The sequence below is a fragment of the Erithacus rubecula genome, assembly GCF_903797595.1.
Source record: "Erithacus rubecula genome assembly, chromosome: 4".
NCBI classification, from domain to species: domain Eukaryota; kingdom Metazoa; phylum Chordata; class Aves; order Passeriformes; family Muscicapidae; genus Erithacus; species Erithacus rubecula.
Window position 1 is genome coordinate 23,016,449 of NC_136686.1, and position 576,716 is coordinate 23,593,164.

At 36.2% G+C, this 576,716-nt stretch overlaps 3 protein-coding genes across 9 annotated transcripts; 2 read left to right on the forward strand and 1 right to left on the reverse strand.

The window, feature by feature from the left end:
- Window positions 1-1,661: 1,661 nt before the first annotated feature.
- CCDC59 (coiled-coil domain containing 59) lies at window positions 1,662-6,978 on the reverse strand. The gene is made up of 4 exons (XM_079303870.1): window positions 6,844-6,978; window positions 5,381-5,603; window positions 4,507-4,606; window positions 1,662-1,895 (listed from the first exon to the last, which is right to left on the reverse strand). The coding sequence occupies exons 1-4, from the start codon at window positions 6,959-6,961 to the stop codon at window positions 1,734-1,736; spliced, it is 603 nt and encodes a 200-aa protein (XP_079159996.1). The 5' UTR covers window positions 6,962-6,978; the 3' UTR covers window positions 1,662-1,733.
- Window positions 6,979-7,033: 55 nt separating this feature from the next.
- METTL25 (methyltransferase like 25) lies at window positions 7,034-51,844 on the forward strand. Of its 6 annotated transcripts, XM_079303864.1 has the most exons (12): window positions 7,034-7,288; window positions 11,429-11,593; window positions 16,242-16,342; window positions 20,525-21,154; window positions 23,365-23,509; window positions 33,072-33,166; window positions 35,525-35,554; window positions 36,675-36,748; window positions 38,481-38,574; window positions 49,227-49,301; window positions 49,924-49,995; window positions 51,573-51,844. In XM_079303864.1, the coding sequence occupies exons 1-12, from the start codon at window positions 7,036-7,038 to the stop codon at window positions 51,657-51,659; spliced, it is 1,821 nt and encodes a 606-aa protein (XP_079159990.1). In that variant the 5' UTR covers window positions 7,034-7,035; the 3' UTR covers window positions 51,660-51,844. The 6 variants fall into 6 exon arrangements, with proteins under 6 accessions (XP_079159990.1, XP_079159991.1, XP_079159993.1 ...); XM_079303865.1 differs by lacking the exon at window positions 35,525-35,554; XM_079303867.1 differs by lacking the exons at window positions 49,227-49,301; window positions 49,924-49,995; window positions 51,573-51,844 and adding exons at window positions 39,324-39,355; window positions 40,022-40,359.
- A 59,422-nt stretch (window positions 51,845-111,266) lies between these two features.
- On the forward strand, window positions 111,267-341,648 carry TMTC2 (transmembrane O-mannosyltransferase targeting cadherins 2). Of its 2 annotated transcripts, none has more exons than XM_079303863.1 (12): window positions 111,267-111,734; window positions 211,357-211,927; window positions 246,393-247,221; window positions 261,185-261,299; window positions 270,318-270,403; window positions 271,219-271,403; window positions 272,996-273,074; window positions 284,658-284,779; window positions 298,128-298,209; window positions 311,918-312,032; window positions 318,937-319,000; window positions 338,754-341,648. In XM_079303863.1, the coding sequence occupies exons 1-12, from the start codon at window positions 111,652-111,654 to the stop codon at window positions 338,931-338,933; spliced, it is 2,511 nt and encodes an 836-aa protein (XP_079159989.1). In that variant the 5' UTR covers window positions 111,267-111,651; the 3' UTR covers window positions 338,934-341,648. The 2 variants fall into 2 exon arrangements, with proteins under 2 accessions (XP_079159989.1, XP_079159988.1); XM_079303862.1 differs by lacking the exon at window positions 338,754-341,648 and adding an exon at window positions 320,639-320,991 and having other exon boundaries at window positions 111,504-111,734.
- The last annotated feature ends 235,068 nt before the right edge of the window (window positions 341,649-576,716 follow it).

The window sequence follows — 576,716 nt, forward strand, 5'->3', positions numbered from 1 at the left end:
ACAAGTGGTCCTTGAAACTGAGAACAAATGAAAAAATCCATTGTTAAGTATGTAATTTAAGATTCTATTTTTAAAAGAAGTGTATTTATTTATTCAATATTGTATTTGATCTAACTTAACTGGACAATAAAATAAATTGAATATCAACAATTGAATGATAAATTTTTTTCCATAATCTAGCATTATAATTCTCCCATATGTTTCACCACCTGAATCTTCTTAAAGCAATCTAAGTAATGGTAACTGATTTGTGTTGAGCACTGACTGAAAACATACAACATATTACATTAATTTTTTAAAACACTAAATATGAGAATTATTTCTAGCTTTAAGGCAGAATTTGACTTTCAGATACAAGTGACATATCAGCAACTGTAGATCATGTACTTTCCATCTGCCATTGGCAGTTCAAGTCCTCATACTTCATTCTATCACAGAAAGAACAAAAAGCAAAAAAAGGAAGAGAGCAAAAGAGCAAAAAAAGGAGAAAATGAAAATATAACCTATCTTGTAGTAAATCATTATTCTTCAACTAAAAAAAAATTAGGGTGAGAGAAATCACTGCCATATTTACTCCCTGCTTTTTGGGTCTCAGAATCCTTTCCCTACAAGGCAATACCCCTTTGGTCAGCTGGGGTCAGCTCTCCTGGCTGTGTCTCCTCCCAGTCTACAGGCATCCCCAATCTCCAGGACAGCATGGCAGCACGGAAAAAAGGCCTTGACTTTGTGTAAATCTTACTCAAATAACAAAAACTTCCACTATCCACCCCATGTTCAGCACAAATCCAAAACACAGCCCTGCACAAGCCACTGTGAAGACAATTAACTCTACCCCAGCCAAAACCATCACACACATTTTCTCATGAGCATGTGGATTGAATGAATTTCCAGAACATTTTTAACTCAGTCTTTTTTCCTTTAATCCACAAAGTGGGAATCTCAACTACACTCTCTCAACTGACAAATGTTAGTGTTTTCTCAACTGGGTTGATGGCAAGATAGTAAAATAGACACAAATATGGGAATAACCTCTCTTTTGGGGAAAATACATAAACCCAGCCCTGAAAATATTGATCCAAATTGCTATAAATTGAAAGCTACGCAGAAGAAAACAAATTTCGTGACAAAGCTATATACAAAAGGTATAGCAATTCACACATTACAAACATAGCAGCTTAGTGAATCGGCCAAAAATTATTTTACCAAGATTTTTACATCCAAACCACTTTTGGACCTTTGGTAAGTTTTATTCTTTGTGGAGAATGACAAATAATAGCCATGCAAGTATAGTATATGTACTTTGTTTGATGTGCCAAACCTATCCAAGAGCACACAAAACATGCTCCCAGAACAGCAGTTCTTGAGGTATCAAATATATCACAGCATCATTTGAGTCCTCCCAAGTGAGTGCAATTTTAGTAGTCACAATTGCAGGAAGTATTAGATTCATGTTCAGGAAGTATTAGATTCATGGTCAGATGGTGCTACAGCCTATTAGTTTGAATTCAAGATGTCACACAGCTAACAGAATTTAAGTTTAGAAATACAGACCATTTGTTTTCAAGCTACCAGATCCCTTTCACTCTCAGCATAGAATACATATTTTCAGGATGAATATATTACTGGACTATTGAGATAAATAAAAGCAATAACAAAATTAATATGGAAGCAAAAAAAATTTATTGAAAGTAATTTAATAAAATGTCCACAGCTAACTTAAATATATGCAGGGGTTATGTATTTTGCTGTATTTTCTGAAGAAGAAATTCTACTTGTAAATTTAGATTTGGCTGTCCTTTCTTGGTCTTCTTACTCAGTATTTTATAAGCTTCCATTTTCTTTTTCTTGTACAAACGTTGAGCTTCTTCTCTTTGTTGTTTTCTTTTTTCCGCTTCCTGAAATTAAATAAATATGTAAGATTGTGAAACAATTACAAACATTGTGTCTGCAAAGCTATCTATAAGCAATAAAGTTCATTTTTGTATAGGTACTGGCAATTGGGCATTGTACTGCCAATAGAAATTTCTCTAAAGCTGAATCAGGAGATTCCTTCATATACTGCAATCAAAGCAAATTAAACAGCCTCAAGCTCCAAGAGAAGAGCCAAGCTTTCTTCAGCAGAACATCCTACAACAAGGTTTGCTGCTGCAATGTATGCTACTTCCTGTCTGTGAAATGTGATCCTTGACTCTCTCCTTAAATGACAAACTGGCAAAAAATTTCCCACTTCCTCCTCTTGAGTGGAAAGAAAAAGATGATGCAGCAGCTTCCATGTGAATATCTTGCCAATCCAGATGTGCTAGGATACTGGACACCTCTGCATGGGACAGGCTGAGAGGATATGGGATGTATCTGTACCATGAGTTGGGCAGGTTTGTGATACTAGGACAGCATTATCTAGGGAAAATTAATCCAGACCAAACTACTAGTGACTTGTCCTCTCTCAAGCAATGCAGACTCCTGTCTTTACTTTTAAGAGAGATGGAACAAAACCCTAATCAAAAAACCATAAAGCCTAATCAAACTTTCACCTGTAAAACCTTCCATGAAGTACACATGCAACCAAACTACTAATGGAGTGTTAACTATACATGGATGGACTATCAACACTATATAGATAATCACCACTATGTTCAGATTTTATCCAACATCTCACACCCTCTTCTCTTAGTGTTGTAATTTTACTCAGTAATTTGGACAAACATCCACAAGCCAGATAATCATCTTACTTCACTTATATCATGTCCTACCAAAATATGCAAGACATCACAAATCAGACTAAAAGACTGCTTCAGTTCATTTGGATAATTTTTTTCTCATAAAGTTTATTCTTTGAAAGCAGTGCCATGCTGATCACGTAGGCAAGCATTTCAGCAGAATGCCTGAACAGATGATAATTTATGGATCATATTTTTGTTTTCCACAGCATAGATGCCTTCAGTGATGTACAAAAATTAGTGAGAATATATAAAATTTGCAGGACATAACTTAAGGAAAGATTTCTGAACAAAAATCTAAGAGGCCTCAGGAAAAAAAGCCAAATGGAAAAATATGCACAGATAACCTCTCTCCATTCACAATCCTTGACTTATTTCACCATAATGACTAATACAATTTATTCCCTCTTTTTAAGAAAAACAGAGAAGCATCAGCTGTAACTTCCCTGCAATTCATTTCCTATCTAATAATTTTTCTGCTGTTCAGCATATTCTTGTGAACAACATCCAGTTAATCTACCAACTAAATGCTTACTTTTAAGCAAGAATATTCATCTTGGACAGTTGCTACTTATTCATGCTTTTCCTGATATTTACTAAATTCTAGCTTTTTTTTAGGCTAAAAAAGGTCTTTGAGGAGGCCAAAATTGTGTCTTTAGGCTTATTTCTCTTCCCAAGATAAATAACAGCAAATTCAGTGTTTGCTAATACACATGACACTGATGTACATCCTTTACTTTTTCATCATGCTCCACTTAAGTCCTCCACCTAAATGATTACTGTTATTGCAACATTTTGCTCCCGTTTTGCCTAATTATCTCTAACAAAACTAAAAATGCCAACACCTGCACTCAGGGAACTCCCATGTGCTGCTCAAAGCAAACTCCCTGCAGTCTTGCTGGGGTTTTGCTTGTCCCCATCTTCTCTACACAAGCTAGTCATAACATTAATTTCTTCTGACACAATCTGTAGCTAATATGCAAAAAAGCAGCCATCAGCTGAATAACCATGTAACTCAACCAGAATCACAAATCAGCTTGCATAAAACTAAATATAGCTGAACTGAAAAAACAGTATGTTTTATAAAGCTATATATTTAATATTTATACAGTAGCTACTGAAATTCAGTATGTCACCAGGAAGTTACACAACCTACAATGTTACACTGTGTGCCCTTTTACAGTGCAACAGTGTCCTGGGAGAGAAAAAAAATTAGTTAAATAAGAACATCTCAAATTAATAATTCAAGTGAGCTTTTTGACAAAGATGGTATAACAATATATCCTGTAAAAATAATTCCAATTAAATTTGAATGAAGGGAATAACCAAAAATTTTGACTGTGGATACAATTAAACATTAAATTGTTTCACTGTTGGTCAAAGTACATAAAAAAGTAAAATGAAGACTGCATTACAATAATGCCACAAGGAACAGGATGGGTATTTCATTTTTCATCAGAAGATGATGGTATTGTTATTATTTCCCTTTCTACAAAATTTAAGTGAATATAATTCAGTGGGGTATGCAGATGAAGCTTTAAACTTTTCTTGATTTTCTAGCTGACATAATAAAATCCTGCTATCGGCAACTGCAGGATAAAAATAGTAAGAACAAAGAGAATGATCCTTTGAATACCATTGCCTGAATACCACTGTCAAGTTGAAAAGACTGAAAGAATTCCAATACCTGCTATGGTCTTCCCTGGGTTCAGATGAAAGACTGAGAGGCAGAAATGGTAATAATCTAGATTCTGTTTAAAATCAAGAAACAAGTCTGCTTAAGATTTACCTCTTTCTTTCTAGCATGCTCAGCCTTTATTTTCTCATACTCTTCTTTAGCCTTCTGATTGGAAGTTTTATTTTTAAACTTCTTTTGAGTCACAACTGACCTGGAAGGAAAAGTACACATTCTTGAGATACTGATTATCATCAGGCAGACATAACCATAAATACCACAGCCACTGCAGAATCACACCACAGTCTTCCACTGCTTTTTGCATATTCAGGGAAGTTAACTACAAATATAGGTTTCAGAACATTCATCTTTCTACACTGAGTGGGATGTTTGCATCACTCTTACATGATACCCAACACCATTCCAAGCCATGAATGAGCAGTCATCAAGAAAACACAACAAATTAAACTTCTTCAATGCCAAATGCACAAAGACCAGAGTGGACACATCTTTAAGTAATGCATATACCTTATCAGCTGTATCTTCACATGGATGACATTTCCTGAAGCTTAAAGACTGCCTAAAAGAGTTTTCCCCATCATTCAAGTTCCTCAGAGCTAGAAAACCTGAACACACTAGCTTAGAGCTGCATTCTCTCTTTCTAGTTCCAACAAACAGAAGCAACAGCAGAGAGATCAGAACATTCATGTTGAAATACCACCCTCTTATGGAAAAAAACTGAACATTTTTGCTTCATTCTCATCTCCATCTGGTGGCAATCCTGTGCAATGATGCCTCATTGTCTCAAGTACAAATCTAGTTACACTGCCATTTATTTTTCTAACAACCAGGAAAAAATATTTAAGACATAATAGCATTTTGAGTAAAGCAAATCACCACACTGAAGTCCACATGAACTGTCAAGATCCAAAAGATCTCTTTAGTGATGGAAATAATTACTTTTAAAAGACATACTTTGAAAACTTACCCTGCTGCTTTATTAAGCTTTTCTTCTGATGACACTGAGTCCTCTGGAGCCCTGCGCCGCTTCTTAAGCTTTTCTTCCTCTGCAAGGTAAAGATGCTTCAAGTGCTCTGGATAGGTATCAGTAAACTGATCATCCTGCTGTGAATGCACCTGTTTTCTCTTTTTCAATAATTTCCTGTACTGTCGTTCAATCTTTTGTTTCCTCCGAAATGCAAATCCTCGTCCTGAAACCACAAGAAAAAGGGAGTTAAATACACCTGCACTAAAACAGTACCAAACCATTCAATTGTTGTCAGGACCCTTCCAATCTGTTTTCTTTCCAAATTGAAAAAAGGCACGATGTGTGGCAATTTTAATAAGGACCAGTCATAAGTTCAAGGGGAAAAACACTATTATCAGGTTGTTCCCTACTGCAGCATTGCAGCTTGCACAGATTTACTGAAAATTACTGCCTAGACCCCTGGGAGAGCATTGCAAACATCCCTACTTAGTGCCAACTCTCCACTACACACCTTTGGCAATGTTTCCAAATCCAGTGAAAAGACGTACCAGCACTTCACTTCAATCCTAATTTTGACAACTTCTAAAGCAATATCAAAACAGGTTCCAAAATAAGCTCCTAAAAGCAGTCTCAAGAAAACACTGGTAATAAACTGGCAGCAGCAGCAGCAGAAGCATGCAGCAGCTGTGACACACAAGGAAAAAAGTCACTCAATCATCAGATCATTCCACATAAATAATCCACTACATCTTTTCACTTAAATAATGTTTTATTGCTACTACTTATTTCTATACATGCCCAGGAAGAGTTTTTCCACACCTACATCATACAATCATTTCTGCTTAAAGGAAAGCTCAGACATAGGCTGACCATTAAAGAAAACTTATGAAAGTTTAAGTTAAACATGCTTTTTACCTACTACTTTATTTTTCTATTGGATTAGTCTTAAAACCTACTAATTTTCATAATGTTCACTTACAGCACAGTTTCTAAATGGAAGTCAAATTAGTTCCAACTTTTCCTTTTTTTTCTCCAAAGCAGCCACTTCAGCGAAGTGCTGCTGAAGCCCATGCTCTTTTTCCTGTTCATGTTTACATCTGCGTAACTGCCCATCAATAATCTGACTCTTTTCTCTGACATGCTTCCTTTTTTAATTACACCTTTCTACGGAGAAAACTCAAAGGCAGTCCTTAAGGCGAAAACCATTCCCACCTGGCCCAGGGGCTGCAATCCTGGGCCCCGGAAGCTCGAGCTCACACAGGCCGCCCCAGCCAGCCCTGAGCCCACGGCCACGAACGCCCGGGGCCGAGGGGGGGCTGCGGGCTCCGCCAGCCGAATCCCCCGCCAGGCCCGGCAGGGCTGGCAGCAGTCAGGATGCTCGGGCCGAGCCAGCTCGAGCTAAGACAAGGAGTCCGGCCTCCTTCGACGCTCCCTCAACCCCACCGAAGGCGGCCCCGACTCACCCTCCTGGATGCTGCCGACAACGCTGCGCAGCAGGTCGGGCCTCCACCGCCGCTTTCGGCCGGACCCACGGGCCGCCGCCGGCCCGGCCCCGTCGCCCCGCACCGCCGCCATCGCCATCACGCTCCCGGCGCCGCGCACAAAGATAACGTCACCGAGCCGCGCCGCGGCGCCCACGGGCCGCGCGCGGGAACATGTCGCGACCGTCGCGCGCGCTCCCGGCCCAGCTCCCCCCGGCGGCGGCGGCGCGGGCGCTGCGGCGCGCGGCGCGGTTCGTGGGGCTCGCGCTGCCGCTGTGCCGCGCGCACACCGTGGAGTTCTTCACGCGCGGGCTCTGGGAGCGGCTCGTGGCGCCGCGCCCCGACGCCGTGCTCGAGGCGCTGCGCGCGGCCGGGCCGCTGGCGCGCCCCCTGGCGGCGGGCTCGGGCGCGGCGGCCGCTCCGTGCGGTGAGTGGGGCGGGGGCGCGGGACAAGGGACACGGCCCGGCTCACGGGGATAGCGGGACAACGGGACACGGCCCGGCTCACGGGGATAGCGGGACAACGGGACACGGCCCGGCTCACGGGGATAGCGGGACAAGGGACACGGCCCGGCTCACGGGGATAGCGGGACAGGGGACACGGCCCGCCTCACGGGGATAGCGGGACAAGGGACACGGCCCGGCTCACGGGGATAGCGGGACAGGGGACACGGCCCGGCTCACGGGGATAGCGGGACAAGGGACACGGCCCGGCTCACGGGGATAGCGGGACAAGGGACACGGCCCGCCTCACGGGGATAGCGGGACAGGGGACACGGCCCGCCTCACGGGGTGCGCGGCCGGCCGGAATTCCACAGTCGGGGCTCGCTTGTGGCGCTTGTGACCGTGGTCTCATGTCGTCAGTTTCATCCAATGAAACTACAAACTGTCAGTTTCCTTCTCTCTGACTGACTCCTGAAGAACACGATTAAAATGAAAAAAAAAAAAAAAAAACCAAGTCAAACAAAACATACCAAAAACCTCTACGAGTGGAAAGATATAATAGTTAAAGTGCTCCCAGTGTCGAAAATGGAGATAGGGAGGACAGCTGGGAAAGGCTTAAACTCCGCTTTCCTGTGTATCTGTAATAGTGTGTGTCTGGCACAGGACAGCAGCTGTTTTACTTCTGACGAGATCTGTTTAAGAGCACTTCATATTTTTAGTAATTCTCGCGTAACTGAAGAGGAAGCCAGCTAGGCTGCTGTGTTGCTGAATGTGCTGCACTAGAGGGAAATGCACCAGTAATGCTCCTTCAGGCAGGGCACGTAAATGAAGATAAAGCATCTGAAAGCTGTGGTATTTGGGGGGACTGAGCCCAAGCAAAGAGATCGTTTTCAAATCCAAGGTGAAATCTCTGACAAAGCACTTAGCTGAGAAAAGCCAGTGTCGTGCCAAAGCATATGGAGTGTAGATAGCTGTCACACTGTGTTAACTCTGAAATCCTACGTGAAATGGCATGTGAGGCAGGGAGGCGTGTGGAGGGAAAGAGAAGGCTCCACAGAAAGCAGCATGTGCTGCTTGGCATAGAAGACAAGCTAAGATAATGATTTGGACTCAGAAAGAGATTGAAGAGCTGTGAATTGCTACATCACTAGCAACATTTCTCTGTTGGATCTAAAGACCTCTCAAAATATTAACTGTAAGACTCATTTTTAAAAGGTTCAGTTCTTTGGGAAAAATCCCACGGAGTTTAGTTGTGCATGGAAAAGACACTGGGTTATGAATTACCTTCAAGAGCCAGATGGAAACAAGACAGTGGTCTGGTCAGCAAGCAAAAGTGTTGGGAAGCAGCAAGGACAGGTTTAATGTTCTTGACAGGGAATGTGAGAGTCAGAACTGATTCTGAGCTACAGGACATAAACTGGATGTAAATACAGGTTGGAACAGAACTAATTTTTGAATGAAACCATAAAGAAAACAGTAAAGGAAAATTACTCTGATCTAACCTGTTTCTATAGAAAAGTTCATGGAGTGATTTGAACACCAAAGTGGTGGCCTGTAGAGTAGAATGAGAATCAGAAAGGCAGAGTATTGTTTTGTAGATTTCAAAATTGGAAAATAATTTAATAATCTGCATTCAAAATGCACGTTACAGAATCTGCTGCAGAAATTACTGGAACAAAAAGACAATTTGTGTCTAAAAGTAAAGTTATTTGAAGAGTGTGGTATTTTCATGCTGTGGCTAAAATATGACATTTCTTCTTTGGTTTCTGTAGGGATTGTTTCTGCTAATTAAAAGGGAAGAATTGCCCCTTTTTTCTGATTTTAAAATTATATTCTATTTAACAATGCACTGTAGTGGAGTGGGCATATGCTTGCTGATTTGTTGGTTCATGCCTTACTCATTTGATTGCATTCTGTCTGTCCTTCCAGCCATATGATGAAAATACTTTGTAGTAGAATATGAGTTTTTCAATGAAGATACCTGTAAACATCTACCTACATTTTCAAATTAATGCACTGCTAGCTTGTATTAAAATTAGGAGAGATGGAAATGTAGTATCATAGTTTACTTGAGTGCAAAAGTATTAGGGAATCAGAAACTGACCATTAGAGATCTTGAAACCCAACATAAACAGAAATTACTCTTCCTTGTTGGAACTCATTTAATTATAATGACCATGTGAAGGATGCAACCTTTCAGAAACTGGTTCAAATACATCAAAAAGCTGACACTTGCCATATTGCATTTTGTTTATCATGTCACTGCTGTAAATTGGACACAGGCACAGACAAATCTGTGTTTAAGTATTTCAGTGTTTTACTGTAAATTACTGTTTGTACTGTGATTCCAACTTTGAGGCGTATGTTTCTTTCCTCTGAAGATTTGTTTGCAAATGTGTAGCCTGACTGATTAAAAGACATGCTAGATTTCCTCTTGTGAGCATCCAGAGTAGAAACATGTCAAAGACCTTAACATTTTTAATAGTAATAAATAACGCAAAATTCATCAACTGCTTGAAGTTTCAGATGCCTTAATGCATCTGGTTCCATGATTTTTAGTTGTCAAGCTGGGACAACAATTTAAGTTTGGTGGGAACATTATAATGAGTGATACACTTGCAATCTTGTATGAGATCCTGCTAGTTCTATCATGTTCTTCCACTAGATAACCAAGTTAAGGATTGTTATAGAACATGAGTATTGCTGCATTGGATTTCAGTAAAGTGAGATTTGTAAGAACAGTAATCATATTTTATGTCAGCTGCTGAAAAAGTGAAATAGATGAAGCACATCTATTTTCTTATCTTTCTGTAATAAATCTTGGAGAAGAGACATTGCAAAGGCAATTTGCCTTTTCTCCTTAAAAGCTGCCGTCTTTTCTTCTGGTCTCTAATACCCTGTTACAATCTTACCCTTCATGAAGACTACACTAGCTAAAATTTGTTCAGACAAGGAAGTTGTTAATGGAGACATGTGGCTTTCTTTTCAGATGTTTTAGCAGAGAGAAGTAGAATAAGAAGTGCTGTGCAGACAACGGAACCATGTTAATTCTGGTCATAGTTTAGACAATATTTATGCTTTCTCAGATACAAAATTTGTTTGTTGTGCTTGTGCCTTTATAGCATCATATCATAAAATTTAAAGTGGTTTGCGACTGTTTTCGGTGGATTATGATATGTGCATGATCTTTAATTGTGGTCATGCAAGGAAATTAAGAGCATTAGATCTGAGATCAATCAAAGCAGCTGTATCCATTGTCACACCACATTCAGGAAAGCTACTGCACTAGGTATGTACCTCCTGAAAATCTACCTATGACACAAAAGACAAACCAGGAGACTTTTTCCAAATCTTTGCAACAGTTTGATTGCTGGAATGGTTTCTCTTTATATATTGAAAAGAGTTAAATATATAAAAATTATTAGCAAAACCCTATAAAATTCACTAATAGTTTTAGGTAAAATAGAGAGGAATTAGACAATACAAAACAATCTCAGAATGAATAAATTATTCATACTAATGTGTTTTACTTAAAATAAAATTTACATTTTTGAAACTCACTAGTAAGTAATACCAAAATGAAGTACTTAATCATTAATCTAACAAAATACACATTGGAATCTTAAGTTTGGCCCACACCTGATTGGAAATAAAAATTGATTTAATTCTTCCAGTATTCATTAGTAACAAAACTGGAAAGTACGTTAATTGAGTGATTTTGAATCCAAACATTTCATATACTGAACAGCTGCATTCCTTAAAAAAAAAAAATCTAGCAGCATATATTGGCAGACAGGGCTGACTAGAACATTTATAATGAACAAGTTTGTAAACAGAAGAGAAGTGATAATGTTAACTGAATTAGCTTGTCAATTATACTAAAATATGTCTGCTGGAGCAACAGATTTTGTCACATTTACACTGGTTCGGCTAAGAGCAAAATTTGACCTTGGTTTTGAAGGGGGAATACAGCTGAAGGAAAAGAATGAGTTTTCCCACTTAGGGAAGCAAGATAGATGGCTAAATTGTGTCTGATACTAAGTATTTATTGCCTGTAGTTCTCTGTCAGCAGTGTTAGAGTTATTAAGCACTGTTTATAAAAATATTTTTCTTTTATGTGCAGATGATGACATCTTTTCCAGTGCGTTTTGTGAAAATTCTGAGAAGCTTATCAATGTACATTTGTTTGCCCTGGCTGCTAAGTATTATTCTTTGTCCAACCTTGGAGTGTGTACCCCATTAGAAGATGTGCTTGAAGCACTGAAGGGAGACAGTGAAGGAGCAACAGGTATATTTATATTTGTATTTTAATGTTTACTTACTGTAAGGACTATAAGAATATTTGGGTTTTGGAGGGTAGTGTTTTGTTTGAGGGTCTTTCCCTACATGATTTTCACTTCCATTTTCATTTGTTGCTGGATAGTTTCTTTATTGTCTTTACTAAATGGATTATCTTGCTGAGATTTGAGCATTTGGTATCTATAGACCCTTCTTGGGATTCTGTATTAAAGGGGATGGGACAGAGAAGTGGGCACATCACTATTTGAGATAACTTACTTATTAATTCTCTTTGTTTGTCTTGTCACTGAGTGGCAAGAATCATAGCTGATACTCATGCTTTTCTTAGAAGTATCACTCTAAAATATGGTAATTATTTGATGTCTTAGAAAAAAAAAGATTTTATTAATTCTGTATTTTTGGGAATAATTCCAATTATATATGATAAAACAAGAGTAATTTCATTCTCTGTAGTTAAATTGAATTAAAATGCTCTTAGATTGGCATTAAGTTGGACACTGTGAGTCTTACCCCGACTGTAATTTTTAAATCAGATGATAAACTGGCATTTATCCTTACTTGGACTCCCATCATTTTCACTGCAAATGTGCTATTCATGGAGTCCTCAGGATCTCGGGATTTGTCACTATCTTTGAGATTTCTCATTAGGTTTTAAGAGACAGACTGAGCAGCTCTCTGCCTTTGCCTTCTAGTGCCTTTTATCTCTGGGATGCATTAAAACTCCTGATGGTTCTTATCCTAAGTGACAGCACCATTATACAAATGTTGTGCATCTCTCCCATTTTGTGCAGTGATCTCTTTCAAATTTTTTCATTTTTTAAGGTTGGCTTCCTAGGTTTTCAGAAGTGTAAGTATGCCATTGCTGAGATACTCTTAATGATTTGTAGTACATTCCTCATACTTCCTGGCTTCTTTCTTTATGCTCTTAGTTCATCAGAAGCCCTTTTTTCTTCCTTGATAACTGTATGCTGCTTTTCTTTCCCACTAGCTTTTTAGCTATTTTCATTTTTACTATATCTCATTCCCTGTGTTCCTCTTACCTTTCTGTAATTCTCTAGTTATAACTTCTTATACTTGAGTTCATACCTGGATTAACTTTCTTACCTTTGTTCCTCTTACCTTTCTGTAATTCTCTAGTTATAACTTCTTATACTTGAGTTCATACCTGGATTAACTTTCTTAGCCAAAACTTTGAAGATTTTTTAAGCTTATTGTCCTGCAGAATGGAGCATCAACAATAAGGCAATTGCTGAATATTTTCTTCTCTGTGTGGCAGGAGTGGTGCTTGGTTGGGTTACTCGGGCCTGGGTTTGTATTTTTGCAATACTTCTGAGTGGTACTTCTTGGGAAAAATAAAATGTGTTGCAAATGTGTACTATAGAATTATAATTCAAAACTTTTGTGCTGAATTGGCAGTAAATATCAGTTAAATTAACTTAATTGAGGTTCCTGGCAATCATTTGGCAGAGGCAAAATACCAACTTATGGATTCATAATGTGCAAGTTGCCAAAGGAAAGTCATGATCTTTTAACTTTGAGTTTTTTAGATATTTTGAACTTATTTCTGTATTTTAGAAGATACCTTTGTTCCCTGACATGCTAAAGCTTGCAAGTTGAAAAAAATGTAAGTCTGAGAAAACTGGCAACTTCATGATGGTGTTGCTTATATTCTGAAAACCATGCATCAAGATAATTCTGTTTATGTTTCAGATGTTTTTAATATGTTTTCTTCTTCTAAGATAAACAAATTTTTGAGCTTATTCCCACAGTTTGCATACTTATATAATTCTCTAGCTTCTTTGCAGTCTTAATGTAGATATATTGCTATCCTTCCTGGGAATAATTGGGAAGCACAAACATTTTAAGCATGTTGTGGACACAACTACACAGAATGGAGTTCTGAGTCTGAAGGGTGTTTTGCTTTGCTTTGTAACCACCTGGAAGTGAGGGCTGGATTGAAAGTACTCCACCTTTGCAGCGTGTTTATGGCTGGGGTAATAATCATGCCATGCAGTGGCTGCTAATGAATCCATCTTTAAATTCCCTGTGCTGGAATATCACTTTGCCTCAGAAGGGATTTTTGAGTATATGGTTAGTCCAGTTCCTCACTCTGGTCCATGGAGTTTAATCTCCGTAGTAAACATCTCTGTAGATGGTGTTGTATGGTATGGACTATGGATTTTTACTTTTTTGATCTGGTATATATAACCCCTGCACCCTGCCATAGGAGATCTTTAAAAGTCTGTGCTAGCCCTATACAGAAACAGTCTCTCCTCAATTTGCTCAGCTTCACAACTAATGATGTGTCTGTAAAGCAGTTCTTTAAATGGAATACAGGTACTCATGCTAGGGATTCCCAATGCAAATGAGCAGCATTTCCTTACCAACTAAATCTGGTAACATTAAGCTTTCTGTTACTCTGTCATATCCAAGCTACTTCTGTAAAGTATTTGAAGCCACACTTTATCTTTTTTTCATCACAAAGGGAGCTGGTTCTCTAAATTTCTGATGATTTCTCGAAATTTGTATTTGTTCTGCCTGCATCAGTTCTACACATAATAAAGAAATGTACTTGTATTTGTTCCAAGAAAGTAATTTTGCGACAGCAGAAAAAATTTACACAGTTTGAGTCAAACTAGTATTTTTTTAAATTCAAATTTTCAGTGGTCCGAGTAGTATAAAACAGTCCCCAGATACATTTGCTTGCATTTGTTTTTAATATCTGTTTGTTTTTAATGATAATGTAGAAAAGAAACTTATCTGAATTTTGCATAAAAAGCAGAAAAATAAAACTTATTTTAAAAACAGTAATTTTCTCCAAAAAGTACCGTTTTCCCTGAGCTGAAACATAAGCAGTGTTTTATCCTGCAGAAAGCAGGGAAAGAAGTAAAAAAAATGCTTAAGAAACTTTTGTAGCTAAGGTGATTTAAAAAACTGTATATGTAGATATAAACAAATAATACTTTATCTATCTGGAACCTCAGCTTTGGTAAGTTAGGTAATTGTTCTGGATTTCTACCATGTTTGAAATAAGTATTTATTTTGTAAGTGCTTACAAGTACTTATTTTGTAATAAGTACTCTCCGGTATAGTACTTTACCTAGCATTACCCCATTATAACTTTTGAGTTCATAGTAGAGCAAAGAGTAAAGGTGCAGTATGTGGTCATTGTACAAAGTGACAGTGCTGCTTTGGAGAAAAAACAACTTTTATTTCTGTCAAGAAGTTAAATGTCTGTTTCTTCTCATTCCAATTCTGCTTCTTTTTCTGATGAACCTATCCAGACACAAAAATGTTCAAACATAAACAAAAAGAGATACCTTTTTTCTTTTCAGTTTTTTCCTGTCTGTTTTTCTTTAACCTGATATGCTTACAAACTGAGAGCTTTTTAGGATGTTGTACAGCTCTTTACAGTTTTAAAGTTAAGGAGATTCTTCAGTTAGATGACAAATACTTGTTTCTGCTATTTGTATTGTTTAAGTCTTTTAGTCTATTTTTCCTTTTGTCAGTTCATAGAGTCTATATTAGATTTTAAGTATTGTCATAACAATTTATTATAAAAACCCCAGATGTTTAAGAAATAGACAAATCCCTTGGAGTTTAGGAAAAATAGAGAAAATACTGGGTTTCTTGTGAGCTCAGTTCAATTCCCCACTTTCTTTTAAAGAAGTAGCACACTTGGCTCTGCTCCCAGCATGATCTGATCAAGAAATGAACACGGTTTTTGCCTAATGATCAGTTTCTGGACAGATTAATACAAATTGTGCATAAAGCAGAAAATGAGAAAGTATATTAATCTGCCTAGTCATGGAGAAAAGTCTGTTTTCTAGGAGCATGTACATCAGTAATGATCCAGTTTCTTCTACCATCACTCAGACTTACCATAAATTTAACTAGATCCAAGTGCACTGGACCTCTAAAAGAAGCATGTGGGTTTCTGCCAAGGGAATGACTTCTGAGCTCCTGCTTTGGCTGGGTGGCACAGAGGTTGGCAAGTGAGTGCTTGGTGTTCTCCACAAGCACTTAACCCATGATGGAGGTTGACTCCATCTCATTAACACATTCTCCAGCACCACTGAAAAGAGTGATTTCCTGCCACTAAGGTGTAATAGTTCTATAAAAAAATCCATAGGGTTAATTAAGAAAAGGAAAGTTTGTCTTCCTCTGTATTTTCCCAGTATTGCTCAAAACTTAGCAGAGATATCTCCCTCTTGATATTGTCAGCAAATCTTCAGTGTTAACAAGCTGTACAATGTGATTGTTTACCATCTCTGCCCTTATATGTCATTTATGGAAAGGTATATGTGATAAATTAAACAAAAATAAATATTTTTCAATTAAAAGGAAGAAATAGTACAGATTTATAGGTGTAGTTATTGTCTGATATCTGGTCAGGTATTAAATGTGCTACATCTTAAAAAAAACCTGAGTTTTATAGTGTGTTGAATGTTGCTAATTCATCCATAATTCAGAAGTTTACTCTTGTTATATTTTAGTGAGTTTTTAATTAAAAATTGCTATCCTGAAAATACATAAACAGTGAAGTATATATTAGGGTTTTTTTTTTCCTGATTGGTCACAGATCTTTATTATTCCAGGTTGTGTTAATATGTATTTATTTTCCTAATCTGATACAGGTATCAAACCAGATGAATTTATGAATAATAAGAAATCACATGAAGTGCAGGTGATGTCAGAGCTGGTAGACAGCATAGCAAATTATTGTGGGATAAAGCAGGTAAGAAAGCATTTCTTACTGTGTGTTACCAGGTACCTTCCAAATTATTCTCCTTGTCATGTTCAAGTACATTTACTTTGGTATTCTGTCACTGCTGTTCTTACTTTTCTGGTACATAATTGGAGCTAAAGAAGAGCTGTTGGGCCGAACTAAAGGACAATTTTGTTTACAAGTGTATTGTTCCAAAGGAGCTGCCTTTCAGTGACTCATAATCTCTTATGAGTAATTTCAAAAAGTTATGATCATCCTTTCTGTGTTGTGTGTTAAAAACTGTTCTGCTTTTTGAAGTGGTCCTGCCTTGTTTGTCAGTATTGCATTGCTGGCAGTTTTGCACATGTGTCAGTAGGAGAGCTGGCTTGTGTCATGCATGTAAGGGTGTCACATAGAGACCAAGGCAGAATATATTGAAAAATTCTGAAAGCCCCTCTTATTCTGACACAAGATTTAAATTATTTCCTATTGTTTAATACTGTTCACCTTTATTTAACAATGGATAAAGATGTGTAAATTAGAAATTTAGATATGATGGTTTTAGTTTGAAAAGAGACCAAATTAAGCTGAGTGTAACAGTATGTATGAAATACATTTGGTAGAATATGTATGAGGCCTGGACACCCAACACCATTATCACCTAGCAATTACTGCACAAGTTGGCTATCAGATGGTAGGTTTGTCTTTGAGTGGTGAAGAATTGCAGAATTCCTTTCTCAAATTTGATTGTAACTTAAACCTTTTTTTTATATGCATGTAGTTATGATTGCACACTGTGCTAGATGGCTGTTTCAGTAAACCTTGTAGAGGTTTATTTATGGATCTGCTGACAAAACACAAGCATCCCATTAATACTTGATATTTTTGAGTAGTATGTTTCACATTCTGTTAGACATAATGCGCCAATACAATTTCCTCAGTTTACATACAAATCCTTTTTAATAAGCTTTTACAGTGTTAAACCTTGTGTTGGATTCCATACCTTAGGCCTATGTTGTGGTAAGGCTAAAGTATCTGGGTGAGCTGAGTTAATTTACTCATTTTAATATCTCTAATGCTGATAAATGGCAAATGTAACTTCAGCCTTGCTTTAAACTAGTGGTGACATGGGGCTCTCAACACACATTTGATTCCTTTCTACATCTGAGCTGCACTTGCTTTCCATACAAGGGGCTGTAACTGTAAATGGAGTCTTATTTCATCCAGGTCAATATTCCCACAAAGATTTGTGAAGAACAAACTATATTTGTTTAAAACCAAAGTTTAATAAGGTACCTGCCCAGATTTTATGGTGAGGTATTTTCTCTGAGTATTCTTTTTTGTAAGTAAATATGTATAAATATAGTTTAAAATTAATGCACCTGCAGCATCCCAAGTTGCTGTTGCTCCCACCACAGGGAAAGCCCCAAGACTTGGATTCAACTCTGAGTTGCTGAAGCTGAACTTTGATTGGGAGGTTGTTTGGCTCAGACTGAATTTAATTTAGATAAGTAAATGATGCCGTGCTTGCTAGATTTGGGTCAGGCCTATGGCATCCTTGGAAACAGAGATGAAAATTCTCCATCTGACCATCTGTTTTGTGAGGAACAGCTGACAAAGTTTCAGGCAATGTTCTTACAGCTGGGATTGTCAAGTAAATAGAGAGCTTTCATTAAGGCTGAGTGTTACTAGGTTTCAGACACAATCAGTTTGTGAGCATCTGCAATCGCTTACAGCAGTGGAAGGCGGTCTCTCCAGCCAGCCACATTGACAAGCATAGGTGCCCTCCACAGCCCTAAAGTGGGTGTGCTCTGTAGAGGACAGAAACACACTAGCTCCACTTTTGTGAAAGTCTTTTATTCTATCATGAGTATATTTTTTGCCTTGATTACCTTTTGTTTCAGGTAAGTATTAGTTGTTTAAGTATCAAAGACTTTCACATACTGAAAAAGCGTTAGGAGAGTACAGTTTGTGTACAGTGCAATAGCAATTGGTCTCTGCATTTGCTGGAAAGTGGTGTTTCATATAGTTTTCATTTAGATTTAAATAGTTCCTATGAGATTCAGGAATAAAAGGAAATCAAAAGCCCTAGTCAGAAAGTAAAAAAATGTAGAGCCATCTTAATAACTTAACCAAAGTTTCAATGTAGCTGGTTACTAATAAAATCACAAACCAGTCCTTACTAAGTATCTGTCAATATGCTGCAATTGCATCCAGTGATTATATGTATCAGGTACCTTGGAGTATCTCTATACATGGGACTATTTTCTGTTTGCTTTTTTAAAAAATTAGAACATTTAATGAAAAATATTATTGCGGTGTATCGCTGAATATGAAATGCTGCCTGCTCTATATTAACCTTTTTTGCATTTTAGTCATGCACTATAACAGTATTTATTTGTGCAAAGTTACAAATCCCTATTATATGAAAAGAGCTTTCCTGTTACTTTGGAAAATAAAAAAAAAAAGCTCCCTTCTCAGTCTTTAAAAAACAACTCCTTTTGTTTTTGCTTTCTTTCAGCTTAGAAAAAAACTAGCCATTACAACTTTTTAGGAGTTTTTCCTTATTGATTTTTCCCTGTGCTTCTTGCAAAGTAAAATATATGTAGCATTTAATTAAAAAATCTAGAGCCATGAAAACACAACACGTTTTACAACAGCACATGTCCTTAGGGTGTTTCTTTCAGATATTACAGATCACTGACAGGTTGAAAAATTTCACCTCCATTTTACCTCCATACCCACATCATATAATGGAGTGGTAGAGGATATTGATCTCTGTTGGTATTTTATAATGTACAATAGTAAATAGTAAAATAAGAATAAAAGCAAAAGTTTTATTACCACTATAATCACTTCTAGGTTAATGATTTGAATTTAAACATTAGAGCAAAATAACTGAAGGGCTTTTTCTTTCAGTAGTTTGCTGACCCTATTAAGCACTGTTCCTATCATATAAATGGAACTTGTTTTTTAAAGAACTTCTTGATTGAGCTCTGAAAAGAAGTGTTGATTCCTCTTTGCTTAAGTGCACATTTGTTTTATTTAATGTGATGGTCAAAGTTTTCCTTGGAAAATGCAGCGTGTGCAACAAGACTTGGAATGTGTAAGGATGATATAATTCTGCATTCAGCATCCATTACATTTGGTGCTGGGAAATGTTGGAATGTTTGATTGTGCCAGAAACTGTGTTTAAACATGGGACCCAACTCACTGTGGACAAGGCCTTTGGAGTTTATTATATCATGGAAATTTCATTTTAAATGTTCATGCTTGACAGATATCCTATGGATTGCTTATAACCTTTCTCTATGTAATCAATGGAAGGTAAAACAGGGAATAATTTAATGCAGTTTATTTGCTTAGTGTAAGATGATTCTTGCTGTTTTTATTTAGCTTTTCCTTCTGCTTTTAAACTGTTTTCCCAGTGCCAATTTAACAATGTATTACTATTTTCTTTTTACTTAAGAAACTTTCCCGAAGCTGCAGCTGGCCTCTACAGCCACTAGGGGTCACACTTAGGAATAATTCACTACCCCTCTCTTGGATCCAAATGCTGCTTTTCCTGAAAAAATTCAGGACTTGAAGGAGTGGAGGTGTGCATATTCTACATAATTTTAAAAAGAGTGGGTAAAATTATTCCTTCAGCACTCCTCTTTCCTTTCCAATGAGAGAATTACAGAATAGGTCAGGTTGGAAGGGATCACATCTGGTCCAACCCTGCTGCTCAAACAGGTTCATCCCAAAGCACATTGCACCAGGGTTGCATCCAGATTATTCCTTAATATCTCCAGTAAGGGAGACTCCACACCTTCTCTGGGCAGTCTGTTCCAGTCCACAGTAACCTCCACAGTAAAGAAGTTCTTCCTCATATTTAGGTGGAACTTCCTGTCCATCAGTTTCTGCCAATTGCCTCTTGTCCTATTGCTGGACAGCACTGAGAAGAGCCTGGAAACATCCTCTTAACACCTTCCCTTCATATACTTATACTCTCAGTTGTCTGTTTTCTGGAGCACATCAGTTAAGACTTAATTCTGTGTTTTAAAGTCAGAAGGTAGACCAACAAAGCAAAAGAACTAAGTACATTTAAAAGTGTGATACTAATAAGGTAACTATTCAATCCATGCTTAAATTTTTAGGGAATTATTTAGCACTTGCAGTGTGGCTTATTGCTCATTAATATAGCAATTTTGTTTTTTCTACATTATCTAGGTCATTGATATAGGTTCTGGGAAAGGCTACCTGAGTTCATTTTTGTCCATGCAGTATAACTTAAAAGTTTATGGCATTGACTCCTCAAGCTCCAACACAAATGGTGCTCATGAAAGAAATAGAAAATTGAAGAAACACTGGAGAGCGTATCAGAGTCGAGGAAAAGAAAACCTCAAAAGCCAGCATTTGGAGAAGGCAAATGACAGGCCAGTGGAAAGTGAAATTAATTGTAAAACAATCAATAAAGAACTCTTACATAATGCCAACAGTCTTCCAAATCAGGACCAAGTCATTATCCAAGATCTAGTTCCTTCTTGTGGTTTCACAGAAACGGCTACACTCGAAACCAACACAGAAGCTGAAGCTGATTTAATGACTGGGACACAATCTCATGAGACCAAACTTTCTGACGAGGTTCTTGCTATTCTAAATGTTCTTCCTGCTGATGCTGTAGAAGATTTTTCTTCATCTCATAATTGTGTGGAACTCTGTGAAGAGGAAAAAGTGCAAAGAAAAATGACATCTCTCCAGACTAAAGCAAGAAAGTCAAGTGAATCTAACCTGTATTTTCCATTGACATCTTGCATCACTGCAGAAACAGAACTCAGTGACATCATAACAGATCTGGAGGTTATTTTACTCTAAATATTTACTGTATTTAGATTGTCCATTGTCTTTATATTGTCATTTTAATATGTACATGTTTTCTGAGTGTATGTAGAGTGCTGTCTCTGGTGTAAATGAATATTCTGGCTCAATAATGGATTTACCCAGGTAGCAGAAGCATGCCTACCAGATAAAGATCGTTTTCCTATTTTGATATATGTGTTCGGATTATTTTGAATCAGTCTTTAGAATTTATGAGACAGATAATAATCAGCTGTCAAAGTTAACAGCATATTCAGTTATTTTACAATTTCATTATACATAAAATCTAATTATTATGGATTTATTGCTATTTACCAGGTAGATGCATATATTAAGCACAGGAGTTTCAATTTTCCTAAAAGTTCTTATTTTTTCAAGTTACGTATTTTTGTACTTATCATCATACTGGGAAGACATAGGAGAAATTACTATGTATGGTACTCAAGATGAAGAGTTTGTAAAGAATTATTTTATTTTGACTTTACAGAAATACTTCAAGTTCATTTAGTAATTTACTAGCTGGCAGGGTTTGTGTCTACACAAACAAGCCCAAGTTCATCTGCCCAAACACACTGGCACAAGTCTAGAAACTCTGAGGTTGTATGTTTAGTTTTTATGCCTGAACTAACATACATTGATTGAGTAGATGCATTCAGTCTTTTATGGAATGATAAAAACTTGTGTTCAGTAGTAACCAAACTCTTTTATTCCGGGGTGTAATAATCTGTGATTCAAGACCCCAGGTTCATGCTGATGGCCCTATAAATTGGGCTAAAAATGCAGCTGAGTATCTGAGAGCATGTGGAGCAAGTTCATGTCTGTCTGCAAAAGGCACACTGAGCAGCAGGGTTAGTTGATGAAACATATGCCTGTTCATTTGCACAGCTGGATTTTGTATCGTCTTAGTGTGTGATTTGTACGATGTTTAAGGTGGAAGAAATCCTACGTCACTGCCTTTCTTGATATAAAAAAATACTGTCAGGGAACGTGAAAGAGGAAAGCAGAAGATCAACTGTTTCAGCTATGAATGCACTATGTAATACAGGTAGGTGAGATAATCAGATAAAATCAGCATGATTGGAGTAAGGTATCTCCAGTTTGGTGACCCTGGCCTAATTTGTTGTTGATAAATTATAGAAGTGGAGGCTCTGAGGATACTTTATAGCACCTTCCAGTACCTAAATGGGACCTTACAAGAAGGCTGGAGAGATAATTTTTGAAAGGACATATAATGATAGAACAAGGGGGAATGGCCTTAAGATGAAGGACGGTCGATTTAGATTAGGTAGATATCAAAAGGAAATTTTTTATTGTAAGGGTGATGAGGCACTGAAACAAATTGCCCGAAGAAGTTGGATGTCACTGGAAGTGTTGAAGGCCAGGTTGGATTAGGCTTTGAGCAAGCTAATCTAGTGGGGCAGGGGGCTTGGAACTAGGTGATATCTAAGGTCCTTTCCTATCCTAATGACTTTTTGATTCCATGATTAAAGGATATGTCTGGAATTCAAAAGAACACTTTGCCATGTGGATCTCAACTAATGGTGTCAGAAGAAAATACTTTGTTATGAATGGTGAGATGAGAGAGAGTTTTCATGGAGAAATGGAGGGAAAAGGGAAGTTGCAGAAAAAAGAAAAGTAGGAAATAGAATGGACAGAAGAGCAGAGCATGTGAAGCTGAAGTTCTTACTTTGTGCTGTGAAAGTGAACATTCATTTGTTTTTGAATAGTAGTGGGCATACTGCAAAACTGATACCTGTATTTAGGAAGTTGGTTTGGTTTCAGCAACTAGCAGAATTGCCTTAGATTGGTCCAGCCAGGTTTACAGCAAGGAATATGTACGAAGAAAAGTAGCTGTGGTACTAATAACAAGAACAGGAAGCCTAGGAAGGACAGGAGAAAATGGCCTGTGCCCAGTAAATATGTAGATAGTCCCTTCTATGCAGCTGTTAGCTCATAGTCTTGAACTTCTGCTGCACCATGGCCAGTTTTCACCATATTTTCCTAGCACTGAATAGCTTTGATTAGTATTGAAAAAATCTAGAACCGAACAGCAGGGGTCCTCAAAGAGTTGGATATTTCTACAGCTCACTATTTGCACCATGTTTGGGTTTTGGAGTTTGTTTTTATTTGTGCTCTTTCAGTTGATGAAGGAGATTATTTATTGTTGCCTTTTTTTTTCTTTTTCTTGTTAGGACTGTATGATGGTGGGTCTGCATACATGTGGAGATCTTGCTGCAAATACACTACGAATTTTTACTGCCAAGCCTGAAATCAAAGCCGTTTGCAGTGTGGGCTGCTGCTACCATCTGTTGTCAGAAGAGTTTGAAAATCAAGAAGGTAATTCTTCTGAGCTTAACTTGTGGCTGCCAGTTTGCAGGTTGAGAGTATTAATATCTTTTAATTAATAATATCCTTGTGCTTGTTCCTTTTCAGTGGCTTATTTAGTACTGGTTTTATCTACTTTATAAGATGCTTTAAACCCAGATGCTTTGTTGCTTTTCTGTTACGCCAACATTCCTGATGTTTTTACTGAGATTAGGGACATAAGTGCATAATATTTTTACATGGTTATGATTACAGCTGGTTTTATTTCATTAATTCACTTAAAAATGTATAGTCTCTTTTATTCCAGTATGTCTCCATCTTTTTCAGATATTTTGTACCAGATTTTGTCCTTGCCTGTCTGCATTCAGCATCCAGTTATGTCAGGTTGTACATATACAACGATGAGCAGAATAAAGTTTTCTAATGTAAGATAATACTCAAGAAAACAGTCATATGGATGCTGTGCTGGTCTTTGCCTGTTCAGCCCATCATGAAACAGTACATATATAGGTGTTTTTCTTGGGGAGATAACCTGAAAATTATTTGTGGATTCAGAATATAGGCAAATTTTCCTAGAAATGTGGGGGAGGTGTCATTTTTGAGAGAAAGCTGTTATTTTTACTTGAAATTCTGTATAATGTAAAAGATTTAAGGAGCTGGCTTTCCTGAGACATGTGGTGTGTAGCTGAGCTGTCTGAATTACCATCTACAGACATCCTAGGACCTGATCATCATATCAATAAATCTGAGAAAGGGGTGACTTGGCAAAGTTTACCTCAGCTTTTTCATGAAACTTTACAGACACAAAGGCTCCTTAACAGAACTCATTATATATCTATAGCTCCTTATATAGATTGTATAGCTCCTATAGCTCCTTAGGGAGATACTGCAGAGCTCCACACTGACCATGACACATGCTAGCTCTTGCTTGCTTTAGTAATCTTTTCATGGTATTTTTAATTTGCTCTGCAACTATTTTAAGGGTTTTTTCAGTGTATTAGTCTTAGTAATTTCAAAGTACTTCAGCTCACTCCAAAATCAAAGGAAAGGAAAATACAATTGGAATTTCTGTGCTACGGAAATGCAATTAGAGAAAAAAACATACAATTACTTTTATATGAGAGTTTTAAGAAATTAAGAACTTTTCAGGTACTTGTCATTAAGTCTGAGTGTCTGAAACATTTGGTTGTTTCTTATTATTGAAAAGAGGACACAGCTTCCTGTGCTAGCCGTATAGGATTAATTTTTGCAGACCAGTGCATAAACCCAGGCACTACCAAAGGATCAGGCATGATAACCTTTTCAAAGTTGAAGCAAACAGATATATGTGCAGGGTTAGAAGAGATACTTCAATTTCATAGCTTTGTGGAAATGAAGTCAAATTGCATGTTGGAATTTCTAGCTGTTTGATTTTTCTCTTCTGGAAGGACAAAATTATACTCAGTGGAGAACATTTGGACAGAACAAAAGGAAATTACAGTATTCTTTCTCTTTCTTTTTTTTTTTTAAGAATACATGTATAGTCCTAGTAATGCTCCAAATAATTTTTTTTTTCACTATTACTATGAGAGTGCATATTCTAAAATGTATAATGCTGTTGTATTCCCTTACTAAGTCACATGCCACATGGTTTGTTCTTAAATGTGCATTTCAGGGCTAAGAGAACAAGGACTGACAGAGTTAAGATGTTTTTCAAAGGGAAAATGGGAAAGAATTAGGCCTGTATCTTGTGTCTGCATTTCCTATGCATGGGCTTCAAAGCATTCTAGAGGACGCTAGAGGATTCTGTAACTAATCACATGGTATTGATCCAACAATCCACTTGTACAAGCCATAAACAAACTCCTCTTGCAGCTGTTGGAAGCAAATAGATTTTAATACTGCTTCCAGAATGGACCAAATCATAGCATTTAAGTGGCAAGTAACTTGTGGAGGTCATCTGAACTAGATTATGGCACAAGCCAGGGCCAATTTAGCTCATTTAATTCAGGGCTTGTACATTCATGTTTTGAATATCTCCAAGGGCAGTTATTCAGTAGCCCATTTCAATTTTTGCCCTCACCATGAAGTTATTTTCTTCATATCTATTCAGAATTTGCAGCTATTGTGCATTATCTATTGGCTTTTTCATTTTGCACTGCCAAGAATAGCCCAGCTTAATCTTTTTTGTTCTTTTTCCTTAAAGTAATTGAAATAGCAGTTAAATCCCTTCTTGACCTTTAGTGCTCTTGCCACCAATAAATTCATTTCAGTCATTGTGGTGGGCTGAAGAGCCCAAAGAAGCACTTCAGATACTCTCACAAGAGCTAAAAAGGAAGAATAATCACATCCCTTAATCTGCAGGCTTCTCTGTCAAGCTTCAGATTACTATCAACTTTCTACCTATCTACCATCTGTCTGAGTCATATATTTCAATTTTGTCTATAAAGATACTAAGGAAACCTTTCTGAAAGACTTCATAAAATCAAGATAAGCTGTGACTGCTGTCTTCTAGTTCATGGAGTCAGTCCCTGCATCACAGAAGGCATAGTTTGTCAGTGCCTGAGGAGAATGTGCTCCATAACCTTGTTGAGACTGGTTAAGGTGAAGATGAGTGCAATTTTTGCCTGTTTCCTGTAATCAGAATGGACATGACCTCTCAAAGATGATAGAGTATGGTCTTCATGGGACACCACTGAGTTTTGTGGTCCTGAAATGCATCCCATCTGCTCACATGCAGGTGTGTATTTCCAGCTGGCTTATGTGAGACTTCAGCCAATGTAACACCTACTGTAGATGATCCTTTGCTTGCCCAGGCTCTGACTGAAATCAGAAAAGCTACTGGCTACTTCAGGCATCAATCAGAGACTGCAGAGACATGAAGGTGCTTTATGTGGAGAGACTAGTTTGGATATTAGGAAGCAGGTTTAGAGCTCTGCAGTGATGGATAGATCTTCCTAAGAAGCAAAGAGAATTGGGCAGAATTTGCTACAACACAGGAAATTACTTATTCATTTGAAATCGGTCCAGTAAGTGAGGGCTTGCCTGTGAGGACACAGTGGGAAGTTCTGTTTAAAGCATTCCACAGTTATTTTATCTTGAGTAACCTCAAAGTTTTTAAAAATCTGTTTTAAAAATGTCATTTGTCCTCTTTAAAAGCTTTTTGATTTTCTTGAGGTGTGCACCCTTAAAGTCAAGGTTGTGATAAGTTCACCTCAAAGCTTTTGCCCCCAAAGTAGCAAATTTTCCATCTTTGCTGTTTCTTTAACGTAAACTCAGAGGGTTGTTCTCATGAGCACAGTTGAAGGAGAGGAGCCAGCTCACAGAGGAGCTGCAATGGACTATGGTTGCCTTCACTTGGTATAGCTGGACAGTATGTTCTTTGGCACTTAAGATTTAATACCAAGATCAATCTTGTTTAAGACTAGTGAAAAAATACTTTTCCACTTCATATTAATTTGGATTAACTGTTATTCACAGGAATAAAATTTACCTATTATGATGCCTAACATAGTTTTTATAAGTCTGAGGTTTTGAATTGACAAAATATTAACAAAATGTTGCTATGGTGTTTTTGTTGGGCTGCTGAATTACCTTGGTTATCACAAGTTTGGGGTTTGTTTCTTTTTTTTGTTTCTGAGATGACTTCAGGGAATAATGCATTATATTTCTCACATGCTCTAAAAATAGTACAAATATTGCAAGTTTGGCTGATTCGGTTTGCTATGGGACCTGCTGTGAATACTTTGGGAGCATTTCTGATGAAATTAGGTGCCAGCAGTCAAAATCTTGAATAATAATGCAATCAGGATACAGTGTCCATCTATGTGTCTACAAATAAGCTGAATTCGTCTGGAAATTTTTGTATTTGGACCCCATTTCCAATTACGCTGGGAATAATTTTGAACTATTAAGATCATGAAAGCCTTTGCTTTGATTTATTAGTAGCTAAAACAACTAAGAGGTGCTGTGTAATGTCAAATTTCAACTCAATTTTAAAAGTTGAAGCCAATGTCTTTTAACACTTGTCTTTAAATTTCACTGCTGTTGTAAGCGGTACAAAATTCTAAGTTTCAGTTAATAAGGAATAATATGACAGCTCTTGGAAAATTCGAAGTAGTTTTACTTTGACTCTCTCTAAGGAGAATTGTCTGTTTATGTGGAGATTCTTGTATGGATAAAATATATGTAGCCATTAGTATAATTGATTCCTTTGGGTGTTTTCTTCTCTGTTACTGTATTGGGTAGTCAATTACATCAGAGTAGAGAGGATTTTACTGTTTATCAGAGACATTTAACATAAACCTGTTTTTGTAGTGAGCCATTATGTTGGTTTTTCTGGGAAAAAAATCAGTTTGCTAATGATTTTTATGTTAAAACAAAATCTGTGCCTCTGTTCAGGAGATATTCTTAGGATTTTTGGGAGCTGTTTTGTCTTATATTCAGCTGACACATTTTGGGGACAATGTACTACCCTGGTCTATGATTATCCCTTAAGAGGGAAGAACTGAAAATTTAACATATTTTAAAGAAGATTTTACTTTCATTGAAAAGGAATTTGGATTTTTGAGTTCTCATTCTCTTTTTTCCATCCTTCTTACCACCAAATAAATCAGTACCAGTCTAAAAACCAGTGAAATTCTTCAGTATTATATCCTTTATTTGAAGAAAAAAAACACATGAATGTTGCTTTTGCTCTGGATCTACTGTTAAGATCCACCACAGAGACGGGGTAACTGAGGTGCTTTTTAACATATCCCTTGGGGAGGATTAGAGTGAAAGGAGTGGCAGGTATATGTACATATATATAAATATGTGTGTGTAGGTATATATATTTTAGAACAATTAAGTTGCAATTGAAATGTATAATGTAATGAAGTGTATAACTGAAATGAAAATTTAACCCTTTTAGTTATTATCTGTTGTAATATGACATTATAAAAGCATGAAAATATCACTGAAGAAAATATATAAGGAAGAGAAAGAAATTATAAGAGTAGCTAGCGGAGAGGAAGGATATCACCACCCATTATTTTTGCATTTCAGGAGCACTTTGCACTTCCGATGTCCATTGGTTGAAGAGATGGTCACAGTCTTGATCTGTCAGAGCTGGGGGAAACCATGAAACAACCACTTTAAGGGTTAATAGATGCCAGGTTTGGGTGGGAATGCCCAGGTACCTCCCCTCTGGGGGAGAGTTTCAACACTTTAGATCATGTGCAGTCTTCAGCACACGTGGTCACAGCACAAAGCCTGACAGAGTTCAAGAAGTATTTGGGCAATTCTCTGAGGCATGTGATGTGATGTGAGCTGAAATCACATGCTGTGCAGGGCTAAAAGGTGATCTTGATGATCCTTTGGGTCCCTTCCACCTCAGCTTATTCTTTGATTCTGTAGTTTGAAATAAGAGATAGGTGTACTTGTATAGATACTTTCAGTGATAGCTATCTGATAGAAGCTCCTTTTGAGATTGGCTTAAGTACTACAAAATATAAAGTCCAGACTGTGTAAGGATTTCTGAAGTCAGGTCACTGCTGGGTAGAGGAATTCTAAAGCCCTCCAGGAAGCTGTGGAAAGTGGCTTCTCGATAAGGCACTCTGGAAGAAGTCAGTAAAGCTTTTGCTGACTAAACTTAGACTAATAAAGCTATTGAACATTATTAAGGGAACCAAAAGGGTTGCAAAGGATAGTCAAAATTCACATACAGAATTTTATCTGACTTGTGAAACTTGGGAAAGCCTGGAGTAAGGTGGATTCAAAGGAGAAATATTCTGCAACTGAATTTTCTAGGGGATTATTTACACAAATATAATGGCTTTGTATCACTCAGTTCCACTCAAATATGAAGGATTACTCACTGTTTCAGGGTATTAGAGTACAGATTGTTTATGTGTCACCCAGGTATATTTTCAAAGATATGCCACATCCAATGTCTTAAAATAGCTACCACTGATACCATGGCAACACAGGAAAACATTTCCAAGCAACAGATTAAAAAGCCTGATTTCCTTCCCAAGGCATCTTTAGCTACTGCTGCATAGGGAACCCTTCCATATATTCATGACACAGCTAACTAGTCACTAAACCCCAGATGTTTTCTATAAAAATTGATTCTGAAAAAAAGTGAAACTTGAAAAAATACTAACAAGGTAAGCTTTACAGATGTTAAATGAAAGTATTAGCTATTGAAGTTATGGTATTTTTCATTCATAAATGTAGCAAGAATGTATTAAAACCTGGAACCATCTTACATTTGTATTTTTCTCGATGTGTACAAAATATGGGGCTAGAATTGAGAATGCCAAAGTTTTAATGCACATAATTAAAACACACTCTAGGTTTGGGTTTTGGAAATTATTTTGGTGACAGCTGTTTTTGTTTCCTGGAATTAGAGAACATTTTTCTTCCCCACTGCCCCCTGCTTCCCCTGCTTCCCCCAGCAAAATCCTGCTTAGTCAGGGGACTTTTTTTGAAAAATAAAAATTCAAGGAACAGTGAATTACATGGTCACAGAAGGTTTAGTCTTTACCATGAAGAAAAAAGGTAGTTTAGTAGTTATCAGTTTTGTTTGGAATAACAGAAGTAGACTGAAAATCTACAATTTTGTGGGAGATAGAGGCTAAGGAGGACCTGAAAAAGGTTATTTGTGTTTTAGTACTATTTTGATGAAGTTCACAATATATACAAAGAGAAAAAGTAGGGTGGAAAAATGAGGAGGGTAATAAAGATTAATTTCCACTGAAAAATCTCAGAAGAAAAAATGCCATTTCAATCCATTGAATTCCATATTCAGTCAAAAGCAGCCATTAGGTTTGGGGTTAGGATTCAGAGATTCCACAAAGCCTGCAGCTCCAGGGACACCAGGGCTGGAAAAGAGCAACATGATGCTGCACCAATTATGCTGCTTCCACACCTTTCTGATCTGGCTCATCCTAAGGAATTTAAGTCAGGCTTATTTTTCCCATTGACGTTAAAGTTTGCTGTTTTACGAAGACCATATTTTACTGTAAAGCTTTGTGAAGTAAAATATGAATACTAACACACTAAAAATTGAAGTATCATTCTTAGAGATGAAAATCTATGGACAGTCTTATCTTACAAGTATTGAAGAAGCTTTTCCCATTCTCTTGAACTTGCTTGCCATCATTTGTGCACATACAGAGTTAGCAACTGTGAAAAGGATTTTAACTTTATCTTTCTTGTACTGCCTTGTGTATATATTCTATAAATACCATATCAATAAAAAAGCTGATATTTTGTTGCAATACTTGCAACACTTTATTAAATGTGTGATGCATTCTTTTTTGGAAGTTAGGTTAGAGGTAAAGTCTTTGCTATTTAGCTGATATCCTCTGACATTAGACACCAGTGTAACTTCAGTTCAGCTCGTTGAATGATTACCTAAATTTCCCCATTTTGTTAACTGTTCATAGAAGGAATTCTGTCTGATTGGCTACTCTGTACTGAGTTATATGGGGATTGCTTCATGCACTGTTGAACACTTGAGCTGTTTACTGTGAAATGTTCCATGGAATACTTAAAATGTACTTAAAATGTTTTTTGAATATTTTTTGAGATTTATGCAGTTTAGAGCAGCTGTTGTATTGTTAGATAGAAGCACAATAAGGTATTTAGTGAGCTTATATATCTGAAATAGTTGCAGGCATGAAAAGAATTTCTAGTTTTTTAAAATATAGCCTGTAAATATGTGAACATTGTTGCAACATATATTAATCCTAAAATATTTTAATGAATGCTTGAGAGCAGACTGGATGTGAAAAAACAAATAGAACTTAAAGCAATATTGTAGATGTGTGGTCAACTTTTGATATATACATAAAGATCCTTTCTAACTTAAAGCATTAGTTTCCCTCTCCTTTTCTCCTGCTTTACAGTTTCAGTAATTTAAATGAAGATGGTGTTTTGACTGATAGTATTTTTCAAGGATAATCAGAATTATGCATGAGTACAGTGCACTGATATTGAGATTGTAGCTGACAGGGTAGTAACTTTAACTTGAATGAATGAATGACTAGTTTGCCTGGAGGACAGGGTATTAATTTGTAGGGATTTGCTTGAAAAGATAAAGTATTTAATCTTTCTAACTCAGTTTGCAAATTTTTATTTTGAAATATTTTAACATACATATTAGAAAGACTAGTGAGAATCATACAATAGAAACCATGTTAGTTGTTTTCTTTGCAAAATGATATATTTAATAAGTTCTTACTACCATCCCTGCAGTAGAAATATCCATGTATTCCATATACTCCATAATTAGACTTGAAGTTAATTAATACTTTTGAGTTTGTCATGAGGCATTTACAAATTCTTAGTACATTCCTAGTGCTGAAATCAATTGCAATCTGTTTGGTCAAATTTCATCTTTATTTTTAAAGAATTTTCTTTCTCCTTCTACTAATAATCCATAATTAAAATCCTGTTCTTAAATCACAGTTCTCAATCTGGTATTCAGCCCCCAAGAGCCTCTGGCGTTCCTCAGGGCTAAAAGGAGAGCAAAGTTTGAGGTTGTCTGCAGAGGATTCTTGCCTGCTTGCTATTACTCTCTAGTGGTCAGCTGAGACTGGGCACTACTTCCAGAAAGCCAAAGGCTGTTACGAGTTGTGGGGAGGGTTCTTTATAGTTTTTGCTTTTTCTTTGCTTAACTTTAATGGAGTGAATTCTACTTGCATGTATGTAACTCTGAATGTTGGTAAGTTTTTTGCTGTCCCCTCTTTTTTAACCCCATTACATGATTTATTCTAAAATATGCTTCTGTTACCTTCCTGTGCTAAAAAGCCAGGATCTCAGCCAATTTGTGGGGTTTTTTTAAAGAAAGCTGTAATTCTTATTCACCATTCTAAAAAATCAGCTGACAATGTGTTAATGAAAACTCTAAACATTTAGAGTTTGTGTACATTTAGAACTGATTATTAAGAACATCTATAAAGTAATCTCTGTACTTCAGATTTCCCACATTTGCATTAATGTTAAACATGAATAATTGTCTTGTTATTCAAAATACAAATGATACTGAAACTGAGCACAGATTGTGATGCAAATGCTTCTTGGTGTTTTGAAGAAACAAGCAAGAGTCTTTGCAGCTGCTCTTTTCTGGAAAACAAACATTCTGCCTCACAGCAGAATGGTCTTTCAGAACTGGAATAAACAAATACACATTGTTCTGTGGGATGTTTGAAAGATGTTTGGGATAGAATAAGAAGATGCTGAGAAGTGGTACTGAAGCCCTGCTGCATGGAATGGCTGCTCGGCCTACATGTTGTGATTCATGGCATGGTGTAGGTATTTGAGTGTGTGCAAACTTTTCTCTTGTCCCTTTGGCTGTTTTTTCAGTGGATTTATCTAAAGGACACTCATTTAAAATTGCTTTGGAAAATGTGAAATTATCAGAAATTCAGCATAAATCAAAAACATCTGTTCCAGGGAAAACATGTTTTTTGAAGCACCACAAGTTTTGGTACCGGATGAGAACATTTAAGTGTTTCTGCTGCATTACTACTGTTCATCTTGCCCAATCCATTGTGTATTCTGTAAGAGGAAAAGCTGTGCTTTTTTTTTCCCCTCCATATTGCAGAATGCCACGACCAAGTCTGGGGGTTTCCCATGTGTCAGTACTTGAAGGACAAAGGCTGGTGCTGTGGTCGCAATGCTAGGATGTCAGCATGCTTGGTATGATTCCCCTCCCTTTCTTTTTTCTATGGAGAACTTTGTCCAGATGTTACAGGATTCATTGTTTTTGGCTTCTGATCCTGAAGCCATGACTTTAATCCAAGAGTCTACAGAAAAACATCATTAATGTTGTAAGCATGATGAATTATATCTTAAAAAATTAGTATTTACCTTCCAGGTTTATATATTTTATGCTTGCTGAAGGCATGAAAAAATGAGTATTGACAGAAATGTATTTTAAGAGTGGACAGAAAGGCCAAAACTTTACTAAAACCTAAACAAGGTAACCCCTCAGGATAATAGTTCTTGGCCAAGGACTTAGGGAGAAACAAGGTAATTGTAGAAGGATTGCAATCAGTAACTCCCCCAATGCCTTCATGATTCATAATATCGAGTGTTCTAGCTGTTTAAAACCTGAACAAGCCTGCCTAGTCCAAAAACTAGAGGAGCTCCAAAATCCTTGTGGTTTAAGAGTCTGAAAACATCTTTTTAACATTGCACCAAGAGATGAAGTACTTTTAAAGATTTAGCCTTATCAAGACAGGATGATGAGCTGTTGTCTAATTTGAAAATACAGATAGGTACTGAAAATTTTGACCACTGTTTCAGTTAGAAGACCTCTTAATTTTTAATTTATTATATCCAGATAAATCACATCAGGTTCTGGCTAGGCTCTGCTGCTAGCTCTGTACCTCCATTACAGAGAAGAGTATAAACTAAAGACTCAGTGTGGACTAATGTATTGAGGTTATGTAAACATGAACTACCATGATAATTAAATGCTATCAGGAGAAAATATAGGAGGACAGTTGTTTAGGATCCATAAGGCTTAAATGTGTTACCCTTGGCAAAGTAAAAGAAAAGAATTGTTCATTTTAGAGATGTAACTGTAAAACTTAGCAGAAGAAAAGTGCTTTCTAAAGGGATTTGCCTTTTCTCTTTTTCATGTCAGTGTCATACAATACCAGTCCTTCCTCAGCTGACATATTAGCTGTTTCCTATTCCATTTCTTTTGGAAAGAAAATCTCTTTTTCAGCAGTGGTAGGAAGATAAATTTTATAAGCAAATGACCCTCAAGAGAGTACTCATCATGCTATATATATCTATTTTAAATTTCTCAGAAATCAAAGAAATTTGGCAATTAAAAACTTTTTGTTTGAATATTCACAAAAGAGTTCTCCTGTTTAACTGGATACATCTCCTGTTATGTTTGTAATTGTCTATATGCATTTTTCTAGGATTTTCCTTGCCATGTAGGATGTAGAAGGGAGCCAGCATAGAGCCACCATTAACCCACATTTCTTGGGCTAATGGCTGGTTTGCTGCTGAGCAATGACAAGCAGAGTTCAAATTGGCTGAATTGCCAAGGGCCAGAGGCGTTGGGCAAGAGTTCCAGTTTCAGAGCCTTACCATAAGTCTTGGAACCCAGATCTATCTCCTCAGCAGCAGCAGATAAACGCTGCTATGAGAGCTTAAGCAGCAAAAGGCAAACCTGATAGCTGGCTTAAGCCATGAATGGAGGAACTGCAACTATGTGGACTGTGTTTGCAGAACCGCGTGGGATACAAGATTAGTTCTATAACAAGGAGGAGGAGTGGGTGATTGTGTAATATGCAGTCTACAGGTGATAATAATCTGTAAGTGGTGAGGTGTTTTTGGTTTGCTACCTAATTTGATATAGAATTGTAGCATTGTTGAAATTTTTGTAGGCATCTTTTCAGCTGTGAAAGAATATTGCACGCTTCTAATAATTCATCGTTCTTTGTCACTATGCATCATAAAAATCAAGTAGCTTCACGTCTCCATCAGCATTTATAGTATATTTATAGTATAGTATGAAGATTCTAGTGAAAAGGAATGCACAGTGTTTTAAACTGCACTCTCTCAGAAGTTACTTTATTTGCCTGTATATCAGCAGTTCAATTTATCTGAATACTAGTGATTAAAACTAATATTGCCCATTAAATTAGTATTTACTTTTAACTAATTAAATATGCGAAGTGTATTATTTTTATTTCAGTAGAAATAGTTGCAAGAAAAATGCATTTGTTTTTAGCACTTTCACAGGAAGCAATCCTCTGAAGTTCTTGTACAATAGAAAGAAAAATAAGCAAATTTTCTATGTGTCTATTTCCACACAGTTGGATGTCATTGCTTCTCCCATAAATAAACCAAAATAACAGGAGTAGCTGCTTATGAGTGCCTAAAGGTATTAACACTTTAAAGTGTGCAAGCTCATGTTATGTCACACCATTAATCTTTTAAAATGTCATCTCCTCTGACTTTTATACAATGTGTTTATAAAATGTTATGATAAAGAATAAACATATCAGCAATTTAATTCCTTGACTCTTAAAGGCTTTGGAGCGAGTTGCAGTTGGCCAAATGGTAAGTAATATTGTTTATTTTAGCCATTCTAAGATAAAATGTGTTTTTCCCCCTTGAATGTTCTTAATCCATGGCCTTTTATTGAACTTCTGCATATCTGGAATCTGAAATACTGGCCTACACTATGTCAAATCCTGATAGATAGCATATGTCATCATGAAATCACATTTTTATTGCTGTGGTTGTACTTAGTGAATCTGTTTTCTTTTGAAAATTAAGAGCCTGAGAAAAAAAAGGCACATCTTAAAATTTAAGGCATTAAACTACCCATCCTTACTTCCTTTGTTATCTTTCAGCTAATACATAAATTCAGTGCAAATGTCCTTCTAATCTCCCTGGTTTGGATCACTCTATCCCAATGTTTTATCAACTAATGTAGAAGTAGACATTGTTATGACAAAAGCTTGAACCTGTTAGAAACATCGTCATTCTCATTTTTAATCCATGTATATTTTTTCCCTGAGAATATTTTGAATTATTGTTGGGCAAGTTATCCTTAAAGGATGGTGGGCACCAATCATGGAAGCATTTAAAAGGCCAGGCTGAGAGACTTTTTTCCATATTCAGTAAGCCCACTGATCCCAGCAGCCTTTTTCTGAATTTTTATTTTTTTTAATTGGCAATCATTAACTGGTTTTTATGCAAACAGATTTTCCATAGCCAAATATATGAAATTTTTAGGTTGGTTTTTTTTTTTTAGCATAGTGCTTTCTGTGTGGTTCAGCTACATCTGACCACAGGTGATTCAGCTAGGTAATTACTCCTTTTGTCTTCAAAACAACTTAGATAATTGTTATTTATTTTGCATATTAGAATTCAGATAATGAACAATGTGTTTTCTTCTGTTGTCTTTCCATCAAGAGAGTCTGGGTTTGTTTTTTTTTTTTTTCCTTGCATTTATGGTTATGTTAAAATCTGACTTTAAAACATAATTTAAACTGGATGCGAGAATATGAGTAAATTGTCGTCTTAAATCTGGTAAAACTGACCGTAAAGAATACAATTCAATAAATAGTTAAGGAAGCCAATACTGATTTTGTTACTCTGGTTTTAATTTCAGTGCCAATTTTAAATCCTTGCTGTTGTAATTTTTTTTTTTTTTTTTTTTTTTTTTTTGCAGCTGCCTACAGAATCATTGTTTTATCGAGCTGTTCTTCAGGTTATTATAGAAGAAATTTATGGTGTCACCAAAAGGTAGGAAGCTCTGAATTCACAGAATACCAGCCAAAGATTGATCTGATTCTCTTCCACATCTGTGTTGTAGAGAAAGTATGTTTTGGAAAGCAGAAGGATGTAGGAATCAGTCTCATCAGGCTGCATATACACATCAATATTAAAATGTAAGATATATTTGCTCATCCTAAGTCCATATCACAAATGCATTGCCCTTCCTTTACCTGTAGCTGGAATAGGCCCTCTTTGGTACTGAGTACATGGGTAAAGCACATCTTCACCTGGGAATACTCAGCAAATGCACTGAAAAGTCAACACATCCTGGGCTGCCCTGTCATGCAGAGGTCCTGGCAGATTTGATACTGCAGAAGAAAAAGGGCATTTCTGTTTGTCCTGAGAAAAACTGCTGACAGATGGCCATCATGGCTGTAAAGAGCTACTCACTGCCTGAGCTACACTGGCAAGTGCTGCGTCCTTGTAGGAGAGGGATTTGAAGAGCTGATGCTGAGGACCTGACATCTACATTACACATTACACTCTTCTGTGGTTGCAGTTATATTAGATTTTATCTTATTCTGTGGGATGTATGTCTGTTAGCACTTGGATCACATCCAGAAGCACACCTTCCAGTTTAATGTAGTTTGAAAATAGCCTGTTTTTTGAGCTCTGATACTAGTTCATGGTGTGAGCCAAGGCTTGAGAGGTGGAGAAAACTATAAAATTAACTTCAGAAGTATACTTCTGATGTAAAATAAGTGCTAATACAAATACCCTTAAAACTTTTGCTAGATATAGAGCCAGACAGCTTACCCTTCAGAAAGTTAAATTCCTGAAAGAAGAAATACTTCTTTATTTTAAAATTGCATAAAATATCACATAAGAAGTTGTGGCTGCTAAATTGTGAAGAAAAATGTGAGGTAGATTTTTCATTTTTTGAAGAAAGTTTTTCACTGGGAAGGTGTGGGGAGAATATATTTCTTGTTAAGTAATTCACTAACTGAAAATTCTGTACCTGAATATTTAACTCCTATACTGCACATCTAGAAGAGAAATGTTAGACTTAGTCAAGAAAGTGAATTCAGACTGAAAAAAAAACCCTTTGTGTTTTATTTCTCCAAGATATTTTAAGCACGGAGAAGAGAATATGAATGGTCTTCTAGGATTCATTCTTCCTATTTTTTTTTTTAAGTTTATGTGCATTATTTTAACATATTTTTTGAAACAACACACGTTTTCATCTGACTTGAAATGCAAGCTATTGAGTTGTGAACAGGACAGAGTTCTGGCATCATTTAAATAAAAACTGAAAGGATAAGAACACCAGGTAACAAGCAGAAGTGGCATTTGCTCAATCCAGTGGTTGGTGTTAAATAAATTACAGCAGCATTATGATGGATTATTGAAGTAATATAGAAGTATAGAAGAAAATGTCTTTCAGTGGAAATAATAATTTTTTCATTCTTATAAGGAAATAAAAAATGTTAATGAAGAAAGTAGAAAGAAACTTCAACTATCTCTCAAAATTTTTGGTAAAATAATAACTGTATTATAACCATAATACAATTATACAGTTGCTGTGACTAGAAGTTACTTCAAGTATTAGCTAGATTGTTTTAAGTGGAAGAGGGTAAAAGGAAAGTTGTTACTAATTTGGCAGTAGTAGCCATCTAACTGATTTGTTTCTCCTGTTAACAATACCTGAATTTCTGTTGTTGGATGTATAAAAGTCTACACCTCAGTACTGTATTTGCAGTGATCGACATGTTGGAAAAACCTTCTCCAAATCATCCTCCTTCGTAGATTATGTCAGACGGTCTCTGAAAAAGCTGGAACTGGATGATTCAAAGGTGAGTCATTAATTAATGACTATATGAAGTTGTTATCACCATATAAGTTCTTAAGTCAGCACCACAATGCAATGTTTAAGCCATTGAGTTGATTTCTGTCTTATATTGCTGTATGAATATTGCATTTGAAGACTTAATACCTTTAGATTAGTAAATGTTAAGGAAATGCATGAAGATTTTAAATCACTTTATTAGCTAGAGAAAAAGAAGTAAATACAAAGTCGAGATTTAAAATCTTTTGGAGATTTTATTTATATTCTTGGGTATCTTATCTTACACTTAGTCCTACAACTGCTCAATTGGTCAACAGATGGCAACATAGCATTAGGCATGGAATACATATGGAGATCACAACTATGTTGTGAGAACAAGTTGTGCAAGGGAGACACTAGAGAGTACTAGACAGATTGTTAACAAATTAAGTACAATCAAAGGAAAAGTGGGAGTGGCAAGCATGTAAAATATTTAAGGTAAATGTTGTTGCAGTTTTCAGTAGAGTAGTGTTTAAAGCCTGTAATCAAAATGTAAAATCACTTAAAATTTGCTAGGCACATCAAAGCATGAGTTAGGAGAAACAGGCAAAACCAGATAAGCAAGTAAATTCAAATGACATTGAAATCATCCTGACAGCATTAAGAAAAGGAATTATGCTTGAAGTGTGCTGTATTTTAGAAGGATTGTATTTAATTCTGTAGTTAGCAAATCACATCTAGCAATTGTAGTTACCTGTTTGCTTTTTGTATGAATAGGCACTAACAAGATGCCTTCACCTCAGCTGGAAGTAAAATTATGTCTTTCTTTATGTCACCCAGAAGCACTAGTGGATTGTTTGAGTAATAATCAGTTCACAAGATCATTGGTTAAACTCTGCTAGTGTAGATTTGTTCACTATTTTCTTCAAAACCAAGAAGCATAGAAAGTTTGTGTCAAGAGGTCTGATTTTAGATATGTTGCCTTCTGCTAAGAAGGGTCTGGACAAATGCAAGTTGCCCTGAGATAAAGATGTCTGTCAACACTACTTCAAGCTGCACATTTATGTGGTTGCTAAAGACCTGATTCAAGTAAATGCTCACTTTTGCTCATGTTTCTCCTCATTTTATGTGCAGCTGGCTGCATACTGAAGACTGGATTTTATGCTGATGTAAACAATATTATTTTTTATTTCCCAGCTATATTGAAATCTGCAGCAGCACAAAACCAGTGCTATTTTGATACTACTGAGAGGAAAATTGTTACTGCTCCCTTAACAGTGGTTCTGACCCTGCAGTTTTCATGGTGGAGTCAGCACTACATCTACACAAATATTGGAGAATGTGTTAAATGCCTCTCTTCAGAAAAAAAAATACTTACATAGCTAGAAATGTGATGAAGCCTAAACATTTGCTCTGAAAGACAACAAAAATCAAAGAGAAATTTATGTGGAATTTGTTTTTTAATGTCTATTTAGAAATGAACAAAAGAGCAGCTGTTCTGCATAGACCAAATGTCCACTTTGTGGACAAAAACTGATGCCTTGGGAAGAATATAAGGTGGGAATAAGCCAATATGAAGTATACTTCCAGAATAATCCAAAATGTCCTTGTCATTCACCAAAAAAAAAAAAAAAGGAGGCAGCCATTGTCTTAATGCATAAATATATTTATAGGTTATATTTAAAAAGCAGCTAAAACTTAGTGACACTGTGTAATACAACCAGAGAACTGTGAGAAAAAATTGTTTCCATATGGGTCTCTGTTTTACATGTGCAAAGATGTTTTCTAAAATACAGAAGTCAAGAACCTGCAAGTCTACAGTCTTTTACTAGGCTTATCAGAATATTAAAAAGAATTTCATTCTATATGATAATAAAAGTAGTGGAAAGGAAAATAGAGGGGTAGAGGCACTGTTTCTAGGAGTCCTTGCCAGGATTTGGTAGCTTGTCATGTGTGGTAAAATCTTGCATGGTTTTTATCACTGAAGCTAAATCTGTACTGTGGGACATAAACACTGTTCAAACTTAATGGTTCATGATAAGCATCACATCTGCTTCCTTTATACACACCAGTACCTCTGTTTCGGATCAAAAGGTAGCCCTGGTGCAATCCAGTCATTTTCCAGTCTGGACAATTGTGGAGGCAGGAGAAGGAGTGCATAAGTGTGTAAGTGAATAGGAGTGCATAAGTATGTAAAACACCTAACCTGCCTTGATACTCATTTTTTTAAGTGTGTGACTTCTGCTAAATATTACACTGATAAAGACTCATCAGGTATAATTATCCAAATACTGAAGTATTTTTAGGTGTTGATTTTAAGTAAAGACAAGTTCTCGAATTGTGCCAGTAATTCATGTGAAGAAAGACCTCTGCTTCTTTCCTTTGTGAAATAGATGTGAAGTTTTTGCCTCTGTGAAGCAAGAATCAGACTATGAGAAGAGTCAGAAATCAGAAATGAGTTAGAGTGCTACAACATAGTAAAATAGTTTTTCTACAAAAAATAAAAAAGGCATTTATACCTATAACTTTATACCACTCATTAAGAATTACTGTTCTAGGACTGAAGTTTCCTATTAGGTGAGCCAAAATAATTTCTTCCATTCATGGTGTTTCTTTTTTAGTGTGGAAGAGCCTGTCAGTTAAACTCCTAGATGCAATTGAAATACTTTTTTCTGGCTTTTGGTATAGGATCATTCCCTTCACACATCTCTTCACCTCAGCAGTAAAAATAGGTATATATATAGAGGTATAAACCATGACTACTGAATTTCTGACAAAACATTCTCATTCTGTGAGGGCAGAGAAAGGTCTTTTAGTATGAGCATGCTGCTTCACTAGCATGGTTATATTGCTTTTAGCTTCAGAGTTAATGGAATTGCTTTGTGGGCCATGGGTCATAAAATCATAGAAGGGGTTTAATGATCATCTAGTTCCATCCCCCTGCTGTGGGTGGGGACACTTTTCACTAGGCCAAGTTGCTGAAAGCTCCATCCAGCCTGGCTTTGAACATTGCCGGGGATGGGGCATCCACAGCTTCTCTGGACAACCTGTGCCAGTATCTCATCATCCCCAGAGTGAAAGATTTCTTCCTTATGTAATCTAAATTCATCCTCATTCATTTTAAAGGCATTCCCCCTTGTTCTGTCACTACATGCCCTTTTGGAAAGCTCCTCTCCAGCTCTCTTGTAGGTCCCCTTTAGGTACTGGAAGGTGCTTTAAGGTCTCCTCAGAGGCTTCATTTCTCTAGGCTGTATAGCCCCAACACTCTGAGCCTGCTGGCCACAACTCTTTCAGTGCAGCCATTCAGTCAATTCCTTATCCCCCAAGTGGTCTCCAGTTTAGAGACAAGGATGTCATGTGAGATAATGTGAAATGTTTTGCACAAGTCCAGGTAATGATGTCAGTTGCTCTTATTTACCAATCCTGTAGCCACTTCATAGAAGGCCACCAAATTTGAAGGCACAATTTACCATTAATGAAGCCATGTTGGCTATCACCAATTACCTCTTTATTTTCTATTTTCTATGAGACTGACTGACCTGTAGTTCCCCAGGCCTTCAGTTTTTCCCTTTTGAAAATGAGTTATGGATTATGTTCCACATTTTCCATGGGAACTAGGTTGACTTGACTTCTCAAATACGCTGTATAGTGGCTTAGCAACTTCATCTGCCAGTTCCTGCAGAACATCTGTATCCTACAGATACATCTCATCAGGTCTTATGGACTTTTGCATCTTCAGGTGTTCTTGAGCCTGATCTTCTGCTACAGTAAGCATGAACAGTTCTTCATTTAGTCAGTCCCTCCCTTTGTCTTCTGCAGCTCGGGTGGTATGGCTGAAACACTTGCTGTTGATGACTCAGTCAAAAAAGTTGTTGAGTATCTCATTATTCTCCATAAGCTGTGTAGCTAGTCCCCTGTTCTGGAGAGTGTGCACATGTACCTATAGAAGCTTTTCTTCTTGATCTTGGTGTCAGTCAAGTTTAATTCTATGAGAGCTTTATCTTTCCTAATCTGATCCCTGGGTGCTCGGACAATATCTCTGTATTCCTCCCAGGCTACCTGTCCTTGCTTCCACTCTTGATAGCCTTCTTTTTTGTTGTTTAGTTTGGCCAGAAGGTCATTGTTCATCCATGCTGACCTCATGGTATTTTTACTTAACTTCTTCTTTAAGCTTAGAGAAGGTAACCCTCAGGCATTAACCAGCCTTCATGGGCTCCTTTTCCCTTCAGGGCTTTATGCCATGGTACTCTGTCAAGCTGATCCCAGAAGTCTGGTCTCCTGAAGTCCAGGATAAGGAATTTGCTGTATGCTCTCCTCATTGCCCCAAGGACCTTGAATTCCACCATTTCATGGTCACTGCAGCCTGGGCTTCCCCTTGAGCTTTACATTCCCCACCAAGCATTCCTTATTGGTGAGAATTTAAATCATTGGCTCCCCTATCTCATGGGAAGGAAGTTCTCATTAATGCATTCCAGGAATTTCCTGGGTTGTTTTATGTCCTGCTGTGTTGTCCCTCCGACAGATATTGGTGTGGTTGAAGTGCCCCATGAGGGCAAGGACTTGAGAAAGTGAGGCTGCTCTTTTGTGCTTGTGGAGACCCCTGCACAGGGCTGCAGTAATTGGTCTTGATACATACCAAAGCAGTATTTTGTTTCTGATTGCTTTTTTTGTCCTAGTTCACTCTATTCCTAAAGAAGACTGTGTTGTACAGACAGAGCATTAAGGATCACATAGGTTTTGGAGAAATTCTTTCTATCACAAGATTTCTTTTCCATTTTATTCACGGTTTTACCTAATTAACGTTAACGGGGAACCCTCTTTTGGAAGTTGGAGCATTCATCCCTGTCCTCTCTCCTAGACAGAATAGCTGGCCCCTTTGATACTTGTTGGCCTTTTTTCTTTCAAGCAGTGAGAGCAATTCCTTCCTCTTCAGCTCAGAACATGTTTCAACTGTTTATAGCTGCTTCACAAATGCATGTAAAATGTCTTTATTAATACAGATGATTGCTGCTTAAGACAATAAGTGTTACAAATAGCATTGCCATGGCAAAAAGTTCTCAGAGAAGTATTTATGTATTTCTACAGTTTTAAGAAAGAAAACTCAAAACTCTTTAGGTTTCCTGGCATCCTGTTCTAACTGGAGTAGATTAGCAGAAGATCTTTCATAGGGGCTAGTTTAAGTGATTAAACGGAGGAAGTGCTTACAAAGCCAAGGCCTGGATGTGTGTCTGACAGCCTTTGGGATCTATTGACTTGGTGCTTTTGTCAACTCCAGACAGTTTAATTTTGAGTACTAATTGCTTATTTTTTATCAGACAAGTTTGTGGGTTTTTGTATATGATAAGTGGACATGGCTTACTCTTAGCTTACTGTAGTCTGTTCTTGACTTGCGAATTCTCCTCAGCAGTGATTAGTGGAATATAATAAAATGCAGTTTGCAAATGAAGGGAAATAACATGAAGCTTACTGCGTGGCTTAAATTTCTTCTTGCTTTAAGAAATGTTGAAAAGCTACTAACTTAACCTGGGAAACTGTTGGTAGTGGAATTGTGTAATACATTAAAGCATGAACTAACCTGAATATATGCAGTTGTGCTGGGAACTAAAAAGAAGTTTTGCAGAAGTTGGAGAGGAGACTTTTTGCCTGAGATTTCTTACAATCTTAATGTCTACCCCACACCCAACCTCAGTGTGAATATCTTGAAATTATAGTGAATATCTGAAACTAGTGGTCCTTGCTAAGAATGTTTGTAATTTGATATATTTTATTGTGTTCAGCCATTGGGCAAACACAGAGCCAAAGCCAAAACAATGCTCTCCATTTTCCCCTGAATCCTGAAACAGCAATTAACTGAGCCTAAGCAGTCGAAAAATGAAGGTACATGGATTTACACTCTTAATGCATTTTACAGTTGTTGAAGAGTTGACTTTCTTCACTGTTTTCTTGACAGAAGGAATTTAATCTCACAGACTTCCTGTTTCCTTGTTAGTTAAGGAAGTACTAAATGATGGCTCAGGTAACACTTGCATAGCACTCTATAACAGCACATAATGCTGTTTTTTAAGCTTAACTGTTTTTCACATAAACAAAATACTATCCCAGTTGTGGTACTGTAGCATTTTACTCTGAAAAGGAGCCCTAAGAGATGTGACTTGTAACTCAAGTAGGTATATTATAAATAATATAGATTGCATTAATTTGAAATGCATTTTATACAAAGTTCTAAATAAGTTTGTTTTTAAGTTCTAAATAAGTTCTAAATAAGTCTCCCAGTTATTTCATTATCTGTTTTACATTATTTTACAGTACATAACATTACATTATTTTTTACTACCTTATTCATGGAAAAGTTGTAACTTTTCCTTTTAGGTACGTTCTCCCAAATATTTTGAAATTATCTAAGACACCACTCTGTTAGAAGGATTGCCTTACAGTTTTCTTGTATTCTCATTAGTGTTCCTGATAGTGCTGGTACAAGTAGAGAGAGGAAACATGGAATTGTGCTGTCAGTGCAGGAAAAAGCAGTCCTTTTGAGGTAGCAAAAAGGAATTGCCTCTAACAGACTGTGGAATAGCATCCTTTGGCTGTCTCTGCTCTGGAGGATATGTGCAGCATCAGACAGTAAAAGAGACTTTCAGTGAAAATACTTTTTGTCTTGGAAAGGATTCAGCTCTGAAAAAAATGCTCTCTGAAGAAATGTGAAGTGTGGTATCAGTAATTGCCGTAGCTTGGCCCTGAATATTTTCTTTTCGGCCTGTGCTCTATCAGCATTCCTGTGAGATTGCAGTCCAAGGTAGGTATGCTCAGGTATCTCACATGGTATCTCACACACTCTCAGAGCTCTGTGAACAGTCTCACCGTGTTCACAACAGATCAGTCAGTCCTATGGTTCATGTTTATTGCCATCTACATCATATGGTATTTATGGCATAGATGGTGTATCTATATGGTATTGTTACAGGTAGGTCCCTGGAGACCTTGCTAGGTCCTCTTGCTTGTTTCAGTTGTTTGAGTAACCACATCATCCACAAAGAAATTAGTTCCAAATAAAGCATGTACCACCATCACAGTGCAAAGAGGTGAGGTCCTGTTCACAACCTGATAAAGACCAGGAGACATTGTAGCTGTATCAGGGAAGAAATACTGGCAAAAATGAAATGAAGGTCACTTGAGTGTCAGTAACTTAAGTTAGATTTTTGAATGCAGTCATTATTAAGACAAATGCATATATTTGAGTTTTTTCATGCTCATCGTATCAACATCAAAATGTGAGAAAAAAGTTCAGTGTATATATATGAAGAATTTTTGTTTTTGCTACACAAGTGAGTTAAAACACAGAGAACAGTTTCTTGGACAACTTCAGTGGCTGAATGGTGCTGGCTTTGCATATGGAAGTACAATTCTTCTTCAAAGATGCCAAGAGTAAACTAATCCTACATCATCTTTGAAGGAGAGCTGAATGTTGTGTTAGGTACCAAAGTCAGGTGGAAAGCTGGTGTTGCAGTTTCAGACAAAACCAGTGTTATCTGGGTTTTAGTAAAAAAACCCAGTAAATTGACCACATGGCTAACTACGAGTTACCCTTTTCATGCCCTTCTGTACCAATGCTTTTCCATGGACACTTTCTCTCTTTTCCAGCTGAGCTGTTGCATTGAATTGGTTTGGTCACCAAACTTTTGGAGTTTGGAATAGTACCTAGGCTATCCATGACAGTGAGATGTATTCAGTCAGAGTGTGTAATAGGCAGGGAAGGAATGGAAAAGCACATACTTGAGTATGGCAATGTGCAAGAGACATCTTTGACCCACTTTTTATTTGCCAAACATTTCACAGCTTGTTTTCTTTTAATTTGAATGCTTCATCTTGAAAAATGGAGAACATAAAGGAAGCAAAGGCAGAAGGGTTTCAAGATCACATTTTTCCAAATATAGGTCTTTGTATCTTAATTCCAAATAGCCTGTAATTTCAAAAATCCATTATACTAAAACCCTATTAATACTCAGTTGAAATGAAAAGCTTATAGGGCAGAGGTTAAATAAACTCTTTTGTTTATTTCGTGACTGATATATTTTAGCTGGTTTGACTATTCAGAGGGGAAGAGAAAAACAAAAAGAACTCTAAAATATTTGCACAGCTTCACAGAAAATAAAATAGCAATAAGACCAAAAAAATTCTTGTTAGTCCACATTAGTACTGCTGGATAAACTACTCAACCTTGCCTTTGCAGTTGGGAAAATGTACTTTCTAAATTAAAAAAATATGACTGAAATACTACAAAAGTTTTTTCTGTGCTTGTGTTTTAAAACAGAATTTGAATTAAGCATCATTCCTGAAAATAATATTCGTCAGATCTTCTAAAAGTGTCCTGTGATGTAGACTGACAGCCTTGCCAGTCCTTAATTAACCTCTAAGAGAAAACGTTTCTTCAAGCTTTTGGCTAACTTTTTTTTTTTTTCCTGTAATTCAAGCCCATTAGTTCTTGCCTTATCCACTGCAGACACAGTGAACAAACTGTTCCCTACTTTTGGGTGATAGCCTTGTAAAAACTGTAAAAACACTCTCAATTTTGTCTCATTTAGCCTGATCAGTTCCAGTTCTCAGAGTCTTTCTTCATAGGTCATGTTTTCTAGATCTCTGATCTATTTTCCCTCTTAGGGCTTTTTCAGACAGTTCATTTCTTTCTTTGAAATCTGATGCCCAAAAATGGATGCAGTATTCCAGCTAGAGCTTTTCCACTGCCAAAGTTGAAGGATTACTTCCTGCACTTTGCAGGCTGCTCTCTCATACATGTCACAGAATGGTGATTGCTTTTTTGTGCAGTAGCACAACTGTGACTCTCACTCAGCTTATGGTCTGCTCTATCTTCCAGACTGTCATTTGCTGCTCCCCATCCTGAGCAGCTGGTTATTTCTGCCTGATCCTAGTCCTTTTTCCTTTTTGGTACAGCAGTTCAAACTCTTCTCTAAGCAATGCTCCAGTTTCTGAAAATTATTTTAAGTTTTGACAATGCCTTCCTGTTGAACATTTGCAGACTTAACTAATGTGGTTTCTGTTCTATTGTCTGGATTTTTAATGAAAATACTGCATTTCATAATGGACCTCCAGTCAGCAGGTCATTGCAGTTGCTCAGACTCATTAGGAACCACTCTCTGGTTATGGTCGTTCAAACAGTTTTCACTCACTTTTTAGTACTTCAATCTGAAGCTTGTTTCCTAAATTTGCCTATAAAGTTATTATGGGAAATATTATCAAAAATCTTTTTGAAATCAGAATATAGGATAACCAGTTGTTTTTCTCTGCCATGAATCCTTTTACCCTCCTTACAACTGAAGTAGACTGACCTGTGATTTATGCTTGATGAATTTGTGTTGATTATTACTAATTTGCTTATCTTTCAGTGGTTTCAAATTCTTTATTTGTTCCATTTTTTCAGTGCATTGAATCTGAACTGTCTGCTTTATAATAAAAGACATACTTCTTTGCAGCTGTATTCACCACATGCTCTCAGATGATTCTTCTAATAAAATATGCAAAAATTTATTAAGCATTTTAGCTTCCCTAGTCTTTTGTCCTAGAGTCATAGAATCATTTAGGCTGAAAAAGACTTTTAAGAGTAGCAATTCCAACCCTTAACTCAACAGTACAAGTCCACCACTAAACCATGTCCCTCAGTGCCACATCTGCACATCTGTCAGAGCCGTTACTTTTCTGCTAAGTTCGGACTCTTTCATTCCATAGACAGAACAGCCATACTGCAAAATTTGCAGTACTGCAGAAGTGCATCAAGCTCTTTCAGCTCTACTCTTTCCAGCAGCCTACCTCAGCAATAATGCTGCAATCCTACTTCCCACTTCTTTGGCATGTTCCGTATGTGGCCAGTTCAAGTGCTTGTTAAGTGTTCAGGACTGCAGTCAGCAGATCAGACACATCATGGCCTTCAAAAGCCAGGAGATGTGGTGGTCTGGCTGCCCTGTAGAGAAGATGTTTTGTGAAAAGAGTCATGGTCACAGCTGCAGCATGTGCTCTGCTGCACTGGCCAGTGAGGGCTGAAAAGGCTCAGTCAAGTTCCTGAACTGCCTGTGTATCAAATTCAGCCCCAAATCGCAGCATTTACAGTCATGGTGGCAGTGCTGGCAGTCTCACATCAGCTGATTGGGAAAAGAAGAGACGAAACATGAAATAGTTCAAAGTAAATAGAGAAATTCTGTTTTAAAGATAGGTAATTTTAGGCACAGAGGAACAAAGCATTATTTCCAGAATCTGATAGTAGGTTTTGGAATATGAAACACCAACCATGTTACTCTCACACCAGAGTTTAATTCTCAGGTATTTAAATAAATCTCTTGGGCATGGGAGTGAGGAGGGGATAAGGTACATGGAAAGGAAATGAGAATGTTATCTCTACTTTACTGTGTAATTCTCATTTAAGAATGGCTGGAGCTTTCTGAATAATGAATATATCTCAGTATTTCATGTCAGTGGAAACTGCTGTGTGAAGAATAGTTACTGTAAATAAGAACTGAGAAACTGCTGTTGGAAAATTATAATTATTATAAATATTAGCAATGTGCTAATTTAAAAAACTGAACATGGATTTCATTTTTTAGTGTGACAATGTTTAATTCTAAAGTTCTCTTGAAAAAGTAATAACTCTGATATCTTTTTTTTAATCCCTTGCAGCTCCTAGACAGCTGTATAATGGATTACTACGAAAAGTACAAGCACAGAATGAATGAGCTTGAAGCATTTAATATGGTAAAAGTTACAGGATTAATACTACTACCTTGCATATATGTGTGCTAGTCTAGAACAAAGCCCTGTTAAGTTTTATGTGGAGGTGGACTGTCTTACACTGTGGTATGCAATCTTAAAAACAAAGCAGTTCCCCATTCCATACTTTGGAACGTATCCTATTCCAGAACTATATTAGGTGTAAGTAAAGTAATAAAGTGAACACATGGAAGATTCTTTTTCAAGAGGGACTATTGCATTGGAAAATGGAATGTCAGTCTCCTTTTAAATCTAGACTGGTCTCCATGCAGTTATTTAATAAAAAACTCTTTTTATTAAAATTCATTATTTCCCTCTTTAAAATGGTTCTGCTACATTTAATATTCTTTTCTTGTTGGACAATGTCTGAAAACCACCTAAATAACATGGTTCTCAGAGTTTATAGCATTACATGTATTTTTCATTTTTAATATAATCTGTTTCGAAGATGTTCATCCCATAGGGAAGATTAGCAAGGTGACATTTGTACAACAGAACCCCTAAAAAATGATTGACCTTCCTGGAACTGTTTTGAGGAAATGTAGCCATTTGGAAGTGTATTGCCTGTCTTTCCCAAAAGGATTATAGCATCTAATCTTTCTTTCAGTTGAAGGTTGTTCTGGCTCCTTGCATAGAAGTTTTGATACTTCTGGATCGTCTTTGCTACCTCAAGGAGCAGGTATTTTTGCATTCTCTTTTATGATACCTAAAGCCTACATCACTGAAATGAGGCTATTTGAGTCAATTTATTACTGTGCAGATGAAAAGTCTGCTGTAGAATTATTATTCTCATCATATTTGCAAAAGTATAAGCATTCATTCCATTTAGTATAAACATATGCCCAGCAGATGTTTTTATTTTCAACAAAGCAACAGCAGTAAAGTTTATGCTCTTTTAATTCTATGGTAATTACTAGTCAATAGATAGTAAAAAATAAATTAATCAAAGATGTAGCAAATCTCATTATATACAACATAATGAAATATTTAATAATTTTTTAAAAAATTGGATATGCTAAACAAATATTGTGCTGCTAATACTCAAACTTCCAATTAATGTGCTTTGGAACATATAATTCTAAAAATTTTGAAATTGATCCAAAATGTTTATGATTTTCTTTTACTGTTTCTTAATTAAGATTAATAATGAGAGAGGGTGCACTTTTTCTAAGTGTATGGGTCAGCTGAGGTACATTTGACTAACATACAGCCTGGATATATTTTACAAGTACAGATCTGGGATATAATAAGCAAATGCTACTACATTTACTCCATGATAACTTATATTATTATATTGTTTCTTCTAACACTGATTTTGAGCTTGGCCTGGTTAACTTGAAAGCAGTGGTGATACTTTTTCTGCTCCAGTAAACATTTTTCACACAAATAATAATTTCCTAGGTGGAAATGGTCACATCATCCAGCTTCTGCTCTGGGCCATGGTCAAAATAAAATTTTAAAATAAAGCTTATTCTCATTCATATGAATGAATAGCTGTGTTTTTCCACTATAAACCTTTCATTTTAAGAGCTCCATTTTATCATAAGTGAAAATTCACTTTATTCTCCATCAGGATGCACTTGGAACAACTGAATTGTAGTGAATGTATGCCTTTGTTCTAACTGGTATTTTTACAGAGAGGCAATTTGAAGTATTAAATAATGATGCATTTTCCCAAATGCCAAGCAGTTACAAACTGCATAGAAATCTGTATGATTTCCAAGAGGGGAGATAAGACTTGCTGCATATAGCACTAATTCACCTTTTCTAAATGTAATATATGCATAGATTTAATATTGTGCTGAGTGATTCACAAAATCTGTTTAGAAAGAAAAATGAAAAAAAAAAAGCCAAATGCAACATGATGACCAGATCCAGCTGGCCTGATTCATTTGAAAATTCAGTTAATTAGCTGCAGTAGTAGAATGTGCAACATAAAACAAGTATGACATGAACCTTAATTTCTTTGCTCTAGTTCAGCCAAAAAGCAAAGCTTTATTGATGAAGCAGGCGGGAAGCTATCACTTGATAGCACCAGAAATAATTAAATTACTTTAAAATATATCCTGTTATGGGTGTCCTTTTTTCACAGCAAACTTTACCCCGATTTTCTTATTAGATAAGTGGTTTTCCTGCTTGGCATTAGGATAATTCTATTTATTTTCAATTTTGGATTTCAAAATGTGGACATATTACCATATTTTAGCTTATAAGTCAAACCCATTTTTATGCACTTCAATCATATATCATTTTCAGGAAAACATCGCCTGGTCTGGACTTGTGAAGTTATTTGATCCTGTGAAGTCCCCCAGATGCTATGCAGTTATTGCTCTGAAGAACTAGTCATGTTCTGAAGTGGAATCAAATTGCAAAGAGGTTGGAAATTCTGAACTGATAGTGCTGTTTCCTCTCTTTTATTCTGTTATTTTTAATTGATTCCTCAAGTACAACGTTTGCTTTTCAAATGCAAAAGAAAAAAGTGCAATGCCTCTTTGAATCTTCAGAAATAAATATATCCTTTATAAATATGATTGCTTCCTTATGTCAGTTATTAATGTTGAACATCTGACTTTATTATAAATGTTACAACCCATAGTATGTGACTATTATTTAAAATAACATTTATGTTTCTTCCTTTTAAGGTACTACGCTTGTGTATCCTTTCTCTTGATATTTCTCAATATAACCTTAATTTTTCCCAGTGGCTAGTCTTAGACTAAGCTCACTTTTTTTTTTTTTTCTGGATTCAGATGGTGCAGAGTATAAACAGAAAAATACCCTACACTGTAAACAAGAGGCTCATAGACTAAATAGGATCTTTGTACTACCTCTTCTGCAGGTCATCAGGACCAGCTTACTTATAGAGCAGTGTAGAAGAGCCTAAGTAGCGACTACCTGCAAAGGACAGTGTTATATCAACCCCTTCTTCCTTCAGGCATTTTCCTGGCATGCACTTGTTTGCCTGTCACTCTGAAAGAAAAATATGTGTGTTCTCATCCAGTGAGAGATTTCCCAGTGCTTAAGAATCAGCTACCCTGCTGGGGTTCACTCTGTAATCCTTGGGTTGTACTGGAAAGCTATTATCTGGCCCAGATCTGTTGGGTATAAATACTTTGGTACTCAAATGAATTGAAACTTCCTAGGCAGTTTCTTGTTAGATTTGCTGCATTCATGAGTGGGAAATTTATTTGTTGATGCATTTCTCTCACTGAGTTGCCTAATTAAACTTGCAGATTTTCCATCAATTAAAAAAGGAGAAAAGTTTATTTTCTAAATCCTAGTGCTTTTATTAGAATTTTCCAGTTTATGTAAAATATAATTAACTACTACTGCATAGAAAAAAAAAGGACAACAAATATATAATAAAATACATCATTAAAGAAGAAGAAAAAGGCAAGAAAGAAGAGGAGAATGCACATGGAAGATGAGAATAACAAAGAATATTTTTATACTAATTGTATAATGACAATAATTAGACTGAGACTGAGATGTAATTAGACTGAGTAGGAATGGATCCTACTCTGCTGCACTTTGCAAAATATAATGAGATCTTGTGAACGTGGCCACTGAAGAAAAGAGAAGTAAAGTATTTTTTCTAACAAGTCACATCTTTCTTGATATATTCGCTTGAAAGAAATATTTTGGTTTTATGTCTGTCTAAACTGTTATAAAAGTCCAGTCCTTACTAATTCCATGGTTCCAGTATGAGCTTCTGATATTTGTTTGGTCTGAGTATATTAAATCCTTTGAACTGCTGAACATCTTCAATGCCCAAGGAAATGAACAGAACTTGCAGGTCTGGAGCAGTAGAGCTAAGAGAAAAATGAGGCCTTCCATATATGCCACCTTTTGTTATACAGACAGTACTGAGGAAACTAACAAGCTGCTGATTTTTTTTCCCAGGAGAGGAATGAAAAGAAAAAAAATCCTTTCCTAACCTCTAAGCATCTGGAAGGAAAAAACCCAATAATATCTGATATAAAAAGGCAATCTAAAGTACCTGATGTTATAAAGAAAAAAGGTGAACAAAAATTCCTAGAAAAATAGGTTTTATTATATTATGTTCTGCTAAGACATGATGACTAATTGTTACTGAAGTGTTATAGTATTATCATCCCTGTTATGTGCTGTTGAAAAAAATGTACTTGGGGAAGAAATTGCCTTTTTTTTCTCTTATGAATTGGTTCTTCTACTTTTTCAGACCAAATTCTAAAAACAGGCCATATATGATGTTTAAACAAAGAAAGCACAGTTTCCCACTGAAAACAAGGGCTCAAACATACCTTTTTATGGACGAAAAATATTCATTTGAGCAAGCCCCGTATGGTTTAATCTAAACACAGTCGAAATTGCAAAAAAAAAAATAGACTAGTGTTAATTTTATGTGATAAGTGTGTAATGTTAGGTACATTCAAAGTTAAATTTTTATTACTATCTTAAAAGAACATTTGCAACAGTTTAGAAAAACAAGCACATCTCTAGGATTAGCACAAGTGTTTGTCTACTGTTTTAAAAAGGTCTGAATAAATTTGCATTCCCTCCCCCAACAACTTCTCAGACCCTTTCAGTACTTTTCATACACTTTGTAGTCTGTGCAGGCAAAAAGAGAGGCAATGTGCTTCTTAGAATAATAACTATCAAGAGGTTTATATGATGAGTTTGGATTCAAGCAAAGTCAGTTGCTGTCCACTCTCAAAGCTATTTCAAAGCTTTGGGTGCCTGAATACTTATGAGGTATTGTTTACACAATGGAAAAATCCCTGACAGTAATCAAGATGAATAAAACCACTTTTCTTTATGGTTATTGCCAGAAGTTCTCCCATAAACTAAACTGTATCCAAAATATGATGAAGTCTTTTGATTGGAAAGAACCTCCATTTTCTTTCAGTGTGAAAGGCCATTATCTATCTTGCTGTACTCCCTAAGGAACAGAGGATATACCTGTTTTCCATCAGGTGTTTGCCTGATTCTGTTTGTGGCACAGCTATGCATTCTCTAACAGATTCAGAGTGTTTTATTTATCTTCCTTAGGGCTGAAACCTGTTCTTAGATGGAGGGATAAGAGTATATGCAGGGTATGTGTGGAATGTTAATATTCAAGAGATCAGTGTAGCCCTAAAATCTCCAGGGCTGCTTTTGTGACAAACTTTAATTCTGCAGGTCGAGTGGAGTTCCTCAGGCATTGGTACTGGGGCTGTGCTGTTTAACATCCTTGTTGGAGACATGGGCACTGGGATCGAGTGCATCTCAGCAAGTTTGCAGATGACACCAAGCTGTGTGGTGTGGTCAATGTGCTGGAGGAAAGGGATGCCATCCAGAGGGATCATGATAGACTTGAGAGATGTGCCCACAAGAATCTGATGAAGTTCAACAAGGCCAAGTGGAAGGACCTGTAGCTGGTTTGGGGCAATCCCAAGCACAAACACAGGCAGAGAATGGATTGAGATGAGCCCTGGGGAGAAGGACAAGGGGGTATCAAGCTGAAGGAGGGTAGGTTTAGATTAGATGTAAAGAAAAAATGGTGAGGCACTGGAACAGCTTGCCAGAGAGGTTATGGACTTCTCATCCCAGGGAGCATTCAAGCCAAAGTTGGATAGGTCTCTAAGACCTTATCTAGTAGAGGGTGTCCCTCCCCATGGCAGGGAGGTTGGAACTAGATGATCTTCAAGATCCTTTCCAACCCACACCATTCTATGATTTTATGATTCTAGGTCTGATTCCTGGCTTGTAACATCATGCCACAAAAAAATGTGTGCTATTTTAGTTTCTGGGATTTTTTTTTTTTTTTTTCTGATTAAATTTAGGTATATTTTATGGTAAATTATCTTCTTCATTGACATGATTCATTACTGTTAAAGTGCTTAATATCTGCTAAGAGTTAATATGCTTTTGCTATGTCTTGATGGACTTAAAATCTTGAGACTTTATGTCCTGTGATGGTATAAAATCTGCACAAGGAAAGCATGCTAAATGTATTTGGCTTTGTGGCAGCCATGTGTCTTTTAAATGGCTGGAGTTACTTATTGGCTTATATTTACTTTTTTCCTAAAAACTATTCTAAGTGTGCAATATTGTCTGATATCACTGGTACTAAGGGCAAGTGGTAAAATAGGACCAGCACCAAGAAAGTCCTCCCTGCTTATGTGTGAGCTAGCAACTTCAGTGTGGGGCTTCAGACTTTCCTTTCCCAGTGAAGTAACTGAATACCAATCACTGTTGGCATCTTTAAATCTCTTTATCCCATGCATCTTAGCACATTCACTATTATCTGTTCTCCTTCTTCCTGATGTATAGTCTAATGCACTGAAAAGAGAGGAATTCATGCTAGGCTATGGGCCATGAAGAATTTTCAGCATTTGTAAGCAAATCAGAACTGAGGTATAGTTTTCCAGACACTTAAAGCAACACCTAATTCTTAGAACTGTGACTTTAGCTCCCTAAGTTTCTGAAGTCCATTCAAATTTTGAGTTCTGAATTCCTGCCAGATGGGAGCATGGCCTAATTCTCCTGGAATCCAGCTGCAGTTCTCTCTCTATCTGAAATAATCAACTGAGATTGGTGGGTCTATATTCTGTATCTCCAGGCAACTGCTGAACAAGTCGCTTTCTTTGAATTTGCTTATCCCTGCTTGTTATCTCTGTCAATGTTGTATTTCAGTGTACTGTGAGATAGAGTAAAATCCTTCTGAGATTTAGGATGCCTCAGAGAAGCTGCACCACAGTTACGCTTCTTGTTGCTTTCTCCCTTAAATTAATTCCTGATGATCAGAAAGATTAGTAAGGACCAGACATCCTCAGAAGCATAGGCTATTAAAAATCACTGTACACAATATCTTCTCTTCACAAGTCTTTCTCAATTCAAGAGCTCTAAAGCATTTTCTTCACAGGAATTCCAGAGCACATTATCATTAAACTCAGACATCTAAGGAAACCCACCAACATAATGAAAATTGGCCTCAAACTGTTAAAACATGCTGTTGTACACCAATCTTCCCAGTATAAACCTACGTTCTCTTCAAAGCTGTCTGCAATGTCTGTATCAAACTGGAAACAAATAGACACTTGTCTCACATTCACAGTGATGCTGTTCATGAAATCAGTAGCAGAATGACATTCTACTCTGTGCTTCATGCTAAAAGGCAACAGAACCCTCAGAAATCCAGAGATCTGATACCTCCGGAATTACTGAATTCCTTTTAACAGATTTTTTCAGTCAGTTCAGTCTGCTACTTACTTCAGTCACTACTGTCATCAACAGGTGTACAATGTCTGTGGTTTATGTTCCACAGGTGGAACTTTCTCACAATACACTTGTCCAAACATTAGATCACTTCAACTAATTGCTAGGAGTTGTAGCTACTCCTAGGTTTATTTGTGGAATTTATAGTAAATTTAAGTTGCTTTATCCAAGTGGAATCCTGCTATAAACCATAATTTTATCAGAAATGTGCATTTGAAGTACACCAGAAAATAGATTCTAGATTATCATTTAAATGTAAAAGAAATTGAAATTGTATGTGTAAGTGTGTTCTTGGGTAGGAAAGCACAGTCTGTGTCAGGTTGCATCTTGAGGTGCACTATTGGCCAGAATTTGATAATTCACAAATACAAAACACATAAACAAGATTACATGGAGAAAATAGCTTGGAGTTTTGCAGTTACCACAAAGTGTATTGCTGTTCTTTATGAACCATAGGAAGAAATGTAATTATGTTATTTAACTGGAATACAGGAGAACTGGGACTTTCAGTAAGTAAACAGAGGAGTCACATTTTAAACTTGCCTTACAATTTAGGAACTATCTGCAAAAGTGACAAATATCAGGGAACAACCATCTGATACACTTTTCACCCCAAGAAATCAAGCAGTTTCTACATAACATTTATTTTGTAGCTGTTCTATAATCCAAGTCTATGCTTGCTTGGGGTTTTTCTGTGTAATAGTTAATTGCTAAATTATCTATTTTCAGTGTTTTGCAATTACAGTCACAGTGGTTATGTGTAATAAGCAAGGACATTTTATTTCTTCTTGTAGCTATAACAGGATAAAATTATTTAAAATTAACAACGACTGTCCAAAAGCAAAATATCACTGCTGAATTTAGCTACAGTTTATCTGTGGATTAAAAAATTCTGCATGTGAAACCTGGGAAACTCTTAAGTTTTCATTGCAAAATTCTCAGATTTATGAAAGTCTCTTTCTTTTTGCATCTTGACCAGTATGAACTTACTTGTGTAGATAAAGATGTTGTCAGGGTAGCTGGTATTGGGTTTCACGTGGAATTTATCAGGAAAATCAAGATGCACTAAATCTACTGAGCCAACAAATCAGATTGTTAGACTGAAGCTGAGATGGCCTTAACACACTGTCAACTCTTTCATGACTCACTGATGAAAAGAGCAAAGCTGTCTGCTTGCTGAATAACTCGATAGTGTCTGGCACTGAAGGAGAAAATTCCAAAGCAGAAAGGAGCAGTGATCACCTCTGGATTATACAGACTTTCAGAAACAATAATTAAAATGTACAGTTGTAAATCTATGCTGTTTAATACACCTCCTATTATTAGAGTAATGAATAAAGACTGACAGCAGAAGCAACCATGCTGTTTCTCAACTATAAATCCTAAATTCACTTGTTAGTCTTAGAAAGGCTAAAGTCATCAAGAAGACACACTGATGTTAAAAACTGCAAAAAGGGCTGTACATTGCTTGAATAAATGTGCCATTTGCTAAGCTTTTTCTACTCTGAGGCATGGGCATCAATTCAAAGAACACAACTCACAAAATACTCAATTGAGCAGCTTATAAAACAAGTTTTATCCATTTTAAGCTCTCCAGTGTTTAACAGACTATTATTAGCTAATACAAAAATGCTTTCATTTCACAGAAATTTTAGTTTTAATTTGAGAATATGAATAATGGTAGAGAGTCACAAAGTGTAAATTAATATCATTAAGGTTACTCCTAGACAAATTCTAGATTAAAGTAAAAACTGTCTGTCCAACAATGTAGTGAAGACCTGCATTGTCTTTTGAGACACTGGCTAATTTCTGTTGATTTCCATGGAAGCAGGCTTGGATACAAAAGCATCTACTGAAGGCAAACAGTGTGGATGATCAAATCCCTTTTGTACAAGGCCAGCACCAAATTTACATTTCTGAAGGTGGAGAGATCATGTGCGCTTCCTTTATTCGTACATATTGAAGTTGAACAGTATAGAAATGATTGTTAATGCTGGCTCATCATTGAAATCATCCTGACATGTAGTAAGAGAAGGTTTAAATGGCTTTTTGTTCTTTTTTTTTTAATTTCACATAGCATGTTCAAAACTCTCAGAATTTTCTTTTCTACTCTCACTAGTCCTTAACAATGAGGGCACTGACTACAGTAACAGAGTTAAATGACACTTTTTTTTTCCCTAGGAACAACTGAATTGACTGAATTCAATGGTATAATTCTCATTAACACCATTATAACTGATTCTATTAATAAGGAAAGTAAGATTTAGCCTTAATTCTCATAAAAGGCAACACATCACAGTACTTCAAGAGAATGTTTTCATATTTCACTTTGTATTCACTCATTTTCCCCTGTATTTCCTTTCCTGTCTTTCTTCTGTGCAGAAATTTTATAAAATATTTTAAAATGAAAAATTGAATTTTTCCAAGTGTTATGTTTCACCAGTTAGCCACCTCTACCAGCACTTTGTAGGCAGCACATCCCTTATTCATGAACCATGTGTTAAAGACAGGAATATTAATAACTCATTCTGCACAGACCATGAATTCAATAGAACCTATAAATGTTGATTGTCAGGCCAAAATTGTGATTGATTTTTGTAATTCCATTTAGGATGTATTTTAAGAATGTATTTCTATAGAAAACATTTTAAAGGTGTTTTTATGAAAATATTTTACAGCAGAACTTGAAAATTGTGTCACTGGAGGTAGAATCTCAGTGAAGAATTAAAATAATATTTCAGGTTTTCTGTAGGGATCATTTAATAAAGATCTTGTTTGTTATGATTTAGCAACAACATAAATTAATAAAGTGTAAAAGGTATCACAATTATTCATTCACTTCTAGTTTATTTAAATATTACAGCCTTATCTGTTGATAGTTTACTTGTCTTTGGCTAACTGCACCTAAGATTTTGGAAGAGCAAATCAGGAAACATTCATGTTTTTATGCATTAGTGTGTTAGAGTTCTGTTGAATGAAACAGAAGTGTATTACATGGTAAGCAATGTCATGTTTCTCCATAAAAATAAGCTGCCAAAACAAATCCAAATACATGCAAGAGAAGAACACAGTTCTCAGTAAGCATTTAGTTTCTTTATCTGTTTGTCATCAGAAGTGAATGTTAGATTATTTCACTGCTTTTTAATAAGTTAAGTTTTGAGACCTTCACATTTTGATTCTCCATCTCAGGAAAGGAAAGATAGATTCACTTTATACCAGGTAAAACTGCTGCATTATTACCCTGTGTCCCAGAGGCCACATGAAACTGTTAGTCTGGGGTTCTGCCTAATTAATTCTATGCTCTGCAGCATCACCACACTGTGGTGATGCCCTGATATGGTTCTACTCCAGTATAGTCCAGGGGAGAAGCATGTGTATGCTCTGAACATTATCTGGGTTTTTGAGACAGGATAAACAGGAAGAAGGGAAAAGTTTTATTTCTCCTGTTCTCCCACCCACTGTTTGTATTAGGCCTTCAAGCGCTTTGGGCTGAGTTTTTTCTTAGTGTCTAAGGGTAGCAGTGAACAGCTCACACAGTTCTTGGAAGTCAAGCATTGCTCCTGCAATTACTCTTCTGTGTGACTGGTGCCTGGGACATGCTGCCATCAAAGGCTGGATAATTCCCTTTGTGGAAGTCTGATTTGTACCCGTTATGCCCACTTGCAGAAAGGCATCCTTATTAATGCAATGATGTGGCCGGTCAGAGAACTGTTTTCTACAGGAAACTGGTGCAGGATTTGCTTTCTCTTCCAGAAGTGACACTGTGCTTTGCAGTATGGTGGGGTGTGCTGTTCCAGGTTGTTCTGAGCATTTCTTATTGAACTAGAGTTCTTCCCTTGAACAGTGAAGTCACAGGCTTGCCACTGAACACTGCAATGCATCTTATCATTCCCAGGTTGTCTAGAGGACATTATTAAAAAGAAACAAAGAAAAACAAAAACAGTTCTGTGTTCAGACAGGTATTTTTATATGTGATAAACCATAAATATTCCCTTTGTTGGTAGAAGAGCACATAGACTATGTGCATTATCACTGCATTTGCATTCTGACAACCCTCTTAACAACAAAATGCTCTTCAAAGTGCTTTTCAAAAACTGACATTCACTCTTGAAACATTTCCTCAGGGCAACTATCTTTTGTATTATAAATGTAGTTTTTATCTAATTTCCATGGACTCTTCACCTGTTCTTTTTAGGTTTTTTCTTCAATTGAGGGATAAGAGAGTGTTAGAGAGAAGTACCATTTTCCAGTTAAAGTTTGTAACATATATTTTGGAATAATTTAAATAAGATTTTATAAGATAAGAAATCTGAATTTTGTTTTGTAGATGTTGAAGAAGTCTGTTCCCATTGCAAAGTTTTAAACTTAGAAAGCTCTAATGTCAATATACACAGTCAATATAATATGTGCAGTTTATATGTCTTTCAAAAACAGTGATGTGCTCAGCAGTGTGAATTCAGTGCTCTACTTTCCCAAAAACCTGAGCAAATTATTCTAGATAGACAGTTTTATGTAACAAAAAATCCGTAATGTTTGTTATGAAAGCCAGCTACAAACATATTAATATTTTAAAGTTCTTTTGCAATTTTTTTGTGTCAAATCAATGTATCTTCCATTGAAAGTGACCTTAGAAGTGTTTACACTCAATTTCTGAAAAATTGTGTATTTATTTGTTGGCTTAAAATGCCAGGTTTTTTTATCTCTGCAATTTGTTGCTAAGTTGCCTTAAAAGCAGACAGGTAATAAATTGTTTCCCATACAAAGTTGCTTCAGTAATCCCTATCAGAAGAATACTACAAAGCATTCTCATTTTTTGAACTGAATGTCATCTTTCCTTGTAAAAAGAATGTTTTTCACTGAGTGTCTATTTCCTGCGTAGAAGAACAGGAAAACATTTCAACAGACTGATTAATTAATTTAATTTTTCACTTGGTTTATGTGAATTCTGATTCTAGGTACAAAATACATTTTCTACTTATATTTAATTTAAACCCTATCTGAAGAGCTAAAAAGCAGCCTGCAAAATTCCTGCCTGATTCTGACTCATTTTTTGCAGTGATTCCTCCCTGATGTGAATTGTACTAATATCCTATTTATCTCTCATACTTGTTGTCTTGAAGAATACATTTAATTTCTTCAGGGAATTACTTGGGTTGCAGATGGTTCACAAATGGTATGTAATGATTATTTTCCACTTCTTTGTTTTCTGAATGGATAATTTTTGCAGTAAAGCAAGATCTGTTTCTGCAGACACTGGTTCATCTGCTTATCCTCACTACTTTAGTCCAGTCTAGGTCATGAGGCACTGCATTGTAGTACAAATAAGTGGGAGATATCTTCCAGGATCATCAGCTAGCAACAATGGCAAATTAAATGTGGATTAATGATGGGATATAAATAATGAACTATATTTCCTGCTACTGCAAGATCATCTGATCAAAATTAGCTGTTGTAACTACTCACATAATGAAGAGCATTTACAAAAGTATTTATGGAACATGTATACCAAATAGGCAAAAACAAAGCCAAAGAAATACATTTTTAAATGTATTACATTGAAAAGTTAAAGAAAGTAAACATTTCTGAAACACATTTACCCCAGACTTTTCTGCAAGATTAATATGGTATGTGTAATATACACATTTAATATTTATGTTTGTATCATGCTCAAATTAAGCCTGCTATGAACCAATACCAGAGAATCTAGGAAGGAAATTTAGAGAGTTGATGCCAGAAAGAGCACTGCATGATAGGCAGACTGAACATTGAAAAAAAGTGCACAAAAAATAGCCAAATATGTAGCAAATCGGACATACCACAGGATGTTTTGGAAACACAGCAACAGCAACAATGGAAACTTTTTAGACTTTGTTTAGCTAAAACAGAAAACAAAAGCAAGACTGATTGAATTAATTAATGAAAAAAAATATGTTGACCGTTTGGAGCAAAGCAAATGTAAACCAAAATAATTGAACAGAATATAAATTAGAATTGTTTCCAGTTAGTGTGTCTATTTTTGTACATACATGTATGCTGAACAGACACAAAATCTTATAAATAATTATCTCTTATGGGAATACTCAAAACCAACTTGGTGAGCATTAAAGATGTGAGGCTACATGTTTGACTCAAATATGGTTGAATATAATTATTTTACTTAGAAAAATTATCATGTGTGTACTGTCATGGTGTATAAATACACCCCTTGCTTTGAATGGCACAGAGTGATGAATTTCTGTAATTGATTTTACTGTGTCTAGATCTGTGTTTCACAGTTTTTATAAATATGTCAGGATTTGATGGAAGTTGCAAATTAGACAAAGCCATAACAATGTTTCCATTAAGTTTTATCTCATTTCTCTATTTTGATTTTCAATTTCATTTTTACATTTCTGGACAAGAAAGTCACCTTTCTTTTTGTATTGCTTTAGTAAATATTCTCACTGCTGTCTATTGAATATGAGGTAAGGTAATATTGCCATGAAAGGAACATCTTCCCAATTTCAATCTGTTATGTCAATCATTAATACAAATCTAAACATTAGAGTAACCCCAGGAGCTTTTAAATTCCCATTTCCCATTCCCTTATGCAGGCCTGTTTTGATGCTGTATTTAATGCATTTGTTAATTAATTAATGTGTTTAATGCAAGGAAGAAGCAGTGTTGAAAATCCTTGTTAGCATTTCTTAGAATGTATTTTCTGCCTGCTTTTTTTCCTGATCACTCCTGTGACAAATCCAGTGTCTGAGCATGCTTTTTTGTATTTATTTGGCATGAGTGAGTCTTTTGCATTGTTCTCCTGTACTAACAGTGTGAAATACTTAAGGAGGAGCAGTTTCTGCTCAGATCTTAACAAAGTCTTGCTTTATGCTGTCCTATCAGGTATTTAGACGCCAGTATTATTAATGGTGAGACCAAGAAGTGTTATTCACTTGTTTGTTTGCTTTAATGCATTTCCTGCTTTTTTAACTGCATGGTTCACCTCCAACACTGTTTAAGTGGGATAATACTTGTTAAATTGAACGGATCCTTTGTAGCCACTTGACTCCAAGCATTTCAAGGACAGCTGCCAAATGTGATTTCTTAGGGCTGTATCTTAATGCAAAAAATACTGCCAAGAGGAAGAAGGGATTGGAGTTCACAAGCAGCTTCCATGTACCAGGAAAGTCAGCTTTACCTTCTGAAGATTATATATGAACTGTTGCCTGTTAGCAAGTTGTAGATAAAGATATTTGTGGCAATATTTTATAACTACTTTTACCAAGGATGCATGAAGGAGACAAGATTTGACCAATTGCAAAGATTTCTATTATTTTTGGGGGAAACAGAGATAAGTGGTTAAATTCCTTAGATCATATCCTTCCTCCAGTTATGCAGCTACTGAAAGGAGATTTTTTGAACCTTATGAAAGATACTCATTACATTTAGTTCTTCTATATTAGTAATAGTTCTGTGCTTGCTCTTCTTCAAGAATTTATTAGTTTTCTTGAACTAGTTTTAGAATTTCCTTACTAGTATGGCAGTTAATCACCAGCCAAATAGTAAACATTCCTACCTGTATTCCTACCAGTCCAGGATTTCTTGTGTAGCCTATGAAAAAGGAAAAAATGAATTGATGGGAACAATTACCTATATAACCAAAACTTCCTCTACTCTGTGTCTACAAGGACTTTTCCTGATCTTTGTACCATTTTTATGGCATGTAGCAAGGACCAGTACATTTTCTATTACAAGCAAGTATGAACAATTCAGACTAGTTCTCATACATTTTTCTTCCCAGGAAGTTAAATTAAGGGTTTTTTTAAATAAATAAAAATGCTCTTTTTATTGTAGCAATAAGCGGGAGGGGGAATCAAGCAATTTGCACAATATCCTTTTCACCATATAAACCAAATGTCAGTATCAAGGCTTCAAGGCAAGAACTTCTAAAGTCACCACCCCACATTAACTAAGGAATGTAATAGTTATCTTAAAAGTAAAATTCTTACATTTGTCAAGAAAATAAGCTTAAATTCAGTCTGTTGGGTTTCCCTTCTTTCAAAATTCACTATTGAGTCTATGTGCACATAAACATGTGTCATATGCTTCTATATTTTTAAAGTCCTACTTGGACTTTATAAGTCTTACTGGAAAAGAAAACTGTGAATTCAAAGTGTTGAGCTATAGGTTACTCTTGGTCAACTGGAATTGATTCATGTATGGTTTCAGATTCCATAGCCCCTCTGTTAACCTTTGACTTAATCCAGTTCAAAGCATTGTCTAAACTGTAGATTCCTGAAAATGGAAGTGCTTGACAGAGGCTTATTGTACAAACTCAGTATGGATTGTTTTTTCCTCAAGATAACTTAGGTTGTGTTATACCACATTAATTGCAGAAGGATGACCGTGTCACCTTGCCAGGTTTCTGGCAATTTTCCAGTCTTCTAAGCTTGCAAACCTCAGGAATCCATTTAGTTCCCCAGAGAATGTAGATTTTAGTATTTGGACGTGGATTTAGCTCACAACTGAATGTTTCCTGTTCAAAATTCTTTTCCCTCCAATAATAGGCAGAATACCTATGAAGGTTTGGAGAAAATCTGCAGAGCTCTCTTCTGTGAGTAAGGAAGAGAGATGCTACAGGGCCATGTAACAAGGGATGGAAAAAAAATACTGATGTGTGCTGTAAATCACTGACTGTCACAGATAATCAGTTTTTCTCTGCTACCACCCCAGGCCTCCTATGTCTCTATATATGACTGGCTCCAAAGGCACAGGGTTCCACATCTCCCATCCCATCTTTTGTAAGGTTATCTTCCAGCCTATTCACTGTAACTCCCAGCATACAGTCTTTCAATGCACACAGTGATGAGTGCAAAGCTGGCAGGAAGATGAGCATTAATATGGGATGAATGCTCACTTCAGTCTTTCCAGTTCAGCATTGTGTCTGCATCCTGCGTGCCACTTCACATCCACTCATCTGCATCCTCATCTCTCACTAAGTGCATTGCTTATGCATCCAAGGGCACCGAGGCTTCACTGCATTAGGATGGTTTTATCTAAAAATTATGACACAGAAGATGTTCAGTTGGCACAAAGTCAACTCAGTTCTGGCAAAGCTTGCTATCCAATCTAATTCATAGGTGACCACACACTAGAATCAAAAGGGTTACATGATCCCTAGAGAGCCCTTCCAGAGCCATATCTTTATGTCTTTATCCCAGTGTATCATCTTCCACATGTTTTGCTTTCCTTATCAAAGCTAGGAATAGCAATTTACACAATGTCAGGTTTCAAATCTTCCTAGTCCTCTAGTCAACCCCTGAAGTCTTTTGTGAATTATGAAATAAGGTTAGTTCTGGCACTTACAGCAATATAAAGAGTATGTTCATAGGTGCTCCTTCCTAGCTTTGACTCTAAGAATATTGAAACACATTTCCATGTCTATTTTGCAAATGAGAGAATGAAGACCTATATAATAAACTATGTTCTGCAGAAGAGACAAAGTGAAAATAGATGCTTTCCTTCTACATGCCAGCTTGCTCACTTTTAGGACAATTACAATCACCTTTTCATGACAGGGCTTCTGAAGTAAAATATTCTTTGGTTAGCCTGCAACTTTCTCCCTGTCTCCCTGTCTACTGTAGTGACTTCATAGACTAAAACTACAATGTAAGTTAAAGGCATATCTCACAGGAAGTAAAAGGATCAGTAGTATTTAAAGAGCACTTTAGTACTTGAGTTTGAAAATCGATCTAAATAAATACTGACATTCATCAAATGTATATTTAAATTTGCATTCAGACCCAAAACTATTGTGATGATGCGATTCTGGATTCTGAAATATGTAGGCAGGGAAAAAATGTACAGACTAATGGCAAGCTTATTAAAAAATGAAAAAAAATTGAAGTTTATATTAAATATCAAGAAGTCCTGTATCATTGTGTATCAAGAAAGATACACTATTACACATCTTGAGCTTTGACTGAGGTTCCTTTGTGTAAGTTGCTAAACCAGCAGGGGGCTACAGATTTCACAAACCCTTGAAAAGCTGCAGGGAATGCATTGTGCTCTGCTGAGGCTCATTTTCTGCATGTGCTGCCAGCTGACCACTCAGGCACTGAGGTCATGCTCTGACTGCACACTGGAGTCAGGTTTAGAGTCTGCAGTGCAAGATCAAAAATCACGCAGTGTAAAAGGCAGCGTTAACACCCTTGAGTGCTCTTAGTTTCTCGGAACAGTGTTTGTATGACTACACCTGATCAAGAGCACATTACCAGGCATCTGGAAATGCATCCATCCCGTGTGTTAATGACTGGGAGATTGCAACCCAAAGCAGACATTTTTCAAGCACTTTGATACTTATGCTTCCTAATAGATGCAGGACGCCAAAAAAGAAACTAAAAAACACAAACACCAAGACACATAGAAAAGGCACACTCTGAAACTCACAGAAGTGGATAAATGCTCTGCTTCATCTTACATGAAATGGGAGAGAGGTGTTCTTAATCACAGAATGAAAAGAGAGGATACAAGACCTTCCGACTTACAGAGGGTTGAAACATCTCAAATTTTGGAGGCTAAGTTTCTGTATAGCAAATCACTCTGGAAATCTGAAACAGAAGATACTAATTAATAAGGGATCCAATTTCAAATCTTCAAAAATTTACTTGGATTTTTACTTTGAAGAAGTGAAGGCAACTTTGACCCAGAAGATGCAAAAGAAGATTAACTACTGCAACAAGGAAGAAATAAAGTATGTGGAGATGAAAATCAGCATACATGGAACAGTTCCATGCATTGCAATAAACAACCCAATTCCTGGCCTTCAGAAAAAAATGCATACACTGTAAGTAATTACACCATGTTGTAAGACTTTACTGGTGCCAGGAGAGAATGAAGAAACAGAAATTTTTGGATGTCATTGCATCAGAAGATGAATTAACCATGAGTCCAAAACAAATGAAACATTTATCTGTTTTAAGTTGGACACAGGTGCACAAGCCTGTGTGCAGCCAGAAACCACAATATAATCATTGAAAAAAAACAACAGAGTTAGTAGAAGGTAACAGTTAGAGCCAGGGTTAAACAGGCGTGATCTTTCACCTATTAAGAAAGGAAAAAATATGTGGATAAAAATTATTTGGAAACTTCACATTTTCTGAGCAACCTCCCCCCCCACCCCAAAAAAAAAAAAAGTGTCTGTTTTTGTAAATTCTTCTCAAGAAGATTCATTGTTGAAAGAAACAAAATACTGAGGAAGAGTTTTAAGGATGCTTTCCAGTAGATAACATATTTCCCAAAGGAGTACCTGCCAGGTCTGACAGAACTGACAGTTCACACTTCCAGCAAAGTTCTGCTTACTGTTAGGGATCCACACAGGATCTCTAGCTGGCAGAAACAAGCCTGTGAGCAAGACCAGAAGCTTTGTGTTGTGCCAGACATTACCAAAGATATAGATCCAAAGCCTCACAATTTAATTTGAGCATAAGGAACAGAAGCAAGGGAAGAACATGGTAAAGCACATGGGCAGCCAGCCCCTTGTAAGGGAATGTCAGTCCCCTGTAATTCCCAGAAGCATGTGTAGATCAGAGGAGTCCATGGGGATCAGAGGAGCCTATGGGCACAGCCACAGCCGGAGAGTGCCCCTTTGCCCCACCAACCAAGAGCCAGAGCTCAAAAATGTGAAGTTTGAGGTGGCTCTGCAAGAGTTGCGTCTGAGAAATGGGTTCAAAATACATAAAGAGCCAGGCCAAAGGTGTCAGGAGCCTGAGGGCAAAACCTTTTGAGTTGCCCATAGATACCGAAGAGAAGATGATTCATATGTGTGAGAGCAGAAACTTACAACAGCTGTTGTCATGGGACATTTCCAAGATAGCTGTTTATTGGCCATTCTAGTGAAAAAAGAGAGCTCAGGCCTGGGGAGAAGAAGGTCTGCAGAGCTTGTAGCCATATGTCTGCTTACTTCTTGTCGCAGCGGGCAGCGATGGTCAGAGCGCCGCGAGCTCCCCAGAGAAGTGTCCCAAAAAGGATGTCCTGGTGGCACAGGCACAGCTGCCACTGCTGAGCAATTTCAGCTCAGTTGTGAGCTGCTGCTGCTGCAGGTGACACTGAAGAAAGGGACAGGAACCTTCATATAGGGTTCATATACAGAGATCTTTATTCCTCTTCCACAAAGGGCTCCACGGTCGAAGTGTAGGTACAAAATATCTACATATAACTGAAGAGCATTGTGGGAGAGTTTATTGCCATAAATTAAAGAGGAGCCCACCTAAAGGTTACCTCTTCAGGGGAGGGCTACAAGCTTTCTGTCAATAGGGCTTTCCCTCCAGGGAAAGGCCATGGTCTCCATTGGGCCCTGTGCCTCCACAGCTTCTCTTCAAAAAAGATGGGCTGCTTACTAGGAGTTCATCTGGAACTGTGTCTTCTCATTTCTGCCTATGAATAGAGACATGATCTCTAGTCTAGTTGTGCTCTTCTGGTACCTTAAGATAGATGGGACAATATTTTGAAATTTTTTGCCTCATTAACATGATTTTCAGTTACTGATTTTCAGTTTACTTTCAACTGCATAAAAAGAGTGGTAAGGAATTAAACCAGAATTAAACTTTCATAGCCAGAGCCATAATCTGTGGGCATGAGGACTTGGTTCATGGCTTGCTGTTTAGCTCGAAATGGTGCAGGAGTGAATAGAGCTCTCTGCCAGGCTTTGTTATGGCAAAACCAGAAAAGGAGTGGCTGAATAAAGGACCTCATTGAGAAACTGAAATGCATTTTAGCTGGTATCTGAGTGGCTGGAGTTGAAGACCCTTTTCCCCAGAGGCAATCCTGTTGGTATCACATCTGAATTTTAGGGACTGAAATTTTAGGCACCCAGGAGATCTGGGTACTGCTAAGTAGTACCTAACATCCCTTAAGGAATGGCAGAATCAAGCATGCACAGTAAACCATCTTCATCTCATCCTGTCTGTGTGAAAAACTCCACAGACAGGATTTACTTTCCTTAGTCTTTAACATTATTTATTCCTACCCCCTTATTCATTGTAGAATTCCCCCCCAAAAAAGTGTACAATTTTTCTTGCAGAAAATTAGCACGGACTGCTGCTGGCCTTTAAAATATGCATAGCAGGTGTTATAATCACATAATAACTTAGTCTGGAAGGGACCTCTGGGAGTCAGCCCCAAAGCAGGGCTAATTCCAAAGTCAGCCAAAAGCTAAGATGAAGGAAATGTAGCAGTGTCCATTTGTCATGTGAGTGGCCAGAACACAGCAGGTGGTGAGGATACAGTCTAGCCTTCCTCACATCTCTTGGGCTGCAGAGATCACGACTGTAGCAGAAAGAGAAAGAAAAGGACAGCCAATTAAACACTTGTTTCTCCTGGCCATATTCTGCAGGGATTCCTTGCTTCACCTGTGTGCTGTGTTGACTGCAGCCATTTCAGATGTGCTCTGAGAACGTCTCCCAGACCAGTGCAACAACCTGGGGCAGAGGCTCCCAATTCCATCCCTCTAGTCCTAAATTAGATGTAGCACCAGGCACAGACAGCACGGCTTAGTCCTGCCAACAAGAAATACACGTGCACATGCCAAGAATAGGAGCTACAGACATCAATGGGAAGTCTGTGATGGAAACAAGAGTGCCTACAGAGTTTAAGCAAATCCAAGGTCTGTTAGCAGCTGCGCAGAGATTCACATGATTTTTGTACATTGGCACTTGTGACCTAAATTTCACCTGAAACGTGTTCTTTTCTGGTGTCTGCAGAAAAGATCGTATTGTATCTGCCATATTGTTACTGATTGTAAGAGCACACCCCTGTGTTTATGCAGGTTTGTCCCTGAAGGTCATTAGTAACACTTGATCACTGTACTTTCCCTTCCAAATTCTATTTTCAAATTAAAATTTGCAGAATAACTTTCTGACCTAATACATGTGGAATCACTTTTGTGAACGATGGCAAAAAAAAAGACTGCTTTTTCTTATAATTGTCAAATTGCTTGTGATTATGTTCTTTATTTCTCTTAATTATTTTATCATTGCAAAAAAAATTGTCAGTTTTTATTGGAAAACCACTAGTTAAAGTCTTTTAAATTGCTTCTGCAAAGGAATTGTGTACTGCTTTCTATACCTCTAGCACCTGATTTGTGTGCCCAGAACACATGCTTCATTAGCCCCTTTCACAAGCTAAGCCGTCTGCTGCTTCAAATGTAATGCAAATCACTTTTTAATGGTCACATTGACTAGATAGGAAATGCTTTTGTTGGAGCTATGACTTGTAGTTAATTAAGCCAATTAGCATGTGATATAAGCACTTCTCAGAAAACAAAGCCCAAGAATAGCTCTCGAAGAAAGGTAGAAGACTTTCATGCAGATAGAAAGGTTACAGAAGAGAAAGGGAATGAAGCAAGAGGAAGTTTAAAAATAAATTCTAAATATATTCACTACTTTTTCAAGTTTACAGCAGTCTCAGCTGGTCTTCTATGAGAAACATATTTGTGGGGCTGAGAATCTTCTTACTATGTCTGTGTAAGGAGACAAAAACAGACTTTTTACTCAGCAGAGATGATGGGCAATAACATTTCTGCTGAGATCCCACTTATATAATGAAATTATCTGATTTATAAAATGCCCTTTTGACTTCCTTTCAAAAGAAGAGGTTTCTGCATAACACCAGAAGAGAGTCTCAGAGTCTGACTGTGAGGGTAAGGACTGTCCTTTCTTCAAAGTAACAACCAAAAAGACTCCTGAGCCTTTAAAATGGAAATGTATCCCATTCCTTCTAGCACTATTTCTCAAAGTAATGGTAACAGTGAGGCATTTTATAATTTAACCACCCTAGAAATATACAGTCTATACATTAAGTGTTAGGAATAAGTTGCATTGGTCTTACAGAAATTCTGCTAAATTGGGTCCATGTATGATTTGAAACAGGCAATGACCAAGAGGTGTAAGTTATGATACATTCTTTTCAGTGTGCATGATACCTGGGTCTCATTTGCTGGGAATTTTCACTGCTTTAGGAAACCTGTTTTTGCTCAATGAAAAACAACAAATCTTTTGCAGTCTTTCCTAATACAGTTTGAACCTTGATATTATTTTGCCAGTTGCTGTTTCTTTTGTATCCTGGAATGAAACATGATTCTCAAAGAAAGAAAAGTCTGATTCTGTCAGATAAAGTAGAAGTTGATTAGGATGCTAAACTACTTAATTGCTCTTGGTTGTTAATTTTTATGCCCTTCTAATTAAAATGATAAGAGAAAAAGTGTCAAATCAGCTGGCAGGATTTTGAACAAAGGGAATGAGCTTTGATGCCTACATTGTACTCTGACGCTTGTAAATTTGCTAAATTCTGTTGGCAAACTTCAGACTAGAAAATTGCTGCCTATCTAGTGTTTCCTTGCATGTAATTTTGTTGGATCCTTCCTCTTTTTTTTCCCTCCTGTTTTTCTTCTTTCCACCCTGAATATGCACAATACTGTTTAGCTTAATTAATCATAAGTTTGCAATTGACTTGAGATTGGACTCTCCCTGGCTGATGTAGAATTTCATTCAAATTCTACTAATTGTGTGACAGACATCTTTTGCAAGAGAAAAGCTTGGACAATTTTAGTTGTTCAATCTTCATCTAAAAATTAAATAGACACTGTTATAGTTCTTTCATATACCTAAAGGTACCTTGCAAAGAGATTTTTTGTCTCACTTATCAACTATGTTCCATAGTTACTCCACAGTTTCTATTTTTCTTATGAAGATGTTAGAATGGCCATAATAATTTGATCCGTAATTTTACAGTGCTCAGTAGCAATGGCTAAAAGAGTTTCTGTTCCTCACCCTTGATTTGGATTTATAAATGGGGTGTTTTGATTTCTCTAAAAGTAAATAAAGAGGGTTTTTTTTAGGAACATGTCCTAATCAAAGAAGTTACAGTGAAGATGCTGCAAGTCCTCTTGAAAACTCCTATATGGTTTTTATAGAACGGTTAATTTTCTTTTCCTGTAGAATAATCATTGATGTTTTCATTCAGTTCTGCAAAGAGAAGAATACTCCTGACTTATATTGACTTGAATAAAATGAAGGAGACTCAGTGCACTACAGAACTGTGATCGGTATTGGGTAAATCACTGTTGGTCTCTCAAACCTTGTCTATACACACAGTTAAATTGCATGTAAATGGAACAAGTTAAATCTAGTAGCTGACAAGATTCCCTTTGTCAGTGTAATTTATTGATGTTCTAAGGTACTTTCTATTACCAAGATAAAGTCTTTTCATTTTTAGAAAGTTTACAAATACTAAACTGAACCTCTGTTCTTCACTGAAGGATCACACAATGCAAATTAGTTTGGATATTTTTCTCATGATGCAATGCTACTTGCAAATCAGAATGCTAAAAAATATTGTACTTGTAGTTCTTATGTTACTTATTGACAATGCTACTGTTCAAGAAAAGATGTTGGAGAATTCTAATGCACTACAGGAAATTACATGAGGAAAAATAATTGCTTAATTTTAATCTCGGCTTCAATTAGAAACAGACTTAGACGATTAAGGAGAAAGGCAGTCTGGAAGAAAGTATTTCAACCTGCTGTGTGGGAAATTAAAATCAGCACAATGTAAACATCACCAACAAAATACTTAATCATATTCAAACTAGTAACTTTTAATAATAACACTCTTGCATATCCACACTTGAATTTTTGTGCCAGCTATTCCCATAGTGCAGCAGCTGCACATCCAGATGAGACATGCCCTAGGGTTTGTGTTGGGCAGCTGCATGGATTAGATGTGGGCCATCCCTATGAAGTCACGGCTGCTGGTTTCCTCCCTGCACCTCTCTGGCCCTGCATTACTGCAAGAGGCTGAGCAAGAAGGGGCTCGTGGGGGTGACAAAGGTGATCAGCCAGTCAGAAGGGGTTCAGAGATGATGTGAGTCATCACCAGGAACTGGGTGCTCTGACAGTTCAACACACCCAACACCTGCTGGTTTTGCAAAAAGTTGGATGACTCTTGCACAGCAGACCTTGTGTAAATAACTGTGTGCTGTTAAATTGTTGGCTCTCCTTCCATATTGACTGGCTTTGGAGACTAAAGGTTGAATTAAACAAATGTTTTATTCCACTGTGGCTTACACCACTATGATATCTTTACTTCCAGATGTCTGTGTTTTCTAAAGCTTCCTATTTGCCATTAATCTTTCTCTTACAGGCTTTCCAGAAGAGAAGGTTTGAGTCAATCTGAAATGTGGGCACAATAGGATAACTGAAGCCATTTGACTGATCATACTATGTAGTTTTAGCAAAAAAATCTGTATTTTGTATGTAGCAATACTTAAGGTCTGGGAAAGGATATAATATTCCACACAAGCCTACCTATCTTATCTATACAGAGGCTGAGGTGGACTATTTTCATTCTGATTGAGAAGTGTGAATGTGAGAATTATTCAGATTAAGATTTAGGAATATGACAGAGGAAATTTTTAATTGTATTTTTCAGCACACTGGCAACAGCTCTCGTCCCAGAAGAGAAATGCTTCAGATGCAATTAGAGATTAGTGCTTAATAGAGAATTCTCTTTCCAAGGGAATTGAATAGACTATTGGATGTGCTGACTGCAGAATCACATAGTGGACCACAACAACACACAGCAGTTTGGTTTAAAAGGATCAAACAAAACAATCACAGGAAGATTCTTTTTCATTTCATGGACATGCATTTGCAGTAAAACTTTAAAATCTCTCATAGAAGCCTTTTGGTGTATTACAGATTATATTTAATTTTACACTGTCAAGTGATAAAAATGGTTTCACTATTCTGCAATCCTGTGCCTTTCATCAAGAGTATTTTACAACTTTGTTCACTTCAGTTTCCTGAATGAATCCTGAATTTTTGAGTACTCTCTCACTACTGAGTCAGGAAGGACTACCAGCTGTGACTGACATGCAATTACCAACTCTACATTAGTGACTGAGCTGCTGAAAGTCAATAGACAAATTAATACTTTCTTTCTAAGTGCACAGTGACCTACATGTAAAGGATTCTACACAGGGGAGGAACCTCAGACCTTGGAAGAAAAAATTTGTAGGTTGTAAGCTGGAGGAAAATAATTATCAAAATTATTTATGCTCTTACATGCAAACAGTGCAGAGGAACAAAGTCACCAGAAGGTAAGAAAGTGTGTTGAAGATGCTGTTCTGCTGTTCAAGAAAGGTAACTTTAGATAATTTATCAGCAGATGGGATGTTCAGGTGTATGCATGCATGCCCAAGATTGGTAATGTTATTATTTAGCTGATAAAACTTTTAAAGAGGTTTAGCTGTGACCAGATGCCCAGAAAGATAGTCTGATCAGGTCACAGATGGTTGTTTTCTTAGTCTTTATTAGTGTTCATCACTGAGCACACCTCTCAGCAGGAAGTGTGATATCACCCTCCCTAGCTATTGTTAACTAATTGGTTTAGATGAGATTTCTACCTTGAGGAACTTTTCATTTAGGTAAGTTCTTAATTTAACCGAAAATGCACATTAAAACCTGTGGGATCAAGCACAAAGTGGTAGACATTAATTTAACATGTCATTTAAGTTCACAATTTTGAGTTAATTTAAAAAGAACAAAAACAAAGAGTGGGTGTCTGAAATAACAGTATTCACATGGTTGCAAGTGATTGTTGAAAAATGGGTGGATGAGTAAATTAGTGTGACTTTCTCATGTGATAAGCTATGTTACCTCATCTAGCCTCACCTGGGATAGTAAAGAAATGCCATGGGGTAGGGGAATTTTAACTCAGAAGATGGGAGTTTTATGTACTGACAAACCCAGATGCAGTCTACTTTCATTTTGGTAACTTTTACAGAAGATAGGCTGTAAAATGGTTTCACAAATTAAACTTTTTTTTTTTCTGGCAAGGTATAAAGGTTTGGCTGTTGCCTGAAAAACTCTGCTTCCATTTCTGCTCCTGCAGAGTCATATGATAGACATTAGAATATTTTTAAGGCCAGACTTTGGAGTGTGAAATCATCTCTGGAGAAGATCACAAAGGAAACTTTCTCTTTTTGTATAAATATATATATCCCAAACAAAGGAGTGTAAATGTCTTGCTAGCATTCTACCACTGGTATACAGATGTTACAAATCATGTTTATATTCATGAATATCCATTGCCTAAACAGTAGCAGGCATGAAAAAGTCTGAATGGGAAGCTTAATAGGAACAATATTGCTTGTTATTATTTGTTATTTTTGAAGTGATTTCATTTTAAAAGTGACTTAAAATTATCTTTTAAAAAAGTCTTTGATAACTATGAACACTTGTATTATGGATACATGTGGATTATTATTGGATATTACTGGAATTTTTTCCTGATCTAAGTGCAGACTATCTATCTAAAGTAACTGCAGTGTCTTAGAGCAGTGTTTTTGCACTAACTTCTACAATGTTTTATGGAAAGCCCTGAAGGTCCTTGACTCATTTTCTGAAAGAAAGAGGCAATAACAATCTGTCTTAGTTTAAGACAATTTACAGAAATGGACAGTCTAACACAAGCTACCTCCCCTTGGTTCCAACCAATCCCCTTCCACCAATAAGGAACAAAGACCAGTAGATAAAAGTGAAAAAAAAAAAAAAAAAAAGAAAAGTTTTACTAACGAACAGAACTGCAGTAGGCAAAAAATGATAGTAAATAATATATAGATACAAAATTGCTATATCTCAGGAACTCCCTGGGACTAAAGAGACACCCAAATTGTTGTGGTATGCCCCTGGCCCAGATGGCGTCTCCTGCTGCCCACCGCACGCAAGGAGACAAAGGGAAAATGGCGACTGGCCCTGCCCACAAAATGGTGGCTTGTCCCGCCCACAAAATGGCGGCTTGTCCCGCCCAAGAAATGGCGGCTGGCCCTGCCCACAAAATGGCAGCTGGCCCTGCCCACAAAATGGTGGCTGGCCCCACCCACAAAAATGGCGGTTGGCCCCGCCCACAAAATGGCGGCCTTAGCTCTCTTTCCCCTGCCTCTCACAGTGTTACATGCCCTGTGTGTGCCCAGTCCGTGGGCAGAAAAGGGTGCTGCAAAAACAGTCCTTTTCCCACTAAACCCTCTTTACAGGTTCTTTAAAGGAAATGTTCCTTACCTCTTTCTTGCTGTGACTGTTTTCTTTTTTAAGAAAACAAAACCAAGCAAAACAAACTCATGGGTCCACACGGATTCTCTGGCTGCAGTACACACCTTGAAACTTTGTGGGTGTCTCAGTAGTGCCATAGCAGTTTGAGCAGGCAGTGCTTATCCAGGACTCCTGGCCAGCCTTTTCCATGGAGCCAGCTCGGGGATGCTGTTCTGCCCCAGGCGCCATTTAATGGCTTTTTAGAGGTGTGGTGTATTTGAAATCTCCTTTGGCATCCTACAATAATCTTCAGGTGCCCTTGTTGTTATTTTTGAGGATTATTTTATATTGGATGAAACAGAGTGGAGTTAATGCACAGATGAAGGACTAACCTGCAATTAAACTGCAGAATCATTCATGCACCTTAATGTCCTAAGCACATGAGAGTTTCAGGATTTAGAAACAATTTGGTTTTTATATCTTCTTTCTCTGGCTCCCTTGATTTTTGTTTTTATCACTTAAAAAGGGAATAGGAACATGCAGAAGAATAAAGCTGGAAAATGGGAATGTAAAGGCAACGTCAATTCTTGAAAAAATTTTGTCCTGAACAGAATTTTATTAAATTCCTTTTATTCCTGGGGCTCTACCAACCCCAAATGACTTTGTTCAGGTCTTGCATGACATGAAATGTGCCTGCAAGAGATGTGGCATGTCAGATGTTTTTAATCTTGAATCTATTGAAGGGTCCTAGATAAATATCACAGTCCTAGCTTCTGAATCTCACTCAGCAATGGGTGTCATACCTTCTGGGAAAGGATATAAATAACCTTACAAGAAAAAAGAAAGGTAGCCTGGAAAAGTCTTTTGTTCCAGAGAGTGAAATGGTAGCACTGTTTATATTGACTAATGCATTCCCATCTTCTAAATCATCTGTCATTTCAGATTTTGAAAAGAGTCTGAAAGTTGCAAAAAAACATATGTGAGTACAAGTTATGAATCTTGTTCTTGGTGTCATAATTTTGTACTCATACAGTTTTCTTTCTGCAATAATATTGGGAGGTGAGAATGAGAGTTGTATGGAGAATCTATAGGATGCCAATAAGCTGTTAATAGCATTTTGCACAGAGAAAATACTTTCTAGCATGTTTCTTTGCTTTATTGCATGCTAAATCCTGGAATTTATAATTTAGAAATCAATAATAAAGTTGTTTTTTTTCACAAAATGAAATTACAGATAGTATATTTTATTCAATATGCACAATTTTCATCTGGGTAAACAACAGATGTGGCCAAACACCTGGAGTTACACTGGACAACATTTCAGCAGAAATGTTCCAACACTATTATAAATCTGTGAAAGAGGCACACCCTCCTTGATATACACTGTTTCTTCTAGACTCAAGTGGTTTATTGTGCAGCTGGTTATCCGAAACCTTCCCAAAGTAGTTCAAGCTAACATTTAAAAAAAAAAAATTCTGTGTTTTCTCCATGAAATACTTCCATTTGTTGCAGTGCTGTGCTTTTGTTAAACCTTGTATGAATATAGCAGTGCACAGGAGGCAGAGGTCATGACACATCTAGCTCCACCTGCATCCAGACTTTGGCTGGGAAGTGGGCTGGGCACAATTCACATAACATTGGCTCAAATTGATCTGAAACTCTGAAAGAGTTCTAGTCAGCAAATGGCCACATATGGTGGGAGGAACACTGTAAATGCTGCAGCAATAATTGACTTCTGGGAAAAGAATACAAACAATAAAGTGTTGGTAATTAATAACCATTTCAAGATGCTTGCCATGAATTGGAAACCTTTTTGCAAACTGTCCTGCTTAACTAATCATCCTATACTAGTCCCTGTAATTTGTCCAGTGCCTCTGAGAGAAATGCAAAATGTCTGATCCGTGCCCTTTAAAACACATTAATAATAAAGTGAAATCCAAATGTGTTCATTTTAGCTCTGAAGGAAAGCTCCAGCTCCATGCTGAGCACAATTACAAATAATGTATGAACTATCATGATGCTAACTACAGATGTCCAGCTGGTGAAAAAGAGGGTAAGCTATGTTTGCTAGCACATATGCTTATAAAGTTTAAAACATATAACTTATCTGAATGTATTTTGCCTTCCTAACAGTGCATGACTTCCTGCTGATATCACAGTGTGCTCAGCTGCAACTGGGTATTTTCATGGGTAGCCTGTAGAAGGAATGTTCTCAGATTAAGGACAGCAATATCCATAGGACTTTAATATATCTATAAAATGTAGGATAAACTGATTTTGTTTAAAAGGGGAGCTCAATAATTCAAATGCAATAGCCATGAAAATGTTGCTAACACAAAGTTGTCTAAGTGTTAACTTTTCTGAAAATACTGGAGTGAAGCATTTTGTATGTAGTCTCTTGTAGTTCTTTGATTGAAGAGGCTTCTCTATTTGTTTTCTAAAATTGCATAAGATGAAAGAAGAGTGAGTTTTAAACCTAAGTCAAGGTGCTGATTCATCTCATGAAGATGACAAAAGTACAAGTGCAGCTGAAATTCTGTCCATAGGTTATGTGGTGTTCTGAGACTGGTGCAGAAGCACAGTGGTCAAGGTGAACGAGAAGGAGAGACCAAGCATGTGTCAGTGAGGAGCCTTGAGGGAGCAGCTGCAGAGACACAGGTTAAACCTGAGATGTGAAGCCACTGCTAATTTACGAAAGGTATTTTGAAAATGGTTTGTGAATGAAGTGTTTTATCAAAGACAGTGACCGTTTTGTATTTATTTTGTGTCTGAGAACAGAAGAGTGCAAAACCTAATGACTGATTAAGCAATTTGTTCCACTCTATCTGAACTTCTGTTTTCAGTGGCTTTTTTTTTTTGCAATTTCAGTAATCCCAGGTCCTACATGGCTGATATATTCCTTTAAATGAAGGTAAAGCTGGATCAGCAGAGTCTCTTAACCATCAGTTTATACTTGTAGAAGTAGCTGGTGGTATGTCTCCTAAAATAAGAAGGGGGACACATGTGTGTCTGTTTTTTCACTGAAATACCCTGACTGGATATCTACTATAAGCACATGGCATCTTAACTCAGAGGTTCTTTAAGTGGTAGGTTGTACTACACACTCATTTGCTGACAGGATAGACAGGAGGAGACATAATTCCTAGATGGGGGTTAAAGAAAGACTGGACAGGCTAAAGGAGAAGTGAATGGGATGGGGCTTAGGGAAATGGCATACATCCATTCTAGCCACAAGTGCTTTAGGATCCTGGTATTATTATTATAATTATTTCTTCACTGCCTCTTTTATTAGAGTCTAGCAGAGCCAGAGAAAACCCCATACAGAACAGGTACAAAACAGCAACTTTGCCAATAAGCCAGAAATCTTGCTTGAGGCCAAAGCAAGCAGGAATAGACATAGTCATCTCCTTAACAACTTGAAAAAATTAATAGCTCAAAACCAGGGTTTTTTTGACTGAAGAAAATGGGGTCTCTCCAGTGGAAGAGCCTGCATGTCTCTCCAAATAAGTCCTTACCAAGTTGTCTTCTTTTAAAACTCTTTTTTGAGGACTGTAGCACTGAAGGGGATGATATGTTCCAGCTGTTGTGAACAACAATTCAAAAACATAATGGCAATGAATCCAATGGGACAAATGCAGTAGAATGCCACAGAAATTATTTTGGTATTGTAAAATATTATAGAACTCATTTCTAAAGATACCTAAAAATCAGTCTAAATAACATAATGGAGAAATATGTGCATTCTGTTAAAAGTGTATGCTAGTTCTACACTGACTGTAGCAAGATTTCTCTATATAGAGAGAAAAATATTAATTTATATTTAAAGTTATTTTTCATCCTTATGACAGTTCTTGTAACTGCTTAAAATTTCCTGTAGTTTCACCCTTTCTCTCCAGATCATTTCAATGTTTTTTGCATTCATTTACTATGCATTCTCTCTGGTCTATATATACATTATAATATTTGCAGACAGAACATTCTATTTAACAAGTAATCTAAAGTTTCACAGATCGCCAAAAAAACTAGAGGTTTGAGTGGTGGAGATTAAAATGAAGAAGAAATTCCAGCACTCTAAATTGTAAAACTTTACACCTTACAGCTGCCAGCTGTAATCCACAAGGAGACAGTGTTCTTAAGCTCCCAGGAACTTAGACTGGGACATTTTTTAGCAAATAGTTTTATTGTTCCTTCAGAAAGAAGAGAAAAGGGAAGACAGAAGTCCCAAACCCCAGAAGAACCCTTAGATATAGAGTACATGACATTCATGAGGAGTTATTTTGTCCTTGAGTGTGGAAGGATTGTGGTGATTTGATAAGATCTGTTAAGATTACACTTTCTTTGTTATTACAGTTGAAATATAACAGCTGAAATGTTACACAGGCTAAGTCACACTAAGCCTGAGAGGATTTTCACAATGTAACATTTACATAAGATAAGGACATAGTGTTATTAGTTCTTTTTAACTGAAATACCTTAATTTTTCCATTACCACATTATTTCTGTCTTAAACCAGCTTTTACTGTAAGATTAAATGTATTTGTTTTTAATCCATAACAAGGCTTATTTTATTAACCCCTTTTATTAATAACTTTATTAAATTAGCATCAGACAAAATCCACGATGCAGTTAATATTCTTGAAGTTACAGCTAACTTGCAGAAGTAAAGCAATACATTCAACACTGAGGGGTCCTGAGCAGCACATTGCTCTGCTGAGACCTTCAGAAAGGAAAACCACATCTTCTGAGTAAATGAGAGGCCCAACAGTTGCTTCTTTTTCCCTTTAAATAGAAATAGAAAACTATTTTGGGCAGATCCAGGGAAGCCTGAATTTAACAAGTGTGGCAAGGCAAGGCAAAGAAGGGAAGGACACAGGACAACTCTGCTTATCTGTTTATCATGTTTTGTCTGCCTGTGTCTTTGTGGTGAGAGAGAGAAAAAGGGAAGAAAGAGGCATGAGAAATACCAAAGAATCAGTCAAAGGTCAAACCTCAAGATGAATTAGGCACAAATGAGGAGCTTAGAGTGAATACTAGAAGATGAAAGAGAAAAACACCTTCTGAGCAAAATTGAGTGACAGTGTGTTCCTTGCTAGTGGCTATAGCTTATAAAGAAACATCTGGATCCAGAATGAGTTTGTTTTCCTGGTGAAAATATCCCAGAGAAGTCTCTATAAGACCTAGATACCCAAGGCAAGCAAAATAACCTAGTATTCTAATCCAGATAATTAGTTATTGGGAAAAAAATAGTAATCTTTCCAACACTAAAGTGCATTAGACAAGAAAGGACCTTAGTACTCTATGTGTTCACTAGCTTTAAATAGTGGCTATTTTTTCAAGTACTTCTTGATTGTGCCTTTAAATTGCACCTTTGTTGTGAGCTGATCTTGATTTTGTCTGAGGTTTCTTCATGTCCATTTATATGGAACATACTTTTTTCCTGGTGTGCTAGTCAAGTGTCTGAGCAGAATTAGAGATACTTCCTTAAACTATTCTTAAAATATTATTGTATCTTCCTCTGTCATTTTCAATGCAGCCATCAATTTACAACTTTTCTTCCAGTTAGAAAAGGGAGGCAAGATCAATATTGAAATCTACTGCTATTCTGTGGTTCTTTTGGTCTGAATTAAGCCACAGGAAAATGAAAGTAGTAAACACAAGAGAAAATGGTGCCTTATGCTTGTGTTAAGCTGCATTTACTTGGTTTGACCCAGGGATAAGCACATGAAATCTATGATCCAAAGGAAACTTGTCTATATAATTCTGAAGTTTTCTTTTTGGTCCTGAAATCCTATGAATCTAAGTCCTTTGACAGCACTTTGGAGACAGGTCATTAAGAAGAAAAACCCTTTAAACTGGGAGTGGAAGGAGCCTTTTCCCTCTTAGCAGCCCATATGATGTGGCTATAAAAAAGGTGATTCCACCACCAGGAAGCCTAGCTGTCCAAAGAGCCAGCATTTAGTAAAACACATTTTCCCGGTAGTGAATGAACCTGCTAGAATTGTTCTAATGCTGGAATACAGTCAGATTTTTACACAAATTTCCCATCAGTATCACTCTAAGAAAAGGCACACTGCATTTAGTATGGGCCCTAAAAATCATGAACCACAGTATAATTTGAATCTCATGTCAAAACCAGCTACTCAGTGTGGAATTATCTCCTGGCAATAGTAAGAGAAATGTAAGAGAGACACAGATTTCAAAACACTTCAGGACAGTTATGCTTTTCATATTTTAATCTTTTCTGACACAACAGTGCTACTTTCCCTGCCATCACTTCTCATCATTGAGTTTCTATGGCAGGAAAACTGCATACAGAAGAGCTCTTATCCTCTATCTGAAATCACAGATAAAGGGACTTATGTTGAAATCTCTTAGACCATATATATTTTTCTGCTTAAATATCGAGAAAAGCTCCTGAGAATGCAGTACTTTGAAATAATTTTGATAAGGAACTATAGATGTTTTGTAGAAAGCATTTTTAACATTTTTAAAAATTTCTGAGTGTTTGGGAAAATACACTTTTTCTTAATGTTTGCCAGGCTTACTAGTTCAGCAAGACCTGTTGAAAGTGTTGCATTAATAAGTGACCACTTCTACTCAGCTCAGTAAAAACATTACTTTTCCATTTATCTTTTCTCTTTCAAATGAAAAATCCGATCCAAGTTTAAAATGTTTATTTGCTTCTAGTTATTATTAATATTACTCTTGCTTGTTTTGGCTATTATTTACACTGGCTACATAAAGAACTTTTACACTATTGAGATTTATAGCATGCAAAACTATGTCAGTTGAGATGCCTACAGTACTTTGAGTGATGAAGAGCTGTAAGAGGTATGGTCAAGGAAAAGAGACTGATACACCCTGCTTTATTCATTTGATACAATTTAAGGGATAATTTTCTCATGTAGCAGGTTCTGTATATTTTTCAAATACAGCCTTATTCAAAATATCTTCCATTTTTCCGTAACTGTGTTTCTGTCTCCTTTGTTTGATCCCCACAAAATGATCTCATATAGCTGCATTTCAGAAGTGACCCTGTTAATAATTGTTCATGTTTTCACAGAAGAATGTAAAAATTGCTATATATGCATTCTGAAGCAGTTCAGAGTGACATGCTGAAAAGATAGGTGACTGGAAAGAACAGCTTCATAGCTGGCCCACTTTTATTAGCATTTCTAGTATGTGAATATCTCTTATTTCTTTCAAATGAAGCATATTGTCATGCTAATTGCTTTTATTTTTCATTGCTAATGTTTAATTTTCACTGCTAATATTTCTTCAATTGGATTTCTGGGGTTATGCATTTTCTCTTTTCCTACAGCTTGTGTCAGTCACCACATAAACTTGCAGGTTACCACAATGTTCTGGCTGTCTAAATTGCCTTAGCACATTACTTTTTTTCCAATGCTGCTAACCTGGCATGGGTAGTTTAAAAGGGTCTATCTGAAAAAAACTTGTTCTCTCTTTGACTTCTTTTCCTTTTCTCAACACCATAGTGATCTGTCAGGTTTATAACCTTATTGCACATGGATGCCTCTCCCTCCTTGGTGTTTCATTCATGTATCATTTCCAAAAGCTCTGGAAGCACTCAGTAAAGCTGAACAATATCCCTTTTTGAAGACTTATTGCATGCAGGCTCAAAAACTGCACATATTTTCTATGGGTGCTTGAGAGCTTCATCATGTCTCTCTCTCTTTTCCCTGTTGTAGTTCACCTGTGGCCCAAGATACATTATTCAACACATTTTTTTGGGGGGCTCATTACACTGACATTTCTATTTTTTTGGAACTTTTCCTTTGATGTTGACTGTGAGATGAGTAGATTTCCTAATGAAATGCACATCAAAGAGTTTGTTCTCTCTTTCACGGATGTTCTTTGGAGAAAAATGAGGGAGAGACATCTTGAAAATTAAATTTAAATTACCCCTGAAAATGCGTAATCTGCAAACTGCTCATTTCAGTAAAAGTCCTGGCCAATGGAAAAGGCCAGCTGGAAGAGTAAGCCAGGTTCAGCCCATGAGTGGGAAGATGGAAGGGGTTAGTCAGGCCCTTCTGGAGCCAAGAGCTTTAAGAGATTTTAGCACCCACTGTCATCACTCTTCCCTCTCCCACCCCCTCCTGCTATCCTTGGGCTTTTTTTTTTTCTTGGGCTCTTTTCAGCCACTGCCACTTTTCTTCATTTTTAATCCTCTGGAGCAACAGAAGCAGCAAGCCTTGTCCATATTTGCCCCTTTGGCCATGCTTGCTCTGCTTTGGCCCACCATCATGCACCATCCCCTGTGTGGAGCACTGACCCCTCCACAGCTCACTGGTGCTTCCAACTCCATTCCTTCAGTCTCCTCTTCCTCACATTCTGTTTGCCCTGCACTGCATTTTCACCCAAGATCTTTTCCTCATTGACACAAACTCTTCTTTACATTACCCCTGGCAAAATAAAGGATTCACTGAGCGAATAAAAATTATACCTGAATGAATGTTCATGTGAAACAGTGAGAGGATAAAAAGTAAAGAACAAGGAAAGCTACAAGGTCTGATAGAAACAAAGGTATCCACTAAATCCTTTTCAGACTTCACTAAGCTAGTGTACAAGGGAAAAGGAGACATGGAAATAATTCAAACTGGGAAACAATAGGAGAAGAACCTTAATATGAGAGGAAAAATTCATCATTTCATTGTCACATGAAAAAGTTTCTAATACTACATGGAGGACTGAATCAGGAATTCATATTGAAGGAACATAAATTTAAAGGAATATTATTAAGGGCCTATGAATATGGGAAAAGGGAACATGATAAGGTCATTATTCACCTGGAAGAATAATGTCTTTAATATTTTGCTATTAGACTCTGACCTAATATGTAGTACATTACAGAAAAAGTTATGAATCTTATAATAATTCTAGATAAAGACATTCAGTAGCATTTTTTGCAGGGATGTAAACATTATAGCTGAAATATAACTTTAAATGGGAAATGGAGAAAGGGGCAGATGATTTAGATCCACTGTTTTTGCTGTACAGATAACTGTATTGATTACTCAATTGCAAGTGACATGCCTGATAATTTTGTTATATTAAACTGTAAGTGCTTCATAAATCTAGGGAGTGAATCATGGTAATGACACACTCCCAAAATCATAGACCAGGAGATTTGCTAAATACTTGTAAAAGTTGTTTTTTTGTGTATCTGCATTGACTATTAAAAAACAGTTGCATCACACCTTGCAGCAAATAACTTCAGTGAGGAACTAGGAATACCTTTATTATCACACATGGAAATTAGAGCTCTTCCATTTTAAATCTGCTTAAATTAAAGTGGACAGTTCCACATAACAAATTGGACCATCTGACTGTTTGTGGAGAATGTCTGTATAGAGAGGTCCAAATCCTATGCCAAGGTTGGTAATTCTGTTGAGTTTCATTTGCAGAAAGTTTCCTTAGTAGTGATAACTGCTCAACTTGGTTAAGTTATGCAACTGCTCCAGTCTGTACGGCTCTCTTTTGGATCATTTCTGAGTGGAGGAACTTAATCAGCCTCCTGACTTCCATGTGGACCTGGAGAGCCATTAGGAGATAGAGCTCTTGCTGAGGAAGGGGACCAACACAGCCTGAGCTGTGGTTTTGAAACAAAGAGGTTTTGCTGCTTAGGAGTACTGACATATGATAAAAGCACTACTCACAGTGACAGTAGCACAGAAAAAAGAAAGAAATCATGTATAATGGAAACCTCAGGTCATATGCTCATCTATCCTGACATCTGTAAAGGAATAGCCTTCTCTGAAATGCAGGTGGTCCACAAAGAGAGGTATATAAAATTCCTAAATCAGAACACAAGCTTCAGATAATGGCTGAAATGGGTCCCCAGAGGATCTCCCTTCCTTGAACCAACTCAGTACGTGACAGCCTGTAAAAGGGAGGAAAGAAACACAGATAATTTTACAATACTAGTTGTGAGAGCTGAGTGTCGCCAGCAGATGAGACTGCTTCAGACCTACTGTTGTTTTAAAAGAATCCAACACTAAATGATGCTAGCAATGGCACAGAAGAATCTTATAAAACACGTTTAACTATTAAAGGTCTTGACAAAAAGGTGAAGTAATTCCAGCTGTCCCTCTGGACCACATAAAAGTGATATATGATGTGCAACTAAGATATTCATACCAGGTGCAAGGGACCGATGCAAACAGTATGATGGCAGATGAAGAATTTTTGTAAATCTCATCAGGAGAGGCCATTTATTAAGGGCTTCAGAATCTCCAGCTGTTTCCTCATCAGGAGATCTGACTGAATTTCTCTGTTAATAGACCTTACAAAGTTTCTGTGATTAACCTAGTCTTTATTCTAGATTTTTGTTGTGGATGATGAGCTACTGGAAAGATAGTTGAAAAGTTCCTTGACACACAGACCTTATTTCCACCTCCGTTTTGATTTTTATCTACCTACATTCAACAGGACTCAGGATACTTCCTGAAGCAAGCCTTTTCCAGCTGAGGAGCAGAACGTGGCACAGATATTTTGAACAACAGCAGGTAAGTATGGAACTGCTTTTTATGTCACTTTTCACATGCAATTGTGATCCTGGAGAGCAAGAAGCTGAACTTAAACAAACTGCATGAATCGTCCCTTTTTGACCATGTGGAGAGTAGACTGAGGCATTAATACACATCTTCCCCAGTGAAATTATAGTACAGTATGTGAAAGCCATGGGCTTCATTAGTTGCCCTGTGTGACTCTGCAGTGCCTTTCTCATAGTCCCTAGAGAATGAGTTCCCTCTGAACTGGGCCTGACCTAGATATCTACTCCAGTGTCATTGCAGGCATCTTAACACATTACAAATTAATGATAATCCTAGCCAAATTCAGTAAAACAACTGAGCTAGTATAAATTACACAACTGGGGTGAAAAATTAGTTTCTCAAATGATATTCATGTTATTGTTATACCCATTATCTGATTATTACAGATGACACTATTTATATATAATGAAACAAATGCACTTTTTCTCAGTGTTCAAGTATGTTCTGTGTTTTCAGTTAAAATCCTTAGTTACGGGAGTAACCACAAAGTGACAAAGGCTGACCTAGGGCTGAGGGATGAGCAGATAGACAACAGCCCTGCCCAGAAGGACTTGGGAGTGCTGGTAGCTGAGAGGCTGGACAGGACCCACCAGTGTGCACAGGCAGCCCAGAAAACAAATATGCCAAACAGATCCTGGGCTGCATCCAAAGCAGTGTGGGCAGCAGGGGAGGGAGGGGATTCTGCCCCTCTGCTCTGCTCTGTCAGACCCCACCTGCAGGGCTGCATCAGCCCTGGGGTCCCAGCACAGGAAGGACATGGACCTGCTGGAGAGAGCCTAGAGGAGGCCACCAAGATGGTTAGAGGGATGGAGCACCTCTCCAATGAGGAAAGGCTGACACAACTGGGATTGTTCAGGCTGGAGAAGAGAAGGCTTTGGGGTGACCTAATTGCAGACTCCTAGTACCAGGAGATATGGAGAGAGAATATTTACATGAGCCTGTAGTGACAGGACAAGGAGAAATGGCTTCAAACTGGGAGAGAGTAGGTTTAGATTAGATGTTAGGGAGAAAATCTTGACTGTGAGGGTGGTGAGCCACTGGAATTGCCCAGAGAAGTTGTGGATGTCCCATCCCTGGAAGTGTTCACAGCCATGTGGCATAGAGCCCGTGGCAGAAGGATTGGAATGAGATGATCTTTGAGATTGCTTCCAACCCAAGCCATTCTATGATTCTATGGGTCTATGATTCTAAGACTCCACTCTGGACAGTGCAGTCTGGTGTGAGTGGCACAACTTGATAATGCAGAGACTCTGGCATGCCAGTACCAGCCATGGCTGGATTACACCAGCTGCAGACCACAAGATTTCACAAGGCACAAGCCTGACATGGTAACTTTATAGGACTACAGCGAACAATTTGAAGAGTCCAGTGAAAATGGCATAGCAAAGAATCAGAATATGGGGCTTTGGAGGCAGCAAGGATAGACTCATTGGATTCCCCTTTCCTACACTGAAGTAGCTCCAGTGACTGCTGAAAAATAAAGGTTAGAAAACTAAGTTGCATCTCTAAGGAATACAAATTGGTATTCTTATTTATACAGAATTTTTGAAGAAGAGTAAAAATGAACATTTTTTATATACATAAGGCTGAAACATGAAAAATAATAAAGAAAATCAATTGAGGTGCAGAACTAGTCTATTACCTAATGTTATTCTAACCTCCTCTGAGACTTGTGGTTCCTGACTAAGGATTTGTTTATAAGCTGGTGATACTTTGCTCTCAATGCTACTTCAGTATATGAGCTATTTAAATTAAAGTTAGCTTGCCTATCTCAACTTTATATTTTAGTCCTATACATGATGCCAATGTAGATGTATATTCCTCAGATCTCCAACATTCAGGTCAGTTATGGTTTGTCAAGAAACTGTTATAAGAAAATTCACAGGGAAAGAACTGTCTTAAAAATTTCTTCTTTCTTTTCTGTTTTTTCTTGCACAAAGGGCAGTCTTGTATTTTCAGTCTGCATAGCCTCAGGCAATCCACACAGTAAGAATAATACTATTCTATTGAGAAATGAATTACAGTGAAAGGTTACCTCAGAGAGCATCAGAAAATCAGTGTTTCACAGAGGTGTTGCAAAACTCTCCTTCAGCCAGGTATTCCAAAGTCACAGTAATACCTTGTGAGGAAACCCACCTATTACTTACTGAACACCTACACAGGTTATTCAGAAAGGACACAGGCCCATATATACAGAAACCTTGAGAATGAATTTAAGTATGTGAAGATCCATTACCTGTATGTTTTCTAGCCATATTAGTAGCAGTCCTGCTTTTGCACTAGCTTAAAGTCTCTTTGCTCTTTGGGAATTTTGCGCTCCTTAATTTCTTTATTTCTTATAACTAGTCTCTAGGGCACACCATAAATTTGTGGAGAAGTATTCTCTCTTTTTCATTTGTCTTTTCTTCCTTGTCCCTGCTTCCCAAAGCCCTCTGATTAGAATTTTCAATGTATTCCTTCATACACCTTAGTTTGTACATTACTGGCTTTAGCCTGCATTTCTTACTTGCAACCATCTGAAATCACACTAATGACAAACAATTCATTATATAATGAAATATAATAAATGAATAGCATTCTTGTTTAATTGATAATTGGTTTGGTTAGCATCATATAAAGGCCTAATCTGGCAATAAACTACTTCTGATTAATTCATTGTCCCTACCTCTGATCCCCACCATTAATTTTACAGGGACTTCTATGTAGAGTCTTCTTTGAGAACTTCTTTGGGTAAGTGTACAAATTGAGATGCCTTGCAGTGATGATGAGGCCTTATTCTCATTTTTGATCAGTCACATACTCTCCTCCCCTCATTCTGTGGGCACTTGAGGTGTATTTATATTCTGAGCAATTATTTTTATGTATTGGACGCAAAAGATCTGCCTAGCAATCACCTTTAGATGGACCTGGAAACTGCCTGACCCCTCAGGTTATTGTCTATCATCACCTACAGCCATTCTCTCTGTCAGAACTGCTGGATTCATTCCCTTTCCCAGCTCTTTGAGAATTCTGCTGAAAGAACCAGTGACACTCTTCTCTCAGCAGTCAGATCTGTCACTAGAGGAATACTTGGTAAAGTTTTTTTGTTTATGATACCTTTTTTTAAAGTTTACTTTTAGAACTATCTCTGATCGAATCACCACAGGGCTCCTTGTCTTCAAAGCTCAAGATTGTATCTCACTGTCCATGCTAGTGCCCAGTCAGAGTGGCTGCAGTGGGTGACAGAAGGGATGTGTTGAAGCAGCAGCTCACAAGGTTGTTTTGGTCCATAATGCAACCCTTAGCAGTCCTGTGCTCTGTCCTCGACTCTAACACTACTTGGGCCTGCAGCTGTCCATCCTCAAGCCCTAGAACAGACACTCATACCTGTCTGCCTGCTTATTTCCTTCACAGACTTATCCTAACTGGCATCTTCTGTGTCTTAGTGCACAGGAAGGCTGCTCCCATGGGAGAATACTGCACACATTCTAGCACCTCCTGTGAGGAGCTTGCAGCCCAGCTGAAGACCAAGTCCTGACAAGGGGCTCTCTAAAACAGACATGGAGAGCCCTTATTGAATGTACAAATACCCTGAAGAGTCAGTTCACATCACTACTCCATGCCAGAGACAGAGGGATCCTTTTTCTCCACCCTCTGTTACAGGGCCCAAGAGCCAATACCCTCATTGAACAGACTGTCTCTCACTCTCCAGATGTTCGCCCACTCCTGGGCAGTGACATAGGAAAATGTTTCATGTAGCAGGAAGTGTAGTGGTTCCTGCACATTCCTGAAAGCTTTTAATGGGACTGAGGCTCATTAAAACACACCCAGCTCTCACACCATGGGAGCTGAAGTAAGGGCATAAAATACCAGATTGGTGTTACTGCAAGTGAGAGGACACACCAAGAGTGGTCTGGAAAAGTGGGAAAATCATTCTGGCACTACAACATTTAAGAAGTCTTCTGAAGCCCTGCTTGGCTGCACAATCTGAAGAGAGAGAAGTGTGATGGAGGCCATAAGTAGGCAGTAATATCTCAATGAGACAGCCTGGCTGTCTGACTCCTTCTTATGCACAAAGCCTGATATTTCTTTATTTTCCCTCTTCCATCAAATCACTGCCACCACCTTCAGCAGATGACCACTAAAGTCTGCAAATCATTCACTGTGATCTGAGTCCATGACCCTTCTTATCTGAACTGATCGTTCTTTTGTTGTCTACTCAAAGACATGCAGAGAGCAGCATGGAAATCAAAGGGATCTTTCAGATGCTGCTTCCTGGATGAAATGTTCAGAATAAGGAAATCAGTTCACAGATCTTGTCCAGAGGATGGACTTCAAGGGAAGTAGATAAGCAGACCAAATTCTATATTGACTAGGAGGTTCAGAGAATCTACAAATGTAGACTTGTGTTATTTATAATCCATTCCACATGGGATTCCCTCTTAGGCCTGCCCTGGACCTATCTCCATGCCTCAGAGAGAGGACCATGAATATAGACAGAAAGATACTGGGTTCTTCAATAAGGGAGAAATCTGAGAACTTTCACAGTGGCACATGATCTTTCTTTGTCATGAAAGTGCCATGTTGATGTACTGTACATTTCCCTGAGAATGATCAGGTGTTCCTGGCACAATAGGTAAGTGATCAACTAAAACTGAAAATATTTGTACTTTACAACCACCTTTTTTGGTCCTTCCTGCAGTGCCTGCAATACCTGTGCTGATGGAGTACCCCTCAGTCCTCTGCTTTTCTCCCTAGATTCTAACCATCCTGCACCTACAGGAGTAGCCAAACATTGCACATTGCTGCAAGCCTGTCCAACACAGGGGTGGGAACACTGCTCTGATGGGGTGTGAAAGCATCCATTGCTTGAAAATCTGAAGCCGAAGCCCTAGATTTTGGAGGTTAAATTTTAGAGGGTGTGCATCCTTCATTCCTAAATCTTCGTTCCTGCCCTGGAGGACACCATGGATGAAAGCTACTTACTAAGTCTTATTTCCTTTCCAAACAAATCCTGGAGCTTTAAGCATACTTTCTATTTGTCATATTACTTTAAAGAGTAAGATGAAAGGGGCTGTCTTTATGTTCCCTGTATATCTTACAGCAATTTGCCTACCCCAGGCAGGAATGCTCATGTTTATATCCTCTATATTTCACATAGTACTCACTCTGTAGCCAGAGGGTCTATGTATTATTGTTATTTTTGGTTCAGCTTTCAGGGCTTGCATATTGCAAACAGCTTTTTTCTTTGTAAAGAGACAGTAAAAACTTTGCATTTGACAATGTCTGTGCCTCTCGACTCAGTGCACTTTTGGAAAGCCATCTCCTCTGGTATTCACACTATATCATCCTCCACCACAAGACAATTTAAAATAAGATATTCCCAGTCCTGCCAGCTTTCTCTAAACAAAGCCTGTGAGTCGAGAATGAGCTCAGTATTTGCATGACATGCATTGGCATAGACACACCAATGGGAGGGGAGCAGTTAGGGTAATTTGGGATATCCTAGAAGACTTTGGGGAGAACTGTGGACCTGTCACTGATCTTCCTTCAGGGACCTTCATTTTCATTCATTTCAATAATGTGCTTTCACCCTCAGACCATCAGCCTTCACAGGTCCAAAATAAAGCACTGAAACAGAATGCCTGGGCAGCAGGGTTTCCTATTTCTGCAGCTGCCACAAAGAAATGGGATGGGAAGGCAAAAGCAAAGATTTATTCTCCATGAGGTGACAGTTTGAGATGCATCTGCCTCTGGAACAGCCAATGTATGTCCTCTAGCAAAGGTGCTGTAGGGTTTCTGATGAAAGAGAGAACTGCTTTGTTTTTATACACAAAGCTGGCCCTCAACCTGTTAACAAGAAATGTGGAATTCTTATATCTTTAGCATGGCTAAAATCTCTATTTATTGTTGATATGAGACAATTAATGTACTAAAATGTACTTAGGAAAAAATTACTAATCAGACACTGTTTTAAAAACTGCCTAAATGAATAACAGAGTGACATGAAATTCTTATTTGGAAGTGTCCATATAATTTGAATGCCATTTAAGTATCACTAATGGTTTGATCTTGTACAATGTTTCAGAAGCATTCCCTTTGACCTCAGGGCCTATAAGGCATACAAATATCTTTGCAATAATTTTCAAAGGTCTCAAATACATATTAGCACTGAAAAACAGAACACACACTTTTATTTACATTTTTATTTATTTACTGCCTGTCTTTACCAAAAGTTTGTCCACTGATTGCTTGCTTTTTTTTTTTAATGTTCAAGCACTTTGAGTAGTTTTGGGTTTTTGTCCTCAGTGTAACTAATCTGACAGATGGATTATTAAGCTTGCAGAATATGTTTACATTTATAAATATTTTCTCTCGTGGCTGAAACATTTTGAGTAAAAAGTTTCTGCTGAAACATTTCCTTTCTTCATAGAAAATGTACTTGTGCTTTGTTTGAAGGAGACTATGTGCCCTGGCTAGGCTGCCGTGAACTGGTGAATAGCTGCACACACAGTACACAGTGTACTTTTTTTGGTAATTTTCTACATCTCTCCCAGTCTTGCTTTTTTTATTCCCATGAACTTTAATAAACTGAAGGAGAAATCCTGTGAAGGCTGGAGCTTTCAAACCAAAAATGCAGTGCTTGAAATGAAATAGTATGATCTCATCCATCCCTAATTTTTAGTGCCTTTTCTAAGCCCTGTAGACAGCTTTACTTTTATAAAACTTGAGTCCTTGTCAGGCTTGAAAATACTATTTATTGACTTTGTCATTTGTATTTACTATAAGCTATTGACTCTTGTATATGGCCATACACAATGAGTTTCCAAACAAAATATTAAGTATTTTTTATGTTGATCAAGAGATCTAATTCCAAAGTCAAACTATTCTCCAAATGTGCTCAAGTGGAGGAAAAGTTTTTCAATGTACTGTGGTACAGTTTTGTACTCCTATACATCTGACATAAGAATAATGCACACTGGGCTTGATCCAACAGAGAGTGGCTTTTGTGTCTGTTGATCCTGGACATTTCCAGAGCCCCCCAGGATCTCTAGTCAAAAAGTCTATTTTTGATTCTAATGGGTGAAAAGTGCTTTCTTCTATGGCTGCAGACTGCCAAATTATGTATCCCATGCTGGCTTTTCCTGACTGGCACTGCAATAATAGCTGCAGTAGAGATTTTAGTCTTTACCTCTAAAGCCAGTTTGGCATGAAAGATTGCTAAGCTGATGACTTAAAACCAAATGTAGTATTTCATAGGAGAACATAGGCAGAAAGAACTGTTGATTGTTTCACCCTTTTGCACAGTAAATGTAAACTAACTAGGCCAAATCCATTGTTAGGTATCTGTTAAAGGGCTTTTGTTTTCCCATAAATAACCCCTGCAAGTTCTGAAAATGAAATCAGCCATCTCAAGCAAGCTTTTGAGCATGCAACCAAGGATGAATGCAGTCAGCATGAAATCAAGAAATCATTTGTCATGATTTAATCAATGGGCCAGAGCACAAATCTAAAGAAAGGCTGAAATAGAATAAAACAGCATCAGGTTCCATGCACACAGTCACTTCAGAAAATGTTAATCCAGCAATAATTACATACTTATAATATCCTGCATATTAAAGGAAAAATTACTGAAATGGGAAGATTACTTTATTTATCAAAATAAGTTGACAATAATGTCATAGCTGCAGCCAGAGATGTAGGCAGCAGCAGGAAATTGCTGGACTACCTCTGTTGATACCTTCCAGTGCTGGATCCAAAGCTGGAATGGATCCCTGGTTCACCAAAGTACTTAAGCATGTGTTTCATACCCAGTGAGTTCAAAGAGACTTAATCTTGTCCTTAAAGTAAGCATCTGCTTAAGTATTTAAATTGAATGAGGACCTATCTTGATCCCATTTTTATTGGAAACATCCACTGACTTCCATAACTGCAGAATTAGACTCCTAAATAGGACTTGCAGAACTGTGGATCTGGGCTTTAGTCATTCACTTACTTTGCTTTAAACATGTGTCCTGTATACCCCTGTCCATCAGGGGTATGTATTTATCCAGTCTTGGGTAACTAACTGATCTCTTCTCTACAGTGATTGTTTAGGCTGGTTGTTTTAGAAAAATGTTCTTCACTTGTTGGGCACTGGAGCAGGCTCCCCTGGGCAGTTGTCACAGCACCAAGCCTATAGAATTCATAAACTGCTTGGACAATATTCTCAGACACATGGTGTGACTTTTAGGGATGTCCTATGCAGGGCCAGGAGATCCTTTTGGGTGCCTTCCAGCTCAGCTTATTTTGTGAGTATCCTTACTAGAAATCTCAGCTGATTAGAATGGTAGAGCCTGACTCAGCAAAATACTTGAGCACAACTGCACAAGCTGGATAATAGGATGAAGTTGGTTGATGTTGGTCTAGGAATGCTCTGAATAAATACCACCATTCCCACTTAATCCCAGTCCATTTTCCGAGAGGCCAGATACAGCTGTGAGGACACAGCTGGGTGGAACAAGGTCATCAGGCTCATGGGGTTGCAGGGCAAAAGGGGCTCTGGTGCTTTGCAAAGATTCAGAGCAGAGGCCCTGCTGCAGGGGCGGGCAAGGTGGAAGCAGTGGTGAAAGTGTCATGCTCAGCACTCGAGGTTTGATGGGTCTTTATGTAGCCCCATTAAAGTCAAGGAGAACGAAACACACACTTTGCTCTGCAGAGATGGGATTACTCATGCGCCTAAAATTAAACATGTGGTTAAGTGCTCTGCTGAATCAGGGCCAGAGAGATGGAAATGAGCACTGCCAGTACTGATTCTCCCCCATCCTCTTTTCCACACAGCTGCCTCCTGACTCTTTCGTAAATATGGACTGTAGCTATAGTACTATATTAATTACTGAGAGAAACTGGGCCATATCCAAAGCCCTGGCTTCACTGAGGTCTTAGAATAAACTTCCATTAACACCAAGTTAAGATCAGAAAAATGGGATTCTGTAGCATAAGAATGGAGTTGTTCCTAACACAATGCATGGAGATGAGGTTTCCTATGACAGAACTAAATTACTGGGAAAGTACAACTACCAGGTAAGTCTAGAGGAAAGGTAAATTTTCTATTGGGAAATGTACATTAGAAAGCTTCTTCTGCACTTTTCTTTTGTGTGCACTTAGTTAACTTGTCAAATCTTTTAGCGTAAATAACTCTTACAGTACCAGAGAAAATTCCGTATGTTTGTATACAGCAGATTTATTAATAACACATTTGCTTATTTAACAGGTGTGTTAATAATCATTAATTTGATCCAACATACAAAAGAATTGTGGTTACATCAACTTGGTTTTTTAGTTTTAAAACCAAAAATGCAAGCTAGAGTGGAATCTCTGTTTGAATCAGGGAAAATGTCATCTGACTGTGTTTGACATAAATGATTATTCATTTGACAAGCATCTGGAATTTATGTTACATATATTAGGTAAGTCACCATATTCTTACATTTCCTCACCACTTTCTGAATGACATTCCAAGAGTAACACTCCACCTTCTTTTAGAATAGGATATATCCATGTATGCATCCCATGAGAAAACAACTGAGGTAAAGCATATCATACAAGAATATAAGTGACACTACAGATACTATAACTTAATAAATGATGTAGGGTTTTTTTTGTATAAATTACAAAGCTGTGGGTTTTCTGATAAACATTGATGATAAGGCTTTGATGTGCATTTTATTATCCTTGGAAATGTGGGAATTTCTGATTGAAATAAACATCAAAAGTAGACACAATGAAGAATTTTAGAAAATGTTGTCTTCCCTTCTCACAGTGCAATAAACTTTAAAAGATTTTAAAACTGCCTGCCATGTAGTTTGTTCTGTTAAATTAAATCAATATCAGAGTAAATACCCAGGAATTCCAAGAATTTTTGTACAGGTCATTTAATTTATCTGTTTCTCCGCTTTTTACTGTGTTATCAGTGTATTACTGACAACTGCCTTTGAACCAACAAAATAAAATAGAATTTGAATTGTAAAAAGCTTGATGATATTACATAAAAACTGGTAAGTAAAAATAATTTTTTATGTCAAATATGTACTAAATATAATATGTAGTAGACACTACATAGTAATTCATAATAACCAATAATAATGCAAGGCACAACAATCCTTTAAAGACCCAGTGTCTTTTATTATTGCCAGTAGATCCGGGTGTACAAGAAAAGATACTCCACCTACTTGCTTTTTAATGGAAAAAGTGTGTTGCCAGGCTGGACACCTATCAGTGAGCTGTGTTAGATACAGACTAACCTGAAGAAATGCAGAACTGTGCACATACTTCTGCCATGCTCCAGAAGACCATAAAGCCTCTACAACCATGCTTCAATATTTACCACCTTCTTTCTTGCTTCTTGCCTTGATAATTGTCATGGAAAATGCAATCCAAGATGGTTGGTCTTCCAAGTTGTCAATCCTCACATATTAAATGCATAGCTGTTAGGTGTGTTGTGTTTTAGGTGTGAGGGAGCAAACACAAATGTCATACAAATAAAAAAATAATTAATGTCCCTTCCCAAAATGAAGTCACCCTTCACAATGTCTTTATCTTTCAAAAGCCACTTTTCTTTAGTCATTGTTCATACTTATACTTATCCAGTTGAAATCTGAAGATGGAGAGAAGCAAATCCATGTTAAACTTCTTGCCTGTAACATACAGCTGAAGAACACAGTGGTTAAAACTCAAAAAGGCTGCTGTCTGTCAGACTTCCCTCTTGAACAGTAGACCTGGGAGCTTGTGTTTGCTTTTTTTGGCTGTAAAAAAATCACCTTAAGCTGAGCTCAAGTAAAATGCATTTTAAAAAATACACTTTTTTTTTTTTCTCCCCAGCAATTCTGTTTATAAGGAAATGAAGACTGTTTAAGTTAGGGAATGCAATCCAGGAAAGATGGCAGAGGCTTTTTTGTGGCTGTGACTAGATTAATATTAGAGTGGCTATAACTCTTATATGACCAGCTTCCTTTAAGAGATAGTGATATTTGGTTGAATAAGCTAAAAGGCCTGGAAGGAGATAAAAATGAACAATGCTGCACTGTGGTGAGCAGCAACAGATGCCCAGGCATATCCTAGGGGACATACTGACCTGTGACAGTTTACTCCTGGCTTTTTTACTGGGGTATATAATTTTTCTCTGCCTTCATCACAATCATCTTCTTCCCCACTTCCCCTAACCATTTTACCATGCATATTTTTGTTATTTTTTTCATGTATTTTTAATACATGTATTTTTGGTGACACTCTGAGTGTCACAGAAAAATCTACTGTACAGGACCCAAGACAACACAGCCTGCATGTTTGCCCATCCCGCAAGTAATGACTCGAAGATGGAATACCTCTGTCTATCAGTTTTTAGAGTGGTTTCAAGAAGATAAAGACCCTCTCCATAAAGTAGCTGAAGAAGCCATTTAGCCTGCAAGGCAGACAGGACATATCAATTAAGAATGACCTAGTTTCACTGAACTGGTGGAGATTATGGGTATTCTCTGAACTATGCTGGAAAGCAACCATGAATCATACTGCTCTGTTTGGGAAAACTACCCATGAAAAGTGGGATTAATTTTGACCTGAAAAATGAAGTTTTGTCAGTTTGGATAGCTATCTGACAGACAGTCTGGTCTGTGCCTTGGTACCCTCAGTTTACCAAGCAGCAGGTGCTGAGCTGAGGGTCACAAAGCTAGATGCAAGTAATAGAAATAAAGAGTGGCTGGTCATTTTAGCTTCCTGATAGAGGGAGAGCAATACAAGAGCAGGAAGTATGAGGTAAGAACCACAAACAAAGCCTGGAGGGATGATTTGTTATGGTTTAGGATCATATGAGAAGTCTTGAAAGAGCGTCAACAAAATCTGGGTGTGGTAAAAGTGAGTCCTAGCAGAAGGTTTTAAAGCAGGCAACAAAACAATAGCAGGAGTTCATGTGGTCTAGACCAATGGCCAAATACAGGAAACCACAAAGTGTGCTTGCTGGCAGAGAGGAAAAAGTGCCTGAGAGCGGAAAATCGCTGTGACGGCCAAGCAATATCCAGGAGGGACCCAGACACTTCCTCACAGAGCACCAGGAACTATGTGGGCGACCCTGGCTCCATGTTCTCAAGGATGGAGCAGGACAAATGCCAGCAGTGAAAGCAGCATCCCAGGGGAGTGTATACAAGGGGGGAAAAGCAGAGCAGCAGGAGGGAAGGTTGAAGCTAGACAGAAATACCCACTCCACAGTTACCCATCACACAATGTGGTCTGTAAGATCAATTCGGGTCTGAAAGCAGTTTGTCCTGCAAATGACCTTATGAAGGAGAGCAGCTGGCTAAGGGCTCTCTGTCAGTTAAGGAAAACAGAAGTCTTTGGGATTATGTCAGAAAGTGATTGGTGTCTGTTCATGCTCACCCCTGGATCACCATCACCCAGTGATGAAGAAGAAAATCTAAGGGTCACACTGGCTGTGAGCCACAGTGGTCCAGCTGCACAAGACTGCAGGTGAGCCTGACAGCCCAGCATCTGGGGAAAGAGTAACACTTACTGAGGTGTCAACGGGACCGAACAAAAAGAATCACTAGGTGGACTAGCACAAGATAAACTTGCAGCACATGTGTCACGTGCTTTTTTGGTAAAAACTAACATACTGCAAAACATGAAATATGTAACCTTGATTTACAAGACTTAGGTAACCCTGCTGTTCTCAGTGCATGCAGTTAATCTAATGGTATAACTTCTAGCTGACTTCTCTGGTGGGGCTGAATGGCAGGAAAGCTACAGCATGGGATCTGCCAGAACAGCCCCACAGAAAAGCACTGCTTTTTTTGATTGCTGCTAGCAACTCAGTGTTGTCTGAAGCCATGCACAGCAGAAGCATTTGGCATTTTGCCAAAGCAAAACGGAACGGGTGTCATACCTAAATTACTTGGAAGGATTCAATTCTCTCTGTGTTTCATGCATACCTCTACAATGTACCCAGAGCACCATGGAGGCAAAGCAAAGTCTGTGTGTGAGTCAGAGAGGCGACTGACACTGAAAAATGATGGAAGTTGGCTGAAAATAACAGGGTGGAAGCTGGGACTAGTATCCAGTCCTTTGCCATCCAGCAGTGATAAGGAAGGAGTGACCACCAAGGGGCAGCATTTTCTTAATTGTTTTGTCATGGTGTTTTTTAAGCTCTTCTGCCCGACTATCCCTACGACACCATTCAGGTATCTGAAATAAATAAATAAATAAAGTAGAGGTTGTGAAAATGGCCTTGATATTCTATAAAAGACAGTCAACAGGAGAGTGCCCAGCTATGGTGTCTTTTTGGAGGTACAGAGCAGAGAGGTCACCAAATCTGGAGAAGATTTGTAAAATGCCCTGACTTATGTGGAAGGTACCATTGATCGATATTTTACACTTTAATGTCACACAGTGCAAAAGTGTGATTAATGGAACAATTAAATTCCCTTGCTTCCAGCAGAGACCTGAACCTTCATTTTAGGTTGGTTTTTTTTGTTTTTTTTTTTTTAGTACCATAATGTTTAGCTGTTTTAAAGGTGTTCTTTAGTTTTATTTTGAGCTCATATTCAAATTTTACAGAGATACAGTGAAAAATTGTGCCACATTGTCAGCAAAAACAATTAGATTATGATCCTTTAATCACTCATATTGAGCATTGAAGTCCCTGATTCAGCAATGCATTTAGGTGTGCTTTGAATTTTAATTATGTGTGACAATCATTGTTATTCAGAAAGGTGTTTAAGCGTATGCTTATGTGTTTTGCTGAACTGAAGCTTGAGAGCAGTGAGAAGGCATCTGGCACTTACCTAAGAGCAATCGAGAGTGAGTCATAGTAGTGAAACTGAAGCTGTGGCCACAGAGTTACTGCATAGAGCAGTCTCCTAACCCTGTACTATTATAACCAAGAAAGAAAATGATTTGCTTATCTCAGTCTTCAGATTCTTTAAGTGTCTTTTTTTCTTGTTGAAACTGCATTATTTTAACAGGGTCCTTTCATTTCTTGTCAATGAAGGATGATGAATATAGGAATGTTTGTTTTTTTAATCACACTTTCCACTGGACAAATAATTCCCAGCACGCAGGGGTGCCTGTAGAACAAACCTGTGTGCCTGCTGTAAAACCAGTTGAAAGGCTCCCATTGATTCTGAGGAAAGCAGCTTCAGGCCCTGGTGAGTCACTGCATGGGCAGCCCTGGTCTCAGCACTTCTTGTGTTGTCTCTGTAATACGGCAGCAGATCAAGGTCTCCCAGCCAGTGACTACCAAATTCTTAGATTGGAGAATCACTTCCCAATTATAAAACCTGACAGCAGGCTGCTTCCTCTTTCTAGCTGTTTCTTTCTTTCTAGATGTCTCAGTCATCAGTGTGAGCTACCCTAGGATGGCAGACTGTCTCTAACAGCACCTGGCAGGGCCCTGGCAAGCACTGTACTTGGATGCAAGGCATTACTGCTCCACTTGACTCATCATGGTACTAAGGGAAGAATTTAGCCCCCGTCAACTCAGGGTAATAAATGAAAGAACTCCCCAGCTGATTATTAGCTCTTTTACCTGCAATGTCCAGGACCATTTAATTCTTACTATGACTGATTAAAAAACATAATGGAAAATTGATTATTTTCTGTGTTATAGGGGGAAAATCAATGCAGATTAAGAACAAAAGAAACAGCGAAAGGGAAGGAATACAACTGCAAATTCCACTGGCCTCAAACCCAAAACCAAGAGTATATATTCTAAACTGCAGGAATACATCCTTTCTAAAGCCTCCTAAGTCTTTGCACTGGTAAAATAATCTCAAACAAACTTGAAAGCAGATTGAAAATAGATGGGGTGTCTGTAAGTGAAAAGAGACAGTTATCCTCTGCACCTGCTAACAAACACAGTTCCTCTTTTTGTTATGAAATGTCTCTAACTTAAAATACTGCCTGAAAGTAAACTCCTTCATCAATTCATGATGATTTCTTCAAAGGCATTTTGGAAGACACTCTAAACCATTTGCTTTATTGTAGCTTTATTTAGGATTTGAGGAGAGAGAATACTGCAATCAGAAAGGAAGAAAGACAGACAGAGGAAATTATTACCTTTCAACCCCTGTGATTTAGAAAGAATAACATGCTTCTTTCTTGATCTGTTTTATTATATTCTTACAGAGTAAAATTTGACAATGTGGCATTGAACTGTAACTGCCTGCTGAAGTGATATCATCCTCTCCTGTATACCAGGAGCTTCTAGACCTGGGAATTCTGTGCCCTTTCTAGAATGTATCCTCCCACTGCTTTTGGATTAATCACTGTATGCTCCCCTCTATACTTTCCAGGAGAAGTGACTAATGGAAAGGGTGGGCAGCCATGCCCTTAGTGCTGTGTAATCACTTCTCTTCATTTAGAATAAAGGTCAAATCTGACAGCAATACTATTTTTTTAATTATTATTTTTCTAAGTTCCTCAAACTCTTTTGACAAACCTAGGTAAGTTTTCCTCCTTTCTGAAGTTGTGCAGCCACACATATTTATTCCTTGTGTAAAGGAGAAAAAAGCTGTTGCTGCAGGGGTCTGGGCTTCTAAAAGTACAGCACCAAGTAGGTACTTTTTCTGGTGGTGATGAGTGCATATCTGTCTGAGGATGTAGAGCTGAGCTTGCTGTTCAGTTTTGGAGGCCTTCCCAAACACTTCACCATTTCACCTGATAAGGAAAGTAGGCTGGGAAAAATGCAGGACATTAATTGTGGCAAAGATTTTCCTGTCTCCATTTTGACAACGGGATTAAAAAAACATGATTTCTAATGGCTACATTGAGAATTAGGGATGTTTGACATCTGTTTCTGTAATTCTGCACTCCCTAAATGCTCTAAAAGGCATCCAAAGGCATCAGATTCTGTGATAGGAAGACCAGAAGAAATACCTTGAGGAATATAACTGGGAAACTGGGTACTGCATATAATGGGTACTGGCCTCCAGAACTGCCTGCAGCAGGACCCTGAGCTCAGCATTGCAACCCTGTTCTCCCTTTTTTTCCATCACGTCCTCTGCTATGTGAGTGGTTTTGTCTATCCACTGCCAAACTTTAAACATCAGAAAACTTATAAACTCAAACTAAACAGTTTGGCTTAAAAAGCTGCAATAAAAGTGAACGTTGGAGAATATGAATCAGATAAATGTGTCCCTGTGACAAGAGTTTGTTTTCTCTACTGAAAAATAATTTGTTATTCCATATGTTTTGCCACTGTAGGTTTGCTTTTATGAAGCACATTATAGAGACTATCAGAAATCTTCTCTGAAGCTGAGTTTAAATATGTGCAAAAATTAGACATTTCTCTTTCTTGGTTTGCATATAAGTAGCATTATAGCACTCTCTCCCTAGAGCATATGACAAAGATGGAGATACATTTAGAGATAACCTATGCAAGCCACACCAGCTTTGGTGTCTTTGTACCAAAGCAATGATGATATAAGTTAGCTAAGGATTTGCTTCCTCATTCACAAAATCGGCTCATGGCTCAGCTCCTTTTTGCTGGTAAAGCTCTTGCGTTACCAGCAGCACTTTTGGAGTCTTGTTTGGTAGTCCTTTGCCTGGCTGGTGCTGCTTGGTAGCCCTGGGGCAATGCTTATGTGGCAGTATTCATGACTAGCTTGTGTCAGAACGATTTCAAAGTTCAATTCTTATTCAGCTTTGGAGGGTTAGAATTGCAAATAAAGAACCTTTTTCCTTATCTGATTTCAGCCATGGCCAGGGGAAAAAAAGTACTTTGTGGGTTGTTTGTGAGTTATTTGTACACACAGAGGATTGTGTGGCAGGAACCTTTCAGCCAACTACCATCTGCTGTTGCTAATGGAAACTGTCTAAACTGGCCCAAATGAGGCAAGTCTCTGAGATCAAACCATATGAAGAGTGAAGAATTTGCAGTCAGTTAAATTTTCAAAATAACATTCTAAAATGTATGTGTTTCTTCCGAGTCCCTTGTCAAAATACGCTGCTGCAATGTACAACAGTGCAGTGCTGAGGGTGAGTCCAGGGAAAGAGGAGGTAACTCTGAGGTAATGGAAAAGACAGTTTCTTTGAAACAGCTGGAATATGCCTGGTGATCTGGATGGGTCTAAATGTTGTGGGTGCTGGGAATAGGCTGCAAAGCTAGGAATCACCCTAAAATGTATTTCAGGGATGCACTTTAATAACACAAGACAACTGAGCAGACCTACCTTGCATGCTCATGTGATTAATAGCTGTGGTGAAAGGTTAGTGAATACCAGCCTGATGCCAAATGGATATCAATGGGATCAACCCATGCATTTGGCAGGTATAGGAAGGAGCATTCATTGTTGTACACAGAATAAAGCAGTGAGGCAGCAACTCCCCAAACCCCCGGTAGAGCTCTGGCATGTGAACAAGAATCTGGCTGTAACCCTGCACAATAAGGACCACGCATGTACACATGTGCACACAATTACATGGCATGAATGTAACAAGAGAAAATTGAATATAAAATATTACAGAAAGCCAATAATTCTGGTTTATATCTTTCTTTCTCCTTGATGCATAAGAGAACCTGGCCATTTTAAAATCTGGGTTCTATTTACATAGCCAAATTTAATGCTCTTTCTTGTGCAAAATATGGTAGGAAGGAATTTAGAATGTCAACATTCTCTAGACCTGTTTATCTCTTTTCATGCCTCCCTCTGTATGAAGGAATAGACACTAGATGATTGAAACTGCGACAGTTCTGCTGAAGACATGACAAGTTATACCAGCTGCAAACATAATCCAAAATCTCTGACAATGTACCTACCCTACAAAATAAGGATTTAATCACATGGTAGCCAGCATATGGGAAAATCCTTTTGTTGATCATGGAGGTTGCATATTTTACTCATTAGCAGATTAAGGAAACTAAATTAAGGCCTTAACACAGGAAGTCATATTTTCCATGAGACGTATTCAGTAGGACATTGTTGTTTTCAAAAAATTCCTAATGGTAATAGTAAGGAACAGCATTCTTTTTATCACCTTTACCTAAAAATTTTAACAAAAACAACCTCATGATGATAAATTTTCCTCAAGGTCACTAGAGATTGATCAAAATCCAAGTTTGCTATTACCAGTGTGGAAACACCTTGGTATAAACGGACCAGTTTGGTGATGGTAAAATTCATGGAAGCTAGAGCTAGGTATATTTTCCAAGGTATACTTTCCCAAGCAAAGAAAGTAAGCAAACATTACTAGAATAAAAAATAAGAAGAGATTAAATCAATTAGAAAGCTGTTACTTTGCAGAACACACTGAATCCTTTCCTCTCTGCCAACATGCATGAGAGGGAAAAGTACTGTAATAGAGTCTCCAAAGAATTTTACTTTTTGTGTGCACTCTGAAGATTATAACTTTCATTTCATTGCATCCTATGGCACACATCAATGTAACTGGAATCCAGCATGTATATGCAATAGCCAGTAGCCAAGCAATCAAGTCATTGTTCACAGAGTGCATATAGTTCTGTATCATGTTCATGTGTCACAGCAGGGGAGAAATCTGGGTCACCTGCATTTCCTGAGTCACTGCAGTCACTTAAAAGCTGCAGATGCTCTACTGAACTGATTAAACTTCTGCTACAAATCTTGTGTATAAAAAAATCTTCACGTTTCATATTTTGCATTTTTCCATATTTGAAAATGAAGGAATTGCCTTATCTCTAAATCAACGTAGAAATGTCTTTAAGCCATTAAAAATGCAGTAATGTGTTTATTTATTTAAAATTTTAATTTAATGTGCCTTTATTGATAGCATGTGCTAATTATATTTTGAAGTATAGAGACAGAGGCCATCTGAGATTTTAATACAGGATTTCATGTTTATAGAGGTGTTTCTTCAAATTGAGCAAGCAGATGAGAAGAAACATTAATTCCTGCTAATTTAGTTGCTGTTTCTGCTATATTGTTAATTAAGAACCCCAAACTCCTTGAATTATCCTCTCTGGGCTTGTCTATATTGCAGTAAAAAATGTCATTTAGTTCCAATATTATTGTGGAACTGACTCTGTTTAGAGGGGTTCAAAGGTTTACTCCCTATAACAATTTTCCCTTGTTTATTTAACTCTTGAGAATTGTGCTTGTGCTGGTGTTAGATATGTTTTGGTAATGTTGACATATTCCCTCTGAAATAAGAGTAATCATGGTTTTCCTGGCTTTACTTCATGCTTATACAGCAGGAAGCCAGGATTGTACTGAAGTAAAGAAGTAAATTAGGTTATTCCATAGAAAATCTGCAGGGATTGAGGTGGAAATTACACTTGCGTCTTTGGCTGCTTTTGCTCTGCTGTGGAATGAAGATCTGATCTTGCTGCCATAGAGATTTATCATTTTTTGTCCAATTTTCACAGCCAATATCCCAGGTTGTACATTTGAAGGACAAATAAGTCGAGGTAGACAGATCTAGAGTAAAAACTGTCTTTCAACATCTGCATCACAGGGGCAGCGTCAATAGCCTGAAAAGTAGAGGACTTACAGACAGCACAGTGATTCGCTTCTTTCTATGGGAAGGAAGATGACAAGGAACAGATTTTCAGCTGCTGATGAAACTTTTCCATCTACTGGGCAATACAGCTGCCAAGAAATGATGAGAGGCAGGATATGATACACAACTCATACTCCCTATCCTCCACCTGTACAGAATCCAGGCTGTGCACCACAGACCTCCTGGTTATGTTGCAGGCATCCATCTGTCAAGTAGGACTTTTTTCAGAATTAGTTTCCTAGGCCAAATTAATCCCTGAGATAATTCCATTGTGTTTTGTCTAAGGAAATATCAATTACTGTGAATGGAAGGATGATCTCATGATGAAAGCAAATGAATGACTCGGAGTCATGGCTGGAACCTCGGATAGATTCCTCTTCTGCTGTAGGGTTCTCATATGATTTGGATAAACTGACACAAATGCCAGTTGCCTTGATTTCCACTTATATAAAATGGGATTAATTCTAATTTACTTCCAGAGCCATCTTTTAAGAATCTGTGTTTCTTTGAGCTGCTTTGATAAAAAGAACTATAAAAATGTCCAACCAAACCAAACCAAACAGAAAAACCTCCAAAAACCAAAAGTTGCATATTGCTATTTTTATAAAGCATGAGAAAACCAGTAAGAGGATCATGTTCTGGGAGATGACAAATAGACATATCTGCATTTAGTAAATTTATACTGCCAATTTACTCTGAACAAGAAGGATTAAAAACTCTTTTTGATCTCTCTTTGAGCTATCTCAAAGGACATGGGAGATAAATATGCAAAGCAGATTAGGATTACTCTGGAATGGAGTAATATTAAGAAAATAATCCTTGAAAATTCAGAAGAGACTAAAAATTACCTTTTTCTCTGCCACTGAGATATGCTCACCTATGAGTCACACAAATGCTCCTGAATGTGTTGTGCATACAAGAAACTTCCCTTGAACTATCTCTTTACTCTGTAGAGAGTCTGCATAATTAGATTAGGTGAAGTTAAAAATGCATTGGTTTTCTCTCTCCCTCTCTCCTTTTCTCTCCCCCTCTCTCTCTCCAGCTCTGCAGCAATACTCTAGCTCCACTGACTGATCTAAAGTAGGAACTGGTGCCTCCCAGAAATGTACATCCTTAGGAAATGTGTTCAGTTAAAATCTCTTCCGAGTACTGAAGAAAGTCCTGTGTGTTCTTGTTTCTCCTGCATCTGTTTAGTTTTTATTGTCATGTTTCAGACAGACTTCCATTATATTTTACAGTTTTGGAGTTGAAATTTATTTTTACTTTGGCTGTCATTGCTGATATTATTATCATTACACTAGCCAAAAAAAAAAGAAAAAAAAAAGAAAAAACAAATTTCTTAGAGGATGAAGAAATACTGGTGTCTTTGAAGATTAACATGATCTTGTTAGCATGAAAGGAAAACAACAGCTTGGATCCTAGTCCACAGCATCCAACAACTTTATCTCTATGGATCAGTGAGTAATTGTGAAAGCAGGACTTGGCTAAAATCTTCCCCTCTACTCCCCTTTCTCCACTTTTGAGCAAGTAAAATCACTTTTTCTTTCCTTAGATAACACCGGTTTATTCTTGACTGAATTGATGTTTTGAAATGCACCAAAGTTTACATTTCTGAGGTTCAAGAAACTACATCTTTGGGTGTAATTTGGGCTGTTCAAAACTAGGCACAGTATGTTATGACATTTCTTTGATGGTATCCGAGCATAAGAACTGGTAAAAAAAATCTAAAATCCCACTTAATTATTCCTTTAGTAACATTTAATATTCAGTTACCTCAGTCTAATCAAAACCCCAGCAGTTTTCAAGGGGTTAGCCTTCCTCTTCTCAGATGCTTTAAGGAAGTTGGCACAAATAATTTTTACAAGCTATAGCAAATGAACCCAGTGTATAGAAATTGAAGTGTCTAATCTAATCTGTTGAGGGATCTGTACCACGTGCATTACCCTGACATTTAAGGTCTCATAGTCAGTGACCGGTTAACCAAATCTGTCACTGTGACAGACATGTATTTCTACATGCTGTGCCACAGCTTAATCTTTCAGGCACAGTTTAGGTGAAATATCCTGTAGCACAGTGACCCAGAGTCCATAATGTCTTTAATGAAGAAATTTCCCAACTGTTAGTAAAACAGATCATTTTGATTGTTGTATTTGCAATAAAGCAAAACAAAGTGAATTTGTCTACTAAGCTCTCTACACAGTAGATCACCTGTTAGACTGTGCAACTCCAGTTATCTTTACAATTACTGCTATTATGTGTTATTACAGCCCTACACCTCTTCCCTCTTCCCTGGCACCACAGCCTTTCTGGAGGTGAAGACTGTTTTTGAAATATCTGCTTAGTGACTGATCTGAAATTCTAAATTAGCTCTTCTGACACTTTGTGGTTCCTGTACATCACATTGTAAATCTGCTACAAATCAGAATGTTGTCTGATATCTCTCAATACAGTAAAATATAATGTCCTTCATAATTACATGCATTTAATACTTTTAACTAACGCTAAGAAGAGAAGGAATTCTTTTATCATTATTTGATTTCTACCCTCTTGTCTTCTTTTGTGGTGTTATTTAAGAGGGTAAATAATTTTTATGTTCAATTTGTCTCCAGGTTTCTGCACTGACTCTTTCTGGCTGCTGCCCCTGGTGTGGCTTGGTTTATGGACTCCCAGAGCTGACAGGTGGGGCGGTGCATGCACATGTTGCCATCTGTATCTTTCTACAAAGCAAGCTGTCTCCACTGGAGACAGCTCTTGCTATTGGGAGGAAATTTGTCCTTTGTTTATGTAGAGAAATGTCTCTGAAAGACACAGACTTTGTGGATTGTTGTAGTGCAGCTAAATCTACTCGGACAGGCTGGTTTCAGTCACCCTGGAGCACTTGGGATGTTCTGGGGAACAGGCACTCCCTACACATTTCATCCTACCCTTTCTTGACATTTGCTTTTATTAGACAGTGCCTGGCTTAGTTAAACTTTTTATCCAGGAGGATCTATTTTGTTTCTAAAGCTTTTCTGCCAGACCTCATCTACCCCAGTCCTATGTCTTTGAAGAAAAAAATATGTAAGCTTTTGATAGATAAGAAGATGCTTCTGCCACTATGACTCAGCAGCAATTATACTGCTTTTTATGCAGAGTTTATTAGAATGTTCCAAAGAAGGAGCTGTACAAACCTAGTGTGTGAATTCAGCAGTTCCACTGCAGCAGGAAGGACTGAGTTGTGATGACTGGGATCTTGCCAGTAGGTCCAGAAGCATACTGAGAAATGGTGTTAGAAAGCAAGGACCACAGGTTTTCTGACAGAGTACCAGCTCTTTAAAATCTAAGTTGCTATGTTCAGTGCTCCAGGCTGAAAACTTTAATGCCAGATCAATGTGATCTGCTAATGGATTCAATAAGTCCCCTCAAAGCTTTAATATTCTGAAAAAAATGCAGCCTCCCCCCATGTCTGCAATTACTGCCACTGATGGTGATAACACACTCCCTGAATCTAAGTAGAAGCAGCTGAGATGTTTGTGACACTTGGGGCAGACTTCCCAGGAGCACTTTAAGCATTGCTTGAAAAGAGGTCATAATGCACTTCGTATATTTTGAGGTTGCAAAGAACAGCATTAAATAATCACATAAGGGAGAAAGAAAACTTGTTAAAAGCTCCCCAATTTATTAGACACAGCTTGATGAACAGATTCCCATCCTTCTGGGACAGCACGATGTGCCACTTGATGGAAATCATGAGCAAACAGTTACATAAAAGGGCTGGCTAGCGGCGAAAGGAGGCAACGTTTTAAAAACTCTCTATAAAAAAGAAATAATCAGCCTGATGGACCCAAATCCTTTCCATAACTTCATGCCTCTGTATCCCGTGAATTCTGGAAGACGGTTTCAGTGCATCATTTTCCGCAGCTGGCTTTCCTTTCCAGTCTCTTTACCTGCTCTGCTCCAAGCGCGCCTCTCCGGCTGTACCCGCGGGGCTGTCCTGGGGAGCACCAGCGAGCAGCACTCCCTGCCTTGGGGTGTGCTTGCTTCCCACCCTCTCTGCCCACTTCCAGTGATTTTGTTTAACTGTAAGCTGAGCTAAGAGCTCCCCATGGATGTTCACACTGACAGAAGGGAACAGCAGACTGTGGGCAAGTGTGCAGCTCCCCACTCTGGCAGCCCATTCCCTTTCCTACAGCCCTTCTCTTTCCTACTAATCTGACCTCTTCAGCGGGGCTGAGTAAAAAGAAAAAAAAGGGGGGGAAAGGGAAACATAAAAAAAAAAATATAATACAGACGGGAAAAGGAAGAACAGAAGAGGGAAACAGAGTAAAAGGGGAAAGAAAGGAAAGAAAGAAGTAAAAGAGAAAACAGAATGGAAATGGAAAATGGGAAAAGGAGATAAAGGAGAAGGAAGATAATCCCAGATTGGGTGTAGCCAGCAGCGGGACGCGGCCCATCCCGGCCCATCCCAGTCCATCCCGGGCCCTTCCCGCGCCGCCGCTGCCGGAGCGGGCCGGGGCCGCCTCAGCCGGCGCGCGGCGCGGCGCGGGGCGGGGCGGGGCGGGGCGGGCGCGGAGGGCGGGGCGGGGCGGGCCCGCACGCAGGCGCGCTGGGAGCCCGGGGCGCCCCACGCGGGCGCTCCCAGAGCCTCGGCGGCGGCGCCCGGCTCGGCAGCGAGGGGGGCGCGGGCCGGGAGCGGAGCTGCGGCAGCGCCGGGGCGCCGCGGGAGGAAGGCGGGAGCCGGAGCCGCACCCCGCTCCGCTCGGCCCCGCTCCGCTCAGCCAGCCGCGCTCTCGCCGCCGATCGCCCCGCTGCCATGGGGTAGGGGCGGCGGAGCGGGGGGACGCCGTCAGGCTGTGGCCGCAGGCGGAGCGCGGAGCGGCGCCCCGCGGTGCCGGGGGGCGAGAGGGGCAGGCGCGGCGGGGCTGGCGCGGGAGGCCGGGCAGGGCAGGGGGCTGTCCCGGTGCGAGAGCAGCGGCGGTGGCGGCAGGCGGAGAGATGATCGCGGAGTTGTTGAGCAGCGCCCTGGGGCTCGCCCTGTACCTCAACACCCTCAGCGCCGACTTCTGCTACGATGACAGGTAAGGCGGGGCGGGCGGGGGCCGCTCACCTGTCGGGAGCGGGGCTTCGGCCGCCCCGCCGCTGGTGCCCGGGGCGGCGCCGGAGGGTACCGGTGGCTCGGGAGCTCCGGGTGGCCGCGGCGGCACCCTCCGCTCCCGGGGCTTTGACAGCTCGGACTCGCTCCTCTGCAGCCCCGCGCAGCGGGAGGGGACCCGCCGTTCCAAGTTGGCGTGTCCTGGGCTGATCCCTCCTGCGCGGTGCCAGCGGGGTGCCCGGCCGCCCCCCGTCCCGTCCCGTCCCCAGCTCCTCAGGGACCGAGCGCCCGCGGGAAGTTGCCGTCCGCTGCCCGGCTGCGCTGGGCGGCCGCGGGGAGCGGAGCGGCGCTGGGCTGGCTTGGGCTGCCCACCTGCTCCTCTCCTGGCCGTACCTGCCCGCCGGAGCTGCGGAAAGGCGCTGTTCTTACTCGGGGGAAATTCCGATTTGTGCCTTTTCCGGTGACTTAATCTGATCGCATTTAAAACAGATGCATAATTATAATGTATTATTAGGGAGAACAGCACGCCTGGCTAAACTTATTAACAGTCCTGGGGTGATTCATGCTCCATTGGAATTAAACCATCCAAAAAGTGAGGCGGGATTGACTTTGACAGCGTTTCATCAGGCTGTCTCCTCTGCGGCCAGACCGTGTGCCGCGGGGGTGTGTGGATTGGATGGGGCTCTCCCGTCCCGTCCCGGCAGCGCGGCTGGAGTCCTGCGGGAGCCGCAGCTGGCCACGCGTGCGGGGCTGCCTGTGCCGAGGGAGCGAGGAGTGCCCGGGCTGCGTGTGTGAGCGGGGGTCTGACAGGTTCACGGTGCTAGCGAACTCCCTGAGCTGCCGTCAGGCAGGGGTTGGTGCCTTGGAGCCTTTGGTGTGAGAGGAGGAAACGCGAGGGATGTGCCTGATGAGGAAGATGTTTGCCGGATGAGTTGAGCTTCCCGGCGCGCAGATGGGATGCGAAAGGGTCAGATGTGTCTTTGATTAGGCATTTGCCTTCGAAAATAACCTGCCTGTCCTGCAGTAATTAGTTACTAAACTTGGAATTTTCCTCCCTTAAGCGGTATTACAGTGCACCTGCCGTGTTTAAGATCTGTCACCGCTTCCAGAATACTCCCCCCTGTTTTCAAGGCTTGCTACTATTAAACCTATTATACTGGAAGCAAATGCCAAGTGTTAGTCCTGGTATAGGTCTCTGGCTGGGAGCAGAGTTGGCTGTAGAGTATGGCAATTCAGGCTTCAGCCCTCCAGGTCATTTGCATGTACTTGAAGCCTTGCGAGCAATTAAATGGTTTTAGGTTTCTGTGAGTCTTCCAGTTTTCTAGAGCGATTTTTCTTAAATCGATTGTGAAGTTTTGAAGCTTCATTCATAAACAATAAAGTCTGCTCTTGCCCTGAAGTGTGAGGTCTGAGTTGGATCAATAGGAAGTAGTGAATATTTTGATACAGTGACGCTGTTTTAAACCCGCTTGTTATAGTTAAGAACTTCAGGAGTTGTGGGATATTTACATAACCCTACATAGCATATATTGCAGTGTTTGGGCAAAACTGGGTTGTTGAAGCACAAGCTGTCCTGCAGGCCAGTTCAAATGGACTAGGCATGGAAAGCAGTATGAAGTACTTTCTGCTGCTGTTGATAGGGAGGTCAAGGTTACTCTTGATCTTGCCTGAGTGTGCTTTAATGCAGTTAGAAAAAAGTGGTATTTGAGTGTCATTTCTGAAAGTGTGGAAAAGATAATCACACACTGATTTTGCTAGTACTATTCCCCCACTGTTTAAAAGGTGTTCTAAGAGACTGCTTTGTTCATGTGTTTACCTCCTAACTAAAGTACTTCTCATCATTGTAGCTAATATTTAGGCGTTGACTAGAGTGCTCTGAAAGCCAGTTAATGGCATATCTGTATGCGGGGTCATCTAATTATGATGTTTTTCAATTGCAGCACTGGAAGGGACAAGGCAGAAAGGGCTGTTTCATTCTAGTAATTGTTGAACTAGAAAGGGTTATCTATTCAAAGAGGCAGGCTCTCAGACCCAAAGTATTCTTTTAACTCTAATCACAGAATCTTGCTGCCCTGCAGGAGCCGGCTTGAAATGTAACAGTAGAAAAGAAGGTCGATGCTGGAGCTGCAGGACACAGCACTCCATGTGGGAGATGGATCATGCTACTAACTTGAACTGAACCAAGATTGTGCATTTAAGCTGGAAACTAGCAATGTCTTGTTTCAGAGGGCAGCTTACTGCCAAGTTTTTTTTTCCACTTCCTTTGCTATTATATTGAAATTACATCACACTGTTCTCTTTTTAATATAGTGATCAAACTTACTGCATAAAGGGTGTCTGTAATTGCTTTCTGTATTTTTTTATGTAGGTTGGGCAAGATTAAGTGGCATCATAAAACTTCTTATAGCAAAATCAATTTTCCAATGGTAAGATGTAATATTTTAGCAGCAGCACGGCACCAAACTAAAGACTGTGTGGACATATAACAGACTTGCTTGTAGTCGGGGCTTTGACTATGTATCAAAGGATTCAATATTTATTTCCCACCCTTTTCCCACTTAAACTGAAATAGCATGAATTTTAAGCTTGAGTAAGTTGAGTGGGCAAATGTATGTCTTCTTATTTTTTGTCATTAGTCTGCCTAACTTGTTTCTTTCAGGCTAAGCAGATACATTGCAAATAATCAGTGCAATCCCAACATTTTTTAGCAATTGACTTACTGAATACTTTGAATGAAAGTGCCACTTGTCAGTTTCTAGTCAGTTTCTAAACACAAGAGCCAGTGTTTTGTTTTTTTTTTTTTTTTCCTAGACCTAGAAAACACAAGCTTTTGCCACCCTTGTCTTTGCCATTGTAATTCTTAGAGAAAGCTGTGATATTTCCTATTTACATGTGTAGATTATTACTGGTGGTTTCACCTCCCCAGCTAAAAACCTCCTTGTTCATCTAGGAGCAAATAGATGTATTTCTCCCCTCTTGTTACTTATTTTTTTGAAGCTGAATGTGGCATGTAGTAACCCAAAACAAGAGATAAAGAAAGAAGGGGAAATATTTAATGCCACAGTAGCTCACATTGCTTATTAATAAAGGTTTATTTATTGTTAAGCAAAATAATCTACCCTGGTAACAGGGTAGAGAGAAATGCAATTTCCATTGAACCATGATTTTAAAGAGTTAAGATTTTTGCTAAGGGTAGGAACAATTTGCATGACCAAGATGTAAGTTAGGTAGGCAAATGTAAGTTAATGATTACTAGATGCTTAAGCTAGAGCTGATTGCTATATTGTCTGCTATTATGAACTTGCATATAGAGCAACGTAGAGTACATGAACCATTATAAGATCAGATCAAAACCAGTAAGAACAATGGCCAGCAGCTGGACTGCATCACGAAGCACAGGGCCCTAGATCGTGCCAGAGGGTCACTGAGACCTGATGAAGACTCTCCTGACTTCATCCTTTGAGACCACTGACCCATTTCAAGACCACTGACCCAATTCAAGAGAAGAATTGCGCCCATGTGAAGGACTAATATCCTCATTTTAGTATTGAATGGGAATGGGAGGTGCTGGGGTTATGCATATGTATTGTATGTAAGATCTTGGGAAATAAATAGATTGTTTGAGGTGGTCATGCCTATTGGAGGTGACTCCCGTGCCACCTGCCAGGTGAATAAACATACCACTTTCTAACTTTAATTAGTTAGAGGGTCTTTGCCTGTGATCATGTCAGTTTTTAACGACTCACCATTACTGCAGATGTGTTGAAGATCTTGCACCGTGTTAAATCCAGCTTCTTGCCACAATAAGGGGGGGGGCTAATCTCTGCACACAGTTTGTTTCATGTTAGTATCTGCCAGCATTACAGGAGGGAGACCCATTGCTGCAATTAGGCTTGCACATGGGCATGACTCTCTTTGCCTGCCATTTAAGCTGCACCAGCCACCTGACAATTTGACCTGTAGGTGCCTTAACTGAAGCTATCATCCTTCATGTGGCCTGTGCTGACTAGGGCAGGTCACTGTCAGTTTATAGCTGGGGTAGGGGAGATTCAGGGATTCAGTGCTCTGTGTATCTGAGGTCATTCATTGTTACAGTGAACATGGCAAAAGGTCCTTTCTTCTAAATCTCAAAAGAAAGGCATACTTTAGGGAGAGTATGGTAGGAAGCTTTAACTTTGAGTGATGTGTTGTCTCAGTGACACATTGTCAAAATCGGTGTTTTGGAAAATTCTGTGTCTGTGTAGGGCTCTTCCATGACATTTGGTAGCACAGACCAAATTTCTCTACTTACACTGCATTTTATTTAGCAGGCCTGAATGGGGCAGCCTTGCTGATGGTAGAAAATATCCATCAGCCCTGTTTCAAAGTTGCTGGGCAATAATCCAGGCTGTGTTGAAAAAATCCTGTTAAATGTTTTCACCCTGTAGTGTCAGACTTGCATCATTTTAAAACAGGCTGAGCCCATACACATTTGACAGTACCTCTGTTGGGTCTGCCACATGAGATTTAATCTAGCAAGTGACCCAAATACATGCACTAGAAGAACAAGTGTAAGTGCACTGGGGAAAATTACTTGCCATCTGTCTCCTTGTTGTGTGTGTATATTTGATAATTAATTTACATTTGTGATTTTTATGGCCCCTTTTTGTCGTCTTCTCAAATGTTCAGCTCTGAGTACACCTCTCCAGTAGCTTTTAGTAGCTCTGGTTTACAGGTAGCTGCAATCTTCTGAATTCCAGGAGTGAGGTTGGTGATGAGGAGACGGGGACTTGTGTGCTTTCTCTGCAATGTTTTCCCTTTGCCCCCTCTGTTCTGTCTCCTGCATGCTAACTTCAAACGACCATAAAGATAATTTTTATATGAAACAGGAGCTTCAACATATTCATAAAGGAGTAAAGTTAACTCAGAGAACATGCTTGAGTAACTTAGGCTGCGTAGTAAAGATTTGTAGTTGAGTTTGTGTTGTGGCTGAGTATTAACCAAGAGAACTGATTGTCTAATGGGAGAACGTGGCTCAGTAATATTCTATTAAAACTACTGCTTTTTAAAATGCTGAACATAATGTAAATATGTATGTAGGTTTCGATTTAAAAATGTTTCTGCATAAAAAAATATGATGAATGAAGCACTTTGATCCAAATGTGAAATCTTAGCTTCATCAAAATAATGGTGGGTGGTTTGTTTTGGTTTTTTTGGGGTTTTTTTTTCCATTCAAGATCCTGTAGTATAAAAAGAAATTATGTCCCCACTGGCTTTATTTTAAGATTCTTGTTGCATATGTAACACTAACATAAAACATGTCACTTCTGGTAGCTGGTTCAGAGAATAAATTCATGCCTGTTAGCAGACAGAGAGTCTCCCTGAGTCACTGACGGGATGCGCCTCATCTGCAGGAAGTTCTTCTAGCACACAATGGAGTTACAAATTCAAATGATCAGCTTTCTCCAACATCTCCCATATGTATTCCAGCTGCACTTCTGAATCCTTTAAGTTTGCCAGAGAAAGTCGCTGAAAGGCTCAGAAGTATCTCATCTCAATTTGTTAACCATCTGATAGCTGCAAGAGTGATGAATTAGAGCTCCTTTGCTTCCCTCATCTGGAAGTTTGCCCTTCCCTTGTTGTTTGCTGCTAGGTTTGTTTTTTTTTTTTTTAAATTCATTTTTTTCTGTGAAGTTAACTGAATCAGACTTTGCTGTTTGTTTATGGAGTTTCTTTCTTTAGCTGAAATATTTGATGCCTAAACTGATGCAAGACTGCTGGCAACCTGTGGTGAGAGTTGCTCCAAAAACAAAGCTGGAGAAACAGACTAAATCTGAAGGCAAATATGCTTTGTCTTATTGTTACTTATGTAAAGGTGAATCTGTTCTTTGGGCCAGTGTATTAAGTTAGATTTTAAAAATTTTTTATTTCTAAATATTTTACTCAGATTTTGGGATAACTGCTTTTTTTATTATTATTATTATTATTATTTTTAATAAACCTTTTTTAAATGCCCAATTCCTTCTCTGTTTTTTTTTAACCCTAATTTTTTTCTGAAATTTTTTTTGAAAGGTGGAAGCATTTTATATGGAGACCTGAATCTTATGCTGAAAGTTTTAAAATAAATTTTGGAATTTCTCTTGATTGTGGAAGCCTTAGGGCTTGGCAACCTTTGACTCCTTCTGCTTTCCCACTTGGGGCAACTGATCATATAAACTCTCCTTATGGTCCTTTAGAGTGGGAACTTGTTCTGTGGGCAGGTTAAGTTAGGATGCAAAAGGATTTAATTTCACGTCTGCTAGATCAGGTTCTTACCCTGTCTGAGGATGGTCATCCAGTCTTAAGATGTGTTATTTTTTGTGCAGGCAGTCCCTTCCTAGTAAGAGGGTGTAAATTTTGCAATTTCTTTCCCAGTTTCACTCTCTGCAGAGCTGCATGCTAAACCATTTTTCCCCAAAGGCATGCCTGTTGGTGAATGAAACTCGAAGAGTCACAGGAAAGTGTTTCTTTGGAATGGCAACTAAATATTGCTTAACATGTCAACACTACTGCTCAGTTTGTTACTTCAGGACAGTTGAAATATTTTGTGGACCTGTGAATAGCTTATGACAGGCATCTCCAAAGGCAGTGACATGCACTTGGCTCTGTCTTCAGAGGATGCTTCAGGCTAGCACAGGCTTGCTGCTGTTTGTGTATGACAGCTGATTGTGAAACAAAGGAACAAGCTGGACCACTGGGGCAGCAGCCAAGGATCAAGTAATCTATCAATCTCTGTTTTACTTAAAGGAAAAAGAAAATTGGTAAATCAAACTGTTTGAAGCTGATAAAATTTTGTGACTCAGCCTCTGTAACTGGGGAAGGTTCATTGATGATGCTTCACTGACCATTCCAGGCCTTGTTAAGTCTCGAGAGGGAGAAAAAGTGGCTTCCTTGAATACTAATCCTTGTGTTCCCTAGGACACTGTGAATTACTCTGTTAGCCTTCATTGTCCTAGTGGCTTCATGAGGAAATTTTTCAAGAATAGTGGCAGGTTTCAGTTGGAGGTAAATAGTATTCATTTGCTGTCTTCATGTTCCTTATTTCATTTATCTCATCTTTTAAATTGCTTTTTGTTTCATTGGAAATATTGTGCTTTCAGCGTAAGATTTTTTTGTCTTTTGTATCTTAATAATTTTGATTTTTTTTTTTGTCCAGTAGTTTATTCAAGTGGCCCATATTAATGCTTCAAAAACTGCTAGGAATCAGTGTAATCTGTAAAAAACTGTGGGTGTATATACTATCATTATATTAAATAACAGAATTGTGTTGTATGCTAAGATTTGAGACCCTGCATTTTATGGCATCTTTCTTCCAACAGAGAGCTGGACAGGTTTGCCATTAGTCTGCCACAAAGGCCCCTTAATATATTCACGGGGGTCACTGTTGACTGCCTCAGATCATTTCCTTCTCTCCAGGATTTAAGCACATTGGCCTCAGCAGCATTTCCAGTCCCAGCTGGCCTGGGCAGCCAGAGACTGACAAATAATTGAATGTGGATTTTCTATATGACGGTACAAACCGTTGTTTCTAGATGACTGGACTGATCTGTGGAATCCCCTATTATTCACCAACTTGTCAGTAGACCCCAAGAGCCCTGCCCTGACCTCTGACCTGAGTTTCAAGGGAGGATGGATTTTTCTGAATTTAGCATCCTGTATCCAGGATGGGTGTTTCTGAATTTAGTGCTACTCCAGGCTGTTTTGCTAATGAGAGGATTGTGTGATTTTTAGGTCCTACACATTTTAGTCAGCTAGTCCAATTGGCGTTCAGGGGAACAACGCAGTAATTGGTAGCAGAACTATTGCTGTGAAGTCCCTGCCAGTGCCTGGATGCTATTTTCATGCAGCTTGGCAATTTGTGTACTTAAATCCTAAAAAAGGACTTGAACTCTTGAAACAGGGTCACTATTCAGTGACCAAAATTGTCATGGAAACAAACCCCTCAACCCCTCCTAGATCTCTCTCCAGTCCTCCAGTCCTCCTGCTCCCCTCCTCTCCTCTGTGGCTTTTTGCATATAGCAGTTAATAATTGGAGGCTGGGCTCAGGAGCCAGACTCCAGTGTGCCACTTCCACATCATTGCTGTGATGCACCCAGTGGTTAGGTGGGAAACCAGTCTACTCTCAAATACTTAACTGAAAGATATACCACAAGTGTTTATCTGCAGCCCCAACTTAGAGATAGCATTTCATTTCTGTACATAGTGTTTCCAATTGCTTGGCTGCCTGCTTTAAGTGTAACTTGAGTTAACTGCTTGTCTAAGGTTTTCCTCTCCCTCTGATACAAGGGAATATAGCTCAAAGTTGTATGCTCTCTGTGAATCAGGTACTTTAATTTAGGAGGTGGTGCCTGGCTAAGTGTGTGGGCTTCCACTGTCGTGAAGCATCAGCAATGCCTTTGCAGTGTCCAGCCTCCAATTTCTATGCAGGAATATTTCTAGTTGATGCTTTTTAAAATAGCTTTTATGTTTTCTCAGCAACTGCTGAAGCTGGTAATGGTTATTTACTTTGATACTAAAAAAGCCAGCATGAAGTTCCAGTGTATGAATAAAGCACTGAGAAATAGTCTTCCACTGAAAATAGTTTTCTGAAATTGATGTTTGGAGCAGTTTTAAGGTGACATAATTACTTCGTGGATGGAGGAGGGAAAACCCCTGAGTCACTGGATGTTGTCCATTATACAGATCTTTAAGAATTAAGGAAAATAAAAACCTATCTCTAGATAAGGGTCAGCCAAGCCCTTTATTGTGTAATGTCACGCCTAAAACCAAGCCCTGAAATCCAGCCAACGAGCAGAAAACAGTTTGCTTTTATCAAAGAGCCCCTTGATATGTCTTCATCCAGATTCCAATAGGAGATGAAAAAAGACTTCAGGGGGAAACCAGCTTGTGTGTAGAAAAGATTGGGTGTGCTGAAGTTGCCTGTTGAAGGTAGGCAGAGGAGGTCTGTCCCATTGTCATTTAAATTGTAAATATTCAGTGTATGGCTGGTTTTGGAACCATGTATGTTGTGTAATTCCTGTGCCTGCATTTTACTCCTGAGTGTTTACTAGAGGTGCTTTGTAGGATGCTTAGGGTTTAACCTGCTGCAAGTGAGGTTGTAAGTTGTCAAGTTGAAGTTCTTTACTATATTAATGCCTATATACTTGACAGGCTTTTAGTAGACATGTTGCATTGAAACATGCAATCATTGGATTATAAAGTGATAACATCTTGGAGGCAAACTGGGGACAGCTAGAATTCTTAATCCAGGATAATTTGATTTTTTTTTTTTTGGGTAAATTATTGATTTATTTCAGGTCTCTCACATGAAATCTTGAAATGGGAATTAGTTAAAAAAACCTGCCACTTCTGTGACTTTAATTTTGGTTTCTCCAAGTCTTTTGTGTGTGTGTACAGTTTGATATTGTTTTCAGAGTGTGTTTTCAGTGGTGGACCTTTGAAAAGACATGGGAGGCTCTTGCTGCCCAATGTGCAAAGCTGCACAATAAACAATACACTTAAAAATCTTCCTTTTGAACCACACAATGTCAGTGCCTTTATAGGCTGTTCAGTAGTTTCTCCTCCACACACTGATCCTGTTGGTATTTTTAGCCTTTGTGATACTGTAGCACTTTGGAAACATTGGAATATTCTTGGTTTCATTTCACAGCCTGTCAACTTTCCTGGGTCAGAATCAGTTATGTTTGGCTGGCTCATTTGTTTGAGGGAACTTGTACTGGGCTGCTTTGAGAGGAGGATTAGGTCCAGTTGGAAATTCAGATGAGATGCCTGCAGTCACTTCTGGCCAGTGGAGTACCTTTCCTAAGTTTCTTATTTCCAAATAACACTGTGGATTTCCCTTACTGAAGTAGAAGGAGCACATACTGTCGAGTGTGACTCTGTGGGTGGAACTTGCAGCTGTTGTTCTATAGGTTATGAACCTTCTACTCTACACTCTTTTTTTTCATGCTTCATATGCTTTTTAAAAATAGTTTTTTGTCTTAAGAAAAAATTGAAGGAACACTGTGCCTTGTTTTATCCTCTGATTTCCAACAGTTATGTGACAGTGAAGATGCTGTCATACTTCTCTTGTATTTGAGCATGGTTTTAATATTTTAATAAGAAGATGAAGGAATTGGACTCAAATTTGAGGCAGGATCTTAACAAGCCTTATTTTGTGTGTTTTACATCATCACTCTAGATACTGCTGAAAGGATAAGAATATTTATATCCTGGATTAAGCCTCTCTGTATTGGCCCATCTGACCTTTTGGTGCTAGTATTTAGTTGGTGAATCATCTTGGGTAACTGAAATAATTTCTGGTTTGGAAGTTTGGTTCATGAGTCTCTAGCAAGGTTGCTCCTATCCTCCTATCCTTTCTTTGGCTTTCCACGCCTCTTTCCAGCTGCCATGCCAAAAAAACTACTGTACAGTTCCTGGGCATATACTTCTAGGTATTGTATGCTTCTATCTATTTTCTTACTGCAAAAATCTTGAATTATAACAAGAATTTTCTTGTAATAAATTCCATGAATTTTCAGTGTATGTGTTTCATTTTCTTCAAACGGTTTCAGTTGTACTTGAGGAAACTTTTAAAGGTCATTTTGTCTGTGGGGGTTGTTTTGTTTTGTTTTTTTAAAGAAAGAAAAGAGGGTTGCTCTGGCAAAATTAACATTAGTTGCAGAATAAAAGTTTCCTTTTTTTAACCAATTATTTGTAATTAAATTTCTGATGTCTTATATTTTTATAATTAAAGGAGAAGAAAATTAGGCTTTTTAAATCACTTTGATCTGAATTAAGGTTCCAGTGCCAAAAAAATAATTTAAATGCTGCATGGCTTTATAAATAAAACCTGCTGAAAGAAAAAGTACTAAGAGCATAATGAAAAAATTTAATCAAATGGCATTTTTGTGTCTAGCAGCTCTTATTTTGTAGCACAGTTCTTTATAACTTCTTTGTAACACCAGCGTACTTGGATAAATTTTCTGTTTTTGTGAAAAGATGTAGTTATATGTTCTATTCCATTTCACAGTACATTACTCATCTCTTGCATGTAAATCACTTGGCTTGTTAAAAATGTTAGTATTTCTCTTCAATAAACATCACGCTTCTGGAGAGTTCTCAAAATTTACTTTCATCCAGAAGATGAAAGACTTAAGGATGGGGAAAGGCCACAGAGAAAATGGATCCTCACGTTGTTCTGCTCATGGTGAACCAGCCAAGCCCAAGCTGGATCACCTGGAGTTCTGTCTGTGCTGCTGTTTGCTGCCAGGCACATTGCTGCTCTGCCTGCCTGCTGGAAGCAGCTCCCACTGTGGGGATGGTTGTGGTGATGTGGCTTATGGGGAATGGCTGGCAGGTGAGGCCTCAGGTGGGTTCCTGCTCCACCTGGATGAGCCTGGGGCTGTGTCAGGATGGGCACTGGGTGATGCTGTAAATTACAACGTCTCTCACTGCTTTGCTTCTTTCCTCCCAGTTCTGCTGATTATGATGGCAGGCTTGTGGCAGCTGAAGCCACATCTTTGACAGTCCCTGGGTGGTTCCATGGGCTCAAGCCTTCATAAGGGTATCTGATATTTTGAAATGACAGCTTGGACTTTCTCCAAGAACTATGAGGTGTCTAGATGCTGCTTAGCCAGAGCAGTTTTGGTTTCTCTGGAATGTGTTTTACTGTAGCACTCTACTTATTTTAATTAAAGACAGGAGGAGTTGTGGAGAGTCTCCTTCCCTGGAGATCATTTAAAACCACCTGGACACAATCCTGTGCAACCTGCTGCAGTTGAATGCATTTTATTTGGGTGAAGTGGAGTGGTCTTGGACTAGATGACCTCCAGAGGTTCCTCCCAAAAGTTGCAATTCTGTGAAAGCCTCACTGATTTAGTTTTGTTTAATGTTGAGTGAATAGGTTTGTATCAGAACCTGGGATTATCCTGATGGAACTGTGTAACTGGAGCTTCATGTCTGACTGATATTAAAAGCTAAAGGAAGGATTGGATGTCCAGTGAACAAGGAAGCTGGTAGGTCTTCTGGAATTTAAAGCCTACTTGTAACACATGACAAAAGATAATAGGATATTAATGAAAAGGTGGTCTATATGTTAACATCAGTAAACCTCTAAGAATTTTCAGGAAACTACAGTAAATGTTTGAGAATTTTCAGGAATTCTCTTTTTTCTAGGGGACAGTCAGCTATTTCTTCCATTTTTTCCTAAATGTTCCATTTTTGATAAATATGAACAAGTTATCTGAGAACAATTGAGGGCTACCTCATTGAGAGCTAGGCAAATGTGGTGAGGTGAGAAAGGAATATTTGCTTTCACCTATTTATGTGCCATATACCTATTCTGCTAGCTTGCCATACTAATAATTGTTAATATTTGGTATTTTACTCTTGAAAAATGATGAAAATACTGACTGTATAGGAGTACCTGTAGCATTTTGTCCATATGTCACTAAGGTAAGTGTTAACCCTGTTGTAATTCTGAGCTGTTGGCTTGATGTGTGCGAAAATAAACTATTTCCTCTGTTGCAGGAAAAAAGGTTTGTTACTCTTTGCAGCTCTAGATCTAGCTACTTGGTGATAGTGTTGAAGAAAAGGCTTCTTGGAGCAGGAAATTTGCATAGTAGAGATCTGCAGGTACCATGGTGATGAGTACCATATGAGTCTTGGATGGCTCTGATGCAGTAGCTTGGAGAAAGATACCACCCTGTTAGGCACAGTTTCCAGAAACACATGCTGTGTGTGATATTTCCATCTACCAGTTTGATTCTGTGCTTGGCTTGTTCTGAACATCTTGCAGACTGAAACTCGTAGATTTTGTTGAGGTTCTCTGTGTTGTAGCTTACTATAGGCAGGGGGTTGCAGTTTGTGTTCACACTATGCTCACTAATTGTTAATGCTGTGAAAAAGCACAGGAGTTTATTTTACAGCATAAAGGTTTAAACCTCAGTTTCTTACTACTGAATCCTAATGTTAGGGTACTGTTTTCTGAATAAGTAAAGTGGCTCTAAAGCATAAAAATAAAGAACTAAGATACAGGTAAATGTAAGTATGGGAAAGATTACAGGATTCCAGGATAAAAAGTTATTTTATTAATGTCTGTGCCTCAGTCTTTCTGTTAATATTTAAGGAAAAATCTAAGTGATGTGAGAATTTTTAGTGAGTGTGATTGAAATAATTTATCAATTTTTTCCTGATTGTCTAGTGCAACTGAAGCAATTCTGCTTCAAAATACAAATGGCACTGGATCTTATGTGGTCAAGGATCTAAAGAGATCTATTCTTTGTGTGGCATAGTGAGTGGGAGTGATGGCTGAAGGTTTTTGCTTGAACAAGGCACTGAGAGCACTTTATTTTGCATACTTCTTTCAAGATAAGAAATCGTGGGGAAACATCTGTGGGTAAAGTGTGGAAATGTACAATGTTATACTTTATATGCTGCTGGATACTATATTAGTGGAGAGTATTTGTTTTCCCTTCTCATTTTTCTTGGACTGAAATCCTGTATAAAGTGTGTGAAGTAGCAGAGAATGGTCCTGTTAAGGAAGAGCAGATAATGTGGTAATTGTAAGAATGAATCTGAAATTGTCCCAGTTAGACCTTTGGCAAGTGTGAGCACACTTAGGGAAGATTTCTTGTTTTGGTCTATTTTGTGTTGTAAAATGCAAAGAACCCTTTTCATAACAGGATGGTTGCATTTAATATACATACTTAATTGCACATCTAACTATATATATATGTATATGCACATACATGCACACAATAAAAGACATAATTTTTCATCCCATCTGGACTCACATGCTATCTTATATCTGCACCAGCAGCACAGGTCATGGATAAAGTAAAGGCATGGGCTCTGCAATCAGTGACTTTTCCAACAGAGTGATTAAATTATTATCCAGTTATGCCCTTGGGAGTTTCTGGGCTTATAAATATAGTAAGCAGTATGGTAATCAGAAAAGGCAAGTTACTTGTTTTGTGTTTAGAGAGTCCTTATTTCTTTAGTCATTGTTCTGAATTGCATTAGGGACTGCTAAATTTTTACTTTCTACAGTGAAGGGTCTCTTCTGCCTTTGCAATATTTGGGTTTCCTTCTTTTTTTCTGCTGAAGGTTTGATGTTAGCTCCTTGGGTCGGCTTACACTATCCATGTTTTAAAATAAAACCAAATGAGGAAGCAAATGCAGAGATTGTATTTCAGGTATTGCTTCAGAAACTGACTCAATTTTGATGTAATTAAATTAAATTTAGATTGGTTGAATATTACTGCTGTTTTAATTACATAAAGAAGACTACACCTCACTAATCTGTTATTCTTGTGACTGCCTAAAATTTATTCTTTTTTGAAGTACAAATGAGCAGGTGAACTCTTCTGCTAAGCAAAGTCAGTGTTTGTGCTTAGACAATTATGCATTAACTATTTCCTGCAGACTGGAGAGGATGACCTGCTTAGTAATATTCAAAAAGGAGGATAGATATAACTTAATAATCTGCTTTAGTGATGATCGGTTTATTTTGTTCTAACTTAGTTAAAATCAAAAGGAAAGCAAACAATTTTGTAGCTCTGACATGCTAGTAAGAGATAAAATGGCAGAGTATGCCTTGGCTTTGCTTTTGGGAATTCAGTTTTACAAACACTTGGACATGTGTTCAGCTTTTCAGATGTAAATAGTCCCATTAGATGAAATCTGGGTCTAAATGGAATCAATGGTAAAACCTGTGGTAATTTAAATAAGGCTAGAATTTCATGAATGGGTTCAGTGAGACTACTTGTGTACATAAACACATGGTTGAGTGTTTGCAGGATAGAGGGCCTGCGAGGATGGGAGAATAAGACTCTTGCAACACAGTTTGAAATCTGACCTGTCTTCCTGCTGAATGATGAAGAGCAACAGTGAGCAAGTAGGGGGACCATTTTGTGCATAAACAAATGCAGTATATGAAACATCATAAATAACTACAATTCATAAAATGCTTGGTTAGTCCTAAATAATGAAGCAGTGAAAATGTTTGTAGGATGCACTTATAATATGTTTTTATTTTATTTTTTTGGCACAAATCATTATTATGTTTCATTATTCAGAAAAACTTAGTAGCGGGAGACTTTCTTTTGGAAGAGGGAAGGTAAAATAGAAATTACAGGGCAGCCACCCCCCCACCCCATCCTTTCAGTCATAGGAGTCATGCAACATTTGATAATTGTGTCAACTGTTTTAATCATCATGTGTATTAACTACTTAATTTTACACCACACTTGGTATAGAAACACTGTGGGTATTACCATAATTGTGATGGTTCTCACCATCTGAGGCTCTCCCCTCCAGATGTTTCACCAGTTTGCAAATTTGATTTGGAGCTGCATGTGCAGCAAAGCAACTGTTATATACTCTAACAGCTCTGTCTCTCTTTGTGCATAGCATCTTTGCAGAGCCTAGTTTCACATTTCTAGGTGAGAAATATTATTGAATGACTGCCCTCTTATAATCCTGTGAGATTTAGAAAAGTGCAATTTTCCAGGTTTTTGAGGGAGCCCTAATTTACATTTCACAACACACATAGCAATTAGCATGAAGTCTTATGGCAGTTTGACAGTCCTTTGTGCCTATGGAAACAGTTACACAATAGTGCATGTGCAGATAATGTTATCAGGTGCCCTTTATGTGTGCTCACTTGTTTTACCTGGGGCATACTAAAAAGCTGCAGCCTAATTCTCCTTTAAACTCAACCTGCTCTGCTGTACAATGAACTTGCATAAAGAGAGAAATGTTGAGTCTTAAGAAAATAGTAGTCACTGTTCATTGTTCTGAGTGACCTCATTTTGGCGTGCTCACACTGTTTTTCTCTGTGTGCATGGCTTTCAGTGCCAGTGATGGGAGGAACATGACCCCTTAGGTGAGGTCAGATTCAGGCTGCAAAGTTTCTGTCTTTGCTCTCTCTCTTCTCACAGGTGGGTGTAGAACCTTGTCTCTTCCCACCTTGGAGACTAATAGTGCCTATGTGTTTGGAGAATGGAGAAGAAATCTCAGCTGCATTGTCCTGCTGCTTGTGCAATCCAGCTGTTGTTGAGGAATAGAGAGACGAGATTTCGTGTACTAGGCAGGAAGGCAAAGAAGTAAAGCAGCAAGGAGGTAGAAGGTTTGGCACTGGTACCAAGCTCTTTGGCTGTTGTGTGCACAGATGATGGGGCAAGTACTTTTGTACTTCTTACTCCTTGTTGGTATTTTATTTTTTAAGGCTTAAAGCATTTTTGTTTCAGTCTGATAAGATACTGGTGCAATTTCATTCACTTCAGTTATTTATCCGATTGTGTAGGGAGTAGGGAGCAATAGGTGCTTTAGGAGCTTTCAGGAGCTCCTGAGAAGAGATTTTCTGCCCCAAGGAGTTTTGGACTGAAAGGTGTAAGAGGAGCAATGCATGGAAAAGAGGCAGTAGTGATGAAATAGTGTTTGCAGGTGCAAGAGCCATCTAAGCATTATGGTGTCAAATAGGGGAGGTTTGGTGAAAGGGAAAGGCAAGGCAGAAGATATAACAAGAGACCTTGTTGGCTCTTAGGGATGTGAGATGCAAAAGATCCAAGCCCAGGACACAGGCTGTGGGAAGAATTGCTCTCAGAGTACGAATGCTGCTGCCTTTGCTGAGAGATATTATCCCTAGGCTTTGGCAATCTTAGCTGTTCCTCTTGTAGGAAGCCAGGCTGGGTCAAACTGCTTAAGCCTGTTTGCCTGATGGGAACAAACCTAAGTTCGATCTCACCATTAGCATGGTCAGCAGGTCTGAAGGGATGACTGTTCATAGGGTAACTGAGGATAAGCAATCAGTGCAGATAATCTGGTCAGAGGGTACCAGGGAAACCTGTCCAGAGAGGCTCTGGGGATTTCACTCCTGCCTTTCATGGGTTTTCATCTTACTCCTCTAACCTGTTCTCTGTCTCCCTGGGTGGTTTTTCCCTCTCATTTCCTACAGTAGAAAGCTATGAAGACATATACCAAAAACAGATGCTGGAACCAAAGGAGGAGAAATGAGCAATGACTTACTTAATAGATTTAGGCCCATTGAAGAACAAAGACACAATATGGCCTAAAAAAGAGATAAATTGTTTGGGAAAGGAAAATGGATTAAACAATGTGTCTGAAGACGGAGACTTAGCTGATGCTGTGCAAAAGCTAGATTTCTACAGAAGCTACAGTTTTGTGACTTGCCTTGTTTGCTATTCCTCACGCTAATTCCCAGTTTGAGACAGACGGTGATGATGCAGAGCACTGCTGCTTTGGGTTGGCCCTTGCCAAAGCTGCTGTGTGGCTAATGAAGCATGAGGCTTTAACCTCATCTTGGCAATAGTGGTTTGGATGGAAGTCTAAGCTGAACTATCATTAGAGACAAGGCTATTTTTAGGGCTATGTATATGAAGAAATAGTCGATATAAAGCTAAGGAAAACTCTGGAAAAGTGGCCCTGTACCTTGTGCTTTGAATACTTTATATTGAAGAAGTTTTCAAATCCCTCTCAACATGAGAACTGACTGTGTGTGTCAAATGTGGCACTCATTTATTACCCCATTATAAGATTAAATGTTATGCATTAAAAAGCATTATTTTCTCTGTTTGCTTAGGTTATTGTTTTAGTAAACATGTATCTTTAATTCCAGGTAGATAGGCTTTTCTCTCTCTTTTTGGACTTGCTCTTCTTTCTTGCCATGTCTTAGCTTTAAGAACAAAGGAAAACTTAATTTTTACATTAAAGAAGAAATTATTTGTAAAGACACATTATACTCCCAGGCTTCCAAGACTTGTGGTCTGAAACTGGAAATGTAGCCACAACTAATGTATTCAGAGACTAGCTCTGTGTGGAGTTTTACTGAAATGTTTGTTGAATACTCTCAAGAGCAATGAGTGAAGCTTTTAAAGTTTTTTGCAGTTCCCTGTGTACTTCCTGATGTTTAATACTGGCATGATCTTGCTAGAACTGTATTGTATAATTAGACCTATCAATTTACCATGAAAAATAGAATAGCAATTGTATTCCCTATTCCCATTAGCTTATTTGTATATCTCTCTCTCATCCTAAATCAGCAAGAAAATACTGAGATTTTATTTTATTGCAATTTTTAATATGCCATTTTCTTTGGTAAGAGGAATGCTTTGGAAGTGCTAATGGCTATGGCCTGTGTTCACCTTTAGCTGATGCAACATTTCTTGTAGTGTGTCTGTGTTCTATGTGTGGTGAGATTGGTTTTGTGCTTAGTGGCAGAATTGTTCTGCATGTGGTGTGGGAGCAGCATGCTTGCACAGGTAAGCCAGCAGCAACTGCAGAGAAGGTTTTCTTGTACCCTGTAAGTGCTGCTCACACCAAAGCTGTAGGTCGAGGGAATGCTATGAAAACAATTCAAGTGGTAAGCAGATAATGGCAAAATTCACAAGCTGGTAACAAAATCTATTATATGTAAAAGTTATAAAATCAAAAATCTGTGGTGAGCACTCAGGAATGCTAATACTTTTTGTAATGATTTTATCACTTGTTTTGGTTAACTATGCTAAGCGCATGTGGCGATAGTATTCTATTTTCAAGGTGATTCAGTTGGAGTTTTGGAGACTCTATAAATATGAGGAGCAACTGCAATCTCTGTCTGACCTAAAAAATGACTAAAATCAGGAAATCATCCTGGGTGGCATATGGGCAGTGCGTATTCTTGAGTTCCTCCAAGATCTAAATATACTCAGAGTCTGAGCTGAAACAGCATTGTTTGTCTGCTTCAATGTTAATCTGAGTTATATTTCTGGCATATGTTAGAGTTGTAGTTTTATCTTCAGGGCAGATGTAGCCAGAAAATTGAGACAGAGACCAGGACCAGACTTAGTCAGTAAATGGCTTATTTGCAAAAGGAGTGGTTCAAAAGTGTAAATATATCATTTCTAATTCATTATCATAACATGATTTCTGAAGCAATCTGATCCTTCTAGAGTTGTGTTCTTGCTGTTTGAGACACTATAGAAAAGAAAGCTGTCCCAGCCTGAAAACCTTGTTGCTCAGGTCCCTATTCTTCAACAAAAGCCCCCACCAAAACCAACATACTTCATATCTACCCCCGCGCATTGTTTGTTTTACTTTGTTTTACAATGTTTGCTTGTATGAACCTAAACGTTGGTATGCCTGTCTTATTTTTTCAAGATCATAAAAATCTCAGAGATTTTGCTCATGTATTATTTCTGATTACTTCATGCTGTAGGTATTAATGAGATAATGAAAATCTGTACCTGGAGCATTGTTGTGAGGAAAGCAAATTGTATGCAATGTTTCTCATCAACCATAATCAAAGGATTGACTATTACAATTAAAATTAATTGCATTTAATAAATAATTGCTTTTTTTGATATTGCATTTAAAACATGTGCTCATAACTTTCCCTTCATGTTTTAGAAAGCTTTTGGGAAACTGTTTTCCTCTTTCAGTGTAACTATGTCTAGGAGAAAATGAATTTGGTATTTCCTGAAGGTAATTATATTTCTTAAATCATTGAATGAAAATGCAATGGTTATTGTTAATAAATATTTACTTTGATTTTAAGCTTGGAATAAGCAGCAGTGCCATGAGCTAATCTGTGAATTTACCTGAGGTGGTGATGTGAGCCTTCAGAGTGTTATATTTGAAGTTGCACTTATCCATTGATTAACTGAATAAAATTTACATCTTTGACAAAGACCAGCCTATAGCTTTCTCTAGGTAAATAGTTCTATGCATATTTTTCAGGAGTATTTTACAATTTTTTTCCATTTTAGTTGTTTTAATAGTGCTTTCTTCTGTGTGTTGGTTGTTTCTTTTTGTTTTTCTTCTCTTTTAAAAAAAATCTTTACAGAAAGCTTGTTTTCAATATCAAATGAAACTCAAACCCTATCAGAAAAAAATGTTGGGAATAAAAGCAATTTCATATCATCATAGACCATGAACTGTGAAAGTGATAAAAACTCAGCTAATCTTCTCACAAGGCAGTATTAAATTTTTTGTCTCCTAGTTTTTGTGATGGTGTGTTTGATTTTTTTTTTTTTCTTAATACATATTTTTTTGTTGTTGTAATTTGCTTTTTCTGTGTTCACTTATTCTTTCCTTCCTCACTCATGCATCATACCTTCTATGGGCCAAGGACAAACCTGCTTGGAGCTTGTACTTGTCTTGCAGGAAAGCATTTTCAGTAATGGGTTGGATTCTTTAAACTTCATTACTCTGTTCTCAAAACCTGATATTTTTATTGATTTTTATAATTCATGTAACCTGCTGCCTTCTATAAGTACTGCTACTTACTTTCATAAGCATTTGGTCAGAATGAGTGCCAGGGTTGATATTGGTGAATACTGGTAATGTCTCTTCTATACTGCATGAAGTTCTTTAATACTATGAGATCATAAACCAGAAAAATAATAGTAAACCATTGTGTTCCTCTAACATGTGTTCTGTTCATCTGTTTTGCTCATGAGCTGCAGTACACTCTCGAGTACAGCAGGGCAGATGTGTGAGAAATTTCCCCTTGTTGGGGTCAGGACTCTCATTAGATCTTGAGCATTTGCAGTCCTGGGGATGTGCTGGTTTCCCAGAGTGTTTGCTGCAGAACTGGTGTGTCAGCCTTGCTGGAAGCCTTTGGCTTGCCCTCCCCTCCTGCTTTGCCTGGATAATCCTGCAGCAGCTGTCAGAGTTTCCCTTTGATTCCTCTGGCTTCAGCAAAGCTGCAGGGGCACAAGAAACCTGGCCCTGACCCCTGCTGAGCTGGTGGAGATAAGAGCAACATCATCCTCATTGAACCTGTGTACCATTGCCCTATTTCAACTAATGGTCAAAATCAAATCCCTGATTTGATTTCCCAGGATGAGTGACAGGCAGTCCTCCCCCATCAGCGGTCCCTCAGCGATGCCAGCTGCATCTGCCCTGTCCACAGTGCCCCTGTGGGTGGAGTGTGGAATGGTGACATGGTGTCAGCAGTTCCCTGTAGTAGCATCCCTACTTGTGACAGCTAGAGGGAAAAGGTGGGGATTTGTAGATGAGATTACACTCAAGTTTGATTGAGACCTGCTATCCGTTGTTGTGATCCAGTGCAGAAAGTGTTGTCAGTGGTTATCTGGTTAGGAGCTTGGTGTTAGGCAGCAAGAGATCAAAAATACAGAGCTGCTCAATTGGTCCTGTTGTATTTGGTATGGTTTGTGAGGCTCAGTGGAACACAAATCCCTTATTTTAGATGATGTCTTGCTGTCCCTGAAAACACGTCTCTTAAAAGTTTTGCTCTTGCTATTTTTAGCTTCAGCATGCATTTCTGAACTAACTGTACTCAGGAAGGGTGCTCTGCCAATGATTCAGTTCTTGTCCTACAAAGTACCCCACTGAACTGTTTTGGAAATGGTTTAATGTATAATCTGAGGTGTGAGGAGGCTGGCAGTGAGAAGGGTAGGTGATTAAATCATTCCATAAATACTGATAGACAGTTTGAACATATACTGCTCCCATTAACTGCCTCCACTTTATGTACATAATGTTCTGTTAAAATAATTTGTTTTCCTACAGGTAAAAAGTTAATCTTCTAATTTTAAATTAATCTGGGTTTAACTTCTATTAGTACAATCTACTTTCTCTTTTCATTTTGACATAATTTTCAACTCTGCTAGGCAAATTCGAATTGGAATCTGGTACAAGAGACCTTTTCAAGTGTGTAGGTATTACAGATTGCCTTTTCTGCAGCTTCCACATCACTTTGTTTAACAGTAACTTTTTCAATGTCTAGAAATGTACAGGGGTGATACAAAGATTATGCCTTATCATTTCAAGCTACAAACACTTGTCTTTGAGGAACTGGACTTTGCAATAACCCTTTTACCTTCAGCCCCTCTGTGCAGTATTAATCCCAGTGAAACTGCTGAATATGGTACATGTACAAGATGGAAATGTATTTTTGCCAAGTCTTGCATCGTCATGAGATTGAATATGCGTCTTCATCCCTTGGTTTTTGTTGTTATCAAAATATTGAGGTTGTGGCTTTGGTATTAGGTGGCTGGTGTGAGCTTGGCTTTGACCCTTCTGTGAGGTATCAGAGACTCCTGTCTGAAGATGTTTTCAGCTCTAAAGTTGGCTAGTCTTGAGGCACTTCTCTTTGTCCTGCTGCTGGCAGTACTGATCTGACAAGCTGTGGGTGAAAGCAGCAGCCTGAGGTCCCCACTCAGTGTGTCTGGGGACCTCAGGGGCCACTCTTGCTTCTGGCTGCTGAAAACCAGAGCCAAAACCCAGGCATGAGCACGGGAACCTGCCTAGGGGTGCCTGCATTCTGGAAGAATTAGTACCTAAGTGATGTTTGCACAAAGTACTGTGAATACCATCACCGTTTAAAAACCCAGAGTGAAACAGAGCCCTTTGTGATTGTTTGTTCCTTTGTGTGCTTCATGGCTTTCTAATTAAAAACCACCTAATATGTTTGTTCTGTTCTTTCTTTGAAAGCAAGAAATATGCATTTATGTGTTAGAAAGGGGAGTCTGTATTTTAGCCGTTTACTTTTTCATCTGAAAAAGTGGTAGGAAAGAAAGAGATACAAATGTGGTGTTTGAATTAATTTTCCCCTGATTTTGAAGAGAGCTTTTCTCATGTATTGACTGTAGTTTGTACTGTGAAAAATGATGTTGTGTGTGTGACTCCTAGTGTGCCACACAGTTGCTCTGTGAATGCTGGGTGGGGACTTTAGTCAAATCCTTCTTTAGTCATACTTTACAGAGCCTAGTCAAGGTTTACTTTGCTGTTCAGTAGATACCTCCAGGTCTTACAGATTTATTCTCTTATCTAGGGCAATTTTCAGGAATACCAGTTTGTGGCATTCTTGCTACCAGAAGAATTGCCCAAATATTGAAACTTCTAATTTCACTCATGTTCCTCCTATAATGTGCAATGGGGAAGAGTATTTTTAGCCTCTGTAAAATGAAGTTTCTCAACAGCTTTACTTTCTGATTCCAGTCAGATATTTTGAGGTTTCTTTTCCTCTTTTTTTTTTTTTTTTTTTTTTTTTTTTTTTTTTTTTTTTTTTGGTTTGGTTTGGCTTTTGTTTTGTATTTTTTGTTCTGATGTGGGTATTGTGTGTATTGAGTTTGTATAGGTTTTTCAATTTTGCTGCATTTCTACCTTCCTCAGATTTTTCTTCTTTCCTGAAAGAGGAAAAATTAGCTGTTAATTCACTGTTTGTTTTTTTTTTTTTTAATGACAATTTTGAAAATGACCCTGGCACAAATGACACAAGAGTGCTTTTGGTGAGGCAGCTTTACCTGAGTTTTTGCATTGATGTAGCTGGGCACTGCTGGCTGTAAGGCAGGCAGACCTATTGGCAGGTCCTTTAAGGCCAATATATATTTTTTAATTTCTCCTTTCCAGGTATTTTCTTTCTGTGGTATTTACGCAGTTTTTCTTTGTAGTGGTTTTAATTTTGGGTTGCTGATCAATATTATTGAGAGTGCAAAGCCTAAATAGATCTGCTTAGTTATTGCAGTAGTTCTGTTAGTAGTTGACAATATATTTGCAAGAGCAGCTTTCTGCAGAACACTTCAGTTTATTCATTTATTTGTTTTCAAGACAACAGGGCTAAGCACACAATTAGCTTTAAACCAGCATCAGTCCAATGCACAGATGGAGAGCACCTATTTTGTACCTGTGCTTCATGGTGGGATTTTCCCAGCACAGATGTGTGTAAGCAGAAGTCATAGATATATTTTCTTAGTGCTTTTCATCAAAATTTGTTTCTGTTTAAGGACTTTTTCTCGACCTCTTTGGAGTTTCTTTCCTGAACATGTACGAAGAAGAATCAGGAGGTGAACTCCGGTTTTCAGAGTAATGTACTTTTAATCAAGTGGGGTTGTAAGCTCTTAAATTGTGTATGACCTGTTTGGCCTTACAAATCTCTTCTAGAAGAGATAGTCAGCAAATGTATTGTAACTAGACTCTATTGGAAAAGGTCGCAGTCTGGAGAGGAATGTGCAAGCTGTACTTTAAATTTCTTTCCATTAGAAGTTTCCTTTGTTGCCAAGGAAGTAAAGCAATGATTATATTATGGGGCTGACAGTTTTGTTAATGTTTCATATTTTCAGAACAAGACTGTTCAGATGTTGAGGATGATGTAAAATTCAAGGACTTTTACTAATCTTTTTGATGGGACTAAAATATATTTTTTGTACCTCCTCCCTACCTAAAAAACCCCCTCCAAACCTCTTTTCTCAAGGTGAACAGAGGAAGGGACTCCCTATTTCATAGATTTTTCATGGAATTACAGCAAGTAATTAGGTACTCTCTGCCCCTCTGGTGGTGTGAAAAGCTCCACAGACTCTCTAAGCTGAGCTCTCTTTACTGAGGATTAAGTGTGTTGGAGTTCTCCCTGCTGCGTTTCCTGCTGTTGCTTTTACAACTGGTGTTGTAAGTTGTTACTGGGAGGAGGAGCTGTTACCCATGTCCCATTCATAACTGCCTTGTTCCTACTTTATCTCTTCATAGTGAGAAGTGTTACTTTCATCCCTTTCTTTTTTCCTTTGGTCCATGCACTTAGGAAATAAGATACAGAGACTGTGGTTGCTTTCTCTGTTACCTTTGTTGTTTAAGGGCATTGGACTTAAGAGTTTTACTACATGCACTGGGTATCTGTGCTCATGGTAAAATGATGTTAACTCAGGTACTGATGACTTTTCCTTTCTCTTTGAATTCAGGCTGTCAGTGAAAAGACTCAGGAGTGACCAGTCTGCAGTTGAGACCATGATGCTGCATCCTCATCCTCTTCCCTTAGAGACAGAGAGAGAGAGAGAGAGACAGGAACTGATATTCTTCCCTACTTTTGATATTGACAAACATGGTGATGCCTTTTGTATTGAATAAAGAGGAAACATAACTGGAGGCAGTTTGCAGTCTACTTTTTCTGCTATGCATGCTCTTGTGTGTGTGTGTGTGTGTGTTAGTAGGTGGTCCACAGTGGTGTCTGATACTGGTAGGATAGCTCTTGCTGTGTAACCCATTTCTGATTTAAAAACTTGAGCCTGATGTCATGCTAGCAGTATGAGCAAGATTTATTTTGCTTAACTTAATCTTCTTAAAATATTTAGGTCTAGCTGAAAGTTGTTACGGAGGTAAGAATATTGCTCAGTGAGAACAAAGATGTGCAGCATGTGCAGGCTCAATGAATTTCATTACCAGAGAGACCTCTCCCCTTCTGTCTCCATTTATAATGGTTTACTATTTCACATCAAATGTTTTAAAACATTTACATCTCCTACATGCATGAGAGGATTCTCTCTTTTAACTTGAATGTGATTGTTTATTAATAACCTTTAGAAATAGTTATTTTGGTTGATAAGGAGTGGATACTGGTTTCTTGCTTTAGAGGACAAAGATATTAAAGATGACCAAATAGTATTGCTAAAATATGCAGAATATATCATGCTAACCTTTGTTTTAAAAATCTTTATTTGCCTGTAATACTACATAAGAAAACGGTCACATAAAAAGATAAGGTAGAGAGAGACTATCATGGTTGTTGCTCTACAGTGCACATCAGTTTTTTTAAAGCAGGATTACTAGAAAAATATCACAAAATCATTGGCATCATCTTTTATTCTCCTTCCCTTCCCCTGTTTTTTTATGTTTAACAGAAATAAAAAAATCCAATAAAATACCCTGCTATTATATCTAGCTAAAATTTTTAGCTGCTGTAAGTTAATACATAGCTAGTAAACAGAATTAGGTTGACTCAAAACAACAGCAAAAAAGTTCCTTATTCAGCTTTCAGCAGGAAGGAGGCAGACTGATTTTTAAAAACATCTACAATCATGACAAAAGAAAGAAATCAAAATATTCTGTAGAAACAAGGAGAGTTTCTGGAGTTGTCTTTTCCTAGGCATTCAGGAAGACAGAGACATGGTGCAAGTGAAGTAGTTAAATTAGGTCGTGGCATGAGCTTTAGTAGGGACTGCTAGGAAATAATTTGCAGAGTGGAGGAGAGCTTCCTTCCTTAATTGTTTCCACCTGGTAGCAGGCTATTGTCAGACCAGGGACCTCTCTGCCCCTTGGAGCAGCACTTTGAATGAGAAATACACTGAGCTCTGCGAGTAAGTAGTGTTTGGATAATAGCTATTTCTGCCTGGCTTCATTTTACAAAGCTGTTTGGAAATGTGATAGAACAGCATTCTCCTTTAGGAATACATACTTTCCCACTGTGGTCTCTCTTGGGAGACAGTTTTTCTGTTTCTGTTTTTGTGTTGCTGCTTCTGCTACTGCTAGCACCATGGTATGTTTTCAAAGTTCCGTATAAAAATTTGAAGTGTTGTATTACCTGTTAAAGCACTGTGACTTCTTTGTTCTGAAAAAATGCACCTAGAATTTGTTTAGGAATGCAGTGCCTTGCTAGAAGACAAATGAAATAGACAGTCCTTTATTATGCTTCTAGATTTAGCTACTAGGAAGGAGAAAAAGGCTTATCTAACACAAATAATACTAATAATACTAATAAAAATATATATAAAGTGGAAAGAGCAGGCATGCATGTGAAGTGATATCACCACCTGATCTTGAAAAAAGAAGTAATGACTTCCAATGCAAGCCCTCACTCTGTGGAAATCAACTTATCTAATGCAGCTCAAAAATTCAGTCCATTTTTAGTAGCTGAAGGCTAGAATGTGAAAGTCTCTCCTTTTGTAATCTATGCCTCTTTAAAAGTGTCCTTGATTTCTGCCTTCAAAGTCAGGAGGACATAGAAGTGAAATGAGATAAGGTTTACTCAGAAATCAACTGAAATGTGGATTTCCAAGGTAAGCATATAGGATTACTGCAGGCTGCCTGTGTACAGCTGTTGAAGTTTTAGTCTCATTTAATTTCTCTCAAATGATGGTACTCTATCCTAATTAATAGTTTGCTATGTTTGTTGATGGACTTGGGAATCAAACATTCAAAATGAAATTGCAGCGATTAAAAATGTCTCAGCAATGAGACTCAGGACTCTCTGGATACATTACATTAGTAAGTGCAATCCCACTGGTTGCTGACAGCTCACTGTGGTGCTGCACAGGTGGCTTTGTCACGATGGAGCACACACATTCCTCACACGCCTGGCATCCCTGACATGGAGCAGGAGGCAGACATGCCTACCGACTGCTGGGGATGCTGCATCTGCCAGAGCTACCCTGGATTCCAGGAGCTGCTTGGTACTAGCTGTGGAATATTAAGCAGGGCTGAATCTGCCTCAGTATGTTGGAATGAGATTGCATATTTCATTAAAGCCTAATTTGTTTTTCATGGGGAAATACTAGAGGCTTTGGTAATTATCATACTTCTAAGATTGGGAGAAAGATGCTTGGATGAAATTTAGCAAACAAGGCTGTCAGTGCTCATTTAGTAACTCCTTTGTGAATCATTTTGAACCTAATTTGCATGATTTTCGCAGACCCACAGAAACTTTTGCTGCAGTTATTCAGTGATACCACTATATAATCAGCTGGAGGTAGTGTGTATGTTTCTTATAAAGCTTTTTTTTCGTCATTTCTGGCCTTTTCAGTCTGTTTCTCAGCTTCCCTGGGCTGAGATAGCCTGGCACTGACCCAGAGAAGACAGATACATGAAGAATAGTGAGTTGGATGGAGGAGGGAAGCTGGCCTTTTGATGGAGGGATAAGATTCGAGTTTTTCAAATTTGAACCTGCATTTCTTGAAATCTGCTAGGTTTAGGGACAAAAAACTTGTGAGTTGCTCACATCCCTTGTACTGGAGCATGGATTGAAAGTGCTTCGTCCATCTAGGGTTAACAATCTAATCTAGGAATCAAACTGAGTCCGTGTAACTTGCATGGTAAATTTTGAAATGCTTGCCAGATGAGGAAATAAAAGGGGGGGTAGGGAAATTGAAGAGTAAGTAGAGCCAAATAAGCTCTAAAGTTGTCTTGCTTTGCTCTTTATTTTAAGTAGTAGAGTAGGAAGCTGAGTCTTGAGTTATAATGGTAAAGGAGTTTGTGCCTCACAGTATCGTTGTGAAAGTTAAGTATTTGTTAATGACAGAGTTCAAGACTGACAGGAAAGAAATACATTAAATTTGAAACAGCAGCACAGATATTTTTGATGGTGATGGGGTAGGGTGGGAAGTGCTTGTGGAGCTCTGTGGGACAATGTAATTTTTGTTCCCAGACTATGGAAGTGGTTAGCAGCTGCTTATTGCCTGTAACAGTTTGTTCTTAATTGACAAGGTTCCCATCTTGAGAGTTTTCAGTTGTATGCTTTTATCTCCTCTGTCTTAGAGTTCTCTAAACAGTTTAAGAAGCCTGACATATCTCTTCCACCATGGCAGCAGAAATCAAATTGCATCAGAACAATCAGACATTGTGAAGTGAGTTGTTAGGAAGTCTCTTTGCCTGAGATACAGCTGTTTCTTGAGCATATGTTATCACAACAGCTATGACTCTCAGTACTGTTGCATGGAAAATCAGGAATTGTCACTGAATTACTGTTCAAAAGAAAATAAAATCCAAGCGAATGCCCATCTTCAGAGGAGCTGAAATACAGTGTGGCTTGCACTTATTGCCTTTTGGGTGTGCTTGGTTTTTATTTATTCTGCAGCATAGATGGATGGCCTGAGGGGAAAAAAAACCAAAAATGCACCAAACATTTTCAAAGATGGTGTTACTGAACTGACTGGTCTGTTCTGTGCAGATGCAGTTCCAGTATGCTGTTGCACTGTCTTGGTGCATATAGAAAACTGACTTTGTAAGTTTAATACTGTTCTTAGTCCACTGTTGCTTTTGTAATCACTTGATGTGATACTTGGTGTCAGTGCTGGGAGTGGCTTTGTCAGTGTGCTTGTAATGTTAATTAACACTCATGTAGTGGCATTTTTTTAACAATTCAGAGATAATTTTTTAAGATATCGTTATTAATATTTAGAAGATGTGTTGACTAAGCTAAAAGAAGAAAGGAAACATAAATGCTTTGAATACATAGATCTGAACACTGTTTCATTTTAAGCAGTCATAATACTTTACTTTCAGTTTATTGGTTTTTTGAATTTCAGTAGCCTTTGGTGTGATTCATGAACAATTGGATCCTGCTGGCAGTGCAGGGATCTTCTCAAGTATTGCCATGCCATGTGCATACATTTCTGCATTGTGATACTGTTGCCTCCTGTAATGTTTGTGAAACCATGCCTCCATGTCTAATATTCTTGGTTAGTAATTTAACCAATCTCCTCTATAAATGTGATCTCTTTGTTTCCACTTCATTGCTGCGCAATTGCATGGCTTGCTTAATTTTATGGTTAACGGACAATCTCTCTTCAAAGGATTTGGAAATCCTTCTACCGGTTAGATAGCATCTCTTTTGCCATTGTGCTTATATAATGGTGTATGATAATGTAAAGCTGAGGCTCCTAAAGCAATTTGATTATTGATTCAGATAAGAAGTCTTACCATAAGTCATTGTTGACAGTGCAATGGAAATGGGGTGGTTTTAGTGGCTCAGGTGGATGTACAATCGCTCCAGCATTCTCTGTGTGTGCCATGAAATGGTTCCCTATAAGGGAATTCTTACGGTGTGCCCTATGGCCATATCTTCTTTGTTCTTTTTTATGGAAACAGTTTCTTGTGGTCTTGTATCTTTTACTAGGCAAAAGCATTGTTCTCTTCTGCAGAGCAAAGATAAAATTAGGGAATGGCTTTTGTGGTGGGGCCTCTGCTTTTTCTCTGTGGAAAGACAGGGTGAGGATATGCAGTGCAGTAGAAATGAAGATGAGCAAAGCTGTTTAAGTGCTTGTGTTCTGTAGTGAAGGAAGCATGTAGCATGAAGAGTCTACTTGAACTTAATGGTGCTCATGTTGTTGCAGAATAAGAAAAAAAATGACCTTTTTGATGTCAACATCTTTCTCTTGAACCTTTAAATTTCACAGTTGGTGGGAGGGAAGGAAGCTGCATGTGGCTGCTTCATTAAGTAGCGAGAATGTAATTATGACTTAGATTCTTGATTTATTGTTGAGCACTGATAGTGAGTGACAGCATTAAGAATGCTCTTAGAAATTGAGTCTGTCTCAAACTTCACGGCTGGGCTTCAGCTTGTCTTTATCTGTGCTAGGTGTGCTGGGTGGATGCCCAGGTTGTCAGAAATGTTGGTGACTCTGTTCTCTGCATCTTCATCAGAGCATCAGGAATTTGAACAAGTGATTTAGGAGGCCAGCCTGACTTTCTGGCTTCTCCTTCTGCCTTGCCTTTTAGTTTTGTTTGTTTTTACCTGACTGAAGGCATCCTTGATTACAGCTGCACTCGTTGGTCAAGAGTGTGCTTGGCTAGCAGGGAAGATATCAGCCCAGTTCCAAATTGTTGCCTCCTGGAGGTGAGGTGGGACAGGAGAAAATCAATTAAGAGTTGAAAAAGGACATTTTAAAATAAACTGAGTAGATGAAACTCCCAAAAGGACGGACCTATTTGCAGGACATGATGAAGGTTTTGACATTTGCATAATTGCATTAACATTTGTAAATCAAATGTGTTACTTGCATCACAGTGAGAGAATCTGGTTTTAAATATTCTATGAAATTTTGTTTAATATTTGATAGTGAAAGAATTTTTTTAGAGCGTGTAATTGAGTTGGATTCATGGATAAACAAGTTAAAAGTGATTTCCATCTGTGTTTCTTGTTCCACATAAATCCCCAATTTTCTATGCTCTCTTGAGTACTCTTAGCACTTTAGCAGTAAAACCTTTATTTTACCTGTCATTAGAACCGATTTGTCAGTGAAAGCAATTTCTACTATTAAAACATCATTCCTTTGTCAGTAAGAATATTGCTTAATTGAATATCCTGTCTGTAAATCCTAATTTGTGCTTCCAGGTGACCTCCAGGTGTGCTTCTAATCTTGGCAGTATAGAAAAGTGCTTGAACACCAAAGACAGAGGGAACATTTTTGTTGGAGGGGCTGTGTTCCCAGGTTAGTTACCTGTAGAAAATTTCTTCTGTATCACTTAGGACGTGATACATGATATATGATAGTAGCATTTTCTTCCAATTTTGTTTTGCAAGATTGTTAAATTATGTATTTGTGATTTGTGAAATGTTAGGCGTATATCTGTTGCATATTATGTTTTTATAGAGTTCTCTTATTTTGACAGTATTGTCACCACCAGTACTGTAAGATTGATTTGAAATTGAATCTCTACTATGCCAGTGAGTAGTGCATCCAATTTGCACATGAACTAATCCATTTCTGTTCTGAAGTGAGGGAAAATAGAACCTTTTCCAAAAGAAGCCTTGATATCCTGGAATGTTAATTACCTTTATCTAACAGACCTGTATGAACACCACTTAATAATTATGAGACTTATTTAGAAGCAACTGTGTTAACCTCCTTGATGCAGGAAGCCTTGTATAGTTCTTGAGCACAGATTTATATAACACTCTTCATCAAGCTAGGCTTCCGTGGATTGTTCTGAGCTGCAAGCACAGGAATCTGCTTTGTAAATGGACAGTTTCACATTTGCTTCAAAGGTAGCTTGTAAATGAAATGGTAACTTTTAGTTAAGGAAGGTACATCAAAGATTTATGTGCTTATTCTTGAAATTTCTGAACTCTGATGTTTAAGTCCTTGGAGCATTTTGCTTTGATAGCCAAACCAAATCCTTGCCAGTGTATCACATTGCCAATGTTCAGTGTGGAAGGATTTAAAAGTGCCTAACTAGGAATTGTTTGCTACAGTGTAGTGTGTCAGTCTTCTGCTGGAAATTATGCTTACTAAGTACAATAATGTTCTTGGTGAGGAGAAATGACATGCTATCAGGAAATAACTAAAGAAAACTGTATAGCATACCATATACTAATTGTAGGGGGAGGCAAATTCTTGGCAAGAAATTTAGGAATGTTTCCATTTAAGACTGTAAAGGTCCAAATATTTATTTTTCTTTTCTTCCAAGAAGGAAAAGAAACATTGGCTTTCAGAAATGGTTAAATATGTTGTCCCATTTTGTAAAGAAATAGTGTTTCTGTTGACTCTCAACTGGTGAATGTAAGCTCTCACCTCCCTTGGATATGATATTAAAGATACTGTGTACTCTGCATGTTGGTCATAGCTAGAAGTTCCTATCAAGGAAGCCAGCAAATGAGGAGATAAGGCAGTACTTAAAATGTACAAAAACGATTGTAGACTCATTTATCTGACTGCTCTGGTAAGCACTGCATTAAAGTACATAATGAATAACTACATCATGGTTCATGTAGGGTTTAACATTCTTAGGTTAGGCTTTTATCAAAGGCATTAAAGGAATGAATAGCTATCGTATGTATAAATCATATGGATAAGCACAATGTGAAGCAGAAGTGAAGTATGCTGAACTCCTTGGTGGCTAATCTGCAAAGGATAACAGCATATGTTCTCTGTATGGTTCCATAGCTACCCCTTCAGTTTGCATAGGTCCCATCATGAATCTTCAAGCTTCAAAACATATTTATTTATAACATTTTATTTTTTTTTAATTTATAGCATTTTTATTTTTCTAAATTTGAAGTTATATAAGAGAATAATGTAGAGCTTTCTTTGTTAATGATGAGTGCATACAAGTAGTTGGGAAGAATGTAGTAGTGTATCGGGTCTTTTGTTTTCTCTTCTTCCCTGCTCTCCCCCCTACCTTTTAAAATTTTTTTTTTTTTGCCTTCTGATTTTGTCCTGGATAAGAAAGGATCTTACTGATTTGTTTGGTGTATGCTTGGAGCAAAGGACACTCCTCTGGTAGAGTTAGGAAAAGATCTTTATTCTTTAGTTTTGGCTGGTGATCTTTCACCTATGCATAATATTTTGGTTGTCAAGTTTAATCCAGATCTAGATCTTGGTCTTGATTTCTGTGTTACTGTACTACTGTTCTTAACCACTCCTTAAATCTCTGGAAAGAATGAAGTTACTAGAAGAAGAGAGTATGCTATCTGTTAATGATATTCTGCACCATTGCTAGGTGACCCCTATCACTATGTATGAGTGCAAAAATGTAGCTTGTATTTGTCTGCAAAGTCTGCAAGAGAATCTGCAAATAAGCTCTCAGAAGCAGGTGTCTTCTCTGCCTGTTACATTGAATGTGTCTTCAGGAGAAGCACCAAAAACCCAGGCTGCTTGGAAGGGGACTGGGCTATTTAATTCTGAGGTTTTCTTCACGTTGAAATTTACTTAGTTTCTTTTTCCCTCTGACTGGTGTGAAAAATTCCAGACTGGGATTAGCTCTGAAGCAGGCTGTGAAGTCATTCTGTTTTCCCAGAATTTAGGAAGAGAAGGTTATGTTGACTTTACTCTCCTTAAACTCTGTTCTCATCCATAGTCAGTGTATTCTTTGGGTTTCTGGCAAGGAGCACACCTTATGGAAGAGAATTTATTTAGCTGGTAACCTTTTTCAGGAAACTCTGAAAAAGAGAGCTTTTGGCTATGTATGTATCTCTGTACATTATGCCACCTGGGGCAATGTCTGAAAATTACTAGGGGGGCAGAATTTTTCTATTCCTTGAGTCTGGTTTTGATGATAATAGAAGGATAATTACATTGAAGCAAAAAGAATGTAGACCTTTAAACCTTCAGTTGGTATTAAAAATTAATCAAGAGGAGTGGTATTCTTCCTGTGCTCTCCTTCCACCTCAGATTTTAAGATCTAAGCATTAGAGGCTGTGGGTTGTATAAAGACACAATTGTTGGCTTTTGTACCTTCATTTTATTCTGTTTCAGTTAAACAAACAAAATGAGAAGTGGTCAGATCTAATGCTCCCTTTGAATTATTGCAAACTGAAAGAGACATCTCTGACTGCACTGATATTTTGATAATATGGAGGTGCTTACAATCTGATTAACACATGCAGCATTTTTCTTCTCTCCTGCTGGGAATAAAAGTCTGGGGCTAATAAAATGTTTCCTGACCTTGAATAGGAGGGTATAATATTTCTTTCTTGATAAACATGAGTGCTGATATTTGCTGATTTTTTTTTGTTTTTTGTTTGAGAGGTAAACAGTACAACTTGTGAGAAAATATGTATAGTAATTTTACTCATCTCTTTTTTTTTAACGAGAATGTCTTATACCATGAAGGAGTAAGTTAAAAAAGTAGGTATGTATGTAACTACCCAGTAACTAATTAAATAAAATGCTTACTTTGGTTTAAAGAGCTTTCTGTTCAGAATATATATTTAAACATTGAAGTAAAAATGGGGTAATTGTTATTGATTTTTGTGTATACATCTAAGAATTCTACTTTGCATCTTCTAAATGCAGTAAATAAAAAAACTAAGGAAGTAGAACATACCCGACTTTAAAAGTTTGCTAAAAATGTATCTAAAAAATTTATGAAGGCTTTATCTTTTCTACCCTTTATGATTTCCCAAATACTTTTTAATTCAGTGGTGCTTCCATTTTTTTTTTGACTGAGTTAAAGTGATTTTCTTTGGAACTTTCAATGACACATAATAAAGGTCTGCCTACAACCGTGGTTGAATTAGGAAGTGTTGAGAGTCAGGAGACTAGAGGGGAGATAGGCCCAGCTGAAAGCATTTGAATTAGTAGATTTTTAGCTTTTCATAACAATCAAACAACAAAAAAAAAAGTTGTTACATGTTCTTCCCTCCTGATTATGTAGCTCGGATTCCATAACAATAATGGTTAAACTTAAACTAGTGTATCCAAGTTCTGCTCCTAAAGCAGTGGCTTTCTCAGCTGCAGGTGGGGATGGATGGATGGATGGATTGATATGCAGATGCAACTCAAGGCAGGAAGATGTTTACCAGTCACTATTATCCCTCCTCTCACTGGTATCTGCCTCTTTGAAGTGCTGGTTTTAGATTTTGTCAGGAGTCCCGTTTGACTTCCATTCAAATCTGATCAAATAAAGATGAGAGAGAAATTTGCATCTTTGCTATACCAGACATTCTCTTATGAGCATTTGTTTTTTTGGTGGCTGGCACACCATATTTGTCAGGAAATTGTCTTTGAAATGCTCTTTGCACTTAGCACTTGACATCTTTAGTATAGTATAACCTGAGACTTCTCTAGCAGCCCTCAAACTTCTTCAGGGAAGGTGAGAGCATCTTCCATGGCTTGAGAAACAGGAGGCCCTTCCCAGCCCTAAAGAAGGGATTAGTGTTGTAGTCAGTGTTTAAAACCAACACATTAATAGCTAGCACAGCCTTATGACAGTCTTGGAAGAGGGAGGTTGGTGATCACTGAAGGTGACTCTGGTTTTGTTCTGATGGCAGCTTTTGGCCCCTCTGTGATGTTGATTTTCTGCAGGTTAAGGAAGGCAGGGTGAGAAGAGCAGCTCTGGAAGAGGAGCCCTTTGTTCCCAGAGTCTTCTGGCATTTGAGGTTATGGAGAGCACATCTACACCGGAGATGATAGCTGAGCAGGAACTGTGACGTTTTTGTTGCTATATTGTTTTTATAGTTGGAGGAGGAAGAGAGGAGGGATGCTTGTAAAAGGTGCTTTCCTCCTAGGGAGGATGTTTTTCCTGTTTGATCCTGTGACTACAGCAGGAAGGAAATAGAAGCCATAGAACTTTCAGGAGACACATGTCTCCAGTATAAAGTTGCTAATATGCAACTGTCAGCCGGGCAGTCCCCTAAAATACTGTGCTTCCACCCTGATTGCTCCTTGTTCCCAGTGATCAGCGGTTGGGCTGTCACCTGCTCTTTAGAAGTCATTATAACTAGCTTGGTTCCTCCTTCTGGGGTCAGTGCAAGATGCAGGCATGGCCACAGCAGTGTGCTGTGGTATTCATTTGAACAGTTGGGTTTTTGACAAGGGAAGGCAACATTTATTGAGAAGTTCAGAGGGATTATGCGAAATGTCATCCGCAGCCTGTGCCTGGAAGATGGAGGGAGGGATTATAGGATTTACTGTAGGTGATGTGAACCTGCACATCTGCCTGGTTTTGCTATGGTGAAGATCAGAGTCTATTTCTGGGTGCATTTTGGGGGCTTTGAAGTGGTGGCCTTGCTTGTGTCTGTATGCATTGTCCATGTAAAGGTTATGAAGGTCAATAATGTCACACAAGACTGCATTAATGAAATATACATTTTTTTATATAATCACATTGTGCCTGTTCCACTGGCACTCTTCTCATCTAGAAGCCTTTGATGGCAGCCTATTCAGATAAGAACAAACCTTTTGTTTTTAATGATCTCACACAATTCACCATTTTCAACTTGCTATTGCCATAACCAAAAAAAAAAAAAAAAAGAAAGATTAATTCATGTACTTGATAATTCATCTTTGAAAACAAATTTCTAAGCATTGTTCAGTCATTATTTATGGCTCTGAACTTCTAATGTGGTATTTATTAGAAAATATTATAGTAGCCTTACAGTTGTTCAATGCAGACGTGTTTGGTTTTTCCTTTTTGAAGGCAGTTTTTAGCAGATCAGTTGTTTTTGAAAATCATCCCCCTATTTTGTGACAGATATTACTTCATTTCCACCTTTCTGCTGTGTGTGAAATCAGTGGCGTTGGAATGGTAGTCACTCTGTGTAAATGTACTATTTCTTGTAAAATCCTCTGAAGTGATAAAGTGATCTAAAGCATTTTGTTGAGAAGATGATTGTTTTCCTCATAAATGCAGGAAGTAGAAGCAGCATTCTTTCTTTCCAGTATTCACAGAACAGTATCAAAGAATTTGATGTGTGCTTAAAAAGCAAACATGCAGAAGAACAAAAACTATGAAACAAGGCTTTGATTTTTTTTTTTTCCCTGGATTCTAGTACTAACAGGCAGAAATAGGGCTCTGAGCGTTATCTTGTAGGGCTTTACACCTGATAGGAAACCAGAGTACATTTTGAAGGACAGAATTACTTTGTTGTCTTTGGAATGGTTACTAAGCCGAGTAACAGCATGACTGTTTACAGGGAATAATGCCTCCAGGCTTTAGGCAAAGGAGTGTGAAGGATGTGAGAATAACTGGCCCTGGGAGACACCCGAGAAAGCCAGAGCCTGTCGGATAGGCTTCAGCATCCCCAGGCATCTTATCCACTGTGAAATTGAGCAAAAATAATGGTACTTTGTAACTCAGGTAGCAAGGATTTAGGATCCAGTGTTGCTGCTTATTACTTTCCTGAAGTGGTCTGTTGACATTTATGTCGTTTCTTTTGTGTGCAGATGTGACTCTCTGGGTCTGTGGGGAAGGCTGGTAGTAAGATATGTATGCTTGCTGTTTTTTGTGTCTTTGGCTCTGACACCTGTTACATGTTTCTTATTTAACCCTTCAAACTTTTTAAATGGAAATTTTTATTGTGAATGATTTTCAGAAATGGAGCTATCTAATTGCATTAGCCTGATTAGTGTTTGTGCAGTTGTAATGTGCCATGATTTTAGTAATGGAATTTGCAGCTCTGGGCTGAAGATTTTAGTTTTGCAGTACTATTCAGAAATAAAAGTGCCTAAAATGGTTGGAAAAATTATTTATATGCTCAGTAGGCATCAGGCTGCAGTCAGGATTACTATTCTGAAAATGAGCATCCTACTTCTCCCAATGTGCCCTTCTAACTCTCTTCCACCTTTTTTATCTCTACTCTGATTGCATGTTTAGTGTGTTTTGACAGTTGTTCCAAAAGGAAAGAGTCTGTCCCCTGCTGACCCATGGAAAGCCTTCAAAGCTGGAAGTTACAACATTTTGCTAGAAGATAAGAGATCATATTTCGAAATTTAAAAAAAAAAGTTGGAAGCTGGGTTTGAGTCCAAGTGTGACTGGGATCTGGGAAGGGAGTGCTGGTAGCTGTGCAGTGCAGTGTCCTTCCTCCTGTTTCTCAGCCTCCTTATGCTAGGCAGCCACTGGAAGGATGCTGGCTCTCTGAAAGGAGTGAGAAACAGTATTTTATTTAGCCTCCAATTCACATATATTAAAAGTGTGAATAAGGAATAGTTTATACTGACCTAGGGGAAATAATCTGTTCTTCATTTTCAATGTGGCTCTGCTGTTGAAGTTGATGTAGGGCCTCTGTCCCATCCTCATAGCAGACTTGAGCTCTTTTGAAGTTGCTTGCACAGGATGAAAACATGAAAGACCTCAGATAAATATTTTGTAATAAAATTACTAACAAAGACCTCTTACTGAGAAAGTGTTCTTCTGTATTTACAGGTGTGCATGAGGTGATTCTGCTACCACCCTGTATTTCATATAGTCTTGTGTGTTTGTATGTGTGGGCTCTCCTGTTTCTCCTGTGCCAGCTCTGAATAAGTGACATCTCACTGATTTATGTGTGCAGGGAATCCTGCACAGTAGTTCCAGTAGGCATGACACTTAAAATGCATTCTTACAGACAAGTGACACTTAAATGAGAATAGTATTAATAATTAAAGTCTTTCTTGAAACACTAATTTGAAATTGGTTTGAACCCACACTCAGTTAAGACAACTATGCTGAGAAAATGTTTGTTTATGTGACTTTGAACTAGCAGCTATACACACACTCTACAAAAATACCTATGCTATTATTTCCTTGAAAGTAAACCTAAAATCTCCTCCTAACCTACATAGAGAGTAAGGGGCAGATGCTTCTGTAGCAGTGTGAGTCAAATAAAGGAGAGTATAAGGCTGTTATGCTTTCACCATGTTGTCAGTTTAGAGCCACATGGAAATAGGACTGTGTGGGAATAGCCACAAATTTGTATTTTTGAGATGAAAAAGGTCACCTTTCTGCATTTGAGTGTGTAGGGATGCTGAGTACATTTAAACAATGGGTTGCTAATTATTTGGTGATAGAGAATCTGATTGTGACCTTGAGCTCTACTGCTGTGAATTACGTTTGTTTCGAGGTGTGGCAGGCTTGAATTAGCAGTTGTGTTAGTGAGGGAAGTTTCTGGCTCAGCATTTGCTTTTTAATGCCAAAATCTAGCCCACAGCGGGAAAAACTTCTGTTCTCTAAATCCCCAGATGCTATTTTCTGGAGGTAGGTAATATACAGATGCAAGGCTGTTGTTCTTGGAGTATCTGCTGCAAAAGGTTGAATGTCAAAAAATGTTATGGATACCTAGAGGAGGGAAGTATGCTCTTGCTGTGTGCTCTGCTAGAAAATATGAAGCTGAAGCACTGTCAAAACCCAAAAGGACTTTGAGTAAAATCATTAAAAATGTATTTTCGCATAAATTCACAATGTAAGGCATGAAAGGAATGTTATGATATCCTGTGATCTGAATTATACTAGATGCATCTTTCATTCATTCATCCCTTTTGTAAAAGTGTTAAATTACTGGACAAAAATATAGTCTAGGGTTATACAACACTTGTGATTAAGTACTTTGCTATTTTTTCAGTTTTTGTTTTTAATCAAGACCTGCAGTCTGTGCATCTGTGACTCCTAGTAAGCTAAAGATAGATATATTTGCTTCCATGCCTAATGCATAATTTCTGCAGTTGTGATCATTCCCATTCACTTCACTTTTAATCTTTCTTTGTATAGTGTGAAAAAGAGGTGAGTTGGTTTCTTGAACATTTGCCTGTTAAAATCTATAGTCGCTGGGTTTTGGATGAGTTCTGCATCCCCAGTAAAGGACGTTGGTGTTTGAGAATCATGTCTTAAAAGAGCTTAAAGTGAGTGTAAGAGGAGGGTTGTGCTTATAAGGGCTCTTCCTGCCATTCTGTCATTCAGAGGAAGGTCAAATTTTGGTCTAGAGAAAAAGACCACCTTTGCCATTGGAAAAGTTGAAAAGCCAAATTGTCTTTCCTCCACTTCTCTTGAAGTGTTCACTTCATCAGCTTCCTGAGGGGAGAGGGAGCAGGGGAGTCAGACTGCCTTATAAATACAGAAAGTTTCTATTTAGTTGACATTTGAGTTGCATTATCTGTAGCACAAGTAAATAAATAACAATAATTGAAGCCAAGCAATGCAATTAGAGGACAAGATTTTACAATCTGACTCTCTACAGGAGAATTAGTACATCAGATAGCAAACCAATTACACACAATCAGGTTATTAAAAAGCCTGATAATATTTGCAGTTTGTTTATGGCCGAAACATAAATCCATAAAATCTGGTGTCCATAGAAAAGTGTCAGGCTATAAAAGCAACACTTCCATGTAATGTGTGTAATGTTGTTACTTCTACATCTTCTGATTTTTAAAATTTTTATTTCAAATGTTTTCTAGATTTCTGTGATAATGCATGATGCAATAATCCTATTGAATCCTGAGAAGGAAAAATGTAGTATTTTATTCACTTTCTACTTTTTTTCTTTTGTTAATGTGCAGTGGTAGAGTGGGAAGCTTAATGGCTAATATCAGTGCTGCTCTGAGGGCTGCTTCCAGGGGCTCCAGAGAGTCACACAGATGATTGTCCTGCCTGGGCTCCAGTCAGCTTTTGCTGCTGGAGGCAGAGCAGTGACTCTGTGCTGGGGGCATCCTCTCCTGCCCTGGGCACTCTGGAGAGCTTCAGGATGTGCCCTGGCTGGGGTGGGGCATGTGGGTGAGGCTGGTCAGGAGACCCCTGGTCAGTATCCTCACTAGGGTGGTTCTTAGGAATAAGAGGAGACTTTGAAGATCTGGGAAAGTGGATGTGTGTTGAGCTACACCAACTGTTGAAGCAAATCAAAGCCTGGTGTTATCAGTTGAACTGTTTGCTATCTTATTTTCTTTTCATTTTTCCTCCTGTTTTTTAAGATCGGTATGCCTTTCTTTAAAAAAATAAAGAGAATCTCTTAGTGATGAGATTCAGTGTTGCTGTATAAGTGGGCATTGCAGCACCCTCATTACACTACGGGTTTTTTTTAGAGTAAAATACATTTCTCTGGTTGCTGATGAACCTTCACTTTTAATCATACGTGAATAAGGGCGCATCATAAACTGGAAAATAAAAAAAAATCTAGGAAGGGGAAAACTAAAGAACTGCTGTTGAAGATATGGTATGTATGAAGTAGTGAACCTCCTGTTATGTTTTACAGTATAATAAAATGTGTAAAGGATTTTTTACAATATATAGTTTTGGTTCTTTGCAACACAGATTGTCAAAGATGCTCGGCTGATATTGCCTTTCATCTCTCTAGTCTGAAACAAGTCTGTTAAAATCACTTACAATATTAGGCGAGAATCAGAATATCTGTTTTAGCAGGGATTTCAGCCAGAAGCAGCCTCAGAGCAGAATCAGTGCTTGATACTTCAAGAATACAGATCTTTCAAAATGTGGAAATAGCATTTATGACTGTCATGTAGTCCAACATCTTATCCTCCTGAATGTCCAAAATCATTTACATCTAAGAGATATGAATGTTATATTTTTTTACAGCGAGCAGAACCAAAAAATGGCTAGAAACGTTTGTTGTCAGAAAGATATGGTAAATCCTTTTTGTCTGATTTACCGAATAAATTTTGCTGCAGCACAACACTTCAATATTGCAAAGCTAATATTCTAAGCATTATGAGCAAAATCTAACTTCCAGTATGAATAACCATGTTTGTAGTGCTGAAATTCCAGAAAATCACTGATGCATCCCACTGTCTCTGTCAAATCCCAGGTTAGTCCACTGGTATATACTCATATGATTTCCAGATAAGTAAACCGACTGCTTTATTATTGTGCCGAATTCTCATTTTCTGTAAAGCTGGCAGAACTGCCATGTGACACTTGCTAAAAAGGATTTTTAAAGGATTTTTCTGTTCTGCTTTTTATCTAATTTTTTTCTCCTGGGTCAGTACTCTAAATGATGATTTTAGAGACTCACTGATGGTGATAAATTCATAATTTTTGTACTGAATCTCATCATCCTGTGCTCAGCTGTTTGCAAAACACTGCTCTACAACACCTAAGTGCTATTCTTGTGATCTTATGCAATACTATCCTGTTTCATTTAATTTCATCAGGATTGATTTCTTAGTAAGCAGATGGCTTAGTCTTTTCTAAGGGTCTATAAGGAAATGCCTTACCAGAAAAACTTTGTGTTTCACGATATTTAAGTTTGCTGTGATTTAACGGTTTATAAGAGAGCATATTCAGCTTTTTTTGTGCAGTTCATCATCAGGGTTTCATTGCTGATCCTCAGGCTCATAAATGGAGACCACAATTCTATTGCTGGATGCCTTTCAGAGCAAAGCCTGCTTGGCTGACAGGGTGCTGGTTCCATGCGTGCCGTTGCTTAGGCTGCTCAGGCAGTCTCTTCAAAAGCTTAATCCTCTGTCTCTTTGGAGGATCTAAATGTATCGAGTGCAGCTAATATGAACTGAAGAAAAATAGCACAAAAAAGACAACATTTTCTTTTGTTTTTCCTACACAATGGATAAATCAAAATAGGAGATTCTGAAATGCTGTTTTAATTATCCAAATAATTATTTAAAAAAAAATCAGGAAATATTAAGTTTAAAGAATATTTAATTTTTTCACCTCCATTGTGGCATTTTGGATAGTGATTAAGTATTTAATTATTTAGTATGAAAATTGACTTATTACTTTTTTTTTCTTTTCCTAATGTATATGCTCAGTGTTAATTTTCCTTTCATTATGAAACAGTGAATGACACTTTGAATTGCATTTTTTTCCTAGTTTTCTAGAAGAAGGCTGCTTTCAGTTACATATTGTTGCAGTATCTTGGATATTACTGTATTGTGTTCTTGAGATAGTTAAGGCCAACCAGGTAGTTCGATATGAGGTAAGGTGCTGCCAGAAGGTGAAGGTAAAGGAAAGCAGTGGCTCCCCTTTGGCCAGTGCCTGGGAGCTTGCATCTGGAGAATTGCATCCAGTGTGGGGCTTCCCAGTGCAAGAGAAAAGTTTATGAAGAAGAGCGAGTCCAGCAGAGGAATGCTGAGGTGGTTTGGGGATAAAGGTGTAAGTGCAAGGGGGAGGCTGAGGAAATTGCATTGGCTCAGGCTGAAGATGAGAGGACTAAGGGGGGATCTGCCTGCTGACTTCTCTCTGAAGGGGGCATTTAGAGGAGATAGATCTTGGACACATTTAGTGGAAATGGCAGACAACAGTCACATGTTGAGGGAAAATTCTGATTAGGTAAATGGTGAATGAGTATCCCCAGTGTATGTAGCTAAGCACTGAAAGAGGTTTTTCAGGTTTCTTTGCTCTTGGAGCCCTTAAGCAGCCTAGATTGATCAAGATAGTGAAGCAAACTGATCTTTCTTCTCAATTAGCCCTGTCTGGTGAAGGGCTTGGACGAGATTGCCTCCAAAGGTCTCTCCCAACCTAGAGCATATGCTGATTCAGTGAATAGTCCTATGAATGATAGATTTATTTTATTTTATTTTATTTTAAAGATCTTGTTGCCTTTATATACACTGAATAACTAAGAGAAATTATAACAGCCTTCCCCCTAATGTCTATTTACCAAGGGAGGTATTTGTAGTTAAGGGACTAGACCTAATTAATTTTGCATACCAATGTCCCTCCAGATTTGTTTGTGGAACTAAGAGAGATCACACTTTTGTTTTACTGATAGACTGGAAAGTAAGCTCTCCTGTTTTTGCAACTCCCCGGAGGTTCATCAGTTTTGAATAAATTGGTAACTGAATGGAGCTATTTGCATGAGCAAAGATGAAAAAGAAAAAAATATAGAGCCTTGCTGTATTCATAAAACATGCCATAGCTGTCAAAGCTGGTTTCTCTCTTTAAGGAACTACATCTCCTTAGACACCCATATTATATGGGGTTTTTAAAATAAAAGCTCACCAAAAAGTTTTCCCTCTTGTATTATCACACAGAATTGTTTTTGAGAGTGTTAGTACATTTTTGCATGCATAAAAATTCATCTGTCTTGGTCATCTCTCTTTGCCATGCAGATCAGGTGCATTATGTATGGGAATGGAAGTGTAAGGAATATGTATGTGGAAAGGGCCTTTTAGGGGAAAAGGAGCTTAAAAAGGTAGGAATTATGTTTTGAACATTTCTAGCAGCTACTGTAGTGTTGCCTTTAAACTTGGGGATGTTAGACTGGATTTTATTGTTACATTTTCCCTGTGTGCAGCTTGTTGCTTTTGAATTGAATATTTGCTGAGATGGAGGGAAAGTTTTAAATTGGTGCTATGAGCAAACTTGCCTGAGCAAAGTTGTGCCTCAGCAACGCAGTAATTTGGTTTTTCAGTTGACTGTGAACTAAATGTAGGGGAAGAAACTGGGATACATCATTGGACAGATGTCACTGTAGGGCTAGGAGCAGCAAAAGAATACAGCATATAGACTTCCTTAGAAGGCAGAAGAAGCAGCACTTTATTGCAGAAGCAATCACACTTTTATAGACTGGATTGCAGAACCAAGGATAGAATTAAAGCTCCTTGGTCCAAGGAAGGCAACCTCTTGTAAACATGCTTTTACCAAAACAACATGTCTCTCACAAACTCTCCTGTTCACAACAGCAGGTACTAGCCTTGTTATTAATTCTCTCTTTTCTGTTTTCCTTTGAGTAGCTTGGGAAAATGCACACTGCTTCTTTTCCCTGACTCAGGTTAGCATCCACAGACAACACTGTTCATCAGTACATTCCCTTCAAAAAACCAATAGGGCTGATCATCAGCTCAAATTAGCTGTCTGTGATTTGGATTGTTTTCACATGTCCCAGATCTTTCTTTTTCAAAGCAGCTCCCTGGCAGGACCATAGAATGTTAAGTACTTTTTTGAGTGTATGTGGAGTGGAACAAAGGATAGGATTGGGGGAAAAAAGATGCTTATGAATTATTTTAATATCTCTTCCATTCCCCATTTTTATTTCTATTTTGCGTTTTAGCTGGTAATCCTGTTGGTGTCTCTGACTGACCTAAACCGTGGGTTATGTTCTTTCATTTCCATCTTCCAAGTTCTTCCTACTTCTCCTGGGCCTGAATCACTGCCATTGTGTGACTATATGTGTAGCTCAAACTATACTCTATCACTCAAATATCCTCTCCCCATCACATGCAGTTTCTGTGGGTGGTGAAATTAGGAAGCATGTGTGGTGGGAAATAGTTCCATAGAAATGAGTATTCATTGGTTTCTGTTTCTCCCTTATTTGGTTTGCACCATATGTGTTTTAGGGATAGTCTGTGGTGTGGAGGCCCTGATGAAAACAGCACTGCTCCCTGTGCTCATGGATGGGCACATATGAGATGTCTTTAAAAGCACTGGTGTTTGCCTAGAAATGTAATAATGATAGAATCCTGCTTTCTATCTAAGCATGGGTTGAGATCACTTGGAAATATCATAAAACCTCATCTCATTTTTCTGTCAGGCTATTGCCATATATGCACTCTTCAGCTACCCTGCTTGATTCAGAGGGGAAAAAACCAAAAACCACGGCAAAACAAAACCTCAAGCAAACAAAGAAAGCAACCCCACCAAGGCCTCTAGAAACTGCAGACAGAAAGCCTAACACCAAACCTCTGTGTAGTGAAACAGTGTAGTGAACAGTGAGTGTCCTGGGAGCTCTGTCTGGTGGGAAGAGTGTATAGCAAGAAGGGTTTGGATGTGTGCTCCCATGCCTGCCAGCCATGCCTGTCTGCTGGACACTGTTTCTGCTGTGCATTTTGCCTTCTGGTCATGATCAATGATTCGTTCCATGTTCTTGGTTGTAGATGCTCTTTGCTATTAAAAGGTAAAGCTCAACTGTGGATGAAACATGTTAAGGAGAAAACAGACCAATGTTCTACCAAGCTTGCTTTAGCAAAATGGTTCTCAGTGTACTTTTGTCTCAGACAAACTGTCCTTTCTATTTCCTCTTAATATAATTAGGAATGGAGTTCTGTTTTGTTTTATCTGCTTTTGAAATATATATTCTTGTGCAGAAAAATAAATTGCATTTCCAAGGACAGATCAGACCACAAACTTAGAAGCAGTGCAATTAGGTTATAAAGCATATAAATGATGTAATGCATTAGTAATAGTATTGTTCTATTAGATAGCTTCACAGCAAAATGGTAATCATCACAACCACTACTGCATATTTCAGATGCTCCAATTTCTGCCTTTTACAAGTTAAATAAGGCAGGTGCTGTCCTGTAGCAAGAAAAGCATTAGACTAAAAGAAGGTGTGTATTATTGGTGCAGGTGTCTGTAGGTTATGAATAATGTTAGATTCATTGGTCTTCCTCCTGGGTTTAGGGCTCAGCAGTGGTGGCAGGCACAGCTTTGGTACTGTGAGATTTGTCTCTAGCTCTGCTGTAAACTCTTCCTGCAGTGGTGAGGGGGTTGGGGATGATGTTGTAACTGAGGATGAAGGTCAGCTAAGCAAGATGCAATCTGCTGGAAATATTAGCTTATTTGAAAAGTATTTTTATCCTATAATGACTAAAATGATGGCACCAGATGCAGAGTAGTGGTTTTGAGAAGATTTGTATTGATCATCGTTGCTGGTGTCCTATTTTACTACCTAATAAGTACTGCTGAGCTCTTTTGTCCTAAGCTGATGATAAGATGCCAGGATTGTCAATACCTTTCATTATCATTATTTTGAATTTGCATATTAACACACACATCATAATTACCCGGTTTCTAATGGCTATTTTTCATTTTGGTATTTAAGTCTGGACAATAGGATGGATACAGTAGAATATAATCATTAGGAAGGGCTGTAGATAGCAGTCTTAGAAACTTAGCATTTTTTTTCCCATTGTTTTAACATGTGACCTTTTCATCTCTTTGATCCTTTAAGCTGTGTACTGCATAACCTTGGATTAGTAGAAACAAGAAATGCTGTGCATCATCTAATGACATATTTCTTCTGGCTACATCAAAAGAAGGTTAGATAAGATCTGTTTTAGAAAATCTGCGTAGTCTGCAGGAGTGACAGTTTGTAGCCAAGGATACTGTGACTTCCTTTTGCAAAGAAGGATAAAACTGAAAGTCTGCCATGCTGGTTTGTCTTAAAATGCTTAGGGAAGCTTTGAACATAGTTGAAATAATGTTAATTGTGTAAGAGCAGAGCTCATGTGTTCTCCTTTCCTATGTACTGACACTGGAAATACTAGTGAGAAGTTATGGAGGTTGGTACGACTTGTACCCCATTCTCAGTTATTGAGAAGCTTTTATTTAACTTGGTTTTGATAGTGTTCAAAATTCTTCATGGGTGAGGATGGTGAGCAGTATTTTTTGTCTTCCATCTGAAACTGAAATAGTGGTAATATTACTTTTCAATGTGTGTTGCCCTTGTCTAGCCCTGCAGGTAAATAGGTTTAACTGTATATTGGCATATCTGGCTTAGTTCCAGCACTATCTGTAAAATGGGAGCAACATTTTTATGGTTTGGAGATGGCACAAAACTGGAAAAATAAGTTCAAAGATGACATCAGTTTTTAACCATACATAATGTTTCTCTCCTCATCTTCAGTAAAGTTGCTATTTGCTATATAAAATACCTAGTGTGAGAAGGAATCTTTAGATAAAATTGCTTCTCTCTTGAAAGGTTAAAAACAATGCTGTAGTCTTGCAGAACAGAAATGTGCAGGCACTGTGCAGAAGCCATCATTTGGGATGCAATGAATTATTTAAAATACTATGTACAGGGGGAGACAAACCAGTCTCATTTTATGTAGAAATTCCAAGGTGCTTCAGGTGGAGTTGGTTTGAGTTACTGTGTGTGGATACAGTAGAGGCTGGCTTTGATGCCAGGCTGCATCTTGTCCTCTGTTTGCAGCTCTTTCCTCCTGCTCCTGGCCCAGGGAGAAGTGACACCTGCATTGAGTGATAGCCCAAGAATTGGTGCAGTGTGATGCTTCCCCTCTGACAGTTTCCATCCATCACACATTGGCCAATATTATTGAGTGCAACAGATCTATGGTGATCTCCACGTTTAATTGATGACTTTTAAGAAATCTGTGCAAGAGCACGTATTTCAACTATACCATGCTGTGAGTGATATTCACAGAGGTGCTCAGTTGCTTCATTCACAGAGCTTGATGAAGTACAGAGGAGATACCAATGTAATAAAGTACTTATTATTAATGAATAGAATTAAGGATTTGTGAGTATTTCCCATTATTATAACTGAAAGTAACAGATATATTCTTTCTCACAAAAGAGAATGTGTAGTGATTATAGTAACAATGAGATGATGTTACAAATGTTAAACTGCTATGCATAAAGTTATTTGACAGTTGATCTGGCTTGAGTCAGCATTTTCATTTCATTTCAGTGTACCAAAGGGATTCTGCTCCCCTCTACCTACTTACCATTACTAACTGTCTTATCAGAGATCATCTATTAGGAAGAAAAATAGCTTGTGTGAGAAGGAAGTTCCCTATAGCTGGACCCTTACACTAGGAGGAGACCAGAATAGCTTTTATATGACAGAAGTATCCCTCAGGCGATAGAGGAGGGGAAAAATTGACACAGGAAAGTTCAGTCAATTCAACTTAGAATTTTTGTAGCTAATGTTTTAGAAGGTAGACAGGATAACAGTTCAGGAAAAGTGTTTTTGCAAAGCTTCTCGTGGGAGAAGTGAGGACGGACTGCTATTTTTGCTTTGGCATTTTAGCAAGTACAGATCTTTAGCTTTGGCATTTCTTACCTTGAAAATCTATTCTTAGTTTAAACCTAAATAGCAAAACTCACGTACGTGCACTGAAGTATTGGCTATATCTGACATTGAATAAAAGTGCCTACAAGTAACAATGGATTTTAAAGAAATAAAATATTTAGATTTTTTTTTTTTTTTTTTTTTTTTTTTTTTTTTTACTTGACATCAGAGCTCCAGTTACCTCAGAGCAATACCTTTTCATCACTATTCATTGTGGATGAAAATGCTTCTGATTCATTGCTGAAGTGGAAGCTCTAAGTAACCAAACTGCAATCCAGATATCTGGGGGGTGAGATCAGAATTTTTAATTAAGTTTTTTGTTTACTTCAGACAACTAAATTGTAAAGATGTGATAATTGTTTAAAACTTGGCCTTTCATAGAACTAATGTCAACCTGTATTATGGGGTTCATTTAGAGTCCAATGTACAGGTTGAAGTAGAAGCTAATCACGTGTTCTTGATCTCCAGGCTGGATCACTGGGAAGAAGACATGAAAATACAGTTAAGACTGTCTACATTTAAAGCATATTTCCACGGGTACTAATTGAAATGGTGCAAATTTTTGAAGTGGTTGCAAGTCATTGCTAGTTGTTTAGAGCCAGTTCTTTTTGTCTTAGTTAAGGAGCCTACAGCTGCTCAGTGTGTCTAAGTTCAGTATTTGAATTTAGTACAGAATGGAATGAAAAATATTTCATTAAATTGCATATAGCAAGAAAGGAATTCAAGACAGCTCATAGTAATTGATCTCTAAAAAAATTTCTGTAAACAGAAAAGAAACAGCACAGACTTAAAAATGAGTGTCTTGGGTATTTGTGCGATCATTTGGACAAGTGTTGTCATGAAAATGTCATGAAAAATCTATTTGGTGCCTCCTAGTTCATCAAGTTAGTACCTTGGCAACATTTCACAGGATACAAATGAACAAAACTTTTGGTATGTAGTCATTTTACAGAAAAAAAAAATAAAAAATAGAGTGAATAAGCTTTTAAATGTGCTCCCTTTTTTCAGTTCATTTTTTAGCACTGAAAGCCTTTCCTCTTTCAAATGAGCGTGGAATCACATTTTGATCATATCCTTTCCAAGATTTTGCTGTTGAAACAGATGGGGGAAGAAAGAAGCAGCAAATAGAGCTCTTTGCAGCAGATGACTCCAGCCGGTGTGTTTAGAGGAAGTTCAGCTGCTGGAGAGCTTTTCTGTTCCTTGGTGATTCATTGTAGAGCAACCCTGCCTGAAGCACTCGTGGTGCTTGCTGCATTCAAGTTTCTTTTCTGTGCACCCTTGTAACCCTGTCATGGATTCTGTGACTGCAGGGTCCATAAAAGATCAGTATTGTGCTGTTAATCAGGAGGGTATGGAGATGTTTGATATGGATGAGACTGAATCAATCAAGCAGTTTTAGAGAGTGGTCAGGGTGTTTCAGATTGCAAATATCTGCTTTCATAAAACTGAGAAGTGGGATGTAGGCTGTAGATATTTGTAGTATTCTGAGATTATATTTAAGTATGTGGTCACTTTGAGGGTTAGCAGAAATTCCTGGCTACCTTCTTGTGTGATGGTTTATTTTACTAGAGCTGGCCCTTCACTGATCTTCAGCTGGTGTGGTTGATGTTTGTCATTGTGGAGAATGCCTGCTCAGAGCTAGTTTAGGACCTTTCCTCTAAAGTGTGTAGTAGACATTTTTGCCTTTGGAACTGTAGCTCTTAAAGGATGACAGTATAAAGCCTGGGGGTCATGATACATTGCTCTTAAACATGATACTATTATCAGAATACAGAACTGTTCTTTAATGACCAATGTGAAAACAAGCATAGGAAACAATTCATGCTCCTAACATATTGCATCTTAATAAAACTTTGAATTCTCTGTAATTTATTTTGAGAGATGTGATTTGATGCAAAGTGATACAAATATAATCAAAAGACTGTTCTAAGTCATAGTGATGGAATAGGTTAACTTTTGCTGTGCATTTTGTTGACAGCTGGGTAGGATACCATTCAAATGTTAAGTACAATTTTCAGTATCAGCAGCGTTAGTGAAGGCTTTTTGAGCATTTTGCTATTCTAAACAGTCTAGCACATAATTTAATTCTCAGTCTTTGGACACCAGGACCACTGGAAGACTATAATGAAAATAGTGTGAGGTTTCTAAGTAGCACTCTAAAAAATGAAATTCTAAAATAACTTCTAGTTTAAGATTCTTAATTAAGAAAATGCGCTCAAATTCATCCTGTGATTTAGTTCCCCCTCCCCCCTTCCTGACAATACATCAATAGCTGCTGTTAGATTTTCTTTTTGCTGTCTAACTTGGTTAGGTGGATCCATGTATGTCTTCTGGCTACAGCAACTTCCATACTAAAGTTTTGGATTTTACTTTTTTGACAGTGACTTTTGGCCTATAGCTGGTTTATGCCGTGAAGCTCTAATGTGGCATGAATCTGATTCAATACAAACTGGACAATGAGTTCTCCAAAAGATGATAAAGCAGAGCTGAGTAAAGCCTACAGAGTCCAGAGCCAGCTGAGTCTTAAAAGCTGAGCTGTTCACTTAGCAGTTGAACTGAAATGACCTCCACAATTTGTGGTTGGGTTTTTTTGTTGGAAAAATTTGGCTAGAATCATGTCTACTATGATAGCGTGTGGTACATGGCTGGTCTAGAGGGATTCATCTGCTTTGTATGCCAGTATGTAACCACAAACCATATGTTCTTAGCTATTGAGTACATTTCTTATGGGTTTTAGGAGTTGGGAAGCAGCCATTAGCCTCAAAAAAATGAGTCTGAGGTGGGGGAAATATCTCTGCAAAAGTCTGTTTCATCAGGGGCTTTTGCTTAGTAAGCATATATACCATGTTAAATAAGGATGTGGAGAAATATGTACCCATAAATCTCAGTGGCACTCTGCCAGTCTGACTTGGGGATGAGTTTTGTCATGAGTTTTCATGACTGTGGAGATTTGATAAGATATTAAGTGCTTGAGCAGAGAGCATCAGTTTAATGTAAGTAGAAATGTTAAAGCATCCTCTTTATAGTTGTGATAGATTGCTCATGCTTTGGAAGAAGGTAAAATCTCCCCCCTCCTCATTAGTCTAAATTAATTTATCTTCCTGGCTTGTTAATAAGAGGTATAGTGAAACACTGAATGTTGTCACCTTCATTAAATGTCCTGAGTCAAAATTCTGATTTGCCGCTCATATTGCAGCACATACCTGAAAATCCTCCTCTGTTCCCATTACTAAACTCACTAATAAGTTCAGGACAGATAAGCTGAACTTTTTTTTTTCCTGTACAACTTAGAAGAGGAATAAAGAGCTCTCTATAGAAGAGACAGCTTTTAGAGGAAATGCTCTGAATTTCTCCTACTGTGTTCCATAGTCTTCGTGGTGATCAGTGGAGTAGCTTAGCCTACATGGAAGAAGTAAAAATAAATGCGACTTTACCCATTTAAATATTTTTGAATGTGATATTTAGCTCATAGGTGCAGTTAGGCTTTGATGTACAATATGGCTTTGTTCTTAAATGGGTACCAATTTCTTTATTATCGTAATTTACTTCTGTGCATGGTACATGCTGCATTGTGCCCAAGAATCTGCAAAAAGGTGCTTGGGTAAGTGACAGAATATCTATTTTGAGATTCAAGAAAATAATGGTTTTGCAGACAGAATTGTGCCTCAAGGTCAGGTGTCAGACCAAGCAAATGGTGAAATTGAATCATTGACAGGTGACAAGAGAAGTGAAAAGTTTGTCTTCATAGCACCATAGCCTGCCTTATAGTAGTTGAAATTACTATTCCTGAATTATATGAATGTTGCACCTTACTATTCCTGGCCCAGACTTTTCCTGGCATATTAAAATTTTGTAGATCTCAGTGTGGACAGAAGGAAGAGTGATTAGAGGCCTTTTTTCTTTTTTATTTCATATTCACTGTTAGTTATCTGCATCCAAGATAGAATAATCTTTGTGCTTGAGTGGGAATACCTATTCTTGTTTTCTGACTTCCAACTTCTGTGTAGAATGTAATGCCATTGTGATTATCAGGCTGTGTCAGTATGGTCAAGGTCTTGTTACATCAAGATTTGTAAATGACTCTGAGTGGAATGGCTGCAGAAGGCAAATATTAGAAGTATTTAATACTACCATCCAATATTTAAAGCAAGCTAATGCTACTTGTTCACGATATTCTGTAGATGAGCAGTAAAATAAGCATTTGACCAAAAGCTGACCATGGAAAGCAGTAGCCTATGAGAATTCTAGTCAGTACTACTCCAGAGGTTTTAAAAACAAGCTAATGTGTGAAATTAATTCTTCAAAGGAAAAGGAAAGGTTGAGAGAGTAACTTAAAAGTTCATTAAAACAGTAAAATAGACTCCCCAATTTAATTTATTAATTTATTAATTTATTTTAGACTCCCCAAATTTAATTTAATGGATGCTAAAATCATGGCTTCATTTTAACATCTCAAGAACTGTAGGCACATGTGAGAGTATTGTAACTAGCATGTGTAACCAGGTGCCCATAGCTGTTGTCTCACAAGAAGTAAATTTGTAGCTCTTCTGGAAGCAGTTTTAGAATTTGATTTCTAGAATTTGGGAATGAATGAATCCAGTTTTACCGATCAGCTGCATTTGTTGGTAGAATATCATTTGCTGTTTAGTTAGGTAAGTGGTGTATTTTATTTAGACACTTTCCAGTTAAAACCTCTTGTAGGTTATAAGAGGTTAAGTACACAAAGCATTAGTCTGTCAAAGCAGCAAGGCTGTCATTGCTACCCTGACAATGTGTTCCTGTTTTATGGATGCTGCCTCCTATTTGGCTAGTATAGGCTTTGTTTTCTGAAATTTGGGAATGTAATTTTTTTAAATTTATCTCAGAATACTAAAGTATATTGTTGTATGTCCCCTCTGGGGACATACCGTATTTAAAAAATTGCCATTCTCATTCCCATAAAATGTCAGTTTTGTTTTCAACAAGATGCTGGTGATTTGGTTACATATTGAGATAATTTAGTACCTGAATAACTAACTTATTTGGTAAAAACTGCACAAGGATTACTTCCTAGTTCAGTTCAGCTTTTCATTTTTATATACTCAAGCAGATTAGCAACTAATCTCAAAGTTTAAAAAATGACCTCTGATTTATAGAGGTCACAGAATTTGTTTAATCATCTTCTAAAATGTAGGTAAACATGGTGTGCCTCCTGATTGACTGAAGGCTGCTTTTCTTCCAGATGAAGCTAGTAGGCTTTGCTGTGACTTTTTAAAGCAAGTTCCTCCTGTGATATAGGTGCACTAGTTTTGTTTTTTTTTAAATGCAAAAATAGAAGCAAATAATTTCTTATTGCAGTATTTTACCTTGTAAAAGTTTCTGGTTTGGTGTCATGCAATATATTCTAATGTTTACAAGTAAGTGGAGGTCTAAGCTTGATACAGTTCCTCTCCATTTTGCATGATTTGGACAATCATCTTTACTAAGTAATTACTTGAAAAATTTCTGTATAGTAACTCTTCTTGAAAATACTGGATGAAATATTGGGTTGTTTTACTTGACATGGGAGTTGAATTATACTCAAAAAAGTTCAACACATACAAGCAAGTTTTCTTTGACTACAACATCTTGCTAACAGTTTGTATGATTTGATGGAGCTTTTGGAGACTGCAAGAGCATTTGCCTGTGGGGTTTCAAATGAAATGAGCTTTCTACAGCTGTTGGCTTCCTCATGCCAAGAGTCCACAAATTAAACTGTTCCTTGTTGTTTTAAGAAAAGATCTTCAAGCTTGCTTGTAACCCCCTACAAAACCTTTCTCCCTTGATATTAGCTGTATCTGAGAATGCAAGCAAGATATGTCAAATGAAAATTAAGAAAATATGATCTTCTGTATATATTTCAATATATATTTAAACTTGAAAGTTGATGTTGAATGTACAAGTCTTGTTCCCATCAGCTGTCTACATTAAATCATGTAGCAGCTTTAGCTTTATATTTAGGATGTGGAAAAAATAGTTCTGTCAAAACAATGTGAACATTTATTATGCAAATATCCAAGAAGCATATTCTGAACTTTTGAGCCTTAAACTTGTAAGCTTCTGGAGTGCATTGTGCAAACAGGCTCTCCAATGGGATGTTAGGATCCTGGAGTAAGAGGCTAGGAAACAATTCATTCTTTCTGCAGACTCCACTGGAGCAGGCATTCTCAGGGTTCTTACATATATGGTTCAAGTACAATCTTTCCAAACCTTAAAAGCCTTTATGGTCTTTTTTTTTTTTTTCCCCTTTTAAACTCTGTGTGCAAATTAAGACAGAATCATTAAAATGTGTGTGCATATGCATTATACATTTACTGTTCCCATACAGGTTTTTGTGAAATACTATTGACAATTAAATCCTGTGTTGTACTTGGACCAATTTTAATTTTAATTTTAATTTTAATTTTAATTTTAATTTTAATTTTAATTTTATTGCTGCCTTACCTCTTCACTTACTAATGTTAAATGTATGTATTCCAAAGGAGACTTAAGCTGTCTGATTTCCAATTCCTGCTTCTTTCTCTCTCTGTGGATTATTTCAATGCTCTTCATTTAGCAAATGAGTAAAGCAGCATTATTTAATACAAGTCACCCACATTAATGAAGCTGGCAACTAAAGAATTTACATGTTATAATGATGTGCTTGTGTACAGCAGGTTTTAAAAGAATATATAATGAATTGTAATGGAAAAAAAAGGTATGATGAGAACAGATAATATATGTAGTGGGTGTGCAGTCTGTTAAGACTGCAGAAGGTTTTCCCTCTGAGAATGATACAGTTTCTTCAAGTATTTTAACTTTTCTGTTTTGTAATCTCACAGAAGAAAGTTCTCATTTCTTTGTTCTTGTTTTTCAGAAATACTAATCAATATTGTTTTGTACTTTATTACAACAGAAAGTCTAATGTAAGTCCAAGACACAGGTTAAATTCACTTAATGAGTAAGATTAAATATCAGATAAAATGGCTTAAACTTTGAACTTGCTTCAGGGAAAACAGTCTTGCTGGGTTCAGGGCTAATGTTGAAGTATTTTAAACAGCTGGAGCAAATGAATTCTGAGGAAGGATGGTAGCAGAGGCGGTTGCTTATTCCAGGTTTAGGCTTGTTGCAGTAATGACCTGCAAGGCTTCTCAACCACTATTCTTTAAAAATCTGAACAATTATGTTATTATAATAGGATGCAATGAAGAGCAGTATATATTGTTTGGGAGGCTCTCATCAGAGCTTGGGTTCAAAGATTTAAGTCTTCCTCATGTGCCCTTTGCAGAGAGGGGTGAGCACTGAACAGGCTTTGTGAGAGGTGGGTGCTCGCCAGCCAGGCTGAGCCTTGCTGCCTGAAAGACTCATACACTCATCTTGTTTCCTCCTCGTGGCTGAAACTTGAGTGAAGCAGAGAGAGGGAGTTTCAGTGTCTTGTGAGTATTTAGAGACTGAGGAGTGTCCTTTTTTCTTTGGTTTTTTTGGTTAAAAAATGGAAAACAAAAAGAAAGGTGCCATTGGAAATTGTGACCTGGATATATTCACCAGGTTACTTCACTGATCCATAAATTCCTCAGACCTATTAGAGATCACAAGGTTAAAAGAAATGTCAGAACTTGAAAAGGAGATGAGTGAGAGATATGACAATGATTTGATAGTAGAGGAAATTAAAATTTTGAAGCCTCATGTTGATGATGTAGAGTTCCTTACAAGTTGTCACAGCTTCTCTCATTTAGAGAAATAAATCCAATTTATGCTGATATTTAAATTTCAAAGCATATTGCATGTTACAGTGATGTCTTTTGATCTAAATGCAGAGTATCTGGAACTTTGAATGCAAGTGACACTCTTTGCTGTTACTAAATTAATAAGGAGAAATCAACATGAAAGTAATTAGCATCTTCATGTCCTCGGTCTAAATTCAGAGGAACTGGTTTGCAGAAACAATAAGAATCAAAACTTCTTTCTGTATGCTGAAGAGCTGCAAATCAAAAGATATAACGCTGAATATACTGTTACAGAGAGTTCTTTTCTTCTTTGAGGATCATGTAATGAAATATAAGCAGCTGCAAATACATTAATGTTGTTAGTGAAATAGAATAAAAATTTTGCTTGCCTACTTGCAAAGAAGTGAACACAATCCTTACCCTCCTCTTCCCCGCAAAAAAAACCCCCTCCAAACAGACCTAAACCTCATTAGACCTTAACTTATCTTACCTTCATGCAGTCTGTTTGTCATGATGTCTTGGGAATTCTGGATGTGATCTGTAACCCAGCCATGCAAACATTTCTAATCTTACAGCTTTGTTACAGACTTAGTCTACTTGCATGCATAAGAAACTTGCCAATTAATTTTTCTTCTTAGGGTTGCAGCCTTCTTTCAGACTCCTTGTGATCACGTTAACCTAGTCTGAATTAAATTTAGGATAAAAAATTGGAACTATTTACTTCCTCCCTAGAGACCTCTTGTACAGTGAGGTTGATTCTGCTTAATCAAAATCAGGCCTTTGAATTTAAGGAAGTGCTGCGATTTCATAACTGGATTCTGTGTTGTCCTGAAGAAAAATAGGGATGAACTGGACTCTGTTCAGTCTGTCACTGGGTCATAATATGCAAAATACAAATTCAAGGAAAGGGGGGCAGGGTATCAGCACTCCCAAGGTCAAATTTATTAAATAAATTAAATTCTCTTTATGGATGTTCTTTTGTAAACCACTTTAAGAAAAGAATTTATTGAGAAAGCTGTACCAGCCACAGATGAAATCACTTGTCATTTAAAGAAGCTGAGGGGAGGATTTGCTTGCTGGTAAGGTGGAGGTAGAGCACAGTCCTGTTGTGTCTGAGGAAAATCTCTCACCATTCAATGAGTTGTCCATCACAACTCTTAGTCCTAGAACTCTGGAAAAACGAATTATGTATCTTCTCTTAAGTAGCTGAGTAGAACTAATATAGTAATTGTTCTGTTGAAAGGAAAGACTTTACTGAACCTCTGGAAATACCTCCTGCAGTATGATGATCTATGATCTCAGGCAGTGGGCTTGCCAGACTGGTGTGAATGTATGTGTACCTTCATGCCTAGTGAAGGGCAGTTTAGGGCTGAGGTGGACATTGTGTTGCCTGATACTTGCTTTCTGTAGCTATCAGTTTATAAATTGTTTTGTTGATATGTACAAAATGCTTCAAACAAAGAAAGGAACTTTACAATATCATGTTAATTGACCAGTTAATAAAATTCCCCACTAAAAGTGGAGCTGTATCTTAACTTGCATTCCAGGAAGCAGTGAACTGTTTAAATTTCTCAAACCAGGTAAAAGTGTATTTCTGGTGAAATATGCAAAAATCCCTTTTTTCATTTAAAGTGAGTTTGCTGTTTTTCCCCCCCACATATGATGGATCTGATGTGTATATTTATTGTATGGACATCTATAGGAACAAAAAGTAAATTCAGAAATACCTTGTTCCTTTTAGCTGTAGATGAACTGTGCAATATTTAGGAAGGTATTGGAGGGGCTTCAATGTGTTGCAAGATGTGTTTACAGTGTGTTGTGCTGTAAAGTCTTGCATGTGAGGATTGTGATCATGTGCCAGCAGCAGAGCTGTCTGATTTACTAGGGATACTTGAAGAGTAAACATAATTCATAATACAAAGTAGAAAATATCCAAGGTAATGTTATGATCATCATGATCATCCATGTTCTGCATTTCTTGCATTATTGATACATGCTTTCTGTAACTTCTCTCCAAAATGACAGATAATGTTATGATCATCATGATCATCCATGTTCTGCATTTCTTGCATTATTGATACATGCTTTCTGTAACTTCTCTCCAAAATGACAGATAACCTTTATGTCCAACAGAGTGCCAGTGGCTTAACCGTTGTTGTCCATGTGATGTGTACTGGTGGGTCTGTTGGGCTGCTGGCTTTTGCAGAAATGTTTGGGTGGTTTTGTGGTATGAAACTTGTTTTATGGTCTGAGCAGTGGCCAACAGATTCACTTCAACTTTAACCAGAGCCTTATTCCAACCAGTGAATGAATCCTGGCACCTTATGCCAATGCTATTGCTGTTACAGACATCAAGAACTGATCCAGGCAGCTCTGCAGCTTCAAAGTTAGTGCTGTTGCTCCTGTGTTCAGCACTGCTGTTGCTGTAGACACATTCTTGTTCCTTGTGCTTGCTGAACGACAGAAAGGTGAGAACTAACTACTTAGTTAAAATTGGAGGAAACATTTTCAAGAAAAGCACTCAAAATGTGATTCACCTCCAGCTTGTTTGCCTCTCATATGTTTGAGTGCTCTTCATTGACTGAATGTTGTGTGCTATTTTGCCTGTGTAGACCTCTAGGGAAAAATTTAAGTTAACTAAGAGAAACATGCTAATACAAATTAAATACTTATTTTTCTTTCCTTGGTTGACATTCCGTCTTGCTATCTGTCAATTGCACAGGGGTATTGAGTGTTTCCAAAGTCTAATTGTTATTTTCTTTAGCATGGGAGTGCTTTTCAAGCAGTTCTCAGGAGCTGAGCCCCTGTGTTCTCTCCAGAGTAGCTTATACAGCAATGACTTTAACTTTTAATCAACTGATATTTGTTCTTGCTTTTTCTTCCAGCTCTGGCACTTCTGCTTTTGCAATTCTGACAGTGTTTTGGCTGAACTTAGCTTGCACATTAGTTCTGTGTGGTCAATAGACTCTTAGCTGTTTTAAGTTCCCTATAATATTGCCAGCTTTCACAGTATCACTGGACATATTCTTTACTGTCTTTTGCCTGCTTGCTTACTTCCCCTAGCTCAGGGTAATATTTTTCTTAGAAAATATGATCCAAATTCCCAAGTTTATCAAGAAATCCATATTCCAGGAATAAAGCAACCTTACTCTTATTATGTATCTGCCCTGTGATGTACTCCTGAAGACATTTATCGTTCTGTTTTGATAGTTACTATGTCATAGCTGCTTGGTGATGTCATGAGCAACCAATGTTCTAGTCTTTTTTTCTATCAGAGAAAACATTTTCAGGAATGTGAGATAAGTATAATTGATACTAGCATGCTAGAAAACCATGTAGGGATTATTTTAATGTTGGAATTGCTTCCTGCTTTTTCTACTTCATTGGAGCCATAGAAATGCTGGTTTTAAGCATACCAAGCAACATGTAGCTACATGTTGCACTGCCTTTGGTATTGTGTGCCACTTGCTTATGAGGATGAAGAGCATCTTGTTTGCTCAAGTTTACTGAAGCTATGCCTTTATGTGGAGAAGGAAAAGTTGGAAATGACCAGTTTTGTCTCTGCACTAAGATAGAGTTTGAGTAAAATGGGAGTGTTCCTCCTGGAACTATCCATGTAAGTGAACTTCAGGTAATGATTGTGCATGTGAACCTCATAAGAGAGGCTGGGAAAGAAAGATCTGGTTAGGGATTGGAGAAGAGTCTATTGGAATATCCCTGCAGTTTTTAGTGTTTCAGCTCTGAATGCCTATTTCCAGTTTTGAGGCATGGATCTCCATGAAAGCTAAAAAACTCTTCTCTTTGTAATACACTCACTAAAATGTCCACTGCTAGTGTCAGCCTTTCCTGCTGATCTGCCATTGCCATAGCCAGCACCAACCCTGTTCTCCTTGTTTGAGGAAATGCTGGAGTTTAAACATGGATGAGTGTCATTCATGTTGTCTTTAACTTTTGGAAGATATTGTTATCATTAGGATAATTAGGCATTAGGATAACAACCTTGAAGACTCATAGTGGTGAAGAAGGACATCATAATTTCTGTTTTTGTTTGAACTGAGCATTCAAACTGACATCCCTGGGGAGACACAAGAAGTAGAGCAGGAAGGAAGAGAAATATTTTATCTGGTCATGAGGATGATGAGCAACAGTCTCCCTGGTATACCATGGCATCTGAGATCTAAAGTAAAATTCTTGTACTTTTAATGATTCCTCTTCAAAATGAAACAAAATTTCTTGTTCTCTAGAGTCTCAACAAGAGTTTTACCTTATGTACTTATTTTCTCTTTAAATCCAACTGATGTTGTTGAGTGAACTGAAGTGCTTTAAGACAATGCTTATGTTGGAACTGCTCAGTAGCTTAAAGTAGAAAGCCTTATTGGATTAGGAATGAAAAGGAAGGGAGTAATGTATATCTCCCCCAGCTTTGACTGAAAATGGTGAGATGCAGAATTTTCTGTCAAACACCAATCTCTTATTAGGGGAATAATACTGACATGTGATGGAGTGCCTGCTTGTTCCCCTAATGATACTCTGAGAAACATTTATTTTATATCCATAATAATATATGTCTCTGAGACTGGACTCTAATCCTGTCTCTGAAGTACATGGGCTTTATTATTATTGTTTTATAATAATAGCTTGTCTTCCCTTTGAAATGTAGATTTTATTATTTTTTACTTTTGGTTATGTGTTGTTTATGTTCTTGTAGGTTTGCCAGATAGAGCTGTTTGTGTAGTTTAAAAAATGTGAGAAAAGGGAAGTCCTTTCTACTGTCTCCAGCTGGATTTCTCTCTGGTTCCTGGAGTGGTGAAGAGAAAGGAAAGAAAAATTCTTATTATAGTCTTTAACATTGAACAGCTGCTTTTAAAATTATTATTATTTGTTTATTCTTACATGTACATTCTGGCATGACTCACAAGTGAGATAGAGTATATGGGATTCATCCTCTTGGCTCTGGGGACATTTGTCTGTGTTGGAGAAGTATCACACATTGTGACGGCATTGGCAACCTGTGTTCTGCAGAGACTGAGTGCTGGAAGTGATGGGTGGTGGTAGATAGGGAGTGAGCCACACTGGCAAAGCTTTCTCATGCTGACACTGCCCCTGCCTTTGCTGTGTCTTGATCTGTCCCAGGCCCGTAGTTGCAACAGCAGTATATTAACACTCTGCTTCACATGAGGGAGGAAAGAATTGAGGCATTCTCACAGGGTGCTGCAAAACTCCTCTAGTGGCTTCCAGAGTTAAATCCATAAGCAGCCAATGTGCAGTTTGAGTGTCCTAATGAAGACACTGTAAGGAGACCTTAAAAAGTACAGTCCAACAAATAATCTTACTAAGCTTCTAAATGGCATCCATTTTGCCCTTACCTTAATAAGTGAACATGTTAATAAAATGGTTTTGTAGAGGACAGGATGGATACTTACTACAGTATGTGGTGGCTTTTCTGAAAGACAGAATATCATTGCGGTCATTTGAATTGTATTTTGCAAGCAGAGCTAGGTTTCAGAAGAAATTACACTGACAGTCAGCAAACTGGCAGGTGAGGAGTGAAGAAGTGCTATAATCAGTATTCTGGTATTCAGCTTGCTTGTGCAAAACAGGCTTCTATCCAGATTCGTGATGACTTTTGGATGAAAAGTCTCAAACTTGTGGAGGGTTTTTTATGTCATTGCAAAATATTAAGCCTGTTTTTCCTTTTAAGAGAATCTTGCTAAAGGCTGTCTTCACTCTGGTTTGCAGCTTCATTCAATCCCATTCTCTGTTTGCTCTTTTAAAGGTTTGGTTTCGCTGCAGTATAACTTTCAGCATCTGTAAGGGCTCTCTATGGATTGCTGAAAAATAACGGGGGGAGTGAAACCTTTGCCAGCTCCATACAAACTGAAGCCTACACTTGAAACTGTTCTGGGCTTCAGTGCATCCATCTAATGTCAAGGTCCTGATTGATTGGTGCTGGGAATAGCATCAAATTCCAACTGGTTGTGATGTGCCAGGTAATGAATAAACTGTCTCATTTGGAAAGGGGGAAGGAAAAGGAGATGAATAAATACATATTCTGCAATTCCTTACGTCAGGATTCCTGTAGCTCTACAGGTGTGCAATAGTACCTCAGAGCTTTTCTATACTGAATTCAGTGAGGAATGGCCTTATGGGATCAAGCTGTTGTTAGAGAAATTGGGGTATGTTGCTACCTGTGATTTTTCTGTATGAAACCCAAAATATTCAAGTCTGACTTGACAAAATTTTGAACTCTTGTCCAAGCTGTGCTTTGCCAGCTGTGGAATAATATTGCAAATAAGTTTCTGTATGTAACTTAACAAGCAGAAATATTACATTTTCTTTTTGTGATTAGAAGTGGTATCCTTTAGTTAAAGGTCTGTACTAAATTAATCCCTCTCAAATAAATTATGTGAAGGTTTTAAGCATGTTGTCTCAAAAGTTTTTCTTCAATAAATGCTTTTTAAGATAAAGAATATTGAATTTTGGGGTTATTATGAAGATTATTATTAAGATATGTTAAATGCAGGTCCTGTGTAGTAAAACTCCAGCTCAGCATAAAATAATGTATTTGTTTCAATTCTTCCAAAAGCATAAAAGTAGTGAGTATGGAGCTGCAGATCAGCATCTGAATGTCAAGTGATGTTTTTTAGTGGAGGTGTGAGTGAATTCACCAACAAAATTAGAGCAAGTTTGTAGATTTCCAAGTTACACTTAACTATAAACATGGCCACTTCTTGTGTCAAGTAGTAGAAAATAGGAAAAACAATTATAAAGAAAATGAAGAGAATTTGTTTTCCTTTTTGTTGATAGGCTTATGTCACAGAATCACAGAATAGGCAGGGTTGGAAGGGAACTTTGGAGATCATCTAGTCTAACACCTCTGTCAAGGCAGGCTCACCTAGATCAGGTTAAACAGAAACTCCTCCAGGTGGGTTGATTTGCAGAGGGAGACTCCAAAACCTCCCTGGGCAGTCTGTTCAGTGCTGTCACCCTCAGAGTAAAGAAGGTCTTCCTCAGGTTGAGATGGGACTTCTTCTGTTTTGGCCATTGCTCCTCATACAGTTGCTGCAGACCACTGAAAAAAGTCCATCACCACCCTCCTGGCAGCAGCCTTTGAAATATTTAAATACACTGATGAGATCCTGTCTCATTCTTCTCCAGACTAAACATGCCCAGCTCCTTCCTTCTCTCCTGACAGGAGAGATGCTCCAGACCCCTCATCATCTTTGTGCCCTCTTCTGGACCCTTTCTAGCAGCTCCTTCAACTATGGAGACCAGAATTACTGATTGCAATCATTAAAGTACAATTTCTGAAGTTAGTTTTAAAATCTGTGGTCTTCCTTTTCAGTCATAACCCAAAATGTTTGGAAAGGTGCTGATGAATTGTTTAAATCAGAGTGAGTATTCTGCTATTGCAACATTTATTCTTTAATTTCTTTGATTGAGATATTTAATACGACTTGCTGCTTGCTTATCTTAGATAATGGTATGGTTAATTGCCACCTCCATTCTCTGTCTTTTCTCCCACCTCAACTTTGCCTAACATTTGTTTAGAGATTAATGAAAATAAGTCTCTTGAAGCTTCAAAATAATTAGTCTTTTCACTTTAATGATAGACCTTGAAAAGGAAAGTTAGATGGGCTTTCCCTGAGGTTTAAGTTCTCCTCCATTCTTTAAAGCAGCATAGTGCAATGCTGCTCATAAGCAAGGAGGAAAAAAAAAATTGTCCTGTTATATTCAAAACTGCTCCTTAAGGAATAGCTATTAAAAATAAAATTGCATTAAAAACCCCTTTGTTTTTCAAGGCAAAAATGTACTCCAAAATCTGAACTGTTAGTGACTTTTTAAAAATTCCTGTCTATGACTGAAATGAGAACTGAATGCATGTTTAACACATTGTACATATGGCATGTATTAGACATATATAGTACTACAAGCATAAGTTGAGTTTTTTCTCTGTTCTTGGAAGAAAATTTCCTGAAAGTCAGGCACTATGTTAGTTATCACTCCTAAGTCATATCATGAAGTGTTTCTTAAATTCTCAGCTTGAACCAATAGAAATATAGATCTGCATTCATGTGTTAACATCTCTAAAATATTCCCTGTAGTTAGAATTCATAATACAGAAAATATGCCAGTTAGTAAACAGTTAATATACAGGTGTTATTTTAGAAGTGGCCCCATTGCATTGTTCTGTTTAGGAAGGTTATTCCCTTTCCAATTCATCTATCTGTAAACAGCACTCAAAGTATGAAAGCAGTGATTTATTTTAATGTGCTGAACTGCTGTTCCTGACCTATATTATTCTGGAACATCTGTTGCCCTAAATTTTTAGGTTTTGAAGTAGTTTGAAGCCTACAATATTTAGTCAGGTCATGTATTGACTTTCTCTGAATTTCCTCTTCAATGTTAATTTTATTTGAATGATGACTTCAGATTAGAGCCTTAAAAACAAGCCTTTTTTTCACCTTCCCAAGGCTTAATTTCCAGCCTCCCTCTGTGGATTTAGAGTTTTAGAATTATCTTAGTGTTTTGGTCAATTCCTCTTGGTCATTGAGCTGTGGCTCCATTCATGTGTATCCTTCTACTGCCTTTGGAACAGTGATCACCTGTTTACTCTTACTTTCATTATATTTTTGGCGGTCTCTTCATTTAGTCACTTATTTATTTTGGAAAACATACTGAATGTTAATTCCTGAAGCATCTCAAAATGTGGAAGTATTTTAAAAAGCACATTCTTTTATTTCCTTTTAACCTAAAATATTTATTGATAAGTACATGGTGTAGAGGATTAGCAATGCAGTGTATGCCTCCTTAAATAAAATAATTCCATGATGTCTTGCTATTTATTCTTCACCTTTTGGCAGGGGCCCTTAACTGATTAGGAGAAGATTGGAGTCCTTAGTGGAAGTGCCTTTTTTTTTTTTTCTTTTTTTAAAGCCCCCTCCAGTTAACAACGAATGAAAATTTTTATTCTACATTTTATAATAATCAAAACACCAAATACAACTGGACTCATAGTATCTTTGGTATGTCATTTCATTTCCCATTCAGGGTTTTTTTGATGCCCTGCATTCCTGTGCCTTTCACTGGTCTGGCTCTTCCCTCAATTTTACATGAAATTTGAAAAGGAAATTAGTCCACCAGCAACAGAGCTTCAATGTATATGCTAGCATCTAAGCTGGGATTCTGGACTCTGTTCAAAGCCTGTGGAAAAAATAGTCAATCTGGGCAGGACTGCTTTAAAGCTGTTGTTGATAATAATTGGATAAGTGCTAATTTCTCAAAGGTAGGCATGTAAAGTTTGAGCTATGTTATCTGACTGGAGAATCTCCTCGGGGATGAGGATTTACTTAGGAGCAACAATCAGTGGTAATTTTGCTTTTGAGAAACAACCTTCTGAACTTAATATACTACTTCTAAAATATTCATTAAAGTATTAGTCATTGTAATTAAATAAATCAGTGTCATTGAATAGGTATGATTGATTCTTTACAGAAATGTTTCTGTGTATTTTATATCCTCTATATAATGAGGAAGTATGAAATTTTTTAGCAAATATTTGTACTTTCTTAATGCTCAGCTAATTGGGCCCTTAAATATAAATAACATAAACATTTTTGGCTGGAAGTGATGAGGAATTGGCCTCTATTTGTGTTTTTTTTTTTTTTTTTGTTGTTTTTTTGGTTTTTTTTGTTTTTTTTGCAAATTAGTGAGCATGTTGGTGTAACAACAGAGCCATTTAATTTTGGTTACCCCTTTAGCAAAGGGTAAGGCAGTGAGGGGGAGAGTTTAGAGATTTCAGCATAGCCTATTGTCTACACAGATGAGGAGCTTTGCTGCCCTGTAGCTTCTGTATTGTCCCATAGAGTTTTGGTGGCTTGACCTGCTCTTCAGTCTGTTTGACCCTTGTCTTTCTACTCAAGCTTGTGCCTGTCTGATGCTAATTAGAGAGCTGTTTTCAGCCATGTTCTCCTGAAAGCAGGATGTTGTCTAAAGACCACATTGGTGGTCCCAAACAGGGTGATGCAACACATTTTCCCAGTTGCCCTCTCTGCCTGCACTGTGAGCATAGGAGATGCATTATGTAGTCATTAAGCAATGAGGTTAAGGTATCAAGTGCTCAAACACTGTAGCACTGGCTTGCTCTCTGCCTAGGCAATGCATTCAGCAAGGAGCATGCTGATGTCCTGTCTGCCTGTGATCACATTCTGGTTTAATTTTTTAAATGTAGCTGTTGATTCAAAACCCAGAGAGTGCCATATAAAAGACTGTTATGTTGAAATAGTGCAAGGCTTTCTGTGTGCTGGACTGCATTTGCATTCCGTGTAAAAGTATCACAGAAGAACTGGTAGACATTTGATGTCAGGGCTTCAGAAAATGACTTGAATATTTTGAAGGAGCTGCCTGAATAGAACCAAAACCAATGTATAAATTAACCTTCCAATGTATAAATCAACCTCAAATCTGTTTCTATTATTTCTTTATTGTGAAGGACTTTTTAAAAACTCTGAATCTTGCCTATACAATTTGTGTTTATTGAATAATTAGTATAGTGTTGTTACAGTTCACCAATCAACTAGAATATCCTGTAAATATATCATAAAATACTTTGATGGAAAACAGAGTTGCCTAAGTCCATCTCACTAATGTTAATATCAACTTCACAGGTATGCCCTTGGATAGCTAAGACAGCTTGGAAAGCATATGAACTAAAACTTCTTTTTTAATTTCTTTTTCTTTGCATCAAGGTTTTGCATTTTGAGAAAGGCTAATGATGGTGGCATTCAAGGTCTGCTGATGCTTTTGGTTTTTTTCCTCTTTTGTTTTGATTAGTTATGAATGATGTGATTGATAAGCTTGCTTATGAGCCCATTATAAATTGAGAACCATTTTTAAAATCCAAGCTATTTTGAGTTCACAAAGGCACAAAAATTAATTTGTTAGATTGCTTTAAGTATTTATCAATGAATAATTGCAGAATATCCATACTCAAAACCAGCTGAAACAGTTTTATATGCATATTTGCAGGTGCATAAAGCTTACTTAGTCATGGAAATAATCTGCAAAAACATGAGAAATGTGGCAAGTTTTGATTTCAGAAATTGTGTTAGTGAGACCTAAGTGCTTTCTTGAGTTAAGTTTGTGAGCAAAAAAGACTGTGCACAGTTCCTTTTTAATTAGGAGCTGTGGGCCTTATTATTTGGAAGTGTTTAGACAATGCTAAAAGACTCAGCTAAAATGGAAAACTTACTTTCCTCTTGACTATTTTTAAAAATTGTAAATATGAACATAGAGTGCAATATGTTAAGGGTGATTATTATTAATAGAGTTGTAGTTGAGAGGGACTCACAAGGATCATTGAAGTCAAACTTCTGGCCCTGCAGGAGAATCTCAAGATAAGACTATGTGCCCAACAGCATTGTCTGAATGCTTGAAATCTGTCAGGCTTGGTTCTGTGACCTCTTCCCTGGGCAGCCTGTTCCAGTGCATGACCACGTTCTGGGTGAAGAACCATTTCCTAATATCCCACCTTTTTTTGTCCTTCTGAAAAAACTTCAGGCCATTCCCTTGAGTCCTGTCACTGGTCACTAGTGAGAAGAGATCAGTGTCTGCCACTCTGCTTCCCCTTGAGCAGAATCTGTAGACCATGATGAGCTCTCCCCTCAGTTTCCTCTTCTTTAGGCTGAACAGACCAAGTGACCTCAGCTGCTCTTCGTAAGGCTTCCAGACCCAGACTCATCCCCATCTTAATAGCCCTTTTCTGGATGCTTTCTAATAGCTTTATATATATATATATATATATATATATATATATATATATATATATATATATGTTTTTTTGTTTTGTTTTGTTTTGTTTTTTTTTTTTTTTGTTGAGGCACCCAAAATTGCACAGAGCACTCAAGGTGGGGCTGCCCCAGCTCAGAGCAGAGCAGGATAATCTCCTCCCTTGCCCGGCTGTGATGCTGTGCCTGATGCCCCCAGGACAGGGCTGGCCCTCCTGACTGCCAGGACCCTACCAGCTTGTGTTCAACTTGCCACTGACCATAACCCCCAGGTCCCTTTCCACAGCTCTGCTTTCCAGCATCCCACTCCCCATCTGTCCATACATCCAGGGTTGTCCCATCCAATGTGCAGAATCCAGCACTTGTCCTTGTTGAATTTCTTATGGTTGGTCGTTGCCCGTCTTTTGTAATCTGTCATGTTCTTTCTGTAGTCCCTCCTTTGTGGGAGACATCAGCTCTTCCCAATTTAGTGTCCTCTGCAAACCTGGTATCCCTTCTAGTCTTGTGTTCAAGTCCTTTAAGAAAATGTTGAAGAGCACAGGGCCAAGGATGGAGCTCTGTGGAACCCCACTAGCAACAGGTCACCACTCTGATGTCACCCCATTCACTGTAACCCTTTGTACCTTACCCATGAGCCAGTTGCTCACTTATCATATGATCACTTATCCAGCTGTGTGCTGGACATTTTGTTTAGAAGGATCCTGTGAGAGACAGTATTGAAAGCTTTACTGAAATACAGAAAGATTACATCAACTTGCTTTCCTCTATCAGCTGGATAGGTCACCTTGTTGTACAAGGAAGTAATTTTAACAAGTAGGACTTTGCCCCCATGAAGCTGTGACAGATGACTGTGTTGTCCTTCAGGTGGTTTTCAGTACCTTCCAGGATAATCTTCTCCATAATTTTACCTGAACTGTTACTCTGTTTTGTATGTGAACACAGTTGTGTTAAATGCTTGTTGGTGTGCTTGAACATTTAGAGAAGTTCTATAAGTGGATTGCCATGAGTCATCTTGGTTATTCATCAGACTGAAAAATGGCTGCACAGAAGAAAAATTGCAGGAGTAAAACCTTCTTAGTGCAGGTATCTGCGGTTTGTAACGTAGGAATGTGGATTTCATGTGTGTGCGTTTTATATCCGGTATCTTTGCTCTGAGTGATTACTGCTGAGCTTTCTGTGATTCTATCACAGCCCCAAATTGCTCTTAAACAGGAAACCTTGTCCAGTCATTTTTAAAAAAGAGTGCTTTGGCTGATGTATTTGGCATGCACCTTGTCTATGACTATAGTTACAAGATACCTTATTATTAAGTGAACAAGAGGAAGAACTGTAATAAAGAAAAATGTCATGACACATAAGATCTCTTCAGGTGTTTTTAATCACACTGCTGCTTTTCTCTTTCTAAAGCAGCATCAAGATTTTCAGCCCTTCATCATTCTCAGGTTTACAGATACCTTCCTGAGTGTTACTTTGCTTCTAAGCAACATCATTTTTACCTCATTAAAGAAAAAACCAGAATCTTCTTGGCTTAGAATCTGTGGCTCTGAACTCTTATTTGAACATTTTGATAAAAGATAAAATGCTTCTTAATGTTGATTTCAAAACTGGTATGCTGATACCATTTGATGTAAAGGCTACTTTAAAACTTTGTGATTCACTTATGTAGGGAAATGTCCTGGAATATTTTTCCTCTCAAAGTGAGTAAAGTTATGTAAGGATTAATGTGAAAAATCTCTGATTTTGTAGCTAAATATAGACTGCCTAGAGGTTGTTTAAAAAAATCCTGCCACTTGAGTATTGATACCCTTTGTAGTTCTATTTTATATTGCTACAGTTATGGGTGTTGTTCTCATCACTGTGGCTACTCTTACCATACTGTTGGAGTCAGTATCTTCCAAGAGTTAATTCCACCTACTTCACTTTCTTGCTTCTGCAGTGAAATCTGTTCTTTTTAATTTTCTTCTAAATCAGAAAGCTCTCTTTCCCTACTAGTTTTGTGTAAGAGCATTGTTTCATTTATTCCTGTTGCATCCTGAATGGTTTTTTATTTATGTGTTTCTCCAGTGGAGTGGGGTTAGAAAAGGTCAGTAAATAATTGGGCATTTTCTCTTCCCTTTTTCTTGCAGTAAATCAGGTCTTAATGTTCAATTACTCTGCAGCTATTCAGTCTACTGCAGAGTAGGTGTAAGTCACCATGCTCTAATTTGGCAGCGTTTTAGACTTTCTCTGTTGGCTCTTCTACCAACACTTCTGCTATTGGTAAAAATGACTGTATGATGCAAGGCAAAGAAGAGTCAAATTTGAGGTGTAGCAGAACCTTTTCTTTAATACCACATTTCTAAATCTGAATCTTTTGCTGAAGTACTGGTCCCTTCAAGTTGACATGTGCAATGCCTTTTTTTATGACTGTGCTTAAGATGGTTAGTAAACCTTTTGAATAAGTTCTGAGATGCTAATTATCAGCAGCATTTGACTTTAATATTACAGCACATAAAACCCAGAAAGGCTATTGTATGAGGCAGGTTATTGTTTTTTAATGCTGTCTCATACAAATTTTAACCTCCAAGTTGTCATTTCTTTAATAAGGCTTGTAAGCTTTTTTGTCCCTAATAAGAATGTATGAGTGGTCCTACTAGATCAAATTGCTTATCCATCTTATTATTATGCTCATAGGAGTGAACAGCAGGCGAGGAAAGATGTGAATGAGAGCAGAGGAAAACAGAATATCACCTTAATACCAAGGATCTGCACTGAATACCTATATTATTAGTGAGTGTTAGATGGAATAAAGCAAAAACCTCACTTTGTAGTTCACTTCCTGCATACCATCAGATTTTTACACATAGCTGTTCCATGGCATTTTTGTGGGTTTTTTTTTCCAATTCAGTCTGTTGAGCTCCTCCTTATAAGTTTATCTTTTTTTCTATCTGTATGATTTCTTGTTTCCTTTTTAAGAGAAAAAACAAAGAGAGCATGGGCTCTCTAAATCAATCAATAAATAATTGTGTGCGTGCACAAGTATATTGTGTGAGATTTTTTTAAAAAAAATTATCCTTATATTGTACTTGAAGTTTGTAATAAATCAGCATTAAAACACAAGCTTATGAATATCTAATAACTCCTGAGAGTTTTTTTTTCCTTTTTCATGGGCAATAGCTAGGCCCAAGTCTATTACTTCCTAAATAAGTATACTCAGGATATATTGCTTGACTAAATGTACACCTACAGTATATGTTAGAATTTACTAATTTAATAATTTTCATGTAATGAATTGCCTGCAAAATATTTTGAGGGCTTTCTGCAGTGCTTCAGAGTTGGCAATAGTCCTGACTCTTGGGTTTAACCCAGCAAACCTTTTTTTTTTATTTTCACTGTTACTTCTTTTTGCTCCTACACCTGTTTCTCAATAATTTAATAAAATGAGAACAGCAGAAGTGCCTTTTGGATCTTTCTAAAGACATTCCAATGGGTGTTAAGATATTTTGAGCCTGTCATAAGGTTTGTCTTTTTCTAGCTGTCTTGTTTTAAAAGTAGCATTTTCCTTTAATTGCATCCTTATATGGCAGCATTTTGCTCATGAACTTTTTATCAAAAGCGGTGTGTGGTTCTGGAAATTCCCTGACTTTTTGGAAGAAATCACCAAAATTGAATTTTTTGGGATGATGCCAAACCTTTAGTTTATTTATTAGAATTATAATATATGCATTTTTCTATTTTAATGTTTCTTTTATTGCATTCAGCTCTGTTTGAAAGTATTATATCTGGTTCTCCTTTTGTTGAAGTTTTGTATCAGAATTTAGATCAGCATAAATGGTTACTATCACTTTATGCCAATTAAAATGACTTACTACCTTACTTGCCATGGTAGTGAACAGATTTTTGAGAGATGAGCTGTAAACATAGAAATCTGTATGCAGTTTGTCTTTCATGAAGGTACACAGGTTTATTTAAATAAGCAAGAAGATTTACCTTGGTTTTGCTAGGCTTCTTTAGAATGTTGCACAGTGCTGTTTCATCTTGACTAACCTACATAATTTCCTGCCATCAGCGTTTTTTCCGTCTCCTCCAGGTCGTTAATAAATACATGGAACAGTGTAAGTCTCAGTACAGCTCCCCAGGGCACACCACTGTTAACTACTTTCTGTGCTGAGACTCTGCCATTTATTAATGCTCCTTTGCTTCCTACCTGTTGGCTGGCTCTCAGGCTATGACAGGACTTTACTACTCACTCTGTGGTTACCAGGGTTGTGTTTTGTTCTGTTTGTTTTTTAAACAGCCTCTGATGCAGGACATGTAACCTACATTCGGGGCTGCTTCCTTGCACACTGTTTTCTTAACTCTCCCAAAGAGTTCTAACTGTGGAGGGAGGCCATATTTCATTTGTAAGGGTTGTACTTCTTTTCATCCCTGTAATGCTCATCAAAATGCTTTATCTCTCCATGTAGATTCAACCTCACAGTCCTCAACATCCAGCTATTTTTCACTTTTAAGTATGCTACAGCTTACCCTTCAATAAAAGAGGGTTTTAGCAGAAAACCCTAATTCAGGTTGATGGTGTGTGGTAATGAATGATACAGCTAGATATTTTCCAGTGAAATTGTAGCATTAGTGTCCTCTTATTCTGATGCTTACTAGCAAAGAAAGCGAAATTGTATCTACATAGGTTTAGGGTTTTTTCTCAGTTGCCTTATTTTGTAAAGAATATACATTTTGTTACTGAAAATTACACTCTGAAAGTAATTTACAGGATTTTAAACTTCCTGAATAAAGAAGCCCCCTTCTTCCTATATGCCATATTTAATCTGGCATACTAGAAACTGTAAAATAGTTTCTTTTATTAATTTGCTATATTATTGCAGTGTTTCTTTCCTGTAGTATTTCGCTTCTATGGTATCATCCATTTGGCTTTGAATTTATTTTCTCAGTTTTTCAATCCTTTCAACAGCTAACATAGTTGCTATTTTTTATTTTGGGTTCATTGCTCCATTTCACACTTCCTCCTGATTCTCTCAAATGTGAGAGCTAAGTAAGCTGTTTGCTTGTTTTAGCTGAGTTGCAAATTATGGGAAGAAAAACTTTTCTGTTTAGCAGCAAGCGTAGATGGAATAAGTTTTATAGCTGATATGTAGAAAAGCAAAGCTGGGTTTATCTTATGTTTGTCTAAAACATTTTGGGGCATTGCCTCTGTCAGTGGAAATTCAAAACCATCAAAATTCTGTCTTTAGTCTGTTTTAATGTAATGTAAACTTCCACATTGGTGGATTCATGAACAAGAGCCTTGCTATCATGGCATTTGTGTGCGTGCATAGACTAAATGTTGCCATATGTAAACCCCTTACTAGTTTAATATTCAGAAATTTTAATTATTTTGGGGTAGACAATTGATATTTTAAAGCATGATGTATGTATTGCAACTTGAATTTCTCATCTGATGCTACTGAGATGATGAACTTTTTGAATTTAGAAAAAAGATCATGTAGATGAATGGAAGATGGTGTATCCTTGTGCCACATGTACTTAAATAATGAAACACTAATTACATGGGGATATATGGGGATATGAATGTGTGGATCACTTAAGATTGGGGATTTTTTTTAGAAAAGTACCTTAAAAGCAGAAGAATAATGATTTTATACTAAATGTTATGATGGATTCCTCCCTGAAGAGTATGGGGAAAATAGTTTTGAGGGGATGGAGGGGGTTTAGTGCTATTTATAACATAGTAATAAATTTCAATGTCAGAAGGCTGCTGGGAAGACCTTGTCCTTTGGCTTCATTTGCTTCATTCTTTGTAGAGTCTGTTCCTTTGGGAAATACTTAGGTAATACTATTTATTTAGAGTGTTTGAGGTAACAAAGTAATTCATAGCAGATTGCTTTGATTGGTAATGAGTGCTGCTGCTTTTCATCTTGATGTGCTTTTTTGCAGTGAAATAGTCAGAGATACACAGCTGTTATTTTACATAGGAATTAATGTCTTAAAGCTCAAAGTTGTTCCTTATCACTCTCCCTTGCCTCCACCCAGCTGAGGTACCACATTCCAGCTGGAAGCACCCAACCTTCTCAATAACTGTGAAGAAAATGAAGAGGTCTATTGTCACTTGTATTTGGAGTTGTGAGGGGTTCCAGTTAAAAGCAGACTTTGTTGTGTGGCATCTAATGTGATCACACCCAAGAGAAAGACCTTATGCTGAAGAGGTTCATTCAAATAGAGATAGATCAGTGCAAGCCAAATAGAGATAGGATAGCCCAAACCAAATTCTTTACTTTTTTCTGGAATGTTATGCTGCTCTTCAGCACTCAGAGGTGACAGACTGCCATCCTCTTCCTGTAAGTGCAGTCAAGGATGGGGCTCACCTCAGGAGTGAGCTGATGCTTGAGGGGTGGCTCTTCAGGAAGGTACATGTGCATGGAAGATGCAGATGTTGTGTTGCTGATTTCAAGTGCTCCTTCAGAAGACCCAAGAGGTAAAGCTAGAGAAGGGTTGTGTAAGTTGTTTCTTCCTAGTGTAAGTTGTTGTGATTGGAGTCCAGCAGCAGGGCTGAGAAACCCTGTGGGTGTGCAGATATTGAAAATGAGAATGACCAGTCTGGGCTACCAGGTCATTCTGGACAGGCACATCCTCACTACTTGAGATATGATGTTTTTTGGTCAGCAGAATTACAAACAAACCAACTTCTCTCACCTTCTTCCTTTATTTAAGACTTGATTCATGGTTCCTTTTTTTTTTTTTTTTTTTTTTTTCTTCCCTCATCTTTAATAGTTATGTGGTAGCAGGGAAAGGTGGCCGTGAAGGTCTTTACGATTGTCTGGACAGTCCTTCTTGAAGGAAGATAATTGGGTATATGTGGCTCCAAGCAAGTGGTGACATATTGAATTGGGGAGGTGGGTGCTGGGCATGGCACAGTGCTTCTTTCATTTGTTCAGCTGTTAAAAGCTTTGAGGATGGCAGAGCTTTCTCTGTAGTAGTTGTCTGCTGTTCACTTGCTGTTGCTATAAAATGTACTTTGTAGTTTTGTTTCTGCTGAAAGTTTTCACTAGTGTATGCTCATTCACATCTAAATCATCCTGTCTTTCTGGCCATAAAGTAATTCCTTATTCTCATAATGGAAAAAAAAAAGGAAAAGGCATAATAGTCATCGGAGCTATTTGTTAGAGGATGACATCTTAGAGGTCATGGCAGGCAAAGAGCTGGCTGCTGTATTGATTTGGAATGCCACAGAGTGTTTCTTGAAGGCTGGAAGTCATTACTTTTACAGACCTGTTGTGTCTTATGTGCTCAGCATAAGCTTACTCTTTTGGCCCTTGCTGGATGCTCTCCTGCTGTGGTCCAAGTGTTTCAGACACTGCTTACACAGCCTTGCTTCTGCCTCATATCACACACTGCTGATTCACAGATCTGTGACCTTTCACTCATCTACTGGTGTATAGCCCAGATATATGGGAGGGACAGAGGGGCTCTGTTACTCTTTGGAAAATGTGTTAAAAGAAACAGACTTTCAGTACCAGCTTCATAAAGTAGGCACTCCCTTTCAAAGGGTCTAATTTGCCTTTGGCAGAACAGCCTCTCAACTCTGCACAGGCTGTGTTGGGAACCCATGCATAAGTGTGGTTTTTTTGTGTGAATAGATGCCTTTTTCCCTGGATGCTGCTTCCATGGAATGATGTGTTAGACTTTTACATGAGACTTCTATTGGGGACATTTGCTTTTGTATAAAGTCATCTGGGTAAAAGTCCTTTTGAGCTAATCTGGGGAGGAATTGAACAAAAGTGTTGGCTGTTTATTCAGAAATTACTGAGCTGCCACTTCTTCCATAGTCTGTCTAGAGAGGTAGGGAATAAACTTCATAGAAAGATTAATGAAACAAAGCAGGAATTTTCACGAGTGTAACAGTTGTAATTCAAGCTAAGTATTAAAAAAAAGTGAAATTAGGGGGGCTAGTACTGGTAGTTTTTGCTTACAGTTGTAGAATGTTAAATTACGCTGTTATCTGCATACACTCTGTATTGTTTTCCAAACTTTTTATTTTGTTAACTGGGTAGCCTTTGCCTTCTTCCAACTGCTGCTTTTCCCAGACAGTCTTTGAATGTCATGGGAAATGTATGCATCTTGTTTTTGTGCTTGAAAATATTTTCCTGTACCATCTCACTTGGGGTGCCATGGAAATGCTGCTGGTTTGGTAGTTGCAGACTTCAAGTTATTAAGCATGAACATTTCACATGGTGACTGTGGAAAGGGACAAACAAGATTTGTTTTTCTAGAAATAAAAGTAATGCTTTGGTATTGTAAGTAAGGTAAACCCCATTATTTACAAATAAAGTGTGAATATATGAAATACACATGTGAATAAAGAATTCTGTACATACAGGGCAGACTCTGGGTATATATGCTCATTAGCAGCCACTTCCAAACTTCTATCAAGTGTACCAGATTTTAAAGAAATTCATGGCTTACATGACTGATATTTTCTTATTGTATTGGTCATAGTCATAAGCACAGAGCAGCAGCTCTTCCACTGTATATATTTTAAAAGCCCATAAATTACTTTATATGCTACTAGGAAACAAGAAGTCTTTGAAAGGCGTGTTTGGTATGAAATGTGATTGCTTGCAAATCCAATCTATTCATTGCTGAACTTCCTTTTCTCTTATTGCTAGGCTATTCAGAAAAACCCAGATCTTTCTGAAACTAATTCCTTGACAAAATCCCACTTTCATCAGGGAAATAAGATCCAGATATGCACTTCCATGTATTCTTAACTCTTTTACTTGTCTTTTCAATTTCTCTGCCCTGAAATGTTGTTCAGCGGAAATATTAGCACTTAATATTTTTCTTCCAGAGCTATTATGTTTGCTTACATAATTTTATTCCTCTCCATCCACAAGAGAATAAAGAAAATTCCCAAATGGATTCCTCTACAGGGATGAGTGCCTTCAGTGCAGAGCTTGAGTGGAAGCCCAAATACTGAGCTGCTATTTTTCTTTTCAACAGGAGAAAAACGTGTAATGTCTTAGCAGTGTTACTTGTAGTCTTCCCGTTATTGATGTAATCCCTCTGCATTCCATCAAACTAATGTCTTCCAACAAAAATACATGAAGGAAAAAGGAAGGACTATTTGTAATTATTTTCATTTGTCAAGCAAGTTAGTGCTTGTTCTTTCTTCACTTCTTGCATTTGAAACCGAGTTCTCCATCCTACATCATTATAGCATTAGAGCTCCTCACAGTTTTTGTAGCACTCATCATTGCAGCACAGTAAATAAAAAATTGATTTTCTACAGAGAAGTAATTATAGGTCAAGAAGTTTTTTTTTAAGTTACATCTTAAAGAATTTCTCTGTGTATTTCAATGATTTCAGTGGGCATTAAAATTCTGCAAGTCCAAGCTATGTTCACTCCCAAGCCTCTAGCTACATTCCTTGCTTGATGTGAGCCTGGCAAATGGTAATGATGGGTCCCAGGCCTCTCAGGAGTGTTCCTTTAGACCACTGAGGTAACGTGTTTGCAAAGCCAGCTACAAAAGCTCCTCCACTCTGGGAGGTTTCTGTTGGTCTTTGGGACTTGGAGACACAATTTCCTTCTCTTCAGATGGTTCACCGTGGCCTGAAGCTGCAGCAATCAGCTGATGTTAAGGGACAACCTTATTACCCATCTCCTTAGCAAACTATACAGCACATATCATTTAAGCAGTGAACCAGCAACAAATTAAATAGTTTTACTGTTCGTGACAGAACCTTAATTAATAAAATCTGACTCCAAGTGAGCAATTCTGCTCTAGGCAGAATTGTAATTAGATGTTTTAAAGAATCATGGTTTTTTTTTTTTTTCATATGTTGTTATTGTAATTATTATATTTTTGGTCTTCAGTTTTCAGTCTTGCATTCAAGAATCCTGAAGATCTGGAAACTTAGAGAAAGGAAGCATTACTATACTGATGTGTGATGAAGTGTTACATACATTGTTCTTTCTGTTTGTATCTCATAGGGGTTTTATTTATTTGCTCTGGTTACTTGCTGCTTTATTCCATGCCTGTTGATATTTTTAAATGGAAACTGAGAGTGAAGTAAAAATTGACTGAGGAATAGATAAACTGCTTCAATAAATGGGTCTGAAGATTCTTGACTTGTCTCTTTGGGGCAGGTCTTGCAAAAAGCCTGGAACAAGTGCACATGACATTGCTACTATCAGGATTGTAGCATTACTCAATCAACTTTAATTAAAAAAAAAAAAGTGCATGAAAAGGCAAGGACTCCATAGAGATTTTAAAATATGGGTTTTTTTTTTTAAATCAGCGTTGTAAAGTGAACTTACTTTTAGCTTAATAACAGGAGAACTTTATCACAGAACAACTAGCTTTTGGAGTTCTAATATATTCAGTTTTTCAAGTATTTTACTTTTATATGGAACGACAGTGAAAAGTAGTGTAATAGAGTATTAGCGGGAGTATTCTAGCTATAGTATTCTAAGAGTGGTCTGATTACCATTAGACTATGATAATCACTTTATTTTCCAATTGCTTAAATTAGCAATCTATTCATCTTTGTTTAAAGGGAAATCTTACTCTGAAAATGAAGCTGGTTATATTCAGTGCTAATATTTGCCATTTTTGGCCCTCTGTCTTGGCCGTAGTTAATAGTGTTCTTTCTGACAGGCTGTGATTTATATATAAATGTGAGAAGACCCTGGAGACTTGGAGGTGCCAATAAAATTGGTCCTATCAGATGTGATGGACAAATTTAGGCTGTAGAAGTCAGGTGCATAAATAGCACCACTAATGGGAAGGGGTAGCAGTGTGCATGGCTTGTCTGAGTGGTGATGGCAGGACCAGCATGTGTTGAGGTGTCTTTTCAGGTATGGGCCCCTAAACAAATGTCTGACTGACTGCTCTTGCCTTCTATGAATACAAAACTCACTGGTGGTGAAAGCTGTTACTAAAGTCTTAAGAATAGAAATGATGTTCTGAAATGAAGTCATGACTCTTTTAATGTTAGTGTTGAAGCCAAGCATCTGGAACTAGAGATTTAAATGAAATGTAAATGCCAGGAACCCATTTCTTGTTCATATTGCATCAAACTTCGACACTGCTGTAGTAGTGCCAGACATTTGAACTCTGAAGTGTATTGACTTCTGCAGAATACAGAAGGCCCTATTTGTGTTATCTGGAAATAGTAGCCAAGAGAATTGAGTTGCTTTCCTACTAATTTTGTGAATGCATAGTCAAAGTATGATATTTTTGTTTTAGATGTTGATTTGAAAATGTGAACTCTTTAGTGTAGATTTTGATCAGCTTGTTAAATGAAGCTGTATTACACACCTGTGACAAGTTTAAAGTTAGGTATGTTTCTGCACATTTACTTACTTAGTGTTTCCAGTACATTTAGTGATCTCTCTGCTGGAGGCATGATGGAAAAGATCACTAATACCTCTATATGCCTACATAGAACAGTTGTAATATTTTCAGTCCTTTTTTGTTCCACAAGTATTAATAGAAATCTTTCATTCGTTGTTCCAGTTGCAGGTGCCCACCTCCAGTTCTGTGTGCAATTTGGGGCACTACAACATAAGAAGGATATAAAGTTATTAGAAAGCATCCAAAGGCATGTCACAGGAATGGTGAAGGGTCTGGAGGGAAGTTGTATGAGGAGCAGCTGAGGTAATTTGGTTTATTCAGCCTGGAGAAGAGGAGACTGTGGGGGTGACCTCATTGTGGTCTACAGTTTATTCACCAGGGGAAGTGTAGAGGATCAATGCTGCTCTCTTCTCTGTTGTGACCATGACTGACCTGAGGGAATGACATGAAGCTTTGTCAAGAGAGCTTTAGCTGTGATGTTGGGAAAAGTTTCTGTCCCCAAGGGTTTAGTCAAGCACTGAAAGGAGCTCTCCAGAGAGGTGTTCGCAGCAACAAGCCTGACAAGTTAAAGAAGTAGTTCAAGAAACACTTGGATAATGCTCTCAGGAACACGGTGTAATTTTTGGGGTTGTGTTGTCCAGGGCCAGGAGCTGGACTTAGTGATCTTTGTGAGTCTCTTCCATCAGAATATTCTATGATTTAAAATAGTTATATTAGTGTATCTATCCTTATGTAAGTTCTAGTAGCCCATGTAAATTTTAATTGAATTGCCAGTTATGGTTAAACCATGACAATGGGAGACTGTTCAATATTGGAATACATTCTCCTGTTACAGCATTAAATTTTTATTTTTGTAAGTAAGGCCTAATGAAGTGTTTCACCTCTCTGTTGGGAAGCATAGTCACGTGTAGGATGAGTGACAAGATGGGACAGTGTACAGAAACGTTGGTCCTTTCTTGCAAACTCATTTGTTCTGTTGAGGAATTGGCAGTACTGTCCAAAAGTGATGTTTTTCTCTAACTGTACAGTTTACTGCAAGATTGATAAGTATTCTTTTTGATTTGATTCCTTGAATATATAAAGAAATCTTTTTCTCTCATTGGTAATGGTTATGTGGGCTGTATATAGCAGGTACGTGCTATAGCATGTGTGTTTATTTCAGGTGGCCTTTCACACTTTAAAACCCAAACATTTTTACAGCACTGGTGAAAACAAATCAACATCATACTATTGTCAGAAACTGGTGGTGGGGAGGAAGGAGAAGAGATCATGGAGCTGTTAAGGCAACTTTTTTTCTACTGCAATGAGTTTTCAGGTAATGAAGATACTAGCTTCTTCTTGTGACTCAGCAAATAAAGGTTTGACCTCTACAGCGTAATTCAAAATTCACAGTAGTTAGAGAAGTCTCATTGTCCTCTATGAATCCTTGGTTTGCAGCAGCCAAAAAGGCACTCACTCTTTGCACTTGCATTTGAGAACTATGATTTCGTGGGGGCTTCCTGTTCCTGTGAGGTGACTGCTCTGAGTTGACTTCATTCAGAATTGATTACAGAAACAAGTTGAGGCTGTCTGTGCTTTTAGTGTGCTTGTCAGTGCCTATTAGTGTGTTTGTCAGGCTTTTTATAGACAGTCTGTGAACTCCAAAAATATAAAATGCTTACATTCATTATGATGAATAGGATTTAACTACACTACTCATATTAACTGGATGTCTGAAATATTTATGTAGTATTTTACACTTTTGAAGTGCTATACTAACATTAATTAATTTTCAAAACACCCCTGTACTCCAGGTGGGAAACTTTGTGTCTAAGGACCCATCAGCAGTGCTGAGAATGTCCCCCACAAGACTATAAAAAAAAAATGACTGAACAGGGATGTTATAAATTAAAAATCTGTTTTATTGAGTTTAATGTAATTTGCTAACTCTAACTTTTGTTCATAAAGAACAGTAGATGACTGTGCTCACTCTTAAGGCTCTTGGCTTTCCTGGGTATAATGGAACAGTAGTATACAAGAAACAATCCCACATTTCTTTGCATCCTCCCTCCTAAATTATGGTGACTGGTTTCTGCATAAATAAATTTATTGTGTTTGTGGTGCCTAGAAAGGGACATTGTAAGGTCTGAAGTTTATGTGTGCATTAAAAAACCAAAAAACAGCAATGTGCTTGATGATATATCTGTTGATGTAATCGGGGAAAAAGAGGGTGCATATTCACAACAGCCTACAGTCAGATGTAAAAGGTTTTTTTTAGGAGCAAGATTTTAGAACTTGCTGTGAAAGAGTTTTTAGCCAGACTATTAAGAAGTGGCATAATCTAAAAAGGCAGATGGTTTGAAATTTTGATCACTTGCTTAATAGAGTGTTTAAGTTCCTAAGACTGATCACTGTATTTTAAATTAACACTTGGTCAGAGAGGGAAGAACCTCTAGCACTCAGTCCTGCTATCAACAAGAAAAAATATATTTTCTGTACATTGATTAATTTCTAGATTATTGTGGCATTTAAAAGGAAATGATTTAGGAAAAAAAAAAAAAGTCCCAGACATTTATTGGATGGATTTTTTGTTTCTGACAAGGGCCATCATATACTTGGACAATTTAATGAGTTTGTATTGAACTTTCATTTCTTTAGCATGGGGAAGGAATTGTATTATTTTTTGTGTAGCATTTTTTCCCTAGTGTGGTTTAGTATTCCTACATTCTTAAATAGAAATGGTAGAATATAGAAGAAAAGGAAAAAAAAAAAAAAAGATGGAGGAGAGGGAAATGTCTTCTAATCTGATGTAGAACTGAAGAAATGTTAGAAGGTTTGACCAGAGCAGAATAAGTCTGAAGTCTTATGGCAGGAAAATAGTTGAGTCTCAGAAATCATAGTTCTTGAAATTATAGTGTGTAAAGCCAACTTTCCGTTATAATATTGAATGTTTTTGTGCATGAAAACACACAAGAAGAAAACTTACTGAAAGTTAGATTCCTGCTGCTGCTGTAATTTTCTTCCTTTAGATTATCTTTGTTTAGCTAGATGAGTCTTACAAAAGGAAAATTAGTCATTAATGCATCAGTCATGTAGAAATAATTCTTTTCAGGAATATTTGTCTTGGAATGCCTGAGTTTTTATTTATATTGACCACTTTACCCAGGAGCTAAAGAGGTTCCAGATACCTAATTGTTTGGACTTGTCTCTTGAACACTATTTTCTAGTGGCTGTAAGTTACTGTACCTTTTCCTAGAAGTCATGGAATTACAGAATCCTTTAGGGTGAAAAAGATCTCTAAGATCATGGAGTCCAAGACCACCACTAAATTATATCCTTAAGTTGCCACATCTACATGGAAAATGAATCTAGGAAATGTGGAATATTTTATGTTGTTTGGATTAAAAAAAGAAATAATCCCCAGCAAGTTATTTTTCTGTAAAACAAGAGCTGACTTACTCTTACAAGTTGGCATCTTAGACAGTGTTAATGGCAAAACAAGGAGATGTAATTTTAAATCATAATATCCCTTTGGCAGTGAATTTTGAAGTTCAAAAGGTGGTTTCTGTCATCTGACCATAACCACACTTCCAAAAGGGCCAAGTGGCTGCTTAAAAATAAACCACATCAGCTTTATTAAGGGTGCTGAAAAGTGGTGTTCTGTCTTTATGATTCTACCTATTATGTCAGTTTTACTACTACTGGCCCTGCAGAACAGGTACTGTCATGGGAGGCAGAGCTGGTTCATACATCACCTAGAGAATTGCTAATGAAGTTTCAGCTGCCAAATTGCTGCCTGCAAATTAGAAGGATAGAACAGTTTCACCTTGTTTATGTGGCTATTTAATATTCTGCTTTGCCTTTTAATTGCTAATGAATCCGCCTGCTCCTCCAAAGCCTTACTCTTATGTTTATGTTCAATTCAAACTGATTGTCCTGTACATTAATTTTCAGTGTTACTGTTTTGAGCACAGTAGCTGTACTCCAATGCATGTCCTGTTGTGATCTGTGATGTTTATCACTGCATTATATAAATGTTGCTGCAGTTGTAATAAGTCCACCAAACTTTTACTCTTAAATCAAAGGCCTTATATACTTCAAAAGGGAACAGTTTGATTTGCAGAGCCCTGGTTGATTTTGTAGAGCTAACAGCTGAAGATAGGTAACTTCTTTTTGTGAGCACATTGATCTGGATTAGAAGGCTATAAACTTAGAACTAGTCAGACATTTTTGCAGTTGCTTTTCCAAGAGCAAGTACTCTTTCCTTTCTGGTTAAATGACAGAGAATTAAAGAATTTTAACAGTTGAGGGAATAATGTCTATGTGCAATTCCTCTGATTTATGAATGGGAGCTATGATTGCTATGATTGATCTATGATTAATCAGTGTGGATTAGAACTTCCATTTTGTAGCAGAAAATATGCCATGTCCAAAGACTTGAAAAAGGGGCATGAAGGGAGTTGTCATTGCTGAGTAGCTGTAAGTTTATAGAACATGAATTGCTTGAGGCAGTCATTTGTTTTTTGCCTAATTTCTGTCCCTGCTCTTCTCCAGCATGGGAAAACCTGAAGAATGGAAAGAACAGAGAATGGTATGTTGGTCTGCTTTTAACACTGGTGTTCTAGGACTGGAATCCAATGACTTCAAGAGAGAAATAGGAGCAGACAAAAATTGGCTTCTCTGAATTTTAGTTCTAGCTAAGAGCTTTGAATTTTCTTCCCATATTGTCTTTCATTCTCTCAAATTAATCATGAGTTTGATGAAGAGAATAGATTAAGTTTGAATGATTGTTTCTGTGGTCAGGGATGCTATTTCACTGCTCAAGAAAGGGTGGAATGAAGCAGTGGCAGGAGTTTGCCCTACTCCAGCCTGATGGGAACACTCAAGACTTATTGCATGCGTGCTATTCTCTAAAATAAGATGCTCCACTGAAATTTTCTCCCACTTTCCCTCCCTTGCCTCAGCTAATAAAATGAGAACCAAAGTAGTGCTTGGTAGCTCTCTGTTCAGAAGAGCTAAAAGCACCTGGGTTTAGGAAATCAGTTGCAATGCAATAAGGATTTCACTTTTCTATGAAGAGCTTCTTAATTGATCATAATAAACTCTACAATATTACAATATGGGGCTTTGCATCTTCCTCACTGTAAATCTGTACCTGTAAAAAAGGTTCAAATGTTATTACTGGTAAGTGTGTTACTCTTTCTGAGTTGTTGCAGCTTTTCTGCTGGAATATTTCTGGCAATATTTGAAGAACAGTTATCCACTTAAGCATGTTTTTTTAATGTTAATGACATTGAAGATAGCCTTGAAATAGGTATTAAAAATTCTTTCACAATATCATATTTAGAGAAAGATCTTTGTGTATTTGTAAGGGTTTCAGAAGTGATGGGGAGACATGCAAATATTTGAATACTTTATTTATTTGAATAATTGTATTTGTTTTTCCTATCAAACCACTCTCCTAAAGCCAAGGAGTAATTTTTGTATATCAATACCAAAGGGGAATTTGCTTTGCCTTCTTTCCAGTCATAGGTACGTGGGGGTATATATTTAGACCTGATCTGAATGGCAGAGATGGAAAGTTGAAACTCTGCACTTACAGGTTCATTTGTATAGGAATTTTTACATCACAGCAATGTTTTATTTCCCACAATTGAGAAAACCTCCAGCAATCCATGCTTATAATTTTCTAGTAGTAAAACCCCCAGAAACATAAAACTAAAAAGCCTAATTATAATTAATTGAAAAGGTTTTCTCTAAAAGGTAATGGCAGCGATTTGCATAAATTCTTGTTAAGGTGAATAATATATTTTCTTCAAGATCCATTAAACAAGCTTTAATCAGTTGAGCTTGAAAAACATCATCATGAAACTTTAGTTTAAAAGTAATTACACAGCATCTATTTAAGTTGTGAAAAATTGCAAAAACATATCTAAGAGACATCAGCGTCCTTCACAGAGTAAGAAGCCATGTAATAAACACTGAGAGGAAAGGTGGGTTGTTGTTCCTGGATTTAAGTTAATTTCCACAAAGGCAAAACATGCCTGGTGGGAAGGAATCCTGGTGATGTGTCCTATCAGAGTGAACTACTTTTTGTGCTATTTTGATAAAGACAACATAATAAACTGCAGGTATACTACAATAGTCAGTATTTACCATCTCTGCCTTATGGGGTGAATACCCTACTGCAGGTTTGGCTTTTTTTTCTTCCCTTTTGAACAGTTAAGCTGAGTTGGCGCTGAAACATTTAGTTGCACAAATATGTTGCCTACATATGTCTCTTCTGTTTTAGTTTTCAGCATTATGTCAGATGCAGTCTTTTGGATCACAGGTGCTAACTGGTTAGATGCATTGTCTTTAGGCTGTGTTTAGTTAACAGCTTTTATTTCTGAGTTAATTCATTTGATGTTAAGAGCTGTGTGGAATTCGGTTTGGAGCAACCATTATCTTTTGTTAGCAATCTTTGGAAGCCAGGAAAGGTGGAGTTTCAGGAACTCAGAGTCTCTGTTGTTCTTGGCAATATTTTCCTCTCTTTATTCGAGGCCATAAAGTCCACTTTAAAAAAAGTTGCTCCAATAATAGTAATGCTAATTCAGTTTTATGAATTGATATTTATTATTACTGAAAGTGGCACTGAATCCCTTCCTTGGCATTTTGTAAGAAGTCATAGAGAAGTCGAATTGAAACTTGAGATACAGCCACTGAACTATCTAAAACAGCAGTTCCTCAATTGCAGTGTATTTCACACTTGTGTAATTTATTGCACCCTAAATGATAGTTGACCTGGCTGGGACTGGTACTGCTTTAATTGATACCTGCCAACCTTTATTATGGTACCTGTTCAAAGAAAAAATCATCACAATTTTGTCCTATTCTAGTACATTTTTCTTGCTGCTTTCTTTTGTTTGATGACTTGACTTTGCAGTCTGAAATAGAGACATGGGGCATGTATTTTAGAATGGATAAGGATGACTGCTATTAGGAAGTACTAAAAACTCCATTCTCTTTATTTGGGATAATATGACTCTTGTTGTCTTTGAGAGATACCTTTTATGGTAGATAGCAGTATCATTGCAAGAAAACAGAGAAATATAGCTTCTGTTATGTGTGATAGCAAGTTTGACACATCTTTCTTCCTGCTCATCACTTGGCATAACTTTATTTCCTTGTGAGTTTCTCTTAGTTGAGAGACCTCAGCTGTAAAGGTTGAAATAAGATAGTCTGATGTTTTCTTGTACTATGAAAACTCCCTTAATTAAAAATTACCAAAAACTGTAAAGCTTCTGAATGAAAAATCATTCATGATTACTTTCGCGGCTCTGGAGCCCAGAATGAGAAAATGATGGCATGTTTCTTCGATTAGCAGGATGCCCCTAAGACTACTGTTATTTGTGAATGTTCAAATATTAATTTGTTTTTGATTTCCCCACATCATTGTAATGTTCCTGATAATAGGAGTTAGCTGTTGCAGCTTCTTTTTGTGACTCTGGAGAAGAAAGGGAAAAAATAGTTAATTTTATTTATTAAAAAGTCCCAAAACCCAAACAATGAAAAAACAAACCCAAAAGATCCCAAACCCCCCACTATGGTGGCATGAATTACTTTCTTTGTTTTGTGATCATTATCACCATTATTTCTTGTTTTATTATATTGGATAGTTTGTGTATTTCTTTTGGCTGTGTAAGGGCATTTAGGTCCTTTATTCTACTACTGGAATTAAACCATCCCTAAAATGTTGCCTGACTCGTCTGTAGAGGAATATACACATTAAAATATCTCCAGATAAACCCTGTTGTGATGTTTTTCCCTGTTGCTTCAATTTTCAATGATTTTACATAATGTTTAAAGAGCTAGTGTCCCAAGGATAGCTGGTGTATGCTAAGATTCAGTTGATTCAGCTCCTTTAAATGTTATGGGAGGTCTATAAGTGATGGGTGGCCCAAAAACCCAAAGTCGCCCTTCTATTCAAATAAACACACAAAGGAAGTATGTGCAAGACCTTTAACTCTTACAGGAGCTTGGCTTTGTGCCATGCTTCTGACTTAATGGAATGACTGATTTCAGGGTTGCCTGGGGCCATAACCACAAATAAGCACATGTATCTCTGAGGTCATTGAAACCAATTTTATTATTTTCAGATTTACTAGAAATAAGTCACCTGGCTTGATTTATACATAAAATTGCAGAACAACAGCCTACAGAAGGGCTGTTTAATTAAAAACTTTCACCTGTTTTGTTGCCCTGCAGTATTAAATTAACAGTTGCTTGTGTCTCTAGAAATGCAGTTTTATCTTTCTTAGAAGTTGATGTTAAGCATTCACTGTAAGGTTGGGATTTAAGTTGAACAACTTAATTGAAATCAGTGAAATAAGGCTCATATTCAGTGTTGCTGCAGTTCCCAGTCAGATTGCTGAGGAGGTGGGACTTCCACCTTGCAGTGAGTTTGAAAACATGATGGTGAGTTTTTGGGTTTGCTGTGGACTCCAGTGCCTCTTATGAGCCAGAAGCTATCTGTTCCACGACAATTTCTACATGCTTTTGTCCTAAAATACTAAGATGAAGAAGGAACTATAAGTGGCAATGAAGTTGATTTGAATGAGGTGTTTATGGCTGATTACATTCATCAGCCAGGTAATTTTTTTCTAAAATAGTTGGATAGCTGTATCTTATTCTCTCAGTATTTTTTTAGATTTCCTTAAAATGACAAGGCAGCCTACACTGAAATCTTCATCTGCCACTTTGTCTTAGTGGATGGTACAAATGGGTTGTACAGCTGTAATTATTTATTGGCTATGTGGTAATTAATTTCTCAGTGTCTTTATGTACCACAGCATGTGAGGAACTTGGGAAATTTATGATGCATACACAGCACTGTATTATTCCAAACAACTAATTTCATGTGGTAAGAAATAAATCTCGAATTCCTGGTGATTTTGCAGCAATGTAGAGCCCCAGAAAGAGAAGCAAGTCTGGTAGAACAGAAACTGCTTTTCCCTTACGTTTTTCTGGGTTGATTTTATTATGCAGAAATAATACATCCTGGTGTTTTATATGGCCTAGCAGACTATAGTTTTCTTCATTACACTTTCAGTGGCTTACAGTGCCAGGGGAGACAGGTAAATAGGGCTCTTGAACTCTGAAGAGGTAACCTTGCACTAGCTTTGTAGGCAGTAGGTATTTGCTTAGTTTATGTAAAGACTCAAATGGGCCATTGCTCTTTGGATTAAAAAGGTATCACAATGCTCTTTCTTAAATGGTACATAAAACATGTGTTTTATATATCATCATATATCATATCATACATCATTTTATATCATATGTCTTCATGCCCTAGCAGAAAAGAATCTCAGTTCAAGCTCAGGTGTGAATTTGATGCTACTTCTCTCCAAGGTGAAATTCTGCATTTCTCATCTTCTCACATATCAATAGAAGATACTTGAAGAGAATATGTTTGCCTTGTCCACAAATGCAACAACAATTGTTTTTGTTTCTTCTTGAAGTCTGAAAGTGCCAACTGACCTCTCCAAGGCAGCCTGTTCTCTGATTCGTTTGGGTCAGCTTCACTGCACTGAGTTGCATATTTTTCTCTTAATCTACCTGTGTTTTTTCCCCATGTTTGAAGTTTCTTCTTACTGTAATCTCAAGCAATCTTTCTGCTTTGGCAAGAGGAGCAAAATTACTGCTGTTCTTTGGCAGTGCTGGAGTTCTGAAAGATAACATACAATTTTTGTTGTGATAAAATGCTACAGGAATTGTGCTCTCACAGACTTGTTTTTTTTTTTTTTTTTATTTTATGAAGGCTAGGCTTTCCTCTGTTGGTCTCTCCAGGCAGAACTTACAGCTGTTGTTGTCTAAAGGCCAGTGCTATGAAATACCATAATCTTTTGTGGCACTTGGATTTCTCATCTGCCAGGAAAAAATGCAGTCCTCTGTTGTGCTGCTGTCAGGGGTGGTTGTATTTTAACATTAGAGTGGGCAGTTAAGCCTAGCAGTTAAATATTGGTTTGATCTTCTAGGAGATCTTGAGACCTTCATTTATAGAAGGATACTACTTTGGAAGGTTAAAGCTGTTTGGGAGGAAAAAAAAAACAAACCCAAAAGCACAGAACTCAGTAGTGGAGAAGGGTGCAAGTACTTGTCTAGCATAGAACCGGAAAGAGTTGAAAATCTGGCATTGTTCAGTTTAAAGCTCTCTGCTTTTGTAGTTCAGCTTGATTTAGCTCTTTTATTGTCGAGAAAGGTTGATCAGTTTTGTGGTTCAGGTAATGGCTTCAGTTTACCTGAATTGCTGTCTGAGATGCTTCTTGCTAACTGCCTGCCTCCTGATAGCTGTTCTAAAACATGGAAAGGAATGGGGTTTGGTTATTTTGTTTTTATTCTCGTAAGTCTAAAATGTGTTCAGAAAGGCTGTAAAAGCTTATGTCAATTGCAGTTGATTGTAAAACCTACTGGTTTCAGTGACATAAAGTGCAGGTTATTCCAATACCAATGTGAACTAAAGCTAATATAGCAGAAATCAGGATTTGATTCTTTGTGTTCTGATAACATAATTCAACGAATTTGTTATTTCCTGCAGTTTTACCTCAATCTTTGACTACATCCAGTAAAATCCTTGAGAGTATGCTTGATACAAACTTGCATATAGTGGTAACTGTAAAGCACATTTTTATTCCAAAATAACTGTGTTTAGTTGTCTTGATGTCACTCCCTAACTCTTGCCTACTAGCTGGGTTCTCTTAACCAAACAATTCAGAGAAAATAAAATTTATTTTAGACACTGCTGTGGTTTCAATTTCTAGTGTTTTACAATTGCTATGGCATGTCACAAAACTTGTTTTACTCTAGTGAACCCCTGCATCTCTATAAACTATTGAGGCACAAAGGTGAAACAAAACAGTAAAAGTAATTTCTGCCTTTTTCAGTAGGGTTCACTTTGCAAATGAGTGGGTGCCATCTGCTCTGTTAAAGTATATTTTTGAAGGGCATCCCACAGTGCCCTCTGTAAAGATGTTGAAGAGTTGAAAAAGCGTAGTTCATTCATAGAATCATTAAAGCTTAAAAAGATCTCCACGATCATCAAGTCCCACCTTTGATGAAATACCACCATGCCCACTAAACCTTACTACAGAGTGCCATGTCTGCTTATTTATTTAATACTTCCAAGGATGGTGACTTCACCACTTTCCTGGGGAGCCTGTTTTGGGACCATGCTGAACAGTCTCTCTATTCACTAGAAGCTGTTACACATCTTCCTTGAGCAAATGTTGTTTTTAATTATCTGGGTTGCTTTACTTTTTATAGTGAGAATTTAGCTTTCATAAAGATTGCTTTTGACATAAGTCCGCACCAAGTTCCATTTTTTCTTTGCTAAAAATCAAAATTATAAAGATGTTTTATAAAAATGCATTACAAAAATGGCATGTCTGTGGCAAAGATTGAAGGTAAAGTCTAACTCCATCACAAATGCTTTCTAGCCAGATTTAAGGTTCTCTGTATATTTTGTAGGAATTTTGGTTAATATGCATCTGAGAAGGAAAAATGCTACATTTATTTTAAAAATTTGTAATCTTTTGAGAATGCACTTAAAATATTTTGATTGGTTTGCTAGTGAGTAAACTATCATCACAGTGAAATTTTAGCCTCTATAAATGTAACTTTATGTTAACATTTCTCGCTTCTTTTTCCATCAAGTTAAGCTTGCTTTGCTTTTTGTGTTTCCTCAAGACTATTTCATTGAAATGGCAGTATTTGGTTCATGGTAGTGTAGCTGGACTTCATAGCTGGCACAGAATAAATTTTAGTAATCCTCAAGGAGGGTTCCCTTGCCCTCATTATTATTCAATATCTGCCTTTGAATGGCCATGACTACAAGCATCATTGACTGCTTATCAGGCAAGTTTATAAACTAGACTTGGAAGACAGTAGTGACTTGAAAGACAAGTGGTATCTCTTTGGTTTCTGACACCAGTCTGATTTCATGAAAAAAAAATTAAGCAGAAGTTGCTGTTTTAAAATGGTACCTTTTGTAGTGTGCTAATATATTTCTGAGAAATCTTTTATGTACATAATTGGGCAGTTTGTGAGGGCAGTTGTACTAGAAATGGACAATACTGCAAGAAAAAATATGCAGGAATTCTAGTTTCTTGCCATACAAAATAGTCTTTTAAAGCCTCAGCATCAATATTTGTAAGATAAAAAACCAGACTTAAAATAAATGGAAAATGCTTATTCTGTACATTATTATTAAAAAAAAAACCCAAACACAAACAACCCACCCCATAAATTTGCTAACATGATACCCTTTGGTATCATGTTAGTTAGGAAAAAGTGATTTGGTTAGGAAAAGTGATACAGGGTGTACCATTGATGTGTGTCAGAACATTAGTTTTATGCATTTATGTATCTTATAGTGAGGCTGGAGAGAGGGAAGACTTCTTGGAGACATGAGGATGATGGGTGAGCACACGTCTGATAGTTTGTAGTGTGGCACAGTCTGTACTTGCAGTTCTGTGGATAGTTGAAGCCAAGATGGATCTGACTGTTCTCTGAATTACTTGAGTCTTACAGTGAATAACATGAACATGACAAGGGATAGAGCTATGCCTTGTTTTTTTGGTGATTTGGTTTCTTCCCCTCTCCATCCATAAGGATATTTCTTCAATATAAGTTCTAAAGACAGGATGAAGGTTAAATTGACCTCTGTGGATATGCATGCACCAAATTTTATTTTACTGATTAGGTTTCGAATAGTACTTTTCAGTTAAACCAGTAAAACTAAGTTTAGATCAGCCCTTGTTAATGAAGGGTTGTTTTACTGCTAAAATGAGATACTTGAAGAAGGAAACTTATGCAGTAAAACCCTGTTGCATTTCTTTATCCTTCATCCCCTTCAAAAAATAAGAAAAGGAAAGTGTCTGTTATGTTGTGGTTCAGTGGTTTTTCCTCAACTCTTTATTTCTACATTTGTATGGGTACGTGTTCTTGGTTATTCTCTTCAGTACTTTCCTAAAAATAAAAATCAAAATCAGAACCTAAAAATTCATTCAGGCTTTAAATTTAGAGTGCACTAGAGTCATGGGCTTAGGTATAATTCTGTACAATCTTCTCTAACTTTCTGAAACCACTCTATCAAAAAAATAGATTAAATGTGGTAAAAAAAAATATTTCTTCCAAAATTAAATTGCTGAACTGAATTTTCTCCACAGTCTGCCATATACTGAAAAAAAAAAAAGTGAATAGTCATGGGACTGATAAACTCTTTTTTGTTATTCTACAGTATGTGTGCCTCTATTTTCAGATAATGGCTTCAAACGTGTGTGTCTTGGAAAGGCTTTATGTATATTCAGAAGGTGACCTGTTTCAAAAAAGTAATATCCATACTATTAATTTGGGTAAGATAATCATAATTTTTGCTCTAATTGCTGTATTATCAAGCCTTTAAATATTTGTCCTTGTACTTGTGTGAGTCACAAAAATTATTTGTTTAATTTTTTCAGCGGGAAGTGAGGAAGTGAAATAATCTGGTGCCATATTGTACTGCACAACAGTAAATCTACTAAGGCCTGCTGGGCCCACTTTTATAATCTAAAATAGATTTGAAAAGGGCAGCAGAGGTTCCAGCTATGAATTCTAACCATGCTTCAGAAGCTGGTACTACATACATACAGAAAATAAACAAATTGTGAGTAATTGAGAGGCAGTCATTTGGCACAGAAGAATGTTTTAAAAAACAACTTCAGATGTACTTTTTGAAAGAATATTTATCAGGTGAAAGCAGAGTATCTTGAAGTTTCAAAAGAACAGAATTAGCAATTTTGTGTTGCAGAGTGTAGTTCAGAGTCAAGCTAGTTTATTAAATAGCTGTGAGAAGAGCAGAAAGCTTTTCTGATTTAAGAATGAAAGTATCTTTTCACAGACCTATGGTACATGCTGTGGTGAAGAAACTTGGGGAGCAGAGACAAAGACAGGAGCTGTTCTTCTCCTTATGTTTTTATCAGGTTCCTCTTAAGAGGACTCTGATGGTGTCCCACTGTTCAGCATATGAAAGTATTAATTACTTCTTTCATTTCCCTCCACTATGTTTATTTTTTTTTTTTAATCTGTGCATGAATGATGATATAATACTGTGCCAGGCAGTTGGAATTAATTAGGGTTTCAAATTTCACATAGTCTATCTTTTAGCATTTGTTATGTCAGCTAAATCTTAAACAGAGGGGAGTGAGGTACTTTTAGGGTTAATACTAAGGCCATATCCTTTCCCCATAGGAGGACATACGTAGAAATGGAAAGGCTTATGCCTTTCAATGGAGAAATAGTTCAAAACCTTTATAGTTAGTTTTAAAAATATTTATATTCTGGGTGGAAAAAAAAAATTAAGGCCATCTCAACCTTCTTGTAACCCAAATGTTTGGAACGTCTAGTTACATAAAGATTTCAAAGCTCTGTTAGTCAATAAGAAAATCAATAGATGCAGAATGCTTCAGTGTAGTTAAAGCAATTCCTTATAGCATTCAGTGTTACATGTAAGCATTGCCACCACTTCCTTCTTTTGAATAACATCCTGCATCTTTAGCTGCAAAGTTATGAAGTTTATAAACATGCAGCTGATGGGCTGCTGGGTCATAGCCAGTTACTGGAAAACAAAGTCAAACCACAGCAGATAAAATTATTGATGGAAGTAAACAAGGAACAAGTTATTGCTTATTTTAAAAGATCAATTTCTTTAAAAGACATAATGCAGTATAGACAAATCTTAGAAAATTTTTGTGTCTTTGTACTGTGTATAAGACAGTAGCCTTTGCATTTTTACTGATTTTCTTTGCGATTTTACTGTTTTGTTTTCTTTAACATTTTTGTTTCATTGTCTTTGTTTTTGGCAGTGGTTGCAATCATCTGAGGGTATAGTTACAGTTGTCTCACTCATCCATCTTTCCACTCTGTTTATACCTAATTTAGGAAAGTCTTATCCAAGAAAGTTTTACAAATAAAGCACTATTTACAGACCTGTTACTTGTTGCTCCTTTTTGTTCTGGTACTAAACTGAAGTTGGCTGTAGAATTACTTTCTTAATCCAAAATACAAAATTAATATTATAATTTGTTGACCTATTTTCGAGAGGTTCTGTAGTAACTCTCTATAGAATCAATAGCTTTCACTAGTGATTACATAAGATAGGTAAATAATTTTAAAACTATGTATTGTTTTCATTGTTCAAACTCTGAGTTCAGCTATTTTTTATACAGTCAGAAAAGGACCATATCATTTGCAGACATTAACTAGGTACAAAGTTTTCTAGTAAGAGTAATTTCCCTTTTTTGATGTTATGTTTTCCTTAATCAGTTTAAAAATGAGTTGAACCTAAGTATTTCCATCAAAATCTGTATAGACCCATTCTCAGAGCCAGCTAGCAGCTCAGGATCCTATATGTCACTTAGCTAGTTGTTGCCAAGTATTTCATTTCTGAAAACAGCTGAATTATTAGATTTTCCTTTGAGATTTACCTAATAATAAGAACAAATTTTCTTGAGGCAATCCAAAAGCTGCAACTTGAAACTCAGAGGATGCACAGATTTTGGTTTCCTGCAGGTGTCCTAGTTGATATACACTGTAGAGGTTTGTGGTTTGGGGTTTTATTTTTGGGTGTTGTTTTTTTAGGGGGTGGTGTTCTTTTGTTGTTGATTTTGATGGGTCTTTTTTTTGTGAAGTGGCATGGGTAAAACTTTCCTATATGCTGGATTTGAAGGTAAATTCCACTTTAACATCTGTTGAGAAAGATGAACTTTAATACTCAACATGTCAGACATAATTGCCAGAGAATTCTACCAGAATGGCAAGTAGTTCCCTTGAGTCTATAATTAAACATTTAGATGAATGTGTTTTCATGTACTTAAGCTTATTACTTTAAGACATTTCTGCATATTAAGTAGTGTTTTCTGACTTTGACTTTATCCTGTCAATACAGACAATGAATATATATGTGTGAGAGTGTGTGTATATATATATATATATATATATTAGTCTGCAGGCAAGTATAGTAAGTTCTACTTCCCTGCCTTCTGAGCACCACCTGCCTAAGAACTTTTGAGTAGTTTGGATGATTTACTTAGCTGCTATATGTTTTGGGGATGTGAAACTGTTTGTACTCAAGCAAATAGACTCTTGGCTATGTTTTCAGTCTTGTTGTCCTATATAAGTAACATATAGTATTGAAAGCCTCCTAAGGGTGTCTCATTAATATCCATTGTAAAAATACCCTAGGGTGTTTTCCAATTGCTATTCAAGAAAAAAAAAGCACTAAATTAATACTGTTTAAAAATGACTGAGGAAAAACAACAATGAACCTCCATGTTCAACCTTGCCAGTCCATCACTGACTATCTATTTTATGTGAGAGATGTCTGGTCAATGGCTTCCTGCATGCACAGTTGGGAATTCTCCTTTTCCTTTAAAATATGTTGTCTGCTTCAAATGCTGATGGTAATTTTCAGCATATGGGGACCATTAGCAATATTGAAGCTGGATATAAGGCTTAACTCGTTAAATCACTTTAGAATGTCGCATCTGTTTTTTTTACCCTAGTGTTAACACCTGGATCAGTTTAACACCGGCACAGAAGTTTAGGACATACATAGCTGTTAATTTTGAAAACATCTGGAATTTTTTTTTGGTGTGCGTATGCATGTATATGAGCACATGCGAATGCCTGTAGCTCCGGAATTTTTAGGTTTGATGAATAAAAGCTCAGTGAGTCATGTTCAAGGTGTGTACTGACCTGTGGCAAATAAGTGATTTATGGCAGGGACATGAGCATTGTTTCAAGTGGATTAGAAATTATGATTTTGTCTCTGCAATTTTTTTGTCTTCAGGTTTCTGTTTCTGGAGACTGATAACTGAATCTAATTCCTTTCCTTCCCCCTCCCCTCAGCATGTCCATTTGTTATACACTGAATAAGATATCCCATTCTCCTGGGATGTGTGAAATGGGCAGGCATTGCAAATTGAAGAAAGTGAGTTCCCTATCGGAGTGTGCAATCCTATTCAGAGACTGCTTGGAAGCAAAATACCAATTGTGTTGGAATTTTGAGAAATGACTTTCTCAGGTGACCTGCTGCCTTTTAGAAAGAGCAGAGTTTGCAGCTCTGGTGAAGAATGATGAGTTGCTTCTCTTATACCCATTAGCAAAATTGGACTAATTTGCAGTACATAACCTCAAGGTAAACTGTGAGTGTAGCAGGAAGCAAGGCTAATTTGGCATTTTGTAATTTCCTTTATCCCGGAATCTTTTCCAGAGCCAGCAATTGCTATCATTTTCTATCTGTGGAGAGTGAGGGTGGCTGCTTGCACAGGAGGCTTTACTGGAGACAAGCTCGCACTGCTACCAGGCTGTGAGGAAGTATTGCTTTCAGAATTTCTGCTGGAACTAGAGACCAAGGGGGTTAACAGCTTGGTGATTCAGTAACTAGAGAAAAAACAGAGCCTGCCACAGCCAGGAGCCGGGGCAGCCAAGCCCTGGGGATCGGGGAGGGACAGGCTGGGATGCAGGTTCAGCTCAGCAAGTCCCTTGTCGGGGTAGGGCCCGGGCAGCTGAGGACTGGCCCTGCTGAGGTGTCCCTGGGGCAGGGACTGGTGGCCCTGGGGTCTCACATGGGTCCTGGTGCCTCAGAGACCTGACATGAGGTCGTGGGACTGTGGGAAGGGTGTGGGAATCTCGGGAGGGGGCCAGGCTGTCAAGGCTCATTAGAGCCCTTAGAATCATATGGAAACCATACAGAAAGAAATTTTAACTTTATTTAAAATGTTGATCTGTAGAAAATACAGCATGTGAGGTGGCTAAACACTGAGTAAGGTGGAACAGTCAGCTTCTGTATTCTTTATGCTGATGGCAGGTACTGGAATTCGTTGTGTTTGCATGCACAAGAAAAAAACTAGTATTATAGAACTACCAGCTGAAATCTCTACCCAAATACAATTTGATCAATACTGTATCTTCTGGGCTTCTTTTTGATTTTTTTGGGTTTTTTTTTTTTTTTTTTTTTTTTTTTTTTTTTTTTTTTTTTTTTTTTTTTTGTGGGGCTTCTCTTGTTGTCTGTTCCTTTTTTGAATTTTTAGTATGGACAGGTCTAACAGAAAAGGATCAAGGATACATGAAATTTGTTGCTAAAGCTCTGAATAAGATGTGACTGAATCTATGCCTTTGGAATGTACTCTAGGTTTCTTTATTATACAGTTTAGTTTTGGTGGGGATGAGTTCAACATGAGTGTCTGCTGCATGAAAACTATCAGCTTAGAGAGATAGCAAAAAAAAAAACCTAAAAGCTACCATTTCCTGGGAACAACCTGGGAACTGTCTGGGCTCTTTGTAGAAGAATGCTCTGCCTTGGAGGAGAGTGGTTGTGCTGGCAATGTTGTTGCCACTTACTTTCTTATTGTTTCCTCCATAAAAACACTTTTGCAGTTCAGGGTTTCAACTCTAAATCCTGACATCTGATAGCCATTCTTAGCCTTTGGAAGCTTGTTGTCATATATGTTATGTTTTTCTCAGAGAAAGGACTCTTTCTTGCCTGACACCTGCTTTATTTTTGTCGAATTCCTAGTCTCAGAGAGTGGTTCTGAGCATTATACTACAGAGGAATTAGGTTTCAAGAAAGGACAACGCAGAAGGACATGATAAATAATGTGGAAACAACGATCTTGTTTTCCTCCAGTGTTCTTTTGTGACTCGCCTAAAATGAGAAAAATGTGTGTGGGGTTGGGAAAACAAATACAGGCAACCTGATCCAATGCATAAGCAGAAGTCAAAATGAAAATTTTCAAATATTCTAAAAAGCATCATCAGATCTTTAAAGGATTTGAGCTGACCTCTCTATAACCTCTGTGTGCTCAGAGACAAAAGGACATGCTGAGAGGAAGCGTGTCTGAAAGCATTACAGCAGGATGCTCTGGACAATGGAAATGCTGAGCTGTGTGGTATTTGGAGTATTTGCATAGAGATTCTGTGGTGCAGTATATCAGTTTTGAGCATTTTTCTTCCCAGAACAAGACAACATTCCTGAAATTAATACCACTAAAAAAAAAAAAAAAAGAAAAAAAAAAAAAAAGAAGAAAGGATTTGCACACAGGTTCTAAGGAAATGGAGAATGTGAGGGGAGTCTTGGAGTATGAATTAGTCATGCATTTTAAGTGGCTTGAGTGTCACACCTTTTTTTTCTACTTCCTTATCTGAATTGAAAAATTAATAATTATAAGACAGTATTTATTGTTGAGGTGGATAGAGATTTTTAATAGAGAATGAGATATAGATCATCTCTCTTGTTTAGTATTTTGAATAAAACAGTCTTGATCTGGCTGGATTCTTAATTACCCTAATAAAATAAATGCTAAACGAGTTAAGCTCAGTAGTAATAACAATGCATCTTTAAATAATTGCTTAAATAGAAGTAACTAATTAAATTCTAGTCATCTCTTTGCACTCAGCAGGTCTCACACCTTCTCGCACTGCATAAATCTAAATGCAAATCTTTGGATTTGTGCAAACACTGTAGGAGACAGATTTTTACAGTAACGAATTAGACTTAGAGGCTGCTAATGGCTGGCATGAGTTCTTGCCAGTGTGGTTGTAAGCTAAATGCTGAAAGGTCCAGCATTTTTTTTCAAGCTGACAGACTTGAATACATAAGCTAATGCAATGTAAAAATGTTTTTTTCCCCCTCACAAGAAATTGACAAAGAAAGTGTATTTTAATCTGTAAAATATTCTGTTGTCTGTCTTCAGAAAAGTGTAGCAGAAAATGTTGTCAGTCAAAATATGCACAAGAAAATTATTCAAGGGGAATGCCTGTCCAGAAGCAGAAAATTGCACGCTCCTACCAACTTCTGTATTTATTGTTTATCCACGTTAGCAAAATCCATTCCAATATCTAGGTTAAAATTTCAGTATAAAAGACAGTTGGGGTTTTAGTTCTGATTTACTGGAGGATCCATTGTTTCAACAATAATGTTTGCATGATTTTCATATTTCTTTTACATTTTAATTACAACTCATCAAATCTTAACTGATTACTCTGGGTTAGATTCAGAAGAATGTCACTGAAGGGTATTTTAATTTAATGGAAACATCATAACGTCTGTTTCTAATGCTTTAAAAGCCAATTTATATGGAAATTTTGCTCTAGAAGGAAGTCAATAGATATGTAGTTTTTTAACACCACCTGTTAAAATTCAAATCTTGAATTGAAGCAGCACCAAAGCAATGCCATTATTTTTCTTGTAGCAGCGTGATTGCATTTTCACAGCCTTTTCTTTGTAGCCATTTTGTTCTGTTAAAGTGAAGTTTTTTATTTTCTTTTGTAGTCGAGCTATCAAGACCAACCAGGACCTCTTGCCAGAGACGCCGTGGATCCATATCTTCTACAATGACTTTTGGGGGACGCTGCTTACTCACAGCGGGAGCCACAAGTCCTACAGACCTCTCTGCACGCTCTCCTTCCGCATTAACCATGCTGTTGGGGGAATGGACCCGTGGGGCTACCACCTTGTAAATGTCCTCTTACATGCTGCAGTCACTGGCCTTTTCACAAACTTCTCCAGGATTCTCTTTGGTGATGGGTACTGGACCTTGATAGCGGGCCTGCTGTTTGCATCTCACCCCATCCACACGGAAGCCGTGGCAGGGATTGTGGGGAGGGCAGATATTGGAGCCTGCCTCTTCTTTCTGCTTTCCCTCATGTGTTACGTGAAGCACTGCTCTACCAGAGGTTCCTCACCAAGCACTTGGGGCTGGATCTTGGGAGCAGGGCTGTGTGCAGGATGCAGCATGCTGTGGAAGGAGCAAGGAGTGACTGTTCTGGCCATTTCAGCTGTGTACGATATCTTTGTATTTCATCGACTGAAAATGCATCAGATCATTTCTACTTTATACAAGGTGAGTCTCCTTTGTGTTAAACTATTTGTGAGGCACCATTCACTGTTAAGCAGCAGTTAAATGAATTTTTGAGTATACACCATAATTCTTAGTAGTTTAGTCAACTCCCAAAAATAAGTTCACATTGAAAGAACACTTTAAGAGCTTTACTATGGTCTTTTTACATTTTGTTTAAGCAATGTGTTATTTGCCCTTGCTATTACTCAATGCTGGGGATGAGTTTTTCAATTACTTTCCTTAGTTCCAGCAGCTCCCTCATTCACTTTACTATCAACCAGTGGATATCTGAGTCAAGCACTGGATATCTGACTGCCTTTTGCAAAGAATTCATTCATGCTCTTATCCTCTTGTATCTTGCAAACTCAGCTTAGTTTGGTCAGGCGTGCAAGTTTGGCAGCTGATATCATCAGCTTTGCTCCCTGAGGCAAAGATAAAACTCTTATTGTTCTAGTTTAACAGAGATGCATACGACTTGGTGCATGCCCTTGGCACAGATTTTTTTCTTCCCCTGGTAGGAGCTATGACTTAAATGTATTATTGACTTAATAAAATAAGTATTTCCTATTTTTTAATGTAAATTATTTCTTCTTCTCCAAGAACAAAGAAATGAAATGAGCAAACCAACAAGGTCACTAAATCCCCTAGCTTCCCACTCACGAAGCTGTATGTACTTTAGTGGTACTCAGAAACCCCAGTTAAAATCAAGAGTCCTTAACAGCAGTTGCTGAGTAAGCTGAGTATATGTAATTTTCTTTTCAGTGAAATGGATGTCTTTCTTGTCAAAAGGACAACAGGGTTTCATGTGTGTTGTCACATTTTTCAGTGAAATGTAGATTGCAAAGATGTATTTTGTTTCATTGCTTTTCTTATTTATCTCAAACACCTTGATTTGAAAATTTTGATTTCTCTTCCAAATGGATTGAAAAGAGATTGTAGATTGATAAAACAGTGTGATTTCTGTTTGTACTATATAGCTGTAATATAAAAGGAAAATAGTAGTGTAAAACAAAACAACAAAACACCTAGTCAGCTGTAGTTTTCTCTTAAACTGCTTTAAGGTGTTTACTTAGTTATTATGCTCTTTTCTGACAAAATGGAGAAGGAAAGAATAATTTCATATAAATACATACACATATTTAGGTTTTTTTACTCATGTATAATGACATATACAAGATTTCTGAATGTATGATATTGTATAGTACATTGTGCATCTAACACTGAGCAGAAGCAAATAGGAAACTAATTAATTTTTTCCTTAGAGTAGAGTACATTTGCAACAGCAGGCTTTATACTGAAAGGCACAAAAATGAGACTTTTTCAAGTGCTTCAAAGAGTTTAGTTAATAACTCAAGTGTTACCCTATCCTGTGGAATTAAACAGTGGCAAAAACATTCATATGACAGAAAATTCTGAACGTCTTGAAAGTTTTTATTATTGAATACTCATTGCTCAAACCCAAAGTCTTTGCAGATGTTTCAGAGGGAGAAAAGCTTGTTCCCACCTTTTTACTCCTTTACCATGCCAGGGCCAGGGCCAAATTGGTCCAGAAGAAATCTGAATGACACAGGTGAAATCCAAGCTTCCACATCCTAACTTTCTGAACACAAGGTCTCTCTTCTTAAGTGTGGAGCTCTCAATTTGGGCACCTGGCTTGTGAGGTTTTTTTGCACCCGTCATCAGAGTTGTCTTGGACAGAGAGTCAGTGTCTTCAAAAATTTATTTTTTCATCTGTAATGCTAGAAATAGTAATTTGTAGATTACAGACCTTTATGGAGATTTGATTTTTGCTGGATACAGTTTGATGGGGAGAGAATGAAATTGAATGAAAATATGAATATTTTGGTTATTGGCTAGAAATGCATTTTTTATCTCACTAAATTATGAGGCTGCATGTTTCTTGCATGTATGTTTGGGCTGAGTGCTGCTCAGCCTGAACAAATTATAAAGAATTGTGTCAGTATACCTGTTCTGGAATTTGTTCTTTGTGTTTTCCTAGTGTAATACTGAGAGAGGGCAACTTCAGGAGAAAGGGGAAAAAAAGACATAAAAAACATCAGTTGAGGAAAAAGTTGTAGTGTTTTGTAATGTGTTGGAAGGCAAATGTGTAGAATGGAGTCAAGGAAGAAAGGAAAATAATTTAAAAGTTGGTGGCTCAAGCCTGTGTTACCTAAGCAAGCAGTAACTGAATGCTTTGTAATGGAACAGCAGGATGGTCCTTTCAGACTACCCAACCTTTAGCTCAGCCCAATCCAGCTAGGCTGATAGAGCTGTATCCTAGGCTGTGCTGCAAACAGAACTGAGAGGAAGTGCAGGTAAAAAAATAATCTTTAAACACCTCACCCCAAATATCCCAGATACATCTTGAAAGAGTTACTTTAGACCTGAATCAGTTCAGGTTGTCTCCAGTCCTTGACATTGTGTTACAAAGAGATGTACTGACTAACAGTGAGAGGAAAGATGCAGTGTGAGCACAGAAACAAAGAATGGAGAGAGATGGATTTGGGGGAGTGGCTGGTTGAGTACCTGGGCTGGTATGCTGCTGGACTATAGCTTTCAACTTTGACAACTATGACATTTTTTAGAATATACCATTGGGGAAACTGAGACACAATTATTTATGTTTAAAGAATAGTCAAACTAATGACCATCTTGGTCAGTAAAGTATGAACTGGTACAAGCAACTTGAAAAATGCTCCACTTGATGGTAGGATATGGTATTGGGTGACAAGGCTATTTTTTCCATTGTGTTCTTATCTTTGGGCCAAGTATCCAATGATATAAAATGATGGCTACCACACAAGACCAGTTATCATGTGCATTCTAATTTGTCACATTGAGAACATGAAAACATCCCAGTGCAGTTTGAGTAAACTGACAGGGCTTCTAAACAAGGTAGCTGCAAAGCTGGACCACTAGCTGAGCAGATTAATGCTGCCCCTTATTTAGAAGCTATTCTTGAGGCATTTTCTCTGTCATCTGTGTACTGGTTATTCAGTAAAACTTGGCTGCTGATTTTTTTTCTTTTGCCAAGTCTTGTATTCCTGTCTGTCTGTGATGCTCTCACTCTGGCTGGAAAAGTTGTCAGTCTGGACTCCATTTCATTTGGTTAGCTCTATTTTATTCTGACTGGCTGACAAGAAGGTATGCACTGCCTTTGAGTCAGAAGATTTTAATGGAATTGTATTTATTGCAGTCATAAATGAGTTGTCTGAAATGAGAATAATTGAAAAAATGGTGTTCTACTGGGGTGTAAAGCATTCCTTGTTGGCAGTAAGTTAGATTTTTGTTTTATTTTTCAGGATTCTAGACCTTGAGTAATTTCCAGCATATGTTGCATAGCAGGTATGCAGACTGATTGAGTTGTCAGGTGTGATAGGTTTTAGAGATTGTACCTGTCAGCAGCTGGAGTTGGGCAAGTTAAACCACCAGAGGTGTAGGACTGGGAGGGTGAGGTTGATTATGGGAGAGAGCTGTGATCAACTTTGTTATTACAGAAAATATGCAAATACAGAGGCTTAATTGTTTTGTACTTGCAATATTCAGCTTGAGTGCAGAAGCATTAATCAACAGTCTTCTGTCCAATTAACAGTACAAAGCTAATACAAACCCTACTGTGCTGCTCTTTTTCATCTTGTCGGTTTTTTAAGTTTTCTTTTGTTTGCTGGGTTGTTTTGTTGTTCTTTTTAAACTGGGAGTGGATCTGAATAATATTAGCAGTTAAAAAGGTGGAGCAAATGCATTTAAAGCTCATTTTTAATACAACAGTAATGATAAAGTATTTATTGTTCTGTAGCTTATGTATACAAACTGCCATACAGGAATAACTAAACCAGATGTAAGTTCTACTAATGTTGCACTGCTACAGTACAGTAACATTTTACCAGATCAACATATTGTTAGTACAGGGGGTTTGTTATACCAAAACAAGGAAATGTATCTTTTTCCATGGCTTATTTGATTAAAATCTCCCCCCAGGAGGTCTGTCTCACATGTGGAATTAGTTATTGGTGTCTATAGCTTAACATGAACCACAAATTTGATTGCAGGATGCATTATCTAGCCTCCTGTGCTATTATAGCAGCATTGGTTTTGTAAAAGACAATTTTATTGGAGGCCTATGTTTTATTTAAGGTAATGATGTAAACCTGGGGCCTTCATGGATGACGTGGTCAACCACCAAACCAAGTTTTATAATACTGTACTTTCTTTTATGGTCTTGGAACGGTCTTAGTTGTGGATGATATGCTGCTGGGTATTAGATAAAGCTACTGATTTTTGAGAACACTCTAAACTTCACATAGGCTATTTTCTGCTTTCTTCAGTCTTTGAAGTTGCTACTTTTAGAAGTATTGTGCTTAGAAAAGCAATGTCAAAATAAAATGCTTCTCTTGATTTAAATTTGCAGTTTTATCCTTCTCTTCTGAGTAGCTCTGAAGCCTTAGTAATGTAGTACTTAGTGTTGCTTATTGTTCATCTCTTCTCCATTTACAAGTTATGCTGTTTTGCAGTATTTCATCATTATTTAAAATCTAACTCAATGATTTATTTTCTACGCATTTCCCACCATCCAAGGAATTTTATTATGCTGAACTTGCCCAGAGGTCATGATATTTTGGCACAACTGATTTGAAACCTATTACTTTGAAAGTTATTTCTCTTTTGGGTGGGCATGATCCAGTCTTGTCTCCATGTCTTTGAAGTATAGTATTTACAGTGTTTAGACTGTTAGGGCAGCAGCTACTCCCTTGCAGGACAGACTTCATCCTTGGAGTCAGATATTTAAATATGCTTTTCAGAGAGATGCTTTTATTACAGTTCAAAATAATAAATAACTTACAGCTACAAAACATGACTTGACCTCTCATGGGTTCATTTTGTCTAACAGGAGCCACATATTCAAGTGCACTGAGCTGTTAAATATTGCATTTATGGGCTGGGTAACCCTTAGCATTTCAAGAACTGGGGAAGAGATTGGGGGCTCCATTGCCAGCTGGGGCCTCATTTATCCCTAGCATCTCTCATTGTGCAGTAGTCAGCTGGGGGTTAATTTTCCTGTCAGCTTTAAGGCTGTACAAAATGCTGAAAGTGGTGAGACAAATGTGCCTGCACATACATTGCTCATATTTGTGGATGAGCCACTCTGATGCTTTTCACTCTGCTGGATGGCAACAGCACGAGCCCTGTGTGGTCTTGACCATTGCTCTCCCCACCTCACCAGATATTTCCTTGACAAAAAAAGCTTTTTCCAATTTATCTCTCCCTTGACAATTTCAAGTAGCTAATACTGCTGTTTCCTGTAGTTCCCACAGCTGCTTGCTGCTTTTATGTTTGATCCTGAAATAAGAAAAGCAAGATTGGCCTCCACTGTCTTCTCAGTGATATTGATCTCCTGCAGGTCCCTGTGATGTTGGTGGAGTGGTACTGAATTTGACATCAATATGTATAAATAGCTGTATTTCCTGAAAATATTTTCATGGGGTGATTTAAACCACTGGAGCAGATCACATATGACAGAAATACAGCATCCTAAGGCAAATTTATCAGAGTTGTATCTTGTTAAAAATGAGGAATCATAAGATGTCTTGCTGAAGTCGCTGACACTAGTATAATAGGGATTATATTTTAATATTAAATCTGTAGTGTCTTCATTGGAACTGCCAGTAAAATCCCCATTACTTTTATCTATCCACTTGAGGTCTACAGTAATATATAGGAGCATATTTGAGAATGCCTCTCTAGAAGGATGAAAAAGGCAGTCTTCTTTAATAAATGAATAAATAAATTAAAAAAGAGAGAAGGCTTTTCATATTTACGGGAGCTGTGGAGAACGTTCAATTTACCTTCAAGGGAGTTTGCCAGAGAAAGGTGGTTGCTGTCTTCAGTCCTGCATAAGATCTGTACTGCATGGTAGCACACACAGTATGTGTGTTGCTCCATTCTTCCCTGTTGTAGTTTAACCTCGGCCCCACATGGCTGCTTGCTCACTCCCTCCCTTTAGGATAGGGAAGGAGGAAGCTCAGTGACTGAGATAGAGGTAGTTTGATAGATAAGGCAAAAGCTGTGTGTGCAAACAAAGCAAGGAATTCATTCACTGGTTCCCATGGGCAGGAAGGTGTTCAGGAAAGCTCTCTCTCGTACTGCTGTTACTTGAGAAGACAAACACCACCTCTGGCATGCTGAGCATGATGCTGTGTGTCTGAAACATCCCCAGGTCACCTGTCCTGGCTGTGCCCCCTCCCAGCTCCCTGAGCCCCCCAGCCCCCTTGGTGGGGTGGTGTGAGGGGCAGAAAAAGCCTTGATGCTGTGTGAGCACTGCTCAGCAACAGCTAAAACATCCCTGGGACATCAACACTGTTTCCAGCACAAATCCAAAACATTTCCATTCCAATTGCTATGGAAAAAATTAACTCTCTCCCAGACAAAATCAACATGTTCTCCCTGACTTGAAAGGAATCTCTTTAAGAGGGACAAGGTAAGAAAGTTTTCACAGGCTTTGCATAGTTTTTGTTAGCCCTTATTTTTTGTTCTGAGGTTACATACCAATTACTGACATCAACAGCATGACTTTTTTGTGGTGGTTTTCATTACAGGGTATTGGGGGCTCACTACTTTCGACTCTACAAAATCTTGGCAAATAATATAAATCAGAAAATGTTACTCTCCTAATTTTTAATGTTTTCAAAATATTTAAGGAACCAATTGGAAGCACCAAGCTTATTGTATTGTCTAACAACTCAGTGTCAGAATATTAGGCATTATTACAGATGTAGGTTTTTCTTCGTCTTAGTGATTAGTTAGCTCCCTAATTAAAGAAACTCTGTAAAACTGTTTTCCCAGAAGCTGACAATTTTCCTGTTTAAAATATCAGTATTAAAGAGCAGTTAAATTTCATATTTTTTGGTAGGGTTAGTCAGTGTTTAATACTTAAATATATTTTATGCTGTGATAAGCATACTTGAGTTTCTGCAAAGTTTGAGGTATAAGAAATATATGTAGCTTTGGGCAATCTTCAGTTTTCCATTTGGTAGCTAGCTAGAAAGCTGTGTTCCTTTCCCCGGTGGCTCTGCTTCTCCCATGGGTCAGTTGACCAGGTATTGGCCACAGAATGGGAAAAACACCACACAGTGCTAAAACTCAGTGGTGTTTTAATGAGTTAAGTATTTCCTGGTGCAATTCCTTATGTGTGGATTTGCTTCAGGAATTGTGCTTTTCTGCTTAAACCTGGTTTAGTGCCATGGTTGAAATGCATGCATTCATGGTTGTATCCATCATGTGTGGACTGTGTTAAATGCCACAGAGTGTTTATACCTGTGCCTGTGTGTTCAATCATAAGTACATTAGCCTCCTAATGTCATGTTTAGACACCTAAATGTCCTGCTTTGATGAAGTGCAGAGTGCTTGTAGCTCCTGGTGAGCTTTACCTAATGAACCCATTGCACTTGGTCAATCACAAGCTAAACCTCTTGCTCCCAGAAGTCAGGGCATACAATAATAGTGTCAGAAGAGGGGAAACCTGGAAGTATGTCCTCAATCAGAATCAGATAGGGAGCAGGTGCAGCTTCTGGATGCTCTGAGTTCTGATTTCCAGCAGTTTGTTACAGCACCTTAGGGAAAAATAAGGCTCTGAGAGTGTGAAGGTCAGGCTTCTGGTTTTCTTGAGCATCTTAACTGTGGTCATTTAAGTTTCATCACTGTAGTCCTCTGACAGCATTGCCCATGTCTGTTCTATAGAGCTGCATTCTCAGTTGTGTTCCTGGAGTCCTGCCCAAGAGTCCTACCCATGGTGCATGAATGTGAGCTCTGGTTCCGAACCTGAGAGAACTTCCTTTGAGGAAGAGCCATACACAAACCCTGAGCCACAGGGAGATTTTTTTCTGACATTAAGTTTAGTTTTGAATTTTGTGGCTTATGTTCAGTTTTATTTAAATCGTAATGATTTAATGATTGCCTACATGCTTTTTTCTAAGTGAGTGGTTCTAAACATTAACCTGTGTAGACAGGTACAATATTAAAAAGAGAGGAAGTACAAGTGCATGGGATTTACAGTGGAAACAGCCAGTTGTGATAGAAGACAGCAAATACTTTTTGGCATATTTACTGGAGGAACTGAAAAATATTTTGTACCTATGGCATGTATTTCTTTTCTCCAGCTGCAATATAGATTAGGTATGGGGAGGGGAGGAACCCATGCTTGCAATTTTGTAGCTGTCTTTATTGGTCATCTACTAGGAGGTGGATTTCCAGCCTCACCAACCTTGAATGCTGTTTATAAAAGAGAAGAATCTCTTTATACTATGGATAGTCCTCATTGGGAGAAAGGGGTAGCAAAATATGTTTTATTCTTGAATTTCTAGGAAAGTAACTGAAAATGCGCATGCGGAAATTATGTTAAAATTATCCAGAAGATTTTTGGGGGAAGGGACAGAGAATTTTTGTACTTAGCTTTTAAATGCCAGGTAGAACATATGTACCTTTTTATGATCAGAACTGTAAAACTGAATATCAAACACATACACAGATTTTTTTTTTTTAAAAGTCTGTAGATTTGATTAGGTTGTGCAAAAGTCAGAGCTTCTGTGACATTTAATCACCAAAATCTCATTTTTCTCCTTGACAATAAAATATGGAAATAAATTCCCATAGCAACAAAGTCTTTAAAGTGAGTGTAGGGCCATATTGAGTTAATAAAGGCAATGAGGGAGCAAGGGAAAAGAGAGGGTAGAATTGTATTGAGTCTCTGTAAATTCTTCCTCTCCCAGAAAATAGGACTTTGGGGGTTATGGATACTTTTTTTTGCGTGTTTTAGTCTGCATATTTTAAAAGTATCCTGGGCACCTTGTGTTGCTGTAGAGTACAATGAAGAGGTGGCATCAATAACAGTGTTCATTTAGTAGGGATTTTGGGATTATGGTTTATTCTTAAAATATATGTTTATTATAGTTCTATCTCTATACTTGGAATCTTTTCTCCTTAAAACATTATTAAAAGTAGCAAAACAGCATTACAAAATAGCTCTCACAAGTTTTAAAACAAAAGAAATGCCAATTTTAAAGACTTTAATTCTTGCTTCTTTTATACTTCTATACCACTTCATGTATAGAATTTTTCGCTGTTTGCAATTTGAAATCTGTGGAAAGTCAGCATTAGCAATCTTGTGATTTTTCTTTATTTGTTTCTTTGTTTAAACAATTACATTTTTACCTCTTCTGATGTGAGCTGTTAGCCAAGAACGTGGTTTTTTGTGGGTAACTCTGAGAATATGGATTGAAACCAGGTTCCATGATTATGCAATCCTGTTTAGTTACAAGGAAAGTACCAAGGATCATTTCTTCCAGAACAAAAACTATGTACCTTTATCCCAGTTCTAAACCCCTTTCAATTAGAAGGTACCTGCATAATACATATTTTTATCTTGCTTTCCTTGCACCTTCTCTGATCTCTTACTAATTCATATACATATAATCCCATCCCATCCCTCCCCACACCAGCTAGAAAAGAAAAAACTCAAAATTTAAAAATTTCCTTGAAACAAGAGCCACCCCCCCAGCCACATCCCCTCCATATATCTTTGTTCTAGTAGTGACATTTTTGCTTGGAAGAGCACAATTATGGTTTTTTTTCAGTTAACCTCTGTAAAAGCTGGTTAACTTTAGGGACCTTGGTGCAGACTACAAAAATGGATTTAGAGGCAAGGCAAGTGCGTAGGGTCCTTGGCTGCCTCATACTAGGCTGATACTAGAGCACAAAATTTGAGGCTGGCCAGACAGTGCATATCTGCTAATTATTTAACCTAAGTATTTATTTTTGTCATGACACCTTGTAGTCAAAGTAAATTTTCCACTGTTCTCATCTCAAGCCTATGGAATAAGAAGGAAGTATTAATAATTTATAGGTAAACTTTGGACATTTTTAATTTGCTTTCTGTTTTGCAAATCTGTAGAGTAAATCTTGTCAGGATTTCATTTCTGATATTGAAGTTTGAAAAAGAGGAAGAAAAATTCCTTACTTGCTCAAAATTGTGCTTCGTACTGGATGTTAGAATAATTTTGGATATAACTGTGTCCTGGCTGGAGTTGTGGCAGTGGAATCTGCAATCCCACTGTTTACCTGCAGTTACACTTTAGGTACTATATGTGACCTGAATTTTTAGGAAAAAAAAACAAGAAACAAAAAAGAAGAGCAAGCACGATTAATATCTGTTTGTATTTTAGTTATTTGTTTGATAGCTCTGTGTTGGTGTATTTTGAAGATGTGGTTTCAAATGCAACTTCAATGGATTTTAAAAAGGGTGTTTTTTCTAATTTTCAGACCAGAAAATGGCTTGTACTCCAACATAGACCACCATATATATGTTACTATATTAGCTGTAGATATTATTAAATACCCATTTCTGCCTTGGCACTGCCCTGCTGTGGTATGGCATGTTGTCAACAGTGTGTGATCCCACTGTAGTGAAATGGGTTGATGTGTCCTTGTGCTCTCAGGTTGGTCTCCAAGGCTCTGAAATACCCATATGGCTCCTCTGTGCTCTGATAATTACCCCTGGAATCATCAGGTGAAATACTGAAGATACAGGTGCCAGTGTAACTTCTTCACTGTTAATCTATTTATGACTGCAAATCTGCATCCAGTAAGGAGGTGATGTGTCTGTGTAATCACTGCAAGGCATAGATATCTGCTTCAGTTATAGCCTGATTTTCTACTGGAAATGAATTCAGTCTGAGACTAAAAGCTTAGTCTGAAGCTGCAGAGATGTATTAGTAGGTTTATTAATGAAGACAGTGCTCTTTGACTTAGTCCTTATTGCTCAGTGTTTGTAGCTTCAGGTCTATACCAATCCTAATTAAAATGTTTGGTTTTCTCCTTGTGACATTTAGAATGAAAGAATTTCAGTGCTTGTTTAAGTCCAAGTCTTTGGACTCTTGGTGAAATTGTAAAGGAAAAAAAAGGAGAAAGTAAAGGTGGTAAAAAAGTGCACTTATTGGAAAGTTAAGTCTATTTGGGAACCTATGCAGGTCAAATATTTTCATATTATTCACAAGAATTGTTTGTACCAGCCAGGTAATACATCTCCTTTTCTCTTATTGTATGCAGTGTTTGCACTTTTTCTTGTAAATTTTGGCAGAGTAATGAGAAGTGAATTTTTAGAAAATCTGTTTTGATATCTGACTTTCCATTCCATGGCATTGGTGGTTAGCAACCAACATAGTGCCTCTTTGGGGTAATAAATTCATGTTTTAATGGAGTTATTTGTTTCACTTGTAGTGTAGCAGACAGCTTCAAACCCTCAGGGGGAGCTTTGTAAGTCTGTCTGTCAGGTCTCTGCTTTGCCATTTCATCCTCTGGGCATGGTTACAGTATTTTGATTGAATGTTATATTACTAAGATACACAAATAATTTAAAATGCTAATATTTTTTTTCTGAAAAAGGGTATTTAAAAGAACTCCAAATGTACGTGTCTGAAAATGAAGGCTTAACCTTTTTATGAGTCCCAATCAGCAGACTTCTTCCAAGCCTGTCAACATGAAGAGATACAGCAAAATGGCTCCAGAATTTTCTAACTAGAGATAATAGAAGTATTTTTTAAGGAAGCTAATTTTTCTGTGCATTAAAGGAATTAATAAGAAGTTTTTCCTCATTTTCCCCCTGTTGATACTGTCAGTAGCTGTGAAAATTTGTCTGAAATTCAATCTTTTCTACATGTAGTTTTTTGGTAAGCTGATATATTCTGCCAGTAGCTGGCTGCTACAGCCAATTGTTGATTGCAGAAATACAAACTTCTTGTGAAAGCCTACTTAGATGTAAGTGCCCTGGCAGCCCGGAGGGCCAGCCTGGGGTGTCCTGGGGAGCATTGGGCACAGCATCCCAGCCAGGCAAGAGAGGGGATTGTCCCCTCTGCTCTGAGCTGGAGCAGCCTCACCTCCAGTGCTGGGGGCAGTTTTGGGTGCCACAATATAAGAAAGCCCTTAACCTATTAGTGAGCATCTAAAGGACAGCAGCAAAGATAATGAAGAACCTTGATTGAAGCCATATGAGGAGTGTCTGAGGTCCCTTGGCCTGTTCAGCCTGGAGGAGACTGAGGAGAGACCTCACTGCATCTGCAGCTTCCTCAAGAGAGGAAGAGGAGGGGCAGACACCTATCTCTTCTCTGTGGTGCCCAGTGACAGGACATGAGGTTGTGTCAGGGGAGGTTGGATATTAGAGTTCAAGAGGCATGTGTACAACAGGCACATGGTGTGACTCTTGAAGATGATTCTGGGCAGGGCTGAGAGGTGACATTGATGCTTGTGGGTCCCTTCCCCTATGTGGGTCCCCACAGCATATTCTGTGTTTCTGTATGTTGTCTTTTTACTAGTAAGAGGATCTGAAAAGGGTAGGGTTGTTTTTTGTTTTGTTTTGACATACTAGATTCAACCCCTGTGCCTCTTTGCACCTTGCCCATCTGCTGCAATTTTTATGATGCCAAATGTTTCTTTAACAGGTGCTCTGTTAAGGTCAAATACACATTTGGAACCGGAAGGGGGATGCAATTTTAATGATGTGCAATTTCAAAGTGGCTTTAAGAAATCAGAGTGATTTGCTTCTGAGGAATTGTAATTTGAACCTAATGATCACAGATGTTCACTCAGGTATAAGAAATAATTACCATACCTAAAGTCAGGATACAGCTTTGCCATTCCTACCTTCCACTTAATTCTTCAAAGTATTGCTAACTTGTGCTATTAGCTGTTACTTCAGAACATGCCCTTGGGGTTGCACTAAAGAGAGTTTATAATCCTGTTTTTTATGAGGACATATGCAACCATTTAGGAACTACCCTCAAAAATTGATTGGAAATATGGATATGAAAATTTGTTTGAGGAAAGTGCTAGTTAATGCAGGGGATTTGTTTGAAAAAATGACAACTCTGTAAAGAAATTTTGGGTGGTGGTGTTGCAAAATGCCAACCGGATGTTAGAAGAGGTATAATTTGAAGATGTCAATTGTGGAAATGTTCCCTGCCATATCTTCCTAAAGATGAGGATCAGTGAATTCAACCTGAATATCTGTTTGCTGTGGTAGGAGAGAAACTGTCATTGAAATAGATTCTGTGGGCTGTCTCATTCTGCCATAACTCAAGAATGAAGTTATTTCTTTGTAGATACCATTTTAATATTTAAAAACCAAAACTTTTTTTTTAAATTTTCTCCAGATGAGATAATTACGGGTAAAAAAGTTAGAAACCAGAGAAAAGCAGCATAACATTGTGGGTTAGATGCCTTTTTTTCTTTTTTTTTAATAAGGGAAACCAAAAAACAAAATATGCATGTTTAGCATAATGATGACAGTTCACTGTTAATTTATAAATAATTGAATAATATAAACATAAAGCTTGAAGGGCTTTCACATTCTCTAGCAAGGAATGAACCTCTTATACTGGGTTGTCAGAATATTCCTTCAAATTAAGATGAAAGCTTTTTATATGGTGTGAACAGAGTCAGATTGGAAAGGTTCATTATCAGGAGGTAAAAAAAGATAAATTGTGGAAGTGCAATGTGTTCCTAATTCATAGGCTGATATCTTAAGATCTTGTCTTTACCTTCATGCTTTGTTAGAAGCAACATGTCCTAGAAAAATGTAAATATTAAGGAAAGAGAGGTGTAAATACAAGTTAGGTGTAGAAGCTTATTGGCAAGATATGTTAGTCCAGACTCTGTCATAAACAACAGATCAGGTCAAGATGTGAACAAGATTTTAATTTAACTTTAATTTAATTTTAGTTTCTGCAAAATAGCCCTTTGCTTTAGAAGGCCAAACCTCAACATTTTTAATTTTTATGTGCCAAGACTGTAAATTTGCCATAGAGGGCTTTTAGTAAAGACAAAACCCAATTGCTCTCATGTTAGCTCTGTGCTGTTCCAATAACCCAACTCTGTTCTTATTTTAGTGTGGTAAATGATAACCTACAGCCAAAGAGTCTAAAGTCTTATCTAAATATGTAATCTTTAAAATTCCAGCAAGGAAATGAAGTAGGAAAAAATTGCTGAAAGACCTGCTAATTACCGATATCTCTCAACCATGTGAAGAGTTACTTTGTCAGTAAGATAGAGCAGTATGTGTGTTGTTCTCTAGATATAGTAGAGGGTCTTCTTAGAAAGAAGGGTTTAAAAATGTGTATTTGACCAATTTTATACTGTCAGCTGTTATTTGGGGAAATGTTAACAACTGATTAGAATGCCTAGACAATTGAGTGACAGCAGATTCTTTTGAGTTCAGGGGATAAGCTGAAGAAATTTCAGCATATTTTAATATTTTTTTATTTATCTCTGGATATTACCAACCTCTTAGAATGTTATGCTATCATGTCTCTCTCCTGTCAAGTAAATCATCATAAAAACATGTGTGAAGTACTGGGAGTTTCTCACTTTCTCTACCTATCAATCCTAAAAGTGAAAATATCATCCCTCAAAATTAGTGAATGTTATCATACACTTTTACAGAAAGCTGAATTCCCCTGCCTTCTGTTCTGTGAACTACATTTTGTATGATACCACTTTAAAACCAAACTTGTCAGTCTGAAGGTAACTTCATTAATGAAAGTTGATCAGTCACTATATTTATAATGCAGTCTTCAGACCCCAAGGCTCTTCTCAATTAGCAAACGAGTAAAGCTTGTTATCTGCATCACCAAGATGCTTAAGAAAAACTCAGTGTGCAAAGATAAGCTGACAGTCCTAGCTGTCTAATCTGTAAATGCACTCATGACTGCTGGTAGCACATTTCAGGCATGAACCAGGAAAGTGCCATCCTGTCAGCCCAGCTCTGTAAGAGGTACCAGGATGTCTGTCACAATCACTGGGGGCTCCAGGAATCAAGGGAGTGGACTGGTTCAGCAGCATAATTCCTTGTGTGGAGGGGCCAGGGGATAACAATTTTGGAGCTTTCTTCTAAGAGCTAAACAGCGGATGCCAAGTACTGGAAGTGGATAAATTGTTAAGAGACAGAGAAATAGAAATATATTAGACCCCATGTCTGGCAATTACAGGTGATTAGCATAATTGTTTCCTTCTGAGTTTCCTCCATTTCTAGTTCTTCCAGTTGTTTTGTACTCTAGAAGGAATTTAATTTCAAAACTCTTCCTGATAAAACTTGAAGCTGGGAATATTTAGACATCTCAGTGTTAATTTCTCCCTACCTATTCAACAAAATAACATTTTTAATACTTTTCTATCAGTATCCTTTTAAAGTGACCTTGACAAACAGATGTTAGTTTCTAACTTACTTCTAGAATTTATAGCCTAGCTATAAGTGTTATCTAGGTCAAATTTTAGCACAGATCATAAAGTAAAAGAAAATAGATTTGATGTTCCTGAATTACAGATAAAGTTTGCTAATTTTATATCTCACAGAATATCTTTAGCAAGTTAACAATCTCTGGACAGTGTTGTTTCAGAAATTAGTTTTTGTGTAAGCTTATTTTAGAGGACAAAGATTGCATTAATATGCTTGAAAATTCTATCCTCCTTTCTACTTACTTTAGTGTACATCAGTGAAGGAGAAGGCAATTTGACAGAGGAACAATTTTCTCAAAGGTGAAGCACTTAAAAGCTTAATTTAAATTGTAATAGGAATAGAGAAGTTTCCCTGAGAGAAAAATAATTCAGGAGCACCTTTTTAGATACTGGAAATCCAAGTAGCAGCAACACATTCTGAGTTCTATATCAGGCATGAAGTCTCTTGCCATGGTATGTGTGTTCAGGGGAAAGCAGGCTTCATTAATGCTAATGTTTGCAAACTAATTGTGTGTAGATGGCTTACCAGTTGTTTCTTTCTTGCTTGTTTCTTTCTTTCCCACTCCTCCAGAAATACATAAGCTTTATGCTGATACATATTCCTATTCCCCGAGGGCAGAAGTAGGGAGGTATTCTGTTGAAACATCTAAATTGGAAACAAAATTTTCTTTCAGTCCTTACAACTGATACTCAAAACCTTATTAATTCAAAGTATTCAGAAGCACATAATTGAAATATCTATTCTGTTCAGTGGTAAGTTTCTTCATTCATGCTTTATCTGCTGCACTGGCCACTGTAGCATTATGAAAACCTGTTCGATCTCCATATTTCTGTCAACAGGTCTTGCAGTTACCAACAGTTCACTCTTTGCAGCTATGCTAGTCTGGCACAATGCAGGTTTTCTCTTAAAGCAGTGGTTGTTTCCACCTGTACAGGCCCTTGCTGGTCTGCAAATCTGGGGCCTCCATGGGCCACGTTTGCCTATTATGCCAGATGTGCAATCCATTAGGAACTTGCACTGCAACTTTTCACACATACTTAACAAAAAGATTTCTATAAAATGGCATGGCTGTTGGCCACCTGGGACAAAGCAAAAATGCAAGGAGGTGCCCAAAGCAAAAGGTCAGATTCCACAAATTTGCCCAGTGCCTCCCCTGCTGCTTCCCTCCTCCTGCTCTCTGGTATGAGTGCTGCACCTGATAAAGCACCACCCAGCATTTCCCAGCAGGGTCATGAATCCTGAAAGCCTATCAGGAAATGATTGACAACTTGATGGAAATGCCTTAACTCAGCCACGATGGCCAAACCAGGCAGAATTCCCATTAGACATATTTATCTAGGAATTAATGCAATTACTTTAATCCACTGGACAAGTTGTCTAATCTCATAGGTCAACAGAAAAGAAGGTTGAAATGTCAGTGTTGGCAATGGAACTAACACATACTCATGGTTTTCAATCACTGTGGAAAAATTGGTCAGATGATCACTTTCTAAATAATTTCTTAAATTTGTTAATCTTCTTTAGGGTTTCACGCAAGAATGTGATAACTGTGTACAAAGTGCTTGTTATATGATGTACAAAAAACCATGTCTGTCTTTGCTCTAAGTTATTCATAAAAGTATTTCTTTGATAGTAGGGTCTTACACTAAATCTTTGAAAGACAGCAACATTTTGTACAAGTCCTTTATAGTTGCCCTGTGGCTGTACAAAGCAGGATCCAAGATGGACATGAGAAGGTAAAATAGCTAAGCTAATTCCTAAAAAAGGCTTTACATTCCCAGATATGTTTGGTACATTTTCCAGGCTCATATTCCTATTTTAACTTTGTTTCCAGGGTAAAGTATGAATTGTCTATCATAGTGTCGATGAACAGTGCTCTGTGGCCAGGTGCCACGTGCACAACTCTGTCTAGGTAAAAGGGTGGACTCAGCATTGTCCCAGGAAGTTTGGCTTGTGAGAACAACAGGCTGGTCACAGGGAGATGCTGCTTTGCAAAGTACAACTCCTGAGGACATTCAGTAACTTTCAATGTTTTCATTATCCAGCATAGGCTAGCTGTACAAAATTTCTCTTGTTCTTCACCATGTGTTTCATTTTCTAGATGCAGTGGAGGAATGTGGGGTAACATATATTGTTATATGCTTATATATGTTATAGGTAACATGTAACTGGAGATCAGTTATATGTTTGGGTGAATGATTGGGTCTGTTCTGATTTTCAGTTGCTAATCTCCTCATAATATCTTCCTTTTTTATAGGCAGTACAGTTGAAAAGGCATGGTTATGGCTGTGAAAACAGCAGTTAGACATATCTAGTAATATCTTGTTTTTCAATCTCTTTACAGTTCAGATGTACTGACTAATGAAGGCTTAGGGGAAACTTTTGACTTCGGATAACATAAAGACGATTAGCCAACCAAAAATATCTCCAAGTAGCTTCCTTCATTCTTCATTTGTTTATCCACCCCAAATGCTGAGCTTGGATTTTTCAAAGCTGTTTTAACCCTCTTTAGACTCTGCTGGAAACTTTTAGGCTTATCCCTAAGCAGTTAATGTTAATGAAACAATGAAGGTTGTTAATTCACAAAAGGAGATCAGTTTGTGTAAGCTGATTGTTTTTGTCAGTGGTAACTATCATGGCCAGCTAAAGGACAGTTCCTTTATTCAACCAGATAAATTTACGATTGCAATGGAAAAAAAACCAAATCAAACCACCAAAACCCCCTAAATCAGTGAAAAAAATTATAGTCTCTGTAGGTATTGTGGAGATTGTATGCCTAGCAAGATGGGAGAGTTCCTAAGTAGTTACTCTAGTAGCTCATCCAGTCAAATCCCTGCCAATTCACTGTATGTGTGCTCTCTCTGCCTTCAGTATCTGAAGTTGTTCTTCAGTCTAAAACAGTACAGTCTAACAAAAATGTCACTGTGCTAAACACCTCTTCTTTAGCCCACTTACCAGCCCAGTTTTTTTTTTTCAGGGGGAGTTGTTTCTCTGTCACACCCATGCCTTGACATTCTTTCTGCTGCCCTGTCCTGCTCTTCCCTTACTCCTTACCCATCTGCAGGCAGAAGAGCTGTCCCAGCTGGGTGCTAAAGAGGGAGCTCGAGTTGGACAGCTGGTGGGAAGGGTGAGGAGAGAAGAAGGGTCTGTATTACACTGAGAATCAAGGTGGGCATGAGCAGAAGAGCTGGGACTGACGTGGGAGGGTGAGGACAGGAAGAGCAGTTGGCTGTAGCAAGCTTTTAGATCCTGCATTTGCTTAACTGGAGGAGACACAGCAGGTCTCAGGAGCAAGTTCCTGTAGTTTGTCTTAATTCCACCTGTGTTTTATTCAGTGACATTTCTTATTTTTCAGGATATCCTTCCTGAAAAGTTTTGCGAAACCTGCTAAGCTACTGGTAAAAAGTTTTACTGGGTACGTGAAGGAAAATTAATTACGTATTATCAAAAAACCCCCATTGTATTAAAAGAGTTACTTTATTGCAGAATTATCTATACATACATTTAATCTTGGTACAATGATCCCCAGCTGTTTATTTGGTGCTTTTGCAATTTTGCAACTTCTTGGTGGGGTTTTTGTAGTTTGTTTATTTTTCACTTCACTAACAGAGGTTTGGAATTGCTGATGTTTTTTTCCCTGAGCATATTCATTTTGCATGCTCTCACAATCTGCAATCCAAAATGCCGTTACTGTGCAGAGGAAAACAAGCATATTTTGGTTGTAGAGTTATTGTTTTCTGAGATTTTCAGTGGCATAACTTAGCAGATTTATCCTGGCTACTCTGGTAGTTTGAAAGGTGCTTGAAAGGTACACCTTCAGTCTTTCAGAATGATTGAAAACTGGATCATTGTGATTTAATTATGATTTTTAGAGTATATAAAATCACATTGCTGAGTCAAAGGAAACCATTTTTCTTCCCATCTGTTTTGGGGTGGAAAGAGAATTGCCAACCTGTTAAATTCTCTTAATCTGAAGAATTTTGATTAAAATTTGGAAAGAGATTGCACATTTTTAGTTGGTGTAAACACAGCATGACATGTTCAGGACTGCAAATATCTTCTCTTATATGGGAACCTATGCTGTGGCAGAGGCAAAATAAAGTTACAGAGAATTTAAAGCAAACTATTCTTCAAAATGCATTCTTCACTTGCTTTTACAAATTTCTTTTCTTCAGAAATCAATACTGTGCATTTATTAAAACAAGTTGAAATGGTCTTCCTTTATTTTTCTTTCCTTTTTTTTTTTTTTTTGTCTCAACTCATCCATTAATGTCTGGCACAAAGCAGTTGAACAGAGGGGCTGCATAATGACACCTAATATGTTTATACTTGAAAGAGCAGTATTTAAAGTACTCAGTCATGTGGATCTGTCCAGATCAAGCACTCAGTCACAGCATAAAGGGTTTTAGGGGTTACATTTTTAACATTCCTCACATAAATACATCAAAGCTCGAGTATTTCAAGAACAACCCAAATTCTTTTTGCTTCAACACACTGATGCATCTAAAGAAAAAACAGTATGTCAGTTCTCTTTTTTTTTTTTTTTTTTTTTTATTGAAGAAGGATATTTTGCAGGAAAACAAAGATCCTTGTGCAGTGATGCAGGTTAACTTAAGACGCTGAAACATGCTTGTGCTGAGGTGTCAGAGTGAGTTTTATGGAGCATAATCTTTGTTAAATGAAATTTCAGGAATAAAGTGTCTCTTAGCTGCTTATTTTCCTCTTCTAACCATGCTTATATATCCAGGAGTTTTCACCTGAATGTATTTTTCTTTAAAGCTTGTTCATAATTTCACAGGCCCTTTCCTCTTCACTATGTGTATTGTCACAGAACAACAACATGAGATAAGCAGTACTGAAATTTTTGCTAGCCATATTGCATCTGTTGATTTTTATTTCTTTTCAGAATTTGGAAGTCTGTATTTTAAATACAAAGGAAAATTATTTTTTTCTCTCTGGTTTGTAAAATAACTTTTGCCAGGCTATAGCTAAAGGAGGGACAGCATGCTTAGCATTAATAACATCTTAAATTATAAAATCTACATGAATTGCAGTTGTGGGTTGAAAGACAATTTGCCTTCTAAGAAGTTAGCAAATGTTCCAGCAATAGTAGCTTCATCACCAGAAGAGGTTAGGTGATACCCTTCTGTGAGTCCACTACTGTCTAGCTTTGTCAATAATTGGGAAATATTCCAGGGACAGATTGGCCTAAAAAGCTTTCAGGTAGCTTCAGGGTAAAAATGAACAAATTAGGGCATTCAAAAAACAAAGCTCAAGCACTTTCTACTCAGCTGTGCTCCTTCCCAGTAAATAACTTTATTCCTGCAAATTCCTTAGACATTCTACATTATTCTGTACTCATCCACAGTAACTTAAAAAATCTTAATGCACATTCCTGCTGTCTCATCACCTTCCCCCTTCTGGACCTGCCACTGTTGTCCACTGATGTCCTGAACCACTTGTAAACAAACAGGCATATGAAGAAATATTTTTCTGGTTATACTTCTTTCAGGTTTTGGTTTTTTTTTTTTTTTTTTTTTTTTTTTGTGTTTGTTGTTGTAAAGTTGGACTCTTAAAAAACAGTCAAAATTGGTTATTAAGTTCCTATCCTTTAAGAAACTGATTAAAAAGCAATAATTGAATCTGGTGGGGAAGTGGCAGGTCATGAACAAGTGTGCTCAGCATCTGTACACTGACATTTCAGTCCTGGGCTGGAAACCCTCCCAGGACTTTATCTGAGCTTAGATCCCAGGAAAGGCAGTCCAACTCTCCAGGCATGCTTTTTAATCTCTGCACTCTTTGGAGCTGAATTTCCTCCTACGCTGATTTTGCTTGTGACTTCAGAGAAATGGAAGGTTTTTGCTGCTAGTTCCAAAATGCTATATGCTGGTTGATCTTTTCTATTTGAAAAATCAAATCTCTCATGAAGACAAGTAAGCCTTTTATTCAATGAAGTTTCTTTCTGTCAGGGTCAGTGGCATTTTTAGAACAAAGGGAAACCTCCCTGTATAAAGAATAGTTTATTGACAGTAGTAAAGAAAGCACTTCTTTGCATCTTGAGAAAGAAGGCTCATGATGCAGTTCCAATTGTGTGTCAGTTTTCTAAGCACTTTCTGCTGTAGATCTTAGTCCAGTAACGCCATCTCAGAGCTCTGAGAAGTGTCCTATGTGGATATTTCTATTAAAGAGAATACACCAAGAATCTTTAAAATTATATACATACACACACACACACACACACACATATATATATATATATATATATATAATATATATTGCTATTAAAATAAAGCAGAAACTCACGAAAGAGACAGCAGATTTGCTGGGTGGTATATATTCAAAATAATTGTGTTTGAAAGCAGGTTTAATCCTTGTCAACTGTCATCCTTGAAAGGAAAAATCTCTTATTTTTTCCTTGTTGGATCTTTGTGATCTCCTGTAGGTCTCTAGAAAAGTCTTCAGTTGTCTCTGAGATGTAGTTCCCAACTTCTCTCAAGCCTCCTGTTTCCATCCTCAAGGCTCATTGCTTCCCACAGCTTTCCCTGTTGAGCCCTGCACTGCAGCTGCATTTCCCAGTTTGGTGCTCTCTGAGAGCAAGCTCCCTCCTCCTTGCCAACATCCAATTGAACCAGTGCATAATTGCCTGGTAGGACAAGCAGCCAGCCCAGTGCTCTTTTGACAAGCCACAGTCCTTTAACAAAACATACACGTATACAGTAGACTGCGAGCAGAAAACTACACACTTGTAACATCTGTCCCAGTGAGAATCTCAGCTTTCACTGGAAAAAATCCCAAACCAAACTGATATATGTAGTCATCGTGGTTTTGGCCAGTGCTTAAGAATGTAAACCTCTTTAATCTGGGATTTCAGAAAGCAAGTAACAAAAATTAAAACAAAGTTGGTTTTCTAGCCTCCCAGTTATTTCTGTGATAAGATTCAAAGGGTGACTGTGGGTTTGACTGAAGTGAGGTCAGCCCCAGCTGTTAATGCTCTAGTCCAAGGGAGGCCTGTTGTAGTAGGAGGTGTTCTTCATAATTTAACTCTTGGTTTAAACTCCTCTTTGTTTATACTTGTAGTATGTGGAAAGTATGTAAACCTTAGCTGAGATGCAGAGGAGAAGGTAGGGACAGAGTTGATTCTATACTATTGCATCACCCAAGTCCAAAAGTTGTATCTTGAGGTTCTGTTCATCTGTTGCTTGCAGCTGAACTGGATCCTTGCTTACCATCCTTGCCTCTTTTTAGGCATACCCTATCTAGTTTATGAGCAGTATTTGTAAAGCCTGTCCAACCATGCATCTTTCCTTCTTTGTTGCCAGGATGTTTTATTTCTCTTGTGTTGTAGCACACCATGGCTGCTGTACACATAGTGAACTCTGAGTGATGAGAATATGCTCAAATAGATACTAAAATACTTGTCCAGTGAGAAGGCATAGCTCAGGTATCCTCCAAAATAAAGGACTCAAATCACGTGTCGTCGTGGCAGTCTTCAGAAGAGAATGTCTGTATAGTCTGGAGTCTATCACAAATAATGCATAGAGGCTGAAATGTGGATGTTGTGGTTTTCTTCTTAAAATGTACAGAAATAATTCTGTAAAGTTACTGGGCAAAAGGTAGGAAAATACAAAGTCTTCTAAAAAAATGTCCAACTGCCTAATTCTTCTGTTTGTGAAATTAAGACAAATAAGGTTTGGAGACTAGCCTTGACAAAGTGATGGTTTCTGTGGAGCCTCTGCTTTAAGGCATTTCACTTTCAAATGTTTGAAATGTTGATACTTTTAAGCTGGTAGGTGATTAAAAACAGATTTTCATCATTGTGATATTTTTATAATTTTCATAGTTTTTATCATCTTAGTATTAAAAATTAATCTCAGAAATCATCTCAGACAATACTGAATTGTTTCAAAGAGCTAAAAATTATACTACAGTGTTATCTTTATGGCTTAGTTTCTGCTTAGATATATGAGTTTTGGAATATGTAGTTTTTCATAACTAGAAAAACTTCAAGGTCTCTCCATAGAGACTCTTGAAAAATTTAGCAATTGTCATTTCTGTTCCAGAAGGTATTTTGGTTAGTGATTTTTATGTACTTCTGTAGATAAGAAGGAATTTTAATGAAAATTGTAGGTACATAATTTGAAATGTTAGTCTTTTCAGTCAAATTTTTCATCACTAAAATGAATATTGCTAGCCAGGTACATCAATTATGTGTGATTATTCCTAGTTTTTAAAGGTTATTCTCATTTTTTTTCCTCTAAGCAATGTCAAGCAATGTTTTTTTGTTCATTGGATGGCAAAGTTGAGAAGAACGTGAATGATTAACAACTCCTGAGTTTTTTGCTGCTCCTGGCAACCTGACCTAGTTGAAGATGGCTCTACTCATTACAGGGGTGTTGAATTCAATTGCCTTTAAAGGTTCCTTCCAACCTGAAGGTTGAATATTTATTCAATAATCATGAATATTTGCATGGGCTTCCTAGGATGCAGTGTTCAATCTTGTTGGATTTTATAGCACACTGGGTATGAAATGATGGGCAGCACCATTTTGAAAAGCATCATTGCATTTCAGGGTAATATTTGGCAAAAGCAAACAGAGAAAGGAGCAAGGGGCAAAGAAAGATGAAAATGAAGTCATTGACAGCCGCTACTTAGGCTGGATAAATATGCAATAGAAGTATCTTGGATGACAATTTCCAGATAACACAGTAGAAGAGTTCACTGCTGTCTGTAGTGTCAATTATTTGTATAATAGATACTTAAGTAGGGGCAGAACCTTCTTACATTCCATAGAAAGCATAATTGCCAATTCCTACTACTGTTAGGAATACAGTATGTGAATTTTGAGGCAGTATGGGAGGATTAGAGAGAAAGGAGGCAGAAGGTGGTTAACAATCTGCTTAGTATCATTCAGCATATCTGTGTCAGAGCTGGTGACAGAAGCATCACCTTGATATGTTATCAGGTGCATTTTGTCATGGCACTTACAGCAAACCTTTGAGGAATTTTCACTTTTTGGAGTGATTTGAGTGTAACTACCATCTATGAGGTATAGATGAAGAGGGTTTCCTAGGAAGACTTAAGGTGCTTTTGACAGGAGAATGATGAGCTGATGAAGGATCTGTGGGTTGGGCAGATGGTTTGAAGTGCAGACAAATACAGCAGCGAAGTTCATCCTACTATCTGAGGATTATCATGAAGCTGAAGATGTGCATATTTCCAAGAGGCAAGGAAATATGTCACAGCTTTCTGAAAGATTCAGAAATTTGGTCTGTGCTGTCATGGCATCTAGGTAACCTGTGTAGTGACCCTGAAAACAAGCAGCTGGTGTAGAATGAATATTTAAGACTGATGAGGCGGGAGGGAGGGGGATTGAATTTCTGTGGCCCTGTAATCCTCTTTTGTGCATGATAGCTCAAGGACTTTCCATTTCAATGCAGACTGTATCTCTTCTGTTCAGTTGGACTTGTTTATTTTTCAAGACATAGAAAAATGAAATGTTACTTCTTGAGGTATAACAGTTATAACTGTTCTCAGATAAGTATTTCTATTACAAGTCTCAGTTTGCTAAAGAGGCACGGATGGCTGTGTGGTTTTTTACCATTCATGGAAGATTGCAGTTGTCCTAGTGATATTCTTGGAAGTCACATTGTAATAGGTATCTTTGGTAGCAGTCATGGCTTAGCAAATTTAACCACTTTATTCAGCTTCCCACTTTTATACACTGTTCCCTCCACTGGGCTGACACGATGTCATTCTGCACAAGGAACAGATCTCTCTGGAAACAATAGGGGGGAAAAAAAAATTCCCAAGGCATCATTACTGTTTAAATTCTTCTATTGTTAAGAAGTCTGAAGTTCCACAGTCTAAATTTACTCATTAGAAAAATGCAACCTGAGTCAGTTGGGCCTGTATTTTGATCTTAAGAATTCTGGCACACTGTGCTCCACTGTCTTCTTCCTGCCCTCTCACTGGCATCCTTCCTTAGCAAACTCAACAATTTAATCTGAAAGCCAAGGTGGATGATTTGTAGCATGCAAAGCCTTTATGTCTCCATCACATGCACAGAGATTACAGCATATAGTTTACTGAAAATGTATTTATTTTTAAATCATTACTGGAGGCTGAATGTGTCTTTGATCTGGAGGTGGATGGATTGAGGGTAGGTTTCAGGTTTGTGTGTAAATGAATTTGAGTCATCAGCACCCTTAGTGCTGCCCTGCAGGGGAAAGTGCTGTGCAGAGCAGGCACTGCAGCAAACTCAGACCCCTCCTGATCTTGTTGAGGAGGGGTACCTCTCTGCTCTTTCATTGTGTCTTTGCCAAACAATGTCTTGCTTCAGGGCACATTTTTTGTTGTTTGCTCTATGGAGTGCCTGACCTTAGGGAACCTAGTTTAGTTCATTAAACTTTACTAAATGTTTTTATACTGAATTTTGTCTATCTGCTAATCTCTACAAATCCGTGTTTTACATTTGAAAGATCTTACTAAAAAATGAGCCAAAAACTCAAGATAGGAACAGCTTTGAGGATTTTTCTTTCAGTGGTTTTACTGTAGCAGCAATGTTCAGTGGTGTGGGTGTCTGCATAATGTAACACATCCTATTCCAAATCTTGCCTTTTTTGAATTCTTGAAGAAACTCAGACTCATTAAATAGTTTTCTGTTATGATAGCTTGCAGAGAGAACTGCTGTACTTTAGCCTTCCTACTGAGTGACTTCTCATTATAAATCATCTCTTTATGGCTTAAAAGTACTGCATTTCCAAACTCCACTCATTAGTGAGACTGGAATGAATTTAATAATAGTTGGCTCTTCTCACCAGAGCTTTGCTAAGGAAAACTTGCATTTATGTCCTTGATGCCCAAAGCATGTTTGTAAGGCATTGGACCTGGACAAACCAGGAATTACCAAGGTTAGCTCTGTGTGTTTGTGTGTGTAAATGTGGATGAGTACATGCAGGCAATGTGATTTCTGTTTGCACTTCCTTTTCTTCTTCAATTTTTTCTATAAAAAAGGGAGAAATTTATTTAAAGCAAAGGTTTTGATAATGGTGCTGAATGTATTTAAGAAAAAGTAAATTTTCTTCCTTTCTTCTAAAAGAGTGTGTAATTATTCATTTCCTTCAGAGAAGCTGGATTCTTTTACAGGTAGATTCACTTGGCCACAGATCATTACCTCATAGGAAATATTAAAGATAATTTTTTAAGCTAAACAAGGTAACTGTGCAGGATTTCAGGTGAGTTTAATGTGTTAAAGGGTTAAAGTTAAGGGGTTTCAGCACACCTCTTACAGCACCAGTAACTGACTTCTTTTAAGTACTTCACCCCCGAAGAGTTGAGAAGTATCTTTGTATTGGTTCACAGGAGATTGGTACTAAATGCCTCATTTCTTCACATTAGCTTAATGGAGAGTAATGGCATTCCATGTCATGAAGTTAGTTTTGTCATCCATATTCTGCTTCACCATTTTTAATCTCTCTTTTTTTGAATTATTGAAGATTTGGTTTTGTAATACAGAGGTCAGTAATTCTTTATGTTTCGCTCTGATTCAGACTGTAGTAATGCAGTTTGTGTTTTTAAAAGGCTATGCTTAAATATCCTTGTAAATACAGCTTAAAAGGATCCCTAGAATAAGGGAAGAAATAAATTAACACCAATATTTTTATTCATTTTTCTAATATTTCATGTATGGGGAAACAAAGTAGAGGACATCCTATTCAAGGTATTCTGATACTTTTATCAAACATACTTTTGAGGAAATTTTCAGTTGAAGTGCTTGCTGTTTTAATTATTGGCTGAATGTTCTTATATTTGAGCATTTTTACTCCTGTGGTACCTTTGCAATACTCTTTGCTATCATTGAGCAGTAATTGCTTATGTAGGCAGCCAAGACTATTTGCTGCAAAAAGTTTTAATTTATTTTCTCTATTCATTTTCTGGTAGCTTTTCATTCCTGTTTCTGTTTAGTGGATTCCATAGGGAATGAATGCAAAAAGCTTCCCCAGTAATTAACATATAAAACACCAATCTCTCTTCTTTAAATTAGTCTTCGACCATAACCAATTCTATTAAAAAGCTTGCAATCTAATGAAAAAGGGAAACAAATTAAGTTCTTGTTAAAATGGTAGTTTTCCCAATTTTGCTTCTGAAGATTGCAGTACTTACTGATCAGCTCTTACAAAAGTTGTTTGTTTAATTTTTTATGAGGTGTTGTTTATTTGGTTTTTTTTTTTCTTTTTTCATTTGTTTGCTTCTTTTTTGTGGTTGGTTTTTTAAATTTTTTTTTAGTTCCAGTTACTCTTCAAATTTTCAAGCACATATATCCAGAATTTAATTGCTAGTGCTTCATAGCTACTTGGTTAGCTGCATAGAAGGCAAGACTAGGTTAGGTGAGAAAGGAGGAATGTAGATGTGCTTCAGACTGCTTGTTGTGACTAGGAGTTTGAGAGAAGTTCTTGTCAGTACACCTGGGAACAAAGCTTTTCATCAGTGGTGGTGACCTACTATTTGTCAGAAATCTTTGTGAGTTATCTCACAAAGATATCTCACCTTTCATCTGCTGTTGGTGAGACTTTGAATCTTGAAGATGTGTCATTCTCAGTGTAAGTCACTTTTGTTAAGGCTTTGACTGTTAGGCATTTGACTGTGTTGCCTTTAGCTTCTCCAGTTCTTTGTGCTTCCCATTTTTTGAACTGTGATCCCAGTGGAGCGTAGAAAAATGGGTAATTAGAAAGAGATTGTATGCAGACTGCAGGAGATGTCCTTCAGGCTGCTATTTATAATATGCACATCTGAAATAAATGCCCAGTAAGTGGCTGATACTGTGAAATGTATTCCTACTCCTAAAGGATACTGTCTTCAAACATAATGCTTATCTACTTGGGAGTGTCTTTTGGCCATCCTGTGGTGCCTTCTCATGAATAACTGTATTTCCTGGGTGTAGAAGGAAAGTAAGTTTTTTTAAAAATAACTTTTTAATTACAACATAGACTGTATTCAGTTTGTCCCACAGATAGGTTCTGAGTCTCTTAATCTTTTCCTTATCTTTAAACTGCTAGATCTGAAAATAAAATAACTGCACAAAAATCAGCTTTCATTTTTTAGGAAATAAGTGTCTACTTGATCTTAAACGAATCTTCCTTGATAGTGTGCCTTCTGAGTTGATAAGCAGGTCCTGTGTTTTGCATGGACTTTTGATACTACTTGTGTTCCCCTTTGAAATGTTGTAGGTTTTTAGGCTTTGCTAGAAGAATTATAATTAAATGTTCAAAACTGTAATGTATTTTCTTTGAGTTCTAGTTCTGCCTTACAACATACTTTTGTGTTCAGTGAGCTCTCAGTGTTTTGTCTAGCATGGAAAGTGCAGCACTCTTCCTTTGCTGCAAAACCTCTGGGTGAGACAATACTTGTTAAATGAAATGTATGTATGACCACCTGCCTGCCTTTGTGGTGGTAACAGTAGTGCTGGACAGTATCTCTGAGCAGTCTGGCAGTCCAGAAATGTCTTTTGGTCCCAATGGGTTTCTAATCTCCTGTGTAAAGTCCTTGCTGTTGCAACTAGATGGAGTAACTCTGGGTAGATACCCATAGCATCACCATTGTCACACAGCATTTAGCTATGTGTCCTTAGAGAAAGCCATTCCTTGCACTGATCATGAAAACAGATTTATCAAGCTACTGTATTCTCATACTGAAATTGGCCAAATACAAACTTTCTAACAGATTTGAATATTACAAAGCAGTCATTCTTTATTGCAGTGCTGGGCATTTGAACGATCCTTCCACTAATCAAGTACCTCAAGTGTTGGGCAAACAGAATTCTTGTCAAACAGAATTCTCGTCATACACACTAATTACATATCATTAGCTATCCCTGCCTACTTGAAATACATGTATTACTTTATTCACATAGTCACAGCCCTTTTCAGAAGTCATTGGATGGTTCTTTGGGGTCTTCTTTAGTGGTCTTCAGTGTCTGGTGTCTTTTTCAGGTGGGTGTTCCTCGACCCCCACTTTTGAGTAAGTGTGGTATTATTGTTTGCTTTGTCAGCCTTGCAGAGCTGAGCTGGCATCCAGCTTGTGTTTTGCATGACTTCTGTTTGCCTAAGTTGCAAGTTGCATCTTTTATCTACTTCTCCAAGGCTCTGTGGCTCTGTTTTCCTGTCTGTATCAAGTCCTTCTGCTCTTGTGCTATCTTCAGTCATTCATGCAGTTTCTGATTTTAGTGCAGTCTATCATTTCTCCTATAGTCCTTATAACTGTTTTTAAGTGGAGAGGTTAGAGTCTTGGTGGGTTTGTATTTCTTTTTTTGTTTTGATAATTAAAATTCATATTAAAGAATGAAGGATTTTAGAGTAGATTTTGGTATTTTTGAATGCCAGTATTTATAACTCAAATTAATGTAAGGCAAGTCAGTAGCAATAAGGACTGTTTAACTTGTGCTGCAGGCTAATTGCAATAACAGTATGTACAGATAATCTTTAGTTGTTTTGTGAATGGACTGACTTCCTTGTTGAAGAATTGTGTGGGGTCATAACACTAGAAGTAAATGTCATTAAATATGCACAGTTGGTACCAATATTGGACAAACTGTTGTCAGAGTTCCAGCTCTGAGGAAAAGCACACCTTCAGGTCAGTTGTTGCATCATGAGTAAACCTCATTTAGTGGGCCATGCAAGCAGGAACAAACTGGGCAGGTGATCAGGCAGCTTTCAAAGCTCCTTCCATCACAGTACTGTGACCCAGCAGGGGCTGGAGCAAATAGCTTCACTCCTGGTGGGGGTGTGTTTTGAACTGTAGTCTGGCTCCAACTTGGCTGGTCTGGTATCCAGGAACCTCTACCTACTGTGGGAAGAAGATGCTATCAGTCTAGTGATCTGGCAGCATTTTATTACTTTTGGAAGTCCCAGTTTTCAAGCCAACATATATTTAAGGAACTCTAATTTAGGAAAGAAATTCCAGTGAGTAATGCCTGATGACACATCTTCTTTCATTTCTGCATTTCCTGAGTTCTAAGAATAACATTTTGTGTGTGATGATTTTGATATCTGGACTGTCTCAACCATGTGCTGTATTTAATGCTGCTTGTGAAATGGACAATGTGAGGTTAAAAGGACCAGTTAGGTGATGACTGAGTTTTGGCAGTGGCTGCCCAATTAAGAAATCTGCTGCAGTGCCTTATTTAAGGGCAATGTAATGAGGTGAGGAATTAGGATTTAATACAAGGGAAATGTGCAATGTGGGTGGGTCATGCAGATGGATTTTGGTTGGGTGATGGAAAAGGCTCCTGCAGTCACAAAGTCTAAAATTGCAGTGGTGGTACTTGCCTGTTAGCAGGCAGGAGACATGTTAAATCTGATCTAAATCAGTGCTCATTTTTTTTCCTCAGTTGAAAATGGCTACTTATGAAAGGTTAGAGGATTTATGGGGTTGTCAAAACGTATGGCAGATGGGCTGGATTAGGATTCATGAATGTAGTAATCCAAATCCTTTCTGCCAAGCACTTCAGAGGATGTCTTCTGCTCCTGGACTGAACTAAATGTCCACAATCAGATCAGAGTAGCACAGGCTGTCAGGAGGCTCAGAAGAGTTACTAGTGAAAGTGCTTGTCTCAACAGAGTTGATTTTGAAAGTACTTACTTTGCAGGCAAAAGTCTACTGGGGGACTGGCTATATTATTAAATTTTATTTAATTTTAATAAATTGCTGGGATGATTTTCTTCCAAAGCCTTAAAGGAAGTAAAGGCAAAATATGTGCTAAACCTTTCTCATTATCTGTGACTATATTAGCACTGAAAGATAAAAGAAATGCAGAAGTCATGAAGGAAAAAAAGGGGAATGAGTTTGTCTTCTAGGCCAATGCTGTGTCTGTGAGATTTGAAAACTGAAAACAAAAAAAAGAGAGAAAGGAAAAAGACATCCTACTTTAAATTGTTGTGACAGACATTTAAATGTTAGGGACAGATTTTTCTTGCCTCTATTCTGAGTCTCCTCTGAAATTGGAAAATTCACACTGATGTGTCAGTGTTGCTAACTATACTTAACATGTAGTTAATTTTAAAAGGTTGTAAAGCTACTAGCTATTGAAAAGATCCATGTGTGAAATCTGGGGAAGAATGCAAACCATTTGTGTTTGAGGCAGCAACAGGAAATTTGCACTTCACTCCTGTGGTCAGTTAACTGTGTTTAAGGATCTCCCAGAGCTCAGTCTCCAGTTAACTAGTGCCATACAGCATGACAAATTGATGTGCTGGAGTGGGAAACCTACTCAGATATCTCTGAGCTCTATGAGTCAATGTTTAGATATTTCAAATGAAATCATGTAAAATGCTTAAAAATAGGAAAAATAGTTTTGTTGCAGCATGACACACAAACCTGTGTATGGATAATCTGTTTTCTTTATAAAACTTATAAGTGTGGGGGTCCAGGTACTACAGACCTTAAGTGTAAAGCTTATTTGAGAGGCTGCAAATAGTTTCTCCAGCAGGGAAGATTGATTAGCTCTGAGCTGAAGATTGTTAATATTTTTGGGATAAAGCAAGAGGCAATTGTTAGTATTTGGTTAACATATGAGGAAGATCTGAAAATTTTTGGAAGATTTTACTATTATCCATGTGAAATAGCATGTCTACTCTCACATGGTTTTCTCAGAGAACTTGGCATTTAATTGGAAAGTGTGATGATTAGGACTTCAGAAAAGTGAGATTTTCTTCCAGTTGTTAAGTAAGTATTAACAAAATAACAAAGTAGCCTAATCAGTCCATGAAAGCTCACTTTTCATCTGTTAATCAAGTTTCACTTCCTTAGTATTTGGGATATCTTAATCTTTGGAGTGGTGTAGAGCCTTCCAGAATAGACTATTTCTAACTCAAACAAAAAAACCATCTTTCACTTCCCAGCTTCTTTCTGTCTTAGCAGCCTCCTCATAAGAGGTTCATAAGAAGGATGTATGAAAGAGAAAATAGGTCACGTTTAATGTTTGAGAGTTGTTTATATGTATGTTTGAAGGAAATGAGTTTGAAAATTATTGAGCCAGAAGGGTGGGCATAAAAAATTTCATGTAGAAAAACATGATGAGAATGAAAGGAAAAGTTGAGCCAGGGACATGAGGTTTTACTGTGAGGATGTATATGCAAATCTGAATAATCTTTTTATTCCAAATAGAAACTTAGCTGGGAGTTTCAGTGATAACCAGTTTACACAGCTTTATAACATTAAAAGCATTTAAATAGTTTTGGCAGGCATGGATGAAACTGTATGTGAAGTGAGTTGTGAATTATTATCCAGCTTACAAGTGAAAGTAATAGGCTTTCAAGGGAATGTAGTTATCATGATGCATAAGATGAAGGTTTTGATTGATATATTACCAAAACCTTGTGGATTATCTAGGATGCAAAAATGCTAGTAAATCAAACTGGTATTAATATAGCAAATTAAGTCTGGACCCAGGTTTGACTTTTTGTATAAAAGTGCCAGCATTTTTTAGATGTTCACAATCCAAGTGCATGGATGTTTCCATTATAAATTTGTTTGTTCCCTGCTAATGCCTCCATTAAATTCCATAATGTAGCATAACAGAATGAATGAATCTAACTGGCACTTAATATTTTAAACTTCACAAACTCTATAGAAATGCGAAAAGGTATAAATTTCTTCCTGATATAGCATAAGATAAACTATAAATTATCATTACTAGACTGCTTCTCCTTAGTAGAACATAAGTAAACTGTAGAAAACTATTAGCAATTGACCTAAAATGGAGCAACACAATTATATATAATTTACAATATTAAGGCTGAAACCCACCCACAAAGGAGAAAAAAAAGTTGTTTTGTAGAAATAAGTTAAAACATTCTACTATGAGGTTCTGCTTCTGAATAACTAAGTAAACATTGAATAATCATCCCAGGAATGTGTAGTGCGAGATGGAAAAAACAAACCTGATAAAATGAAAAATGATTGACAAATATTTGTTTCTAATAATGGGGAAAAGATTATCAAAGCACTTATTCTGTATCTGGAGCTGTTTGGCAAATAGTTTTTTTTTTTTTTTTCCCTTTTCTTTCAAAAGGCATCTGAGAAATTGAAATATAAAAATACATATACTTTAGCTTCTACATATAGAGAGAGTAATCTAAACCAGCTTTCATTAAGGGTGCCCATGTAATTGAGAGCAGAATTTACCCAAGAAGCAGCTCCTGCTAGGAAAATGTTCAGTTATTCCATAAATAAGTGCAGATTCTTCAAGTTGCTAGCATGATGATACTGGTACGTGGAGTCAGCTTCCCATAATGTTATTTTAGATGCATATGAAGATGTAAAAGGTTTTGGAGCTCTGATTATGTGCTTGAAGAAAAACCCCCAATGTATTGTTTGGCTCTGAGATCACAGAATCATTAGGGTTGGAAGGGGCCTCTGGAGACCATCCAGTTCAAATCCCAGTGCCCAGGTAGGGCCAGGCTGTCCCGGAACAAATCCAGGTATATCTCCAGAGAACGAGAATCCACAACATCCCTGGGCAGCCTGTTCCAGTGCTCTGCCACTCTCAATGTAAAGGAGCCCTTCCTCATACTGAGGTGAAATTTTTTGTGCTTTATGGAAAATGGATTGGAACTTTCAGTAGGAGGTAGGTCTGGCAGCTCCAAGTGATCACTGTAGGTAGTAGGTAGGAGCTAGGAGACCTAAACATGGGACCTGTGTCTGTTTTCCTCTCCTGCTTTCTTGGAAATTATAATCAGTTCTCTACTGAAATGCCTTGGAAGAGGTTTTGATTAAGGAAAATGGAACTAGAACATCCTTTATACTTCAAATCTAGCTAAGGCAGACTGGTGTTTTGTTCATGGCTAGAAACAGAGAAGGGGTTTGGGAGGTTATGTAGGAACTAAAGTAAGATTCCATAAATTCCTCTAAAATAAGAGTTTCCAAAGTATTACACAACTAAATCTTAAGCAAGGACTGACTGCCCTAAAATGTCTGAAGGCTCAACTCAGATGCATTCTTGATACAGCTTAAATGAAAGAGCCAGTTCCTTTAGTCAACATTGTATCCCAACATGGCATGATCCAAATTCTATTGTGTTTGTTTCCATTACTAAAAATAAGTTCTGTCACATATTTTCTTGGTTCTTTTTTGTGTATAATTTACACAACTAAATATCTAATGTTGATTTATCCTAATTTTTTTTTTTTTTTTCAGAGAAAGAATTTGACCCTGTTCTTCAGCATTGGTTTATTGACCTCCTGGGGAGCTGCACTGCTGGGCGTTCGCTTATACTGGATGGGCAACAAGCCCCCAAGTTTTTCTAATTCTGACAACCCAGCAGCTGACTCAGACAGTTTTCTCACACGTACTTTAACCTTCTTTTACTTGCCAACCAAGAACCTCTGGCTGTTGCTGTGCCCAGATACCCTCAGCTTTGACTGGTCTATGGATGCTGTGCCTCTCCTAAAAGCCGTCAGTGACTGGAGGAATCTACACACTGTGGCCTTCTATGCAGGACTCCTCCTCCTTGCCTACTTTAGCTTGAAGGGCTCCAGCAATGAGAGAGAATGCAATGGGAAAACTGTAATGAATGGCAAGCAAAATGCTAATGGGCATAGCTGCCACCCAGAGATGGAGTACAAGACACTGGAGGCGAAGTCAAGCTTTGCATCAAAAGAAGAGAATGGCCTAAAAAAGCATGAAATTCAGAAACTGCAGCTTCCTTCAACCGAGAACATTGTCATTCTGTCTCTCTCTTTGTTAATAGTGCCCTTCGTTCCTGCCACAAACCTGTTTTTCTATGTTGGCTTTGTAATAGCAGAGCGTGTGCTGTATGTTCCTAGTATGGGCTTCTGCCTGCTGGTTACAGTGGGTGTCAGGGCCCTTTATGTCAAAGCCCAAAAGCGCTTTCTGAAGAACTTGGTTTTTTGTTCCACTGCTGCATTAATTGTTTTCTATGGACTCAAGACTGTTGTCAGGAATGGGGACTGGCAGAATGAGGAGATGCTGTATAGGTCAGGGATAAAAGTAAACCCTGCTAAAGGTAATTTTTGTTTTTTATGGTGAATGCTTTACTTATTCCTGTCTGTCTTTGCCTTTGAATTGTCTGATTTTACTAGCTACATCTAAAGAGGATACTTTAAGAAATGTCATTTCCAGTTGCAGTGGTATGTCCAATAGTAAGAAGTGGGGAAAAGCAAGAATGTGTTTTGATTAGGTGTTGCAGGTTTGGCATTAACATGGAGAAAAGGAGATCCTAAGGTAAGGGGTTACTTTCTTTTTCAGTAGTATTAGTTCTGTATTTTGAAATTACAGATTAAATGTGCATTATTAGTATTACAGAGCCCACCCTGGTGTTTATCCATTTGGAATCTGGTATATAGCATGCTAGTGAAGATTTTTTTTGTGAGTTTACAAAATGTTCTGTTTTCTATGATTAGAAAATATAAGAAATAGTAAAGGACAGCATCAGGGAAGTGCTGTTCTTTTATTTGATCTGATGCTAGTAACGTCAATACTACATAATAAAAATGAGGAAATTAGGTCATATAATTCAGCCTAGGAAATGACTGTAGTTCCCCCTGCCTACGAGTACTGTAAAGAGTTATTGTGGAATACTTATGCCTTCCTGTTCATATGTAAATATCAGCTATTTGTAACATTGCCCAGCCAAGTCTCAAAGGTTATATCTATGCTGTAATGAGATGTTACCACAGCTAGTGTAAACATATCCAAACAGGCAGTAAACCTGCCAATTTAGGTACTGGTAACAATGTTTAGCTGTGGCTCTGTGGTTTCAAGCATGTATGGCAGATCCAGCTTGGATCCGGAGCTCCATGCTGCCTGGCTGTGCTGCTCTTGGCACACATGCAAGTTTATATGAGAATGGTCAAAATATCACCTGTGAGTGCAATGTAGACATTGACTAAGCCTTCCTTATTCACAGTTCATCAGAACTGAGAAGGGATCAGTTGATTGCTTTGCCTGTGAAAGAAAAATTTGACAGCACTTTAATATTTGAGTTTTGTTCAGTCCTCTGCTCAGAAATCCGTTATATGATGTGAAGTCATCTGCTGATAGAGTTGTGCTTTTTGGTTAGACAGTTTAATCATGCCATAGTCTATAAGCTGTGATAATAAGAGGCAAATGCAGGTAGTTACTGTGAGCTGATAGGGGTGAAGAAGTAGATTTGGCAGATAAAATGCCTAGCAAAGCAGCATTTTAGTAGTTTGTCAGTCTGATTTTGTAATTCTTCTTTGTATACTTACTCACCCTAGGAAAATTACCAAACTTGTTGCTGCAGTAACATCCCATTTTGTTTATTTTTTTTTTTCCAAAACTAGTGCAGGAGAGCAAGAAATGAAGTAACTGAACAGTGAGCCAGCACACCAGAGTGATATAAAGTTCTGAGACTTACAAGTTTAGTCACAATATAAAACACTGGAATTCCTTGGAAAGAAAAGTGTATAAGCACTTGGTTAGTTAATGCATGTTCCTTTTTTGTCCTTGGTAGAGATCCCCAGACATTAATAGTTGTCTGCTTGCAATGAGCCAAATTTCATGATAAAAAAAAAAAAAAACCAAAAAAAAAAAACTATGCTAGTTTTTGCCCAATAATAGGATTGGCTGCAGCATTGTCTAGAAATTAGACTACTGGGTATTGTGCTCCCATGAGACAAGATGAGCTATTTTCATCATACACATCTCAGTATGCACAGACCCATGTGTATATGATCATCTGGTTTCTTGCCATATAAACTGACATTAAGTGTCTTGTAAGATGTGCAAAAGCAAAGACAGTATGTCAATGCAATGATATAGACATGACTGAGCTGACTTAATAAATCTGCTTAAAATATCCTGTTAAAAGTTCTGCTGAATATTTACTAGCCCACCCACATTGAAACAAGGCTGGGTATAAGAAACCCCTAGCTAATGTGACTTGTCACCCAACTCTATTCATTATTGTGAATATTTCTAAGATTATCCCTGGCTTTGACTATGCTAATTTTATTTTCTGTTTCTTATATAGTCAGGCAAGCCTGCCTGGTCTAGACGGGGTGCCAATCCTGCCAAAATATTAGGAGATCAACTATTCAAACTACTCTTCAGTAATTAAATGAGGTTGACATAGGGAAAACAATTTATTTTTGTTTGCCTCTTTTCTAGTTTTATGAATGCTAGTGATAAATAGGCTATTCAGAGAGTAGGACAATGGGCTACTCAGTTAAATGGTAGACTGGACTAAGTGTTTTCCTTATTTTTAGGCTACTGAGGAGAGGCTGTCACTCCTTATTTCTCTGCCTTCCTCAACTCATAGAAAGTTTCTCCTCAAGAGTATTTTCTTACTTTGGAAAATTGTGGAGTGGTTGGATCATTTTCCCTGATAGTTCTGCTTTTTCTCTCATCCCCTGCAAAGAGCTGCTTCTGAACAAGAGCTGCTTTTGTTGTAATCTAAAAAGCAGCGAGGCATCCCTTGAAAAACTTGAAAACGATAAAGAAATAGAAATCTGTGAAGGCCAACTCTACTAAAGCAAAAAGATGAGTGTTTTGTTCAGGATCCATCTGTATTCTGGGCTGGCAGGATGAATGCCACTGATGGGTGAATGCTGTGCACCACTGAGCTGATGTGCTGTAGTCATCAGGGCATTTGCGAGGCAAGCTTTTAGCATAGGTGCATTTGTGTACTAATGTGGCTGAACTGCTTTGGAAATGGAGTTGTCTCATTTGGTGGTGGTTTATTATCACTTCCTCTGTGTTGTGATATGTGTAAAATGATAATCTCATCTGCTGCTCTGGGACTTTCAGGCAAACATATTCAGCGGCTTCTCCATCTTCAATCCTCAGTGAAGAAATGGGTTATAATCACCTCACTGGTACTTTCTCTTGGTCCCTTCAGGGGTGCCTTGCAGGCAGTGCAGAATAGTGTTCTGCTGCAGGTGAAAAAAACCTCTACTCCTGCAGGCAGCCACAGCCTTTCTGCAGTTTACATTTCTCCAGGCTGTTTTTGTCAATCACTGACAAGGTGAAAAAAATGCTCAAAAGCATGTGGCATGGATTATCTCTTGAAAAAAACCCTGAAAATGCACTGTGGGATAGTCAAGAGAGAAGAAAGTGGTGAAGCTGCCTCCCAACTACCCTGTTTGTGCCAGCTTTCCTGGCTGCCTCAGTGTGTGGCAGGCAGCTGCTATCCCTTGGCTGAGGGAGTCCTGGTGAGGACTTGGGATGCCTTAACTGCATCTTTATTGGTCTAGTTCTGCTATTTTGGTTATGAATAGTATTTCAAATGCCTTTAAAGTGGTCCAAGCAGTGCCTTGTTACAGTTTGTCAGCACTTGAGGGAGAAATATGCAAGGCTCACTAATTTAGTTTATGCATTCTGAAGTGGGTGTATGTGTGTTTTGACCGTAGGGAGGGAAAGACATAAGTGTTTCTCTGTTCTGCCTTCAACTTAATGAGCAGCCCAAGTGATATAAAACCATTCTCATTATCTGAATGTTCTTTTACAGCAAAGGAAGCCTCCCAAAATGTAAAAACAAACAAAAAGAGTAAAAGTGGGTGGTAGCTGTCACATCTTTTTCAGTTAGATTGAGGGTCATTCTGTGGTGATGATTACCTTGTGTTGCATATAAAATAGAAATGACAGATGAAATAATTGTGCTTATTATGTCTCATTAACTCTAGTTTTCCCTGTGGTACTGAAAATAAGTTTCAAAAAGTATCATCTTCCTCTGGGTCATTTCATACCTTGCAGTCCACACCTGAACATCAAAGATAATTATGATATATTTCCCATACCTGGTACAGACATTGATTAAAGAAGTATAAAATAGAGGGGCTTAAATTGCTAGACTGCCACAGAGGTATTAGTTGCTTGATCATATTTACTGATGAAATTTTAGTCTCCTGGTACCATGGTATTTGTAAGTAGGCTTTGAGGATCCTTCCAGGAAACAGTTAATGTACTGCACGAAGTGGAGTCTTAACTAAAAATTCAGCCAACAGTTCAGTGAGGAAAAACAGTTACTATACTTTGTACTAAATTAGGTAGAGAAGCCGTATTTACCCCAAACAAAAAAAGATGCAATAAAACATTTTTTCTATTATTATTTTTGCATCACTAGTGATGACTGGAAACCAAAGGACGTTAAATATCTTAAGGTACAGCATTGTTCAAACATGCTTATTGGTAAGAGCTTATATTATGCTGACAAGATCTCCTCTAATACCTTTAGAGCTTTGAATAGCAATTGCTCCTAAATAGAGCCATGTGTATTCTAGTAAATATCACATAGGAGATTTAAAAATCGTTTGAGCATTTGAGATTGCATTTCAGGGTTTTGGTGTGTATATTCAGGATTTTTATATGCAGCTTGTCAGTGAAAGGCCAAAACTCATGTTTGGCCCAACAGTCCAAAATATTACTCTGTACAGTAGTTATTTCTTTTTCCTTTGGCTCATTTAATGTCAATAATAATAACATTAATGGTGTGATTAATATGTCATTACACGGAACAGAAAATGTAGGTTTGGGGAAAAAAGGCTTGAGAGAGAAAGTGATTTAAGTGCACAGATTGTCATATAAAGCATCAGGTTTTAAACCTATAAAACCTGCTGATAAATAGACTTAAAACTTCTTCATATTATCAGTGTTAAGAAATACCAGTGAGATGAGCATACCATCTGGAGTTAGGTATTCATGAGTTAGTTTTAATTTTGCTAATGAACTTTTTTTTAGTCTTTGAGCAAACCACTTTAATGTCAATTTTTCTCTCTAGAATGGAACTCATATTACCTATTACCATATTAGAATTTTTCTTATGATTTATGTTTGTTTTAAAACCTCCCTGTATTTATGGCTGTATAATATCTCTCCTAAGCCACTTGATAAATATATATCAGAATATATAGTCATTATGGTGATTCTTGACGTGCTTTTCATTTAATATTTTTAGAAATTGTCAGAGAAACATAATAACAAGTAATCATCCATTTTCCCAATATCTTTGCCAGAACTTTATGATACTTAGTCTTTTTTGACTAAATGTTTTGTGGATATTTTCCTTGACTTCTGTAGTAATTTTCAGCTTTAGCTACTTTTTAAAGACATTACTTTAGGGTATCATCTTTTAATGGTATAAAATGTTTCCAGCCACCACTAAGAACCTTTGTAACAGCTACTGTATGGCAGATGCAAGCATGTTTAGGTAACAAAATCATAGATTAGAATTGCACATTTAAAGTATAATTTATAATATATAATGTTATGGCTATATTAGTCTGTTATATATGAATTATGCAGGATATACCATGATAAATTTTGTGTCTCTGTTCATAACAAAAACATCAGAATATGAAGGATAAATGTTCTACAGGGTTCTTAAAATAAATTGGAAGTACTTTTTATATCTGCCACTCATAAAATCTTGTTGTGGTTTAGGAATACTGCTCCTCACCCAGACTCTCCCAAATGCTCTCTTTCTTCCCTGATATTGTGAATGAGAAAGATCTTCCAAGTGATGGGAGAATAACCTTAGGGTCTGGCCATGCCTGCTGGGGTAACTGGGACTACAGGCACCACCTTGCCTGGCTCTTGTAAAAAATGAACTCTGTCCTGGCCAGAACTAGGACACAGCTTGGAGTTAGCTCAAATGAACCACCTAGAATTGTTTGAAAGTTAAATAAAAAGCCTTCTCCCTGAAAGCAGTGTGGGGCTCTCTAAATGGGTGGTAGTGCTGCTCTGGATGATTAAACAGTGTAGAAGGAATGGTCATTTGTAACTTGTTTGGGAAGCAGCCGTAATTATTTAGGGCATTTGAGCATGCCACAGGCAGCCTGCTCTCAGCAAAACAATCTGGTTATGCCAAATATGGTGAAGAGCTGAAGGAAAGTAGTTTATAGTTCCATTCAAACTCTGAATTTACTCTGCAGCGAGAGTGTTCTCTCTCCAGTTCTTTACAAGTGCTGTAATTTCCTCTGAAACCCAAATCAGTGTGGGATGTGATTCTTCTTCAGCAGGATATGAGAAAGCCTGATGTTCTTCCATTATATATGTGTAGAAGTCTGGAAACAAGGATTTATTTTTTTTCCTCTTGGAGTGTAGTACAACAGCATCTGCAATCTGTGAATCTTAAAGTGCAGGGGGATAGGAAAGAAACTATTGTTAACTAATAGTTAGGCTTATTTTAAAGAAATAAACATGAGACATTGAGACATAGGCTAATCAGGCTGTCAGTCCTTCCCCAGTCTCTGAGGTGCTCTGCAAAATCATTCAGCAAGCTCATCTGTGCTGAAAACTACAGTGCAGAAAAAAAAAAAACAAACAGGCCCAGTCAAGGAGGAATCGGCTTTGGCAAGATGGATTTTTGTAGCATATCAAGCAAAATGACTTAAGTTATTGTCTTTGCCAGAAAATTAATTTTTTTTTTCCCGGTTTGATTAAAAGAGAGACCTTTGGTCCATATTTGTGTGTTCTACAGTATTAGCCTGAGGTATTTTTCAGAGTGTGTTACTTTTAATTAGAGGAAAAAGAGATAATCTGAATTGGTTCTCAAGTCGAGCATGTTTGTTTAAGTGCATTACCTAATCATCCAATTGTTTAATCATTTTCCCTTTTTTTGGACAACTTGGAAAAATTCCTCTTTATTTAAGATTTTTGCCATGAATTACACATCATCATTTTCCTACCTGTAATGGATTTTTTATCGGTGCATATTCAGGTCCACTTGCATAAATATAGTAGAGAAATACTAACCATTAATAAGGACAGTACATATATGTCTTTTTATACCACTTGTGGTAGGATAAAATTTCAAAGTAGATAGATAAATACAAGTGTTTTAAGATTTCAAATACTCCTTCATAACAGGGGTTTTACTTAAGCCTGAGGTGTCATTGTTGCCAATCTTCATCCAAAAAATAAATTATGACTGATGAAACTGCAGTATGTACAAGAGGCTTGTGTACAGTTTTATTTTAAATTGCAGAAAAAAAAAAATGGAATAGAATGACTGATTCTTAATACCATTTCCTTCTTTTTCCTTAGATGCTCTAGCACACTCAACTTTCCTTTGAGGTCTTAAAACACATAAGACATTTTGAATACGGACCATTAAAGATGCTCGTTAATAGTTATAGTGTCTTTAATTAGTTTCACTGATAAATGAAGGAGGTAATTTTATGACTTACCTACCTTCCTTCCTGTCACCTTTATTTCCACACCAGTGGAGATATGTTTCAGCTGGCAAAGAGCAGGCTCTATTCTTGCCTAAGTGATTTAAAGCAAGACAAACCAAACCAGACAACCTGAAGTGTTATGAAAAGCCTGCTACCTGGATATGAACCAATTTGTGTTTTCCAAATCTGACATCCTCATTTGAGCACATCTGAAGATTCTCTCGGTTTGACAAATGCAAATACTGATTTTCTTCTTGCTGTGGTTCCTCTGGGATGTTTCCAGGACACTGTGCTCACTTTCCCCTTTTCTGGAAAGAAGCCAAAAATGATCCATCTGCTCTTAGCTTGGAGGACCAGGGCTGACATTTCAGCACCTTACTATTGCTGCAAGAGCCTGGCTTGCAGTTTATCACTTGGAACATAGGTGATCATTTTGAATGTATCTTAGGTAATTTTTTTTCGAAGCCTACTCTTAAGAAGGTTACATAATTTCACACAGTCACCTCTGCCTGAGTCACTGTGAGGCTTTGAAGAGTTTCTCATGGTTCATCCTGAGATGACTGGGGTGCCCAGACATATCCTCTGTTTCTACTTGTGTTTTTCTGCTCCTTTGTCCTCCTTTCATTTTTTTTTTTTTTTTTTCAGGATTTATATCCATTGCTTCTATAAAATGCAGCTCCTTATATAATGAGAGTTTCAGATCAGCACTGTTCACACCTCTGTTCCTGACCATTGTGAAGTTTCATGGCATAGGAACTGCATGGCAGTAATGTCTTAATGGTGTTCACACACTTGCAATGCAAATTTAGCTAACCAAGCTGTGCAAAGGTGTGATTGGGCTCTGCTGTGAACAGAACAGTGAGTAGATTAGGCGTTTAAGGTACTGTGGTTGTCCTTTTCTCATTGTTTTCCCTAATTTGGATCAGTTTATTGTCTGATACCATACTCTTCACAAAAATCATTTTAGCATGAGGGAGGCTGTGACAGAACTTGCTTGGCTGTAGGGTGGTAGGCAATGGTGAAGCCAAAGAAAAGCAGCAGCTGCTCAGTCTCATCTCTCAGGTTCATTGAGCTGCCAGAGTCACTGCTATCCTTTGAGGAGGAAGAGTTAATTTTCTGTAACATAGAGGGTGAAGGGGGTTTATCAGCAGCAGAACAGGTTCTGTGTTCACATTCATTTGCATCAGGGTTCCAGAACTGAGAAACAAAACCAAAGCACTGCCTGCCAAATGTGAGTTGGTTAGTACCCATGTTGACACGTTGCTGGATAGCTTTCAAAGCAGTGCATAGTTTTCAATTCTCTTTTTCTTTCACCTGCTGTCATTACAAAAACCCTGCAATTGATCAACAAATGAACTGTTGAACAAATGATAACAGCCTTAACAAATAGAAGAAGAATGTAAAAGTTGAGAGGTGATAGCTTTCTAACACAGTCTGTCTCAGCATTACCACATATCCTCTAATAAAAACAAAAATCAATGTGCAAAGTAGATTAAACGCATAAATTGCGATTATGTAAAAACCTTTATTTCTTTAGGAAAGAAGAAATTTGGCAATTTTGTACTTGAGTTAGCAAAAGATCAAAACGTTCTATTAACAAGTTAAGTTTTTAGAGGAAAATTACTGAAAATTGTATGCATGAATTCATTGCATATTTTGAAAAAAAATCATTATTCCTTTGAAATAACAGGAAAATATAAATACCTTATACAAGCCATAGTACAAAAATTGTGCAAAACCTGTTTTACTTTGAAAGTAGCAACCTGTAGCATTTAGATGAATTTTTCCATTGTTAAACCACTTAATAAACATGATGTAATTGTTCTTCTGGCTGTCTTTGTGAGTGGTAGTGGCTCTGCATTGTAGAACTGTTTTAGATGTTGAACTATTTTCATTATGTTTTTATGAATGTGCAGTTAAGATTTCAGAGGTTTATTTGGGGAAGCTTTTCATTCCTCTCTTGGTGAAACTTTCCCCCTTGAAAAAAAAGAAGGCTTTTCTTTCTGGACCATCATTGCTTCATCCTTAAGCACTATTGAAAAAAAAAAATAGAGATTCTAATTGTAATGCATTCACTTATTTTTCATAGACAAGTAAAGAAATGTGGAAGGATTTTAAAGAGAGAGAATGCAAACTGAAACTGCTGTTTCTAATTTCACAAGCTAAAGAATAATAAATAATACACAAATATCTGTAAAGCTCCATAGAGGTTTTCTTGGCTTGATGTGCATTTTTCTGTGAACTAAAGTTCTAATTTAGAACTGCTGACAAGTTGATTACAAATTACTGAGCTGTTCCCTAAATACTTCAGTCTTTGCTCAAGTAGTTTGTTTTACTCAAATAATAATTTAGTTCACGCTCCTTAATATATTCATCAATTTGTGGATTAATTTGTGTGAGTCTGATAGCATAAGGTGTGAACAGTATTACCAAACTTCAGTGATTTCACGTGAATAGGGAATGTCTTTTTTAAGTCTTGCATTTTCTTTCATTAGTTTTCAAGTATGTTTTTATAACATAAAAGGAAAGGCAGCATTTTACTTTTCTTTGCTATATTATTTTTAAATGTTTACCAGGATGTATTTGAGAGATTTAATAGGCAATTCTAGTTGGATTTTTGCCTCTTCGTGTTTCAGCAGAAGTGTTTGGACAACAGACATATTAATAGAATGGTAGTTTCCAAATAGATTTCATTATTACCTAATTTTTTTGTGGATTATATAGGGGTGCCAACTAGGAATCAAAACTTAATACTTTGGGTTATCTTTGTTAATGATTTGCAATGTTAATTTTTTAAAAATTTAAAGCAAACTTTTGAATCAAGAAATCATCATACATGCTTTTAACCCATCTGCTCTTCTATGACACTTTGTTGCTTTATTATCTTCATTTCACTGAAGAGCATAGCATGATCTTTAATTTGGTAGAAAGGAAACTTTTATTTAAATGAAGATGTTTGTAAACATTAATTTCCATTTCTCACTTGTTTTCATAGTTCAGTTGCAAACTGAAAAGTTTACTAGTTTTCTTTAGAAAATGTGCTTCTTAAATCCAGGCAGATTAGATTAGATTAGATAGTGTTATTCTGCTTTTGCTGTTGTTTGTCTTGCACTCTTCCAGAATAAAAGTGCTTAGAGAAGGTTTAATATAACAGCCTGGTCTTTTTCAATCTTGTTAAATCTTAATCATCAGTTTCACTGAGAGAGTTGAGAAGTTAAGGATGTTAAATGTGAAACTAGCATTTGTTATATTCATTTTCATTCTGAACTCACTTGAATGCCTGAGAACTTGGCCTACCCTCACTGCAAGGTGGCATAAATGCAATATTTCCAGTTTGACAGAGGTCTAGTTGGATATGGCCAAAATTATAATACCTAAACAACTGTTTATTCTCCTACTTAGCACCACTTATTTTTTTTGCTATTTATTTTTTAAAAATCCCAAGTAACAAACAGAAGAACAAAATTCCTTTAAAAAGTTTAATTATTCTGTGAAGACATGTAACTAACCTAGAAGTTCTCAAGCATTAGGAGATTCTTCAGTTTATAATTGACTTAGGATAAAGCTGATGAAATGGATTTAATTTTTTAATGTGCCTATTAATATTGTGTATGATCTATGAGAAGTTAACCAGTTAAGTCAAATTTGAATGGACTGACTGCTTTGTAGGTGAGATGTGATTGTTACATTTGTTCTCATGCTATGATGGAATATTATTTCTTAAAGACCTGGGTCTGTTTTGTTCTCATTATTCGTGGACATGGTGTTAAGCAGCAGGCAAAAAGTAAATGTTGAAAAACTCTTTCATTCACAGCTTCTTTTTCCTCTTGTGCTGAATAGGGCCTTCAATATGGGGAAATTTGAATTTTTAATTAAAGATTAAAATGTGGCATATTTAGTATCTTCTGAATGTTAAAGATTCCCTTTTGCAACTTAGCTAATATATATAATATACAAAAAATATTTATAAAGAATAATTGGAATAAACATCCATTCTAAATTACAGAATTACTGACCTAATTTATTTTTCTTTTAAGATTTTTTTTTTTTTTTTTTTTACTTTGTACAGATGGAAAGTAGTTGAGTGCTAGGATTTAGCTGGAATCATAGGATGGGCTTTTAACATGAATGTGGATTCACTAAGGTATAACCTTGCTTCTGTTTCTGAATGTGCCCATAGTTGAACCAATCTATTACAGTTTTGAAGAAAAAATATTGCTTAAGGTATGGAAGTTAAGAATTTGAAGGGGTTTTTTTTTCATTGAAGGTTAGTTGCATTACTTAAGACAAAGCAGGAGTGAAGTTCCTTGAGTAGCTCCTGTGCCTCTTCTCCATGTATGTGCACCATCTTCTTTTCCTCATATATCAAAATCCAAGAGGACATGGTTACTGCAGAAATTAGCTGTTCATAACTTCCAGGGTGTATGAGGATCATCTCTACACATGCTTCATGTAGCTTCATCACCAGCCAGAGCTAGATCATTCTTCTAACTAGCTCTGTATTTAAATATATGTGAATATTCATATCAAATTTATATATTTTGGGTAGGTGAAAAGACCTTGGTTTTCATGTTTCCATTAATGTTAAATTGTCAGATTATCATGTTTTATGTTTGCTGCTGTCTGCTATTGTCTCTTCTTCTAGGACAGCACATAAGCTTAATAATTCACAGTTTTACAGGCTTAGACAGTCTAAATGGAATAAATTTAAAATTAAATAATGTAGATTAATTATTGATTGATATTAAAAGCTTGATGCAGATTATTTTGAAAAATGTAAATTAAAATATTGTCTTAAAAAATATGTTAATTCAGATAACTATTAGAGCCTAAGGCATGGAATGAAGTGTAGAAGAGAAACTATTACACTGAACAGTGTTAACATTGTCTTTCCAGTCCCAGATGACATGATGAACTGAATCATCTTCCTAAACATCCTTTCATTTACTGAGCTTCAGAATGGTTGGGAGTAAATAGCTATGTGGCAGGAAATTGTTATCAATAGTTCAAATGGTCATTGATGTAATGCTCTGTTATGGGAGATTAGAGTGAAAACAAAAGTCCCTGTAGTTTATATGGAGCATGCAGTTATGGTAAATTGCTTCTCATTTACTGAAGAAGCAAAATAAGGTTATGTTTTCACAAATTATTTTTAAAAATTATATGTAAGTTTGTGTTTTTCTTCCAAGGGTTAAAGCCTACAGACTGGCTAGTCAGCTTCATTGGTACTTCCAAAGTGTTTTCTCTGGAAAAGAAAGGAAGAATAAAAAGGAAGAGTAGTAATTATGGGGAAATTTGCATATATGCTAGTCAAGTGTAAAAATTGAGTGAACCTGAGAATACTTTTAGCAGCTGTATTTGAAAATGATGGAATGTTTTGTGATTTCTGTTGATCTATTGATCAATAAATACTGATAATTTTTTTTCACTAAATACTAGGGTAAAATTAATTGACTCACAGAAGCGATAGTTTCTTTTCTTATGGAAATATTGCATATATTTTCTTTCTTTGATTTACAGAGTATGTTGTGCTCAGTTGAATTACATGGTTTTAATGAATTCTAAATTGATTTATTAGGTTTTTTTTTTTTTCCAGCAAGGACTAGTTATATTCTGCTCAGAGGAGATTCTGTGTTTGCTGCTGTTTCCATCCTTGTGGTGGGATGATTCTGCAACAAACCACAGCAGCTTGAAAGTGTTGCAATTTCTGAGGAACAAAATGCCTATCCTCAATTATCAACCTACGTAGCAGTATTAGATTAAAACTACATTGACATTTTGCATTAGTCAGAACTAATACAAACTTGGGGAAAAAAATGCAGGGCTCAAGTGAAGTATCAGAGTTAGTTGCTACTTAATCTAATGTTTCAGTGCATCTGGAGGGAAGAATATTCTGACATATATTGTGTTTGGTGGAAAGGACACACATCATCTTTCCATTGATTTCTTTCATGTAAAAAATATGCAAGTAGAACTTTTTTTATGAAACAAATTTGCATTTATAAGCATAGTGTGTTTTATTCATTTTCGCACGCACTCTAATTGTAATTAGCTTTCTAAATTCTGAGTAACAGAGGTTATGTTTTTGTAAAATGTTAGTTTGAATTGCTTTTATAAGTAGCTTTTGTGCCACTCAGCAAAACTGCAAAGAGAACACATGGGGAACTTTAAGTACTTTTTTACCTAAAGTCCTTTATAGATGAGCTATAAAAGCACGTTATGTAACATAATAAATTGTATGGAAAGGGACCAAATGTTTTTCTAGTAGAAAAAAATGCATTTTAGTGATCTGTGTAGTATGTTTATATCCATATGGCATATTTTTAATCCTAGTTAGTTACCTAACTTTTCTTTCAATTCCTGTGTCATATGTCAAATTTTAATACTTCAGTGAGGACTATGTCTACTCTGGAAAATTTTCTTGCTGTGTAGAGTCAATGGGCTTAAAAAACCAACTAGAAAGATGCCTCAGTTCCACATTTGACTCTGGAGATTTTTATTTATAGGTGTTATGAACTAAAATAGTCCTTTCTTTTTGTTGCAGTAATTTCTAGAGACTTTTTTTTTGTAAAAAACTTCCTTTTCCCACCCGAAAGCTATATGCATGCAGAGTGCATGTAAATCACCTCTATGAAATGTGAGTCTCACAAATAAGATGCAGAGAACCAGAGGGCTGGGGGAAAAAAATAAAAAAACAACCTCTCCTCCTGTTCCATAAAAATAGTTTCTTTGTGGGGTTTGTCTCCCTGAGAAACTTCCTGATACTTGCATACTCTGTCATGTGTAATTGGATTGTAGCTCTTTCTGAATACTGTTTTCTCCTCTTGACAGCATGGGGTAACCTTGGAAATGTTCTCAAGAGCCAGAGCAAGATCTCTGAAGCTGAAAGCGCCTATAGAAATGCCTTGTACTACCGCAGCAACATGGCTGATATGCTTTATAATTTGTAAGTATCTGTGGCTTTCCTGGGGTTGAATTGTCTTTGAAACCTGTTGTGAATAGAAATACTTATTTACTTGCTGGAAATGGAGACAATGTTATTTGTTGATCTGTAATAGTTGTTTCATTAATTGTGCTCCTTAAACTATGGGGCAGACAGGATTTTTTTCTTGGTCAGCATTATTGTACATTCACATAATGGGTATGGATAAGGTAAACTTACAAATCTGCTTCAATAAAAGAAAAAAAACCCTACACTAAACAAAGTACCAATAGATGAATTGGTGAGCTGTAGCCTTCCATCTGTTTGAGACTCAATTAAATTGCAAGGTGTTATTTAGACTTCTTTTTCAAGTCTGAATAATACTTTGTGGGCAGAGTGCTTGTAAGCCCTTCCAAGCATGGACCGATACCCTTCCCTTAGCTCCAGTGAAAATGTTAAAACAGCAAATTGCTTTTCTCCTCTGACTGACTTCAGAGCAGCATAGGTTAAATAAAGTTTAATTACTTGTACCCTGTTGTAGGTGAGTAAGAGGATAAGTAACATGAGCATCAAAATAATTAGTCACAGGGGAAAAGGTTTCCCATCTCAATAATGTGCCGAAGACAGAAGCGAGCATTGTGCCAAGCTTTGTCCTGAGGTGGGATGGTGCTGTGTGTCCCATCAGGGAGGGACTGATTCCCTGGCTATCCCAGCTGGGTGTCACACCTGTGCCCCTCTCAGCACTCCTTGTCCTGCTGTCCCTTGCCCTTCCTCCCCCTCCTGCTCTGGCCCAGGCAGCACAAGCCCTCAGAGCAGCTCTGCTGTGTGACAACTGGTCACCTCCATCAGCCACATGCTCTTGTTTTGTGATGTGTGTGGGGGACAGAATCCAGGTGACTGCTATTCCATAGGCAGCTGTTTGAAAATAATACCCTGCAAGCAGCAGGAAAATGTGACTGTAAGATAAACAAAATATGCAAAAACTGCATTCAAATAGTAAACCTCTTCAATCAATCAGTCAAACATAAAATAACGTTCTGCCTGTAAATACAGTTTAACATGACTACTCATAATATGTGAAAATGAAGTTTGCCATAATAGGGTTTTTACTAATTTTTTCCTTGCTTAAAAAGGAAGTTGACCATTTCATTAATTTGCCTTTCAGTTAAGCAAATGAATTATTGAATTTTTACTGATCATTTAGTTACACAAATACATGTATGTACATAATTTTCCTCTCTGTTAGGCAGTGAGGAGAATGAAAAACATGTTTTTAAGAGGAATCTTCTGCTCACATTTAAAAAAAAAACTTCAGAACCGCGCAGAAGGTTGTAGGAAATAAAGTGACAAGATTAATACATATCTATTTCCTATATGCTATTTGCTTTGAAGGTGAAAATTATAACTATTAAATTGTTTGTATGCCTCTACAGTACTTTTATCTGTTACAGTGTTGTAGAGAGAAGCTAAAGTTAATGCCAAGGTAAGAAGAGGAAAGGGGGTTGGACAATAAAGACAGGGACATAAAAGAGATCAGATTTTTCAGTCTTTTGGCTGTTCTCAGAATAAGCTGCTAGTCTTCCAGTTTTCCATTGATACACAAAATATATGTCTATAAACCTTCATCTCTGTTGAACAAAAAAGTTTTTGCAATTCTACTGAATTTTTGTGGAAGGATTTTATCTAAAATTCTGGTTGAAATATATATGGCATAAGAAGTAAAGTTCAATTCTTAGCCTTTCCACTATATTTAATACAATAGAAGCCCCCATTTCTTAAACAAGTTTTACAAAAAACCCAGTTATTCAGCAGTAGTTGAAAAAGCTTGCATCATATTTTCTTTTTGTAGGCTTTATCAATATGATGGTAAATGAAGTGTCTTTTGATATTACACCAATGAAACATTTATTTCCAGCACAAACCCTCAAGAGCTCGTTTGCAAGTTAAACCCATCCTTGGCATGTAGTTCTGTGGGAGCCTTTTACAAAAATCTTCTGTGTGGAAAATGTGTCTTATACACACTTACAGGAGTCCAGCCAGTTTTGCTGTTCCTGGTTCACTATGTGCCTTGGAAACGAAAACAATCACTCCATAGAACTCCTGAAAAAAGTGTCTTTATAGTTATTTAGAAGCACTGTATGCATTTCACATGTTTGTTATTGTTTCTAAGCACTTATGCCTTAGTATTTGATGCAAATTAATTGGCATGTGCAGCTCAGTGTTCACTCATAGCAAGAACAAATCCAAGTGCTCTCTGCTAAAGAACAAATTATTAAGGTTTAACTCACAATTTTAAGGGATAGCAAAGAGAGAACCTACATAAGCAGAAGTGCTTGATCTCTTCTTCTTCTATGAATTGAAATGTGAGGTTAGCTTGGAAGTTGACAACTAATACATTAACATCCAAAGAATTTAACAGACTAGATGAATGGCTGAATTCAGTGCTGTATTTTTGGTTTTTGACTTATAACCTTATGGCTCTGAGTTACAGCTGCTTTTGCCATTTAAAAAATGTTAATATGCATAAATGCATAATTACATAATCTACATTTGAAGGTTGGCCTTGTTATGAACATGTTATATTTGTGTTCTCAAAGCTATGTAGCTCTGCTGATTTCAACTAAATTTCATAGGGTAGTAAATCAGCATAAAATGACCTATCTTTCTCTGCATTTTTTTGACTGAGAAAATCATACATTTTAATACTGTGAAGTACCAAGGACAGAGCTGTAGAGAAATTAGAGTTTATTCTTTCTAACAAGGACAGATTCAGTAGATTAAAAACAAACTATTTTAGTTTGCTTTGGCTTTTCAGTCTTTGTTATCTTATGATTGTTGCCTAAAGCTTGTAGGGTTTTTTGTATTGTTTCAAATTGCTTATAGGGTCTCAAGTAAAATTGTTTATCAGTTAAAAGACAGTTTTGCATATAGTATTTCACTTGTGTTTAGGCCTGGCTGTGCTTAGAGCATTTTTTTTGTCATCCACATAATAATCTATGTTACCTTGAGTTTCTCATGTGATTATAAGGATGTTCTCAATTTCACATAGGTATTGAATATTCCTTTAAAATTATACTAATTGCTTGAAGTGTTGTAATTTTGGAGTATACAGTGCCCTATAAAAGATTAATTTCTAGCAATCAGCCATCCCCTTGCTTCTCTCCTGAAATATTTCATTTTCCCTTTACTGATATAACACTGTGAGTACAAGTTCATTATTCAAATATTTTTTTTTTTTTAATAAGGTTGGATTATGAATATCCATAAAATTTACATTGGAAATCTTAGGGTATTATATAATTAACTGTGGATTTTTTTAAATGTTTCTGTTAGAAATTTCAGCTACTATTGATGACTTCCTATCCTAGAAAGTGTAGGATTGCAGTGTTTTAGAAGCAAAGTTTAAATAACTCTGCATCCTTAGGTAAAAGTAATTATAAGAGACAAAAATCTCTAAAAGCAGTATGACCTACAAACCTGTGCTGGACTGTGGTTGAACTTTCCCCAGACAAAGTTCCTGCAGCACTCACCTAGTAGGAAACAGGTCAAGGTTATGGTTCCTCTTCCTTGATAGCCCAGAAGTTTTTATCATTCAGGATGTTGAGTTAAAAAGCAAAGAGGATGTGTCATCTGATGTCTAAGTACTAAAAAAATTTGTTTTTCTCAGCTGTGAATGCAAACTTGTTGCAAATCTGTTTGGAATCAATCTCTGCTTTGCCAGTAGTTCTTCCTCTGTCAAAGACAGCAGCTAAAATTTGTGTCTTGCTGTAACCAAAGATGCCTTGATAAAATCCTGCTGTGATTTGAGACTGGCTCTTGAGGTAGCACCCAAAGGTCACTTAGGTGACTGGTGGTTTCCTGCAGTGCAAAACTCTTCTCTGGGGCACTTTGCAGAGCCTATATGAAGTAGAGATGGTTTTCAAAGCACATTGAAAGCTGAAAGACATTCAGTGACCTAGCTATTCAATTACATGTCTCAATATTTGAAATTGTGGGCATTTACAGTCCTTGCATAAAGTTCCACCATTTTATAAAATTAGGAGAACAATGGTTTGCATCTGCCATTCAGTTTCAAGAAAGACCCTCATGTAGGAAGTTCTTTCCAGCTCTCTATCTATATTGATTTCTGGGGCACATGAGAGGGATTAGGTATCTGGTTTGAGGACTGCAGGACACAGCACAGCACTGCCCATTGTCCAAAGCAGTGAGAAAAACAGGAGCAATGCTATTCCTCATCCTCATAGCAGCACTCCCTCTGTCAAGGAAATGGGGTTGTGCAAGTTGATGTGGCTCTGAAAAGGTGGTATTCCCAACTAAACCGTACCAGTAACAGGAAAAAAACCCCAAAATTGTATTTGCTGACCAATTTGCTTGCATTTGGGAAGCTCTTCCCCACATCTGGGAGAACATAACAGTTTTGCTATGCTGTCTGAAAGACTAGAGGTTGTTTAGGGGGTGATAGTTTAGTTTTGTTTTTGGGTTCTTTTTTTACTTCTGGAGTGATAGATTGTTTAGTGACCTCTGCAAAGGAAACGGTTATTCTCTGGTTTTTTTGGCTCTTTTTGATAAAATAGTATATTTTGTGGTAGCATCCTTACCTTTCTACCCACTAGTCTTGCAAATGACAGTGGAAGAGTTGCCTTAGGCAAAGCAGATCCAGTCTTGCTGTGTGACTGGAGCCACATCTGTGTTGGGAATAAAAGAGGATTTTCTTCCATTCCTTTCTTTGTTTGCCAGTGCAGCATTTAAGTAGATACAGTCCTTTGTAGATAATCCCACCTGAAATCAGTGGGATGAATGTGGCTTGAGGCACAGAAGAGCCCCAGTCATGGCAAATAGCTAACAGACCTGTATTAGTTGTTATAAACCAGTAAACAAAATTGATTAAACTTTGTTTCAGTGCTGTACCTGGGTTGAAAATGTTATAAATATTTCACTTACACACGTGTTTACTCTGACAGTTGCTGTTCCTGTGTATTGTACTGGGCCAATTTATGCCAGTTTTAGTCACTGAGGAGCTTGCTTTGTAAGCCGACCAGCTGACTAGAATAGGACTACCAATAGGAAGACATTATTATGAAACTTGAGAAATACCATGGTCCATCTACTGCTTATTTGTATTCTGTGATTGCCTTCTGGTCTCTGAAAACATTTTTGTGCCATTAGTATTTAGTGATTTTCGATCAAAACCAAAGCAGAGGAGGAAGACAGGAAGATTTTTCACTGTTGGTGAAGCAAGATAGGTAAGAGTTGGCAGGTTAAAGCATTCAGAAAGGTTGCAAACAACTGATTTGAGGGGAGGTGTTTTCCTGCATGAGCTAAATGAGCAATTCTATCTACAGAAATTATGTGCATCATTTCCAGATATTCAGAACTTGCTTTTGAATTTTTTTTCTTTCTATTTTTCTTCCTATTTAAAGAAAACCAAAAACAAACAACAGGATTCTGAGCCACTTCCTAAGTCACTTGGAGAAGTCTGCTACTTCTGCAGGCAGCCAGCACATATCCTCCATTTCATAAATGATCAACACACCATGTAAAAGTAGATGGAAGTAATGCAGGCAAAAAAACCCCAAAAAACAAAACAAAAAAAAAAAAAACAACACCAAAAAAACCACAAAAGCAAAACCAAACAAATATGTTGTAAAGTTCCAGAATCTTGCTACTTATGATAGTTAGAACTTTTCTCCTAATTAATCTAAATTAATTCAGGAGCAGTTTATAACTGTCCACTGAATGTCCTATGGTTTAAGTAGCTTTTTCTTTTCCAAATACATTTATCTTTATGTATTTCACAGAATCAAAGAAATTCTGGAAGGGACCACAGTGGATCATCTGGCCCAACCTCCCTGCTCAAGCAGGGTTATCCCAGAGTATGTGGCACAGGGTTGTGTCTGTACAATTTCTGAATATTTCCAGTGAGGGAGGCTCCACAACCTCTCTGGACAATCTGTTCCAGTGTGTGGTCACCCACACAGTGAAGATGACTTTCCTCATGTTCATTTATTCTTTCATGCTACTTGTCTTACTAAACTATAGAAGCCACATTTTTTTCCAGTTATGTCAGTAAACTGTCTTTGAACAGAATTTGTATATTTCATTGAACATTTTCATTTGTCTGCCTTACAACTAGGAAAGTGAGATGGGGAGAATATAACATTTTGGAAGTATCAACTTGAAGCAACTGTTTCTGCGTTTTGGTTTTTTGTGCGGGAATTTTGGAAGTTAGACTTTTTTATTTAGTTTGTTTGGCATTTTTAGTAACTATAGAAAGTTGAAAGTACCAGAAAGACTTTAAGGTCTTCATCCAAGTTTATCACTTGAACTTACTATTTTGTATCAAGCATCCTTACTTCAATGATGTTCTTTGCTTTGCTCATCCTTGAGTAAGGAAAAGGAAGGCTTTGCATCTTTGTAACCACACAAGCTAGGTACATACTCAACATGTGTCAGTTGCTCTGCTCCACCTCTGGTTTATGTCCAGTGCTTCTCACTGCATTGATGCCTTTGTGGTCTTTCTGCTCTTTCTCCCCTTGCCAAAAATCTCCAAAGAGTAGTTATGATTTTGCAGTGTAAGCAAAGAAGTGAAAGGCATGTCAAAAACTGGTCTGCTCCTGGCTATAGTGGACATTTCCTTGTCCAGCCAAGTGCCCTGGCCACTGGAAGAGATGAGGTACTGGAATCTGCAGTGCCTGCAAGGTGTGAACTCCAGCTGAGGGATGTTCTTCTAGAGAAGTCAGCTTTTTCTTGATTTTTTTCCCTTTGTTTCATCTCAAACTAGAAATGGACACTCATAAATCTAGCAATGTTTGTACTGTCATTAGCTGCAGTGAAAATCAGGACAATTTTCACAAGCAGAAGAGGCAGTTTCATGCCTTTGTAAGATTATATTCTTCCTCTCCTTCTTCTCCCAAACTCATAAAAAACACAAAACACTAATTACTAGGTAGAATTCAGCAGTCAGTTCTTCATCTGAGCTGCTTGGGTTATATACATGAGAAAGAGAGGAGGAGTGAGACACACACACACACTGACAGACTGACAGTTAATGGAACAGCTTTTAAAAGGAAAACGTCTTTTGGAAGAGAAGTTAAAAAAAAAAAAAAGTCTCAAGTAATAAATCAAAAGTGTCAGTATTAGAGCATGTAGTGAATGCAAAAAATTCATTTGTAATAATTGCAAATAAAAGTTCTTTTAATCACAAACCCACAAATGTTGTACACTTACCAAAGTAACTACTTTTGGTGAAGTTGACCAATTACTGTATTGCTTATCTCAATATGTTACATTATTTATTTCAGAACTAAAATAAGAATGGAATTTCTTAGATAAATTTTTTTAGAACTGTGTTTGAGAATGTTTTTGCTTTTTAAAAAATTAAGAAGCACCTTAAATGTCAGACCATGCACCTCATTTTTTTTCTGTTAATTCTCCTGCTCTCAATAGCAAACAGGATCAAAGTACCATAATTAATCTTCCTTGAAGTAAGGGCAGTGTATAATAATTTTTACAGTAAACAAAATTCAGCTTTTAGAACATTTAGAAAATATTATTTCTGTTCTGATGATCATACCTCTTGCCATTTGCAAGATACTTGACATAAGTTACAAAACTAGGTGCCATGCCAAAAAGTATCCTGAATGTATTCCCTCATTGCTTACTTTACTTCAAGTACCTACTAAATGTACGTTCTGTTAATATTCAAAATTATTTACTACCTAATCTGAAATTATTTGGGAAACCAGTACAAAATGAGGTCATGTGATGCTGATAGTAGAGAAGAAAAAGAGGATATATTCCTCAGTTGTTTTAAATCCTGACCCACTGACAAGAAGCAAAAAACAGGGTGGCTACTTAAGCTAATTGCCCTACTCTTTTCATCTCTTGAAGTTTACTGGTTTAATTTAGAAACTCTTCCTGAGATGTTAGAGGGAAGTAAAATCTTTTCTGGTTTGAGACTGGAGGTAAAAGAATACCAAACTCTTTGCAGTTTAAAAGGCTATCAGCAGATAAAAGCATAGAGTAAGAAAAGAAAATTGCTGTGGGTTAGGGAATCTAGAGGTAAATATGGTACTACTTCCATCTTAGAAAAACAGCTATGTTTTTTCCTGTTTCTTCCTGTTTTTTTCCTAGTGTTTTTCTGGATATTTTGAGCTATATGACAAAGAATGTTTAGCCCTGGATACTGAGATCTGAGTCTCCATTCCAAAATGACTAATTTTTAAGGATTTTTAAATAATTCTGGTTTTAATGTATTTGTATATGCTCTTTTTCAGTCTTCTGAAACTTTGGAAAACTGTAATGCTTTGGGTCTTCATTTAAGCATTCAGTATACATTTATGTCAATGATGTCCAGACCACTCTCAGAAATTTGTGGGTAGCTGGTATAAATCATAATTCACAAGGATGTTTGTCTTAAAAGCTAAATTAAAGCCCATCTATTATGATGCTGGAAATACTCAGTATAGTTTTTAATACCTCTTCACTTAGTAAAATTGTTCAGAGTGTAAAGAATACAAGAAAAACCAGATCTGTTGCAGGTGCTTGCTTACCTGTACAGTGAATAATTTAATGAAATTACTCAACAAGGGGGCTCCTGACCATAACACTGAAGGGCTGGGTGCTTAACTTTATAAGGCATTTGAAAATGCTTATTTCAGATCAAGAGAAGAAGCCAAGCCAATAATGAATGACTTGCAAGTACTCCATCATATTCTGTCTACTTTGAAAAAGTCTTGCAGGTTAACATTTTCTTGACTGAGTAAATGAATCTCCTGATTTCTAAAAAAGCCCAAACTATCCTGTTTAACATCTGATTTGTTAAAGTTATTTGGATGCACACCTGATGTCTATGAATCCATATTTATACATGGAATAATTTTCACACTGAACTGTTAGTGAGTGCTTCTATCTCTGAAATACCAGTAAGCATATTTTTCTTTGTTACCCAATTTTTGTTTTCAGTTTGTTTTCAAGTTACTCTTTGTAGTAACCTCACACCTCACTTTCTCTTTTATTTTTCTTTTTTTTCCGCTTATGCAGAGGATTACTACTTCAGGAAAACAGCAGATTTTCAGAGGCATTGCATTACTACAAACTGGCAATTGGTAGCAGGCCAACACTAGCTTGTAAGTATTTTAACTGTACAAGCTTTTATAATATTGACTATAGTTTTAGTAGAAAATTTTCCTACTGTTTTATAATGCTTTCTCTTTTTTTTCAGAAGCTTTTAAGTCTGAAAGCAAAAGGTGAAATTGTGCTCTTGAAAGGAAATGTTTATTAGTAAGCAACTACATTTAATGTGGTACAAGTAAAAAGCAGATGATATATTAACACTCAGCAGCATTACTGGTGTTGAGCCACAGATACTACTGCCCAAATTTTCAGGCTCCTGTTTTCTGTTTCTTACAGCCAGTCCCTGATATTTATGTGACTGAATAATACAAATATTTTTTAAGTCCTTTCATTTTTTCTTTCTTGCCTGGGGAAAGTGGAGAATAATCATTCGGATGTTGCCAGTAATAGATTCCAAAATTTAGTGGTGCTATTTAAGATGGCTGAGGCTTTTGTACCATCAGTATTAATCTTCTCTGTGTGTATATATGTTTTTATGTGTATGTATATTTTTTGGAATGCTGCAAACAGTGGTGCTATATGCTTTATACAGTCCTAAATAGAGGAACTAAATAGAACACCCTGCCTAACCAGTGATTCCTTCCCTCCTTACTCAGTCTTTATAGTTACTTTCTTCTTTTCTTTTCTCTGAACTTCTATCTTTTATATGTTCACATATGTTACATGTTCACACTCACACCAATGAGTGATTTATGTTATTCAAAAACCAAATTAGATTAATATGGGATCTCTGCCAGGTACTACTTAGAGTTGAAACAGATATAGTATAATAGAACTTCATTAAAAGAACATTTTTCCCTCTTCACAGCTGCTTATTTAAATACTGGTATCATCCTGATGAACCAAGGGAAGACAGAGGAAGCCAGGAGAACTTTTGTGAAGTGTTCAGAGATCCCTGATGAAAATCTGAAAGATCCTCATGCTCATAAGAGCTCTGTTACCAGCTGTCTTTACAACTTAGGAAAACTTTTTCATGAACAAGGACACTATGAGGTAAGACTCCAGATTTGTATATAATATATTTATAAAACCTTAGTATTCAAATAATACATGCTGCTTCCACCCAGACTTTCAAAATGTATCACATGCATGAATTGATTTGATTTCACCAGATCAAGATTAGCATTCTCTACAGAGAATATTTGCTCTCTATAGCCACTGGTGCAATGCTATTAATTAGCAGCATGATGTTCTCATGTCAGAGTGAGCATTAGCACTGGTCACATCTTATCTGTGTTAGTTCATTGGTTTTGGCTTTGTACCCGTAGCTGCTGTGCAAGGATAGAACCTGATTAAAGGTCAATCAACCTGAAGTGTAGAGGCATTGTAATTCAAAACACAGTAAGTACACTTTTACCTGGAAAAGTGCAATTATGCTTGCATTTAAGTCTTCAGAAATAAGACCCAGTTGAAATAATTTAAAACTTTGGTGATTAAAAGCATTCCATCGTGTGTTATTTTCAGATATCTTGACCTAAGTAGGTTGTGTATTTTTAATGTAACAATAAACTGCACCCACCCATCCCATCTCATTTACACATGCAACTGAGACTGTTGTGACTCCTCTCCATTTTCCCTGATGAACTTAATTGAAACTGGACATTCACTTGAGGTTTGACCTTTAGCAGTGTTTGAAAGAAATTCATTCTCTCTTTGCATTGTCAGGCATACTTCAGAACAGGAGTTGTGAGTGGTTTTGATCCATGTAGTGTTCCTTGCCATGACAGTTATGTCAGCTGTTTGAGATCAGGCATGCACAAGCTGGACAGACTCCCTGTCTTCTGCCTGCTGCATCCAGCTCTGTCAGATGGAGTTTCTAATTGGTTAAAATACAGACAGCTAATGCATATATACAGAGAAGACAACAGCAGCGTGTTGTCTGCACAGGAGTTCAGTGCCTGCATGATACAAGAGCTTCTAAGAATATAAAACTTCAGATTTCTTCCTGGTGGCCATTGCAGCCTTCATACAGCTGTGACTGTTTGATGCAGAGCTGACAGACTGACCAGCAAGCATCCAAAATGGTGAATGAATAAATGTGTGCTCAGGTAATTCAAGACACAGTGTATTTGCAAAGGGATTCCAGTTTTGACTCTCCTGACTTTACAGTGCATCTCATTCTTTCTGTGGAGCAGATTTCAGTTGTGAGGATTATGCTTTGTTATTATTTGGCAGTAGACAATGGTTTCTTTATTTTTAGGTCACTTAGTGTAGTTAATCATCAGAATGTCCTTTGTCTGCCATTCAATAATACTCCATATTCTTTGACAGACTATAGAATTTTATGTTTATAAACTTATCAGTCATTAAGAGGTATGAAAAAATTTCCTTGTTACTTTTGCCTGGAAAAGAAGTTGCAGCATTTGAACTAACTTGACCTTTTGTCTATAAGCCTCACTGAATTTGGTAAATTCAGGTAAAAGAAAACTTTTTAAAAGGACAAATTTTGTACTTTCTGTGTCATTTTTGATGCTGATGTTTCTCTATACCTTTCATTTGGGGAAGGAAGATAGTTTGGTTTTACTTTATATGTGAAAGGATGCTTTTTTAAGTTGGGGTTTTCCCACCTGTGTGTCTGTTTTCAGGAGGCCCTTACGGTTTACAAAGAAGCAATACAGAAAATGCCAAGGCAGTTTGCACCACAGAGCCTATACAACATGATGGGTAAGTGCATTGTTAGTGTTTCAGAATGATATTTGAGGAGTCAGGGTGAAACAAAAGACCTTATCCAGGCAACTGGTGCTCAAATTAATGAGCTAATAAAGCCCAAAAATAATTACCTTCAGTGGAAGCCAAACTAGGTTCAGAGCTTAAATGCCAGCAACTGCAATGCTGGATAAGGTACAATAAATGATGAGACTGTTAGACACTGGATGCCTTTAAGAGTGTCAGTGCAGCAGTTTTACATTTAGAATGCATGGATTAATGTTTTTCTTTGTCTCTAGAATCTCTCATCCACTACTTTGGAGTCTCCATGTGCCCACATGTGTGTGGGTATTAGATGTTGAAATGCCTTGTAAACCAACAAGGCAAACAGACCCACAGAGATAGCTGGACTTTTTAGAGTCTTTCTTTAGGTTGTGCCAAAAACTTATTTCCAGCTGATGTGCTTTAGTTTAGATATCTACAATGAGAGAATTCTTCTTATTTTTCTTCCAGGACCACCTATCTATCCTTCAAAATTTTAAGAGTCCATCAATTTATCTGTGAGGTGTTTTTGTTTGACTTCAGTTCCTCATATTCTTCATTACATTTTTATATGGGATACATTAAACAGAAAAAAGAAAGAAAATAATATGAATTATTACTTATAGTACTCAGATCTGAAAACAGGAGGGCTGTTTCTTATTGTTCCAGAGTTTCTTGTAAGTGGAATTCTCTCTCAAAGAGAGAATGTGTTTCTGCTAAGGAATCTCAGTTTGACCCACTCCTCTCTTGTTTGGGATAGAAAAGGATGTAAGAGCCTTTACTTTAAAATAGTTCAAAGTGGAGCAATTAAAAATATCTGTGGAAACAGGATCAGCAGGAAGATATGGGGTTTTGTGTGGTGCCCCCCTGCCAATGCCACGTGTACAAGGGAATGTATTGGTTGATACCAATTGCTTTACACAGGTCTTGACACCTTATTCAGGAAAGGCATCTTTTATTAGTACCTTACAAGTATTAGGGCATAGGAAAAAGTAAAATTGCAGTTGTAATTGACGCTGTATGTTTGAAAAATGCAAATGTAAATGCTAGATTAAGTAGTTCTCTGCCATGGTAGCAAACTATCTAATGTCAATTTAAGCACTTCCTTAGCAGTTCATACAGTTCAATGGAGAGTTACTTCACCCTGAATACTAAGCTTTACCAGATTAATGCCAATAGCTAAAATCCATAAATTACACAAATTGATTATTGCATATACTTCTTTTCACTGTCAGTCTTGGTGAAATTATAATTTTATCAGTTTTTATTTATCAGTATTTGCTGATCAGTGTGGTGGTGGTGGTTTCAACAGTCACCACTGTGTGAATTAAACCTCTGCTTACTATTGGTGTCCTGTATTGACTGCTCAAATTCTCTGAAGTTTGATTGTCCTTTTCAGTGTAGATAGATTTTTCATAATTCTTATAAAAGTGTTCCTCAGAATGCAAAATTGGAAAGCATAAACCAATGCTGTTTCTAGCATGTAATGCTTGTTTTATTGCAAATCAGGCATGGGCTACCCTTTTTCAATGAACACATGCTGCCTTTAAAACCCCTATAACCTGTAAGTTTCTTCAGATTTTTTTTTTTCATTAAGTTTTAGATTCAGGAGGCCATTCTCAATTTCCTTAGTAAGCACAGTCTGTGATGTCCAAGTTCACTCTGTTCCTGGGGTTTGCATTTTTCAACTCACAAAACCACAGACTAGCTCAGTCCTTTGCCCAGGCTTGGCTCCTGCTATACTTCCTCCCTTCTCTCCTTAGCCCATCCTCTGGTTTCTGCTTCCTTTAAGCTGCTGCCAACACTTCATGGATGTCCTGCTGCCGTAACAAGACATGGTCAATTGAGTGTACTTTAGCTTCTTGTAGAGCTCTGAGAATTTCAATTTAATTGACATAGCTTATATTTGTAGTTTGGTTGCTGTTGTGATGGCAGCTTTTGCAGGGAAGACAGAACTTGCTTCACACTGGTTGCTGAAGTGTTGCTTGTAGGTTATGCTGCAAAGGTAATCCACAGGGCTGCATAAAATTGGGTGGTGACTTGAATAGATGGCACTGCAGCTGTATTAACATGACTCAGACTGGTTTGTTCAAAGCTGTCCTGGATGTGTCTAGATAAGCCTACATGGCTGCATTTAGTCTTTCCTACCTGAGATGACAAGACAGAGCTAGGTAGCTATGCTTCTTTATAAAGTGGAAAGAAAACCATACCTCTGGGGAGTAATGAAGCCCTTCTGATTTAGACATCTCTGTAAGATTATGCACATAATCCCTGCAAGCATACTGCTCCTCTAAAAGGAGCTGACTAATTTAGACTTAGTAGCTGGAGTTGGGTGAGATAAATCCTAAATACCTTTTCAGTCATCTCTTTGCTTTGTGTGTGACAGGAGAACAAGGCAACTGCATCCATTATCAGGAGTGCATCCGCTCTGCAGCTCATATGGTGTCTCTGAGTATCAGAAGGCTGCCTGGAGTGTTTATTTCTGTTTTGATGTTCAAGACAAAATTATAAACATGTTCGCTATAACACTTTCTTTGATAAACAGCATTACATAAACTTGTCTGCCCACTTCTTGCCTTTAAAAGGGAGACTAGAGGAACTGAAATAGGCCAGTCCTGTCTCGTGTGCTTGCAGTTGCATATACCTGACTGAGCTGTCCCCACTCCTTGTATGCTCATTGCTGGGGAAGAAAGGGGAGAAAATAGGGAGTGCCCCCTATCTGCTTGGGAAGTAGCAGAAGGAAGTAGTTTTTCCCATCTGCTTAAATGTGGAAAAAATCTTCACAGCTTATCATGAAATCCAAGAAAAGTCACAGTTTGAGGATTAACTGCTGTGCTTGTTATTGTGATGACTGTATTCACAGTCTCTGGCATTCTCTTTGCTTGATTGAGTGGAACACATAGTGCTACATATTGGCATGTCATATAAGGAAACAGTGCGTCCTCTGATTTTTAATAACTGCTCATTCATGTAATTGAAGATTTTTTGGAAGGTTTTTTTTCTCCTGTATGATGTACATGGCCTACTTGAAAGAGAATAAACAGGAGATGAACTGTTTAAACAGAATCAGGTTTAAACTCCAGCACTCTGTGAGTGCAGTAGCATTAACACTCCAGCAGTGCTAAGCCTTTACACCACCTGCTTTCCCTGTTTGTTACACTTCTTTTCCTGTGCTTGCTTCTATTGGCCTTTTGCTCTGACAGCCTCAATGACTCATTCCTCTGGTGTGTCAGTCTGCCTGACAGACTGTCATCCTTTAAAACACTCTGTAACTTGCCTCTTGATGGGAAAAAGAAGTATTGGGGCTCAAGAAGCAGGCATCCATTTGGCTTTCCATTTTTTTTAATGGTACAAAAGACATGGCTGTAATGCCAGCATCAGATGTTCTAAGTTTGTGCATATGAGAAAGTTGCAGGGAAGATTTCGGTCTCCTGTTGCTGTGATTTATTTTGCCAGGTGTGCAACAACTCAGCTAAGGAAACCATATGTTTCTCTGGCAATGTACCAAGAAATAAAACCTTTTCATTTTTTTTTTTCCTTAGGAGAACCCAAAACAGCTAAAAATTGAAAATTTAAAACTAGAATCAAAACAATTATTCAGCAAGCTCTATAAGGTTGGCTTGGTATTTATTTTCTGTATGCCATATTGCTTTGATGTAAATTAAAAAGTACATGCTAAGGTTACACAGATTAATTTGCTTGGCATGGCAGCTTGCACTACAAAGACCAGAGTCCAGCTCAGCTGTATTAAATAGGTAATATATTTTGTTTAAAGTTTCAATTAAAGCCTGAGGTCAAAAGATAAAATGGTTCCTGTGGGATCTTGAACACTTTAATGCCAATATTAGGATTGCTTAAGGATCAGCCTCTGCTCTAGATGTCTTTTGCATTCCTTGAAATCTGATATTCTACAGTTGATTGTATTACATTGCTTTTAAAACCACACTAGCCCACCTGCTACAGTAATTCATACTTCTGACAGTTAAGTGGTGTGAAGTGGACCATGGAGGCTTTATTTTAATACCAAACAGTAACAAGAAAGATGGTGGGGTGGCATTGTTCAGGCTTAGATTGGCAAGTTGTGTCATAAAGACAAATGTCTTGATTGCACTTCATCTGCCCTTGCTAACTAACATCTGAATATCTATTTTCAAATGCACTTCAGACAGAGCCTTACAAACAATTTTTATGAGAAATGCAAGTCACAAAAAGGTAACATTGCAGGAGTGAATACAGTTCACGATGCACAAAGTTTAAATTTCTCCTTGAGAATCTGCTGGACTGCAAACGGACAGAAAACAAATCATACTCAAGTGTACAGTTCAGAAAAGGGGAGCCAGATTTTACATCTGGTGCAGAGGTTTGTCTCATATGTACAAAGGCTTAGCATGCAGAGAGACTTTTGGTGTTGATGATTATAACATAGCTATCACTTTACTTGATTATGCTTTTGGGTGGATGTGGCTGTTTTTACAAACCTGTTAATATTTTTAAGGTTCCTATCCCATTTACCCCTTGCTCCCATTAGATGTTTTGTTATTGAATTATTTTGAAATAGTGTTTAGAACTTCAGGAAACCCTTTGGTATAGTTTTACTGTGCATGCTAAGCAACACTTAATTTATAAGATCCAAAGATGATTAAGTTGTGAAATACATATCCCACATCATAACTTATGCAGAGTATGGTACCTGCACTTATCTAAGCTTTAGTCATCAGTGTGCTTCCTATGCAGCTCATGGAGTTTTACTGGTAATTTTTTACCAAGTGTACATTACAAGCCTTTTTTTTTTCTTTGAAAGCTATCTTGGATGGAAAAAGGGTGGATTTTTTCTTCCATATGTGAATTTTATTACATGTTCCATGGAAATAAGAATGGTGTCCTCTCCAGTGGTGATGGGAAAAAAATGCTGGGCTTCCTTCTCTCTCTCTTCCCACCCTCATTCTGATCCTTTAGCCCTTCCCCCTCTGAGACTTTGCAGACTGTGGTAGTTTATATCTGATGTCCAAAGCTAAGTAGCTAAATGCAGCATCCAGCTGGCAGCCAGGTCTTGGTGATGTTCTGCAGGGCTCAGTATTAGGGCCAGTCGTGTTTAATATCTTTACTGATGATCTGGATGAGGGGATTGAGTGCACCCTCAGTAAGTTCACAGATGACACTAAGTTGGATTGGGAGTATTGATCTGCTGAAGAGCAGTAAGGCTCTGCAGAGGCACCTGACCAGGCTGGATTGATGATGGGTCACGACCAATTGTATGAGATTCAATAATGTGAATTGCTGGGTCCTGTACCTGAAAAAGCTGATTCTAAGGATAAAATGCATTTTTAATTTAAATTTGCTGGGTCTTATATGAAAATAAGTATAATCATAACAGTCACAGACCAAAAATATGGTCCAATACTGAAAATGGACTACAGGCATCCCAGTTAGGCATGGTTCTAATGGAAAGTGTTCTGTTAATAGAGTTCTAAAGAAACCTATACTGGCATGAAAATGAAGTTACCTTGCTCAGTGCTTATGTTTTTGTCACTATGCTTCTTTCATTGGAAGCTTTTGTACAGCAGGAAACAGCTGTGCAATGTCCATGCTGTTCCATGCTGCAACTGATTTTGCCCTTCATTTATATGTTTTCTACTTTAAGTATTTCCCTTCAAAAGTAGCTTAGTGATCTAATTAAATCAGATAAGGCTTTGCTTCAGCTAATTGAGGCCTTTAAGAATTTGTTCAGCCAGAGTAAATGTGGATTTACTCCTATCTGTCAAAAACCCTGGCAAAATACAATAAATTCCTTGAAATCTTCAAGGAGATTATTCTGTAAAAGGAAAAAAATCGACCCACAATATGCTTGGTCTATGCAGAACTTGATGCTCACTATGTACACCTGCTTCAGCTGTTTCAAGGAAGATGTGCATACACTGCATATTTATAACCAAAACTGTTAATCTGTTGCAGAATATCTTATACATAAGTATAGTGTAACATCAAATTGTGCTTCCAGATTTATTATGTTATTTTATGCACTGGTACCAAAGGAAAAAAAAGAGGAAATGGTATATCTAGAGAGGTACATTTTTGGTAAACACATCTGCCACATTGATTTGGACAAGAAAGCTGCACAGTCAAATTATCGAGGACACAAACTCCTTGTGCTATTGCAACACACAGGGACACAGACCTCTCCATCATTTTCTAATTGTTTATACTCCCAATTAAAATAAATTATGGAGAAATTAAATCCTCATGGAATATATATAGTAGAGATTTTTATTTTCAAAGGGCATCTCCATCTTCCCTTGTGTTTTGACGTCTGGTGTCTTGTCCATGTCAAATTTTTTTTTCTGTATTACAGTTTTACCAAAATTGGAGGGACAGATAATTAGCATATATAAGAATGATGCAAGGCAGATTTACCCTGCATTGTCTCCTTTATGGAGATAATTTTTCAGTTGTCTATTCAGCAGTCTCTTTTGGGGTCCTAAAAGGAGAGGACCATTGGAAGGACACACCTTCTTAATCTGAAAGTATGGATACCTTGCACATGATGGGCTACAGTGTTTTTACATCCACAGTACTTTTTGATTAAAAAGTCTGGCATGCTCCCTATCAGTATATGGCCTTTGCTTGACCTGAAACAGAAAAAACATGAAATCAAGAGGTGAGAGGTTAAGCTAGAATCACGTAACATACATTAATATAAATTCTGCATAATTTTGCATTTTAAGAATATGTGGTATGTATTGGAAAACCTTGTGTCCTTTTTTAATTTTTTTTTTATTTCAAACATATTCCACTTAATTATCAAGTAAAATATTAGCCTTTAGGGAAAATGGCTGCTGGCAAGCTAATATTTGCATCATTATTTAATATAAATATTTAATGTTTGTTATGATTGTTATAGGGTTTTAGTTATTATTAAGTATCTGTTAATGATTGTTAATGCTATGTTAATCAAATATATTTAATTACAGTTAATATCCTGACATTATTTTAGTGGGGAGTTTTTGGCTGATTTATTGTTTTTGTGGGATTTTGTTTAATTTTATTTTTAAGGATTAATTTTAAATTCAAAAGGTTCCGAGGAAATATGGAAAATACTATTGGTGAACAGTAGTTTTGCAAGTAGTCTATTTTGTGTCAAATAAAATCCACTTGAGTATGAGGATTTTCATTTTGGTGGTGTAAATCTAGCTAAAAGGTATCCCATTTCTGAGTTCTTTGAAAGTATTAGTAGAAATGTTAATGAACTTCGTATGCACTTCTTTAAATGGTGCTTCAATGGCATATTAATGTTTTTCTTTCACTACATTAGTAAATGAGAATTACAGTTTAATAATATATGATCTTTCTAGGAGAATAGGACAAGAAATGGGTTCATAAAACTCAGAAAATATTAACTGAACTAACCCCTGTGAAGCTGGAAACAGCTTTGAAATACTGATTGGTCCCATTTTACTCCAGTCATCCCTTGAATTTATTACCACCACTCATTGTGCAGGCAATGCTGCACATGTCTGTGTTGATACAGACTAGGGACTGGAAATCACCATTTATATCTTAAGGTTTTCACTGCCATGAATTTCTTTCTCTGTTGTTATTACCTCTGTTGAACTTTACGGATCTGACAAGTTTTATTAATCAAGTGTCCATGTGTGATCTTTCAGATCTTTAGCATGAGATTTGAAAGGTTTTGCAAAAAAAGTAATTGTTAAAGTAAATATAGAAATCTGCTTATGTGTTGGTTTGCATATTTTCTGCCAATGGACACTCTTGTTGCCTTTCTAATGTCTAAATCATTAGTGTTGCAAGTTTATGAGAATATATGATTGTAAATGGAATATATTATTTTTCTTTTTTTAATCTCAGACACACAAATGCATCATGAATTACAGAAGTCAATCCATACATAATTTCTCTGACATTTTGTTGGAAAATTATCTCAAGGTGGAATAGCTATTATTAAATTGCATCAGCCTAGTTAATGAATTCACTTGATTGAATTAATGGTTCAGTTACCTGTTGCTTGATTCTATTCTGGGTTTTGAGTATGGCAGTGGTAGGAGCTGTTGTCAGTTTTCAACTTTTTTCTTCACTTAGAAGATGAAATTAGTAACAGATCCTCTAACAGTGCTTCCTTCTGTAGTGATCTGTGTTCTAATTATTTTATAATATAGGAATTCCTGATACAGGTTCTTCAGAAAAACATACTCACCTATAGAGAATTACTTGTAAAGAGTCACAGAATCACACAATCAGCTGAGTTGGAAGACACTCACATGCATCTAGTCCAGCTCCTGGCCCTGCACAGCACTATCCCCAAAAGTCATACCATGTGCCTGAGATGATTGTTCTTGAACTCTGTCAGGCTTGGTGCTGTGACCATTTCCCTGGGGAGCTTGTTCCAGTGCCCAACCACCACCTGGGTGAAGAGCCTTTTCCTAAACTTCACCTGACACAGCTTCAGACCTTCAGACGTTCTTTTGGGTCCTGTCACTGGACACCAAAGAGAGGACATCAGTGCCTGCCCATCCTTTTCCCTTCCAAATGAAGTCATAACTGCCATGAGGTCTCTCCTCAGTCTCTTCCAGGCTGGATAGCCCAGGTGATCTCAGCTATTCCTCATATGGGTTCCCCTCAAAGCACTTCAACATCCTCGTTGTCTCCTGTTGGGCACTCTCTAAAAGTTAAAGATCTTTCTTCCATCATGGCATTGGAAACTGCCTCGAGGTGGGGCTGCCCCAGCTCAGAGCAGAGCAGGACAATCCCTCTCTTGCCTGGCTGGGATGCTGTGCCTGATGCCCCCAGTCAGGGTTGGCCCTTCTGGCTCCAGGGCACTGCTGACCCATGTTCAACTTGCCATTGACCAGGACCCTTTATGCAGCACTGATTTCCAGCATTTCATTCCTCAATCTGTCCATACATCCAGGGTTGCCTCAGCCCAGGTGAAGACTCTGGCACTTGCTTTTAGTCAGCTTCATATAGTTGGTGATTTCCCATCTGTGTAGTTTGTTGAGGTCTCTCTGCAGAGCCTCCCTGCCTCCAAGGAAGTCGATAGCTCCTCCCAGTTTTCATCTATGAAGTTCAGGGAAATACAGTTTCTTTCTTTGCAGTTTAATATCTGGATTGGCAGCTTTGTTTCTAGATGCCCCAATCAGAAACGTGCTCAAAGTTTATAGGAGTTCCAATTTAAGAGCTGCACTCTTAAAATCCATTAAAAACTGAATTTGCAAGTACTCCAAAGTTCTTAATCTCTTATATCAGAATCTATAATGAAAAATAGATGAGAACCTTGGATCTATTTGATATTTGGCAGTGTGTTCAGCCTTTACTACCCACAGATAATAGCTCCATCTCTTATGGCTGCTTACATTACTCTTAAAGCATCTTGTTTTAATTGCTTGAAACTCTGCCAAGCTGTAACAGGTTGGGATGGAATTTTCCACTTGAAGAAAAGAAAAGGACAATATGGATTCCTCATTTCCTGTATGCTAATGAAGCAGGGGCCTGTGGGAAAAAATAGTGTGCAATCAAATAATTAAACATTCTGCATTAAAACGTGGCTAGGGAGAGGAGTTGAGGGGAGCATACTGCTTGACTTCTGATTCCTTCTGTGCTTTCAACACTTAATGACTTTGTTTTGTGCAGATGAGGTATAATATTGTGTCATTTATTTGTGACTGCTGACATAGTGAAAAAAATCACATGTGATGTTACTATCACTGTGTTTGATGTTCATATTCTTTTGGGGTTTCTTATCTGTTTGGATTGTTGGATTTTTTTTTTTTCTTTTTCAAATTTACCTGGGCATTTTTGGAGGGAATTGTCCTTTTTGACCCTAAACAGCAACAGAATTATTTGAGTGCTTCTGTGTGTATAATCAGATATCCAGACCAGTGCATGAGTACAAAATGGGATGCAGATCTTTGATTTAGAGCAAGTAGACATTTTTTTTTCCAAACAGGGATGCAAGCCTCTAAATATAGCTGACTTGTTTGAAAAAGGTCTATTTGTTCTTAACAATCATGTTGGTTTGCCTTAGCCTTGGTTCAGTCAGCATGACTTCTATCTCTACATCATGCTCATTTTATCTGTGGTCTGAAGTTCAGTCATTGCTTGCAACACACCCTAACTTCTGAAACTCAAAACTTGCCTGGGATCCTTCTCCTCTGATGACAAAGACAGAAAAAAAAAATTTCTGCCTTGGCCTTGTCCCATTGTCTATTATGAAGAAAATCTTCCATAGCCTCTGTAAATATTCAAGATGAAGACATAAAGGAGCTCCCATGCTGTGAACTACTTGGTTTTCCTCTTTGAGAATCTTTTTCTCCTAGTTTTAGGGTGATGGTAGTTGGCTTAAATCTTGGTTAGTACCTCTGTCTCCCTGGTACCTTCACAGTACAATTTCCATGTAATGCAGAACTGGAGGCTGTGACTCACCTGGAGGGAGCCTTAGCCAAGCTTTACTTGAGTCAGCTATAGTCTTTTGATAACCTGTGGCTTCATAATTTGTGGAAGATACTTAGTCATTTATTAGAAATGGATCAGCTGCTGGGATGATGAAATCCTGAATCTTCAGTTGGCATTTTCAGACTGTCATTGACCTAGCAAGGGCATGTTTATATCAAGTCCTTGTGAAAGAGCTGTGTAAGTGCAGAGTGTTAATCTGAAAGCTGTTATTCTTCACCATTACATACTTGTTTCATATTGATTGTTTCCAAACTTTGAGAAATTTGTTTGCTTCTTGAAGAAAGAGACTTTCTTGCTGTGTGTGCTAAACTCTTTCTCAGAAACTTCATTGCTACAATTGTCTAACACTAATATATAATACATATAAAAACCTATAACAGGCTTTCTGACATTCCGTTCATATACTGTTCTTCAACCTTACCTGTCTCAACCTCTCATTGTAAAGGATTTCACTTTGGAAAATGTCCAGTTTCAGTCATTTGGTATGTGACTTCTTAAGATTAGCAATTTTAAAATAATGGATGCTTTGTTTTAATTTAAACAAGTTGTGGCAGATGATCTGATATTACTGCATTTAGAGTCTTGCCCCTCCCTTCAATATACTTTCAAGACTGTTTTCTTAAACTTCCCTATTTTTTTAAAATAGGTTATTGAGTTATTATGATTAAATTATTTTTATGATTAATTTTATAATTATGATTAATTATGACAAAATTAAAATTTTCCATGTTCTCCCTACTACTCCATGCTTTGCAATGTAGAGCGATGGAGAAGAAGTAGTTTTTCTAAAGTAGATGTGGTAAAATTTCTGTTACTTTGAGACTTTTAACTGAAGCTTAGCAGGTGGTGTTCTCTCTGGCATTTCTTTTCCAACAATGGTTTTCATCTCAGCTATGCTATTTCAGTCCTAATGAGGCCTTTAATCTCCTCACTCAAGTGTCTCCAAGGCTTTTTGTGTCTGGGTGTGTTTGCAAGCATTCAAATCCCTTCACTTTTTAGATCTCTGCACATTTAAAACATAGAAAATTACGAGATAAAGTATGGAAGGCTTGAGAGATTGGTGGCATTCTCAGCAGTGTTTGTTTGGCCCTGCAGGAGAAGCCTATATGAGGATGAGCCGGCTGCCTGAAGCAGAGCACTGGTACGTGGAGTCACTGCGATCCAAGAGCGACCACATCCCAGCCCACCTCACCTATGGAAAACTGCTGGCTCTGACGGTGAGTGTGTCAGCACCTCCTGCCAAGTGCTCTCAGGTCCTTGGAGTAGGTTGGGTAAAGGGATGGGAAGGCTTTGGCCTGAAAATTGCTTGTTGCCTTGTTTGTCACACTGTTACATCTATTCTTGAGATAGTACCAACTCTGTGCTGGAAAAAAAGTTGTAATGGTGCAGGAACTTTGTCATGCACAGTAAGGAGTTCTCTTCTGAAAGAGCCCTTATTGTAAGTTCTTTGGATGATAAGTAATGGAATTAATTCTGTAAGACATTGAGGGTTTGACTCAGCTGTTGGAGCAGCATATGGCTGTGTGTCCCCTATACTTTGTGAATAACATCTCATGCTTTGAATTTACACTTCCTTAAGAGTATCTCTATGAGCATGTGAAATGAGCTACTCAGCTATTAAGAGCTGGCTCTAAAAAATTGTAACTCTTGGACTTCATTATTTCTGTAAAATTTACTTAACTTTTGACTGCAGGTGTGCTAGTAGCTTGTAACCCCATATGATAGTTATAGCAAAGTGCCAGTCCCTCCTTGATATTCACATATTTTGAAGATGAAAATAGATTTCTGTTTTATTAATTCAAATAATTCTATTTTAAAACTTCCTTCCATTTGTTTTTTGTTTCTCATTCCCATTTTTCTTTTGTTCTTATCTATTCTACATTTGCTGTCATTGTTTACCTTAGTGGTTTTGTATTTGCATTCTGTGCTCTACTGATACACCTCTGTATGGTTCTTGACTCCTTGTGCCTCAGTCTGAATATTCCTCAATCTAAAATTGCTCAGCATTTCACCTGGTGATATGCTTTTTCTATAGTCTTGATTGTACTGTCCAGTCTTCAAGCAAAAAGTGTATTTTATCCAGTATAAAACAACAGGTCATGATTAATTTCAGGAGATCCATCACTGTTAAAAGTATCTGATTTTGGAAAAGAGGAAGCATTTATAAGTTTTATGTATGAGTAACAGGTGACAACATAGTTTGAAAGACTTAAAAATTGTTATCATGTAATGTTAAAGGCAGAGTTTTATTGAAAGCTGGGAAGGGAAGGTATTAACTTGTAATCAAAGTCAAGGAGGTAGTATTATATCCCCACTGTCTGTGAGCTCCACATTCTGGAAAGGCTTTTTTTTTATTTTCTTCTTTTTTTTTTTTTTTAAACAATTCAGAGTTCCTGTTAAAATTGCTAGGGTATTGACAAATATAGGCACCCACTGTTTATCTTCTTCTGGAATAGAACTACAAATAGGTTGTACAGGAAAATTTCCTTATGTACCTTGCTTTTCTACCAGATATCTCTGTATCTTGCACCTAAGAATAATAGCAGAAAGTCAGATCTTTGACACGAAAGTGCTAATTTATTGGAATTGCTGTGGGGAAGTGTTGTGGTTTAGGAATAGTATTTCCCAATTTAGTGTTCCCACTGTAACACTCCAAACCACACACTGCTCTTGCACTACTTCCTCTCCCTCCCTCTGCAGCAGGCTGGAGATGAGAATTGAGGGCACAAAAGGTAAAGACCATGGGCTGAAATAAGAACAATTTACTGCAAACAGTAATAAAATAAGAAAACAAACAGTAAGAGCAGCAGTATTAATAAGAAAGTGTATGAGAGAGTCGAATGATTCAGATGGAAATGCTCAGAACACAGAAACCCAGGACAGTATCCAACCCTGCCACCATGCTCCTTGGTCCAGAAGCGACCCCTTTGCCCCTTTCCTGCATGGGGAGGTGGTGTAGAGCAACCTCGGGGTCCTGGCCATGCCCCTTCCTGGCTGCTGCAAAAATTAACCCTGTCCTGGCCAGGACACGAAGTAAAGAGTTTTCTTAATAAAATCCAAATGTTTGCTTGTTGGTTTGTTTGCTTGCTACACACACACATCCCTACCCTGGTACTCCTCTATTTAATTTCTTCAGCTGCTGAGTCTGTGGATTATAAGGTCTGTAAGGGTAAGTATTGCATTTGTTTTGGGAAACAAGGTCTCACAGTTTTCATCAAAATAACAAAATCCCCAAATCCAAGAAGTGTAGACACATTGTGAGCTAATATTTTTTTCTTTAATTCTGTCTTCTCACTATGAAAGTGCAGTTATAGGATTAAAATTTAATGTTATTATCTCAACTTTTAGAAGAAGGCAATGAAAACTCTGCTTGAGTCATAAGAGTAGAATTGAATTGTTTACATTTTTTGGGGGATATAAATAGAAGATATGTGGGGGGGGGATTGTGCTTTGAGCATCTGAGCTGTGTTTGTGGAAGAATGTGTCTCAGCAATGAGGAGAACTGTGTACAGCTTTGCACACTGAATAGTGCACTATGATAGGCAATAAAATACATTTTCTTTCCCAGCACACATTTCTTTTCTATACTTGCTCTGTACCATAATTGTGGTCTATTCTCCACACATTTGTTTGTTATTATCTCTTGGCACTTTTTTAAAATTACTTTTGCTTCTCATATTCATGGCAATAGTACAGAAAGGATTGATATGCATTCTATTGACAGCAGTATAAGCTGAAAAGATGGTGCTGTTGTCCTGTTGACTTTCAATACTTCATAAACATATAGCAAGAAACATTATGATGACAAAGTATTTACAGGTGGCACAATATTTTTCTAATGGTACTTCATTAGTGAAAAATAAATTTCCTTTATCTTGGATCTGTTGAAAATTGGCATTAATTCCAGTTTGTCTTTGAGCTGCAGGTCTGAAAAAATATTCAACACAAAAATGGATGAAGAGATTTGGTGGTAAAATATGTATGTGTGGGTTTTGTCTCCATTTTGGTCACTTAATCAGTTTTACAGGTTACTGTCTGCTCAGTGATTCACAAAATGAATTTTGCCTAGTTTCTGGCGTACTGAACTGTCCAAGTGTTAGTTCCCATCACAAATACATAATTGCTGTAACTGATGTGCTTCCTGCAAGTCTTCATAAACTTCCTTCGGATTTGAATTAGAACTCCCCTTGGCATAGTTATTTCAGCCCAATCCCAATTTGTGTTACCACTGTGATTTATTCTTCTGTTAGACTTTGTTACCTGGGTTTATGATGATTTTCTCACAGCCTGTGTATTAAGAAAAAGAAAAGCCTACTTCAGTTAGTTTTCGGATATTAAAGAAGAGATGTGTTAGAGGCTTCTTTGCCATCTTCTGTTGGAATCAAACCTTTGAACTTTTTACAAACCTGTTTCTGAATATAGGTACTGAGATAAAACTGTTAATAACACTTCTCAGTGTCTCTTTTCTAGGAGAAAAATAAGAGATTAAATAGGAGACTAATGAATGGTGGATGTAGGTGCAAATATAGATAGAAAAATTTTCCATCAGTGAAATTGGGGGTGTAAGGGAGGAGAGGAGGTAATTTCCAGACAAGTTCCTAAATTCCAACCAAAGGCAATTCTAATATAAAGCCCCCAGCAGTAAAGTCAGACCTGTAAAGTTCACAAATTCAGCTCTGTTTTACTTCCTTACTTTTATTCCAAAGAAATGGCTTAATTTTAACCTCGGCTTTTCTGTCTGCTCAAGTCTGTTGCCAATATGAATGCTTGCTGAAAGCAGCATCACATAGAATCAGAGATTCATTTAGCCTGGAAAAGAAACAAATAATGCCCAAATGGCCTTGGGCATGCTGCTGTATATGCAGGAAAAACCAGACCAGCTTAAGAGCTCTACAGGAATAGCTAATGAATTTACAGTCCTGTTACCTAATATCGTAAGTCGCCAGAATTTCCTAGCTCCTATGTTAGTTCATGTTATATGTTTATATCTAAGAATTATAGTTCACTAAGCTACAATTTTCTTGAAAATATGTTAGGACAACATAATTTAGTGGTTGAAAGTCATGATTAGTAGCTCAGTTACTAGAATAATTGGAAAATAGCCACTTGTCTGGGGCTTAGGTTTGTCCTTGTTTCATATTTTTGAAATGACACGTAGCTGTTTAAAACTGTAGTCCTTTAGCATTATGTGCTTTTCATACCTTTAATTTGCTAAGCTGCTTAAATTACCTGAGGAATTTATTTTTCAATGTGACGTAGTTGACATAGCCAATCTTCTGGTAGCTTTGTACTCCAGCATCTGAGTTTCATCCCTTACTTAGGTAATTTATTTCTACATTACAAAGAAAAGCATAATTTTTTAAAAGGCTTTATAATTACAAGACTCCCAGCTTTAGGATAAAAATGAATCTGTCAAAAATGACAGTGCCAGGTGATGCCTTGAGCATCTACTGTAATTCATTTTCCATTATATGAGCAGACCTTCTAGAAGAGAAGGCGTTGGCTGTCATGCTAAAAAAATAATTTGCAAGTAAGGCTCTTAATATTTTTTTTCTCTCACTTTAGTAGTCCTAAAGAAAAGACTAAGAAACCTTTCCTTCTAGTGTCTGGCCTCTCTGCCATCAGTCAGTGGTTGGTTGTTGCAGTAGTTAGTCTGAGAAGCTTTATTTCAATTAAAAAGAAATGTTTTTAAGTTTTGTTTTATCTATTTTGAGGGAAGTTGAGCCCAAAAATAACCCTGCATAGTTTGCAGTAGTGACTCTAATTTTTAAAGTACTTAGGGACAACCTTATATTGTAATGTAAAGTGTGTTGCATCTAGGAGTTACAGGCTTTGCTATGTTTCTCTGGAAAAAAATTGCTGTGTTTTCTTGCATTTTACATGGCTCCACACAGTGATGTTAATCTCCTATTTTTTACTGACTTGGAAAATTACCCAAAGTGCTGTAAGAAAAAATTTACTTTGCCTTGTAAAATTTCAGTGCTAAAGCTCCAACTATTAAATTCAGCAATAATCATCCTAGAAGATTCCCTATAATATAAAATATTTTATTTTTAAGTGCTCTCTTCAAAAGGGGATTGGGAAAAGGCAGTGATAGACATGATAGAGACTAATATAAAAGTAACAGGATTGTGACATTCCAGTATCAACATTGAAGTTTAATATTTTTCTTAAAGTTTTGAAATAATTGCTCCTCAGTGAGTGACCATATTTTTGCCTGCAATTGATTGTTGCTTATGCTTCTGACAAACAGAAGGCCAGTTAGGTATCCTGCCATTTTTGATTAGTTCTGATATTACTCAGTGTTGCTTTCAAATACCCTGCAGTATTCAGTCATTGGTGCAGCGCTTGACTGTCGTCTCAAAACAAATATAAATAAATGACAACTTAGAAATAAATGGAGGATATGAAGAACAGAGAAGAATGAGACAGCAGGGGAAAAGGAGAATGGTGTACAATGAATAGATTAATTCAACATTTACTATTCTTGTAATTACTTGCTGCTGATGTTTCAGCACAGAAAGGAAATTTGCATTTCTGTTGGAAAAATCTGTCATATTGTCATCTTTAATGTCACTGGCTCATTTCTACTTTTTCTTCTGTCTCTCTAGATTTACACAAATGGGAAGAAAGCAGGAATGAGGGAGAAGAGTCATGATGTCAAAAGAATTGTGACTGTCTTTAAGACATAGCAGTTGGAATGCTCTATGTTAAATCTAGTCATGATCTTCTAGAAGGGTTTCTTCTTTTAGTAATCAACTCCTTTAAAGCAAACAAAAATATTTTTTTGTTAGCCAATAAATGCCTACACATAAGGAAATCTTTAATTAGTGAAAAGGCATTTTCCAAACAGGTCAATTAAATTAGAGCAGCAAAGCTCTTATGTATTTTGTTTTGGGAAACTATATCCCTTGGCTGTTAGTACTGCTTTTAGAAGGATTTTTTAAAATGAAAATTGGATACCTCAAAGTCACATCATGGCAATGTAAAAATGACATTGAATCCATGAGAATGCTTTGCCTAAGAAATCAAGCCAAGCAATAGCCAGTACTGTTTTTTTTGTCTTGTATTCAGCTTGTGGTTGGAGCCTGGCACAGACACTATGAGATTTCTTGACACTTGAAATCTCTTGAGGGTTGAAATTGATGCATGCCCAGTTTGTATTTAGTTCTGAGTTTGCAAAATGTGAGTTGTTTTCATTTTTGTTTCCTCCTTGCATGCAATTCACTTGCAGGGGCTAGAAGGAAGGGGTTTCCCTCTTCAGTGGGGAATATCAGGTTTACTGACTTCAGATGTGTGAGCCCTTATTTTAAAGGTTTGGTTATCTGGTGTATCTGGAGCTTTAACACCTCCAGTCTGAATGACAGGATTTCCGAACTACAGAAGTTTCAATAGCTGACATCTATTGAGCTTGTATTTCTTCAGAGGCTGGCTGCATGCCAGAGGTATTGCATCCATAGATGTACTTTCCAGTCCCCTTAGGACATGTGTTTGGCTGCATGCCAGTTGTAATAGAATTAATTATAAAGCAGAATATTTTCATTTAAATATAGCATATCTGTCTAGTTCATAAATTACTCTGGAACAGGTATTTAGGCACATAACCCCTCTCTAACCTCCTTTAGGGATCTCATCTTCGGTATCGTGTTTCTAACTTCCTGTACAGGAAAAGGGGAGCCCTAAACTTCTCACTTTACTCAACATAAATTTAAAGCTTGTTGAAGAGAACATCACTGACACAGGATGAGCTGCTGTCATGAAAGAAGCACAGACCGTGTTGGGTTTGGAAGCAACCTTAAAGATCATCTAATCTAACCCACCAAAAGAGAGATCTTTTTTGTTTTATTACATGGTTGAATAGAGTTACTCTGTGCGTAGTAATTTTGTCAGTAATCATGGAAAAACAGGCCAAATTTAGTTAGAAGAAATTAATAGGACTCAGTGAAAGCGGCATGTGAAAATACTGAATTTATATTTTACTGGCTGGCCAGTAAAATATGAGCAGATATTAGCACACTTCTTTATCAGAAAATATAAAATGTGGTATAAGACTGAACAGAAAAGAAAGTGACTAAACTGGAAATTTACTTCACATTTCATTGCATATTTTTGATACAAAATGGTCAAATTAATGACTGAAGTGAACATTTCAATGGGGGTTTAGACAGTAAATAAATCACAAGGTATAGAATGAAACCCTTTCTGTAGAAGTTTACTTAAGACTTTATGCAATATTTCTTGGTTCCAACAGTGATGTAATGAGGTAAATTCCTCCTAGACTTCAAGTTACCACAAAAGAAAGACTAAAATACGTACAACATTAAAAATAAACACCAAACAAAAAACCCCACCACAACAGAACAACTGAAAAAAAACTTCAAGGGGAAAAACAATTTATGCCTGCATTTCTTTTCCATATTGTTTTGAATACTTTAATAGAACAAGAATGATTTTGGTGATAGAAGACACATAAACCAAGAAAATGGATGTCAAATAGCTTTAATATATTATTGATTAATGTGATACATAACACTTGAAGAAAATATCACCTTAATAGTCTCTCAATCACGTCCTATGCCAGTAAAGTTTTGAGCTGTGCTTTACATTTCTAGATCTATGTGTCAGTTCATATCCAGTGATGTCACAAGCAGAAAGGCTTAAGCTCCAGTAGATTCCCAAAGTCCATGGGCACTGTTTCAATCCCAACTCTCTGGTTATCATGCCTTCAATTATCACTGTAGATGTATACCCAAGAACACAGTTTATTTTGCTGTAATCTTAGTTAACCTTGGCTCATAGAAGAATCACACTGACCAGCAGTATGTCAGTGAAGCTAGTAGATGGATTTTTACTCAACAAAAATCTGCATGTGTTTGCAGGAGGAATAATATTGTATATTAAGATGGAAGTGAACTACTTAAGGTGCAAATAGAGGATTAAACTAATATAAGAGGTTGCATTTTATTGATTCTACCAAGGCTTATTTTCAAAAGCAGCTAGGTTATGTACTGGATTGTGCATGGGAGGACTCTGGTCCAGGGAAATGACTGGGAAGGAGAATGTTAGTCGTGACCTCAGTGATGAAGTTATGTGGCTGTGTCACACTGAGCAATAATGAGAAAGTTGCTTCACATTCATTAAAATGTTTAATATATCGTGAATTACCTTGAATTGGTAGATAAAGATTTAGAGTGTAATTTCCTCTAGAGTGATCCAATTCATGGTCACATACACTGTGATGGCTTCTCTGCCGTGTTTGTTGTTATTATTTCATTTTAATAAAAATGAGATGAAAAAGCAGGATTTGTCTCCTTAATGCACAGGAAGTATAGAAACTGAGATAAATTTTAGACCTTTGATGTTAATAATCCAAGTCCTGTATATTTCAGTTGATGTAGCATTTCACGTACAAATTGTGGTACAAGATACTTATATTGTAATTCAGAGTGAGGAGGGAAGAGATGTAGAAATAACAGCAAATAATAGAAAAAAGAATCCCTTTAGCTACTAAATACTAGATATTAAAGTTTGTTTTGAACTTCTAATATCTAGAGCCAGGGTGGAGAGCTTGCCTATGTCAATGACATCATTGTAAGATGCAACTCCATAGTTCCTGTTTCATTAGTCCTGCTAAGTAAAAACTTTCGAACAATTTATTACTCATTTGCTCAGTATCACACCATTTAAGTTGTATTTCGCCTCACTTTTGTGAGGCAAAAGGAACTGATTATGAAACAGGATATGCAGGTCTGCAATAACTTAAACATGGAAAGGAAGTCACAGGTTCAGTTCAAACTTTTTTACTATCACTGAATAGTCTGTGACTTTAAAATGTTCTAGAGGAAGAAAAACCATGTAACATAATACTTGTTTTTCTCTATTCAGTGTGCACATTTTAATCAAACTTCCTTTAATAAATCTTTTCATAATTCAATCTGTTTTATTAAAAAAGTGAATGTTTGCCAAAAAAAAAAAAAAAAGAGAACAGATGTGGAGAGTGACAGTCAACTGTATTTGTGGCATAAATTAAGTTCTTTATGCAATCACATTATTACCAGTTAAAATTGGTAAAACTATATTGAAGAATGAAGTCTGTGTCCTACTGGTAAACCCTTGTAAGTTTTGAAGAATGATGAATATTTATGTAATATAAAGTAGGTTTAAATTGCAGAGACCACCTAATTTGTTGAACCACCTTACTGGTTGCCACTGTGTCATCATAGTTTCCACAGGAGGGTAATTCAGAGCTGCTCAGCTGTATTAGTCTTTCCCAGTTTTACTAGCATTGCAGGGTCCCTGGGCCTCCAGCAGCCTGAAGTACAACAGCTGCCTCAACATGAATTTGGCAAGGTTATGAGAAAAGTAGGAAAAAAGAATTGGGGTGGATATCAAAATGCTGGTTTTGTCCTCAACTTTTTAATATTTTAAGGATAAATACAGTCTTCTACTAATGTATGAACTGCCCTTAGCTGGCTCTCTTTCATTTGTTCTGGTGATCATGGCAGTCATTTATGTTTCATTTGTATCCCAGATAAGCTGTATGTCTGACCATATCAGCAAGCACAGATACATTGTTTTGTCTCTAGAGAAGAAGCAACCAACAAAACCAAAAACTTCTTGCAGTCAACTGCAAAGAACGGTCTTAAAAATCAAGCTCCTGAAATCATACTTAAACAATTAACAGTTTGTCTTCCAAAACTGGAAGCACCCAGCCATTCTGATTTAGAGTCTGCATGATTTGTGGAGAGTGAGGTATTTCTGAAAGCCACAACAACTTATGTGTTAGAAGAGCCCTGCATTACTTACCTTCACCTTTTAAACTTTTTTTTCCCTTTTAAATTTGACAGTGTTGCTGGAAGATGGTAATCAGGGGCAATTAATCTTTATTTGGGAATGGGACAGGGGAGACGGGGACTGGTGTTCTCTTTATTAATGGAAAACTCCAGGAAGTTTGTCCTCATTATATGCTTTAGGTCCAGTTCCAGTAAGGCAAATATCAGCCAGTCTTCCAAATAAATTATTAAAGTGTCTTCATCATGTTCAAGTCCTTTTCTTCAGCAAGGAGATTCACATTTTTTTATGCTTCTGTCATGTTAGTCCCTGCAGTGAAAAGCCATAAATATGTGTGTATGTCTGTGCAGATATCTCCATTAGGGCTTGTGACCACCCACTCGTTTCTCCTGAGCAGACCAGTAGCTGTCATATAGCACCTTTTCATTAGCTACTGACCTGGACTGAGTCTAAACTGGTGACCCAGAGGAGGAGGGTATTTTGTATCCTGTTATTAATCCTCAGGGCTCTCAAGTATTTTCATTACAATTTATGAATAACTTCTTTATCCTTCAAGTAAGTCCTCTATCATATGGTTGTAAACTTACAGTTTTTTGCTTTGTAAAATTGCCAGAGCATGTCATTGTGCATGTGTGACTGCAAACCCTGCTGCTAGAAATTGGGAGGCTGCCAGTGGCTCTCAATTCCTGCATTTGTATGGGTCAATACATGTAACAGTGAGTATGCACACAAAATGCCTTCCTGCCCCAAATCTGTATTTTTCAGCTGTTTAAACAATTATTTGTATTTTTTTTGAAAGTTATAATTTTATTTGCTTGTACCATCTGTTTTATTAACACTGAGAACATACAGAATGGGAAGGGGACAATGTCAAGATTACTGTCAAGTAAACTACACAGTGTCTGCATTCTGTTGAGTAGTTAAGATGTATATTGGATAATTGAAAAAAAGTTGTTAAATGCTAAGTTTTAATTGTGAAAAAGCCTGATTCTGTCAAGCGGTTACATTTTGACACAAAAAATAATGTGTAATAAATCTGTGATGAGGTATTGACATTTCAGCAGTAGGAGGACATTTTAGCTGGTGTCATGCAAGATTTCTCACAATGCCAGTCTGCAAGAAAACACTTTTACTCATTTTTTAAAATAATTTTTTACAAATGTGAGTAATGAAAATTGATAGCCAAATGTGAACAAATGGAGCTTTGCTGATTGTTTTTAATCAGATAACTTTATGTCTTGATTGATATAATTAAACATTTTTTTCCCCTTTATCTGTGAAATGACCATTTGAGCCTGTAAATAGCACAGTTCTTTTGATGTTATGTATGCTGGCACCTGTCATCATTATGTATTGTAGGTCTCCTGACTAGCCTGAATTTTAGTGCAGTATGCCATTTGGAAAGTGCCAAAAAGAGTAGAGCAGTCATGTATTTTTGGTGATTCCAGTAAATAAAAATTAATCATGTTTGAAATGTTTCTGGCCTTAGAGTTCTGTAGGTAGAAACTACAATTTTATGACTGTATTAGATGAACTGTGCTTTGATGTTCTAGAAATAGACACAGAGTGCAACCAGCTAAAACTAATTGTGTTAGTCTGTTAAAAAAGGCAATTATGCAAAATCTGTAGATGTTCATTCTGTCAGTATTAATGATACATATGCTTAGTGCCTCTCATTTTGAAGCCTTAATGCTAGACTTAGATAAACTATTATAAGTTTTGCCAGACCACAATTGCCAACCATAGATTTAAATGTGCAAAACTGAGTATTTGCTTATCACCTCACCCTGCCAATTGTTTTAATTGATGATTATTTTATTTTGTTCTTAACTATAGTTGCATGCTATTTTTAAAAAATTATGTTATATATATGTGTGTGTGTGTGTGTGTGTGTGTCTTTACTGCACTAGTAAAAGAGGAAAAATCAGGTCTGGGCTACGTGTCATATAGTTTTTTGTTTTGGGCTTTTTGTTTGTGGGTTTGTTGTTTTGTTGTTTGGGTTTTTTCTTCTAAAACAGGATGAGTCACTGCAGTATCAGATAGTGTACTCTATCACGTGGTTGCACCATTTGGTTGATAGAAAGGTTGTGCCATGTGGATTTGGCTTTAAGGAATATGGATTTACCAAAGAAAGTTTACTAAATAATAAGGCTGAATTCCTATGTCCAATGAACATGCATTTTGTGAAACTGGAATCCCGTAAATGTTATGCCTGCTCATATCTCTGCCAGGATGATCTCTTGAAATGTGGCCTCTGTGTTGGTTTTGGTGGAACCTGGTCTTCATATAGTTCTTGGTGTGCTGCACAACTTCTTTCACTCTATTTCATTGTCTCTAAGACCCCAGAGGGAAATACTGTGAATCTAAAGCAGCTGTAATCATGAACAGACCTCATTATTATTCCTATGTTAACTTGTGGGATAGTGCAGGATGTGTGCCATGTCTGTTTCCAAACCACAGAACTTGAGACAGCCTATATGGCAGTATCTGTGAAATAACACTCAAGGCAACTCGAGAGGTGCAGACCACAATGCCTTTCTTCCACAGGGGTTAAGCTTAACTGTTCTTTATTCTGCAGGCTGCCTATTTTATAGCACAAACCACAGCAGCTAATTTCATGGGGATAGGGATAAACAGGTCACAGGTGTCTTACTGAGTATGTGATAGTGATTTGTGTTTATGTATCAGACTAGACTAATTCAATATCATCTTTTTTCAAGAGTAATGACCAGTAATGAATCTGCTCTGGCACTTCTATACCATAATGGACCTATAGTGATTTGGTGATTCCAGTGATAAGGAAATTTCTGTCTCAGAAAATGTCTATTCTTTTTACCATCAGTTCTGCTCAGCTTTGTTTTTTTTGTTTTGTTTTTTTTTTTCCCCCTGACCAATTGTCATACCCTTGACCATTGTCTTTAAAAATTATCATTTCTATTACAGTTGTTTTATGGCTGTCAGGATTGATTTCTGATAAAATCTGACTTTCCACATTAAAATCAGAAAGACTTTTTTTTTTTACTTTCCGTATTAAACCCTAAAATATTTTTTATTTATGTACTTTCATTTGTGTTGACTTTACCTTTGGCCGTATCTATAGTGTTAATAGTATATTAACACTATAATTTAGGGTACAAGGAAAAGATATGGAGCAGCATCAGGGGACATTCAGAATGGATATTAGGAAAAGGTGACTGGTCACTGGACCAGGCTCCACAGGAAGGTGGTTGCAGCACCCAGCCTGTCAAAGCTCAAGAGATATCTGGAAAACACTTAGTCACATGGGTTTAGGTAGTCCTGTGAGGAGAAGGGAGTGAATGATGTTTATGGGTCCTTTCCTACATGAGAACTTCTAGGATTCTATTGATTCATGAACTTTTTTTTTAAGAGCACGTCTAAAGCTCTGTCCTAGTTTCCCTTCTGATTTTAGTTTAGGTAAGCATAATGCTTGTCAGAAAAATATCATGGAACTGATGTTCACCCCAAGGTTTTTCACAATATCTTTTGCAAGATGTTTCTACCACTTCCTTACTTCTTGGACATTGATGATGTTGGATTCATTTCTTCCTCAGTCTGGAGATCTGCACCATAAAGTATCTGACCACAAAACTTACCATAGCACTTAAACATTTGTATTTATTTAGGTTAAAGTCTAGTGATAGTAGTAGTTGTTTTTCTGCAGTGCCTGGAATCTGGAAATTTTAACTGTACATTATTGCTTCAGGGTGACACACTATTAAAATCATTTCATTCACTTTTTTTTTCATTTTTTAGGGACGCAAGAGTGAGGCAGAGAAGTACTTCATGAAGGCTATTCAGCTGGATCCTACCAAAGGAAACTGCTACATGCATTATGGTATGTTTCAGATAGATAGGATTTCAACACATATTCAGGCTTGCTGTTAATCTCTCCAAGTGATTAAAGATTTGGAAAGTTCTTCTGGCAAAATATCTTCTCTAAAAGGAAAGAAACTAATCTACCATATATTGCTTCATTGCAATTTTTCAATCATTGTAGAAAGAGAGGTGAAGATTTTTATGTTATGCATGTCTTTCCTCCTATGAGAGGAATTTCAATATTGCTGCTTCTCTGGGAAAGAACTAAGGTGACTTTGCCATATGTCAAAGTTTCATGGCCTGTAATATTATTGTTAACAGTTTTGGCCTGACTTCACTGATTGTTGGTGGGTGGGCAACCAGAAGTTTTACTTCAGTGTGCATGAGCTCCATATATTGAAGTGTCCTACAGGCCTTACATCTACCTCCTTCCCAGCACCTTCTTGGCTTGAAATGGCAAAGTATTACAAAAGGCTTTGACAAGTTGGCTGTATCTTTCCTTTTAAGACAAGCGTGTTGCATAAAGCACACAATTAATTTGAAGGTATCTTTGTAACTTTGGATTGTTTTTGCTAGATGTGCTAAAAACATTTCCAGATGTGTTTAGTCTCAGGGAACCAAAATTATTTATCTTTATGCACTCATTCTTACTGTATTTTAAAGCTGATAATGGACAAATCTTAAAATGCAGGCTACGTTGTGCCAATTGGAATGTAGAAAGTAATGTTTTATCTTAGTTTAGGAAGATGGTAGGGAACCACAAAGCACACACTATATATGTCTTTTTATATTATTTGAATTCCTTCTTCTGATTCTACATGGTAAAACAAATAAAAATGAATAGGCAAGAAGTAAAATCAATCTCACATAATAACCATGTTTTTACTCTGTGATATCTTTGTCTGAATTGCTCACATGTTGTATTTGCTTGGTCCTATGCAGTACGAAATTCCATGGGTTAGATTCCCAGAATCAACCTTTAGACTTAAGACATGTATTTAAATTAGTGCAGCCCAGTGTTGCATTATTCTGTATTATGAAACATTGCAGTTCATATCCTTGTCTTTGATTTATGCCCATACAAGTAAAGATAACAAGGATATTTGTGCATATAAACCTCATTATTTCAACTGTATGTGAGTATTGTGTATGTCTCAAGACAATGAGGAAAAGTTACTGCTGGTTGTTTCTTGAAATCCTACTCAAGATCCTTCCAACCTTTATTATTAATAAATTTGTCCTTAGTTATTAGGAAATCTTTGCATACAAATTTAGTGGTTGGTCCATCTCAGCACATGATGTTAAAATTTAGTGTATTTTATTACAGGTCTAGAATTTTTTTCGTTTTCACCCATTACTCCTCAACTTACTTGTCCTTTTCTGCAATATTCCCTCTGTCTCATTTTCAAGCACTCTATAAACTCAAAGCATAGTTATCCAAATCATCATTCATGTCTGATATATTGACTTCTTCATTACCAGATTACAATATGGTGTATTACATTGTGGTGTATTATTTCCTAATTAAGATTATTCCTTAAAAATATTGGAAAACTTTTCCTTTATTGTGACTCAGGTTCAGAAAGTGGGTTCTGTCAAAGGTGATAATTGCAACATAAGTGAGGTTCCACTCAGCAGGTTAGGAGTGAAGGGTGAGATTTAGTCCATGTTTGGAATAACAGCATAGTAAAATGGGTTGCTGAAGGACAGTAGACACAAGAAGGTTCTCTCTAACAGTCACTAGGTCTTGGAGCATTATACCCAGAGAGCTCTTCTGAATGTGTGTGAAATCTTTTCATAAGGTAACTTCTCATCACCTCACTGATGCAGTGAATGTTATTCTACATTTATACCAGGGTAGTTATGAAAAAGATATGGTCTACTCCTGCTTGGCTCTTGTGTCTGTGTAGTACAGCTGATCTCAAATCCTTGTCAATTTGGGCACAGGACTTTGTAAAATTTGAAATTAATTATCCTTGTTCTTTGTTTCCTTCCTTTCTTCCTTTCTTCTTTTCTCCCTTCTTCCCTTCTTTTCTTCCTAGCTTTATTTCTCTTCCGTTTTCCACCTATTTCTTGAATTAATGAGGGCTGTGTGTTACCAGGGGCATTCTAGATAATCCATTGTAATCTCTAGTGAACACTTCAAACTTTACCTCTCTGTCTCATTAATTTGTTCCAGCACCTTGTCACAGATACTTTCTACATCCTATATGCCAAGAGTTTAATTATGGAGAAAGACATCCATATTTTGCATCTTAGGGAAAATCCTTAAAAATCTTAGGAAAAAATTATTTTTTTTTTTTCTCAGCATGAAGATATTGGAAGAGAGAATAAAGTAGTTGGCATCAGTCCTAAAAACACATGTACCTCACAAAGCAGCCAAATGAAAAGAGTGGTCAGCTGGGACATGACAGGTTGTTGATGGAGTAGCAGGAATAAATGGACTGAAGATTTTCTTCCAAGTGCACATGGATTGCATACACCTATAAATTGTGCTTCCAGATTGTGCAGATGTTCTTTCTGACTTCTAACCTTCTGGACTTTTCTTGGAGCTATGAGAAAAATTTTCAATATGCTGTATCTTTTAAGAGGCTTACCTTTGTATTATTATGTTCTTTAATTCAAGCTGTAAGCCAAAGCAATTTTTAGGTATGACTTGGTGCAGGAGGCAGCTTATTTAATCACAAGAAAATTTGGAGGGAGTGGAACAGTTTCATGGTTGCTCCTTGAGAGATACCACCACAGCATGTTTTTCTGCTCAAGCTGGCATTATAATTAGTTTTCTATAGGTACTTGGCTGACTTTGGGTTTAAGGGGATTTAAGTTTCAAGCAGTATTTCACAGACTCATTATGCCTGAAGATGTCTGAAGGGAGAAATAGTGGATAAGATGAAGACACATAAATCCCTGTAGACTGCTGACATGATGCCACTTCACTGGACATAAGTGACCAGAGAGGGAATGGCAGTCCCCTCTCAGATGGAAATGCAGGCTGCTGCTCACCTAACCACCTTTCTTTTGCCTTCTTTCCTTTCTGCCTCTCATATGCCACTTACCTGAGCATCTGAACTTGGTGCAAAACCACTGTCTTACAAATACATGACTATTGATGAGTGATCTGGTACAAGCTGCTGCCAGAAACACCTCATAGATGGAAGAGAGAAAATTCTCATGAATCAGGAAGAAGAAAAATTGAGAGAGGAAATAGTGAAGAAGCACTAATACTTTTTTTTTTCACTATATCAATGTTTTTGAACTAAAACACCGAAGGAATTTTTTTTAATACTGAGTTTGAATGTTTCTATAAGGTTTGCAGATTTTAATTGGATATTTTTAATACACATCTTCTAAAGACTGCCTAAAATGAACACTTTTGTCTAAAAGAGGTTGAACTTAACATTTATTTATTTTTGAATTTCCATTTTTTTTCCTCTGGGAAAGTTTTCTTCTAACTGTCAAACCCACATCTACTCAAGATATTGGTAGTCTTGTATCCCACTCTACTTTGAACATTTAACACAAGCAGGCCATTTTGAATCCAGCAAGATATCAGTAACATTGGTCATCAGCAGATTGATGACATAATTGAAGTGGCCTCCATGGACTGTTGATTATTTCTGAGCTACTTGCCTCGATGAAATAAAGGGATGAATCTAAGTGTCAGTCTGAGAAACTGCAAGGAGGTACCTATGAACTAAACAAGTTAATAGGAGCTGTCCTCTAAATATTTTGAGAATATAATTGGCATATAGTCAGTACACCAAATTTGTTACCAAATGTGCCCATTTAATAGGGAGGTTCAGTCAGGTCAGACAAATGCCTTTATGGCTCAGAGACCAGGTAGTTTTGGATACAGTATTTGGATATATGACAAAGGAGGTAAAGGTCTCTATTTCTATCTGCACTGAGCCTATCTCAGGAGAAGCTGAAGAAAAATTATGTATAAAATTTGTCAGTGCACAGAGATGAGGGACATTTCAAACAGTGGCATGCTTACATGCTCATCTCAAAAAAACCCCAACAAAATAAATTCTTTGGTAAGTAGGATGCAGTGTAGTTGAGGAGTTTGAAATTGTTGAAAGCCTTCTGTACTAACTTGCCTTTAAACAGAAAGCCCCGTAAACCTACAGTGATATTTGTTGTGTAAAGAGTTTATCTCCAGAAGTGTCTTATTTTATTTATAATTTGCTGTTTAAAAACAAAAATAAAATAATAATAATCATAATCGTAAAAACCCCACCATGCAAACAACAAAGCATACCAAACAAAAACCCCATGCACAAAAAAATTGAAACAAAATCAAAAACCCTGAAACCCAGCAAACCCCTCAAAAAAACACTAAAGCAGAGTTCATTTTACTTGTCTGCTAAATATAAGTTTTGCCACTATGTGTCTTACAGTGCATATAGTGGCCTCTCTCCAAAATGATGAAAATGGAGTGAGGAATAAAAGAGAGAGACAAAAAAGTAGTGAGATTTCAAGATGAATGTGTGTAGAGGTCCCTTCTCCCTTATATTTATAATTGCTTAATTGGAATAGAAAAGTCTAGAACCCAACAGGATGTTCAAATTAACTCTGTTTTATTAATAGCTGTTGAGACCTCCTTTTAAAATAGTTTCCTTTGAATAATACATTGTTTCTAATAACCCTAAATTGTTTGAAGATTCCTTTTTTCATTATAAAAATTGATTATTCTCATTATTATAATTATGCATTCACTTAATTTGGCAGTTCACATTGATCATCTGCCTTTTTAACTGCATTCCTAGTTAGAGATGTAAAACAAAAAGAGACTTTCAGATTATATAAAGCTGAGGTGTATTAGCTATATCCTCATTGAACTAAGAACAGATTAACATACACTTCAGTTTTTACATTCTTTCACTTTTGAATTTGTGATCATTTAGGAGTTATTTTTATAGATTCTCATATTATCTGTTTCTTTTGAAGCAAATTTTTATTGTTTTTCAATTTCATCCTAATCTTTCTAATCACTGTTACTGCAAAGGGCGCTTAGTCCATTTTAATGCCTAAATTTTCACCTAAATTTATGAGCACTTTGTATCTGTCTTACTTCCAAAAGATGGTCGCTTTACCACTCCTATGTCACAGTCTGAAAATGGGTTGGAGTTGCTATGTTTTAAGGATCAAAGTGTATTTCATTGAATTGGCAGGGAGTTTTCAAGCACCAATTTTTCAATCTTTAAGTCTTAGACTTACATGTATTAGTGAGTGTGAGAATTTTTGTATATTTACAGCTGACTTCATTTTTATTTCCTTAAATATTTCTGCTTTGATTGGTATTCATTAAGGTGAAGTGCCAGGTCCTGAATTTCAGTCACAACAACTGCATGCAGCACTGCAGGCTGGGGGCAGAGTGGCTGGAAAGCTGCACAGAGGAAAAGTACCTGGGAGTGTTGGTTGTCAGCAGCTGAACATGAGCCAGTGTGTGCCCAGGAGGCCAAGAAGGCCAAAGGCATCCTGGCCTGGATCAGCAATAGTGTGGCCAGCAGGAGCAGGGCAGGGATTGTCCCCTGTCCTTGGCTGGTGAGGCCACACCTCGAGTGCTGTGTCTGGTTCTGGGCCATGACTGCAAGAAAGACACTGAGGTGCTGGAGAATGCCCAGAGAAGGGCAACAAGGCTGGAGAAGGGTCTGGAGCACAAGTCCTTTTGAGGAAAAATGGCTGAGAAAAAGGGGGTTGTTCAGCCTGGAGGAAAGGAGGCTCAGAAGAGACCCCATTATTCTATCCCCCTATCTGGAAGGAGGTTTGGTCTCTTCTCCCAGGTGATCAGTCACAGGATTAAAGGAAGTGGCCTCAAGCTGAGCCAGGGGAGGTTCAGGCTGGACGTCAGGGAGAATTTCCTCACTGAAAGGGTAGTTAAGCATTGGAACAGAGAGGTGCTGGAGTCACCATCATTGGAGATGTTCAAGAAAGGACTGGTCATAGCACTTAGTACTATGTTTAATGAGCATGGTGGTGGACTTGATGATCATTAAGGTATTTTCAAAACCAAATCATTCTTTGTGCTGTATGTGTAATATTTCCATGTAGTCACATTGTTCTCAGTGCTAGAGCTTTGTGGTTTTTCTCTTCATTGATTGAAGAGCAGCCTAGGAAAAGTTAATATATTTTCCCCCATATTTAAGGAAAAGCTCCTATGAAGAAAGAATGAACTACTGAAAAATAGAGTATCAATGTTGTGTTTATAAGAAAGAGAAACATCAGCCATGACCTGCTCAGGAAATCTTACTAATTTCTTTAGGGTAGTTTTATGTGGATGGTAGAAATGTCACCCTAGTCCACAGTTAGATCCGTGTTCACTTTTGTCAATGAAATGAATGAAACTTCACAAGCCGTAAATCCAGTGAATCAATTATCCTATTTTCTGACTGACAGGTGAGCTAAACACAGTATATACCAAATGATAAATAAAAGTACATGGATCTGTTGCATTGGGAACCCCAGATGCTACATGGTGATTTTGTATTGAGAAATTAGATCCCTTGATCTAATCTAGGGTCAAAATGAATACAGTACAATACAGATACAGTATGTCCATCACTAAGTCAGTTCCCAGTATACACTCATGAACCTTTCTGCCAATCACAGAGGTTTTCCCATTTTAAATCTGGAAATCCTAACATTAGTATACAATGATTTTGTAGGGAAACTATAAACAAGTTTATGACACTCAAATAATACATATTCACAGAACATGTGGGCTCTTTGGAGAAAGGGTTTCTCTGGCTTGAACATACCATGTGCCATGAAATCAGGGTCCTGACTTTGGTCTATGGCTTATACCTGCTACTGCAATATCAATGAACATAATTCGAAGACAGGATTCTTAGACCTGAAACAGGAAGATGTGACTACCTTGCAGAAAGACTTTATTAAGCTTCTGACCTTTCTGCTCCCAGAACTCTCTCTATAAACTTTAAGAAAATCTTCAGCTACTACTAACCAACAGTATTTCTTGCTTCCAAACTGAGGACAAAAACTGAGCTGTTCAGAACAATCTACCAATTTCAAGTCCTTTTTTTCGGTCTCTCAGCTACTGGTATCATGCAACATTAAAGGAGATTATTACAGACCACTATGATTACTTTTTCCAAACTCCCTTTAGAACCTATTGCCAAGTGGAATACAGTGGAGTATTTCCAAATAAGCTAGGTCACTGACCTGAAATGCTGTGGAATTTCTATGCTTCTGGCTCATCCCTTGGGTTTAGCCTTAAATCTAATCATTCTGGCATCTCTAATACGTGGTTGACTCTGCTTCCTCAGCACAATATACTAGCCTTCTTAAGAGATGTGAAATAGATAGTGCAGATCAGAGACAAGGTAGAAATGTATCTGTATACTTCTTCCATATTACCAAAATGTAGTCTTTCTGTAGGGACTGTAAAATGAGCACTGGAGACTTTGTGGCATGAACAGTGCTGGGGCCCTTTCTGCTAATGGTCATATGTTTTGACCTATGAGTACTATGACGTGGGGATTTTTGTAGAGATAGCATGAAGGTGCTACAAAAGTGCAGCTGGATAGTTCTTTTTCAGCCAAATTTTACATTTTCAAACCTTATACATCATCAGGTGTCTTGGAAATGATCTAGTATTCAGGATCTTCCTCAGGGTTTGTAAATCATGAGATCCTCTGTAGTATACATTTTCATCATTAATCTTTTGGTTTGGTGAGAGCTTCCAGTGATCCAGATGTGGTCACAGGTTTAGTCACCAAATCCCAAAGCTTTACTAGTTAATTTTTTCTCTCTTATCTGTGATCGTACTCTGAATGACCTGCTGTGGTATATTTAGCACAAATGAAGCAGATAAGTTTTATAGATGAAGAAAAGGGCTAATAAAAAAGAGTCTTTTTCAAGCCAGTGCATATAATGACATTGCAGCGCCCTCCGGCTTGCTTAGTGTTTCATTATATTTTATTTACATGGAAGAATTTTCTCTGTGAGAACTAATTAAAGGGAGAAAGTCTCCAGAAGTCCTTCCAGCAAGAAACCAAGAGTACACATTTAGATTAAGATGGAGTTGGATTGGAAGGAGCAGCAAAAACTGAAATGCTGCATTTAGGTGATTGTGATAAGTTACCTTTGTTTCTCCTATCACATCTTCCATGTTCAGCAAGAAATTGTCTAAACAGACTTGGAGAATTAGGATATATCAAACATTCCCTTACTCTGGCAACTGCTCCTTCACAGCCAGTGAATCTGTTTTGAAACTCCTAAAGGAGACAATTCTTAGGTTATGTCTGTTGACTTTGCACCTTGAAACATTGATTCATCACCTGAAATAGTTTGAAAATCAGTTTGAGGACCAGGTCTCTCCTTGTTTCTTGCACTGAATGGAATTAAAATTTTCCATTTTGAAATTTCTGGTTGCATCAGCTCTTTAGCTGTACATTGCTGGAGCAGAGCTGAAATTGGTTGTAACTTCAGCGATGGTTCTGCTAATGCCACTGAGAATAGAATTCTGCTCTCAAGGCATCATCTGCATCAAACAAGATACAATGCTTTCAGTCAACCAGAATTTACTCCCTCTTCTGATTTCTATTGAACCTTGAAATTCGCTTGCTTTGAAGGCACCAGCAGACATTCAGCTTCAAACCCCCCATGCTGAATGTGCTGAAAGAACATCTAGTGAAGTTTATCACAGATTTTACTGTTGAATCTTAGTAGAGACGCTTTTCATGTTGTGGAAGTAAAATCTTTTGAAGAGGAAAAGAAGCAGAAAACTTGCTGAGAAATGTACATTTAAAAAAGCAAATTCCAATTAGGATGCAATTGGAAGTGTCTTTTTCTTAATTATTAATCAGAAGATAGTTTACTCAGTTTTGCTTGGATTGCTAAAGATATCACCACACAAGTCTGTCATGACAACTTAAGTAAATGCAGAACCAGCAGCATTCTGAGAACATTCAAGGTAGTTCTTTTCAAAAGCAACACCAGTAAGATGAGCTCTTTTAGAAATCTACTTTGTTCTGGGATGGAGTACATTTTTGTTTGCCAATGAGTAAAAGAGGGAACATTTCAACTAAAAGATTGGTGCAAATTGCACTTTTATCTAGTAAAATAAAGGCTCACAGTGCCTGCAAGGAATAGCTAAGCCCATTGTAGAGGAACACACTAATAAAAGATTTTTACATGCAGACATATCCCAACCAATGAATACCTTTCTTGTTACAATAAAGCAGCAGAACTACCAGTTCAGATGTATGGCTTTTAAACTGGTGATGCATGTCTTAACAAATGATTTGCCAATGTTCATGATTGTTTTAGAGAGACAATTATACAGGATAGGGAGCGGTACGCTTTCATTTATGAGGATAAATTCTTTTTAAAAATTGAAAAAGTTGAAAATAAGCTGTTCTTTTCAATTGCTGTGAACTGGAATTGTTCTGTTCTTGTTTAAATTGCATACATACTTATATATTACTTTTCAGTAGATTGTATATATTGCCCCAAAAGTTTTTATAGACTCAAAAGCACTGATAATGGTTTGCAATGAAAAGTAGATTTGAACAAGGCTGCAGATATAGATTTCTGGACCTTTGATGCTTTTTCTGATTATAGGTAGTTTAGGAAAAAATGACTAAGAGGATTATGAAATACTGAATCAATTCTCTGTTATCAAAGGTCTTTAACAACTCTTACTCTTTAATGACTGCACGTTTACTCTCATCCCTTTGCTGTCTAGCAAGAAAGATGGCATTGTTTTTTTAAAAAAGCAACATTCCAGGCAAATAACAGTGTTTGTGAAAGTCACATCTTTCCTGAGCTATGGATTTCCGTCCAATTTAGAAGAAGAGTAATGAAAAATTATTCTTTCCTCTAGATAGGAAAATGTGGTATTTGGAGCTGTTTTTTTAAAAGCTGTTGTGATTCCAAAAAACAGTCAGGTTACTATAATTTATGTTTTTGGCAAGAGCTGGAATCGTGACACCTGCAATAAGTAAGCTCTCTATGTGATGTTGGGCAGTGTCTCATAAATCATGAGGTTTGCCAGCTGCTTTTCAGAGGAGAAAATCCTATATATAAATTTAGACCCACACAAGTGGTTCCTGGATGCAGGGGCTTGCAGATCATACCTTCTGATCCACCTTCAACACCTTGCCAATATTACACCCTGTAGTGCTCTTCTTTTGGGAATACCTCTTTATGGCTTTGGCAGGAAAGGTTCAGAAGTCTTTTTTTAATGAAGAAAGTGCAGCAGTAAACTGCCAATCCAGCTCATTCTTGTATGAATTTACTATATTGGATTAAAAGGAATGGCAGCTAATGTTTTGAAAATGGCATTTTTTTACTTAGGTGCTTTAAATTAAATTGAGATGTGTGAATAAAATTAGTCTGCCTTAGGAGAACTTGGCAAATGAATTTTCAGCTGAAAGTTTCCACCTTGTACTGGGTCTGGCTGGGATAGTGTTAACTTCATAGCAGCCTGGATGATGCCTTGTTTTGGATTTGTGATTAAATCCAAATTTACTGTGTGGATAACACACAGCAATGTTTTGGCTGTTGCTGAATAGTTTTTGAGCAGTGTCAAGGCTTTCTTTTTTTGGGACATGACACAGCCTGGATAACTGACATGAGCTGGCCAAAGGGATAGATGTAACAGTCCATATAACATCATGTTCAGCAATAAAAACTGGGGAGGAGAAGCAGGAAGGGTTTTGGCTTCTGAGGTGGCTTTGTTTGGAGGCTGGCTGAGCATCACTCTGCCTGTGAGAAGTAGTGAGAAATTTCCTTCACTTTACTGTTTGCTGTTTTAGTTTTGGGGTTTTTTTTTCTTCTAACCCCATGTTAAACTGTGTCTTGATGCAGAGATTTTCTTGATTTTGCTCTTCTGTTTTCTCCTCTCACCCTGTGTGAGTACTTGGATACTGGCAGGGGACAACCCACCATGCACCTGTACACTCAGGCATTGACTTTTTCACTAGGCTGAGAAAGTTGCAGTGTATTTTATTTGTGGTCCATGCAATTAAGGAAATCTTTGATCAGCAACCCTCATCTGGATGCCTTCTAATAGCTCCATGAACTTCTTATGTTATGGTGCCCAAAACTGCACACAATATTCAAGGTGAGATCAAGCCACTGCAGAGTAGAGTGGGAAAATCTCATCCCTCAACTGGCTCGCAGTGCCAGGATACTGTGACTCATGTTTAACTTGCCATCTACCAGGTCCTTTTCCATGGTCCTAGCCTGAAACCTAGAAACTTTTCCATGGTTTCTAGCATCTCATTCCCCAGGCTGTACATCCAGGGTTGCCCCATGCTGTGTGCAGAACCTAGCACTTACCACAAGCAAACTTACTTGGTATGCCTTTAAGACCTGCATCCAAGTCATTTATGAAGAGAACTGGCCCTAAAATGGAGTTCTGGAAGAGCTTGTGTATAGAGGATAATGCAGTAGGTTTCATATATACATCATCTCCTACTTACCCACTCAGCATGAGTTATTGCCACCGCCAGCACAGGAGAGAGACTTGTATGGTAATGTACTGTCCTAGAATTTTCTTTTTTGGAGTACTGGGAGTTTTACTTGTATTTTCCTTCTTCCCCTGAATGTATTAGTAGCACATCCACTTACCAGTGTTTCACTCTGCTAATCCAGGGCTTTCAGTAGCAAAAGTACCTTCATGTTAACATTTTATGGATTTTTAGGGATACTGTTTTGCTTCATTCATTCAAAAAGAGTTGGAATATTAGTTGGTCAAGCTTATCTCAAATATTGTTCTTTGAAGAAAATAGGAATTCAGCCCAAATCAAAATATATGAACTATTTTATTTGGTAGATTTACTTGGAGAATTTTCAGATTCAAATCTGAGTTTGTCCTGCTGCATATAAGGCATACCCTGACATGGTACCCAAAAGGGGAAAAAAAAAAAAAAAAATTAAAAAAGTAAACTTTTAGGTTTTGTCAGATTTTTTTTCCCTCTAGAAGAAACTTCCATTAAGAGACTTCCATTAACAGTTCAACCACTGATTTATAATTTTGTAGAAAAATTAATTTCTTGTAGTCAAAACTGTTCTCGACTTATGTTTTCCATTTATGTGTTTTCTCTATTTATGTATTTATTCCTTTTCCTGTCTGAGAAGGCTTTTTTGTAAATCATCTGGTTTTGGGCACAATAAGCACAAAGCATTGTACTGCATCAAAGTGTGGTACATATTAGAATGTGGATGTAATAAAAGCAAGCAAACCTTATGCTCTGAATGCAGGAAGGTACCACGATGTTTTTACAAGTTTTGCAGATCTGAATAATTAAGATACAGGAGACTGAGTAAATAATCTGCCAACTCTCCCAAGCTGAAATGTACCCACAGAGAAAACAAAAAGCTAAGAAAGCTGCCTTTCATCACTTTTTGTATTGAAATGATTCCTTCTGCAAAGGTCTTTGTTGTCCCAAAGCGTCACAGGGTTCACAATGCTCGTACAGACCTTGCTAGTTCTGGTTAAGGGAATTTTTCACATAAGCACACACCAAGTATGTGAGCAAAAGGGAATGCATAAGGAAAGGGGAAAAGAAAAAAGTGAAAATCCCTTGCCATGACAGGATATCATTTGCTCTTGGTACATTGTTCCTGATGAGGCTTGTGTTTAGTGGTGACATGGCAGAGTTTTGGTTGAGAGACCTTACTTGACAAAATCAGACAAAAACAGAAGGATGGGATTCTGGAATGTATAATCACTAGGCTTTATGATAGCTTTTCCAAACGTAGTTATGTAGGCATAGAGACTAGATGGTTGCAAAAAATGATACATTTTACAGATTAGGTGTGAAAAAGCATTAAAAGGAGCAAAAATAAGGTTGAGTACCTTCCAAATTCTTCTCTTCACCTTCTTCAAAAGAAAACTCATTTTTATGGAATTCTGCTGTATGTTTATGTTACATGTTTTGTTTTGAAACTACTGAACTGCAGTTAAAGCTTGTTTAATTCTAAATTATTCATTCTTTTCAGTTCATACTTGGTTTAATGATAATGATAATTTCATTTGTAGAAAGTGAGTCACTTGGTTTTAGTGACTTCTATTTTTGTTTAATTTGAGAGGTAAGTATCATTAAGAAACTTGTAAAAAGCTACCTGTTGTGATTCTTTTAGTGCTAGTGGAATGCATAATAAAATACCAGTCCATTAAGGTATACATATATATAATGATTTTAAAACAAATACAACTAAAGCTGAAAAAATATTATCATGCATGTACACAAAAATGTGTCATTTTATTTGATTTTGGGATATGCTTTTAAAGCAAATTTTGGGATATTCTTTAGGAATGTGTTTAATTTGCGGATACTATTTTATTTCAGTTTGTTTTAAGGAAGGAAATACCATGGTAATTGTATAGGCAGAAAGGTCTTTTCTCAAATGGCAAGCTTCTTGAGGTTTGGGAGTATTGTTTCTTGATATCTGAGTTTCACTCTATCATTGTCACTTCTCTTAAATATATTCCAAAAATATTGTTATTACTTGTCATATTTATTGCAATTTTTCTATATGGACTATATTTTAAAGATACTGAAATACAGAGCAGATCAGCAAATAACTAAACATTGAATCTGAGACATTGGTTTCTTGCTTGGTTTATTAGTTTGGGGTTTAGCTTTTGGGTTGGCTTGTGGTTTTTTGTGCTTTCTTTTCCTGCCTAAACTGTCTGAAGTGTATTTCATCAGTTATTTTCTATGGGCTCATGTTCATGCACTCCATTGCAGGTCAGTTCCTCCTAGAAGAATCCCGCCTGATAGAAGCAGCTGAAATGGCAAAAAAAGCAGCTGAACTTGATAATACGGAATTTGATGTTGTTTTCAATGCAGCCCATATGCTCAGGTTAGTGTTTGTTTTGTGCTTGCTGCTTCACATGCTTTTCCTCTTCTTTTGGAGGAAAAAAGTCTTTATAGCCTTTGCTTATGCAGGATTCTTTTTAAAGCCCAGTAACTCTTTTGAATAATTCAATATTATTGCTAATAAGATACTAAGAAGTGGAATTAAATTGTTGCAGCATTTAATACTTTGCATTTCCTGAATTCTGTTTATTCTATCATAATTTCCTGCCTTCAAAACTTCTGTTGCTACAAGCAGATATTGCATTTTGCTTGCAAATGAGAACAAGTGTTTCTTTTGTGAAGAACCTTCTGTAGCATTTCCTTTCACCTGATTTTTAAAATTTTAGTGTGCATAGCAACTGAAAAGAGAAGACCATATTTTTCATCTGGATGTAAATAGAGAATATTGAAAATTTCTCTTATTATCAGTAGGGAACATTATGATAATTAGAAATCTAAATATTCCCAGACTGATCATCACTTTGAGATGCAAAGGAGCACTTAGTGTTATTCTCAGAATCTGTGATTTAAAATGTCTTATATTTAATTCCATTCTGTCTGAATTGAGCAAAACTTTGGACTTCTATTTTAGTTTTTAAAGCTTTCAGACCTGATTATTCAGTAACATTAAGCTTCTGTCTGTGATTTTAACATTATCATTAAAGTCACATTACAGTAATAGGCATTTTCCATGCTTATTTCTAGGATAAATATCTAATTACTGTCTATTGTCAGTTGTCTATTGTCTATTAACAGCTATAAGGATACTTGATTTCATTTAGATGGTATCTAAACATAGAAAATGCATGAAAAAGGAAATAAATAATTATATTTCATTAGCACAAAACAGTTATTGAGATAATTTCTCTGCTGAAAATACCTTACTAGGCCCATTTATATTTTTAGCATTTTTAATAAGAAATGAAAGAAAAATAAAATAGTATAAAAGGGAAGGTAGAATCAGCTTCAGGCAAGTGACCTGTGTTTCAGAATTATGGTTTCTATACCATGACTTCATGATTTTGAAATAAGCCCCGAAAGTTTTTTTGGTTTTTTTAAAGTAACCTACTGCTGTAGATTAGAAAGGAAACTAAGACAAATGGCTCATTGGTAAACAACAGTCTGACCCTGAGGTGTGTGAGCTATTTTAAGGATAGCTCTTCCCTTCCCCATGATTATTTTGTGAATGATATCTCTCAAGACAGAATTTGATAATTTGAAACATTTAAATTAATATTACAAATTCACAGACAGAAGCATAGCAAGTTAGGCATGGCAGCTGAATTTAGAAAGGTGTGGAGAGGTCAGATTCCTGATTTTACTGAGTGTGTAATAGAAGATGGTTTAGTGATATCATTGTGTGTATTATAAAATGTGGTGGTGTATGTAGATCAATGCTGTTTTGGAAATAGGATTAATAAATTTCCTGCTTTCTCTATGAGCACTAAATGTACCATTCAAGGTCTTTGAGGCACATATATGTACATTTAGAAAGGAGTATTTTTTCACTTTTAATGTAACAGCTATGCTGCTGTGCTGTACATTAGCCATGCTTGCCCTGCTTGGAGTTGGGAGTGTACTATTTATGGGGGGGGGGCTTGACAAGCAATGAGCTCAGTGATTCTGAGATGAATTCTCTATTTTTACTGTACGCGTAAAGCCAAAACCTTCAAAAACAAAGAAAATGCTTTTTTCACTTTCTTTAAACTGGAGCACTTAAAAAAATTAGGCCTGCTTTAGTTTAGCTGGAATCCCTTGTGCTCCTTTGGAATACCCAATTGATCTAATTTTTTACTTAATACTCAGCTCTCTTTGTGGAATACCATGTCTTCCTAATACTCTTGAGAGTCTAAAATGGTCTGTAGGATTTAGCAAGAGTCGGGGTGGCAAAGCTGAGTACAGTGCTATCAAGTATTTGCTTAAAACCCCGTATGTTAGCACCTGACTGATTTTTGTTAAAGGTTATGATTTTGTTGTCTGTTCACTTGTTCACTGCTTTACTTAGCAATTAATTCAAATATATTGCTTCTCTAATACTTGTTGGACAAGGGCAATGCATATTCATTCATTGTAACAGAGCAGCTACAAATCCATCTGGAGTCAGGCTCTTCAGAAGCAGATGATTTTTAGGATCTTTAGAGCAATGTGGAGCTGAGGTGATTCCAACAGGGAAACAGATACCAAGACACAAAGGATGGAAAGAAGGGAGTACTCCAACTGGCACAGAGTGACACTGCTAGAAACTGAATGCTAAAGACAGTCATAAATGGAAGGCTGACACAATTTCAAGTAGGTGACCAACTGCTCTTTAGGTACCCTAGAGAGTTATAAAAACTGACTGGTAAGTGAGTAAGAATTTTGAATGAACTGCACAGCTGTGAGATAGAAAATACATTATAGAAGTTCACAGAGCATGAAAATGAAATGACTCTTGTGAGAGACACGGGATAAATTTTAAAGACGTGTTGTGGAATAAGAGACAGAAATTGATATTAATGTGGTCATGCAAGGTTTCCAAAATGACTGCAAGATAATAGCAGAAGCTTAGATTTTTGTATAGATTCTGATATTTTTCTTTTTCAGACCAAATATTTTACACAGTGATGTATTTTTGAATTAGGAAGGAATCATCTTGCCCTCCTCTCCTACTACTGTTTCCACCTTTAACCTAAGTAGTGTCACAAGACACATAAATATGAAGATATTTCTTGGTTTACAGCTGGTTTGGATGGAAAATAAATATATCATTCTCTAGCAATGCAATTTCTTTTTCTAGTCTAGAGCTGAAATATTTTCCTTTTCTTTAAATCTACCTACTTGCTGAGAAAAAAAAAAAAAATTAAAATGCAACCTAAATATAAGTTAACAACTTCTGAAAATTCTGAACTGAAGTGCTGTAAGTTAATTTTCTTCTTAATATTGCAACAGAATTGTTAACTGGTTCCAAATGCAGTAGCTGTATTTGTAGATGGCCTGTCCTCAGTTTATCAGTCACAAGAAGTCTGCTCTTCCAATCAGATATTCCAACATTGCTGATTTCCTCTCTTTGTGACTGAATCTGAAGTAAAAAAAAAATTAATTATTTTGTTTTGTTTGAGAGACCTCCCCTTTGCTAATTACATTATAGTTATTATTTTTTTTTTCCCAAGTGACTTCTGTAGCAACCCGTTAATGCAAGGCAAGATGATTGAAGTCGTCTGTTAAAGGGGTGAGATGTGGGATGAATGCAATTAATTTCTTTGCAACAGTCTGGTAACTTTTAACTTGCATGATACTTGTCTGTAAAATTAATTTTCTCAACAAATTTGTTTTCCAGACAGCTTTCTTCAAAGGTCATGCAGCCATTTGGGTGGCTCTTAAAGCAGTATCTGGTCATGTGTTTTATGTTTGTGGTGGTTGCAATGCTCCTGCTCAGAGGAGTTTGCAGTCTCTCAGCAGAGCAGTGGAGCGTGTGACACTGCACAGTGGCTGCAGCTTCAGTGGCTGAGCCATGTGCTACCAAGGGCTGCAGCTCCCTTTGCCTCACAGACCAGGTGAGCTGCCATGAGCTCCTTCCTGTGGGCAAGGGATTGATTATTTCTGGAATGAAGGATGGCAGTGTGGTGGCACCGCCATAAAAATTAGAAACAGGAGAAGAATTTCACCTTGCCTCCACATGAAAACAAACTTAGGAAAAAGACCTCTTTGCTTAAAAACACATTTTGTAGGAATAATTAGTTTTTCTGGGAAAATTTTATGTGACTTGAAGTTACAGGATGTTTATTAGCAGTTGAAAACAGAAGTCTAAACTACAGCAGTATTACATGACATGGTCTTTATTTTTCAGTGATTTTCCTTTGGAGTATTTTGGCTGTCCAGAATACACTGACCAAAGATGGAGTATAATTGCTGATCCAGTATCATAGGCACAACTTAACCCTATGTTATTTTCTGAACACATTATATTCATGGTTTATATACTATCTATGTGCTTAAATATATCTATGTGTATGGCAAAGGATATAGTCTATATAGATTTTTGAAACAAAAGATTGGATGAATGGTTCATTGCAACAGAGCAGCTGATTATAATTTTGTTTTTACACAAAAAGGTCCATTAAGAATGCCAAGTATCACCATTCAGCATTTTTAAATAGGAATTGCAGAAGAAAATTTCTTTGTAGGCATGCCAATATCAATGATTTTACTGTAAAAATTGACAGTCTGAAGGCTTGCACCAAGCAGCAGGCAGGTTAAAAGTTACCCTTTCCCACCCACATGTATCTAAATCAGCCAACATGCATGGTGTTTTTCTCTTACAATAGTATGCTTTCCAGTGCACAATGTAAAAATCGAATGAATATAAACTGATTATAGCTGGGTGTCAGGAGAATCTGAGAGTGATGTGTTGTCAAGCACATTTATTAGGTGTCACTGTTAGTCAGCTGGAGCTATATATGGGGAATTGTTTGGTTTGGAAGCTCAGGATGAGAGCATAAAAACTGGAAACTTTTTTTCCCTTAAACTGATATTGGATGCTAGTTTTTAGGGGGGAAAATCAGATAACATTTTTAAAGTCAGTCCTCATGAAAAGATTTAGCATAGAGGTTAAAAATACTCTCTTCTGAACCACTCTCTTTCCTTACTCTCTGTTTTTTTTATCAACATTTTATTTAGTATGTTACTCTAATGTGAGTTATGTTACTTTTAATAGTGTCCTTCCTTTATTTGACATTGATCCAGAGCTCTTTACTGCTCAGTGGTATAGGGTTACTGCAATTTCCTACCTCTGTGCCTTTAATTTTTCTCAAGGGAAAGCTGTTTCAGGGCTTAACATAATTAATTTCTAGCTTAGATTTGCAGTGAAAATGGGAACCAGAATTCTGCAGCATCTTAAATGAATGTTGCTGAATGTCCCAAAAATAGAACCAGCATTTTCCTCACCAGGTTACTGTGTTCTGCATTCATTTCTATAAACTGTTTTTAATGGAGAACTATATATTCAAACTGATTTCAACTTGGCAATTAATGATCCTTGTTTCAAGATGTACATGTGACAGGAAAGCAATTAATGTAGTTCCACTGGCCTAAAGGGAGGACAGGATTTTAGTGTGTTCCACACTCACGTGCCAGCAACTCTTTTTGGAGGTGAAGTGTACCATTTGTATTTGCCTCCTGGGAAAGGCACCTTGTTTATTGTATGTTATTTCACCACTTTCAGAAGTGATTTGTGTCCTGACAGCTTTGTGCAAACAGGAAAAAAAAAAAAAAAAAAGAAAAAGAAAAGCTCTGTAGCATGTTTCATTTTATAGTGCCTTGTTGTAAATCCTGCAATTCCTAAGTATGAGATTATTTTTTTTTTTCAATCGTTTCAAGTGCTACTGATGCCCAGCAGGAGTGATTCAGAAGCAGGTTGAATGAGTATTTTTAGACATTCAGTCTTTTCTAACCACTGCAACCACTGAGTCAGTGATACATGTGCAAAGTAATTTAAAACAGTTAACAGGTATAAACCAGGTTCTATTTAGCAAATTGTTAGTCATGATGTGGTTTCAGCTTGCACATGAATTATTTGAGAAACTTCAAAGGGGTTATCCTTTCTCCCTTTCTCCTCCCAATGCCAATAGCTGTCAAAATATGTTGTTTGGTATTATATGGCCTATTCATATATTGTGGCTAATGTTTAAAATCTGGGTGCATAGAAACAAAATTAAGGTACAATTTAATAACAAATCATGTAGAAGCTCATCTAATGAACAAGGTAAAACAAGTGCTCAGTTGATTGATACTTTTTGAACTAGTAACTGTTTGCAAAAGCAGTTATAGAAAGAAAAAACAAATCAAACAGCCAACCCAGTGTATCCTTGTTTTCTAATGTTTCCATTTTGTATCACAGAATGCATCAGTAATCACATAACAAACACAAATAAGCTGAAGATCCCCTGTCCTAACTGTCCTGTGAAAGGACTTAACACTTCATAGGAAAATAGCAAGTGACTTTAGTAGAAGATAAATAGCCCACCTGAAAGTACTGCTTGTTGTTCTAACTGATTTGCCATCTTTCTCTTGACATGTATGTGATCAACTGATATTTATTGGACCAGCGGCCAAAATTAGTAGTTAAGGGGAAATTAAGAAGGTGGAGACAAAAGGAGGAGAGAGGTGATAAAAAGGGCCTGTTGAGACAAAAACACGTTTGGATTTCTTTGGCAAAATACTGCAATTTTGTTTGAAGACCTTCAACTAAAAATTCAGGAAAAGAAATAAAAACTAAATTATTAGGAGCATGCAGATGCTGGCAGTAGTAAGAAGAAAAAGTGTTGAGCTAATACTGTGCCAGATACTCAGAAACTCATCTTATTCTCTTGCAATATGAGATTTACATTTAAATGCTTGCTCAGAATTATGTGAGTAAATGTTGAAAACAGAACTCTTTTCTGAATTAATTCCCTCCATGGAAACCTGGTTTTCAGAAATCTTTATGTTCCCTGACTTTTTTTCCTTTTCTTGCTGGAATTATAGTGGTTTTGGGAGGGAACAAAGTGAGAAACTACATTATGGTATAATATACAGTTTCAGTAAGTCTCATAACAAAAAATAGGCCACGTTTTCTTCAGGTGAAGACTGGTATGTCTCTGGTTTTGCCTGAGATGAGTGTTCAGTGTTCTTCCTATTAGGTTCTAATATCACTGCAGAACTAAAAAGAAAATGAAGTAAGCTAAGAAGATAAGAGGATTTGTGCTAATGGACATTCTGAACTATAAGAAAACTTTCAGATTTACATATTTTGTGCATTTGTTAGTGTAATATCCTTAAACAGCAGGGAGTAGTTGCAGTGTTTAGTTTTAAGTTACGCTTCTTTAGGTATGGTTTCATTTTAACACGAGAAAAATGAGGTGTAACTATGTTGTTCTTTTCCATTCTGATAGACAAGCCAGTCTTAATGAAGAGGCTGAGAAGTATTATGAAATGGCAGCAGGATTAAGACCTAATGTAAGTACCTTCTTGATGATATCCATTATTTAAGCTGATGAACGTGCTACAGTACTCAACCCTTTGTGTTGAGTTGAACTTGCTTGAGCATTTGATCTCTCAGTCTATGTTATATATGTTCTTTTAATAGTTAATTATTGGGTAGTCAGATAATGCTGTTCATTTGTCAAACCAATCACTGCACTTTCAAGTTGCCTCAGTGAAGTGGTCTGGCCATAAGTCTTACTTGGCTAATGTACTTGGAAAAGGCTTCTAGATTTAGATTTATTTGTCTGTGTTTAAATGTGTTAAGTTTGGAAAGCTTTTCCAATTCTATCTCTTCAGTAGTAAAAGAGAATGAAAGGCTATCCTGTGAGCCACAGTTTAAGGCATTTTTAATAATATACTTATGCATTTTCATCTGTCATGAACGTCTGGCAAATGTTCAGCAAACACAAAGATGTTTATCTCTGATGTACTTGTATATTGGCATAGAAATATTTATTGTTTGAGCAGATATATGTAGGAGTAAGTGACAGATGCTTTTTAAGAAGGGAAGTTCATTTCCAATTTGCATGGCATCAGGAATTAAAGAAATAAAATACTTTTTGCTTACATTTTCAAGGTAAGCAAAAAGTATGTTATTTCTTTTCAATTACCTTCACATTTTGAGGAAGAAATCATGAATATAAATTGGACAGAATTTATTTTAGATGCATAACACTTTGTCTATGTAATAAATCAAATCTAGGAAAATGTCTGGGAAACTTATAGTGCCAAATTTGAGGATACAAGTCAGAAAATGCAGTAAAACAAAGGAAAAAACGAAGTTAAAAAAAAAAAGCAGAAAAGGGGTTTCAGGGCTAAGAATGAAAAGCAACAACAGCTAAGACTCAAAACAAGCTAACAAAATATAATAAAAACACCCCTTAATGACTTATTCATATGAAATTACAGATCATACTGTCTCTTAAGAACTCTCAAACCTACTTATTTCATTACTTCATACTTTGTGAAATAGCAATAAAGACTGTGACTCAGAATGCTTGCGTAATGCAAGACTTTTTGCTTTTTTTTCTGAGATGATATCTTAATGTTGAAAGTATTCCCTCTGATATCTGCAGATTGGTACAATTTCTCTTTTCTGTGCTTCACTGTATGCTCAAAATGCTTCTCAGAAACTGAGAAGTAAGTTTTTCGTGTATAACCCTATATAAATATGGTTATATATGATGTGAGATTTCTCAGAGAGGTTTGGAGTGACTGACAGCAAGCTCATAGCAATAGTACTTAGACAAGCTTTACATGTTATGACTGAAGTATCCTTTTTGAAGAATAAGATTATCAAAACAATTTATTGTAGAAACTTTCTTCTAATTTTTATTAGTGTAAGTAAAAATCTAATAGGTACTGGTGTTCAGCTTTTTTCAAAAGATAATTATACTTTTATATTCAAGATGATAGTTTAATTTTCTAACTAAGCATATGGTTAATGACTTTTTAAGAGTATTTTATTGGTGCAGTGTGAGAAATTTGTATCCATTTTCACTGCCATTATTAACTGACTTTAAAGGGGTATGTCTCAAAAATGTGAACAAAACCAGAAGTAGTCATACATATTTTTATTATTGTTATTAACTCACAAATTTACCATACTAGTTTCAGACTGGGAGGAAAAGAGGCCACTTGAAGGGACTTACTTGGTGGTAAGCAGTTTAATGCATACATGGTAGGACAGAGGCTGCCAATCTTTTCAAAGGACTATGGAATGAAAAATTGTTGAAGAACTGTGTACTTCATGGCTGCATCTGTGCCAGTAAATTAAATGTGCCCAGAACTATTCTCTAGTGCTGATTGTACCAGCTGCTTAGAGTGTGTCCAGGCATTGTCCTAGAGACTGCAGTGGCCCAGTGCAGAGCTGTGTAAAAACCATACTCACAGCCTGAAAATGCACACAGTTGATTTGGACCTGTGTATCCATTCACTGTCTTACAAATATGGAGGATCAGCAAAATTATGTGAGTCAAGATGATAAACAAATATCATTAAACAGAATAAGTGCTTGAAGGATCTGTGTTTTTTTTATCCATCACTAATGGTCTAGAAACATTTCTTGACAGAAAATTCAGACTACTAGACGTGTTCATGTGATGTAATATACAGATTCCTACCATTCCATGTATGTAAATGCATATCTATATGTATATTTATGTGCATCTGTTTAGCTGCTTATAGGTCTGTCCCCAAATTGCCTCTCAGTGAGAATACTGTGGCAGCATTGAAGTCTCATTCTGTGCAGTGGATCTGCCTTGTTACTAGAATAATTAAGTGCTCTGTTTAACAAGTCTTCTTTCTTCTGGTGCTTTAAACAGTACTGTTTGATATGAGTGAATTATGGAGTAGAATCCCAAGTAAACTGGCACACTGCTTTTTTCAGTATGACTTTTTTCCTTTGGTTCCTCAATCACTTGGCTGGATTCCAAGTTGGAGATCCATTTCTGTGTTATCAGCTTCTTTCTTTCCCTGTGCCAAGACAATTAAATTATCACTTACTGTATAGAATAACTTTAGACCAAAGCCTGGCTTCTGAGAGATTTCCATCTAGCACAGCCTGAAACAAAACTCAGATATCCAATCTCTTGTATCTGTTTCTTTACAAATATAACATTTTGTATAGTATCTCTAATATCACTACTATAAGCTACAGTCCTTAAGAGCAATAAGAAATTTTAGTAATACTGTAAATGCAATCTTTTACTGATTGTTAGTGAATTTTTTATGCTTGTTTAGCTATTGTGAAACAGTTTTGTAGTTTTGTTCTCAGCATTCTATTTTCGTTTTGCATCCCTTTCTTTGGTTTCTCAACCATTCTTGTTGCTTTTGGAATTAAGCAATACTCTATGCACAACAATTCCTCATCTGTTCCCTAATGTATAAGGCCTTTGGATGCAGAAACTGCTCTGCTGAGCTTTTCTACACCCGTGTCCAGCTTAAATGGCCATCTGATTTACTACTTTCAGAGATACTTAATTGGCTATTTTAGTGCTTTTTCCAGACAGCAGTCTCCACTCTTGCATTTGTCTCCTAGACAAGCCTTTTTATTTCAGCGCCTCAGAATGGAAGAACAAGAGAGCACCAATATGCCTGCATGTCTGAGTCACATTCTCATTCAACTTATCCATTTTTAGAAAAGTTGTGACTAAGGCAGCTAAAAACATTGCCAGAAACACAGTATTCAGTTACAGAAAATGTAACTTCTCTGAACTTGCAGGCTATTGTTTTTAAGAAAGCAAGCATAAAAAGATTTTATTTTTGCAATATTGGGGATGATTAATTAATCACTGAAATAATTCTGAGGCCTTAGAATACAATTTATTTTTTTCACTACAAGTCGTATTACAATGAATAAAAGTATTTTCAAGAAAAATATACTCAGTAAAGGAACGACTGAATACAGCAAAGTTGTGTTAAAATGTATATCCACATCTTGAATGCCATCCTTTCTTTTGGATACACATTCTGTCTGCAGATGGTAAAAGAATTAAAACACTTTGAAACAATAGCTGCACCAGCTGAAAAGGAGTTTGGGTGCAAATTAAAAACAAATCTGGCTGTATTAGTGATTGAGATATAGACTTAGCTGTTTCCGTAATAATGTTCACAATTGGCCTTATTTACAGTAGAATGGGTACTTATACTACATGAAAGTAATTTCCAGACAAATTTCAGAAGAGCAGTATTTTCCATAGAACTCAGTGCTGCTTTGAAGATGGGAACAATTTTTCTTTAACTTTATTGAAGAAGCAAGCATTCTCAAGGTTGTATCTATTTTAGCTTTCAGAGAGTCGACTTCGCCTGGACAGCCAAGGGACAGAGAGGAATCCAGGAAGCAGTTCAGAAAACAAACCTACTTTTATTTGCAATTAATTATTTCTTACAGAACTCTCTTTTCTTCCTTCAACTTTGTAGGCAACCTACAGAGATTAGTCTCCCTAGCCCTTTGATCTTTATGAATGCTTTCCAAAAAATATGTTACTACATTGTGTGTTGTACCATGCTCAACACAAAATCATTTTAGAGCCTTGTCTGTGAGAAACACATGTGTTTGTTCTAGCAGTGTTGGCTTGAGTGTACATTAATCAAATTAGTCTAATTGTAACAAATTCAGTTGTACGAAGAAATGAAACCGTAAGTTTCTTGCACATTTTTACAGTAATTATTCTGAGTATTGCTGAAGAAAAGCTGCATTCAGAGATGATTTTTGTGTGCCCCACATATTGTAATCTTCACAAACCAGGAAATTGTTTTAGCAAGTCGTTAGGCACTCTAAAATATGAGCTTTAAGCTTGCTTTGTTGTGGAAAAATCAGTCATCCGGAAACTGCCTTTAAATTGGCGTTCTTTACAAGAATGTGATACCAACTTAAGCCTTTGTTCAACTTTTAAGATATCATTTGTGTAATTGAGCTGCATTTCTAATTTTTTAAGCCTGAGCCTGAAGCAGCCAGTCTTTAAAAAGCTGCTCTAGAACCCTCACATATGGCCAATGGCTTTTGAGAAGAAAGGGCACTTTGAAGTGTGACCTCAAGAGTATTAAATGAAAGAGAGCTCACCAGAGCCTTAAGACTTTGAGCCACCACCTTGAGCTGATTGGCTTAGGAGCATTCCTCAAGGAGGTGCCATGACCTGTAAGTCACTACCATCCCAACCACATATTAGTGCTGCTTGCAATCTGGAGCTCATGACAGCTTTAAGCCCCATGTCATCAGCACATTGTCAGATACAGCTGTTTCCACTCTACCACTTCAAAAGGGCTTGATTAAATGTCTTACTGTAACAACATACATAAAGACACACACAGAGAGTGAGGGGGAAAGGAGAAATGTACCTATAAGCAAAATAAATACAATTTCCACTCGATGGTTTAATCATGATGTGGGGGACTAAACCATTTTTTGACTTGAAGGGCTTATGTAATCAGTTAACACAATATCATATTAAAAAACAGTTTCTACAAGTGCTTCTTTTATTTTTTTTCCCAATGCTGGAGTACAGATTTCATGCCAAGGGCTCCAGACTTGCAATAAGCCCTACCTCAAGCTGTCTAACTGGTGAAAGAAGAATGCTAGTGATTTCTACGTAATTGGCTGTAATTTCATAGGCACCTTAGAGATAACATGCTTTCACTGCCTTCCTAGGGAAAGTGTTCATAATTCATGGGGTTTATTCATGGCAGGATTTCTAAAAGAAAATACTTCCAATATTACATACATCTTTAAAAATAAAGTAAATGTAGCATTTTTGTCTTGAAACATCTGTAATCAAGATCTGCTTCATTTTCTTTTCCTTCAGTGTTTCTGTGCCAAATTTTCCTATTTCATTTTCTCATGAATTGCCTCACGTAGCTTTACCAGGTTTGGAGTAATTGTGAGGGAAAAAGCATAATTTAAAAAAATAAAAAGCATTTTACCAGCTTTGTTAAGGACATGTCCTGTTATTGCCAGGGGGAATTTTCATAAACTTTTTTAAGCGCTTCTGCTATGTTAGGTCTGTTGATGATGGCAGTAATGGATGGGTTAACAGGTTCTTGCATTGTCTGCAGCTGATCCTCAGTTGACAGAAAAACTGGCTACACTGGATCAACCCAATGTCATAGCCACACTGCTCCAGGGGTACAGCAGATCCCTCACCAGTAATGGATCTATTGCTCCTACAGCTCTTTTGAGCGGGTCTACCTAACCTAGTCCTGGTTTTGCAACTGGAGTGCCTTGCCATCCATGCTCCTGATTTCTGGAGCATAGAGTGGATAAAGCTGACATAATTCCCTAGAGAAAAAGTATATCTATGTTTTTAACACTGTGTATTATTGCCAATGAGGTATGACAATTACATCTGCAAATCTTTGTTTTAAAGTGCTCTGCCTGTTTTACTTTATTCAGAATAATGAAGGCAAGGTAGTATTTCGGCTTTATCTACTGGTGCTATGGCATGACCACAGAGCTGTGTTTTTAGGTAGTTAGCATCCAGCAGATTCATCTATTCAGCAGTCTGTCTCTACTGAAAATTGTAAAGTGGGCCCTGTGGAGCAGAAGGAGATTCTGTTGACTGCCCACATGCTCTCTGAGATGCTCCCAGCTTCTCCTGCTGTATGTGAGGGCTGCACTTATTCCTACTACCAGCACCAGCTGCTGCTAAGCCTCACATGGTTTAAGGCTTCCTCTCAAGTATGCCAAACTTTCTGCCTCAACAACATGAATGGCTAGAAGGAATAGATTCCTTCCAGCCCTGCAGTGCTCTTGGCCTCCTGCAAATGCCTCTTTTCTTTGCTCCTGTTGAAGGTGTGAGGAAAAAAGAAAACTTCCCAGGATCCAGTTCTTCCTCTCTTCCTGCTAAACGCTGAACCAATTCTTACAGGGCATGCAGGACTTTTAGGCACTCAGGTACTGTGGCTTCCTAATAAGAAGAATAGGCATGACTGATGAGAACTGTACTTCCAGATGACATGTTTTTAATAGTTTGAATTCAGACAGATACAGGGCTGGGATGGTTAGGCATGGATCAGCTCCACTGGGAGAGGAGATAGTGGAACACCCTTATTGAATAGAGAACATCACTCCCTGGTCTTAAAAGGTTAAGAGAGCCTTTTCTTGGTTACTGTAAATTGGTTAAACTATCCCTGTTGAAACACCATTAAAAATTATTCTGAGATTTGGTATCAGAATTGCTGTGACATTTTTCAGTCTGCATAGTGCAAGGGTGACTTAGCCTAAAGGTTGTGCAAAATGGAAAAATTCAAGAAAATTAATATTAACTGAATGTAAGCTTCCCTCCATTTCAGGTAGAAAGACTCTGCAGTGTTTGCACAGAAATGGCAGTACTTCCCCATGTAAAGAGTTTATCCATGCACACAAGGTTTCACTGCTCCTCCTGAGCTTTTTGAAATCTTATTAATCCCCAACTCAATTTTCTTTTGTTGCTGTTTTGCTTCACCCCTTTTAGGTCCTTCTTGTCATGGGTCTAATACCAAGGCAGATACATTATTTATATCCAGCTATTTGGGAAAAGCAGTGTTTATTCATTCTTTTGAACAAAACTATTTATTTCTATATTTGCAATTATATTTGCTCACAGCCCTCCAAAGTTTTTTATTACACATCTGGGAGGGCTTTGTGCACAATTGTCAGTATCATGACAGGTTTCCATACAGGCTGCTGCTCTGAATCTTAATGCATTCCTACATCAGCAGAGATTAGTGTCTCCCACCTTAAAAAAAGTGCAACAGAATAAACAAAAAACCTCATGTAGTGTTTTCCATCCCTGTGATCTCCCATCAAGGGACAAAGAACGAATACAGGCTACTGTAGTGGGGATATTTATCTGTACCTGAATTATAATATCAGAATGAGTTATATAATTTGAAAACTGATTTACTCAGCTGTGGAAAACACTGAATTTCCTTTGGGAAATACATGAGAATATTTATTACTTTACCCCGGAAAAATAATGCATGTGTTTTCTCCTGCATTGTAGTTGCTCTGTAAAAGCAAAGATGGAATGTGCTTTTGGGCAATTATAGAATACTTAAATCTAGTGCTCAGAATTGTGATCCACCTTTGTGTAAGGCACACAGGAACAACCTGGAAATCTTGTCGTTACTGTTCTCATCTTCCCTTTTGTTAGAGTTAGGTTATGGGGAGTTGATTTTACTCTTCTGATTATACAAGCAGTTAAACACTCAAATGTCTTGAGTTCTGTTGGTTTGCTCGGTGTAATTTGTAAGCTTTGAAATTGAATTAAAACATGTTGAAGTTGCTGTTTATTTCCATCTAGAATAATTTGTTGTATATTGATATTCTAATCACTACAGAACTATTTTGTCTGTGCAAGTGCTAAATGACTGAAATAAAAGTACATTCAAGTTTCTTCTGCTTATACAGATATTGCATTGCCATACAACACTGACTTGTTTAGAGTTATTTCTGTTTCTCCTACATGTGAAAGATAAATTGGACTCTATATTCTGATTCCACATGAAAGTATGCAAGCAGCTATGAGCTGTCCTTAGCTTAAAGTTTTCCAAGCAGTAAGTTGCGTACAAGAAACATTTGGCAAAGTAATCCAGAAACTCATTGTCATGGTAATTCAGAGTGTTTTTCATTTCATTTTTAGCTATAAAAATGTTTACAAATTTCCCATAAATATTAGTCCTTCTACAGTCTGATCATTGATGTAATGTATTTTCCAAGTCATTCAGCTTTATGAACAGTGGAATGTATAGACATGCTTTTACTTAATGGGGGAACAAACATTGGAAATAGGCATCTGTATAACTCCCCTTTTCTAATTTATTTAACCTTTAGAACTCCATTAAATAATCAATTACTTTTAGCAGGAACTGTTGAAACATTAATTTTTTGCTAAATATCTAGTTTGGGAGAAAAAAAATCTGATAATTCATATGTTATTCACTTAGCACATAGGTCATACCAGATTTTCAGTATGTCTGATGGCAGTCCCTTCTTTGGTTCTTCCAGTACCATTAGGTGATGTAATTCTCCTTGGATAGCTCATAAATTCTCCATAGTGAAGGCACTCTCACACCAATAATACTTGAGCTGTTTCATTTTCAAGACTTGGATCCAGAAATTTTGTAGGACTGCACCTCAGTTAACTTGAATGGAAATCTTGCTTTTTTAAAAAAATATATATATTTTCATTATGCCAATCTGAAGTCTTTATCTCATCTATAGATATGTTCAGTCCACCATCAAAATTGCTTCAAGAAAAAAAATGATGTGAAGTCAGCTAGACCTGTCCTTTGGAGTGCAGATTTATTTCATCTAGCATTTTAGTATTTTTCATCCACATCTTAGTAGACAGATATTCTTTTTTCCTGTGCTTACTCTTCAAGAATGAAAAAAACTGCACAATGGTTGTATTTGTACTCAACTGTGATGTTTCTTTACTGAATAATTTGAAAACTAGGTTTTTGACTAATTGATGGAAAACTAAATAGTTTAGATTTGTGCTACTGAGTTAATAAAACAAATCATTATGCTTTGAGATGATGAGAGGTAGTAGTTTGTAAATATGCAGTCTCTGCTGAAATTGTGAAATTGAAGATGATGTGTCATGGATAGATTTATGCACTTGATTGTGATTTACAGTGTGATTTACAGGGCAGGGGATGCTGTGCTGCCTCTATCAGTTCCTGGAGAGAGCAAGATTGCCTTTGCCTGGTAAATTTGCCTTTGGTGTCACTCAGAAATAAAGTGCCATGAAATAGAGAACTCACACCAGTAGATTAGCATTTCAGAAATTAAACCATCTGTTTGAACTCAATTAAAAGAGAATACAGCAAAGCTTTTCCCATTAGAGTGTTCTAGTGCTGATTCTAGAAACAATGCAATGGATTTATCACACAATTAGAACTCTAAAGAATGTGGGTTTAATGCCCATTAAATAAATCCAGCAACTGTACTTTCTCAATAGGATGTTTTGCAATAAATAACTTACTTATTTTCTTCCTAATAGATAGTTCTGATGTGTTTTTCAATCTAGGAGTGATTTTTAGTTGTGTATTGACATATCCTACTTGATTTTTTTCCCCCCACAAGTTCTGGAGAAAGTTTCTTTCTCACAAGGTGGTTTTACTGCAAATGATCTTCTCCCTGACCCTCCCACACCTTTGGGTTGAATATAATTTTGGGTATAGAGGAGAAATGCCCTGCAGTGAGGCTGGTTTTGGTCTGAGATCTGCCTGAGAAGAACAGAACATTTGTAGACTGCTGGGAAGGGGATGGGTGTAATTTGCTGTGAATTTGTTTTTCAGTATCAGTTTGAATGTATTTTTGCCCCAGAAGTAAGTCCAGAGATCAGATGCCTGCAAATGAGGAGATGCAGTGGGGAGAGGAGAGTTGCTTGTTTCCTTTTTTAGACTGTCTGAACCCCAGTGTTTATTGATTACCTTTTTTGCATTCACAAGGTTCTGTTTACCGCAGTTAGTTTTACTGGAGAGCAAATGTGCATTCCAGTGTACCTGTCCTATTGAAATGTCTCCCATTCAATGAACAACTTTATTACTAAGCTGAAGAGGTTTTACTAATTCTTCAGGTGTTCCAGTAAGGATTGTCTTCCTTAACAATAAATAACTTTAATCTGACATTGTGGTTTGTAACAGTGCCAGTTGCCTCCACATCTGGCTGCCTCAAGCTCATTGCAAACAATTTCAGCACAAAGGAAAATATAAACTTCTTCCAATAAAACAGCAACAGTAAATAAAATCTACAATAAAACCCCTAGATTAAATTCCATAAGTAGATTGGCTGTATGTCTCTTGGATTCTAGGGGGGAGGATGATTAATATATTTATGGTGGAGTTACTTGATGGAGTTTTATTGCAACTCAATAGTTCTGCTTCATTTTTTCACATTCTGACTGCATTTAAACACACATAAAATTATCAGACATTTTCTGTCCTTTTTGAAAGATCCATGATCTTTCATTAATTCTGTTTGGAAAATTTTATTCAAATAACTCCATTGCTAGAGTTATTTTGCTGATTAGCTCACAAATTGAATGTTATATTAATAGAGGAATAACATTCTCTCTGAACAGAGATTGTGGAAACTGTGCAGGAGACAAACTTTTCTGTTTGGGTGGAAAAATGAGCTTGAACAGAAAGTTCACTGTTAGAATTTTCAAAGTTAATTTCTGTGGGACCCTGTGGTGTTCATATAGAATGAGTGATAAGTGTAGTAAACATTGAAGCAAAATAACCTCAATCATCAACTAAAAAGTTATTTAGCAATTCTTCTGGCTCTGGATTATACTTTGCTCCAGCCATAAAGGGCTTTTTCATAAAGGTCCAGTTTGGTGCAAGCATCTGATTTCACTGAATACTTTCTAACACTGAATTTCAGAGGCAGGAATTGAACTTGAATTTATTGGTGCTAGTCTCCTGCAAATATTAATTGTCCTCTTGTGCCTTTAAAAGTAATTAATTTAATGCTTGTTAAAAAGGAAAATATTATTCAAATTGTTTCTTCATGTGTCCATATCTTAAAATGTTAGTCTGACAAATACAGAAAACTTCTGTTTGATAAACAACATTTGTCAGCATATGCTGCATCAAGTGCAGTCTTTCAGAGTAGAATGTGTAGATCTACCACTGAACATATCTTGCTATTATTGATATTAATTATTGTAAACACATGTGTCACTATTCAGATGTGGTAAATAAGGCTGCCCTAGCTGCAAGTAATTTTAGTTTTTTAGAAGTCCCAATCTTGTAAAAGCCTAGTGAGCAATTATTGGTTTTAATATTAGTGATCAAAAGACCAAATTTTAGAAATTGCAGCCCTGAAATATTTAAGCTGTAAGAATAAAAATTAAATCTGTGCGCTTACTGTGGAAGTTAATAATTTTAATATGTACATGTATTTAATTGCTAAATACTGTACAGGGAACACCTGCAAATTACTGGCTGCCAAAAAGTAAGGCGTGAATTTTTATGAATTACACGGAACACTGTAATTCAGCATTTTGCAAAGGACCTCTAGTACGTGCCTCTCTTCTCAGCTGTTCTCATAAATCTGTGCATAAAAATCAAACTCAAGCAAGTTTGGGCAAAACCTTATTGCATTAGGTAAAAAACATGGAAGTGATAGGAGCCAGATGAAAAAGGACAAAAGGGAAAAAAAGATATGCAATGCCTCAGAATCCCCTAGTGTCTTCTTTTCTGTGGTGCTCTAAAACCACACTTTGTCTGTGTGACAAAATGCATGGAAGCCTTAAAAAAATTAAAAATATTATTGTTCTTTGTTCTCAGAGCAGGTATGTCAAGTTGCATAATAGTTTACATAATGTGCCTGAAAGCAATGCCTTATGACTACATATACCAAAATAGTTTGGGAAAACATACAGTCTTACCAATATTAATCTAATTCTCAAGCATTTAATTCAGTTGTCAGCCAAAGGTGAAAAGGCTTGTCGGAAATTTAATGTTCAACTGAACATTTGAGTCAAAATATTAGAAATCCCATTATGTTGAGGTTCCCCTAACCAGAACTTTAGTTAAATTTTCAAGGCTAGAAATCAACATTACTTCTTTCTGAAACTGCAGTTGTCTATTCAACTCAAAAATAGAAACTCTAATACAATATGCCAGTTACAAGCATCTTGGAAAACCTTACAGCCTTCTCTGTATAACAATGTATTTGATGAGTATCTGGGCAAAAGTAAATGGATAATGCATTCATTCTCAGCAGACATTTTTATTTTCTAATGATATTTTATTTGATTGGAAAAATGAACATGTTTTAATGCTAATAGTGTGAGTATAATTGTGATTAAAAACTCTGTTGAGCTGTACACTGGAGTTTTCTCTGAATATTATCCCATTTTGATTGTATTAATGTGGACAGCTATTCTAATCAGCTCTGCATGTGAGCTGCTGGGGTGAGGTACTTTTTTTTTTTTACATTTTACATTTCATTTTAATTAAAAGTGGCCTTTGTCTTTAGGCAACAGCACAAAGCCCTTTGCTTTTCTGTTTTCCAAGGTTTAGAAAGAAAATGCAGGCAAAATACATTTACTCACAAATTGATTTTCATTTTAATAAACTTACTCTGCCTTAATAGGAAAAAATCTGCTGGTAAAAGAATTTGAGTAATTTCAGTTTGTCATTATGATAGTACAGATGACATTTCTGTTCAGCAAGTTTTACCTTTTCTTGAAGTACAGACTTACACTTAGTATGCAGCATATTTGTGTTGGATAAGGTAAATAAGTTGTTAAGTGTTTTATAACATAATTGTAACTATATATTAAAATAATCAAATTGCAGACCTTAGAGCACAGTTGGGTTTCTATAAACAAAAATTAAGCAATTAAATTTTTTTGTTTTAAATGGAATCCTATAGTGTGAGAAAAACTGGATAAGATTATTCTGTCCTATACTGATGACAACATTTAAGCTGGAAAGCAATGAAGTTTAATTAGAAACACTTTGAGGTCTGGAAAATGTTACCTTTTTTTTTTTTTTTAAATTTTTTATTTTTATACAACCGTAATGTGAAGTGCTCATAACGTATGTTCCCCTTTAGCTTTTGTTATGGTAGTACAAGTGTGTTATCTGAAAATGTCCATCACAGTTTCTGTATAAACTGAGTGATTACTAAGAAACTTCTTAAGCATAAACCAAAGCAATTGATGCATGACCATTGGGGAAAAATGTCTAGATACACAGAAATTACAAGTGTAAGTAGATTTTTGTGGAATGTTTTCAGCTGTTGTTAGGATCCACAGCCTTTAAGAGTTGTAACACATGCTCTTTTTAGCTTGCCCATCTGTAAACTGGCCTACCCTGAACTTGCACAAAGGCCAATGGTAGATAGTTTTTCAGCATCAAAATATAACATGTATCCATATATGGTTGTTTGGTTTTGGATAACTGTGTTTATGATACACTGAGCAGTCTTGGAGGGTTGAGATGAGCAAGATGTTGAGGGAAAGAAATCTCCACTGACTGGAGAACATTGATAGTAAAATGTCCCCTATTGGTGTGGTAGTTTGAGAAATGAAGTAGACTGATTGATGCTTCCTTCCTATGCTAAGTCTAGAACTCTTCCCTGACTCACAGCTGTGGGTTCCCTTAATGATGCTGGATATCTCAATTCAGCAGAAAACTGAATAATTTCATGGTATACTTGTGAATGAAGACTCCCACATCTGTCACTCATAAATAGGAAAAGAATGGTGAGAAACCCTTCCTTCACTTTTTATTTTCTGGCTTTAAATGTACATATCATGTAGTTTGCAATTTGAGATAGGAGTGTTTCAAAATACACAAGATTGTATGCATACAAACAATTTCCTTTTGCCAGGTGGGTCAAAGTGTCATCTGCTTTAGGTGTCCAGATGAGAGTATCCAAGTGTAAAAGAATAAAAAAAGTAAAAAAAAAACAACAAAGAAGCATTTTTGTAATGTTATCAGCTATTCAGATGACCAGGTATTAAATCATTCTGGTTTTCTGCCTTATTAGCATAATACATTATCCTAACCTGAGACTGTATATAAATAGCGTTGAACAGAAACTAATTGCTATTTACTTTCTAAAATATTTTTATTTATGTATTTATTTATTATTTATTTGGAGGTCATTTCTTTTTCTGCAGGGTGTTCATCTTTCCTAGAAAAGATGAATAATAATTAATTTGTTTATTTTTTAATTAATTTAGTTTGTTTTTTAATTAATAATTTGTTTGTTTGGTGAACAATGAATGAGGTCTCTTTCTCTTTAATTGTATGTTAGTAAATAATGGGAAAGGTTATTCTCTATTCCATGCCAAAAGGATACTACTCTTAAAGATGATGACTAAGTCCAAGGATCCACTCCCCTCCAGAGCCTTGGCTTATTGCTCTTTAGATTTATATAGCTATTTATGTTGCTCATTCTTAATGTAATTAAATAGGGACACAGATTTCCTTTGCAGTAGAGATATTTAGGTCCATTTCTGACTAATACAACAGTGGAAACTGTGCCCTGTGTTCAAATCAATACTGGCAGGCTAAATGTTTTTCCTCTCCATTTTTTCTTTTAACTGTTTAAGCTGAAAGCTCTCGTTGACACAACAGGATGCTTACTAAAATTGTTCATAAGCAGGTTTGAAATTTAAGTGACATACTTAACTGTTAGAGAGTAAGAGCTGCAGAGCATTTTTCCATTTTAAGAGCTTGCAAAGATGCTGATTTTTTTGTTTATTTTTATTTTCCAGCAGAACTGAATGTTTTGCTGTCTTGTTTGATGACACAGGAAATCCCTTTCAACTTTGAATTTTTGTTCTGTCTGACCCATACTACTTTGCAATACATCCTGTCATGTTGGGCCAGAATGTTTTTGCACCAAGTTATCAATACCTAGACAACTGACATTTTGTTGTCTTTGCCAGTTTCCTGGGTATCAATGTCTTAGTTGTGGTTCATGTACTGTTTGGAAAAATACCACACACAGCATATGCAAACTGCAGTTCTTTAGAAGCCTTGCAGTGTAAAGAACCAGGGAGAAATATGAGTCTTTATCCATAAGTGCTGCTTGGTTTATCTGAGAACACCAGATCACTCAGATGGAAAGGTCTGCTTCCATGTGCCACTGATTAATTTAGTGTTGTCAATGAATTGCACTGGAGAGTATGATCCAGTTGGCAGCAATTGTCTCTCAGCATGTTCCTCTCCTGTTTTTCCTTCCACCAGTAATAAAAGTTCAGGAGAAAATTCTTGCTATCACTGTAGGAGGATAAAGAAGGGCATAACAGCATATTTCTTAGTGGACACTGATCAGATGCAGCAGTCCACCATGATTTTCTCTCATGCCCAGTGAGCCATTCTACAAGTAATACTCTGCTGTTTGACTACTCAGTTATTGTACTTATGTGTCTTCAGTTATCAAAGAGAAATATCTGAATTCTTCACCCCTTTTGAACTAGAAGTGCTGGCATGAAATATTAATTTCTGATTGATGTTTTGTGTGTTTTTAATTCAAAAGAAATCCTTTAAAGAATGTGTCCTTAATTGCACTTTTTAAAAACAACACATAGGCTTTGTGTTTCTGGTAGGTTGGCCACACTTATTACAGCATTCATTCAAAAGTCCTGGGGATGTTTTGAAACATCTACAGTTTCAGACACGGCAGTAATTCCTTAAGAGCAGGATGGATTTTGGCAACATCTTTTCAGTGACTTGTTTAAATTGATAATCGAGAAGTGTCTTCCACTTGTGATTCTACTGCAGTAAAAATTGCCATATTTTTTTAGAAGTACCCCAGCATCAATAAAATGTACTTTAATCTCAGAATCTACTGCCCTGATCTCTGTGGTGTCATCTGTAAGCAGAGCTTTGAGGAAAACAATTTCAGATCTCCTTACTTGTGTCTGGACTGTTCTTTGTTCCTACTTTTCTGCCATGCAGAAGGTATATTTGTGCTAGATTAGGTGTTTGTGTGTTTGTTTCTCTCTCCATAACTTCTCTGACCATGTAGGAGTAAAATTGCCTTTTTGTGTTTGGGACTGTACTTCTGCTGTGGCATTTGCTGTATGTGGAGCCAGAGATGACAAACATGGAGGCAGTTCATCTTCTATATCATTAAGACTGATTTTGTTTGTGGGTCCAATACTGTGTATGGTTATTACAGTAGCATAATCCTGAATTGATTTTGAATTATTTGAAGATTCTGTAGTTCTCTAATTTTAGAGAGGAATTTTTGATAAGAATTTTGCATGGCTCAGTGCTCTCCTTTTATTTTGGAACTCAAGGGAAAATTTAAAAAAATCATCATCAGTGTAAACCAAAACCACCTTAGGCAACTAAATGCTTGCCTTGTGTTATTTCATTATTTTCATTAACTAATCTGTTATTCCTTTCCCCTCCTCCCCACGAGCACCTTCCTCCACTGCCCCCAAAAAACCACTAAGGAAACAAGCACACCACGATAAAATGCTAATAATGGGAATAATTCCAAATAGACCATAAAAGCCAGCATTTATAACCTCAATAGAAATGCCAGTCAGCTATTTCTGATGTAAAGCATCTGTCTCCAGAAGGAAATGAAGGCAGGCCTGTTTCTCCTTTCAAGTCTCTGAAGTAGTAGGTGGTGTCATTTGTTATACAGTGCTGCAAGTCCCATGTTATTGCAGTGGTAGCTGCTGTCTGCCTTTGTTAACATACTGAAAAGTTTTATCAGCTGTCTTTAATAAAAGAGAATCTATGTGAAGAAAAACTACAGCAAATGTCTTCTGGTCTCTTATCTTCTGACCATCCTTATAGATGCCAGACAGCAGTGGCACTTATGTAGAATCTTGCAGACATGCAAAATTTTTATGGCTGTTACAATAAACCATAGATATTTGGGTGACCAATACCCTAGAAAATTAGGGAGCAGTCTTTCCAAAATCCTGTATACTTACTTATTTGAAGTGTAAAGTTGTTGGAATGAACTTTCAGTGCGAGCTGAAATGATTTATCAGTTCACATTTTCCTTGGATACCTTTGTGTAGAACATTAATGGCCTATAATATGTTAGGCCTCCAGAAAATCAGAAATTATGTATAGAAGTTGGAAAATTTCAGTTAAAAGGCATGCAGTTTGTTCATTTTATTTGGTTTTGTTGCTTCCTCTTATGAAATGATATATCAAAGACATGATGTAGAAGAGTTTCTTAGCTAGGCATATAGTCTTACATATATGATGTTCTTGATTATTCCCATACACACACCATATTTTCAGGAGGGTATGGAGGAAATGGAGAGGAATTCTGGAAGCCATATGAGACAACTGAGTTATTTCCTGCACAGTAAGTTTTGTGAATGCTGTAGAATTAGCTCTGAGCACATTTCAACATGTGTGTAATTTATATGAGTGTTTCTAGGTTTAAGATTTTTTTACTCCTCCTCCATTGTAAGCTTTGTCTCAGTGCAAGCACACACAGTGTTGCAATTCAAGTGAGAGGACAGCTCTTTGTCAATAACTTTAAGAAGACTCTTTCATTCATGAACTCACATTAAACAAAAAAATAGCACGACTAGAGGGAATGGACATTACTATTCACGATTTGAGAAAATTCTCTCAAACAATCTGTAGTCTAAAAATGCATTTGATATGGGCGTATTTAGTAATCACTGTACATGGGAGCTGATTTCCAAGTGTTCTTCACTTTAATAACATCAGTTAGCACCCAAAACATCTGTAATTATGGTGTATATTATTTCATTGCAAAACAGTATGCAAGACTGGCACTTCAAAGGTGGAACTGTGAAAATACGGCTGCCAGTATGAGTTACTTGTAGTATAGGTTGCATTTCAGGGGCTCAGTTTCCCTTCTTTTGAAGAGTATTTAACTGATAAAACTATATAAAACCCAGCTGGTGTTCTTTGTTTGTTTCATTAGCAGTAGGATGAAGTAACTGACTTATTGAAGGTGAAAAAAATTTGTCAGGGTAAGGCAAGAAAAAGTAAATCTAAAAATTAAATCTTCAGATTCCTCTTCATTAGCATTGTGATGTTTGCAATAAGGAGAGCTGAACTAACTTTGTTTTGCTCAATTTTTACATTTTGTAAGCCATCTGTTCTGAAAGTTTGATGCATTGTAGTTCTTTATGAGTGTTTGTGATGCATATATTAATAGGTTAAAAGAAGCAAGAAGAGAGCTGAAAAAGTATGAATATATAGTATGAGGATATAAAACATTGGAATTATCTCAAAAACATTTCCACCATAAAATTTAGGTTTTGGACATAAGAATTATAGGGATTTTGTTGAAGTTTGATTAAAAAGGATACGAGTAATGAGTTTATCTTTGTAATGGAGAGGTTTGGAACAAAGATGAGTCTTCCTAATCGTAATGATTTCCTATTGCCACATCAGTCTGAGAGACCAAGTGCAGTACACATTTTATTTGCTTTCTACCTTAACATATTTTCAGACAATCATCAACTGGTTTTGGTTGGAAGGGTCCTTGAAGATCATCAATGCCAACCTTCCAGCCATGATTTCCAAGACCAGGCTGCTCAGAACCACATCAAATCTGTCTTTGAACACTTCCACAGCTTCTCTGGGCTGCCTGCTGCAGTGCCTAGCCATTTTCTTGATGTTATTGTCACTGGAGAGCTCCTAAAGCATACCAACACACCCTCACAGTAGTCTGAACATGGTATGCCATGTGGCTTCACATTTTGAATATTATTTTGAGTGGAACACTGATGAGTGGTGGCTTGAAACATTTGTCCTCTGAGGCAAAACTATGTGACTTCAAAAGTGAGTTTTCCTAAAGCTTATTGAAACTTAGACTGACCTGAGGGTGAAAACTATAGTTAACTTTTTGTGGTATTTTTTTCACATTTTTCTTTAAAATCCACAGTACTGGTTTGACAAATGCCTTTACTGTGCTCTCACTAGGATGTGAATACCTTTTGTGCTTGCCAAAATGTAGGTGAGACTCTTAAGTCTCATAAGTTTCATAAATATGCTTTTCTGCAATGTAATGTTTAACTCCCGTGATCAGGTATGTTTGATAACGGAGTAGCTTAGAGATGAAAAAAGTAAAAACAAGCCAAACATTTTGTCTTAACTAAGCATGAAAAAAAATTTAGTAACATAAGCTTTTAAAATTATTTGTTACAAAATTTTAATATTTTTGTTATTAAAATAGCATTTTCCCACCATTGTTAATGTTACTCAATCATTCATTAAAAAATAATTGCCACAGCCTGAATCTAAGTGGCTATCCTGGAACCTCTGAATATCCTTAGAATCTGAGAGCAGGCTGTATTTTCTACCAGTTAAATTAAGACAAAGAGGACAAAGGGATAAATTCTAATGTGTTAACTATTCCAAATTATTATAAACTCTTTATTGGCAATAGGTTTGATTAAAATTAAATTCTTGTTGCTAATTCACTCTTGGGTTACTTTAATTTTTTCTTGAAACCTGTGTTATGCCAACATTATCACATTTAAACCTTTTGGAGTTCTGTTATTTTCTCATTAAAGAGAGAAATCTTATGTCTGTAGGCACTAGAGCTTGACCTGTTTAAAGCATAAACTACACAGCAGCTGTTCAGAAACTTTTTCTTGTTATTTGTATTTGGTTAAATTACTAAATTGCTTCCATGAAAAATCAGCAAACATAAGGGAGTAATTTAAGTGGAAGAAGATTGTCTAAAAAGAAAAATTGAAAATATTTGTAATATTCTTCCTTCCTTTTTTTTTTTTATTGGTACCAGTATCCAGCTGCCCTGATGAATCTTGGAGCCATTCTCCATCTGAATGGCAAGCTGAAAGAGGCTGAAGAAAACTACCTCCTTGCTCTTCAACTTAAACCTGATGATGTCATCACCCAGTCCAATCTTCGCAAATTGTGGAATATCATGGAGAAACAAGGTTTGAAAACATCCAAAACATGATGATGAAAATTCTGAACTTCTTTTCCTTGAAGTGATTAAACCCAGGAACTAGAACTTCCACAGGTCAGAGTTGTCAGGTCAGAGAACTTGCTGGACTTGACTGCAAGGATCAGAGGTCCTAATTGCTGCTAGGAGAAGCTATTCTGCTAGAGAAATAGAAAAAGGGAGACTTTGAGGGATTCATGAAGAACTTGTTACACAACAAAAATACTTGGAACAATGGCACGTGAGAGGTTATTTCGGTATATTTGATAAACAATTGCAAATCCCATATTGCTCATTTTGGGTGGGTACTTGAAATGTATACTGTCATAGAAATATGAAGGGAAAATCACACAGTATACACTAAGCCATGTGGGAGTTAGAGTGGTAATAGTATGTTAAAGTATTTTGCTGATACTGTAACTCATTAAAATGTGTACTAAATTCAGTGTGTTTGCAGTTTGTCTTAATGCTGCTGTATCTCACTTTTGAACCACTTGCTAGCCAATTTCACGGCTTATATGGCCCATTTTTTCAAATCTGTCACATGGTTAGATAACAGCATTGCAAGTTGTTTACTGAGAATATGCCTGTTACTTCAGCTTGTTAACTTATAGTGCAGTTTTCTTGAGATACACAGTCAAATATCTGTGAGGTAGACAGAATGACCAAGGAGCTGTCTGTATTCTACATCAGATGTAGTATGTAGCTGGTAAAAAAGGGACCAGAGGTGTGATTTAGTAATACAAGCAACAGGGGTGTTTGCCCTCATACCAAAACAGTGTGGTCAGACTGTTATCTTAGAAAAAAAAAATTGATATTATAGAATAATGTGTTTGACTCTCTTTACTTTGCTGTCAGGTAAGTCCAACTTTAAATTGGACTCTGCATATGATATTTTTGCAATTAGTAATTGAGATGAGATTTGAAAGTATTAGTGCTTGGGTAGGCTAAGATGAGACTTCATGAGCAACTCAGAGAAAAGGGAATGTTATGCATTGATGGGGCTAGCAAATAACTGAAGGGACTCAATTTGATCATGCTTAAAATAGTGTAGATTAAGAGGAATCAGTAATGGTGGTTGCCAGTTACTTTTCATATTGTTGGTGTTTTTAACAAACCTATTCAGATTCTAACCAAATATTAGCATTCTGTTTGTATTCTGACACATGCTAGCAGCAGAGCTGTCAAATATCTAGATATGCTTTTGATGAGGTTCAATTTAGTTCTGTTTCAGAATGATTTAGCCTCATTACTGTTTTAGTCTTCAGATTTTAAGTGTAAAAATAATTTATTTTAAATCAAAGTATATGAAGCTTTAGCAATTTTTTTTCCCCCCAGGCCATTTGTTAACTGCTTTCTTTCTTTGGAATAAGTATTATTGCTTGTAAGAAAATGTACTATTTCATTTAATGGCCCTTTGGTATATGCTTCAGTATTCCTTTCATAATGATAGATAAAGTGGTAGAGCACCTTGAACTGAAGCTTCTTCAGAATCTTCTGTTAAAAACTCTTTATTACTGAGAAGGGGTTTGGGTTTTTTAGTTTATGTATTCCTTTTTAACTGTTGAGCACCATTCCAAGAAAAACGTAGAGAACACTTTGCTGTATTTATTTATTTATTACTTGACTGCAGCAATGTTACCTGCCATTAACACAACAGTCTCTAAGTGTTACTGTTTCTTTTATTTGGTTTTACTTGCATTTGTTGTGTGTTTAGTGTATGTACTGAATAGGGAAGGGAACACTCTACCTTCTTGGTCATTCTACCCTTACACTTGGATTTCAAATCTGTATTGAAATAGATTGGGGAATCACTGTTTCAAAGTCAGTATAGCAGAAAAACTGTACTTATGTGTGTTTCTTTTTCTTTCCTCTTGCTCACTAAAATACTGTAAGTTGCTAAATTTACAACTGGCCCATCAGAAGGACCAGAGGGGCAAGATTGTTTGGCTTTGTAGAGTTGTCAAGTTTTTCTCAAATTATGTTCTTGCTGGAAAAGCAAAATTGAAGGATCAAAATTTGAACTTCTGCTTGATTGTTGAAACCAGTGTTAGAATACAATGCTAGCTTGAACTTATTCTCCTGCTTTACTGACTTTCTGGGAAAAGATATAGAAATAGGTAGTAACTGTAACTGAGCTTGGTATAGAACTGTGGTATCCTTCAGCTTTATTTGCTCAACAGCCATCAAACTTGGATGGCTTTTTGGTCTTAACCATTCACCAGATTATTTGTCTCCTTCAACTTGTACTTATTCTTGTTTGGTAATTTTTACTCATTGCACAAAAGGGGGAAGAGGGGAGCACTCCTGTGATACAGTGTCATGCTTGCATTGATAACTGATTTTGTTTGTTTCTTTAAAAAAAAAAACAACAAAAGAAAAGAAAAAGATAAAAGGACAACCATAAATTTACCAAGAATGTCCCTGAATACATTTTTTTAATATAGGTCTGGGCTTGATAACTTTCTTCTTTTGGAATAAATTTAAAACATGTTTAAAATATGTCTCTCTGCTCAGGGATTTGTGGTGGATTATTGCAGACAGTGCTAAAAAAAAAAAAAAAAAAAAGAGCACAAGACAAGTTTACTAAATTAAAATTTTATTTTTTGAAAAACTGTTATTTGTATAAATTATCAGATTTGTAGGCTTTCCTTTTTGTAGAAATAATTGTTTATGTGCCAGATAAAAGAATTTCAATTTTGTTTTCAATAATAAAGCATTGATAACTAATACCTTGTGTATTCCTTTGTGTTACTGTAACAGCACTTTGGGGTTTTTAATTGTTCTAGTTTAATGAGAAATCTTGATTATTTTATTTATGGGAGAACTGTATAGCGTAAGTAAAATAGAACCTGTCACATTTGTTTTTTTTCTATGCTCTATTGCAATTAGACTTCAGTAGATATTTTCAAAAAGCTTCCCCGAGAGCACTTTTTAATATTTATACTCACTAAATCTAGCCAAAGGGATGTGATAACTATCCTATTTGATTATTGTATCTAAACTCTATGGGAATAAAAGCTGGTTAATATATTTACAAAATAATTTTTATATTACCATGAGAACATAATGTCAGTAAAAACATTGCTAAAATGTAATTGGCTACAAAAGTTGGAGAGAAGATTCCACTTGTGTACAAGGTCTTTTGCATGTATGAGATCACCTTTTCCTCCTGCTGTCATATGGTGAGTTTTGAATCTTCTGCCTTCCTGTGCTGAGATGTTATGGAACAACATGGTTCTTTCACCTTTTGGCTTTCTCTTAATCGTCTATGGACAGAGCCTTCTTAGCTCAGGGCTGCATTAATATTCTTATATGTTCCTAGTTCTGTTGCATTCAGTTCCTGAGCATTGATAGGTTTGCTCTACAATTAAAAACATTAAAATATTAAAAATGGGCATGAGCAGAGCATTCTTTCAGTCACTGACTTGCAAATTCACCTGTCATGCCTTATTTTTTACTGAGGGTCACACCTCAACTTCAACCATTCCTTGCCTGAGCAGGTGTTGATAAATAGCAGATGCGGAATGCAGAGTATGCAAAGAGTCATCTGAACAGTGTCCCTTGTTTCTCATGGAAATAGAGTTTAAGCATGGGCTTGAGCTCCTGCTCTGGCACCTTAGCCCTGAGCCCTTGTGGTGTGAAATCCTGTTTTGTCTGCCTTGTGCTGTGCTTCCAGTATTTTTGTTCTTCCAAGAATCATAATTTCAGGGAACAGATACTTACTACATCTCCATTTCAGCTCAAAGCATGTGACAGCTCTCTGGTGATTTTTTTAGTCCTGCTTTCACAGATCCATCTGAACTTATTCTTGGGAGCTGGTATGGATGCCTGTATCACTTCTGGGATTTCAGCTAGAAAAAGTTAAGGCACTAAATGATTCTGTGTAAGTATTCCAGCTCCTTTGGATCTGGCTTGGCACTATTTTGGAGGCACTCCCATAGCAGTTGTGCCTGACAGAGGTGAATGCAACTAGCATGGGAGAGACACAGCTTCCAGTTCACATCTGATAACAGGCACCTGCAGCTGAATTACAGTCAGATAGGCTCCCTCATGTAGACTGATCCTGCAATTTGAAAAGTCCCTGCCTTGTTTCACCCAGACACTGAACATTTAATCTTCCTGAGATTCAGTAGTGTGACATTGGAAGAATGTGGTTAGAGGAGTAGAATACATCTGAAGTTGTGAGGGGATATTATGAGGGAGGTTGAGAGCAGAGGCAGACATTATGAAGGGAATTAGTAAACCTTTAGAGGTCTTTATTCCAAGAGCAAAGAAGGAACCCAGAGATCAAGTTATTCTAGGATAAACTATGGGAAAGCATATGCATCAGTCTTTTTTTTAAAATGCCACAAAACCCCCAAAGCTATACAGACTTGTAAAATGTTCTAAGTTCTTCTGTTATAATAATAAATTGAAACCAAACATTGCCAACAGGAAGAGCTGGCCTTGGAACATAGTGTTATGATCTTCAGGACATAAAAATATATTTCCCATTGTGCTGGTTTTGGCTGGGATAGAGTTAATTTTCTTCACAGTAGCTAGAATGGTGCTGTGTTTCAGATTTGTGCTGGAAACAGTGTTGATATCCCAGGGATGTTTTAGCTATTGCTGAGCAGTGCTCACATATAATCAAGGCTTTTTCTATCTCTCACACCACCCCACCAGTGAAGGGGCTGGGGGTGCTCAGGGAGCTGGGAGGGGACACAGGCAGGACAGCTGACCTGGGATATTCCAGACCATTTGGTTTCATGCTCAGCAATAAAACTGGGGTGGAATTTGGCAAAGGGCAGCTGTTGTTTGGGAACCATCAGCATATTGGTTGTTTGGTGGTGAGCAATTGTTTTTCACTTGTATCACTTGTGTTTCTTGGGCTTTATATTTCTAATGTTTTTGCCATATTCCATTATTATTATTGCTGTTCATGTTCTTTGATGTATTGCATTTATTTAAATTTTAATTATTAATTAAATATGGTCTTTCTTACTTTTCCCTTTCCAGTTCTCCATCCCACCAGGAAAGAGTGAGTGGCCCTGAGGTGCTCTGATGCCAGCAGGGCTTAAGCCAGGACACCCATGAAAGACTGAAAGTTATGCCACTTGGTTAGAAAACCTTTAAAGTTGTATTTATAGTCACATTTCAAGTCAATGTTTTTTCCTTCCCTTCAAGATAAATTCTTTATCTTATTTACCCTGTTGTTGTGCACTTTCTCTTTAGTGGTACCACAGTATTAGAGCTGGTCAGTTTTAAAGTTTATACATGAGGAAGCATTTCAGAAGGGCAGAAACACCACATTGCACCTTCTGGAAAGGTTTAAGATGAATAGATTAAATCATTCACTCTTGCTGTACATTCAAATTATTTTGAATATAGTTTCAGTAGCAAAGCCTAGTTTTGCATTTTGCAGTTATTGAGCTTAAAGATATTTTTGTTTAAGGCTGGAGATTGAATTGTTTATACCTATAAATTTCTATCAGTTTGTGTGCATTTAACCACATATCTATGCTTTAAAAAAAATTTGAAATTTCCTTTTGGACAAACAGGAGTGGAAGCTATGTTTTGAGAATATGTGGAGTTTTCTTCTTTTGAAAGAACTGTGTGAGCCTGTCTTTCCTTGCATCATTGGTTCTTTAGCTGGTGACATTGTATTTCTACATCGATATTTTTGGGTTTTCTCTCTTGCAGAATTTCAATAGTTTAAGTTACAGGTTCTATTTAGAGCTTTGATGGCCAAATTTGAGCTCACTTTGATTTCAGTAATTTCAGCCCTGGTGAACAGATTTTTCAACCCAATAATACAGTGGTTTGCTGCCACAGGTAATCCTGGAAAGCAGAGATTGTTTGAGAGTCTTTGTTCTTTAGTTTTCTCTTGTCAGCAAAGCATTTTTCATCCTCTTTTGGAGAAATATTTTATTTTGTCTCTAACTTTCTTGAAAGCAGATGTTCCTCCATGCCCAGTATTTTTCTTTATTACAATGAGAAATTAGATTTTCATAGAATTGTTTTCTCTATTATTTGGTCATTATTGTTGCAACCACAACGCTAAGTTTCTCTATAGTACATGAGTGTATAATTCAGTGTATTGTTCCTTATATTAAATCAATTCCCTCTTCTGATTTATACTGATATGCAAAGCAAATAATTGCCAAAGTGACTCATTCCTGTACACCCACTGTTTCTGGAATCAGCATTGCTTTTCCTCTCATGATAGAGAATGTTTTGATATGACAACAGGAAGAAGTAAGATGGTAGAATAGGGCTTTTTAATTTTTTTCAACTACCATTATTTCATAGCTTTTTTGGCCTTTTCCTTGATGAAAGACTTTAACAATGATATAAAACAAACACATATAGTATTAATAGTAATAGATCTCAGTGAATGGCACTTATGCCTTAAAATTCACTGATAGAGCATAGTGGCTTTGTCATTAAAATCTATTATTTTAATTGCTATTCCTCCCTCCAAAATGCCATTTCCCTGTGAGTTTTAGTGGCAATTAATCTTTTAGCTATATAACTGTAGATTTGTGTTTCTTGATTTTTTTAAAATGGAATATGTCTCCTGATAATTCTCGTAAATTGAAAGATTCTTTAGATATTCTTGCATAGAAAATTGTTTCCCCCATCTCTTCTGTTTGCTTTATTAATTATTTAGAGACCAGAAGAGAAACAAGTTCAACTGAAGTGAAAGGCAGAGAAGACCCTTGGTTGAGATTCTATATCAGTTTTATGCTTTTTAGTCAAAGCAAAAAAAAAAAAAAAAAAAAAAAAAAAAAAAAAAAAAAAAAAAAAAGTTTTGTTTCAGTTTGATTTGGGTACTTAAAATTGGCTTCAGCATTCTAAGAATAACTGGATGTCGTATCCTGGTGATGGGTTTTGCACCTCATTGTGCTAAAGACATGCTTTGCCTACATGTGAACATGTGTGTCCCACTGTCACCATCACATCCTGATAATCTTCCTGTCAGTTCTGCAGATATCTATCCAATTTATTCTGAATCAGTTATTTACTGTAATGTTTATTCTGATTGATATGAAAATTTCCTCTCTGACATAGGAAGAATGAAAAAAAGTCATGTGATATGAGATAGGTACTGTTTAGGATTTTTCTGGATTCCAGTGATATAATGTCGATTAGAGGCAAACAGATAAAAGTAGATATTTGTTTAACTCAGTGAAGATCATGGTTTTGAAAAGATAAGAAATCCTCTGCAAATAGGATTATTAATACTTAGATTTAATTACTCAAATACTTTTTATACTGATCAGTGTAATAATATTTGCTGGAGTTCTGCTGTCCTTTGCTGTTGGCTTAACTTGGTTTTTTCATCATCATTTAAATTATGGTGCACTTTTTAATCTCCAGTTTATAAATTAAAGTATAAGATTTTCAAATTTATTAAGAAATTACTAATTAAAGATGTCATAAAAGAGATCATCTTTTTAATATTTCTCTTCATCTGAGTGAAGCTTAGGAATAAGTATTTAGTTACTTTTTTGCCTTTGTTCCCTTATAAATAAATAATTAGCTATACAAAACCCTCCTAGATCCACAGAAAACTGACACATGCACCTGGGCCCAGGTGACTCCAAATGAAGATAAGGAAATGTCTCTCCCTAGAGGAGGCACAAAATTATGGGCAGGATCTTCAATCTACAGTCGTGCCAGCTACAGCTTGTTAGGACATTTACCACAATTTTGCTGATCTTGAAATCAGGTGAGCCCATCTTAGTCTCAAGATCAAATTTGTTTCTAAAAGAAATGCATAAATCAGATTACGGCCCTTCTCAGAACACCTAGAATATAATACACTAATATTAAAAATGGCTACTGGCAAGAATTATATCAGAAAATTGTCTTTTTCCTGCACCTTTGGGACAGTTACAGCATTCTGGCAGACAGAACAGGAAGATGTGGTGCATGTGGGCATGCTTGGGTTCTGATTGCCTTAGCTGATAGCTTGTTGCATGTTTGTGAAGAGTTGATCTCTAAGCAGGGTGTGCTTAGAAAGATTACACAGGGACTGCAAATGTCTTACATAATTTCTACTGTGAATGCCTCTAGAAAGTTTGCAAGTGTTCATTGACCATAGGGAGAGACTGAGCTGGGAGAAGCAGGCTGGACCTTGATAGTTCCCCAGAGAATGGCCAGTGAGACAGGAAAGAGAAGCTGAAAATCATGTATGGATCTCATTTATCTCATTAAAAATTGTAATATGAAAAGATCCAGCTATACTGGTTATATGAATATTTTTCTTTGTGGACGTGTAATCCCAGCACCCTCATTAGGCCTGAGGTATGCAAAATACAAAACTGTAGCAAAACTGGACCAAGGCATCCTGAAAGCATTTATAATCAAAGTGTACAAATAAAAAAGTTTTTGGTTTTTTTTCAATCAAGTGTTATTGCCTTGCAAAGCTGTGCAGTAGCTCAGACATCTCACTGAACCTACTGTCCTCATTTGCTAGAGGGTTCAAAACATGTTTTTCTGTTGGTCTGGGTTTTTTCCTACCTTCAAAATTGTAAAGTAGCTCAACAACTCACCAACATCTAAAGAATAAGCAGGGAGGAAATCCCCATTTTACTCCTTATTGTAGAAATGCCAACTGATATTTGGGCTCCTAGAAATTTGGATTGAGTAGGACTACATGACTACATTTTTTGGCAAATCCCAGACTGACATACTCATCTTGACTGTTCTCTGCTTAAAATCTCAGGAAGTGACAAGATGAAGAGACCATCTCTAAAACTTCCCTTACCTCAATCTTCCCATAGCCCCACTTACACCATTGGCTCTTGTTCCTACCTGCCCTGCTATGTTCATTGCAGACAGTACATTGTCTTGAGAGAAGTGGTTTGTTCCTTCCAGCTGGCTGTAAAGTGCTCTAATGGGACTGTATAAATATAAGTAATTAGTCTTTCTGCTTCATTCAAGGGACTATAAGTAAGAATAACAGGATACACAAATCTAACTTTTATATAAATTACTTCATTGCAGGGTTAATAGTTTTTTAATATGCACCTCTGGTTTTACCTCTTAAATGACAAGAAAAGACAGTAAAACCTAAAACGTTAAATTACCTCAAGCATTTCAGATCAGAGAGACTCAGAAAGCTGTAGAAATGATAGATTAGCTTATTCTGAATAAGCAGCATCACTTGGTGTTGGATTTCTACTTTTAATTCAACATTGGAAATGGTATAACCATACTCTGTACCTCGTAAGAGGAATTGAACAGGTTCCAGCCATCTGTTAAATTAAACATTGATGATTACTGTGAACATGTGGAGCAGACCTGGTACAAAGGAGATGATAACTCTGTGCATACACCTAAGCCCTTGGAGCCTACTTGATTCACAAGGTTGGATACCCAATTAGAAGAACTGAAGGATGGTTTTTTAGTGAAGTGTCACTCACTGAAAAGTTCAATGGTAAAGGTTTGCTCCAATCTTTTTATATTAGATACAGTATATCCTGTGTCTGGAATACTGAAATTCTGGAAAAAGTCTGGGTAGTTATGTCTTTTAAATAAATGCTTTAATATGTTGGCACTTTTCTGGAAGTAATTTCCCCTGCCAGACATTTCTGACTTGGTGGTATTTTGAAAACTCAGAGAGGCAATAAATCTCTTGAAGAGAGAAGTTTTGATTACTAACAAAATCCTAAGAGAAAAAGACATAGCAGTATATGTGACAAACCTGGAAAAAAAATAAATAAACCTACTATTTCAAACAGGAAACTTCTCAAGGGTTCTTCTGCTTGAGGGCCTGCTCCCAAAGAACAGAAATTGTTCCTGTACAGTTTCTGCTGCTTTTCAGACAATATGTTACTGTTTTTCACTTACTTGGTTTGTAAGGAAGAAATTTTCTCCCAGCTGAAAATGATAATGATTTTGTCACTGACTTAAGTGACTTAAGTCAGTGACAAAAATTTCACAGAAAACTGTTTGTGGTAAGGATTTACTGACATTTTTGTGCTGGTTCTACTGATTATTTTTCTGATTTCCTACCATGGTAAAAATTACTCTTACACACACTTTGTTCAGGAACAGAGACATGAAGTGGTCTTTACACAAGAAACCACTGAGATACACTTTGTTTTTCTGCTGGAGCTTACTGCCTCGCTCAGGCAATATGAAGCTGTGTTATTTAAGAGCATCAAGACAGAGCAGCTTTAAAGCATCAGTGTTGGAGCAAAGAAAGGCTGGACACAATCACTGAGTTGTTTTACTGTGCAAGGTCAAATTATCAAACTAGAACAAGGATGCTTTGCAAAAGTAATTTTTTTTCTTAAATGTTTCGGAAAATAAAATTTATTGAAAGATATATTCCTTCCAAATGCCAGGAGAGCTTCTGTTGTTAAGGCAACAGGAGCAATCACCTAAAAACTAATTTATGTTTCAGTTTGTCAAGTGCACATTTGTAATTATTTCAGTGCTGTACTGAATTAATGGTAAAGCCTGATAAGAAGATGATCTGTCATTCCAGTGTATAACCCTTTCTCCCCCCATTCTGCAAAAACCATTAGTTTTTAGTTGCTTTCAGTATAACTTCCCTTATGATGGGCTTCAAATGCACTTCGCAGTCCACTGAGCAATGTTTGAAAATTGATTTAAAACTGTAATTATTGTACCAGGAACATAATCATGATTGATAGGGTGAGGCCAAGTAATCAAGGGGAAGAGGAGGATTCTCAGAGTGAAACTTAGTTCTGCTCTAGCAAAATGTAATTGAAACAAAATGCTGTATTTTCTGAAAGTTAGATTAGTTCTTTTACTGGTGTTTTTAACACTGAAAAAGAGAGAAATCACAAATACAACCATCACACCTAGTAAATACCAAACCTCTTGAAATTATGTGGATTTCTGCAACTTCAAGTTAATATAAAAAAGAGCAGGTTCTAGTTGCTATAAACCAAATAATCTAATTTTGAATGTGCTATCACATGACGATCAGGGTAAAATGTATCCTTAACCCTGTTACACATTTTTTTTTTTTTTTTGTAAAGTCCAGTCATAACTCCTGTATGTTAATAATTAGTTTTCTTTTATCACAGATGTCAAGAACAACCTTTTCCTCTGAAATGCTTTTGTGTTGTTAACTTTTAGTGAAAAAATTGTGTTCTTCACTTTATTTACCAAAAAATATCCACAAATAGCTTGGCTAATGATGTCATTTTCTGTCCTAATTTAATTTTTTTTCCAGTAATTGGGTTCTTATGTTTAGTTCTTTTCTACCTTCATTGCCACAGCTGTGATTTATTGCACAATCACTTGATTTTTCTAAAAGCATCATTCTCTCCCTGATTTTTCTAATAGCCTCACCTCCCACCTCTTAAATAAATTCAGATTTTTTCGTTGTTTGCCACAGTGCTGGTCATTCAGCTGGCAGATTCCAGTTTTACAGGGTAAGGCAAAGCAAATAATTTTTCAGCTTGTTTTTAAAAATTCATGAATCATGTGGCTTATTAGGGGGAGGGGTTGTCTTTTGCATCTAAAATGCAGTACTTTATTCTAACCTAATCTTCAGTTTTAATATTGATTATGAATTGATGAACTTTTCAAAGAAATGTTGGGAGGGTTAATTGTTGTGCATGTAGATTGCCTCTCAGCTTCACAGGGGCTTGCTCAGCTTCATCCTGACCCTGACTGTGCTCTTGTTTTTCCTCCCTTCTGTGCAATGGCAGGAGTGGCCTTCTGGGGAACTTAAAGCATCAGGGCTTAACATTCTTGTGGAGGTATAGATTCAACATATCTACCTGAAATGTGAAAGCTTCCTACTCTAAATCTGAAACCCAGTAGTGGTGACAGCACTTCTCATTACAAACTTGCTTCCTAGATGTATAAAGGTTGTTCTGATGCTTGACGTTCACAGATCTTATAATTCAGAACCAGTTTACTGAGAAATCAATTGTATTTTTTGGTTTTAGCTTTTCCTTTAAAAAAATACTAAACACAAAGCTAACAAACCCACACAAAATTTACACTTGATTGCAGGGTCCAAATTTGCCTTTAAACTGTTGTGGCCAGTATGGGATGTTTTGCAGCTGGGGTTTAGTCACTGTCAGCAGTCACTGCAAGCATGGGCTAATTTAATTTTATTAAGGAACAATGCAAGAAGCTGAATTTAAGGCTAGTCATCTCACATTTGATGTGTATAAACATTTTTTTCAGGGATGTTTACTGTATGTCAGTTGATTTGCAGTAACTTGTGTAATATTTTCCATGCTGAGAGCGAAAATCTACTTTTTGTTGAAGTTAGTGTGACTGGAAGTGATATGGCTGGATCCTAGGCTGACCTAGAATTGTATTTGAGAGTGTTAACAAAGCAAATTAACAAGTTCATTTTGTCAAAGCTGCTTCTATATTTGTAGCAGTTGATGTCTTTCATGCTCACAGCACATGAATGGGGACAATTATTGCATCTGAGAAGCCAGAATGATTGGATCTATTGATAGGCCCTTAATGTAATCTATCACAGTACTCACTCAATAATGGGTGATTTCTAATCCTTTATAAAACATAATGCTCAGAAGCAAAACAATAAAAGTATTTTCTTCAATTAAAAGACAACTAGAAAAACCAAATTGTGATACAATCACCTCCATTTTAGGTGAAATCAGTGAAATCCATTGAGATCAAATAGGTTGAGCAGTAGTCTGTTTGGGAAAGCCACAAGCATAGCAGAACACTGAAATACACAGATCGTTTGAAACTGGTCAAAGAAATGCTCGTGGGTCCTAATGCAATCCATCAGTAGTAGGAGGAACAGGACACATCAAGGACAGAGGATGTCATTTCAGAATGTATTACACAACAAAAATGGCCTTTATATTGTATCTGTTTTTCAGTCCAGTGCTGTAATAAGGATTAAATGTGTAAGGTTTTTGAAAGCCAGATGTCTATCACTCAATTAATTAATCCCACACTCGTATTCTATAGCAATGCCTACACATTGCACTTCCATATGTAGAAAAATCATAGGGTCCCACTGCAGGCTAAGGCACAGAATTGAACCCAAAGATCCCAGGTTTTTTTGTTATTTATCATGTCGTTTATTCCTCATAATAGGTAATAATTAAGAAGACCAATAACTGAATTTTTGTTACTGCATGCTTTAAAAGGAAAGCATACTAAAAAATGAGTGTTATTCAACAAGACCTGGGGTTTTTTTCCAAGTAAGCCCTTAAAAAAAACCCCACACAAATTTAACAGCATCTTTTATTCACTGAAGATGAATCAGTGATGACAAACACATGCCAAACTATTTGAATAGTTACCGGCTCAGTGTTTGATTCAGTGCTTGCTAATCCTTGTTTCCTAATGCCTGCAAAGAGGCAGAAAAAGAAATTACTAGTTTTAATTACCTTTATACTGTTGGTTAGAGACAGTTACATTACTAGTCATTGAATCTTGTGGCACTTTTAGGTTTCAAAAGAGGTTTCCTGTTTTTCTTACATCCATACTCAAGATGGTTTTGACTGAAATTAGTCATTTAAAGAGCTAGAGTGCTCACTAATTGTCTTCAGTACAAGATAAATGCATTCTGGAGCTGGAGCTTTGCAACAAAAGTGAGTCTGACAAAATCAATCTTAAGGGAAAGTGTTTCATGGTGAGAGCAGGTCTGATTTCACCCACAGGTCTACTCCTCTTGTGTGATTCAAAGATACCTCATTTCACACAACTACACATAATTCAGAAGATATTTGATTTAATTATATTTTAAAATTTTTTGTGCTTAGAACTTTTCAAATAATCAATTCAGTTTAAGGGTAATTTATGAATATTAATTCTGGGCTGAGGATTAGTTGTTTTTCATATTTACATGGTTGTATCTCAGTGATAACCCTAGCATTGCTGTTTAACAGCTTCACTTCTGTCTCCAGTTTGGAGGACATCAAGCAGTTCATTTTGAATATCAAAAGAGCTGAGACGACACACTGCTGTCCTCATAACAAAGTGGTTTTGAATATGGACAGGACTTGCTTTCTAAAGAGTTAAATAGTCTATATTTTTTTCCCTATTCCAGGTGTCTGATGTTGTCTACTTGGTTTTGACACATATGATATACTGATGCTTAATTTTTTAGTGTTTCATTTAGCCTTTAACATTACGGAGAAATTTTGTCATGCCTTCTGTGTATTTTTAAATTATTCTTGCTCCATTAATAGATTTTTTTCCCAAGTGCTCTTGACTTTGACAGAATTATTCAGTTGGTTGAGAGGCAATCCATTTCTAAGATGATGTGTTTTGAAAATACTCTCAATTTAAAATTGCTCAAGAACTATGTTTCTTTAAGAAATTTATGCTCTATTACTTTAAAATACCAAGATTACTAATCATTATGCTGTTCCTTTCCATTATAGTTAATTAATTTCAAACATTTAATAAAACAATTTACTTCTGCTTCAGAAGCCTTTAACAGAAGAGTCTGAACCATTATTTTGACAGAATAGATTTTATTCTTTCTTTATGATTAACCTGTTCTTGAATTTCCACATTTAGAAGTTTGATGACATCTTTCATTGTTGCTGCCTTGTTTTTAAAGTGATTAAGGAATTGCATTAAGGAAATTGATTAAGGAATAAGTGACCTTACATAAAAAAAGACTATCCAACACTGACTGGGATATAAAGAAAGGGAAAGAGAGAGAAGGAAAAAAACTTGATAAACAAACATTCGAAAGCAATCAGAAAACCCCTCCATAAATGGAAGTTAACAAAATGTTCTACCCACAGTCAGGTAGAAACCCCCCCTGATTGACTGGTATGCATGCAGTTAAGCTTTCTTTTCTCATTACTAGTTTTGCATAAGCAAAAACATTTGCTTCTTGAAGTGGCTGTTTCCTTGCACACTCTTGGATCATGATATTGTGATCAGTACGATTAAGAATTGCTTTCCAAACAGAAACATTAAGGTTAAGGAAGATCAACATCAAGTAGAAGACTTTGAAAAGATTTGGCTGGAAATACAAGGATATGAATGAAGTTTGACTTCTTTTCTAGCAAGATGAGGCTTACATGATGTCAGTGTATTCTCTTACCACCTTGTGATCTTTCTTGGCCAAATTCTATCAAGAGTGACATGCATGTAGTTGTCTGTTAGTAGGCAGAAAATATCCAGCTGCATACAAGAAAAAAAGATTCTGCTATTGTGCTTTCCCCCATCCTCCCCCTCCCTCAGTCCTTTTGGGAGAGAAATGTTGAAAGTAAATCCACACTGGAGGGTGAGAACTGCAGTGTTGGAAAACAAGAGGTTGCACCTTTTTGGACATTAGGGGATCTGTCCATTAGGCACAACCCAAAGGAAACCAGACCTCATTAGTTCTGCACTTCACAGGTCTGTTTTTCTAATGTATAGAGGTTCAGTTGTGCTGACAGGTTTTTCTTCTGAGACTTGAAATCTGGATGCATAGTTTTGGGGTGTACACTGTAAGGTACTTTGAACACGATTTCTAGCAGCAAATGAAGAATTCATGTAGTGTAATTGTTGTGTATTTGATATTTTTAAAAGTTCCATTCCTTGTATGATAAGCTGAGAAATATTGGCAGTCTCCTCATGCACTATGTGTTCTATAGATTTCAATGTCACATTAGGAGCTTTGATATAAGAGAAGGTTTAAAACACCACTCACTATTTTATTAATACTAGCGTATTCTTTAATACCTTTTCCTGAGGCTATCAGAATATTTAAATGTCCCATCACTCCTGCAACATACGGAAGGGTCATAAAGTGATAGTTTTCCCATGGCAGAAATGCCTTTGAAGCAAAACAAAGCAATATTTAACACTTCAGAGCAACTGAAGCTCAAAGGCGTTTGCCTTTGTCAATGAGAAACAGCACTAAACAGAATTGCATCTGCCAGAGGAATGCAGACCAGCAAGATGCAATTATGTGTCTAGAAATTTTGAAAGATAATGAGGTTAGTCCCCTATTCTTATACCAAAGACCCACAAAGTTTTTGGAAACCACAGCTGAGAAGACACTCTGTCTTAATTCTTCTTGGAAAGAGAGGATCCCTGTGAAGTTTACTGCTTTATAGTGTTATGTTCAAGGTTCTGTGCAGTAGTTGCTTGCTCAGTTTCCCACTTCCTGCTGCAATATGGGATTCCTGGAGATCAAGGGAGGTCATGAGATCAGTGTAAAATACTATAACAAAAATCTTCCAATAAACGAAACCATATTTTGAAACTGACATCAATGAACAAACCATCAAAAGCAGCGAACTAGAAACTGGCCACCCTGAAGTAGAGTATCTTGACATTGTATCTTTCATCTTACTGTATCCAAAGTTATTTAGAATCATAACAAATGGGGCTCTCCTTATTTTATGCAGCTGCTTGGGAGGTGCAAAATTATAGGCTCAACAGTTCCATGGACCATTGGAATTTAATATTATGTTTATCACAAATAGCTTTAAGCTCTGACAATACTACTGTGTTATCTGTGCTTTTGGTTTTTTGGGTTTGTTTTGCTTTTTTTTTTTTTTTTTTTTTATGACTTTGTTTACAGTAGTATCTGAGTATATTCTGCAAGTTCATAAACTGACCTGAAAAACTGACCTGTAGCTCATTTTCATTTTCTTCCCAGGGGACAAAAGAGTACAAGTGTATGTGAATGACTTAAATTTATAATTAAAATCTGCTTTGTAGGTATTGTTCTAATAGCTGTGTTTTTAAAAAAATATCATTAATTTAGCTTTCCTATTCTGTGCTTATGCTGGGCATATTTGGCACAAAAAGATGTAAAATAGCATCTTAGAGTGGAAGCCATTGAGGGCTTTGGACCTTTATTATATGAAAATCTATAGAAGAATTTCAGACCAGGCTGTGTAAAAATGTTTTCTAATGATTGGGCAAGATTTATCCTTGCTTTGAAGTGCTCTGTTGTTCCAGAAAAGCAACACTGTATACCATGATTTTTGTCAAGGGGTTTATGTAAACATTTTACATGCTAGGCATAGACATCTGAAAATTTATGAATATTGGCTAGGCTGACCTGAAACTTGACTCTTTCCACTGAAGAAAGCCAAGGATAACTTTTGCTTGTCTCTATGGTTCTTAGATGAAGAAGCATGTTTAGCTTTAGTAAACACTTCCATAAGGGAAGGTGATTCCACAACAGGACAAAGAAGCATTTTGTTGCTGTTCAAGCCTGGTGTGATAGCAGCGTGTGGTGATCAGCCTTCCTGATAAAATGAAGATCACAGACTGTCTGCAATTTGGGAACTGGAAAAATACACTGCTTTTAGTAGGAAGCCTGTCTCTTTATGGGGCTGATTTATGTTGCACTCAATTCTGACTACTGCTTTCAGATCAAATCTGAGCTGTGATGATCTGTGCATACAGTGAGTTTAAAAGTGTAGTTAATTCCATTTGTAAGTGAAATTCAGCAAGATGGCATGTTCTTTAACAAAGCTAATATTGAGCCTTTATCAGTCACTGGTAATTTCTTGCTGGCATGTGCTATATATTCTAATGAGCATTCAGTTTATGGTCTGATTACTTAGCAGAGTCTTTTCCACAAGAAAAGAGATGGAAGCCCTGCTGACCACCAGCACTTAGCTTTTGGGGCCTTAGGAGAGCACGCATAAATACTTTTAATGGCTTTAGTGTGTTTTCTTTGGGGAGCATCAGAACCAGGCTAAGCAGGATGAGCCAGAGAAAGCAGCTGAGGCTTTGTCTGCGCAGACGGGTGCAGACAGTCCCGCGTTTGATCTGCTTGCACACTGAGCTGTCTGAATGGAAGCCAGCTCTGGCCTGGAAGCCATAAATACATGTTAATGCATTGCCATGCTGGAGCTCATAAGCCTTACCAGTGCTAGGGCTACTTTTGTTTCAATAACCTCGATATAACTGTTGTTTTAATGAAGTTGCTCCCATGGTTTGTTCCAATTCCTATATGTTAACAGGACTGCAAATCACATTTTCAAAGACAGAAAGCATGAAATGTTTTAAATGCTGCAAACTTATCAGTATTTATTATTTGAAAGTTTTCATTCGTTTCTGGTTCTACTTGTGAAAAAACCCACAAAATTTAATACAAGATCCAGGTCTGACAGGAGTGTACAGAAGTGAGATAAACCTAGCAACCATGACAGTCGTTCTAGTAAACAACTAGTGATCATAGATAGTTTTCTGTTTGAAGTATCCAGGGGCACTTCCAGTTTGAAGTATGTGTGACACAGCTTCAGCCTCTAATTAGTGCTCTGGATTAATGACAGGCATAACTTAGAGCAGCCACCCATTGTCCAAAAATTCTGTACCCTGCCACAGTGATTCCTCAGTGTGACTGTGTGTCAAAAGTAGGGATAGCAGACAAGGAAGACATTGAGCATAGACTCTTGAGGTTTTTTTTTAATAAGGAGGCAATGTTAAGTTTAAAAAAAATCACATAAAAAGGCAGAGAGGATGACAGAGTGAGTGTGATAAAAAACAGTGAGGAAAAAAGATGTGAGCTGAAATAATAAAATGATATTGTCATAACACCCGCAGGCCTCCCTTCTGGAAAGAACAGGGAGTAATTGTCAGGAGCTAAACTCAGTGTGCTGCAAATTCAGTCTCAAACTATCATTAATAATCTTGAGAAATGAGTCTGGAGGATAGAACTGAAACTGGCAGTTTTTCAGAGGCAGAGTCGTTGTCAGCTGTCTTCCCATTGAGAGACATACCCTGTTAGGCCTGTTCATGTTGCACTCCTGTCAGAGTGACATATAACATTACATGTTAAACAAGTGGCAGACAAGACAGTGTGGATGCAAATTGTTCAGCAGATGGCACAGACTACTTTACTTACCATCTGAAGTCAGAAAATAAAGCAAGTGCCATTTTTTGCATTCACTCTCTCATTCTTTTCAAATTCTTTTCAAATAGTAGTCTGGGTACTGCTCAGCAACTTCCTTTGTTGTGGCTGTTGAGACAAGAGGGACTTCACAATATGATTATAATAGGAGATATGTCAAGTAGAGCATTAATCATGTGCATATACTTGTACATACACTTTGAGCCAAAATTGCAGCAGAATTTCTGAGCCTCACTGAATGAATGCTCTGAGAGTATTACATCTCCAGATATCTGCTTTGAGCTGTGGATCTCCTGTGGCTCATTGTGTCTCCTTTTTTTCCAAAGCTTCACAGTTTCTAGACACACTAGTCTTACACTATCCTCCCACGTTCTTAATCCTTGAGGAGAAACGTTTTCTTTGGGAGCAGGAAAACTAACAGTTAAGCAGCATGATTACTCCTTTCTCTTTTAGAGTTCATTTTCCATTCTTTTTGAGTAAATTGTGATGTTTTCATTGACTTTGGTAGTGTTGGACTGTGCTGTTCCCATGAACTGGCCTCAGGAGAAAAGAGAGCCATCATCCATCAGTTTGGGACAATCTGAACTGAGTAGCAATTTCATATTGACCACCTTTGAGATACTACTGGTTCAGTTTCCTGATTCAATTGGCTTTCCTCCTCGAGCCCAAGGAAGGGGCAATAAAAGACATAGTAATAGCCATTGCTATGCAAAGTGACAGGAGGGGAAATGCCACCCTTTCACACCTTAACAAGAGTTTGTTACTGTTCACACACACACAAGATCCAACCTCTTGTCTCAGGAGCTTGCAGACTAATTAGAAGAGATAGAAATGTTCAGATCCCTCTCTGTCATTCAGAAGAAATCCCAGTCAATGGTTCGGGAGGACCTACAAAGGAAAACTGGAGCCAGTAGCAAATTCTAGTCCTTTAAAGTAGCAGAAAAAAGGAAAACCTCACTTTCATAGGTGGAGTTCATTGTCTTTAGTTATATATATACCAAAAGCACTATTAAACAAACACAGGGAGTTTTTGCAGTTCTGTAATAGGTGTTTCATTAAAGGACCATGTAATACTGAGTTTTAAATTATTTCTTGCTACACATGAATATGTAACTGTTGAGAGATAAGAATAATGTCTTCTTTTCTTTTACATCCAAAATACAGGAGTTCAGGAATGTAGTAAATCATTACCAACCATAAAATCATTAAAATCATTGAAATCATTAAAATCATTAAAATCATAGGTTGATTTCAGTGGTGAAATAACACTACTAATGCATGAAAATCTATAATACTGTCATGTGTTTCAGTTATTCTCAACAGTACACAAACTCTTCGGGAGTTTCATGTGCAGAAATTCAATATGAGACATGATGATTTCTGCATTTTATTCCCTAGTGATAGTCATCTGAAATCTAACTAAATGCAGACTTATTTAACAGATTTTTGCTGGGTCACATATTGCTCTCAGCTTAACGAAAGATTTAATAAAAATGTTTATGTTAAAGTCAAAGGATTCCTTAAAGGTGGGAGCTTTCAAGGTGTAAGTATTGTAAAATCTTTATCAATGTAAATAAAATTTCCATTTCCTTTTACCAGCAAGGAAATTCATGTGCCATTTTGACAAGTCTGTTTTAATGAAAAGTTGTAATAAAATGCTTTCTGCCCATGACTCCTGATAGAGCAGTAATTTCTTTGTATCCTCTTTAATAGTCTTGACCTTGATTTGTTATAACTCAGTACATTCCAGCTCATTATAAAATTTTATCTGTCCCTGCAATATATCTGTTAATAATCAACTGCAGTTTCAATGTTAATATGTTTCTGGATAACATGAAATATATGAAAAGAAAGACAAATGGCAGTTGTAATTATTTTATAGTTTACAGGAAACAGCCTGAAATTGTTATAGCTATTTTTACATGGGAAAATTTTGTAGAAGGATATTCACAGAAGGGAATATAAAACTCCCTACATTCTTGCTGCAATTTCATTGGGAAAGATAGACCTGACGTAGCTCTTCTAAAGGGACCTCCACCTTTTTGAATTGAATATACAGACAGAGATTGGCCTTGTTAGGATAATGTTGGCCCTTATGTGCAATCCTCATAGAGATTAATAGGGATGAAAGAGAAATAAAGCACTAATATATGTGTAAGCCTCTTCAGAAAAGGTTTTAAAAAAATCTTGTTTTCCAAATGATTCCAAAATCTTTACATCCAATAAGGCCAATTCTATGGCAGACTTTCAGTTTCCCAAAATGAGGTAATACAGAATATAAAAGGGATGATATTGATCTCCTCGGGTTCAAAGTCATTCTGTGTGGCTTTCCATTAATTAAGTAGGTCAATTAAAATAATAATGTGAAGTAAAATTTCACTTCAGCTCCAATTTCCTTAACATTTTCTGTCCTTTCCAAAATCTACCTCTACTTTTTGACTGGCTGACAGTAGCTATTCAGATATTATGACACTGAATACAGAGACTAACGAGCCCACATAGCAGATCTTATAAATTGTGAGTTCAAAATATGACTGTTCTCAGGAACCAGTCAAAGAGTTTAGCACAAGAAAAACCCCACATGGCTAGTGTGGAGCTACTGCTTGTGTGAAAACCCTTGGTGAGTGACAGAAACAGCTTAAAAAGGTGCCCAATCCATTGAAAATATGAGAATACACTCATAAATAAAACTAAATTCAAATGTTCAGGCAGATGATGGTGAAGGTAAATAATGTTAATACCTGCTTTCATAAAACGGATCAAGGAAAGCAATCAAAAGGAAAGATTAATGGTTTTATCCCCAGATTATCTGGAATCAGTTGTTGATAGAATCACAAAGGGTGTTTCAAAGCTCTGTTTTAATTAAGAGATAATCCAGAATTATAACATTTAATTATTTTGTAAAGGTCGTTATGGCTTCTGTATTTTTCAGCAATTTAAACAGAGTGGTCTGTTAGAACAGAAGAGAAAGAACATATCACTTCAGTAACAACACTGAGCAATGAATGCTGATGTATGTGAGCAGCTGATGTTCTTTAGAGTATTTACAAATGAAGCTGTTGTATTCTTGAATAGACATGAGTAATTAAATTGGGTGATTCTGGATTATTTTATGTAATCCAGTGTTTAAGAATGGTCATTAATGCAGAATCAGGCTGATCTTCAATAATCTCTAGACTAGGTAATTAGTCATTTTATCTCACGTGTGTGATAAAGGGCTACTTTTATGCAGGGCTCATTTTCATTGCTGCTTCTTTCCCTTCTCCCCTTTTTTCTTGGGAGTTAATTTAAAGATCTTGAAATAAAGTAGCCTAAATTATTATGAGATTTCTGCTTTTATTTTTCTACACAAATGTTGGCATTCAGCATCTCTTGCAACAGTCCCAAAGCAGATTTAATGTTTATTTGCCTATTCTTTTCTTTGTGCCCCTCAATATCACAACATGTTTTTCTACTGAATATTAAAAGGCAATATTAATTATCCAACAGTAAGAAGAAGAGATTTGGCTGGTATAAATAGGCTCCATTGACTTCAATGGAGCTGTGATAATTTATAACAAAAGAAGATCATGAAGTAAATTGCCTATTAAAACTAAATGAAATGTATCATTAATTGCATGTGGCATATCACTTATAGCACTGCATGGTCTAGGAATTTTCTTTGCATGATATCATTACTATCTGGTAAAGTATCTGAAATCTGCTGTTGGAAATATGGCTTCAAGATAACCATAACTAGTGGATGCCTAAACAGAGAAAGTGGGAGTAGCAAATCTGTTACTTTTGTCACCCAATCTGTGTTAAAAAATTTGTTGAATTGTTATTATTTTAATGCTAGATAGTAATGAGGTACAATTTATGAAAATGGCTTTTAAACTTCCCCTTGATTTAAATTTAGTTGAATGAATTTCACCTTGATGAACCCATTCAATATTGGAAGACTGATTCCTCAGAAAGCCAAGGTCAGTAAAAAATAGAAGCAGCAATTGTTTTCACTCTCATTCGTGGAACTAGTACTGTGCCATATTCTGATTATTTGAATAGCTTGTTATTTTAACTGGATGACAATTTTGATTTTTCATCAGAATTGTAATCTTAGACACATAAAATTGGGACAGAAACATTTAGCTTTCTAAAAGCAGGCGTCTGGTACTAGGATCTAAAATACAGACATGGGAAGAAAATTGCTATTTGCAAAGCACGAAACAACAGCCAGATTGTTTCTCGTTCACTTACTGTGCACAGTGTGTGTTGGCACCAGAATGCAGTAGCTCAGAAATCTCAAACTGTCAGGAAAAACAAACCATGCCCCACAGACAGAATAGAAGGTTGAAGAAAAGGCACAAAAAGGAAACCAGGAATTCATCTCCATTTATCAACAGAATGCTGTATTTGACAACAGTGTGGTGGAATCTACTTCTCATTCATGAGTCATGTTACTCCTTTTTAGGCTGCTCTTGTCTCTTCCATCAGCATACAGTACTAAACTTGATTTAATGGGCAGTGAAACAAACAGGAGGCACATCATTCATATTGATGTTTCTTAATTGCATTGTAGCCTGTTTGTTTTAAATATTCTCTTTCATATTAGGAACTGGGAAGGTATTCTTATTGTTGAAAAATCCAGAATTGTTTCTTATTTGCATGACTTTTCTGCTTATTTTAGGACAGCTCGGTTTTATAGAATTTTGGTTTTGCGTGAACAAGTTACCATTTTTTCATTAGTCTACTTTTTGCTTTTTATTAAATTTTCAGTGAAATTAATTAGTATTGACCTGCATATTATCAATTTGGAGGTCTGAAGCATGCACAAAAGCACAGATAAAAGTCAAATGTATTTTTCGTACTGTAGTCTGATTTCTTAGATGATAAATGTGAATTTTAATGAAAGTAAAATGAGTGAAACAGCTGATCTAATTGCTGGGTTAGACAACCTTTTCCAGAAAATCTTTGGCCTGAAACTTTAAAATAATTAAATAAAATCACATTAAATTCAATTCTACTGGGTGTCTAATATAATTATGGTTCACATTTATGAATTAATGCACTTTATATCAGGTGTGACTAAAGACTTTTTCTATAAATATATGTATAAATTTGTTGTTTCACCTCTGCTTTCACCAGAAATGGTACCTGTTACTCATTAGTGAATGTTAAAAATGGCACTGTCAGATTGGATGGCTGAGGTGTTCAGAGAATGGAGGTAACAGAACTGGAGTTACAGGTTCTGAAGGGATTTTCACCAAGCAAATAATCGTTCAGTGAACAAGCATTTTAAGAAGCAAGGCCAATTGAGATTAATCCCAAATGGGCTCTTTTGTCCTTGGTTCCACATCTGTAACTTAAATGCAGGTCAAAAAAATTGTACACCTCAAGCAATAACTGAACTTGCACAACAATGTGGTGAAACAATTCAGACACTTAGGAAGCATTAATTCTTACAGTCTAAAAGGAGGGCAAACTGCCTCCCTGTGCTTGTTGGATTGAGAGGTTCTAGCTGGGAATAAGGCATTTTAAAGGTGCTGTGGTTTCAGTTGCTGAAGTGAGCATGAGCCAGTGTGCTGCTCTGTGATTACAGTTTTGTCTCTACAACCTAATTGTTAGGGCAAATGTCAGCATTTCTATGTGTAACTGAGCATTGAAAATGTGTAAATTTAATTGGGACATTACAATTATTGCAGGTGCATGATTGTGCCCATAAAACTAGAGTTCTTCAAAAACACCCAGTATAGCAAAAAAATTGCTTATGTGAAATAAAATAAAAACCTCCTAGCACACCTCAGAACTTAATACAGAAGACACTTCAGGGTCCTTGGGAGGTGGTTTAGTGGAATAATGCTAGACTCTCAATGTCAGGTCCTACACAGAACAGTGGAAAATGGGCTTAGTTTAAGGAAATTTAAAAGCTACAGCCTTGCCACATTGGAGATGGTTTTCTTTCAACAGGGAAATGAAGTAGCCACATATATTCTTTAAAATAGACTCTTCATATCATCAGCAGTCTTGCATAATACTTTTTGACAATAAAGTACAACAGCTATTGTATTTGCCCATATGCAGGTACTCTGCTAGATTTGTGACTAGACAAGAGTCAAAGGAAAAACCTTCAGAATTTATTCTTAATCTGATGAACAATATTCATAAAAGAACAAAGTAAAAACCCTGAAAAAATCATAAAGAACATTTAATTTTGTCAGGTTAAAAAATAATTGTTTTGGTGTTTGCTTCAGAATCAATTGCTGCTTCAAAATTGTACGTCAAGAGTTAATGACCCTATATTTGTTTAAAAACCAGTAGCGAAAAGTAAAAACAAACAAACTTCCAGACTCAAATGAGTTAATTCTTGGGTAAAATAAAGACTCTTGCTAAGTCCAAATCAATATGTTTGCTTACATCCCTGAGGTTTCCCCACAGGTGAGGGGTTCTCTGACTGTGGCTGCCACCATTGGAGGGTTCTGCCCCCAGCAGTGGCCACAGTACAGCTTGGGATGACACCTAGGAGTGGGAACAGCTGGATGTTGAACCATGTTACCCTTCTGAAAAAAACTGGGCAGGAATCTTGGAGCAACTGCTTTCTCTCAAATCATTGATAAATTGTCAAAATTAATATTTTTATTGGATTTGTATGTTTGAAGAAAGAAAAAAATCTGTCTGCAGTTTCTTTTCAAGGAAAATTCCTGAAAAGCTCAGGGGTTAGGCAGGATGTGGAAGACCTAGATTAAAATCCTCCTTTAGTCTTATTCTTTGCTGCCCAAAGCAGATTTAATTATTTATGGAAAGTGGGACAGTTCAAACAAATTAATTTGGATGACTGAATTACGACCAATCACCAGAGCCTGGATTTCATACAAGGCAGTCTGCTATTTACAGGAGGGGAAAAATAGGGATTTAGTGCAGATCAGGACTTTCTGAACTCTTTCCTTGCTCTTATAAGGAGCAAATCCAATTCAAGTTTTCATCTGTCTGAACCCCAGGTCTAAGTAAAGCTATGCTGGACTAAACATCAAAACCAGAGCTTTCAGTGTACTACTAGGAAGAAATATTTTAAAAGTGTCCAAAAATAGGATATAGTAGGGCAGAAAGAACAACATTTTCAGGAAAGATAGGATCATTAGTCATTTATTTCAAATTGTTTTGCTTCATAAGTCAAAAACATTGTGGATGACAAAGAGTTAGATATACTTTTATAAGCTTTCATCTGTTGAAAGAGTACATCTATTAGTGCAACCAGATTGTACTCTTTTTTCCCCCAATACTTTTGTAACTTATTTCAGCTTAAATCAATACTTCTTTGGGAAAATAAATTATCTACTTCTATTATGAACAGTTTATTTGAGCAGAGTAGAAAACAATATTTGTTTGTGCTTTGAATGCCCATGTGGGGATTCTAAAGATATAATTTATACATTGCATTTATTGTACCTTCTGCCTGAAGAAATACTAAGGGAGGGGTGGGGTGGAGAGGTGGTGGTGAAGAGAGGCAGGGAGATAGGAGGAGAGTGAAAAAAACAAGAGCTTAATATATTGAAATATGTTGAAAATACTGAAAAGCACATACAAAATATCAGTAATCACCACAATTTCAGAAGATATAACAATAGCAGGAGAAGCTAGATGACCCAGGAATATCATGGGAGAGAAAACTTTAGATACAGCAGCTGTTGCTGTAAATGTGCTTTAAATAAAACCTTCTTTTATAGCCCTGGGATAGAAGAAGTTTAAAATAATAATAGAAAAATAAGTTTCGGCTTATTTTTGTAAGAAATAGCTTGCAAAACAAGAATTAAATGAGAACTAAATGTACATGGAAAAGGTGGCACTACAAACCTTGTTAGGCAAGCCTAAAGACAGCAGGAGCAGTCAAAACAACCCATGTGTGTGTGTTACAGTCCAGGAGAAGTGAAGGAATGCCACTGAGCTGACAGGGGACATGCTCAGCTGCACACTGATCATCTTTCCCAGCTGATCTTGCAACCTTACCATGAAAATGCTGGGTAAATAACTGCAACTTTAGATTTTCCCTCAGCGTAGCAAGCAGGCAGGTGTTTGATTGGAATTCTTCAGTCAGTCTTCTCTGCTGTGATAAGTGAGCTATGAGTAAAGTCAAAGCACTGAAACACATCATTGTTCGTGAGAATTTACCAGTCAAGAAGAAAATTTTGATTCAATGGAAAGCCTGTGTAGGCAGCACAGCCATAAACTGTCCTGCTTTGACTTGGTAGTCTGGGCCAGGGAGAAAATTGGAGACACTTAGAGACAACATTTTGTCTTTACTTATAGAGGCTCTTTTTACACTGTGCCTGCAAGGTACACTGAGTGTTGACAATTTCTTGTTGGCTGATTATTTTATCACTGTGCATTGTCCTGATGAATTCTGTTCAGAACCTCAGTTGCTTTAATTTGTTTAATATGCCCTGCTGTATTTGTATTGCAAGAACTAGTATTGACAAAACCAACATTGTGACATCAGAAGTGACATCAGTACTCTTCAATTTCCTTTAATGTAAGGCTTATACATCAGATCACATCACATCTATATACTTTCAACTTAATCACCTTAATTTTATTGCTTCTACCATGCAACTCTAGAAAAAGACATGGAGACCAATATACTCTGGTCACTCCTACCTTGTCTCCCTCTATTTTCCTGTTAACATTTTTCTTACCCCTTAGCTGAATTTAACTAATGTACTCTGGCAAATAATGAATGGATTTTAGTTGCAAGGAGGAGATGTTAACTCTGTTATTCACATTCAAAGTCCACATTACTGAAAGAGTCTGAGTGACCAAAATTTGTTTGTGTGTTAGTGTGCCAAAAAATAAGTATTTGAAACTTTAAAAAAGTGTGAATATTTCTAGAAAATCTTGTGAGAAATCAAATTCTGCTGTTCTGATGTTCAGCAGTTATTTCCTATGGTTTTTGAACCAAACCAGGTGCAGGAGGTACACTATATGCTCAACTGCACAAAAACCTACATTTCTGTCAATCAAAGCAATGATGGGATAAACATCTACTGTCACTTTGGTCTACCAAGCCTGACAATTAGAATATTCTCACATCAGCATCTGGATTTTATATTATTACTGATGTGAAATGTAGCAGGTTATATTGGTCTGTCACAATATGTGATCAAAACTGCTTTCTGTGAGCATCTTCAGGTATTAAAGACACTTTAACACTTTTTTGAAGGTAAGCAATATAAAGAATTTTAGGGCTTTTTTCTCATCAGGAAGGCAAATTGCACTGAAGATATCAACATCTAATCACTTTTCCTATCAATAAAATGGGGAATTTTGGTGCTATTAATGTTGGTGGTAAGGCAGAAAAGTCATTCTCCACTGGATTTTTTGGAAGAGTAAAAGGCTGCTATAGGTTTCTCCATTACTCATAGAGGGATGATTGCCTTCTATTTATCTTATAGGGATCTCAGTTTACTCACCTTGGCATGTGCTACAAGTGACATAAGTGAAGGAAATTCCTTTGTGAGCAAATCCAAGACCACTGAGGAACTAGTCTGATGTTTAAGGGAAGAACTCTGCTTCTCAGTTCTTATATCAGTTATCAGAATTTCACTGTTATGACCCTTGTACTGAGTAGAAGATAATATTCATTTTTTTATCACTCATTTCTTTCTGTTTCCATGCTGGAAAGAGCTGATTCCTGGTCCAGAAAAATACAAAGGCAGCAGAACCACATTTTTGCTGTGCCAGCTGCTGGATCTGGTTGCTGCCATTCTTCTCAGGTAATTTGACCCACACTGGAGATCAGATTATTCTGAGAACTTTGTCTGTTTATGCTTCCCTGAATTTTATTGGGCAACCAGAATTCCTTTCATTTTTTTGTGCTGTTTACTTGTTAAATTTGTTTGAAACTCTGACAATCCCTAATTTTACATTTTGCACAGCTCGGTTTTAATAATTTTCTAAGCAGAGGTATTTGGGGTGTGTTGTGTGAAACAGAAAATATAATTTGCCTTTCTACCATTTTGTTGAGATTTACCAGAGTTATCAAAAGTATGATAAATGCTTGTGCCTCGGTCTACATTTTTTGTGAATGTGTATTTTCTTTTCTGTTTAGAGAAGTCAGATGTGATCTTCACAATCTATGGTATTTTCTCAGAAAATCATATTTAATGCAATCATGCCAGATCTCCTCATTCTCAGCATTCTCATTTGTCTGAATGAATGGTAAAAACCTTTCTTCCAGAGTCTTAAAAGGGAGTAGTTTTCAAGTGGAAGTAATATTGCATAAAGCTGACATTTTTATTTATTTTTTTATTCTGTACAGGCCATGTCCAGCATAGGTAGGACCAATAACCCCATGAAAAATCTTTTCCAAAGAGGATCATCTGGGTACATAAAGGGTTGGTATTGAAAGGATGTCTTAGTGAGGCATTATGAGTTCTCCTAACTGGCACTAAAAAAGCACCCAAACAAACCAGAATGAACAAGATGATGAGCAACACAGCTAATTGAGCTTATTCTGCTGAATTTGAAAATTGTGTGGCGTTTTTCACCCAAGGATAAAAAGATGAGTAGAGAGACTCATTTAGAAGTCTTGCTTTGAAAGGAACTAGTCTCAAAAACACCCCAAAAGCTATTTTAAAAAACAAAAGAAAGAGGCTGGTACTTTCATTTGTATCTGCAATTTTCAGGATTACTTAGCATTTTTCAAATAATGCACAGCTTTGGACTTCCAGATGTGTGTAGTTTATTTTCATTACACCTCTAGTATCCAATGGTTTTGCTGTGGGGTTGTGTTTTTCATCTCATGGCTTTCCTTACTTCATCAGATGCACGTGAGGTTGCATGATCTGCAGTGCCTGTGAGCAGACTGGAGTGGCCTCTCTGGGGGAAGTGAAATCCTGTGAATAGCCGTGACCTCTCTGCTCAGAGGGGTGGATTTGGCAGAGCTCAGAGGGGCCCATGCAAAATGGTCCAATTTAACTGTACAGTCACTTCAAAAGTGCTCCTAAGGAAAGGGTGCTGTTCTATTTGTTTATGAGAAAAGTGAACATTTATTACTGAAGGTTTCAGGTGGGCATGGTTTTCTACTTCTTGTAATTACCATTTGAATACAGAAGTGCTATTAGTTTCTCTGAGCTTGCCATGCAAGCACAGGCTGTGGTCTGACAAATATAGTCTCTTAATGGTTTGATATTGAAATCAGGGGATTTAGTCTCTCAAATTAGCAATTTATATTCTGTGTGGTTGCTACAGTAGTTGCTGCATTTAAATTATTTATTCAAAAGGTTCTGTTCTTGTCTTTATTTCAAATCACACTGATCACACACTCTGCAAGGGTGGAGTTTCCCTCTGAAATTCTGCACTGGTTCAGGAGTGTATCTTTATCCCATCACTGGCTGTGTACTGAAATGAAGATGAATTGAGATCACACAGCACTGCACCTCTCATTGACACTGGAAACAGAATCAGCTTTGTGCAGAGACAGGACAATCCACTGCCAGCGGAGAATTCCCTGTTCGTCAGTCATTAACGCTTCTTGTAGACCACAGAACCCAATCCTTCAGGGGATGAACCAGCTCCAGAGAGTGATGTGGGCCTGTCAATACAGATCTGCTTTTAAGAGGAATAGAAGACAAGAGGAATCCTTGTAGTTTCCCAGGCAGAAAAAGAAGCAAACAACAACACTGACAGTATTTAAGAACAAATTGAATAGAATTGATGCTTGTGGAAGTAAGCAAATAACAAACAGACTCTTCTCTTTCCAGGATGGTTGATTTGGCATGCTAAATTCTTCAAGATGAGAAAATTCACTGCCATCTGCAGATCAGTAACTTCAACAGTCTCTTACATATCCACTTAAAATTCTGTTTATTTCAAAAAGCTTTAAATACAATTTTTCCTGGTTAAATTGCACCAGCCATGTATAAACAATAATTTCTCTCACGAAAGTACATTTTCTTTATGTATTTTTTTCACACCTCGTGTGCTAGGCTCGTCATTTAGTAATGATGTGTATTATTTTTAGCTCAAGTTTTTTAGATCAAATCTAAACAAAATATTGACCTACATGACTGGTCTGATTTTTCATGCATGATCTGACATAAAATTAGCTTTTATACACCACTAATTTGAAATCAGCCCTTAAATTTGCATAAATTGATGGCTGTCTGTCACCTCTTTTGTCCTGTCTGTTTGAAAATGTTTTCTGCGTCTTCACTCAGAAAAATGTACCATCGTCTTAAAAAAATTGCTAAGTTCTTCCTTTCTTTTTGTGGGACCTATTTTAGGATGCAAGCATCATAAGAATAAGGCTAAGGATAAGAGTAAATACTTCTGTCCATGCCTATGTTGCCAAATCTCTGCTCTGGTCTCCTCTTCAGCTGTGTCCCACTCTAAAGAGCATGTAAACCCTGGCTGAGCAGGAGTGAATGTTTCCTCAGTTGTAGCTGCTCCTGCTTGGTACCCAATGCTCTGCTACTGTTCCTGATAGTACAGATCTAGTTACATTGCTAAATGTACCCTAGTCATGGGAATCTGTTTCCTTGATTATTTCTTTTTCCTCCATTTTATTTCCCTTATCTTATAAAAGTTTAATCTGTGTGACTAGAGTACCAGGATCTAATAGTCTGTGTTGGTGAGGCATTAATACCAGCCTCTGGACAAAAAAGGTCTGGGGGAAGAATCCTGGTGCTAAGCTGTAAGTGTGATCGGAGAGGCTACAAAAGTCTAACAAGGCTCATAATAGGAGACTTCTGCTACCCACTTGTAGCATGTACAAATGTATAGTGCTTGTTAAAACTTTTTCTTGACACTTTGTGTTGGGTTGATGTGGCCAGAAATGTGTATTCTATCACCAACTATTGAAGCCAGATGGGGTAGTGATTCCTTATCTCCATGGCACATACCATCTGCTAAAGGGCCATCTTTAAGACAAGATGGGGCAATCATCTTTGTCTTTTCCCACCCTCCCTCCAGGAAGGTATCATCTGCTGCTGGGCCATTGAGTCCCACTGTATGACTGATAAAATTACATCATCCCACTGGGAGATGTTCCAGCCAGGGGGAGGAACCAAGCCTTTCCTACCTAGATAAAAAACTGAGATTTGGAACAGCAAGGTATCTTCTTTCCACTGCATTCCAGAGGAAAACCGGACCTTTCCACATCATCCCTGGACCTTTGGAAGAAATCAGCACCCTCTACAGGAGCACTGCTTCAGCTGAACCACATCTGCCACTGCAGGAGGATACAGCCACCATTTAATGGGACTGCTACCAACACCCTGACTGACAGGGTGTCAGGTTGTATTCTGACTCTGTCAGGGTTGAGATTATTCTTTATAATACTGCATTTCTATTTAAATTTTCCTAGTAAAAAACTGTTATTCCTAATTCCCATATCTTTGCCTGAGAGCCCCTTAATTTCAAAATTGTAATAATTTGGAGGGAGGGGATTTACATTCTCCATTTCAAAGAGAAGCTTCTGCCTTTATTGGCAGATACTTGTTCTTCAAATCAGGACACACTTTAAGTAGTTGCTTCTTAAAATGGACAATTGCAGAGAATGGCACTAGAGGCTATCCTTGCTTAGTCTGAAGTGATTCACCAGAAATCACAGATGTAACTAAACATCATGATAAAGTTCAACACACCTAAAGGACAGCAGAAAATGTCCTATAAGAAGAGATTTCAGTTAAAAGAGGGGTCTCATAAAAAAAAAACCAACCCCCATGTTTATAAGTTAATCAAGTAAAGTCTTCAGAAGCTTGATAACATTTTGTAAAAGAAAATAACAACTGTTTATGGAAACAACTATTGTATTACTGGATGCAAGCCAATTACTGCTGGCCCTTTGATATAGAGGATTTGCCAGATCAGAAAGGAAAGGAGTCCAAAATTTTCTGGGCTCTTGAGTCAGGAGGATGTCCCAAAGAGACTGTTCTGGCTGGTGCAAGAAAGAATAGATCAAATCAGATGGAACTTAAAGAAAAAACGGGTTCCTGGAATAGTCAAGAGGCAAGACAAAGTTTTGGGTTGTTTTTTTGTTTTTTTTTTTTTTTTTTTTTGTATTCTCATTGCCAGAATTTTGGAAAGCTGGCCAAGAATAATTGAGCTGTTGCCAAGAAGTGAAAGAGCCAAAGAGGAAGCTAAAGTTTAGTCAGATCTCTTGTGACACTTTTATATTCTTGGCCTTAGGGGAAAGCCTGGCTGGTGGAAGCCAAAAGGAGAGCTGTCATGGATTTCCTGAGAACAAGGCTTGCATACCTTGTTCAGCTCTAAACAAGTTTTATAAATATGCATGCCAAACTGTGTCCTTGGGCACAGGGACAAAAACCCCTCTTAGCATGACTTGAATTTATGTCTTCAGAGTGGAAAGGTTAGACCACTAATAGCTGGTGTCAAAGAGTACCTTCAACCTTTCAGCTGCCAAAGGAAACAATATATAATAGTGACTCCAGTCACATTTTAAGCAATATTTACCATTCATGTAATAATACAATTTCAAGATAAGAATGAGCACTATTTATATCTTCTCTTGCAAAAACTGCAAGGAATTCCTCCTGAAGTATGCGAAACCATCCTGCAGTTCGTAGGTAAGTTACTCTTTGTTTGTCTGTATGTGCTACTTCTCCACAGAGACACTTCATTATATTTTCACATCCATTCTCTTTTCAGAAAGGAGAAATAAGCCTTAATGAGGCTTCTTTTCCAATGGCCAGATTTTTGACTTCTTATTCACCCATCAAATTCCATAATAATATGAGAAATCTCAATGAACACAAAAGAATTTATTATGCAAATTGAGTTTCTTATTCACTGCTTTAAAGAATTTAAGGTTTAGCAGCTGGAGTTCTGCATGGTGTCAATCAAACTGTCTGCTATGATGGAGTTGTTGATCTTGCTCAAGTACACTGAAGAATTGTCATTTGAAGAAGCAGGATGCACAGAGCTACATTTAATGGTACCTAAAAGCAGAAAAACAATTTTAATGCCAGTGGGGTTTAAGCAACTTGTGGTAATTTTTTGGATTTCTCAGTCATGAGAAGAAAATGGATATTAAATTGTCTATCCTAGTGATAAATGATTATGTAATAATGTTTTATTCTAATAACATTATTTGTTTAAAGCAAATAGTTTATTCCTGTAGTCATTGACTTAAGTTAAACTCTAACGTGTAAGTGTGGTTTTATTTATTTAAATACTACTGCATCCTGCTATGTAGAAAGTATTAGCAAAATATTTTGTAATAATTTATGAATACTCAGTGTATGTTGCGCAGTTATCCAAAAATAGACATGAACTATTATTTCAAGGGAACAAGTACATGTGAGAAGGTTTTCAAACCCTGCAACATGATTATGACATGATTATTTTTTAAGCAATAAGAATATGCAAGTACATATGTTAGCAGAAATTATTGGTTTATTGTCTTAGAAATGTGTATGGAATTGCCTGTCCAGATCAGAATCTTTATACTTTTTTTTCTTCTTAAAAAAAAAAGACTATTTAAAATAGAAAACCCTTTTTAGTTATGAATCAGCAATAAACAAATTTTATAGGATTTATTTTGATTTAGCCGTATGAAAATTTTCTGCAGATAGAAAATACTTTCATTTCAATCACACAATTTTGTTAGTTTTTTCAACTCCTGTGATAGGTTATAACCCTTAAGGGAGAGAAGTGGGTTAGTTAATGCTGAGTGTGTCTGGAGGTCATAATTCAAGTCATGTCAACAACTTCATTTTTCCTCGATATTTTCCTTCAAATTTGTTTTCTGTACAAAGGTGATATTACTTTGTACATATTATAGGAGATATGAAGCTTCATTGGAGCTTGATAACACAGGAAATTAGCTATTCCTGAATAATTCCACATGAGAATCCATTTGCCAAGTTAATTGTGTTGAAAGTGAATTGCATTTCAGAGTGGAATAACTATTGAGTTTAGAAAAGACTCTTCCTTAATATAAATAATTTTTTAGCTGGGCTAATGTGGTCATTCATTAAGGTTTTCCTAAGTGTGGAAAATCAAATCAGGAGATTACAGTAATATGCTCTATACTTATGTGTTCAAAATATCACATATGAACTAATTTATTGATACTCAACTGATCTACTGAGTGTCTACATGCATATTGTCTTAAGTAGTGGTATTCTGCTGAAGCAAGATGTATTTGGTAGATATTATCATTCAATTTATAAGGAAGAGGCTTTATGACAACTTTACAAGAAATTTTGTCATATTAATGAATATTCCTATGATGTTATCTTAGCCATTTTAAAACAATTCTTTACTAGCATTATGATGTGGGGAAACACTTTTTGTCAGTTCTGTGGAGATACACAAGAAAAATGCAAATGTTGCCAGCTGTTATACTATAAAGAAGTCAGTGACATTATAGGGTTTACTTGCATTGCAGTTCTGATAAAACATAAAAAACCAAAGCTCTTTCCAAAGAGGTTGTTGAAATCTCTGTTAATTCAAGATGTTACTACCTTGGCATGAGTATTGCCATGCACAGGCCTGCATGGAAAAGGTTGCATAACCTTTGGGCCAATAACACATTGCAGAAAACTATTTATCAAATGGGATATTTATGAAATGGAAGCTAAGTTTGTAGATGAATAAAAATATTTTCAATACCATCTACTTTCCATTTAAAAGTAAGTCTGACCCAATGATACTGAGTAGCAAATCACTACATGTGCAACCTATCTGGACCCTTCAACAGATTTTTTCCACATTTCTATCGTTGCTGCAAGGCAAAAATGATTTAAATAGTCTTTAGTGGGGTGTGAGGGGCTTCTCCATGTTAACATTACTGTGGAATTGTCTGGTGTGGAAATTAACTGGCATGGATTTAAAGCACAAGGGTGATTCTGAAGAAGTTATTCATAAAGATTTGAAATTAAATTTTTTGTCCAGTTAATCTTATTGAGATATGAATGGAAATATGATATGAATGGAGTTTTAATCCACAATAATTGTATGTAGGAATGAGAGGGAGAAGTGTTGGGTGAAAGACCAAAAATCCTCTGATAGTGGTGGCTTTCCTGCATAGCAATTCACTGTCAGCTTGTCTCCTGAATTCCCTATTTCTCTTCACAGGCATAAAACATAATTCCACACAGTTCCACAGGAAATAGCTACCCAATGCTACTTGGCAGACAGCGAGAAATTGAGCAAGAAGTGTTCCTGGTACCTCCTGGTGTTGGGGCAGTGCTCTGTGCCATGCACCTGGGATTGTGGTGCCTGGGCTGGACTGCTGGAAAACATGTCTGGAGTGGGCTGTGTCAGACTTCCAGCCCATAGTGGGGTCTCCTGCCATGGCAATTAGAGAATGTGCAGAAAAATGGTGGGTACTTGTGTTTTTCCCTGAGGCAAACAGCTGGAAAATGTTCTCAGATCTTGTAAATGTTCAGGGCTATTTGAAAGTCGATATTATTTTTGGTGTGAAATCTCTCAGTTTCGTGAACACCTACCAGCTTCTCTCTTTTCCAGCACATGAGACAGTTTACCTTGAGGCAGACCTTCCATGGGAGGAGAGTGAGGTGGATGGAGTGCATGCTGAGTGCCTGGCACATCCAGGAGCAGAGCTTCTCGTGGCTGGCAGTGCCCTGGCCTCTCTCCCTGCTGGAGTCCACAGGTTGTGTGCAAGTAATTGGTGAGAGAAAAAGCTGCCCAGCTGGTGAGCTGGGCTACAGCAGGCAGCCTGAGATGGAGACCAAATTAATAGGTGAGACACAAAGGGAACCACTTCTCACAGCTGCCACTGCCTGGAGCCTGCTACTTATGTTACTGAAACAGAAGGGAAACCTGGAAAAGAAGGAAAACTGCACCTTGAGCATATACACCTTGCATCCTAGTATGCAATTTATTCCTTAGAGACTTCCTCAGGACTTTACAGTCCCTTCCCTTTCATAGGGTCCTACCCTACAGGATTTTTTTTAACCTGGATTTTTAAATTCCCTTGGAGAAATAAGTCTGGCAAATTGAATCCTAGGTGAATGGCTGGGTTGGAATAGGGATTTAGTCAACAGTTACCTATGTAAGGATGAGTCAAGATGCTTTAGAGGATTTTAAACCAAATGAGAGATTCATTGGTACACAGATGAGTTTGGCATTCACAGCAGCTGTAAGTAGAGGATTCAGGGGTGTGACAGACAAAATTTGAAGGAAACAGATAAGAAATAACATCCGGCTGCTTGAGCATGGTTTTGAAACTGATGGCTCAAGATGATACTTATTTTTTGCTGACTTATGTAAGAAACTTCAAGAAGAAATGAGAAAGGAGGCAAGCATTGTTTGGTGAACTTTTGATAGAGAAAATAGGAATGTTGTGACAAGGTGAGGCATTTTCAACTCAGGAATTAGTGATAGGATGGGTGTTTGGAGGCATGAGGATATGATCATCTTTGCTGTGGCAGCAATCCAGTGTTGCAGTGCTTTGAAGATGTGGTAATGTCAGAGGAGATTTCTAATGTTATTCCAAGCCACTCATGGGGTAAGGGGTCATCCACAGGGAAAAAAGAAACAGGGCCTTGGATCATTTGTAAGAATTGGGAGTGGGCTCATAGGAAAAATATTTGGGACAGAAGATAAAGGATAATCCCCATGTTTTTACTGTAGATTGTCTGAAAGACCATCAAGAACTCTCTCTCCTTCCCTACTAATCTTCTCTTTAGTATACTGCTATAGAATTAGCAGGAAGATCAAAACCTGGAATTAAATTTCAAGTTTAGAGAGATTCAGAAAGTTCAGGTTTAACAGCTCTTGCAGGAGGGTTCTGGGATTTTTGAAGGTCTTCTGGTTTATCCTTGCCTGACCAGGAATCCATACAGAATTTAGTTTGTGTGAACAGAGAATTTGGGACTGTTTGCTCTTTCACATTTCTCTCTCTGCTTTCTGAAACATGGTATCGTCCCACTGTTCTGCAGAAACCTTCTTCCCCTTGCAGAATGTAACTTGGAGCTTAAAAAGTAATCAGTTGAAATACAAACCAAACACCCTTTAACATCTGTCTGTTTCTCTAGGTCAATATTTAAACAAAAAGCCTTCAAACTTCAGAGTTCTGCTTTGACCTGTAATTTGTATGCCTTGGACTTCATGTTTCTTTGACTTTAAAAGCTCAGAATTTAGAGTGGACACTGGACCTCCTGCTGCTGAAGGTGTGCACTGAAGTGCTGCCTCAGAGGAATTCACTGCATTTGCTAGTGCTGGTTTGACATTAGGTATTCAACAATGGAGTGAGTGCCCTGTGCTATAAACATGTTCAGCATCCTCTGTTCTGTGCTTTAGAGAAAAGAGATGAGTAAGAGGAAAGTGTGCAGCCCTTGATTTTAATATTTTTATTGAACTCAACCTTAACATTTAAAATACCAACAGATTGACCACAGAAGTGATTCTCCTTCCCCACAACCACCCACATGCACACACTTCCTCCCCTACCAAAATATTAGAAAGGCAGAAATTCAAATGATCTGACTGTGAAATCACTGAAGTTGCACAAATTGAGCAATTGCTTGATATCAGCAACAGAGTTGGTACTTGCAAAAACACATCATGAAAGTGAACTTGCAAGCTTGTCGTTTACCCCAGACAGAATGATTTTTAAAAAGGCAGTTATTGTTTTAGTGAAATGTTTGGACAATAAACTTCCAGAAACTGAAGTGTAGGATGCGCTTTGTTTATACAGAAACCTGATTAGTATTCTTTACACACCATTTATCTGCTGGATCTTGTTGCAGAGCTGTTGAGAGGATGTGTTCCTGTGATTGGACAGGTCTAAAGTGACTTTTTTATTTCTTTGAAAAAGGTATAAATTGTTTTAGAAACTATTCTGCCTTGGATGACGTGAATCAACAAAAAAAGTTGTTTATTGCTTAAGGAAGTAACAGGATAGTGTTCCTACTCAGAACTGAGAGTTGTATATCAGATACTTTTTATTTTATGTGGACTTATAAAATGCTTTTCCTTCCCCTTTAAGTATGAGTGTTAGGACATAAACCATAAATTATCCTTCAGCAAAAGGCTTCTATTATCTATAGGCATAAAAAAAAAAAGAGGAGATTTCAAAATCTACTCCTTGAACATCTGTTGTACAAAATATGCCTTGATAAAATAGGATATTTTCAGAGTCTAAACCAAGCAATGGTGGCATTTTAATAGATTATAGTCTTCCCTATTTTCCAGTATTAATTAAATTAATGTTCCTGCATGATTGTCTACGATGTTGGAGTTGAATTTTTTAACGGAAGAGTTTAATCAAGATATTAATTACTTGCCATTAAAAATAGTCTCATGATGATATTTTCGAGAGGAAGAGAGATAGCTCCATTGTTCTAGCTAAATTCCAGCTCTGTTAATTGCACTATGCTTATCTGAATTATGCCAGCTGTAGATTCTCATGAATGTGTAGATCGGCTGTTAGCGACTGATATGTTCCATCTTCCATATTTTCATATCTTGCCAAATTGATATCTAAATGCTGAAGAATGTTTTTGGGTCCACTCCACCTCATTCTGTTCAGGAAATGACACTCACCTTCACCCCTGTGAGAGTATTTCTACAGTTAATGAGAGAGAGAAAATAAGGTAAGAGTTATTCCTGTGCTGCACAAATTAAATCCAAGCAGTCATGCAAGGTAATGTGCAGCAGCAAAAGAAAAGAAAACAAAATCCATTCTCAGCCTAGAAAATAAGTGTAAGGAAAAATTTGGCGACCAGTTCTGAAAACTGTAAAATATAAAGGTTAATAAATATCCAAAATAAAATATGCCTTAATTCCTATCTCTAAGCAACTGCTTTAAATTGTTTTATACATTTGGTGTGAAGAGTGAGAAGTAAAGCCAGGAAGGTAAAAAGGTTTCCATCAAGTTTAAGGCTATTGGATACTAGGAAGGTTGTTTCCTCTTTCCAGGGTCCAGAAGTGCACACCAATAGAAGTGGTAAACATCTTCTCATCACATGTTTTCTTCTCTTCTCATGTTTTCATCCAAATGGTCACATCTTTCTATCAAGGTGTGTTGGACAAGGTTTTCTAGTAATTTCCTTTCTTAATGTATAAGTTAGGACCTTTAACTCTCACTTGCTTCATTTTGAAAGCATATTTTTTCCACTTCAATTCATGATTTTAATATTTACTATTACATGTCCATAATTGCAGTAGAAAAAACCCCAACAATTTTTCAAGGTAGGTAAAAAAATGATCATGTTGACTAAAATTGTTATATCAGTAAGAGAGAAATATTAGATGGGTGAATTCAGTGACCTTGATATCCCCTGTGTAACTGTTGCCTAATGAGAAATTTGGAACAGATAGCTTATACCAGCTAGAATGCTGCTATGAAAACATCTCCTTCAAAATTATAGCAAAACAGTTTAAAACTACTGTCAGGACACCTTTGCAAAAAGTTTCAGTGTTCAGGATATTCATACAGACCCTTCCACATTTCTCTGTGGTTCCTAGAGAAGAAACTGCAGAGGCTTCTAATTCACAATATCACCCAGGAGAAGTATCTAGCTGTGTGCACATTTGAAAAAAGAAAATTCCACTTTCTTCTGTTTATTCTCAGTGCATGAAGATGATTTTCCAATAATTGAGAAACCAAGCCCAAGAACTGTACTGAAAATGTGAGTAGACTCTCTTAAGTCCCTCAATATCTCTAGAACATTTTAGGCCCTAAATAATTATGGGCAGAAATTAAGCTGCTGTGGCTTCCAGGGATTATTTTCTGTAACAATTAATTTTAAAAAATATTTATTTCCTGGTAAACATGCTCTTGTTTTTACTAAGCAAAAAATTAACATTGCCTGGTCAACAGGACAAAAATGAAAATAGCTCAGGGGTAACACCCTGCAATATAATAGAATAATATTTTATTCAACCAGTGAACTAACTTGGAGGAAAGGAAAGGAAAATATACTTAAAGGAAAATATATTGTTGCTGCTAAATAGTTTTATCAGTTTTTGTGTTCTTTTGTACCAAATCTTGTATTAACTTTGGGTGCCTTTTTCTAATCACTAAGCGTGCCAAACCATTTAAGAAAACTCATACACGCACTCATGCACACACACTGTCAACACTATAATTCCCCAAGTCAAATTCAATTTTGAATTATTTTAGCACCTGCCTATCAACTGTTTCCTTCTGAAAGATCTGACATTTCCTTCTGTTATGTTCCATGAGGAAAAAACAAAGCTATAAAGCAGCTTCTTTCCATGCATCTCACTGCCTTGTTTTTGTGAAGCTCTGGCAAAAAAAAAAAAAAAATTCCACAAGTTTTCTGATGTATCTTCAGGGTCATATCAAAAGCAGAAACGCTTTCATGAGTGAAAAAGAATGACTGTTGCAAAAATATTAGTAAGAGATTTTTATTTGTCCAAAAGAAAAAAAATCTCTCCCAGACTGAGATTGCAGTATCCATGTTTTTGCCCTTCTCAAAATCTTCACATACATGAATACTTTAAAATCTTAGCAGAATTTTAAGTGATTTGCTAATGTGTCTCTCTTCCAGAAGCTTGATATTTTTAAGTAACTAAAACTGACATGTGGGGTGTGGGTATTCTGGGCTTTTTGACCAAAACAATAGAAGAGCCTGAATAAAGAAATTGAAAAAAGCACCAAAAAAAAGTCACAGGAAAAGGCCATTTTCACAGCAGTAGGAATTAATCTATTTCTTCTAACTGGTGAGCTACTGTTTGACAAATGTTCTTCCCTAGAGCATTGGTTTAACACAGGGGACTAAATTAATGTTTTTGAAAATAATATCCTCTCTGGCCCCTTGACCCAGTGCTGGCCCATGAAGTTGGTAAAAACACTTATAAATTCTGGTTCCTCTCTTCCAAAGCCCATTTGGTCTAGATAGTATGTTACAGTAATTGGAAATTACACAGTTTTACACTACTGACTTCCAAGTAGAAACAACTATGTTGCAAAATGCTTGCTTTTTAAATTTTTTATTCATATTATGTAGTCTATATTTAAGAAAAGCTTGCCATTTGTTTCCTATGGGGAAAGAAACATAAGAGGAAATAAGGACTTAACTTTAGGATCTGGGCAGTGATAAATGGGCTGTTTGTTACCTGATCCCACATGAAGGAAAAATTTAAACTCATTTAGTTAAATACATGTCTGTATAGACATAATCAGCACTTCTGACAGAAGCTCTGTTTGCTTAGCTAAAACATCAGTAGATCAGGTTCTAAGACTTTCGTCCTAATGAACCAAAACTGAAAAACAACCCAGGGCTTCCTGTTAAATCTAAGTCATGAAATTCACATTTCATCTATATTTCCATTTCAGTGAAACAACCTACTGTTATTTGAGAACTATGCCTTTTCATAAACAGTCACACCTACTTAGCTATTTCTCCAGGAACTTGCCACTACCAAACCCACACCTCTATATCTGGAGCTCTGCAGCAGAGACATTTTAAAGGCAGGGACATGCAGCTAAAAGGAACTGAATTACAGCTACTGAATAAGTGGAAAGTCTCCCTGACCACTACCACACTTTTAGCACTCCTCATCACTGATCTAATGAATTTATCTCCCAGCTAGGGCAGGTCAGCTGTGCCAGCTCAGCTGTCAGTATGCAAATTGATGATCAGGGATTACAACATTTAGCCATGTGTCCAGAAATTTACTATGAAAATCTGAAACAAAAACTGCTTTTACAAGAGGAAGATAAACACAGACTAATGGTTTAAAAGTCTCAAATTCAAACCATATTTTCCTAATGTAAAGGTTAGTGAATATCAACATGGCAACCTGACACCTGTGGGCTTTTTTGTATGCCATACCACATCCGTATTTACACCTTCTTTTTTAAATCTAAGTGCAGAAGAGAAGGTATCTGTACTTTTTAGCAGTATTGCCTATTTCACCTCAAGCTTCCACAAGTACCTGTATTTACTGAGTAGTTTGAGAATAATAAGAACATTTGCCACAATATTTGAGGTTCTGTTGTGAAGACTGAGTTCTAGAAAATGAAACTCGGCAGTAAAAACACATTCTGATCTCTTCTCTTTGAGTCTGAACTTGTTATTCAGAAGGTTTATGCTGCTGCCAGTGATTTAAAGCCAGGTGCTACAGCATATTAGAATACTGACATTTTATGGAATAAATGCAAATCAAACGTGAAAGCATAGCTGGCACCTCCGAGTATAAAACATTAATGTTGCTGTTAAACTGGCTATACATACCAGAACAAAACATGTTTGACAGTGAAAAAAGTCCTAGGCAATGGAGCTGGCACCATATCAAAGGGAGAATAAAACCATCTTTCTGTTCCACATGGTTATTGATCACTGAGGCAAAATTTCTGTGAACAAAATGCACTGACTTTGTCGGCCTCTCCCACTCTGTCTTTTCCAACCAGCCACTGACATCTTTCAAAAGCATGTAGCTTGCCCCTTGAAAGCTACATAAGGCTTCAAAGGAAATGCTGCACTGGAGAAGAGACTTGGGAACCAGTATCAGAAAAAATCACTCCCCCCCCCAAAGTGTTAATTTCCAAGAGCAATAAGATATGTACTGCATATCTTTTCACTCAAGTGATGATTGGGCTGTTTTGTTGCATTTTGAATTTAGATATGATTATATGTGAGGTACTCTTGAAAAAAGAAATTACTTTTGACTTTCAATCTGGTTTAATAGCATGGCTTTGCTGTCTCAAGAAGATATTGAATCTTACTGCCTACCTGGTGCCTTACTATAAAATACCACTCTTTAAAAAAAACACTTAACTATCATTTTATTAGATTTCTTGTTTTGGTAAGGTGTTTAGAGTCAGGACTGGTCATTAATATGTATCCAGTTTGCACGTGAACATGGTGCACAGAGAGTGAATTAATGCATATTAAGAGAGGGAATAGCTGGAGAAGGAGAAAGGCAGGGAGGGGGGCAGGTGGGGGAGAGACTGAGTGAGACAGAAATCACTTTCAGGAACCAGAACCAGCAGGGTTCCAGGTCCTGAGAACTTACTGGGACAAGGGGTGGGCCTTCTCTCTTGAAAAGGATTAAATAGAAGGAAACGAAGTCCCTGGAAGGCAAATGCAATCCCTAAACTTAGGATGTGGCTTTAAGATGTTTATTTTAAAATGTTCAAATTTTAACAGGCCTCTGAAAGTCACACGGATTTAAATCATGTTACATCATCAGACATACCACTGGAATTTTTGTGGTTAATTAACAGGTGATACTACCAGAGGGGAAGTTTTAGAGGTATTTTTTTACCATAAGAAAAACAAAAATGTTGACATAAGGTATCTTTATTCTTTTTCACCAGATACTTAAAAAAGTATTGTTAGCATATGCTATTAAAAAAAAATTAAAGTACATTCATATTTTATTCTTTAAAAAAATAAAAATCTTAAAATATTTCTAAAGATGAATGATAAAGTAAAAGTTAAATGCTCTCTATTTCCTAATTTCAATGAATTTACATTTACTGAAAAAAATTCAATTTCCTATAGCTCACTAGCTACTGTTCCATCCATTCTTTTCAGACTATAAACCAATCTGTTTTCCACATCATTCATGAACAGTATTATAAAGAAGCTTACAAGTTAAATTATTCATTAAGGAAAGAAGGAAGTTAAGTAAACTCTTAAATAACGTTTGCCAAATATTATTATATATAATATAATAATTATTTTCTAAAATATATTTTTGACAATTTAAATTATGCATATTAGTCATTTGGCCATATTCATCAAAACGTCTAACATTATGTGAGTTAAAACTTTTCAGGGAATACTTCTTTCCTCAACTGTTATTTCTTTCTCTTCTTTTGTATTAGGCAAAGAATACACAAAGCTTGTATTTTTTTTTTTTATAAATTTTATACCAAAATCAATGTGAGGTTTTCTCATAGAAAAAATTCACTTTAAGGCTGAGAACAGGGCTTAAATGGGCTCAGCTTTCAGTGGCTGACAAAATCTGAGTTTGATTGACTTCAAAAACACCTTGTTTTTTTTTTTTAATTTTTCAGTTACTTTGATCTGACAATTACATGCTATATTTGTACTTGCATAGGAAGCTTTCCCCATTGTAATGCTTTAACACAAAGAGAAATTGCTACCAGCTGATGTGTGTTTACTAATACTGACCCAGTATTACTAAATACTTGCCTGTACCAGCATACAAATGGTCATAACCAGTGCCAAGAGACATTTTTATTAATCAGCTTTTGAGGAATTTAGTGGGCAGGAAAAAGTCCCTCAAATTAAATAATGCTATTTTCTTTTTATTACTTTTTTTCTTTTGGATAAAGCTGAGAGCATAGGCATGGATAAAACTTGTACCATTTCTTACTATTTTAAATCCAGATTCAGAGATCAGGGTGGGCAGCATGGCATATTTGGGAAGTGCTTTAATTGAACATGTGTGTAACAGGTTCCATTAGATTAACAGGCTGTCTTTTGCATTCATCTCAACAGCAGTATTTATATCTTCATTACCATTGATTTTTTTTTGTTGGTTGAAAGGAAGAACTCATTCAGAAGACTAGATGAATGTAGCTTAGTTTAAATAAATTATTCTCAGATAATATTAAGACAACAAATTAAGACACTCAAGGAGATGGAAAGATGGTTTACCAAAGGCTGATTATATTTGACAAAACTAGTACATTTTTTGGTAATTAATTTTGTAAGCAAATGAATTGTCATATATTTTCCAGTAATGATTTCACTTCAAGATCTTTTTGTTAAACTTCAGAAGAAATGTATAGAAGAGAATGAACAAAGCAATGGGGGAAAGGCATTGAATGTATGGATACATTACTTTGGAAAGCTTTGCTAAGATAGGTCTTGGGACTGACTGAATTCAAAATTTCACAAAAAGTGGAAAAATGACAATAAAATTTAAAAAATATAAAATTTTAAAAAATATAAAAAATTTAAAAATTTAAAAATAGTCAGATGTAATTCTGTAAAGAAGAATTGGATTACCTAATTAATAATTTAAGCAATAAATAAAATAAAATACCATGCATTATAATGTATGTGAAGAATATGTATGTTTTAATTTATGGTGAGTTTGCTGTGAGCTATCAACATGATTCAGCTCTGCAAACAGAGATAGCAGATAACACAAGGAGAGGCATTTTCACTACAAAAAGTAGTGCAAGATACTGGATTCAATTCAGAGGAGAATGGGTTCAGTTCTGCTCCCCCATGGTCTAGAGGGAGTTCAGATTCTCACCAGTATAGGGGAAGTCTATTGGCTGTTTGGAGACCTAATCTTCTAAGAGGAGGCTAGAACACATTATGCTAATTATGGTAGTGAAATGAAAGGTTGGAAAATATTTTTGCACTCTAAAAAGCTCATGAAGTTGAACACTAGGGAATAAAATGACTATTTTAGCTGAGAACTAGCACTTGGCATATGAACATAGGTAAGCAAAGTGATCGTGCCTAGGTCTAGGGTGAAAATGAGTATAAAAGTTTTTAACCATTAGATGAGAGAGGTTTATTAGTCTATTACTTTTTAGTCTATTACTTTTTAGTAATAGACTAAAGTCTATTACTTTGCAGCACTGGCAGCCAAAAATGCCTAAATGATTTTAAGGGGAAGCTTAAGAGGACTGTGTTGTGTGATTCACTTCAAGAAGAAGAATGTATATTTGATATAATGGGTGAATCCTTCAGGTTCTTGCTATCAACAAATTGAAACAATCAATCAAATAAAACAAAAATTGAAAAAAAAATTAACAAGATATTAGTTACAGTAATATTTAGGTTATACATTGCAATCATTTATACTACAGTAGCAGATATTTTAAAATTATAATCTAACTGTATGGAAACAAAAATTTGAATAAAAAGAATGTATTCCAAATTCATGGTCAACTCTATTGTTATGAGTTCTCTAATCTGATTACAGCTACTGTGGACCCCATCAAATTGTATAATTAACTTCTCAGGACTGAGAATCTTCAAAATCCATTTGTTAAAACCATATTGTGGTATCATAAACACACTTACTTGGTTTTGTCATATTCATGCAAGGTTGTGTACAAGGTGTAATGGATATTTATTTTCTTGGAAGAGTGTGATTAGAGGGGTGGGATTTGAAAACAAGATACATTTCCCTGTTTATGCTAAAACTAGAAGCAGATTGAATTCACTAAATTTCAGTATGTGACATATAAATCAGAATTTTCTGACAAAACAATATAGGGTGAGCCTTCTAATGACAATGACTTTATGGTCTGGATGAGTCATAAAACTCCCTCTGCAAAATGTGGTATTAATTAGACACCCAGCCATAATTCATTATTGTATTGTCAAAAGGCTGTAAACAGGGCAAAAGTCAAAGTCAAGTCCAATGTCACCTAACAACACAACACATTAGCAAGAATGAAAAATAAATTTCTAATGTATGCTAAGTTCCAATCAGTGTGCATCTCTATATGCTGATTTGTTTTACTGATGGAAGAGCTCAGGAACAATTAGAAAGATATTATGTTGTTAGTATTTAAATTTGCCTAAGATATCTAGCATTACAAAACAAGGTTTGAACAAGGATGCCATCTGATCACATGAAGTAGTTCATCTTCTCTGAATGGTAAATAATTTGGTTTCAATTCATTATGAACAATTTGAGTTTACTGGCTCTTGGAATAGTCTTAACTATGCTGAAATGATTTGTTGTATGTAGAGGTTTACTAGAACACAAATAATTTGGAGAGTTGCCTCAGAATTGTTTGGAAAAAATTCTTTTTGGTCTTCAGCTGTGCTGTTTTGTTTTCATTGTAAGTGTTTTGTTCCCCAGCTTAGCCTTTCTTTAAAAAAAAGAAGTCTATGTGTTCCTAATGCCAGTTGAATTGCTTAAGCAAGTAAGTCTGAGCCCAGATGTAAAAACTTAGGGAAAGAAATTGATAGTCCCCAGCAGAAAATAGGAATTATAGCTGTTTTCTTTTCTGTGAGACACTTTCTCTCAGGTCTCAGTTTGGCAGAATACTGGGACCTAAGAGAAGGCGTTATTTCAAGGAGAGAAATAGCTCTAGTTTACTTCAATGGAACTACTTCTGTACTGATGAATCACATGGGTTTAAATATCTTACTCGATCAGCCTTTTAGGTATTGGAATTTTCACTGGCTGGATGGGGACTTACTATTGGGTCATTGTTTTTACTACCATGGCAATAAAATATGAAACCCCTCTGAATAGACTGAAATGGGGAGTTCCAGGCTAAAAATGGAAATGTGTGAGATTCAGTTATTGTTCATGCATTTTCCTCACACTCAAAGCTTAAATCTAGCAAGTAGTTATGCAGGCACACTTTAAACTGTGTATAAGCATTTGTATAGATGGTCCCAAGTCATCATGATTTTAGTGATGATTTAGCTCTATAAACCAAGAATGAACACTTTCTACTGAAAAAAAATGCATCTGGAAGCCCCAGACTCATTTTGGTGGTGTGGAATACTTTGCATGGGGTAGTAACTTCCTCAGCACAGATGTACATTAGGCACTCCTTCCAATGGCAGTGGAAGGAGTCTCTCTGTTATGGCTCAGACATAAACCAAAATTGCATATGAACACACTATTGATCAACTGAGCATTTGTTGCTAACTGTGCTTGAGCTATAATGTGTGAGCTGAAACCTCTTTCCCTGAGCCTGTCATGTTCAGTTGAGGCAGAGTAAATCTCAAATCTATAATAATGCAGTCATGTGCAAGAGCCCTTCTAAATAGAAATTTGGTACTTTTCTTAAAGAAATTTATGAGTTTTGAAGTTCAAGCAGGATGCGCAAGGACAACGATGCTTTGTTTTTTTTATCAGAATGTAATAGATTGGGTCAGGCACACAACATCTTATCTGAAAAGCATCTTTTAATGTTCTCTTCTGGCAAGAATTTTTCATGGCAAGGTATCCTTTTGGTTTTTTGGTTGTCTCATTCAAAGGAGCAGTCCTGCGTGTTAAAGCTCCTTAATGTAGCTAGTATTAAAATACATTCTATGATGGCTCTGTTTTGAGCAAAAGGGTTGAACTGAGCAGTCTCCAGAGGACACTTCCAAGCTCAGAAGTTCTGAATCCATGAGTCAAAACATAAATTTCAGTCACCTTGAAGGTGGGGCCATCAATCGCGTTCAGGCATTGTTTCCTTCTTTACAAAAGATTAAAGACTGCCTTTGCTGTATGATGAGGACTCACAGGACTGTTGTGCACTGTGTATTTCTCTTATTGTTTTTTGTGCAGTGTGAGTTCACTGATGCACAGCCTGGAAGACACTGACCATCCAACTCTGCCAGTAGCAAGCCGTATGCTAACAATCTCAACATCCAGGTCAACATCCAGCAGTCACATAAGTGAATAATACATAATCCATCACATTCAGGCTAAAGGACCAGATTTAATAGCGTAGTTAGATTTTATAAGCCCTTGAAATAGCACTTGGTTTGTAAAACCCAATAAAACAGAGCTTTTACAGTAATACAGTATATGTGTATATATTACACAGCTAATCATGTCTGAATTTGTTTTTAACAATCAGTTAGTATTTATCTATTATGGTGTCCAATAGCTGTCTGGTTAAATTCATAACTGGAGAACTTAATTTGAGTTGTCATTTTAAGTTTCTCATTCAAAGTGTCTCTTACTCAACAGCCTAGCAAAACCAACAACAACAAAAAAGAAATAAAAAATCCAATGTATACAAGAGGTATATTGTAAAAAAAATCTGAGTCACTGAAACACATATATTGAATGAGATTGCTTGGTTTTATTCTAGTGTTTATTCTCAGTGAGACAAGCATAAAATAATTTCTTACCATTTGAGCAGGAGCCACAATTCAGAACTTGACAGTTCATTGAATTTGTTTCTGTATCTATGGAAAAGAAAGAAATGGTATTGCAGAGAATGACTGGGTAATGTACTCAAGCGAAACATCAGTACAGTATCCCTTCCTACCAGATTACTTTGCCAAAAACTTTATGATATTGAATAGTGTACAGTATTGGGGAGGGAAAGGAGACATAAAATTTCCACATAAAGCTTTCTCTAATGGGCTGTCAGCGACATGAAACTCAAATGTGTGTCTGCAATTGTTGTGAGGGTGCAGGGAGTGTTGCCTTGCTTTCAGTAAAGCAAGAGATTTTGTTTTCAGTATTTTCAGTGAGAAAAATTACTAGTTAGTAATTGCTAGTAAAACTGGTTTGCTGTGTGATGTCAAAAATTAGAATACTTCTGAATCCTGTGTAAAATAAGAAGCAGAAGGCTCCTGCAGTCTCCTGAATGAAATTGAAACTTTCACATCATTTAGGTGGTGCACATAGATTATAGAATAGCCCAATTGCCTTAAGTGGCTAATATTAATGATGTTTAGCTTTGTTATGGACATAGAATCCAAACATTTAACAAAGTACTTAAAATATAGTGGGTCTGGACTCTAATTTAGGTTGTACTTCTGGCTGCAAGGTAAATGTAGCAGTTTAGATACCCTTCAGGAATGTTTCAGTTGAAGTAAGTTTGGTGAGCTGAAACTTAAAAGATCTTGACTGGCTATTTGTCTTGGTTCTTTCACAGTGTATGATGTTTCCAGTGTATAAAACTCTTTTCTGTAAGACTATTGCTCAATCATTAGAACTCTAGTGGAGGGACACAGTCACTATGAAAAGAATGAAAAGAAACACACAACCTGACTGCCCAAATACATGTCCAAATATATATCCAGTCACCCAAATATGGAGCTTTTATATACCTATGTATATATAGCAAATGTGTTTTATGTCATGTTGTATTGAATCCAATTGTTCCATTAAAAACTTTGAACATAATATTGTTGTTAAAATAAGCTCTTTTCAATGTTTTTGCACATAATTTAAAATGTAATAACTAATAGAATTTTCTCATTGCAGGGGACATGATTAATATCCTGCAAGATTAGAAGAACTGCCTGGTGAGCTGACTTTCTGCTTTACTTTGTATATCTCTCTGTAAGCTCAGCAGCCTTTAATGAGTTCAATTAAACATCTTTGTTTTCAATATAAAATACATTTCCTTATACTTTAATTCTCCATCTGGAAGCCCTATGTTTCTGGAAGAACTGATTTTGGACATTTAAATATTCAAGAAGCTGGCAGAAAACCTGTGAAGTTAAACTGTATTTTGAAAACAAAACCAGTTCTATAATCAGATTTGTTATTATCATGCATCTACATCTGAACTAGCATTGCTCCAGAGATCTCTTTTACACAACAAATTGTAGCAGACCGTTTGTTCATCAGACATTGAGTGCCATAAATCCTTTTTCAAGTATTTAAAATCTTTTCTGTATACTAAGACGTCCTAGCATGTCATTAGTGAAGATAAGAAAGGCCAGAAACCTGTGTCAGTGCTTAACAAGAGCCTCAGGTACAGCAATCCAGGACATGCTGTGATGGCTGTTCCTGAAAGCACCTATAATAACATGCTGAGTCCTACCTCTGGGTATCTGGTTTATATCTGTCAGTACATATATACATACATATGTACATATATGTATTTTATATATATTTTATATATATATATATATATGTATTTTATATATATTGGACATTTCTTTTAGGCTTACAGCTGACACCGCTAAAGACTTGATATGTAGAAGAAATGCTGCGGTTTCTCATTTAAAAGACTCTCTATAACTTTCTTTAAGTGCCTAATAAAGCTATGTGAAACTTGTCTCTCACTTGCCCTTTCAGAGAAACTGTGCATTTTTGTCATCAAAACAAGATGCTGATGGCCATTTCTCTGCTCTAGACTGGAAGTTAATTCTCCTGGAGCAATTGGGAACCAACCAAGTATCACAAATACTAGAGGTATAATATGTAATGGATGGCTGACTGCCAGTCTCAATAATTTTTTGTTACTACCTGAAGTATGCAATTTATATTCTATTCTACTTTTTTACAGAAATTGCACTCAGGTAGTTCTCAAAAGATATTTCTCCATCAAGAAATAATTTTATGACTATTAATAATGTAAAACCCTTGCAGAACACTAGACAAGTTTTATGGAAGGTTTAATAACCACTTTAAAGCATAATCTTTAGTTAATTGTTTTAAGTATAGGCCTGCCAATCAAGATACAGAAATGTGCATGGCTGCTAGCAAATCCTTGATGTTTGCACAATTTGAAAGAAAATCTGCGTTGATACTGTGAAAGGTAGAGAAAATTATAGGCAAATAATTGAAAGTTCCCTATTTGAAACATGATTTTAAAGTCAATATGTATTTTGAAATAGAAAAATGCAAGAAGTTTGATTCAGTAGGTACTTCAGTGCCATGCATCCTTTTGTGGCTGTCAGTGGGGATGAGTTGTTGGCCTAGCACTGCATAGTTCTACCAAGAATGGTTGGGTTTTTTTCAGGATTTGAACTTTGATGATTCTTATGGGTTACTTCCAACTCAGGATATTCTATGATTCTGTGATACTATGATTTACTCATAGGGATTTTATTTAGTGGATCCTATAATGTATTTATAATTGATTCATCCTTGGCTACATTTTTTTTTTCTTAGAGGAGGTTTTTGAATATCAGTAACATTTGCCTGAAATCTGGAAACTTTGGCTTCAACCCCAGAAAGTGAGTGGCAGGAAACATCTCTGTGGACATCTCTTAGAAGCAATTGTATTCTTCTAGGGGTTAAAGAAAATATATGTAAGAGAATATTTAGCAGATATATGTAACTAGACTGCTAATAAGAATTTTTTAAAGCTGGAATTTTGCACCTTTAAAACATAAAAAACCCCAAACACTTGTAGATAGATACAACACAACTTTTATATGAACAACTCAAAAGTATAGTGTGATCTGATAAATTAGATTATTTTATCACTTTCCCAAAAATCAACATATGAAGTAATCCTTTGTTATTTATAAGCATTATTAAATACAATGGCATCCTCTAAATCTTAGATTTCAACTTTAAGAAGTGCTAAATTTGTGATTTGGTCAGGAAGTTATGTTTTGTCATTAGGGAATTAGATGGCACAAAAATCCTTACAGGATTAAGATAACACGAATTTCTCTGTCCATGGAGCCATTATGTTTTGATGTTAATTTCATTTATATGGTAGATCAGGCCTTAAAATTACATAATTTCAGATTTCAGATTGATTACTGCTGTATGACAGTTTTCCCTATTCCTTCATTCTTATATGCAAATGAGCTTTAAAATAGCCCAAAATTATATTTTTTGCATAATTGACATAATCACAAAGAGCAATTAAGGTATATTTAAATAATTTCTAGAATTTAATTTGAATTAAGTTTAAAACAAACCTACTTTTAGTCTGAAAAAAACCTCAGTCATCTTGGTAGAGCAGGCCATTTGTAAGAAATACAAATTAAGTACACTGTTCAGCAAAACAGGTTTAATGTGTTGAACTTTTGCAGACACACATATGGAGTTTAGAGCTGAATTTATGACATGTTTGGTACTACCACGAGTGAGTTGTAGGCAGCTCACAAATGATCTGCAATAATTCTTTTCATTCTTCTTTAGCTCTCACTGCTGCAGATATACCACTTTCAATGATGAACTTCAACAAATTCCTCATTAGGTCTCTTTTTAAAATGTAATAATTTTCTGTTGGAATTTCACCTTGAAAGAATATTTCAGCTTGATTCAACAAAGCATTTCTTTAGCTGTGTAAAAGAAAATAGTTGCACTGACTGTTCTCTTTCTTCACCTGAACATATTAGATGTTAATGGGTTTTTATTTGTTTATAGCTATTTGCAACAATTACAAGTCTATACCATAGTTAAACAGTTTGATGGTACTTATACCAGATATTCTTCATAAATAATTATGTGTCTACGACAAACATATTAACAAAAATTATTGTATTTCAGAATACTCAGATGGATACATTTATCAAAACTATATCAGACCATGCCGTTTAATTTAAATTATGCATAGACTTTCCTCACCACTTTTCAGCTCCCTGTAGTTTATCAGACTTTTTCTCCAGCTCATTTTCTACCCTCCATCTTTAACATAATCCTTTCATTTGCAACTGTGCTATTTAAAAGCATGCGAATACTTATTTAAGAAAAGACACAATTAATGCACATACACATTTCCTCAAAAATAAAACTTTTTTTTCACTTGGTGTTAGTCATATTATCCCAAATTTTTGAGGGTATTGATTTTTACTCAAGCATTTTCCCTGAAGTTAGCTGATTTTCCTATTTGAGCACTATTTATTTTTTATCTTGTGAAAAATATCTAATTACCATGTTTCCAAGATAATAAGAGTTTTCAAGATTATTCTTGGGAATGGCATGTCATTATTGCCTTGTATTGCACTAGCCAGCAATATGCTGTAGTGGATTTTGGTGTGTTTGTTTCATCACCTTATTTACAATAACTTGAGTTTTAGAACAATAGTAGTAACACTTCTGAGATTCCTTGCATGCTTTAAATTGCTAGTGCTATAGAAACAGTGCTGTGAGCTGATGCCAACCTATGTTCCTAGAAACATTTATAATGATAAAGCTTCAGCAGATATGGCAATGTTACAAACAAGGCAAAGGAAATACCAGAAATGCAGCAGATGCAATTGATTATATGCCTTGGAGAATATTCCACTTATGTGTTTTAGGTCCTGTCAGTGTAAATCAAAAAGAGGTGATGCTGTCAGTTAGAAATAACACAGTCAAAATAATGTGCAGTGACAGCAGTCTCCCCATGCTGATGGATCAGACCATGATTTTTGAAATGAAGAAGACATCCGTAGCACAGCTGAGGTATTATAAACCAGGTGAAAATAATCTGATTTAAACATCTGAATCGTTGTGAGCTGTGATCAAATTTATGCTGGAAGTTCATATGACTGATAGGGCCATATCAACTTTATTTTAAGCTGATAGGGCTGCTTTATGTTGAGTTGGCTGGTGTGTTTGAACTTGATCTATGTTTTACTCCTGCCCTAAATGTTTGCAGCTTTCATTATTTCTCAGGCTTGTAAATCTGGAAGCTGAGCAGTTTTTGAGAAACTCGAATAAATACCCATCAAAGGCAGGCATACAATTCTTGATTTAGAAGACAGTGCTTAGAGTTCCTGTGATGGTTAAGTATGGCATGGGCCTTAAGAAAATCTTTTTTTGTCATTATGAATTCAGATCTGTAAAGAGTTATTTTGCCAACTTTGGAATAAATATTTTAAACATGCAAGTAAAATATTACATACTTTAAAAAGCTTTCTTACTCTTCTTTATAAACAACTTTTATTATTGTATTCTAAAGAATTCTGTCCTAAGAATTGGAACTAAGTTTACCTTTTGTAATATGGAAATCCTCACAGTGCCTCCAGAAATTCCCTTAAATATAGAAGATTAGCCTTACAAGTTTGTATAAAGATGATAGTAATAGAAAATTATTAAGCTATTCTATAACTAAAGCATATTTAATTGGTATCATTGCATTGGTATCATAATTTCTTTGAAATTGCATATTATATGGACACTTATATAAAAAGATATTTTATATGAATACACATTTTTAAAATTTTTTAATTTTTCAAATAGTGCTGACATATAATCTGCTGGAAAATAGACTGATTAATCTGATTAATAGACTGATCAATACTAGATTATTAATACTAGATAATTTGATCATGAAAGGGCTGAGTTCAAATTTAGTTTTTTTAAAAAAAATAACAAACTGTGTCTTAAAAACAGCAGCAAGGAACAGACCACATTCTGACATTGTGTAGTTAAATCAAAGCTCTTCTGCTTGCTACCTAACTCTGAAAACCTGGAGGTCAGTGACAAAATCCACCTGTGGCTACATATCAGTGGAGGTGGATGGGCAATTGTCTTGGCCACCTGGTGGAAGGTACCATAGTTCCACAGGTTTTAAGTGGGCTGTGTAGTTTTGTAATGTATGTAATGACAGTAATGTATGGATCAGTAATCAATAGACAGTTTTTATAACTCATCTATAGTGACTGATGGAGGGACTCCTTTTCTTAATCTCAATGCTTTCAAAAGATTGTGCTGAATGGATTGTAAAAAAACCAGCAAATGCCAAAAATTACTTTTAGAAATTATAAGAGGAATGTGCACTTTCTGATTTAGAAGGAAGTCTTTCATGGAAAAAGAGACAAAAAAGAGGTCTCAGATTGTGGATAGCTTTCCCATCTGAGTTTGCATATTTTGTGAATTTGGCCAGATTCTGATATCAATTATGCTGCAATAATCTACTATCTATCAAGCAGTTTTATACACCCTATCACTTCATTTAATTTCCCCTTAACAGAGTGTAGAATACTTGCAACACTTATTGCACCACACACTAAACTTTGATTTATACAGATTTTTCTGGATTTCATCCCTTGGTTTTTTTCCATAAAATTGCTTATATTGTGTGCAGAATGCTGAAAGACTATCTCCAGAATATCAAATATTTGGTACTAGGATTAGAATTAATGAAGATTCACATAATTTGCACAGGGAAATTTTTAAATTGGTTCTCTGTAGTGATTTAATTTCAATGTGAAAACTATCCTTGCTTAAAACATAACCTTGATTTTATTATTGAATCATGAGTTTGAGCTCCAAAGATTTACAAGTCTCTCAGCTAATTTATGTACAAATGATCCTTTATACCTTTATTTTATTCCCCCTGTACATCTTGGAATGCAATTCCCAGGTATATTCTCATCGTGGAATAATTCATCAGGTTTCATGGCAAAGTCATAAGATCAGGTGTTAATTTATATAGAGCCTCTTCAGGTTCCTTGAGCATTTCCAAAATCACCATATGCAGCAATTTCATACTATGTAATAACGAATTCAGCATGGTGGTGATTTTTCCTCTCCCTACTAGATGTGACCTCACTTAGACAGGAAGCAGGGTTCCCTCTGATACTGCATGTTTTTCATTAAAGGGCAGCTGACACATATTAATTTCTTGCTTAACTGTGACACTGACCATGAAGGGCTGCAGTAATCGATTTATCCATTCTGCTGAACTCAGATAATAAGATACTCAGGTCTTCCTGCTGCTGCCAGTCATTTCTACCTGTTAACTTTCAGGACACACTGCTCTCTCCACAAAGATGTCTTTGTTGCTCACGTTTTAAGATTTAAATCTAATTTTTTTTTTCTGATGTCCTCAAAATTCCAGGTTATCAAATCCGTGTTTTACAAGAAAGAATTTATTATTTCATATGAATCAGGCTATTAGCATTTAGTGATAACAAAAGTCAAACCAAAAGTAGCCATGCTCTCCCTAAATATTAGAATTATGCTTTTTTTTTTCAAGGTCTGAAACTCTCATAGTTATCATTGACTTAACATGGACACATTTTTTCCCACTCTATCATTGTTAAACCCTATATGCTACCTAAGGATATATCTAATTTTATGATATGCAGCAGTTGGGGATCGTGTTTTAGGTGTAAAATCTGTCAATTGTTCTCACAGATCTTCCAAGAAAAGCAGAGGACATGAACTGGGATTTCTTTTGATGACATCACACTGGAAGATGTGCTCCAGGTGTGCACTATTTTAGCAGCTAATTTTCTTCAGTTATAGGACCAGCCTCAGTCACACAAAATAAAATCTCTAAATATTTGCAAAATTTAGTATTGAATATTTCAGTTACAGGTCTCTTCTTAGCAAGCTGCTACTTTTAGTTTTCTTATTAATTATTATTTCTGATTTCCTGATCATTCAGGGGATGGATGGATGGAACTCTGCTTTTAGAAATAAAGAATCAGTTTGAGTCTTGATGAATACTACTCACTAGTCCTACACTATTATCTCTTAATAATTAACATAGATTCGAGAACTGATACTCCTATAAAATCAATGGGAATTAATTTCCCTTACACAATAATAAAATTTGCCATTTTTCCATCTCTAAATTGGTGTTCGTCTTTCCCATTCTCATAAATCTCATAATCTGGGAATTAATCACAAGATTTTAATGTACCTTGGTAAAGATTTCAGTTCAAGCCTGTTTTTTGAAGTGTGTGGCACTGTAGCTTATTAATTCCATTTGAATTCATAACATTCAAAGGTGGCTGTGATTCTTTTGGACAGGTTTTGATCCTGGAATCACTGTTTAGTGATTCAGCTTCCTTACAGAAGTTATAGCCAGCTTGGTTATATATCCAGAGCTGGTGGGATACACATCCTTTCTCCATGGCATTGAGTGAAAGGTATGATCTGGTATCATGTGCAGTCGTGCTGTGTTGCATGTTTGTACAAGTGGCTCAGTTGACTTCAGGGTTACTAGCTGTGTGTTGATACAGCAGTGAAATGCTGCCTAATGAAAAACATTAGTGTCCTTAATTAGCATTCTTAAAAGCAAGGATCTTTGATAAGAGGTAAGATTAAAAGATATTAAGCTAATAGCTCTTATGTTATTACTGTTTGTGAAAAAGGATGTATAATTACATAAGATGTATTACAGATTCTCATACATAATTGATCTAACTACATGGACATAGTTTTGAATTATGATATAAAATTAAAATTATGTGTAATCCTACTAATATATCAGAATTAAAGCAGCAAAAAATGTATGATCATCAGATATGAAAACCATCAATGTAAGCTGGCAAAAAGGCTTCATTATGAGTCATTATGAATCATTTAATTCATTATGAATAGTGTGTAATACTATTTATAATACTTTATAATGAGTAGTAATGCTTCTATGTTCCATTAACTAAAAAGTGTGCAAAAGAAGAACTGCATAAAGCATTTTAATCTTGATAAACTGAAAAATCTGGAAGAGAACATACATCAGTACATATCTGTAAAATGTTTATATTTGCATGCATCAAGGTCTGCATATCTTCTAGTTGTAACACTTTCCTCTTTTTGGTTCTGTGTTTTCCAATGTGTAATATTTCCAAATTGAAGTGAATTTGATCATCTGAATTACAGTGAATTTTATTATTTTCTGTTTATAGGCCAAGCAAAATTTTATGGCAAAGGCATTTAACACAGATTTTTAAATACCTTCTTAATAATGTTCTTTGAAGACCTTTCAAAATTTGCAGTATATTTTTTCCTCATATAAGAAATAAAGCATTTGTGACTTATTTAAGTTTAAATTATATAAATGACAAAATATTACAGATGTGAATGAAATACCCAAATGCTGTAAGATTATTTAAACTGCAAAAATTAATATAAAAGAGTTATTATTGATAGTAAATCTCTCTAAATATTGGTAAAAGCATTAATTAAATTTTCAATGTTGAGAGCCAAAAGTTACCATGGTTTCTTGGATCACTATGATAACTGTCATCTATCCATCCAAATACTTCTAAAAGATTCAAGAGTGACAGAAACTAAGTGTCTTCCATACACAAAGTGCTGCTCATGTGTCCCACATGGAAAGTATTTAATCTTTTTCTGACCTGAAAAGATCCCATACTGGATTTTGAAACACTGCTATTTAATTTAATTCTTCTTCATAAGAATTCTTTCAGCAGTTGGAGTTCCAAGACTTGCTGTGCAACAAGCCACTGAAAACCAACTCAGAAAACAGTGTCAGAATTGGATATCCTAAGAAAAGTGATATATACTTACAGATTCTTGGTCCTGTGAGTTTGTTCTCATCCAAATGTTAGACCTAACAGAGATGAAGGATTATCGTTATCAGTTTTCTAAGCCAAGCAAATTAGGATGTTTTTCAGCAGTTGAATCTACCAGCTTCACATCATACAAAGTAAAAAGTCATTCCATAAGAATTATATGAGCTGCTGGCTCTGATAAGTTTCAATAAATAATAGCTCTGCAAGGCTTTAAATTATAAGTGTGCCTGTAAAGGACAATTCTTGGCATCTAGTGAATCACTAAGAGAATTAAAGATTCATATAAGAGCCTTGTGAAGTTAAAATATTTTATTATGTGCTGAAATTTTGAATTGCTTATTGTGAGGTACTATCTTTTGCTGAAAAGTTAAAGAGCAGTTTGCTAATCTCTGAGAACAAATCTTCACTCATACCGTCACTGTTTATAAAGATTGTAAGAGACCTGGGTAAAGAATTTCTGATCTACTATTAAAGGGCTAAGGAATAGTTTTGTTGTAAAACATTGCAAGCAGACATCTAAATCTATGGCATCATGAAATACAACTTAGAGTGCCTTAAAACATTCAGCAGTGTTATTTAATTTTCCATTTTTTCATAGTCATTAACAGAAGCAATGACATCAGAGTTAGATATGTCCTGGAATGTATGGAAGAATGAGAAACTCATGTCTTCTACATGGCTGCTAACTGTTGGAAATGCCTTATGTCTCTGTCACTACTGTTTCAAGATAATAGGGGACCATATGTTAACGTGAAATTGGGTTTCCTGATGTAAAAATATAAAGATATAGAATCGCAATTACCAGAAATTTTGAAAAAATCCAAGTATGATAATATTAATAGCTATGTACTGCAGGCAGCAAGTTTGTTTCAGTCCTGAACCTTATTCTGAAGCTCTGGTGGGACTTACCATTCTCTAAGAAAAAAAAAAAAAAAAAAAAAAAAAGGAAATTAATTAAGTCACAATTGATTGGAAAAGCATTCCAGTCTTGGGAAGAAATAAAGCAGAGTTGACAATACTACTTATTCATCAGTGCTGTCTGATATAAAGCAATAAGGAATATATGTGTCTGGAGAAATACAAGACAAAAAAGTGAGATCTGTGGGACTGTATTTAAGAATTTCTAAAGAACAAATTTGCTTTGATGAAGGTTTACCTTTTGCTTTGATGAAGGCTTTCCTTGTATATTTGACTATCAGAGAATTCATAATATTAAAAATAAAATAGTCATTCCTATGTTCATTTTCAAGCATAATTGTAGAACAAATTTTTGAATTACTTTGAGTAGCTGCATGATGGCTTGGAAAACTAAAAATTTGCATAGGAAGGATTGAATCTGATTTCTGAAGTTTTGTCTGAAAACATATAAAGGTAAATATGCTATGGACATATAGTCTGCAATGGTAGCATTTATGAAACAGACTAAGCAAGAAGGGAGTTCCATTAAAATGTGTGGATTTACCACTCTTTCTGGGAATTTGAATGGAACTCTAGATGCACCTTTATTCCTTTTCTTTAATTCAAATGCTACTTGTATTTCTTATCCTTTTAATTAAAAAGTATGTACATATACCAGCAGCAAAATAGATTCAATTTACTTGTTGGCTGTTGCATTCTAGGTGAGTTGCCTAGAAATTGCTTCTTGTCCCTGTTTTGTACTTTGTGTAAAGCTGATGGAAATCTTTTAAGCGAGTTATTCATCAATCTTTTAAGCGAGTTATTCATCTTTTCTTAGATGAGATTCTGAGTTTCTTTTTACTTTGCTCTACTTAATTAGTCAAAAAGAAATTTCTTATTCTGTTTGCCTGATAAGGTTGAATTTCTGAAAAAAACCTCAGAGAGTGTGAACTAATTTTTTTAGTTCAGGATAAGTGGAAAGAAAAGGAAAGTACAAAACTCAGCATCAGATGCAGTGTCATTGCAAGGAGCAATCATCTGTCAATTTGTTTTCTTAGACCATAAAACCCAAGCAAAATTACAGTTTAATGCATTCCTAGGAGTCCTATCACTGGATACCAGGGAGAAGAGACCAACACCTTGTTCTGCACTTCCTCTCTTTGGGAAGCTGGAGAGAGCCATGAGGTCATCACTCCTGTTCTCCAAATTAGACAAACCCAAAATCCTCAGCTCCTCACAGGACATTCATTTCAGCCCTTTCATCAGCTGCTCTTCATGCCTTCTCCTGGATGCACTGAAGGACCTCCACATTCTCAAATTGTGGGTCCCAGAACTGCACACTGTGCTCAAGGGGAGGCTGCACTGTCAAGTACAGAAGGAAAAAAAGGAAGAAAGAAAGGAAGGAACAAAGGAAGGTGGATGTAGCTGGAGTAACTGGAAAGTAGCTGTCCAAATAAATTGTGGGAAATTTTGTTGTGAGAAATTCTAAGCTAAGGAGGGGTAGAGACCTTTGTGTAAGGCTCAGTCTTTACTTAAGGCTGGAGTTAGGTTAAGGGAAAAAGAAAGTCCAGAACTGTGGATGCAGTGGGGTTGCAAAGGCTCTGTTAAAAGAAAGAATACATGGAGAGAATTTTGCTGTCAGCAAAAGGCTGTGAAGGCTTTCCTAAAGCTTGTCCTTCAATCAGAGTTTGAATTAAATTAATAATTTCTCATATATATCCTGTCATTTCCCTCTAAGGAAAAATCATTTAATAGTTCTGTGCATGCCTAAGGTTACTGTTGCTTCAATTAGGTCAGTGACATTCAAACAAAAATATGCCAGTCTTTCTTTTCAAAAATAAGCAGAGATACCCCTTAATTTCCCATGTTTCAAAAAAGGTCCAAGACATAATACTTTGCTTAATATGGGTTTTTCTTGTAAGTTTGTTTCCTGGAAGGTAGTATGTCTTTTGGTGAAGTAAAAACCCCATGAGTTGCTTGCTTGGTAGCAGTTCTGAAGTGCCAAATGGACTATACCAGATTTGCAATCAAATTCTCATGAGCTGTTTTTGTACTGTTGTATCATCTTAAGCATGTTAGCTTGAAACTGTTATTGAAAATAAGTGCTAATAAAAGCTAGTTTTGTAAACCAAATTCAGATATTGTGATGCTATTTAAATAAAGAGTAAACAAATTGAACAAAGATATTACAGGGATCAGAGGAACAGTGAAAACCAGAAGATTATTATGGGATGTTTAGGTGACAGGTTGAAGGCAGAAAAAATGATGGCTCAAGCAAGACTTGTGTGAAATTGGAAGGAATTATAATAGAATTCCGTGGTCACATCCAAGCAGCTGCTGGTTGTTCATGAGCCATATCTGTCTGAGTTGTGACTTCATCATCATAATATGTTCTATGCATTTATTAGATACTATTTTTGTCTATTTTATATGTGGCCTCAGCCTCTCTAACTGGTGCTGGGGAAAAGGAAAAGCAGGGCTGGGACATCCACAGGGCTGGGACAGAAGAAATCTTACAAGTTCTGTAGTCAACCAAATTCAACAACCTTAAGTTAGTTGAGCTATATTATGTTCCTCATATACAATCTGTTATAAGTAAATAATAAAATGTGCTCACCGTTTTTCAGTGTTGATCATCATCTACATGATGTTGCAAATTTTAATCTTAGTGTTTTCACTTGAGTCTCTGAACCCCAAGATAAAAGCACTGAAGGTATGCAGACATCTTCATGATGATTCTCAGGTAACTCACTGTTAATTCTACTCTGTGTAGCAAATATTTCACTCTCTTGTGCTTTGATTTGTCTCTTAAAAGATGTGTTGTTCAGGGATGTTCCATGTCTTATAGTGGCAGTATTCATTTCTAGTTTAAAGCAGATTTTGGAGTATGTCAGAATTGAAACAGAAACAGCTTGTGACTCAGTTTCTGCTCTAGAAGATTATTGTTAAATAAATGTTGAGATTAAAAAAATAAAAATAATACCCCAGACAGGAGCTAGTTTATATATTCATGTAATTTGATATTGGTGCTTTCTTAAGTACTATGATGTAAAAGAAACAGTAATTAGGCTAGGAGTATTTGCAGATATATTTCTAAAACTAAGAAAAATATACAAAATAAATGAGGTTAACTTTATATTCTCTGAATTCTTGCTTTCATTGTAATTCCTGATTTCTTCACCTACCCCCAGATGGAATTCCATAAGTTCTTATATGGGAGCACAGAGGCTGTAGAACAGCGTAAATCAATGGCTGATATTTGTGAGAGTAATCTGGAGTTAGTTACACAGACCTCTCCTCTTTCATAACTGTGATACACAGCTATTTGTGTAAAGCCATTCTTAAAATAAAAGTAATTTCTGTACAGAAGTAGGTGCTATATTTTCATATGAAGAAGTTTTGAAGGAGTGCACTGGGCATTGGCCTAAAAATCCAGAATTCCATGTCCACTCTCTTTGCTCACTTGAATCTGGCCATGCCTTGGCCATTTTCTCCAGGCAAATTTGATATTGTCTGGTGAAGTATGTAAAATACTTGCCAGAAGTTTTCTATTTGTTTCTTTGTCTTAATTATTCCTCATTAAAGTAACATGATAATCATTTGGAACAACTTAACATATCTTTTCTGCAGATGAGATTTATATTAAGTCATCTTTCCCTCCCTCCTGGCTTTATTTTTGCTCATCCATTGCAGGATTTTTGCTGCTGTGTCAAAGCACCACAACTATCCAGAATATATCTGCAAAGACATAGCAAGATGTTATGATTTAATATTATGATTTAAACAAACAAGAGCATTTAAACAAATGGGAGCATAGACATATGTCATCTTGAATTTGTATGCATAGCTCTCTTGAGTTTCATGAAACCATGCTTATTTACACCTGACCCTGGACACTATTTTTGATGTCACCCAGGATGCTGCTGGCCCTCTTGGCCACCTGGGCACACTGCTGTCACCCCCAGACCTTTTCTCCCCATGCAGCTTTCCAGTCCCTCTTCCCAGCCCTGCAGTACTGCCCTGGGGTCATTGTCATCCAGCTCTGGGACCTGCAATCTCTTCCCAAACTCTTCCCAAGAAAGATTTCCAGAGATATTTTTCCTCATTACAGTCTCTATGCAGTAACATGTATCTTTTCATAACTCCAAATTCCTCTGATCTGTGCCAACGCTGTAGGGCTGGATCACTGCCTCTGAAAGAAGTCTCTGTTATCTTCTGCCTATTATATTTGTCTTATAGTGACATTGCACTTTATACCAGAGTCTGGTTAATACAGGAAGAACATTTAGTGAAACAGCATAAATCTATGCTAATTTTCTGTTTCATCTCACTTCCCTCAGACCTGTAAGTTAAAATTAGCTAATAGCTTTCTTTTTAGTGAGAGTTTAGTGGCAAAAAAGCTGTTTTATAATGGGAATTAGTGTTGTCATGGTTACACATTTGGCAGATGTTATCTTTTTTATCTGTTTAGGGGATTTTTCTTGAATTATAGAAATTAAGAAACCCAAATCATTAATTGACATGATTTGTTAAAGAGAGTTTACGGAAAAAAAAGAGAAAACTTTTTCAAATCCTAAATATCTCTTGAAGATTGTTTTGCAGCTCTTGTGATTGCAATGTAATATTATGTTAAATTGCCAATATTAAATGGCATTATATTAAAATGCCAAATATTAAATTGCCATTTAATTATGGCACAGTGCAGTAAAATCACACTATTTAAATTTATTTTTTCCAGAGTTGAAAGATTTTATTCTCTCACTGGGCTGAAGGACTTAGGGAATGCTTGGCATCTACTATTCCCAACAGTACTTGTGGGATGGGTGTAGTGAGTGCAGATGTCACAAACTCTTCAAAGGGTAATATTAAAATCATATTTGCTTTCCAATGCATTTTAATCTTATAGAAGCAAGGCAGTTGCTATTAACTGATGTAAGAAATATTCACAGTGGGGGCATTTCTGGAAGAACAACTGCACAGGATTAAACTAGTAGTTTTTACAAATGTAAATCTGAAATTGAATAATGATTGTTACCAGCCTTCTAACTTATTACATTGCTCAGAGAAAACACTGATTATATCTTTATGTCTTATTTTTTTGCTTTCTGAACTGCACAGTTATGCACTCCATAAAACATAATTGCAAGCCTTCTTTTAAGAGTGAGAAACCTGTGACAATAACCAACCATATGAAGTTCAGCAAGGGCAGGTGTCAGATTCTTCACCAGGGATGTGGTAACCCTGGATATATGGACAGAACAGGGAATGAGATGCTGGAGAGCAGAACTGCAGAAAGGCACCAGAGGGTCCTGGTCCTGGGAAATTGAACATGAGCCAGCAGCTTTTTTGTTCTTTCTTGAGTTTTAATGATAATTGTAAATGGGGTTCAGTTTCGCTTTCTTCTTGATGGTATCATTTTTATTTTCAGATCTTTTAATCTGGGGAGCTGAGATTTGAGGCAAAGTGATGAATCTCCATGAACTCATACCACGTATCTTGGTAGAACAATGCAGGACCTGACAGACGTGGCCAGGGTTTAAAAAAGTCTATATAATTTTCTAGTGTTGTAATGACTGAGAATTCTCTAGACTATCTCAAAAATAAGATGTAGTTATTGGTACCCTTCAGACCTTTTCATAAGCAAGCCTTATCTCCTACTATCTATAGAAAAGGCACAGCCTTAGCCATATCTACATATAGAAACATATTTGGTTGGGTGAGAATGCTGAATCTTAATTTTATAGGGAGAAGCCACAATTTGCTCCTTTGACAAAGCAGCACATACTGCCTTAGCATTTTATGACAAGGGTGATGAAAACCCTGTTAGCTTCCATTAAAAACCCAGGCTTAGTTGTCTCTGTAATTATAATACTGGATTTCTTGATCAAGCTTTAGCAGGACATACTTCTGAGAGCTCTCACAGCTAAGTTGTATGTGCTCCCAACCTTTTCTTGTCTGTAGCCATAAAAATTTTTGTATATTTTTTGATACATTTGTTGTTCTTTCCTGTCTATTTCTACCCAGAAACTTTGGAAACTTTTGACCTCAGAATCTGTGGCATAATTGTAAAAAGAATTTTTGAAATCCCTCATCTAACAAGGGCAGAAGTTCTAAAGAGAAAGAAAACATACATGAATTATAAGAAAAATAAATTCACAATCAATGTTTTTGCCACATTTACTTACAAAATTCCTTAAAGGTTCATTGCCATGGTACAATACAGGAAAAATATTCCATGGAGATATGTGAATGCCTTGACATGAGCCTTTTGTATTGTAACTAGACTATTTTTATTGTTAAATATTCAAAAATGTTGTATATAATCTATTTTAGTAGATACATGAACCTTTTGTACATGTATGTATTTATCAATCAAGGCCAAATGCTTGGAAAATTAGACACATGCATACATTTTGCAGATATTTATGTTAAGTATAAGTCAAGACTGAAATAACTTCTCCTCCTTCAATTGTCATGTGGTGTGTTTAGAATGTAAATTAAAACCAGCCAATCGTGTCTTTCCCTTAAGTTCATCAGAAGGTTAGAAATGAAACTGTCTCTAAACAGACATGGAGTAAGCCTGTTAAACCAGATGGCTCTGTGAGTGACCATGGAAAAAATCTGTTACTGGCAAGACATTAATGTGTACACATTTGCAGTGCCTCAACAAAATTTTTCATTATATTATTCCAGAGCAGAACTATTCTGAATTAAATTTTACATGTATTTTTAGTTGGAAAATGATAAAGGATTGTCTGTATTTATTTGGAGACAGGAACTTTTCTTTATTCCTGATTTTGCCCAGAAAGCCAGCTGCATCCTGGGCAGCATCAAAAGATTAGTGACTAGCAGGTCAAGGGAGATGATTCTTCCTCTCTGATCTCATGAGACCTCACCTGGGATACTGATCCTAGGTGGGAGCTCCCAGCACAGGAAAGCCATGCTCCTGTTGGAAAGGGTGTAGAGGAGAACTGCTGAGTTGATCACAGAGCTGGAAAACCTCTTCCATGCAGACAGACTGAGAGAATTGATGGTGTTCAGTCTGGGGAAGAGGAGCCTCTGGAGAAACCACAGTGCACTTTCCAGTACCTAAAAGGGACCTAACAGAGAGATGAAGGGACTTTTTAGGAAGGTATGTAATGACAAGTAAGGGGGGATGGATTTAAGTTGAAGGAGGGTAGGTTCAGATTAGACGTCAGTAATTCTTTGAATTTTTAATTCAGTAAATTCTTTACTCTGAGGGTGGTGAGGGGCTGAAAGAGGTTGACCAGAGAGGCTGTGGACAACCCATCCTGGGATGTGTTCAAGACCAGGCTCTAAGGAATTAGGTCTAGTGGAAGGTTTCCTGCTACTGGCAGGGGTTTGGAGCTGAATGACATGTTAGATATTTTTCAGCTCTAACCATTCTGCAATTCTATGACTCTATGAGTATCCAGATACTCTCTCCTTGTACTTGGAGGAAGAAAATCAGTCTGGTTCCATTAGGTTTGCCTGGGGGAAAGCACAGTCTGCAACCTCCAGCAGCAGAGAACTGACATTGTTCCATGCTTGTCCCTGACACTGCAGCAGGTGTTCCTGTGTCTAGGGCTGCCTCAGCTTTTGCCTCAATTCAGGAAAATACTGGTCACTTTTTACCTGTTAATTAGTGCTCAGACTAACAGAGCTTTGAAAGAGCAGACCCCAATATTGGTTGTGATTCAACAGAGGAGTGAGACCCTTATATTACCTCAAGTGTTCTATGGGAAAGTGGAAAGAGTGCAAATTTTAAAAATCCATCTCTTTCCTTTACTTATTCTGCTATTCTAAGGTATTCTTTATTCTGTTCTGTTAATTTAGTTTATCTTTGCAAGTTTACAAGTACTATCAGAAAATGCTTTAGAAAAGAATACAACTCCTGAAGAAGAGAATTCAGCTATATCTTGAATGCCTGGGATGAGTAAGAAGTTCAGGTAGGGGGAGCAGTTATTTGTCTTAGATGTTGGCAAACTTTCAGAAAACCCTAGGAAGAATAAAAGAAATAAAATAATTAGAATTTTGTTGAGAATAACACAATGGAGGGGAAACTCAGGCAAAGCCCAAACTAAAATATAAAAGAATATGTTTTCCAGGGCTTTGAGAGGCATGAAATTGGTAAATGAAAGCTGATTCCTCCTTTGAAGCCTATAATGATATTGAAATGCTTTAGAGGAGTCTCTTTGCTTAGTAACAGTGACATAATGTTTCCTTGTGAATATCACAAAATTAGGACTAATGGAGAAATGCAAAGGTTGTTCCTATTATGGTTAGAGTACAGTCCTCAGGGATTGCTTTTCTTGGCAGGGATGTCAGACTCTCTTTGGAATAAATGTTTCAGCTTCTCCCAGTGTACATATGTAATGGGAGAAACTACTAGGAAAGAATTTCCTTCATTCATCCATGTGTCTTCTGTCTATCTGTGCATATCTAACATCTCAAGTGTGTAGAGACTTATGTACCTAGAGTTTCTACCTGTGGTCAGTCTGTGCACACAGGATATATATATATGCACATACACAAACAATTATGTAGATAATTTACTGTATCCAGTGTCTTGAATTTGCAAATGCTTTTAAAAATTTAATTAAAATTTTTATTTAAATCCTTAAAAAATATGCATTGATGATGGATCACCATTAAAAAACTGAAATAACTGAAATGTTATTTAAGTATCATCTAGCAATTTCAGAGAAATGCAATAAAAATTTTGCTACTATAGCAAATAATACATCATTTCAGATGTCTGTTTTACCAGAGAATCAAGTCTAGAATGTCAGGTTGCTTAAGCAACTATTTCTAACTTGTGAAAATACAGGATCTATGAAAGATTTCCTAAAACTGAGACTAAGATAAATGTTCCAAACAATATGCACAAATGTAAGACAAAGTACAAGTTATACTACCTCACTACAACTGAGTTTTGAATTCAAAATAGTGGTATTCTGGAAATCTTCAGGGAAGTCTTCAATTAAGTCATCAGATATCATGCTAAAAAAAAAAAAAAAAAAAAAAAAGAAAAAATCTGCATTTTTTTCTCCCTCCTTTTTCTTTCTATTCTCCTTTAAAAAGGTATGGTATAATCATCTTGAGTCTCCTACTGCATTTGTCTCACCTTCTCACCCAAACAGAGAGAAAGGCTAGAGAAAACCTGTAAGACTGTATAGCTACAAAGTTAAGTAAAAGATAGGGACTGTTTCATGTTACATTTTAAGATTATTGTGTCTCCATCAATAATTTATCTTGCAAAATTCAAAGAAAAATCTAAGTTTCTCATCTTATCTTGGACAACTAAATTTCTTACCCTACAATCAGGACCACAAGAATGAACTCCTGCACTTCCACTTTAACAGTGGTGGGACACTGATGGGCAAAATTTCTTTCATGACCACAGCCAAGTCATTCATATTTAAGTCCTAATTTATGAATACTTCTTTCATACTTGGTAAGTGAGCATATTCTAGACAGTGCAATGTGTTTATAGTTCTTAAAATCTGTTCTTCAACTGAAAATGATGGGAGTACAAACATAACTAAATTTAAAATAGTGTTGTCCTTATTAGTATTGTCCTTAGTATTGTCCTTATTCTTCCTCAAAATCACTGCTTAATTGGAAAATCCATTTGGAATAATTTTTATTTTTTTTCTATGAGACATGCTATGTGGTTCTAAAATGCTGAGGTAAAATTTGTTCTCTTCTAATTTCACTTCAGGACTCACCATCCTCAGAAAAGTTATTGGTGACTGTGTTTGCATCAAAACTACTGCATAAAAAGCTTAGAATGTGCAGTGGTTGGTGAAAAAATAAATCATATTTTTAAACTCATTTGTAAAAAAAATCCATCTAAATCAAGCACTTTCTCAAATCCCAGAGCATTTTTAAAAATTAAATTTTTCCAATTTATGAAAAAAATAATCTTGCATCATCCAAAAATGTTATTCAGTAGATACCTGAAAAAACTCAAAATGAGAAGAATAGATGCTGGCCTGAAAGGTTAACTGACCTGATCTTATAAATCCCAAAATAAATAAAAGATATTTTTAATGTCCCATCCTCATTAAAAAAATGATTTAAAGTTTGAACTTTTCAGTCTCTTTATTGGTTCTGCATTGCAAAACCAAATTGAGCAAACGTGACTCCAGAGTTAAGAGAGCTCTCTATTAGCAGATGCCTTTTCTTTTTAAATTAAATGATTTCAGCTTGATTGCTTTTGATCACTGCCACTGAGGGCTATTACACAGGGGATAGAGGTTGCAAATAAAAGGCAAGTCCTGGAATATCAAATTCTGCTTTCTCTCCCTCTGCTCTTTTGAGGATTTACCATTTAGAAATATGAGATATTCATAAGCAAGTCTAGCAACCCAAGTTATGGACAGTTCCTTTTCTTGGTAAAACGTTGCTCTCTAGAACACATACAAAATTCATTAACTCAAAAAACTCTATTCATTACATTTAATTTGAAACTTCAGAGAGGTTCTTATGTTAGGGATTGGGTCCATCTTTATTATCAATGGTAAATCCATTGTTCTTCCAGAAGGCAAATTTTTCCTGCAAATTAAAGAGGATTATGAACAAACTTTTATTAGAGTAGACTCTACTGGAAAGTTTCTAATATTTTCATCCTAAGAAATTCCATTTTCCTGGTTTTCTTATCTGTGCAGTTGTCCTTATATCCAAATGGAGTCATGTTAAGCCTTACATATTTTTTCAGTTTTGGCACTCTGTGATTAAATCTGTAACACCTGCAGCAGAAGTATGATCATGGTGTTCTTCAGGGTGCTGCTGCCTTAAGTTCTACTGTGGATAATGATCCATGCAATATATGGTGCTGGTGCACTGAGAGTGATGAAATTGCACTAAGCAGTATGTGGATTGGGGAAGGCTGTGTCCTTCTACATCTGGTGCATATTACATTAGTTACGCTGTGTCTGGGGAATTTTATCTGAGCCAGGTTTAAGAATGGGTCAAAGTACTGTTAACATATGCATCTCTCTAACATTTAAACAATTCCATAATCTTTTAGAGAATTTTTCCTTGATATTTTAATTTTTTTATTTTATTTTTTATTTCCCTATCTGTGATTGTTTCATCCATGTGATTAGATGATATTTATTATCAAATGCAGATGATGCATGAGCTGAGGAGAGATAAAAGTCAGACACAGGGCAAACTCAGTTTTATGATAAGGTAAGAGAAAATTTTTCCCCAATAGTGACACAGCACAATCAATTTTGCAATTATTGCAATGACATACAACTTTAATAAGCTGAGATCATCTTAAGAAGTTGAAAGACATTGTGAATCCAGGAAGAGTATGTTTTGTGGGGTTGCAGATAACTTTTGTGGTGTTCTTAGTTTGTGGGCTTGAAGAGGGAAAAAGTCAAATCAGTAATGGCTGTGGAGAGCAGCATAACACATAAGCACTTGCACACTCAGCCCACAAAAAATGCAAAGGGAGGAAAGTTACTCCAAACCTAGAATGGTATCCCAGAAATTAAAATGAAAAATGTGATCCTGTCACAGTGGGAAAGGGGAGATTTCTGTAGGGAGGGATTCCCTCTGGCTGATGTGAGCACTGGACTAGAGAGGGTTCTCCTCAGCAGAACCCCAGCCAACACACTGGTCCTGCATTATAAAACCAAATTGAGCAAATGTGACTCCAGAGTTGAGAGCTCTCTATTAGCAGATGCTTTTTCTTCTTAAATTGAATTATTTCAGCTTGATCATGTTTGATCACTGCCACTGAGGGCTATTACACAGGGGCTAGAGATGCAAATATAAGGTAAGTCCCAGGATATCAAATTCTGCTTTGATATCCCAACATGGCCCCAAACAACAACTATATAGTGCAATCCCATTCACACATTTTACAAGCTCTGCCTTGAGACTGCTGAGCTTTGCTGCACCTAGGCTTTGTTGCACTAGAGAAAAATCTTTTCATATACCTGGAGTAATCGTATAATCTTAAAACAGAATGAGGCCATGGTACCACTTTCCATTCTGCTTCCTGCTCCTAAGGTGGATGGAAAGATCACAAGGCACAGTCTGCTTCCCTGTTATGAGAGGTTGAGCTCCTTTAAAAGAATAATGGGCAAGAAAGTGAAATAACCAAGTGTATTCTTGACACAAGAATTGCTTGAAGCTTGTAACTGAAAAATATGAACATTATGAATGTATGGTTAATTTAGGAAAAAAGCCACTCAACTAGCTGATTAGGACAGCCTCTCTGTGGAAACAACAAAGCCAATAATAATATACTAAGAAAATAAAAGCAACTCAGCTTTATTCTTTCCATTTAGTGTTTTTTCCTGCCTCCTTTCCTCTGGGTTAGCGAAAGCATGATCGTACATTACAAAATAAAAGACTTAGGGATTAAATAAAAACTGAAGTAACTGTTTAAGGAAAAGTTTACAGTTCATCAAATATGAGAACCTCTTAACACAGCAAAAGATTCTCAATTATTTCAGAAACATGAGTGCTAGACAGTGTTAAAGAGCATCCTGTGACAGAGCTGTATTTCTAAAATGAGTGTTTGTCTTTCTTGTGTTACAATAACAAAAAAATTTTCTTCAAAATAAAAATTAATACATTTATCCAAAAAAAGTTGGTATATTCTTCAGTTCATCAAAAAGGAGGACCAAACATAGAGGTTCATAAATATGCTTAATTTTAGTATGTTAATTTTTAGATAAGGGATTCTAGTTGTTAGGAAAGCAGGGTACACTACTGATGAAAATTGCTATAATACGGCTGAAATAGTGATAGCTCACAACATAGTCCCTGTTAAGAACAAGCTATTTTGGTGCTCTGTTGCAAACTCCTGTGTAAAGAAGACTGTGTGAATTGGAACAAGTGGGTTGCCAGGACAACCATAAAGCCATGGCTGAAATGCAGAGTAAATTTAATTACCTGGCTGGCTGGAGTGTCTTAAAGAAAAGCCAGGCAGAGCCACAAGCAGGAACAGCAGACTCTATTAGGCTTAGTTGATCCTAGCCCATGGCAGGCCTCGTTTCCACCAATTTATCAAAAGATTTGTGCACACGTAGTTTACCACTATGCTGTGTGCTTTTTGTGATCTCTGAGCTTTTGATCTCTCTCTCCCCCCCAGCAGGAGGCTCAGGCATGTCTGTGAGAATGTGTTATCTCTACACAGGAATTCTGCTTCTCAAGACAGGCGGAGGATAAAGCAGCAATAGGTGTAATAAATGGAGTTCTCCCACTCTGGTATTCCCAGCTGCAAGGTCACTTAAGCAAAACCACTCCCTCTTTTCCAAATCTGCTTTGAACCCTTTCCTCTAATTAATAATGTTTTTTACCAGCCTGACTTCTGCCATAGTGAACAAGCTGTGATCATAATCTGATACGGGATTCTGAGGTCTAAAGTGATTGCAAAGGAATTACACAGATACAAATTCTGAAAGTTATATGGGTGTTGTTTGCATCCCACAAAGTGTAAAATATAAATACTAAAAGGACAGACATGGATCTACATGGTCTGTGGTCTTACCCAGTACACTTGTGATTCAAGAGTGTAATATTTCCATAGTTGTACTTATTCTTCCATAATTGTTTTTGTAATTTAGAAATAATCAAACTTTTATCTTTTTAATTTGGATGGCTGGTTTGTGATACTCTTGAATCTCTACCTGGTGTGCTTGATAATTAGATCTTGAATGAATTCATCAGTAGGTTATTAAATCAAGCTGCTTGAAATTTATGTGCTCTTTTCTTCTGCCTGCACTTCTCCTCCTACAATTTCCATGCCTAGCTACGTTGTATTTTAGCTCAAACAAAAGACCTTGGAAGAGTATTATGGACTACCCAGGCTAGTGTGTGGTCTGTTGTTTTAGATAATTTCGAACACTGATGCAATAGGTTAAAAGATAAAAAAAAACCCCTCAACAAAATCTCATGAGAAATGTCGATAGAAATTTACAATGCCAAAAAATTTCTGCAAGTAAAAAGTCTGCCTTTCAAAATGTCAATTTTTCCATGGTGTTATTAATATATTTCAACTGGTCTCCATGATGAAAAGAAAGTGAGCTTCTATGATGAATTATATGGAGTAATTGTGGTAAAGATGCAGTTGCATACTCTTCTCTGGCATCTGACATACTACACAAAGCAGGATATAGGTAAATTGTGAGTCATTATAACCTGAGGCAGTATAAATAGAAAAGCTGTGCTTTCAATGGAATAACTTTTCCAAAGGTGTATGAAGGAAAGACAGGAGGATTGTGTTTGAACATGGCCACAAAGACGATACAGACAGAGGACACTCAGAAAGGCAAAGCAAGATTCCTGATTTAGCCCACTACCTCAATGTTAAATGATGACTCTTACTCCTAGTAATATTTATTATCACATTTCAGCTGTATACTTGCTTCTTTGCTACTCACATTCTTATTTTCCTATTTTTAGAATTTTACTTTTCATTTGCTGAAAATAGGAGCAATATATCTTTAAGCATAGTTGCCTCTTAAAGGGAACTTTGGTGCTTACAAAGGTGGAATGGATTTTTTCCTTGGATATAAAAAATTCACTAACATAAGAAAGCCTGCCTTCTGGTACATCTAACTTTGAATGTTTTGCCCTGTAAAAAACCCAGTTATTCTGAAGAGAGGTATTGTCATATGCTAGTATGCAGTAGTAAGAGGTAAAGTCTTCAGTGAAGTAGCACTCCCCTGATGAAGGAATAAGCCATGCAGAGACAACTTCATGACTTATTTTCCCAGACATCAACATGTATTTGAATAAATGATTTTCTGCCCAGTATTGTGCACCTATTTTAGAGATATACAAAATGCATCAAAGGATTCAAGACCTTCAAGGCACTTAGATTTAAAAACACCTAATTGTTGAATTTCCAACAGACCTGGTTATTAAACAGATACAGAGGTGCTCTGATCAATCAAGACAGGAGGAGGTCTTGATAAACCCAGCCACAAGATTTCAGTTTCTAGAATATGTTTAATTTTCAAATTAAAATTCCATGGTAACGTGAAATGTCTCTCTAAACTTTGATTACTAAACTAATCCTAAACCATTTTCTGTTTGCTTAAGTTTGCTATCCACACACCTTTTTCACTTTGTCCATGGCATCCTAGTGGTGAGCATGACACTTTTGATGTGCTTCTTGGTATAATGCTAAAGGTTGTCTCTGCTTGGATCTGAACTTTGAACACTATGAATAGTTTGGCTGTAGTGTATTTGCGGATCCAAAGGTCCATTTTGACTTCTTTACACACAAGCAAATATAGGTGAGTGTTTTACTGGAAGTCAGTCTGAAAATTATTAGTAGGACCAAGGATATACTGATGAATCTTTCCTGGGTGTTAACCTGTATCACACTGACATTTTTAAATGTAGGGCAAATGTGATGACACATCAAAACCATTCGGCGTTAGCTGCTGAAATCCGTGAGTCAGCTGTATATGTTTTAAAGCAGAAAATAAAAGAGAAGTTTTTAAAAAATGTAGATGGATTTGATAGAAATTTAGAAGGATTATTTGGTCCATTCATTATGTTCCTGAAGGGTCTGTTTGAAGCACCTGTCCACTACCTGTCTGTAAGACATAACCCATGCAATAAAAATAACTATGTTGAGTGAGAAAATTTACATAGTTTTGACGTAAGTCTTGGAGACTGTATCCTGAAGTTCATTGTAGTTCTTGGTTTTAACTCTCAAAGGTTGATTTGGTAACCCTAAACACATTAGACAGAAATATTGTGGCTACCATTTAATGGTTTCCATTTCTTGTGGGTCACCTCACCATTATCAGAGCCTTCTGCCACCTCAAGACATAAAATACTGCTTTCTCTTTTTTAATGCATGGATCACAAATGTGACCTAGAAAAACAAATATAATACCTGTTGTATATAATATCTGTTTTTTATATTTTTTTTATGTAATATATAATACCTGTCATTTTTCTTCCACCCAAAGGTCCATTACACTCTGAAATAACCAGGCAATGGCATACTTGGATCACTAATTGCCATTTTTCAACGTTGAAAAAAGCTTACGTATTTTCTATTCTTTCACATATTTTTAATTTTTATACTTGACTAATTGAATTTGTCCAAGTCTCCCAATTAATTCTTGTAAAATAACTCCTCTATCAACATGATGAATTAAATTTTGCACATTTTTTCTGTATGTAGTTGAGTCATTTGCTTGTCAGCTGTCATACACAGGTGACATGTGCAGAGAAACATTTTCCTTACTATGACAAGTTAGATTGCCTGTGTGATGCCAGATGTGTAAAGCAGATAATAAGCTTCTAGTTAGTGATGATTCATTTTGGAAATCCTGGCTTACTGCAAATATTTATTAATAACATAGGTAAACATTTTAAAAATGTCCTAATTATTCTATTTTAAAAAGTGGTTATACATCAAAATCACTCTTTTTTCAAATCTCTAAAAGAAAACTTTCCTAAGTGTCTCGCAGGTTGCATGAGCTGTATGATTTTACTGTGAATAAGAATTTATTGAATTGAGTCTGAGCTCACTAATGAAAGATTATGAACATTGTTATTTCTAAGTGCAACTACTTGTTTGAAATGGGTGCTTGGAGTATTACATATATGAAGATCTCCTTCAGTTTTGCAATATCTCAAATTAAAAAAAAAATTATAAGCATCATTCCAAAGGGGATTTGAAAACTTCTGATGCTAGATCAAGCACAAAACAACAACTATTCTCATTTTGAAAAAAAAACCCTCTAATTTAAATATCTTTGCTCTTCCTGTACATGTGGGAAATGTCACTGGCATAGGCAAATACATCAGATTTTTCAGTTCATGCTGATTTTTGTTCAAGGTGGTACAGTACATGCAAACTCAGCATTCCCACTACTGGTAAAAGTGGTCCATATGTATAAAAATTAGGTAGACACACAGGAAGAGAGTATAATGCAAATATCAGAATAAAAATATTTTCAGATTTTGGACTGATTCTCAAGGTGACTTCACAATCTATGAAATTATTAACGCTGAGATATTATTACTATTAGAGCAGGCTCATAACTATCCTGGCTTTTCATTCCTCTCCACTTTCTGCTTATGGAATTAAAAGGATATCTGGAAGAAAATTTCTGTCTAGGTGCAGTAAATTCCTTTGAAAAAAAAAAAATCTACAAAATTAATTGTTTACACTTCTCTTTTAAACTCTATGTTTAAAAAAATAAAAAATATTTCAATATGTAGTTGGGCAGTCATGTTACCTTCACAGAAATATTAAGCAAATTTGTAAAGGAGGGAATTTGAATCCTGGTAAATATAAGGCAGAGCACTGGGAAAATGTGAGAAAACGTTATTGAATCTCATGCTGCTGGTAAAAAGTTTTCTTTAAAGTGCTATTTTGTTATGAACATTCTAATATGTTTCCATAGTACTGAATGCCCTATTTAACTTAGATGTTTTGATTCACATCTGGTTATAAGAGTACAGAGTTACTTTCTGATCAAAACTGTTTAAGACTTGATTTAACTACTCATCCAAGAGAAACAGACCTAAAATAAGGCTAAGTCTATATGGACACCTGCATTCTCCCTTGAACTCTCTGAAATCCCTTAATTTTACTTTCATCCATGTGCAGTCTCTAACTTGGGTAGAAATTGAAATCCATAGCTGAAAATGTGTAATAAGTAGCTACCACCCTCAAAGTGCTGCCTTTTCATACAATGTGCACGTGAAAGTTGGTATTGAAATCCAGTCTTGGACAAAAACATACGTTCTGTCGACTCCTATTTTTTTCAACCCATTTGTAGAGTATCCAAGGAAAGGCTGCATCCTTCAGAGTGTAGTTACTCAGACTTTAGGCTGAGAAAATTTTCTGGTATGATGCTCAGACTAGAATTTCCTGCTTGCCACTATTCCCTCCTTTCTGTTGGTATAAGTATTTATAAAGACATACAACTGAACAGATTTGGGGAAATTATCTGAATTAAAATTTTCTTGATGAACAAAAAATAATAATTTCAAAAGCAATCAGAAAAATTTGCTTGTATTAGTACACGGAGTGTGAGAGTGAGCATTATGTAGATTTTGTCTTAATGCTGATTTATGCTGCTTTAAAGAGATGGGGAGGCCATATTTTAAATGTAGTTTCATTAAGTGGAAGGGGAAAAAAATTATAATTAAGCCACCTATTCATTTCCTGCTTCACAAATGAGACAATCTTGAATCAAGACCATTATGCATAATGGCAAGGTCAAAACTTAGTGTAAACACCACAAAACCACATGCCTGTAAACAGGCCCGACATAAAGAAAAAAAAAAGGCCACAAACCCCAACATATCACTTTTAGCCCTAAGTGATTGAAGCTGTAGCTCTGCATCATGAAGCAGCACAAATGAGCTGATGAGCTATGGCAGGGATAATGACCACTTGTACTGAACCTGCTGCCCAGAGAGACAGTGGGTGAAACAGTCAAAGCCTTTGGGCACAAAAAACAAAATTGTTGTAAAGAATATTAAAGATTTATTCAGATCAGACTTCTCAGTTTCAAGCAAAACTTGATCTAAAATAATATTCATTATTCGTCTCCTCTGCAGCTGTATATTTCTGTGAGTAGCAGTCCTAATCCCAAACTCCAGTGCCTTTAGATTTTCTCCTCAGGTACTGCATTGTCTTTTTCTTATTTAATGATAAATACAAATATCAGAAAACACAGCTCTATTGTCATGTGAAAATAGGAATGATAATCCTTTTGAAATAGGTTGGGTCAGCATCTCTGTGGCAGATACACTGGCAGCTAATCTTTTTGTTCTCTGGCAAACCTTCTAACTGGGTCTGAATATGTCTTAATGCATCTGAAAGGAGTTGCACATGAACTTTACTTGTCTAAGGAAAGCAGCTGTAATGTCACCAATATTTCCAAAGACTATACTTATGGGTCACTTCACTGGTGACCAATTTTAGCATTGAAGATGTCCCTAGCAGCACTTCACAGCTGTGCTATTATCAAAGCTGCAAGGTTTGAATTAAGTTGTCATCACTGCTGCTTCTTCTGAGAGCTGGTTTGGCCAAGTACAGCATCCATGCTGTTATACCCTAGGGAATGTTTTACCACAGCCTAATGAAACACATCATTGCTCTAAGAATATATAATCTTTTCTCTGGGTTGGAAGTTTGGTAGACAAGAGCCTGGCCACATTATTACCAACATATGTTTGTCAGTGTAATGCCTGATGTTATTTGGATCCACCTTGAAAACATTATCCTGCATAAGAAAGTATACAGATGCTGGGAAAACAGTAGTGCTGGCTTTACCTGGAGGTATTTGGTGCATCATATATTTTTGCATGACTTTAACAGCTTCATTCTGTTCCTTGAACCCTGCTTTCTTTGAGAACTTAATCCAAAGCCCACTGAAGCCTCTAGAAATAGGTGTCATTAATCAAAAGCATATCGTGGATCACATCCTTACTTGAAATTTGTGCAAGATTCAGGATTTTACTCATATGAAACACATAGTTGATTAGCATGCACTTTTGCCCTACTTTTCATATAACTGGCACTGCAGTAAATAAAGCAAAATGTAGTAAAAAGTCGACTGCATTTCAGTTTTCAGATGTTAGGGATGCTGTGGGTGAACATCACCCAGATAAATTACACTTAAATTCTTCCTTTGCAGCTCAGCTCAAAAAAATTATGTGTCACTGGCAGAAGATAACAGCAATTTTCAGTTATTTTTCTTGATTAATTTTGATAGCTTGTGTTATATTGTCCTCTTTATCTATTACTTACATTCCATAGATAGTCTGACACATATTTAACTATACAGCTACAATTCATGACACGTTTATATAAATAAGGGGGTATGAAAATGTAAAATAACTATTTATAAGTAACAAACCTGGAATCAGCACATGAAAGCTGCACAAGTTACCTCTGAAACACAAGAGTATAATATGTTGTAATAAAATACTTTTTCAACAACATGCAAAAGAATTTCTGTTACTCACAGGAACAAATAAAAAAAGGAAGGAGAGAGAGAAAGAATTACATACTATTCCCTCTAATGTCAAAATAAGTCTCTTGGAGGTTCAATAGAAGAGAAAAATGCTCCATAGGAGCAGACTGAGCAAATTGGCAGAACTTAGAAACATCACAAAGCATATGTGAGCAAATGAGAAACTTCCTGTTGAATTAGTATAAGGCATCCATAAGATACCTTATGGATACTCCAAGAGCCAAATTTCACTATGCCACATTGTCTTTACTTCTTGGAAGTTCTTCATGGAGAAGGATGAAATACTTACAGTTTTCCTGCAAAAATTACACACTCAGCCCCACTTTTTACCATAATTTCTTGTTTGTTTGAGAAACAACAACATTTTTTGAAGAACATTTCAAAATAATTCATATTATTTTCTTTGATATATTTTTAATTTAATGTTTCCTAGTACTTTACATTTACTTCAGCTTTATATCTTAAAACAGAATCCGCTTTTTCAGGCTCACTCTTTCCCACTTGTTCTGCCATGAAACTGAGACACCAGCTGTGGTTACAGATGCAATTCATAGCACATAGGTGATCTATAATCAGTAAAAACTCATTTGAAGCTCAGTTTATGTGAGTGTGGACAAATATGTACTCCATTTTATATCCTTCAAAAATGAGTGGGAGGGTGATTTAAAATAAATGTGATGCTTTTGTTCTCTATTAATCCATCTCCATGTGTAAATTAAATCTGAAGCCTGAAAATATGAACTAAGGAACAACAAATACAATGCTCCCCAGAAAACTTTTATTGCTAGTAGGAAAGGTAGCATAGGAAATTGTTCATGATCAAATTTCAAATGTGGACTGTGAATGGTAGTACAGGCCATTGTCAACTTTCTTGACATTTGAAAGGTACAGCATTTGGTCGATTCTCCTTTTTCCCTTCTTCCTAAATTACCTTGCTCTCATAAATTAAGGCTGAAACATAATCCAAACTTTTAAAAATATTTTTAATACAAATCAAGTAGTTGAGACTATGGAATTTTTCAGTTTTCTTGAAAGAAAGTGTAAAATTTTATGAAAGAATCCACCATGACGAGACTGTGTGAATCATAAATTTACAAAATTGTAATCACCTGTTTCACTTGCTCCAATTCAATAAATATTGAGACCTGTCAAATGTCTAACAGGTTCAGAGCTTGGCTGGTGTGAGATATCTTCTATCATGTTTGAAAACAAGGCTTTCTAATTATTTCTTCTTTTATTAACCAGCTGACTCAAAATATGTATAGAAATATGGTTTCCTTCTGTAACCATGTACTGGTTTGCAAAATTATTAATGCATTTTACAGCAAATGTGGTAGAAAAATGTGTAAGGTAAGTAGCTGGGTATTGTTCATTGTATTGTAGCAATTTTTTGTGCTTTTTTTTTTAACTACAAATAACAAGGTAGAGATAATTTACTTGTTTCAAAAGGAATGTGTGTAGGGGAAATAATTTCCACACAGTTCCTTGCTTTTGCATTTTTAAATTTTAATATTACCTTAGCAAATTGAGCTGAGTATATTGATATGAAAAAAAAATTAATATTCTCCAGAGTTTCAAGTTTGTTTCAAGTATATATTTCCTGGAGGCTTTTCTTGCTCTCAGAGGGCTTTAGTGAATCAGAATGAATACAACGGGATCTAAGAGGAAATGTGTTTAATGAACTGCATGACAAAAGAAAAAGAGAAGATAAAATGCTATGATGTAGTGTCCACAAAACCACTGACATAAAATTAATGATAACCCTACTGTATATTTTATTGGAATTTTCCCACATTAATAGAAGAAATATTTGTGGAGCTAGTCTTGGATCTCTGTTAATCTGGAGAGAAGCCTGAAACATAAAACAATTTGAGGCATGTTAAGGTAGAGGTGTTATCTGCTGTATCCTACAAATTCAATTTTGATCATACAGCTGAGAGTTTTATACAGTTACCTAATATGTGCTTGATAAATGCATGGAGGTTTGCCTGACTCATACGTGGGCCCATATCTCTAACAGGGCATGAGTTTCTCCAAAGCATCTTCAGGAACACACATAGTTCCTTGTAAGTAATTTGAGCTTGCACACAGTCCTCTGTACTGAGAGAGGCTTCAGAGTTACAGACTGCCAAATTCATATGCTAGGATGTTCATAGCCTGTGAACTTGAATAATGGTATTTTTGTGAGGTAGGTAGAGATGTGGTTTGAATGTTTGCCTTCTCAAAGAGGTATTTTGATTTTTCCTTCACAGAATTTTCAGAAAATTTGAATTTGGAAAGGAACTCTAGATGTGATCTGGTCCAAATTCCTGTTTAACCAGTCACCTAGAGCTAATTGCCCAAAACAATGGCCAGACAGCTTTTGAATATCTCCAAGCTAGGAGACTGCTCAGGTGCTCTGGGAAACCTGTGCCAGTGCTCAGTAAAAGAAGTATTTCCTGATGTTTCATTTTGCACCCACTGCCTCTGGCATTGTCACTAAGCACTATGGAAAACAGCCTGGCTCTGTCTTCTTTACATCCTGCTTTCAGATAATTGTTCTCATTAAATAAATTCCTCACTGAGTCTTCTTTTCCAGACTGAACAACCCAAGGTCTCAGCCTTTTCTTGTAAGACAGATGCTCCTGCCCTTAACCATCTCTGGTCCTCTTTTGTTTCCTCCCTCCAATGCCTGTCTTGCACAGAAAGATGCAGAGCTGGGCACAGTATATTCCAGATGCAGCCTCACCAGTGCTGGGTAGCAGGGAAAGATACCCTACCACGACATACCAGGAGCACCACTCATGCAGCTGAGGACAGCACAGCTGTCTTTGCCACAAGAACACATTCCTGACTCCTGCTCAGCCTGGGAGACACCAAGACCTCCAGTCCTTTTAGCAAACCTGCTTTTCAGCTGTATATGCATGTGTATATGTATATGTATATGTATATGTACATGTACATGTACATGTATATGTATATGTATATGTATATGTATATGTATATGTGGCTGCTCCTCCCCAGATGCAGGACTTTGCAGTTCCTCTTATTGAACTTCTTAAGATTCCTCTCAGCCATTTCTCCAGTTTGTTGAGAACTCTTTGGATGCAGCACAACTCTTTGGTGATATATAAAAGGCTGATATATCATCTTCAAAGGACCTGTGTCTCTTTAGGTCATATGTCATATAAACTAGTCCCGTGTAATTATTCTAGGGTCAAAAAGGGTATGAATTTTCTACTGTTAGGCAGATGAAACACTGTCTGTGTGTCTACTGAGCAATAATTGTCCTGATCTTCCTGGAAGAGGTGAAGCTTCTCTACTTTACAGACTGGACTATATGCACACCTCATAAAAATAAACATGTAATATGACATCTCTTATTTTTCTTCTATGGAACTCTTTTCTATGTAAGTCACATAGGAGCTTTCTCTCTGAAGGAAATGAAATGTTTATGCTATTATCAGAAGATATAAAAATCTCTAGTTTCTCAGAATTACTGTGCATCAAGTATTCTACCTTCAAGGCATGTTTTCACTTTCCCAATATTGTTACAAAACTTATACATTAATTCCAGTGTTATTTCATTTGTACTATCCCATTTGGTTTAAGTCTCATTATACATTCTCATAACATTATTTGAATTTCTGCAGCAATTTTGTACTGACAATTTTGCTGACTAATGAATATGTCAATTTGCCATGAGTCATCATGTTCTTCCTATTATAGATTACACATTGCATGATGTTATTAAAATCTTCACATATGTAGCTCTTCACTGGTGTTCACTATAAATTATGCTTAAAATTTTAATATGCTGCCATTCTAGCCTTAACATTTTTAAATTACTGTACTGATTGTATTAAAGGTTGAACTTATAGGAATTTATTTCGATTTGGAAAATTGCTAAGTCAAAAAATGAAAATAATCATGCATAAAAGAGGAACTATCCCATCTTAATTTGAGTTGCTATCCTGCTATGTATTCTGAGTTCCTTTATGTGATTTCTCCGCTGTTACTTTGTACCTCTCTTGTGTTTTCTTAGAGATCAGAGTAGAGAGAGTATCAAGAATGCTAAATGGAGAAAATCAGTAATGCCAAAAATGGCCATCAATTTATAATCAACAAGTTAGAGCTCAGCACACAGTGGAAGTGTCAGAGAAGCAGGCAGTGCTGTAATGCACACACCAAGGTTGTGCTCTAACAAGTGGTGCCAGCCAGGACTCCCATCAATCAGGAGCTCTCAGCAGAAGCTGCAAACACAAACTCCTTCTGTGAAGGGATCACTATTCACCAGCCAGCAGAACTGGATTGTCTCACTTGTTTTCAGACACCAACTCACCTGATCTTTGAACCTAAAACTGCTGTTGTTAATAACACTTGCTGTTGTACTCTGCTAATACCCAATTGTAGCAGCCTCGTTTGAAGTACATGCTCTGCAAATACCCTGCTGGAAGTAACCTTTGCCCAAAATAGCCTGCAGCCTAATTTGAAATTAATTCAGTGTGTAAGTGAGGGAGGAAGAGATATCCTAAGTGTTGCTATAAGGAAACACATTATTCAAAGCAGCTGACAGGTAAAAGAGAAGTCACTTTAATCTATAAACTTGTTTTGAATAATAGTTTTTGAAAGAAAATGTGCAATGGGGTCAGAAAAGTTATGCAAGTTAAACTCATAAGAAGGGAAAAAAGTGTCTTTGATTGGAAACTTCCAGTGAGCTTGGGAAGTTGCAGAAATCACTATAAACTTAATATAAACCTTTTTAAGGTGACAAAAATAATGTCTTGTACATTGAACCCTTGACTTAATTTGGTATCTGTCTGGACATGGCTTCTTTGGGGAGTATTTTGTTTAGCCTTTTCTTTTGCACTTCTTCTTGAAATACTTCTATATAGCTCCTTAAATTGTCTTGGAATATGAAGTTGTAGATCAATATTTGAGTCTCTGCTATGTAAGAGTTGCAATGCTCTGACATTCTGGGAATTTTTGAGCTTAGTAAGTTTTTCATATGGGTTTTTTTTTGGATGGTTGGTTGATTGGTTGGTTGGCTGGTTTTTTTTTTTTTGTTTGGATATTTATTTTGTTTTGCTTGTTGGTTGGGGTTTTTTTTTTGGCTTGGTTTTTGTTGGGTTTATTTGGAGGGGTGAGGGCTGTTGGGGTGTTTTGTTGCCAAATACACAGATACCTCAAGTTTTACCTCACATCACCAGATGTGAGGTAAAAACACAGCAGGAATATCTATGTATGCATATGTATAAAAGTGTGTGTGTGTGTGTATTCATATTTGAATGAAGAATAATGGCAGTTTAAAGACATTTTTTATAGATATTGAACTCCTGCTAACATGAAATGAAAAAGTAAGACAGAATTTCTTCTTGCACATTTCTCCAAACTATTTCTTCTTTCTGCTATCTTTAAATTTCCTGCAAAATTTAGTTCAAATTAGAGCATCTCCATTCTCCTCAGGCTAATTGTCTCCCTAGCTCTTCAGTAAATAACATCTTAGGAGAGGATAGCAGCTGGGAGAGTGGTTAGGAGTTTTCTTAATCACCAGACAAAAATTCATCTCTTCCAGCTTTGATGCCTGTGGGTAACTGGGAGCTATTTTATTTACATTAAATTTGCATGAATTTCTACTGCCTTTGCAAGCCTTTTCTTCTTTCAGCCTTTGCTTCTGCTTTCCTCCCAAATTTCATGCAGATTGCCAAGATACAACCATAAGATTTTGAATGTATTAATTATATTCTTATTATATATTATGAGATCATCCATATCTGGATAGAGCAGAGAAACTTGAAATGTCAGAATATTATTAATGATAGAAGAAGAGCAATGTAAAGATTTTTTATAAGCTAAGTTAATGGCAAAGTGAAAACTAACAATTTACAAAACATAACAGAAGAAAATTAATGAGTTTTCCTAAGAAAAGATCTGAGACCTTTTTCCTTCATCTACAGTCTTTTCACTGCTTGTGGAAAGGCTTAGGGGAGGGTACAGAGAATGCTCTTCAAACTGGTAGTATACACAGGAAGCAATAGAATTACTAATACCCCATTGTTGAAAAAAATCAGTCTGGTATTTGGTTCAAAATCAATCTGAATTTGGAATCATTTGTAAAATGATTCATTTCACAAATACTGAGGCAGACAGAGAGAGAGATAAACCACTCCAAAGTCAGAGCTTGGCAGGGCATAATGGCACAGGAATTGGCACTCTGAGTATTGGGTTTGGCACCCCTAGATGAAGGGGGAGGGATTCCTGCTCTACCCCCACCTCTGGATCTCTTACATGCTATTGTTTCTTTCAAGGCTTATACGTACTGAAGACACACTCATGGCATTTTTTCAAATACCCTGTTGGTAAATGACCTTTGTAGTATGGCATATATCCTATTTTTCTGATGCCTATTTCCCAACAAAATTATTTTGTTCCGCACAGCCTATTGTTCCCTTCTTTTCATTTATCTTCAAACTAAATAATAATGCACAGAGAGAAGTGGTATTTTTGAACTGGAAAACAATTAACCTCATATGGGCTTTAGTGCTTACAGGATAGCAGACATCCTGCTGTATGTCTACAGATGGCTCTCATTTGGATTCACATACAGCATGCTGGATTTGGACATCCTGCACCCTCTGTTACTGGCCTTGGTTAAAAAAAAAAAAAAAAAAAAAAGAGTTTGTCTTTTGTGCTGGCACTGGTTACAGCTGTTATGATAGTCAGTGGGTTGAACAGATTAATGAGAAAAAGACAGAATAAATATAAATTTAGAAAACCTACATGACCAGAGTTGATAGCTAGACTGTCCTGGACTCCCTTTTCAGGACAAACGAAAGCTCTTAGACATTTCTTGCACGGGTGAGGTGATCAGTACACACAGAGAGCCACAATGAACAACTACAACTCAGGAGGATTGCTCAGAATGAATGTCACCCCTGCATAAAACAAAAGCTGTGAAGACACTGCAAAGCTAACAGTACCTCACTCCTGTGCAGGAAAGGACTGTACATCCCATCTCCTCAGAGGGTGGCAAACCTGCTGCTCTCATTTACATTTCTGCTCTTTGCAGATTTCTGCTGTAGTGTAGTGCTCTTCCCATTGCACAGTGCAAGCCAAGGCTAGAAGTGACAGCCGTGAACATTGGCATGCCTCAGAGAGGGGGAGTGAAGCATGAAAGACAATCAAAATAACTCTTGCATTTAGAGTGGAACAATTTTTACACGCCACCGAGGCAAAATGCTGTAACTGGAGACTGTATTTAGGCATAGATTCAGTATTTGTTTGTATGTTTGTTTTAAATCAGCAAAATCAATGAAACAGAAATCTTTCTAAGGAAAGAACATTTCATTTCTACTCTTTTTTCATTAAAATGTTTCATTTTTGAAGCATAGAAGCATTTATGCTGCATTCAAAGATCAAAATAATTAGTATTGTAATTCTGCTTAACCATTTATATATTTCAGATTTACATGCATAAAGTAGAAAATAAGTAGACAAGATGCTTAAACCTTCCTGAAATGATTCAAGGATGTCCTGAAATTTCCAGTGTCTTTTTGTTGCATTTGTTTGATCAACACCTTGAAAGTTTCAGTCTGAAATTGACCATTTCAGTCTTCCTCTCCTCTTACCCCTTTCTGAAAATTTCTTGGTTTTGGTAAAAAACTCAACAGTCCATTTTTGCCACTAATTGCTTTGGTGAATTGATAGCAGGACTGAAATATCACCAGTATTCAAAAGAGAGAGATTAGTATGTTAATATCGCAAAATATCTTTTACCATCAAACTGCCAAACACTTAGTTCATTTTTATAGGATGATGTACAGAGTAGAAGTTAATCTTCACCCTCTTTGGCTCAAGTACAGTGGGAAAAAATTACTGCCTGATCCATCTAAACAGACCACCTAAAGACATCAGCCTCTCGTTCACAGCAAGGGCAGCTACAGGATGTTCCTCAGCAGACCTCTGCTGACATCTGCCTCAGCACCCCCTGCATGCTGATTTCATCCTATGACAGTCAGAGCTTTACATTTTGCAGTTGTGCAAATACAGCTATTTAAAAAAAAAAAGATTATAGCAAATAATATCTGCTTACCGCTGTTATCAGCCATTTAGGAGCACGTAGTTATGATTCACATCAAAGCCAAAATAAGCTCAGCTTTTTCCAGTACAAACTGGAAACATAACTAACTGCCCCATATGTTCAAAAGAGTCCTAGATATTCACAAAGATCATGCATCTTCTGAATTTCTCAAAGTTGCAACATGGTACGTGATTTTTCTTAAATGGAGGAAATAGTCCTCTAATAGATGACTCTTTTGACAAAAATTCCAGGTGACAGAATATGTCTTGAAATGATTCCCTAGATCAATATGTGTTTATCTGAGAGAATGGTGAAACCTCAATAATTGCAGAATGTGATTCCCCACCTCTGTTTTGTTTTAAATATTCTTCCCAATGACAGGCTGTTGCTTGCCTTTATCCAGATGAAAAGACTACTGTTAGTTCCACAAAGATCACAATATTCCAATATCTACCATTCTTTTAGAGATTCAGGAGAGGCCTTTATTCCAATTTTCCACAGCCCCAACTTGCTACTGGTCAAATATGTGACCTTCAGATATAACCATCTGTCAGGAAAATATTTTCAGTTTTTTAAACCAGACACTAAAATGATGCTCTCTTCCCTCCATATCAACATGAAGGCAGAACAGCAATTAAGGCTTGTCAGGTCCTACCTTTCAAGCATCTGTTATTAAGCTGGGAACAAACAGGCCTATTTTCTATTCACCTGGCAATTGCAGGCAGCAGACAGGGTTCATACTATTAGATCAATTGCCTGCAGCTTGTCACCTGTTCAGAGTTTAAATGAGCAGAGCTGTCTGTCTCAAAAGGATCTCAAGGAAATTTTGCCAGACTCTTTTTCTGATAAGCCACTAATCTTCTCCTTTTTTTTTTTTTTTTTCTCATGGCAGAGCACTTGACCAATTCATTTTCTCCTATCTTTTCTCTGGCCTTGGCAAAATTAGTCTGCAGTCTTTCAGGAAAAATGTTGGTCAGAAACTGAGGAACAAGAACTCAATATTCATTCACCTATCAGCTTCCTACTTGCCCTTCCTATCACGTTGAATCTTGCTTCAGCTTTATGCACTGAGACAAAATAGTATATAGCAGATGAATTGATGCATGCATATTACACCACACACGAGATGATGCTCTCTGTCTTCCCCACCACCACATCATCATTTTGTCCCTGTGCACATTCCCAGCACAGCCCCCCTCCCACTCCAAAACAAAGCCTTCTCAGGCTCAGTAGCATCTCCATAAAACTGCATCAGCCATTGCTCTTTTCTCTTGAACTTTGAAGGCTGTTCTGGTGTTATTAAAAGGGGAATTTGGAAAAAAAACCAAACCTGTGAGCTTTTATAGAGGTGCAAAAGTGCTTGCCAAATTGTGCCTTATTCAGTTGTTTGAAAACCCTTTGCTTATCCACATTCTCCTGGGTATTTCTCAGCTTTTGTTTACGCATTTTATTGCAAAATTAATGGTAAAATTTTTTTAAAGAATGCATACTAATGCTGTTTATTGAACTTACAATCATAAGACAATTTTTTTTTTTTACAAATTTATTTTCACTGTTTTATTCCTATATAATATTCTATCCTATACAATTATTTCCTTTTTATTCCTTTTAGTATTTTCATAAACCAAATGGGTTACAGCATAATAGTTTTTCCCATCTTCCTCCCTACAAAATGAAATATATTAAAATGTTGCCACTATAAGTTAAATCATATCTCAGCAGAATTCTGATCTCTTTCATCTTTTCCTGTAATTTTTGATTGATAAAGAGCATTTTTCAGTTTATTTGCTATTCACATCCTTTGAGTCAGACCAAGATGTAAGTGGAAGTGCTCTACTTAATGGAAGTATGAAGTGGTGCAAACACAATGACATCTTTGAGGACAGAAGTAAAAAAAGACCTCGAGACATTTGTCTGTTTTGAGCATCTGATACAGAAAAATACATGTAACAGACTAAAAGCCCTTCAGAGTTCTGATCAGAGTACAGATATGTTGAGCTCCTTCCTATGCTCAGATTCTTAGCTGAACTAACTACACCTTAGTTCAGAAATGGATAGAAATTGCCCAGTTGTACAGCTCTCCAGCCTTTGGCTAAAACCACACCTTTATTTTCACTTTTACAACTATTCTTTTTTCATTTTGTTTTACATAACTTTGCCCAATAATATGTAGAACATGTAATCCAGTCCAGTTTTATTTAACGATGGTGTCTTTATTCAAAAGTAAATTGATTTCCATCTTTGCAAAATTGACTCATTTTAAAGTGTTTCAGTTCCAAAGGGAGAATGATTGTGCATCATGACACAAGTCCTTTAGGTTCTTTTGCCCTTAGTTGTACTGTTTTGTTTCTTCCTTAGCATTATGGCCTAATGGAGCTCACCTGTATTGTATTTTGCTCAAAAATTCTCTTTTCATTCAGGAAAACTGTTTATAGCATTTCCCTTTGCAATGCCTACCTTAAAAAAACCAAGTAATTTGAAGAAATTGTATTTTCTCAGGGTCTGCAATGATCTAAACCAGTATTTTTGATAAGTGTAAGCAACCTTCACAGGAAATATTAAGCTTATATTGTTCTTAGTTGTTAATTATGATGTTTGTTATAAGAACAAGCAGCTATGTATGCTTACTTCCTGATGTGTTTTGTGCAAAAAGTCTATGATATAATACAGTCATCAGTACAAAAATAGCAACTTGGAGGCCATAAAGATATATTCTTATTGCTGCAATGTACTTTATTAGAAAAATGTATTAGAGGAACTAGTATATTAGTCATTGTTAGTCTTTAACTAGATTTAAAAAATTGTCAAACTTTTTTTTTGGTATCACTAAAATTTAAAAAAAGCATTGACACTGACCCTTCTGCTGAAGTTTCTGAAGTTAATATAGCAGCAGAAGAGTTCATAGTCAGCTTTTGCATCTTGTTTTATTTTTTATTTAAAGCAAAGAACTTAACACTGTAAAAATCCGAACTAAGGAAAGAGATTTGATGATTCCTTTTCATATACCATGATGTTCATAAGATGTTTGCTTGCACTGTAGTTTCCTTTTACATGGTCAAAGATTAAATTATACTTAAATGTGCATCAGATCCAGAGATCCTGATTCAATTTCAGGCATAAACCTACATTTCATGGTATCTTTTCTTTCTTAGAATAGCAGTAACATTACACCAAGATAGCTTCCTTGTTTTTGGGAGATGTGTAATCTCTGCCTCACAAAGGACAGGGGATATGCCAATGCTGACTTTACATCATGGTTTTGCTTTGTCAAATGATAAAAATGCTGATGTTAGCATTCTCCTTATGGGGTCTTGGCAGGTTTGATTCTTGTAATTTCTGAGGTGAATCTGCTGGAAAAATCCCTGTCTGTATCCACATTCCCACTCAGGCAAAATGAATGGACTTTTCCTTAGAGGAAGGACTACCTCAGGCATTTTGAACAATTTTGAAGCATAGATTTTTCTTACATTATGTAAAGTCTGAAATCAATGCAACTTTCATTGGTTTTGGTCATCTCTTGCTTTGGATGAAGTCGTATTGGACATTATGGGTTTTTACAATGGCTCTGTTTTTATATAAAGGATGTCATGGATCCTATGATTTCTTTCAGTAAAGCACCTACATGTAAATAGAACATTCTAAAGAAAAGTAAACTGTAGATTTATTGTGCCTATTATCTGAGAAGCTTCTCTCTTTTGTATACTTTATTGGTTTTATTGATATAAAAGAAAATAGTTTTTAACATTATTTGCATATTGAAGAAAACAAACACAGGCTGTGGATGTGTTTACTGTAATTTCTTCTCAAAATTTCTTTCTTCTGCATATTTTTTATCTCCAAGGTTACAAAACGCAATCATAACAAGTTTCTGGCACAATTTCATCCTTATGATAGAAAACATATTTTCATATAAACAGCAGATTCCTAGGATACACCTTGTTTTTGGTGTTTCTAGTAAATTAGACTTTTTTTGTGGTTGGATGTAGTTTTCCAAAGTAAACAAATCATAAAATGGTGACTATTACTTTGAGTTTCCTTTTATTTGTATTCTGCCAGGTGTGTGCTAAGTCCATGTCTTAGATGGAAAGACAGGCTCAGAGACTTGCATTTTTTTCATATCTGAAAAGAAATACTCTGTCTTGCTTTAAATTGTAGGCACATTAAGTGCTACAAAGATTTACTCTTTACTCTTTACTCTTTACTCTTTACTCTTTACTCTTTACTCTGCTATAAAGATGTACTCTTCACCAGGTGAAAAACTGGCTGGATGGCTGGGCACAGAGAGTGGAAGTGAGTGGAACTGCATCCCATTGGTGTCCAGTCACTAGAGGTGCTGCCAAGGCTCAGTATTGGGTCTGGTACTGTTTAGCATCTCTACCAGTGCTTTGGATGCAGGGATTGAGGGCATCCTCAGCAAATTTGTAGATGACACCAAGTGGGGTTCTTGGAGGACAGGAAGGCTCTGCAGAGGGATCTGGACAGGCTGGATCAATGGGCCATGGCCAGCTGGATGAGGTTCAGTAAGGATAATTGTCCTAAGGAAAGGGACCTGGGTGTGCTGGTTGGCAGCTGGCAGAACATGGTGCCCAAGAAGGCCAAAGGCATCCTGGCCTGGATCAGCAATAGTGTGGCCAGCAGGAGCAGGGCAGGGATTGTCCCCTGTCCTTGGCTGGTGAGGCCACACCTCGAGTGCTGTGTTTGCTTCTCATTTGAAACCAGATGTTGAGGTACTGGAGTGTGTCCAGAAAAGGGCAACAGAGTGAAGGATCTGGTGAAGGATCTGGAGCACAAATCTTGTGAGAATGGAGTTGAAGGAGCTGGAGCTGTTTCATCTGGAGAAAAGAAAGCTCAGGGGCAACATTTTCACTCTTTAAAATTACCTGAAAGGATATTGTAATCAGGTGGGAGCCAATCTCTTCTACCTTGTCTCAAGTGAAAATATGAGATGGATTTAAGCTTAACCAAAGCATGTTCAGATTAGATATAAGAAAAATATTTTTTATCAAAAGAGTACTTAGACATTGGAACAAGTTGCCCAGGAGTGGTATAATCTCTGGAAGTGTTCAAGAGACCTCTGGATGTGGCACTTGGCTGTATGGTTTAGGAGTGATTTTGCTGGTTGTAGGTTGAAGTTGGAATAGATTGTCTTGGTGATCTTTTCCATCTTGATGATTCTGTGATTCTGTTAAACTTCCAGAGACCATCCAGAGAAAAGGAAAAAAAAGGCAGAAAAAGTTTTATAAGCAGTCTGGTAACCTGCCTGACAGATTATGTACTTTTATGTAAGTAAAAAGTAAACTGGTCTTGAAATGTAAAGAGGTACAGTTCATGGAGACACAGTTCATGTCTTTAAATAAGGGTGCAGTGTATTGCCAGGTTGTTCAGGACTGGCTCAAGTACAATCCTCAAGTTTGAATATGTTAAGGAATCAGTCACAAGGACCTCTGTGACTAGTATTTTCTCCCATAAAATTTAGGAACACAAACCTGACTTGTAATGACATGTGATGAAGTGGGACTTTCTTAGAACTTCATTTTGTGCCTGGATAAATGAACAGTAGACAGGAAATTAGATGATTGATTAAAAGGAAAACAAAATTGATGACCTTTACCACAAAAATATCTGTCATATCTATTCAGCACATATTAAAGAGACTTCTGACCAAAAAAAAAAAAAAAAAAAAAAAAAAAAATTATAGTTGTCTTTCTAAATATTAACTTTCAGAACAGAGTTAGAGGAAGCATTGACTAGAAATGATCAGACCAAAGAGCTAACAGAAGTGTCTTGGGCCATTGTCCATGACTATGACAGATTTCCTCAGGTTTCTGCTGATAAACCAAACACTCTTTCTTTATTTGAATAAATTACCCCTTGAGCTGGCAAGTGTGTTTCTAATAATGTCTTTAAATTTAGTTTCTGCTAGATATGCAAATACAGCCACAATTTCAAAAGAGTTGAACTCTATGTCTCAACATGGTGACTCTGACCTTTGATTTTTAGCAGTGTTAATATTACATTATTAATTAAGTTTGTTTTTGACTTTGAAACTGAGGAATCTAATGGGTATTTAAGCTACTACTTTTTGCCTTTCAAAAGCAGGCTTGCTTTCTACTTCTGAAACCTGAGTTTTTTTCCAGGCAAGGACATCTTATTCTGATATTGAAAGGACAAAATAAACTGTACTGAAGTTGTAGGGAAGAGCTTTCATAAGAAAGGAAGGGAAATAGTCTGGAAAAATTAGGTCATGGTAGTAGTGGGAGGTTCTGATATATGGTAGTTACCAGAAGGGTTGTTGTACTTTGCCTCACCTAAGTTTAGATGAATAGTGCTTTTATATAGTTTCAGGATTCCAAAAGTAAAAGCAAAATATAATTACTTTTCATTCAGTTCATTCTTCAGAAAAATAAACACCAGAGTAAATATCAGATAAGAATCTTCCATCTCCCCAATTTCTCTGACTTTTATTAAAATAAATGTTAGTTTAATGAATTTATTTTGAGCATTACTTCTATGTAAAGACATTCTTTCCAGCAGTTTTCAGTAGGTATCCTGTCTGACATCTATGTATAGTGTCTCGCAGGAATAATAAAATCTCTTCCATGCCTGTAGGCTCCATTATCTACCTTACTTTTCCTTTTACTTGGAATAACTACCTTGGGTGACTCACGAGGTCTTAATAACATTGAAAGTTAAGAGAGCCTGTATTAAAATGTAGTGACCCTCAACTTCTCTGCTTGGCCAAGTGACAGCAATAATAATAGGTTACATGGAAAGCTTTTTTACTGATTTTCATCTCCTGCTAGCTCAGATTTGATTTCAGAAAGGCTGAAAAATTAGGGCCAAACCTAAACCTTGGCTCATATCCCCTCTTGACTTGATGTTTCACTTGAGGATAAAGAGTAGTCCTGCTCCAATCAGAGCCAAATTCAGCTGGCCTTTGCAGCAAATCCTGAGCAGATTCCAGGTCACTGGTAGGGAAAGACAGCTGACTGTTGGAGGATTGCACCAGAGCAGGTGCTGGGTGGCAACATGCCCAGGAGGCAAATATCACATTGGCAGGGTAGGTGCCTCCAGCAGGGAAAGCAGTGAGGGATAGCTGTGGCTGGCTGATGTTCACCTTACTGGGAACCACTAACACAGAACTCTGCATCCCCAACTTTGAGAATCTTTTCATGTCAGATCTCCTTGATACAGGGGTGAGGATCAATTTCATGTCTCCTTACCAAGTCTTGTGCATCAGGGAGAACAGAAGTGCCAGCTTCAGGTAGTGTCCTTATTTCAGCTGGGATAAAGTTAGTTTACTTCCTAGTAACTAATATTATTTTTTCTACTTCCTTGTACCTGGTACAGGCTGTGCTTTGAAATTAGTCAAGAGTAATGTTGATAACTCAGTGATGCTTTGGTTGTTGCTAAGTATTGCTTACTTTAAGTCAAGGACTTTCAATTTTCTCACATTTTGCCAGTTAGAAGATGCACAAGAAACTGAGAGGGAGCGTGGCCAGGACAGCTGACCTGAGCTGAACAAAGGGATATTCCAGACCAAAGACCACCATTCTCTTTATATAAACTGGAAAAGCTGTTTGGCAAGAGCCAGTTGCTGCTCAAGACTGGCTGAGTCAGTGGGTGGTGAGCACTTGTACTGTGCATCACTAGTCTCTCTCTCTCTCTGTTTCTTCCTCATTACTAAAATATTTTTAGTTTTTAAATTATTAAACTCATCTAAATTAAGCATAAATGCTGCTTAGTTGCCAGATGGGGTTCAGCAACAACAGGTGGATTCAGATACAGTGAAGTTATCTTTGCCAACAGACTAATAATTTCCTTGACGACATTAAGAAAACTCAATCTAATATGCATATATTGAATTGCTTTTAGTTTGTAATTAAAACAATGCCATTTTGATTACCACTTTTCTCTGAGATAAGCATTTTATTCCCATTCATTGCAGGTTTAACACTCTGGAGACTCTTTAAATTAGAAGGATTTGTTTTTGGTGAAAATTAACTGCATTCTAAAATAGCCTGATATTGTGGAAATTAGGTTTCTGAGATCAGAGAAAAAAAGAGTATATGCAAAGGAGATTTTTCTCAGGCATTAGTGTAGAGCTGTTCTGCAAGGTACAATATAGGTTAATAACCAGTCTCCAGAGCGTTACCTTATTGAAATTGGTCACCTACTAAAGGGCCTGTGCTGGATTTTTGGAGCATAATTAGGTGAATAACACAGTATTGCTTTATGGCAAATGCATATTTTAGCTGCTATAAGGTATATTACATACAATTCTTTGGTGCTGACTTATGGGCTTGACAACACACATCAGGCTGTTTAAATCATTAGAGTGTTATTTTTCTTCCCTGGAGGAATCATAATGGGAAGCCCTGCTAACCTGTCAGCTCTACTTTGTCCTCCTTTCCCCCTTTGTTGTATGAAACTTTAAATATGTAGGTGGAATTCCTGGAGCTTGGCTGGTTTCAGAGCAGCCTGGGGACTGATTTGGTTGAGCTGCCCAAAGCCTGTAAATTCTGGACAATTGGATGGAAACAGGAGGCCGAGTTCAAGGGTAGAAAGCTGGGTGAAATAGTCTGATGATTTGTATCCAAGGCTTTCAGGTGGAATGTTTTCCCCTTCAGTCATAAAAAGTAAGAGGAGGTGTGATGGCTCAATGTTACATCTGTTAAAAAAAAGGAAAAAAGAGAAAAGGCTAACTCCAATTTGGGAGGAGAATTTAGACTGAATTGTGCACTGTTGCACTGGAGGCTGAGTTTTGGGATCCTGCCAGAGGAAGGAGGAATTTTTTGCATCACCATAATGTTATTCATAACTGTAAAGATAAGTTAAGACTAGGAAGGCTGAAGAAAACTGTGGAGAGTATTGACATCAGAAGGTTGTGAGATATAAAAGGAAAATCCAGACTCACATGAAATGAAGTAAGATTCAAGGCTTTCCTGGAAAGTAGAAATACCCCTAAACATACAGATTCAGAAAAATTGGTGCAAGGAACCCTTGAGACTATAAATATGTTCAAAAATCCCCCAAACTATTACTTGTACTATAAAAACAGCATAAAAATACTGGATATTGCTGTTTATATAAATTATGCATATGAGTCTCTTGTGAAATTTTGTCTGAGGACATGATGCTGGAAACTTTTATTTTATCTACATTTTCAGTCTATTATTCATGTTGAAACATAAAACAACTTCAATCAAAGGGTCATTAGATGAACAAGGCACAGAAAAAGCAACCATTCTCCAGTGACATCTCTTTATTTCATTCAATACAGACTATTTTTCACTCTATCTGGAATAGGTTAAAATAGAAAAAAACCCTAAACCCTTTAAAAAATTTTATGATTTTTAAAGTTTGTCTTGTTCCTCAGGGTTTAAATTAGCGAGTTATGATATTTTTTCCTTGATATCATTAAAACAAATGGAAGATGGATATTTTCTGCTTGTGTCTTTGATTTTGCTTTAGGCTACTGAGCACAGTATTCTAGATGCTTTCTAAATTGCTTTTCCCTTTTGTGTTTTCTTTTTACTTTTTCCCTTGCTCCTTTTTTCATATATGCTGGTCTGTAATTTTGCTAAATATTGGATTCTAAAGGATTCCTGAGAGACAGAGTTAAATGCAATTTTTTCCAAGTTCTTCTAAAGAGAGGCAAAATAATAAAATTCAGTGACTCCAGATGTCTGTCATTTTTCAGATATAAGAAGTCTTCATTTTCTCATGCAACAGACTTGGACTAGTACCCTACAAAGGGCAGAGACACCTTCTATTGTTTGAAAGGCCTGATTTGACTGATGAATTAACTATGAACTGCAGTTATTGTCTAGGCTTATACATGGGATGGGTAGCCCAGTTATCTTTAAATGCTGAAGATAAAAGACATGTTCATTTTCTCTCAACACTGTGAGAAGTGTAAAATTTGAGTTCCACAAACACCATTTATAAATTTAGCATCCTGTGTTGCTGAAGAATCATGAAATTCAGTGACTTTATGTGGATAATTTTAAAGTATATTATCAAGGGCATTATTAAATGAATTAAAAATGAGGGATCTCAGGGGAAGTGAAATCAACTTTTTTTTTTTCAACATTACTTGAGTACAATCCTGATTTCAAATGACTTAAATATATATTTTTGAAAGTCCTGTCTTTCCTGAGCATGGAAGCCCTTAAAAATATTTAGCAATCAATGTAATTTTCAAACCCCTCAAAATTAGCAAAATAACTGCTCTCTAAATAATATTTCATTACACAGTTTTATTTTTTTTCTTATTTAATCAAAAATGCATACACAACTGAGATTACTTCTCCCGTGCTTACTCTCATCTGTGTTCAGACACTGATTCTTACTCTCTAATTTCATACATGAAAATCTGTACTCAAACAGATCAAGTTTGATAAAACTTATTTAAATGTAATCATCCTCTTTCATATTTATTTCTACAAATACTAAAGCTAGATATTTTCAGGTTCTGAAACATAGAATTTCCCTTTTCTTACCTAGTATGTTGAATTTATCATCTGTGCATATTTCTACAATTATGGAAACCAACAAGAATTTGAAATACACTTTACATATTTCTGCCAAATTTTGCTGACTCTGGAGCTTTTTATGAGCTTGGGATAAGAATTCATATTTAGAGATTTAATCAAGATAGGCCCAATATTGCAGCTTTTTGATGGATATTTCATAGCTATTAGTTGCTCAGCTGTACAGTAAGAAAAATTGCTTATTACTCACAAGTAAGATGCCAAGAGGTTGTTACTGCTGTGGTTTCTTTGACAATATATGTTGTCAGTATACTGTAGTATCACTAAAGTTTCCAGGGTGTTTTATGTAGCTTTTGCTATCAAAGGTGTTCATTGAAATCAATTCTTCCATATCCTGGGACCTCCATCATTGCTTTAGACCTATCTGACTGTCTGGGCTGTGGCCAGCTCTGGTCATCATCCCCAGATCTACCCTGCCCTCCTCCTCTTGAAAGCTACCAGGTCTGCCTATAGAAATTTTATGATTATTAGAGAGATTTTATAATTATTTATAAAAATAGTTATAATATTATGCGTTCTGAAGTTGTGTCAGGTCTCTGGATCTATGAGAATTTGGTACTTGACAGATAATAATAGACAGTTTCGTAATAAGGTAATGAAGCTGGTCCTTACCCTTCAGGTTATTATACCCAAACCAGAGTCTATATTGCCCACATTCTCCACTTTATTTTGTTTTGTTGCACTAAATTTTGGCAATCTGGGTTGTTCAGGGATGAGGTACTTTGAGTATTATTCTTGATAATACAATAGGAACGTGTTATGTCAGTCTGTGACGGCTGTAGCTTGGTACCTCCAGAAAGAATTCTTAGAAAAGCCTCACATAATTGCCATGTAAAACTGCAGGCAGATTGGCTGCATTATGCACCAATTTGTCACATTTAAATTGCAAAGTTAAGACAAGCCCTAGCCCTGAGGCCTTGTATAACCCTTACAGAGCCTGTGGCCTATTCTCAGCAATGACAATAATGTATTTACTGAGTTACAGGAGTTTATAGCCTTAAATCTAAGCCAAAAATTTGCATTAAAATCCAAGCCTATAAGGAAAGCAGATGTATCTACACAGAAGCCTCTTTTATCAAGTTTACACTTATGCTTTGCTGCTCAAGAGGAAATCTGATGTTGGTACAAGACAGCTAGATAATTTCCTTCTGACCACTTTGATTCTTCTAGAAGCTTGTGGAGATCCAGGCTATTTGCTATCTATCTGTGTAAGGCTGAAGGAAGATGGAAAAAAATGATTTATGATGTGGTTTGTCTGATCATCTGATTCCTCTGTCAACTAGCATGAATGATGATGGCTGTCTCCATGAAAAGGTAGAACTCCAGTGCCTGAGAAGGAGCCATGGCAAAGGCAGGTTTTTCTTCCATTTTCTTCAGAAGAGAAGATAGTAATAGGATGTGATAAATGTTTATTCTCTATGAAAGGCAGAAAAAAGAGTATTTTGTTTGTCCACATCTGACTGTCATTTTCATATTCTTCTTGATTTCCCTTTTCAGAGCACAGCTGGGCTTGGGCTAGAAGGCAGGAGAAAAGGAAGAAAAACCACTGCAGGAGGAATCTTTGCAAGATGGTCCTTTTCACTATTGCACTTACTTTTTGTGAAATACCACTTGATTTTGTTTTGAAAAATGAATGTTAAAGGGCAGAAGCTCAATTCATAAATCCATAAATATTTCAGCAAATGCATCCAAGTTGGCAATACTGGAATATTTCTGAGATATTTTATAAGTCAAAAGACAGAAAAAAAAGTAAACTACCAACAAAACCTCCCAGTGCTCTGCTTTTACTGTCTACACTTGCCAATAACCTCTGTCTTAATCCTGCTGTATTTCAGTCCAAACTCACAAGAAAACAAGCTGTGGTCATTGCTTGGATGATTGGGCTGTGGAGATAGGAATAATTCTAAAATTCACAGGCTATCAGTGGGAAATTCTGAAGCATTTACTGCATCATTAGAACCCACCATATGTTGATATGTATGGAATTTGGACCATTAATCACTGGAGCTGATGATAACATTTCACCTTGGAACTATTCTAACACATATACCCTTTGCAATAAACAACCTTTTGAATTAGCTTCTTGACTTGTACTGACACTTTTCCAGGGTAAACACGTCAATTTTTCTAGCAGTTGTACCTACAAGGTAGCAAAGCCAGAGGAGAAGCAGTGTCATCATTTCAGCTTACACATAATAATACACAACTGCAATAACTTAGTTTCCCTTCTAACTATGCCAGTGTTGTTCAGTTGTGGTGGAATAGCCCTTTGCAGTGCCAGAATCCTATAAATGATAATCAGATGTTTAAAGAGACTCAGTGAAGTAATATATCATGGAAGAGGGAGAATGGGGAAAGTGAAGAAGTCTAGCAGCTGTGATTAAAGTATAATCTTTGCTTCTGGTTGGCAAGACTTGTATCATATTCAGATTTTCAAGCCTGTCTGGCAGACTGGATGGTGGAACTGTCTCAGGAGCTGCAAATGGTGAGGTGCTACAAGGAAATCCTGGCATCAGTGGAGAAAACTTCATGCTCTTATTGTTTGAGTAATCTCACAGATGCAAACTCAGAGTAAATTAAGCTCTAGATGTGAAAACCTAGTTCATGATGCTTCCATGTGAAGAAGTTATTTATTCCTTAAATGCCCTGTTGAATACTAATCAGTTTTGTGGATGATTGTCTTACAAGAGCTAATGTGCAAGAGAGGGGATGGGCATGATCTTCATGTTATCTAAAAAGCATCAGTCAGGGATGTCAGGAATACATAAACTAAAGCAGAATGAAAGAAGAAAAAGGAAGCGTAAAAAGGAGAGAGAGATTAATAAGAAAGTTTATTTCTTTTTTCACCGGTTGCTGTTTTGTTTTCTTCCTTTGGTAACTTTTTAATTTTTGGAGGTCCTCTCTCTCTATTTCTGCTTTCTTTTTTTTCATTATATGTTCATAGAATGGATGTTGAGTACAATACTTGAAGAAAAGTAAATAAAAAAACAAATATTGTTTATCCTGGAACTATTAAAGATTTCCTTTTGACCTCTAGGTAATTTCTCCATGTTTTGTTCACTAAGTGTGGACAGAAAAGAAATAATCTTGAAGCAAATGGAATATTTCAGCAAGCAAATATTTAAGAAACATTGAAAAATTCAAAATATATATTGCTTGGTTTGTGGTGTGTGTAGTGCTGAAACTAAGCTCTTCAAATTAAAATCTTTCACAGCAATCAAAGTAGAATTGGAGTTTAGTGAACTCTAAGAAATCGTCCACCACTCTGACCCATTAGAAATAGTTTCTGGAGATATCAAGCAGGGAAACACAAAAAGAATAGAAGGAATGGTTGCACCAAATCAGTTCCCCACTGAATGCTGTCTCTCTCTTCCCCTTCTACATTCTTCATTTCTTCTCAGTGAAACTGCTGGTGATGTTACCCATATCAGAAATAATTAAAATTATATGCTTTATTTAAATCATGGTCTAGTTTGTAGTAGAGTTTCAGCTGTTAGGTTTTCAGATGAAGTGGGAGATTAAAACAACATTTTTGTCTCTTTGAAATCAGATGAAAAGTCTTACTTTGGAAGCCTGTGATTTCTAAAAGTGCTTAGAAATAAAACACACTTTGTTAAAGTCAGTGTGTATTAGATTAAATACACATCAAGCCTGACATCCCAAAATCAAAGAAAGGAGAATATATTCAGGTCTGTGTGCTGAAACCCCAGTTACCAGGGTTAAAGATTTCAACTGGTTAGCCCCAAATGGTTACACATCTCTAAAACTCCCATGGTGATCAGGGTATGAAGGGATTTATTGCTCTTCCAAGGAGTGTTTTGAAACACATTCCTGTAAAAGCATAACCCCCCTCCACCCTCCATTTTCAGGCATTATTTCTGCTGGCACAGGACAGATTCTTTGAGCATCAGTCCATCATATAAGCATTTATACATAGATTAGCCTCATAAAGCACTGGACCTGATTCAGAGATCTTATCCCAAATGCTATTGACAGTGCGTGGATGGGAGATGAAACTGCTGATGCAGCAGGATTCCTGTTCCCCAGCCTCCTGTAGAGGCTTGGCAAGGGTTTGTGAGACTTCAACCGTGTCCTCTTAACAAAAGAAGAGATATACTTTCTAGAGGCTGCTCACATTGTTCAGGTGTCTACTTTTCTTCTGCAGAAAAAGCAGAGTGAATGGAAGCTTTCTGATCACTTCCTCTTATGTATGCATTTCAAAATACATGTCATAACTATAAGAATAGTATCTGATATTAAAAAAAAGTGGTATGCAAAATGTACAGGAATATGTAAAGATACTGAACTTGACATGAGATTTTGCTGAAATACTTTGGCTGAAAATACACTTTGCAATATATCAGTTGTGTTATATATGCTTTTTCAGCTAAAAAGGGAAGATGCTGTCTATGCTAGTTGCTTTGCTTTATGGCACGTGCCAGGAAATTCATGATTTCAATCTCTCAACTGCATAGATAAATGGAAAATTTTAAGTTAGACAAATAAAATTAAACCATTTCATTCCATTCTGCATACCACTTTAAAGTACAGTAGCTTCGAATAACGACTCCATAAAAAACATGGGCTATGTCTCATGTGGTTCAAACATACCATTACTAGGGAATTATAAATCTGCAGACAGTGGAGGTTTCTTTTATGAAATAGACTTTCATCTAAAATGGCTATGAACTGATCAATACATTTGTTTTTTATAATCTCTTTTAGATCTTGGGCAAATGTGACTTAGCAGTTTTGACAGAAATGGAGCCAAGTGGTGCTTTACAGATTTGAGCAATCTTGTAGCTGGTTCAATGAGGTGAAGTCTGTAATTGACCTGTTGAATAGTGAGAGCAATAACAGAAAAAATAAAGAAAAAATAATGATACAGTGTACGTTGAACTTTTAGCTGACTGTTTTTTACTGGATGTATTTCTAGAATGAAAATATGTGGTGGCAGCTTTTCTTATAAAAAAAGCTACAGTGAAATTACAATAAACTTATTTTCATCCATTTTTTGTGCAAAACCTACTATATATTAAATTTATTCCATCTTTGACCTTAAAAATGCATGTTGCTTCCTAAATCCCTTAAAGATGACTAAAGAAATGGAGGGCAGTTTCTGAAAAAAAAGCAGGAATTCTGTGGTTCATCTGGCACAGCACTGAGCACCTGCATGCCTCACTGAAGTCAGAAGCAGCCAAATATGCAAATGTTTCATCTCAATTTATGGCTTATATACCATTGTCAGAGAGATGCCTTAATGTAGGGAGCTTGAATTAATAAACTATTATTATAGATAAATAATTGTTATTTATCATCGAATAATAAACTATTATTATTTCAAATTTCTTTGTTTAATAGGAGCTGATGTCCTAACTGAAGTTCTCTCCGTTGCCTCACTGTGTGGAGGGGATATTAAGTATGCAAGACAGAAATTCAAAAAACCAAGATATTCAGTGAAGGAAATGAAATAGATAGAACAAGATACAAAGAGAAGCATGCAACTTCAGTGTTTTGGCAAAGGTGAGAGGGAGAAACAGTATCCAAAACCCCCACATCATAATAGTCATTAAAACAGATCTCTTGTTTTGCCTGTTCTGGTTTGAAACCCTGTTATTCCCCATCTGCTGCTATTTTTTACAGCCTTCAATGATAACACCAATGTATCACATATTTTTGTAACAGTCTCTCTACTATTTTATTTGTGCCTTTTTTAGAGCTGCACAAGTAATTAATGTTTAGGCCAAAAGGGGTGAATCTGTACCTCAGAGCTTTGAACACAGGATGTTGGAATCAAATCCTTCTTGCAATACTCCTGAAATTATTTCTGCAGGTTGCGAAAAGAAATGCGCCTGAGCGTGGCCAACAATGGGAGCTGAAGAAAGCCTGCATTTAGGTATCACCTCCGAGTCAGGGATATTTGCAGACATCACTCTGCTGTCAGCAGCCACCTCTCAGCAGATATTTCCATATAAATATCTTGCATTTCACTTGGATGGATTAACTAGAGTATTCTTGAAGGCTCATCTCTTCTGATTTGGAAAAGGATTCATTATTTCTTTCAACAGTTGCTGCCTATATCATTGGGGTGTGTTTTTTTCCAGAACTCTGTCACACTCATGCCTTGAATGCCCATACTAATGACACTGTGCATGCCAGGAATGATCCTATGTCACATCCTTGATGAGTGAAACATCTCATTAACTCTTGGATTTGCTTTTGTTAGCATATATCTTTTGTGGTTCTGGCAACAGACCAATAGGAGAAAACCCTTTCATATAAGCAGTGGGAATTATTGCACCTGACCCTCCACTTCTGCAGAATTGAGGTTGCAGGGAAGCTGAAGGTGACTTATGAACCTTTGTAGTTTCCAACATAAATGGTAGGGATGAGATGTGGTGAAAATGAGATGGCTCTCAAACTAAATTATGTAACATTTTTGAGGAGCTATAACTTTATTTAGTATGGAAAATCTGAATGAAGAAAAACTGGAACTGTGGGAATGTGATTGGGAGTTAGGTTAGAAAACCTGGAAGCTGTATTCACATTCCAACAAGTTATAACAATCTGGAAGTTATGACAAGCTGGAAATTATAGGGTTAAATGCAGTTGCAACCTCCAGGATGGAATGCAATTGGCATGCAGGAAATCCATTCCATGAAAATTCACCACACACAGAGCCTGCAATCCAAAGCACACACTCAGAGGGATGAAATGGAGGGTGGAGCAAAGTAGAGAACCTTGGCCAGGCTCTGCTGAAATCCTTGCAGGGATGGGAACCCAGTGGTGCCATGCAGCCAATAAACTGCACAGCAACTGCCAGCCAGGGCAGAGAGGAGATGATGTCTTGCTGCTGAACCAGCAGCTGGGGTGAAATCACCCTCCTTGGGGGAACCTGGTCCATTATAATCTGATTGCTATACCCACACACAGCTCCATGCCAAAGTTACCCACCTCCCAGGCATGACCACCCCATTGGGCATGCACCCTGTATTTTATTGACTATAGTTTTGAGAGTGAAGCAAGAGAATTTTACACCAATCAATAATAAAATAATGTATGACCAGTGCTACTAAAGCTCCACCTAAATTTAAAGACATAGTATAAAAGTGAGTTAGGGATAGGGAGAAGTCAGGGAAGACTCCATTGTAACTTTGGGTATGATTTGATTGGTTAAACTTGCCATCTTCCATATAGGGACACCTGTTGGGTAAGAACCATATTCTATGTGTGCTAAATTATTATCTTAATCTGTATATCAGTAACGATTAGAGTTTGTCCATATGTTATCTTAAATTTGTCATTGCGGTCCATCATTAATACTGTCAATCTTTATACCTTAAACTGTCACAATTTTCTTGCATCAGTGTGTTTATTAATAAAATGGTTTATTTTGTGAAGTGTTTAGTGTGAGTCCTTCGAGGGCTCCAGCTCTTGTGGCAGTGGAGAGCAAACCTGACTAAGAGAGGGGAGATGCAGGAGGGGGTGTCTCTCTCTAAATGGCAGAAAAGGTTTCACTCCAATACACTGTTGGGCACTGACACTGCTTGGGCACAAGGTTTTCAGCCTTCCTGGGGCATTGACAGACCAACCAAAACCACAGTGTTTGAGGAAACCTTCCTTTCATGTGGAAAGGACACATAATCCTGCAAATCCCACCCTTGCAAGTCCTACCAACCATTCTCCAATGTGAGAAAGAAAGCAGTGGTAGTCTTACTGTACACAAACAGCAGAGGCTAAACCAAACACTGAGCTGTAGGTAATGATTAATTTCTAAATTCCAGTCTTCAAAAGTGGTCTACCTAAATGAAGGCTCAATGAAAATCAAAGAAGGTCAGAGTTTGGCTCATGGTAATGTTTTTTCATCATTTATTCCAATATCCTTTATGCTCTTATTACTAATGATGGATGACTGTTTGTGTATCAAAAGTGTCCTTCTAAGCTGAGGGCTTGATTGCCAACCCTAGAAGCTATGTCAAGACACAGAAGCAATTTATTTATATAAAACTGAAGTAAAAATCAGCGGTTCACTGTGTTTATAATAAGTTATCAATATAGCTTGTGTTCTGCTGTGCTGTGAGAAAAAGTTTAATTCTGACCAAATGTTACATAATAAGGAAAGGTATGATTATTTAGGCTTCAATTCTGTTGATTTTGGGTGGGTGTTTTGGGTAGTATACAAATTTTTTTAGCCTGTAGTAATGAAGGCTGGGATATGATCCCTTATGATCCACATGGAACAGAATATTCTCTGCATTCTTACCATGAATACTTGAATTTTTGTTGTTGTTTTGGGATTAGTAAAAAATAGTTTCCATGACAATTTTGTAAATCCCATCCTTCAGTTAAATAGGTTTAAAGATCTCTGCTATGGCATTTATGGAATGCTGTAAATGATATGAATATGATATTGCTATAGAAAGAAAAAGCCCTCTTGTCAAAAATACTAAGCACCTAAAATTTCAGTGTAAAAAAATTCTCTTCCTTTGTGCACAGTAATAATCTCTTTCTTTGTCACTAGTCATTATTTTGATTGGCAATGTTATGCAAGTGTTGTTTGCTACAAAACAGAAAAAAAAAAAATAAAAAAAAACAGAAAAAAAAAAAATCAGAAAATCAGCCCTAATACTACAAAGTGTGAACTTAAAGGTAGACCTGTAAACCTCTGACTCCCTTACCAGAGTCAGAGAAGAGGAAATATCATGCAAGGACAAAAGTAATAGGGTTATTTTGTAATTTTGGATTTAAGTTAGGACTTATGTTTCCTTGGTGGTTTTTATTACAAGAACAGATAGAACTCACATGCCAAAAACTCTGAAATATCTGTTAATTTTCTTCTCAGGACTCTCAGCTCAGGTGGTCTTTAAAGTTTTATTTTATGGACAGATCCAATTCTTCTCAGATGGAATTTTGCTGGCATAACACTTCAACATTCCTAAAGTAGACACACCATTTCAGTTTTCTATGGTATCTTTCAGAAGGAATGTAAGAGTAAATGGTAATCATAATAAAAATTAGCAATTTTATAATAGAACCTTGAAATACAGGAAAATACTGTGTTTTGCTACACAGTTTATGTATCAGTACAAGCACACTCTTGTTACTAAAATAAAAAATAAAATTGCTCTTTAAAAGTGCCACGGTTTTTTAGATAAAATATTATATTTTCTGTCTAACTGTTTAAAATTTCCATTAAAGGGTCAAGATGACTTGCAAAATTCAAGATGAGGAAGTCTAAGCATTTTCCTCTATGTATTTAAATATGCAGGTAATTTTGAAATAAATAGCATTTTAAATACTAGAAATATACTTGCTATTAGGTATACCGTTTAAGTCAGTGAAGATAAGAATAATATTTTCTTGTTCATAATTTTGTATGTAGTGCTTTGTAGCTATGAATAAGGACTGATACACATAAGACAAAAGGGAAAGAAAACAAAAAGGGAGAGAAAAATCCTTTCTCTTTCTGAGCAAGAATTGGCCTGATCTGTGATCCAGTCATATGGAATAAGGAACATTATTTATCTTTTTCCACCTTGCAGAACAGATACTAGAGACTGTGAAAACTGTTTTCGTATGGCTGATCCAGTGTTCAGATGTACAGGGCTGGCACACTAGAAAAATAATTTACCAATGGAGTTGCAACTGTGTTTCATATGCTTTGCTAGAAATTAGCTCATAGAAAAAGGGACTAGCTTTCTTTCAATGAAAGTCCTTGGGTCTTTCTTATGATTTCTCGTGTCATTCTAAGGAAAATAATTGCTTTCATTTTTGATGGCTTATTTTCTAAGGTTGCAAGCCTAAGGTGGGAAACTGTGAATTATCATAATTAAAGGGAACTCAAGGAAGAAAAGAAAAAACATATTTAAAATCAATTAACACAATTGTAGTCCAGTAAAGAAAATCTGTGAGTTTTATGATTCATAGGGCAGGAGACCTCTTTTAGCACAAAAATTATTGACATCAAATGTCAATGTGCTATTGCCCTCAACATGCAGATGACCTAGAGAGTAGAAATTTGTCTCAAATCCATAAACCAGAAATACACAGAGACAGTAGATGCTGCCCCATAAAATATTGAGTCATGTTTACTCCCTTTTTTTCTATCTGCTGTCTTGAAAAGCAGTGTCTTCAAAAGATAGCCTTCTGGATCTGGAGAAACAAAATAAAAATCACCTGGCCCCTTCCCTCTGGCCCAAAACTGGGCAGCCCAAGTGATATATATGAATCAGAACTTTTGAACAGATTGAAATTCTACCTACTCCCAGGAAAAGAAATTTATCTCTTGAAATATGTCACAGTGCAACATCAAGTGACAGGAGCAAACATGATTGTCTCTTATAAGCTAGTGACTGCCTTATTAACTCTGGGTTTAAAAGTGCACCTGCACAGGGAACCTCATTACTGCCAAGAGATGTATGGAGCGAGCAAGGCAAGTGTTATTATCCTGGGGTCACTGAGAATAGCAGGAAATAGGATTATTGCTGAGGAGAGAGAGAGCAGGAGACTGTATAAATGTAATTTCAATACAAATTGATTTGTGTAGAATAGATTTAATGACATTTAAAAGGGCACCCACTGTGTTATTCTCTGTGGCCATCCTGTGTTCTTACTATAATATGTCTTTTGTTTCTTTCCCCAAGTACAATGTGTTAAGGCATCTGGGAACACTGGGGACCCTATGAGAACAGTAGCAAAGTCCTCCCTTACTGGATAACTCAGAGCTGCTCTGATTGCTCTCAAATTGTCTCTCTGTATGCCTTCCTTCCTGTTGTCAGGGACAGATGTATCCTTGCTCAGAAGCTGGCAACCCATGACCCTGATACTGACACCTGTGACTGTAAATACTCCCTGAAATCTATGAACCATTTGATTTTGGATTGCACGGGTTAACTTTTCAGAAACAAATATTAAACAAAAAGCATATGGTGGTGATTCCAGTTATGCTTTACTAGTACAATACATAGCAAAACACATCCAGATATAATCTGCCAAAATAGGCAAAATATACTTCTTTCTCTCACTATAATGCACTTCATTTCATGCTGTTTGAATTCAGAGTCTTCCAGTTCATGTCTTGCTCCTGCATGCACTTTCCTCTTTCCGTGTTTGCCTTCACTGTTCCCCCAGTAGCAAATTCTCCCAGCTGACCCTGCTACCTTGGGGACCAAGCTGTTTGTGGTCTGCCTCCATGGCTCTAGAATTCTGATTAATTTATTAATCAAAGATAGAAATACTGTGTTCTATACTGGCAGTTATGCACTTTGCACTGCATATTTCTTATTCCTTAAAGGAATCATGATCTGAGGTTTTTTACCAAATAAGTTTTTATTGCTACACCTTTTTGCTGGTATGGAAAGAGTGTGATGTTTTATTTCAGCATATGCTGTAAATGGAGCAGCATTTTGGCCAAAATCTGACTTTAACTGCATGTTTGACCAAGAAAGGATAATTGGCCCCCTGGGAAATGTAATGTTTGCTGCAGGTAAGTACCATAATTTCCTTAAAGATAATTTTTAACAAGATTGCTAGTAGACTATGTTATGAAATATCTGATTTTCTTCAGAATATGGGCAAGGTCTGAAAATGTGTACATGAAAGAAGAGACGTCCCATCTTATTTCTCTCTCTGGACTGGGCCCAGAGAATGAACAATATTGGAAATGCTCCGTGATTAACTAGGCTATGTACTGAAGTTAATGGATTTTATGAGCATGACAATTTCATATTTATTTGAGTACATTCAATGAACAAGTTAATTCTTAACTCATTGATCTGTTATCTAATTTCTGTCAATCTCCCAAGCAAGCTACTTTAGTGGATTTAATAAATTTTTAAAATGGATCAATCGTAGATTTGGTATAGAAATTTGAATGCATTTATAATGACATGTGGCCATTAAAGATGGCCTGCTACTGATTCTGTGGTACTGCCTGCTAAATCTGTATACCTTGCTAATTTTCAACAAGTTACTTTATGTTCTGATGGGTTTGTGTTTGATGAAGATTAATCTTATAGCAAAAGATTAGTCTCAGCTTTTGAGAGCTATTGAAGAATATATAGAAAATAAAATGTGTTAATTAAGTAAAGTTCTCACATCCTAGAACATGCTTTATTTCACACATAAGAAAGGGTATTAAAATAAAGAAAAATAAAATGCAGTACCTCTATTTTTATTTTGGGCTAGCATTAGTTGTCCCATTTTTGTCTGCGAACAAAGTAAATTTTCTTTCTAGTAGCTGGTAGAGTGATGTTTGGATTTAATGTGAGAAAAATGTTGATAACACACTACTGCTTTAGCGTGGCTAAGCAGTGTTTACTCTAAATCAAGGACTTTCCAGTGTCTCATGTATTGCGTGTAAGGGGCTGCATAAAAAGCTGTCTGGGAGCATGACCAAGACAGCTGACCCAAGCAGCCCAAAGGAGTGTTCCATGGCACAGAATTTGATGCCCAGGATATCAGCTGTGAAAGTTACACATCTAGGGGGCTGATTGTGGGATGGTCTGGATCCCCATAAGCAGGTGTCAACAATTTTATTGTGTATTACTTGATTTTCCTGTGTTCTGTTACTCTCTCTCCCTCCCCTTATCATTATTATTGCTATTATTATATTTTGTTTCAATTATTAAAATATTCTTATGACAGCTCATGAGATTTACCTTTCCCTTTCATTTCTCATCCCTGCTGTGGGGGCAGGAGGCCAGGGAAGTGAGCAAGCAGCTGCAATGGTATTTAATTCCTGGCTAGGGTTAAACCATGACAATAGTCTACAGCAATTTGAAGTGTCCTAAAAATTAAAAGCCAATTTCTTTAAGAAGACGATTTTCATGATAGTTATAAAGTGTTTGCTTTGGGCAGTAATATTAGATAAAGCAAAGCATCTTATATTTTCTTAGATTAGGCTCAGATCAGCCTGAGAGACCACCCTTGAGTAATGTTACAACCAGGTGACACCTGAGCCTGGGAAAGTTTCCTTAGGAACAAATATGGACTAGAATCTAGAAAGTTAGGATGGGAGTTGATATTACAGTGTTTCACATTCTACATTTTATCTAACTTGATCCCTCTGCAGACTTTGTGGCACTAAGTCATAAAGAAAAATTAAAGGTTCAGATCGTTTTCTTTATGAGTGTGGCAAAACCCCCTTCTCTGTGCTTTGGAAAAGACAGTAGGACACCCCTCTATGTAAATAAAACTCTCCTTTCAGCTAAAGTAGACTGTGATTATTTGTTTATGTCTGAGATTTGATTGCAATTGAGGATCCTGAAAATAGAAAGAAACAAGTGGTGTGAACAAATGCAGTCTGGAGGAGCATCTAATCAAGGGATAATCAGTCACAGAGTATAGAGCGTTTTTTTATGATTTTAGCTGCTGAGACTTACTGCAAACATTATCTTGATTGAGTAAAAAAATAAAGATGAAAATAAGAATTGTAAGTTGAAAACAGGAGTACCCCTGGTCAGACAGTGTGGTCTGAATTCTGCACTTTCTTTTGCCAGTTTAAATGAAATACAATTTACATCTGTAAAAACAGAAGAGGAATAAAACATTTTCAGTGTGCATTTTGAAGAATCCCCCTTAGCCATACAGTTTATTTTTGAAGCTTAAGAAATTTTCTGGCTCAAACATTTTTCCATAATAGGAGTTTCTCACAGGGTGAGCTAAAATGCTCTATTTATTTTAACGAGTCTTTTCCCATAATTGAATAAATCCTTCAGAATATGAAAGTATGTAACTGTTCAGTATGGTAAGTATTAAAGACACATTGTCATTTTCCATTGTTTCATTTTCATGCAAGAAAAATGACCCAGCACGGATCTGTTAATCTTGTACCTCCTTGGGTGCTAACTGAATGTCCTTTTGTAATGGTACTGTAGCTCTTTTGTAATTTAATTATATGAGTTGATTTTATTCGAGGGTTTTTTTCACTGTGGTTGTACATCACCTTATGTACCAAGGGCCAGATTTTGACCTTGTTTGTGGCCCTTTTGCACTGCAAGAGTTATGTAAAGATGCTGCAAAGAAACAACTGGAAAGCAAGTGATGATTCTTTTGCCACCAGGAAATATTGTGTTTCTCTGAGAAACGTGTATGAATCAGAGTAAACTTGTTCAGTTGAATTCAGTCTGTGTGGGTTACAGATGGAGGGCCTATGAATGGAACATGTCTCAATTAGATGATGGCTTTCCTTCATTTAATTTATTAATGGTAACATATTTTTTCCATTTGGATGTATTTAGAATGAAATTTACAACCAGAAAAGGAAATGACACAATATTATTAAAAAAAATGTTTCCTGTGTTTCTCAGTTTAGAAATTTAAAATGACTTATAATTTTGTAAAGAAATCAGGCCTCCTGAGATGAAAAACAGGTAGGAATATACAAATTAAGGTTTTGAGTCAGTGGTTGTCTAAGTTGATTAACAGTGCCCCAAACCCATTGTAAAGGTAAATGTTCTGACATTTGTAATTGCTGAAATAGTACATAGGTCATTCTGACATCAATGTTAATGATGAGTTAGAGAAACATCATCATCTATCATCTTCATGCAATGGGATAGCCTGACTTCATATATTATCAGCTGGAGCAATGACTAAATAGAAGTCAGGTCAAGCAGTCCCAGGTTACTTAAGCATGTGCACCATACTCTAAAACAAATAGCAGGTGTTTCACTGAGATTATAGGGAAGAGAAATCTTTGTGTGCCTTATGGCTGATGTCTTCATTTCTGCTCCCAGAGGATGTATAAGTACAGCATCTTATCTGACATAAATTCAATTATGGGTAGGTCTGCCACAGAAGAATAACTCCTGAGTGTATACTAATTGACTGAATAGGAACCAGAGCATATAATGGGGCTTTTCCTCCGCTGAATATAGCAAACACTAAGGGAATACCACATAGGAGAAAGGGGACTTTTAGAATTACAGAACTCAAATACCTATGGATATGTAATAAAATGTTAGATGACTTAGTATTTTTGTTATGGAATAACTGTAAGGATTATACACATGCAAGAAGAAAGTGATATTGACAGGACTATTATAACTAGCATGTACTTATGTGGCTTGCAGACTTTTCCCTTCAACATGATCAATTCAGTGAAGGAGATTGAATTTCTCATCCTCTTGATTTAGTAAAATTCTAGATCCTCTGTATGCACAAATGTCAGTTCTCATTATTCTGATGTTGCTTCTAGATAAGTACTTTGTGTCATCACAGATAAGAGACTGTCAATAAATTATTAGAGTTGACAAACAATGTAGACTTTTAATAAAGAACCACAAACCAAAGTAATTGCACAGCCCCTTTTTTTTTTCCTTTGAAAACAAGAAAAAATTAATTCTATGCTATTATTTCTATATGCTTCTATATTTTTCTTCTATAATGGAGTCAAAACTGAAGCTTCACTAAAACTGTTTTAAATTGTGATGCTTGCATTGAAATTGAGTGGGATGCAAGTGTTCATCCTTTTAATATTTGATCCAAGTTTAAAATACAAAAAAAGGAATGTTTTCTAGGAGTGAAATTAATGTATTAACACTTCTCCAGAAATAATTTCAAGTTAGGCAAAGCCAAGAGAATTATTGTTCAAGACATTTATTGCAGGAGCTCTCTGTTATCAGGGAGAGAAAACTGACTAGCAAAAGAGATGGAGATTAATTTAGACATAATGTAATTTTTGCATTCAAATATTTTTATGTTCAAGAGAAACAAAAAGCTATGGCTCTTATTAATTTCTATGACTATATATATATCTATAATGGTACGAAGTTCTCAGATACAGGGCATTTGCATAGATCTAGAGTGCCATTTATTCCTTTGTTATCCATTCTTTCATGATTTAGTCATATTGGCAACACTGAAATTTTTATTGCTGGAAATTCCACAACAGCATTTGAATTTGTCAAAGACATGTTGCCATCTTCGTGTGACAAAGAGGATTGAGTGCAAAGGTTTTATTTCAAACACATTCACCTTCTGGAGAAATGAATATGGAAAGCCTATTAGTGTACACCTCAGTTCCCATAAGCTACTCTGCAGTATAATGTGAGTTGTCACAATAAGGCATCATGAAAGGCAGTGAACACCTGGGGGAAATATTCAGACAGGATTGAGGCACTAGTCTCATGGGAGCTTGCAGAAACTCACCCTTGCAGACCTGTTATTCTTTTTAAAAATTAGATTCCTTTTTACTGCCACTCCCTCTTGTAACATTTGAAGCAGAAGTACCTTGCTGCTTTGTCTGAGCATGAACTTCTTTTCTCAGCAGCAGCAATACCAAAACACTTCAGAGAAACGATCTACTTCATTTTTTTATTCAACCTTCATGCTCACAATGCATTTCCACTATTACTCCCCAGTATACTTACTTTTATTTATTCTACGTTTTATCTGGAGCTTCTGGACACCCTGATTCACATTTTGTTCTCTCTGTCACCAGCCACTGTATGCTACAATATCATCTGTGTCCTGAGAATTCGGACTGGTTCACTTAGATCACTGCAGAAAATAAACTTTCTCTCTCTCAGGAAAAAAAAAACCCAAATCCAAAAAACCTACCAAACAGAACCCCCCCGCCCCAACAAAATAAACAAACCATAACTTATTTTTTAATACAAAATTAGCTTTAAAAAGAGGATCTTTTATTGTACCTAATAGATAAGACTGCCACCAAAACACTTGTGTTTCTCTAAACATATGCATGTAGTTTGATTGAAGGGTAGATGGAATTCAGAAATGTTGCACAAGGTAAAAATGAGGAGTAATACAGATAGAGTAATGCAACTCCATTTTATTTCCTGAGAAGATGACATAATAAAAAGTAATGGAAACAATCCAGAGACTTCAGTAGGATTTTTGTTGAACTCTTCCTTTGAGTCGGCATGAGTGTCTCATTTGCATTTCCCACAAAAAGTGTTTCTGGAGGGCTTGATTCTGCTGATTTGGGAGTATAATGTTTTCATAAATATATGGAGCCAGGCAGACCTGCAATTAACACAGCTAAACTGTCTTTGAGCCCAACTAGCCCACAAAGAGCCTATAGTTTTACACAGTTTATCTATGAACTTGCCAGTGCAACCACAACTAACAGAATTACCTCAGATCTGTGTCTACTACTTTACTCTCTCCCTCAGACGTCCTGTACTTAAATCAGAGTTAGCTCACATAATAAACAACTAGGAGAAAGCCTAATTTATTGAAATAGATGCTTTAGCTTACCCAACTCCTTTCAACTACTTAGCATGAGAGTTATATAGTATTACTTTGCCTTTCACATCATGAAGAGCAGAGTATGAAGCACTGAGGGAATTAAAGTGAATACAGTGTGATCTATCTTACAGCACCTTACATATCACTTCTGGATCTGGCTCACAGGTCCACTGCCTTGAGAAGAGAGAACAAGACACCCAAGCAGGCAGCCAGTGAAACAATAGCTTAACATCAGGGAAAAATATTTAGGCAGATGGTGTTGTAATGTGAATAATTATAGAACAGTAACTTGATATAGAGCAGAAAAAACAGATTCAGACTTAAATAAAACAGCAGATATGTAAGTATGACATACAGTTAAGGGTGATCTTTAATCCATAACTTTCAGGTCAGGGCATATTAAAGTATCACTGCTAGGAATTACTTCTCTGGAGAAAGTTTATTTGCAGCACTCAGTTCTCTTTCTCTTTCACCAGAGTAGAGTGCATGGAGGTGTAGCTGGAGAAACTCCCCCAAAGCTGAATCTGAAGCTCTGAGGCTTTGCACTAGGCCAGCCTGGAGAGCCACAGGCATGACACTCACTGATGCTGCCAGGACTGCTAGATTTAGAGGGTGCAACTCTTCAGATGACTGTCAGGATCTTTGGTTTGTACAGCTATTCGGAATACTCAAAAAGCATCCTGACATCTATTCCTAGAATTACCACTTTCATTCTTTGCAGCTTTTAGAAGTAGTATGTATGAACGGAAAAATGTATATTGGAAAAATAAACCATGTCACTTAATAACATTCAATAATCTTCAGAGGGTCATGAGATTATAACACAGGAGACATCTCACTAAATAATTCAGCTATGTACATCAGTAAACAGAAATGTACTTTATAATAATAATACAGTTTATTAATACAATATTTTTCAATTAAAGTAATTTTATTCTATGGAAAATTAATACAAATTTCTGCTTGAAGTTTCTGGGTTTTTTTAATTACAATACCTTAAATAGATAATTATATGAGTGCTGATCTGAGCACATTGATTTCTCTTTTAAATGCATCGTAAGTAAAATATCAGAACATGTATTTAAAAATGTGTTAGAATATCACTAGGAATTCCAAAAATTTCTTCATAATGGAAGAATTCTTCAAATTCTTATTGATAACAATAACAAGAAAAAAAAGATAATAATAATTTCTAAGCTAACCCCTAGATGAAATATTTTTATTTATTTTAGACATCCCATAGTAGAGAACATGATGTGTTTATCTGTGGTTTTCAGTATGTTTGAACAATTGTGCTCTTTGTAGCTTAGCAGTTCTCCCAAGAGATCAGTGGGAAACCTTCATTAATTTCTAAGGAGAAATCAAGACTGACTAAGCACTTTTTAGTATTCACTCAGTCTGTTTGAATTGAGTTCTCAATTTCAAAATTCATAGGCATAATACTTTAATATTTAGCATATAAATGACTTTGGGATGTTATCCATAGTAATGAAAAATATCAGAGAAAAGTCAATCAGTTGCATGCATTTACTTCCACCCATGGTAAAAGCATAGAAGGGTTTTAAATGTTAAAAGAGTTAATTTTAAAATGTAGAGGAAAACAAAGTTTTACATGGGAAGTTACTATGTAGAGCTCATTAACATAAGATAAGCATACAGCCTAGTAATTTAAAAAACTTATTTCAGCATCATAAAAATGAGAAAAGCATTATCCTGGTAATTCTAGTATAAAATTTTAAGGGTTATCAATCAAGTTTCAGAACACAACTTATTCAGTAACTGCAGTCAGGAAGAAATGTTTCCTTTATTTTCCTCTGGAAGTGTAGCATTTCTTTCTGATGAGGACCATGCTGAATGATTCAAAGGAAATTTGAAAACTTTACAGTCAGGCTACTTTTCAAAACATTAAGGAAAAGATAGGTTGAAAAACTTAAAATAGTAGTTTGCAAATTTTCCTGTTTGTTTTCTTTTGTTAAAAGCATGATAGACAGATGGCTAGAATATTCTATGAACTGATAAAACAACAGCAATCAGAAAATTAATCTGGACTATGCAAGTGTAAATAGACATTCATTCTTTTATAAAACAGCTTGGAAAAACTTTTTGTTTTTTCTACTTATCACCTGCTATTTATTCACTGTGTGTCATGTCCAAACATGAGACAGAAAGCTAAAGTATTGATTTTGCTTGAATTTGAAATGTATGGTTGTGATATATGAGTGTGAATTTGCATTTGAGCACCTCTTTGCAGCTGTAGAGGTATCCTACTGACTGCACTATATCTGGTATCTTCCCAGAAATCAATGAATAAAATTTCAAGACTCAGTCTCATTTTTCCTCTTGGGTCAGGATGGGTTGCCATATTTTATTTGTTGTCCTCATTTTTTATTTGTTGCTGTCCATGGGACTTCTACAGCCATTTTTACTTCCTATTTTTTTCATCTAAAAATCTCTATCAGAGTTTTTCTTCCTTTGATGCATTTCACAACTTCTTGGTGCTGACTTATTTGTATAATGTCAAGAATCACTTATTTATTCTGAATTTCAAGTATGGCTCAAGTTAACCAAGTTTTTTATCTCAGAACCTGCAGATGGTTTTGTAAATATTTTTTTCTAAACGATATAACACTTTAGCACCTTGTGCTACTCAGGGACAAAAAAAGAGAGAACAAGAGGAAGATAATTGATTTATTTCTGTATCTTTAAATATAATTTTGTTATGTTTTTTGAGACAGCTGATTTTATTTTGGGATACTTTATTTTAATACAGTTTAGGCAAAATCTTTTAATTACATGAGCTAAGAACTAAGTCTGCTATTACTTTTCTCATATCAGCTTTTCTTTTTTTCTTAATAATTAATCTTCACTAAGACCACCCGAATAACTTGGTTTGGAGAGTGCAATAGTTATGATGTAGAGTAATAGCTGATTTTTTTAATGAAAAAATTTAGTAGCAGCAAATAAATGATGATTTAATAGAGTTTAGGGACAGAAAGTTTATGCCTTATCTGGTTCTACCCTTCTGTATGAATTCAAAATTCTGGTTATTTTAATACCTTTATGTTAATATCTTCCTGATTTATATTTGTTTTGTTTGTGTAAACCAAGTTTAATAAAGTAGTTATCTGAGAGAAGTTTCTTCATTCTGCTTAGATTGCACTGCATTTATAGATGCTCTTAGCTAGACTTCAGGCTTCATTTTATGAGATAGACTTTATTTTACAGCATGAGGCAAAACAAATTCAAGGGTAGAAAATTAGACTTTCAGAGAGTTTTAGAGCTGATAGGGTATTTAAAGTGATGAGTTCAAGACCTGGCACTGCAGAAATGCAGCAGTTTTCTTGGAGAAGCTGCAAAATGGAATGATGAATTATGATAATGGAGGTATTTAAAAGGAATCTGAACAATAGATTTGATTGCTTAAGGCTGCAAACTTCAATTTTAATATTATAGATATTGTTATTGAAGGGTTTTCTGGGAAGACCCAGAACAGTTTTTTTTAAACTTATTTTCCAAACGTGTTTTACTTTTTCTGTGATTCTGTGATCTCTGATTTACTGATATGAAACCATTTAAATTACAATTTCAAACTGATTAGTCTTAAATTAATACATATATATTTTAGAAATAAAAGCTCATATTTGCGTTAGTTTGTATTCTATGACTGGTTTTTTGGTTTTAAATTTTCTTTAGTCCTTCTGGAGATGTGTAAGGACTTTTAAATTAATTCAACATAGTCATTCTCCTTCTTCTGAGGAACAGCAGATGTCAGATTGTCTCATCATTGGAGAAAAAATTTATACCTATATTATGAGTAAATTTAGAGTTTATGTTAGTCTGGTTCCACACATTCACCAGTGCTTGAACACATGCCCTCACAAATCGTATGTGAATAAATAAAAACCACTTGTCTGTTGAAATCAATAATCATTTCAATTCTATTGTTAAAAAAGAATAAGTATTATCTTTTAAAAGCCACCTCTAATTTTTTTTTTGTCTGTTTTCTTAAAAAAGAAAAAGGTTTTAATGAGCAAAAATAAACAAAATTTTAAAAAATGCTATCTGAGACAATGGTACTGAAAATAAATTTTTATCCTCAAAATTTATTCCATTTTGTAAAGATGACTCTTTTTAGAGAGCAACTATATTTATTCATCATTTTATTTATGCTGATAGGACCATATAGCAAACTTTTAGATTACTGATCTGAAAGAAACAGAGACTTTCTCTGCATGAAAGCATTTAAGTAGGATTATAGATGCTATTGCCTAGAAAATTAAATCTGTGTCCTTTGACAGTCTAATCATCATTTTGTTACCTTTGGAGTATTCCAAATCATGTTAAAATACAGCTGATCTGAATTAATGTAGAGATAGTGCATTTATATTTTGGATTTAAAAGTAACATAAAAGCATAAGCAGGAGTATATGAACAAAAAAATATATGAGGATAGTGATGCACTAATCTAGATAAACGAATTCATCCAACTAAATGAATTGTTGCAGTTATGTTGAGCAGTTTATGGGCACAACCACTTTCTTAGGACAGCTCTCTAGCACTGTTCTGGGAAAAGTGTTTTCATTGCTGTGGCACTTAAATATTCTAATTACAGATTCCAAGACATTTCCTCTTCCAACGGTTTTTAAAAGAACAGCTTCCTTCAGGTGTGCATGAATTTACCATAGATTATTTTTATTACAATCAGATTATGTGTAAAATGTTGCTAAAAATGGATGAAGTGAATAAACTGAAGATCAGAAGTGATCAAAGTAAAATTTAGAGCTATTACCATCTAAAAGGCATTTAAGAGCTTAGCAGTTGATTCTAATCAAAATTTAGACCTGAAACTCTGAAAAGCTTTACTTAATAGACCCCTGTCTTTATGCATCAAAGTACCCTTTAAAATCCATCAGGCTTTCTAATAGCTTCCTCTCTAGAACAGAAATAACACTGAATACTAAAAGCTAAAGCAAGACCACAGGGTAAAAGTCATTGTTGAAGGAGAATTTATTATCTTAGACTTCACACTGTAACTCTGTATTTACAGCGTATGGACAGCTCAAGCCTGTTCTTGTCCATGAAGCTGCTCCTCCTTCTTATGAATGTGCAATACTCTGTGAATTCAATTTCAAAGACCTGCAGTAGGAGTTTTTTTCAGCAATGCAGATATATCTGATGACTTTTAGGGTATACTGCCATTAAGTATAAGATTTCTACTGCTCTTCTAACCAAAAAGATAGATGCTTCTTAGGAGGGTATTCTCTACTAAAAATTGTATTGGTGTCATCCTAGCCAGCAACTCCGCTCTGCAGTGTCTCGCTCCCTTGCCCTGTTGGGATGGGGGAAAGAATCAAATGTGTGAAACACAAAAATAAGGAGTTGATATAAAGACAGTTTAATAAATAAAGCAACAGCTGTGTCTGCTATCAAAGGAAAGCAGAGAACTAATTCACCACTTGCCATGGGCAAGCCAGTGTTCACCCACCTACAGAAACACAGGGCTTCATTCTGAATTATGGTACCTTGGGAAGAAAAACACCATCACTCTGTCTCTTTCTTCCTCCTACAAGCTGTACATGCTGAGCCTGAAGCCATAGATCTGGGCCATTGGTCAGCTGGGCTCAGTTGTCCTGGCTGTGACACCTCCCAGCTCCCTGTGCATCTCTCTTTTGAGGGGGGTAAGCTGCAGAAAAGGCAAGACCTTGACTCTGTGAACATTGGTCAGTAATTGGTCAATAATGAAACATCTAGGAATCATCAACACTGTTGCCATCACAAATCCAGAACATAGCCCCATACCTAAACTGCTGCATAAAAAATTTAGTCTGCTTCCACCAAAACCAGAATAATAGTCAGAAAAAAGTAAGATTTCTAAAATTATTTTCCTCTATGTTCATTTTTGTGAAATATTAAAAAAGAGTAGCATGATGTCCTCTTTTAGAGGACTAGCTAGGCCAAGGTTAAGCAGATTCCAGGCAGTTACCTAAGATTATACATGCATAAAAGCATTGATGGCAGTAGAGTGCCAGGGGTGTCATTGAAAATATAATCAGAAGACAATGAAGCTACACACTTGCAATTGAAGTGTAATTTGGTGTGCAAAGTCTTTATTAGTCTATTAAAGGAAGGAAACAGGTTGACTTTCAGGTTGAGTTTGTGTGGCTGGCAGGGGGGTTTTGTAATGTTCACTGCTAGCAGTTTTAGTATTGGAGTCATTGGGACATAATGAACAGAGAATTAAATAATCACTTTCAAGATAGGATTGAATTTTAAAAAACCCCTAACCTATTGCTGGGGGAATTGGCAGTAAATGCTGCCCAACAGAAACACAGTTTGAATAAGACAGTTGTGAATTTAAAAGAAGAAGGGAAATATTGTGTGTTATAAGAAAAACTATTTTCTTAGAATCAGTCATTTATGAAGGAAATACTATTACTAACTCAGCTTTGAATTCCCCTTACTGAGGTGTCTGCCTCATTGTGCACCTTTCATTGTGCTACTAAGCCTTTTCCCCAGTCCTTCTTGTCTCCTGCTGCAAGGGAGCTTTGAAATGTCTGCTATGGGACAAGGGAAAATAGCTGGCTTTCTTACAGATACTTTGTTTGCACCTTTTTAAGGAAGCACATCTGTGAATTAAATATTTATGAAGTGCTATTCTAAACTAGATCCTGGGCTTTTCTAAACTTATATGTGTTTTCTGACTGTGTAGAATACTGGAGACAGTGACTAAATACCTGAAATGGAGGGATGGTACAAGGTGGTTTGTGAAAGATTAAGAATGAAGACCAGTGCTTAGAGTTTAATGTTAATGGATGAAACTTGATCTTTCTTTAAGTCTCATTTTTCATAACTGCGACGGTTATGCCATTTCTGGCCAACAAAGTGACTAGAATATGAACATCTACAGAAATATTTATTTCGAAACTGCTTCTCTTAATCCATAAAAATGAAACCTCAGTCTGATGACTTTTATTCCTGGTGCAGGTTGAAATTTTAGTGACAATTTTCTGAGGTTTATATTTATCAAATAATAGATTGCAACTGCAGATAAAATTGCACCTAGAATTCTTGTAGTAATAACATTTTTCTCTGTGTGTGTTATTTTATGTAGTGAGTGCTTTTAATTCTTGCATGTATCATAAAAACTTCAATTTACAAATGCCAGGTTGGTATTTAATAAAATAGAATTAATTCTTTGCTATTAATTCTCTGTGCAGCTGCTACTGATATGAAGTTTCACCCTTTGTTGGCAGGGTAAAGATGGTTATAATAAAGACAGAGAAAATGACAAAAAATGTTTGGCTTTGGTTGCATTTGAACACTTTTTCCTTTAAGAAGTACATTGGTTGATTTAGAGGCTATCAGTTAATATAAAATAGGCCCTTTTTTCTGTTTTCCTTCCTCTTCCTCATTCTCTTCCTCCTCCTCATCCTCCTCTCCCCTTTCTGTTTCATTTTTCTTATTTTCGTCTTGATTTTGAATGTTCTTAGGTATTACAATATTAGAAATAAAAATATCAAAATTCATGGCATCATGTGCAGATTATTTCTGATTAATGTTGTCCTGAATTAATGTTTTAAGGTCTCTTAAAGAACCACCATTAAAATTGGTATTGGTAAAAGCAGGTTTAATATAAAACCAAAAACATGACAAAGTTCATTGGCACGGTTCACTCCACTATGGTTAAAACACACAGAGAAAAAACAAACTAAAATCTAACATCTAAAATCAATCTAAACCCAAAATCAATTTAAAAAAATCTATGTGGCAGCTGGAGGTGGAGGGAGAAGGAAAGGGTAAGGGTGGAATTAATAATTTAATTACAAGATTTAGGCTAGATCTCCTTGCTAAACAGCCCCAGACTTGACCAACAGCTAAAGCCTAAAGGTTTAACAGCACTTAGAATAGCACTTAATTGACAGCTTAAGTTAAGCAGTTTAACAGAAGATTCATACTGAATTTGCTATAGCTCAACAAATCTAAAGTCCTGGAGAATCTAGCAGAGCAACATTCATAATACATGCTATATCATATTCACAGGTGCACACAGATTTAAAGGAGTATGCACAGATCCAAAACAGGATGTGTGGGAGACTGAATGCACTTCAGAAGGTTTAAAAGGTGAGGAGAATACACAGCCTGTGAAGAGTTGTTGCAGCTTTGGGAGTTTCATCTGACTCAGCAGGACAACAAATTATACCCAACACAAACTGCAGCGTAAATAGTAAAAAATCACAGAAAAAAGCTGTGGATATCATTTACTGTGTCTGCTGTAATGTTTTTGACACAAATGACTCAGAGAGAAGCCATTGATGTATGGGCTAGATGTACAGACAGTGAGTTGGATTGAAAACTGACCAAATACCTGTGCCCAGAGGGTGGTGCAGCGGTACAAGGTCTAACTGGAGACCAGTAGTTAGTTGTGTCACAGCTCAGGGGACTATATTGGGTCTGGTCTTGTTCAATGTCATCATTAATGACCTGGATGAGTGGGCACTGAGCACACCTCAGCTGATGACACAAAACTGAGGGAGCCCTGAGACACCAGAGGATCTGCTGTTGTCCAGAGGGCCTTCAATGGGCAGATGTGGTGGCTGGAACTTCATGGGAGTTCAGTAAGGGGAAGTAGGAAGTCCAGCACTGGGGGAGAAACAACCCCATGTACCAAAACATTCTGGGGACAAATTCTCTGGAAGACTTTGATGTAAGGGATCTGGGAGTTGTGGTGGACACCAGGCTGAACATGAGTCAACACAGTGAGTTTGTGTCAAAGGTGGATTATGGTATCCTGGCTTGCATTAGGCAAAGCATTGCCTGTAGGTGCCATCCTGCTGTTGAGGCTGCACCAGGGGTACTCTATCCAGCTTTGGGCTTAGTACCAGAGACCCAGGCATACTGAAGAGAGACCAGTGAAGGGGCATGAAGATGACTAAGGGACTGGAGCATCTCTTCTTATGAGAGAAGACAGCTGGAACTGTTTAGCCCAGTTAAGGGAAGAATTTATCAGAATATATAAATAGCTGAAGCAAAGGTGCAAAGAAGATGGAGCCAGGACGTTTACAACAGTGCCCAGCAACAGGACCAAAAGGCATTTGATTTTACAACAAACATAATGTCTAATAGTGATGTAACAAGCTAGCAGTGGTTTTCTCAGGTTCATCGTGCTTGCCATTGTTCACCTTAGCAGTATTTCCTCCAAGATTTATTTGTGTACATTCTTCTGATACGTGGCTTATTTATGTTTTACTCCCTGTGTTTCTCCTTCATAGATTGCAAAGGCCAGAGTTCATAAGAACTTCTCTCAAAACTTCTCTATATTCTATATTTATGTCTGCAGGAACTTGGGGGAAAAATTTTGTTCCAGTTCAATCAATCAAAGTTGCTTGTGAGAGTAAATAGCTAAATAAGAACAGTAATAGCAAGAAGATGGAAAAAACCTTGAAAGGATCACTGCAAGGTCACCTCAACCAGTCTTTTGATACAACACAGGATTCTTTATGTGTATATGGTTTTGAGTGCATATTTGCCTAATTCCTTTTTAAAGCCCTCAGTGATATATATTTAGAGACATTCAGCCAACTATTTGAATGCTTTTATTTTCTTTTAGTTTTATAGAAAATCAATTTTAAAGTTCATTCTCCCTTTAAAAAAAAAATATAATTAAACCTATTGCTTTTTGGTACACAAGAAATATAAAACACTCAAGATATTTCTTTAACTGTAAATGTCTGGGGTTTAAGATAAATATTTCTTTTATTTATTTTGTTGAACAGTATTTGATCTTTTTTATTGTGGCTGTTGTTTCGCTGTTTTTTTCCCCCTCTGAACTGCGTTTCATCATGCAACATCTTAAAGTTCACTGGACCTGAATGGAAGAAATACTCTAGCTGAGGACCTACATGGAGGAATGGGGGAAAACCTCATGAATTTTCCAGGGAAAGTTCCTTTTTCTGTCAATGAGAAGAAATAGTGACATTGAAGTAATTAACATTGTTTTGATTTATCTCACTTAAGGTCTGGTAATTAATCAATAAAAATGATTTAAAACAACTCCTAAGATAGTTTAATGATTTAGCCACATGTTTGGACCACGTGTTTCTTTCAGTTGAGTCATTTATGAATCTTAATTTATACACTAACATACTAAATTGTAATGATGGCAATTTCCCAATTGCCATTGCATGCAAGAAGCAGAAAGATTATTTATGAGAAACCTGTAATCTCTAAGCAATATATTGGAAACCTTTAGAACTATTCTGAAATATGATGGTCTTTAATTGAATGAGGGAAAAGAAAGGGGGGAAATTTAGTGTGTATGCCTGATTTGTATTAAAAAATTACTAAAATACTTTATTTACAGATAAGGTCAGCATTCAGTTGGAGTTACTAGCCATTCCCTGCTGCCATATTTAACTGAAAAGAAAAAAGAACTTTTCAAAATAATGCACCTGTTAACTTCTTTAAAGAAATTTTGACCAAATACTGTAAAGAGCAACCTGTGTTTGGATGGTCTATTTTCTATCTTGTCTAATCAGTTTTTCCATGTCTGGTTTTTATTAAAACTATTCTCACATTCAATCTTTCCACATAAGCTCAATATTCTTAATCACCAAACAGAGCCATAGATATTTCCAGCCCATTAACCAATAGTTAATGATATAAGGGTATATCCTAAATATTGCTGTGTTCTCTCAAAACTCAATAGCATCATTAATTGCACATAGTTTTTTTGTGTTTGTTAACTTTTAGAAATTTAAACATGGATTTCCTAAGAAAAATGTGCAGATTTCTAATGGATAATCTGGTGGGCTAAAGTTAGAAAAAACTAACATGGCAGTCAACTGGCTGAATTTGTAACATGAGGATAAGTGTCTCTTGCATAGAATTCCTTTTGTCTTCTATAGAAGAGGAGATGCTCAAATAGTATTTCCAGTTAAAAAACAGAATTACTTAATTCTACATTAAGTAGGATTTGACTGCTTTACACAGATGGGATAAAAGGTATTTTATTTTAACACCTCTTCTTTACTTAAGATACGTTTCTATGAGTAGATACCAGCATTCTGAGTGCATGGCAAGAATGCATGGCAAAAGCACATAAGGCAAAGAAAAGGACCAAATGCCTCATAAAGTAATTTGGAAATCTCAGTTCCAACTTTCTTGTGGTATACAACTTGCCAAATTGTTGCAGTCCAGAAATAGCTTGTGCTTCTAAAATCAATATTGCATCGGGTGCAGTACAGACTGAAGCTTGATTGTGAATTGATTTACTGGATTTTTTGTCTCCCATTACCAGGACAGCAGACCCTACTTATTGTAGTAGCTAGATGAATGCAAGCTTGTGACAAGCTTTCAAGTAATCAGAGATTAATTGGAAGCAAAGGAGATAATTCTGATCACAGAGCTGAGTATATTAAGGCTATTAAGACATTCTGAAAAATGTGGTTTCTATACTTGTGACATTTATTACTATTTCTGCCATCACTTTCATGAAGAGTCTGTCAAATTAGTTTTCAAACAAGTTTCAGACTGTACTTGCACTGAGTCTAAAATCCTGGCCTCTGGTTTACCAGGCCAGGTAATTTCATATTGCAAGGCTTCAACTTCATTGCTAACTCCATAACAAGTGTTAGATTGCAGCCAAGCTGATACATCCAGCAGTGCCTTTGTAGTGCCCTACTACTGCACTCCTAACAGGAGCAGAAGAGAGCCTGAGCTCACTTGAGTTCTCCTTTTTGCTTCTGATAATATCACAATTTTGCATGACTGCTGTCACTCCAGTATCTCATAAGCCTAAAGAGTTGTCATCTTCCCTTCCATTCTGAGAAAGAGTTATTAACTGGTTATTAACTGACAAAAATAATTCCTGAGAATGCTCTTTATTTGCATACTTTTTATTCCCTATTAGCAGCTGTGACCTTTTGGTCATCTTCTGGCTCACTGATTTTGGAATTAGCTTTTTTTTTTTCAGTCTTCATTACCATTTTCCTAATCTTAAACAGCTCACGTCTACAACACTAATATTTAATCTCTTTAAAAATCTACAATATAATTTTTAACAGTCACATTAGTTTTCTGATCTTCTTAGCCTGCATAAAATTTTGTGCAGTAGAAACATCTATCAAATCAAAGGATTCCTATTGTTTTTAAAGGAATGACACTAAACTTATATTTCAAAATGTCACCTTGTTTCCTCCATAATTTATCTACTTCTTGTTTCTTGTATCTTGGATGAGCTTAGTAGCATACTTCTGCATAGAGAAATGTCTTTTTTTTTTTTTTTGGTTTTTTGCATGAAGGTTCCAAGCACTGAAATCAATCTAAAAGTGTTTTTGATGCAAATATAATTTAGTCCATAATCTTGCAGGGGATTTTCTCTCTCTTATGAACTGATTACAGGTGATTGTGGTTTGCAAAAGAAGTCAAATTTGCAAAGGTGCAACTTTCTTATATTTTGTAATTGCTGGAATAATTTTCTGCTTTTCTATCCTTTTTTTTTGGTGAGTCCAAATCATACTAGAGATGGATCCAGAGATCAAGGAAAGCTGAAGTGCAAAACCTTCAGCTGTGAAGAACAATGTGAAAAAGGTTTCCCACAGTGTTTTTTGGTCCATTAGTGTGCACTAAATTATTTGTAAAAACTATGTCTTTTTCAGATCCAGATTGGCAAACTTACATTCAGAAAAAGTACAAAGTAATAATCTTTAGAACTAAAGCTTTCATTAAATAAAAAGTAAAAGGTACAGTAAAGGGAAAGTTACTATTTCAAACAATGAAGGTCACATAGGTGTTTTTTTCTGGACACAGCTGGACTGATATACAGAAGGCTGCTTTAATTATAAAGAAGCAGACTCTTCACATTAAATGGTGTATGACCAAACAAGCTGCCTTCATCTGACTTTCCAGACAGCTGGAGTTTAATTCAGAGACAGCTAATTGCCGTGGGGACCTTCCTCTGGCAAGTGGCCCATTGGTGCTCTTGAGGGGTGGAGAGGCTTCACACAGAAAGCTTAAAAGCATCTGGGCTGCTGTTGTGCAGAATGCAACTGCTGACAGATTTACCATCTGCCTTTGAGAAAGACAACAGCTTGGGAAGCCCAGATAACACCATTCTCCAGTAGAGAGCCCATTGTCAGTCAAACTCTTCTCATTACAGCAGAGAGAACTTGAATTACAGCTAAGTGAAAAAGAAATATCAAGACATTAGTTTACTTTTTGTGTGTGTGGGTGGGGATAGATAAAAAATCCTGGAGCACTAGGAAACAGCAAAATGTAAATATATTTGTATTATCCATCACATAAACTTTGTCCATGAGAATAGTTTTACAGATGTACCAAGAGAAACCATGTTCATATCCCCACAAAAAAGAGTCGTGTTTAATAGTGAATTCATAATATATACTATACTCTTATAAATATTTCAGATTTCTTTTTTGTAAATGATCATTGAGTGTAAAAGGTAAGTGGTTTCATTCCTATGTTTGTTGGCAATAGAACAGATTGTATCTATTTTATAAAGGAATTTCAAAATTCTATCCATTGGTATAAGAAAAAGATGTGCAGTCATTCCCAAATATTGTGTACTTGTTTATACACAAAATTATGTCTACTGTCTAGTGTCATTTACAAAGAATCAGTCAAAATTAGAAACAAATTATAAATGTTTTCTAAGAAGCTGCAGTACAAATATTTTCAGCTCAAAAATGCACATATACAAACATGTCATTGCATAATACCTGCACATCTGAAAGACATTCATTCAAACCAACAGTTCATAAAATGTCAGGAATTATGAAAAATAGGATTATGGATTCTATAAATAGCAGTCCTTCTTAAGCCTTCAAGTGAGTGCATATATTTGTGGAAGACTTAAGTGCCTTCCTGAAAGATATAAAATAATTTGCCCAGTTGCTCTCTCTGTATTTCTGTGGTTTAAAATGAGTAAAAACTTTATGGTTCATGTTCTTAAAATCCAAGCTTCTGTTTTATGGGAACATAGAAGAATGCTGAACATGTAATACAGTTGTCACATAAAAATTGAAAACACATATATAGGTGTGTATGTATATTGTTTGTCACAAATATATAGATAGCTGGGTTGTACAGGTAGCTGTAAAATGATTTTTTGTGTGAGAAATTTTCATGGTTCTTTTTATCCCAAGTACTTTGCTACAAATCTAGAGAGAGGAACAATGTATTCCAGGATTTTCCTTCAAGCTCCATGACTGCAAAATTCTAAAGTCCAACTTCTCCCTATACATGCATGCACTGTAAAAAGAATGCATTGCCAGATGTAGGAAATGATGCAATTTGGTAATAAGGCCTGAACACTCTGCCCAGCACATTGACATGGTGCCTCTGTGAAGCAAAAATTACACATTATTAGTGACTACAGCTCTCCAGTGAAAATCTGAGTCCTGGTTTCCAGTTGTCTTTCCTAGGTTTGTTTTTATACTTTAATACAAAATGTTTACCCTCTAAGTTAAGGTTAAGACATACATCTTGGAGATAGAAAATTCAGATTCAATGCTCCACTGCTGAGGGAAGGCCATGAGGTCAAGCACTTTAATAAAATTCAGCTTTACCACTGTTTTAAAAGAAAAGGGAAGATGGATTCCCTTCCCCAGGGAAACAGCTTAGCTTTTTACTTCAAGGAAAAGTTTCAGGACTTCAGACTCAGGCTGAATGTAAAGTAAGGAAAGACCTAAATTGTTCAGATTAAGTGGTATATGATCATCAAATGAAGCAAAATGTTGACTTGTTTTTCATGCCGAAATACTTTCAGTACAGAGCTAGATCATGCACTTCTATACTGTTTCTGTCTAATACACAGCTGATACATCCATGTCAAAAAGAGGTATGAGAGTCAAATGATGTGCTCTTTCCATCATTTCCTATTCTGCAGTTTAAGCAGATCCCTGGTTCATCATGCTGACTGCTATGAATCATATTCTTGAAGGGATAATTTCCTCCAGGCATGGTATAGAAAGCTTAGTTGGAGTTTTGAGTTCCACATTGGTGGCAGCATGCCAAAATTTTTTTAAGGGACTAGCCCTTAATACATCTCTCCATTTCTGAAATGGCAACACAGTCTTTCCCCACTTCACAGAAGGTAAATGTGTTCCCCACAGTTGTGAAAATCAAGTAACTCAATTGAGAAAAGTTCTCTTGCATAACACATGAAAATGGGATGTATTACTGCTGTGGAAGAGATCTTAGCCACAGTATTTTAGTCATGTAGGGACTAGCAATTCCATTTCAATTTGGTGTGTTCTAGTTAAACCACTGTAAATGTCTGTTACTATATGGAAATTAGTTGCCTGCTGATGATGTTCACATACTGACGAACACGATGTGTTCATGAAAATCCTTTATTTAATTTTCCTTATTTGGTCAAATAGCACAGGGCAATTAAATCTCTGCCATATTTGTGCACAGCTGAGGTATAATTTGGGAGTACATCTTGTGGAATGGCAATGCTGATGTTGATACCAGGGATCCAGGACCCCACCTCTGACCATTTACCTATGTGGAATTGAGCTCATGAAGTGAAGAAGAGAAGACTGGGCAGATAAAACTGAAAGCATCTTTTAGCTTCCAGGTAGTAAGAAGGGTATTTCCAGGTATCCACAGGCTAGTGATTAGGACTGGCAATCAGAAAAAATATCTATTGTAAATTACAGTCATTAAAAGATTAAATCAGTGTAAGTTAATAAAGATAGAACTCCTCAGTTTGCCATTTTGGTCTGTAAAGTAGAATCACATTTAAAATATTCTACCAACTCATTGTGATATGAGATTTTGATAAACCATAACTATTAAATATTTCCTCTGGGATCATCTTACAGGAAAACCATGTGAATCTATGCAGATTTTGTATGAAAGTTGTTAATATATAGATTGAAAATAGTATTTCTAAATATCACATAATAAATGGAGTCTTCTGATTCAGTGCACCTCTGGTGATCTTTCTGCAAACCTTTAGAAACATATGTATTTTTTTTTTCACTATGTGTATATATATAGTACAAGTGTGGGTTTTTTTGGTTTTTGTTTTCCCCTAAAGATAATAACCCAGGTCCTGCAGATTCGAGTAAAGTATATTTCAGGCAGTGGAAGAGACATGGGGATTTGGATATAAATGGATATAAAGTTCCATTTATTTCTTTTTATGTGCTGTTAAGGCTACTGCCAATGACACAAAGGCATGATTCTAGAATTCAAACATTATGGAACATAACCAGGCCATAAATCTGATTGTCCAGGTACAACTCTATGATTAGATTCAAGAAGAGATGGTAAGCCAGCTATTAAATTATCCATCATCTAAAGTTTTCTCAAGGTAGACAAAATAATCTCAGATGCTTTGTGATCTCTTGATCTGTGATTCTGTTGTGATCTTTGTGATTCTGTTGTTTGTTTACAGTAATGAGGCTCTCTGAGTCATGTAAATGCATTTAATTTCCATTAGCACTAATAAGAAACCAGTGAGCACATTAAGAAGGGAATGCACGTATTTACACTATGTAATGTACTTTGGGGTAGATACTTAGCCCAAAATATATTTGAAAATAATGTGAGAGATAAACATGTGGAATGAAGTGGAAAACCTAGAGCTAAAATGCTAATTCCTTCATGGCGTCAGCTCAGTCAGGGTCATGAAGGAATCTTGAAGATGATTACAACATGCTAAATTTGGAAAATATACAAGTATTTAACATTCTCAGCTACTTATTGTAGAATTTAACAGAGCATGTATTTCCAGTTAAATATTTGGTTTTATCTGCAACTTGCCTGTCTTCAATCTAAATTTGTTGGAAAGCAGAAAAAAAGGAACATCTCTTTTTGGTGTTTAATCCTATTACAATTAGAAAGATTGCTGTGAATATTGTACTCAAAAACTGTGAAGTGTATGGAAAGAATTCATAGAAGACAAGGTCAAGAAGCTGAGGTCGTACTACATTGTAAGACCATGTATAAAAATAACTTTGTAAAGAAATAATAACAGTGCCTGTATTATCTCTGGTTTTAAGCAACACATTAGAATCAATGTTCTTATTTGAAATCTTAATATGGCCAATAAAATATTGAAATTCTGCTCTTCAGCATATTCTGCAAATATTTTAGTCCATGTACTTCTAAAGGCTGCAACTTGATGATTCATATGGCATGAGACATAAGCCCTTACTCTGAAAAAAGGTTGTCTGGGACATGGTAGGAGTTGAACCAAAGAAACATTTCTACTGAAGGTCCTCATCTGCAGTCCCAGACTCATGAAGTGAGTGCTTCCAACATGGATAATACAGACATCTTCAGTAATGGTGTAAAGGAGAATCCAGCAAAATATAGGCCAGACAATCCCCTAAAAGAGAGTCCCTTTCACTAAAAACTCCTCAAAGTGTCACTCAAACTGTTGCCAAATCAATCAGTCAGATGGAGACTGGTGTGGGGAGATGAGGCAGAAATATCTTTCTCTGTAAGGGAAGCAAAGCACTGCAGCAGATTGCAAGAGAGGTTGTGGAGACATCCAAGGCTTGCCTGAACGTGGCCCTGAGTAAGTGGCTACTGCTGGACCTGTTTTAAGCACGTTGCTTCAGTTGCCCATGGAAGTCAGTTCCAATCAGCATGATTCTCTGATTCAAAGTGCAACTCAAAATGGACATGGGACAATGGGAAAAAATTATGGAATTTCTGAACCCAGTGCACATAAAAAGAAATGTAAGCATCTTCAATCTGCTCCTCCTATACTCTACCATGTTCTTATTAGGGTTTGCAAACAGCCAGAATTTACTCCTGAAAGGTCTAATATTGAAAAGATTGAAATAAGACAGCTAAATTTCAGATGCAGACCATAGATAAAAGTACGCAGACAATTAACTAAACAATTTGTAGCAGAAACAGGTCATCAGAATGGTAAAAACTGTTGCAATAATTTACTTCAATTATCAAGAAAAAACATACATTCAGAGGAAGAAGTCTGTTAAAAAAAAGGGAAGAACAGAAAGAAACAATTTGTAGATCCTGCCTTTTCTAGTCTATGAGAAGATTTTCAAGAGTTACTTAATGTATTTTTGAAAGACCATGACTTAGTGCCATAGTCCATCTTTTTAATATTTCACCATTTTTTCAATGTATGGAAAAGCAAATTTACTGCTGAGGCTCTTGCTATCAGAAGAAACCCAAGAAAGCTGCAGGTTCTGCTTAGTTGAATAACTGCTATCAATACATTATGGGCAAATTGAAGCAGAGGAAGCATGCATAACTTGTTATTTGCAAGTTCTTTTTCTGTTTTGGAGAAACCACATGAAACAGTGCAGTAGCTGTGTTGTAGCCACCTAAATTCAGAAGTTCAGAATGACAGCACTCAATTTGAAAGCACCATATGTGTACACACTTGCAGCAAACTTCCTTCTTGAAAACATACCTGAAAGCTCTGATATAGACGTGACACACATTTGAAAGAGAGCCCATTGGTAATACATCAGATTTGTGAGTGATGTGTAAATAATATATATAAGCCCAGGAAATTATTTTTTAGGTTTTTCCTAATACTTTCTAAGGTGAAGTCATGCTTTCAGTGGCTTACATGAATAATGCTGTGTGATAAAGTATTGGATGTATCTTTCACACTTCCTTCACAAAGTCAACTTGGATTCAGGACAACTGTTGGTAATTGGATCTTGCATTACATTTGCATCTTTGGTATCACTCAGCCTTTTTGCATTCCATGGCTGAATTTCCTTCCTCTGTGCTGTGGCTTTTTCACTGCATGTTATTTGTGTTTCTAAAATGAATCATGCAAAGGAATATTTTCTTAACCATGATGACACTGTAACATGCTTGGAAAGCACAAAGGTAATGAGGTAATTCTACCAGACTGGTATTTTCTGTGATCAGTTGCTGGAAATTTAGTACCTTTTTTCCTTTTTTTTTCCCTTTTCTTGTTTTTTTGGTTGTTCTTTTATTTTTATTTTTGTTTTTGTTTTTATTTTTGTTTTGTTTTGTTTTGTTTTGTTTTTAAATAAGAGAGAGAATGGAATGTATTTCTGAGTATTTCCAGATCTACTTAGGCTAGAGTAACTACTCTAATTAATTCAATGCATTTTCAACAGAAGTGGTGAGCTGTGTGTGTTGCTATGCCTGTTTTGCCTACTAATTTTTCATGAATCTTGGGATGTGATGTAGTTTTTTGGAGGTTGTTTTTTGTTGGTTTTTTTATTAAGGATCCATGTTTCTGATCATGTGAATGCATAATTTTTTTTCAGCTATTAATTTTTATCATCCATAGTTCTGTTATCTTAGGAATTTATATATCATTTTTCTGGTAGTATATGAGAGTTCGGCCTTTTTTTTTTTCTGTCCTGACAATGTTTGGGAATTTGCATTTTCAGCTGGGAAGCCAGTATACATGGAATGTGGACTCAAATACAAAAAGATGTTATATAACTTATCCCCACTGTCACTGATAGCTCTTAATTTCTTGCATTTCTGACCAAAGTGAGTCTATAAGAACTAATGTTTACAAAGAAGTTTCCCATATAGAAAAGACCTTTAGATTTTCCTTTAAGATCCTACAGTACTGTCTTCAGAAAAAGAAAATAAACTGTTCCTAGAGACTGCCAGAATGGAAACCAAAAGAAAGACAAAATGTACATATTATCTAAAAAAAAGTCCCATCAATCTTGTTATTTTGAGAGCCTGACTGGTTTTAGATAATGAAAAAGACAGTACCTGTGGGCAAGTATTTGAGCATTGGCTTCTTCTGCTAATTATAGGTCCAAATGTATAAAGGCAGCAAGTTAGATTGTAAGCCTACAGCACTTCACAGTTGAGGGTTTTCTGAAAATCCTTGTCTGCTCCCCCCAGTCTTTCATTCTCTGCATGACTCCAGGGAAATCTGAAAACTGTTAAAAGGTAGTCTTAATAAGCAGAATCCTTACCTGCAATAGGTGCAGCATGTTAGTCACCATAGTAAAACAGATGTGATAAAAAATTCAGCTGTTCAAACGTTCGTATAAAACCTCTTTAATATACCTGCTATTGTGTGATTGCTGAGAATTTACTGCTGAGATACCACACTAGATAACTAAAGCCTTTTAGGTTTCTTTCTTCTCTATCTTAACCAAACAGAACGTAGAACACAGGGTTCCTGTTCTATCTGAAGTTCACCAGAAACACTCTAAACAGCAGATATTTTAATGCATCAGTGTGCAACATATTGCCATCAAATCTCAATAATTTCCTGTTGTCTTGTTGCTAAACAAAACACTTTTCTTTGCTCATGTTTTACCCATGATTTCAAGGAACACAACATACACATAATTTTTAAAGGTTCTTGAAGAATTTTTGGTGTATCATTTCACAGCTCACTTGTGATACAGATTTGTGTAACAGAACTCTGGAACATAACAAACTGTGTAACAGAACAGCTGATGCATAGTTTTGATTTATCAGCTTTATTAGGTCATTCAACTCTGCTGGACTAGAAAACACAGCACTAGTTCTTGACAATTGTGAATTAAATTGGTTTTAGAGCATAAAAATATTCTGTGTTATGAAAGGATAATGGTGACTGCCTGACTACCCTCACTCCCACACCCATCTTAAAAAGAAAGCTGAACAACAATACAACTCTGGGAAAAGATTTATGAATTTGGATAAATTGCTAGTCAGTAAACTCTCCCCATAATCAAGAGAACAATAGAGTTTTCAGGAAATAGCTAATAATAAGAGAAGTTAGAAATTGGGCTTATGTTTCATCCGAATCAAAGTGGACAATCACTGGTTAAATATCACATAAATAAACATGCATTCTGTCTCTCAGAGCATTTGACTATTTCCTCATTTGAAAGGTTATTATGCAAATTAAATGCAGACAGAAGGGAGGTGTGTCTGAAATCAACTTTACTAATATGTTGCATTCTGTAATTGATTTGACCAATATCAGACCCCTTGTTACATGGAACCAGAGGCAATTTTGCTGAGAAGCATTTCACTGTGACTGATGCAGAAAATACTCAGTGACTTCCTCATTAAAAAAAAAATAAAATTCAAAATGTTTTGATTTACTATTCTCTTATAACTTTCTTATTAATGATAATGTTGATGAGAATTACACACTAAAGTAATGAGGACCTCCAGTCTAATCACCCTTGCTTGAATACTTGTTTTCTTACTAGAAATGTTTATTAATCTCTGTATACAAATATTTTCCATAAGGTAAATTTTGAAAACTGGAAATTTTACCACTTTCAGATTATTAATCTCTCCAAATGCTGTTTTAAAAAAGTATTTCCTTTTCTCCTACCCAATATATATATAGCTATATTATGCTCTGGTGTTTAGTAATAATGAATCAAATTTACATAAGTGCAAGCAAGGCTTGGAATGTGCTAACTTTTTAATGTTCAAATAAGGTGTGTTCAGACTTACAGTTCAAGAAGCTATTTAACTGATGCATTTTCTAGTAACTGAAATCTCATTCATAAAAAGCGTGGTGTTTAAGTCTGGTAATAATTTAACAGGATATCTGAATTAGATTAGTAGTATTATCCCTATTTTATATCAGGGTACACTGTGGTGAACACTATGTACTGACTGTGACAGGTTTATATCTAGATTTCAAGAGCAGAATTTCTTTGACCTCTGGCTGAGGTGTTACTCAGAGTTGAAGTAGAACATATATCCAAAAGGTTCCATGTTCATGAATGTAAGATTTTTTGCTGCCTCTTAGACAGACTGGCTGACACCAGTCATGCACTGAATTACAGTATTATTAACCTCCATCCTGGATTTCTGTCTTTGAGATACCATGCTCCATATTCCTTGTCATAATCATCAGCACACTGAAAATCATACTGAATTAAGCATGTTTTCAGGGCTACTTTTTGCTTTTTTGACTCAGGCACCTACTGCCGATGAGTGTAAAGAGCACGTAGGTGGCTCAGATCTCCTGTTACTCCACCTTCCATCTACATAATAATTCATCTCCACTTCACAGCTTTTAAGATATTGCTACCACCTGGTCAGTATCTTTAAAATCTCCACTTCAAAATGTAAAATGTTAGCAGATGCTCAAAGGAAGTGTATGGAAGTCTATATTGAGGATTCAGAGTAGTTTTCACACCCACTAGAATCGTGTCTCCTGTTCATGTGGTGAACATATGTAGTTTGTTATCTCAGGAGTTAAACTTAGGCATGCCTGGTTTTTTTATTTTTTTTTATTCTCAGGAACGTTCTCAGTCTGCTTTGCATTTTCACTCCACAGTTATCTTTCCATGCTGATTAGGCAGGTGGCATTTTGGACAAAAAAATAAAATAAAACCCATGTATTAGCCAGTTCTTAACTGTGGTAAATATGTTGAAAAATGTAGCAGTGGAGAGCTACAGTATTGTTTAAACCTCAATCAATGTGCTCACAGATTGGGTGGTTTAAAAATTATTTACTACGTAGGTCATGGTTTGATACAGTTTCTTTCACGAATAAATGTCTCACCCTGGAAAAATATACAGTAACAAGTAACTCAGTAAAAGAATTAACTTCACAAGAAAACAGGCACATTGAAAAGCTGAATTTCTGCACACTGAATGCTCTTTTGGCTTTATGGCTTCAGTAACTCCCCCTGCTCTGAGTTTAACAATGCCATTTAACCAAAACAGATAGCTTTAGCTGTATATTTAAAGGAGAGGGATTAACACTAAAATGGTGAGCAGATCCAGCTAATTAGGCCTCACATTTAACACTCCATGGAGATGAATGGAATTTTTTCACGGTAATCTTCAAGCTAGTGTTTGTCTGTCCTTGTCATAAATGTGCATCATTATGCATTGTCAGGGTAATCTAACTACATAGAAAAACATTGTTTCAGGAGAAAGACTTTGTGGTGGATTTCTCTTTAGAAAAACACACACAGGAAGAAACTAATTCCTTGGAATTAATGAATTTTTCACACTAACAAATTTCTTTTGTTCTTGCCCATGGGCATTTAATTTTTGCCTGTGTCTAAGTAGCAGCTGTTGTGAGTTTCCTTTCTTTTTTCCCTATTATAGGAAAGTGATTATTTTAAGTTTCTTTCATATTAATCGCTGTCTGTGTTTTGACAGGCCCCATAGAATTTACACAAAGTTTAAAAATTTGATGTTCTCACTGCATTTGATGGTTCATTAATATGTGGCTATTTGTGAATGATAATTTAAAATGTTATTACTATTTATGGGACACATATACAAGGAAATAATTCAGTGAGAGAGACAGCTAAAGAAGTGATTATAAAATCATTAAATTACATTTTATAATAATGAATTCTCATGCAGATATAGCCAATGTCCTAATTCCTTCAAGAGTAGAGTTCTTGCATGTAGTTAACTCTTTCCTAGTTGTAGATTTAAACCAAGTATTGGGTTGAATCTAATCAGCTACACTTAAGAGAATCAGGTTTATGCTTTTCAGGGCTGATTCATCTCATCCATCTGCCTTAAAATAGATGAGATGTATCAAACTATATAGAAACTTCTTGTTTACTAAATAACTAGGTCAGACTCAGGCAACTGTGAGAATTATAATATGCTATCAATAATGTAAATCAGATAGTCCAAGTTAGTTTTGAAATAAAAGAAAATCACCTGCATTTAATGAAAGATAACCTGGGAAAAACAACATGGAACATATGATATGCCATGCCATGACACTGCAAAAGGATCTGAAGAACATGAACCTTAAAACATAAACAATTTTTTTTAAAGGAAATAAATACATTTTGTAGCAAATAGATCCACATACTTGCTATACACACTCAAAAAAGGTGAACTGTAAGCTCAATGTAAAAAGAAAATATTTTTCAGTGGGATGCAAGAGATCAAAGCAGATTCTTTTCTAGAAAAACAAAACTAAATGAGGCTCTTATTGCATGAATTGCAGAGACACCAGGCAAATAAACTCTTTTCTTAACTGAAACATCTAAGGTTAAATTTCACAAGATTAAAATTTCCTCAATTCCATTCAAATTTTATTTCAAAGAGTAAATGGAAATTATGTGAAATTTTTGTCTCTAATGAGGACTATATCGGCAGTTGATTCTGCTTACGTTAGTGTGAACTGACAGTTTCCCATTTTCCAAAGATCTAAGGAAAAATCAAGCTTTTATTATGTGCATGATCAATACAGTTGCTTTTCTTTTCTAGGCAGACTGAATTATTTGGCTAATCTGTGGCATACATTGCTACTCATTCATCTTCTGAATACTGAGCCTGTAAAGCCATATGCAATGCTCAATTTGATATATTGAACACTTTCCTGTGTCTTTTTTTCTTTTTTTTTTATTTTTGTTTTCAGAAAGTACTTGAATTCTCTTCTTCCTGTGCAGACACAGTCTCTAGGTCTGTTTTCAACAAAATATAGTTTTCACCTGTCCTTAAAATTTCAGGACATTCTTCAGGAGATTTACAATACTCTTATTTGCCATTGGCTCTCAATCCCAATGGGTGATGAGACATTATGGCACTAAAGTCAATCTGTTCCTAGAAAATAATTACTTAGGAAAATATTAGACCATAGATAATTTACTGACAAAAAATTATCTTTGACTATATAAATTACAATTAATTTAGCTGAAATTAAGTTATAATTATAACTGACTGGGTTCAATCTTCTGTTACACGTCATGTCGCCAATTCACGAGAATCCTTTTTTGATAAATAAAATGATCCATGGTAAAAATTATTTCCATTTTTCTTTCTTATGTCATTTCCTAAAAGGCATAATTATTCTGATTTTAATATAGCATTACTGTGTCACAAATAATTGATCAGAGATTTGCCTGAAATAACAATGAACCTTATGTACCTGAAAGCCCTGAATCATGGTGCAAAGATTATTCTAGCTAGGAGCACTAGGGAGAAGTTCAGTTTCTTGGTTCTCATTAAATGGCATGTTCAGTTTGCTGTAAGCTTTTTTGTTTCTGTTAGAAAGCTGGGAAAGAGGAATGATGACTCTTTTATGGACTTACCTGTGGTTGTACCTGCTCAAGCTTGGCATATGTGCCTCTTCACCTAGTTAGCATAGTAAAAGAAGATGAATTTTGATGCATTCATGGGTTAACAAATAACTTTAAAACACAATTAATAGGATGGAAATGTTTTTGTGAAACTTGCAATAAACTGAGTTTAGTTACAAAAGTATTGTTAATGTCTTAGGTAATTATATTCCAATACTACATATGTAATAAAGAGGCATGTTAGGATTGGAGTACAGGGTCCATAATTTGAGCAGCAGAACTGTCCTGGGACAGTCCTGCTAACTTCAGTGGAATTTCACAGAGAAGAAAACACCCTTATGTTCATGGACTGATGTCTTAGATTTCCCCTTAAAGGCAACATATGGTGAGCATCAAAAAGCTATTTCCTCCTAATTTTCAGCTTGAACACAGGAGATGTTAAATGATATAATACAGAAATGTGCAATATGAATGTATTGGCTTGCATTACTGTGCAGACATCAGGTCAATGAATGTTGAAGTACATCTCCAGAAGATAATTTCATTTCACCTGAAATTATTTTTTGAGGCAAGAAATAATAAATAATATCTGTAGACTTTCTAAGAAACTAAAAATATTTGTTAAAAAATGATACATGTATATACAGTAGATCTGAAATTTGCTGTAATTTCAGATTATTTGTATATGATTTTCTCTGTAAAGAGATCACATTTTTAAAAGGAAATTTATTTTCAGTCCTAGAGTACAACGATAATTTTATTGATGTTAATGACACTATTATTCTAGCCAAAAAATTACTCAGGTAATATACTGCTAGACCAAAGTCTCTGCAGTGGGTATGGATAACAGATAAACTGTGACTTTGCCAATGGCACATAGAGCAAAGAGCAGATGATTTTTTTGTAGTGCCCCTGATGCAGATGTTAACTCAGCAACAATCTTCCTTCTGCCATCACCTCTGGGTAGAGCAGACTGATACAACAGCTCCATACTTCATGCAATTATATGGTCAGGAGCCACTGTGTTAGTGCAATTACATTCTTGAGGAAAGAAATAATACCAAGGCTCAGTCTACTCTCTTCACACCATTATGGAAAGGGGAAGTAATGGCTCTGCAGAGGTTGCTTTCCCACCTCATAAAGGAGGATAGTTTCCCACTGGTAATGTAGACAAACCTGTCTAACAGGCAAAAGAAAGGTTACTGAGGGAACATGAAGTGGAGCTGAGCAAAAATTAAAATTACTGTTCCTTGGGGAAATTCAGCTATTTCAACACTTGGTTTTTGTACCTAATTGAGCTGAAAAATTGGACTTTGTCAAAGACCGTATTGTAAAAGCTTCTTTGGTTGTGAGGTGGTGACATTTTATTTTGAGTTCACACAACATTAAAATGCAGTTCTCTATTGCTCCATATTTCTGTATAGATCTTACAATATATGTGAATGTGTATGCTAATGATACTGCACCACAGGCTTCCATCCAGTATAAGCATCCACTGGATTATAGGTTTCAGAGGGTGCTTGACCACTATATAAGCAGACAAATTTTGATGATAAGAGTTGTCTGGCAGTATCAGCATTTAATGCATACAAACCATCTACAGAATATTACTATTAGTGTGCCTTTGAACAAAATCTGATTAAAATTGAAAGGTAGTAGATCTTCATATAAGAACTCTAAAAAGACTCAATATGTGATCCAACGAAAATCCTTAACTACTTCTGTCAATCCCTTCTGCTACTTAGACTTAATAATTGCTATTAAATATTTTAATATAAATATCTGGCTTGTGCTTGAAGGCCTTGTTTCTTTGCAAGGAAGCAGATATAAACTAAAACCTCATCCTAACAGATGGTAAAATGAGTAGCAGTCCCATTAAAATCTAGCACCATGCTTACCATCACTGGAACTGTACTGTAAAGAACTCTGAAGAGCTGTGCAGTAATAGCATATCTTACTACCTGTGAGGAAGACAGACAGTCAATTTTTTAGCCTGCTAAAAATATTCCTAGAAAAAAGCCATCTGGTGCAGCAAAACCACAAGGGAAATAATATTTTTTTTATAAGTTATTCCTCCTAGAAAACTAGCAAGGCCTTCTGTTTATCATTATATTTATGAGGTAACTGCAATGAAATTATAAAAGTATTTTCTTATGATCTGAAGAAGCTTTCATTTATTTTTCCAAATCACTAAACAGCTCACTCTTTCAGGTGTATTGCAAAAAAGGAATCAATTTCATTCAATGAATTTGGGTTAAAAGGAATGAGATGGTTGGCTGCCTTTGTAGGGGGGGGGTGGGGGAAAGATTTTTGCATAGATTACTGCCAGCATTTTATATGAAACTTTTATGAGAGACCTGTCATTAATTTAATGAACTCAAATAAAGTTTTCCTTGTTGTATGATACATAATGATGAAATATACGCAGAGATTTTAGATTTACTTTAATGTCCCCATAGATATGAAAATATATAAGGACATTGCAGATGACAAATCCATACAAATATCAGTAGCAATTTTACTGTCTTTTTTTCCATGTCTCTTTCTTCTGCCAAAGCAAGCACCTAATTTCAGAATGCCTTCCTGGAAATTATTTCTTTATTAAAAGTGAAGGGAGAAAAATAAGGTGACATCAACAAAAAAAATATGCCTTTTTTCAAAGCTAAATGAAAACTTCAGGGTACTGTTTTCAAATCATGTGAATACTTTAAGAATGCAAAATACCTTCACAAACTTAGTTTTTATATTTGATACTCAACTTTATTTAAAAACGCAAAATGAGTTATTGCATTTAGGCAGCTGTGTTTTTCAGATGAGAGGGTCCTGCTCTGAAGATTGTCAGTGAGAATTCCAGATGAATTAATTATCTGCTGGTAAAATGTAATTTCATAATCAGGATTACTTTCCCACAGAAATAGTCAGTATTTTAAGTGTGCTCACTAAAGAGACCTAAAGACTTAGGTTATAATATCTTGTCTGACAGCAGACAAAGGAACGTGGCTTATTTACTTTCAAGACAATTTTTTTTTTCCTAAAATGGTTTTATGAAATGCTTTTTTGCACTTATCATTGGACACAGCTACAAAAAAAATATGGGTTCTGTGAGTTAACTGCAGATCAAGTTTTGTGCCATTATGTCACTTTGCAGGGGTTGAATACATATCAGGCAATAAACATAGAATTGGAACAGGAATAAAAGAAAAATTGGGAATAGAGGGAATATTTAATCGGGGAGTTAGGCTTTGTTCTGGACAGTGAAAAATCATCACATCATAGGAATGACTGAGCCTCTTTAGATATAATTGGTAAGAAGTAACATAGAAATACAGCAAATTATAAGATATAAGATTCCTAAAGAACAGAAGAGATTTGCAAGAGCAAAATTATAAGTGTTTAAAGTAGACTCACTAGATCAGCTACCTCTGAAATGCCTACTGCCTCTCATGAGAGGCTGTGCATTCAATGCACAGGGTGAGGTACTCTGCTTCAGTTCAATACATTTACAATTTTTGGGGAAATATGAATGATGAACTGCACATCAAGGCTTACATGAGTATAAAGAAAAATTGAATCTTAGGCTAGAAGTCATCCTTTTGTAATCTTCACTTTCTTCTACAGCCCTTAGAAACTTTATGTAGATACTAAGAGCAAATTAATTACTAACTATAATCTTTAAGTTTTGCATGGGCAGCTGGGGTTGTCTGGAATACGTCTCTTAATCTTCTGAGGGTTCCTGCTTACCTAGAAAGAGTTTGAGAATTCAAATGTTACTTCACATTCACATGTGCAGAACTTAAACAATATCTGATAAAAATAAGTTTCATATTTCTTCATTGTGCCTTTGGTTAAAAGAATATATTGCAGATTTTAGTCAATTATTTTGTTAATTTTTCAATCCTTTATTAGAAATATCAAAAATAAATTTGCCACTGTATTTGTTATTTCTTTGAAAGTTTGAATGAGTAGCTATGTGGCAAACTTTTTGATGACTAAGCTTAGGCTATAAAAATCCAAAAATGAATTTATTTGATGCATATTTGCAACAATTATATATATATATATAGCAATGATATTGAAAAAGCTGCTAAATATAACTAGGTGCACTTACTGAAGGAGATTACAAAAATATAGCATGCAAAATAATTCTGAAAAAGGGTTTATGTTAATTATTGACTTGTGTCTATAACAATATTGCCTCTTGTTTAATTGCTGCTTCATGGATATTTCTCTTGGTTTTTCCATGTAGAAACAATTGACAGAATGTCTTTGTTAGTTCATATCTGGAATGGTTAAGTCATCTCCTAAAATAAAATCCTTGGCAGCATTTCTCATTAGAGAAACTTTCAAGGGATCTCTCCATATATCTAAATCCAGAGTAAATAATAAAGTATTTTCTTTAAGACTTGAGGATCTTACTTTTCACTTGCCTTCTGAGAATCAGGAAATATATATATTGTTCCATAGTTGTGCAGTCAGTAGTAGCAAAACCATTATGAAAATTATAGCAGCACTAACCATTTATTATTTTCTTGCAGTCAGAATCAAATGTCAAAGTAGTGGATATTTTTCCCATCATAAAGATGGAAAATAAAATATCTATTTAGTGCCCCAAAATGTATTCTAAATAAATATAAAATTAAATAAATAATTAACAATAAATAATAAAAACAGCTTCCCCCCACATCCCCCACAATATTGCAAGAATAAAATAGCTTTGTGAGACAGGTTTCAGGATTAAGTGTCAAATGAATGGAGCCAGATGTAACAAAACAGAGAGCTGTTTTATAGTTACTCCTGCATTTTGTAATGCAAACATGGAAATAATCCCCACAGCTATTGAATTTTGGACAAAAGTCAAGAATATTAAAGCGATCTGAAAAGAGAAAATAAAAGTTACAGTCAGACAGAATATGTTTAGAATTTTTGCTGCAAAAGAGAACTGCCAAAGAACATCTCATCTGTCTTGCAATGCAATATGTAATAATCAGCAATATTTGTGAGGTAAATTGTTTTATTACAAGAATGAAATACCAGTGTCTCTCTGCTAAGTCTATCTGTAAGGCCAGGTTAGTGTGTGCATAAAAATGACTTACAGATGATGGTACAAAAGCCTAGAGTAGTAGTCTAGGCACCATCCAAAGGCATAACATTATTTAAAGTATGAACTCTCATTTTAATTCCCTCATCTATTGCCTCCAAATAGGTAGTCATTTATTGCTTTATTATACAATGAATAAATGAGCATCACATCATCTCCTTCTTATTGAGTATCATTCCATCTTCTTCCTGTTGGCTCTGCAACTGTGAACTGAGTCCAAGATTCATATTATCTATTCCTTCATGCCCAGTTGCTTTTGAGGATAAGTTACTTCTTTCATTCCAATAAGTGTGGACTTAAGGTCTGCTGAGAAGAAACATAAAAATAATTTTTTTTTTTGTCTGGTATACTACTATGGGAAAGAAACCCTCATTTATTGTCAGGCAGGTTCCTTCAAAACACCAGTTTTCGTCTACTGATATTGCTCAGACATTGTGGAGCAATAGATATTGGTGTGGAACAGATTCTGCAGAAGCAAAGCAAGCTTATAGAAAATCTTTCCACGTGTAACACAGTGCACATTTCTTTGCCACTTATAAAGGATAAGAAACACATGGTACTTCATGTTTTTAATTAATAATTATGAAATTCTGGTATCCGTCTTTAATTTTAATTCACACAAATGCCGAATCTCTCAGTTTTCCTATTTTATTAAATACATAATAGAGTCATATTTTTGTGGTTTGCGTAGATTTGGAGATTTTGCGTGTGTTTTGGATTTTTGAACTTATGGATAACATAGAGATAATTTTCCTCATTTTGTATTTCTGTAGCAAAACTAATTGGGTCCTGCAGGAATAGTATCACTTAATTATTGCTAATTATTGCTATTAGAGATTGGCAATATTGCTTATATTGCCAATATTATATATTGGCTGGTAATGTCCATGTTCTGAAACTTATTATTCCATTTTAATTCAGATCTGTTTATCAAACACTACAGCAAGGATCTGTAAATATATTTAAATCATTTTCCAGTGGAAACAGATATCAGTTGACATTAATGATGTGGGGTTACGTCACTGATAAAAATGAATTTTATTAGTGATAAAGCTTTTAAAATATGAAAAAAAACCGTAATTTTAAAATTTAAATTGCTTCAATTATCCTAGGCTGAAAATGTTGAGTGTTTAATGAAAATTGCTATGGAATCATTTATGCTGAGAATTTTAAAATTATAGAAATAATGAAACAAGTCAAATTCATTGATACGCTAAAGTATCCAAATAATTTTTAGACACTATTAAATATAACAGTCAGTCATGTGTTGGATCTAATGCTTCTCTGAAATGAAAAAAAGAGATTAATTCTTTTGTGTAGACACCACTGCTGAAAATACATGCTTACTAAACTGAAATTATGGAATTTTAAAAGAGCCCAATGTATCTATTCTTTGTCTTTGGCACCCACTAAATTTATATACTGTGTTTATATAACAATGTATGCACACAAAACTTCACTTTCCATTAAGTGTAGTCATGCTATCTATAATAAAGAAAAATGAGGCAAATGTACCATAAGTAGACAGAAATAAAGCTTCCATTTAAAGATTAGAAGAAAAAGCTGACTTCAGTGGATGCTGAAACATGACTGCTTTCAAAGTCATGAAATAACATTAAATGGGGAAATAAAATGACTTTTTTTTGACAAAGAAAGAAATCTTCTAATGCAAGGAAAAAGCACATTTTGTCTGTCTACACTTTGGTTTCGAGGAAGACACTACAGATTTTTCTCTCTTCTCCTTTTTGCCTTTTTTGTAGAAAATATATATAATCTTTTTGTTTACATAAAAATAAGCTTTTAACATTTGATGTTTTTTACTCTCCCACCTCTTCTTTAGATATTTCTTCTTTTGCCTTCTGAAGAGTCTGAATGTTTGTTTTCCTTGCTTGCTTTGTTTCAGAACAGAAGTGTCCACTCCAACACTTTTATTGCAGCTGATATATTTTTTGTTTTTGTTTATTTGTTTTATTTTCCTCATCTTTGTTTTGGGTTTTGTTTTGTTTAGGTTCAGATTGATGATGTACTGTACTAGACCAAATAAGTTTAAAACCTCAGCTATAGCATTTCATTACTATTTGCTAATTTTTTACGTCTATCAATCACTATTCTTGGAGGGATCTTGATGTATAGAACCTTGCCTTGCCTTGCCTTGCCTTCCTTTTCCTTCCATTTTCTTTCTCTGAAGAAAATTCCAATGTATGTGGAAATTACTATAGGATTATATGCTATTTTACATTCTCACTAAAACCAAAGGAGTTCACCATGATTCCTGTCAGAATATTGAATTAATAATTTATACACTTCTGTATCTACTGACAACATCTTTTAAAGTAATAAACAATTATTAATTCCTTTATTATTCACTGTGAAGGATCATGCTAAATGGAAGTTACAAGGAACATAGATAGAAAGTAATTTCATGTTAATGTATTTGTAAAGTGGTTAGAATTTGGTTACTATTCATGCCAATTTCCTTTTCCTTTCTTTTGATTAAAATAAATTGAGTTGATGGTAAGTCTGGAGAACCCAGATTGTGTGGTGGTATGTATGGGTGTGAGAATGTGGAAAAAATTGGAAAATAAATTGAGTTTTCTTGTGCCTGTATGTGTGGTCTGGATAAAGTGGGGATACATGAGGATGTAAATAAAGGAGGAGAATATAAGTATAGATGTGTGCAGGAGGAAAATGGATGGAATGTGGTGTTAAAAATTAAGGGTTACAGAATGGAGTATGAAGAAGACACATCATTATCTGATGTATTCTTCTTAAATGTCAATAGCAAGATGACCAGAATGCAATAATGCATGCTATTTTGGATTTATGTCTTTGGTATTCCTTTTATGAAATGAGTATTTGCTTTAATAAACCTAGAAGAATGTATTGGAGGCAGAATTTGGTCCTAAAATTTGGGAGGTATTATTTTGATAACATTAGAAATGTAAACCTTGCTTGAAAAATTAAAATATTCTTTTAGAAGAAATTATTTTTTAAAAATAAAAATGTTCCGAAAAAATTTAATTTATTATTTACAGGAGTAATAGTAAACATAAAAAGAATAATGGCTTTAAGATTGTAGCCACTCTTTTAACAGTTGCATAGATCATTTCTTTTAATTTCACTTACATGTTTAAATTACTTTTTTTCTCAGTAGAAATAGTTTATATACCCAATCACTGGTTTTTTTGGAGGACAGGTGAATTTAAATTCAAACAGCATAATAGGATTCAAATGCAAGAGAGGAAAAGTCTTCAGTTAGATTTAGAATGTAAAGCAACCCCATGTAAAGTTCAAAAATTTATTTATTTTTACCATTTTACTTATTAGTGGTTGTCTCTACAGAAGTCATTAACATAGTATGAGTGACCAAAGCACAAAATTATACTTTCAGACATTCCTGTTGGAGAAAATATGAAGATTAATTAGGCAGCTTTTGTGACTCCATGACGTACACGTTTTGAAAACTGCAATCAGGTTCACAAATATTAGAGAGGAAAGGAAGTATTGATATGTGAGGTCTTGATTGATGCACATGGAGAGGGCATTGCAGAGAACCTTGGGCTACTGCTGTCTGTGCTACTGAAAAAGATCTTTTAAGAAAAAAACTCTAAAATAAAATGAGGAATGGGTTTCTACTTAATATTTCAGTTGCTGTTTTCTTATAAATTTCTCTCTGTTTTCTTCCCTTTGTCTGTTGTTAATAACAGGCTTTGAGATACCAATATGTTGTCTATTTATAGGTTGCACTGGCACATAGTTTGCTGAATAGAATACTGAAAAGCATTTCTAACACCTATTTGACATTTTCACTGTGAAACAAACATTGTTCGAAAGGCCATTTAAAAATCACTTCACCTTCAGAAACCACCAAGTTTTGAAAGATTCTCAATCAAAAGCAAAATGTGTTATCCTTAGCAAATTTTGAAGATTTTTAGTGTCATAAAGTTGTTGGCAGTGAGCTTTGCCTTGACTTCATGCTGGCAGGATCAGCTCCTCCTCCACCTAGAGCTCACTATCCACTCAGTTTGCACTGTCAGGCAAAACAAGAGTTAAACCTCATGGGATTCCCACAGGCTCACTTCTCAGCTTGTCCATGTCCCACTGGATGGCATTCCAAACTTCAGCTGTGTCAATCACACCACTCAGCTGTGTCACCTGGAAAGGGGGTGCACTCAGCCCCTCTATCTATGTCATTAATGAAGCTATTAAGTTTCACTGGTCCCAATATGGATCCCTGAGGGACACCACTTTTCACTGATGTCCACTGGGACTCTGAGTGATTGACCATCACCCTCTGGATGTGACTGTCCAACCAATTCCTCACCCACTGAATCTGTCTCTCTCCAATTTAGAGAGAAGAATGTTCTGGGGGACCATGGCAAAGGCCTATAATACCCCATAATAAAACTCCAGTCCCACTACTCTTCCCATCAGGCCTCACTTATGCCAATGATGCCATAGCCAAAGCTTTTACTTACTCATATTTATTCCTCATATTGTATGAATTATGGTACAAATATTTCAAATGCACTCCAGTGTACTCAGCACACTGTGGGCCACAGTGGGAAACCTCAAATACTGTCATATTGTGCCAAAACATATCACCTGCATGCCTAATTTTATCCCTTCCTTTCTTCGAACTTCTTTTAAAGCTCTTGAGCTCTTTACTTTCACATTATTTCTCAATTGTTTGTTGATAGGCACAAATTGCAAAATATTAGTTGCGGTTATTTTTTTTCCTGGCTTCTGAGGTCTTGAAAGGATTCAGAAGAATCAATCTCTTTTAACAGCATGTATTAAAAACATTTAGTATCATATCGATAAATATCATGTCCTTATATAAACAATTAATATTTATAGATGTTTAATAACAAAGAAAGAAACTTATTAACAGTTAAAAATGAGAATTACTTTGTTTACAATCTGAAAGTTGAATTGCTGTTTTTTCTACCATCGAAAGTGTAATTCCTTTGATATTGACAGGGTTTTATACACATTGCAAATTTCTCTTTTACCTTCACATGTTAAAATGAAGTCAAGCCACTAATTTGCTTTAGTTGGAAAAGAGCCAAATAGAATGTTTACAAGGCTAGAAGGTGAAGGGTCTCTGTGTAAAAGGAAGGGATGACATTTCTGTCTCATGAATACCATGATTTAATTCTTTGACCTACTGTTGGCAAGAGCTGGTTGTATGGTGAACACTTTCAGGTCTGACACATCCATTAAAATAAAACAACCTCCAGACCCCTCTCTTGGCAAAAGACGAAGTAGAATGTTTAACTTGTGTGAGATTGCCCTCCCCTCAGATGATCTATAATGTGACTTTGAAGGCTGACTTAACAGAAAAAAATGTAAGAAAAGGAGAATCTCTTTGCTTACCTTCCCCTTCTCACAGAGGCCATGCAAAATAATGATAAAAAAAGATAAGGAAAATATTTTGAGAGGGTTATAATGTAAACACAAGCAGCTGGTTTAGGCAGTGCCACATGTGCACAAGGACACATCAGAAAATCCATGCTGAAATTCATTTTAGTGGCCCGGTAAAAAAGGTCAGAAGGTTTAGATGTTAAAAGTAAGTTAACTCTTTGCTTATTTGACCATTAAACTGTCAGCATGAAACTGTGTTTTAAACTTACAATGGTCTGAAATCTTAGTGGTAAATGAAGTCTGAAGACCTATTAACCTGCCCAAGATGTGAACCAGAGGCTAGTTCAGCTTCACTGCTATTTGCACAAGGTCAGAAGAATGGATGGTAAGAGGTGGACAGAACATCTGACTTGCATCTTTGCTTGGCAAAGGTAAGCAGCATAAATAATCATCAGTGCCAAACTTGGACTAATAATAAATCTTTAGGTATCTTTGCATTACTGTGAGACTAAGTTGATTTCACACATTTACCTATAAAAGGCTTGCAATTTTCTTTCTATGCATTTCTATTTAATGTATGCTGCGAAAGAACATTTGAGTAGCTAACTCAGTTCACCTATTTCCTTTTAAAAATTATTTCCAATTTTCAATGTCAGTTCATATAGTGATAAATTTATTTGCATCTATTAACTGATAAAATTAGAAGTCTATTAATTAAAAACATTGCTGAAGTCTTTGGGTTTGCTCCCCCCCCAAATATTCATCTGAAACTTTGGATATAATGAAGGCCAGAAATAAACAAATATGTAGCTATTCAATGTAGTGTAGTATATGATTTTTTCTGTGGTATGTCTTAAGTTCCAGAATATACTTTGATTTGCTATTTAAAAACATATCTATTAAAAATGATTTTCAGGTGTATGTATTTTCTTGCAAATACATTATTAATCAGAAAGTCTAGGCAGAATATAATGACCAAAACAAAATAAACATCAAAAACACAGTCAAATGAACGGCAAGTACAATGATCTATAATCATTCTCCGTGTGTAAAATCAATGGAAACAGATTATTTATTGTTTTAATGCATAAGATACAATCATAATAATTAAACTAACTTATAATTAGAAAATCTCCAACACCTACTGCAGCTTCTAAAACCTCCTTTAAAAATTAAAATTGCTATATACATAGCTCTTTTGTCATTTTCTTAAGTGCCTTTGGTCAAGTTGGCAGCTTGCCCTGAGGCATGGCCTTTACTATATATTAAATCTCTACTCTCATTGACAGGACAAAGACTCAAGTGCCCAGTTCTGGGTCTTGAATGGTAATATTTGCACAGCATTGGATTGGCAGCCAAGTGAACTCCTGGTCTGAACTGCATAATTTAAAATGTCTGCATTGTCTTCAGGAAGTGAGTATTGATGTGTATTAGGATGACAGCGAAAGGAATGTTGTTCTTCACAATTATTCTAATCCTACTTTAATCTATCACTGTCTAATAATTTCTGGGTTTGGATTGTTTTTTGTATTCTTTCCTAAATGCTCTAAGGGACTCTCAACTGATCTAAACTGAATGAAGTCACTAATTTCCATGAGGAAAAACAAATTGTTTTCTTTAGGAAATACCAGGAATGAAAGGAATGAGAGGCTCTGTAAACAATGAAACTTATTTTCAAATTAACTATTCAATCTCCTGGCTTGACATAACCCAAGGGCCTTATGGGGGTTTTGGGATGCGAGTGAAAAATGCCATTCATTGCAATTATAATGATCAAGAACATTTTCAGGTACCACTTCCCAATATTGAATGAAATTAACTCTGGATTGAAGAAGAACAAAAACTTTAATTAGTCTCAAAATGGATTTTTTTTTTTCAAATACTGCTGATTTCATAAAAGGTTCTGTCTTTCTGACTCACAAGTAAAACTGTGCTATAAAGCAATTATACAATTTTCACCATGCTCAGAAACTTCCTAAGCAGGGGGCAAGTTTAGCTGTGTTTTAATTAGCAAATTACATGTGTCAGAGACTGAAAAGTGGCACTGATGTCAGTCATCACTGACAGGAAAACCTCCTTGTCATAAAGGTCTTTTCCCTGTAACACTTGAAACTGTTTGCTGGGAGTAGTTAGTCCATGACCCATAATAACCCGTGAGCTGTGCTTGAGAACTGTTTGTGTCAAAACCTAGTACAGGCTGAAACTGTTTTAGGAGCTGTTTTAGCAATTTAATAGTGATGACAATCAAGTTTCAGAGGTTGGAACATTCTCTGACACTGCTTAACTTATTAATATTGATGCCATCTTCAGGACTGCTGCCTATAGCACTTTGGTTTGCTGTAGGCATTGGCTCCATTTATGCAAATTAAAATAATAATAATGATGATACTATTATTATTACTACTACTACTGCTACTAATTAATAATAATAATAATATTTTGGGCTGTTGAACTCCTCTCTCTGAGAAGTTAAGTACAAATAAAGCCTCCAACTTCCTAATGCCCTTTCAGGTTCATCACTCCCACATACTGACCTGCCAAATGTGGACAGACACAATTTTTCCTCATAGGAAGAAAGACTTTTCTTCTTTTCAAGGTAGACTTTCTGTTTTTTAGCTCCCAGACAGTTAAGAATTTATTGAAATTCATTGCCTCATTCAGCTCAAAATCTTTAGAAAATTTTAAAACTTCGGCCATCTAAGATTCCTGTTCAGAGGAAGTCAAAAATACTGTAATTTATGAAAGCAAGATATCTTGATGTCGAAAATAAACTCGTAATTTAATACATCCTTTCTTATGAGTAAAATAAAAAAAAATAATTAATTTTGCTTTGGAGTAGTAATAGTTATGCCATATAACATATTTTCACTCTGGTTCACTCTCTGTTAGCTTCCACCCTGGAAACTCAGGTAGGTAAAAGTAAACTCTTTTCCACATTGAAACTAGGTCTATTGAGAGCACTTCTACTGTCTGCATGGACACATTTAGTACCATCAGTAATTTCTGTAGATGTATTAGCCTTTGTGGTTTTGGTGATGACACTAATAACACCTCCTCTTCAAAATCTAAAAATGTGGCTTTCACTGCTTATTTTTAAGCACTTGAATCAATGTAACATTAATTAAATAACAAACTATCCATGTCTTTATTTCTCTGATGACAGCTTTTCCCCTTTCTTGCCCAGAGTGCTTCTCTACATGAAAAAACATACACCATAAACATATTTTTTTCTGGACAGTGTTTGGCAGTAAGTGCAAACACAGCAGTGGAAAGTCAGTGAGCTTTTTCTAAGCATTGGAAATGCAGTCTTTCATCTTCAGGTGACCATAAAGAGATAGGGAAAGCTGTGAAATAAACACCTTAAACAAGCTGAATCTATGCCAATGTTCTTCAGCTTTCAACAGTGTTTATCTTGCTTTAAATTATTAGAATGTCTTCTAAACAAATATAAACCAACACCATTAAAAAGCATAGTTTTTGAATATAACATATATAAATATTTATTTTCAGATATACCATCTGAATTTCCTACTCTGAATATAGAATTAGACTTTTCTTGATTCAGCTTTGTTCATTATTGCCATTGTGGGTTGATGTTACTGTATTAAAACAAACTGTTACCAGATATTCTTTGTTGACTTCTACTTTACTTGAACCTAAAATTCAGTGATTTGATTTTAGTTTCTTTGCGTACTTGACTATGCTAAAGCAAATTAAATATTTGATTTGAAAAAATAAATTCTTTGGAGACTTTTTTTATCTTTAAATATACACTTCAAATGTGTTAAAAGCTTTTAGAACATTCAGTCTTTCTGAAAATGTAAATCCAAAACTAGTTTTTCAGAAGACTGTTCTCCTTTCTTTACTGTTGACACAATACCTCAAAGTCCTGTTTGCACACTGTTCTGTATTTTCACTTAGTCCAGATCTGTTTTATTTCAGAGTTCCATCCTAGAAAAAAGTAGCTCATTGCAGCAAGGCTGTCATTGTGTCCTAAATTAATTGCCACACAGCAAAAGCAGTGTTTACATGCTACACAGGGAGGCTTTTGACAGGAAGGAGATGGAGATGAAACCTATTTACAAAAGACAAAAAAATGTTCCGTCTTTGGTGACGAGTTCAGAAAATGACTGAAGTTTACAGTCAGGGCAAAAATACGTTCATACTAATGATTATTATTTTATCACAAAGCAGGAAAAGTATGTGAGTATCACTAGCATGAAATTATTTACTTGCATTTCCTCATACTATCTTTTTCAGAAATACATATTCCCTTAAGTGTAAAAACTTGATAAACATCCTAGGAATAATGACTTTTCTCATCCCTTTGAAGTGAAGCAGTTTTGTGTGATGCAGTTTTTACTTCCTACCCTTTTTACAGCACACTATTTTTTCTTATTATTTTTCTTCTTTCAATACTTGCGTGTTTTTGGTATTTAGAGGGAAGAAATAAACATAACTTAATTTTCTCTTTCTTGTTTTCTATTATGTGCAAATGCAGCTGACATCTGGACACAAAAAATTTTCTCAGTGTAATTTAGTAGAGTTCCTGGAAAATGTTTAAGTAATTAAAATAACCTTCAGTAATATGGAAAACATTGAAATATCCTTCAGTTCTAAAGAAAGTGAATTATTTAATGGTCATGTATTGACTTCATATTTGTATCTGGGAAGCTGCAAGATTTTCTTTCTCTCTTTTACTTTTAAATGTGTCCTGTCTTGGTGGATCGTGCAAGAAAAACATAGAAGTCTTAAAATTGGAATTCACAAGTTTTCCTTTAACTGAAGGACTTTTAACCTCCCTTGTGTGGTATTGGGAAAACATTTGCACCCAAGAAAGCTGTTCTGTGAATAATCTGGGCTTGGTTGTATGATGTAATACTAGTAGGTTGAATTTGTATGCAATTTATTTACATGCAATATATGCAATACATTTACATTTAATCCAGCTTACTAAACTGAGCATTTTCATAAGGATGTTCACATTTTGTCTCCCATAACACTCTCTTCGTTTGCTTTTTGGGTCCACTTTGAAAAATGTTTAAATTTATGTTAACATATTGTTAACATAGTTAGGAAATAAAATGAGATAAAATAAATCAAAAAGTGGAAAAATATATGTTTATTTTAGGCATAGGTATTTGTACTTAGACTGATAGAAGATGCTGAAAATATTACCAAAGAACTCTTTGTAATCTGCTACATATTAGTAAAAGAATTGTAAACAAACCACATAAATTTCTTAGAAATTTCTTTGCTGAAATAAAATCTTTCCCAAGGTGTGCAAAAACATTAGAAATGGGTTGAAATTTTCAGAATTACTGGATTGGTGGATTTTAGAAGCCCATTGACTGTATTCCTTCAATTGATTTGAATACCTTCAAAATACTAGTGATAGACTCTCTTGTATCCTCTATAACTGTCCTATGTATTTCTGTTTTTCTTAGCAGGTTTTGATGGACTTAGAGGTTTGGGTTTACATAGCTTGGCTTTTGCATTTATTTTAATCAACTTTTTGGTTTATATATTTTGCAAATTAAATGTCTGGGTTTTGGGTTTTATTCCCCCCTGAAAGTAAAAATATATGATCTTTTGTGTGTACTCTAGACTTCATAATATTCACATTTAGCTCAGTTAAGCTATTTATTAATTCTTCCTTTTGAGAATGTTCTTACCTTTACAGACAAAATTATAATCTTTAGTATTATTTCCCTTTGCTATGCCTTTCTTTGTCATAACATATATTCTGACTATTTTATCATTCTTCAGTGCTTTTTGCTTCTAGCACTGTAGCAAGAGAAGGAGGTTACTCCATGAATCCATCAGCTGGGCAGAGCAACCAGTCAGAATTCCCATATACACCCTGAATGGTCATTTGTGCTACTGCAGCTTCTACAAAAAGTTCTATAGGCCAAAATTCTCTTATCTGATGAGTGCATATGTGTTCCACTTTTGTGTGAGGTTTGAGAAAAAAAAACAAAAAATCAAAGAATAAATTTGGCTCATTTAATGTAATATTTAGAACACTTCAGATGAAAATTAGCTACTGAATATGCAGCAAACTTTGCAAAGTTTACTATCTCATCCATATTGTGTATTGCTTTGCTGCCAAATCCTGTACTTTAGCTAGAATATGAAACCATCAAAGAACCATCTGTAGATCTAAATATTTGGATACTTCTCAAACACATTCTGGATTCAGTGTTGCTAATGGCAGTGATGGTTTTGACAAAGTTGGCATTTAGCTAATAGGAGCAGTGGAACTGGAGCACAATCCCACAGGCATAAACCAATACAGCTACAGCCCATTTTCATAAATTTTCTGAAACCACATTTCACTACAGGTGTCAAAATTTTAACCATTTTGCTCTTTAAGAGAGTTTATTGTAAAATAATATCATCACATAGAAGTGACAAATGTTGCAAATTCAAGCTTTGGCACAGTGAATAGACTTTTTCTTATCATATACTTCTCTACTTTGTGTAACATGCTTTACAGACCTTTCTGAATGACCTAATTTCATAAGACATGTGTATCACACTTATAGCTATTGGAGACAATATAACTTTTCCCACTGGATTTCCATTAGACAAACAGTCTATACAGAATTCTTTTTTTCCTCACCAGTTATATCTCAATGTTTTGCTGATTAGTCTTAAGAGGAAAAACATTTTCATACTATCTGCAAAAAGACAGCAAAGTAGATGCAACAGTATTTCCCACAGTTGTCTAGGATTAGAAGGAAATCCCTGATTCTGTGACTTTATACCCTGCCATGTAAGATATATAATGTGATAATGCTTGTGTTTCCTCATTGTTTGAGTACACAAATTATTCTGGCACAAATATTTTGCAGTTTTCAAATTGCTTTCCCAAACATCCAGAGATCCTGAAATTGTTTCCTTACAACTGTTGAGCTGGTAAATCTGATCACAAGGCTCCTTAAGAAAAGTAAATGCAAAAGTTTGTAAGTACATCTGAAATGCATTAACTTTGAGTTAATTTTGGCAATTAATGTCTAAATCATCCAGTACAGTCAAAATCTAAAGTTTTCGATGCAGAGTATTTTGAACAAAACCATCAGATTTACTGAGAATCCATTGTCCTGGAATATGGGTAGGCAGCTGATGATTTTGAAACATCTACCCAATGAAAATCAACCTATTCATTTTCAAATACACCAAAGCTAGACACCTTGTAATTATGTCCACAAATAAGTGTTACTCAATGTACAAAACTTCTGCAATTTTGAGAGCTACAAAATTAGTTGTGCTTCTTTTAATTTTTCTTATGAAATGTGAAATGATGTTACATTTTACAGGTTTTTTAATTTTTTTTTTTTTTGCCAAGTGCATAAGATTTATCATGTCAGTGTGTAGTCAGAATCTGTAGAGTAAAGCAATCTCTCATAGAGAATAATAAGGAATATTATGAGGTTAATGGGGACTCCAAAGACGATAAAGTTGGGAGCCTGCACCTTGTTTAGACTTCCATAGTTATATTTACCAGATTTTTCATTTACTTCTGGATATTAACTCAAATTTCTAGACAGTTTGCCTGCTGAAAGAAGTCCAGCTGATTCCCCTTCTATACAAACTGTTTATTTTCCGTCAGAAAAATAATTTAATTTAAAAGTTAATTTTCATATATGTTATATGAATCTCCTGATCATTATGAAGAGGAAAAGAGACAGGTATTTATTGTATGAAAGCATAAAAAAATACTCTATGGAAACAATGGGTTCATTTAGTACCTTTTAAAAAAATTAATTCAGTGATGGAGTGATAAATATTAATTTTATCCTTTCTCAATGACATCAAAATGTAAATGACCTAGTTATGGTCCTATAAATGCACTATTAATCTGTTTTGTTGCCACATGTTATATATACCCATATTTATGCAAATATTCTGGTTTGTTTCAAAGATGGGTTTCATCCAGTTAAAGCAATCATACAAATTGGACTAAGTACTGATCTGTGCTATCTTAAGCATATACAAATACAAACAAGCCTCCCAGCAGAAAAAAAAAAGTAAACAAGCAAAGTTAACAGATGCATGCACATGAGTGTGTAGATACATACCACATTTATGAAATACCCAGAACACTTATACTAAAATAACATCCAAGAGCTGGTATAGACCAGACAGACCAATAATGTTCTAGGACATTTTGATATGCTATCTGTTCCTTTTCTTCTATTTTGTTTCTTTAAGGAAAACTTGAGGTTTTTCAGTAAATTTCATTTTTTTGGGGGGGGGGGGGGGGGAGGGGGGGGCAGTGTCTTTAGACACCATCACAATTGTTTCACCTTATTCTTCACAGACTACTTAGATTAGAATCCATGTACTCAGATAATATTTTAAAACATTGTTCTTTATTCAAATAATGCACTTCTGCCATACAATCAAGGAAATGCTCTATATTACATGAATTAAGGTATATTCAACATATCTCCAAATGCACCTAACATAATTTATACTCATGAAGTTAAAGCATCTTAAACTTTTAAACTTCAAAAGTTTTCCTTCAGCTGTATCCAAGCAAGCCTGCTGACTATGGTACTATAACAGAAGATTAAGGGTAAAACTTGGTCTGACTTTTATATCATTTATTCTATTCTGAAAAGGTACTTATGAATGCACTCCTTTTATATATTTCACTGCTTCCTTGACTCCAACCAGTAAAAAGCTACCTACTGGAATTTGGCTCATTACACTCCAAAGCTATTTTAAAAAGTTCAACCACTGTGGTAGGTCAGAGACAGTTACTACCTCCTCTGGTAAGCTTCAGTAACAAACTTTCAAGTTATTACCTCCTATAGGCTCCTAATTTCTATAGAATTATTGAACCAGCTGTCCACAGTATAAGGTTAGCACTGCCTTGAAACTCCCTGCATAAAGATGGCAATCTGTCAGAAGTTTTGCATTATTGTGATGATTGAAATCTCACTTAGAATGAAATACTGTGAAGTTATTCAGTGCCTGCAGTCTTAAAGACATTGCACTACAGAACTATTTTAGGTGTTCAGATCTTGTGCTTAGCATAGCTGAAATGAATTGTTAAAAAAAAAAAAAGAAAAGAAGAAAGAAAAAGAAAAAAGAGTTCATAATTAGCTTAAGGTGAAATAAGTATGGGTTCATTGTCAGGAAAAAAAATAACCATGGTATACTTGATGTCTTCTGCAAGCAAGAGACTTTCTGACAGTCAGTCATTCTATCAGTAACTGTAAAGGAATTGATGGATATTTTGGCAAACGGTTCTTTAAATTTACTTAGCCTCAAGGAATTATTTTTGTATTTAAAGTTTGTAGGAAATTGGACTGTAACCACGTACTTCAAGTGCTAAAAAAAGCATTTAAAATCCGATTGCTGACAAGGGATGACTAAGAACTTGTTGCCAGCTTTTAGTGCACAAAATGTTTTTGCACAAGTGAAGAAATAAGTCAAAGGTTAGGAAAACTTATTACCCTTCATAGAAACCCAACAGGTTTTTTACAACTTTTAATCAAAACTAAAATAATGGACCAGATATGAGTACAATAGAGCTGCTGTGACTGTACAAAGATCTGGTGAATAATCTCTGCTGGGACTACACTCCTTAGGATTCATCTCAGCTACAATGGAATTCATAGTTAAGTAGTGAAATTAATAATAGACTTTTTTTCTTCTTCTTTTAAGTCATTAAAAAAAAAAAAAAAAAAAAAAAAGAAAAGAAAAGATACACTTCCTGAAGGACTTGGAAGCCAGTACTGACCAACGTAGTGAAGGATGAAATGAGTCGAGGTTAGAACTTTGTCCAAGCCAAACCTTTCAGTAGTTGGCTACCTCAAATGGAATTTCAGACTTAACTCACAGTGACACCTCTGGAACTGTGTCCAGCTTTCTATTATGTTCTGCAACCTGCTGCCCTGTGCACCCACTGGACATTTCTCAGTATACTTTTTTTTCTTTCCCAAGAGATAGCCACACATATTTCTTCTACATTCGGGTTGTATCATAGGAGGACCCACCTCTCACCCTGTGGCTGCATGTGCTGGTCCCTGCTCTTTTGGGACAGCCCATGCAGAAGGCATGGCTCTGCACTTCACGTGAGAGATGTCCTTGCTCACAGGCACCCAGTTACCTGTGCCTGAATGTGGGGCTCACTCCCCTTGCTGTTCTTTATCACTGGTATTTGTTGCCATTTAACTCATGTAATGAGAAAAATGAAACTGGCAAGGCCTGTGGTTGAACACATGGTGCCTTTGGCTGTTGGAGCAATACAGGGAATCAAGTATTAAAAGAGTTATGAGATTGTTAAGAGACAGCCTCAAGAGACAGTTACTTTTTTCCTCTTTTCTATTCTTTTTTCTTCTTAGTAATAACTAAGCAGGGCTAGAACTGTAGAAGTAACCAAAAAGACAAAATATACTGATTTATACCTCCTTTGGCCAGGGAACCCAATGGGAACTTCAATATTTTAGAGCTGTAAGAAAATATCGCTTCTGAAAAATGACCAGCCAGATTTGGACTTAGAAAAGAGTTTTGGAGCTTGAAGTGTTACTCCCACTTTTAATTTCTTAACCTTAAATTTCCAATATCTTCTATTTTAATGCAATCTGTGTTTTTTTTCTCACATGCTGTTTTTTTTTTTTTTTATTGCAACAGATCTGTTTTGAAACTCTTAATTTATCATCAACTGTAACATTAGTTCCATTTCCTAAGAAATTATTGACATCTGTTTAAACAGATCCTTTTCCATTTATATAGATATTTAACTCATGCTTGTTTTTGTCTCAGATGTATTAAGCCTTGAAATGATACTCGTTTTAAAGGCGACATTATAACTTTTTAGGCACTGATGTATTAGCATGAGATTGAAGCATTGGTCTCCATGTCATTTCCACACAGGAAGTAGGGCTGAAGTTCATTGAAACTGCCACAAAACCAGATGAGACTAGCTAAAAGTCACAAGGTGCTCACCACCTCAAAGAAGGAATACATGGACTGAGTAGACTGAATGCTTCATTTAATTTGTAAATCAGTTAATTTTTTTTTGTGGGGACATTGCTGGAGACTTGGCTGACCACTCATATTAGCTAATAAGAATTAATATTTTTATTTTAATGGATTTTTGATGAAGTGTTAGGACAGCCAAAATATTAAAAATCCCAAAGGTAGCCTTTGACAAACGAAAATGTAATTTTCTCCATGTTTTAGGCACTGTCTTCAGGCAGTAAGAAATGCCTAAAGCTATTTGAGGAGTTACAAAGATAGTGTATTTAAACGTGTCACTTTTCTCACCTTCTCATGCTGTATTATTTAGAAGACAGAAAAAGATAATAATCATCAAATGAATAATGTGTTGTGAAACCTGACAGTAAAAATGAACTTTGTACATTTAATTAATTTTTTCTGACAAGACTTGAATAGGCCTTTTTAATATTCTGATATTTGCAGTTTCTGCTTATGTTTACATGAAATTGCTGTATTTCTAAATGTAAAAAAATGAAGAAAAAATATTTTTCTTTTTGTAGAACTTCTCATTAACATTTCATCTAGTACAAGTGTGTTTGTTTGTGATCTGATAAAAAAGGAAAAATCAGAACAAAGTTTTACACACATGTTAAGTAAAGAATACACTAGTTTTAGTTTTCCTTACTAACCATAAACTGAAGTTGTTGCCTTACAAGTTAGACAATGTAATTAATGGTGTAAGCAGTACTTTGTATTAATACAGAATCAGTTCAGGTTAAGCTAACACCATAGGCAATCAGACTTAATATGTCATTTAGCTGTGACAGATGGGTAGGAATGCATTTGAAGCATCTGCACCGTGAGGTCTCTATCCAAGTGTTACCAGAGGTTGTCTGCACCTGCTGAGCTACACAATGTTTGTGGCCTCTGGAACTGCCCCATGCCCATGTGTAAGAAGGAGAGCTGCAAGTTCACCAGCCCCAGCTGTAATACTGGGGTCTATGGCCATGAGGGACCACCAGAGACCCCCAGCACAGAACGCATGCCTACAGGGGAGCAGAAAAATGCTAATGATTTTGGGGAAATTATTATTGCATGTATGTTTAGTCCAGGACAGTCAATGAACTTGTATGTAGAACAGAGTATATAAACAGAATCTTTATTGTACTCAACATTCATGTATTTGGGAGCAGCTACTTCCCTACGAACCCAGGCAAATAAAGAATGCCTGCTTCTTGATGCCATATAGGGGTTAAATTTACTTTGGAGTTTTTTTTAATTTTACAGATTTTTTGGTAACAAAACAGCTGAAAGGAAGTAAGGAATGGGATCATCACTTATTGAAAAATTTTCAGTTTGATTCACAGAGCATGTCAGTAGAGGATTCTTTTTTAGTTTATTTGGCCTTCTGTCTGCATGACAGAAGCAACTCCCCATTAAAACACTCAGTCTTCAAAAGAAGACTGAAAAATCCTTTTAGAAATCATTGACACAATGCTTTTAGAAATTGTTGATATATATCATGTTTGGAGTCATAAAATGTGCGCACATCTGACTCGTATGGTTAGATTACAATCTATTTTAACTGGTCCTCTTGTGTATAATAGGTCACCCAGTAACCAACCTTCTGTGGTCCTGACATCTCCCATTTTGTGTTCCTCATCCATCTCCTAATTTCTCCCTCTGTTGAATTTCATCACACCTTACTTGGATATTTTGACAATGTAGATTCTTTGCAAAGAAACTGATACTGAAAATACATGCAAAGAATTTAACCTGGAGAACGAGGCTGAAGAGAAATAAAATAAAAATCATGATACATTTGCAAAATTCTTAGCAAAATAAGATGAATATATTTTGCCCTTATTTAGAAAGTACTTTTTAATCACTATCATTCAACTCCAGTGCCTTCCTTTTTATTAATCAAAAATTTAGTTTTGTACTTCAGAAAAGCTCTTAATCAAGAAGGTAATTAGAGTTTTACTCTAAAGACTGTGTTTTCAGTCAGAATTAAAACTCATTTGATGAATCTCTTTACCCTGATATCAGCCAATCTTCAGCATCTTTACTTCTGTTTTGGTGCTTTCAGTTCAAGGCTGTTCTCCCTTGTCCTGTCACTACATGGTCTTGTAAATAGTCTCACTACAAAGCTTGCTCTTTTTCCAGGTTTCCAGCCTTTCCTCCAGTGGTGCTCCATTCCTCTGATCATCTTGGTGGCCTCCTCTGGGCTCTCTCCAGCAGGTCCATGTCCTTCCTGTGCTAGGGCCCCAGAGCTGATGCAGCCCTGCAGGTGGGGTCTGACAGAGCAGAGCAGAGGGGCAGAATCCCCTCCCTCCCCTGCTGCCCACACTGCTCTGGATGCAGCCCAGGGCACGTTTGGTTTGGGCTGTGAGTGCTCATGGCTGGGTCATGTCCAGCCTCTCACCCACCTGCACCCCCAAGTGCTCAGCAGGGCTGTTCTCCATCTGTTCATCCCCTAGACTGTTTTGATAGTGGAGGTTGCCTTGACCCAGGTGCAGCACCTCAAACTTTGTCCTGTTAAACTGCATGAGATTCCCTGGGCCAACTTCTTGAGCTTCTCCAGGTGCCTCTGGATGAAATTTCAAACCTCAGGCATGTCAACTGCACTGCTCAGCTTGGTGTAATTTGCAAATCGCCCAAGGTTGCACTCAATCCCTTTGCCTGTCGTTAATGAAAATGTTAAATAATATTGGTGTCATCTCAGAAATCTCTTATTTCTTGCTTTCTGGCCTCAAAGCTATTTTTCCAGCTACAATAATTTCAAAAAAATAAGTTAGAAGCAGAATATAAAGCAATTGTCTAAATGTCCAGTCCTGAAAGCCAAAATATTTTTTATTTTAGATCCTTCCACATGATTCTTAGCTACCCTGTTGTAGAAGGCACCACTTCAGTTGCTGCACCCAGTATTACTCTATTGCTGATCCTGAAGGATCTGCTTGGTTAGATAAAATTATTATCTCCATACCTAAGTAAGACCTGATGACTGAATCTTCAAAACACCATTACCATGGTTTCAGTTTCTCTGTGTGAAATTAAATATCGTGTCAGCCAGAGGCCAGAGAACTTTTGTCCAAGGTTCTTTTTCATTATTGCTCTGTCCAAAATTGTTGTGTTTTCATAACTCTTAGTGGCCTGAAATTACTACTACTATGTTTATTTTCAGTCTCAACATTGTTTCTAAATTTATTTTTCCTTGCCAGAAAAACAGAGCTGCAGTGGTAGCAGCATTCCAGGTAATAAGCTAGCTGGTGTTTGTGACCTTCCTCAGCATTTATGATTGGACTCTCCATTCAGTTTTCAAACATCATAATGTATCTGCTCTCTGTAAAACTAAATCTTGTCTGTCTCTGGTATATCCAGAAACATCTTCTACTGTTTTGATACCTTAGAGGAATCAGGTCTTATTTACTAAGCACAAGGTTATATATATCTAAAGGATTTATCAATAAAGAAAATAAATTTGACCAATGGAATTTGACTAAATGTTATTACTAAGATAATTTAACTTTTTAAACTGTGTCAAAAGTTTTCTTATCAGTAGGAATTTTTGGAAAGAAGACATAAGAAAAAGCTTTTTCTTCTGCTGTTGCTTTCTTGGAAACCACACAATCTTCTACATACAGTTTTGTTCGTATTTCTTTTGTATTAACTACCACTATTTCCTAAAAATCTTGTTGTTTTATATTATTTGATGATTTAGTCACCCTGGATTTCAAACCTGCTAGCCATCTTACTCTACTTGTAATGCTGAAATGACAAGGTCGAGAAAACAGATTTTCCTCATCCTTTCCAGCATTTTCTATTACAGAAGAGAGAAATAGCGCCAAACAAATTGATTTTAAAATTTTCATTAATTTTTACATTTGGATCAAAACCTTGCTAGGAATACTATTAATTGCCAACACACAGGTAAAAGGGAAGAAAACTTGCTTTTTTTTTTTTTTTTTTTTTTTTTTTTAAGGTTTGAAGACATTTACACATCAATGTATTATTAGTATTTGGTCTGTAATTTTACTTTTTCCCCACAGCTTTCCAAAATTTCTGAGTATAAACATAGCAATATAAATAATAAAATTCTTAAGTAACCAACTTAATTTGGTCTATTTCTGTACAACTGTGGTTAGATGAGAGCTTTAACTCCCTAAGCTCTTTGGATATAAAACAGGCTTGGATAAAAACTTTACAGCTCTGTTATCACAAAACCAAGCGTTAATCAAAATCCCTGCTACTGAGCCCTGAAATTAAAGATAAAGTACATAAATTATAGTGCTATGTTAATGCAGCTGTCTGGGAAGAGATTAGTTTTATCTGCACATGTATGTACTCAGTCAGATGCTCAGTAATGGTAAAGGATGCAAGTTCAGAGTATTAATCTTTAAATTCTCAGCTAATGTACAGTTTCCACCTAGAGATGGGTTTATGTTTTTCGGCCAACTGCTGAGCAGTGTTAGATTTTGATTCCAGGATTTGGAAATTTACCTTAGAAACTATGTAACACAGTTTATTTTATGCAAAATGGTGTGGAAACATTTCATTGCAGAATAAAAAGAGCTCTTAATTTTGAGAACTGGGTGTATTTCTGTTCTTGCAATATCTCAATTATAATAACATTGTTTTAAAAGTTTTTTCTTTGTTTATCTAGAAAACACAATTACTGCACTGATAAAAAGCATAGTGCATTTTTATACTTCAGTGGCAGAATATTTTCATTGTAAAATTTACTCCAAAATCTTGCTATTTTCCTGGTTGCATTCTGCTTTAAATCACAGAAAATTGCCCACAGTACTTGAAAGCACAGATGGACAGGAAATGATCAGTCTCCAGGCATAATAAGAAACTATGAAGGAAAAATCTATTTCCTTTGATTACTTTAATTCAAATGGTTTTACTGTGTAGGCAAGAATGATGACTCCATAGCAAACAGATAGTTTACTTGGCAGCAATCATCCTCACTAGCAGATTTCCTTCAAGTAAATGCTTTAAGTCTGATATAGTGCAATACAAGACACCAGGTGCAAAGAATTTCTGCAATCAGACCCAGTTATCTTTGGATCACTTTCTAATAGAGTTTCTTGGAAAACCAAAATATCTTCCTAGTAACTGCAAGTTCAACTTGTGAGATACCAAGAAACAAATCTATGCAAAAATATCCCAGATTCATGAAACCAATCCTCTTATAATTTACAGTTCTACCAAAGATTCCCAGTTGTTAATGGGATGGCATTTCTAGTGGCAAAATGATTTCTGTTATAAAGTATCTACACAGGATAAAATTTTAATAGCTACAAGGTTATCAAATGCCTATTTCATTCTTTTCAGGAGTCCCTGAGTGACAAAATGTCCCAAACAACATCATTTTCCAAACGCTTTACCTGGGCACTGGGTAACCTACAGTGTAAAATTTAAGTAGACATATTCTTCTTTTTTTTTTCTTCCTCTTCTTTTTCTTTTTCTTTTTCTTTTTCTTTTTCTTTTTCTTTTTCTTTTTCTTTTTCTTTTTCTTTTTCTTTTTCTTTTTCTTTTTTTCTTTTTTTTTTCTTTTTTCTTTTTCTTTTCATTTTTTTTTTTTTTTTTTTTTTTTTTTTTTTTTTTTTTTTTTTTTTTTTTTAATTTTTTAAATTTTTTTATTTCATTTTTAAGGCAAACAGCCATGGCATTTTTGTTTAATGAATTTAGAGAAGATAAGAACACAATTCTCTTGTTCACACGTATGGAAAGAAAAGACAGAAAAGTATCAAATATAACTGCTTACTTCCTCATGAGCCATATATAAGAAAGCATCTACATCTTCCAAGAACTGTCTTGGCTCAACTCTGTTCATTTTGTGAAATTTGAGAGAGAACAGCAGGTGTTAATTGCATCCCATTCTGGGATGTTTACTTTGCATTACTACATGGAGTAAATGGAAGAAACATAACCATGCTAGTAATTTCCAGTCCAGCAAGCCAGAATTTCAGACCATTTACCTGAAGTTTTGTGGCTTCACAGCATATTGCAAGTCCTTTCAGAGATTAAACACAAAATTCTCATCTTTAATAAGGCATCATAGCTAGTGTAAGAAAATTTAATGCTGTAAGGTTTTTATGAGAAATATCCTTCATATTCCTAAATTATTCCTAAACTATGACATTCTTGTTTTTTGTTCCTGTGATTCTGATATTTTGAAGACAATTTTATTGCATTGTATACTGAGATAGCAATATCTTAAATGTGTTACATGCTGTCATTTGTTATTGGTGTCATGTCCCACCACAGGAAAAATAAAGAGAAATTTTGGTTTTATAGATCTATCATCCACTTCCATTAACTAGAAGCTTTTTGTTTTAATTTTAATTTAATTTATGATTTTCTACATTTTAGCAAAGTTTCATATTGTCTTTTTCCTTAGAAATAATAAAGTAGACACTAGATGTTCTCACATGTGCTTAATAGTACTCAAGGTTCTACTGTCTGCCCAGAAAACTAAAAATTAAATTTAGAATGGAAATAAGAAATAACATAGCAATTTGAGATTTGTGCATTTAAAGAGAGGAAATACAGACCCTAAATAATTTCAGAAGTATTTCCACAGTTCCTCTTCCTCTCTTGGGAACATGTGCTGCAAAGACTTTTCCATAAGGAATTTCTTACAGACCAGCTCTGTTAAACACACTCCAGAGGAGACACCGAAAGACAGGATGACTGTTTTTTATATTCTTGAATAAGGTTTGTCATTTAATTACAAAGCAATTCCTCTTCCCTTGCAGTACTTTTTTTCATGTCTTTAGTGTCTCAGAAGAACAGAATTTCTGAAGTGATGTAGCTTTGCTCTGTAGCCTTCCCAGCTGTACCAGACCATTATTACTGACAAAGTGCTCCACAACACAGATTTGCAAGATTGCACAGATTTGCACAGATTTGGCTTAAAATAATTTTTCCTTCTGCTGTCAGTGAACTTAAGGACTCATTCCTGAAAGATGTCCAGCAAATGCAGCTCCTGTGAAGTCAGCACTCTATATTTTTTTTATAAGATGTACCAGAGGACAGTGACTTCTTTTGCCTGATCCTAACTTTGGTAACCAGAAAAAGCCTCACACATTGTGCCTATATGTGGATTATATTCTTGTTGTCTTACTTTGAGCTTTCTCTGTCATTTTTTCCATTTTACCACTAGAGTAATTTAACCTCGAAGTTCAGAAGAAGATAAGGGGTGAACATATTTCTGCACAAAATCTTATTATTGTAACCTTATGTTATCTCCATATCTTTGGTATAAAATATGAACCTCTCGATTGCTAATATTGTAGTCAGGGCTTCAAGAGTAAGGAAAAAGCTCCCAGAAATACAGAAAAATTGAGAAACAATTTCAGGAAGAGTAGACCTGTGGTTTTCTTACACTGGTGCTATCTATCCTAGATGTTTGTGTTAGCTCTTCCGAAATTTCCTCTGTCTGGAGTAAGGAAAACTTCTAAAACTTTGAGTCTAACCTGACAGGAAGTCTGGATTTCCTGTATTTCGTAAGACACAGCTTTACATTATTCTGAGGATACCTTCTTGATGAAATGTGTTCCTAAGAAAGATAAAGGTATAAGTGTTTTGATTTGATCCCAGTGTCAGCAGGCTGTATCAGGCAAGAAAGAACAGCAGGAAGATTCTCTTTCCAATGCTGAAAGCAAATGGATTTGATTGTTTAACAGATCATCTGGGGTCCATTTGGAATGCCCTTGGAATTGTGCATTTTTTCCCTCGTTAAGGAGACTGATGCTGATGAAAAAGCTGTGCTGGTCCAGTGAAAAACACATCTTCCAGTGACAAAATTTTACATGTTTCTTTTTGTTTTTTGAGTATCCAGAGTTTCATCTGTATTTCATACAACTGAGAATCATGTTATACTTCAGGCCCAACAGTATTTTAGAGTTTCAGTGATCTCTTTCCAGACAGAAATCTAGCAGAACAATATTTAAAGGCAAAGGTAACTAGAGCCTATCTGTAAAGTACTGCATTTTACAGCCTCTCAAATGAAGATCTTTTCTTAAACAATATACATGTTTGAAAGGATATTTACAAAACACAAGGAACTAATTTACTCTTCAAGTAACTAGAAAGGTTACATAAAGAGAAAAAAGGAGATTTTTAAGTTGTCCTTATAAAGATATAAAGAGGTTTAATGAGTTTTAATGAAATTATATATCTTTCCTGCTACCATGAATTGTTAAAAAACATTTTAGAGATACTAGCCCTACCCCAATTCTGCTTGTTTTGTCTTTGAAGGGATAGTAAAATAACTAAAAATTCAGAAATAAATGAAATTTTAAACATTATATCAGTTTTCTAATATACATCTTAAGGCATTAAAATTAGTTTGTGGGGAAGGTCTAGAATATCTCTTGAACTAAATTTTGACCCTTGTTCATCTCTTTTGCTGAACATACATGATGATGCAAGTACATCAAGTGCAGGATATAAAAAGAATGTAAGTTTCATAAGTCTTAAACTAATACAGTATTTTTAAATTAAAAAAAATGCACTGGATAGATAGTGGTAAGATTTTTATGTGGAGATGAAAATGTTGCAGCAACTATATTGTTTGCTGTTTTGCAGAGACACTGAATGAAGATCCCTTTACTGGAAGAGACTGTTATACAGATTTCTCAGATGACACTTGTAGCTTTTGTTCTGGAGATCAGGAAATAATTGTAGTCTACCACTACTTGTTCCTATCAGTTCACTAGGTTTTGCATTGCTTTACTTTTGGTTTGTGAAATGTAAACCATACATTCCCAATGTAAAGCAACATAAGTTATAAAAAAGCTCATTGAATTATAGAAATTAAAATAGGGGGAAAATCCAGGATACTGCATGTGTGAGCATTTGTGTGGGTCCAATTAACATTCCTGAACATGAAAACAAAGTTAAAACATTAGGCAACATCAATACCTCCAATACTTCTTCCATATGCTTTTTCAGCTTTTAAACCTTGGATGTGACAATCTGTTCAGACACAGCATACGGTTCAGTGTAAACACAGCTCTTAAAGCAAAGCTTTAAACTCAAGATTTCTCTTTGAAGTGAACAATGTGTTCATAAGTCAGTGAGATACTTAGATATTCTGTGTGAGTTTCTGAGCAACCCTCCATGTTTAGATCCAAAGACAATATTCCCACAGAGAGCATTTCACCCAGGAGGGAAACCATGTGCATTTCAGACATTCTGGGATCAAACCTCTGAATGAGCCTGTCTGCATGGCACTTCAGAAGACTCTTAGACTGACTCTGCTAAAGTTAATGTGAAACTCGGAATGATGGTAATGCAGAATGGGCTTAACTGTCAATTTTGTAAAGACTTATTTGCTGAATTTTATACCCTAAAATTAAAGAGCTGTATTTATTCCTCCCGAAAAGCATACTCCTCAGAGTCTTCCTGAGAGTGCACTATAGATAAACAAACAAATAAATACTTTGCTGCATTAACAATAGGGCATAATGATGCTTAAAAAGAAATAAAAAGGGCAAACCAGAAAAAGTAGAAAAATGTGCCTCTGTATTCTAGCAATATTCCTACTCTTTTCTTTGTTTTAATTTTAAGGAAGGAGGCCTTTGGGAAGGAGTTTTTTACTCATTCTCTTTACCACATCAAATATTATATTGCCCATGCATGTCTCCCATCAGAGATTCTTGAAATGAAACTAATAATAAATAAGTTTCTAAAAATCTCTGGATATTAAAAGAAAAATAGAAGCAATACATACTAAAACAAAGGCAGCCTTTTTATTTTCTTTTTTTAATGCACCAATAAACCCATGAATTGTTCAGGATTCTGTATTTTGCTTTACTTTTTCCACCATGGAAGGATAAAGTGTCCAGGGATACAGATTAGTACTCATGTGGAAGCACTGAAATATAATTTATTTTTAAGGCAACTACCTTAGTTTTTGTAATTCACTTAGGAATTAGTGTAAAGGTTTTGCATGCATTAAATTATTTTTTCACATTTCATTCAACCCACAGCGGGACAATCAGCTTCAGGTTTCAACTATGATTCAGTCTTGATCACAGCATGTTATTATACCCACAAAACCATCATTTGCTTTTCTTTCTCCAACTATAGATGATTGGGTTGCTTGCAACTTTCTTAATTAAAAATCTGCTTATTTTTACTGGACTTAGGTTAAGAAGATTAAAGGATATGATGAATATACAATTTATGACTGAAATGGAAAATTATCTGGGAAGTTAAATGAAAGTGAAGCATAAGAATACTTTCTGCAAATGTAGCTTTGTGCAGAGCAGGTCACATTTTCAATGGAAACTTTATTGCTGACTTTAAGTATCTACCTTTGTATTTGTATAACATGCTGACCAATCCAAGGTATTATATGTGCACATAGCCCAGAAAACAGCACAGATACCAAGAGACCGATTGTACAATTCAGCAGCAGGTTTTGAAAAGCAGGGCCTGTATTCAACTTAGTTACAGAGTCAGCCCTACTTGATTTTACCAGCAACTGACATTTCATTACAATTTCATCCTTCAGCTTTTATGAGAATTTAATTGAGGTAGAAGGGGATTAAAAAACAAATATTTGTTCAATTAGGCCAGTTGAATGTGGTCAAGACAGCATACCTAAAATGTAAAAAGAGGAAATTAAAAAAAAAAAAAAAAAGCAAAATAATGTATGGATGTGTATTTTATTTGGCATTCCTTTTGTATCCATACAAACAGAGGAAAAACTATAGCAAGTCCTTAATAAGATTCTGAGTCCATAAATGTATGAGGCAGTGAGTATTGGTGCTCTCAAGCCACATGGAAAAATTGAATGAAGACAACGAAGAGACTAAGTCCTTGTTAAGTACTTGTGCTTTATGTGTGGGATATGTGAATGCATGCATCTCTTCTGCTAGAAAATATTGAATATAGTGAGAGCACTACACAGAACTCATCAATGTCCTGGAGTAACCTGTTCTCTGCCCTTTCTGCTTGCAATGATGTAGTTTATTTGAATAGTTAAATATTTCCTACAGAGAAAAATAGTTTTGCATGTTGGTCATTTTATTGTTTTCAACTCTATTCTCAGCTATACCTAAGAATATCAGTTGGATTGAGGACAAAAAACTGCTAAATAGTCAAGATAATAAAGATACCTTAAAGGAGAAAAATGGCTCTACTTTATATGTGAAGTTACTTGCTGGTTTTCTTTTTTTCCTGGGAATAAAAGCTAGGATAAAATATAAATATGCCACCAGATCTATTAAATGCAAATATAAAATTTTTAAAGTTAAAGGTTTGGATAATTTTATGTCATGAACAGATACCACCTTGTTTAAATCAGGAAGACAGACAATTATGAGATAGACATTTGAAATTTTGCTTTATTTATATAAAATAAATGGTGAATTAGGCAAAAAGAATGAATGGGCATTTGAAAAAAGATACTACATTTGATCAGAGGTTTTGGATAAGTAACAGATGTGAATCAGTTGTTTATTTAAACTGTTGGTAAGAAAAGCTTCTGATCAGCAGATAGAGGATGGTCTTTTCAGCAGCAGGTGCTGCTTCTTAGAATTCCATCACTGACTGCTGTTTAGCTGCTGAAAACAGCTGCTAAAGTATGAGAACTGGGGACAACTGGGGATGACTGGGTTTCTATTTGTGAAAAGACACACTTTATTTCTGAATTTTATATGCCCTCTTCTTTTCCTGTCTCCCCTTGAATCTGAGTTACGATCCTGATAGAATTGTGTCATGAATCACTAGTGGGATTGCATTGACCTACATCTGCAGCATTAAACAGAAAATGCTAGAAATGTTTGAAGATTCAAGCACACTTGATGTGCTGTAAAGACAGTGACATTTTTAAAGAAAACTGCCAGAAACTAAGAGGAAAACCATGTATATTTAACTGAAATAAAGACATGCAAATGTAATGCTGAAACCTCTAAGCTAAATCTGCATAGTAAACAGAAATGTTTAGGAAGAGTTCACTTGGAGAAATTAGGTCACTCGAGGTGGTTTCTTCTTCTTTCAATTTATTCATAGCATAGTTTTGTATTTATTTTTATTTTTTATTTTGGTCTCTGCTTACAGCAAATATTCATTATGCTGTGAAGACCCGGAGTATTCTCCCACAGAGAATTTTGCTGGCAACAAGAGAAACATGCTGCAAGGCAGTTCAGATTTATACAATTTATACAGTTAAACTTTCATTAAAAACATGCAATCCCATTCTTCATACATACATAGCAGCTTACTGCTGCATCTTCACAGCTTCCTTGCTTATGCTAGAAAAGCTTTCAGCACCTCTGGAAGGAGAATTAGCTCAGCACTCTGCCTTGTGTTGAAAATGCCCTACAATGCCTGCAGTTCTTAGGAGCAGCACTGCAGCTTTGGTTGCTAAACTGCTGTAACAAGACTGATGAGACAACATCAGAGCCCATATGGGACACAAGACAAGCCAGCATTCTAGGAATGTTTGCAAATGCCAAAAGATCTTCTGTGGAGACCTGTGGGCTTCAACTCTCCCTAATCTTGGGTTGCAAGAAGATTGGTATAGCTGATGTTCAGTTGTTCACTGTTGGCAGATTATTTTGAGTTTTGGGATTGCGTAGATGCTGAGTGCTTCAGATGACTACATCAGTCAGCAACATTCTTCTTGTCATATTGGAGTTTTACTAAATTAAGAATCTCCCACATGAGGAAATGCAATATTATCCATGGAAAACGAAACTACAGTACGTTCAGCAAAAGAGCCTCCAGGACAATGAATTTGCAAATATCTTCTGATTTTTGTGGATTTTAGCCAGTAAAAGGATTGTGCTAGGTTGTGCTCTGAAATAAGTATGTTATAATTATGATGAATTGAAGTGTACCTCAGCATCATGCTTAATATTTTTTAAAATGTCATTATGAAGACTTGTAAGCTTGGTACTCACAGGCTGGTGATAAATGAACTCACGTAACACTGCTGGAAATGGTTCATCTCAGCTATGAATGTAGGTATGTAATGACATCTGGCTAAACTATCACTGTGGTACATGCAGAATATTAATCCAAGTGGAAGTTGCTTCCAAAAATTTTAAAAGCAAACAAATTGATATATTCACTTTATGAAGGACTACAGTAGTGAATGCTTATTCTTTTACAAATATGTTTAAAACTCTAATTCCTGTCAGGGGGAAATCTAAATTTTAATTCTAATATTTTTCAGAGAATCACAGAATCCCAGAATGTGTAAGGCTGGAAGGTCATCTGGTCCAACCTCCCTGCTCAAGCAGAGTCTTTGATATCTATCTTCCCAAAGCTTAATAAAGGAAGACAAGTTTTTTCTCCAAAATTTCAGCCTCCATATTAAAATTTAAATCCAAATGATTTTCTCTAAAAAAGCCACACTGATAAGACAGGATCTATATACTCAGTTATTGAAAATCTGTTGTGGATTGGAACTGCAAAGATTATGGTACTTTAAAAACTATTAAAAACTGAAAGCAATGTATTTTAAATTGTTTGCATCTAGCTGTCTAAATGAAACTCTTTCATGAAGTGAAGATTAATGTTGAAATTTTCACAATTGTTAAGGGACCTACAAAATGCAATTCCCACAATTTTAAATTTTTTTTCTTGTGATTTCACAATAAAGAGAATAGCAAATATATGGTGATAGCAAGGTGAGCAAAATTGGAGATTTTTTTTCAAAACGTACCTAAACTATTGAGACATTTCATGTTTTCTTCAACTTTGGCTACCTAAGGGCCTCTTCATATCCACTTTCCATTTCACACTAGAATTCAATCTTTTAAGAAATAGAAAATATGTAAAGCAATATTAACCCTTACAAAAAATAAACAAAATTATCCTCCTAAAAGCCTTTGGAAAACTCTCCCCGCAATTCAGACTAAACACAGCAATTTATATAATTCCTGTACTCACAACTACATACATCCATATTACCAAAGTTCTACTCCCAGTTCAACTTCTATTTTGAAAACTTTTGTAATAAACTTAGTTCCTATTCAAATTAACAAAATTGGAATTATAGCTAGTATCTTCAATGTAATAGTTGAAATAATTTCTTTATTAATTTCTAGACATATCTCAAAACAATGTTGCTGGTTATTTTGAATATTTTTTAGGAATTATTGTGTCTGACAAAAAAAAGAAAAAAAAATTTGAATGTATACCACAAGTCAAATTACAGGTTATAGATCAAAAATATATGGATAAACATGTTTTTGAAAGGGCTGTCCTACACAATTAAGAAATAATGTATTATGTCTACTGGAAGTAAATGTTTCTGTTTTCTTCTAGCACTTTAAGGAAAGGAAATTCTGATAACTGCTATTTCTTTTCTTCAAATGTATGGTTAAATAATTATTTGATGTTCTATTTCTTCTATGCCTGTTAACTCAGAAAATTTTGCTGCTTGCAACGATATATGAGTAAGAAGTATTTTGTGGCTGATTGCCACAAATTCCTCTACTTTATCATAATATTAGCATGGGCAAAATTAATGGTTCTTTGTTTCATGCTCCAAGACAAACAACCTTGCAATGACAACTATTAAAATAAAAAAATTGATAGATTATACTTCTATTGGAATTCTTTGAAGGGTGCTAAAACTTTTTGGCAACTGCCTATAACCACTTATTCCTACGATATCGCAAACTTCAATTTCATGGAAAAATGGTGTGCAAAGGATGCTTGTTTCACTGATCAATCTTTAACTTCTCTCGAAGTTTTACTGTGTTTAATTTGACTTTGATTGCATTGTAAAATATAAGACATTCTGTATCTATTGATTAAAAAATAGCCATTGTTAATCACAGTAAAATATTTAGCCAACTTTTCATCTTTACTTGGTTACTTAGTGTTTTATTTATGCACTTGTTTTATGGGCGTCACCTCTGGTATCAGGATAGAAGCTGCTGATGGAAGTAACACCTTAAACCACTGCAATTAGCAAAAAGTTAGTTGATAAAATGATTATAAGAAATACAAACCTTACCAGGCTTCTGAGTAATAATGCTGGATATACTTTTCAGCTGGTATATCAGTCACACTGATGACACCTTTTGTTTTCCAAAATGCTAAATCCTTTTATGTTTGGAACTTGGTTTCTTCTTTTTTCCCTAAACAAACTTTGCATTATTTTTTAGAAATAAATCTCTTGTATTTATTATTGCTGAAATTCATTTTATGCAATTTTAAATATCTCAAAAATGTAATCAGAATGTTAAGTTATTTTCTAGGTTGCTTTAGACCAGTAGGAGATAATAGGCACTCTGAAAGTGCTGTATCTGAGTCATAGAAAACGATCTAGATAGATATGACTTGCACATATGGGTGATAAATGTGTTTGTGGGAGGTCCTTGAAAACTGTCAGATATCCAAGTTTTTCCCAAATAACATTAGTCAAACATCTGGGTGGAAATATTTGAGTCCAGACTCCCTAGCTTAATGATTATGGAAGATCAAGAAAATTCTCCAGTTTTTGTTATCTCACTGTTTCACACTAAATATTGTTAAAAAAACCCACACAAACCCAAACAAACGAAAGAAAGCCAAAAGAGATTAAACTAAATTTGCATGATGGTGTTCAAGGACAGTGAAAAGTTAAGTCTGGATTCAACAGCATCATGCTAACAGAACATAATACTTTTTCAGATAGAACCTCATATATGATTTCTGAGTGGTTTTAGGTAGGTAGGCAGGCAGATAGATAGACAGACCTATGTATGCCTGCTTGTGTATCTAGGTGAATTTTTGCAAAGAAACTCCATTTACCTTGCCTGGCTCTGAGTGCAATAGCTGCTGGCCAGCTCCAAAATTATTATATTGAGGAGAACTCTGAGCTACTATGAAAATTCTTCCTCTGCTTTTTAAAATACACAAATTTTCCAGTCCTTTTTATAATATATTTTGCCTAGTTATTTTTAGAAGCAAAGAATGAGCTAAAGCCCAAGTTAACAGAAAGAACAAGCTCTGCCTTGGCCTCGTACAGTTACTACATCCCCACAGCAAATGAATAATTATTCTTATAAATTTATGCATTCAGATATTTCTTCAGGATAGTTTAGTGTATTCCTTATTTATAATATTTATCAAATATTTGTTGATAAATGTTTTGACAATTTTTAGAGGAAAAATCACATTGCATTGATTGTAGAAAAGACCAAAAAAAGTATAGAGATATTGCAGTCACTTTGTTCTGTTCATATGATTTCTGTTATGAAGAAAATCTGTGAGGGTTTATACATTGCTAAAAACAAATAAGGAAATCCTCCCTAACTCAAACATACCATTATAAATTTTAATTTTGTGGATTTACTCTGTGAATACAGGAAAGATAATGTAAATGCAGAGGGGAACTGAAACTTGTTTGAAATGAGAAGCTAGTAGAAAAAGTATACTAAGTTTGATTAGATTTTACTTTTCCATTCAAAAATCCATTTCCACTACAAACTTAATTCTGTGATTGTTTCATTTACCTAGTTTCTGGATACATACTTCCATTTTGCTAGGCCTAAAATATCCCTAATTTGATGTACTTTAATGCATGAAATTGAGATAATTTGTCAAACAGAAGTTTGTGACAGAGTTGACTGCTCAATGCAGTTGGGTTTTCACTTCTGTAAGTCTTGATTGAGAATATTCTTTCTTTTAACAATTATATGGATATCCATCTCTCATAATAGGCAAGCTACAGGGTTTACATTCTTCCAGGTTTTATCCTCTTTGGTATCTTTATGATTCTGACAAACACTGTTTTTTGGCTTCTCTTGTACTTGCGTTCTCAGGCTACCTGGTCTGGTCACAGAGTAGGTTCAAAATATAAGATAACAACAATATCTGATTTCTGGCATGATAGTCTGACACTGCCAAAGTCACTGGGGATTGTGCTGTGAGTGGAATAAAGACCTTCAAGGCTGATCTCTCACTCTTAGCCTAATTTTCACAGACTCATACAAAACCATGATTAGCTACAGAAGAGGATGACAACTTATCTGTAAAAACATCTGAAACTGAAGATTAATGTCTTTGATTTTGTTCAAATGCATCAGAAGATATTAAAGTAAGCTGGTAAGATGGATAAGTGTCCAAACACCTTCTCATTGCCCACTGATGATGCTTTGCACCCACTTTTGTGAGTTATCCAGCTAAACTTTTGAGGATAGTCACTTATCCATCCCAGAATAGCAGGATGCAGGTATGGTGTCTGTCTAGGAATGAGCTTGCAGTTTTCCCTTCCCTGAAAATATGAATAGGAAAAAAAGAAGCAAAGATCTATTTAAAATGCTTTTGCAAAGATAGTTGAGCTTTCAAGAGTCTGGAATCTCATTTAGTTTCTGGTGTTTTCCTCCCTCCTTTTTCATTTAAATGATGGAAAAAGGCTTTAGGCTTTTTTCAGTTCAAAGTGGTATTTTCAAATTTTAGACTTTCACTGGGTACCTTCTTTGACACTATTATATTTTTATTAGAGATGCATTTTTTCAATTATTTATTTAGTCATATGCAGTGAAATTTGCTTTAGATTTTATCCTGGCATGATTACTTGTTTACCTACTATTATTCATCTATGTGTCTAAATATACAAAGAGAGAACACTCATTTTCACAGAATTGAAAAGGAGCGTGCATTTATAAAATAAAAAACCCTTGAAGTATCATAGTTTTGCTGAGGATTTTAGGTATTTAAGAGTAGGTTTTTCCTCAAGCCTAAGCATACTGCTTTGCACATTATTTTTTTACTGAATAAGAGGAATTATAAGGTTGAAAAATATGAAGAGAGTGGATTAACCACTTTATGGAATATGTGTTTTATAAATGTGATCAAAAAACATGAGAAGAAATTAGAGTAAATTCCAATTGATGTATATTTAGGTCACTAGCACTGACAGAATGACCCCTTATTTTCTACTTCATCAATCATTATTCATGTATTCCAGCCTCATTTTCCACATGTCAGGAACAACTTACATAGGACTAGATATCTCTGTATAGGGTACAAATCATGTCCCAGACATCTATAGCCTCAACTATTAATTAAAACTTTTCTGCATAAGCAATCTGCTGAGCCTGACGCTAAAAGAATGCTGCTTGTGTGGCTTCTATGAAACATTGTAGATCCATCCTTCACCATCTCTTACTGATGTCTGAATTTCTTGGTGTCAGTGACAAATAAATAAAATCTTACACATACTTGTTCATGTAACTTAGTGTTCACCAGCTGGCAGGGTGTGATACTCTAGTTTGTGTCTGTATTTCATAAGATTTTTTCAGGCAGTTTCCAGAGCTGCTTAGTTTCCAAGATCAGACAAGAACAGTTGCATCATAATAGTTTGAATTGGATTGAACAGATCAAAAGATATAGTGAAATTCTTGGCAAAACCAGTTTTGTTTTTCTCTTAGTTACTCAAACTTCTCATGGGTAAAATTTGTGTAGCTTAAGGCTTCAGTGCAAACTTTTTCCAGAGTACCATCAAAACTAACTTACTGAGAGCCAAAAGGGTCAGTAATTCAGTTACAGAAAAAAAGGAGTTGCTTCAGAACAAGAATGTTTCTTTTCTTCTCTTTCTTTTTTTGCTTTTAACTTTTAATAGATTATTAATTTATTCCCAAATACAAATCCTCTCTGGATTTTTCTTTGTTCATATGCCTATGCATATAGTTCTGTGCAAGACAGACATACATGCACATTCTAAATACTGAACTGAAAATCAAGGGATGGACTGCATGGAGAGTCTGCATTAATTACCCAATGTGTGGGCAGACAAGGAGACGACAGCGGGTTAGAGCCAACAATTTTAAAAGTACCTTATGGACTTAATTACCAAAGTTCAAAAAGTCTTCAAAAGCCAATTAGAACTGTTATTTGTAATAGCTAAAGCAATTAATATGGAAATATAGCAAGAATGAGCCCTTTAGTTTGAAAGCCCTGAGGAATACTTTGTTACAGGTCTTTCAAATCACTTTCAGAAATTTGGACAGAAAATTGAATGGGGATTTCCTGCTGTTGTGTAAGATAAACAGAACATTTTTCTGCATGAGTAACACACTGTACTAGCAACACAGAAGTGAAATCTCATATCTGAGTGAAACAAAAAGTTACAGAAAAGGTATAACTGAAGAGCACTAACATTAGTCATGAGCTAATGGCACATTTGAGAATCATTTACACTGGGAGATTATTATTGTCTTCTAATAACATTATTAAGACTCTATCAGACAGACAAGGGCTCTGAAAGTGGGAAGAATAAAAATTTTAAGTCCATCTACTAGATTAAGTAGAGGTAATGATGGAAGGATATGTTTTTGCTGTATCTAAGTAGTAATACAAAGCATTTATTACCTTTTCTACAGCATGATAATTTAAAATAAAGGTCTTAGAAAGAATCTTTTTATTATTTTCATAACCTTGAGTGTTTTCCAGACCATGTCTGTTACCCTGTTGCGTACAGCTGAAATAGAACTCTATTTACAGAAATGCATGAAAGTTAATTTCAGAAAAGGGCAGAAGTCTCTCCATACTATTTCCATCCGGGATTTCTTCAAATTAAATTTCTATCATTTCTTTAAAGAACTCTGAGAAAAACCTTCCAGAGTTCTAATGCAAAATGAAGGCATGGAACAGTATGCATTTTTTCAGGTATCTCCTTCAGTCAATCCATTAGAAGGATTGCCTCAATAAAATACATCACATTCTGTCTTTTCTATGAAAGGACAGGTAAATTGCAACTGTTGCTATGTCAGCTAGTATTTTCCAGTATGATCCATAGGTTTTATCATCTGCTGTCTGTACATGAGACGTGTATATCTGAAGGAACACTTATAAGAAAACACGGAAACAGAATTAAAGGCTGTCCTTCCTGACAAAATTCAAGATAAAATCCAGTTAATTTGATTTATTACATATCCTGGATTTCTGTTAACAGAGTTGATTTGTGCAAAGGTCTTTGTTTTATATAACTTCACAAAATACTCTAGCATTTAAATGGTCCACATCATGATAATATTTTTTGGTACTTATTGTACCTTGGAAGACCACATCTTTTAAGCTTTCAGTATATTACGGTCTTAGAGATGTACTTTTTACTTTAGGCATTTGGACTATATTGAAAGTTTTCTGTCTTTGATCGATCTTCAAATTTAGTAGGTGGCTAGCACCAAAACAGGGAAGACTGCCACTATACAGCACTAAAAAGCATGTACAAATATGCTTGTAAAATAAATAATAAATTATTTTCTATAAATATGTCTCTGTACATGTTTTCATGGTGTCAGATCATGTTTGAGAACTCAAAAATAGTATTTGGATTTTAAAACAAATTTCTCTGGAAACTCTGTGTATTACAAATGCAGACAAAGCTTATATTTAGTATTTTCTCTTCCTTTGACATATAGCCTGATGTTCTCTTTACCTTTTTTTCCTAAATAGACCAAGAAAATATGGTGGAAATATGTCTTGAGGCAGATCTGAGCTGGCCAATATAGCTACTATACCAGGGTTTATATCAGCTGAATACTTGGCCCATTCTTCTGCATTGTGCTGTGTTTCATTGATTGCTTCAGCACTGTTTCCTTGTACTCTACTGACCACCTTTGTGTAACCATCACCATTTCAAACATACAGATGGCAATATATAACTCCTTTAACAGCAAAACCAACAACACCACAACACCCTGAAAATTTGTTGCTTCATGTGTACACCTAGGAAGAGTATCCTCATTACAGTGCTTTTTTTTCAACCTATGCTAAATACAGGGATTAAAAGCTCCAATGTAAGCCACATTCTGGAGAGGATGCTGTTTTCATTGGAGATGTGCATTTGAATAGTTCAAACCTGAGGAAGTAAATCCATAAGAGAAAATGATTAAGCATCAAATTGTGAGGTAAAAACAAGAAACATCACATTTCATTTAGAAATTTCCTGTGAAGAGAAAGAACTGACTCCCTGTTCAGTTCTTAAAGGAGTGAGCTTAGAAGCTTAACAAAAAGGATTCAGTAGATTTTATGCTATATGAAGAGAAGCTTTAAATTGAGATCTTTCATATCCCTTTCTCAGCATTTTTTATTGGTTTCCTTGAGATATTTACCCAGAATACTGGCACTAATATATTCCATTAATTTAAATTTAACTCTCTTCTATATGGTTAGTTTAGCTGTCTTTGTAAGGGTTGTGAATTCATCCAACTATTCATGTTAAATTGTCAGTCTGTTTTTAATATGGATCCCATGTTTACTTTTCTAATACTGATGGAAGCAAGAAAAAAATCTCAGGATGTTTAAAGGTATAGTGATTTCTGACAGTGAAAAATGTTCATTTCTCAGTTTTTCTATGCTATCTCTGTATTAACATTCAATGGTCATACACATCTGTTACAAATATAAACCAGCCGCTGTACTGATTCAGATTAAAAACAAATCTCAGAAAAGGATTATTTTTTTAGTAGAATTATTCCATTTGAACTAAAACTGCATGAAATGCTATAGTAGTGTGTAAGTGATGGCAAAATATAGTCCAAATAAGAATGAAAAGCCAAGGGGAAGAAAAGAGGGGGGAACATTTCACCTGGAATTGCAGCCAAAGTAAATTATTTGACAGAAATTTGGCACCATTTTTTTTTTCTGCAATGGGTGGGTGTTAAAGAAAAATGTCTGTCTAAAAGAAATTCAGTCTAGAATCCTTGTCCTTCACTAGTGATGATTTAATACACATCTGCAGAAGATCTTGATGTAGTTAAATCTCCTAATTGTCCTGTGGTGCACTAAGTCCAATTACTTTTTGGATGAATTGGCACTTCTTTTATAAACATTTCAGATGTATAGTGTAGCCCTTTTTGTCATCCCTGAGGATATACATGATTCAGCTGGTAGCATGTGTAAATAGAAGATTGAGCAGTGGTGGACATTTTGAATGACTTTTCCAATGACTTTTATAAACATGAAGTCTTGTAAATCTGGCTAAATTCCATGAGATGCTCAGGTAGTTTTCAAAACTGAAACATTTTTTTTTTTCCCTCAAAATTACATAACTCAGAAAATCTCATTGTATTGTCCCAAACTGGTGCAGCAAATAATTTTCTGAATCATTGCACACACATAATTAAACATGAAAAATGATCAAACAAGGTTTTTTAAGCTTTGTATGTCCTGAAATTGTTATGTCTGAAGGAGCATCAATAACAAACTGTAAAATCCAAACAGGATGCATATCCTCTCGACAGAGATCTCAAATGGGCATTTTGAGAGGCAATGATCTGTCTGCAGTTAAGGGAAAGACTACCCTGAAGTCCTATATTATACTGTTCTCAGTAAAAGAACATCTGCATCATCCCTCCTTGTATCATATCATTGTAGGGTTTATTTGTCCTATATTTGACTCAACATTGATTCCTGGCACTTCTGTTCTTGATTATGCTATACAGTTTGTTTTCATAATGTGGTAAGACCTTACAAGAAAAGTTGCACTTGGGGTTTGAAGAAAGCTCAGTAGTGGGTATTGTAACATAGTTTTATGTTTATAAGCTGTAACTCAATCTAATGTTTCTAGATGAGAAAAGCTAGAATATGACAAATTTTATTGAAGGAATGGAAACAGTTTAGATTTATTGCTTTCTAGACCAATGTCACATTACAGATTTTCTCAACGTATTTGTTTATCTTCTTTGCCAAATTAACCCTGCCCCCTTTGATCCATCTCTAATACTCTGAAGGCCACATCTTCACTGTTGAGATGATGGATGATTTTACCCATAACGTCCCTGTGGCAGAATATAGCAAAAAACTCATTTTGGTAGCATGTAACCATTCACATTTTGAAGCCAATGTGAAAAATCTGCGTCTGGCACACCTCACAGTAAATGGCATTCTGAAGAAAGAAGTTTCTGCCTGTATTTATTGCACAATTTGAAAAGCAAAAGCTTAACCAAGCTGCCAGGATCTATATGCAGTAGAGGGATAAGCCAATTTTTTAAAAATTTTTATTGCACCAATTTTACAGTGATTTTGTGCTGTAATATTAAAACTAAAATTCCATATTTCATGAATAGTCTTAGATAGATGAATAAGAGCAGGCTCCCCAAAGACCATAAAGCCTGGCCTTGAGCTTTTACAGGGATGGGCATCCAAACCTTCTGTGGACAACCTGCTCCAGTTGCTCACTAGTCTTACAGTCTCAATTGTTCCATCTACCTAATCTGCTCTTTCCATTTAAGAGAATTCTCCCTTGTTCTATCATCATCTACCTGTGTATAATTTTTACACTATCCATATTTTCTGCAAAAAAAATCTTTCTAATAAATTAGTTCATACTACCCAGTTCTATTGAATTTTGAAAATTTATTAACTTATAATTTTAATACATCATATCCAGATCATAGCTTTTTAAGGAACATGGAAATACTTTACCCAACTGGTTTTTTCAACAATATTGTGAACATTTCCAAATTTTTTCAAAGTTCTGGTAACTGTGTCTTCCCTCATTTAAAATATATGTTTTGCTATTTGTCTTCTGGAAGAGAAGATAGCAGTAACTGTGGATTTAAAAAATTATCAGACAAGAAATGTTCTAATAAGGTATTGTTCAGTCTCCATGACACAAAAGAGATCTGATTTGATAAAGTCATTCATCAATGAAATAAACTCCCAACCTGCAATCTTTAGATGAGGATGTGTGCAATTGAAAACCAAAACAAAGCATGTGGACTACTGAGGTGGTTTTCTTTTATATTGCTCCTGTGAGTTAGTGACCACTACATTGTATTTTGAAATAAATCAATTGTTCTCTTTCAGAGAGCCCTTAAATAAATTTGGAGTACTGTGAAATGAGAAGATGGATTAGTCTCTAACCCTCATGAGCAATCAGCTTAAACCCTGAAGCCTGAAATGTGATTACTCACATCATTGTCTAAGCTTGCATAGCAACAAATTTTAATAATAGTTGTAAAACTACCCATTCATTTGTTAAATCTAGCATCCTAGATGACCTTCCATGGAAAATTTTCTCCACATGTTGATTATACTCTGGGTTAGGAAAAACCTCCTTTTTCATATTAAATTTGCAGTTTAATTTTGTTACATGTCCCCTTCTTTCATAGGATACACTCAAATTTGCTCTCATTAAACTAACTGGAACCTTTGCCTGTGAGAGTACCCTTTTAAAGTATTATGCATCTATTTTCTGCTGCTTATTCTGAAATCACATATCAACCTGTCTGTCACAAAGAAATCTCATTCCTCTGAGTTTGAGTCACAGAATATTGAAATGATTCATTTCAGTGGAGTCTGAATTCTATCCTTTTTCAGGGAATAATCAACAAAACTTCACATAAACATACTTAGCTATCCTTTTCCTCTCTCAGCTAAGAAGATATTATGTGGAGTTACACATTTAAACTGACTGACAAAGAGCAGTTTCAAAATTCAGATACACAGATACAGCAAAAAGATATCTTTTTTGTTCTGAAAACAGTCCAAAATAAAGAAAATATGGAAAAGTTGATGAATTAGTTCATGGATGTGAAGGAGATAAAAAAGTCAAAGATAATTGTGAGGTCATTTGATGTCTCAGCTCTTTTCTTCCCAGAACAAATTGTAATATTTTATCCTTCTTATTATGCTCAGTAACTTCAACCATGTGAACAGTAACTTCAACCATGTGAACTCTACTTCTGCTTTACTTGAGGGAAACAGCCAGATCCTGTGAGTCACCCAGCTAACACCAGGGTGAGCATGACTCTGGGTCTCCACACTGCACCAGAGAATGATGTGAGCAGAGTTAAATCATTCATATACTCTTTATGTCTTAATGAATAACACTTATCTCAGTGACATGGGGAATAAAATAATTTTTCTTGTTTAAAGGGCTGACATGAACTTGAATCAGAATCCAGACAGACCACAGGAAGAAGAGCAGAGCCATAAATGAGAATTCCCATCAGATTTGGTAGAATCCTGCCAGTGTAAAGGAAGTAAAATTTAAAGAATAAGAATTTTGTGTTGGTCATTGTTTGATTTTTCATGGAGATTCGCTGAAATATTGTTGAAGTGAGAGCTTTATTCCTAACAGTTCAATCACTGTCTAGAAGCAACTGTACCAATGCAAAGTCTTAGTCTGTGGAAGCTGAATTGCAATGTTTAACACTCTTTCACCAAAGAAAACCAATTTCTATTATCTTGGAACTGCTGACTTCTAGGCTGTAAAGTCCTAGCAGCATCTTTACATATTTGAGACAAAAATTTTTAAAATTATCTAAATAATAAGAAAGGTAGGGAATCAAAGTAAGTAGTTTCATTCTTTTTCTCTTCCTTTTTTTTTTTTTTTTTTTTGTTTTATTTTTTTGTTGTTTTTGTTTTGCTTTTTTTTTTTTTGTTTTTGTTTTTGTATCAGCACATTTATTTATGTAGCGTATTTAAATATGGCTACGCCTTGACTGAGCAGTGGGTGATTGATGCAGTTGACAGTATCTTGGGCTTTTGGTTGAGAGATGAGGTCCCTCTGAAACTTCCTCTGTGGTAATTCGATGGACTGCAAGATTCAATCTCCTGATGCTGGACACATCTGAGATACATGCCTCAATTAATGAACTTGAAATTAAGAAGCTCATTTATTATATTAGTTTACTTAAGAAGACTCCAACTGTCTAGACATAAAGTAATGATAATAACAACATAATGTGTGAATATTACCTACAAAGATTTGAAATGCTTAATATAATATTAAAATGACAACGTTTTATTATTTAAAATACCTTAATTAGCTTTAAGGCTAAAGCTACCACAGTAGCAAAACCTTGATAATTTAAAGACTCCATTGCTTACTACAGGATTCAGATTGTTGAGGTACAGAGTTGTTTGCTTACATGAAGAGCTGGCCCACTATGGGGTACTAAAAATGAACAACTCATGTCCTCAGTGATTATGAAAATGAAACTATTAACTGTAAAATAGTTTGTGAAGGCGATTTTTACCTTCCATGCAACAAATTATTGCTATAGTTTACTGCACCCATACACATTCCTGAATTTTTTATAACCAGGCTAGGGAGACTAGGGAATTCTGAGATGTGTAGTAATGAAACCTAGTTTCCACCCAATGTGCCAACACTCTGGGGATTTAATCCATGTCCTCTGTAGACACTGGGAACTGACATTATCTGAGTATGACCCTTAGGATGATCAAAGGTTCAATACATTATTTTCTATGTTATTAAATGTATTTACGTGTTATATATTATTTTTATTTGCATATTATTAAATTACAGATAATACCTTTCAGGAAGAACTTTATATATTTCCTGTATATTAAGTTGCCTGTCTATTTCTATTGAAAATTATAATAATAATCATTAAGTATAAAACTGGAAGATTGGGAAAATGCAGTTAAACAGTTTCAAAAAATATCATCCATATTCTCGCTTTCCATAGTCAGATAATTTTTCTTTCATATTATTGGCAACCTGTCATAATGTGAGGCAATAGAGTCAGTGAGTAGTTGAAGAAATTGTTGTTGAAAAAATTGCTCTTGAAAATTATTCACTTCTGGGAAGTCATGAGTTCTCAAATACTATAACATTAGTTTTAGCCAGCCCAAATTCAATATTGAGCACCCATTTGTTTTCCAGTATATTTGACTGAATCCTTTATATTTCATCGCCCTATCTCTTAAACCAAGGTCTGCATGTTTTTGTTACCTATTCCAAGGGCTTAAAACCCTGAGGGACTGCTTGAAAAAATAGTATTCTACTGATATCTGACTAAATAGATCAAGCTGTCCACCACCCTCCTGAGTCTGGAAGCACACTTTATACTTCCATAACCTCATGAGTCTGCAGTTCAATAAAAGCTGGATATATGATACTGTGGCACACACATTAGTCAGGGTAGCCTGAGCAGGACAGAAATTGAGAAGGGAAAAGAAGTACATTCACAGGCAGGCAGTGTACAAGGGCATTGCACATTCACAGACAACAGCTAGTACATTCATAAACACTGAAGTGCTATTTGACCCCAAGAGTCCATGTAAGCAGCTTCATGGGGTTACATACCTACTACCTCTGAATGATTTCCAGATTTTTATTAATATGGTGTACATGGTATGAAGTCCTGCTACATTCAGTTTTGTTTTACCTTGGATGCTTCTAGAATTCTGCATAACAATATGACACACTCTTAAATTCTAGGTGATAGATTTATAATCTATAAGAATTTATGTTTACAAGCAAGAGAGAGATGAATTATAAGAATAATGCTCACAGTTTAGTAAGTAAGTTTAAAAAAATGGGAAAACACTGCTTCTTGAATTGAAATTTTGCCTTCAGAAAAAAGAAAATCTGAAAAGACTAGAGCCACTGTTCAAATTTTTTTAGAATGAATTGTTGCAATATTTCACAGAAAACACCAACCACACTGAAAAATCAATTTTATTGTATTTTGTTAAGTAACATACAGTGTTGGGAACATTATCAATCTATTGTTAACCATCTTGAGAATATACTCTATGGTTTTCAGGGGAAATCCCCCTCCCTTGCCCTCAACATCCTGAATGAATTAAATTACTTAACTATAACCTAGGCTCCAAACCGTTTGATTAATCAAATGATAATGTGATAAATTCCACCCTTTTAATTATTCATACTAGACTGACATAAGCCCTTGTCACTTTATTTCATATAAGGAAAAGGAATTTTGTTTTCCAGTACAAAAGGTTTAAATACTGTTAGGTTAGAGCACAGCAATTATACTTACAACATTCAATCTACCCAAAGAATATCCAATAGAGGAATATCCACATGCTCTAATACTTGATCCTGTTGAAATCCTTGAAAGACCATATCTTAGTAATATATCTATATATTTGTAGCAAGGAATATGACAGGCAACCTCTAGACAGCAATCTTTGGCCTCAAAAAAGATGACACTTTCAAAGATGATAATCCCAGGCTTGAAATACATTCCTTACAAACAGGCTGGTAAATAATGGATTGTTATTCACAAAAAGGAACATACAAAATCTGCACCTTGGGATGAAAATCACCAGATACTAGTACATTAAAGAGCAAGTTGACAGAAAAGGACCTGAGACTCTTGCTAAATTCTATGCTAAACATGAACCAGAAATGTGTCCTTGTGGCAAAAAAAAAAATCAAATGGGCTGACAGGGTCTCAAACTGCATTAGACTAAAAATGGCCAGCTGAACAAGGGTAGATGATTCCCCTCTACTGAGCACTGATGAGGCCACAACTGTGCCCAGTTCTGGGCTCCCCAGTACAAGAAAAATACTGACATACAGGATGGGGTCCAGTGAAGGGCCACAGAGGTGGAACATCTCTCCTATGAAAAAAGGCTAAGACAGATAGGAAATTTTTCTTCATTTAGAGTGGGCTCAGAATGGATCTTATCAATGTGTGCAAATAGCTGTTGGAAGGCTCAAAGAAGATGGAATCAGGCTTTTTGCAAGACATCTCCCAGGCTAGTGCATGGTCTTTCCCCCGACCTGGCTATAATTACTCCCAGTTTGGAAAAATAGATAATACTTTTTTTTTTTCTTTAAACAACTAGCTGGAACAAAGAAAAAATTATTTGCTTAAGCAAAATGTGAAAATAATGGCTTAATTACCTCCAGATTGTCACATTTGGAAACAACAAAGGTAAAAAGTCATTCTGTTATAATTATATAAACCCTAAATATTAAGCAGCAGAAGAAATTATTACAATAACCAAAACTTGTGCTATGTTTTGGCTTTTCCAAAATGAAGTATCTTTATTTTCTCATATTATGTTCAAATGGATTTGAAGTTCCTTTTTTTCCCTCTCTCCTTATATTGTCCACTTTCAGTCTGTGAAACATTTCTATATATTTAAAATGCAGTAACTATTCTTGGTTTTAAGCCAATACTCTTTGCTAGTAGTTGGCAAAGAGTTGATCTTAAGACTAAATTGTTTGAGACTGTGCTGTTCAAACCCTTTCTGTGTACGAGGGAAATCTGTCTTTTTAATTATACCTATTTACTTTCAGGATAGTTCTGTATGGTTTCTTATTATTAAGTTCTTCTGATTTCACACTTTATTTACAAAGGAAGTTGGAATAACATAAAACCATAAAATTCTAGGGCTGATAGCATTTAGACATGGATCTTTTTGTCTTCATTTTATTTTTCTGCTTCACTCACCCTTAATTTATTCAATGCATCTTTTAGTTGAATCCACTGACTGCCACTAGCTAATTAATGAGTGTCGTTCATTATTCCATATATGAAAATGGACATTATATACTTTGCAAAGATTACAACCACACCTGCCCCATTTGACTAAAAAAAATCTTCATCTTCTAAATGGACTGAAAAATGTCTTTATTACCACTAATACACAGTTTTGCTGCTGTTGAAATACAGTGTTAATGTTAATGCCCCATTTCTTTGTGATGATCCCTATCTTTCCATTTCAGAAGATCCATGAATCCAAATTGTATTTATCTCCAATAGGAAAGCCTTCTTTAAAATCAAGAGGAAGAGTAACTCTTTTTTTACTTTAAAAATAAATTTAGATCCTGATGAGTGCAAAGCAGTTTCCTGAAAGATTATGATTCCACAGTTACTGAATATAAAATTTCCTTGTATTGGTTTTTGAGGTAATTTCTGTAGGATTTATCTACCACTTAAATATGCTGATGCATATGTGCTTCTCTTATCATATAATACAATTTTTATCACACAATTTTTTACATTTAGCTAATTGAATAAGGTTCTGGAAGTCTGAAGTGTTAATAATGTGTTTTTTATACAAAATTAGTTGCTGTCCTGTTCTGTGATTCATAGAGCAGTTTCCCAAATCTTAGAAACTTTTGCATATCTGATCAATGTTAGGCTAGAGGAAGATGGAATTCTGACATACTGATCTGAATTAAGCAGATGTTTTATCATATAAGGAGGGGAAATTTTCTTATAGATCTGTGCCAAGTGACTCAGAAAGCAAAACTTGGACTTAGAATTTACAGTATTATTTAAAGGTATTTAATTTTTCACATGGTTGGTATGTAGATGGTCTTTGCCATGTGCAGTAGCAAAGAGGAAGAGTCAAGATTTTATGGGAATCTACTGGGACTCCTGAAAATATCCTTTACTGAAATCTGAAGTCCCAAGTGTTACACACAGTAACACCACAGATTAATTGAATAAGCACAGTGACTCATATCATTTAAGGACACGACCTGTGCAATAAAGTGTTTGCATTTGAATTAAGACATTTATTGAATAGCACAAGGACCACAGACCTGAAAAAAACCCCATGAATATTGGCACTTATGTTGGAGAAAGACAGAAATATTATACTTGCACATGGAATTATCTTCAGTATTCAGTGTTCTTACAAGTGAAACCTGCATGTAAAGTGAAATATGTGGTGTAAGACCCAAAAATGAACAGGTTTGCAAACACATTTGGGCTAGCACAAATCACATTGTATTCTCATATTTGTGCCTGAGGTGCGAAGCATATCCTGTTTAAGAAACTGAATTTCCTTCTTCTTTAATTAGGTTTTTGTTTATTTTGTCTTCCTGTGTATTGCATACCAGTTTTTTGCTTGTTACTTATTTATTTTTTAAAAAATAAAATTTAAAAAAAATTAAAAAAAAAACTCCATACCTCTTTTGTCCCAGAATTCTTCTAGAATTAAGCCATTGCATTTATCGTTCTTATCTTCACACCAAGATGTGTCTAAAGTTTTCATTGAATGCCTCTCTTCTTATAAATTCAGTTGCTCTATGATGTTGAGAGGTTAAAATTAATATTGACATATTTCCCTTTTTTATAAAATGTCAATGAAATATATAGAAACATATTTCTTGCTTTCTTAATTTTCTCCTGTATTTACTTAACTGGAGATTGAAATGATCTGGTTTTCACTTTAAGCCATTTTGACTCATAACTGGACTAAGTTTTCCTATCTAGATATACACTAGGATTAGATTTCCTCTGACTAGTTAGAGTAAACAAATTTACCTCAAGTCTTTAAAAATAATGCACGTTTTCTAGTCTTTTAATCAATCTCATGCTTCTGCTTTGAACTCTCTCCAACTGATCAACATCCTTCTAGACCTCTAGAAAGGGCATAAATCTCTACAATTGCAGTTGTGTGATTGCCAGATTCAAAGGGAATATATCCTTCCTAATTGATAGTCAGTTCTCTGTTTAAACTTCCAAGGTTTTCTTTAGACCTTACAGCTATAGATCTGTAGTGAGAGCTCATGTTTGACTTCTTATCTGCCATGACTTTTCTAATCCCTGACAGAACCCTTGACTCCCTGGACAGATTTCTTACTTTGTAGCTCATCATATTAAGACAGAAGTTGTATATTTATGTCTGCTTTATCAAGCTATCCAGATTACTCTGGTTTATGCATTTTTTTCCCCTCCCCTTTACTCACTTCTTGAGTCATTTATTTTTCATCTATTAACTTTAGCAGCAAGGATATATAAGATCTTCCTGATATAATTTAAAAGAATTAACCAGAAGAGTATATAAATGTATCCACAGGAAATGCACCTGTTTCAGGGTGATTCCTTATTAACAATTAATTTTGGAAACATATCAAACAGTTTTAGAATACTTTTAATTTACACCATGTTGGTTTTGTATCAAATGACATAGTTACGGGAAAGCTCATGACATGAGTGTTATAGGAAGAAGAATGAGATTTTTTTTCTTTTTTGCCACACAGAGCATTTGTTACTCTTTTTCAATTAGTCAAAGGAGCACCTGGGAAAAATTACCAAAAGTCACACCATGTGTGGCAGACAGATTTCTGCTTCTAGTTCATTTGTGGCTTAAAGATTTGTGATAGCAGTTTTACATGACCCAGGGTGAACCTCCATTAACTGATTTCCTGGAGGAGTAATTAAAAGGAAATGATTTGCTTTTCTGGTCTCTGCTTGGAGTTTACCTTAAGTCTCAAAGGTGAAATGAATAAAAGTGGAGGAAAAATACACAAAGCTAAAAATAACACAGAATCACACATTTTCTTTAGTATTTGATGTATATGTAGTTTTATAGGATGGAATTAAGCAGTACTATAATTAAACTCATTCAAACCCCATTGGAATATTTGGCAAAGAGAACAAAACAGTTTCTAAGTCTAGTACTATTTTTTTTTTTTTGTGATCTCGACCTTTCAACTTAACAAGAGGAGTGCCTTAGCTTCAAAGTAAAATACTACTATGACTTTAAAAATTGCCTCTTTACAGCCACTACACTGAAACAGAACTTACTTTAGCTTCCAAAAACAGTACAACTATATTTGTGCTCTGCAGACTTTATACTAGATCCTGAAAAATGTTCTTTATTTGTTTTTCTTTAACCAGTGCACCTCAGTTTCTCTGTCTGCACCTATGTGAGAGCTGTACTGAGTGCATGTGGTGCATGTGTGTGTTTCCCTTCTCCCATGCTCTGAGCTCTGACTGTGCTCTGTTAGCTGGAAGGAAACTTTAGAAGCTGTATCATAGTTCAGGAAGCAGGAACTGGCTTTTGATAAAAGGCTTCCTTTTTCTCCTCCACAATACATTTGGGGGCTTTCACAGTTGATTACTGGAATATCAGCTTAATGCAGCATTGACATACAACTGAGAACTTTAACATTTTAACACTGGAAAGAAAAATTTGCTAACAGCAGGGATATTAATTAGAAAAAGGTGGCCTGCTTTGGTTAATCACTAGTCCTAAAGTTCCCTAAGCTTGTCACCCTCTTTCGACTTTTTTTTTTGGGAGGTTTGCTTAGAAAATGGTTTAAAAGTCAACGAAGCAGCTTGACATGTCTTTCATGCTGCTGTGGCTGCTGCTGTGGCTGCTGCAGACCAGTTTCTGCCTGAAACTTTAGATGGATCATATGGGCACAAATTCCACCAGACTGAAGAGCTCTTTCATACTTATTTTTCTGCACAGACATGAATATATTTAAAAGTGAAGGTGCAAACTGCTGATTTTAATCACTTGATTTCAGCAAGAATATTTTTCATTCACATAGATACAGTTTATCAATGTAAATTAAGACTGGGAAAGTATGATGTCTATAAAAGAGAAAAAAAAAAAGTCATTTTTGCCTTAAGTTCTCACAATGTTTTTACACTTTCACTTTTTGCTATAGAGCTATAAATACACTTGAAGTATAATATGCTAGCAGTTTTTATTTAATATGCATTCTCATCTGTTTTGGCAAAATCAAGGAAAGTGTTCCTATTACTATTAAAACAAAATTTATATTAAAAATGTTATAAAATGGATATAATGGGAAATTCATCAGAATTAAAAATTTTATTCTGAATCATGCAATTCAGTTATAAGTCCCTGAGAATAGGAACTAGTATGTTTGATTTTTTCCTTAATTGGATATTTCGGCATAAATATGTTTTGGAAGCTGGGAAAGAGGAAAAAAAAAAGACTGAATTCATCACCAAATAAATGCATCTATGTAAGTTTTGCTACACAATTAATAAAGAGGTAGTTGATGTTAAACTAATTTGAAGTATATAAAATCAAGTGTTAGTAAAAGGAAAAAGGGCTTGATTCTGGGATGCAGTAATCCCAGGCATAGTACCAGAAATATTACTTAATATGTAGACATGGTCTGGAGAATCAGACAAAAAAAAAGTGTGGAAATTCTTCTGTTAGAAAATATACATTGTAAAGTATTGAGCTAGTTGCATATTGGAGAATTAGATGTATCAAATTCAACTCCATGCCTACTTGTGTATTCAAGAGTATATTCAAGTGCTTTGTTGAATCAGGTCAGAGTGCTCAGTCCATGCAGGTTTACATCGAGCCTCATTAAAAAGGACATGACTCGTTAATTTGTAAAGGGCTACTGGATGTCAACAGGGAGAATATCATCCTGCCATGGCTGTACCTCTGTAATGGACAGGGAATAGAGAAAGAGCTTTCTAATTCCCTAGAATAGCCAGAGAGATTAATTAATAATGATATTAACTTGCATCTTGCTGTTTAGGCAGGATTTCTGAACTGGTGAAGTTGGTTGGAAAATCAGGCTTACTGTTTTAAAAAATAAATACACATACTTCAAAATTTTACTGTATCATAAATTCACCCAAATATATTGGAACTCCTTGCAAACTAGAATTTCTGTTTTAAAAACAAAAATACTTTGAAAACTGCAATTACTTAATTGCAGCCTGAATTGTGCATTCAAGTTGATTTTGCATTCTTTTCTGTTGGCAGAGCTGTATCTGACAAGAGCCTGCATTGCTTCCAGAGTTCATATCAGTGGATACAGGAAGAGCTTTAACACAGTGTGCTGGTTTCAGATGGAGTAAGAGTTAATTTTTTATCAGTGGCTGGTATGGGGCTGTGTTTTGGATTTGTGCTGAGCACAATATTGATAACACGGAGATGCTTTTGTTTTTACAGAGCAGTGCTTACATAGGGCCAAGGCCTTTCTTTTCTGCTTTTTGTACTGCCACGTTGGCAAAAAAGTTTAGGGTCCATGGGAGGTTGGGAGGAGACAAAAGTGATCCCAGTTGACCAAAGGGATATTCCATCCAGTATGATATAATGGTCAGTATATAAAGCTGGGGTGAGGAAGAAAGAGGGAGGTTTGGAGTGATGACCTTTGTCTTCCCAAGTCACTGCTACATGTGATGGGGCCCTGCTCTCCTGGAGATGGCTGAAAACATCTGTCTGCTCATGGGAAATAGTGACTGAATTCATTCTTTTTCTTCGCTTGTGTGTGTGGCTTTTGCTTTCCCTACGGAACTGTCTTTATCTCAACCCTTGAGTTTTCCAGCTTTTATCCTTCCAATGCTCTCCCCAGTCTGTCTGGTGGGAGCACGAGTGAGCAGCTGTGTGCAGCTTGGCTGCTGGCAGGGGTTAAACCACAACACACAAATTGCCTCAATTTTTCTGAAACAGCTCTCTGTCTCATACTCACAGACACATCAGTAAAGAGAAAATGTCACTATAAACTCCAAAGTCTTGTGTGTTGCACAAAAACATGTATGTATGGGTGTTGTAGTGCCTAGATTCACTGCTAGGGCAAAAGCTTTGCATGACTATGCAGAAAATTGTTAGGAAGTTTAGAAATAAACTGAGATTCTCTGCATACTGTTGATATTTCTTTCAAACTTTTTGTCTTGGATAATTAAAGGGAAAAGCTCATGTCACAGCTTTATCCTGCCACAACTTTATAAACACCTGCATTTTATAGTATATTTAATCATGAAAAATATAGCCTTTATTAATGTCAAGATGAAATATTAAAAGATCAGTCAGACTTGTAAGCTGTGGATCACACATTTACTCTGTACTATATTTTTTGGTTTTATTGCAGGATTACCACTGGCTGAAAAAAGCACATGAAGGTAGACTGGTTTTCTTTCTTATTTAAGATTATGTGTCTTGTACTGGATGCAGGATTCCTATTTCTTTAAGGTCTTTCTTCAAGTCTGTTATAACCAGTTTGTGCAGCTGAACATGAATATTTGATATTCAGATATTTGGGAACATATGCAATAACATGCCTCATGTACTTCAACTTCTCTTTCTGCCTTTGTAAAAATCAATAGTTATACCTGCTCCAGAGGGAAAGGCTGGATGTATTAAGGAAAGGGACAGTTAAGCTGTTTGTTGGAATTTTCTTTGTCTGTCTAAGGAAAACAAGCGTGTAACACACTAGGAAGGTCTTTCTTGCTATTAGTTTTGTGAACTCTGAATCTTGTTTCCTGGCTTCTTTTACAGTACAGTCTTCAAGGGAATAGTTTCTTTTGAATGTCATGGTTGTGTCTTATGCCAAGAAACTAATCACTCAAAGAAAAGAACTTAATAAACATGAAAAGAAATTTCACAAAAGTTACATGAACTTTAAAAGTGCAAGAATTATATTTCTTCCTCCAAGTTTTGGTGCTTAAGTGTATAAAAATTAAAGCTTTTCTTATCTCAGATATTGGTTTGTATCTCTGAGGCATAATTTGTAATTTACAGTCTGTCTCTAAATAATTTTATTTCACATCTGTGGTTGAGAAAAAAAAAAAGAATTTAGCTGAACTGCTAGTGATAGAGAAAGTGGTCATTCTATATTAGGTCAAGACTGTTGGAGGGGTATTCATTAAAGTCTCAGATAAGCAAAAATTTAAGCATAAATATATGTGCATCATTGTTCTGCAAAGAACTCACTTTGGCATTTAGACCTATGTCTAAAGCTGAGAAGCTTAAGCACTTTGCTGAATTTGGTGTATCTGCTAAATTTATGGCTCTGTTGTCTGAAATGATTTCCACATCACATATTTTTGAAAGGTAATGCCAACCATTCTAGTGCGTTATCCAACAATTTTGTGGAAAACAAAATCTCTAAAATTACTAATGCAGCAATCCTTATTCTCTAAAAAGCCTCTTTCTTCCTTCATCAGCTGGAAAATAAAAATACTGCCACACTTTAGAACCTCTGACTTATTCTTCTTTTTATCTTGAATGAAATTCTTATTTTATTTCTATGTATCTCTCAGAGTTACTAAACTGATATAAAATCCTGAAATTGAAGGATATTATTAAATCCCTTAGGATTTAATACAGGCTGCTTCTCCAATACATAATAAATATAGCACAGCTCTGCAATGATACATTTCTGATCTTTCTGACAGAAAAATAAGACTATCACTTAAAATGAATCACAAAGAATTTTTGTGATAACTTTTCTCCACTTTTAAAAAAATTATACTTGAGCAAGCCACCCAATTATTGCAAATTGCTATAATTCATGAAAGCAGTTTTGTCAAACTCTTTATATTGCTAAGTAATATGTTAGCTAAGTTAAAAGAATGTGAAAGTCTTGAAATTTGAGGTCCATGATTTGTAAGGATTCATGTGAGAAATTATTTTCTTCAAGCTTTTCATTCAATTATTTTCTTGAAGTAGCAGTCATAGAACACTGTCTTTAAACTTTATGGCCTTTCAATAATTTGTTTTGGTCATATTATAAGAATATTGATCCATAAAAAATTGTTATATCATGTTTCTCTGATTTATCTGTCAGGGTTTTTATATAGAAGTCAAAGAATGTAGGAAGCTTAGTAACCTAACTAAAGTTCATCTGGTAGAAAGGTTATATGTGATCCATGTGTTTGTATATGAGATACATAAATTGATAAGGTGAACAGGAATTCAGTGTTAATGCAGGCTTTGCACATAATGGGAAAAAGTCAATGGAGTGGCACCTTTAATAGCAGTCTAAACTTGGCACAAGAACATTACTTTCAGTAAGTCATATCTGAATAAAAGCCTTAGAGAAGAATACCCCAAATCTTGTATCTTCCTGCATGTATCTTCCTTATCTATCCTCCTTTTCCCATATGGCTTAATGACTATAACAACCATGTCCAGGTACTGCCCTTCTTCACACTTACCAGTGAAAAGACTCATGCTCAGCATCAGGTTAAACATGAGGAAGTTTCTCAGATAAAGGTGGTTAGAGTATTTGTAGAACTGTAAAACATTGTACAAGCATTATATCTCTATCATCTGAAATCTTTTGAACTTAAGCCAAATTAATGAAACTGGATGAATTTTACCTAAAAGAAATGAAACTGTTTTCTTCTGATATTTTCTAAATTACATATTTATATCTTTAATTATTTTGGAAACACACACTTCTGTTTTCATATATTCACCTATCAGCATGATGAATTAATCTGAATTTCAAGAAGCATTTCATTACACCTGAAAAGTATGTTGGGAAAGGAGTATGCTTCTTCCTCTCCTGGAAAAAGCAATTCCTCATGCTAAACATAAGAGCATAACAAAGCCCTACACAGTATATTCCGAAAGACAACTACTGTCTGGATGTTTCTCCTATCATTAATTTATTATTAACCATTACATTTCATGCTCTGATTACTCAGAATTAATATTAAATTCAGGGGAATATATTTATCCTTTTAATGGCTGTGTCTTGGTATCAGAAGGACAAAAAATCTCCGTCTGAAGTACAGTTTTATGAGACATAATCATTCTTTAATACAACCATCATAACCAATTATATTTATATTTAATCACACAATTAGCAATAAAACATAAGATTTAAAGCAAAGTATTTAAAACTGATGACAACTGAAATTACTTAATAACTGCAAAGACCTAATTATGCTGACAAAACAATTACAATCAGGTACCAATTCTAATATCTGCACCAGATGCTCTTAAGCCTTGATTTTCCTTTGGGAATGAAGTTGAACCAGGCAAACATTTGAAAACCAAAGACCAATCTCTTCTGATGATAGAGCTTCCTAGACACAAAATTTCTTTTAAAGAATTGCATTGCTCAAAATATAATAGATATAAAAATTAATAATGAAAAGTTATGAAAAAACATAATCATGACAGAATAAACTAAGTAGACAATTTGTAGCACTAAGTTAAAACCAGATGTGATAGATGGCATCTTTCTGGATGGTATAATTTTCTCATGTTTTTCCTAATTACCTCCTTTAACTATGTTTCTTTTTCTGTCAGAAGTTTGGGGATAGTAGACAGAAATGTGTTGCACAGAAACAGCATGTGTTTTTTATGAAGAGACTCATCCCAATGTGGGATGAGTATTTGGGTCTTACCTATAAAGCTATTCTATAGACTGTAGGTTAATTCTATAGAAATTTTTAAATATATAATGTTTGGGTGTGTTCACAATAGCGATTTTTTTTTTTTAATTGATCAGAGACCTTCAAATAGGACAAAAACCTCTGTAAGTTCAGAGTCAGATTTGACTTTCTGTTCCTTCGCTTTGCATCAAGTAAACAACCTCAAATAATAAACATTATGCTGGAAGAGTAGACAATGATATTGCTTGCATTTAATGGAAGATGTTATAATTATTATTTCTTCATCACTAAGATACAAATAATGTAATTTATGCACTTGATGGCTGACATTCTGAGTTTTTGGCTGGAAGCAAATAATAAAGATGGTTTTACTGACAGACATCCCCAAGTTTTATTTTTAAATCTACCTATCTACTTGACACTTATTGTGACTTCTTTTTTGACTTTTTCATTTGTTTGAATTCTTTCCATGGAAAAAAAGAGAAGTAGATAAAATATGCTAAAAATATGAGAAGTAATTTCACAAAACATCACAATGTGATTTAGCCTTTAAAACACCTTCTTTTTTTTATATATACTTCTTTTCACCTCCTCACTAACAGTCCAAGGCATTTGAAAACCTGTGTGAAATCCTGGAAAGAATCCAAGTAATTTCTTCATTCAGGCTGCTGGCCAATATTCTCCTCAACAAAAATAAAAAAGTGAAAGTTTGCTCCACAAATTTTCTTTTCTTAGGTCATGTGTATACTTCTTAAAAAGAAATAATGCATTCATGATAAAGAAATTAATGGGTCAGATTTTTTCTTGCTCTGGTAGTGGCTTTTCTTATGGCACCAGTTAAATTACTGAAGGTGAGGTTAAAAAAAAAGAACACTGAACTCATAAAACAAAATACCACTGTATTTTCCTAGCAGGGAAACCCAGATATTTTCTCTTGCCCTCTTAGACAATTGCAGTATGGCAAGCACCTAGAGCTAACTTAAGTGTCAGAAGTTGTTCAATGAGCCAATGAGCATTCCAGAAGTATTGCCACCAGTCTTGTAGTAGTTGGCTGTGTAATGAGATAATATAGAGTTAATAAAAGGAATAAAAGCATTAACTTTTCCGTTTTCTGATTAGACCCCTGTTAGTATCACTGTATGGTTGGCATGACTGAAAAGCAAAAAGATGCAGACAAAGCAGGTGAAATGACTGATCAAATGCAGAACCCCACAGTACATTGCTGAACACCCATAACAGGGAATATAAAACTTCTTTCTTCTTGTAGTATAGTGATTCTGAAATTATTTCTTCTTGGTTTGGTAGCCCAATAAAATGCTATATTTTACTTTGCTAAGTATTATTATTTTTGAGAGGTTTTGCAAGTAAATGAAAGGCTCATATATCAGTTTTATACAGCAAATCTCTCTGCAGGGGTGTCTGCATTAGGCAAAAACCATTACAGGCAGAAAGTACAAAGTAATGTTCCAGTACAAACTCTTCTGTTCAAGTCAATTCAAATAATTTTGTCAGTTAACTTTATATTAGAAAGCTTTACTCTGGGTCAAGTACTACTTGACAGGCCACTCTGTACAAGGTTATTTGCTGTCTGTTCTCCCACAGACAGCAAAAACACCAGTGTAAGCTCTCTGGTGAGTACTGTGACTAACAGCAGACTTGTCGTCTTGTGCTTTGCTTACTCCTTATCAAGTTGCCTGTACGTGGTTCTTGTTATACTGAATAGTATAATGTGGGCTCATAAAATCTCCCAGTCTAGTTTAAAGAAATACAGTCTCTACATTCCCAGGTTCCTTTACAATGCAAACACAGAATTCAGGGGCCTGAAGAGCTAAGAAACCCATGAGTTATCAGGATACTTCAGATGAGGAATGCTGCTTCTTGTTGTGCCAAACTGTTGTGCAGAATGAAGACTGTTATTTTTTACTCTGACATACTTACATGAACACATGCTTTTATATACCCTTCAAAGGCACAGGAACATATTTAAACCAGTTACACTTGTGAGCATCTGGAGAATTTCCAGATTCTCCATTTTTTTTTCAGACTTACATTGGCTTATTTAAGAAAACATTTCTGCCTTTTATTCCTTGCCTGAGGGAACCTGTAATCAAATTCACACAAATAATGTTTGATGAGGCAAAGAAAGAAAGACAGGAGAAGAGGAAGCTTTCTGTAGCCGATCGTCATTGAAGTTCTATGTATTCTATGTCTATGGACTTGAAATTGGTATTTTATTAGACATAGTAGAAAACTGCTCCAAAAATATGTAGATATGACCATGCATTCATAATCATTTAATTAGTTGTAATATATTGCACTCAGCTGTTGTTTTCTTGGTTTTTTTCATTCCTTTTGATGATCAGACAAAATGAAAAAGAAGCAAAGTTTGAAGAAAGAAGTTTCTCTTGTTGATATTAAATGACAAACTAGTAAGCATGGTCACTGTCTACCAAAGATAATGTTCAAATTTCTGTACCTCTTTTGGCTACTACCGTTGGATATGATCCAAACTGTTAGTATTATGTCTTCAGCAATAACTGAATTGGCTATCTTCCTGTGACTAAAATCTCAAATACAACTAAAAAGAAAAATGCAAGTGACCAGCAGGACAATATTTGCAAATATCTATCCTTAAAAAAAAAAAAAAAAAAAAAAATGTATCTAAATGAAGAAGTAACAGTTGTCTAAAAATTTATTTCAAGTGTTATTACCTTGTGGGCAAGAAGACAGGATTCCTCCCTTTATCTAGGTAATGGAAGAAATGGCTAAAAGATAAAACCGCAATTAAAGGTAGGGAAAGAAGAAAACAAATTATGATAATATAGAGTCTAAATTAACCATAAAAAATTTTACAAGAGCAATATCTGTCCTTCACCCCCTTAAGAATGGAAAGCATAGGGTTTTCAGCATGAATTCTTTTTACACTGGAGTAAAAGAGTACAGTATAACCCATCCTCAGATAAAACGTGTTCAGGTCTCTGCTGGAATACTTCTGGTAAGTAGGCTGTAGGGAAGAGTTTGTACAAGTGCTTAAAAAGGGAACACAGAGCTTGCTCTGGGACTTTGAAGAAAAAAATCATCATAATTATATATTTATATAAGCAGGTGCCAAATCTTAATTCTGAAACTAAATCTATGGAGCACAAACACCCTTTATATTGAAATTCTAATATGAAACAGGAAGAAAGAAATTATTTCACATCCATTTTACATCAAAGATTATGTTATGAAAGCACATTGTAATTGATTATGTTATTATTACATTGTCTGATAAAATTAGTACATATTAATCTGCTCTTGATAAACCAGTAGCATTTTATTTTTACTAACACCATCAATGCAAATATCATCATGTTGCAAGAACTGAATGTTTATGCATGAATTTGTTATGTCACAGGCAGATTTGACATCAGAATAACAATCTGTTGTCTATAAATTTCTGACAACCATACTCAAAGTTGGCTCAGGGAAAGCTTGCCTGTGTATCTAGGACATTTTTTTGTATTATGAGTCCCATGACTATTACTGTTTACAATTGTTTCAGCTGCCTTTGCATGATAATAATTTTGAGGAAAAAAAAATTTTTCATCTTCCTAGATATTTCTGCTATAGCCTGGTGAAATCATCTATCTACTTTAAACACGACCCTGGCAAATACTTCTAAAAGGTCAGATAGAGAGTGCCTAATATTAACATTGTTGTAGCAATGTACAGTAGATACCACCTTTGAACTCTGTTTTTGGTTCTCTCACTGAATTTTTGAATGAAGATGAGCAAGCTCTACATCATCTGCTTGAATAAGTAGGATGTAATGTACTCATTCCTCCTTCTCTTTTAATTCCCATCTGTATCCCCTTTATAGCTATATCTACTGTATATAAAGAAAAAATTGTAATGTTGTGGTTTATATTTTATTTTTTTCCTGTGGTTTTGTTTGTCTTCTTTCTTCTTTCTAATATTCATATCGTTGCTGGGGTAGAGTTAATTCTCTTCTAAATACCTTAAGTAGTGCTATGTTCATATTTGTTCTGAAAAGCTTTGATAGCATACTGATGTATTTGTTACTCCTGAACAGAGCTGACACAGTAACATCTGTTTTTCTGCTTCTCATGCTTCACTGAGGGCAAGGAGGTTGGGGGGGGGGGTCACAAAAAACTGGAAGGAGACACGGCCAGGACACCTGACCCCAAGTAACCAAAGGGATTTCCCATACTATATGCTGATATGCTCAGCAATGAAACACTGGGGTGAAGAGAAGGGAGGTGGAGTGTTCCAAGTGATGGCATTTGTCTTCCCAATCACCATTGTGTGTGATGGAGTCCTGCATCCCTGGAGATGGCTGAACACTGCCCGCGGGAAGTGGTGAGTGAACTTCTCACTCTCACAGATTTTGCTTTACCTGTTAAACTGGCCTTGGGAGTCTTCTCAATTTTGATCCTTTATCTGATTATTTTCCTCTCACACTGTGGGGAGGAGAGATGAGTGAATGTGTGGCTGTGTGGGCTTCAGCTGCTGTCTGGAATTGAACCACAACATCTAAGCACAATCTCAAGTGTTATTTATCTACTTCTATAGCACATTGTAAGAAATGATGAAGAATTCACAGTATTCTACACTACAGTAAAGAATATTCAATTATTGTGGTATCTGTATTACCAGACCTGTGAAACTATATGAATTATTTTACATATTGCAAATTAATCAGAATTATAATATTTTCTGAAATCCATAGTCATTTAAAATATCAGTGAATATTATGCAAAATTATCAGATATGTTCTTAAAATTTCTTTTGTTCTGTGACTCTGTGCTATGAGTTTTGTCTTTAATATTACAATAGTGCCAAACTTTCCCACGAAATTTTCATTCTAGATTAGCAGACTACAAAATCTTTCTCTGATTTTCAACTGATTTCACAAACCTACTAATTTCCTTAAAATTCTATTTACTTTGAGTTTTCAAAGCAAAAGAGAAAGGTTTATAGGAAGATGTCTGGATGCTTTCACTAATTTTTTTCTCCACCATAGGAAGGGAGTGAGATTGTAACTGAAGTTTCAACCTCAGAGTTAGATTTTGTATTCCAATTTTACTTTTAAAACCTTCATGAATTCCTTGTTTTGAAATATCCCCATAGCTTAACACTTTTTCTTGCTGTTTCACATGGTTATGGTCAGTTATGAATTGTTGAAGAAACTTGAGAGTTTAATCTACCTGCCCATTTATTCTTGATTCTTACTTCTTTGCAGAACTGCTGTAAACTCACATGCTAAAAACCTAAAAGCACTATATTCAGTATGCCAGTAGCTTCCCAACTCCTTGAAACTAAAAGCCAAGCCCAGACAACTGGTGTCCCAAATGAGCCAAAGAAGCATTTATGTCTAGTTTGTAATTGAGCACTCAACCTGAGGCTGAATGTTCAGGCTGAATTTCCTGTGTTAGGACCACAAAGGACATGACTAGAAGGTGGATGTAGTGGAGAATTGCAGGGGTTTTTTTACACATAGTCCATTTAATGAGTGACTAAGTAACACTGTTCCAACAGACAGCATTTCCTGAAACAGGAGGGAAATTGCAGTGATGCTCATCAGGCTGGCCCCAAGAGTGGTGCTTTGGCACTTTGCAATAGCATTCCCTCATCACATGAACATTTCTAAACAACCTGTACTGTGTCCTGACATTATATCTGAAAACCTTCAATATAAAATCAGCATGTTCCAGTTTAAGCTATTAATTACCTAGAATCTGCTTCTTTTAGTTTCATGACTCTGGGTTTTGTTTAATTATGGAAATCCAAGCAGAGCTTTCTCAAAGCTCAGAGTCTTTAATTTAATTCCCAAATGCATTTAAAAGTCCATTAAAACATATATTCTGAAGTTCAGAGATTAGGTGGTGTTCCTGCAAGATGGTGAAAACAATCTCCCTGGTTCACTAAAACACCTAAGCTTGAATGCCATAACACAACACAAAACATTAAGCATGAATAATAACTTTGAAGATCTTGATAAATTAGATAGATATTTAGGGGGTTTATTGGGTCATATGCATAATACTCAATCTAGACTCAAACTCCATACTATAGGTATATATACACATATCCACATAAGAATAAACATTGAGCATTTAAAAAGTCACTACTGAAATTTGGTTTCCATTTACTGGTAAGACATCCTTGGTATGATTGTACTGAGTGCAAAATTACTGTTCTGCTTACACTAGTGTAGGTGTACGAATAACAAAGTCCAGAAATGGTTGAAGGAGTTTGCCAGCAGTCATTCACTTTTCATGCAATAACTTCAGCTAAATTTAAACAAAATGAATACTACACTTGAGAGTCTGAATTCAATAAATTTTCCATTTCTGGGTATAGGAAATGAAGTGAAATGACGTTTCTATCAAATGAAGACAATGTGTTATATAAAGCTATCCTGAGAAACAAGTGAAACCAACTGTAAGAATTTGTACATTATGCTGGCATCATACTAGGCTGCAGTTTACATTTGGCAATGGCATACTGAGGTTTTGCAAGTATCTCAAGCAATATATTGCAATATTTTTCTAAATCATTTGAGCTATGCATGTTTTCTACTTCCTGCAATTCCAGCCTCACAGCTCACATGCAATATTATTCAGTTTCTACAACATCCCTTATGCCCTTCATCACTGTCTTTTGCTTACATGCTTTACTTGGCAAATGTGATTTATTTAAGAGAAAAACAAGTGAAAGTCATTGTCATATTCCAAGGAGTTTGATATCTAATTTTATTCAACTAATTTTCTGTTTCTAAGTCTTCTCTTTAGCTTACAAAATCTTTCTGCTGATGATTTATCGTAATTAATTAATTATACATATTGAATTATATTTTTAGAAATCTACACACTCTCTTCAAACAAATATGAGCCCATCTGACATTTGACAGTAGTTTGATCTTCCTCACTGGGATATTCCTATATTAAACGTTTTCAGAGACAGCAGATGGAGATTTTATGTGAGACTTACATGATTTTCAGTTAACTGAATTTGTTGTTGAAAATTTGTTGTCAAATTATCCAACAAATTTAACCTGCTGTCTTCTGAATTATTCATGACCCAGTCATAATTTCTGTAAACACTACATTTTTTAAATCAAATTATTAGTACAAATAAATACTAGCCTTGCTATTTAATTTTGCAAACTTTCATTTTAGTCAAGTGTCTGTCTTTGGAAACAGGGGCAGAGTTAGTCCCTGAGAATGGCACCTGGTGATGGCACAGTGCCACTTGTTGGAGGTTCCTCTGGTCCTGAGGCATGGCACTGGAAGTTCAGGTAGTTTCAGAGCACAGGATGCACTGTTAGGGGTTTAGGCAGGAAAACAGGCATCCCAGATTGCATCCATTTCAACACAGCAAAGCTCACTGCTCTTGTGAACTGTCTCTTTTAGAAATGCCTTGCTTTTCTCCAGGGTGTAAACAGAGAATTAGGATTACATATAGATCAAGAAGCATGAACAAGTAATTTCACTCCCCATATAAAAGAAAACTGAGAAGGATACATTTTTGCATTTCAAAAATGGTCTGGATATTTATCCATTCAGATTCTATGTCTAAACCTCTTGTTTTAGTGTTTCATTTTTAGAGAGCCCAAAAATAAAATATTTTTATTTTCCTCAGTACTTAAAATGCATTCAAAAATCAAATTGAATTTTTGTTAAATACAAGAATTGAGCAAGACAGAATAATAAAATGAAATTACACCAAGAACCTTTCTAACATAATACCATCCATCTATATGAGATAACCACTTAGGACTTAGTTAACAAACTGAAGAAATTACTAACTTGGCAGATGTTTCAGTGTATCTAAAAATAGAATTGAACTTTTGCCTAAATACAAGGACTTCAATACTGCTTCACATCTTCAGAGAAAACAGTAAATGGAGTGCTTTATAAAATAATTTTCTAATTTTATTTTTAATTTATTTTTAAGATTCCTTTAAGATGTTTGATTAGTTTTATTTGTTGGGACAGTGGGCTTTTCTTTCAAATGTCACTTTAGAGATTTTTCCACAATGAAAAAAACTTCATGGATGGCAGCTAACAAAGCTGATAACTTAGTCTAACACATGGTTCTGCTTCCATTTAACTTAGTGGAATTTTTTCTCTAGCCCTAAAGTCCTCAGTAACAAGACCTCAACTATTAGGCAGGATTTAGTTTTAAGGTGATTTCTGTGATATGATAAGATACATGACTACTGATCCTAATTATTTCAGAGGCTACAAATGTCTATAATTTGATGCCTTGCCATTGTACATCAGACTCATTTCACACGAGATTATCTGAAATCCATGAGATTATCTGACTTAAATTTTGAAAATCTTGTAAATTGGAGTTAAAAGCAAATGCTCAACACAGTTTTTATTTTTTTCACTATCCCTAAGGAAGAACTTCATGAAAATACCTGTCAGAATTTAGAGTTCCTGATATCAATTTACTGCTTTAACAGTATACTTAAGTTTTTTGAGTGTGACACTGAATAAGACTAATTCTTGTCCTTCTAAGGAGCTCTTCTTTGTAAATTGTTTTTTCCTTCTGAAATGTGAAAAGAAAGAGAAAGAGGTTATTTTAGAATTTTTCAGACTACAAAAGAGTGGGAGAACTTTTGAGGGAAAGTTCCCTTTCGTTTGCAGTATACTATATCCAGGCATGCAAACTAAAATGGCTCCATTTTTTTGCTTGCTTGATTGTTTTGTTTTTGCTTGATTGTTTTCACCTAGATATATAAAAGAAAAAAATACCATCTGAAACTGTTGCCTCAGACTGGAAAATCATCTGGAGAAAATTTAGTTTCTTCTAAGCGCAGGTATATTACAGCACAATTATCCTATAAAACTATGTGTGCTGATATGTGCCAATGAGGTTAACTGGTTTTGAGCTTAGTCACCATGGATTTGGAAAAATTTGCACGGTTGAAGAAGACTTATAAACACTTTTCAAGCAATCAAGCAGTGAAGAACAAATATTTTTTTGTTTGAGATGGAGGAGTTCATGGTACAGATGGACTGGGTGTAGAGTAGCAAGGAGAGTACTGGACTGCTTCATTTTTGACCCCACTCTTTAATGCAGAGTAACACTGAAACTGTCTTCAACAGACCTGTTTTATTTGAAGCCCTTTGCCTGCTTAGAGTAGCAAGAATGAAAATAGCATAATTTTAATATATACTGTATAATTTACATCATCTTCATCAGAAAAAGTGGGAACTTCACCTTTCTACCCATAAATTAAATGGAGAACCAAACTTAACTTCATTTATTACGTGCTCAGTTTATGACCCCTTAATGTGGTGAATTCTGCCCTGAAAGAGTATTTTACTGAGGTCTGAGCTGTACACTCTGAAGACAGAATTTCCAAGTGGACAGAGGTGGATTTAGCTCCCAGAAAAACAAGGTAGTCTGCTGAAGTTGCAATCTAGATACACCTGGTTCAATTCCCCTTGATTTAGCTTAGGGGCAGCCAAGATATACAGGCTCTGCAATGAAAATTCCCATGCATTTCTGATATGTGGGCCTCTGATCCTATCTGATCTTTGGGATTCACTGTAGCTATAAAACTACCTGGGTTTTTTTCTTCCTTATAAGAGTGAGGAAGGTAGTGACAATTTCTGCATGGAGCAGATATTTCTTCTTTGGAAGAAAGAGAGAGTGGACACAGTTCTAAGCTGTGCCAAGGGAAATAGAGATTTTATGGAAAGAGTGACAAAGTACTAGAATGGTCTGCCTGGGGAGGTGGTGGAGTCACCATCCCTGGATGTGTTTAAAAAATAGACTGGAAGTGGCACTTGGTGCCATGGTCTAGTTGAGGTGTTAGTGCATGGGTTGGACTCAATGATCTTAAAGGTCTCTTCCAATCTAGTGATTCTGTGATAGTACAATTAAAAGGGAGAAGTCAGAAAGCGTGAAAGTGAAAAGGGGATCAAATATGGAAGAGAAAAATTACAGCAGAAACTAAGAGAAAGATGACTGTTCTGAAAAATCTGCTGAATAAATAAAAATGGTAATACAGAATACATGACTAACAGAATTGGGACTAAACTATTCACACAAATTGAAGTTTCAGTATGATGCAGATATTCACATTCCCCAGTGGAGTTCTCAACACTCCTTTCAAAGCCTGCAAAAAGAAATTCAGCTGAAATAATAATTATACAACATGTTTTGGAATAAATATATCACATCATATTGAATGACCTCTCTTTCCCTGAGAAGGATCCCCTTGGGTAAACATGTAGTACTATAACCTTGAAAATGCTTACTTCATCTTTTCACGATTTCACTGACTGTCCAAAAGATATTGTGCAGTCCACTTGCACCTGACAGCACAGCCCTGGGTGTGGCAAGGTGGACTGTCAGATGCCCTGCTCTGCACAGCTTCATGGAGCAAGGAAACAAGGCTTAACTTCCTCCAAATGTTGTGGTGATCTTTTCTTTACTGACTGACCTTTGCCTCTTTTACCTTATTGTTCCTAAATATCCTACGCTTCTCAGGGATTAGTGATGCTGAGATGGTTCTTGTTAGCTGACTTCTCTGTCTCAAAACTTTTCAAAGTTCTACCCTGGAACAGTTTTACAAGCTGAGTTCATTGCGACATATAAAGAATGACATATATTGGAAAACATTTTTAATTAAATCTAGTTTAATGTTTCCATTTAATTTAAGCAGCAGCTGGCATTATTTTTTACATTGACAGTATGAGAGAATGACGTCAGGAAAAGAAAAATGGTTGCTATTCCTTCTTCTCAATTTGCCAATTGAAATATTGACAGTATGAACATTTTTAATCTCTTTCTCCAGCTTTTATGAAAAAGGTAAACAAGAGGCATCCTGCGAATAGGATTGGTTTTTACCATAGACATGGGCATTAATACCAATATCACAAGACAAGTTTCTAATTAAAATGGTGGTAACAAAACCATAGGTTCTCTGTGCTGAGATGTACTTATTTGGAAGAAGATCTCATAGCATTCTTTATGACTGCTGCTTGAGAGAAGGGACTGTAGTTTCCATTAGCATTTCTCTCAATTTCTACTCAACAAATAAAAACTAGGAATACTGCTGGGCACAGCATGACTTCATCTAGATACAGTCCTTGATCTGGTTGCCTTACTACAATTTAAAAATAACCTTGGCATTCAGAAAAAAAAATTCAAACTCTGTTTGAATTCCTCTTATATACGTATATGCCTGCTTCTATTATTGCTTCCACATCATGGAATGATGTGCACATGGGGAGTGGATTAATCTCATTTAGTTGAAAGCATCTATATTATGTACAGCTACACCTGGGATAAAACTCTCTCTATAATTAGCAGAAAGAGAGAGATCCTTTTTGAATGCTGCTCATCTGCCTTGCTTTCCTGGGAGAATCAAGAATTGAGTACATTGTGCAGTGGCAGAGAGGATAAGGGGAAAAGTGTGATGAGTCTTGGTGTAGGTTATGGGCTGACAAGGAACAGCAGGAAAATAGTTGAAACTGCTGAAAAGCTGTGTCATGTTATCCTCGTGGGCTGATTTCATTGGCACCTCTCCCAGCACCTTCAGGGGTGAAGCATAGTTATATGGATATCTTACATCAAGCACCATCTGCAAAAAGAACCCAAGGTAAATTTTAAAAACAAGAATTAGACATTCTGAAAGATCTAGCATCTGAAAGAAGTCTTATTATGAAAATTCCTGAAGTGGGTTCATGCATCAGTCAGACTCTTGGGGCCACTCTCAGGGCTGTGTGCTTGTGAGATGCCTGAAGAACAGTAAGAACCAGGTATCAGAAGCACTACAAAATACAGCATGATTGACCTCTGATTCCATTGAAACTGTGAGGTAGGCAAGGATGCAGATGAGGGGGAAAAGAGTGGCACTGTATAGTTACAGCTTGGGTTATATTGCCATTTTACTATACTTACATAAATGAAGTGATTGAAGAAATTCAATTTTAATTGGGATTTCTTTATATTTTGTGACATGAAAGCAGTAATTTGGGATACTAAGAGTAACTGAAATGCTTTTTTGTTGTATAACATGTATTTCAGTCATTGTCTATCTAAGCAAATATTTCAGAATTATATTGAATTGCATTTTAGGAGAAGATCAGCTATGCCAAGCTGCTTGAAGTTCAAATCCAAACTCCACTTAGATCAGAGGATATAATTTGGATTGCATTACAGTTTTCAGAGTAGCTGAAAACATTGAAAAGAAATCATTAATGAGGATGCTAATTGCAATAGAATTAAATGAGTGAATTGGTTAAAATTAGGTTGCAGAACTCTGGGAGAATATATGCTCTTATACATCTGCCTGGGAAAAGGCTTTATTTCTGTGTATTAGACAAACACTTTTTTGTATATTTTCATTATGATTAATAGTGTTAAATTTACAGTGACCCAGGCATGGACTAATGAAGAAAAAAATAGTTCTTTCCAGTTGTTAAGGGTGTAGTTTAACCTAAGAATAGGTTATACAATAAGTTATGCAAAATCATGTGCATGTGGATTCTGGAATATTTATATAAATAAATAAATAAATAAAAATTAAGAATTATATATATGTATTCATTTATATTTACATTTATTTATTTATTTATTTATTTATCAATCACCCATTTTACCAGTACTGGAAAAAATGAAAAAACAATTTTCTTTTTTCTTGAATAGGTCTATGAAGTAGGTAGGAGTTTTAAATACTGTCTTGTTTCTGTCATGCAAATAAGCACTTCAAATAATTATTCTCAATTTATATTGAAAGCCAGAACTGTGGAATTAATTAGTCTATTCTTCATGGTAGATTTTTCCATAAAAACTTTCAATGTTCTTATAAGGAAGGTTGGTTTTTTTTTTTTAATTTACTCTTTTATTAAATTTTCATAGACATCCAAGTGAACATTATACTAAATTAAATGAATGAATGCAAAAGAAGCTTAACTGAAACCAAAACTGAAAACTATTTCTGGGCAGTTTTAGAGGAAAACAGATGCATATCCAACAAGATTTCAGTAAATGTTAAAAACAACAAAAAAAATCTTAACAGTGGACCCCAAATAATCATCTTCATCCTTTTAGATATTTTTCCAAAATTTGAGGAGCATTTTGGGGTACACATGTAGCAGTTTGTTACATGCAAAAGACTTCAGATAATTTTTAATATATTTAGAATCATAAGACATTTATGAATAAACACATCATGTAAATTATAGACAACATACAAAGGTCTGTTAAAAATCCACAGAATATGATGGCAACATGTAACATTTAGATTGATAATATAAATTTATCTTCTTTTTCAAACTTAACCAAGAATTGAAGACATTCTTAGTAAGATGAGGCATCAGTCACAGGAGGCTCTTCTTTCTCAGTCGGACTCTACATTTGCAACAGGCAGATATTTGATTTTCTTATGAACATCTTATGAAATGAAATGCTTATTTAGTACCCCTGATATTAATTTTACAATTTAATTGAACACTATATATTTTTCATAATTACATCTCCTCTTTAAAAATATTTACACAAAACTGTATTTATTTACAGAGTTTCCATAAAATGTGTTCAAAATTGTTGCTTGGAATAAGCATGAACTTGTAACCTCTCATAAGCTTCATTGAGTTATTTTCTATCTTAAAAAAAAAAATAAATTAATATCACACAGGTCTGAAAAAAAGTAAAAAAAATAAATTGAAAAAAGACAAATTTCTATTCATATGTAGTTCTGCAGAATGAGGAATCAGATTCTATTCCTAGTAGTTCAAGAGTAATTTTTTACTGTGATCTGTCACAGCACGTAAAAATTATTTTGAAATACTTTTTTATCAAAATTTATCTATTAATTGCAAGTGCTGGCTTATTTATACAATTTTTTTCTTTAAAAACATTGAATTTTCAGCATTCATCATTAAAGAAATAAGAACAAAAATGCATTTCAAAGAGAGAGAAAAGCAAAAAAAAAATAGTATTAACAATTACATAAACTTTGTGGAAAGACATGAGAAATGATTGTGGTAACAGCTATTTGTTCTATCAACCTTGAATGTCTCCTTAGTTTTATGACAATCTCCTATAAGTCTGTTCTTTATGGAAATCTTATTTTTGTCCTATACAGAGCTGAGGTAGGAAAAGAAATTAGAAATGTTTATATTTGAGAAATAAATTCCCAGATATATCTCCAAAAGACTTAATTTCTCACACGTCTCCATACCTGGGATGGCAGAAGATCTTCCCTTTATGTTTTTAGCTACCAGGAGGACAAGAAGGTGGAACCCAACCAGGCACTTACACATCTCCCTATGTATTTATTTATCATCACCTTATAATGAGACTATAAATAATTTGGGGACAGGTAATTAATTTTCTTCTGTTTGTTTAACAACTATTTCAATAATATTCTTGCCTCTAAGTTGCCATATTCCATTAAAAAAACCCCAAAAATCAACAAATCAGAACAATAGTAAGGGAGGTTTTTTAATGATATTAAATATAAAAGGAATTTTGGGATTGTGGTGTGTCACTAGATCACCACCACAGCTTCCAGCTCCCTTCTATTTGTGATTTTTTTATTCTCTGTAGGGTTGCATGGAGACTCAGTTGCAGTATAAAACAATCTGAAGCACTCTGCTTTTGATGGTTTAAATAAGGAGGTTGGTTTATGTGTATATCCCCCAAAAAGATACAATAATATTTTCATATATTTTCTGGGATGCACCAAGATGGGTGGTTGGTTTCACCCCCACATCCTCTGAGCTCTGCCCATGATTTTTGTCCTATTTGCTATTCCAACACAGATTACCGTTAAGAACAGATTTGAAAGGTATTTCTGCATATGCAGCTGTGATTGATAAAAAGGATCTAGGTGTGTTTCTTTCTTAACAAATGTGGAAGTGTCTACACTTACCTCTGAGAAAAAGCCTGAACTCTCATACACTCTTCCTTTGTACCCCAAAATTCTTAGGGATCACTGAAGTCTCCACAAATTCTGGGAAACAAGAGAGAATGGCTTTTTGTCCTGTGTCCTGCATATTTTTATTGTGTTATTATGCATTTATACGTAAAGGTAAGACACTGAAACATGGGACAGACAACTACTTTAAATACATTTCAATAAATCAGTGTAACACTAAATTTTTCTTTGCTTATTGCTGTTTTCCTACATCTCTTAGGGAAAATTGTTTTATCAGGAGACTAACCAAAGTAAAAGAAATTAAATACACTATTTCAAGAAAATTGATTTAATCTCTCATAAACCCTTTGGAGACTATTGGACTGTAGTGATTTATGAAAAACTCTGTCCATATACATATGCCACACCCTAGATATGATGACATATTTAAAAGAATAATATGATATGCTTGATTACAGAGGCTTGCCAGCTCTCTGTGTGTGTTACAGTTATGGATCTGGTTTGACCATTATTCAGCGAATACTAACATCTGGAAACTTGGAGTTCAAAGGTTATGTTTCTCATAAAACAGAACCAGCATGATTCATAAAAATGTGATATTGACTTTCAGTTTAACAAATTCGTACTGTAATACTGCATTATAAAAGATGGGGTGTCCCTTTCCTTGATTTGGTTTCATTTTGATTTTCCTGAACTTTTTAATTGATTACTATAGAAAGAGGCATTGCAAAATAACCCATCTTTGAGATTGTGATGCAGAAATTTGAACAGATAGATTAGTAATATTTAACATATTTATATATGTTAACTTTTATCATAAAAAAGCAAAATCTTTTATGATTGCCTATGAAGCTCCTGATTTGTTAGATAACTGCTCCAAATTTCTTTCTTCTCTCTGTTGTTACTGTTGTTTTTATCATTTTTCATATTCCTCTTCCCAGTGTACTGCAGTTCCATTCCTTCTGGGTTTATAGTGCCTGAAGGAAAACACTATTAAAAAGTACATTAACACAAATTAATTTTGTATTCTAGATCATGCCTTCAGGCTATAGGGATGTGTTGTAGATAAAATTATTTCCTTCACACTCCTGCACAGCTGTCCATTTTGCAGCTCTGGATTATGTCTGTGTGCTCATATTACCTCTGCTCTGACAAGCAGATGTGGTGGGCAATGCATGTGCACTTCTACTCAATTCTCGAGGCAGCCACTGAGTTCTGCACATTTCCCCTCTACATACATGTTATAGCAACTACATGCTCCCTGGGATGTGGCAAAGACCAGCAGCTACTGTTGACACTAAATACACTGGCAGGTCATCTGGAAATTCAAATATTTCCTGATCATAATTTTTGTCTTTATCCTATTCTTCTTTTCAAGAGTAAATACTTGACTGAAGTCTGATTTTATTTGTACCACTCTTCTCCTTTCTTGTGTTTGTGCCCTTCTTAAATGAGGAATCTGAGTAAGCAGACCTTCTCTCTATTTAACAATGGGAATAGAAAATGGAGGAAAGTATTCACTATCACAGGGCTAAGCTAGAAAACTATTCCTTACACAATGTCTGATTTGAGAGGTAATAAGGAGCTTTGGGATGATCAGCTGGGAATGACCAATAAGCTTGGTTTCTCATTTCTACATGTTCTCTTGCCTGTAGATTATAAATAAGCATGAAATCATATAGTCAAGTGGGAATTATGTGGAAATTAAAACTATCATATACTCCATTTAATCCTCATTTTAATGAGGCATACATATAATTGTGTTGACATTAGAACATTACATTTGCTGCATGGAGAAATGATTGATCACTAGGTCATGCTAAACCTGCCTGAAAACAATTATAATAAAAGAAAATAAAACCAGAGGAGTTCACTAGTTAATATCTATATTTATTTCTTTTGAGTAGCAAAACAGTTTTGCATAAGTACTTTCAAAGAAGAAATATTTTGGAATGTCAAAGTGTTAAATATAAATCTACATGAGAAACAAAAACTGTTACTTTTTTTAGGATGTGAACTTGAAATTCAATTCAAAAAGCTGAACAAAATAAAAAAAACCCCAGCACTAAAGAGTGCCTGTTGGATTGAAAGAATGATTAGCTTTAACCTATCTTTGACTCCTGTTTTACATTGTTGAATGGCAACTCCCTTGGAGAGAAGAGTTTAGAAGAGAAGTGCTGACTTAAACTTCATTACATCTCTGCTATAACAGAAAGACAGCCTCATTTAGTAAGTTTGACAGTATTTCACTATGTTTTGAAACCTTTTTCTTTTGACATGCACTTTCCCTAGCTAAAAAGATGTGCTAAGACTAATGAACAGCTGCATATTTTTTTTTAAACGTGTACCAGGTGTCTGTCGCGTAACATTTGTCAATCTTCCATCATTATCTGTGAACAAATGTTCCTAATTAACTAGAGCAGGAGGTGCTGGGACAATACAAGGGTGAGCTGTATCTGGGGTGCTGTCAGCTTCATTAGTTACAAAGTCGAATATCTGATGTATTTAAGACGTGAAATTTTATATTCTCTCATGGTACCTTCTGATGGTCATCCTTTGTGCCCCGATCTCAGAGATTGTTGTAATTAAATGTACAGGAATGCTGCAAGTGCTCCATAGACAGGGCAATTGTCTGTGTTTTAATTTGACTTCTTTTTACCTCAGTTTGCAGCATGTTGATATTTGATGCTGCATTAAAGTTGTCTCTGTGCAAAAAAATGTAATGCCAAAACTATATTATATGTAAATTGTTTCTATTGTTAAACAGACATCCTTATGCAGATCTGCAAATATAAGGTAGGTGAGTGTTAGTCACACATAATGAATTTCTTTTTTCATAATTTTGAAATATCTGTGTTGTGAATAAAATAATGCTCACTTGATTTGTTATACTTCTGCAATCAAGGTGCAGTCTGTATTTTCCAAGCTTGAATTTTATAACTTTAAACAACTACTTATTTACTGAATTTCTTCAATCTTTCTATCTCTCATGCTCAATTTTACTTATGAATTAATTGTATTGTATCACTTTCAAATTATTTTAATTTTTTTTTGTTTCCCAAATCTATATTTACTAATACAGAAAGTGCAAAATTATGACCTCCAGAAGTCCTTTCCAACCATAACTATTCTGTGATTTTATGATTTATTCTCTTTGCAGTGATCTTAACACATTGGACTTAGAATAGAATTTAATATATTATTTTGACAGTAGGCCTGAAAAAAAAAAAAAAGGAAGTTAAATAGTCATTCTTTTCCTAAATGACATAATTTTAGTGGCAGTAAGTGTATGTCTTGCTTTTATATGGCATATTATTTAGGACTATATGAGAGAAAGAATGGTTGAAAAAGACTTGAATGATCTTTGAACATAGAAAAGGTATTTAAGTGCCAAATCAAGCAGTATTCTCTACAGTAAAAATTTGAGGATGTCCTGATTCCCTTCAAAACTATTTTTATGTTCACAAAATCTATGTTTAGTATATCTAATATTGGAATCCTGATATTAGACAGGGATAACTTGTCACAATTGTGCTGCAAACTACATCAGTTCCTTTTCATCATTGCCTCTGATGAGAAACATATTTTTCTGAGAAATATTTTTATGTCGATTCCCACTTTTTATAAGAGCTTCACACTACTCTTTGCAAAGCCAGTTAAATCTTGTCTTTTCAATCATCAAAGCCAGTTAAATCTTGTCTTTTCAATCATTCTACAAAGATAAATATTTATGTTCTACCCTGTGTTGCCTATGACCCCTGCTTTTATTTTCAATCATTGTCAAATACTGCCAATGTGACTACAGCATGAATTTTAATATTATTCTGCTGCAGGGTTCTTAGTCTCCTATCCTTGGCCCAATTCACTTACCTACTTGATTTCTAGGACATTTCCCAAACTGACCTTCTAAAATAGTTCAAGATCTTCAAAACACCTCGAGGATGCAAATGATAATGCTAATAAGTAACTTTATTATGAACTATTGAGGTTGATCTTTTCTTCAAATAAAAGCACTTATTAAACTAAAAATGTAATGACTTCCATCCCCTAATTTAGATTAATATGAGAACTGTATTTTTTTCTCAACTAAAGAATGTTACCTGTCAAAAAGGAAATTTAATTTTCTTTATGACTTTTTAAAAGAACAAATTTATAAAAATATTTTTGTTCTCTGTCATCAGATCATTGATATTTACATTAACCTTTTGTTACAGAAATATTTCATATATGTATAAAAGTAAAATTTATCTCAAATTTGGGGTGTTTTTTTTCTTCCTCCTCCACCTTTTCAAAGGAAGGTGACTGCAAGTTGTGCTACCGTACATCTTGAGATTTACAAGACCTATGAATCACTTGAAAATTTCAAAGAAATTTGATGAAAAGATTGAGGTATCAGAGATTATTGGGTTTCTACAACCTTTTGGAAAATCAGTACTGAGTAAAAGTAAATGAAAGGCTGAATTCAGTCTTCAGGAATTCTGTTTGGCAGTGTTTGGAGAAGCAATCAGCAACTGAGTTTGGACAGTGCACACATAACTCCAAATATCTGCATGTACAATGTTTGCTATCTCTACTCAGGTCCTTGGGGGAACTGTAGCGTTCACTGGGATTAGAGATTATAACCACTCTGACACTGAGCTTTTCACAACTGTTTGAATGTTTTCAAGAAGCTCTGTATACTTTTCTTCCCCAAGCTTGCAAGCTCACTCAAAATCATAATGCTTGCAATCAGGGATGAATAAAAAATGCTTTCACTAAGCCACCCAGCTATCAATCTGCTAACAAAACCTATGAGCTCCAAGCACAACAGGAAAGGCTGTTGAAACTATCAAGGCAGAGCTAAGAAGAAAAGCATTGCTTCATAGCATGTGGTAAGAGAAAACTGAGGGAATGACTAAGAAGACAAATTAGGAATATGATGTATAAAAGAATACTGTGATAAAATACATTTTTTTAGTGTGTATGTATATATATATATATATATATATATATACATATACATTCTAATTTATTATTTTGCAGCTCAGAAAAGCTGTCTTGATGCTACACATTGTGAAAGTATTTAACACCAGAGAAAATGGGAATATCAGAAACAAGAAGCTGAATTTTCAGGGTATAAAACTAATGTGTAATATATAATATACTGCCATTCTAGATATAGTGATGGATTGATTCAATTTGTTGAACTAGAAATACATGAATCATCATACACAATGCAAAATGTCTTTGAAAATTCCCTAGGAGTTTGAGAACCACTACAGACTGCACATAAGGGAAATGACTGATGAATCTCTAAGTAAAAAATGAGTCATTGTTTTAGATCCTATGAAGAGACAACACTGGGATTCTAAAAATCATATTTTCAAAGTTCAGGTTCTATTTTTCTGTTCATTATTAGTTTAACTTGATGGAAAGAAGAAAAGCACAGTGAATTGTCCACAGTTGTCCACCCATTTGTGAGTGGTAGAATAAATATGTTTATTCACTTCTTTCTTCTGTTTTCTTGTTAAAGTAAAATATAAGCAAGACTCTTCAATAGAAATAAATATTGCTAAAATTTTAAATTAAGTAAAGCTTAAGCTTGACAAAATCCTAGAACACCAATTAATTTGATGAAATTATATTGAGTTTTAATGAATGACCAGGATATTCAGTTTTCTTTCTTTCCTTATTCTGATATTGTCTTGAAATCACTTTTAAATCACTCACATTTTGCCTACATTAGAGTTGTTTAGCTTTTTTCAGGTTCAACTGAAACGCCCCTAAAATATTGAATCTTAACTTTTCCTTTTAGATAAATATTTTAGCAATACATTTTTCCAGCTCATCAGCTGCAACTGGAAATCCAAGACTCTATTTCATTCCTTTCAATTTACAAAAACCCCAACCATTTTAGCAATTTCTTAAGTGATTACATAGCACATGCACTTTGCCAAGTGTTTTTAAAATTTATAAAAAAAAATCTCCCTGAATAAAACACAATGAAAATAACACATCGATAATAACAAAGGATCCTGTCAGTTGGTTTTACATAAACAATGAACTTCAGAAGAGGAATATAGTATTATGGAGCACATATATTTTGTAGAAAGCACATACTATGTGATCTTACCTGACAGTGTAAAGAGATTTACAGTGAAAAATATGACTAGAAATGTGTTAAGTAATCCACTGAGAGACTCCTGAAGGTAAAAACTACATAAAAATGCTATTAAGGTATAAAGAAGTCTGCCACTCTAACTTAGTATGAGCTAGCTGGACCTAAATATTTCTTCTATTTTCCAAATATCTTTCTAAATATCAGCTGTGTTGGGGACTGATTTAAAAATTCTCATCCTGGGTTGGTAAATGATTCCCTCATTTAGACTTGGACTATGTGTAAAATCAAACATGTAAAGTATAGGACAAAGTGGAACTTATGTACATAGTTCATGATTTGGTCTTATTACAATGCAAGATCCAAAATATTCCCAAGACTTTAATGAACACTTGCCTTACTGTGATAGAGGGTAGAATCTACCCACACTGCCTCTTACTTTCAATTATTCTAAAGTGCAGAATGTGTAGAACTACCTATACATTAGTATGAAAATTCCTGTAATGTAAATTATTCCTTTTATAAGCAATATTTTAATACTACCTAATGTATGAGTCAATGATATTTGTTTCCAACTAAATTATTAACTAATACTATTATTTATAAGCAAACACTTGAATGTTATTCTTATGGATTTTTGCTTTCTGTAGTATTTCACTGTAATTATGCATGTTTCCATTAAATCAAATAGTATGATTTTAATTTCTTGCAGTAACTTTTAAAGTTATGTTGATTTTCCTATGCTGTTTATTTTCTTCGTATTTTTATTCCCTTTTGAAATTCCTATAATATAGGATAGACAGGTGCAATGACATCAGCACAAAAACTGAATGTTCTAAGTCCTTCAACAATACAAGTGTCTCAGTTTTCACCTTGTATGTGAATCACAGACTTTTACAGGACCTCTACAGAGAATCATTTCACTTACAGCACTTGTGGCACATTGTGAATTTTATGAATGTTCTACAGTGGCTTTGGTGACTTTAAATGGTTTGTTTTGAATTAAACTAAGTTATTTTCATATTTTATAGATGGTCTCAGACTGTCTCTGTAATATCCTGGAGATTTGTTATTCAGGTTTGTGTTACTTTGAATTGAATCTTTTGGTTTTAGCAATTGATTTTGTCTTCCAGCTTAAAAAAATAAACCTGATAAGCATGCACATCCAAGTCTTAACTTCTTGGAAGACTTTATTACTTTATATTACTTAGTAATTCCGTTGCATCTCTGACAATCTGCAGAGAGAACTAGAAAGGCCCCAAATTAGTTCCAGTCTTTTTCTCTTCCTTCCCTGGATTAAATGAGTCAGCAAAACAACAACTTTCAAAAGAATTGTTGGTTTCTACTTCTGACCGTTATTCAACATCTTTTCGGATATACTGAAGGAAGGATGGAAACAGCATGGCATGACTTATCCACATGACTCTTTTGAATGAATCAAAGAAACATCAGCTGCCATTTCCCATTGCTGGTAAATGCCCAAAGAGGGTCTGATCATGGCAAGAATTCACAGATATTAGATCCTGGTAAGAAGAGAAGAACATTTTGCCTCACTTTCACAGTTCTGATTGTTGAAAATTAATGCCACTGAATCTAGGCAGTACACTTTCCTAGACGCTTTTCACTCTTTCACAGACACAGCAGTTCCCATGGACGTGTGAAATCCCCTCCCATTGTAGATAGAGGAACACAATAATGACTTGATTTTATACATATTTATCCATTGCTGTTTGTATACTTGTAATATAGACAAGTCACCAAATATAGATGATGGTCTGTTTGGTGAGGTACTTCCAAATGTTGGTACTTCAACATATATAAGTATGTACTTTATTTTTAAAGAATACACGCACAGTCATGGATACATAAAATAAGACAAATCCTGCTTCTAAAAGGTACCTCAAACACTGAAAGCAAAATCTTTTCTGAGGAACAGCAGAAAATCTATTTTTCATTTAAGGTGCAACTACCTCTAGAATGAACTTTCATCATATGTTATAAGCTGGTTGGCATTACACAGGAATTATTTGACCAAAATGCTTTGACATTTTTTCTTAATGTCATTGTGGTGGCATGCCTTTGATCTACTGCAACCCTCTAACAAAAATCACAAAGCCAAAATAACCAAAGTAAGGTAAAAAAGAACTAAATATGGGATTTAAGTGAAACTTAGAGAAGAAAGAAAGTACTACAACTTTGCAGCTGTAATGAGGAAAAACAGATGCCAAATTCTTGTGGCAGCTGTACATTTCAGATAATATACTACAGAGATGGATGAATTAGTTCAGAATCATCGGTCTAGGAAGAAAAATATGTGCTCACCCCAGGGACATTTATGTCATAAACTTTCATAAAACAGGAAAGAGTCTAGACAGGTAGTTATATGAAGGGTCTCCATTCAGAAAATTTACATGAAGTCATTACTAGCAAACAAAGGCATCTGATGCTTTTCATGCAGATCTGGTTCATATAGTGTCATTAGCAATAATAATGTTCTATATGTTGCATATGCTATGCATAGAATTTTGAGGCTGAGCCATTATCACCCAGGAAATTCACATCATCCAGTATTGTATGAAATGCAAAAGTCCATATGAGTAGCTAATATTTTTCAACATTTGCATTTTCAAAGCTATAGAGATGATAACACACAGCTTCAGTTCTTCAGACTCTATGGAAAAAATAAAAAATCTCACATGTAGCAAAACTAAATAAAACCAGGGAACAGTGAGGCTGCCACCTTAATTCTCTGGAAAGATTCTACTTAAAAATTGCACTAGATTTATTCTTTAGGGGAAGTTCTTGAAATTATTGCGTATTTGATCTGTTGATTAGTCAGTCAAGGAATAAACACACCCCATAGGCAAATGAAGTTGATCTACTATGACATTTTTTCCAAGGGGATCTCATGACTTCAGTGGATAAAATTGAAGGTAACCTGTCATGGATTGATTGCATGGATTAGCTGCAGCTGCCATGGATTAACTGCAGTTGAAGCTGATGAGTGTTTATTTGGATGAGGTATCTGTTTTAGAAAACTAACTCAAGAAAGCATCCCTTTTCACAGGGGTTAGGGGTTATGGTGGTGTTAGGGTACTTCTCTCAGTCTTAGGATGGACTGTCCAATTTGATAGGAGACTGCAAGGAAGGGGGTAGGCTATATCAGTGGGTCTTGATTTTGGATACCACTTTTAGTGCTATGCTTGTGCTTTTTCTGTTTCTGGTTGGTGGTTTGAATTTGTCACTACTTCACATGCTAGTTGAGGAAACTTGAGATTCAGCTTATTTTGGGGCAGGTTTCAAACCTCTTCTTTTGCTAAGTGCATTTATTTTTGCATTAAAAAATGAAATAATTTAATGAGAATTATGTCTCTATTATCTCTTAATTAAGTCAGTAAGTCAGTTTTGTTAGTCATTCTCTTGTACCACCCTATGCCCTATGGCCTCCTAAATACATTCTCTCAAAAAAGCCTTATCACAAAGAGTTTTACATCCAGCTAAGCTCAATAGTGACTGGAATGTTTTAACATTATGAAAAAAGCATTTCAGAAAAGGGAGTTCTACCTTTGACACCAGGCTTCAATGGAAAGAAAGGAAATCCTCAAAAGCTTTCTCAGAAGCCTTTCTGTTCTCAGCTGAGCTATAACAAAGCTTTTGCAAGTTCATCTTGCATCAGAGCTTTTTAATATTTTTATTCGATATTGTAGGTAATAACAAAATAAAATTGTTCTCCCAATAGGTGATAGAAATCCTTAATCTGACATTCTTCTGTCTCATGGCTTGTTCAATTGGTTTCATATTGTATATTTAGTTTTTTATTATATCCAGAATATATATCATTTTATATGGTATTTAAAATTTTAAAAATAAGTAGTTATTCTATTTTTGCAATAAAATCAGAAAATAGATATCAAAACCTCTGAAATTCTCAGCTGAGCACAGTTAAGTGACAGTCTAAGAAATAAATTCAAGATAACAATTCTGTGTGGAAAGACTAACACCATAAACACCATGTCAAACACTTCAAATTTGCCAGCTCAAGGAAGACAGCCTCTGCTATCTGTATGGTTGAAATTTTATTTCAAATATAATAAATAATTAAAATGTTGGAGCTAGAAAAACTCTGGGGAAAATCTTATCACTTTGTAAATAGGGGCCATTTAATTTGCCCATTATTTTTATCAACATTAATAATAGAAATGAGACATAAATTTAATACTTATCATTTAACACATCCTCCCACTAAAAATATAAATAAATAAATTCTAGCTTGGCCATTAGGCAGTTGAGAACTGAAAGGTTAATAGCAGCATGAGGTAATTTACTGTGACCTAATCTGTATTACATCTGTATCTGTTACTTTTTCCAGGCATCACTATCTGGTGGTTTGCATAACTGTCAAAAAGCCCCTTAGCTCTAAACATTTTACAGGCTTTACCAGAAATGTATGATTCAGGCAATTTGGAGTTCAATGTGTAGAGTTAATTGAGAACAATTTCTTCCCCTACCAACTTAGCAAAAGAAAACTAATATATTATGTTTGAAATTTTATATTCAAATTATTGAAAACCTTCTGATAAGCCGTAGTCAGAAAATACAGATTTAGGTGCATGTTTTCAGAAGTTTATTTATTTAATTAAGAGTTCAGTTTAGCATCCTACTACTTCCACCAGCTTAGCTTCTCAGTGTCTGGAGGTATTAAATAATTTTTGTGATGGTTTGTTGTGATTCAGTAGTGTCTGCTTGTCAAGTTTAGTTTACCAGAATTATAATGAAAGCTTAGATGGCTTTGGAAACTCTGTCCTTGTTGAAAAGCACCTGCATTCTACTAATCAAATGTCTGAAAGTATAGCAATACGAATATTTTTCTGAGATCAAACAGAGTTTCATGGAAATCATATTTTCATTAGTTAGTAGTACTTTTCTATCCATGGATACAAGATGCTTATGCTATTCTACTCAGACACCTTGTAATTTAATATTGTAGGAATGGATTAATTTTGGAATATCTCAAAAATTAATATCCTAAATCCAGTTAGATAAATGGAAATACTTTTTTATGTATAATTTCTTTGTGTTTTATTTTCTTTTGATTTGTTTGCTGAAGGGGGGGGTTGTGGTTTTTTTTGGTTTGTTTTTGTTTTAAATTTGTCATTCTTTTTTTTCTCAAGGATCAACCTTTTCCTCAGAACTTGTCAACTGTGTCGAAAAATTCTAATTAAATTTGATATTTGCTTAGAATAAGATATACAGATCAGTAGGTATTGATAAATTTAGAAAAACCAAAAATAACTTCTTAAACTATAAGTTTAATTGGGAAACAAGGATATCTTTATTATGATAATATTTATAGAACTGACATAGTGAAGCAGGATAAAGGTAGGAAAAAATACCACAGATCCTCCCCAATAGAAGTTAAATAGATAATTTGCTATGGGAGAAGCTACTGGTTCTGAGTGCTTTGGTTAAGTTCATTGATGAACATCTGGTGCTGATCTTGGCGTGAATGATGGAGGGAAAACAGACATAGCAGAGTAAGACAGGACTTTCTCTATGACAAGGTATTAGCAAAGAAAATGATTACAGAACAAAAGTTGGCTTAATTTACTATGACAAGATAAGATTTCAAGGACATTAACTTGGTTTCAAAAAGACAGTAAATCACCTTGCTCTATCTTCAAAATAAGTGGTACTTTGGCATTAAGCAGGGTTACTGATCATAGCCCATGAGCATTCATGTCCAGTCTTAACAAAGTCTGAGGTTAAATATTCTGGCAGGCAGAATTTGGTAATGGCAAACTAACTGAAAGTATGACCTGAACACGAAATCTTATTACCAGAGTGTCAAAGGGATAAGACAGGTCCTGAAAGAGTATCCATAAAGATACAATAATTCTGAAATATAAAATAATGCTAAATATATATATATATATATATATATATATGCACTGGCTTTAAGTGTGTAATTGTATATCTGTATACTCCTATTAGATTTATTGATTAAAATAATATTATCTGACAGGTTAAAAGTAACATTAATCCAAACTGTGCCTTATCTGTCTCAGCTAATCTTGTATTTTACTCAAAGATTTGGAAATGCAAACTTGATAAATATTTAATTACGTGAAATATATGAAGACCGAGTACTGAAATAACTGAGTGAGAATGAGTTGAAAATTTAATGAATAAATAGGATTTTACCAATTTCTAGCAGTGCAACTTGCAGAGATCTTAATAAATGAATGTTTGTTGAGATATTAAAACAACTAGAGTACGTGGCTTACTAAGGAAAAAAATGCCTTATTTATAACCTGTAGATAACAAAGGTTTTCGTGTTGGTTTGGGTCTATTTTCTGGGTTTTTTGCGGGGGGCAGAGATTGGGTTTATAGATGGTTCTTTTATTTCTTGAAGTTCTTGGAATCAGCCGTCAATTAAATTTGGAATTTAGATGCACTGCAGATTGAAATTTAATTCCACATCATGTAATTTTCATGTAAAAAAGGTTGATTGCTCAAATTGCTCAGTAAGCAGAGGGAAGTAAAACATCTGTTATTTATTTAAATTAATATGCATTTACCAGATAACACTGCCAGTATGTTTGACATCACTCACTATGCAACAGATCTGAGAGTCAGACTGGTGCAATGCAATTCAACAAGAAAAATTTTCAATCTGTTTGCAAAAATGAATTTAAAGAATGATGCTTCAGCTGAGTGAAAAATTTACATGAAGAATTTTAATTAGTATCTCTTTATGCATTCATCATGAGAGTACTAGAATTTAGTTTAGAGGACATATGAACAAAATTGAAGATCCTTCCTAAATTAATTTGAATTTAAAAATCAAAATTTTACTGCAGTCAAATCCTACTTGATAATGGAGATATTCTTGTTTCCTGCCCACTTGTATTTTTTGAACTGAATTACTTAATTTTAAGGTTATACTCAGTCTTATTTCTTCTTAAGAAAATTGTTTTAAATATGAAAAAGCTTATGAATGGGAGAATGGATTCTAATTGTAATAGTTCTTTCCTTGATGTGAGGTGCAAAAGAAAAGAGTATTCTTTTCCAGATGATACTCAAAATAAGGAAGTGTTGTAATTATTTTGGAATTGTTAAAGTACTAAGAGAAGAAGATAAAAAAATCTTATTCCAGTTACACCTTCCAGCTATACTTCCTTTCTGACTCATAATTAAAAGTAGTGTATAACAACTCAGTCAAAACGTTCCAGAGATTAAAGTGTTAAAAAAGAGAGTAAATACAAACAGGTACTACAGCCCACTCTGTCTTCAAATACCTTATGATTTTATTGGAGTGTTTATAAAAACAGCATGCCACCTACATCATACATGGCCATAAGCAATTCATGCTTGGGTCAGGCACCATGTCTCCAGAAGAGTTCCCTCTCTTATTAATATTAAAAGAAGAAGAGACAGATGTGACTGTTCAGTCTAAACTGCTATGGAAAACAGAAACAGCACTACATAGAGAGAGACAGCCTAGAGAATAACTTGCTGTAAATTATGTATATGATTAAGTTAGTCCTTTATTCTCCTTGTGGCTTCTCTATAAATAGATTGTGATTGCCTCCCATTTATTTTTCATTTGATTTCACTCTGTAAATATCATCAAAAAGTCTTATTTAATGTATTTGCACAGATTATTGAAAATGCAATCAATGTTGCTTCGATATTTTCCTCATGACTCAAGAGGATTTTATTCCTTTCATTCTTGCTGTCTTCATTTCAGGAATAACAACTGGTAGATGATGCAGCTCTCCATACAAGTCTCTCAATCTGTGCTTCCCTAAAAGGAAAGTTGAGTGAAAATACATTTCCTTTTTTAGTGAACTTAAGCTTACTGTCTGTGGGCTTGTTTTTTTCAGTCACTCAGGGAAGAAAACCACAATCATCCAGAGGCCCATATATGATAGAATGCAGGTTCCTGTTATTTTCCCCTTAATGTCAGTGTTTGGTGGTCCTGCATGGTTAGCCTTCATATTTATCCACTTTCCCATTTCTTCCCCAAAGAGAAGATGAATCAGACGCCCTGAAACACTCGGGTACAAGTATTTTAAGGAGATGGCTAAGAATACATAAGACGCATTGCTCTCATTTTTCTGTAGTTCTGAGTGACTCCAAATACTGCTGGACAAGTGTATGGCTTGTTAAGAAACAGGAAGGCTTGAGCTGACATAAATAAGTCCTGGACAATAAATAAAACAAGGTGATGATATTCACAGATTTTAAAAGAAAATAAAAACTCTAGTAAAACACCATAAAGAAAAAATTGATTAAGGGTGGCTTGCTGATGTTTTCAGGCATACTTGTTGATGAAGTGTCTTCATTTAACAGTACATCTTATAGCTGTCTCCCTGGAAAATTGTACCAGACTATTATTAAAATTTTCATGACTACTTAGAGTGTAGCACTAGCCAAAAAGGATAAAACACCCTATTAAAATAGGCAGAACAATATCAGGCATATATATACAATGCTGCAGGTGAAACATGAGCAGGGTAAGTAGGGATAGGAGGATACAAACAAGACCATGCAGATCTGAATAGCATAATGACTTTAATCCAACCTCCTAAAAGTATTTGAAATTTTAAAAAAACCTTTTCAGATACTGCATTGGGTTTGCACTCTAGGTTTTTGTAGGGGAAGATGATGGGGTGCTACAGAGGTGGCTTCTGTGAGAAGTTGGTAGAAGCTTCTCTTATATCCAGCAGAGCCAATGACAGATGGCTCTGGGATGGACCCACTGCTGGCCGAGGCCAAGCCTATTAGCTATGGTAGTATTGCTTGATAACATACTTAAAGAAAGAAAGAAAAAAAAAATAAGTGGCCAAAGAAGTGAGGAGTTTGAATATACAAGAGGAATAACTCTTCAGACACAAAGGCCAGTTTGTGAGGAGGAGGGACAAGCACTTCTTATTCTCTTCTCTGTGGTGAACAGTGGCAGGACCCAAAGGATTGGCCAGAAATTGTGTCAGGGGAGGTTTAGGTTGGATACTAGGAAAGGATTCTTCCCCTGGAAGTGAAGGATACTGGGAAGTGGTCACTGCACCAAGCCTGTCAGAGTTCAAGAAACATTTGAACAACAGTCTCAGGCTCACGGTGGGTTTCTTGGGGTTGTCTTGTGCAGGGCCAGGAGTTGGACTTTATGATTTTTGTGGATACCCTATGCTTTTATGATTCTAACTAATTTCTCTGAGTCTGTTCTGCCCCTAACAGTATTAGGTGAGTGACCTATCCATCTCATTATCTCAGCTCATGACGTGTTCCTCATATTTTATCTCCCCTGCCTAGCTGGAGGGGAGTTATAAAGCACCTTTGGTGGGTATCTGACCTTCAAAACCAAAACCAAAACCAAATAAAAACCCCACAAACTTGCAGATCAGGTCAGGCCAGAAGACTGAAGACTAGGGCACGGAAACTTTTAAGATTTGAAGGTTTTAAAGGATCAACTGCTGATCTTGGACTCCTAATGTAATGCTATGGGGAAAAAAAAGAAGACTATTGTGACAGATAATTATCAAAACAGGAATATAGCTAATAAAGGGAGAAAGTGCAAGGAAATTAAGGTTTAAAAATGATTGATTTAAGGTCTCTTTGAAAAAGAAGGTTGGAATTTTGTAAGAAAGTTCTCTGGTCCTCAAATAATAAGTTCAACATAAAGGGTTGAACTCATATTGTTGAGTAATGAGAGATCAAGAGTTGGCATTGTGAGCATTTCCAGTTTTTGGAGAAAGATCAAAATTAAGAGGTAGAAAGTAAAGATAAGTGATAATAGTGCAAAAAAACTCTGATCAGAGCAGATATTATGCAATAGTGGATGCAAAACAGGAATCAAGAGAAAGATTTCCCATCACTTCAATGGCTTCTGAAATCTTTACTTAAGAGACATAAATGGATAACTACATATCTCTTGTACACCCAAGCTGTATATTAGTTTATTTGAACCTATATGGTTTTTAATCCAAATTGCAAAATCTTGTTCTGCATCAATAAGAACTTTGGTTTGCATTATTCAAAGAGCTGTAAGGGGAAAACACTGTTCAATGGTAACAAGGATGAATATAATTAGATGCTATAGTCTTAAGTTCAATGACTCTAATAAAATAATGAACAATGTCAACATTGTATGCCAAGCTTTAAATAATTGATTGTTTAATAGCATTTTGATGGGAATGCAGTTCCCAAAGAGGATCCCTGATTGCATTTTAGTACTGATAAGTAATAGCAAGGGACATATCTCCATAGACTTATGCATTCATTTCAACTCAGATATGTACGAATACTCAGCTAAACAAAAATAAAAAAGACATTTTGAAAATCTAGTTTTATATGTTACCTTATTGCATAATTTATGCTTTCAAAATTATTAACATGTACTAAATGCAAGACTAGATAATTTTAATGAATATCTGTACTTAATATTGTTAACTATACTTTCTCTTTTTCTCTTTCAGTGTTGTGTTTTAAAGAAAAAAATAGGTGTAAAGATAAAAAGAATATCAAGAAAAGGCTGTAATTCTTTTTAGCTTTAGTAGGGATACTTTCTTTTCTAAGTTCTTAAGTAATACTGTGTTTTTTATTTGTTAATTTCAAGACATGACACTCAGTTTAAGACACTTTCATAAGACATTAATATTGCAGTTATTTCAATGCACTAGTCATTAGACTGTACAGTAAGTTTTCATTTAGCACCTCTTTTTTCCTCTAATTTTTCTTCTTCTCTCATGCCACAATTAGTCTATTATATTAGTTTTCCATATCAGCAAAACACTCCTGAAAATTTTCTTCTTACCAGATTTTTCATACCCTCAAAATTCAACACTGCTCTTCACAAAAGAGTGGGAGGTTATGAACCTGCATTTATTAAAATGCGTAACAGCCCTCTAGAATATCATTAAAAAAAAACTCTACAGAAGGGGTCTACTTTGTGAAAGGAAATAAAATTTTAAAATGTAATGTAAGTCAGTTGAAGGAAAAAGGAAACAAAAAGAAGACCAAAAGGCATATATTTTCTGGGGTTTTCTGCATCAAGTAATATTAATTAAACAAGTTTGAAACTCAGTGATAAAGATACTGAACTGGTTTTTTTTTTTTTTTGGTATTATTTTAAATTATTATATTCTCTATGCTCTTTTTAAGACATATTCCCTGCATCATTTGAGGCAAATCCTACATATACAAATGTAGAGGATATATTCAGACAGAAACCTGGAATAGAAATGTTATCAGAAATATACTCCAAATAATTTTGCAGTGTAATTTCCTTCATCTACATTTTTACTCTTAGTTCATTGTATTTATTTCTTGGAGGCAACACGCTTTATCGTGATGCCCAAAGTTGTATTTGAAATCAGTCATAAGTTTCAAAATATAGCCAAAAGCCAAAAGAACTTGAAAATTACCCTAGGGTACCTGTGGAAGGAAAGTGGAGGAGGAAAAATTTTCATGTGTCACCCCTTGTAGGGGTCCTTGAGAAAACTGCCTCTGTAGAGAGAAGAAATAGCCATTAACAATAGCACTGGATATTTGGATAGGATCATGTGGGGGAAATCTTCAGGTTTTAAGTAGCCATAAAAGATTGGTGTTCTCATTAGAAATAGATGTGAAAGCACAGAAATGATTCATTGCTACCAGGATACCACAGGTAAGATTTGTCAGTGAAATTTTTAGAAATAACAGAATCTTCTGCACAGATTCTGGACTCCAAACTGAAACAGAATTTTCTGTATCGTTAAAGTTGTACTTGTTTATTTTTTCCCCCTTCTCATAAATTTTGTTTTATTAATTTGCCAATAATTTTGTCATACAGTGAGAACTATTGTGAATTTGAAGTTTCAGTGGAGTTTTTTTTGTCAAAGGTTTTTCCTTGTCTTTCAAGAGCTGTAGTTTAAAAAGTAGAAATAGAAGTAAATAGAAATAAAATGGAAGCTAGTTGAACTGAAAGCTGTAGATATTGAAAGCAATAGCTATAAAGTCATTAAACTCTATAGAAATCAAGATAGAGCTAAGTTTCTTATAATTTTTTTTGAAAGACCATTATTTATCTAAAAATAAGTCATATATTCAGACAACATTTGCAAGCCTTTCACGATGGATCCTGAGTTTTCCTCTAACTATTTTTTTTGTATGGCAAGTGAAATGCAGTATATTTGCAGATGAAAGATCAAATCAAAATATGCTTGAGGGGAAAAGTGTTGTTTTTTCAGTGACCATTCCAAAGGCTTCAGAATATCCTAATTCAAGACCATTTACAATGCGACCAAATGTCTGTACGAAATGACCACTCTTTTTCAAAGTGATTCATAAAACCATTTCATGTATAAGTTTGGGGGAAAAAAACCACACACCTAAAACCCAACACACAGCCAAACCAAACCATACTTCAAAACTTCATAATGGTGCTTTCAGTGCGTCTATTTCAATGAGCTGTTTCCAGGAAAAGAGAAAAAAAATGCTTTTTTTCTATCTTCTAGACGCCTGATGTACTTCTGAATTATAAATTTGTATTCACTTCTCAGTTAGCAATTGTTTGATTATTCATTCCTTACAATGAATGAATACTACATCACCCCATGATGCATTAAGCTAGAAAATGCAACTTTTCAAAAAAGATGTGTTAAGCTAGGTTTAAAAATATATTTTTAAAAAGTGACATATGGGTTTTAATACTTACAAGTACCAAGAATTCAGCAATCTCCTGCATGAATTTATGGCAGCTATTAAATACCCAGTATTTTGGAAAATCTGGCTTACAAATTACATGTCTAAATTTAGTTCTGGAGCTTGTTTTAAGTTTTAAGTGATTCAGAAAAAGGTGACAACTGATATGTTGCATTGCATAGATAAGTATTTCATCCCTATTTTCCCCAAATTATTTTCTTTTCAGATTTTTGATTCTCTTTCCTTATGTTGTTTTGAAGAGAAGTTTTACCACTACCCTTGAAGCTTGAAGTACTTTAAAGAAAAGCAAAAAATAGGTTGAGCTTCCAAACTAGAGAGTGTCCATTCATTTTGAAAGGAATTTCAGATGCCAGATTAGTAGTCATATTCCATTTTACCATCATACTTTATATCACTGGCTTAATCTTATAAGAGCTAACAACTTTCAGAAGGTATTAATTAATTTTTGATTTTGTGATATCAATAGAAGTTGGCATAAGTAAGATGGTTTTGCAAATATTCATTAAAAATGAGAACTGTACCTATATATTTCCACGGAAATCTACTGCTTTACTTCAAATTTTAAGATTTTGGCTGGATTGCTTTCCTGAAAAATCAGAGGTGTGCCTACATCATATTCACAATTCATGCTGGAGTGCTTCCTAATATGTATCAGGTCACTGGTCAACTGCCCATAATGATTTATTAATTGTTATTCAGTTTGATTTTGTAAAAACAAACTCTGAAGGGACATGTTCTAAATAAAATACTGAGGGAAAATGGCAAGAAATTACACTGGGCAGTGCTCTGGGAAATGAGAAAGACACAAAGAAACCTTCATACACCAATCCTTGAGATGCAGAAGCCAGTAATTCAAATTTCAAAGCTCCTAAACCTAAACTGGATGGAAAGAAATTTCATTGTTAGCAAGACATTGCCCTCTGCTTGTAGGATTGATAGCACTAGTATCATAATACCACAATTAATTTAAGAGTTAACTTTCTATTGACTGGCAGCAAGAAAGCAGGAGTTCTAGAGAAACCTAACACTGTCTGAACAGGCCTCACAACTGAGCCTGCTAGGACTGACTCAGTGAGGACTGGTTGCATCTTTCTCCTCCAAATATCTTCAAACACAAGTCTTAATACAGTTATGTTAGTCTTGTGTAATGGGAAAACCTTCAGGAGATCAGACAGGAAGGAATATGTCTTAACTAGAGTGGGAATTCTTTTTGCACCTATTGCAGACAGACCTTTCTCCTCACTAGACCATCTTCATAACCATGAAGGTAGGTGGAGAAGAAAGTTTTCATATCTAAATTTAAATCTTCCTTATATCCCTGTGTATTCAGTTGAAAATCATAACTTTATGATTGGTAGTTCTTGATAAATATGACAAATGAGTTTAAAAGGGACCTGTTATTGTACATTATTGTCAGCTGTGCTACATTTGCACAAAGATTTCTCTAATGTATGGGAGGGCTCCAGTTCAAAGTTTCAGCATTGTTTCAAAGCAAATCTGCTGACCATCTCCATTTACTGTGCTTTGGTTTACACTTCTGTGTTAATTGGTTCTCCTAATCTGGCAAATGAGGACATAAAGCACATGTAAGAATGTGGACAACCTGTCCATAGGAATCAACCAGAGACAACTTTATGATGGTTTTTCTTCTAAAGCTAAAAAAGCCCTGACCACTCACCATTTCCCTGTATAGGCATGCTGCAATTGACCTGCAGTAATTGCTGTTTGTCCATCTGAAACCAACAGGGCGAGTGAGCCCTTCTGAGCCTGCTCTCACTGGGCCTTCGTTTAACACTGAAGGGAACTGTTCTCATTTCCTTCAGTTCTCTTTCCACTAGCTCTCTGAGATGTTGCTTATGAGAGTGTGCTTTGTTGCATTCAAATATAAATTAACAAAGACTGCTACCTCAATAATGTATTGGATTTAAAGAAAAAAATAAGCAACCCAAAATAAAAAATTCTCTATGAGAAATGTGAACATTTTCAGTAGTGTTCTAACCTTCTCTAGATAGTTATAATTATCCATTTTTATCACTCATACTTCCTCCATTGCCATAATATAATGAGATATACTAAAAGGGGAAATGTTAGTGTTTAAAATGGTCAAATCCATAAACATGAAATAAATTGTGTGTGTCTGTGTTTTTGTGCTTACATATGTGGGTGGCTTATCTAGAATTATAATATCCCTGCTGTGAAAAATTGATCCCACTAAAGAATTGTAAGCTGTTGAAAATTCTAGTCTTTAAGGAAATAATAAAGTTTGTAATTCCTATTTTCAATATCCATTATTTAGATATACATACTACACCCACTTCAGTACAAAGTAGACATTTTCTGATTTTAAATAGGGAATATACATCCTCAGAAGACTAGATAATAAATACAAAATGAAGAAAAACCCCTCATTATTTGTTTCATTGTCTGTATTCATAAAGACTGTTAATTATTTTAGACAAAATCCTCGACATTTTTCTATATTATACAGCTCTCACCACACTGTCAGCAAAAAAACCCACATACAACAAAGCAAAAAATCTACTCAAGAAAATAAAATATTTATGGATAGCCAATCTGAAGGAAATTGCATAAATTTAAACTGTCCAGTCTAAGTATTCTCTGAGAAAAATAAATAACTCTTACTGGAAAAAGACTCAAACACTTGAGAGCATTACAAAAATTTTGAAAATTATTAAAGTTCAGGAGCTAGACATGTCTAAGAATAGAATAAGAAGACCAAGGTACAGCCTTATGGTTTTTAATAAATGACGCTGGAGGGCACTAAAGTCAGTACAAAATTCTTGTGAATTCTCACTCATACTGGGACTGAGTCTATGGGGAATGTCAGTTATTGTAGCCAAAATGCTTTTAATTTTCTATGTTATGTAGACTTTAATGCATTGTTAGTCCAAGATAATCCACCAAGAAAAAAAAAATCAGTAAGACTTCTTAGCAGTACAGGTTATCAAATTTTACGTGGTGAGGGGACAAACAACAAAAAACAACTCTTGGTTCATGTTAGCTGGTGCTAATCAGTGAAAC

What these genes read in the sequence shown, in the direction of transcription:
- CCDC59 (XM_079303870.1), bottom strand. Translation starts at nt 6,961, where the DNA reads ATGGCGATGGCGGCGGTGCGGGGCGACGGGGCCGGGCCGGCGGCGGCC. An exon ending in AAGCTTAATAAAGCAGCAGG is followed by an intron (nt 4,607 to 5,380) that starts GTAAGTTTTCAA and finishes TTTTCCTTCCAG; the next exon opens with GTCAGTTGTGACTCAAAAGA. An exon ending in AGCATGCTAGAAAGAAAGAG is followed by an intron (nt 1,896 to 4,506) that starts GTAAATCTTAAG and finishes ATTTAATTTCAG; the next exon opens with GAAGCGGAAAAAAGAAAACA.
- METTL25 (XM_079303864.1), top strand. Translation starts at nt 7,036, where the DNA reads ATGTCGCGACCGTCGCGCGCGCTCCCGGCCCAGCTCCCCCCGGCGGCG. An exon ending in ATTATTGTGGGATAAAGCAG is followed by an intron (nt 16,343 to 20,524) that starts GTAAGAAAGCAT and finishes TACATTATCTAG; the next exon opens with GTCATTGATATAGGTTCTGG. An exon ending in AGCTTGAAGCATTTAATATG is followed by an intron (nt 49,302 to 49,923) that starts GTAAAAGTTACA and finishes TCTTTCTTTCAG; the next exon opens with TTGAAGGTTGTTCTGGCTCC.
- TMTC2 (XM_079303863.1), top strand. Translation starts at nt 111,652, where the DNA reads ATGATCGCGGAGTTGTTGAGCAGCGCCCTGGGGCTCGCCCTGTACCTC. An exon ending in GAAAACTGCTGGCTCTGACG is followed by an intron (nt 284,780 to 298,127) that starts GTGAGTGTGTCA and finishes TTCATTTTTTAG; the next exon opens with GGACGCAAGAGTGAGGCAGA. An exon ending in AATGCAGCCCATATGCTCAG is followed by an intron (nt 312,033 to 318,936) that starts GTTAGTGTTTGT and finishes CCATTCTGATAG; the next exon opens with ACAAGCCAGTCTTAATGAAG.